The sequence below is a fragment of the Heterocephalus glaber genome, unplaced genomic scaffold, assembly GCF_053883595.1.
Source record: "Heterocephalus glaber isolate CG9 unplaced genomic scaffold, H.glaber_assembly_v1.0 deba00000621, whole genome shotgun sequence".
Lineage (NCBI taxonomy): Eukaryota > Metazoa > Chordata > Mammalia > Rodentia > Bathyergidae > Heterocephalus > Heterocephalus glaber.
This window is the reverse complement of record NW_028258153.1, coordinates 7,859,877-8,436,592: the sequence shown is the minus strand read 5'-3', so window position 1 is coordinate 8,436,592 and position 576,716 is coordinate 7,859,877. Positions and strand designations below refer to the sequence as shown.

Sequence of the window (576,716 nt, the reverse complement as noted above, 5' to 3'; positions counted from 1 at the left end):
TCTCTCTCTCTCTCTCTTCCCTCTCTCCCCACTCCCATCACTCCTTCTCTCTCCTTTTGAAGCTATTCATCAGCACTTACTATCATATAAATATGGTACTAGATGCCAAGGATGTAAGGATAAATGACAGAAAGGTTCTTGCCTTCATAGAATTTCTTATCTGGTGAAAGAGACAGATGTAAAATACCAGCAAGGATGAGTCAGTATAGTGGAGCAAGTATAGCAAGAGCTCTCTTTAATCTTCCTGATATCACATGTTTTGTCTTTTGCAATTAAAAGCTGCAATTTAGTATAAACTATAATTTCGTTTCCAGCATTTATTCTTATTTATGTGTAAAACAGTACATGTATGTAATTTAATATATGTATAACAAAATTATAGCTGTCAATATGCTGCTAATAGCAAATGATTAAAAATATCCCTCAAATCCATCAATAGGATTTGGTTAAATAACTGTGATAGATCCATATATTGGGATTAATTCCAGCTAGACAAAGCAAAAATAAAAGTGAGGAAGTTCTTTTTTGTACAGACATGCATGATATAATCTCTAAGAGATATCACCAAGGGAAAACAAGAAGGTAAAGATCAGAGATGTTTTGGTGTGTTACCATTTTTGTAAAAGAAAAAATGATGTGTGTGTGTGTGTGTTTGGTGTTTATGTACAGAATGTCCCTGGAAGCCTGCGAGACGGGGACTATGTGGCTATCAGACAAGAGCTGAAATAACTGCTCACTGTGTTCTCTTTTGTACACTCTGATGCCTGTGGATGTAGCATTTTTCTCAACATTTTAACTTTTAAACAGAAGGACACCTGTGAGTGGGGAGGACTGAAGCTTGTTTGGCCCTATTGTGGAGGGAGTGACCATACTGTTTTGCGGGGTGACAAAGTTTCATACTGTCCAGATCTTCTGGTTCTTCAAGGGAAACTGGAAATGATATTTTCAAGAAAGCATCCAATCTAAAAATGTCAGCTCAAATTAAATAAAAAATTCAGGGCAAATGAAGCAGGTGTACGGGGGTGCTTGTCTGAGACTGTCCACGTGTGAGCCTTGTAGTAGGGATTGCACTGCCCCTCAGAAGCTATGACTTTCAGGAGAGAGGTGATGAGGCATTGGGACAGCAGGGCAAGAACAAATAGAACAGCTAGAGAATGAAAAGAGATCATAAGAGTCTGAATTTTCAAACTTGAGTGGTTTGTAGTATGTAATGATTTATAGACAAAATGGCAGGAGAATGGCTCTCACTCAGGGAGACTTGGCTTCTCATCTCTCCTCCACCATTTGTGTGTGTGTGTGTGTTTGTGTGTGTGTGACTAGGAATTGAACACGGGACCTTTACACTGAGCTAATCCCCAGCCCTTTTTATTTATTTATTATTTTAAAATTTTGAGACAAGTTCTCACTAAGTTGTCCAGGCTGAGGCTAAACTTTCAATACTTCCACCTCATATCACTTCTCAGCCTTTTGGCTAAGATCAAGTGTAATACTTCCACCTCAGACACCCAGCGTGCCTGGAATGCAGGGAGTGATTTTTTTTTTTTTTTAGTCAAGTGTACATGGTAATACCTACCTTATGAGGTAGATACTAAACAAAAAAATGTATGTAGAGTGTTTATAGTGTTCAAAATGTTAAGTGTTTAGAGACACTTGCTATTTTCTGTAATCAGTATCCATTCATTCTGGCTCCTGATAACAATTGCATTTCCCTTCAGTAGACCTTGGTTCTGGAGCTCACTCCACATCTAAGAGGCCAGTGGATTAATCCACCCTCTTGACAACAGTACCAGGTTCAGGGGTGGTCATGTGACCAGTCCAGACCTATCAGAGCCCGTGAGAGTCAATTCTGGTGTTTCCATTGGAGCAGGATCGGGGCTAGGGGTGGGAGCTGGAACTGCAGAGACCATTTTACCACCAGAGAACAGGTCTGAGACAGAGCCAACTAGAGTTTAAAGGACTGAAAGATGAGAGAGAAATCAGGGCTTGGTGTTTTGGAAGAAACAAACTTGAGGACTTCAGTGGACTCTTCTTTTTGGAAGAATGACCCGAAGCAAGTGGGCTGAACTGGGACAGAGGGGCTACTGCAAAGAAAGGCTCATGGGTCACGGCCCCTTGGAGAGACATTGATCTCTGCACTGTTCCTTTCCCTGAGGGGTGTTGACAGGGATTGCCATGTTCCACAGGAGCAACGGGGACAGGGGCAAGACTGCAAGGTAAAGGCTGTAGACGGAGGGAAGACAGGAGCCTGCAGTCATCTGAGCCCAGCTCCCCGATCTTACAGGAGCAGGCAGCATGATAAACTTTGTCTCAAGGCAATGAGATCCTTTTGGTTACTGTTCAGGCTGCCACACTTCCAGATGAGTCCACATCATAGCTCCTCCATGGTCTGGCCTATCCCATCCTCCTTCTCACCACCAGTAGGCACCTGGACAGCAATCCCTGTGTCTCAGTTGGATTCAGTGGGGCAAGAAGGAACACATTGCCTTCCATACCTCAGACTATCCTTGGCAAAAAGGATTTCCCATTGCCTTCAAAGGCATGGGAGAAAAAAATGACTACTGGAATGGCTGGGTTAGAAGATTTATCAGCTTCTTGAGATAACTGAATCCCTGAACTGTAGCCCTCACAGCACCATTGATAGCAAGGGGGCTGTTAAGTCTTTCAAGTAACTTAATCCATTCATTCAATGAACTCTAGTGATTACTACATACTAGGTACTGGGTTATGGCTCAGGGTTACAAAGATGACAAAGGAATATTTTCTCATTCATAGTCCATATGAAGAGACAGGCAAGAAGCCAGGACAATGAATTTTACCATAGGGTGGAAGTTGGTATGAAGGGAAGAATCCAGGTGCCAGCAGAGGGCCACAGTTCTGCTGTGGGCTGGCTTCCTCATCTGTGCATGAATGTGTGGTACCACATCATGAAAGGATGGTGAGGTGGCTTTGATGTGCCTATTGCTGCCATAACTTGAGAAAGAACTTGGTCTCAGGTTGGGCTCCAAAGCAAACCCTGAGTAACGGTTCTCAAATTCAGGCGCAGATTAGAATTAGAACTTCGTGGGGGAGTTTCTTTGAAAAGGTAGATTCCTGGATTTGACCCTAGGAATTCTGACCCATTAGCTTTGGGATTGGGCCTCATAGTCTGAGTTTTAAAGAAGTATCCTGGGTTGGTTCTGATGCAGATGACCTGTGGATCACGCTTTGGAAAGACTATCTCTACATTCCCTACCACAGTGATACACTAAAATTTCCCTACTCTAAGTCCTATACTTGGAGTTAGCTGACGTACTCACAGTGCAGCCTTTATTTTTCAGGCTTCAACATTTTGTGCTGTGAGACCAGCTAGTAATAATTGCAGGCTGTCTGCTTGACTGAAATTACGCCTATTCCTGCAGTTATTCTTGATTCAGATGTTTGGGGAGAAATACTGTGAAAGTGCAACATGAAGTCTAAATACTTTCTCATTAGGAAAAAAAAAAACTAAATAAGACAGCAGTGAAAAATATTGATTAAGAGCTTGGGCTCTGAAGCCAATTTGCCCAAATTTGAAATATGAGCTTTTTACTTACTAGCCTTGAGACCTTGAGCAAGTTACTTTCCCTTTCCACACCTCAATTTGTTTATATGAAAATGAGACTAGTGATAGCGTCTGTCACAAGGGATGTTACAGGAGTTAAATGAGTTAACATGCACAATAAGCTCGTAGCATAGTGTCTGGTGTTTGTAAATCAGAAATGCTACCTGTTGTTAACAAAGCTGAGTGCACAAAAGTATCCCCAGGAGTTACATGCTAAGAGGGAACTGAAAACTAGGAAATTAAGTGGATGAATTGTCCCTCTCAGTTCCTATGGATGAGTGTTAGAGCTGGTGTCAGAAGTTTGAGTTTTTATACTGTCCAGGGGCAGAAAACAATGTCTGAGCTTGTGGGAGGTAGCATCTTGAAACTGAAATATCTACATAAAGCCAGGACCCTTGAATGACAATGTCCTTTTAAAAATTGTAGACCTTTTGAATAGCATGCACAAGACTCTGTGTCCATTCCCAGTAACACACACACACACGCACATGCACACACATTGTAGAGCATAAAACATCAATCTCTACCATAGAGAAATGAAGAGAAATCTTGTTTACCTTGAATTGAGTGGTAGCTCAGGAGGAGGAAATGTCTCCCTTAAGAATTCAAAACCAGCTGGGGATTTAGCTCAGTGGTTCAGCTCCTGCTGCGCAAGCGCAAGGACCCAAGTTCGATCCCTGGTACAAAAACAAAAGAATTCAAAACCACTGGCATGAACTTTGGTGGGTTTGGGATTCGAGTAAATAGTTTCGTACAACTTAGAAATCCCTTGGTTAAGAAATAACATAAAATTTGGTTAGGGCCAATTATACTCTGTTAGAAGCAAACACTTCGATTACACTGGCTTCTCCAGATAAAAGCCCTTCTGAAGATGAGCTCACAATCTGAAATCATGCAACATACAAGGAAAATACATGAGCAAAAGTGTGTAGGCCCAACAAACAACAGGATTAGACCTTCCAAAGCCTTTGATTATAGAGTCATTACAGGAGATCATAAAGTATGTATGTTACAATGGCTAATAATATAAAATGAGGCTGTAAAGAAAAATCTAGAAAATGAATAAAATCAGGCATATTTTAAACATAAAACACTAGTACTTCTTCTTAGAAATAAAACCTACCTATTAAAATTGAAAACAATACATAGACTAAATAGTATATTATTATTAGATCTAGTTGAGAAAGTTTAAAAACTTAGAGATAAGTCTAGGAAATTATCTGAATGGAGATCAAAGATGAAAAATGAAAAAAACAGTATTAGGAGACATGGAGAAGAAAGTGAAAAACTCCAGCTTATATTTGAAAGGAATTTCAGGAAAGAAAATAGAACAGGGTGAGGCAGTATGTGAAGAGAAGGTAGCTGAGAACTGATAAAAGATAAAGACATTTTAGTTCAGAAATCACAATAGAACCCATAGATGCACAAAACCAAATAACCTTTAGATATATCCTAGTGAAATCGTAGAACATTGAAGACAAAGAGAAACATTATAAAAGAGACCAGAGAGAAATGAACAAGATCCATTCCAGGTGATGATGCTATGGGAGAAGCCACAAAGGCCATGTGACCATGACTGTCCCTTGGACCCATTGCCTGGGACCGGAGCCTATGTGACAAGGGGGCCACTAGTGGACTAAATGTGACACAGATGGAGCAGAGGTGTCACAAGCAGGGAGAGGGTTTAGACTTGGTACAGAAATCTGCTAGGAACTTTTGTTGTAAGAACACAATTAGACAAGATAAATAGACTTGTTAACTAAAAAGAATTTTCCAAAGGCTGGTTTTGCAGTGACTGTGGTGTGGAAATGAAACTATTCTGGGACTTTTTGTTCTCAATTCCAAACTGCTGGTTTGTTTTGTTTTATCCTTTTCTTCTTTCTTCTTCTTTTTTAATAGCACACAGAGGTTTTGCAATAATCTGATGTGCTTTGAGACAAGTGTTAAGTCAGTTTTGTGCCATTCTGGATGAACCATCCTGTGCACAGTGACATTTTCAGATGGAAATGGAATAAATTATCCAACTTCCTCTTTAAGTTCTATTGCTTGGTCAGATTAGACTGATCCTATTTGGAAAAAACTCCAGACAGTGCCAAACAAAGGTATTCTTTGGGTCTGGGGGATATCCCTGAAACCTAATTTATGTAGCCTCCAGTCTCCTGAGCTACTGTTGATGAATGGGAAGTTGGAAAGCATTTGCCCAAGGCACTTTAATGAAGAATCAGGCACAGCCTGCTAAGCAAAGGCTAGGCCCAGGGAAATGAGATGGGCTGGGTACCATTCAACTCACCCCATCATTCACCCAGAAGCTTTTATCTCACTTGAGGACATATCTGACCCAGGAAGGGTCAGGAAGAACTTGTTCTTTCCACACATTTTCAGTGAGTGATGACCATTAGACAGTCAATGTACACAAGGTGCTAGGGACACTCAGTACTCCAGACAGAGCCTCCTGTTCTCTGGAGCTTAGAATGTAGTGTGAGATGCAGATAAGTCATTATGATAGACCTTTGTGAGTTTTATATGGTGGAAGTGGTGTAAAAGTCGCATTGGGGGAGACTTAATAACTGAGGCTTGAGAGGAAGAAGTAAGAGTAGCTGAGGGAAGGATGAAGAGAAATGTACATTGTTCCATTTTAATGGAGCACTATAGTGAGAGGTAAACAGTGAGAATTGTTGCTGATAAGTCTGTCAGGAGCCAGGCCATAAACAATCTTGTAAACCAAGGTCAGAATAAGCCTTGATCTTGAGGATTCCAGAGGATGTGGAAGGGTGTTATTGGCAAAGTAACCAGATGGGATATCCTCTTTGAAAACTCCCTGCAGCTGCACCCTGGGGATTGCACTAGAGAAGAGGGATAACAGGCAGGGAAACCCCAGGAAGCTTTTGAGTGATTGTAGATAGATCCAGTTAGCTGCAGTGGAGATGGAAAGTGGAAAGCTCAGGAGTTATTTCTGCAGGACAATCTGTAGGGCTTGGTGATTGAATGGGGACTTTGAAGGAGAGAAAGGACTCAGGATAATGTTCAGGGACCTGGCTAGAAGATTAGGCAGATCATAGGAAGAATGTCTGTCCTTCTCTATGAGAACAGAGGTATGACACACAATGAAGCAGAACAGATAAGTCTCAAGGAAACATAGGGCCAGCTTCACAGATGTTCAGCTTGTGCGATCACACAGAGCCCACACTAGGAAGGACCCAGTGCTTGGTTGGATGTTCTGCAGGCCATTTTGAAATCTGCAAAAATTTTACCCTTGCACTTATGTTTTGTAAGTGAAGATTGTTGGGTCAGTGGCATATGATTTGAGTATGAGATATGTACAAACATGCATCATCTGTTTCTTCACATATAGAGTGTTTAGGGTGCCCCATGGCCATCGAATTCCAGGGTTCACACTATGCATGGCAGTTCAGTGGAACTCCAGTGGGAACAAGATAAGTGTATTCTGGGAGCTGGTGGCTCTGAATCTCAGTGAATAGTGGGATTCTCTACCACTCAGTGGGAGTTCCCTAACAACATGACCATGACTAAGTGGGGCACTGACTATCCTGAGAAGCCATTGTTTTAGTTACTTTTCTCATTGTTGAGACAAAATATCCAACACCCAAAGTTAAAAGGAGGAAAGGTTTATTGTAGCTCACAGTTTGTAAAAGTGTCAGTTCATAGCTGGCAGGGTTGAAGGCAGGGTGGCATGGCAGAGGGGCATCACAGATAAGAAAACAGATAAGAAACAGTCCAAGCAGGGCAAGTAGAAGGCAGAAAGCAGCAAGCAGCAAGGGACGAGCTTTCTGTCCCTTATATTCCATCCAGGCTACCCGCCCTTAAAGAAGGTAGTGCTCACACCCAGAGTGGGGCACCCATAATCCTACCCAGAACTATGCCAAATCAATCAGTGGACTAATTTAGTTATCACACACTCTTCATTCTAGCGTCACACACTCTAGATCCAGCCACTTCTGAAAAGCCCTACCTATGACTGCAAGAGGCTTTGGGAGGACATCTAGACACAAAGCAAACAGCCATGCTTGCCATTCAAATGAGAACTCATTTCAAATGCACAGATACTCTAACACACAGAACAATCAAAAAAGCTTTCTTAGGGCTGGGGATTTAGCTCAAGCGCAAGGACCTGACTTCGATCACCGGTACCAAAAAAAAAAAAAGCTTTTTTAGACCTGCTACTTCCCAGTATTAGCCAGTCGCTTGTGTGAAAATAGTGACCTAGAAGGAAAGGGCAGTGAAGAGCAGTGCACAGTGCCTTTATCAAGGCAGAGAGTGTTGGTGGAATGTATACACACCCAAGAAAATGTGAGTTAGTTTTGTGCAGTGGTTCCACTCTTCTAGTAGGAATAAAATACATATAATATGGAGATACCTCAAAGAACTAGGGCTAGAGGTCCCATTTGACCCAGCTATTCCCCTGCTGGGGATCTTCCAAAAGAATTAAAAGAATCATACCACAGTGATATATGTGCACCCATATATATATATATATATATATATATATATATATATATATATATATATAGTGGCACAGTTTGTAATAGCTAAGCTTGGAAACAGCCCAAGTGTCTATCAAAAAATAAAGAAGATGTGGTTTTTTTATAAAACAGAGTACTACTCAGCCATAAAGAATGAGAAACTAGAGACATTTATAGCTAAATGGATGCACATTGAAGCCATACTCTTAAGTGAAATAAATAGGACACACATGTGTAAATACTGAATAGTTTCTCTATTGTGAGAAACTGAAAGTGTAAATAAATGTTAAAATGATTAAAATGAATAATTGATAATTTGAAATAGGAAGAAAAAGTCCAAAGAGGTAGGGGAAGTGGGAGGGGAAGAGGAAAGGAAAGAAGGGAAAGGAAAAATTATAAGAAAAGAAAAAAATGGAAACAAAATCTATGTAAATAGGGAAGGGTGGAGGGGTGAAGGGCACACAGGTAATGGGGAAAAAATAAGAACCAAGATGCATCATGTACAGGTACAAGCACCTAATGATAAATGCAAATGTATTGTATACCTAATATGTACCAATAAAAAAATTTAAGCAAAAAAAAAGAATAAAATACATATATACTTATTAGCTACAAAATACAAATTGTATAATTTCAGAGATTTTGCATATGAGTTAATGCTCTTATATTTAAAACTAGTGTTGTACAATAAAAAGGTAAACTAGGAAATTCATGCTAATAATGTAAAGTTTTGATTTTTCTTTACTTAAAATGATATCTAATAACAAGTAAAACCTCCACAACAGTGGAAATGCATAATGGTACAGCCACTTTGGAAGACAACTGTTTCTTACAAAGCTAAACATAGTCTTAGCATATGATCCAGCAATCCCACGCCTACATATTTACCCAAATGAAAAGAAAACATATCAACACAAAAACCTTCACATAAGTGTTTATATGGGCATTATTCATAATTGCTGAAATTGAGAAGTGACCAAGATGTCCTTCCATTTCTGAATGAATAAACAAACTGTGATACATGTATGCAACAGAGAATCTGCCATGAAAAGAAATGAAATACTGAGCCATGAAAAGACATGGAGAAAACTTGAATTCACAATTGCTTAGTGAAAGAAACAGGGTGAAAAAACCTCACACTGTATGACTCCAACAGTCTGACATTCTACAAAAGGCAACCCTAAAGAATCAGTGGAAAGACAAGGATTTCCAGGGATGTAGCAAAGGAGAGAAAGAAGAGGAATGAGTAGGTGGGAGACAGGATTTTTACGGCAGTTAAGTATTCTGTGTGATAATGTGATGATAGATATGTGATGTTATGCATTTGGCAAAACCCATGGAATGTACATCACAAAGAGAGACCAATTACACAGTATGGCTGGTGATGTTAGCTAACACTGGTTCTACTCTCGCCAACTGAACAGCAGAAGAGTATAAGCGCCTGAACTATATCTACCTCTATGCCTGGCAGACTAATGTTCAACTTTTTATTTACAGAGATTGAGATAGAAACATTTTATTGATTATTAAGCACAGGTATAAGCATAAAAACATTAGTCAAAAACTCACTAACACAGGGCTGCAGTTGTGTTCAGTACTTAACATACATAAAGTCCTGGCTTCAATCCCCAGTGTGGCAAAAAATTCAAAAATAGTTAATACAAAATTATAGCAAACAAAAAGGAACCTAAACTTTAATAACACAGCTGGAACAATTTGCAGTGGCAATGGGAACAGTAGCAGCAGTGGCAACAGTAGCAGCAGTGGGAAGAGATTTAATTTGGTTGATTTTCTGTGGTTGTTGGTTATTTCCTTGCCTCCACAGTAATGGAAGCTGTACATTTTTTCAAAGGGACCAAGAATCTGCTGGAGGTTTAGTTTTCTTGGCAGTGACCCCAGAGATCTTCATACTCTCCCAAGATCTGAGAGGGATGTACTTGTGAAGGATGTGTAGTGCTCAGTCCTCAGTGTGCCTTTCCCAGAGACCTTCTGTTCTGAAGACCCATGGCCCCACCTCTTTCTGAGAGCAGTTCCCCTGTTGAAGCTTGCTGGGGACTACAGAGGCTTTGACTCCACACAGTGCTTCTTTTATTCTCATGAGCATTTTATGAAGCCTTCTCACCAACAATTTCCATACTGGAAATTCTGGGAAGAAATAAGGGTTCTCAATGCAGCTTTCCCAAATGGAACAGTGTATTGTATGGAACATAGGAATTCTGACTGTTAATACTTGTATACTGTGGATTTCCCAAAGCATCCAATAATGGTTCAGCCAGATCAAATCCTGGAAATTCTGATGAGTGAGGTTGACCCAGCAGTTATGAGTCAGTTCTAGATGAAAAAATGGTGTTACTGAGAAGATGTCACTCATGAGAATGGAATTCATGACCTGATGCCAAATTCTGTCATTGATGCTATAGTGTTCAATCCCTGTGAGTATTTGACAATGGAATGAGATCAGATGGAATGTGTTGGATATTCATGTGACCCTAGAACCAGAATTTTCTTAAGTTAGCTTTGAAACAAACTTAAATCAGATCTCCTGTGATGACTCAATCAGGAATGTTTAAGTTTTCAATTCATGGCCACTTTGTTAATCAGAGTTGTAAATGACCCTCAATGGGGCTTTCTTCACCCCAAAATATTGACAGTTTTTAAGTGCTTGATTGTCAAAGGGCTATGCTCAATGATTACAGTTCTGCTTTTACTAATCTTGCTAAGCAGCAGAAACAAGAGCAGTGTTGATTAAGAAAAATGAAGAAACAAAAACTGAAAAGATAACACACATGGAAAGTGGTGGCTACTCTCTAGATGTTGATGTTGGAGTCTTTGCTTTACATAACCACCACCTTGTAGCTGCAGAAAGCTGCAGTGATGAAAAGAGAGCATATAATGATAGTGTAATCATTCCGAATTTAAATGCATTATTATATCAAAGATTTAGATATCTTGCATGAATGCTCTTCTGTGTTTAGGTATTTGTTATAGTTTGTATCTTAAGTGTTTTCCAAAGATCTATATGGGAAAGGCTAGTCCCCAGCATAGTACTCTTGGGAGGTGGTGGAAACTTTAAGGGGTGGGTGTAGTGGGGAGATCTTCTGGTCCTTCGGGTCATGCTCTTGAAGAGGATACAGGGACCCCAAGTATTTCTTTTCCTCTTTTTCCTCACTTCCTGTTCCTGAGGCGAGTGGTTTTGCTTAACCACATGGCTCCTACCATGATGTGCTACCTACCGTAGGTTCAAAGCAAGGGGGCCAATGGATCAGGGACTGAAATCTCTAAAACCGAACCCAAACAAACCTTTTCTCTTTATAACTTATTATCTCAGATATCTGTTATAGTGAGAGAAAGCTAACATAGTATGTTATGCCATTCTTACTGTGAAATTGAAGTGCACACCCAAAAAAGAACCTTTTATCTTGTGAAACTTTACAACACTTGTGCAAATTATTTGTTTGGTTTGTACATAGTGTACTATTTCTCCAGGTGTCATCCAAAATTCCCCACAGGCTTTTGTTTGCATTAGGTGTGGCCTCAGCCTAACCATCTGGACTGTTCTATTAAATTTCTGCCAGAATCTTATATTCAGATACCTCTATTTCTTAAATTGTATTCTCTATTTTTGCTTTTTTTCAAGGTTGGCTCCAAATTTTATTTTATTTTATTTTATTTTTTAATTTCTGGGCATCACACTCAGGGACTTACAAATGCTGGGCAAGCACTCTACCACCGAGCTACACCTCCAGCTATTGAAACCAATTTCTGCTTCACACAGATGGTTTTGCAACAGCAACTAAAGTTTGTCCTCCACAAGTTGAATCTGCTTAAGAAAGTGATTCCAGTTATTTAATGCATTATTATTAAAACACTATTATTGGGCCAGGGATTTAGTTCAGTGGTTCTGTTGCCTGCCTTGCAAGTGCAAGGACCAGAGTTCGATCCCCGCATTTGCAGTCCTTCAATTAATTTCTTCTCTCACTACAAAGTGTTTTTCCTGCATCCTTCAAATAAATCAATAGTGTTACATTGTGATTTTATATACTAATCTTATACCCCAGATGCAAATGGAGGAGACAGTCCCTGGCTTAATTTTCTTTCTTTCTTAAAAAAAATTTCTTCTAAAGGCATGGAAATTAGGCCTTTTTTTTAAATTGACCTGGGCTTTTTTGGAAGATAGCAACAAAAATAAAATTCTCCAGTGTTTCTTAGCAGGAAGGACCCATAGAGAGCTGTAGACTGAGATTAGGGTGTACTGGCTGAACTGAGTGGAAACCGTGTGCTCCTCAGCAAATGAAATTAAATTTTAATGAGTTCCATACCTTACTAACTTCCTAAGTAGTAGTATAAAAAGGATTTTTATTTCTAAATTGATTAATAGGTAAATTTAGGATAAAAAGTATACTGGATTGAATAAATTGAGTCAGCTTGGATCATTTGCTTTAATATACTTTAGCCATTTCCTCTAATTTCCATTAATAGTATACTGCATACTTTGGTTCAACTCAGAACCAATAGCTTTTCCATCTTGTGTCTTTCTGATGTATGTGAGTATTCTGACTTCCTCTGTCCCTCTAACTATGGTCTTCCTTTCACCGCAGCATTTACAGGATGAGATGAATGATTACCCGGAATGAGAACAGTCTAGATTGCTTAGATACACAGTAAGAGACAGAATAGAGGAATGAATGAGTAAATAAAACACCATCAAAATTCCAGAATATTCAATGAGAAATGGCTAGAAAAATAGGCTCTCAAGGGTTGGCATTTTAAAAGCTGTATTTGCAAATATTGTGGGATTTAAGCAACTGAGAGAACAGCAAGGTTGACTAAATTTTGTATTTTTTGTTCTCACAATACTGTTTTTCCACAAACTTCTGCATTGATGCAGTGATGCTTTATTTTTTCCATATTTATAAATGAAACACTTAAAAAAGTGTTTCTAACCAAAATGTACTTGGTTTGGAACCAAATGATTGGACATGGTTTTGCCTTTTATTTTATTTATTTATATATTTATTTTTTCTTCCATTAAGTTTATTGGTACATTTTAGGTATACAATACAGTTATATTCATCATTGGGAATTTGTACCTGTATAGGATGCATCTTGGTTCTTATTTTTTCCCCATTCTCTTGCCTTCCCTTTACCCCCTCCACCGCTCCCATTTACAAAGCCTTTGTTTCCAGTTTTTCATTTTCTCATGTTAATTCCATTCCCTTCTTTCCTTTTCCCTATCCCTCCCACTTCCCCTTTCCCTTTGCCCCTTTTCTTCCTATTTCACATTATCTATTACACATTTGGATTCTTATTTACCCTTTCAGTTTTTCACACCAGAGAAACTATTCAGTATTTACACATGTGTGCCCGATTTCACTAAAGAGTATGGCTTCAATGTGCATACATTTAGCTAAAAATATCTCTAGTTTCTCATTCTTTATGGCTGAGTAGTACTCTGTTTTACAAAAAACCACATCTTCTTTATCCAGGCTCTAATTGATGGGCACTTGGGCTGTTTCCAAGCTTTAGCTATTACAAACTGTGCCACTATAAACATGGGTGTACATATATCACTGTGATATGATTCTTTTAATTTTTTTGGTAGATACCCAGCAGGGGAATAGCTGGGTCAAATGGGACCTCTAGTCCTAGTTTTTTGAGGTATTTCCATATTGATTTCCACAGTGGTTGCATCAGTCTGCACTCCCACCAACAGTAGTATCCAAAAATATTAAATATCTAAGAACTAATCTAACAAAGGAAGCAAAAGACCTCTGCATTGAAAACTACAGCACTCTGAAAAAAGAGATCAAAGAGAATATAAGAAAATGGAAAGGCACACCTTGTTCCTGGGTAGGAAGAACCAATATAGTGAAAATGGCCATACTTCTAAAACTGCTATATAGTTTCAATGCAATCCTGACTGAAATCCCAAGAGTATATTTTACATAACTAGAGAAAACAATCCAAAAATTCATTTGAAACCAGAAGAGACCCAGAATAGCAAAAGCAATTCTAGGCAACAGAGTCATGACAGGCGGGTATCACAATTTCCAACTTGAAACTATACTACAAAGCTTCTGTGATAAAAACAGCATGGTACTGGCAAAGAAACATACATGAAGATCAGTGGAATAGATTAGAAGATGCAGAAACAACTCCAGATATACTCAACTACCTCATCTTTGACAAAGGAGCCAACCATCCTCCCTGGAGGAAAGATAGCCCATTTAATAAATGGTGTTGGAAAAATTGGACTTCAACCTGCCAAAGATCAAAACTAGACCCATATCTTTCACCACGCACTAAACTAAAATCAAAGTGGGTTAAAGATCTATATATTAAACTAGAAACACTAAACTTGCTGGAATATGTTAGGAAGAACTCCTGAAGACATTGGCATAGGAAAAGACTTTATGAACAAATCCTTAGTAGCAAGGGACCTAACACAAAGAATCAATATCTGGGATCTCATCTTATTAAAAAGCTTCTGCACTGCAAGAGAAACCACCAAGAGACAACCTACATTGTGGGAAAAAATTTTTACCAGCTGTTTCTCAGACAAAGGTCTACTATCTAGAATATATAAAGAACTCAAAATAAATCAGATCCCCCAAATATAAAGACCCAATTCAAAAATGGGCATCCGAAACAAACAGACATTTTTCAGACAAAGAAGTAAAAGCAGCAAATAAACATATGAAAAAATGTTCAACATCACTGGTTATTCGAGAGATACAGATGAAAACAACACTGAGATTCCACCTCACCCCGGAAAGAATGGCTGCTATCAAGAAATCAACCAGTAAAAAATGCTGGTGGGGCTGTGGAGAGAAAAGAACCCTTCTCCATTGCAGACTGTTATTGCCTTTTATTTAAGCATGTTGTTGATCAGAAGTTTCTTCAATGAAACTTTCAGTGTTACCAGTTTGATTCTGTAATAAGCATAGCACCTAGTGTTTTGAAGAGGTCTGTTGTGACGACCAGTGCTCAAATGAATTTTGTACTTGTAGATTTGATGACATTTGTTAGCTTGAGGTCTGATTTTTGTCCCTAATATATTTTTAAATTCTAACAGTGAGTTGTGTGCTGCGGCACATATAGTACCTGTAATCCCAACTCCTTGGGAGGCCGAAGCAGGAAGAATGCAAGTTCAAGGCCAACCTGGGCAACTTAGTGAGAACCTGTCTCAAAATTTTAAAAAATATTTTTTTAAAGGCTGGGGAAGCATCTCAATGGTATAGCACCCCTGGGTTCACTCCCCAGCACCCCCCAAAAAAGAAAAATAATAATTTTGATATTGAAAATCTGCACAAATTTGTATGGAACAAAGCCTAGAAAAATTAAGACTATACATAAAGTAGTAATCTAATCCTAGTATGACAGGAGAGAGTCATTTGGGTGCCATAATTTCTACCTTCACTTCTCATTGAATTACTCTAGTTTTTGTTTGCTTGTTTTTGGTACTGGGGATCAAACTCGGGACCTTGCGCTTGCTCAGGCCCCAGAACCACTGAGCTAAATCCCAGGCCCGAATTACCCTAGTTGAAACACATTTCTGAATCACAATTTAAGCTTCAGTAAAAGTTTGCTTAATTTTTTTTTAAAAAAGCACAAATGTGAACTATGGACTTTAGTGTGTAATAATGTGCCCATATTGGCTCATCAGTGGTAGCAAATGTACCACACTTATGCAAAAGTAGCGAGGGAGTATATGGGAGCTCTTTGTACTTTCTGCTCAATTTTTCTGTGAAAAAATAAAGTCTGTTAATTGAAAAAAGGACAACCTCAGTTGCTTGTCATATTGATTTTTGGGAAAATGGTTAAGAAGCCAGTAGTGGAGAGAATGGCAACCACTCTAGGGAGCCCTCAGAGTGACCCATGCCCCCTTTCTCTTGGTTCCAACTTCCTTCTTTGTCACAGGGAGTAAAGTCATCAGGGATCTAAGCACCTGCTGGTGTCTCCGTTGGGCACTGCTCAGACTTGACATGGCCCTTTTCAGAGCTGATACTTAGATGTACGTTTTCATGGGTGGAGCTCAGTTCTTACTCTCTGCCTGGTCCTTAGCTTGCTCTTTTTAGAATTTAGGAACCATAATTTATCCCCAAACCTAGAAAAGATGGGGAGTGAATTCTCCTGAGACAACCAAATTCTTGTTGGCATTATAAGAAAGAGACTTGGGGGGTGTGGGGGTAGAGCATGGGCTTATCGCACTTGAGACCCTGGGGGTTGGGGAAGAGACAGAGACAGAGACAGAGACAGAGACAGAGAGGGAGAGACAGAATGGCTTTAGTATTATCTATCTCTACTCTTCACTGCTTTACCTCTGGGACTCTTTTGACTTATGTGTAAAAACACGATGTGAAGGGGAGCAAGTTGGGTGATGTTTCCAAGAAAGCTACTGAAGAACCTGGGTATGTAAAAAAAAATGTAAGCAGGCTGTTCTGGTTGAAGGTAAGGGAAGATGGGGAGAGATAATTCTGACTCCTGCTCACCACTCACCTGTCCTTATGATTCACTGGTGCCCTTGAGCTCCAGAATTTCCCAAGACCTTTGGATACCATAGAGCACAGTCTGAAAACCCTGTCAGATCCACTCTCTGCATTTTATAACTAGAAGACCAAAAGGCTTGCAGAAGGTCATGCCAGGAGATAGTAGTCAGGATGGAATTAGGACCCAGGCCTTCTGACCTCAAGGTCAGTGCTCTTTCCCTTTAGGCTTGGCCCCAGCTCTGTTATGGCCACTTTTTTGTTTATTGAGTGGGAAACACCCTACAAGCCCAAACATGAGCTCTGCCCTCTGGGAATGGAACAGCAGCCCACACACAAATCATTGCCACCCTGCATGCAATAGTACCTACCCAGAGTGCCAGCAGGTTGTTTGTGTTTATAACCAAGTAAAGATCTTACAGGTTCCAGGGCCTCTGGTAACACTCTGCCAGAGCCTGAGATGGATGAACCATTGGCTGAATGTCTAAGGCAACTTTAGCAGTTATCCCTTGTGTTAGTACCTCTCTTAGTTACACACTATCTTATATTCTTATTGTTTAATCTTGTCATGAGTCAGTATTGATCTTATCTCTCCAACTAGATGCCCTTCTTCATAGAACACAATCCCCTCATGACTAATTCAGTGTTTTGTTTTGCACATAGTCAATGCTTAGTTAATTGTGCTCAGTTAATCATGCTTTTGTTCAAGGTCACTTGATCTACTTCTGTTCATGAAATGGGAAGGGGTGTAACAGCAAAAACAGGGTTCTAGAAGCAGGCAGGCTTTTGAAACTGTCAGAAAGGGCATGGGACCACTTTGATCAGCATGGCAGATATAAGAAGGAACTAGGCTTCCAGCCAATGAGAATGTTCTACAAATAGTATTGCCCATCTGGAACATTTACTGGACTGAACTCTGTGGATCTGTGATCTCCAGGATTATTGCATACAACCTTTAATAGACTTATTTCTATCTCCTAGCATAGATGAGGGAGCTGAGGCTCAGAAAAGGGAGTTGACTTGGGAAAGGCATCAGAACTGATTAAAATCCAGGTCTAGCTGATTTCTAAGCCCAATTCATAATGTCCGTATCAGGATAAAGCACTACATTATAGTTGGATTTTAAAAGATCCCATGAGTAGCATGAATAGCCTGTGTGTCACATTTTTTTTTATTCAAAGTACTTGAGTTACACAAGTCTCTGCCTGGTCTTTAACCTTCAGCCCACCTTAATGTCTCCCCCTTCTACAGTTTCCCAAAGAACTTAGGACAGCAAATGAAATGGCTTGAGAATGTAATTCCAGTGAGTTTGTAAACTGGACATATTAATGTGGTGCAGAGACCTCCAGGGATTGGGGAAAGAGTGCTGGCTGAACCATTAATGGAGCCAAAGATGGGGTAACGAATACAGAAAATATGCAAAGTTTATCCCAAAAGTCTTTAAAGCAAGAACATTGTGATCCTTCTCAGAATTCCCACAGATGCAGACATGATGAGCAAAATCCTCTCTTCCAAAGTCCATGAGGGGCTCTGAGAGCACATCAGGGTTGTTACTTAGGTACCTCAGAGACTAACAGACTGAGTCTCATTCCTAGATCCAGATCAGACACTTACTAGCAGAGGTATTTAAGGCAAATTACTTAGACTATACATGATTCCTTGTTGGTACTGAGCATAGTATCTAGCATATTACACACATTCAATAGTTGCTATTACTGTGATTTTTATTAATATTTTCCAAGTTCAGCTTCTCAAGTCAGGTCTAATTTTTTTGATAGCCAAAATAACTAGACTTCTGGTTCAGTCACACCTGTTAGGGACCCAGATCAGCCCCTGGGATCAGAATTGAGCACACCACTTAACTCTTGCTTTCTGACTCATATTCACATGACAATGCATGCATATCTGGAAGTCTATCCAAAGCACCCTGGTGCAAAGACAATTGTGTAGACCCTTCCCAAGAATAGACTGGCATCTCAGAAGGGAAATTATTCAGAGCCCCAGAACCTCGAAACTTCTAAAAAATTGTTGAAGTCACCAGAATACCAAAAACCATAAAACCAGTTCTAAAGTTCTTGCTAGCCTGTAGGCCCCTATAGACTCAAAATATTTGAGTTGCAAAAGTCTATGTAAACCTAGAAATCATGTGGTCCAACCTCTTTGTTTTGCAGACCAAAACACTGAATGCTGGAGAGTGACTAGAACTACAAATTATTAGAATCGCAAGGCAAACAGTCCCATGTAGGGCTGAAAAGGAGACTTACCCAAGAGTTTCTTGGATCTGGTGACCCCAAGCTCAAAGCTTCCCATGCTTCCAGGCTGTTTCCTGACTAGTGAATAATGGTTATTCCCACTGTTAGATGAATATAAGGCTGCAGGCTCCTGCTGTGTTGTCTGTGTTTCTATGACTCATTGGCTTGTACATCTGCCTATCCCCAGAGGATAGCAAGTTCCTTGAGGGTAAGGAGCACTTTAGCATTTGCAATTCTTAAGTCAGAAACATGTGTTAGCGGGAAGGAGCCTAGAGTTGACTTCATGCTACCCATTTATTCTACAAGTGGGCAGGTTCATGGTTACCAGTCGTACCATGGCAGAGTCCAGCTTTAGCACACGGTCTTCCGACTACTTCACCATGCTGTGCCGTTGTATTAGACCATTAGTAGGTGCCAGTGACACTTCCCTCAATTTTCACCCCTAGTTCAGTTCTTTCTCTGGAACTCTTGACTTGGTTATTCTACTGCCTACTAAACATCTTTATCTGGACAAGTAATGTATATCTCCACATATCCAAAACTGAACTTGGAGAAGACTAGGGGTGTGTGTGTGTGTGTGTTTATGCATGATCTGAAGAAATGGGGAGTAAGAACTTATCACATAATAGCTTTCACTTGGCTATAAACACTGATCTAACTCATATTGGTGGTGTTAATAGATTACACTGTGTGAAAGAACGTTTACATGCCCTGTGTAGCGGGTGGCAAAAACCAAAGTTAATGCCATGGAGAAATTTTAGAGCTAGCCATTTCTCTTGCCTAGGCATACAAGTAGCATGCATTGCCAAAAGGAACATCACAATGTCAAGAGAGACAGACAGACAGACAGACAAAAGGAAAGTGAGATGTATATTCAGTGTTAGAAGATGTTCTACCTCTTGCATCATTGATAGATTGAAACTTCCATATTCAAATTCACATAATATAAAACAATATAAATACTTTAATGTGCAAATTTATTAGGTCAGATGTTATCTGTTGTCAGCTGTTTACTCCTGAAAAGACAGCACAGCAACCCTGTAGTGTTGTTTTTAAAAAGTCTGATGTTCTTTTAAAGGACTTTATCCTGTCGGAATTGCCTACATGAAAGAACTGCAAGGTGCGGCCCTGAGTGGAAGAATGACAGAATTGCGTGTATGATTAATCAGAGAGCGGATGAGCACCTATCCAATCCCAATGCCTTCACTAATACTAACTTCTCTGTCCAGAAAACAGATCAACAAATTCAGTTGATTCCCAAATCAATAACAAAGAGGCACTGTGAGCCCTCCAGTTGTTTATGACAGGAAATTATACATCAATGTCCTCAATGGCCATACCACTCTGTTCAAATAACAGCTCAACTGGATTTGCCTTGTCATGTTCAGCCCTTCCAAGCATCTTTAAGATGGGAGATTGCATTTTCCATAAAATCATGCCCGCTCTGATTTCTGCAGTTGAGTTCTTTTAAACCCTGTGAGAAAAAGTAAAACAATCAAGAACTAGGTCAAGGTTATGCTGGCCCTCTACTTCTGTTTCTGACTGAAGAGGGACCATCAGTTCACCAGCCCCTCAGAAAGTCTTCATGGCCTTTATTGTTTCTTTTGTGGGTGGTTAGAAAATAGAGGTGTTAGTGCTCCACTGCTGGTGGGAGTGTAGACTGGTGCAGCCACTGTGGAAATCGGTATGGCGATACCTTAGAGAACTAGGACTGGAAGTTCCGTTTGACCCAGCTATTCCTCTGGTGGGTATCTTCCCCAGAGAATTAAAAGAATCATACCACAGTGATATACGTGCATCCATGTTCGTAGCAGCATAATTTGTAATAGCCAAAACTTTGAAGCAGCCCAATTGCCCATCAATTGGAGATTGGATAAAGAAAATGTGCTTTTTAAAAAATAAAATAGAGTACTACTCAGCCATAAAAAGAGAAATTAGAGACATTTATAGCTAAATGGATGCACATTGAGGTGATACTCTTAAATGAAATAAATAGGACACACATGTGTAAATACCAAATAGTTTCTCTAGTGTGAGAAACTGAAAGTGCAAATAATGATTAAAAGGTATAATAGATAATACGTAATAGGAAGAAGAGGGGCAAAGGGGAAGGGGAAGTGTGAGGGGTAGGGGAAAGGAAAGAAGGGAATGAAATCAATATGAGAAAATGAAAAAATGGAAACAAAGTCTTTGTAAATAGGGAGGGAGGGAGGGTTGAAGGGAGAGCAGAGGAATGGGGAAAAAATAAGAACCAAGTGTGATTATGTAAAGGTGCAAATTTCCAGTGATGAATGTAACTGTATTGCATACCTAAAAAGTTCCAAAAAATTAATTAAAAAAAAAAAGAAAATAGAGGTGTTAGAATAATTATATTTTAAACTCTATAGAATGGAACTCAGAGATAAAAAAGAGAAAGAAAAAGGGCATGCAGGAAAAAATATAAAGTATAATCAATTTCTTAGGGACAAGAAGATTATAGGCAACATTTTTCTCAACTACGCAGTTCTTGTTTGTTGACTGTGCAGTCAGGAAAGGCACTTTCCTTCATGAAGGCATTTTCCTTAGCAGCCTAGCTTACATTTTCCCTAAAACAAGAGCTGAGTCTTTTCATTAGATGTGGCCCTCCCAGACTAGAGGCTAAAGGTGACTTTGTCACTGTGTCCCACGGGACTCAGCTCCAACAATGGAAGAAGAGAACAAGTGAACATAAGACAAAGGCTCTGCTTCTTTTTTATGAGTTCATATTGACAGAACAGTTTACAAGCACCTTGAGGAGAGAGTACAGGTACATAATAATCCTTGGTTCTTTTTTTAATCCCCTTCCCTTTCCATCCCTCATCCACTGTACCTCCCTCCCTCCTGCCTCTTCTAAATTCCCTTTGCTCGTTTTCGTTCTTGTTGATATTAGCCTAGCTCATGTTACAACATATAATGTTTACATTCATCTAAATGATTAGGTTCTTGTACATGACATCTTTATTCTACTTATTTCCCCTTCCTCTCTCCCTCTCTTCTCTTCCTCCATCTCTGAGATACCTTCTGTCTGCAAGAGATCTATCCCCTTATCTCCTTCTGTCTGTCCTTTGTTGTGTTTTTTTTTGTACTTTGCTTTACTCAAATGAGAGATTCTATATGATATTTAAGTTTGTGTGTCTGATTTATTTCACTGAGCATTCTATTTTCCAGATGCAATTTTCCTACAAATGACTTGAATTTGCCCTTTTTTATAGCCAAGTTGTATTCCATTATGTATAGATAACACATTTTCTTTATCCAGTCATCTGTTGATGGATATACAGGCTGCTCCTGGGATATAGCTATTATGAATTGTGTGGATACAAACATTGGTATGCATATACTAATGCATAATAGTAGCATGATATCTTTAGCTGTAGGAGGATAGCTGGGTCATACAGAATTTCTAACTTTAGTTCTTTCTAAAAAAAATTTTAGTTCTTTGATGCACATCCATACTGATTTCCACAATGATTGTACTAGTTTACATTCCCACTAGCAATGTAGGAAGTCTCCTTTTTTCACTGCTGCCATACCAGCATTTGCTATATTTTGACTTCTTGATAATTGTCATTCATTCTGGTATAAGAAGGAACTTTAGTGTTGTTTTAATTTGCATTTCTCTAGTGGTCAGAGATGTTGAACATTTTTTCATGTGTTTGTTGGCCGTTTGTACTTCTTCTTCTGTGAAGTGTCTGTTCATTTCACTTGCCCATTTCTGCTCTTCAAATGGAAAACAGCTCAAGAACCTGTTCTAAAAGAAGGAAAGAAAACAAGAAAAGAAGGAAGAGCTTGTTCTAGTATGAGAGAAGAGGAACCGACCATGGAGGAAGGAAGGGAATGTCTTGCTGTAATGTGTTCAACATGCAGGAGGTTGTTTACAAGGTGTTTCCCCTTCCTCTTCCTCTTCCTCCTCCTCCTTCCTCCTCCTTCTCCTTCTCCTGCCCCCCTTCTCTCTCCCCTCCTTCTCTTTATGGTTGTTGAGACAGGGCCTCACTGTGTAGTTTGGCCTAGGCTTGAACTCACTATGTAGCCCAAGCTGGCCTGGAACTCACTGTGATCCTCCTGCCTCAACCTCCTGGGTGCTGAGATTACAAGCATGCACCGCCATGCCTGGCTTGCAAGGTATTTCTTAAAAATAGTCTTTCAACAAGATGCTTGCTTATCTATTGCTGTGTCTCTATCCCAAAACATAGTGGTTTAAAACAAGCACCATTTGTCAGTTTTCACAGTGGGGCTCACTGGGCTGCTCTTCTGTTGGTCTCTCCTGCCTTTCCCACATAGCAGCATGCAGCAGGCAGGTTGGTGGAGGTCTAGCCTTGGCTGCCTCAGCGGAGCAGGTAGTCTTTTTTCCTTAGAAGGCTACATCACACCCCTCTACATAGCAAGAGAGTGAAAGCAAAACATGCAAAGACCCTGAATGACTAGTCAGAGAGGCAGAGGGCTGCCTCTTGGGCAAAACAAATCACCAGGTCCAGCCCAGGTTCTAGGGATGGGAAAGGAAACTCCACCTCTTGGGGGAAGGACCTGCCAAGGGAGATGGATACAGGGAGGTGTGCTTCACCATGTGCTGTTGTCCTAGCAACCTACCACATCAGGCAATTGTCAGGTGTTAGGAAGTTGGAGTCACAAGGGTGCAGGACAAGAACACAGGACTCTTGACTTCTTGTCGAAGCCTCTTCCCACTGAGTCAGCTGCTCTCAGCAATTATCAGCTCTCTCTCTTTCTCTCTGCTTCCAATGTGGAGAAGTAATTTCTGTCTAGAGTAAGCCCAGCTTCTTCCCACTCCTCCCCAAGCTTTTCACACCATTTTTATGCACAATATAGATTCCAAAGACTTTTCATAAATTTTAACAAGTTGGTGAGGAATTTCTACAGTGGAAACATTTTTTTCCTAAAGAAAAATTGAATAGCAGCAAACACCTCAAGGGGGGGGGAGCATGTCTGGGAGAGCAGCCATTTTTAAAGAGTACACAAAGTCACCGTTGCAGCTGATCCACTCTGCACTGTCACCATGAAAGTTGAGCTAAATACTGGAACGTTAGGAAACATTCACTATGCATGATGTTCCAAAACCAATTTTGCAAATGGTCTTTTAGGATGTGTACATGTTACTGGACCCCACCCCACTCCTCTGTACAGCCACCTGGTTCCACACTACAAAGACGCAGAGGACACTGGACCACCAGACCATGGTACTGAGTCCTGCCGCTCCTGACCCAGAGGTAGGGGCTTCTGAGCCACCGTCCCACTGCTCCTGGTCCAGAGGAATGGGCTGCCCAGCCACCATCCCTCCTGCTGCTCCCAGCCCAGAGGAAAGGGCTTTTGGGCCACCATCCCTACCGCTGCTCCTGGCCCCTGTCCCACCTCTCCCAGCTCAGAGGAGGTAATCCGTGCAGGCACCAACAGCAACCCCCCCCCCTCCAGTTGAAATGAGAAAACACATAAATAAGTCTCAAAACCAGACTTCCAGATCACCTACAGCAACCCCAAAGGGAAATGAGATGGAACACTCTGATACTCAACTACCTGGACCCACTGAACTGGCAACAAAAGGGGATCTGGAAAAAATGAAATCAGAAATAATTTATCAGATAACAGGAGAAATTGTGCTCCTAGTGCAAGACATGATTAATAAATCTAGAGAGGAGCTCAGGAACATGATGGAATCCCAACATAGGAAACAAATGGAATCCATAAAACAGATGCAAATAGATTTCCATGACATGAAAAACTCCATTGAAAGTCTACACAGCAGAATGAGCCAATGTGAGGACAGAATTTCAGATACAGAAGATAAGATTGCAATTAGTGACTAGGAAAAGAAAAATTGCTTCAAAATTATAAGGGAGCATGAGAAATCAATCCAGCAGCTGCTAGATGATGCAAAGAAGAATAACATAAGTCTGATTGGAGTCAATGAAGAAACAGGAGAGAGTGGAGATGACATAAAAAATCTCTTTGCAGAAGTAATGGCAGAAAGCTTCCCAAGCAGGGGAAAAGAGCTTGACATACAGATAAGTGAGGCATATAGGACTTCAAATAGCCCTTGATCAAAAAAAACTACACATAGGCATATAATTGTTAAGATTCCAGAAACTCAATAGAAGAACAAAGTTCTACAAGCAGTGAGAGAAAAGAAACAAATCACATACAAAGGAAAGCCCATCAGAATCACAGCAGACTTCTCAACACAAACCCTCAAGGCAAGAAGAGCTTGGAGTGACATATTCCAAGGCCTAAAAGAAAACACCCTCCAACCCAGATTGATGTACCCTGCAAAACTATCTTTCAAAATTGATGGAGAAATAAGATACTTTCATGACAAAGAGCACATTAGGAACTTTGTGAATACCAAACCAGCACTCCAAAGAATTTTATACAATATCCTAGGAACAGACATTGAGGATCACAACCCCAGGAAGCAAAGCAGAATGAACCCATCTGGTACAACAAGAAATTAAATGTAAAGGGGGAGAACCCAACAAAAAGAAAAAGTCATGGCAATGACAAGTCAATAAGTTTCAGTTATAACCATTAAGTTAATGGTCTCAATCCACCAATCAAAAGAAATAGACTGGCAGAATGGGTCAAGAAGCAAAATCCAACAATATGCTGCATACAAGAAACACACTTAATTCAAAATGAAACTCAGAGACTAAAAGTTAGAGGGTGGAAGACAATACTCCATGTGATGGGAACCCCCAAAAAAGCAGGAGTAGCTATCCTCTTTGCAGATCAAGTAGATTTCAAACCAACACTGATTAAGAGAGACAAAGAAGGACACTACATCCTTGTAAAGGGAACAATGCAAGAGGAAGAGATGACAATCATAAATATCTATGCACCAAACACCAGTGTGCCCAACTATATAAAACAAATGCTAACGGACATAAAAGTATCATACCACAGTGATATATGTGCACCCATGTTCATAGCAGCACAGTTTGTAATAGCTAAAACTTGGAAACAGCCCAAATGCCCATCAACTGGAGACTGGATAAAGAAAAAGTGATTTTTTAAATAAAATGGAGTCATAAAACAGCCATAAAAAAGATAAATTAGAGACATTTATAGCTAAATGGATGCACATTGAGGCAATACTCTTAAGTGAAATAAATAGGATACACATGTATAAATATTGAATAGTTTCTCTGGTGTGAGAAACTGAAAGTGTAAATAAGGACTAAAACATATAACAGGTAATGTGAAATAGGAAGAAAAGGGGCGAAGGAGAAGGAAGTAGGAGGGGTAGGGGAAAGGAAAGAAGGGTATGGAATTAATATGAGAAAATGGAAAAATAGGAACAAAATCTTTGTAAATAGGGAGGAATGGAGGGGTTGAAGGGAGGGCTGGGCAAGGGTGAAAAATAAGAATCAAGAGAGATTATGTAAAGGTGCAAATTTCCAATGATGAATGTCATTATATTGTATACCTAAAATGTACCAATGATTAGAATGAATAATCAATAATGCAAAATAGGAAGAAAATATCCAAAGGGATAGGGGTAGTGCGAGGGGCAGGGGAAAGGAAAGAAGGGAAAGGAAAATGATGAGAAATGGAAAAAATGGAAATAAAGTCTTTGTAAATAGGGAAGGGTGGAGGGGGTGAAGGGAGGGCTAGGAATGGGGAAAAAGTAAGAACCAAGATGCATCATGTAAAGGTACAATTCCCAATGAGAAATGTAATTGTGTTGTATACCTGAAATGTACCAATAAAAGAATTTAAGAAAAAAAAAGATGTGTACATGTTGTGTGTTTGAGGTACATAATATATATTTTCCTTTAAGCTCATCTATCTCTTATTCCTCCATTTAATGCATCAGTCAGCATTGTTAAAGGGAATTCTTATAAAGTCCTTGATTTCAGGTGGGTAAAGGGCAAAAAGAATCCCCAAAGTCCTAAGCTCCCTTTTAGGACAGTGATTTTCAACTGGCAGTAATTTTGTTTCCAAGGGGACCCTTATCAATGCAACAGTATTTGATATTGTCACGATTTGGAGAAAAGGTACTATTAGCATCTACTGGGTAGAAGCCAGGGATGTTATCAAACATCCAATACGCAGGCAGCCCTCAAAACAAAGAATCATCTGGGCTAAAATGTCAATAGTGCCTCAGTTGGGAATGATCTATGAGCTTGGGATGATGACTCAAGGCTGGCCTGTTTTATGTTTCACGAAAATGTAACTGCAGATCTCAACTTCAAGCATTATTGTTTCTTTCCATTCAAATGTGTTTAAAAATATTTAAAAGAAAGGTCACATGGAAGCACATTTCTGGTAGGGGTGAAGTTATGAAATATGTAGTTTAGAAAAGAGATTATTTTCCATGGTGATTAGGCATCCGTCACAAGGGAGGGACAAAGGTGCACATTAAAGTATAATTGCCAGGTAAATATTTTCCTGACTCCAAAGAGATGTTATGGACTTTTACTCAGGGATGAGAACTGGAGTCTCAGGTTAGCTACTCTTCGTTTTTCTGACTCGAATCTGGAGGCAGATCAGCCATCCCTGATGCAGAACAAAAGTTTTAAGACCCCATTACTACTAATAGAGAACAATCTCTTCCTACACAGGGCCTGAACTGACAATTAAAATGAGACAAGGAAAAGTCTGGACTTGTTAGTTGCTGAAATCTATGTTCTGGATCAGATTTCTCTCCCCAAAATCTCTCAGTGATCAAGTTCTGGAGGGTCTGAGCAGGTATTACGTAGATGTCTTGTCTCTTGCATGGGCCCAGGAATGCTAGCCTAGGGAATTTGTTTACTCTAACAACACACTACTGGTAAGGGTTAAAATAGTTCCCAAAGGCCCATCTTTCTTCTGGGTTGGGTCATTTTCTTTTTGTTTTTTTTGCTTCCCAGGAATCGAATTCAGGGCCTTGCACTTGCGAGGTAGGCAGAGGTTGGGTCATTTTCTTGCTGATTCAGTATGTGGAAAGAGCACTGGATTCAGAGTCAAAAGTTACACACAGTTTTCTGGGACTTTCAGCAAGCACTTTAACATCTCTAGACCCAAGTTTCCTCTTCTGTAAATTGAAATAGCTGTAATGTCTAGTGTGTCCATGGTTCCTCACGATTTCCATAATCTTGCTGGATTTACCCCTCTTATTAGCCTTCTGAGAATTTCAGTCTCTTCTGTCCACACAGAAGAGGGGTGGATGCTGGATGGAGAGGACAAAGCCCCTTCTGAATGGGTGAGACATGAGAGATGGAAGAGACTGCTGTATTGACCCTATGCAGGCTCTCCCTATGCAGCATCAAAGAGGTGGCAGACAGAGAGGGTGAGATGTGGGCATGAGCCACAAGGCTGGTTCATAGGCTGGGACCATCGTAGCTGCAGTCGCAGTAGAGTCAAGCTAAAAAACCCAACAAAGCAGAGTCTTGAAGAGCATCTTCTTGTTTCTTTGGTTTACAGAAAGTGCCATCCATCCATCCATCCATCCACCATTTACTTAGTCCAAACTCTGCTCAAACACATGGTGAGAAGTTAAAGTTAACTAAAATAAGGTGGATTCTTTCCATCTTAAGGTTTCACAGTGGGTAAGGGAACGGGCTTGGGCATTAACACCCTGCCTCTGTTTTGTACCTCTGTCACTTCTGTGAGCAAATTCTTTCACCTCTCTGTGCCTCAATTTCCCAACCTATAAAGGTAGAATACTAATAGTGACCATATTAAAAGTATTATCAGAGGATTGAATGAAACTATTTAGGTAAAGCCCTTAACACAAGGTCCAGTACAGATGAGTGTTCCATAAATGTTAGCTATTATCATTCGAGGAAGTGATGAGACAGACAGTCAATCAAGCAGACAAGCAATGGTTAGCTCTCCATGGAGCCCAGGTAGATGGGGATCATTGAAGAAAGCTGGGTTATTATGATGGGAAACAGGTACCAAAGAATACAGAAGATGACACCAAAAGAGCCACAATGGCTAATGTATCTTTTTTGTTTGTTTGTTTGTTTGTTTTTACTTTGCTTCTACTTGGGTGGAAGTACAAACATAGAAATGAACATGAGAAGGGAGTTCGGATGCCTCCAAAACATAGACAGTATTTTCCCCAAACCAAGCAGGTCCTTCCCTGATTTCCTTTGATCTTGGGACAAGCCTGTGAGCTAGGTGTCATCTATGTAGCTTCCTAGGGCTGCCATAACAAAGTGCCACAACTTGAGTATCCTGAAACAAAATTTATTTTCTCACAGTCTGGAAGCCAGAGGCCTGAAATTGGCAGCACTCAGTCAAAATCGTGATGATGGCAAGTATATTCACTTGTTAGGGTTGCCACAATAAAGAGCCACAGACAGGGTGACTTAAACAAAAGAAGTATATTTTCTCACAGTTCAGAGTCTGGAAGTACAAGATCAAAGTGTCTGCAGGGCAGCTCCCTTGCGGCCTGTCTCCTTGGCTTACAGACAGGACAGATGCCTCCTCACTGCTGTGCTCTCACATGGCCTTCATACAGTTGTGTGCATGGTGTCTTTGCCTCCCCTAAGTGTCTTTGCCCGGTGTCTTTGCCTCCCCTAAAGAGGACACCAGCCTTATTGGGTCAGGGGCCACCTTAGTGGCCTCATTTTAACTCACTCACCTCTTAGGGTCCTCATCTCCAAGAATGGCAATTATTCTAAGGTCCCATGGTTGAGACTTTGACACAGAATTCAGAGTGTAGGACACAATTCAACCTATCATAATAGGAGCATGCTCCATTGGGAGGCTCTAGGTGAGGATTCTTGCCTCTTCCAGACACTGGTGGCTATTGGCATTCCTTGCCTTGTAGCCACATCCTGCCAATCTCTGCCTCTGTAGCCATACTGCCTCTTCTTCTCTGTGTGAACTCCCTCTACTCCCTGTATAAAGATATTTATGATGGCATTAAAAACCTACTAGGATAATCTCTTCATCTTAAGATCCTTAACCACATGTCTAAAGATCTTTTTATTCAAATAAAGTAACAGTTGCAGGTTCCAGAGATTAGGACCTGGATATCTTTGGGGAAAGAGGCATTTTTCAGTTTACCACACCACCTCATTATTCAGGTGAGAAAAACTAAGGCTCTACAAAGTAAAACAGTATTCCCAGTATGATAGAAAGAATAGAGACAGAGGCAGATTTCCAGACACAGGCTGTGAACTGGCTCACAACTCTTTCCAGTGCACAGAGCCATGCCCCAGACCAAAGCAGAATGAGAAGAGGACTGTGTTAACTGTGTGGATGGCAATATTGATTATGCCCAAAGCAGGCTGTAAGTAGTGCAGGCTGTAAAGAGTTAACCTCACAATTGGCTTTTTTATAGAAGTGAGTCCAGCCAAAGCCTACATGCTAAGGTCAGAGTAACTCGCACCCAAATTCCATTCCCACAACTAAAACCTTCTTACTAAAAGGACACTGTTCTAATTATAACCATATATTTTGCCTACTTCATTCCTAATTCGAAAATGCTTTGTCTTGTCTTTTATGAGCCATGTTTACATTGCTCTCCATAGAAACTGCATGACTGCATATCTTCACATGTAGTTCTGCCCTTGCACATAGCTTACCTTTACCCCGGTAAATTACTAATAAAAATCAGTGGCTTGGGCTGGCCAGTGCCTTTGTCGGTTTCACCACCTTGGTTGTCCTGTCACCTGTTTTCTGTCTGTCTCTCTTAGTTCTGTCTTTTAGTTTTTTCCTTAAGCCTGCATCATATACTGGGCAGGAGACTGGAACCTAACTGCAGGGGTCTCTGGTAATTGACACCCAACGTGGGGCTTGAACCCCATGACCCTGGGACTATGAGTCCCATGCTCTACTGACTGAGCTAACTGGGCTTGCTTCTGAAAACAAAAAAGCTAAGGAGGAGGTCCTCATCAAGAAGCTCCCGTTCAGAGAGGGGAGCACAAGAGCTCAGGAAGGATGGTGAGATGGGAGAACCCCATTATCAGTTTACTAGGGTAGGATCAGACTTCACACTTTGGACAAACAAGTTCCTAGAAGTGTGGGATGCAGCCCGAGCCTCGGATCTTGGATTTATTTTGGAAAATGTCTCAGGTGCACAGGGCCAAGGTTGCTGGAAGAGTTGTAGCAATTTTACCGGGCAAGTCACAGCAGAGCTGGTGTTTACTCTCACAAGAAGGAAGCTGTGGGGATAGAGGGACTCACTGGGTCTTTTTCACAGAGACTGGGAGGCAAGCAGATGTGGTCAGGGTGGCAGCCTGGTGGGGGAAGGGGGGAGACCTGGCCATGAGAGAGAGGATGGGGCTGGGACTCTGCCAGTGCCTTCTGAGGACAGAGACATGTGCTACAAGCCCAAGGAGCACGTAGTATGACCAGCTCACTCCACTGTGCCGAGGATTTGCTTTGCTCAAGCACTGGATGTTTCACATCTCAGAAAATCCTTTCTACCTGGGCAAACAGAGGCAGCTGGGTACCCTTGTTCCAGCACTCACTTGAGTATAATGGTTGCCCCTAGATCTGTTTCAGATTGCAAGGCCAAGGCCATGGCTCTGTTTTCCTGGCTGAGGAAAAGGGCTTGTCTGCAAACTGCTCCCAAACAAGCAATATAAAAAGAGATACACCCATGGGCTGGGAGCTCTGCTGCTGTTACAGTTTGGACCTGGAATGTTTCCAAAGGATCATGTGTTGCGGGCTTGGTTGCCAACGCAGCAAAGTTCAGAGGTGGGCTTTGGGGAAGTGATTGGATCCTGAAGGCTCTGATCTCATCAATGGATTAAGCCACTGATGGGTTCAAAATTCAGTGCACTGTTGGGAGATGGTGAAAACTTTAGGAGGTGGGGCCTAGCTGGAGGAAGCAGGTCACTAGGGCATGGTCTGGAGGGGTTCATTTTGTCCCTGGACCCTTCCTTACTCTTTCTGATTTCTAGCTGCCATGAGGTGTGCAGCTTTCCTTCCTCCGTGTCCTTCTGCCATGAAGCTTCTGCCTCACCACAGACCTAAAAGCAATGGAACCAACTGACTGTGGACTGAAACCTCTGAACCCACAAGCTAAATATAACTCTTTCCTCTTGCTCATCTCAGATATTTTGTCACAGTAACAGGAAGCTGACTACCACAGTGGGCTTAACAGAGATTAGAAATAACAGTGGTTTAGATAGTATTCGATTATAGAAGGTCATTTCTCACCCACTTAGCCTGGGCCTACACAGCTTGGAGCTTGGATGGGAGTTCAGGAGAACAGAGCACCCAAATCTTTCCAATCTTATTGCTGCATCATCTCTAGGAGGTGGCTCTTGTTCATGGGGTCCAGCAGATTCATGCTCCTTGCATCCTTTCCCTGCCTTCTGTACTCTCCATCTTCATCTAAAGAACTCCCCATAGTACATATATCTTTTTGTTTTGGTACTGAGGATCGAACTCAGGTCCTTGCACTTGCGAGGCAGGCGGTGGAACCACTGAGCTAAATCCCCGGCTATCTTAGTACATATATCTTATTTAGAGCATCCAGAGAGTTGTCTGCTTTCCTGCTTAGATGCCAACTTATACAGTTAGTTTGTGACCTGACAATGAGAAGAGCTGCAAAGCAAAAATGGGTAAAGCAATGCTATAGCTTACCCATTGCTGATGTATCTCAAGACAAAACGGAGGAGCTGGGGCATTTGGTAGCTAGATCTGAGAAGGGGGGTGTCTCTGTGAGTAAGCAGTTTGAGTTGCATGAAGCTGCAAGGTGTGCACTGGCTTGAGACTGTATCAGTGGGCTCCTGAGTGAGGATCCAAAGATAGGATTGAGTTTGGGCAGCAGAAAAGGCTGCACTGGATGGGGAGGGCAGGTGAACTCAGTGCACTGGCTGGAGCAAGCAGGAGTTGAAGACAGGAAAGATCAAGAAGGGGCAGGCAGGAAACTCTGCCTGGATGCTGCAAAGAGGAATAGAGAGCAGCAGAATCAGAAAGAGATGATAAGAGACTCCTGGGTGGTGAAGTAGAGCCCCGAGTCACTGCTTGGCCCTCGCTATGGGCTGAATTGTGCCCCTGTAACCCCACCAATTGTCTGTGTTGAGGTTCTAACCTCCAGTAGGTCAGAATGTGACTGTACTCAGGGACAGGATCTTTAAAGAGGTAATTAAGTGAAGTAATTAAAGTGGGCCCTAACCTAAATGATTGGTGTTCTTATAAGAAAAGAACAGGGCACAGACATGTACAAGGTGTGAACAAAAAACATGGTGTTTAAATTTTTTAAAAACTTATTACAGTAAAAGACACATTGTTATTAATTTCCCTCAGAATACTCACTCTCACATCAAACACACTTATCCCATTGTTCTTGTCATTTTCTGAGCAGTTCTGAAAGTCTTTTATGAGCGTCCTTAATTGTGCTGTTATGGCTGCCTTGATGTGCTAAATTGATTCCAAATATTCTTAGCAATTTCTGTCAAACAGAAACATTATGGTGTGTCCTCATCTGCCTTATTCACTTGATCTGTCACTATGGATCTTCTGGCTCTTCTCCAAAGTCAAAATGACCACGAAGGTAAACATTTTGAAGCAATTCAAGAAAGTGGCAAGAACAATGGAATAAGTGTGATCAAAGTGAGGGGAGGTATTTTGAGGGAGGTTGATGGAAATATGTCTTTTACTGTAATAATTTTTTAAAATTTAAACATTCACTGTATTTTCTGAGTGCATTTCCTATGAGGGGAAGAAAATACACAGACACATGGAGAAGACAGCCATCCTCAAGCCTCGAAGGGAAGCCTCATAAAGCACCAAGCCTGCTGCCATATTGATCTTGAACTTCTGGCCTCTATAAATGTAAGAAAATTAATTTGTTATTTCTATCCCCCAGTCTGTTCTATTTGTTACAGAAGCCTGAGCAGGCTAATACAATCTTTTATTTATCAACATATGTTGATCTTTCCCAGTAACCTTCTCTGGGAATGTTTTGCCTAATCAAACTTTTATTTTTCTTTTAAACTTTAAGAAAAATTTAACATGCATAAAAGTATAAAGAATTTCAATACCTATGTCCTTATTATGCAGAATTAACAGGGGTATAAGTTTTCCCATTTGATTCAAGCACTTTGAATAAAATAATGCAAGCGTTATGAATATGATAAAGTCCCTTCGACCACATCCTTGAACTCCTTCCTCTTTCTCTCTTCAGCAGCAATTGCTATCAATGAACTGAGGTGAATTCTTTCAATCCAAGTGTCTGGAAAACATTTGGCACTAGCTTGTGTGATATTTATTTATTTATTTATTTATGTATTTACCAGGGATTGAACTCTGGACCTTTCACTTGCAAGACAGGAGCAGAAAAACTGAGCTAAATCCCTGGCCCTGGTTTGTGTAATTTTTTTTTTTTGGTTCCAGGGATCGAACTTGGGACCTTGTGCTTGCAAGGCAGGTGCTGGAACCACTGAGCTAAATCCCTGGCCCCTGGTTTGTGTAATTTTTAATTGTAGTCTTACTGTATGTATTGTGAACCTTGGCTCTACCCTTTTTCTTTCTTTTTTTTTCTTTGGTACCAGAGATGGAACTCAGGACCCTGTGCTTGTGAGACAGGCAGCGGCACCACTGAGCTAAATCCCCAACCCTATCATTTTTTATTTTCATGTTTGGTATATTCCAAAGTATAGCAAGCAAACCATGGTATAAAAGATGGTATTAACTGATACAGAGACTAGCAGGGGATTAAATAACACTGAATGGAGGACTGAGAAAATTATGTACCTGAAGAAGATTAAGTAAAAAAAGAATGCTCTGGGGACTAATTATTAAACACTTGCTAATCCTTTCTTTTAACAATGAGAGAGTACATGCTTTCAGCAAGCACAGTATCTAGCTAGACTTTCATACTACTGTCATTTCGCATGTTATATATTTATGATTACCTTCTATTTAAAGTTATCACTCATCTGTGATACTAAAATAAAGTATTATAAAATAAATTTACTTAAGTGTGAAAAAAGTAGATAGATTTAAACAAAAATATGAGACTAATAATGGCACATGATATGTGAATATTAAAAATAAGTGAAAGGTGTTCACAAATAAGATTGGGGGGAAACCAGATGTGTCCATGGTCTTGGTGATATCTACATTTATTGGAGACTCTGACAGCCTCGGTACCATAAAATGTATTCCATTCATTATCTGTTGCAATCCTGAAGAAGGGATGATTAGCTTGCTTTGCCAAATTAAGAACTGAGTCTCAGAGAGGTAATTTAAGTGGGTAAGTCTCTTCTGAACAGTTTCAGGACTCCTGTAAGCTATGCTCAGTGTCTTCAAGTCTTTTCTATAGACTGTGTCTTAAAGGATACCAGATCTGATGGATTACAAGGGCTGTCAGGAGCTAGAATAAGGTGAAGAGTCCAATGTGCTTTGGAAACTGTGACATGCCATCAGGGGTACACATGACTGGGCAGAAGGCCTCAAACTTGGGTCTGATGCTCCGCTGCTGCCATCCTGGGATTCTTAACACTTTTCCTTTGCTTATGTTTCTAAGTCAAGTTGGAGGGGACGATGGAGCATTCATAGGCAGCTTGGAGCTCAGGCTCACCTGTGGTTCCCTTCCGCCATCTCCCTGAGATAGGTTCTCAGCATCCAACTGTGAATCCTGGACCCTGGGCTTCTTCCATTCTCATTTGACAGGAGCAGCTACCCTCTGCCCAAGGTATTAGTGGCCCCTGTTCTGCTATTAACCTGCCTTGACCTGGGTACAAGTACAGACAAGATTGGAGTTGGATGTGTTCGCCAAGATGTCTCACTTGGGGCAAAATGTGGCTGTCCTTTCCCAGACTTGTAGTGTCATGGCCTGTTCAGTGGGAAACTGAGCATGGGCCTCTCACCCACCCTTCATCCAGAGACCCAAGGACCTGCCATCAAAGTTGCCAGCATTGGGAAATTGCTTGCTACTGTGGACTGGGGCAGCAGCATACTCATAAGAAGGAAAGATCTACTTCCCTAACCCCTGCCAGGCCCCACTTTCCATTTGCTCTGGGCCCTACAAATTATGTAGCTGGGTCTGAGTGCCATACAAACATAAATGAGTCCCCAGTGTATGTCTGTGTGTATGCTGTGGACATCTACATGGAAAAACAAGAATACAAATGGAGAAGTCCAGGGGATAGGAAAAAAGTGTTTCGTGAAGCCTCAAGGGTGGAAGAGTTTATACAGACATGCCCCAGCACAAAGGACAGAAGCCTCAAACCTCAGTTCTCGTATCAAATCCAACAACTTGCTATAGGCCTCTGCTTACCCATCTGTAAAATGAGGAGGCTGGACCAGTGTAGGGTATGAGACTAGAATGGAAATGAGAATCTGTGGACTGTCTCCTGGAAAAGTGTCCAGATGCCAGACGTTTCACATGTGACATTACAACTTCCTGAGCAATCCATTTCTGGACCACAGGGACTCAGGTAAGGAATCCTTGCACCAGAAGTTCTCTGAAGGTTCCTTCTGCACACAGCTTGGCAGTAAGGGCAAACAGCTTAAAAAGACTAAGCAATGGGAGATGGGCTGAGATGTTAAAGCGCCAAGACAGAAAGGAAATCTTTTTTTTTTTTTTTAGTACCGGGCATCGTACTTGGGTCCTTGTGCTTGCGCAGCAGGTGGCGAAACCACTGAGCTAAATCCCCAGCCCCAAAAAGAAATCTTAAGAAAGCTCTGTGGCAAGGGCAGAATGAAGAAGATGGCAGAGCATGTGAAGGCCATTAAAACTTCCAGAAAAACCAGGAAGTGCACTGAAAGAAAGAAAAGAAAGAAAGAGAGAGAGAAAAGGAGAAAAAAGGAGAGAAAGAAAAGAAAAGCAAGTCCACATCCAGGGAGCAGAAACTGATAGGTTAGCAGATAAAGATGGAGGAGGAATGAGGAGCTGCAGGAAATGGGAGTATTCTGTGAAGCAGAGCTGACTCATGAAATGTTTGGGCTGATGGCCCCCTGCAGAATTTACCTAAATCCCACAGTGAGGGTGCCAGCTGCCAGCCTGGTCTCTGATGGGCCACTGAGTGATTTCTGGGGCCAGCTGGCCAAAGCTCTGGAAAGAAAGAGTGGGTAGACTCAACTCCAAAGAAAGCAGCTCCAGGGCCCTGGGGAAAAGTGAAGAAGGAGGAGGAGAACCAAGACACTCAAGTAAAGCAGGAAATGGCCCAGCAAACAAGCTTACATCCAAGAAAGGAAGGCCGGTTTCAGAGGAGTGAGGAGACACATGACACATGCGGTGGGGAAGAGGGCAACCGCAAGAAGGGCAAAGATGAACCAGGGAAGTTGTGACGTTAATAAGAGATGTGATAAATGGATGTTTTTGTTTGTGGGAGAAGACGTGAATACTTGTGTTACACATTTCATAATGTAATTGCATAATTTGTACAACACTTAAAACCCACACAAAACAAGACCAAATGTTACTCATAGACACCTGGATTGAAAAGGAAGAGTCCCCAAGGACCAGGCTGAACACATGGGTAGAATTATTTCTTCCAGAGCATAACCCTCTCCACCCGCAAGAGTGAGAAACACATTTCAGGAAGAGGGCCGGGAATCAGACCTAGATTTAAATTTGTGTTCTGACACTCCGAGCAATGTGATTGTAGCTATTTCGGCTATTTCAATTTCAATTTCATTATTCACCAAAAGGAGAAGGTTGTATTTGTCACGCCTGTGCTGCAGTAGGGTTACAGGCTCCTGTGGAAGAAAATGCATGTATGATAGCTTTGTAAGCTGTAAATTATTTCAAATGCAAGACATTATTTCTTTGCTCATTTATTTGTTTATTACGAATTCAAGTACTCCTTTTATTCCAGCTAAACAAAGTGTTTTCACAAAGTTAAACAAAATCACAATACCATAATAACTCAGTCCACTTTGTCCTTCATTTTATTACTGTTGTTGGTGAAATGGGCTGGGATGGGGCATTATCCAGCCATTCTTTCACTCATTCTTTTATTGAATCATCATTCATTAGTCTCATGGTGACTTAGGCCCTCCTAAGGCCAGAATTCCACAGGTCACCAGGGGAACAAATGTGACATTTTCTCTCTTGGGGGAGCACAGTGGTAAGTGGGGGTTTTATGTCCCACCAAAAGCAAGGAAGAATTTCTCTCGCTTCTCTTCACATCCAAGCTCATCATTTAAAAAATTTTATTGAACTCAGGACCTTGTGCTCTCCAGGCAGGAGGCAGAACCACTGAGCTAAATCCCCAGCCTCATTGGGTTATATTTTAATTCTCACCAAGCCAAAACCTGCCTGCTTCTGGAGATTCATGTGGCTTCTACCTGGACCACTGCTGGCCTTGTCCTTATTTTATTTTTTGGTACCGGGGATCGAACTCAGGTCCTTGTGCTTGTGCAGCAGATGGTGAAACCACTGAGCTAAATCCCCGGCCCTTTGCCCATATTTTAATTTCTACACTTGATCTTAGACAAAAGGCCGAGAAGCGACCATATTTTAATTTCTCTGAGACCCATCCTTTTACTGCTAATGGTGTAAATTAACCCATCTTTGAATAGATCATTTTTTTGTTGTTTTATTCATCACAGCTATGGAATATGACATCCTGTCCTTGAAGTACAGACTCCATAAAGACACTGGCCTTGTTTTTCCCACATTGTGACTCCGAATCCCACAGCTCAAAGGATATGAAAATGCTGGCATCAGGGTCTATCATGGCTGTGGGGGCCCAGTATTGCAGGAGGGAGGCAGCAGCGTGTGCTTCTTCCTTGAGATGGCTTCCAGGTCCAAAGCTGGGAACAGGAAAAGCAGAGTCCCACCACAGTGGTGCCCTATGGTGGTTGACCACAGCTTGCAGGAACTGTTGTCTGGGGCTGTAGGAGGGACTTCAAAGCGGCGGGGGGGTGGAGGAAGGCAGCCTCTGTACTGGGGATGTGGGTGGAGTTCCTGGGGCCTTCCAGGCCACATGCTGTGGAACACAATGGAGAGAATGCTAAAGCCAGAATCAAGACTTGATTAGCTGGGGTGATGGCAAATGGCTGTAATTCTAGCACTCTAGGAGGCTGGGGCAAGGGGTCACAAGTTAGAGCCCAGCCTGGGCAATTAAGTAATTTAGTGAGACTCTGTCTCAAAAAAAAAAGCTGGGGATATAGCTCAGTGTGAAAGCCCTGGGTTCAATCCCAAGTACTGGGGAGAAAAAAAGAAAGAAAGATTTGATGCCCCTTTCAACAATTCATTTACAAAAATAATCAAAATAATCTGTAAACACTGCCCCTTGCCAGCTCCTTCCCACTAAGTGCCTCTACCACTCAGCCCCACCCGCCTCTGCTCCTCCCATGGGTGGTTCTTCCCCTTCTAATCCTTTCCATGGCACATCACAAAGTTTAGTGTTTTCTTTTTTGTAAGCAAAGACTCTTCCGTGTGGGGCACATTTCCCAAGCAAGCTCAAGCCACCCACACTTCCCCAGGCTCCAGAGGACCTTGCCCCAGTGCTGCCTTCCCAAGACGGGAGGACAGTCACTATGACTCCTCTGTCCCCTGCCATTCATTAAACACCTTTTTTCTGTGTTGTTTATTGTGATAGAATACATGTAACATCAACTTTAACATTGGCCTACTCTGGTTGGAGTTGTTTGGGAGTTTTTTGTTGATGTTGTTGAGTTGTAGAAGTGTTTTTGTTATTCAAATGTGGATATTGGTCCTTACCAGATACATGATCTGCAAGTATTTTCTCTCATTTTATGTAAGTTCATTTTCTGTTGCTGGACAGATACCCGAGACTAAGGAATTTATAAAGGAGAGACATTTATGTTGGCTCCTGTTTGTGGAGGCTGGAAGTCCAAGATTGGGTGGCCACACCTGCAAGGGCCTTGTGTTGCATCAAAAGCAGGCAAAGGAGTGGGCGTGTGTTGGGGAGGCAAAGAATGAGGGGCAGCCTGCCTGTATATCAGGGTGCTTTTCCAGTAACTAGCCCATCCTCTGAGAAAGCCACGGGTCCTGATGAGGAAATCACCTCCCGAAGTCCCTCTACCTCTCGCCAGTATTACATCGGGGAACTGATGTCCACATGAGCTTTGGAAGAGGCAAACTATATTCAAATCGTGACTTTTCATTCTCTTTATAGTGTCCTTCAATGCCAAGAGTTTTGAATTGTCCTAAAATCTACTGTATGTAATCCTTCTTTAGTAGCTTGTGCAGTGAAACCAATTGTCTCCCATTTCCGGTCTTGCAAGTCCATGGTAGTATTCACTTTGATACCCGAACGTCTTGTCCAGATGCCTCAACAGCCCATTACTGGGTCCCTTTCACTCAAAATGCTTCCTTTGCCTGACTTCCTATTGTTCCCCCTTTTGTCTATGCTTAGCCATAACTTATCCTGGACATTTATATTTCCTGGTCTCATCTTAGATGAGTTAAAGTGTTTCTGGAATCTGATCGGGCTCAGAGTTTTGCTTCTTGTGACCATCATTGCTAAAGACTCTTTTTATGCATTTCTAGAGAACCACTATTACACACTTCAACGTATGTTTAGCAAACAGTTTTTTAAACCCAAGTTCTCTTCATGAGCAGATTCTCTCAGAGCCTGATTGGTGTCTGAGCTTACCAGGCATGCTTCCAACTGCTGGCACCTGGCTGCCAGAGCTAGCTGTATTTATCCACTGGTGGGTATGACACTGTCCACTGATGTGGTCTGCAGGACCCTTAGACCCAGCCCTGAACCAGGGACTTGAGGGAGCTGGTGGATAAGTGCTCTGGCTCCCTCACCTTTTTGGAAGCATATTTCTGAGAGGTTTGTTCCATGCTGCTTCCCAGAGTTCTCTACTAGATGAAGCTGCCGGTACCCACAGTGGTTACTGGTCTTGTTTGACGGCTTTCTCTTCCCTGTCTCACTTCTTCACTTCCTTAGTATTGCCAAATCCACAACTTGTCTCAAAGTCTACTTCGCAGGATAGCCAAACCCCAACACCATCCAGCTCCCTCCCAGCTGATAACCTCACATCCTGCTTTGTGAAGAGCATGCAGCCAGCTATATTTATGTGAAGAACTGAGGGGCCCACCCACTTGTCTCCATATCAAAGCATCAGACGTCTAAATAGAGCCATATATTTTAGCATCAGAAGGGAAAGGCCAGACATCCCCTATCTGCCTTGCCTTGGGAGTCCTCTCTAGGTAGCAGGGTCTTGTTTAACCTCCCCTCCTCTTCCCTCTCCTCTCTTCTCTTTTCCCTCCTCTTCCTCCTCTTCCCCCCCCTTCCCCTTCTTCTTACTTTTATTTTTCCCCTCCTCTCTCTCTCCCTCTGCCCCTCTCCCTCCCTTCTCCTTCTTCCTCTTCGTCTTCCTCTCTCTCCCTTTCCTTCTCCCTCTCTCTGTCCTGGGGACTGAACCAGGGCATTCACACTGAGCTATAAGCCTTTTAACATTTTAATTTAGAGACAAGGTCTTGCTAAATCACTAACTTGCCCACGTTGGGTTTGAACTTGTAATCTTCCTGCCTCAGCCCTCCCGGGATGCTGGGATTACAGGTGTGAATATCACACCTAGGTTCTCCTCCTTTTTAAAGTACCTTTCTTCCTTCTCTTACTGACATTTTTCTTTCTGCTTTAACCTATTTGGAAAAAAAGTACAAGTTGCCTTGAATCTGTCCAAAAGCTCATTGCCCTTACCTTCCCTCCCATTCTTCTCCCTAAAATGCTCTTCATTTCCACTTGACCCTGCCTACCCTTTCTCCTTCCTCTGTGACCTGGTTTGCATCCAGCTTGCCCTGGGAGTGGTATTGGAACATCTTCCGTGAGGCCTTATTTTTCCAAATTCATTGGTCTTTGCTTGTTCTTTTATTTTTCTTGACTGTTGTCTTTTCCTCCTCTTCAACCTGTTTTCATACTTAGCTCCAGTAACATCATAAAGTGTGGTGATCACATTACTCTCCTGCTTAAAAAATATTTTTTTCTTCTGACACAGGGGCTCTCTAAGTTGCCCAGGCTAGCCTTGAATTTATAATCTTCCCCTCCTGGGTAGCTGGGATTATAGGCATATACTCCCGTGCCTAGCTTCCTGCTTCAAATTTTTTGAGAATTCCTATTGTTATGAGGAAAAACATCATTTTTGTAATTCTTGCATGATTTCCTCCATGAATAGCCTCTAACTTTTCAACTTATTTTGCAAACCATCCACTACAGGCTACTGATGGATTAATTGGCCTCAAAATATCCAAATAACCATTCTTGCCTCCCAGAGATCTCTCAGCCCAAGGTGCCTTCATTTCCGCTACTTACTTATACAATCCATTCTCATTCCCAGCGTCTTCCTGTTTTCACAAAGCCCTGCTTCCTTATCTTCTCTCCCAGGGGCACACACTGCCTCACTCTTTGCTTTCTTACTCTCTGATTTCCATCTTCTTGTGTGTACACAGCCCTTGCTCTCTAGTGAGCCAAGGGCCGTGCATGACCCTGACATCTGGCATTGCATGTCAGCTTGCCAATGCTCGTGAAGATGAAGTGGAGGTCTAAGAGAGCTCTGAAGGAGTCACATCCTTGCCCTCCTGCTCTTCTCCTCCAGCAGATGGAAGACTGAAGAACCTTCTCCCACCACAGATGGCTGGTACAGTGGTAGGATTGGACATCTGTGAAGTCACTCCCTCCTCACAACTTGGACAACACCCCAAGGCCCCACCCTCGGTTTATTGCCTATGATTAACACTTCATGGGTGTATGGGAAGTATGAGCTCCTAATTATCATTGATAGGTAAGTGGCCCTAGGTCCCAAGAGGGAAGGCAATTTGTCCAAGGGCACTGTGCTAACAAGTAACTTAGTCAGAACTAGAATTTATGTCACTTGCATCTGAATCCACCTCCTGGCAGGCTGGGTGAACATTCAGCTTTACTTTCACAGGAGGACGTGGGAAACTGTGCAGCATCCAGGAAAAGACCACAGGTTTGGAGGCAGGTGGGTCTGTCACCTATCAGAAATCATTTAATTTTTATAGGCCAATTTTTTGTGTATAAAAATGGGCATAAGACTGGACATCTAGCTCAGTGGTGCAGGGCTTCTGTAGCATGTGCAAGAAGACTATGGAGTCAATACCCAGTACTGTTAAAAAAAAAAAGGTATAGTACCCCTAAGAGTTACTGTGAGCAGTAAATTAGGTGGCATGTGGAATATTACATGGGAGGCAAGATAGTGATGTATAGAGACCAAGATCTAAATCTGGTCTCTGCAACAAACTTCTTCCTAGGTGTACCCTAGGGAGGCTATTTGAATTCTGCACTAAGGATCTCTTCTTCCTTTTGTGTAAACTGAGGGTGACCATTGCACTGTCTCCATAGGGTTCATGAAAATGATGGTACTTGGCGCTCATTGTGGTGTGGTCTTCTGCTATTATAGGTGATCCCACCACCCATCACACCTCCAGCTTCCAGGGAGTGGTCTTTTCTTCCTTTCCACTGTGAACAAATACAATAAACATAATGGGACACACCACATTGTTAGCAGAGAGTCAGAGAGGGAGAATGAATTACTGTTCCTAATCACCAGTTCTGTGCCGCTATCTCCGACTGTGTTTCTCTCTGCACTAACCTGTGAACATCCCCAGGGTGGGCTCACATCTGTTCATTTTTGCTCTCCAATCAAGCAGGACAGTGTTGGGTAAATTGTAAGTGCTCAAAACAATTTGCTGAATCATTATTATACATTTACTCTTCAGGGAAAACATCAAAGTATCTCATAAAAAAGGAAATAAAAAGTAGCATAAATATTCACTTAGCAGGATATAAATACAAAATAGTAAACTGCTAGATTGCTTTCTGGTTGTCAAGTACTGTCCTGAGTGTGTGATGGTGTGTTTAGTCCTGATCCAGTGGGGTGTGTACTGTTATTATCCCCATTTTATGAATGAAGAAACTGAGGCACAATGAGGTTAAGAAACCCGGTGGAGGTCATGAAACTAGGGAGCACCGGGTGGCTTGGCTGCGGAGCCCAGTCTTTGAACCCCTATTCTGTGTTCCACTCCCTCCCTCCCTCCCTCTCCAGATTAAGCTCTAAATCAGCTCCTGGCGGTCATGAGGATTAGATGAATGTAAAGCACAATGCCCGGCACAGAGCGGCTCACAGTCAATGCCCAGTAACTATTAGCTCCTTACAAAAAAAAGTCCCACCTACTGACCTGGCTCAGGCCATCAGAGATCCATACTTGGCAAGCTGGTAAGGCTGAAGGATTACTTCTGTCAGAAGTATTTGCAATAACCGTAGAGTTTCCTTTACAAAACATTTTTGCTGACTAATTAACTGAACTCTCCTGGCATCTCATACTTTCATCTCTGCATCTATAATCCACACCACTTGGCAATATAATCCTTTGCATAAATATCTGTTTCCCCAACTGGGCAGAAAAATTACTGGAGGAAAGAGACTGAGCATACTTCATTAATCTTTCCATTTCCTGCCGTGCCTAGGACAGTGCTTGGCACAGAATAACCGTTCCATAAATAGTTGTGGAACTTTTGAAGTAAATTAAATCTTCACAGTGGAAAAACAAGCATGAAATAGTCCATGAAAAAGCAGAAAGGAGTCTGTGCTATCATAGTGCCAATGACTTATGAGATTTTTATGCCTCTTTTTCATTAGGCTAATATTGCATGTTCATAGTAAAAAAAAAAAGAGAAAACATAGATAAGCAAAGAGAAAAATGTTAAAATCACATATGACTCTCTTCTTACCATTTTAGTTTAATTTCCTTCTGCTCGGTCTCTGCCCACTGTTTTACATACAGGCAATGTATGTGGCAGTGATAACTGTACATGACTCATTTTGTGGTCACACCCCCTTTAACTTATTTGGTATAGGTTTTATTTTGCACTCACATGTTTTTTTGTGGGTATTTTTGGTACCAGGGATCAAACTCGGGTCCTTGTGCTTGGGGGGCAGGCGGTGGAACCACTGAGCTAAATCCCCAGGCCTGCACTCACATGTTTAATGAGGGAATCTTCATTATTAACATTCCTTGTAGAAAATTTGGAAGATCAAAATGTTGGGAATAAAGAAAGAGAAATAAAACAATCCTAGCACCCAGAGTTAATGTCAGGGTCTGCACACACACACACCCCAAGATTGACATTATATGTGTAGTTTTATATCCATTAAATAATCTTTACATTTATTCTGTGAATAACTTATTTTCCTGTTTTCAGGTGTTCTTCAAAAGTATGAGTTTCCATGGTTACTTGCTATGCTGTTAGCTGGAAGCTGCCATATATATTTTTTAAATCTCTGGGCTGTTTAGTGACAGTCAAACACTTAAAGGCTCAGGCTCAAAGGATGAGTCCCTTATAGGCAAATGTAGTTTTTCTTTTTAAAACAACTTTATGGATGTAGGATGACCTATCGCTGCATTCATCCCTAGGAAGAGCTTAGTTTGATGACTTCTGACAAATTTATATATCGGTGCAACCATCACCACAATCCAGTTTTCACATATGTCCATGTCACCTGCAGGGAAACTGTAAGCTTCTTAGACAGGCACTATGAAGAGAAATCTGCCAACAGTGTGTGCAGGAATCCAGGATGGCTGGGTGTTCTGAGAAAGTGGCTGCGCTTCTCTTCCACATCTTTCTGGGTCCCCGTCAGGGAGGAAGAATTGGCTGTGCCCTGATTTATCAGATCATTTTAACTATCTACCTGGTATTTATTGCTTTTTCCTTCCCCATTTCCTTCTCCTTCCCTCCAAGACTGAGACAAGTTGCATCAGCTCATCAGTCAGGCATCTCTGGCGTCTTGTCATTTGGACATCAGCTCCGCTCCATTCCTTCTACTTTGGTCTCCCTGAAGTCTGGTTTTTCACCCTGCAACCAGAGGGAGCCTGATGCAAATATAACTGGAGGCTGTCATTCCCCTGCTCAAAGCCCTCTTGCGATTTTCCATCATACTGGAATAAAACGCAGAATCCTTGGCATGGCCTTTAGAGATACCTGGTCATTTCTCCTTTTCACTTAGTACTTTATTCTCTGCTTACTATTCTTTTTTTTTTTTTGACACAGGGTCTCACTCACACCCCCTGAGTGTCACATGCCTGGCTTCTGCCAACTATTCTTAAGAAGTCTTCTCACCAGTCCTAACATATGCACACACACTTGTTTCTACCCCAGGACCTTTGAACTTGGTGTTCCTTCTTTCTTATTTCCTTACTTCTTCATTTCATTTGGAAAACCCTCATAGAGGGTTTTCCTGGTACTGATGGAATACAGGGCATGCTACCACTACATATCCATCCTGGCTGTCACTCTGACCCTCTACCTTCTTTCTGTGTGAGAGCTGGGTATAAAAGAATTCTCTGACCTTCTTCTCTTTGTATGTAGTAGCTCATAAGACCTTCATGTGACAGGTGTGCCCCATCCCCAGAGGAAAGCAATGAAGACACAGAGCTACTAAGAAGAATCAGAGCAAAGAGGCCTTGCCGAATTCCTCCCAGTTTATTACCGTTAGCTCAGTCCTTTTTGTCCGGTGACAATTTGACACATCTCTGTTCTTTATTGAATTAAGTATAAATAAATAAAAATCTGTGGGTCCTTGGGTCTTCATTTCTGAAGGATCCTGTGTCACATAAAACTTTCCTTAAACACATTTGTATGTTTTTCTCTTGTTAATCTGGGTGTTGTTATGGGGTGTCAGCCATAAATCAGGGGGAGGGTGAGAAAAGATACTACTTCTCCTCCCCTACACTGCTGTCTCAACATAGCCAGGACTCTCCATCACTGCCCACCCCGTTACCTGGCTTGCTGTGTATCGAGTATAAGTTCAACAGTCACTAAGTGAATGACAACTAGCGCACACACAATTTGCTTTGGCTTGTGATGACAACCCAATAGGAAGGGTGCCCCAGAGGACCGGAGGGTGTGATGGTACTGTGCTTTGAATGATGATCTGGCCTCCAAAATTCATGTGAGTGACTCTGATGCAAACTTGAATTTGAGAACCACAGGCGTGAAGCAGAAAACTGTTACCTACAGGCTGTGTCTTGCTCACAAATGGTTTTTCTAGGCCTGCATGATGGTTGAAAATGTTGAAATTAGGTGTCACCATTTATAATTTTGGAGATTTTATATAAAATTTCCAGGGGCTCCACTGGCCTGAGTGGAGTAAGAGTTGCCCATTTTTTGTTTTTTTCTGGTGCTAGAGATCAAACCCAGAGCCTCACGAATGCTAGGCAAACACTCTACACTGAGCTACACCACACCCCCAACCCTTGGAACTGCCCTCTAGGACTGAGCAAGGAATCTGTTTCCACCTCTTTCTGCTTCCTGCTGTGTTACACTTGGCAGGCTTTGCTCATTCCTTTACCTGTCTGTACTCTGCAATACCTGCTACAATACTGTTTGTTAACAAAGGGTCTAGATGCCATCAATGGACCCTCTCCCTGGCCCAGATAGGAGCATAGAATTCTCAGAGGGGCAGTGGTTTGTTGCCTAGCATGTCCAGAAGTGATGAAAGTGATGTGCCTCCCTGACCTGCTGTCCTATAGGAACTAAGGTAAAGAGATGGGGCTGTGGAATGACAGCCATTCAGAGCCCCTTCTTGGGCCAGCCCAGGACTCCAGTACTAAGCCACTAAGGTATTTTCAAGGGGTACTGTAGGTGCTAGAGAGTGTCTCCATTTCACCTTCCAGTGTGAAGAGAGGGTTGGCTAGCAGGTGGAGGCTCTGTTAATCTCTGGTAGCAGAGGGATAGAGGGAGGGAGATCGTACTAAAGAAATGCCCGGAAAACATGCTTTATCATGCAAAGTAGGCATTTCTCCTCTTGACTTGGCGGAAGCTGAAAGGATCAAAGCCACCGGTGACTGGCAGAACTAGTGAGGGCGACTGCTGAGTCAGCGTAAGTCTAAGCGGTTAGGTTATTGACTGCATGGGGCTCCCAAGGATTCCCTGAGGAGGAGGAGGCCCTACAAGGCACCCAGGAAGTCTCTTCTGTGGACTCTGGAGGGGCCCTTGCCTCCTGGACACTTCCTTCCCAGCTTTCTGTCCTTTTTCCACCTCCCCTCATGCTGCTTCCCCTCTGCAGCTCACTGGAAATAAATTCAGGTGTTAAAACAAAAATTGATTTTCTAATCAACACAATTTTATTTTTCTACATTTTATGTCTTTATTTCATCTGATGCCTTGCATTAAAATGTTCTTCATTTATCTGAGACTCACTATGCCCAGGAATAAACATTGCTCTTTCTCCTTCCAGCCTCTTTTCTAGAAGACTTCAGGTCTTAATGTTCATAAAACAATAAGTTTTGACCATACTCCACATTAGTGTAGAAAAGACACCACCTATATAATATTGTCACCATGCATGAATGAATATGAAAATACAACCATATACATGTTATTACCAAAGTAAACTATAAACAGTAAGCAAACAAGGGCATAAAACATTATTTGTAGATGACTTTTGTATAAATTATATCATATAATTGAGATTTTTGAAATATCAAAATTTAAAATAAAAATAAAAATTTAATAAAACTTCAAAATCACTTAATTTGTTCTTACTATGTAGATCTTTCAGTAAGCTAAGAAACCATTCATTTTGGTTTTTCAGTGTATACTTTGTAATGATTGTCATGTATTTGCTAGTTTTTAAAATTCTCCTTCATTGCCCTTAAGACAGGAATTAAATGTTCACAGTTGAAAATTTAAAACTTTTATAATAGAAGACAAAAGGAATGGCTATGTATCTATGTAATACAAAAGTAGTATAACAGTATATTCTTGAAATGAGTAAAAATTTATACTGGTAGATATTTACAGAGTTGCAATAGAAAATTGCCTTTATATTGAGTTTTATTATATTATGCTTTAGATATTTTATTTCTTGACAAATATCAGTGTTTCAAAATTGTAGTAGAGATTTGAAATTGACTAAGTTAAATTGTTCATTTCTTTCTTCTCATTATATAAAATATATTTAGTCTATCTCTAAGAATTGTCAAACTCTTAACTAGTTCAGAACTGCTGAAAAGTCCAAATCTCCTTGAGAAAAAAAAAGCAATATGAGGCCTCCAAAGATTCATAACTCCTGAAAAGCTCTCCCTACAAACATAGAATTGGATGAAATTCCAGACTTAGACTTAAAAAAAACAAACAAAATCGCTTCTTGGCCTTTTGGCTAAGATCAAGTGTAAAAAAATCAACAACAAAAACTTGGTAGTTAAAATTATCAAGCGGATGGAAGAAAAGACAAAAGCGGTTGATTGAATTAATTATTAAGATAACCAGTGAGCTTAAAGAAGGTACAAAAAAGGAAGGAAAAACACATAGGATTTGAGGGACTACTTCAATAAGGAGGTAGAGGGCCGGGGATTTAGCTCAGTGGTTTCACCACCTGCTGCACAAGCACAAGGACCCGAGTTTGAACCCCGGTACCAAAATAAATAAATAAATAAATAAATAAGGGGGTAGAGGTTACAAAAAAATTCAAAGAGAAATCCTGGAACTGAAAACTTCAATAAGTAAAATAAAAAATTTAAATCAAACTCTCAGCCGTAAACAAGACGAGAAGGAACATTAGAACATTTAGTCATTAATAATAATAAATAACAAAAAAACTAAAGATTATCCAATCTCTCCTAGATGAATGTAAAAGAATAACCATAAACCTCATCAGATTCAATAATGGTGTTGAAGTACAGGTTAATGCAAGAAATATATATTCACTGAAATTATTGCAGAAAACTCCCCAAATCTGGGGTAGGTGATAGATACTCATGTAAAGGTGGTATTTCAAACCTGAAATAGACACAAGCACAGAACTTCTCTACAACATATTATAGTGAAAATGCCAGAAACCCAGAACAAAGAAAGAATATTAAAAGCTGTTAGAGAAGGGCCAAATCACTTATAAGGGCAAGTCTATCGAAGTAACAATAATATTCTCACAGAAATATGAAAGTCCAGGAAGGCTTGGGGTGCAGTTTTTCAAGCCCTGAAAGAAATTAATGGCCAATGCAGACTACTACATACTACAAGGATCTCTTTCAAAATTGAAGGAGAAATAAAGAATTTTTATGATAAGGATAAACTAAAAACTTTCATGACCACCAGGTCAATACTGGTCAGTACTGTAGGAAAACCTTAAAGGAATCCTGAACAGAGATGATGAAGAGAAACATCCACAAGGCCAAGGGAAAGAATAAGTTTTACTGGGAGAATAGTTAAATGCAGACAGAAATGAATCCTTCACTGAAAAAAAATCAATATACTGTAAAGACAGGAATTAGTACATACTTTTCAATAACAACAGTCACTATAAATTGTCTTAATTCTCCAATTAAAAGACATGGACTCACAGACTGGATCCAAAACCAAGACCCATCTATATATCACCGGAAGAGACACACTTCATCTGCAAAGGTTTATACAGATTGAAAAAGGGAAAGGATTAAAACTGGTACACCAAGCAGCTAAAGTCCTAAAGCAAGCAGGATTAAATGTACTTATGTGTGACAAACATGACTTCAAACTGAAACTGGTTAGTACAGATAAAGAAAGTCACTAAATTCTTAGTGTAGTTAATAAAGGGAATAATCAACTAAAAAGAGCTAATAATTACAAATATATGTGTAGTAAATATTGATGCATTGAATTTCATAAAACAAACACGACTTGCCATACAAAGTCAGATATACACCAATATAATCATAGTGGCATCCTTCAGGATTCCACTCTCAAAAATAGATCAAGAGAAGACAAAATGATATGAACAATAAAATGACAGAGTTAAATTATGCTGTAGAATAAATGGGCTTAACAGACCTCTCTAGAGTCTATTGTGCAATAGCAGCAGGACATTCATTATTTTCAGCATCCCATGGATCTATCTGTCTCTAAATTAGACTATAATTTAGGTCATAAAGCAAATCTCAATAAATGCAAAATAATTAAAATAATCTCATGCATTGTATCATATCACACTGGAATAATACTCAAAATCCACAGCAACAGAAATGCATGGAGATTGAATAATACACTCTTGAGTGATGAGTGGGTCACAGAAGAAATCAGGGAAGAAATTTTAAAATCACTAGAAAAAAACAATAATGGAAACACAGTATATGAGAATCTGTGGGATACACTGAAAGTAATTGTTGGGCCAGGCATTTAGCTCAGTGGTTTCACTGCCTGCTGTGCAAGCGCAAGGACCTGAGTTCAATCCCCGGTACCAAAAAAAAAACAAAAACAAAAAACGAAAGAGGGAAGCTCATAGCTATGAATGCCTAAATTAGACAAATAGAGTGATACTAAATAAAAAACCTAAAGATTTATCTTATGGTTTTAGAAAATCAAGAAAAGTCCAAACCCAAGGGCAGTAAAAACAAAGAAATAATAAAGATCAGAGTAGAAGTTTATGAAATTGAGAAAAAAAGAGTACAAAGAATGAATGGATAAAATATTTTGTTATTTGAAAAGAGAAATAAGATGGATAAATTCTTAATCAAATTTATGAAAAGAAAGAGAGAAAAGATCTACATTATTGAAATTAGAAATGAAAAAGGGGAATTTCAACAGATACCACAAGATCCAGAGGATATATCATACCCATGGTCAAGCTGGTTTCATCCCAGGAATGCAAGGATGGTTTAATACACATAAATCTATAAATGTAACATACCAGGTAAATAGAATTAAAGATAAAAATCACAGAAAAATCTCAGTAGATGCAGAAAAAGCCTTAGACAAAATTCAACATCTTTTCATGGTAAAAGTGAAAGTATTGCCTCTAAAATCATGAATGAGGTAAGAATGTCCATTCTCACACTCTTGTTAAATATAGTACTCAAAAGTATACTAAGAGCAATCAGGCAAAAGTAAGAAATAAAAGTGATATGAACCAGAAAGGAAGAAGTCAAATTATCTCTATTGGTAAATGATATGATTCTTTCTATATAAGACCACAAAAAATCCACCAGAAGGCCTTGGATCTGATTAACAAATTCAGCAAAGGGGCATTATATAAAATCAGCACACAAAAATTAAGAGTAGGGCCAGGGATTTAGCTCAGTGGTTCCACCTCCCACCTCGCAAGCGCAAGGACCCGAGTTTGATCCCCAGTGCAAAAAACAAACAAACAAAAATTAAGACTGTTTCTGTATATCATAATAAACACAATGAGAAAAAAATTTTAAAAATTAATGCTATTCACAATAGCTCCAAAAATTTAAATACCTAGAAATGAACTTGATGAAGCTAGTGAACTATCTCTGTAATAAAAATTATAGAGAAGAAAGAAATTGAGGAAAACATTAGGAAGTGAAAAGATAACCCTTGTTCTTGGATTGACAGACTTAATATTGTTAAAATGGCCATATTTTCAAAAGTGATCTGTAGATTTAATGTAATTCCTATTAAAATAATAGCAACATCATTCAGAGATACAGTAAAAAAATCCTAAATTTACATGGAATAGAAAACATTCAGAATAGCTACACAGAATCCTGTGCAAAGAGCAAAGCTGTAGTTATCATAACACTGGATGTCAAGTTGTACTACAAAGTTGTAGTAATAAAAACAACATGAGACTGGCACAGAAACAGCTATGTAGACCAACGGAATAGAGCAGGAGATACAGAAACAACCCTACCCCCTTACAGCTATAAAATTTTTGAAAAAGTTGTCAAAAACATACACTGGAGAAAAGACAGCCTTTTAAAAAAAAATGGTGATGGGAACCTGGAAATTCACTTTCAGAAGATTGAAATTAGGTCCCGATCTTTCACCCTGTACCAAAATCAGATCAAAATGAAGCAGAGACCTTGATATAAAAACACAAACTTTGAACCTTTTGGAAAATCACAAGGGGGAAACACTTGAAGCCATAGGCACAGGCAAGGATTTCCTGAATAACTCTAAATCAACCGGAAATAAAATCAAGAATCAATAAAGGTTATTACACCAAATTAAAAAGCATCTACCCAACAAAGGAAACAACAGAGTGAAAAGATAACCTACAGAATGGGAGAAAAACTTTCCTAATTACTTTTCTTATTGAGGACTAATGTAAAAGAATTAGTAAAGAACTAAAAAAAGAATTCACCTCTAAAAAAATGTTCTAAACAAGAAATGAGCAAATCAACTGAAAGGATTCTTCTCAAAAGAAGAACAAGTTGCCAGTAAGTACATAAAAAAAGTTCAACATTTGTAACCATTAGCAAAACAGAAATCAAAACAACTTAGAGATTCCATGTCATCCTAGTTAGAATGGCTATTATCAAAAACAGAATAAACAACAAATGCTGGAGAGTATGTAGAGAAAAAAGAACCCCTCCAGATTATTGGTAAAAGTAAACTAGTTCAACCACTGTGGAAATCAAAATGGAAATTCTTCAAAAAGCTAAATATGAAAGTCCCATTTGACCTATCATAATACTCCTGAATACATTATCCAAAATAATTAAAAGACATTATACTGTAGTAATACATGAATACCCCTGTTTATATAGCAACACAATTCACAATAGGTAAGCTTTGGAAACAGCCTAAGTACCCATCAATAGGTGAACAGATTAAGAAAAAACATGTATACAGTATATATGCAATGGAGTATCACTCCACCATTAGGAATGAAATTGTGCCACTGCAGCAATATGGTTGGAATCTGAGACCAGAATACTAAGTGAAATAAGCCAGATTCAAAATGTTAAATGCCATGTATGCTGTCCTATATAATTAATCTAAAATATAAGTAAACAAAATAAGGAGAAATGTTAGGAAACTAGCAGGTAGACAGTTGGAGATGAGGAAGGGATTCAGAGGGAGAGTGGAGAAGAAAGCGAGAGGAGGTGTAAAGGGATTAAAAATCGTCAAGATATGTAGTGGGTATGAACCCATTTCCCCACACCAATATCACTATTCTACATTATAAAGATGCAGTAATTAAAAAAAACCAATCATTTTAACTTCCAGGAGCAGATTAGTTATTAGTTTTTTCCTTACAAGAGCATCCATGTGTATTACATTCATTTTTTTTCAGTGATGAAGGCGAGCAACTCATGTCAGTAGCCATCTGCAGAAATTCTTACCTTTGTTCCCTTGCAGTGTCAGGTTCAAAAGTAGAGGCTGTTGCCCCGCCCTTTTGCCCAGAGCTTAGCATCTCTGACCAGCCCTGGGAGAACGGCCGCTAGAGCTTCTCATGATCTCTAAGTAGCATGGGGCACCCCACAGCCCTCACACCCTGTGATGTCCTAGTGTCCCACCGGCGCGGGGCTGGCCCGAGGGGCACAGAGGTTCCTGAGCGCGTGAGCACCCTGAGGAGCTTTGGCTGCGTTCAGAAGCCAACGGTCACCCGAATCATAGAACCTTGCCTGTGTGCTTCGCCTCTGCTGCATCCGCAGACATCTGGAGGGCGATTCCCTTTTCAAGGAACCCACTTGCTGTACTGCACCGGCCTCATGGCCCTTTATCTGAGCAGGTACCTGATCAGGTACTCGGGCAAGCCCAGGGCTGTGAAGCCACCCTCCGCCCGGCAGGATGGGCGTCGGAGGCCCAGGCCTGAGCGCCGAGTTCTGCATGGGGTCCAGGCCGGGCTGGGAAAGTGCTGGAGTCCACAAGGCCATAGCTACCCGGGCCTGGAGATGCGCTTCCGGCAGGCTGCCCTACTGGCTCCGCCTCAACCCAGAACTTTCCTATGCTCGCTACAATTACTTGAAGCAGAGGCTGTGGATCGCCAGGGACCCTCAGCTCCAGAGTCTGGTAAGGGTTCAGGTCAACCCGCCGGTGCGCCCAGGGAGCCTCTACAAGTGCCCACCACGGGAGAAGAGCCCAGACCTCTGCGCCGAGGAGAAGGTGCTGAAAGCCCTCAGCCAATGCACTAAAGGAAAGAGGAAGTTGGAGGAACCGCTCTGGTTTGAGGTCCGGGACCCCAAGAAAAGGAAGCCAAACCCAGAGGCTAGGCCACCTGCCTTCAAGCCAGTGATCAGAAATGGAGTGACCTGTTCCTTTGTGCCCAGGCTGGGGCTGGTGAGCAGAAGTGTGTGCTCAGTGGCCTCCAGCACCCTGAGGAGGAAGATGAATTTGGGCGTGCCTGCAAGCTCCCGCTGGCCTTCCGGTGTGCTGCCCGACCTGTCGCAGGAGCCATGCCAGACAAGGACACTCTGTTACAGCCTCCTCTGGAGAGCTGCGAGCAGCTGCGGCACAGCTTGGGGGCTCAGGGCCTTCCTCCCCTCCCCAGGGGCCACACCAGGAAGGCCCACCCGCCCCTCAGCACACTTGCCCCCTTGGCACCTGAGAGGGCCCAGTCACCCCCTCCTGAGACGCAAAGCCCTTTCGTGTTACTGACTTCCACGGGAGACATGAAGCCACCAGATCACTTCGCACTGACTTTGACAGGTTTGCTACCCTCCCAGCCGCCCCTCCTTGTCCTGAGGAGACTACACTGCAGAGACTGTGATTTAAAAACATATCATGACTGTGTTCTCACCTGTCTTATTTGCTTTAATGTACTTATGTAAATGCTGTTTGGAAAAGGTTGCTGGTGTGTTCTATTTGTATTAGAAATTTGTCATTAGAAATTTTACACTTGGGCTGGGAATTTAGTGCAGTGGCACCGCACCTGCCTCACAAGCACAAGGTCCTGAGTTCGATCCCCGATACCAAAAAAAAGCAAAGAAGTTTTACATGTGGGCCATAAGAACAATCAGTTTATTAATAACTCTCTGCTTCCAAGGGTAAGGAATCAAGTATCCTAGTGAAAGAAAGGTGTCAGATGAGAAGAACGAGAACGACTTAGATGTCTGAATTTCGAGGACTCCCTCTCAGGTATTCTTTCCAACTGGTTCCTTTTCTCTTCTTCATCCTCCCACCAGCACAGTCTCCCTCCCTGTGAGGAATGTCCTTTCCTCAGAACTGACCCCAGGCCCTCAGTGTTGGCCTACTTTTTGCCATTTAACCCAAAGCCCGCTCCCTTCACTTCCCTGTCTGCACTCTAGTGGTAGAATACCAAGACTCTCCCTGGAGCCCTCTGCCTTTCCAACACGCAACAGCCATAGCCAGCACTTACAGCCCCTGTCCTATCATCCACTTGGGTTCCCAATGGACCTTTTGGTGTCCTACAGCCGAAGGGACATGGAGAGGGGAAGCCAGAAGGTAGAAAAGTGTGAAGGGCAGCATTATGGGTGTTAGGGAAAAAAATCATTCAGTGACATGTAACAAAACACCACAAGGAGCCTGTGATTGATACAAGGATCACTGCAAGGGGGTCTAGCAGAAGGGAGAAGAGATTTGGCTTCACTTCAAATACTGCACAGGCAAGTGGGGATTTATAGACAAGATGCATGCACTATTTTGTTCACCCTTACAATCTTTGGAGTTATATGTTCATTCTCATTTCACACGTGAAGACATGGTCCCACTGAGAGCTGATATCATTTTGTTGCAGTCTGTAAGTGGCAGAGGCAGGATGCAGTCCTGGCTGTCTGACACTAGGGCCATGTGTGGAGTCCAGCTGTCAAGGGAGAGCTGTGGCACAGAGAGGTACTGATGTGCAGGGCCCTGAAGAGTCAGGAGCAGGGCAAAGACTACTGAGGCCAGCTGCACCTCGCAGACAAATTGAGGCCCCGGAACCACAGGGCCAGAGGCTGAGCCTGGCAGGATCCCAAGAGCTCTCTCTGGGCGACTCAATCTGTTCTCTTTCTTCCAAGGACCTCCCTGTGGGTTCTGAGAAGCCAAGATGGCTGGACAAATATTTGTGGTTGCCTTCTGGGGATTCTTGTGAGCAACATCATGAGCTCCTGGAAAGAGGAGGGGGCATGTGACCAGTTCCATCCCTCAGTACCCTGGCACCTGGCGCCAGCTGGGCATATTCTACCAAATATAGGAATCAGCCAGACCACCCGCTTCCTCTTCATTGTGAGCTGCTCTGTTTCTGCTCAACTCTCCTTGCATGTGTCATGTACTTCTTGCATTTTAGATAATTCTCACAGCATCTAATATTTCATAACCAACTGGAACCCTAAACATCTTGAGAATGTGGAGTGTCCTTTTTCCTAGTACAGGGGATTGAACCCGGGGCCTTTGCACTGAGCTGCATTCCCAGCCTTTTAAATTTTTTTAAATTTTGAGACAGGATCTCGCTAAGTTGCTAAATTGCCCAGACCTATGATTGCTCAAATTTGTGATCTTCCTGCCTCAGCCTCCCAAAGTGCTAAGATTATAGGTGTGCACCACCACACTTGGCTCCACGGAGTATCTATTTCATATACTACCATATAGTTAGTTGCTGCAGACAGTTCCTTTTTAATAAAGAGACAATGAATGAAGGAAGGAATAGGCCTGGGGGACCATATCCTAAACTTCCTGATAGCAGCATGCCTCCTTGATCCCCAGCTTGTACACAGAATCTGTCCACAAATGTGTTCTCATCTGCTTTCTTGGCAGCACTCCTCACCAGTGGATTGAGACAAGAACACTGGGAGCCTCAGAGGCATTGAGCCTCAAGACTTCATTCAGCCTGCAGATAAAACAAAAACAAAACTGTGACCATCAAGCCAGGCCAGGCCTTCCTGAATTATTAAAAATGATTGTGGGCTGGCTCTTAGATCCTTTCCAGCCGTGGTGTTTCTGGGGCTCCTTTGCCCTCTGGCTAGTTGGTGGCATTGGCCCACTGGGAGAACTGGTGGAGCCCCCAGGGCCTCCCTGAGGAGAGGCCAGGACACCCCTCCCCCATTCCCTCTACTTCCTGCCGCCTGTGGCAGCAGCTGTGTCTCCTCTGTGGCCCCAGCTCCCTGGGGCAGCCTCTGTCATCTTGCTGGAGGGAGAGTGGCCAGATTTAATAACTAAAAGACAGCACACCGGTTAAATGCAAACTGTACATAAACTGAATACATTTTTTTTTACAACAAATTTCTGATTCTGGTAAAATAACAAATTTGACATAACATGAACCTTACCATTTTAAGCATTTGAAAGCGTACAGTTCTGTGGCATTTAATACACTCTGTGCTAATGTTTTAATAGTGGAAATGATCTGAGTGTTGTTTTTAGCAGGCACCCTATATTTTAGGGGGCAACTTCGCTGGGTAGTCCTTGTTTTTGGGCTTTGATAAGGACAACACCTGCTTGGTGGTCCCTGAACAGTCTTTTCTAGCATTTCTGTTTCCAGTTCCTTCACTCAAATCTCTGAATAAGAGACCTAGGATTGGAGAAGTGGCTCATTGGCAGAGTGCTTGCCTGCTCTGTGTGTGTATGTGTGTGATAAGGGGTTCGATTCCCAACATTGCCAGAAAATAAATAAGACCTAGGATCCACCCTGTCTTTCCTTTCCTTGGCTGGCCCCTGGCTGATTTAGATGAGAAACATCTATTCTTCCATCACCAGGACCCTGAATACCAGCAGAAGTTCTCTGAGTAGCTGAACAAGTCTCAGTGGGTGCCCCCAGCCCCTATCCTGTCCTCAGCTCTTAATCTCCCCCTGCTCTAGAAAGCAGCCAGGGGTTCTTTTCAAGCTCAGGTGCAGCCCCCGCCTCCTGCCAAGGTGATTGGTTCCATGTGTCTGTCCGCAGGGTCACAGGGTCCCCTCCTCCTCTGCCGCCCACCTACCTTCCTTCCTCACGGTCCCTCCTCTGGCTTCGCCCTTCCTGTGGCACGTCTGACACGTCCCCTAAGTCTGCGGCTCCCTCCTGCCTCCCTGCCCCATTTCAGACAAGACAAAGGAAAGAAAAGGGTGCCTCTTGCTGCATTCACTACTTTTATTAATGAATGCATGAACAAAAACAGCTGGCCCTGAAAACATTCCTGCTGAGCTGGGACATTGCAAAAGGAGCCTGGATCTTAGCCTTTTGGTTTGGGGAGAGAATCAACTCACTCCTGTACAATGCAGGGTACCTCCCTAAATCACCAATCCAGAAACATAGTGCAAGAGGCTCTCACTCGTGCTTAAGGCCAGGATGAGCCGGGGAGGTTAACAGTTCAGCTGCTGGAATCTATACAAGAGATTCCTTTCATTGCTTGGCAACTGGATACTTTACATCCTCAGACATCCTGAGCCCCGAGCCAGGTGGAGGAGCACAGCACTCCCAAAAGTGTGTAGCTCAAGCTGCTCTGGGTGCTGTGTGTTAGGACACTATGAACTAAGGATAGAAACAGAGTAAGCATTCAGAAACTTCTAGAATAATTTGACATTGCAGCACCTTCTGAGCACCTGATCATTTTTCTAGGAATTCATTTTATTAGTGTGTTTTAGATTGTGATGAGTTAGAAGGCAAAACTGGCGCTTCACCAGAGGTCATTTGAAAAGTAATGTTTTAAGCAAAAATCCTGAGGCTGTGTTGGTGTGAAAAGACAAATGTCCTGAGGCAAGTTAGCCTCTGCCTCAGTTCTTCCTCTTTAAAATGGGAATGATAATGGCTCCTATCTCTGTGAGAATTCTAGCCCATTCTAGAAAATTCTAGAGCTCAGGATTGAAGCACTGAAGCGTGCCTGCCGCACAGTGAGGGTCAGGAGTGGAAGCTGGTATTATTCTTAGTTGCTTCTTGGGTTCTCTTGACTACTCAAGTCCATCAGATCACCTCTTCATGTGTTAAAATTTATGAGAGGCCTCCAGGGATTTACCTCAGTGGTCGTGCCGCCTGCCTCGAAAACACAAGGTCCCAAGTTCGATCCGTGGTACAAAAAAATAAAAAATAAAAATAAAAAATTATGAGAGGCCATTGTTTTGAACGGAGCCCCTGCCTTGGGCCCTAAGGGATCAGACCAGAAGTCACTAGGTGCCATGTGATCAAATTGAACTTTAAAATGAGCCAGTTTTCCCTAAAAACAGGAGATTTGCAGCAACCAATTGAAAAGGGCCCAGTCTACCTGAGCCAGGATGATAAGGCAGTTCCCCTTTGTTTTAACCTTATAAGGAAAGTAACTTTGAAATGGCCAATCTGCTTTTTGTCCCTTAGTTCTGTTTTCTTCAGCCCCTTGCTGCCTATAAAGTCAACTCCCTCCGCTCAGCTTCTAGGAACACTCTTTTTTTTTTTTTGCAGTGCTGAGGATGGAACACAGGACCTCGAGGATGGTAAACATGATTTATAACACTGAGTTACACCTCCAGCACTATTTTTATTTAATAGGTGAGATGCTGCTGAATTCATGGATCACTAATAAAAAATAATTAGATCTTTAAACACAATGTGTCAGAATTTTGTCCTTTAGCGCATGGGAATATTTCCATCCCACACCCTTTTGGGAACCATAGGACCTACAAGATAAAACCTGGGCTTCCAGGGTCAGACCCCAGCCATGGTGACAGAACCTGAGGCCAGCAGGGAGTTGCAGAGGGAAGCCACAGCCAGCTACTGGGGTCTGAGGGAAAGGGACCAAGCTGAGTCTGAGAAGGGTCATAAACCCAGAGTCGAAAACATGAGGATGCCATGAGAGCAGCAGAGGACGGACCCATGAAAAATGAATGTGGGATGGTGTGAGATGTGTCCAGCAGGCAGTCTGGCCTGCTCACAGCTTTCTTTATAGTTCTGGGAATGGTTCAGCCTCCAGACTGCCAATGTTCTCCGATGGCCCTTGTCCCCACCTTCACGTATCTCAGTCACTCCAGGAAGGGCGTTCCTTGCAGATCCTGACGAGTGGTGGAAAGGAGACCTAGCCAGACCTGTTCACTCTCCTAAATTGGTGATTTTCATTCGGTGGTTGCAGACAAGTGTCCTGGCTTCTGAACACCCCTCTGCATCCTGGTTGCACCACTGTGGCCCTCTGTGTCTCTGCTTTTCCCTCATACCGCAGTGCTACTGGAAGGAATGGTCTGTACTGGAGGACTTGTGTTCCTAGTCCTAAATTCACATCCATGTTTTTCTTTTCTAAATGATGAATTGTATACCAACATTTTCAAATTGGGAGAATTCATGCCAAATCTAGAGAACTAGTTTCACTTTGAAAAGCAGCCACTTCAGCTGCACTGGGCCATCTTTCCGACCAGGCCACAAGCTGTTGGAGCTAAGTAGTAGCTGGCCTCTTCTGATGGCACTGTCTCCTGACAGTCTGGCCCTGTGTTTGTCTGCCTTATTTATGTTACCTTTCTGGTATATAGATGCATTTGAATTTGCAAATTCTAATCTAAATTTAGGGCTCTCAAAAAGTCCCCAATATGATTCTCCTTTTAACTAAAAGTGGGTGCATGCTCTTTTACATTTCTATCTGTACTCTGTCCCTTGCTCCATTCCTCTCCCCCAGTCTCAGCTCAGTGGCATTACTATTTGTATTGTATTTCAAGACATTTAGGTCCTAAGTAGGAGATCCCAGATCTGTCATATCATTCTTCATTGTGGGTCCTCTAGTTACTTGAATTAATATTAACATTTTCAATAACACATAAAAAGCTCTCCGGCATGTCAGGCATATAGAAAACTCATGGGAAGCCACTGAAGGCTCTGAAATGAGGGTGTGAGTCAATCAGATTTGTATTTGGAGAAGAATCTTCCTTGGCTGTAATGTGGAGGCAGATTAGGGCAGTGAGAAGGAATCCGTTATGACGTCTGTCCATCGTTCCTGCCCCTCCCAGCCCATGTCAGCTCCACCACGGCAGGGAGAGTTGTCTGGGTCACTGATCTCTCTCCAATAACTAACATGGTGTCTGGCACATAGCAGGTGTGTGAATGCTTCAAACATTCCCCAGTGCTTCAGGGGAGGTTTGCATCCATCTCACATCTGAGTTTCTCTAAGGAAGGCATCCGTCATCCTAATTCCTTTGGCCAGATTGTACTGGGAACTAGCACATGCTGAGGTGGAGGATACAGATGATCCCCTTGTCTCAAAGGGAAAAAGATAGTAATCTAGGGAGTGGTAAGTAGAAAGTAACAGTAAGGGCTCCACTATCCACACTGCAAAATGATGAGTGTGTCAAAAATGGATCTACCCATTGGGAGTCCGGTGTAGTGGCCCACACTTGTAGTTCCAGGTATATGAGATGCTGAGGTGAAAGGATCACTTCAGCCCAGGGATTAGAGATGAGCTGGGCAAGGTAGTGAGACCCCCATTTCAAAACACAAGACAAACCCAAAATGAATCTGTTGGAAGGTCTTTCATCCAGGCCAGCAGCATTGTCTTATTTGGTAATGGCTCTCAGTAAACTGCATGACCTTGGGTTTGTCACTTGAACTTCGCAGATCGTCACTTCCCTCATCATCTATAGAGTGAGGATGAGAAAAACGGTGTTGTTGGCGTTTCATCAGAATTCAATGAGATACTTTTGTAAATCACTTTGCCAAGAGACTGGCACATGCTGGACCACCCAGCATTGGCTCTGTTCTTCTGTTTCTCCTCCCCTTTTTCTTTCTTAGTGCTGAATATTGAACCCAGGACCCCTGTACATGCTGGGCAAGTGCTCTACCAATTGAGCTACATCCTCAGCCCTTTAAAAAATTTTTTTTGAAACAGGTATTTGCTAAGCTGCCCAGGTTGGCCTTGAACTTGTGATCCTCTTGTCTCGGCCTCCGAAATAGATGGGATGCACCACCGCACCTGGCCTCCCCCTCCTGTCTACCTCTTCCTATTTCCACATCACTTTCTCTCTTGTTAGCTAGCCAGCTTCCTCCGGTTTGTCTAAAACAAACAAAAACGAAACAACCCAAAGACAGTAAGCATGGTTAAAGAAGATGAAGGTCCCCTAATGCCCATGTATTAAAGATTTGGCCCCCGCTGTGTTGCCATGGGAAGGAAATGGAACTTTTCGGAGGTGGAGACTAAAGACTGGAGATGTCCTTCACTGGTGGAGCAGGTGCTTAGCATACATGAGACCCAGACAGAGAGATGGGGGTGGGGAGGTGCCCTTGAAAGGGATTGAGGGACTCCTCTTCCTCCTTTCTTTCTTGCTTCCTGGGCCTGAGGTGAGGGGTTTTTCTCCACCATGATGTTCTGCCTCACCACAGGCCCAAAGCCAACGGGCCAACTGCTCATGAACTGAAACTTCCAAAACTGTGAGCCAAAATAAGTTATTTCAGGTCTTTGTTATAGTGACAGAAAGATGATAAACACAACTCCTGTACAAGGATGTCGAGTTGTCCACCTAGGAAGCAGCTTCATTGCACCTCTGGACTGCACACCCTCATCACCTTTCGTTTGGGCTCTTATATAAAATCATGTTCATGTTTTCTGCCCTCCATGACTCAGCATGTGCTGTGTGTCTCCTAATCAGATGTCATGTTGGGTTTTTGTTGTAGCCCCTTGTGAGTGGCTGTCAACCCAGGGTTTGAAGGTGCTCTTTCCTGCAAATGACCTGAGAGGAATTTTGTATATTTTTCATAGCCTGTATTTTAATCAACTCACTTGAAATAAACTGTCCAAATGGTGGAAAAATCTCTGTAGGGCTTTTTATGTGAAGCAGAAATAGAAAATCTTATTTTTCTAGAAAGGCCTCTCCAGGACCTCACTACCTAATAAAGAAGACCTGGGCAGGCCTGGGATGGGTTGGGACAGGGGTCTAGCCTGCCAGCTTCCTGAGAAGGTCACATTAAGTTGCTGCCTGGCATTTTGACTAGCACTAAGAGCACACTTGAGAGACAGCAGCACACTGATGCCAGCCCCCCTCCCTTCCACTGCCTTCTAAGGCAGGCCAGATGAGCACCAGGGCCATGCACTGTTGAAAGGCACCTACTCACTCCACAGTGTGGCCTAGAAGGGACCAGCATCCAATAGGATGGGGCAGAGTTGTAAACAACTCCACTGGCTACATCACTCTATGCTTATCTCTGTAAATATTGACTCTGGAGGATCAAACAAGTAGCAAAAAAAGAACACAATAATATTTTCCCCCAGAGAGAAGATCCTGTTCCAAATATCCAGGACGCAGTAGAGTGGGAAGGTGTTGATAGCTCACCTGCAAGGTGAAGGTCCCTATGCAGGGGCAGTGCTCTGACTCGGTGGGCCATTTGGATTTCTTATAGCCAGGGGATCACAAATTCAAGCCCAGTTTGGATGACTTAGTGACTTAGCAATACTCTGACTTAAAAAATAAAGGGCTTGGGAAGGCCTTGGGTTCAACCTCAGTACCCACCAATCAACCAACAAACAAGAACAGCAACAACAAAACAGGAACCCATATTCTGGATCATAATTTTTAAATCAGAGGATTGATCTTCCAGGCCAGTGTCTCACAGTAAGGACCCAACTACAGGCTTGGCACCCATTGAAGTGAACTCTTTTTAGGACCAGACACCTTCACAAGTCAAAAGCCCTTAGAACTTAGAGAGACCCTGTCTCAAAAAATAAAAAGGGTTGGGGATGTAGCTAGTAATAGAGTTCTAAGTTCTAAATTCTTACCCCATTTTGCAGGTGAGAAAGTTGAGGCTCCAAGCAGTTTAGTGACTTGCAAAATGAATCACATTGTAGGTTACATGCCCCAGCTGGATTGGAATCTCCAAGTAACTGTCTCTGCAGTGTGCTGTGCTTGTTTCAATCTATGAGTTCTTTCATGTTACAACTCAAATGCCTCTTTACACACTGAAAGTCCAGAGAGCAGGATTCTGGACAAAGAGCAGGGACTGAGGTTACTGCTTTGGCTAAGCTTCCATGTTGTTTATTATTTTGTAAAGATGTGGGTGGAAATAATTATTGATTCTCCATTCTGGTCCCTGGGCAGGAGGAACAGTTTGGACAGTATTGGCAAGATGCCCAGTGCAGCACCCTAGTCATGCAGTGTGCGTGTTTGTTTGTGTGAGTGTGTGTGTGTGTGTGTGTGTGTGTGTGTGTGTGTGTCTTCCTGGCATAGTGGTGGAAGATTCACTAGAACTCTCATAATCTTTCCTTTTTCCCAATTCCCAGAAAATGATACCATACAGCCTCTTGGTCAGTGATTATCATTATAATATAGCAGAGTCCAGGCCCAGATGGAAAATAACATCTAGGTATGTATGTAAGTAGGTATGTATGTATTGTGGGAGTGGGGATTGACCCCAGGGAATCCTCTATTACTAGCTACATCCCCAACCCTTTTTATTTTCTGAGACAGGGTCTCTCTAAGTTGTCCAGACTGGCTTCAAACTTGTGATCCTCCTGCCTCAGCCTCCCACGTAGCTGAGTTACAGGTAGGTGCTGAAAAACAATATTCTTACTGAAGATGATGATGATGGAGGAAAAGAGGTAGAGAATGGAGAGAGAGAAAGTGAGTTAAACCCGAGAGAAGCTACAGTGTGCCAGGGAGGGTCAACAAGCAGTGGTAGAAATAGCTGTCGTGTGAGGTCACAGAGAGGACAGGGCATTTTACAGAGTGAGGATGGAGAGACCTCAAGGGGACAATGGTGCACATGCAGTGTGGGTGAGGGGGTGCACAGGGACTGTGGAGAGGACTCAGAGCAGCAGAAGGTGCTCTGTGACATCCCAGAGGCATATGCAGCACAGTTGCCTCCCATGTCTTTACTGCCCTACCAACCAAGAGTAGCCTCCACAAAGGCAGTTTCAAATGGCATTTGTTGTCTACGGCTGAACCCCAAGGGGAATATGGAGTTGAAGTGTGGGAGAGAAAAGAAGGGTTCCAGAAGCACTTTCACAACCAAGGAGACAGCTGCCTTCCAATACCACCTCCAGGAAGCCTTCTCAGTCTACTGCTTCGGCGAGAGTGCCCCATGATTCTTCTAGAGACTCGCTGTTCCCTGGCTTTTAGATTCATAATTCTGCAGCTTTAGAATCAGGGTTATAATTTTCTACATACTCTTTTATTAGTGTTGCTCATGTGGGTGTGCATTGCTTCCTTGAATAGCCTGTACATTTCTCCATTTCTGTTGTATCTCCTTGGCAGTGACTGGTACAGAGCTTCTCTTCTTTTGAGTATATGCAGCACGCTCTTCTTCCCCTTTAGCAATGTATAGATTAAAAAATGCCCATGCTCTTAAATTTGATGCCATTCTCCCGGCTATGTCTTTTATTAAAACTTCCCTTCCTATCTGGAAGCTCTTTGAACCAACTGGGGCCCCTCAGGAGATGTTTATCATGCCATGAAAACAGAGCAGGCTTGATTATTCCCATTTCCCTGGAGAGGGCACCGAGCCTCACAGATGTGCATAACCAATTCACCGGGCCCAAAGATTAAAATAGCTTTGTACCAACATACAGAACAAAAACTGGTACACAAGATGATACCCCAAGGGCCATCTTTTAGATGACAAGTTTTATATGCAATAGAAAAAAATAGTACATTAAATTATGCTTTCAGGAATATTATTACTTGCAATGTTTTACCTTAAATAGTGACTTGGTTTAAAGACAAATATTTAAGAACTAGTAAAGTGGCTCAAAGACATGGTAAGGGTCAGGAGGTTTTTGCATGGCTGACGTTTGGGAACTTTGGCTTAGTGCTCACTCCATGAATGAATGGAGTTTTGTCACCCACCCATGGCCAGGGCAGGAGGTAGGACAGCCGAGTGGACAGCTTACGGCTTTGGCAGTGACCACTGGATCGTCTGAAGACCTTGAGCAAGGAGCTTCCTTTCTTCAGGCTGCAGTTCTCATGTGTACAAAAAGGAAGTCACACAAGCTTGCTCCCGTGGAGAAGGATTCATCTCTCCATTGCAGACAAAGCTGGACAGGAGGCTCGTGGGGAGGAGGATGTGGAGACAGGAGACAGGAATCAGAAATCCCTTCCTCCCTGAGCTTACAGAGTTAGCAGGAGTTGGAGGAGATAGGTGTAAGGCATAAAGAGTAACACAAAGGATATAAACTCAGGACGGGGTGGGAGCAATCATGGGGGTAGGTGAGGTTTGCCTCAGCTTCAGGACCGTGCTTTGCAAGGGCTGCACCGAGAATCTTGACCAAGCTTTCCTCCTCCACGTCCCTAATCCTCACACTGGCCTACAGAGGACCAGCAAATTGAGGGTCCTACTTTTCCTTGAGGAAGAGTCTTTGTCACCCCCATCCCCTCCCCCCAGTGGCCCAGTTTCCAAACTGGATTATTTCATCATTTCCTCCCATTACTCAAACCTCCCTCCCTCCCCCCTCCACCCTGGTGAGCAGCAGCAGTCTCACTGGCTGGGTTCTGATTGGACGAGAGAGGCTGTGGCTTAATTACAGAGCAACTGAGAAGCCAGGATGGACTGTAAGACTGCAGCATGAAGTCTATGCGGCCTTCTCATCCTTCTTGGGTGCAGTTCAAGCTCCTTTTTCATCATACCCAGCAGCAATTTTGTCACAGATTAAATGTGCCTGCAGCAACTCCTTGCTTTCCACGGCTCCCTGCTGAGACGAGAGATTTTGTGGGGTTAGGGCAAAGAGTTTCAGCTATGTTGAAGGAAGGGGAGAAGCACCAGTTTTGTAGCTTGCACTGCACTGTGCCTCTGTAGTGGGCTTGGTTTTCAGCTGTAGGAGGGGCTCAGCTCTGTGTGTGCCTGTGTGTGTGCATGTGTGCGCTAGTGTGTGTGTGTGTGTGTGTGTGTATGGGGGCTGGGCCTGTGTCTGCAGGGAGAGGAAGGCAAACTGAAAAGCGGCTGGGTTGCTTCCCATCCTTTATTTGTTTAGCTTTCCCTGCTTCTCAGTGGCCTCATGAGGGTGAGAGTGCGCTAACAGGGAGATGAGATAATCGTGGGGGCCTGCTCAAGTTTGTTCAGACAGGATTGTGTGGCTGAGATCCATTGAGCACACGGGAAAGAGGAGAGAGACAGAGACCCCCAGGGAAGAAAAGGGTAGGGAGAGAGAGAGAGCAAGAACAATACTATAAAAGTGAATGTGAGAACCGAAAGCTGGGATCTGAAAGCTGGGATCTGCCGGAGCACAGAAAAGCTGAAGGGGGCTAGTGTGTGCAATCTTTTCCGTGATGAGGGTCAAGGAGGGGGAGCAGAGATTTTCGGGGAGGAGAGCAGGGTGAGGCAGACAGATTCAGGATTAAGAAGTCCGCTGTGTTACAGGAGCTCCCCCATCGGAATAAGATGGGCTGTTGTTTGCCAGGGCCTGAAAGGTTTATTTAACGATTCCAGATAGAGTATCACCAAACAGATGTACTCTTGTTCCTCGAAAGAAAGGCTGCAGCCAGGAGGAGGGGGGCAGGCCCAGCTAATGGAGGCAGCAGCCCCACTCAAGTTTTTCACAGATGCTGCGCCCTGCTCAAACCTGTCCGGGGAAGCTGGCACTTTCCTGCTGGGATCGGGCATCTGCCTTGACCCCTTCTGCAGCCTGTCTTGATTTCCTATCCCAAGAAGTCTCATGCAGTGCCCTTACCTGTGCCCAGCAGTGACCTAGATGAACAGAATGGGGCTGCCAGGGGCTGCCCAGTTGCCTGATTAGGTCAAGTTTTTCCTCTTGTGATGCAGAAACTGTGAACAGCTCACTGTGGCATTCTGGGAGGGGGTGGGGACCCTCAAGAAGACCTGATGTTTATGGAGTTGGTCTTCCCAGCAGGCACCCTATTGTTCCCTTGGGCACCAGGCTGGGATGCTACAATGGTGGGGTGGAGGCAGATTGGAAAGTGGTCTCTCAGGCTGCACATTGTCCTGGACATGGGCACCTTGGAGAGTCTGCTTTCTAAAACTCAGGAGGCCCAGAGCAAGGGTCAGCACATGGAGTCTGTGGGCCAGTTCTGGCCTCCATCTGTTCTTGTAAATAAAATATTATTGGCACACAGCCGTGCTCATTTGTTTGAATATTATCGTTGGCTGCTTTTGCAGTACTGTATAATGGTAGAGTTGAATAGTTGTGACAGAGACCATATGAAGCCTATAAAGCATAAAATACTGTAGGGCCTTCTACAGAAAAAGTTGGCCAATTCCTAACCTGGAGAACTCTGGCCAGGGGATTCTTTGTTCAACACCTTCCTCCTTCAGTGCAATGGGACCCAAGGCCCCATTCTTCTAAACTTCGTGATTCCCCAACAACCTTCCAAAAGGGAAGAGAAAAGCTGTAATTTGCTTAGTGAGTAGCACCTCTACACAAGGCTTGGATTTTTCTGGTCCTTTGTAAGACGGTGAGCCTGAGAGGCTGGAAGGTCAATATGCCATATGCTGAGCTCAAAGAATCCTTATGACTACCCTGTAAGGAAGATATTATTGTCCACATCAGAAGTGAGGAAAGAGAGGCTTAAAAGAGTCAGAGGACCCAGTGTCATCCAATCAGTAAGTGGCAAAGTCAGCAGGTAAACTCAGACCTCTAATGCTTGCTCTGACCATCACTGAGACCAACAGTTCCTGTGGCTACTGGGAAAATAATACCACAAAATATAAGTACTAAATACTTACATGGTATTTACAATGTTTAAAGCATTTATTTATGTATTTATTTACTTATTTTGCTGTGATGGGGTCAAACCCAGGGACTTACACAAGCTAGACAAGTGCTGAACCACTGGGTTTCATCCCCAACCCTGAGGGTTTTGTGGTTTTTTTGGTACCAGGGATCTAACTTGGGACCTTGTGCTTGTGAGGCAGGTGGCAGAACCACTGAGGTAAATCCCTGGCCCGAGGGGATGTTTTAAAAGTGTCTAAAATATTATAGTACTTACATACAGCAATCTTATGAGGTATTTAAGTCTCTCCAGTCAACAGATGAGGGAACTGAGGCACACAGTTTACACAGGAGTAAATGGGTGCATTAGTCAGTATAGACTAGCCTGTACAATACCATACATCACTCCTAAATCTCAGTGATTTATTATGACAAAGGTTTACTTCATACTTATCCCTACAAGGCAGCAGGCGAGGGGCTCCATGCTTTACTCCATCCAGTCACTCAGGATCTAGGCCAGTGGTAGGGAATCTATGGTACACGTGCCACAATGGGTTGTTTGCATCATTGAAAGCTCTAAAAGTTTTGCCATCACTGATCTAGGCTAATGGAGATGCCTCCATTACAGTAGTCTCACCACTTAAACTTAAATAAAGCATTTGGAAGACAGAACCTAGGGAGTCATGAAGAGTTTGTTTAACTGGCCAAGCTTGGAAGTAATAGATCACTCCACTCATAGCTCATGTCCAGAGCTAATCACATAAGACTCTGGCTGAGTTAGGCTTCTGTGTGCTCAGAACGGGGAGGAAAACAGGGCATGGGTGAACATCAGTAATCTCTACCATAGGAGTTTGAGTCAAGACTTGAGTCTAGGCGGCATGGCTTGGCAGTGTGTGTACTTTGCCCCATTAGCCTGCCTCTGTAACTCATCCTTTCCTTTATCCAGTGCCTTAGGACATTTAGTTCAAGCTTGTTTTTCTTTAGGAGAACTTGAGTAAACTTAGAAAACTGGAGTGAAGTGCCACTGTGTGCTGAAAGCCATGCACCTGAAGTAGGCTGCAGATCTTGACTTGGGGCTGCCATTTCTTGGCTCCCCTTGGGTAGTAGAAATGTAAAATTTTCACACAGTTTGGTGTCCATGGATAGGTCAATAAATATGAGCCTCCTTTTACACTTATGAGACTAGAATGAAGCAAAACCTGTGGAAGTGTCTGCACAGGTTTATTGCTACCAGATTTGTTCCTTTTTCCCCTTGTCATTACACTTCACTGCCCCTCACCTTGGCCATGCAGCTCAGCCACACCTCTGACTTCCAGTAGGGAGAAGGTTCTAGAGGGCCGATTTCCATACCTTCTTCACGGAGGGCCACTGTGTTCTGACTGCTTTCTTGTTCCTCTTCACACACTTGCTGGAAGTTCTGTGTACCCATCCAGCCATCTCTTTTGTGCTTCCCCACATTCCAGGAAACAGTTCTCACCATGTAGTTCCTTTCCTTTTTCCTTTGCAAACATCTTCCCAGGTTTACTACAGGGAGGGCATGGTGCTGTCTGGACCTCACTCTGAGGAAGCTTCAACCTCATTCTCTGCTCTTGTGCCATGCAAAGGATGTGGACCTCTTCTCATGCACATAGGCTAATAACTGCACAGTTATCTTTGGGTGAAGACTACATGCCAAGTAGGACCGCACCTTGATTATTTTATTTATTCTGCCGCAGTCCTCTGAAATAGGTACCAGCATCATTACCCCCTTGAGGAAACTGAGGCTCAAAGCTGGCAGCCTGACCCTAAATCCCTTTCTCCTAATCCCTGTGCCACCTCCAGGGCTCACATTCTGACTCTTCCTCTTTTCTTTTGTGTCTTTTCCTTCTGGTCACTTTAGAGGCGTACAACCTGATTCGGGAGCTTCTAGAGGGCAGAACCATACAAAAACCCAGTATGGCATCTGGAAGAAGTACTGGTTAAGGTTTTCAGAAGACAAAGATGGGGATGGTCATCACTTGAGGATTGTTTAGAAAATCCCACCAAGAGCCAAGTGAGACCCTGTCTCAAAAAAGGAAAAAAAAATTCCACCAAGCATTCAGCCCTGGCCTTAGTACATTTTTCAATCTTAACCTTTTCTCTAGTGATGCGCCTCAGACTTCCATTATGGAGCTTCTGAGCAAAGACTTGAGTCAGAAAAACCAGAAGTCCTCACCCCTATTCAGTCTGTTTCAGGGCTTACAAGGAGGAGACAGCTGGTCTGCGGTTGACTCCAGGGGAATATGTAGAGACTAGAGGACTCTTCTGCTCAAGGTATATTCTTATCTTTTGGAGACTTTTCCTTTCTTCCTGAAACAATAACAACTAGAACTAATACAGAATTCCTCATATAAAAAATGTGCAACTTGTGCATACAAGATAATGGCATGTGCCACCCATAGAACTACATAGCACTGTATGTGATTTGCTTTTAAAGTTTCTTATTTTAATTCTATCATATAAAGAGATACTCAACTTCATTAGTTAGCAGAATAAAGCTACAATGAGATGGTACAAGTACATCTCCACCAGAACAGGTAAATTGCGAAAAGATTGAAAATACCAGTTGGTGACGTGACAGGGAGCAAGAGGAACCTTCATATCCTGCAGACAGGCATATAAATTCATACATTCATTTAACAACCTTTTTGGCTTTGTCTTCTAGAGTTGAACATACACATACTTTATGGCCTAGCAATTTCACATCTAGGTGCAGATCCAGCAGAAATGTATGCACGTGCTCAACAAATGACGTGTTCTGTGAAGTTTGCAGCAGCTGTATCCATAATAGTAAAAAATGGGAAGCTATCCACATGCCCACCAACAAGAGAATGGATGAATAAACTGCAGTGTAGTCACACCATGGGACACTACCCTTTAATGAAAAGGCATCTAGAGCTACATGCAAGAATATGGGTAGACCTCTTATTCATTATGCTGAGCAAAAAAAGGCAAGAGATAAAAAGACTGTATATTGCATGTTTTGATTAGGGAAAATGTAGTAACAGGCACAGTTCAACCAGGTTAGTGGAAGTACAGGCAATGTTTACCCTTGCAGAGAGTGGAGATAATAACCAGCAGACACTTGAAGGGGGTTGGTTTCTACATGCTATTAATATTCTCTGCTGATCTGAGTACAAGTTAAATGCTAAGATCAATTTGTAAAATTGATACGTGTACTTTCTGCATGTAATATGTTCCAATAAAACAATTAAAAAATATTCCTCTCTCTCCGATAACTTAGTGGCAGAAACCTGAGCTTGGGTCTGGTTGGCCATCTGAACTCTTCTCTCAGATCTGGCTCATCTTTTGTAACTAGAGGAAGTTGTACCAGGCTCAGAGGCTCTAGTAGGCAACAGTATCCAGCTCCAGATACCATTGTTTTGTTTTTATTGTGTTTACTTTTATGGTTATCATTTGTATATGGCCATCCATACTGGGTTTCCATTTATGGTAGTGATGTTTGCTTTTAAAATTGCAAGTTAAAAAAAAAGTGAATTGACTTACATTAAAAAATTGTGTAAATAATAGTATAGGTGGTAATTATAGCAAACCGTGCAAGGGCGGAGTTCATGCATCACTGTTCAAATGGAAAGAAGTAGGGATTAGGGGAAGGGAGCAAACCAGTCTCAGCCTGCCCCCATTTCTCAACTGGTCCAGCACAGACAGGCTCTCACGCCTAAGGACGTATTCTTTCCAGAGGACTCATGAGAAATTTAGGAAGGAATGTTCCAGAACAATGGCCGAAGCAAGTGGCCAGCAGCAGAGAACTTGGGTTCAATCAAGAGATATGTAGTGAACATCTGTGTGCCATGCACTGTTGTAGGTGCTGGACCTGCCCTAATGAATAAAGTGCCAAGCCCCTCAGCTGACTGAAGTATGCATCAATTAAAATGCATAAGTTGTGGAGGTATAGAGGGCGGTATCTGAGGCCTTAGGAATTGCAATCCTGGAGACAGAGGCTCAGAGATCTCTGAATCAGTATTTGGAGGAAAGCACAGAAAGTGGGTGCTGTCATAAATTACTGAATGATGAGAAAGAACAGGTGTTAAATAACCAGCCCATGACCATGATTGATTTGAGACCATGACTGTGACTGATAGAGGACTAAGCAAAGAAGGTACTTAGCAAAACTGGCCGTAATGCATAAATCCTCTCAAAATGCATCTTTAGCTTGTATACACAATGTAACTGTCCTGTTCTTCCAGATAACTGCAGTCAAATGGTATAGTTGACAAAGGTCACATTCAGCAGCAGTTTGAGATGTATATAAGTCGTTCTTCCATAATGAACATCTGATTTCATTTTCAAAAGCACTTTTAAGCTAGATCTAGTGGCTTCCACCTGTAATTCCAGCTAACTGGGAGGCTGAGGCAGGAGGATCTCAAGCCCAAAGCAAGGCCGAGCAACTTATTGAGACTTTGTCTCAACATGAAAAATAAAAAGGGCTGGGGATGTAGCTCAGCACAAGGCCCTGGATTCATGATATGCCTTTTATTTCACAAAAGATGTGCTAGGGTTCAACATTCACGGCAGCAGGTCTTTCTAGAGCAGGACTCTGAGCCTTACTGGGGCTAGGAAAGGATTTAAAGAGATGTGGCTATTATTGGGGTGTACATGTGTGTGCTTGGGGTGGGAACAGTAAAACTGGTCATTAACCTGGGAACTAAGAGAAAAGACTTAGGACACGGTCACAGTCTCAACAGAAAGGGAAATGCCACTGAATACTTGTTAAGTCAGCATGACCTTGCCTGCTAATCTCCACAGTTTTGGTCTAAAAGGTCACAATCTTTAAAGGGAAGTACAAAAATTATGACTCAAAAGATAAATATCTGAAGGAATGATGAATCAAGGCCTCTTTTAGCCTCCCAACAGATTTATTACTACCTTTCATCTACCTGCGGGCATTTCCGTGGAGCTGGAAGGAGAACCAGGGAGCCCGCCAAGAGTATTCCTAGAGTCAGTACTTTCCATCCCTTGAACAAATACTTGAAGGGCCTACTAGGTGCCAGGTACTGCATCTCAGATACAGGTGTGTGCTGTGCAGTTTTGTAACTACTACCCACATGTGGTTACCAAGCATTTGAGTTTTGGCTAGTTTGAATTGAAATGGGCTCTAAGTGTAAGTTATGAATCAGAGCTTGAGGATTCAGTACAAAAAAAAAAAGACTGTTAAGTCTCTTTATTAATAATTTCTAATACTGATTACTCATTGGATAATATATATTTGGGACTGATTGAATTAGAATATATTTCTAAAATACATGTCATCTATTTTTCTTTTTACTATATTTTAATGTGGCTGCTAGAAACTTTAAAATCATGCATGTGGCTCACACGGACTTGCTGTTTGCGTCAGACTTCCTTTGGGCAGTATGGGGCGAGACCCGGTCCCTCCTCTAAAGCAGCCAGGGAGTGGGGCCAACAGGTACAAGACATAGCCTCCCAGAGCCTGTCTTTTTCCTTCTGTAAGATCTGCACTCTACATGGCTCCAGGGGTACAGCTCTATTTCACTCTGCTCAGCAGTCTCCCTGCTGCTCATGAAAGCAAAACGTCACAGGAGTCAACTGGATTTCCTGCCAGTTTGCCTGGACTTCCTGAAGGTGCCCAAGTGGATAGATTTTCCTCTCCCCTACTTCACTCTCCCATTTCTGTTTGCTTCAGCAGGTCCCTGTGCTGCGAGTGCCTGTACCTCCTCTATTCCTCTATTTCCCCCAGCAGATTTCTAAGCTTCCATTCTGACTCACCTGGGGGAAAATACCCTCCCATTACCTATCCACCTGAATAGTTCTCTTCCTCAGAGCCTCTGACAGCCAATTATTCCTCTGTCCCCCCATAAGTCTTACCGTCTTATCTTTTTTTTTTTTTTTGGGTACCGGGGATCGAACTCTGGTCCTTGCCCTCCTGCAGCAGGCAGCGAAATCACTGAGCTAAATCCCCAGCCTAAGTCTTACTCTCTTAATTCCTTAATATCAGGAACTTGCCCTCCGGGGGATATCTAACTCACCTTCAAGGCCAGGTTGCCACATGATTAAGCAGCTGCTGAACTGAATTAAACAGGCTCTGAGCCCTAAAGTTAGGAAAATGGGGTGCAGAGGTCTGGCGGGAGAAGGTGGCACCGGAAGTACTGGGAATTTAAACCTGGACCCAGACAGTTTAAAAGGTCCATCTCTCACAGGAAGAATCTCCCTGACAAGGGTGGTTACAACCCAGAAGGGTGGGTAAATAACTAAGGCCCTGTAGCCTGGAACGATGGGGGCTGGGCTGGGGGTTTTCTGGCTAGATGACTTGGTAAATCGCACCGCACAGAACAATGGAAGCCATGCTTGTCTTCCGCCTTATTGGCGAGAGCTTTAATTGGCCCTACCCCAGGCTTTCTCTCACATCTGGGGTCTGTTTGGACCTTTCCACCCCTGCAGCGGGGTGTACTGGGTGGGGTATCTCCAGCAGCACTCGCCTCTGGATTTGTGGATGGTGGCCTATGTCTCTAAAGGATTATTTGGAGGACGAGGTTCTGGGGAGAGGAAGGGAGCAGGTTTCTGAGTCCAGAAATTGTACTTCGGGTTCTCCTGTGTTGCAGTGGTCACTGAAGGGGCCGTTTCGGGCCAGCCTGGTCCAGCCGGTCCGAACCCCTCGGGACTCACCCAAGGTCATTGTTCCAAGCAGCGCTTCAGCAGCGAGTGATACCCCGAGGATGGCAGGGGTTGGTGTGAGCCCTGAAATCTACCGAAGGTAAGTAAGACTGCCTCTGTGTTTCCTTCCCCAGCAGTTAGCCCAGCGCCGGCCACAAGGGAAGCGCGCAAACTAAGTCCTTTCAAACCGAACTAAGAGAGGAGACAAAAGCACCGGTTCTTCCCCGCTCCCACGCTCGTCCTACCCAAGCTTGCAAGTTATTCTCAGGAGTCCAGGCGCCCAGGCTGGAAAAGCGTGGAGGGACGTGGTCAGAGGGGAGCGGGGCACCGGCGAAGGCGTGCACCGCGCCGGGGTGGGCAAATGGGCGTGTGCGCACGCACGTGCCCGCGTGCAGGAGTGCGGGCGGGGGGGGGGGAGGGGGTGGTCTCCAAAAGGAGGAGGGGAGAAGGCAGGAGGCGGGGAGAAGCAGGCTTTTTAACACCCTGCTGCGGCGGCAGGGGAGGAGAAAGAAGCGAAGGTGGCGGCTCGGGCTCTCGCTGGGCCGTGCCACCTGCCCGCTCGCCCGCCGCTGTAGCGCTCGCCACCGCCAGTATGCTGCCGAGACTAGGCGGCCCTGCGCTGCCGCTGCTCCTGCCCTCGCTGCTGTTGCTGCTGCTGCTGGGCGCGGGCGGTGGTGGCCGCGGGGTGAGGGCCGAGGTGCTGTTCCGCTGCCCGCCCTGCACTGCCGAGCGCCTGGCCGCTTGCGGGCCCCCGCCGGTCGCGTCGCCCGCAGCCGGGCCCCGGGTGGCCGGCGGCACCCGCGCGCCCTGCGCCGAGCTGGTCCGGGAGCCAGGCTGCGGCTGCTGCTCGGTGTGCGCGCGGCTGGAGGGCGAGGCGTGCGGCGTCTACACCCCGCGCTGCGCCCAGGGGATGCGCTGCTACCCCAAGCCGGGCTCCGAGTTGCCCCTTCACGCGCTGGTCCACGGCGAGGGCACTTGCGAAAAGCTCGGGGACGCCGAGTACGGCGCCAACCGGGAGCAGGTTGCAGGTAACGTGGGCAGGGAGCACGAGTTGGGAGAAACTTGGAGGGCAGCGGGGCAGCCCTGCCTGCGGTCGGTCGCTCAGGGGGGAAGGAGTGTTTGGCGGGACCTCAGGAACTGCTGTGGAGAAGGAAGAACGGAGTCCTTGATCAGACTTGGGGAGATTGTTGAGAGGGGGAACCCGAAAGTCAGGCCCCGGGTGGGGGACTGGAGTCCAGGTCGGGACAAATGGGGAGAGGAAAGGCACTCGGGTTACCATAGCCTTCCCCGGGTGGGACGTATCCTCACTTCGATTCTGGAGGGGGTGTTTGCTGGGGAGGAGGGTTAGATCTTTGGGAATAGGAACTTGGAGCGCAGCTGGATTCGATGACCTGCATCGGAGGGTCTTAGTGGGAACGCTGATGGGAGGCCGAGGCCACCGGGTGCTGGTGACACCGGGGACCACGGTGAAATGGGGGTGCGAGGAGGGACGTCGAGGGACCTTTCCTTCTCCTGGGGTTGTGAAGTGAGGGGGAGGACTTGGTGCTTTGTAGGGTGAGTTGGTTAGGAGAACAATTAAAACACGCTACTATTTTACATAGAGAATGAAGAAGGCTCTTTCATCAAGGTAGCATGGTAAACTAAAAGCGCGCGCGGGAGAGGGGGCAGTGGGGGAGGCGAGAGGAGACCCCGGCAGTTGGATCAGTGTAATTTAAGCCGGATCGCCCGCTGCATTCCCAGGTCCCTGGCAGCCTGGTGAGGCGGTTAGGCATCTGGGCCCCAGGTCGGAAGGCTGGAGCAGCCTGGGCGGGGGAAGCGGAGACTCTTAGTGAGCGTTACCCCTCCCCCTCCTGACCCAGGGAACGCTTGCTTCCTATCCGGTAGAATGGGGATCTCGGGGTTCTTTGTTAAGGGAGCCTGACTTTTTTTTTCCAAAAAGCTATGTGAGGGATACCACCAAGCTATAAGGAGTTCACTTTTTTTTTTTTTTTTTTTTTAAATTACAAAAGCTCCTTGCCTCCCTGGTCAGGGAAAAGCTGTAACTGTTTCTTTCCTCCTGCAGACAGTGGTGAAATGTGTCCATTGCTCGCTGCTGTTTAAAAAGCAAGTGAGTCTGACCAAGTTTCTCACTAGGGGAAAAAAGAAAAAAATGCAAACATTTTTGCTTGCTTCTCAGCTTCTTTGTAAGCCCCCCTCCCTTCCTCTGGCCTGCTATTGTTTTGTTCTCTGTTCTCCTTGAGAATGGAATTAAGGGTCAGAGTTGAAATCTTTCTTCTGTTTCTCTGGCACAGTTTGACCTTGAGTACAGAGGTAGGTAGTGCTTCCTTCTAAATGAAACACCTCCGTTTCTTTCTTTTCCCTCCCAGCCTGCCTTGCAATTAACCCTTCCCTTCTGCCACTCTAAGAGAGTATTAATAAAGGGAAAAAGACTTGGGCATCCTCTTCCTGCCCGGCGCCTGTCCCCAGTCCTGCCATTCCGAGGTTTTGTGCGGTTTCTGAGCTGAACTTGGATAAACTAAACATCTTCCTCAGCAGGGTGAACTTTTTCAAAGGCCTCGTGTGATCTGCTTGGATTTTGACTGTTTTAATAAAGTGTGTGGTGTAGTTTCTTCCTTACCATTTTAGTATTTTTTCCACTCTTCATTCGTCTCCCTTTAAGCCTGAAACCCAGCTCTCCTGCTTTCCAGAGGTCCCTGAAGCAGGTTCGGGTCTTCAGCAGGCAACAGATGGGGGAGGGAGATTCTTTCCCAGCCACTTTTCCTTTTCCGGGCGGGGGGCGTTTGGTCAGGGGAGCCCGAGGACAATGGAGTGACTTCATGGGAAGAATGTCACTCCGGATTTTCTGCCCGGTTATGGGGCTCGCGTCCACCAGCTTGCCCCAGCAGCCTTCTCAGTCTTCTCTTCGTGCCCAGACACCTTCCGAATTTTTCTCTTGTGCTCCAGTCTGGGAAGAGAGGACATTAAGCAGAGGTGAGGGGGTGAAGAGTTGAAAGCTGAGTTGATGCTCTTGAAAGAAATGACCAATACTGGGGTGCTTGAATGGCGCCTGAGGGGGAGCAGGGTCAGGGAACCCCCCCACCCCAGAAGCCTGGGCCGGCAGGCGTGCATACAAGGATGGTGGTGAGGGTGGAGGCGCCTGTGCCTGTGGGCCAAGGTCCTGGGCCAGGGCAAGGACTAGGGTCACTGAATGAAGAGTGCTGGTGTGGGAGCTGGGGGTAGGGTGGGGACTGCGTGTGGCCCGACGGAGACCTTGGCCCTGAATGCTGTGCTTTACTCTCCGTCTCCCATCTCCTTCTCCCCCTCCAAAGAATGAGCACCGCCCCCCCCCCCCAGCCTGCATTCCTCTTTGAGCAGGTTCCTTTTGAGAATTTTAAGCATACCCTCTTATTCCAAGGCAGCAAACCCCAGCAGTTCCGGCTTTGCTGTTAGTTCTTTTGTCTTTGTTCCCGGGACTCAGGGGCTGTGTTGCTGGCTTCCTGGGGATGGCAGAGATGCAGGGGGTGGGGGTGGGCACATGGCGGCGGGTTAGAAGTGGGTGATGGTGAGCCTGTATCCTGAGGAAGGGGGGTGACGGGCTGGGACTTGGGTCACAGGAACTGAGGAGTCAGACGGCGGGGTAGGGTAGGGAGGCCTGGTAGAAAAACGAAAGGGGGAGCCTGGGATCTGCCAGAAGTCAAGACTTCAAGTCTGTGGGTAAGGTGGTGGCGTGAGCAGAAGCACCTAGAAATGTGGGGGGCTGGGGGGCCAGGCCGGGCTCTTTCAGAATTCTGGCCTGGCTGGTCCCTCAGTATCTCCCAGCTTCCTTCCCCACTGGGGTCCAATGCAGGGGATTATGCTGAGGGGCGGGCCAGCTGGCCCTCCGCACGTATAAAGGTGCTGTAGAAATGTGCAGTCATTCAAAGGCCCAGGCCGGTGGGCGAGTGAGCAGGGAGGCTCCAAGTCTTCAGCTGTGGGGGGAGAATAGAGGGGGAGAGGCGGGCCTGATTTACAGTGGTTCAGTGCAGCTTCAAAACTAGCGGGGAGAAAGCAAAGGCACTTCTGGCCGCGAGCGCAGCTTTGCATCTTGTCTTGCATAAATTTGCATACCGAGTTCAAAGTCGTAAAACAGACTTGCAGAATGAGTGGGACCCACTGTCACTGACTGTTAACACCACTACCTTCCGCCTCCCCGCCCCCCTGCTGGACAGAACTCCTTGAACCAGCTCTGCTAAGCCGCCTGCCTGAGTCACCCCAGGAATACTTGGAAGGACGGGGTGGGGGGCTGAGGCTGCAGCTCCTGGGCTCTCTCTTGGACACCGAGAGCTCCTTGGTGAAGAGACTAAGCAGGGTTGGGCTCGATGCATCTTGGAGACAGGCCTGTCTCTGCGGGGGTGGGGCAGAGGTGACCAGTGAGGGTGCGGTGGGCGTTCCTCTTTGTGGCTGGGGTAGGCCAGGGCTATTTGTTCAAAGTTTTCCCTTGAAAAGGAGTCTCAGAATAGGTGCAAGAGCCTAGAGGGAAGAAGCCACCTGTTGTGGTAATGAGGGTCATGCGACTATTCTTGGGCAAATTGGACTATTGAGTTTCCTGGCAGGCGAAGGGAAGAGGGAGAGCTAGCACTCCATGCCTCTCATTTTAAGTACAATTTCAGACAAATCATTTTTTTGGGTTAAGGGAGTCATGGAATTTAGTGTTACAAATGTGCCATACAAACTTCTAGCTGGTTCTCAGCACGGCTGTTCTTCTCTACCATAGAAAATGGGACTCGTTGCTCTCAAAACTGATAGTCCTTAGCTCCAGTGGAATGGAGAAGGGGTAAGGATGTTAGTCATACCGAAAGGTGGCCCAGCCTCCTAAAGGGATTGGAGAGCAGAAATCAGCAGGCTTTGCCCTCATTTGGTTTTGTTGTTGGTCCTCACATACTACAACACTTTACCAAGAAAAATAAAAAAAGTTGAGGTTTTGTTTTGTTTTTTGTTTTAAAGGATCATATTCAGGGACTCCATTTCACCTCAGTTTCTCTTCTCCTTTCCCAGCTTCTCTTTCCTCCCCTGCCTACTCCAGCCTATCCTCTCAGTCCCGCTAGACTCTTCTCTTTTCTCTCATACCTTTCCCTTCCCACATCTCTGTCATGCCTGGCCAAACTGGGACACATGGCCACACATCAAGTAAGTGGACAGGGCTCAAGAAGGGTGTGGAAAGTGTACTGACCACAGTCTTCCTCAGATCCAACCCAAAGGAGACCACGCAGATGACTGGAGACTGGGGTGTTAAAGAAACTGAAATCCTTGAAAGAGGAGGCTGGTTCACTGGCTGGGCAGGGACTGGGCTTTGTAGAAAAGGACTTAGTGGGCAGGGGACTGGTGCTTTCCTGCTACAGAGTTTAGTACGAGGCTGCTACTGCTGCACTGAAGGCATGGAAGGGGGGCGGTCACACTTGGGCTTCACCAGGGGAGCTGGGGATCTGGTTGGCAGATGTTCCAGGCTCCTCTGCTTCTCCTTGTTATCTCTGGCCAGCAGCTTCCTGAGGTGGCAGGGAGCCATCAGGAGATGGGCCATCCCATCTGTCCTTATTCCATCGGAACTGACTTCCTTGCCTGCTTCTTCTCCTGTCTTCCTCCCTTCCTGTGAGGACAAGGAGGCTTTGCTGTCTCTATCTCACACGTGTGGACATGGGGTCAGTCAAGGAGCCGAGAGAGAGGCGTGGAGGGCGACCAGCCTGGTTACCTTCCCTCCACATCCCTTTGCCTCCTTAGCTGAGCAAGGGATTGTTTGGGCTTTTGGCAGCAAAAAGCCTTTGAGCAGATTGGCCAGAAGTTGAGTTCTGGCCCCTTGCAATGTTCAGGTGAGGGATCACCACGACTCACCACTACCAGATTTGGGTTACTGTATTTGGTTTTCCTTGATTTCCTTTGCAAGGCCCAAATCCTTGCATTGGGAGACTTAAAGAATGTAAGTGGCTGGCATGCAGCAGTTAGACAAGACAGGCAGAAGGGTCCCAGGGAGTCTCTGGAGAGAAATAGCTGGTAGGCAGCTGCTGGTGTGGAAGCAGTCATTAACCAGGTCCCAGTGAAGACCCTCATGGAACTTCAGTGCTCAAATGCCAGGTTTGGTGAAATAAGGATGATTTTATCTCCTTCATGGTGTACATGTTGGGCCACCCGTGGTCAGAGAAGGTGCCTGGCACTTAGTGGATTCTTAACCTTGGCGGGTGACACCTCCTCTCTGACACTTGGTTAACTGGCCCTTAGAACAAAGGACAAACTGGACAAGTCAAGACAGGCCACTCATCCTGCAAGTTCAGATCCCAGGTGGCTACTACTGTGTTAGTCCCTGGAAGAGAGAAGTTGATTCTCATTGAGCCTCAGTTTCCTTAGCTGTAAATTGATGATACCCACTTCATGGGATTGGTACTCTGAGAGTGTCAAATAGATAAAGAACAGAGCCTAAGTAGTTGGTTTTGGTGATGAGTCACCTGATTTCCATCTTTTCACCTAGAAAGTGGAAACATGCATACCTCCTATGACTCACTTTCACAGGGCTGTAGGGGCACCCTGGGGAAAGGGTAATGAAACCGTGCTTTAACCACAGCATAAATCATCTAGCTGACAATAATTAAATGCTTTGAGGTCATCAGGCTTGGATTTCTTATGGATGGGTTAGGCAGTGAATGCTCTTTGGGACCCAAGTCCTAGAGTCTGAGACTGACCCTTCTTGGGATCACATGTCACATGTAGGTCACATGTTATTTTGTAGTGCCCAGAATAGTGGTAGGAGGGACTGGGGTGGGTAGAGATGGCTCCAGAGCTTTGACACTTGGGTTTTTTGCAAGCTTTGCTGCTTATGGGGAGGTGACAGAGGGTTGAGTCTGACCTTCATCTGGCCAAGCAACCTAGAGGACCGAGCTTTCCAGCTGTTGGGTTTCTAGAGGGCTGATGACTACCTGAGATGCATCTGGGGTAGGAGGAGTAGAGCAGGGGAAGGCCCTTTCTCCATAGGTTCCTTCCAGAGGAAAGGTACCAGGACCCAGGCTTTGGAATAAGAAGGCCAGGTATTGACCCAGGTGACCCTAATGCACTTGGTACATAAGGTGCACTGAAGGGCGGGTAGTGGTCAGAGCCAGGGAAGCATGTTGGAGCCCATGTCCTACTCCAGGTAAAGGGAACTTTCACATTGACCCTTTCTGAGCCTGAGATGCCAGAAAGTTAAACATGGTCCTGGCAAGAAAATTGGGTGTTCTTTCCAAAATGGTGTTTTCTGACAACATCCTCTCCAGAGTTGACCTCACTGCTGAGAAGGGGAGCAGCATCTTGTAGGGGGTAAGGGACGAACACTGGCTTAGGGAGAGCTTTCTGAGCGCTGGAGGCCTTCCTAATGGCACTTGTCCCTCTGCATGGTGGCCTGTGTGCGCACAGTGCCCGGGTGACTGTTCTCAGGTATCACACAGGAGGCAGGGCCTCGGGAAAGCAGAGAAGGTGGATGCTCGAGACTTTGGGGTCACTGTATACTTAGGGTGAAACCAGGACCATGAAGACAAAGCATGGTATCCTCCATCAAAAACTTAGGGTGGGTGTCTCCTGCCAGAGAGAAGGGGAAAAGGAAGGGACAAGCCCAGAGAAGCCGAGTTCCTCAGCTTTTGGAGTACTTCTACCCCCACAGTGAAGAGACTTGTGGGACGTGGGAAGTTTTTTTTCTGGTGGAGAGTGAACGATCCTCCATGGCTCCTAGCACCCCTCTGTCCCATTCTGGCTGCTCCCAAAGCCCGGGAAGATCTGGGCTGGCTCAGGCTTGGTGTCAGTCAAGACTCAGAGGGAGACTGCTCAGAAAGCTGGCTCCCCCAGAAACTAACGCAGTCAACTGGAGTCAGGAACTCCCCCCCGCCCCTTTTTGGCGGTGGGGGACATGGACTTGGAGGCCTTGGAGACTTTCTGGCTGCCAGCCCCACATCTCTTCCTGGCTGTTAGGAAGCAGGGCAGAGTGAGGATTGGGGCGAAGGGGCTGAGGACTGGCAAACCTCCAGTCGCTGGGCAGAGGAATTGGCCCACAAGCCCTGGTGAGTTGGCCCAAATCAAAGCCTGGGGAGGTTTCTAATTAGTGGAGGGGTGTAGGTGTGTCAGCCTGCGCTCAGCAGAGCCAGGGAGTCCCGAGGGGAGGGCGGGAAGGGGGCCCCTGAAGGCCTTGTCAGGGGTGGGGATGCAAGAGGAGCCTGTTCAGTGTGCTCGTCCTGATGCAGAGTTGGAAAGATGGGGACCTTCTAGCTGGAGGGATCCCAATTAGCTTGTGGAGTATAGAGAGTCATTAGCATTAAGTGAAGGGTAAATGATAAAATAATGGTAAGTGCTTTGTTCTAGACATCTTCCCCTTCTACCAAAGGGCCCCTAGGTTGGTTATTTGTCCCCCCCACCCGCCACCTTAGGTCTATTAGTCTCAGGACTCTCCTCACTTGCCAGGGAGAGAAATCAAGGCTTCATTCAGGTTTGAGTGCCAAGGAAGCACAGGTTTCTGGTTTTCATTCCAGTGCTCTGCTCCATCGGACTTATACACGCACAAAAGGAGCGAATTGCATATTGCTTCTTGGAAATGCTCCTTTTCCATGGGAGGCAGTAATTAAGGCATAACTTCTCAAAAATGCTCCTTTTTGCAACTCTCCAGGACGTTTCTCTTAGGTCTATTGTCTTTACTTCTGGATGGAGGTGCCAGGTTGCCTCTGGATGGTGAACTTGCTTTCCAAAGTGCCCGAGGCCAGTAAGAAATGAGAATGGCAATTCCCCTGTGTCCTTCACCCACCCCTTGTGACAGTCTAATATCGGTGGGTGGTTTCCATAGCAACAGCAGCAAGCGGTGTGCCAAGCTGGATAAAGGGGGAGGGGCGGGATGGTTTCCTGGGTCAGAAAGGCTTTTTCGGTCGGGTGGAACCAGCTGGCCTGTGACTGATGGCCTTGGTCCCTGGGACCTACAGGGGTCCTATAGGGCATCGAAAGTGAAGTGCTGGGTTTATAAGGTTTTGGTTTAGTCTTCTCTTAGGTGATACCAGTGACCAGATGCCATTCTGGGTGGTTAAGAGCTATGGAGCTCAACAACTTGTGTTTAGTTCTGGCTCTGGCACTGGCTCCATGACTTTGTACTGTTCACCTCCAACTCTGTGATTCTTTTTATCAAGCATGAGTGCAGATAAGAAATTATCAACCTTGTGATGGCATGATGATAAAACAAAGTTATGCAGTGCAGAAACCAGATAATCAAATGAAGTTATACAAGTTCTAATTCTTTTTTTTCTCCCTAATCTCAGCACAGATCAGGAGAAAGGCAAATGCCTGTTTAAATATATTGTGATTGGTCATTTTAGTTCTGCTAGGGGTGTGGCTATCTGGACAGCTGCCCTTGGCTTTGGGAAGCCTTTAAGGAATCTAAGTCTGGAGTCCATGTTTTTCCAGTGGTAGCCGTAGCCATTGAAGTTGTCCCTTGCTATGGTTCCACCAATAGCTTGATGGCCAACCATGGCCCATTTATACCTCAGAGATGAGGATTCTTGCTCAAGTGTCTGCTGGCTGTCTTTGGTTTGGTTTGCTGCTTCCTAAACCAAGAGAGCATAGCCAAGGAAGGCGACAATGTGATGCAGTATTAGATCAGACACAATCAGTGAACTTTTCGTTGAAGAAAGAAAAAAGCATGGTGACCTATTTAAAGACACTTATTTATATTCAGGACACTTCTTGTGCTGGTTTGAGAGTGTGGCTGACAGGCCTGGACATCTTTGCAGGTTTTAAATTTCTTTTTGCATCCTTTAGGTTCAGTTTGTCAGGTTGGAGTATCTGGGAAGAGTGTTACAGGGATGGAGAAGGGGCTGGGAGAAGGGGAGGGTAGTGGGAGAGGAGTTGGGAGGGTCAGTCTCTATCACTCTCTACAAGATGGCCTGGGGATTGCATCATCAGAACCACACGGTAGGGGTAGTGGGTTGAATATGGGTCTTGGGAAAGGCAAGAGTCCTTCCTGTCCTGCTTCATGCTTCATGTACTCACTGCCTCCCTTTACCCCTATCCATTCTTGCTACTAGAGATGTAAAAGAGAGTCCAGAGAAATGAGACAAAGAAGGAATGTAATAAGTTACTCTAAGGCAGTCCGGAGGCCTTGTACCACCCTGGACATCTAGTAATATGATCCTCTACAGGAGGGGATTTGTGATGCTGTGGATTTAACCTAGGGCTTAGACACAGGCTAGGCGAGTGGTCTGCTACTGAGCTACATCCCCAGATAGGCCTTTTTAAAATTTTATTTTGGAACAAGCTCTCACTAAGTTGGTCAAGTTGGGCTTGAACTTGTGATCCTCCTGCTTCAGCCTCCTGAGTATCTGGGATTATAGGTGTGCACCATTGTGTAAACTTGTAACGCAATTATGTGATTTTCAGTGATTTTTTTCATGATTTCACTGTACAGTGCTGTAGCGTGGACTCTGTAGGTGACTATGGGGTGAGGAACTAAGTCCACCTCCTGTGGCCACCAAGCACAGTCAGTTACCTAAGGAAGTTCCTTGCTTATATATACATTAACTATGCTGCATATTTTACGTGTGGCCCAAGATGATTCCTCTTCACTCAGAGTGGCCCAGGTAAGCCAAAAGTTTGGGCAGTGGGTAGGAGTCTCTTAGCTTGGTCAGCTGTTTTTCTTTTAACCCTGATGGGGTACATGCTTTTAATGCTGGGAGGGGGCAAGAAAAGCTATTAAAAGTTAAATATTACCTAAGAAGAAATTAAGTCAGAAGATATATATTGCAAATAAGTAAGTAGTTCTTTGCTTTTTGACCAAAGCTCTGGAAAGAGCTTGATGTTTGAATTTATTTATTTATTTTTGAGACAGGGTCTGGCTATGTAGTTCAGACTGGTCTTGAACTTACTATAAAGCCCAGGCTGGCCTCAAACTCACACAGATCCTTTTGCCTCAGCCTCCTGATTGCTGGAGTTATAGACATGTGCCACCATTCCTGCCAAGATGTTGATATTTTAAATAATGAGGTCCCTTCATTGTGATTATGGACCGGAAGTAAGAGAATCAAGTTTGATAGGAGTCTGCTTCAGTCTTGGAAATGGAAATATCTTCCTTCCCGAAAAGCAAATGTACACCCTCCCTTCCTGTCCTTTGGTTCAGTATAATTTTTAAAAGCTCAATAGAGACTAAGACTAGGGGCTGACGGTGTAGCTCAGTAGCAGAGTACTTGCCTAACATGCATGAGACTCTGGATTTGATCCCCAGTAGCACAAGAAAAGACAAAAGAAGCTAAGACTAAGTTTGTACCTCCAAGAAGCTTCCAGCTTTCAGAGAAGAAAGGGAAATCACAGACCTTCTCACTGCCCTTTGCTGGAGGACCAGGCTAAAGTGTTGGGAAGAAGTGGAGTCGAATTACAAGCGTGTTTTGTCCAGCAGTCCATTCACTGAATCCACCAAGTGGCCTCTGGATACCTGGAGACCCCACTGTCCATCCTCCTTCCTCCTCAAAAGCTTCTTCCTAAACTGTAGAAGACAAAGTTTGTGCAATTTTTCCTCAGCTGCAGTTTGTTAATTGTTTTTGTTCTTCCTCATGAAACTGTTGAATGACTTCTAACCTCCATCTCTTTAGCCTAAAGCTGTTTCTTCTCTTGACTTCAGGGAGACAGAACAGCTGTCTCCTTTCTATTGGGTGTTACTGGCCCTTGGACACCTCCAACTCTCCGTACCCCACGGTGCCTCTCGCCCCACCTTTGGGCTGTGCCAGGGTGAGCTTGTCTCTTAGTTTTCCATTCTCTGGCCTGTGCCATTTGATTCCCTCATTGTACCTTCTTAATTTGTTGACCTTCTCCTGCTATTTTAGGTCTTCCTCCTGATTCATTTCCTAGTTCTTTATGGCACAGGGAAATGACAAGGAGCCCATGACACAGCCCTGACTGGTGAGCAAAGGACTTTGGTTGAAATTAGCCAAAGAAAGTGGTGTTGAAGTGTGTCACGTCACTGTGGGGAGGTGGGTTGTCTTGCAGCCAGTAGGACTCTGGGGGCTCTCAAGGGTTACTGATAGCTTGCTTCAGCCGGAAGGCAAGAGATGGGTAGTGTGAGAAGTGATTATTTACTTACTTATTGATTGATTGATTGCTGAGGATTGAACCCAGGACCTCATGTGTGCTAAGTAAGCATTCTGCTGCCACTGAGCTACATCCTCAGCCTAGTCATCTAAGTTTAAAAATGTAGAAGACTACTAAGAACAACATAATAATACTAGCCTATCACCCAGAACTGCATGTGGTTAATATTTTGTCTACTAGCATGCAGTATTTAATATTTATCTTTCTTAGCTAAATGGATTTTTGTACATATATATGTTGGATGACTAGAATGCATATCTGTACATATATATATGATGGGTGGTCAGTATTGGTCAAGTTTTCTTTGAAAAATGTATATAAAACATTTCATTTTCCCTGTTAATATTAGGTTTTTGAAATCTTATTGACAAAGACGGGAGAGCTGGTCTTTTTAAATACTGCATATCATTCCACTAGATTTCCCTGTAGATTGTAGTTATCCATTCACTCATTGAAAGGCTATCAGGTTGCTGATAGGTGGTTGCAACTACAAATAATTTCTGTGCATCTGTTCTTGTGCACATGTAGAGACAAGTAGAATTGTGGAGTCAGGTGCATTCTTCCTGTTCCCATAACCCCTGGTCCAACTCTGCACCGGTGCCCACTCAACTCACTCAGACCATCAGCAGCTAGGTCACCCTGCCAGTTCCCAGAGGGCCTGAATGGAGCCCACAGAGAAATGTTCAGGACCCATGGGAAGGAGTGAAAGCTGATCGTGTTGTTTGCCATCTTGATATCAGTTTCCCTGGCTCTTCAAGGACAGCTTGGCTCGAAGAGCCTCAAAGGACCTTGGCTGAATTTGAGCATGTTTTTGTTTTTTCAAGCTGTCTGCCTCAGCCCTGACCCTCCCCAGGTCCTTGCGATTCCAGGAATGACCCTGATGTTTATAAAGCAGTCCTTTAGAGTGTGCACAGGCAGGGAGGCTCTGGAGAGGCTCTGCTATTTCTGCTCACTCAGGGGGAGCCCAAGATGAGATGGTGATGTGAGGGCATGCTCTAGAAATCTCCATGATGCCCAGCCGAGAAGGGCCCTTCTGTGTATGTCTGACATTTGTTACAGACCTGTGAGCCAATGGGTAGAAAGAGCTTATGCTTATGAGCGTACTGTGAGAAGTATGTATGTGAGCCCCTATCCCTGCTCTCGCTGAAGATCAAACCCAGAGCTTCCGCACATTGGGTAAACAAATGCTCTGCTACCACTGAGCAACATCCCCAACCCCAGGCCATACGTCTCAGAAAAAAAGAAAAAATGAAGCACTATTCTCCCCTTACCAAGTTCTTCATGAAACCCAGGGAGAAGAGGGAATCATAAAGAATTGCAGGTCTTGGAAATGCTGGAGCTTGAAGGATCTTGTTCAAAATACAAGTTCCTTAGCCTTTACCCAGGCTAGCTGTTTCTGAATCTCTGGGGGTGGAACCCAGGACTATTATTAGCAAGCTCTTGAGATGATTTCTGGTGGACAGCTTTGTTTGAAAACCACTGACCTGCACTAACCCCTGAAACCTCAAAGGAGGACCCTGAAGCCTAACCCAGCTCAACACCCTGCCTGGCATCACTCAAATACCTGGGATAGTAAAGTCAGGGCTCAGGCTGGGGATCTTGGTCCTTGGCACTCTGGCCAGTGCTGGTCTTCCTGTCATGCCAGAATTACTTGACTCAGGCTTGAATGTAAGAATTGGTGTACCAAGGAGATCCACTCTATCAAGAATTCAGGCGGAGAGAGGATTCTGTGGCTGTGTTGTTGATGCTGTGCCCTCCTCTCATTTTCTGAGGCTTTCTTGCACTTTCCAAGGAAGGTGGCATAGCTTATTTGCCTGTCGACTCGACAGTCTTCTGAGCTCTTCACTACTCAGCTAGGTGGTAGGCCTGTGGGAGCCATAGGATGAGGAGCCTAGGAGGGTTGTGGATCAGTTACATTCACAGAGCCATTTCCTCCCACAAGAGGGACTCAGAGAGGGTGACTGGTCTATTGGCCTATCAGGAGTTCTCGTAGTTCTTTCCAAGGAAGGGTCAGAGGGTGGGAAAAGTAGGAAGGGAGCTTGGAATGAAGCTAGATGTCTCCAGGGGATCGATGAGTTTATCAACTGGGAGAAGGTCGTTAAGTTGGAATGTGTTCTGGGGGCCAGTGTACACCGCGAAAGACACTCCTGCGCACCATTCAGAATTCTAGCACAAGAGGCCAGTGCTGACTCTTGCCTCTGACCTTTTGAAAAAAAAGATGGAGGAAGACACATAAACAGTGTCACTCACCCAGAGAGACTAAAGTCTTCAGGTTAAAATTTAGCTACAAAAAAATAACAAACAGAACCCCCCTTCTAACTCCCTTTGTACCTGCAGCATGACCCACATGATTAGTCCCAGCCTGTGGATGGCTGTATTATGGAACATTGTAGCCACGTAGATAGAGTTTGGAGATTACAATCCGCCATGCAAAGGAACTAGCTTTGAATTCTGTTTTCTTCAACAAAATCCATTTCCTGTGTGTGTTGAAAAGTTTATCCTTGCAGACATAGCATTATTCGCCACGGCCCTCCCCTTCTTCCCTCTTTCTCTCTTCCCCTAAAATTTGAAAATAAAGTTAATTTAGATGAATCCGATCTTATCCAGAGACTCCCATCAAATGTCAGAGAGCTGTAATATTTAGCAACATAAAAAACTTAAACACCTGGGCTGGGGATGTGTCTCAGTGGTAGAAAGTGTGCTTCACACTTGCAAGGTCCTGGGTTTGATCCTGAGAACTGAGGGGGAGGGGAGCAAAACCAAAACAGAACAAAACAAACCGCCACAAAATCTATCCCAAACTTGCACCTGAGGCATGGCTCCCTTTAAAAAAAAAAAATTAAAGGGCTGAGGGTATTAGCTCAGTGGTAGAGTGCTTACCTAGCATACATGAGGCTCTGAGTTCAATTCCCAGCCCTGAAAGAAAAAAGAACATTTAAACTATCAACAGTATTAGGCTTCAGAAGACATCCAAACAGACAGTGTTGAAGAACTTACTTACAACTCATTTTTTTTTTTTTTTGATACATTTGACCATTCTACAGATTAGGCACCACTGCCCTTCTACCTACTTACATTTATCAACTCAAGAAATAGATTACTCGCCCATTTCTTCTAAAGCTTGATTTTGCTCACAATGAGTTTGAATTAAGATCAAATTGTGTACTATTTAAATAGTAGCTATCGTTTAAGCAGGATTAGCCCCATTTTTCAGCTTGAAAAAGTTTAGAGCTCAGAAAGGTGAAAAGATTTGGCCAAAATGATGGGTGAGTGATAAATAGCAAAGATGGAACTCAGAGCACTTGACTGCTAGTGTTCTTTGCCCATTTGAGGCTGTTAATGAATTGTTCACTGCCATGGATATTAGTGGAGAAGTTGTCTGGGGAGGGGCAGTAGGGTGATGGATAGATAGTATATATTCGTTTGCACAAGATATGTCAAGGTTAAGCACATTTTGGGAGGAATTAACAAAGAAGGAGACTTGTGAGTTCTCTGCCTAGCCAGCGTCCAACCAGAGGAAAGCAGGCAGCATTCATCCCTCTGGCCCAGTAAGCAGAAAGCAGTTCTTGCAAGGGCCTGGAATGTCATTACCTGTTGAAGAAGGTAAATCCACTGGAGATGGTGGAAGTTCCAGGGCAGGATTAGATCATCTCTCGGATGCCCAGCTCTTAGATTTCAAGATAATCATAAGATACAATGAGAAGGCTGGAAAATGGTTAGGATTTCTTCAGAATACATACAGAAAAGGCAGAGAGACACATTGAGCTATTAGGCAGATGTGTGATGCTTTGGGAAAAAGGTATTTTCTTAACCAGGACTAGATAAGGACCAATGCTATACATCCCAAGCCAGGGAGACTAGGAGATTGCTTTTAGATTCTTGGGGGCTATTTTCTTAAGATTGCTTTAAGGTCTCCCACAGATTGGGAATCACAAAAAGTGGAGCATCGAGGTCAGGAAATGGCACTAGGAGAAATGAGACTGTTGAAACGGATTTGACACATTGAGTAAGGCCACTGATGCCATTGGAAAAAAAGGGATATGCCAAAGTGAAGTTTGGGAACCAGAACATTAATGCATAGATGTAATATAAAGCTCTTTCTCCTGGGGTGTCAGCCAGCTGGCCTCCTGGCTAGGTTAGTAAGAGTGAGTCAAAGGACAGTGAGCAGCCACACACACCTTTGATAATGGCAGCAGGGAGTATTTGCTCCTGCAGATCCAGATGGCAGTCCTGAGACTCAGGTTTGTCATCTCTCCAGTGGGACATTGGATCCATTTCTTCTCATATCTAAATGTCTGAGATAGGAGTAAGTGGCAACAACTAGGGCAGGGATGAGAGAAGCCCTGTTCTTCCACCCTTCACTTGGTGGCACTAGGATTGTCTGTTCTGTTGTCTCCTACTTCTCTGGGAAGAGCTTGAGCTTCCATATATAATCGTGAAAGGCCCTGCTTCAGTGTGGACCCATTTCCTAGTTGCTACATAGGAGGGAAGAGCTAATGCTTACCAGTCCATAAATAGAAGCCTTGAATTCTCTTCGGGAGCCTTGGAGATCCCTATCAGTCACGTCTAAGCCTGAAGCCTTGTACAATGATGCCATTTGGTTTGCTAAGAACTAACACTCACTCTCCCTCCCCCACATTTCTTCTTTCTCTTGTTTTACTGGGGATTGAACCCAGGGCCTCCACACCATCCTACATCCCCAACACTTCCAAATTTTTTATCTTGAAGGAGGCTTTTGCTCAGTCACTGAAGTGCCCAGGCTGGCCTCAAGCTTGTGATCTTCCTGCTTCAGCCTCCCAGACTGCTGGAATTACAGGCATGGGCCACTATGCCTGGCCCAAGAATTGTTTCTTATAGTGACCTCTGTACTGTGGCCTGCAGAGCTGCATACATAAGTGGTCGCTTAATAAATATTATTCTGGAGCTCTCTTAGGCAGAAAAAAGTACAACTTGGTATTTTTGTTCTGAGGGAAAATTCCATCTCTAGCTGGAGTTCCACATCTGGAATGTGTTTTTGAAAATTGCTCCTGTTGCCTCTTTGAGAACGTATGGGAGGAACTTGGTAGCTTGTGATGGTGCCCTTATCTGAGACTGAGGCGCAAGGCAGTGGGTGTGGGTGTGGGTGTGGGTGGGTGTGAAGCAGCTGAGAGTAACCCCAGGTGTTCCTATAGTCTCAAGCCCTCACTGCCCATGCAGGCAGCATCTCTTGGGGTTTTCCCAGCAGCCCACTGGAGCTGGTGCCATTTGTCCTCTTTGTACAGATGAGCAATTGAGGCAAAGAGAGCTCAACTAACTTACCTAGGGTTGAAAAGCCAAGTAGAAAAGCTAGAATTCAGACTTAGGCATTAGACTTGGGGTCTTGCATCCTTGAACCTCTTTAGCCGAGAATAGCAACACGGCATGGACGCTTTACTCACCCTACAATCCTTCCTCATCTCTACTCAGTGAAAATCTCTCTTCCTTGGGCTTTGGCTTTTAGATGTGACAGCCATTGGACTTGGGTCCCAAAGCCTGTTCCAGTGACAGAAATGGATGCTGCGTGGTCTCTAGAAGAGCCTGCGTCAGCAAACCAGCCCATTGATTTCCTCATCATGTTGGCATGTTTGTTGTTGTTGGTGAGATGGATAAAGGAATGGAAAGAAACATACCCTTGAATCCAGGTGGTCTCTATGGGGGTAGACAAGTTGACCTTCACCTCAGAGAAGTCAGGGACATCTCAGGACAGAAAGCCAACCCTGTCCTTCTATCTCCTGGCTCCTGGGACCTGGAACCAGGGTCCCATTATGACCTTCATGGGCCCTAGACATTTTTGGGGGCCCCTTCCATAAAAGCATTTTAAAGTCACATTACACACTTAAAATCACATGGTTTTATGAATGCAAGTATACAGTATTATATATTAATACTTTTTAACTTAAAGTTTGTTTTTGTTTTGATTTTAAAATAAATTAAAACAGTATCTAGGCCTCTGAGCCCTGACCTGCTGTGTCTGATGGGCAGGTTGGTCCTGCCTGCAGCCTGAGGCCTGAGCGCACACACTGCTCTCTGTGCCCCTCTCCTCAAATATGTTTCCAAAGTCGGCAGAGGGTATTTGGATCATTTAATGTTGGGGTCACCTTGAAAACTCAGTCAGGGGATGCTTCTTTGGCTGCTGTCTGTGGTACAAGCCCTGGCAGGGCTTAGGGAAGTGGGGAGAGCACGCTGAGTGCTCTGCTATGCCCAGGGACGACTCCTGCACCTTATCCCAGGAACTATGGACTGGTGTAGCTGGGATGGAGGGTACTGGAGGATCTTGGCTGTTGCAGGAGAATATAGTAGAGCTAAATCAGCTTTTTGTAGAGTCTAGAGCCACTTCAGCTATGGTTCTGAAAGTGCCAGGCCTTCGGATAACCACTGACTCCAGAACAGAGATTCTCAGTCTAGGCTTGAGTTTTCTTCCCAGGCACATTTGGCGGTGAGGACAGTTTGGGTTGTCCACCGAGAGAGAGTGCTACTGATATTAGGTGGTAGAGGCCGGGGATGCTGTTCAATGTCCTATAATGCACAGGACTGTCCCCTGTGACAAAGCATTATCTGGTCCAACTGTTGTGCTGTGGTTGAGAAACCTTGATCCCAAAGGACGTTTCAGGCACCAGATTTGGGTGGATGGAGCCTTCCTGGAAGCTCTGTGGTGATACTGACCATGAGCTACCTTTGCTGCTTCAGTCAGGCTTCATGCAATTATAGCAATTGTAGAGACTGGCCATCTTAACTCAAGCCTCAGAGTGGACAGACAGCTTCTTCCCAAAAAAGGTCAGAGTCAGCTTCTGAGAATCACAGTCTTCCTGGCTGCAGTGTGGAAGGTTCCAGAAGTGGTGGTGTTGTGTTGCACCAGCAGATTGCACAGAGCCCTCATCTTTACCATGCAAGCAGAACATAGTCTCTAGCCTGGAAGTGGAGTGGAGGTCTCCAGAAATTCCTCCTGCCTCTGTTGGTAGGAAGCCAGCTGAGGAGGGCACTGTGAGCAGGGGAGGGATGATACCAAGGGAGATCTTGAGGACAAAGCGCTTGGGCAAGGACAGGTCAAAGTTCCTATTTTGTCTTTTTCACTTTGCTCCTGGATGGCTGAGAAGGTCCAGTGCGCCTGGGGCCTTCATTAGCCACCTGTTCTCTTCTGTGTGGGAGAGGCAGGAAACTTGCCATCCAAGTCTAGGCGCAGAGAAGCACCTCCCCGCTTTATAATATCCCAAGATCATCACCAATTCAATATAATTCTTGCTTTGGGCTGTAAAACATGGAAGTCTTCAGGGGTCCTGGATGGGTGTGGATTTATTTGCCATGCACAAAGTGTCCCTAGAGTTCTTATGTTTGGTTTTTAATGCCTGTCTTTTCCCCTTTCCTTTGATACTTCCTATCACTGTCTATGTAAGTTTCTGCTTTTAATTTTATTGATTTGATTTTATTTTGTGATGACCTTGGATGCCAGACATCCAGAGGCCAGGCTTACTGGCACAGTAGTGTTGTGAGCCCTCAAGGTTCTTCCTTGGTTTTCAGTGGAAAAAGATTCAGTGACAGCCATTTTGATGCTCAGCATCTTGCTTTCCTTTGCTTCCTGGTTGCTGGTCAGGTTCTCCATTGCTGAGGGGGCAGATAATGGGAAATCATCATCATCATCATCATCATCATCATCATCATCATCATCATCATCATCATCAAAATGATTACCACCAGCAGCACAGATAGAGAGTTTTCGTTCCAAGTTGTCTTTTTTTTTGGTACCAGGGATCGAACTCGGGACCTTGCACTTACGAGGCAAGTGCTGGAACCACTGAGCTAAATCCCCAGACACTCCAAGTGGTCTTTTAACTGCTTTACCTACAACATTCTCTCAGTAGTTATGTGAAGAAGGAACTATTACTATGAAACCATTTCCGGTGAAGAAAATATGCAGAGAATCTCAGCTTCTAGAGAAAGTGGCAGTTAGGATTTAACCTGAGTACGCATCCTTCAGCCGGCAATGATGCCCTGGAGGCTGGTGTAGCCTGTGAGAACCCAACCAGGTGTCAAACTTAGTTGGAAGGGGAGGGGAGGAAAGGGACAATCTCTGTTGAATACTGCTACATAAGGCATGGAAGAAGAGCCCTGTCCCTTAGCCCAATGGCCATGGTTCACAACTTGCACTACAGCTCTCCTTGTACAGTAAGTGCTGGTCCTTTCCACCATATAACACCGCTCAGGAGAGGGACCCTGGAGTCTACCACCATGTACCTGAATTCAGAAGGGACCACCATGTACTGGGTGCTTCGCCTCAAGCCCATGTGTAGACACACTGAGAGCCATTCTGTTTTGTGATTGGGACTGTTAAGTTTTTGAAGGTGCAATAAAGTAGAAGAGGAAAATGCATGATTTGATGAAAAACATCCCCTTTGCATCCAGCATCATGCTGGAATCTGCTGTCGTTCCATGGTTCTGGGCAGTGGAGTGTGGGGCTCTGTTCACCCTGCTCTGCATGCATCTACAAGGGGCCGCTCTGGGCTGTTTGACACCTTGCTCTTATAGAGCATGCTGGGACTTGTCTCTCTGGTTATAACTTGATCATATGATCCATTCCTCTCATCACGCCCTGGCTGGACTCAGGAAGGGACTGTGGTATCTGGGGGCTCTCTGAAGGTCCCCTCCACCAGGGCTGGGCACACACTAGGTTTAAGAAGGTCTAAAGAGACGGGATGGATGCTTCTCAGACATCTTGATGAGGATTCATGCCCTGGGATAAGCAGTACTTAGGACTCTCAGTGTAGTGGGGATGGAGTTTGATAAACAGATGCTGTAGATTTGGACACAGAAGAGTCAGTTGAGTAGTGACCCAGCAGCCTAGGACCAAAGCACTATGGGGACTTCTTGGTATGGGCAAATAAAGAGTGAATGAGTGGAGTGCTGCAGATCAGTTTTGGCTGGCTGTGCGGCTTTCTACCTTCCCGTCCCTTGCCAGGCACGCCATGGCTCAGTCATCTTTGTGGCACTAAAAAACAAAAACAAAAAACCCCAAACTTAATCTACACCTTTTAGACCATAAATGAAGGAATTAAATTTGGCTTGAGTGGTGGCTGAATCTGGGAGGCACTGATGGATTCCAGAAAGGACCCAATCCATCCCACATTGAGGGCCTTGCAGAGGCATCAGCCTTCTGTGCTCCTCCGCTCTGCCCGGCTTTATAGGATGGAGGCAGAATAGCGGTTTCCCTGTCATTTTCCTGAGTACACAGCCTGGGTTCAGATCTTGGACCCATCAGTTAGCAGGCTTGTGATTTGAGCAAGTGATTGGGCCCTGTGACCCTCCTCTTTTTGTCTGGAACAGTTGGGGGAGTTGGAGAAGTCCTCACTTAAGAGCTCCTATGAAACTGAAATGGGTAATCTGTGTAAACTGCTGAGTGTGGGCTCTGGCTCACAGTGGGCACTCATTAGATGTTTGTCGCCTCATCCTTGTCACCAGTCGTCTCCATCCTCCCCAGCATCAGGAGTCCAAGGGAGCCCATCTCCCGGGGAGCAGGGCCTGAAGCTCTTCTTCCTCTCTGCAGACAATGGTGATGACCACTCTGAGGGAAGCCTGGGCGAGAACCATGTAGATGGAACCATGAACATGTTGGGAGGTGGAGGCAGTGCTGGCCGGAAACCACTCAAGTCAGGCATGAAGGAGCTGGCTGTCTTCCGGGAGAAAGTCACCGAGCAGCACCGGCAGATGGGCAAAGGTGGAAAACACCACCTCGGCCTGGAAGAGCCCAAGAAGCTTCGGCCACCACCTGCCAGGGTCAGTGGGGTCAGATGTAGTTGTAGGTGGGCACAGAAGGGGATCTCACAGTTGGGACGGCCACCCTACTATAGCCCATGTGCAACCTACAGGTAACATACTTCTGTTCCTAGTGCTGCCACCAACATATTCAGTAGCCTGTAGGCTGATCAGTACCTAAGGCTATGAAATGCACTGGACGTAGGGTTTCTTGAGGTCTCTTCCTTCTAAAACTTCTGTATTTCCTTTTGGCTTTGGGACAGCCAAAGAAAATGGATCTCAGAAAGGAAGAGGAAGCTTGCTCATCCTTGTGATATGCTCCCCTCATTGAGCTGTCCTGTCCCCCTTTTCTTTCCCCAGCTAAGCTTTGCTGTCTTGAGTCTTGGCCTGGGTTGGTTTAATGGCAGGGAATGGAGCTCGGGCTCTGCCATGTAGACACTCCAGAGACAGCCATTGAATTCAGTATTTGCAGGTAGAGTCCATTTTGAATCATAAAGGCCATTGTCACAGATGGAAAAAAGGACTTTCTTTAGGGGTGGGTTAGACTCAGTGAGGTCACAGGGTTGGTTGTCACTGGACATAGTTACTAGCCATGTGGCCTTGGGAAAGTCCCTTCCCCCTGGATGTAATGCTTTCTGAGACTGCATCTGGTGCCAGTGTTTTGTGGGACACTTATTCTTACTTCAAGTGTCCCTTCGCGCAGACCCCCTGCCAGCAGGAATTGGACCAGGTCCTGGAGCGAATCTCCACCATGCGACTTCCAGATGATCGGGGCCCTCTGGAGCACCTCTACTCCTTGCACATCCCCAACTGTGACAAGCATGGCCTGTACAACCTCAAACAGGTGAGTGCAGGTACCAACCTGGGCCAGAGCAGCTTCCTCCTCAGCCCCAGGCTCTGGAATGCCTGGCTCCTGCCTCACCCACCTATAATCCTCTGAGGTTTGAGAGCTGAGCAGAGACCAGGCTTCTGTAACCATGGGGATGGCAGTGCCAGTTGCCAGGCCAGTGAGAGTGGGGCTTCCCTTCCTGGCCTCAGGCAGGTCAGGGTGACTCCACTCCTAGCCACCTGTGAGTGATGCTTGGTATCCAGTTTGGGAGGGAGGGAGCCTCCTGGAGAAGAGCCCTTGAATCAGTGATGGCGAACCTTTCAATGACAAAAAACAGCCCACTGCAGCACACATGCCATAGGTTCATCACCACTGCCTAAACCAAGCATTAAATCACCTGAAGCCAATTCCTAAGCCCACCCCCAGAGACTGGCATTCAGTGTGGCAGGTGGGGATCAGGAACTTGCATTTCTAACAAGCTCCATCAGGACATCATCATCAGAATCACCAGTTGAAACCGCTGGCCAAGTTGCCTCTCTGGTTTTCAGATACCTCCGGGAAGTGAGAATTGGGGATAGAGAAATACCATTGAGAACATTTCTAAAAATGATACTAGAACATGTTTCTAACTAAGTGTTCTGGGGAAAGTTAAAGAAGTTTAACCCTAGGAGCCTTTTGCCCTCAGCTCCTTTCTGTTCATATGCATCGATGCAGGCGCTGGAACCACTGAGCTAAATCCCAGGCCCCATATGCATTTTAATGATCAGTGTGCATATGCAGTATTTTCCCATAGCCATAGATTTTGTAGCGATTAAGTGTCGATCATTCATATTTTACTTGCCCCACCCCTCACTTCCTCCACCTTGTCCTTTGTAGAGGGAGAAGCATGCATGTATGCCTTTCTCATGGGAGAGGAGTGTGGTTTCCAGGCTGTCATTCTGTTTGCAAGCAGAGGCTCTCAGCCTTGGGTGCACACTGAGGATGTCTGTAAGCTTTACAAATGTGGATCCAGGGTTCACCCCTAGAGATTTGAATTTTGTAGGTCTGGAGTTCTTTCTTGGTGTCAGGATTTTAAAATGCTCCCTAGGAAGTTGGATGTGATGTGGCCCGTAAACCCAGAACGCTTGGAGGATGAGGCAGGAGGATTGAAAGTTTGAGCCCAGTTTGGATAACTTAGCAAGACTCAGATGAGGTCATTGGCTTACTTTGGGGGAGTAGATATACAAACTGTTTAAATGCTAGACTGATGTTCAGAAGAACATTATGGCTGTGATCTGAAATGCCCCTCACAAGGCTTCTTGTGTTGAAGGCTTTGTTGCCTTCAAAAAGGACCGGGGATATAATTCAATGTAAAATTCCTGGGTTTAATGCCCAGTACTGCAAAAATGAATGAATGAATGAAGGAAGGAAGCACCTCAGGTGATCCTGATGGCAGTCAGCATTGACCTAAAAGATGGATATGTGAAGCCAACAGGTGGGGTAGTGTTAATCCCTTGGGGGGGTCTCACTCTCCCACCTCCTTCACTTGCAGACGTTTAGCTTTTCGTCATTGTGAAAAAACACCTGAGATAATCATTCTAAAGGAGGGAAGACCCATTTTTTCTCATGACTTTGGAGGAATCAGTACTTGCTTGGCTGATTTCATTGCTAAGGGCCTGCAGTGAGGTGGACTGTCATGGCAGAAGGGCATAGTGGGGCAGGGTTGCCAGGAAGCAGAGCAGGAGTGAGGACCAGAGGGAGGACCGGGCCTCAGGGACCAGATAATAGTCCCCATTCACACCTGCACGATCCATTCTGTTCAACTTGGCTGCACCTCCTGTTTCCATCACCTCCCAATAGTGCCAACAAACTATGATCTCATAAGTGCATTAAAAGTTAGAACCCTTGGTCGGGGATTTAGCTCAGTGGTTCTGGCACCTGCCTCACAATCGCAAGGTCCAGAGTTTGATCCCTGGTACCAAAAAAAGAAAAAGTTGGAACCCTCATAATCCAATCGCTTTAAAAAGCCCACCAGCTGCCAACCAAGCATTCAACCTAGCTTTGTGGGGACCATATTAGGTGACCATAGATAACATGCAACATTAGCATGAAAACAATTTGTTTGTCTACCCTCCAAATGTAAGTCAATGACTTCATTTGGAGCTCGGAAGAAATAGTGATCTCTTCTAAAGAAAAAACGGGCTGTCTGCTGTAACTTATGGGTAGCTAAAGCAATTTGCAATAATAACTAGTTAGCTTATGGAGAGGGGCAGGGAGTCCTAGAATGGGAATGCTTGGATTTGGATTTCAGCTCTGCTTCTTACTAGCTGTGTGACCTTGGGCAAGTTATTTAATGAGTCTGGGCCTCAGTTTCATCATCCCTAAAGTGGGAATAATAATGGTACCTAATTCACAAGGTGGTTGTGAGAATCGTGTGAATGTATGTGTTAAATATAAACGGACTGGTCGGTGTGTATATTGCTAACGCAGTACCTAGCACATTCTTTATTCTCACATGTGATTTTCTCCTTGTACTGTGACTAAACTCCAGTATACCAGGTCCCTCAGCTGATAGGATCTCCTAAGGGTAGGATCAGAGTCCTTTTGTCTTTGGGTATTTCCAACAGCCTTATTGACAGGCATTGTCCCTGCAGCTGCAGCATAAGCATCACTTTGGAGCTTGTTAGCCATGAAGAAGTTGAGGTCCATCTCAGACCTACTGAATGGGAATCTGCATTTTTAACCAGATTCCCAGTGCATATTCGAGGTTGAGAAGGGCCATCCTACAGCATGAGCTCAGTGTATGTTCTGCCAGCCCCTGGTGGAGAGAAGGAGGGATAGCTGGTGGCTGTGGGGCGTCCTTCAATTCAGATTATCCTCTCTCCACAGTGCAAGATGTCTCTGAACGGGCAGCGTGGGGAGTGCTGGTGTGTGAACCCCAACACCGGGAAGCTGATCCAAGGAGCCCCCACCATCCGGGGGGACCCAGAGTGCCATCTCTTCTACAATGAGCAGCAGGAGGCTGGCGGGGTGCAGGCTCAGCAGGTGCAGTAAACCGCAGCCAGCCGGTGCCTGGCCCCCCAGCCCTGCAAACGCCGGCAGAAACCCAGAGTGCTTGGGTGGTGGGTGTGGAGGATTTCCTAGGAGTTTCCACACATGTATTTATATTTGGAGAGAGACCAGCACCGAGCTCGGCACCGCCCCCTGCCTTCCCCCTCCCCAGCTGGAGATGCCCACACCCCTGCTTCCTGCTTCCCTGGGGAAGAAGGGGGTTGCACTGGGGGGGGCCGGGTAAAGGTTTGGGGGGGGGGATAAAAGAAATTTTTATTTTTGAACCCCACGTCTCTTTTGCTTAAGATTAAAGGAAGGAAAAATAAAATGTGTGGTCTTGCTTGAGTCTTTGGCGCCTCCCCGGGAAAGGGACCTGGAGGCTTTTTGGGCCATCTTCTGCCCGGCTTGCCCTGACTCCTGAGAAAATGGGAAAGGTGCTGCAAAGTTTCCCTCTATAAATGGCAATGAGAAAGATGGACGGGAGAAAGGGCTGCCTCCTGCAGCCAGCTCAAAGTGTCCAGCGTCTCCACCTGCCCTCCCAGGGGTGGCTTCCAGCCCCCGTCAGGCCCTGGCTGGTCTTGCACAGGAGCAGGATGGGTGGCGGGGGAGGAGAGGTGGAGCACAGGTCTGTTGTCCTTTCTGCCACATCCAGATGACACTGCACTGGGAGATAGTCATCGGGAAATGTCAGAACTGGGGCTCTCTGGCCTCTAAATAAAGGAGAGTGCCCTCCTGCCCAGGGTGAGAGGTTTCACCTGAGCCTCAAGGCCAGGGAGTGGCCCATTGTTGACTGGCTCATTCACATGGGTGTCACCCTGAGAATTCTGCAGCTGCTCCCCTAGGGGTCCAACTGGCTGGTGCTCAGATCAGCAAATGCCAAATGGATACAATGGCCTGTTTATGTGCAAGGGGACACAGGCTGAGAGACTGTGGAAACGGAGTCACAGTATGGGAGAGGCTGTTAAATGAAGTCGTGTATCCCCCTTGGTCTGCAGTTTGAACCCCTCCGGCCAGAGTTCCTTCTCCAGTGGCCTCACCCAGGACCCCTTTCCATGCATCAGGTCTTGAGAGGCTGAGGGACACCTGAGGCCATTGGTGGGGATGAGATGATCTCTCCTGGAGTGCAGAAAAACCCGATCCCTGGGAACAGAGATCCCTGACAGGAAGGTCGAATTTAGGCTGCACCAGGCCATGAAATACACCATACGTTAGTTCAGTTAATCATGAAATCATGAAAAAAGCCCTGTTATTATTTCCACCTTACAGAAGAAGAAAATATCCCCAGAGCTCCCCAAACTCCACTGGCCAGGACTGGAGACAGAAGCTGGCCAAGAAGCTTGGAGAGAGCCTGGCTCTGGGGAACCTGGGCCTGAAAGAACAGCAGCCCCCATGTGGGGTGTGATTTCCTTTTGTCCCTTCAGCTACTATAAAAAGTGGCGTCTGGAGGGGCTGGGCCCAGGGTGCTCAGCCATGGCTAACACTCCAGAGCTCATGCCAAGGGCTCGTCCTCCTCAGAGCCCCAGTCTGACTGGTGTGGGGCAGCCCACCAGGGATTCTGATGTCCAGCCAGGGATGCAGCGAGACCAGTGGTGGTCAGGGCCCTTGAGTCCAGACCTGTTGTCCTTCGCCCTGCCATTGCCAGCTGTGTCACCCCTTTCCCAGCCACAGTTTGCTCCTCTGCCTATGAGAATGCTTCCGGCCTAAAGGACAGGCTGGGACCTGTGGGCCTGCAGATGTGAAGGACCTTGAGAGCTAGAGCATTGCAGCAGGTGTCGCAGAGTCTCACGGAGCCAAGGTTGCCACTTGGCATAGGTCCTTTCCAGAACACTCTGCACGGGGCTCCTGAGATGCCACAGCCCCTCTGCTCATTCATGTCCCTTGCCCATAGAAAGAGGAGGCTTTCAGGGTGTGGCGGCAGCACCTTCGAGATGGATCAGTCTTCAAGACCACACTGCCTGGTAGTGGGAGCTAGAGCTGTAATTACACTTGTGTAGGTGCAAGGCTGGACTGGGCAGGGATCTTGATTGTCCTATGACGGGTCTCCCTCACCTGGGGCTGACCCGGCCTCCGAAGTTTAGCCCGACGATTTCAAACACCGGGCCTGTACTGCTACCATGTGGCAGCAAGGGGAACTGCAGCTGAGTTTATCTTCGGCCTTGGAGTCTTTGTCTCTTTCCCTCCCTCCCTCCCTCGTCACACTAGGCCAGGATTGTTAGCATTGAGCTATATCTCTGGCCCCTTTTATTGAGACAAGTTCTTGCTCATTTGCCCAGGCTAGCCTAAAATTTGTGATCCTCCTGCCTCAGCCTCCCAACTAGCTGGGATTACAAGCAAGGGACACAGTGACTAGCTTTGGAGTCTGTTTTTCAGGGTCAGACTCAAGCTCCTAGTACAAGTGGTCTGAGAGGGGGCTCAAGAATCCACACAGTTGACGAAAGGTTCCTGGGGCTGCCTTTTAAGAAACAGACCAAATCGTCATTTAAATATACCTCCCATGTGATTCTTTTTTGAAACTTTTCTTTCCATGTGATTCTTGTGTAGGGCTGGTGACTTGATGCAAAAGGGCCAGGACAAAATGAAAATATAGATCCCCTTGTTCAGAAATGACGAGAATTTCCAGACAGTGACACAAATGCATTACAACAAGCCTGGGGCCCTGTGTGGCTGCACTGGGACACGGCCAGGAAGGTGGTCCTCTTCTTACACCCTCCAGATGTGGAGAATCTTGCTGTAGTTGCTCGATCTGTTAAATATGTCTGAAATTTACTACTGGAGAGTTCTATGACTTCAGACACATTTATAACCTTAATAAATCTCATTAGCCTCATCTTTAAACATTGGGATAATTTGTATCTGAAACAGTTGCTTTATGAATATGAAATTGTTTCTGTCGTATACTTAATGCTGCTGAAATGTAATTTTCATTGTCCTGGGCTTGGTGTCAGGTATTTGGATGAGGAGATGAAAAAGATGGAGGCCTTTGTCCTTCAAGGCTGACACTGCCTGGAAGGAAAACGGAGTGTAAGTCGGAGATGGGAAACCAACCACGCCCTCCAGGAGGCACTTGGGGCAATTACAAGGCATCTTGGGGTGCAAAGTAGAGATGAGAAAGGCTCACGTGTGTGTGTGTGTGTGTGTGTATGTGTGTGTGCGCGCGTGTGCGCACGCCTGTGGTGACAGGGTTCAGACAGAGGGAGCGTGTGCAAATCTTCAGTCCTGAGGGGGACAGGGAGACCTGCATGCGGTTAGGGTAGGAAGTGAGATGTAGCAGAAGAGGAAGCCAGAAAGGAGCCCTTCACCAAGAACTTCAACTCCGCACCAAAAGCTGGGAGGCACCAAGGGAGGAATTTAGGCCGAGGATGAGCATGATTGGGTTTGAGTTTAAAAAGTGAACTGCAACCATGCCGGGTGTTGTGGCACATCCCTGTAATCCCAGCTACTTGAGAGGCTGAGGCGGGAGGATCACACATTAGAGGCCAGCCTGGGCAGCTTAGCTAGATTCTATTTCAACATAAAATAAAATATACAATAAAATAAAAACTGCTGAGGATGTAGCTAAGTGGTAGAGAACTTGCTTAACATGCATGAAGCCCTGGGTTCAATTTCCAGCTCCACCATCACACACACACACACACACACACACACACGCACACAATCTGCCATCTATCACCTATCTATCATCTATCTATGTCTAGTATGGAAAACAATGTACAAAAGCGAGGGGTGAGGAGGAGGATTTGCAGTCCAGTGAGAGATGAGGAAGACCGAACTAGGCCCAGGAGACTAAGAGAGGGGTCAGGTAGAAGGACTGTCAATAAGGTCTCTGATTTCCAGGGTTTGGTGGCTTGCCGATGTGGAGTTCAGTGAGGAGTCATGACTGATGCTTGGCGTCTGGCTCGGACAACTCAGTGGATGATGGATGGAGCCATTGTCCGAGACAGGAGGAGAAGTAGGGTAGGGGGAAGAGGACAAGGGCAACAAAGAGGGGAAAGAAAAGGAAGAGGGATGGTTTGGGAGAAGACGTCACGTTCAGATTTTGCTGTTGTTGTTGAACTTGAACTTTGTAAGGTGTGCGATACAATGACAAGAGAGGCAAAGTACCTGTGCTTGCAGGATGAGTTCACCTGTGGACATGTTGAGTTTGAGTTTTGGGGGGGACACTGGGTAGACAAGATGTTCTTGTCTGTTTCCTCATCCCTGTCCAGACGTCCAGTTTATGATTGAGTCCCGTCACTTGTATCTAGAAGCTACTGGTCACCTCTGCCCCTCTCTCCCATCCCTTCCTTCCCCAGTGCAGAGGAAGATGGGGAGATGGAGTAGTGCTGTTGGAAGGAGGTAATCTAGTTAGGAGCCCTGGTATGTATTTCCTGGGCAGGACCAGAGCCTACAGAGTCTGGGCGATCTGCGATGTTAGCCCACAGGAACTTTGCTTGGAAGGGCTCAGCAGTGCTGGCCAGGAGAGACCATGTTGGGAGGAGAGGCTTCTCCAAGCCTGAGGTGCTGCCAGGCAGGTGAGCCCCAGACAAGCAGAGGCTGAGGGCAGAGCTATGGAAGGGCTGATGGGTTGAGAAATAAAATGGAGCAGACCAAAGACTTTCATCTCTGTTAGGTAAAGTGCTGACTTTGAAATGTTCTGCCCCATTTTTCTTGCTGCAGTGGTAGAACACAAGGGGAATGGGGGGTGGGATTTTCAGATTTTTGGATGTGGAACCCACTAGGGTCCCAAGGCTCAGAGTGTTCTGTGAGTTGAGAGAGCTGAGGAAATGTAAACAGGGCCGTTGGCTTCAGACCAGACACCGCCTGCAGGGGTGTGAGAAGGTGGGAGGCCAGCAGATCCCAGGCCCCAGCCTGCAAGTGCCCCAGGCAGATCCTGTGACCCCCGAGGTGCCTAGCTGTCCCCTGACCAAGAGTTGTGTGTTGGTGGGTGAGGGGTGGAGTAGCTGAGAGGCAGATTGCTCAATGGCTTTGGGCTGTGTGCTGCAGGCTCTGGATGAGGGTGATGAAGGTAGAAGGAGACAAGAAGAATGGGGGAATGGAGAGGCGGGCTAGGGCTGTGAGGTCTGGAGATTGATGAGCCCCAAAGAGGAGCCTCTAGGGGAAGAATCTTTCTCCGCAGCCCCTCCAGGTATGTGTGGGCCAGGGCAAGTGGAGGATCTCCACTGGAGACACCAGAGACAGTCCAGGGGCATGGTGTGGTGAGCCTTCCATGGGTTCCTTCTCCTGTGCCCTGACTCTGCCCCCTCCCTGCACATCCTACTGCAGGTCTCACAGCCTCGGTCTCTACCTTCACCGCTAGGCACTGAGGGCAGGGGCTGGGTGACTGGGCATTCAAAACACGTGCATGGGCCTCTTGGATGGGAGCAGTTACTCTGAACTGGAGGGAACCTGAAGAGTTTCAGCCACCCCAGAAGCACCTGTGTCTAGAGGAGGCCCAACCCCCTTGGCAAGGCAGGGGCTCCCCATGACTTCACTCGCCATGTGACTCAGAGAGAGCAGGATGCCAGGACTCCTGAGGGCCTCACTGTTGAGCTGGGCAGAGTGGAGATGCCACCACCTACATCTTCCAGGTGTGCTGATGGCCTGGGAGGCCTGCGGGCGCCATCAGTGGAACACTTACAGGGCAGGATTTCTGCCCTAGGCTCTGTGAATGAAGAAGGACCACAAAGAACCCAGAGAAAATCCCAGAGAGAAAGGGCTGAGGAAGGAGGATAGCCACAGAGAGACTGGGGCAGAAGGTAAGAGGGTGTGGCTGAAGGCTGAGGGCCACTTCATAGCTTTCTCTTCATTGGGCACAAACAGCAGTGGGGGCTTGGTAGGAGCTGGAGGTAGAATTCCCCCGGGCTGGAGGTTCTCAGGAATGAAAAGCTTCCATGGCACTGGAATAGGCAACTGGGGAACTTTCTAGAAATGCCTTTCTTAACCTCCTCTCTAAGGGGAAGAGATTCATGTGTTGAGGAGTGGATGAAGAGCACTTTATTTAACAGCGGTAGTGGAGATGAGGTGACAGTAATGACAGCAGCGAGCATAACAGCGGTGGAACATATACCCAGTGTTTGAAATTCCACGAGCTTTGAGGCCGTTCACTCACTCAGTAGCCCTGTAAGGCTGCGCCCTCTGGAAGGGAGGCACAGAGGGGTCAAGGTCAAGGAAGTAGCAGGTTAGAGTGAACAGGGAAGGGGCGCTCTGGCCCTGGTGGACAGGTCTCTGGGAGGAGTGGCCACCTGGTGGACAGGTCTCTGGGAGGAGTGGCCACCTCCGTTCGCCTCTGGAGGGAGGGAAGCCCTGGGCTCTAGCCTCAGCTGGGTCCTTTCCCCTTCCCCTCTGGTTTGTGGCCTGAGGGGAGTCCCAGGTGCTCGCTCACCTTGCCCCTACCTACCTTCCCTGTGTCCCCGGAGGAAGCCCACGCAGGCTGACTGAATGCATAACTTTATTAAATAAATGCTTTGTCATGACAAAAGACAAAGATCAAGGAGTAACATAAATTATAAGTTGAATAAATAGTATACAGCAATCTTCACTTTTTAATAAAACGTGAGATCCTCTGGGTTTTTTTTTCTTTTTATTTCCTTAAGTACAAAATACCAAACAGGAGCCGAGCTCTTCCGCATTCAGGTGATTTTTTTTCCTGCTTTTTTTTTTTTTCACAAACTGTTTTGTTTGTTGGTTTATTTTTCCATCCTTTTCACCAGTAAAGATGAGCATTTATTTTTTTTAGTTGAAAACCAAAAAGAGGAGAGAACAGAGCTATGGTATGCCTGTATGGAACCCTACTAAAGAACTACAGTAATATGTGCGGTGGTTATTGCTGTCTTTAAAAGAAAAACAACCCAAAACAATCAGTAGGCAACTCGGAATCTGAAGGAATCTTGTCTGACCACTGTGCTATCCATGGGGGCTACTGTGTGGCAGTGGTGGTGGTGTGGATGGGGTGAGGCTGGTGACCAGGGACCAGAGAAGCAGGGTGCATGGGAGCAGGGTGGCTGGGGTCCCCTTCCCCTCTGTCCCTCCCACCTTCCCTTTCCCCATCCGGAAGGATTTAAGGAGAAGAGGGCCAGAGTCTGTGCCATGGCTAAACTATGTACTCCATCAGAAAACCAAGAAAGCATGTTTTCAAAAAGAAACTCTAACCTAAAAGAAAGAAAGAAAGAAAGAAAGAAAGAAAGAAAGAAAGAAAGAAACAAGTGGAGAAACAGTGCAAAATAATTCTTGCACTTTAGTGGTTTTAAAAATAAAGACGATGCAACACTCAGGTTGCTGTTGGATGAAATCCTCCTCACTTCCCTGTCTCAAAACAGCCTCCTTCCCTTAGAAGCCAGAGGCTCCTCTCTGAGGCTAAAGGCTCTCTCTTCTCTGGCCCACTCCCTCTCAAGCCCACATTCGGAACTGGAGCCTTCTAGGCTTCTGAGCTGACAGAGGGAGGGGGTGGGGCCCCACCACAGGGAGGGGCGTGGCAGTTGCCTTGGCAGCCCCTGTGTCGCTGAGGACCTGGTGGTAGGAGGAGGGTAGCCCCACAGGGTTACCATGGAGACAGAGGAGGCACTGAGAAGATGGGGTGAGGGGAGAAGAGGGTGACCACAGAGGGCCTCCCAAGCCTCCCGCCCTCGCCCATGTGGGGCTGATGTCCCCAGGCCTGTCTAGGCCTGGCTGTCAGAGAAATATTTGAGTCTCTCTCCCTTCCAGGTGTCCTGGTTTGCCTGGCGGGTCAGGACAGGCTGGGGGAGGAAGATCAGTCCTGGCTGGGCCTCCCTCCGTTACCTGGCAGTAGTGGGGGAAGACAGAGGTATCTTTTCTACTGCAGAGTGAGGGATGAGTCAAAGGGGGTGAGGGGAGGCCTCCCATGGGGGTAGGGGTGGGGGCAGGTGCAGCCATAGATGCCCCCCGACTGAGGCCTCTAGGGGAGCTGAGAGGTGGCCAAAGGCCTGACTGGAGCCAATGAGCTCACGACTCCACGTGCTCACTCCGTTGCAGGCTCACTTTCTCTCGCTGCTGCCAAGGGGGCGATGGCTTCTCTTCTTTCCATGGCTCCCCCCATTGTCTCCCTACTCTGGGCTCAGTCAGACCTTTCATTTGGGAGGTTTAGTCCCATCTGTCACCAAAGGTCCAGTTTTCTCTAGGAGAGGCCAGCTTCCCAGACACACCTTCTGCAAGCGGTGGAGCGACGCACAGCTTTGGGTTAGTAGATATGAGCTTGGGGAGCCTGAAGAGTCTGGCAGCAGCTTAAACCATCTTCCACCTGTGGCTGACAGCAAAGAGCCTGTGTAAGGGCTGAGGCCAGGTCAAGGTCCAGCAAACAGTGGGGGAAAGAGAGAGCCCTTCTTAGGGATCAGGTCCATGCCCGGAGGAGTGGAGGGTAGGCCGCTCCTGGCTCAGTCTTTTCGTAGGGGGATGGCACCCCAGTATCCACTTGGCAGCTCCTAGTTAGATGACTGCTCAAGATGCAAAAGAAGAATGGCTGAAGGAAGATTTTGGATACTGGCCTAAGACAGAGAGAAGTGTGAGTTCAGGGCTGGGGACATTTGTGCAGAGTTGGAGTGCACTGGCCCACAGGTCCAGTGAGTCCTTCCTGCTTCATCACCAACGGCCCTTTGTCTCATGAAGATCAACCACCTCTCCCATCCCCAGCCAACTGTACAGCCATAGATGTCCAGGGGAGAAGCCGACATCCCCAACTGTCATAGCAATGCGTTTCCATTCCTTGAAGTATATTTGCTATTTTGCTGTCCCTCTTCGTGGCCCCAAGTTTGGTGCTGGAGTTGGCCTCCACTGTGTCATGCCATCAAGAAAGAGTGGGAAAAGGTATGTCCACAGCAAGAAAGAGTCTCCTTGCCCCATGTCCAAGTCCCCTTTCCCGGCAGGCTATCTTCTATCTTAGAGGGCAGTCCTAAGGTCACCCCCAGGTTGAGGAAGTCAGCAGAGAGTGGGATTTTTTCTTTTGGATCGGACTCCGGCTGCCAAATGACAGCACTCTTGAAGCATCTGTTCCTGGGTTTTCCTGGGCCTTCCTCCCTCCTTCACCCCAGGGAAGAAGCATGGACTGGCCAGAACGGATGAAGAACTTGAAAGATCCTTTGGCTTCAGTCCCTTGTGGTGGGCTGAAGGTGAGCACATCCTCTTGTCCCTTTGAATGAATGGCCAGTCTGCTGATTCTTGTTCCCACCCAGCATCTCAAATCTAGAATCCACCTAAAGTTATTCACCTTCCCTGGCTCTGTGGCCTGGGTTGAGCTCCTTTCTATCTTACAACCAATTCCCCATTTTTCTCTCTCCTTCCTCTTGAATCTCAGAGGGCTTATAGCAGAGGGAAGCCAAGGAAAGTTCTATTGGTTTTCCCTTCTCTCTGTTGCTTTTCTGTTCCTCTGGCCCTCTGTCCTGCCACTCTGTTGATTGTTTTCGTCTTTTAAAACCTTTTCCCCACCATCTCCCTTTGCCATCTCTCACATCAACCTCTTTCCTGCTCTGCAAAATGCAGGGCTGTCCAGATGAAAGCCAACAGGCTGGGGCAGGACCAGTGGGTCAAACTCAGACCTGTTGGGCTCGAATGGTGTGGCACCCAGTGGCAGTTACTTTCGGAGGATCTGAGGACCGAAATGGGATAAGCCAGGCAGAGTGGTGCATACACCACCAAGTGTTGGGAGCCCACCCAGCTTGGTGGGCATGTGTGAACACACGTGGGAAATTACTAAAAATCCATTGCTGTGCCCACAAAGAGCTGAGTTCTCTGCTCACGGGACTAGAGGCAGGGACAGCTTGTGTTATGAGTTATAGCAGAGAATATGAGTTTCCCCAGAATGAGGAAGCTCCTCAGTGCCCCCATAGGAACTACTCTGAAGAGGTAATACAAGCTTTTGAAAGAAAGCAAGGAAGAAAGAAGACAGACAGAAAGAAAAGATTTATATGCCTATATAGGGAGACTTGTAGATAGATACAAGTTGGCTTTTTTTTCAGCCTATCCTCTTCCACAACAGCTGCTGCACTAGCTGGAAGTTGAATGATATGAGGGACTAAAGTAATGCTTCAGGTCACCGGGAAGAATGAGTCTTTCTAAGATGGGCTGTGTTCATGTCTACGAATATGCAAGAGGAGTGAAATGCATACATGTTTAATATTTATGGGTCTTCTTAGGAAAACCTATCTAATTTCACTCAATTATGAATTTGCCTTATTTTCAGAGGAATGGAATGCATTTTAGTTTTTGTAACTTTGAGGGAAAAACAACATCCCACTGGGGTAAGAGGGGAAGGAGGAATGGGGTCGAGCCGTCCACACTGTGGCAGGAGAAAGAGAAGGACCCGAGAGAGGCACTGACACATTTTGTCTTTTCCTTTCTCCCCCTGACCAATCCAGATTAAGAGAACTCAAGGGTGTCATCGAATGCCACATCTCAGGCCTAGCGCCCCAACCTCTCCCCAGCCTAGGCCAGGGCTGGACTCAGTGACAGACCCAGGCCTGTTCCTGTGCCCTTTCCTTCCCACCCGCACTCCTCTCTTCCATCTTGTAACCCTGTCCATCGCTCCTCTCTTCTACACACTTTCTTCCCTTCTCTCCCTCCTGCTCTTCCTCTTTTCTCTTCTCTGTTCATTCAACTTGCCTCAAAAAGAAAACCGCTTTCAAGGGGAGGAGGGGTGTCTCCTTATCTGTCCGCACCTCTGTTGTTGTCATTGTCAAAGTGGAGCCCTTGCTAGAGATTCCGAGGTCCTCAGTTTCCTCAAATATAGATCATATATATTTTCCCTTAAATGAGATGAAATGAGTGGTGTCCTGGGGTGGAGGGAGGCGATGGCTGGAATTGGGGGGTGGGAGTGGGAGGGGGAAGGATGCAGGGAGGGGGACGCATCACTCAATGTTGCTGCTGTCGAAGGCGTGGCACTGAAAGTCCCCGTCGACATACTCCATGCCCGGCAGCTTCATCCCATACTTGTCCACGCACCAGCAGATGCCACGTTTGCGGCCGCGGGAAGGCTTGCACTGAAGCGTAGGGGGGCAAGAGACAGTGAGGACGCTGCACCCAAGGCCCTGTCCCTGTGTTCCCGGTCTCTTCCCTACCCCAAGACAAGCTCTCCTCCCCAGGGAGTTGAGGGGGCCACACCCAACCCTTACATTTCTGGGGTCCCCAGAGGAAAATACTACTTTAGGCAGATTGCCCTCAGCTACCTCTTTTGTACATTGCCTATTTTGGGTCTTCCAACCCGGAATTCTCCAGGGATGTTCAGGGGAGGAGGAGGCCGATCTCTTAAACATGCGAGTGGCAGTTGTCACCATGGGAGGCACCACTAGCTGCTGGATCATGTGCCAGGCACTGCTTAGCCCTTGCCACATGGCAGGAGCTGTTCAGAGTGCTCTGTCAGGCATACTCACCTATTTGTCACTACTGAGTGCTGTGTGGCCTGCTAGTGTCCCCTCCCCACGAGGAACAGGAGGCACAGAGACTTTCGACAACTGAGCCCAAGGGTCACAGCTGGCAAGTGGCACAACCAAGATGGACCCCAATGTGGTTCCTAACTGCCAACTTAGATAGGGGTTCCTTTTAGGTAGAATCAGGGTCTTCTGGGAAGTTGTTAGAAATGTAAAACCCTCAGAGTCTACCCCAGACTGGTCTATCAAAAACCCTAGGGGCAAGGCCCAGCACCAGTACTTTAAGGAGCCCTGGGGGCTGTTCCATGACCTTGGAAGCCTGGGAGCCATTACCAAAAGCCAAAGCACTACTGCTCACATGAAATAATTTCAAATGGTGCATAGAGGAAAAAGGTTTTAGTCCTGTGTGCATGTGTGTGTGCGTGCATGTGTGTGTGCGTGCGTGTGTGTGTGTATGTGTGTGAGCAGCAGAAAGGCATTTAAGGAACATAGACAATATGTGATCTGAGGAAATGTTACAAAGTTTCCTCCTTCAATGAATTCATGTAGATAAGGTGGATTTGTGAAAAGCTGAGATTTATAACAGAGGAGGGAAAAGGAAATCATGATTTCAGTATATGAATGGATATTAGAGGTTCAGGAGATCCCAAATCATTAACAGCAGAAATCTCAGCCATTTGTGTGAGTCAGAGGTTTCCTGGCAGGTACCAGGATGTGTCTGAGCCCGGGAGCCCACACAGTGGAATGTACCTGCTTTCTCTTATAGAATCCTTTGCGGTCACAGTTGGGCAGGTACACAGCACGGGGCACCATTCGTGGGCTGGCTTTGAGCTCCTGCAGGGAAGCTTCCATGTGTCTACGGCAGGGGCCCTGTGAGGACAGGAGGGATGAGAGGCGCAGCAGAACCCAAGAGAAAATCACCCTGATGCACAGATGTATGGTCCAGGTGTGGGGTCCAAAGTCACCATTTTTAGTTCTAATCAGCTGCTTTCAAATACCTTTCCTCCTTCCGATGTCCCTGGGGAATATTAAAAGTCTGTATTTGGTCAGGTACAGAGTCTTATTTTCCCTTCTGCCTTGAAGTCCTCCCTCCTGCAGCTGTTCAACCCAGCTGAGCAATTCCACTCAAAGATTGCTGTCTCTGGTTGCTCTAGGAGAATGTTTAGTCTCCCCCGAGGACTGGACACAGCTCCAGGGTTCACATACCTGGCAGACAGTCACTGTGCTGGTAGGCACTCATTCTCGAGGGACTCTTACCTCTATTCTCATTTACCTGGACAACTCTCAGTCCTGATAAATGCAAGCTCCAAAAATAATCCTCCCAAATCCTAGGCTGTGTAGACAGAGCTACACAGTAAGCAATCAGTTCTTGCGAAGTTTAGCCTATGTATGTCCTGTTGCCACAGACACTATGTAGGTGCAAGGAAAGGTCAAATGTTGGCACGGTGGCAGCAGGAGAGAGGGGCAGACAATCCCTGGGCCTCACCTGCTCAGATTCCTGTCTCATCTCAGACGCAGAAGTGACCCGAGGGTGGGCAGTGTTCTCGGCTCCCCCCACAAACTTGGACTGGGTCAGCTTCTTCCTGCGGTCCTTCTTCACAGCCTCAGCCTTCAGCTCAGAGATGCGAGTGTGCTTGGGTCGGAAGATCTTGGGGGAGTACGTCTCCTCAGTCACCTCAGAGGTAGTCGGCTCCTCGTGCTCACTGGAGTCTCGCTCTGCAGGGAGAAGGGATGGAGGGTCGGTCTCAGAGGTCTGGGGTGAGGGGAGTAATAAAGGCTGAGGCAGATGGGGTCTCTGCCTTCTTGGAGCTCAGCAGACTGGAGGACTCAGGGAGAGAACAAGAAGCAGTGTTCATTAAGTGGTGAGGAGTGTGCCTGAGACTATCTGCGAAGTGAGACCAGAAGGCTTCACGGAGAAGGGGAATCTTAACGAAGTCTCACTGGTCTGTACATGGGGCCGTGTTTGGAGGGTAAAGATCCAGATATCTGGGCAGACGAAGGAAAACAAACCAGCCAGGGCATGAGCACCAGCCGGGGCATGAGCAAGAATGACCAAGTCTGTGCTGTTGGTGAGATCTTCATGCTTTTAGAACTGTTGGGCATTGAGAGGCAGCTGGACCTGGGGAGCGAGGGGCAGAAGCAGCAGGGCAGCAGACAGCATCATTAGGAGTAGGCGACGGGGACCTGGGAGAAGGCAGAGCCTGAAGTGTGGGCCCCGGAGGGGAATGGTGTGGGGCCACATGGCATCCAGAGGCCTCGCTCCTTGCTTCAGCTCAGAACTGGCTTCGTGCTCCCGGCCCTGGGAGGCTGGGACATTACTCAGCTCCCGTCTGAGAGAAGCAGACAGCTGGCTGCAGCCACAGCAGTTATATATAGGAGAGACGTGGTGACAGTCTATACTTAGCTGACTTATGACCTTTAGAGAAGCAGGATTTTGTTCATGTATTTGTTGGTCAGTTAATTCCACTTGCCTGGCTGTTCTCAGTCCACAAATTTGCAGTAGATTGCCCACTCACAGGCACCCACTTTCTCTTCTCAGCTCCCTGACCTCTAGCCTCAGTAGCAGACTCAGAGTGGGAGACCTTGAATTGCTGTTCCCAGGTGGTCAGCGTGCAGCCAGGATGTCCCTGGTGAGGTGGAGCCAGGAGGCCCTGACCTCACTGCCCTCTTTTCAATTATTCAGAAAAGGAGATAAATTTGAGTGACCCCAAATAACTAAAAAAGAGGTGAAGCAAAATCTCATGCCATTATTCCTGGATACTCAGGAATGTTGATAGCCAAGGATGAGAAACTGAAGATGGGGGAAGAATTCAAAGAAGTTGGGAGGAGGGGATTTTGCAAAGAAAGAGGAGCTTTTGGGGAAGAGGCAATTAATTGTATGTTGCCTGGGAAAGTGAACCTGGACTCCTAAGCTCTCCAACCAGAGAAAGTTTAGATGGATCTCAGGGGAGGCATTTGGAGACCTGGCCTAATCTTGTCAGGATGGCAGGTGGCAGGAAGCTCCCGAGCACTTGTTCCTCTCTGACTTGTCAAGTTTAATGAACCAGGTATTGGTCCTTTATACAGTGCTGGCAGGGAAGGGCCCACCTTGAAGAAACCTCCTTGGGTCCATGGTGATCCTGGTGGTTAGTCACAGGAGAGGAAGGGAAGTAATTACTGGGGAGGAAGAAAATGGGAGAGAAAGCACATAGCAAGACTGTAGAAGGTTCTCCCAGAACCAAGCTCAGCATTAGGGCCCTGGTCCCCCATTGGCTTCCTACTCCTCTATCTCAGCACCCCGACTCCACATTATCACAACCTGCTGTGATGACCAGTCCCCAGGCTGATATGTCTAGAGGTGGAAAGGAGGTTATAGGGATTAAGAGTTGTGTCTTGTGGTAAACCAAATTCCCTTGATTATGGAGCAGGTCAGATAGGGGACAGGGATTCAGGGAGGAGCATGGCTGGTTTGGGGTACTCTGTGGAAATGGAAAGGCTAGGGCCCCATCATCTAGTAACAGGCCCCAACCTGAGACTTGGTCCTGGGGCAAGAGTGGAGGGAGAGCTAACCATGATATAGGAAAGTGGCTGGCCCGTCTCACTGAGCGACTCCTTGGGCACCATCAGGCATCCTAGCCCTCAAAAAAGAGTAGAAAACTGCAGGATTGGGGGGAGGAGGTAGGAGATGTCTGCCATTGAAAGGGCACCCTTGGGGTCCATAGCCAGGCTTCTTCTCCAGGCCAGATCGTAAGCAGATGAAGTGAATGTGGGCTGGCTTCTAGCCAGTGTGTGAGCATCAGTGCTCTGCTCTAGCTTGCCTTGCAAAGCCAGCAAATGGTCTCCAGAGATGGGCTTCTGGGAATCATCTCTTTAAGGAGTGAGCCCTGAAAGCTGGGTCCCTCCTGTAGCTGGTTGAACTAGCTCCCAGAAGCCTTTGGAGGGGCATTTAGTCCATTCTACTGTGTCCAAGCAGAAGCAAGTCCACAAGTCTCTCAATGGTGTGCTCTCTGGTTCTTAAACATGAGGGTACCATCCTATCCTATCTACTTTTGTGTGGAGGGACAACTCTGTCCCTTTGGTTAGAAGATGTCACCTTTCAGCTTAATTCTCTGTCTCTGGCCTTGCTGGAGATGGATGCATGAGACTCACAGCCTTCACTAAATCAAGATTGCACTTTTAGTACTTTATCTAAAGAGTGTCTTGGGCCATCCTTAACCTTGGATCACCTTTCTGGGAGGAGCTTGGGGCAATAAATCCTGAAGCAAAATTTCCTTTGAACTTTCTAGGTATTTTCTTTGAAATTGTTTAAGATATGCTGTGGGGCTAAGCAATGATGATACTAGAAAGCAAAATGTAGAATCTGGTATTTTTCTTTAAGGAATTTAAAACACTTTTGCCACCTCACAGCCTCAGCAAGGTGGGGCATCCTGAGGGCATGCATCCCATGACTCCCAGAGTTTGTAGCCTCTGGTTGCTCCTGAAGGACAGGTATAAGCTTTTGGTGCCACTTAACCCCATGTGACCCGTTACTTAGGTAGCAGGAGAGTCAAGTATCAAAGATACTAATCAGGGTCCTGTGGTCACCTGTAGGCTCCAGAGAGACAGTAGAAACTTGGAGCGGGGCCAGTGAGGAGCCATGAAGATTAAAGAGCTGGAAAGCTAGGCTGGAGCTGGGGATGCCAGAGCCAGCTAACCTTACTCAGCTGCTTTGTAATCATTAAGAGGCTTTCAATTTTAGAAGGGCTTAAGTTTTAGGCAAAATAAAAGGGCGCAAATAGGTTAGGTACTCCTGAGCTATCTAACCAAGAAAAAATGAACTGAGGTTTGGGAAGGGAGTTAGATGGGCCACAAAGGAGGACTTCTTGGAGAAGATTGCTCTGCATCTGAACCGCAAGGAAGGAATTTGATAGTCAGCTGTGGAACCCCAGGTCAATACCTGCTGGTGGCCAGTAGATGGCGTGAGAGACTGACATCCACACAACCTGGGCTCATCTCTAGGGACTGCTAGCAAGTTTAAAATCTGGAATTTGAGTGTTTTCTTTCTCCTACTTCCCTGATAATCAGTCCAATTCTTTCCCTCAATTTGTGTATCTCCAGCATGGACTTAAAGGGAAAGGAAGATGGACGAATGAGGATTGTGTGGGGAGAGAGGAGAAGGCAGCTGAGGGAGGTGGAGGAAAGGGAGACAACTCTCATTTGTACATAATATCCTGGAAAATGACCCAGAAAGAAAGAGAAATACATTCCAGTTATCTCTGTCTCCAGATGTCATTTTGAGAGGGTACCACAGAGGACGGGAAATGTGGAATAATCAGTATCTTTTTTCGTTCTGGAAGTTGTGCAGGTTCCCTTTGATTCCATGATCTTATCCAATGACTAAGGGAGGGAGACAGCCACCATATTATCCGGATATTATGGTATCAATGAGTTCTGAGTCTACTATGGCTTTTAGCCACAGTCCTTCCACCCAGTGCCCCCACCCCCACCACATCAGCGTGCCCGGCTCAGTTCCCCTTTCACCATGGACAGCAGCACCCACAGAGGCACATATGGGCACAATGCCCTCTCCCTATGACAGCATGAGCCCACGAGGACTATGTTGTTTTCCATGTTCCAGCAAACACAAGGGACAGGTGCAGGTGCTGTGGACCCAGAGGGTCCCAGGGTGGGTGGTGCTGCACACAGCACAGCTGCCCAGTGTACACACCCTATTCCAGCTCAACCACCTTCTCCAAACCTGCCTGGGGCCGCTGCTGTTCTCTCGTCGGGTTCAGATGCTTTACCAGCAGCTGCAAGCATTCCAACCTACCTTGCTTCCATTCCCATAGCAATGGATGGGTCTGGGTGGGGACCAGCTGTTCCATGAAATCTAACCTTCCACCCCAGGGCTCTTGGTCCTGCCCTGGCATCATTAGAAACCTGGACCTTGGGCTGGTGTCTGTTTCCTGCTCTATCTTGACCTCATAATCAAACATAAAAGAAAAGAGGTGGCCCAGATAGTGCGACTTGATTTACTGCAGCTGAAGGAACGGAGGCTTGCTTAGAATCCTCAGCCCAGGAAGAGTACAGGGCTCTGCCAGGACACATCCACGGGGAGATTCTCCAGTCTCTTTTTGAGCTGGAGTGCAAAATGGGGTGCCCAGAGTCTCCCTATGAGGAATGAAAAGGGGAGCTGGGTTTCCTCTGGCTCTCATCCTAGCTCCTTCTCTGGGATTTAAACAGCCACATTCTTAAGGGCAGAGGTTTGTTATTTATCTTTGACTCTCCGGTGGATGTAGCCAATCAATAACCTTTAAATGAGTGAGTGAGTCTGCCCAAGCAGCAAGGAGAAACAGTCTAGGAGCATTTCTGTAACATGGAATATGCCGGGGCAAGTTAGAGCTCGAGGGATACCCGGGGAGGAGGTCATTTCATTCATGCCCTTGCCTCAAAGCATGATTACCCTGGGGCAGAAAGGCAGTGGGAAGCCCAGGAAAATGAGCAGAATGAAGGTGGGAAAGAGGCAGATGCTCCAGGTCTACTTTCTTTGGCTTAAGACTGTGCTATTCAATACAGCAGCCACTAAGCTACTTAATTTAGTATGAAGTACAATGAAAGACTGAGTCCTGAGTCACTCTTGCCACATTTCAAGTGCCCCATTGTCACATGTGGCTAGTGGCTACTGTGCCGGCCAGTGCAGATATAGAACACTTTCATCATCGCAGAGAGTTCTACGGGACAGTGCTGGCTGAGGGCACTGATCCATACCTGGGTACAGACAAAAATAGTAAGGCCAGGCTAGATGCTTTGCAGTCCCCGTCCCCGGCTTGCCCTGTTTCCCAGCCAACATGCAGCCTCCTGCTCTTTGCCACAACACAAGGCATATGGGAGACTGAGGGATTGGCTGTTTAAAAAAATGTAAGACATGTCTCAGTCTCCTGAAGTCGGACTGTTTCCCAGCTGTAGATGCTAATTAACTCGATTGCACTGTGTGTGCCTGTCTTTGCATAGAGAAAGAACACCAGGGTGGTAGGGAGGGGCTGTGGAGCCTTGTGGGTGGGTTACAATGTCCCGCTTCCTGCAGTTCCCAGCCCTGGCCAGCATCTGCCTGGCCCATCTTTCTCCAAAGACACTGATTTCTTTTATTTCGTGGTCAGTAACAGACGTGAGAGTTCTGGGCTCTTTTTATCCAGAATTATGAGCTGATAAAGAAATGAGCACTGATCTTCCAAGAGGAAAACAAACCCAAACAACTGTCCTCCCAAAGGATAGTTACAAGAAATAAGGAGGGCCAGGACAACCACACTGCAGGGAGTCGAGAGGACTCTGAGGGACCTGTGGGCTGGACGGTGGGAGTGTAGGCTTATCCCATGGGGCTGCTCACAGCCTTCACTCACATTCAAGTTAGAAGGGTGATGGGGGTGATCAGGTCTCTTAAACCCACAGCAAAGTTGGCTGAGGCGGGAATGTAACCCCTTTATCCTGATCAGGGAGGTAAAACTACCATACAATGCAGTGGGTAAACACTGAGAATCAGGAGCCAGACTACTAGGTTCAAATCCCCGCTGCACCACTGAATAGCTGCATCAAGCAGTTCTGCCCTTTGCTTTCAGCCTCTCCTCCTGAGCAGAGGATGGGGCTGTTAACAATGGTTCAGTCAACCCTGATGCAGATTAACCAGAACCTGAATGTCTTCTTCCTCTCTGTTTTGGTTTTCCCATCAGAGTTAAGAGGGGGAGATAATAGCCCCTTCTCCCCAGGGTTATTATGAGGATTAAATGAGTCGATACATGCTAATTAACTCTTGGCCCCGTCTCTGCCTTTGTAGGCCTCTGGTGTCTCTCACTTCTCTAATGCCAATCAACTAAAATTTGGTTGTTGTGTCACCTGGTTGATGGATATCTCCTTAGAAAGCACAAGATTGAAGACTCCCTGGATTGCACAAAAAAAAACTCAGAAAGTGATGGCTCTCCCCTTGTCCCCAGGGAGTCTGCTTGTCAACCCTAAGTGAGAAGGCCTTTGCACGGTGCTCTGGGATCTGGGACGGATGCAGTCTCCACTTACAGAACTCACCCAGGAGCTCTCCCCTTTGTCAAATTCCACCCCATCATGCTGCATTTCTCCTAAAGGTGGAGGAAGGAAAGCTGACTGGATGCCTCCTTCCCCTGGCAGATGTCAAAGTGGGGATGTGTCACAGAGTAGAAGGCTGAGGTCCCACTCAGACAAGTCCCACTCTCCAGGAACTACAGGTGAAAAACACTTCTCTCTCTCTTTTTTTTTTTTTTCTGAAGCCAAACTAGGACTCAGGGCCAGGACTTTGGTAAGGATTTATTGGTCCCTGAGAGGCAGTTGGAGATAAATGTGCACATAGGAAAGATGTGCATATGGATGACTCCCAAAATGAGCATCTCCAGCCACATTTCTCCATGAATAGGGGAAGGAGGAACATGCTCAGTAAAAGGCTTCCCATACACACTTTAAACAACCATTTCTGACTGGTCCACATTTCCGTCCCTGATCCACTCAGAACATTACAAAAGTCCTGGATGACCATAAGGGGGCAGCAGGGAGCACAGCGTTTACTTCTGAAACCAAGAATAGCAGCTTTGCTAGGATTGAAACAAGGGAGTCCTGTCTGTCAGAGAGAGTGAAAATTCGTCTTTACTGTCTCCAGGACCAGAGGTGAGAGTAGGGACAGAGATTCCCTTCTCAGGTGAGGTAGGGGCTTGTTGGTGCCATCTCTGCTGTCCATTTAGGTGGCCACTAAGCTACCTGTGACTATTGGACATTTGCAATGATAAGTTCAATTGAAAACTGAATTTTAAAAATTATTTTAAAACATACCTCATTTGGTTATTGGAAAACTTTTAAGTATGTTTGGAACAACTAAGGTAGGTGAATCTTTTCCACTGCAAATTTTATGAAACCTAAATACAGATCAAGTATTTCCAATGTAACATTAGTGTCCAAATTGAGATGTGCTGTAAGTGTAACATACACACTAGATTCCAAAGACTTAATAGGAAAGAAAGGATGCAAAGGATCTCATTATAATTGTTTGAGTACATGTTGAAAAATATATTAAAATTAATCTTACCTGTTTCTCAATCTTTTTAAAAAACATGAGTCGCCCACTTAAAAATTACACATGTAACTTGTGTTATATTTCAGGTGGATGCAGTGTTCCAAAGAATCTAGAAGGAGACTTGTCTTTCCTTGGCTTAACTCTGTTTCTCACATACTCTTTGTCCCATTTCTCTTACCAAACTGCTGGCCCAAGCCAGCTCTGTCTGTGAGACTATGTAGAGAAGAGGACAGAAGTAAGCGTGAGAATAAGATGGAGCTGCTGTCTCCAGTTTTGGGTTACATCAGTCCTACTCTTGCCTCTAAAACAGAGAAACCCTCAAATGGGGGCTCTTACTGCGTCTTTACAACCCTCACCACGGGTGGATAGTATTTGGCCATGTTGGCCAAAGGCCTCTTTGCTGGTTAGATCAGGCCAGGTAAGAGTCCTGGCGACTAGTGACTAGTGAAGTGGCCAGTGATAGTGGAAGGAGCCCTAGGACGCTCAGGGAAGAGCTGAATTTGAGTCTTGTCTCTGCCTTTGACCCTGCCCCTCATCTTTTTGTTTGTTTGTTTGTTTTTGGTACCAGGAATCGAACTCAGCATTTTGTGCTTTCGAGGCAAGCATGGTGCCACTGAGCTAAATCCCGGACCTCCCTGCCCCTTGTCTTAGGCAGGGGACTTTCCACCCTGGACCTCAGGTTCTCATCTGGTCCTTCCAGCTGTGACATTCTTTGGCCAATAACCAGATAATTCCTGGAGAGATGTTAGGACAGCATTAAGCCCTGTGGCTGGGCAGGAAAGGCCACTCTCACAGAAATATCTAATTACTTCTCTGGATTTATATTTTTAAAAATGAAGAAGAAAGAAATGATAACATAACAGAAATTCTGGGAAGAAATGGAACCAGAAATAAAAGAGAGGGGTTCTCTGGACGTTGCAGGAGGGGAGGAGAAGCCTACATCAGTTTCCTTGCTTATTTGTGTATTTATTTCTGCAAATACACAATCTTGTTGTTTTGAATAACACACCAAGGTTAGAATTTAAGGATGGCCTCTGAGAATTGCAACTTTTGGACCAACTGTGGTAAAAATGCAAAGCTAAAACCAAATAAAACCCCTCCCACTTGCCTATTTATCTCTCATGGCAACCCTTTTCTGGTCTCTTCCTTCTGTTCTGGTCCTTGCCAGTACCTTCTTGTTTGTGGAGTACTTCTGTCTGTGGATTCAGTGGCTCTGGAGAAGGGAATTCTTTCTCCAAAGTTTTATCTTTCACACATTAAATATCTCAAAGTTTCATACACATGGTTCAGGTACAAAGTAAAAACTTCTGACAAATCTTCCCTCCCCTTCCTACCAGCTTCCTCCTCGCTGCAAGAAGGGACCAGGGCTTCTGCAGAGATCCCTGCTCCCATGCCCTTTGCTCTAACCCTCACGGTGACCTCTGGCTCCGGGGTCAGCCTGGCCCTCCCTCTGCAGCTGCAGGCCCACCTGCCTACTCAAAGCCAGCTCAAGCCCCAGACTAAGTCACAGCTGCTCAGACTTAAAACTGAAGCCCTCAGGGGATGCCTTAGAGTAGGGCAGGGAGATGGGGGAAGGAGGAGGAGGGCGAGACAGAAGGGAAAGAGAGAAGCGGAAAGAACAGGAGCTCTCTCTGGGGCAGCTGTGCTTGCTCTTCCAATCTGAGCTGACACAGCAGGAAGAGGGGAAAGATGGGGATGGCAAGAAGAGTCAAGGCAAAACACCATCACACCAGTCTTCCCAACTGCCGTTTTGGTTGGCTCGGGCACAGCCAGCCTCTCAAAGACTTGCTTCAAGGGGAGGGAGTGCGGGTGGGAAAGGAATCTGGCTTCTTCAGTTTTCCATGATCTTGTTCAACCCAGACATAAATATGGCCAATAAACCGAACTCTGGAACTTGACTTCAACATGGCAATTGGACCAGGCTTGGAGTTGAAGCCAAGCCCTCAAAGCAGCAAAGGCTGAATTCATTTTCATCTAGGTAATATGTTTTTTCTTCTTTTTTTCTCAGAAGTGTATATATATATATATATATATATATATATATATATATATATTTGTACTGGGGATTGAACTCAGGACCTTGCGCTTTCGAGGCAGGTGGTGGAACCACTGAGTTAAATCCCCAGTCCCCAGAAGTATATTTTCTGACCCGTTTGGCCTCTTATTTCTCAGTGACAAAACTGAAACACAGAACCTACTGCTCCCTACTCTCAGACTTCCCAGACCCCACCAAGTGTGTGGGGCTCCAGACCATAAAGCCACAGGGCACCTTCCTCAACAATGCCCACAGCAAAGCCCAGACCCTCCTCAACTCCCAAGGTCTCAGTCAATCCCGTATTACTGAACCTGGCCCAACGAAGAACTCTTGACTCTCCCATGCCTCCACCGCACACATACACCATCCTCTGTTTCTAGATCTATCTCTGCCCCTGAACGGGGCGGAATAAAATGCAGGGCCAGGCTGCTCCCAGCACTGCCTCTCTCCCTCTCCAGTTGCTTAGCAACGCGCCAGCAAAACAGCAGGCTCAGCCTCATCGCTCTTGCTCCTGTAAGCTCTGGCAGCCAGCCTCACTCCTGCATTCCCTACCACTAATTTCCAAAATGCACTTCTTTGGGGCGAGAGGTTATAAAGTATACATAATAAAAATATAATATATACTTTTGTTTGTTTGTTATTATATGTAAGCCTGTGCTATATTAATATATGTATATAATATAGTATATGTGTATTATATATTAGTATATAATACGCTATATGCACATACACAAACATCTGTCTTGCAACCGCCGGAGAGAGGGGGAAATCCACACTCGGATTGCTCAGATTTGGGTAGTGGGAGAGCTGGGTCTTTGAGGAACAGGAATTTTGTTTAAAGCGCCCCAAAAGGACACTGTCCTCTCTCGCTGTCCATTTTCCTCTTCTTAAAAACTTTTTCCGTGCCACCTCCAACTTTTTAGGGAGGCTCTCCCACCCAGTCTGGCCAGCAGGAAGGCGTCAGCCTGGGCCGCGATGGAGCGCCGCCAACCCGCAACTGCCGCCCGCTAGGCACCTGCCTTCGGCCGAGTGGGGTCGGCGAGCTGGGCTGGGGCTGGGGCTGGAGCGGGGCCGGAGAGGGGGTGCTTCTGGTTGGCGCCAAGGCACCTCGAAGGTGGGGGTCGGGAAGGGGACTGAAGGGAATTGTAAAGGGACAAAAGTCGTGGGTGTGTGTGTGTGTGTTTGCGCGCGCACACGTGGAGAGGTTGATTGGGGAAGTCGGACGCGTCCGCTTTGCGGTCCCAGCATTTGCGTGCGCGCCCGCGCCCTGCGCGCACACTGACGTTACCGACTACAGCATTCCGCGGGGAAAATAGGAGTGGGACCGAATGCTGCGGCACTATAACTTGCACATTTTTGATGTAAATGGATTGTTACCCGAGCTCTAGCTTCCAGGCCAGGTATAAACCCGTACCTTTCCACAAGCAAAATCTTAAGAAAATAACCCTGCGCATCGGTCGCCGCTGCTTCCGGAGCTTGCCAAGTTCTCCCCTCCTCCCTCTTTTCAGGCTGCAACTCGTTGAACGACTACCTATTGCAAGGCCGAGGGGCTGGCACCTGCGACAGTCAAACCTGCTGTTCGCGGGGCTGAGGCTGAGCCCCGGGAAGCTCTTCTGTTGATTGGCAAGCGCGGAAACTCTCCTCTTACGCGACAGTGTATGAGGTTTGCATTTAAGAAAACTCAAACTGGGGTGCTTGTGAACAATTAGGTGGGGAAGGGCGTTGCTGCAGTAAGAAACTAAGCCAAATAACATTATTTAGCTAAGTCTTAACACCTTTAGGAGCGAATCAGTAACCAAGTTGACTTCTCAGAACCCAGACTTTTGTATAGCGTTTGTAAACTTATATATATAAATAAGTATAGACATATATATAATATATATATATACTTTTTTTCCCAGGGAACTCCAAAAAGAAAACTGGTATAAGCAGGCGGAACTGTTCTGATTGAACAGGAAGTTCTGTCAATCATTTAAACCCTAGACTCCTCGCGCCCAGAGTTTGGGGGCGGGGCATCTGGGGGCGGGGCAAATGGAAGGGAGGCTCCGGGTGCGTGGCTCTTCTGTCTCCGCCCTTGAATTTTGCATTCTGTGTTTCCAGGGCCTCTCTTGCATTTGAGCCACACCCACTCGTGATCTGGTTTGAGAGTTGGGGGGGGGGTTGAGGGCCAAGGTGGGTGGAGTGGAGTGAGGGTCGCGGTGGAAGGATAGGGGGAATCAGCATTGGCCGAGAAGTTGCAGATGTCTGTGTCTCACATCCCTCTGTGCCTCCCAACCCTATGTCCACCCTTCATCCCAGGTAAAATTTGGATCGAGGAGAGGAAAAAGTAGTTAAGATTCAGGGACGAACCATCCGGCACAGAACACCAAAACCTTCCTTCCTATACATCCCCCATCCCCTACTCCAGCGCTCCTTAAGTACTGTATTCTTTTCCTTCCTGAGGCAGAGAAATGGCATTTTGCAGTTTAACATGTTTTATGATCTACCACAATCAACCATATACAGTCAAAAGCAACGAGTGTGCACGTGAGAGGGACCTCAAGGCCCCCAACCAAACGGCGTTAGCTATCAAAGATGTGTGTGTATTTGTGTGTGTGCGCGCGCGCCCGCGCACAGGCGCGAGCAGGGGTAGCGAGGCGGACAGGTCTCGGAGCTGGGGCGGGGGGAGGGGCGGCTGGGGGACTGGGAGGGACCAGGATGGAATTAACCCAGAAGATGGGTAACGCCTCTCTCTTCAGGCCCTAATTAAAACAATATTTTAACAAAAGACATTTTTCAGGTTCAGTAATAAAGAAAGAGCATGGGAGTGAGTTGGGGGAGGAGGGAGATGATAATGCAACATACACTTTTTCAGAGTGTATACTGAGTACCATGGGAGGAGGGTCCGGTGGAGGCAGGGGTAAGGAGATGGAGCAAAACCGGGGATAGGCTGCGTTAGACAGCAGCCCAGGATAGCAGGATCCGCCAGGGCTCCAGGTCCGAGGTACAGAAACCCACCCCGACTACTCCCAGGATACACCAGGCTCCAAGCCACTTGCTGCGCAAAGCGCACGGGCCCAACCCGTCCCGCGTCCCCCGCCCGTGCGCCGGGTAGCTGGCACACTGAGCGCGCTCACCGATCTTGGCTTGCTCGCGGTAATTCTTTTCGTTGAGGCAAACCCCGCGGCCGTGCAGCAGGGCGTGCAGTGGCTTCTCCTCGCCCTGCCGTGGGAGGCAGCGCAACCCCAGGGCGCAGCGCTCAGTGTAGACGCCGCACGTCTGCCCCTCAGCCAGAGCGCAAGTCATGCAGCAGCCGCAGCCCGGTTCCTTGACCAGCTCGCAGCCCAGAGGGCTGGGGGGACACATGGAGAGAGCCTTCTCGTCGCAGGGCTCGCAGTGCACTAAGGAGCCCAGGCCCTGGGCCGGCCCCACACAGGCGGCCAGGAGCAGAAGGACCGTGGTGAGCACCATCTTCTCCGAGTCTCCTTTTACCTCGGGGCGGGGCAGGAGAGCGAGATTGCGGGAAGAAACGAGAAAGAGGGCGCCTGGAGATTTTTGTTCTTAAATCTCCGGCAGGTAGAGCAGGTGCCTTCCCCCAGACACTTGCAAAATGTAGGGAGAGGAGGTTTCAGGTGGCTGTAAGCAAGTCCCTATTGCAAGGATTCAAGACTTGCAACAGGTTGGGGGAAAAAAGAGGCGCGCCAGGTGCACGCGGAGTGAGCCGAGGCCGGAGAACCTCCAAGGGGATCTGGTCAGAATTGCAAGAGGAAGAAGTCACAAAATTGTTCACCCCAAAGCAACCACCGAAATAGTGAGCTCGGAGGCTGTGGAGAAGGGGGTGGCGGGGGGTGGTGAGAAAAATGGGTTTGTCTTCAAAAATTTTGCTTAAATCTAAGACACCCCGCTTCTTTCTAACCCTCAGCTGCCAGCGGCCCGCGGCTGCTGCGGACCAGGTAAGAGGCGCTGACTACAGCAGAGAGGTGGGAGAAAATGTTGAAATTGCGAAGTTTAAAAAAAAAAAAAAAAAAGAGAAAAGCCCCCCCCACCCCAAACCCTAACACCTCTTTTTCTCCCACTCTGCCACCACCTCTTCGAAATTCGCGTGAAGTCCGGAGAAGGGTGCAATCAGAGGAGGGAGTAATCAAAAGGAGCAAAAGAAGGAAAAAGCCCACAGGGCTTTGCAGCTCTTTCCTAGCTCTTTTCCCCTCGGCAGAAGTTTCCAAAGAGACTGCGGGCTCCGGGCGAGCAGGCGCTTTTAAATAGACGGCCCTTGGCCGCGGGCCAGTTTGTAGCTGCAATTTGAGCTCCCCAACACCCAACCCAGGCTAGGATGCCAAGGAGCTTTGCAGCACAGACTCACACGGGGTGGGGGCGGGGAGAGGCCTTCTAGACACACGGGGGCTCCCCATAGCTCTCGGAACAGCGCCCTCCTCCTCCCGGAATGTAAAAAAGGGGGTTAGGGGATGGGCTGGGGCTGCCGAGAGCGGGCAGGAGCTGGAGGGGCGAGCGGAAGAGATGTCTTCCTAGCTGGGTGAACACAACTGCCTTGGTCTCCCCCTCCGTTCTAGGTTCTAGCCTCCAACTAGCTGAGACACAGGCTGGAGGGAGACCCATTTTCCCATTAGCCAACTGGATATATTCTGTGCCCAAGAACTCTCTCCAAGCTTTGAAAAGGACTGTGTGCTAATACCCAAGTTACCATGTAAGGTGTGTGCATGTGTGTGTGTGTGTGTGTGTGTGTGTGTGTGTGTGTGGTGTGTACTTGCAGGAAGGGACATTCATCCATCAGCGTTTGGGAGCAGTGAGTTGAAGAGAAGTACATTTTGGAGGAAATGCTAAGTCTGAAAACCTTGCCACTTATCCTAAGGTGTCCTTGTATTGAGTTTTTAGACACAAGAGCAGCTTGGAGTGCCACTCTGGTTTAAAAGGGGGTTTGCTGCCGGGCAGAGGTGCTCCTGGAGGGAATGGGTGTCAGACCAGGGGAGACCTCATCCTGAGGTTAATGGTGCAAACAGGCACGTCTCAGGGATATGAGATGACACGCCCATAAGACCTGCTCCGAAAAGATTCTGACCAGGAACCTTATCAGGTCACTTGAAACCTCAGACAGGCTGTTGGGCACTATGGACCCCTTCTTTCTTTAGTAGAATGAAAGAAAACCAAAGCTTTGAAAGAAGAGAGTGGCACTTTTAGATTTTTATCTGAAATTGACATGAGAGGTGAGCTACTGACGGCTCTGGCAGGTCAGAAAGAAATGGCCAATTGGCACTGCCCCTGTGGGAGTACTTGGGATGGAGCTGCTGCCCCTTTTACATTTTCTTTCCTTCCCTGTGAAGTGCTGTAGCTTTCCTTTGGAGAAGGGGCTGCATTTCATAAAGTTTGCCACTAGACTGCACCCTTATCTATGATAAGAATTCTTTGTGGAGGACTGCTTTCAAAAAAGTATTTCTCTAGTGAGTTCGATTTAGAAGCATTTCATTTGATGCTGTTCACACTCCCACATCCCAATCTCTTTCCTCACTTATCTATTTGCCGAAAGGCACATTTGAAAATAAGCCTAAAGTTTAAAGTTCTACTTTTGCTCCTATTGCCAAAGGAGTTTTAGGTGTTGACTGGGAGAGGGAGGTAGGAGCTGTGTGTAATGATTAAAAAAAAAAATAGCAAGGCTTATTTGAATTGCCTCTCCCTTCTTTCTGGAGGCTTGGTAAAGCAAGGAGAAAATTAATATTCAACAGTTTGGTTGGAATATGTTAGAAGAGAAGGAGATCGTGTGTTAGTCTCTCATCTGTGTCAAGTTCAGACTCAAAGAGTGGCGTCACTGTGCGTGGTGTGTGAGGCCTCTCTGCACTGCCTCAGCTGCTCAGCTCACTGTGGGCCTCGAGAGCATCTGAGTGGAGTAGGGAAAGTGGGGTACTGCTTCCAAAGAGACCTGAGCGGCCTAGTTCCGGCTACCCTGTATTTCCAGGAGATGGTCTTCCACAATACTTCTTTCTGTCTGGCCAACTTTTAGGGGCTGGAAAATACGGTGCGAGGACAGGTAAAAGGAAGAGTGGATGATTCATAGGGAAGATGAAAGGGGTAGAAGGCAGGAGGAAGCGAATGTGGTATGGGGTGGTCCTTGGGGGAGGTTAGGGGGGGCAAGGGGAGAGTCTTTCTCTGTAAGAAAGACTATCTGGTCACGCAGCCATTCTTTATCTCTGCTTTGACCTTCACTCGGGTTTAGGCCTGGAGGAATTCAGGGCCTGAAGCCGCTGTCCCAGGGCCCTGGGATAGGCTTCCCAAGAAGGCAACAGAGGAAGAAGAATTCTTGGCATCCTGGGATTGTTTAGAGTGATTTTGTCCAAAGATAGGGGACTGACAGGGCGAGTTTTGAGCCTGAGAGTCCATAATTAATATATGACAGTGGAGGCGGAAGGGGTGGATTGTCAGGATTACCTTGCAGTGGTCTCTTGATTCCATGCTTCCTCTCCTCTGTTCTGAAGGTGCAGGTCTCTTCCCAACCATCTTCAGAAAACTGATTCTGCAAAAAAAGCTGCCATCAAGAGTTTCATCAGGAGGGGCTTATTTATCCCTGCCAGACACAAATGTTAGAGCCCAGTTTTCTTTCCCAGAGGTCTCCTTGGTTGCTGACTTATTTTTATTGCTACCCTGGAATAGATGAGCTTCGATCCCTTTTAAGCCCATCTTTCTTGTAGAAGTAGGAAGTTAAATATCCACCTGTGCCCTTTTTCCCCAGAGATCACCCCTCCCCTTTCCTTTAAAAGATTAATGGCCTATTAAAACTAAGTTTCAAGAAATGTCATCTAGTGAAAGATTTGTGTTCTCTATTTGGACTTTTCAAAAGGTGAATAGCATGCTTAATCTTATAAAGCCCACTAGAGTGCTTTTCCCTGTGGTCATTTTCTGTGAGTTTCTAAGTAATTTTGAAGGCAATGATGATGTCTGCAAACATGGGTGGGAGAAGCTCAGCTTTTTAATAGGACACAAAGTGTCATGGGTTCTTTTGGTTGGAAAGGTTAAACCATCAGGTAAGGGGCTTGTCTTCATTCTCTCTCAGACAGGCTTATTTATACCATCATTTCCATTTTCAAGACCTCATGACATCAACTTCAGTCTCTTTTGGAGAGACCTGTACATATCACGTGTACCAAAGCTGCTGTATCATCAGAGTCCCAGACTAAGGAATAGTGACCTTTAAGAAAGAGTAGCTAGCCCTCACGTCCTTCCCTAAGCAAGGAAAGTTCAGTGGGCCTGAGGTCTTGGGCAGAGGAGCCACGGAAGGCAGCTTTGTTGCAGTGATGTTGCTGAAGGCTAGGTGGCAGGCTAGATACATCGTTAAAACACACCTCCTTTCCTGAAGGGAAACAAGCTGACTGGGAGAATTGTTTAACAAAGGAGGTGGGGAATACAGGGGAACAAAATGCTTGGCTAGAGGGACATACTGTATATCAACAACCCATATGTTCACTTATATGCTACCCCGGCCTGGGGACTATGACACCATCCTGAACCATACTGAACTGGAAAATCATCCCAACAGCTGCATTCACGTTTACTTTTCTTTGGAGACCAGGTACAGGCAGCTCAGGACTTGGAGAGCATTGGATTCATCAAAGGATGCCCTATGGCTTCCTGATGAACAATTAGAATGTAATCTTCAAAGTACATAATTAAAAGAAATTTAAATGTTAATTGTAGCATATTTTACATACTCAAGAACAGAAGATAACACAAGTTCCTTTGTACTCTCCACACCATTTCATACCTGTGAACATTTTGCCATCACGGTTGGAAATTTTATTAAGAAGTAATGCAGGGTTACAGGTAACAGCTCACTTGGTTCATCCTATCACATCCTCTTGGTAGAAGTAGCCACTCTCTTGACATAGTTTTCTGTATCCTTTCTGCACAATGTTTTTCTAGGTCATATATGAATCTTTAAAAATAAAATAGTGTTAAGATGATTTTTGAGGATCAAACCACGTGCTGCTTTAGAGTTAAAGTTTTGTAAAGTGGTACCTGCTGCAGCAATTGATGCTCAGGCTGACTGCAAAAGGAACAGGAGCCAACTGTGAGTCAGAGCAATCTGTATCCCTATATGAGCAGTATATAAGCTAATAGTTTTATGAATTGATTTTTAGGAGGCTCTGGAGCAGATCCAGACAGATAAGGCAGAGCAGAGAGAACTCCATAAACACAGTTTTGAGCTGGAGTCTTCTTGGATCACGGGCTCTGGCACATCCCTGCGTTGGACAGCTCAGAAGCTGTGTTAATTTTGGAAAGTGAGATTAACCAAGAAAAGTGATCTGTTGTGATTTAGAAGACAGTGTTGGTAGGTCCAGGTCTAGGAGGGAGAGAGAAGAGGTAGGTAGAGAAATGGAGTAAGAGGAGATGGAAAGAGTGTTAACTGCTTGAAGCAGGTTTAATAGGAGGCCTCTGAGCTGTGAAAAGGCCAAATAAAATCACAGTGCCTGATGGAATCTACATTTCATCCCAGTTCAGCAGGCAGAGGTGGTAAAAACCAGCTCACCACCATGAGCACATAGGGCATATTTGCGTGAATTAGAAAAAACTGCCCTTCCTCGAGGTATTTTCCTACTAGTCATCAGAAAATTGTTATAAGATACGGATTTTGGATTCTTAAAAATAAGTTCCAATAGACTTTTATTGTTGGGCTTAAAATATGTTAATTGTAATGTAACCTAAATTTATACAAACATATTAAGGTCTAAATTCCATATGCCTATGTCACTGTAAAATCTAACACAAATGTAAATAAAGTCAACCAAAGCTACCAGCCCAACAAAGTGCACAGTGACATTAGTTTAATGTGTTGGTTAATGTTAGGGTTGATGTTTTACTGAAAATAAATCAGTATTTCTGTTGTGATTATGGTTTAACTGTTATAGTACAAGGTTTTTGAGCTTGGCATGCATACAGTTGATGTCTCGTTTGGTGATTTAATTCTTCCACTACTTTTTAAACTACAGTGGAGTCATGCCTTACAGAGTGGTTAGTTTTAAAGTCAGCTTGGAATATAAAAATTGGGTATAATCAAAATTCCCCATGAAAATTCCTTAAAGCACTTTCAAAACAAAACTGTACCACAAAATCTTCACTTTTGCAACATGGCAACGTGTCACTCTGCCTTCACTCAACTTCTTTAGATTATTTCAGGATCAAGTCCACTTCTACTCTTTAGCCCACTAGCACGTGACAATGCTAGTGGTGTGATGTGCCTTTGATGCCTTTGAAAATGGGAAGTGTCTTCTAGAGCTATGTTAGATGATGGTCATCCAGATGACCTAAAATGCCTTCAAATTTCATGATTACTAATGAAGTTATAGATCATTTTAGTTTGAGAAACGATGATTTAATCCTTTCCTTTTTTTTTCATCTCCAGGATGGCTCTGTGCTCATGGACAGCATGCATGATATTTAATGACTACTTCACTGGTCCAGGTTCACAGATGACCCCTCTTTAATAATGTAAAAAAATACACCCATGTGACCCTGAACCCATGATCCCAAAGTTGAGCTCACAGTTTCAGACCCTTGACAGATCTAGGACCCCAGAAAGCTTATCTGCAGAGATTCTGCTTCAACCTCTGACCTGCTGGCAGGACTACAAGCTAAGTCAATGTAACTAGGCAATTAATGGCTTTTAAACAGGTTCAGGACCTGTCCCCTGGACTGGACACATCTGACAGAGATGTGGAATCTTAACACAATTGACTGACACATGTTGGACAAAACACAAGCTACACAAATGTAAATATTATGAACAGTTGGTACTTTTGTGGCTGCTGTGTGTGTGTGTGTGTGTGTGTATCAGAGGGTGCGTATAGAGATGTCTTGGGGACAGGAGAGTCAACTACCAATGTACTGCTAAATGTGAAGGTAGGAGATACTCTTTATGGCATGAACATCATGCCTTACTAGGTCCTTTTCCTTGTGAAGACTTATAACAGGTATTATGGTTTGTATTTAGTTCTCCCCTCAAAGCTTCATGCTTTTTCGGAGGTGGCTGAATCTGGAATGCGTGATGCTGGGATTAAGGGCATGTGATTACTAAACCACTACATGTGAGTGATTGTTTTGGTACCGCCCGGATCCTAGTAGTCTGGATAGGATAAAAGGGGCAGAAAGACGCTGTTAAGGTCCCTTGTAGGTTTTGCTACTGTGTGGGCACCATGAACTGTTTCTGCTCTGTGACGCCCCTCTGTCGTGTGTCACTCTGCCTTGGAGCCAGCTGATTATGGACTGAAACCTTTGCAAACTGTGAGCTAAATAAACCCTTTCTCTTCTAACTTTGGGTGTTGGGTATTTTGTCTCAACAATGAGAGAAAAATAACTAACAGAACAGGTAAAGGCACACATTTGACTACATGTCAGGGAATGGAAGCATTTTCAACAAGCCAACCAAAGGGGCAACACACATAGGGTGCAAAGACTGAAAGCTGAGAGGAGAAAGATGTGGTATTTACATAGTTGGGGTGGGTTGAATGTGGAGGGAGGGTTTTCCTGAATCCCAAGCTTTGTACCCACTTTCTTTTGTTGATTAGAGCAGCTCAACCTTGAGCAAGTTACTTAACCTTTTTCTTGTTTAATTTATTCTTCTGTAAAGTGGATTCTTCTAGTAAGTGGCTATTGTGAGGGCTCAATGAGATAATCTATATAAATTATTTAACACTGTATCTATCTCATGTAATGTATTAGTTTACTAAAGCTGATGTAACAAAGCATCCCAAATTGAGTACCTTAAACAACAGAAGCTCATGGTCTCACAGCTCTGGAGGCCTGAAATCCAAGATCAACATGTCAGCAGGGCTATGCTGCCTCTGAATCTGGTGCTAGAAGGATCTCCTCCAGGATCTCTCCCAGCTTCTGGTAGTTCCTTGGTTTATGGCAGCATGAATCCAGTCACCATGTGGGATTCTCTCTGAGTATGTGCCTGTTTACAAATTTTTCTCTCTTTATAAGAATACAAGTCACATAAGATAAAGTGTCTACTCTACTTTATTATGACCTCCTTTCAGCTACTTAAATCTGCAACTATCTTTTTCCCAAACAGATAAGAGCACGTTCTGAAGTTCTGGGGGTAAGGACTCTCAACATATGAATTCTAGGATGAGGGGGGGCACAATTCAACTCATAATGCATAGTGATTACTTAAATAGTTGTTGTTATTATTATTATTACTGACAACAATGCCCTCTTTAATCACCTTTGCATGAGTATTGTTGTAGTCAGAATTTTCAGATCTATATCTTTACACTCATGTTTTTTCTAATCCTTAGTGATTTCTCGTACAAAAGTGCCTTGAGAGAACACGATTCCACTGCTGTTCACCATAGTGTTGCTAGGACTTAAAACAGAAATGAGCCCATAGTGCACAGTAATCTCATGTCGATAAATGAATGAAGTCTGTTTCTTTCCTCCTTTCTTTTTCTTTTTTTTGATTACTTAGTAGCCAGCCGCTTTCCCGTTATCTTTTCTAGATTGCCAAGTATGAAAGGCAAAACAAATGAAACCAAATTTTAATTTCCTTTGTTGATGATTATGAAATCCTCCATAATCACTTGCTCTCCGAGGGAAGTTAGAAACCCAACCAGATGAAAAAGGGCAGCTGGGGTAGTAATGGTGGGGGGGTTTGCCTCTGTTAGAGAGAGCTGGAGTCTACTCTGTACATTTCCTATGGCTTGATATGGGCCTGGACTGAGAGTTTGGAATGGATGGAAAGAGATCAGTGAGGTCAATATTGACTGAAAGTCACAGTCCAAATGAGGAACCATGGACTTGAACAGGTACAGGGGCTTTATTTGGTCCTCAGAAAGGGGTGGTGATACCATGATTCCCTGACTCACAAAGCCACCAGGGCAGAAAAGACTTGACCTCCTGAATCAGTTGGTTTCTGTTCTGAAAATGGATCTGGATTTGCATAAATATTGGACTCTAACAGGAACTGGAATGTGAAACATAAGGGACCACTGCTTTGCATACTAGAGATTCAGAATGAACTGCTGTAGTAGTCACCTTTCCTTTGCTGGAACAAAATAACTGATATATACAGCTTGAAGGAGAAAAGGTTTATTTTGGGTCATAGTTTCTGAGGTTTGTTTGTGTTTGGCTGGCTCCAAGGGAGAAAGATGGCAGAAGGGCCTGGAGGAGGTAATCTGTTTACCTCATGGTAGCCAGGAAGGAGAGAGAGAGAGCGAGAGCGAGAGAGAGAGAGAGAGAGAGAGAGAAGTCCTGAGAAGAGATATATCCTTCAAAGTCACGCCCACATTGATCTACTTCCTCCAAGGAGGCCACACCCCCTAACAGTCCAATCAGCTAATGAAGTTATTAATGGATGAGTCCATCAACAAGGCCAGTGCCCTCGTGATCCAATCACCTTCCTAGGCGTCTTCTCTGAATATTGGTATAATGGGGATCAAGCCCTCAATACACGAGTCTCTGGAGGACACTTTATACTTAAACCCTAAGGTATGTTAAGTAGCTCTGTGGTGGTCTTGGGACCCAATCCCCCACCTCATCCAAAAAGTAATGACTGAAAATCAAAAATACACTAATTGACTGGCAGCATCTGTGTGCAAATGTATCTACCTATCCAGCTGCCTGCTTCCTTGATTATACAGGACAGAGCTTGCAACGCAGATAGCCCCTGGTAAGAAGCAGGAAGGATGCAGGGACAGTGGGCACCAGAAGACACAGGTGTTCTAGGATGGAAGCTGCAGCTCATTTCTTGCCTCTTTACCATTTAAAACTATGAAGATGGCACTGACTTAGCCAGCCCCATCGTTTTTGTTTTAAAGATTTGACTGGTTATTTAAAAAATTATTTAAAAATTTCCAAAGATACAAATGTAGACAGAATAGGATGATGAACTTCATGAGCAACTTGAACTTCAACTTGAAGAAGCAGCCTCCATGCCCACCCTATCTACACATCTCTGCTTCTCTCATTTCCACTGACCGTATTTTCAAATACAGTCACATGCCACATAACAGTATTTCCATCAACAAGGATCTGCATATACAATGGAGACCCCATCAAATTATAAAGGAGCTGAAAAATTCCTATTGCCTAGTGACACTGTAGCCATTCTGACATGGTAGCCTGACACATTGCTCATGTGCTTATGGGATGCTGGTGTAAACAAACCTACCACACTGCCAGTTGTATGAGAGCATAGCAATACAGATATGAATGTCCATAAAATTGATAAAAATAAATGCCTCTGTCATTCATCTATGTATTATCTATACTATACTTTAAAAAATTTTGTTTTATTCTAATTTATTAGAAAGAAGTTCCAGTCAAACTGAGCTGCTTTCTCCTTCAGCTTGATGGGCTTTGATCTCCCAGTTTTCAGCGCAGTTATGAAACATCTAGAATCTATCTAACAAATCTTTTTTTTTTTTTTCTTTGGTACCAGGGATCAAGCTTGGGTCCTTGTGCTTGTGCAACAGGCGGCGAAACCACTGAGCTAAATCCCTGGCCCACAACAAATCTTGATATACTATATTTTTTATTGTTAGAGTGTACTCTTTCTGTTTATATTTTTAAAATGTGCTATAAAACAGTGTGCCATTTTATGCCAGCAGCAGCTTTGTGCATCTCATATTTACCATGTCTCTTTATTACATCACCTCCTCTTGTGATTGATTTAATCTCGTTTTTTTATCCGTGGTGGTCCTAGGAACAATGCGCTATATCATGTATAATATATGGATATACATAGCCTAGGTGTAGTAGGCTGTACTATCTAGGTTTGTGTAAATACACTCTATACTCTTTGCAAAATGGTGAGATTGCCTAGCAACACATTTCTCAGAATATATCCCCATTGCTGAGTGATACATGACTGTAAAATGAAAACATGGCTCTTCAGCTTCAGGTCCAGTGTTGAGCATCTTGAGTGTGGAGCATCTTTCTTTTTGTGCCCTAAAAATGGACCCAGGCATTTCTGAGTAAGAAGTAGTGAGATAGGTGATTTCCCTCTCTACTGCAGAGGAAGAGTTTGGTGACTGACAAAAGTCAGTATTTAGGAAAGGAGATCAGTGGAGTATGAATGACTTGGAGGCTCCAGAGTTTGGACATCTGAGAGGATAGGTGGGTGGCAGATGATGCAGGGGGCAGAGGAAGACAGGCAGAGAAATAGGTGGAGAGGATATAGGCAGGCGACCTACCCTGAGCACAGAGGAGAAGGCAGGGCTGGAAGGAGTGGGGTTGGTGGTACAAACCTCGGAATATTCCATAAAAATGTGGCAATACCTGCATGAATTCCCAGAGGGAATGCATCATGCAGAAAAAGGCCCCTAGGGCTGAGTATAGGAAGAGATCCTAAGGTATTGCTGGGAAGGATAGAGGGATCGCCCAGATGCACAAAGAAACATTGGGCAAATGAAAGGAGCAGTTGGGGCTTAAATTTTTGTCTTCTTAAAGCTCAGACTCTTTAGGAGAAGAAAGAAAATTATGATAATGATAACAGTATTTGCCAACTTTTTTTTTTGTACTGGAAATTGAACTCAGGTCCTTGCACTTTCGAGGCAAGCAGTGAAACCACTGAGCTAAATCCCCAGCCCCTCTATTTGCTAACTTTTATTGAAGGCTTATTTTATGCTAGCCACCTGATATGCATGATTTCATCTAATTGCCTCTACGGCCTTATAAGGGAAATGCTATTTATCAGCCTCACTTTATAATTGAGGAAGCTGAGACAGTGGCTGGTTTAAACTAACCTAAGTTCATACAACTAGAAGTGGAGTTGGTCTACGAGTTTAGGCAGTTTCAGTTGACAGTCTACAAGCTTAACCCCAACTCTAATCTGCTAGCCTGCCTGGAAAAGCCACTGGCTGTTTTACTGTGGTGAAGGGCAGTCACTGCAGCCCCAATGCAGGGGAAGTACAGGGGATGGATCATCAAGAGCACAAGTCACAAAAGCCACCATGCAAACTGTAAGAGAGACCAACCAGACTCAGAGATTGTCCCTGAAAGACAGAAGAGAGATGTGCAGATTGATGGTTGTGATGGTTAATTTTCTGTGTCAACTTGACTTAGCTAAGCAACACCCAGATAGCTGGTAAAGCATTATTTCTGTTATGTCTTTGAGGGAGTTTCTGTAAGAGATCAGTATTTAAGTCAATGAACTGAGTAAAAAAGAACTATCCTTACCAAAGTGGGTGGTGTCATCCAATATGCTCAGATCAATCAATCAATCAATCAATAGAAAAAAATGAGGAAGAATGGACGTTTGGCTCTGTCTCTTCCTGAGCAGGGACATCTGTCTTTTATGGCCCTTGAACATCAGAGCACCCAGTTCACAGGCCTTGGCCTTTGGGCATCGTAACAGCAGACCCCTGCCTAACTTCTCAGGTCTTTGGCCTCTGACAAAAATCACACCACTGCTTTTCCTGGCCTTCATAATTGCATGAGCCAATTCCTGTAATAAATCTCCTCTTATGTATGAATGTGTTTATCTTATTGGTTCTGTTTCTTGGGAGAACCCTGGCTAGTACAATGATTATAGGGAAACTCTGGTTTTCTGCAAAGTAAAGGAGAAAGCAGAAAAGCTGGTGACAATAGAGAGAAGAGGTGATGGCAGAAGGTGACTTTGGAAGAGAGGCTGGGATGACACTTTTTAGTATGGGTGGAGGGGCCTGGTTTCCCAGGGCCACAGAAAGGTGGTGCTGGGGACCAGGGTGGGGGGAAGTGAAGGGCACATATTTGATTTGATCATGGTAAAAGAAGCCAAGAGTGACTCATCATGTTAAGGTGGGAAGAGATGGTGACCTGTGGGGGAGAAATGACCATTTGAAACTATTGGGACAGACCAGATGGGAGGGCAGACCCCTGGAATTGCCTAGAAGTGGCATAGCAGGGGCGCGAGAAAAAGATGCGGTTGTTTCTTCAGCATTCTCCATAGAGGCTCAACTTGGCCCTGGAGAGTGAGAGATGAGTGAAGGCAGGTGGAGGCCAGGAAATCACATCAGATCGGCCCCTTGGGGACTTTTCACTCTCTCTGCCAGCTGTGTGCCTGGAGGGCAGGACAGGGGGAAAGGGAGGATGGTTTGGAAGAAAGAGGCAGACAGCTGTATCCTGGGCTTAGCCACCTCCAGCTTTGTTCAAATATAATGAATCGCACATCATACAATTCACCTATTTTTTTTTTTTTTTGGTACCGGGGATCAAACTCGGGTCCTTGCGCTTGCGCAGCAGGTGGCAAAACCACTGAGCTAAAACCCTGGCCCCGCAATTCACCTATTCAAAGAGCACAATTTAATGATTTTTTAATGTAATCATAGAGTTGTGCAATCATACCATAATCAACTTTAAGATATTTTGCCCTCTTAATAAGAAAATCTCAGCCATTTAGCTATCACCTCAGAAGCTCCTCCTTGCCCCCAACCCTAAGCAATGAATATCTACTTTCTGTCCCTTTAAGTGTGCCTATATTGGACCTGGCACTAAATGGAATCATATGACACATGATCTTTGTTGTCTGACTTTTTTTTCACTTAGCATAACATTTTCAAGGTTCAGTCACATTGTGGAATTCATCAGTTTGATAGTTAACTGTTGTGTCAACTTGAGTTGCCCAACTGATCCGCTTAACATAGTTCTGAGTGTGACTGAATGGATTTACTGAAGATGAAAGACCCACCATAGGTGTGAGTAGCACCAACCAATAGGCTTATACCTGAGTGGAATAAAAAAGGGAAAGAAGGACAGCTCACTTCTGTTTCATTGGGGAAGCTCCAGTTTTTGCCTTTGGACATCATCTCCTGGTTTCCAGTACAGACTCTTCAGCCTTGCAGTGCAGACTCTGGCTTCCTGATATGGACTGGCATGGGACTCTACAGTGAGCACCAGGCCTTCAACCTTTGACAGTCCTTTTGTACTCTTCCACACTTGACTCCACGGGCAGCCGTTGTAAGTCTACCTTGTAAATCCATATATATATATGCTTACTATTTTCAAGTGAGTGCTTGCATTAGTTTTCTATGCTGTGTGATATATGGTCACCAATGTAGAAACTTACACTGTCATTTTTTGTCTGTTTCTGTAGATGGGGAGTCTGGCATGGCTCAGCTGAATCTTTTGCTGAGCACAAGGCTGAAACCAGTCTTTGCTGGTCTGAGTTTCTGACTTCAGGAAACATCTGGGGCCCTCTTCTGAAAAGCTTTCCTCATAAATACAGGGTTACCCTTACAACTAACTAAGCCAATGTTTTAAAGACTTAATTAATCTGCAAAACCTCTTCGCCTTGCCCTACTCTCAAACTCAATATTCTATTACCTTTGCCATATTCTAGTGTTTAGAAGCAAGCCACAGGTCCTACCAAAACTCAAGGGGAAGGAATTACACAAGAGCACAGTGCATCATCTGTGACTTCTGCCTACCACAATGCTTGTAGGTCAATTTCATTTTTATCCTCAGGTTCTCCGTCTGTAAGATAATATGCCGAACTAGAAGATTTCTAAATTCTTTTTAAACTCTAAGCTGGATGATGATCATTAGTACTAACATTAATATTATTCTTGTTAATTTACATTAATGTCAATAATATTAATGAAACCACACATTAACTGACCTCTGTAGAATGTTACTTAGTATATGCCAAGGAATGCTCTAAGCATTTTACAGGAATTGTCTCTTTTCATCCTCACAGTAGTTCAAGAGATAGAATGTGTTTTCATCCTAAATTCCTCTAGAAAATGAAAACATTTTCTGCATCTATACTGTCCAATGTGGGAGTTACTAGGCACATATGACTATTTAAGTTACAATTAAATTAAATTAAATTAAAACTTCAGTTCCTCAGTCAAGCAGGAAGTACAATGAAGCAACATCATTATAGAGGTTAAGTAGCATATCTAAGATTACATGTGGATCATACATGATTCTCAGACTGAGTTTTTGGACTAGTGCTGAATTTCATGCATGAACCCAGTTGTCGAAAGAGAAAGAACTTAAGAGAGGAAGAAACATTAAGTTCTTTCCATGTAAAGCTCTGTAGTGTTTCAAAAAAGTCAGAGGTAGCCACCAGCAAATGACCTCAAGTGAGCAGACATTTAATGAGATCACGTTAGCGCCAGGCACTGTTTCACTTTGTGTTACCAGGGACACAGTGATGAGTGTCTCCAGAGAGCTGTAGTTTTCTATGGGAAGCTGGACACATATACTTATTACAAAGCAGCAAAAAACTGATATCCTAAAAGAGATTCAAGCAACCAGTCTGAGGGCCGTAAGAACCCAACCAGGGGTGTCCCTACAATACACACATCAATGTCTTGTTGTTCTGGTCATTTAAACACTCCTTGGTCCTTCGAACAGTCCTAGACAATGTGAACAGTGCCAGGAAAAAACATACAAACTGTTGTTGCAGGACCCTGCTTTGACATTGGCTGACATCTAGTTAACCTCACAATAATAAAGCCACATAGACACACAGTGCGGAAGCAGCTAACAGTCTCAATGAAAAATTAGGTTTTCCATTTCTAACTTTCAGGGGTTATTCAAAGTGTGAGAGAAGTGAGGGGAGTGGGGGAAAGACATTCACGAAAATTGATGAGGAGCATTTGGGCTGGAGCCTTTTGGAATCTGCTCCCAGGCTGGCCCAGCCTGCCCCTGGTGCCTTTGAAGTGAGTTACCTGGATGGTGAGCTAAGCCATGCCTGGCAGAACAGGCAGGAGGCTGTGTGGTCTGGCAAAGAACTGAGTAGAGGGAAGAGGGACTGAGCCTAAGTCTGCGGCTGACTCACAACACTTCTCATGCCAGCATTTCACCATGTGGTCCAGCTAGAAAATTAGAAGAAGCCCAAGTTAGGATCACACCAAGAAATCCAAATGTCCTTCAGGGGCATAAACAAGGCAGCCCTCCTGCTCTCTTAGGCCTCTTTCTCTGTGTGCGTTCCTCTTTTAGCCTTGAGACTATTTGTCTTCTTCCTTTCCTCATGAGTGCTCTTCAGGGCTTGAGTTTGGTCTCTGCCATTTGTCACTGTGGCCAGGTACAAGTGGTCAGAGTGCATAGGGCCCTACCGTCTGCTACTCCAGGCTGTCTTTTACCTTTCCTTTTAAGTTCAAGTGAAATCTGGGTTTCTGCTGTGTTTGGAGTGGTGTGTCTGAGTGGGCCTTTACCGCTCTTCCTTGACAACAAAAAAGTCAGGGGAAGAGAGAAGAATAAAAAATGCTTTTGATCTGGCAAGGGCCTTGCAAGGGCTCTAGTTCTGTCTGTTGCTGGAGCAACAGCGGGGATTTTTAAAAAATAGGTACTTTTGGTACAGGAATAAAGAACAACAACAACAACAACAACAAATCACCCCTTTAAAGTGAGTACTTTTCTCTGGCCTTGGATTCTATCCCCCTCACCCCCAGGTTCTCAGGCCAGACTTCTCCCACTTTTCTACCATTGTATCCTTCCTATTGACTCAGGAAAAAAGGTTCATTTTCCTCCTTCTGTGATCTTCCTCTCCTTCTTTGTTTGGGGTGCATTTCTTTTAATTCCATTATCAGAGGAAGAACCTTGGTCCATGGTGAGGTCTTCCTGAAAACATAATGGGCAGGAGTCATAGAGACAGGACTTGGACCAGAGTGTCTTCACCAATTGGCTGAGTGACCTTGATGAGTTACTGTTTTGAGCCTTAGTTTCATTCATGTGTCAAATGAAAATAATTTCATCTACTGCATGAGTCACTTTCCCATTGCTAGAACAAAATACCAGCTACCTAAAACTTAAAAGAGAAATTTATTTGGGTTATAGTTTCCAGTGGGTTCAATCCAAGGTCATCTGGCTCCAAGGCAGAAAGAGTATGGTGGAAGGGCCTGGCAGAGAACAGGTGCTCAACCTGTGGCAGCTAGGAAACAGAGACAAGGGAGGAGCCAGGAACAAGAATATGCTCTTCCAAGTCATGCCATCTGTGACCCACCTACAACCATATCCCACCTCTTAGAACAACTACTGAACTCATCAATGGACAAATCCACTGATGAGCCTAGTGCTCCGGTGATCCAAATACCTTCCCAACACATGAGACTTTGGGGGTACATTTTGGATCTAAACCTCCTGTACAGGTTTGGAGTGATCAGGAAAGAGAACAATATAAATCAAATTATTAGCATATTGATCAGTAAATGGACATGGGCTTCTGATCTGGAGTTCCAATTCTTCCTATGCATCTTAGAGACCTGCGAGCATGCCATTAAAGTTACCCTTGGCTTCTCTTAATGCATTCATTTTCCCCTTCTGTATCAGATATGTATCAGACATATTAATGATTGCCTGTCCTGCCACTGTTTATGGGTAATGAGTCTCAGTGTCTTGAACCCTCCTTGCCATTTGCAGTGATGGTTCAGTGTTGGACACGTGATCCCATGAGGTTCTACCCGTGGGTGAAGCTGGGCCAATTAGATTCTCTCTTTCACAAGTGGAAATAAAAGGCACAGAAGAAAGGACCACTTGGGATGGTTGTGGGCATTGAGAATCTTTAGGAGGCTGGCATATTGGGACAAGAACAAGATGAACAAATATTCAGTAGCAAGCAAGGAGGATGGGACCTAATAACCTGGAGCTCAGTGAGATTGGCCGTGGTTCAGAAAAGCTTTGGCCCACAACACCTTCTTCATGATCCTGAGACATTCCTGGCCTGGCTCCCTTTCAAAAACCCCTCTCTGCACTTGAGCTAGCTAGAGATTGTTTCTGTTCTTTGCGCTGGAAAGAGCCTTTATTAGAACATTTTCATGGACCATCTGATTTTGAGTGCTGCCAGGCTATCATGAAAAGCCTCTTCATCTCCCACCTTGAAGAGTATTAGGACACAAAATCTTCATGGGATGTTGACTCTGTAGAATGCTACCTGAAAAGAATCCACTCTCTTGTCAAGTTTCATGCTAGATACTTTTCATGATTAGAAAATTCCAATGGTGTCAGACATTTTTCTCCTTTTGCTCAGTTTGAACTCTTTCCATTGTTCTTTTTGTTTTCTCAGGGAGCTTTGTAGCTCCATCTTCTTTCTCTAAGTTGATTGAGTTCTAGGATATCAGAGATCTTTTCTCCTGCTCCTAAAGATTCTGAGTGTTTTAAGGCAGAATCCCCGGAGACCTCCACAATTTGATTGGAAAGCTTTAAACCATATCTTGCTTTTCAGAGACGACTGTCATTTTGGGTTTCTCCTCCATCCTTTTGAGAATTCACTATGCAGTCACAGACATCATCTCTTGGTACATGACACAATACCTGGCTGGTGAAGTGAGCCATTCTATCCACCTAGAGACAGAAGCCCAGAGAAAGGCTGGCTGGCAGTATGAGTGTCAGAGGCAAGTCAGCTTTGGAAACCTGGGGAGAATTCCACCTTTCTCCACTATGCCAGGCTCACTGCCAAGCTGCTGCTAGAGACCCAAGCTCTGGGTAGAGCTCATTTCAGCATGAGTCAGAAACATGAGGGAGTCTTGTTCACACATGCCTAGCAAGGGAAAAGCCCCAAGGGAGGTGCTTCCAGGGTCCCAATCAGGGACTTGGGAGATCTTTTCTCCTCTCTAGGAGGAGAGAGAGTCTACCAACTGGCAGGGTATGCTATCTCCAGGCTATCTGCAGGAGAAAGGATTTAGAGATGTTCTGAGACCCTCTTTCCATGGCCATAGTCAGTCTCCACAGAGTACAGGCTAGGGAGCATTCATAACAGGGGAAAAACATTCCTCTAGACCTTTAGCAGCAGATTGGCTAAGACAACACTTCCACCATTGGAATTTTTCTGTGAGGTTACCTTAGAAGGCAGAAAGAGTAATCTGAGCCACTTATTTGATATCTTTTAGCACCTATGGAGTCAACTTTGTATACAAACCAATACTTTCAGTGGTTCCTTAACTCAAATTTCCTCTCCCAGGATTTCAGTGGAGGAAGAACTTGGAATGGGCAAGATAACCTGAAAAGCCAAAGCTCTTTGATATTTTGTGAATTTTGTGCATCCCCATCTCCCTGTCCTTTGAGTCAGAGACCACATTCTTGAGTGAGAACAGGGTCCAGGCAGATGATGAAAGGCCTGAAAAGAGCCTGCTAATTCTTTTTTTTTTGGTACCGGGGATCAAACTCGGGTCCTTGCACTTGCACAGCAGGCGGTGGAACCACTGAGCTAAATCCCCAGCCAAGAGCCTGCTGATTCTTAGATCCTCAGCCCTGGATAATTTTCAGATGACTAAATGAAAATAAAAAAATTCACAATGGATCAAGATTCATGTTCATGAAGAGAGCACCTATGTGGGCCTAGGTAAGAGAAACTCTGTTGGGAACCTCAAGGTAGATGCCTTGATCGTGGGGAAGCCAGGTAAAATCTAGGGAGTCTAGTTAAATTTGAGTTTCAGATAAATAACAAATTTTAGTATATGTGAGTTCCATTCAATAGTTAAGACATACTTACATTACAATTATTTATTGTTCAAATTTAACTGGATTTGCTGGCTCTGGCAACTCTGCCTGGGGCAGGCATTGTGCCTGGCATCTTCGGGTTTGTGTGGAGGTTGTATGTCATATCATTGCATGGAACAAGCCTGGTACCTAAACAAACAGAATGTGTATGTCAACATGTACCTGCATCTTAAGAGGAAGAGATCGTCACAGTGTTTTAAAGTTTTGTTTCTTGAATGATTCCACAATTATGAACTTTCTATTTCCAAACATTTCTCAAGTCTGTGGCAATTGTTGGAGAATTCCAAAGGTCATTTAGAAAAATGTGCTAGCCGGGATTCTTAGAGTAGTATGTAGAGCTTTCCCCCCCTTTTCTGTCGTTATTTAGGACTGTTCTCATTGTACTCATTTGTCTCCTCTTTGATGAGCCAAAGAGGAGGTAAAAAATGAAGACAGAAGCTGTAGGAGCTTAGGCGTGGATGGAGCAAAAGAAATCAAATCTTAGAAGTTTCAGGAGGCACGAGGGGTGCCACCAATAATTTTGTGGGTGCGGTGTACGGAGGATCTGGGCTGGGACTCAAGGAAGCCTGGTGGTATTCAGACAGTCCTGCAGGCCTGTGGAAGGAAGACTGGAGCAGCTGGTTATGGGCTGTGCTAAGGGTGTGGCACGGGCAGGAGGGCTTTTAGGCCTGGGCTAAATCCTGCAGGAGGGAGGGGGACAGGGCAGCATTACAGGTTGCAATGAAGTCCAACGGATTGCCCAGAACTCTTTGGTTGCCCTGGAAGGGAGGTGTCCGGATCTTTCTGTTCAAGGCAGGTTTGCCAAGGTTTGATGAAGGTTGTCAGAGGACTTGACCAGGATTAGCAGTGTCAAGTGTGGGACAGGGGAGGAAGTGAGCTGGCTACAGGTTTCCAGGCCTGGGAAGTGCTCCCTGTTTGCACGGTTAGACTCTCACTGTGGAGCCAAGTGTTCCTGCGGTGCTTAGGCAAGCATCCACTTTTTTTGGCTACCTCATCTGGGGATGCCTGGCTCTCACCTATGATTCCTGGAGCACACACCCTACCTCAGTGAGGGGCCTTCATGGGTTAGGTGTTCACCCCAACAGTGTCTCATTCCCCTGACTTAGACAACAACAGCTATTTGTAGGTCTTGGAAAACAGGATTGGTGGTGCTGGAAGACTCAGGCGGGAGGGCAGGATTTCTGTTGGCCGCCCTGTACCTCTGGAGCTGGGCAACCCAGGTATCTGTTGGTTCTTCGCTGACTTTTCCAAGGCTTTCCCTTCTCTCTGCCACATGCTTAGCTCCTATTTAGCTAGGGGCCACAGGCAAAGCAATATGTGCCTTTGGCCTCAGTTTCCTCATCTGTAAAATGGGAGGCAGTTCATTCATCTCTCAGACTCCAGCTAGGACATCCTTCCTTTGTTGAAGCCGAGAAGGCTTACAGTTAAGAATTTCTTTGTAAAGGCTCTTGGGATTATCTCTGATATTTTCATTTTCTTAAATTTGAGGATTTCTGAAGACTTTGAAATAAAATCTTGGGGAATGTCGAGTTTACTGAACACCAAATTATTGATAGTATATTGGGGCTGATGAATGGTCTTAAGTGACCTCTTTGTGTTTTTGTACAACCTCTGTACACTGAGAAATTAATGTCACCTTTAAGGACTGTGGTGAGAGGGAGGGGGTCCGTGTCATTTGTGCACCTGTTTCCCAAAGATATTGATGGGTGAGCAATGGTTTTGTGCAAGGAGGCAGAGGTTCCATTCTGTGGCCTCGGAAGGTCTTAGCAGCACAGATTCTGTGTTCAGTGCACACAGCTCACCGATGCCTGACTCCTGGAGTGTGATACCAGGAACCAGAGCAGGAGAAAGGACAGGAGAGGGAACGGGGAAGGGGGCATGAAGGAGGAGACAGAAAGGAGAGTAAAAGAGAAAACCACACTGTCGTGAAAAGTTAAAAACCTTCCTTTCAACTTTCCCTTATAATTAGCTGCTGCAGCTGGAGGGAAAGGACTCTTGGTGAGTTGCAACTTGTTGGGCAGCATCCCCAGGACGTGTTTGACCGGCTCAGGGTTGGGGGAAATCTCAGTTCTGATGGCCCTTCCTCCCTCCCTGTCTTCTTATTTTAATTCCCTGTCTGGGAGGTGCTTGTGAAAGGTTTAAAATGTTTTAGTGTCCTCAGCCAAAAACCCTTCTCTTTGGGACTGGCCTGGAGATGTTGGAAAGGGCTTGGCTGAAGCAGGCTGCTCTCCACTGGTGGCTCAGGACTCAGCTTGGAAGGCCTTAGGAGGACCAGTGGGGGAGGTATGGAAGGAAGAAGGGGCAAGTGCAATCTGGTTGATCCCATCAAGGCAGGAGCCTTTTAGGATCCCAGAATTGTCTTGTGGACAGCTGCTTTCTCTTGCTTTGCAGAGGCCTTGATTATCTAGGAGGGCAATTGCCTTGCACAGTGGATCCCCAGAGCAGTGTACCGGCATGGCCTGGAGGGAAAAGCAGGGCCTGATTTTCTGCTTGCTACCTGAAGCAAGTTACTTCATTTCTCTAGGTCTTAATTTACTCATCTGGAAAATGAGTATAATGATAATATTATTTCCTTCAGAGGGCTTCTTAGCATAGCCCCTGGTAGGCTTGTATCTGCTGAGCATAGGTATAAGCTTCTGCTGTTATTGCTATTGTACATAGACTTCATTTGTGGTCAGGCCACATCTGCCTTCCTGCACCACCCAGAGCTGGACTGCAGCAGGAAGGGCTGAGATTCTGTGCCAGTGAGAATGTCTATCTGTAAGCAGTTGGCAGAGCTCCTGGAGATGGAGGCACTGCCTTATATTGAAGCAGAGTGGGGCTATTGAGGAGGCTGCCTGAAGTCGGCTGCATATGGAATAGAGGGTCCTTTGGGTGCTCGGGCAGGCCCTGTCCCTGACTCCATAATTTATCTTTTCCAGTTTATCCAATCAGCCACAGAAGTGTCCTCATCCTCACTCCTCGGCATTGTCAGTCAGGTGAGTAGCAAAGGTCAAGGGAAAACATAGAAATCCTTCAGTGTCATTCAATTTCCATCTGGTGTGAGGGTCTCTTCCTGCAGGCAAGCCTGGCCAGCAACCGTACCTCTGTTTTGAAGAGTTTACAAAGTGCCAAGAATACTGCATGTGATATCTCTGCACTTCATAGTGATTCTGAAAGTCAGGATAATTATTCCCATTTCATGGATGATCAGCTGATCCATAGTAAATTTAAGCCATATTCCCATGATTAGATAGCCTTTAAATACATCAGTCAGAGTTGGAACAGTATGATTCCAAAGCTTGGGTTTGTCATAATAATAACTGACATGACTGCAGCCATGGATTATTAATTCAGGTGGATTATTTTATTGAAGTCCTGACACCAACCAAGAAAATTGCTAAATTACAGATGGAGACATTGTGTAGTGGAGAAGGAAAGACCAGACTATGATTGCCTTTCTGAGACCTGGTAGGACTATGCAAGTGCCTGTGGAGGTGAAGTCTGTCTTGTACCAGCAGTAGTCCCCTTGTTTTAACCTATCAGAGAGCCCAATAATCACAGGATTCTTCAGAGATTCTTCAGGATTCTTCATGTCCTTGATGCCATGCACAGACCTGCCTGTGACCATAAACTCAATAAGAGCTGAGACTGTGCCTTATTTATCTAGCACCTACACTGCCTTACGCAAGTCAACACTTAATAAATGTTTTTGAAATGAAATTGGTCATCATAATAATAGTGAACATTTATTTTATTTTATTTTATTTTTTTGGTACTGGGGATCGAACTAGGGACCTTACGCTTGCGAGGCAGGTGCCAGAACCACTGAGCTAAATCTCCAGCCCCTTGAACATTTATTAATTGCTCTCTGTATGCCTGTCATATAGAACACACCCCATGCCTTTAGCTGTCCCCATGACCATCTCATTTGACAGATGGGGAAACTGAGGCCTGAGGAGGTGAAACTGATTTTCTTAGTGATACAAACAGCAAGTGATAGAGTTTTGAAGAGAAGAACAACTTCTGCCTTCACATCCTGGGCCTTGTCTTTTATACAGGTTGTTGGTAGCAAGCCCCTTACCAGAGCCTCTTTCTTTTCCTTCCTTTCAGCCTCCCCAAGGTTCCCAGTGGTGCTACTTTCCCCCCTGCTCCTTTCCCTGTCCTTTTTCTGAAGGGAGGAAAAAGTTTGCAGAACTTTTATGTTGGAGCAGGGCCACCTGGGTCATCAGAAAGAAGGGAATGGAATTAATAGGAGAAAATGAAGACATGGAAACAAAGTCTTTGTAAATAGGGAGGGGTGGAGGGGTTGAAGGGAAGGCAGGGGAAGGGTGAAAAATAAGAAGCAAGAGAGAATATGTAAAGGTACAAATTTCCAATGATGAATGTCACTATATTGTATATCTAAAATGTACCAATAAACTTAATTAAAAAGAAAAAGAAACCAGCCAACGCAATTTTACTTCCTGTCAAGTCCACAGGCCTACAACTTGCAAATGGGTCTATTACTTTTGTTTTCTATCCTTGTTTGCTTTTGGGTCTTGAACCCATTCCTCTCTCTTAGGTAGCTTCAAACCTAGGGAATGAAGTCTGTCATTTGGTCTTGGAGGATGGTGAGGGGTCGTTCCTGAGGTGGTTGAGCAATGTGTTCCTTCCCTCTCTCTTCTTCTGCCTTTATCCCTCTTTTCCCTATCTTTTCTAGTCTCCAGGGGTCAGGGACCCCCAAAAGACTATATTAGTTTCCTTTTGCTGCTGTAACAAATCACTACTAACTTAGTGGATTAAATAGAACAAACTTATTTTCTTACTGTTCTAGAAGTCAGGAGTGAGCCTAAAATCAAGGTGTCCACAGGGATGGTTCCTTCTGAGGTTGCAAAGGAGATTCTGTCCTTTGGTTCTTTCAATTTCAAGCTGCTGGCTTCTCATAGTTTCTTGGCTCGTGGCTGCATTGCTCTGACCTCTGCTCCCATCATCAAGCACTTTCTCTCCTCTGTATCTACTGCTTTAGACCCATCTGGATTATCGTGGGCAAAATCATAGAATTACTTCTGTAGAGTCCCTTGGGGCTATAAGGTAACATCCTTATAGTTTCTAAGGATTAGGACATGGATTCCTTGGCTGGGGGAATGGGTATTTTTTAGCTAACCACAGGGATGGTTTGTACTGCAAGAACGGCCTCCACCTTCTGTTGATTATATTGGGAAACTTTTACCACCTGTGGCTCTATACCCGGAGCTGTTCTAAATCCTCTATGCCCATCATCCAGTTGACTTTTCACAACCCTCCTGTAATGCTGCCTCTAATATTTTTGTTTGGAGAAAAGGTCACACAGGGAGTAAGTCAAGAACCTGAGATCTGCACCCAGGTCTATTTGCTTTCAGGATCATTCTCTTCAAGATCACTCTCCCTGCCATGGTAGCCATTCTCTAAGAAGGTTCCTAATAATCGCTGATCACTCTCTTAGGTATTTCCTTCCCACGCTGTTGGGATTGTTCAGTGTGACCAACAGAATGTCATGAGCTGATGGTTTGTTGTCTTCTGAAATTAGATCTGCAAAGACATTGTAGCTTTTGCCTTGCTCCCTCTCTCCTGGACATACCCATGTCATGAGGACCTTGAGCAGCCCTATGGAGAGGATCACACAGTGAGGAGCTGCAACCTGCCAAAATCCAGCGTCAACATGACAGTCACATGGAAGTGGGGCCCCTGGCTCTAGTCAGGCCCTCAGATGGCTGCAAAGTCAGTCAACATCTTAGCTGCAACTTCATGAGAGACACAGTGTCCAAATTACCTTCCAGTGTTCTATTCTGCAGAAACTGCGAGGTATACATGTTAAGTTTTGGTGTTCTTCACTGCTTCTTGAAGCAATCTGTTACATACCTATAGATAACTAATGCAAGGCCCATAGTCTAGGAATCTGGACAGCTAGCTGGCCATGTGGCACACACCTGTAAACCCAGCCCTCAAGAGGCTGAGGTACTAAGACCTCATGTTCCTGGCCAGCTTAGGCTACATGGAGAGACCCTGTCTCAAAAAACAAAACAGAACAAAACAAAAATCTGGTTAACTTTTGCTCTGAGCTCTGGCTATGCCAAAGTCAGTGCTAGTCAGGCCTTGACCTTCTGGCCCACAAGTTAGATCTCAGCAGGTCAGAATTCCGGCCTTGAAGAGGAGAAGCTGACAATTCCAGAGCATCCCCCATTCTCACAGAGGACATTTCATCTATCATTTTCCTGCTCCAAAAACAGTGGCTCCTTATGCCCTTAAATGACTCTCTGGAGCCCACACTCCTTACTCGAGCATTCTGCTTCACTCCACATCCTTCACAGCCCCCTCAGTGGAATTTCTCATTGCTCCTTGGGCTGACCCTTTATGCCTGGTCAGATCAAGATGCGCTTGGTACTGCAATCTCTTCTTGGTCCACTCGCGTGCATGACTTCATTGGTTGAAATGAATGAAAAGATACAGACAGTGGATCTGCTTGGTACCAGGAGCCCATGATTGATGCCTGTAGGTGTGGAGCCTCCATTTTTACCAACCATTTTTAGACTGGAAAACTCAGGTTACATGACTTTACTAAAGTCCCAGGGGAAGTAAGTGATGGAATCAGTGGTGTTTGAGTCCCTGTGGCTTTGAGTCCAGTATTTTTCCACTTCACCATCTTGCAACTGACTCACATTTCCATGGAATTTTACAGTGTACAAAGACTGTCTAATTTTTGTCAAGCTTCACAGTAACTCAAAGAGATAGATGAAACATCAATTATTCACCCCATTTACAGATGATAAACCTGAGACAAGACAGAGGATTTATCATTAGGGATCAAGCAAGAGAGCTGGGACTTCCAAGCTAGATCTCCGTTTCTAGGTCCACCATTCTCCCATCTGCCTTCTCTTCATCCATAGAGTTTTGCATATGATTGGTACCCAATGCATATTGATTGATTGCTTTTTAAATATATTCTTTAGCAAAAGGTGCAAAAATAGTCAGGTGTCTAAGAAATTGTCAATGATGACAAAATGAAGTTTACTTTAAAAAAAACTTAAAGAAGTCAGCCAGAAAGTATGAAGGCAGACTTCAGAGGGAGCCTGATGGTGGAAAGGGCTGCTCATCATTATCACTCATCACTGAGCGCTGTGCTGGGGAATCTCTAAGAATGATCCATACTTGCCCAGCACAAAGCAAGACTGCTTAATTCATAAGGGCTGAAGAATGGATAAAATAAGCTACAAAGGGCCCTGAGAACCCAGCACCCATTGTCTTAACGCTAGATGCACCATTGTTATCCAAGTTTCTGGAGAAGAGCAGGAAGGAGGGGGAAGTTTGTGTCCCTGAGGCTCAGCATGCCAGCTGCTGAAGAAGCTGGTTTGGAAAGAGGTCCTTTGAGGACAGAGACACCTGGATTCAGGCTCTTTGGACTTGTGAGAGGTCTCCCAGGTCATTCTACCCAAACACTTGTCCTCAGACCAGCACCAAAATACTCTACAAGGCACTCAGTACATATTTACTCAATGAATGGAGATTCCATCAGTGGAGAGAGCTATGGCTTTCTCCTGTCTCTGCAGGATTCCTCTAAGACCTTGGCACCACAGGCAGCCATTCTAGCCTGACTGTTTTGTGTTGTTGGGGATGTATTTTTCCCCCTTGCCCCACTCTAGCTAAATCAAGTGGACTCTTGTCCTATACCCCATAGACACAGCCCTTGACTGGTCACCCTCACGCTTGAGCCAGTGTCTCAAAGCACCTTTCATTCTGATTCTAAATGAGTCAGAGGTGAGTAGGAGTCAGAGGGGAGAAGAGGCCCAGGGGCCAGCATGAGAAGCAGCCTAGGAACCTACGTGTTGGGCTTTCTGTGGTTCAGAGTCCCTGGTGACTCCACTCCAGTGTGTGTGGGTGAATGGTGAGGATGGACAAGGACTAACACATGGTCAGCATGGAGCAGCACTAAATCTTCCATCTGTGCTCCAGGGATGTGGTCGAATTCAGGTTCTGCCACATGTGAGCTGCCAAGTATGATCTTGAACAATTTCTTTCTGATCTGGGCCGCAGGATCCTTCCTGAGAATGAAGCACTTAGATTCCTGCATTCAATCCTCCACTTAACAATCCTAAGTCCCTACTATGTGCCAGGACACTTTGTCAACCTTCACTTTGGTGAATGAAATCTGGTTCTGCAATCACAGAGCACAGCCAGAGCAGAGGGAGACAGAGCCAAATAGGATAATGAACACACAAGTAACAGATGTAACGGCAGATGAGATGCTTGAGATGGAGGTACATCCAGCAGGGTGAGTGGAGTGAGTGACGGGCCCATCCTCCATAAGGTGACCATAGATGATGTCTTCCAAGAGGCAGTGAGTGAGCAAAGAAGGGAGAGGAGGCAGCACACTGTGCATGTATCTGGGGGAGAAGATTCATACAGGAGGAACTGCAAGTTCGAGGTCATCAGAGGACAGCCTGTTTGGTGTACATATTTGAGAAACAGCAAGGAGTCCAGGTAGGAGAAAATTATACAGAAAATACCAGGGGGGAGGGCCCTGATAAAGCCCCTGGATTATACCCGGGTGACTGGGGAAGCCACTGGGGCCCTGAGAGCCAGGAAGTGGCATGGTGTGACTTGTGTGTCAGAAGGATAAGCTGATCCCCAAGTTCTACACAATAGGCTTCTTCTAGCTGGAGGCAAAGCTGGCCTGGATAAGCAGAGGAGGGGGCAGGCTAGTCCCCAAGCCAGGTCCTGCCTGAGAGGCAGACTTCACACACTGTGCCAGGGCAGAATGATGGAACCTGCCTGCTCATGCCTCATCCTGTCACTGCTTCGGAGCCTCAGCTCAAGCAAGACCTCATGGGGTGCAGGAGCAGAGTTAGCTGGCAAGTCAAACCAGGGTCAGTAGTAGCTATGTTGGAGTGTGGCATACTAACGTGAGGGCTAGGTGCTTGATGTCTCAACCACTCTCAGATAATGGATCCTGTTCTTTTAAAAATCTTTCATCTTTCTTCTCATTTCCCCCTGCTCCATCTTTATTCTTCTGTTTTGGTTCCCTTTCTTCTTTATCTGTCTATCCCCCAGGGATTGGATGGTGTCTCCTCAAAATCAGAAGCTCCACAAGCAAACATCAACAAAGTGGGATCTATAGCCTAGAGGAAAGCTAGGTAACTTGCCTATGGCCTTGAAACTAGAAAATTATAGAGTCTCTACATGAAGCAGATAGTGTAATTTTACAGTGAGTGTAATTTTGCAGTGAGTGTAATTTTGCAGTGAGTGTAATTTTGCAGTCCTGTGTGGACACCTTCAGGAATGACTTCCCAGGAGGTTGCAGAGAATGGTGTGTGATGAGAACACCCATGCAAGGTCCACCCAAAGTGCTCTGGGGACACAGGGAAGAGGGGCTGGTGCAGCCTGCAGAGGGTTGGAGGGGCTCTCAGTGAGGTCTTCACAGAGAAGGGGAAGTAGGGAACAGGGTTTTGCCAAGGAGAGAAGAGATACCATGGGAATGAGGGACCAAAGCAAGAGGGCTGGGAAAATCTGTGGTGTATTTGGGGAACAACTAGCCAGTTATCTGTATTAAATACTAAAATGGATTACCTCAAGTGGAAAAACTCAGACACATTGGCTGACCCCATTCTGTAGTTTCTGTTTTGTTTTAAAGTAATTTCCACCAAATAAACAGAATAAATATAGATAACTTTCAGGTAATAAATGAGATTAAATATTTATATCATGTTCAGGTCAAAGGGCAAATAAAATGAGGGAGGAAGAGGGGGGTAAAGGTTGGGGTTAGGGACAGGGAATTTCCTTTTTAGACAGAATAGTGTCTGGTCACTGGAGACATTTGATCCCTGAGACAGAAAAAGTCTGGCAAGCCTGAAAGGCCCCAAAACACTCCACTCAGTTGGAAAACCACCTCTCATAGCTCCTATTCTCTTTTCCTAGAAATGGTTGATCCCAGAAAGTATTAATGTGTAAAAGGATTTAAAGGAAAGAAATTCTGATTCATCATCATAATACCTGGTATTTACACTGCACCTTTCTCCCAAGGAGCTCAGATTGCTGTAGGGAAGTGATGTCATTAATTCGTCCTTCACAGCTTCATCCCTGCCTCCCTTGTCCCTAAACCATTCCCTCCTGTCTCACCCTGGAGAGAAAGCGGTAGCCCTGGTGACAGCTTCTGTGACTTGGAGGGGTCCTCTAGGAGACTTGCTGGGGTGTTGGGCACTGACTTCCACAGGGTTCCAGGTACCTGGGCTCTGGTATCTTGCTCTACTTTAATGCCAGGCCTGGGCAAGGACACCAGGCATCTGTCTGTCCACTTGACCACAATGAGGACCCCATGCCAACCATACTAAGAAGTCTCCATTTTTTTCTGAAAATCTCCAGAAAACACCACAACCCTCTGAAAGTTTGTCAGAACCCCAATACAGTGAGTTCTTCTTGATATACATACCTAACTCTGATCATTTCTGCAAGTGGAGTTCTGTTTTTCTTGTTCTATAAGCAATTGGCACAAAGAATAGGTATTGTGGAGCCCCTGGGACCCTCCTTTATTGGAATTATTTTTGCAGGATTGAATCTAGGGCCCTGCACATGCTAGGCAAGTGCTCTGTCACTTCATTAATTGGTTAATTAATTGGTTGGCTTCTGTATGTTGCAAAACAGAATGCTAGGCTTTCCCAAAATGGATGGAAAGGAAAGTCTTGTGCCTCTACCACTAGAGGAAGAGGAGGTGGGTCAGTGAATCAACAATTCTTTGTTGAGTATTCACTGAGTACAGAGACTATGTATTGATGAGGACATACATCAATTATGACATGGTCTTTGTCAGGAAGGAGCTATCAGGAGAGGGTAAAGCATACATCTACAAAAAGGGAAATAGCAAATTGGTAATATCCTTGTTAACTCTGAGCAACACTGCTTGTGAGAGCATAATAATATCAATGAGTAACTTTTTTTTTTTGGTACTGGGGATCGAACTTGGGACCTTGAGCTTGAGAGGCAGGTGGCACAACCACTGAGCTAAATCTCTAGCACAATGGGTAACTTTTATTAAGGATTTACCATGTGTAAGACCTGTTTTAGTGCTTTATATTCATTAACTCATTTTATCCTTACTACTCCTTTCTGACGTTGGAACTATTATCCTGTTTTTGCTGAGGAGGAAATTGAGTCATAGAGATATTGAAAAACTTGCCTAAGATCAAAAAGTTAGTAAGGGGAAGAATTCAGGATGTGAATCCAGATAATTTAATACTAGAATATGAATTATTAAATTCCAACAGGGAGGAAAAGCAATTTTGATCATGACAGGATATCAGGAGGATTCTGACATTTGTAAATATCCAGTGGAGTCTAAGTCTTGGAGAAAGCAGAAAGAGTTTTGTGTATCAGACTCTTTACACCTGGCAGGACTCCTATGCCTTCTTCATCTTTAGTAGGACCTTAGATTGAGTCTTTTAATAAATATGTAGAAATAACTGGATGGTTCCTGAGTCAGAGTGTGGTGGCGAGGGCTGGGGACTGGGAGATCAGTCTTTGCATTGCTGGGTGCCCCTGGACAAGTCGCTTTCTCTGTAGGATTTGCTTCCATCTGGTAATGAAGGGATGTGAGATGTAACCTCATAGGTCTGTCCAATTTCAAACACTACAGTTTTCGTGCCTCTTGGTTAAGTAGACGTTATAAGGTACTAAATGATTCAGCCTAGCTCAGTGCTGAGCACATTCTATGCCAAATGATAAAAAATGGATGTTGATTTGCTTGAGTTGCTACTGAGGACAGGACCCCCTCCCAGGTGCTGGAGTGAGTGGGCAGGATAAATTCCATTGAACAAATGGACCTGGAGTTCAGAATATGTGAAGGAGGTGGCTGGGCCACTGCTTCCTGCCTTGTAGATGTGGCTCAAAAGGTCAAGTTGTGTTGAGAACTGTCCTTAGCCATTGTATCATTGTAGCAATTAGAATGAATTCAGTTGTGAGTAATAGAAAATTTCCCTGAAATATGTTTAAGCTCAAAACAAGATGTTTTTACTTGTAAAATCAAGAAATCCAAATGAGTGGTAGACTTTAGACATGGGTTTGCCAGGACTCCAGCTCACCGTGATTCTCTGGGTTCAGCCCTCTTCTGAATTCTGTTTTTGTCCTCATGGTTGACTTTTCTCACAGTTGCAAAATGGCAGCCCACAGCAGCCCTGGTCACACTCTTCCTTGTTCTTGTCTACCCTCAACCAACAAACCAAAGTCCTGTGCAGGATATGCTATGTCATCTGTGAAGTGTGTGAAAGAAAACTTTGGGGCCCCTTATTTAACAATTATGAAAAACTTCAAGAAGGCAAAACCAGAGTTTGGAACCAATTATGGGATGCTAGTGAGTACAGGGCCATGTGTGAGACTGCAACAGCTATGAGCCCGTGAAGTTTGCTCTGGTCATGTTTTTCACTCTCACTGGACCGACTTGAATTCATTACTATTAGTCACAAGGTGCTGGCTTAAATTGGGGTTATTGTTCATCCCTGGACCGATCCTTCTGGTAAAGTGATGGGATTATATGACTATCTTAGACCAATCAGAGCCTGTCTTTAGAGTTGGGATGGGTCATACTCCACCCAACCTACCATGACTGAGGAAGAGAGGCAGCCACTTGTCCGGCACAGTTGTGTATCAGTGGCTCTGTGCATGTTTTCAGAATGGATGAATCAGACTGTCTCTCCACCTGAGGAGCATGTGAACTGGGCTTTTATGCTAAGCAGCAGCCTTGCTGTTTCACCTCCTTCCATCGTGTCCAGACTAAACCATGCTTGCCTCTTCTGAGCAGTAAAGAGTGTAGATTTCAGGCAGTCAGTGTGGAGTTCTGGAAAGAACTTGAATTTTCACCAGGAAGACTGGGATTCACCTCTCCACCCCTTACTACCTAGATCATTTGGAACACATTCTTTATTTCTGTTAGTATTTTCTTACTGGTGAAGAAAAATAATGACGGTCCTATTTCACAGGGTGGATGTGACAGGCAGGTAGAATCACATAAATGCTTTTCACTCTGTTAAGGACTGAAAAGGACTGCTGTTATTTATTTTAAAACTTGGAGACATCGCGTCTGTGAGCTTTAATGTTTTGAATACTTGTTTTCCAATCTCTTTTAGTTTTAAATGGGAAACAAACGAATGGGAAATAAAAGGATAAATTACTTGGGTAAGGGAATTTGGGAAGGCCATGAAGACTCTCCAGCTTTGAAAATTAGGAGAAGGTAATTGGTATTACAGCTGGAGAACTGAACTTCTTGTACAAACAGTAGTTAAAGGAAAACTATCCTAGTTCTTTTCTGACATGCAAAATTACCCCTTGGTCTCCTCTATTGGATCTCTGCCTCATTGTCTCTGATGCCTTTATTAGCTTCCTCCTTGTCTCTCCTCTCCTCTAAATAATTCCTAAGCTGTTCTTACTACCTCTTCAAATACTTCTCTGGTGTCTTGGAGTAAGAATTACCATTCACCAGTCCTTAAAAGTTAAGGATGAAGAGAATAGAATGAAGCTCCAACAAGTGCCCAGAGCTCAGGCCTCTGTTTCTGCCTTCTTCCCACCTGAGAGTTCAGCACCTATCCTTCTTCATAGCTGCTTGCATGGGGAGGCCTTTTCCAAATGGGTAACTCCCAGGTGCTCTGACAGAAGGGCAGCTTGTTGTGGTGCAGCATCCTATGTAGATGTTTATCTTGACAAGTGCACCTGCAGCAATGACACACATCAGCACAGCAACTAGATGGAGACCACTGTATCCAAGGGTGGCAATTCCAACAGTTCACCCCATTGTGTCTGCCCTTCTCAGCATCACCATGCCAAAATGAATTAGCATGTTCCCACTATTGCATAGAAAAACCACTCTAACAGATGATTTTAAATCCTCTGCTTTTCTGAAGTGTTGATTATTGTAGAAAGAACAACTACTGATATTACCTGGCCCATTCTATTTTCAGTCAATGGATTATTTGAATATTCTATTCAAATAATTGCAGGAAGGGGTTTGTAAATTATTATTATTATTCAGTGCAAAGAACCTAAGGTCTTGAGTGTGCTAAGTAAACACTCTACCATGGAGCCACAACCCCAGCCCCAAGTAAATAATTTTTCTTAGACGTCACCAAAGGCGACTCTAGCCTCCTGGGATCACTGTAACAGTTTACATTCTGATGGTTTGGTGGAGATCCATAATTGTAAAGGACATTTGGGCCACTCAGCATTTGTTTCTTTTTTTTCCTGATAACATTACCCAAATTTCATGCCGCTGAATTACCCATGAGTGTAGTCTTGGTGTCAGTAAAAGTGATCTGCCCTTGTATAAGCAGGAGGTGGTGCATGGCCCAAGCTATGCCGGCTGGATTCTATCTGCTGGGACTTAGCTGAAGTGAACATGCAGAATGAGTGGGCTCCTGTGCACAGTGGATTTCCTCCCTGCTCCACAGATACCCTGAACTTCTATGGATTCAACCTTTGCCTGGCCCCCAAGTCTTCCAGTGTTAATTCTTTTTACTTCTAACCAAAGAAACTTAGATCACTTTATGATGTTTATACTGTCCTTGCACAAGAATATTCCCAATGGAGGGTTTAAAAAGCTATCCACATATTGGAATTAAAAAATGTAATTTTAAGCCTCTGATCCTTTCTCCATTTGCAGATCCATAGCTCCAACAGGAGTAGGGTTCTATGCCATGATGAACAGACACATTTTATAATCAAAAGCCCATACAATTCTTCAACAGATTATTTTTTGAAAACATGAATTGAGTACCAATTCCCACACTGAGTATTAGAGCTTTAAGAGCAGGACCTTCTAGGGCCAGAGATGTAGCTCAGTGGCACCATGCCTGCCTGGCAAGCACAAGGTCCCGAGTTTGATCCTTAGACTCCAAAAAACAAAACAAAACAGCAGGGCCTTCCCCAAAGGCTCCATTCTAGTATGTGACATGGAGAAGCAAACACTACATTCCAACAAGGTGCGACGTGCTGTGTAGCAGCAATTCCAGAGCACCTGAGGCCATCAACGGGGTCAGGAAAGGCTTGCTCCAGGAGGTAAATCAGGGAAGAACTTAAAGGTGAACTAGATTAGCCAGGTAAATACTGTTGTGGAGCTAAATTCTGGCTGTCTCTGGCTCTTGTGGTCCTCTGTCCTTGTTTATTGTCTGACATGGAACAGCACTGTGAGAGCAGTGAGCTTGCCTTCTTGCTGTCTGCTGGGTTCCATGGTGTAGGCAATGAGGAAGTTCTGCACAAATGTTCCAAATGTGGCTCACCTTAATCAGAACCTTTCTGAAGGGCCCTGCCTGTGGCCCACCGATGTCCTCTGCTCTACCTGCTCTGATGTCAGTTGCTCTCAACGTGGCATGCCATTTCACACTCTAGGCCTGCAGTGCTCTTTTCCTGCCTCTGCAGCCAGTCTCTGTCATCTTTCACAGCTTCCACCTCGAGGTCTCATCAATCTCCCTATCCATCCATCTATCTGTCTGTCCGTCTGTCTGTCCGTCTGTCTGTCTATCTATCTATCTATCTATGAATGATACTGGGGATTGAATCCAGGACATTTGCACTGATCCATATCCCTGATCCCCTTTTAATTTTGAGACAGGATATCCCTAAATTGCCCAACCTGAGCCTGAACTTGCAACCCTCCTGCCTCAGCTACCCAGAGTGCTCGGATTACAGTTATGTACCACCATGCCCAGCTGGCTTTTTTTCTTTGTTTTTAAAAATTAATTTTATTGGTACATTTTAGGCATACAATATAATGACATTCATCATTGGAAATTTGCATCTTTACATAATCTCTCTTGGTTCTAATTTTTTCCCCATTCCCCCACCCTCCCTTCAACCCCTCCACCCCTCGCCATTTACAAAGACTTTGTTTCCATTTTTTCATTTTCTCATATTAATTCCATTCCCTTCTTCCCTTTCCCTGACTCCTCCCACTTCTCCTTCCTCTTTGCCCCTTTTCTTCCTATTTCACATTATCTATTATACCTTTTTAGTCCTTATTTACACTTTCAGTTTCAGTTTTTCTTTTTTTTTTTTTTTTTGGTACCGGGAATTGAACTTGGGTCCTTGCACTTGTGAGGCAGGCGGTGGAGCCACTGAGCTAAATCCCCGGCCCTACACTTTCAGTTTCTCACACCAGAGAAACTATTAGGTATTTACACATGTGTGTCCTATTTATTTCACTTAAGAATATTGCATCAATGTGCATCCATTTAGCTATAAAAGTCTCTAGTTTCTCATTTTTTATGGCTGAGTAATACTCCATTTTATAAAAAAACCAACATTTTCTTTATCCAGCCTCCAGCTGATGGGCAATTGGGCTGCTTCCAAGTTTTAGCTATTACAAATTATGCTGCTATGAACATGGGTGCACGTATATCACTGTAGTGTAATTCTTTTAATTCTTTGGGGAAGATACCCAGCAGAGGTATAGCTGGGTCAAATGGGACTTCCAGTCCTAGTTCTTTGAGTTATTTCTATACTGATTTCCACAGTGGTTGTGCCGGTCTACATTCTCACCAGCAGTGGAGCAGTGATCCTTTTTCCCCACAGACCCACCAGCATTTGTTATTGGTTGATTTCATGATAGCAGCCATTCTTTCTGGGGTGAGGTGGAATTTCAGCATTGTTTTCATTTGCTTCTCTAGAATGACGAGAGATGTTGAACATTTTTTCATATGTTAATTTGCCATTTCTACTTCTTTGTCTGAGAAATATCTGTTCATTTCAGCTACCCATTTTTGGATTGGGTCTTTCAATTTGGGAGGTCTGATCTTTTTAAGTTCTTTATAGATTCTAGATAGTAGATCTTTGTCTGAGGAAGAGCAGGTGAAAATTTTTTCCCACATTGTGGGTTGTCTCTTTACACTGTTGGTGGTTTCTCTTGTTGTGCGGAAGTTTTTTAATAAGAGGAGATCACACTTGTTGATAGTTTGTGCTAGTTCATGGGCGACTGAGGTTTTGTTCATAAAATCTTTTCCTACACCAATGTCTTCAAGAGTTCTACCTAACCTCTGTTCCAACTGGTTCAGAGTTTCTATTTTAATATTTAGATCTTTAATCCATTTTGATTTTAGTTTAGTGCATGGTGAGAGATATAGGTCTAGTTTTAATCTTTGGCAAGTTGAGACCCAACTTTTCCAGCACCATTTATTAAAGAGGCTATCTTTCCTCCAGTGAGGGTGTTTGGCTCCTTTGTCAAAGATGAGGTGGCTGAGTGTGTCTGGAGTTGTTTCTGCATCTTCTAATCTGTTCCACTGGTCTTCAGGCATGTTTCTTTGCCAGTGCCATGCTGTTTTTATCACAGTAGCTTTGTAGTATAGTTTCAAGTTGGAGGTTGTGATACCCCCCTGCCATGTCTCTGTTGCCTAGAATTGCATATGCTATTCTAGGTCTCTTCTTGTTCCAAATGAGTTTTTGAATTGTTTTCTCAAGGTCTGGGAAGTATGCTTCTGGAATTTCAATTGGGATTGCATTGAATCTATATAGCAGTTTTGGAAGTATGACCATTTTTACTATGTTGATCCTTCCTACCCAGGAGCAGGGGATGTCTTTCCATTTTCTGATATCCTCTTCAATCTCTCTTTTCAGAATGCTATAGTTTTCAGAGAAGAAGTCTTTGATTTCTTTTGTTGGGTTGATTCCTAGGTGTTTCAGTTTTATGGATGCTATTGTGAAAGGAATTATTTGCCCTATTTCTCTCTCAGTGAGTCTGTTGTTCGTATAGAGGAAAGCTATTGATTTTTGAGTGTTGACCTTATATCCAGCTACTTTACTGAATTTGGTTATTAAGTCTAGAAGACTTTTGGTGGAGTTCTTGGGGTCTTCTACATAGAGTATCATGTCATCTACAAATTGACTATTTTTCTTAAAAGATAATATTTTTTCATTTTCAGGGGATACTGCAAAATAATTTGATATGCCTATATAATATGTAATGATCAAATCAGATTAATAAGCACTTTCATCTCAAATTGTAACCATTTTTTGTGTTTGAAGTTTCGTACTCCTCTTTTTTAGTTATTTTGAAATATGTCATAGATTGTTTTAACCAATAGCCTACTGTGCTATAGAAAATCAGAATGGACTGTGTTTTGCTGCTCCTTATCCAACATTTCTTGTCCTCCCTGAACCCCCCCCCATCCTTCCCAATCTCTTGTGACTACTATTCCTTTCTGTTATTCTATAAGATCAACATTTTGTTTCCACAAATGAGAACATATAGTATTTGTCTCTCAGTGCTTGGCTTATTTCACTAACATAATGTCCTCCAGTTCTATCCATGTTTCTGCAAATAGCAGGAATACATTCTTTGTTATGGTCAAAAAATATTCCATTATGTATGTGTATCACATTTTCCTTATCCATTCATCTGTTGATGGACATCTTGGTTAATTCTTTATCTTATCTATTGTGAACAGTGGTGCAATAAATATGGGCTGCAAATATCTCTTTGATATAATGAGGTCATCTCCTTTGGATATGTATCTAGTAGGGGGATTGTGGATTATATGGTAGCTCTAGTTCCAGTTTTTAAAGGAATATCCATAATGTATTCTACAATGGCAGTAGTAATTCACATTCCTACCAATAATATAGAAGAGTTCCCCTTTCTCTGCATTCATTTTTTGTCTTTTTGATGATAATCATTCTGACTCTGGTGGGGTGATGTCTCAATTATTTTGTTATAATTTCCTTGATGACTAGTGATATTGAGCACTTTTTCATATTCTTGTGGCCATGTGTTGTCTATTTTCTTTTGAGAAGTTTATATTGATATTTACCTGCTTATTTTCCATTGAATCTTTTTGATATTCAGTTTTTTGAATTCTTTATCCATTCTGGATATTACTCCTTTGCCATCAACTCCTGCTGCACACATTGTCCAACCTTACCCCCACCCACCACTGGGCTGAGTCTGCTGCTCTCTTCCTGCCTGCAGAGGACTTGCCCCAGCCTTCTGTCACAGTGCTTCCTGCTAAGGATATCAGATTTAGCAAATGCAAATGCAAGACGTCCAGTTCAATTTGAATTTCAGATGAACAACAAAATTTTTTAGTATCAATGTATCTTATGCACTGTTTGGAAATACTTGTATTACAGAGTTATTTTTTGTTCATTTGAAATTCTGATTTAATTGGGTGCCCTGCATTTTATCTGGTGACCTTGCTTTTGCAGTGTGTTTTTTGTTGTTGTTGTTTTGTTTTTGTTTTTTGGTACCGGGGATCGAATTCTGGTCCTTGCGCTTGCACGGCAGGCGGCAAAACCACTGAGCTAAATCCCTGGCCCTGCACTGTGTTTTAACCACTGCTTTCCCCTTTCTCCCCTTTCCTATCACTGTGAAGCATCTCTGCTGAGCATGTCACCAACCTACTCACTGCTGTCCCCAGGCTCCCTGTCCGAAACCCAGGAGGTCAGCCCCTGGGCCACTCCAGCAGCCCAGAGTGGAGTCCACAGGGCCTGCAGTCACTGGCTGCCCCTCTGCAGGAACTGTGAGAGGCACAGCTGGGTGTGAGGAGCACTGAAGAAAAAGGTTCCTTCTGGTTTATCACTGGAGATCATTTTCTCACCCTGTTTCCCCTTTGCCATCATCTCCTTCAGACTCTGTTGCGTCAGGAATGCGCAGTGGCTGCCTTGCTGGGATAGGCAGGTCCAGGAGAACAACAGTGACTGCTATTCCTGCCACCACTGCTCACATTACTGGGGTGTCTTACATTTGCTGAGTGCTTTTTAAAAATCAACTCACATAATCCCCTAAGAACCATATGAGGAAGGTACTATTATTATGCCCATTATACAGATTAGGAAAATGAACTTAGAAAGGTTAATTATTGGATCCTAGTAACATAGTTATGAATCAGGAGGTTGGGTGGGAGTAGGAGCCAGACAATCTCAGCAAGACTTGGGCCATCTTCATCCTGTCCACACAGCTCTGATTCTGGCCTACCTTTTCTTTATTCTTCCCTTGGGTATGATATGTGCAGTGACTTAGAAATCTTATCTAGAAAAGACCTGCAAGACTTCCCCAAATAGTCACCTGCTTCTCCAAACGTCCTGCCCTTCGGACCCAGAGCTGTATGGGGTGACACGCTTTCTGCAGCTCTGGGTAAGCGAGAGCTCTGAGCACCCCTGTCCTCAGCCCTGACAGCTGCTGGCAGGTGAAGCCCTCTCCGAGGCAGGCGTGTTCCCAAGCCAACCGAGACCATGGCCTCACTCTGTGTTCCTGGATCCTTGGGCAGTCGCCCAGCTCTCGAGTGCAAATACACCGCTTTTCACAGATCCAACATTTGCCAATTGCCAAGGCTGTTACTACCTGGAGGTCAGGTTTGACTCCCACAGAAATCCTATGTACGTTCTTTCTCCCCACCTGCCACTTTACCAGCAAGAGTAATCACAGGGTCCTAGTGTTGGTGTTGGATTGGATTTCAGTAAGAGATCTTCCAATATGATTTTCTCATTTTCCAGATGAGGAAATGGGGGCCTTAAGAAAGGTTAGAGATTTAATTGAGTTGACAGGGCTGGCAGTTTTGTCTTATTTGGGGATACAGCTGCTTGCAGAAATGAATCCAGAACTGTAAAGCGGCACCCATGAAGTGAGCTTTGGTTATTCTGATGAAAGTCTGTAGGACTAGTGGATAAGAGACAGGGACGAGGTCAGTTTTGTAAACATTATTTCTTAGCTATCAACCAGGTTCTATATCCTAGCATAATCCAGGGCATCTGTCCTTTATGTGAATGACATTACTGAGAGATTTGCTTAAAATCTTACTAAGGATCTTTTAACAACACGGGGTCTTTGGGGAAACTAATAAGATCTCCTAGTCCTTGGTGGGGTCAGATGGAGGTTGGAGGTTGAATTGCTAGTTGGTGACATTGTGGTAATGTTTGCAGGAGGGCTGGGGAGGAAAATGGGAATCCCTGGACTCTCATGGCGCCATCAAATTCTAAAAACCCCTGTAAACTGGGACTCAAGCCCAGGCCTAGACTTTTTTTTAATGTTTCTTCATTTTTTTCAAAACTAGAGCACACTGTCTCTGCCAGACCATTTGGGTCACTGAGAGCCATCGTGGACATCCCTTCACTTCTTCACTCACTGAAGCTCAAAGAAGTCTGTGACGTTGGAAAACACCTCAAGGGAGGCAGAGTCAGTCTCTGGGACCCTTGCTTTGGTGTCACATACTTTAGAGTTAGAACATCTTCTCAAACTTCTTCCTTCTTTGAGGTCATTGGAGGAAATGAAAATCATTAATTAATTCATGAAATAGTTATTGAACATCTACCATAAGATTGCACTGCATTAGCGGACAATGAATGGACAAAGCAGGAACTTATGTTCTTCTTCACCACAATGTCATCACCCAAATTCCCATCTTCCCAGGGAGCTTCTCTGGGGAACTGTGATAGTCACATTTTTGTCTTTATGACAATTACTTGAGATAAATCAATTTAAAGGGAGGAAAAGTTGATTTTGGCTCATGGTTTCAGAGGCTTCAGTCCATGGGTATTTGGCTCCATTGTGCATGGGCGTGAGGTAAAGCTAAACATCATGATTGAAGTGTGGGTGGAGCAAATCTGTTCACCTTGTGACAACTGGGAAACAAAGTAAGTGAGAAGAAGGGGTTGGGGTCCCAACACCCCTTGAAGGGCATGCCTTCAGCCACCTAACTTCCTTGCACTAGGATCCTCTCCTAAAGATTCCAGAACCTCCAAAAAGTGCCATAGGCTGATGATCAAGCCTTTAGCATGTGTGTTTTTGGAGGACACTTAAGGACAGTTAAGATCTAAGCCAAAACAAAAGCTCAGCAGTTATGTCCAGGCATTGGTGGGCATTGGGATGACTTGAAATTCCTGTGTCTACTAATAGTTTCCAGCCTACTTGTGAGAAGAAATTTCTCTCTTTCCATACATGAATTGACTACATACTGAAGTATAAACTCTTTTCAAGAGAGGTTTCCTGTTTATGTAATTGACGATGTCAGGTCTTTTTCTAGCTTTCATTATATTTTCAGATTATTATAAAAGTAATCCCAGATCACCATAGATAACTTACAACACACAGACTATGTATAAAAGTGGAAAGGAAAAATCAGCGATATTCTTATAACTAAGGACAGTTCCTTTTGAGGTTTTGTTCTCATTTCTAATGGGCATATTTTTTATTGAACTGAAAAGCATAGTAGTGTGGAGACTGAAGACAAAAATCTCCAGCCAGGAGCCAAGCCAGTTACTAGCTCTGAAGCCTTGTACAAGGAATGCATTTCTCTCTGCTGCAGTGGTTTCATCTGTGAAATGGGGATAATAATTGTACTCAGTGTATGTTACAAAGCTGTTGTGAAGAGTTAATGAATTAGAAAGTGCTGCAAGCAGTTCCTGGTACATAGTTCATGAAATAATAGCTGTTAGTATTCTTATTGTTTTGTAATTCAGAAATAACCCAGCTTCTTTGGTTGACTGTGGTTCGTATTCTGTGCCATTGGGAGGGCAATCCTTGTGGTCCCCAAGTGCATCCGATTCGTTTCCAAAGCATCGCTGAGTGATGTAGGTTTTCTTGGGAGGTGATGAAGATATTTGTATTATGCTGTGCAGCAAAACCTGCCTCACCTATGTTCTTTAAGCATCTGTGTGCTTTCTCCCCAGTTTTAATCTTGGTGGAAATGATCCTATTTTCTCTTCCCCTACCTCCCCAGCCACCTGACCCTCAGGTCCTCCTACCATCTCTTCTTAAGCTCATCACTTTGCAAGCTAGCAGCTGCACTCAACTAAACTAGACTCAAAAGCCATACCCTGACTGAGCACACTCTGGCGCCTTGTTTTATTGTGTTGTGTATGTAAGTCAGTTTTCACACACACACACACACACACACACACACACTCATACCAATGCACCTAGATGGATTCATCCTTCCTACACGGATGTCTCACTTTCTTCATGTATGGATATATGTATGCGGGTTTCTTTCACTTTATTTTTATCTTTTAATAGAGAAGAAGCTTGAGGCTGCAAGCACTGCAGGCAAGAGGTTAGCTATGAAGGCTGCCCGTGATCAGCCCCCTTGCCAACATTCTCATCCCTCTAGTATCTGGCTCAGGAACACGTGCCCCTCCATTTGGTTCTCCTTCCGGATTTCTCTGCAGACCACCAATTGGAACACACATCGTATCGTTCTGGCAACCTCTCTTCAGCATCCGTTGCCTGCCTTTCCTCTTCTACTCACCCCTCCTGGATTCTCTCTAGACCATCTCTCAGTTTCCGCACATACTATCCCCTTGGGCCACCTCCTCTGCTTCTGAGGCTCTAGTTAGGGTTGGAAGACTTGAAGAGCTCTTCCTATAGCCAAGATCTTCACCCTGAGTTCCAAGTCACTCAACGGTATTATCTCTGCACATGCATCTCCCAGGGCCAAGCCAAGCTGACTGTGTCCACAGTCGGACCCCTCGTTCTGAGCCAAACCTTCACCCCATCTGGCTCTCTATTCTGCTAAATCTTGTCCTTATCCTGCTAGTTCCCTATCCAGCTACATATATGCTTTCTTCTCCTTCTCTTTCCATGGCCATTAGGGTAAATTTTTCATTAAATGATACATATTCAACTACTATCTGGTATTGTGAAATTGTGCCCATCCTGTATCTTTAATACCAATCTTCTCTTTTTAAGTGAAATGTAGGAGGTAGTAGACGCACTTGTTTTGTCTATTTGTTTGTTTTTAATATCTGTGAAGGAGAATGCTTGGCTGCTACCCAGTTCCTGGGCCCCCTCCCACTGCCAACAGGATCCACTCTTTTCAGATGTCTGCCCATTTCGAAGCCCAGAGGGCCTTCCTAATTAGTCTACACCAGCAGTCCCCAGCAATTGACCATCAGTCTCTTCAGCGGGGACTGGGAGGTCAAAACTACTTCCATATGAAAGCATTATTTGTCACTTTCTGTCTTTCCTGAGGACACGTGAGAGTTTTCCAGAGGTTCAGTGTCATGTTGTATTGTAAGAGATTGAACGCAGAAGCAGAAATGAGAGCTCAGCTATCTTCCGCTAGACTGGAAATAAAAGAGATTTGCAAAATGTGAAACCATGCCACATTTCTCACCAAATTCTTAAAAAGTACAGTTTAATAACAGATATGTTTTTATATGTTAATATGCAATGAGGTATTATTACTTTTAACTGAATTGATAAACATTAAAAATTCCCAATATTAATTTCTAATACAATACATACCAATAAATATAACCTACCTGAACAAATCAACTTTCAACTTCTCCGACCCTCATTCCTTCACTTTTCCAAATATCTTCCTTGTAAACCAGGATGCTCATATCTGTTTGGATGGATGGACTCTTGGAAATCTTGGTTTGATGCTTGGCATGTAGTGGGTTCAACTTCACTGTCCTGGAACTGAGGAGAGGCTTCTACACCAGATATACATGTCACCAAATTGAGAATGAAGAGGGGGCATCTTGGGAACTGTTCTGTCCTCTTCTGAAGGTCAGCATACTGATCTGTTTTGCTACTTTGTTCAGGACTTTTAAAAGATCTTTAAAGTAAATTTGGGTGCGCTGGTGGGAAGGTCAGCATTGTAGACAATCACTCTGCCTATCTTTGGAAAGTGGAGTTCTTGCCTGCATAGTGTCCTTGCCTGTTTAAAGTTAAGTTGTCAAGGGATCATCATGCTGCCTTAAGATACTTAGTTTCCAGAGCAGGCACTTCTGGGAGTGCTGGGGTGACTGCATGACCTTTTACAGGTTAAAAATCTCAAGAGGCTGAAAGTGTTTGGCCTGATTTTGACTTTTTCTTTCTGGTGGGAAATAAGGTGAGAGAAGAGGCAGGAAATGAGTAAGGGACTTGAAAGGACAAATTGGGCTTTTCTCTAATAAATGGTAAGTAGGACACTGAAGGTCTTGCTGGGAAGGGACCACAGTGGGAAAGAAGCTCCTTGCACCTTTTTTTTTTTATTAAAAAAAACAAAACAAAAACTACTACAAAGACACAGAGTACACTTGACATGGGACAAGCCCTGGAAAGAATTTATGTCCAAGTTAGGATAATCAAAAAGAATTTAATTTCCTCAGTTCTGGAATAAAACCAAAGCTGAACTCAGCAATATTTGAAACTAGTTAAAGGTTAGCAAAGGAGATGCCAATTGCACTTAGGTATTTGCATCTGTTTGTTTGTGCTTGATGTTGTACTCCACGTGCTTTTTAAATTTCAAATAATGATTGTCATGACTAATTATTTCTATCATCATTTTGAATTTTTGACAAGCATAAGGGATGGAGAAAGCATTTTCTAATCTGCATTATTTACTTCTTCACTCTCAAGAGTCTTTAAAGCCGAAGAGTGTCTGTTAGTCAATTAGAATAAAACCACAGGATAATTACTTTCTGGGCTTCCAGTGCAACATGAGTTGCTTTTCATTGTGAGAATGTTGAGAAGTTGCCACAAAATTAAACCAATTAAGATAATAAGGGGAGAAGAGAAGATTAAATTTATTTCCATCTGATTTAGCTTATTAATTTCTCAGGGGAGAAGGATGTCACTGCCGTTGACCTCCATGTTTAACCCATGAGGCTCTTCTGTTCTCAAGATGTACTTGGGATTTCATTCATTCTTGTCTACCTGCTGGACCTTTTTGGTTGATTCAAAAGCTTCTGGCTGTAGGATGCTTGAAGAATTAGAGTCAGAGCACAAGTTAGGCGACACATTTTTATTAAGCCTTTTCTATTTACTTGGATTGTTCTACAGTGGGACAGTTCCATGTGGACAAACCAGAGCTCCTAGTTTCTAAAAGCTTACATTCTTGGGTCGGGGATTTAGCTCAATGGTTCTGCCACCTGCCTCAAAAGCAGAAGGTCCGGAGTTTGATCCCCAGTACAAAAAAAAAAAAATCTAAAAGCTTATGTTCTGATGGAGTAGAACAAATAATGAACGTGGACCAAATTAATGAATAAAGTAGCCAGTCAATGCTGCAGAGAAGATAGAGAAATGTGACAGAAAGTCGTCTCCTACAGATAGGACAGCAAGGGCAAGGGCCCTGGGATATGGATACATTTGGAGTGTTTGAGAGAAGCCCTCCATGACCATGGGCCAGAGTGGGGAAGATGGATCCCATCTCTCCTTCCTTTACTCCTCAGTATGGCCTGTGGTACCAAAACCATCCATACTTTTCTGTGCATGGTGATTGGGGAAGTTTACTACAAAGAATAATGCCCAAGAGGGATTTGTTGGATTCTCATACCTTGTTCTGATGTTGGTTCTGGCCAAATAATAAGAAAACTAAAGTCTCCTCCCCAGAACCTTAAGGAATGTAGTTTTCTTATTAGTTTTAGGGCTTGGTTCAACCATAATCATCTTTCTGGGGTGGTCAGCTCTTCTCAGGGATTCTCCCATTTCCTGTTGTCCACAAGGGGATCTATTCCAATTAGTGTAGGCTGGAGGGGATTTATGAAGTGGGTAAATACATTGTGGACCTACTGGGAGTGCTGAAGAAAAAGATTCTAGCCTGAGCTTCTGGGAATGACCCCCTCAGAATACACTGGAGGACGGGAGCAGCTGCTGCCTCAGGAAGCCACAGCCTCAGCTAGCTGTTCCAGGTCCACCTGCTGTTGCTCCAATCTGTTTCAGGTAGGTGGATGTCCCACCCTGGTCCTCTCTTCCCTCATAACTTGATTTCAAATTAGTCTCAAATGAGTGTGCGTGGTTAATAGGTCCCAAAGCACATGCCAGACCTTAATTATGTGGGCATCGGAGCAATACAGTTCTGGGGCGTCTGACTTCTACAGTGGAGGGAAGCCTGTCGGAGCCTGGATGGGTGCTGAGTAAGGCAGTCTGTTCAGCCCTCCCAGGCCACATAAGCGAGATTTACATCACCAGCATTCTGAGCGCCAGGGCTCTTCTGTTCATGAAGAGTGGGACAGTTGTAAAACCACAAGCAATTTTCCTTTTCAAATCTTGCATTCAGGGGTGTGTGCCCCCAGGCAAGATTTGATCTAGACTGGGCTGGTTTAACCTGACAGACGTTTGCGGGAACTTAATCAAAATAGATGACATTCAGACTCCGAGGTCCGAAAACAGGCAGATGTGGTTGTTTTCACTCATTTTTTATAGCTGCAGTGTTAGTATGAGCTTGATATATAGTAAGCACTCAGTAAATATTTATTAAGTAAATAAATGAATGAATAGAAGAATGGAGAGAGGAACCCTTTGTCATTAAATACTAGGCAAATTCATCTGAGCTTGTGTTTGTTTAACAAATGCTAATAATACTTGCTATCTGCCAGGCACTGGGATAAGTGCTTCTCAAATATTAACTCAATTAATTCCCATAACTGCTCTATGAGATACGTACTATTGACCCCATTTTAAGACCCAAGTACAGAGAAGTCATGTGGCTTGCCAAGGTCACATGGATAAGAAGTGATAGAGCTACAAGACCCCTGGATTGGGTTGCCCCAAATATCTTCTGCTACTCTGGGACTTGCCTATCATTGATTCGGCCCCTACAGAACACCCCAAATGCAGATGGGTGACATTATGAGGATAAATGAGTCTCATTCCATCTGCTTTTGCAACTACGTTAAAATCCATCCATCCTTATTCCTTCTTTATACTGCTTCCTGGTCTCTTCCAGTCTCCTGTAGGCCATGTCTTCCATCTACCTTTCCCTTTGTCCCTCACTCATCTCAGGTGAGAGGCTGTGCAGCCTGGATGAATTCCAGTGCAGGGGTACAACTGGGACAGGCATCCACGGTCCTCTTGGTGCAAGTCAGTGCTAGAGACCTCTGACTACTGCAGCTACCCAGAGCTTGGTGGTTTCTTCTGGAAATCATGCAGCAACATAGAGCATCCATTCTCCCACAACCCACTGGGCCCAGTGGCCAACCCTCTGCTTGGAGGGTTTCTTTTAAGAAGCTGTGGGCCTTGGAAAGCCAGAGTTAGGGCTCTATCTAAACTTTCTGGCCTAGAAGGGCATGGCATTTGCAAGTGCCCTGGAGATTTGGCTCTTTTTACTGTCTCAGCATGGATTATTTGCAAAAATAACAGAGACTCATAGATAATGTGAGGCTGTAGGAGAAACATTCTCTTTGCCAGCACAAACAACAGTGCAGTAAAAGTAGGAGCATGGAGGAGGGATGTGCTATTCTTTAGAGTTCATTCTACCCATGCCCTGCCTTCAAGCAGTGCTGTGCTTCTTAAGCTTAGACAGACTTCTTGAGGTACCTTCCCTTCAATGGACATCTGACAGCGAGGAAGCAGTTGTGATATCTAACTGCTGGCCTTCTCGTTTCAGGACTATGGAAGTCTAGACTAGTGTGATCTGATATAGAGGGAAGGCCAACCACATGTGGATTTGTTTCCCCTGACAAAGGATTTCCCACATTATGAGGAGGTTGAGGCCACCTATCAGCAGGTTTGGAGGACGTTCAATGACTTTAGAGCAGGCCCAGTGGATTCTGAGACTTTTAATTCTTGATTTTTCCTTTCTATAAGGAAAAAGCATGAAACTCCATGCCCTGCTCTATCCAGGAGGAGCATATTTTGTTGCTTGATTTTTTTTCTCCCTCTGGTGTTTACATGAACTAGCTGAACTCACCATGTGGTGAGTTGGTGTTTATATTTGCAGAAAGGCAGCCTGGGGAAGCTTTGTTTGTGTAAAGGTCACCCAATCTCATGGGCTTGGCTGAAGCCTGTGCTGAGCACATGCTAAAGCTACCCTCCCCTTTCATTTTGCTCTCTGCCCCATGTTCCAGGCTCCTGGTCTCAATGGCTTAGCACCTCCTAGGCCAGGAGGAGGAGACAAACTCAGGGAGTGAAAGGCCATCTTCCCCTCTCCACATCCTCAACCCAAACTGGACTTTCCCCAGTTCTTGTCTCTTTCCTTTCTTAGCACCTGACTGTTCTCCATGGTCTTCAAGCTAGACATGGGTTGGCAGAGTAGACAGTAAGATTCAGAGATGGGCTGATCTCTTCCTCACCTGTCTTTTACTTTGCTGATGATGCAGGAAGGTTGAGATCATTGACTTTGCAGTCAGGCAGAATTAGGTGGTATCTTAGTTACTTTTCTCTCATTGCTCAGACAAAATACCTGATACCCAAAGTTAAAAGGGGAAAGGTTTATTTAGCTCACAGTTTGTAGAGGTTTCAGTCCTTGGCTGGCTCTAAGGCAGAATGGCACACGACAGAGGGGTAACAGTTCATAGCAATGGAAAACAGCAAAAACAAGAGAGACCTAACAGCATCTTTTGGCCCCTTTTATCTTATCTAGACTACTGGGATTAGGGTGGTGCCAAACCAATCAGTGTGCTTCTGATATAGGGGGTTTAGTAATTACACACCCTTTATCCCAGCACCACACACTTTAGATGCAGCCACCTCTGAAAAAGCCACCTATGACCGAAAGAGGCTTTGGGGGCATCTAGACTCCAACCACAATAGGTGGGAACTAGCTACTAGTTGTGTGGCCATGGAAATACCTCCAAGACTCAGTTTCATCACCTTAAGTGCATATAATAGTACCTATCTCTTAAGATTTTTAGGAGTATTAACTTAAGACATAGATATAATGTGTTTTAAATTAATGTTATTATTATTCCTGGGATAAGAATAGCTATTGTAGAAATAAGAATTGGCAACTTTCTCCCATCTCTGTTTCATTCATCTATTAGAGCAATGTTCCTCAACTTGTGCCCTTGTCATTTCCCTAAGAAACCTTTGTAGAGACTGATTTCTTTACCATTTCTCCTCCTCCCCCCACATATACCATATCTACTCTGTACTGTGGTGCTTTAGAGATCACAAATCATTGAAATGACTACACATGTTTATCTCTCCGTGATCCAATTTCACAACAGTATCATCCTTGTTGAAAAAGCATCTATTAGAGGCTGTGCTATCTGGGGAATTTCTCAGGACACTGTTAGTATTTTGGTTAAATGAGTTGCAAATAAACCATAGTGTAGCACTTTTGTGGAACTGGCTGTCTACAGGATAGAGCTCCAAAGAAAATGAATTTTGTGCAGTAATGGGTACCCACTGGCCCTAGAGTAAAACAAGAGCCATTACTCCTGTGGTTTAAATTGTATCTCTTCCCTCCCATCCACAATTACTTTTTGTCTTAGGCTGGCTCTCTCTGTTGGGAGAATCAGTCATTCTTGTTCATTGCCTGGGGTCCTTCCTTCTACTGATGTTTTTGAGACTAAATAGTGACTGACAAGGTGATGTTGACTGTAAGTCCATGTGAATAGTTTTACCTGGGGCAGGTAAGCAGGACTGGTTTAGGGAATGGAGACTTCTCTGTATGAGGACAGTAGGTTCCTGAAGGAGAGTAGGACAGTGAGACTTGATGGAGCTGGTACTTGTGGGTTGCAAAAGATCTGACTGAAGGTGGATCAGCTTAGGGGTGAGGCGGGATTGCCTTTGTGGCTTGGAGAGCCCTAACACAGACTGTGGGAATGTGGTCCTGGGAGTTGTGCAATTTGGTAGTCTTGCATAGATAGCCTCTTCTGGTGAAAATCTAAGCCCTAGCTTCCTTCCCTTGGGAGCAGGGAGAAGCCACTCTTCACAGTTCATTATGAATTAGTCCAGTCTGAACACCCCCTTTTCAGTTTTCACTAATTCTTCAATAAAGCAATTTGCAAATATCTGGTGTTTTAGTCTTGTGGTAGCCCACGAAATGGAGAAGGAATTTTGTCCCATCTTGATTCTTTGAGTTCCAATGGCCTACTGGAAGGGATAGGGTTTTAAATACTTGGGGTGACCAGACAGTGGCCCTAGGTGAAGCTTGTGACAGGGCATACAGAAAGGACATATATGAGAAATAATATTTTGATCAAACCTGGCAAACATTTCCGTAAGCCAAGCTCTCCTGAGAAGGGATGCAGAGCCTGCAGTAACACCCTTGTTACAGTCTTATTTGGTGATGGGTTGTACTTCACCAGATAGGCTAAACACTGAGATTTACATTCTTGGCCCACACTGGAGATGATGATGATGATAATATCTAGTCCTTAGCTTCTAGATGTTTAAGAATTTTTTCTTTAATTTTTCCAGACTGGGTCAGTAATATTATGTTCTGGCCCCTTCTGGCTCTGATGTCCTATGGAATCTGCCTGAGAGAATTTTCCATCATCTCTAACTTAGTGTGGATGTGCTCACTTGATTCTTCCCTAGAGAAAAATGTTGATGAAGGAGAGGATCTAGGTGTTTGCAAGAGGAAAAGGCAGAGAGAAGAAAGATTGGGAGCAAAGAGCACAAATGTTTGCATTTTATGGCTCTGCCTATACCAGAACCTTTTCCTCCAATAGCACTATTAGTTTCTAAATGGTTCTATTGTGAATGTTTTGAGGTCTTTGCTCTTTCTTTATTTCTCAGCCATTTGCTTTCTTCCTAGGATTCTCCCAAGAGGGCTCTGTAGTCACTGTCCTGCCTTTATGTATATTTCTCCACCTGTCTTGTGGTATCAGGCTATACCCTTGGCATCCAGGCAGCCTTGATGGGACACAGGCCTCACTCAAAGTGGGGATGTAGGTGACAGAGGGACATGTCCTGCTGAGGCTTGTGGGCCTTACATGTAGTGTGAATGTATGCCTGGAACAATGCAAAGAACTCTAGACCTGGATTCAAAAGACTATGGCTGCAGCCCTAGCTCTGACTCTGATTGGCCACATTATCTTGGGCTGTCCACCTAGGTGACAACCTAGATGTCTTCAAGACAGCCTTTGACGTTCTGTTTTTCAGCTATTAATATGTGTACCAGTCAGTTTTTGGTTGTTATAACAAAATACCTGAGACTGAACCTTTTATAAAGAAAATGTACTTATTTATCTCACAGTTCTAGGGATCCAAGAACATCTACTCAGCTCCCCTGAGGCCTTTCTAGCTACCTCATAGATGGCAGATGGCATCATAGTTGCAACATGTGTGAGAGGGTGAGATTCTAGATGAGATAAGAGGCCAGAGGCCTGAGAGGCTAGTCTTCTTCTTTGTATAATAGCCCACTTAACTACATTAATGCCTTCTAAGGGTGGCACCCTTAATGATCTATCAGATCTACTAGATACTACTCTTTTTTTATCTGTATTTTTTATTAGTACATGTACATGATATATAGTGAATACATACAGCATGGGGAATTTGTACATATACATATCTATCACATTTTAATCCTTTATACTTCCCCTTCTCTTCTTCTCCCTCCAATCTCCTTTTATCCCTACATCCCCTTTCTATCTGCAAAGGTGGACTCCATTCTAAAATTTCTACCATCTCAACACCACCGCATTGAAGACCAAGCTTGTAGTATATGAACCTTTTGGTGACAAACCGTAGGAATATGTTATGGCTTTAAAAAATTAGTGGAAAGCATCAGCTCCTCCACATAGCAACCACATCCCCCTTATTAAGCACTTTAGACTTGGAACACCATATCTTTCCAAATTGTGGTCCTAGTTGGTCTGTGAGAAAGAAACAACACTACTTTTTCTCTTTAATTTTGGCCCCAGGCTTATCATAATGATTCCTTCCTTCTTGTATTCCCCCATTCCACACTCCCTGCCAATCTTTAGTCAAGAGGATGCTTCCCCAGAGGTGGATGGGGAAAGGACTTGAGAAATCAGATATTGGAAGCTAGAATGGAGTTAGGAAGAGCTCCCTAGAGAAGATGGAGGATACCAATTATTACTGGTACCATTTGGTTTCTCAATTCCAATTATAATTGTGTAACCATGAAAATATTCTTCTCCGTTCTCCTCCCAGCAGTGCAAATGGAAAGAAGAACCTCTTTCCCTTCCAAATTGATATTATTAGTTTTTTTGGGGGGGAGGGTCTATTCACATCTTTATTCTTGTCTGTGTTCTGTGGGCCATTGCAAGTCAATGCCAAAGCAACTGGTGGGTTGTTTCATGAAGACCACACAGGTGAGGCTTTTTGTCTTTTTAGATTCATCTGGGAACAACTGATGCCTCTAAGGAAGATGGAGAATAAGAAAGGCTGGACTTTTCTCCTTGTTGGTCTTCATAACTTCCTCCCTGACCCATAGAACAGAGAATGGAGTTGAGTGGCAAGATGCACTAACCCCCCAACCTAGGGTTGGAAGAGTCTGCCCCACACTGGCCCTCACCTCTCCAGAGCTTATTCCCTCAGCAAAGCAATATATGTCCCATCTAAAAATCACTTCACCCCTGTATGGCCAACATGCTTCCACTTTAGATGTATCAAGGTCTATTCTGACATCTCTCTGTAGAGAATAGAAAAGTAGGAGCTAAGTACTGGCAGAAACAGAAAATGTCAGCACTTGCTAAAAGTTACATTTTCCAGAAAACTCCCAACTACAGCAGAAAAGCAGTATTTTTAGGAGCCCCTCAATGGTACCTACTTGGAACATGCCCAGGCTGAAGAAGGTGAGGAAAGGAGACTGTGAATGCTTAGGAGAGGAGAAGAGAGTGGTTCTGGAAAATGGGAATGCATGTGCATTTGTAAATTTATTTTACAGAGGAAATCAGGAGTTGGAGAAAAGAGCCATTAAGAATTGTCTAATACTAAATGCTGTTGGTAAGTGGAACCGCATTTTGTGTATCTCTTGGCATTTAGGAAAAATTGACCATAATTTACCCTGGACAGAAAGATTCAGGGACCTTTAATCATTCATAATTATCCTTATAGTCAGCAAAATTTTTCAACAGCTTCAGTTTTCATTGCTCTCTTCTTATTTTGTTTGGACCATGAAGCAGCTGAAAAGACTGCCTTCCATATTGTTTTGGGAAGTAGTCTTGCAGGGGCTTAAACCTGGTGACTTCAGTGTTCCTTTCCCAACTGTGAATCATGATGAACTTTCTCAAACTGGGCTGTGTCTTAAAAGAAGCTTGGATGGGAAGAATGTCTAGGACATGGACATGTGCTCTGACATCAAGAAAAGGAAGACATCACAGCACCCAAGAGAGTGTGAATTGTAGGATAATAATTGTCTATTTTAAAAAGAACAATAGGGGAGAAAATTGGAAGATGTATACCCAAATTTTACCTATGATGATATGATCCTGATTTCATCCCTTAATTTACCAGGAATCCAAATGCATCTCTTTTGCAGAGGGTGTTTCTGTTGGCAGTGAGATTGGGTTGTATCCCTCATACATCTTGTCAACATCCCTCCATTGTCTGTTTTTTAGATTTAAAAAAACTTGATGGGAATCACACTGCTTTTTTTCTGAATAGAAGATTTATGGGAGATTTTTCTGAGTCAGAAAAATCAGATTACCTCTAATTTTTCTGCACACACAGACACATGTATGCACATACACTCCCTTCTGTACCAAGGTGCTGAGTGGAGCCTCTTGAGAGGGAGGGAGTGTGGACAAAGGCATTGTTTAAGGCCAGCCAGCTGGCCTCAACCCTCTCCCTAACCACTTGAGATGGTGGGGACTCAGTGGTTGCTGAGTCGGACGTGGGAGAATTGCAGAATCCACTGGTGAATTGCTCCTTTGTTCTCCTCCTAATCTTCTAATCCAGGGAAACAGAGAAAGGAGTTTTCCTGGGACTTGGGACTCACTGCTCCAAATCCTTCTGTCTTTGACCCCACCCTGAGGGTTGGGATGGGGAGAGCAGGTGGGAAGACATCAAGGAGAAAGCGGTATTCAGATTGTGAAAACATCCCACTGTGGCCACTCATCACCTTTCTCAGAAGCTAGAGTTGCATTAACCTCATGGCAGGACCCCTGCCTTTCCTGGTTCTGGGCTGAACTCTCTCTCCAAATCTTTCTGTGACTCTGCCCCACATCACCTCTTCTCTGCCTTCCAGCAAAGGAGTGACTGAGAGGCTGGGAGCCAGAACTGGCTTTCACATGTATGTTCAAATCTGGAATTCTTTCTACTTCGTAGCCAATCACAATTCTAATAACCAAATTTTACCCTAGCTTAAAGTAATATTATCAGTGTGTGATTCCCTGTGTTTATCTGGGTAGACTCTGTGCAAGGAGGCCAAAGGCATGGTCTAGTCTCCTTTGAGAACCATTTAAATTGCACAGGTGTGTGGTGGTTGGCTGCTGCATTCTTAGACTGGGCAGTGACTTTTGTTAATATGCATGGCCAGTTGTAATGATAACAACAGCTAATGTTTATCGAGCATTTGATCTACATCAGGCATGGAAGAGTAGGGGATATTCTAACTCTTGCATCCTTCATCTCAACTCCACTAAGGGACTTCTGTCATGAGCTCCATCTTGCAGATGAAGAAACTGTAGCCGAACCATGTGAATCATACCTGTACTTTTTGCAGATGAAGAAGCTAAAGAGGCACAGAGATAAGGAACTTGCCCTTAAGCTGGAAAGGAGCAGCGACTACTTTTGAAAACAAGCAGTGCATCTGCATCTATTTTTATCTCATACTCTTGAGGTTACTGCTGTCCTGGTGAGGGAGCAAGGATGACCCAGGGGGATGCATTCCCAACCTCTGCAAAGCAGCCATCTGTATGTGGCAGGGAGGAAAGGGGCTTGCTGGCCATGCTGCCATTACATCTCTCATTTGTGTGCTCCCAGTTACCACTACAGTGCCAGACACACAGTAAGCACGATAGGTTTAATGGAATGAATGAATCATTGAGTTATTAAACATTTGCCCAAGTCAAGGACAGTGCTTGATATCCTGCAGGAGTGGGGGCAGATGTGTCCAATTTCTCTGTACTAAGGAATTACCTTTGGATGATGCTGAATATGGTGTTCTGTTTGCTGTTTCTTCCCTTTCTTTATATCCACTCTCTGTCTCCCTTACACACATATCATCATTCTTCCCCCGCCCCCCATAAAGTTTATTGGTACATTTTAGGTATACAATACAGTTACATTCATCATTGGGATTTTGCACCATTACATGAGTCTCTTGGTTTTTATTTTTTTCCCCTTCCCTTGCCCTCCCTTCACCCCCTCCACCCCTCCCTATTTGCAAAGACCTTGTTTCCACTTTTTTTCCTCTTCTCATATTTTTTCCTTTCCTTTCCCCTACCCCTCCCTCTTCCCCTGCTCCTTTAGACCTTTTCTTCCTGTTACACAATATCAATTATACATTTTTTGAATTATAATATCAAGATCTAAGAGACATTACCACCAATTTTACAGAATTTAAAAGGATATAGAAAGCATATTACAAAAATGTTTTGTGAAATAAATTTGACAACTTCTAAGAAGTACCTTGGAAGACAAATTAATGAAACTAACTCTGGAGGAAATATAAAATTTGAATACCACCTATTAAAGAAAGTATATTCCTAGCTTGAAAACCTACCTATATGACAACAGCAGGCTCGCATACATTTTAACTGGTAAATTATATCAAACATTTGAAGCAGAAAAAACAAGGAACACTTCTCCCCTCATTTTAGGAAATCAACATTGTGCTAATCGTAAAACTGGATAAAAATAATAGAAGAAAAAAAGTATAAACATGGATAGAAATTTGTTTAACAAAACAAACTATTAGAAGTCAGATCTGGCAGTGACATCATCATTCCTTACGTTTGTTATTTTGCATATCTTCCTGGTGCTTATTTCTACCTGATGGTGACTCTTTCTTCCTCTATGACCTGAAGTACTTGGCTTTCCCCAAGCCATTGAACTGTGAACTGCACTCCTCAAGTTGTTCCTTGGGGGAACTCCAAGACACTGGAGGGTCATCATGCTGTGTGGTTTTTGCAAGTTGCTTGCTCTCTCTGAACTTAAAAAGGAAGCTGTTGCACTCTGAAATTATAGAGTGAGGGGTGTAAAACTCCCCTATCATGGGTTGTGAGAAAGTTCTCTTGCACCTAGGACAGTAAAGAGAGATCACACCTTGGGTTATAGGCCGGGCCAAGCAGGGATGTGGAGGGCTATGTTGGTGGATGGACTTGGTATGGGGACCTTGAAAACTAGTCAAATGGCCAATCAAGTGGATTCTTAGTGGATCTGGGTTTCTTTTTGCCTTGTGCCAACTTGACCCATGTGAGTAGGACTCTATTGAGGGGACCATGGCTGCAGGCACAGTGGCTCATTCCCAATTTCATCTGGCAAGACAGCAAGCACATTGCCCTTGAAGGCACACCTAGCTCTGCCAACCTCCGCTCCAGATGCTGGCAAGCCAGTCCAATGGCTCTGGTGTGTACAAGTAGGGCATTCTGGGTATTGACATGCAAATCTGCAGGGCACAATGTGTGTGGGTGGGCAGAAGGATGGTGGCTTGCAGGTTTAGGGTGTCCCCCCCAGGCATTGTCCATCTCTCTCTAATGCAGTGATTTAAGAGCAGGAAATGGAGTCAGGAAGAATTCAGAGAAAGGAGGAGAAAGAGAAAGAGGGCAGCCATGGAAGCCAGCTGCTGGGACACAATGTCGGTTCATGTTCCAGAGGGCTGCTTGAGGAGGGACTGCAAATGAAGCTTCTTGCTGTCCAGGGTGCCCCAAGGTGACTCTCCCAACTGGCCAGCAAGCTGGCGAAGAGCCTGAGCTCCTTCCCTCTTTGGAATGGCCCTCAGCCACTCTAGTGTGTGCTTCTAAACAGAAACTATCCTCTCTCCTAGGCACACTCTCAGCTCCTGCTCCTCCTGTCTCTGGTCCCAGGGCCTTGGCTCCACTCTCCTTTCTTCCTTTCATCAGGCTCACTCATGGGCCTCTGGTCCACAGCCTGCCCTCCAGCTGTGCAGCATCAAATGATGAATGACTGGCAAGTCCCTGCCCCTGCTAGTATAGGACAATGCTTACAGTCTTCTTATTTTAGGGTGGACTAAATGGTTTGTCAGGATGCAAACCTCAGTGGCTCCACATGATGAATGTTTATTTCTTGCTTATATCTCCAGGGAAGAGGCATGGATTTGTCAGGGTGGAGATGGGTGTAGAGGGCTCTGCTCTGTGAAGTAACCAGCTGTCTAGTGGCACTTTTCACCCATAGCTCTGAGTCCTCCACTAGAGCTTTGAGTTCTCCTAATGTCACTGATGAATGGGAGAGGACTATACTGGAAGATCTGAGGGTGGGCCCAGGCTTCCGGTTGTATGCACTACTCTGTATCCCTTGGATAGTTCAGGACACATGGCCTCATCTGACATCCAGGAAGCTGGGAATGTTGTTCTCTGGGGCTTAGGACATTTGGTGAACAGCTAGATGGCTCTGTCTCCATCACCTTGGATTTTAGAGAGTTTTCTTTGGCGTGAACAACTTAGGCTGCAAGCTCAGCTCCACCACTCAGTAGCGTGTGATCAGGATGTTGGAGAAGCAGCTGATCACTGGACTTAGCAGTATGCAATTAAGTAACAAATAGGATGCTCAAATCCAAGTGAGTTTGACTCCAGAACTATGGCCTTGTAGGATGGTTACTTACTTCCAGGTCTTCTAGTTTGTCATCTGTAAAATGATGCTAATAATACTCAGTGAGATGGTTGGTTGCTCAGATTAAATGATGATTCACCTAAGTGCTTCACACATAAGGGCTGGGTAGATGTCATCTGTCACAGTTATTATTACTAAATCTTGTTGGGTTGTTACTTTATGCTCAATCCTGTCACGAGAACCAGGGTCAAGAAGTTAAGCTCAGTTGAAATGGTCCCCTGCCCTGAAGGGTCTCACTTTCTTTTAGGGGTCACAGTATGTCAACAAGTGGTTTCAGTATGGTGGCATTCTTTCATGAATGGGATGGCTGTAGCAGGAGGGGTGAGTCAAGGGAACTAGTGGCCTCCGGGATGTAGCTGTGTGGGAGGGCAGGACTTTGAGAGGTGGGGAGGTGGGAAATGGGCAGTTATGGCTGGGGCTTAGGAGATGGTCAAGACAATAAGCAACAGGGCACAGGGGGAAGGGGTGAGAAGCCCTTGTGGGATGATGGGCTAGAGCCCAGCATACATACCTGGGTACAGCCGGGATATAGTTGAGGATAAAAAGAGATTAGTTGGAGTCAGATCAGGAAAACAAAACAAAACGAAACTTGACTTTGGCCCGAAGTCAGTAATTGGGTCTTCTTGGCAGCCTCCAGCCTCACCTTGTGGTGCCCCAAAACCAGCCTCAGCATGCTGTCACTTTCAAAACCTACAAGTCATGCTTCTAAATCAGGAGGAGCTGCCAGAAGCCCACTCCACGAAGTTTAAAAATGTCTTCTTTTACCATCTGTATTCTGTCATTGGCTGTTACCTCTAGCCATGTTCTTTTTCTCTTTCTTTCTACAATCCACTCCTTTGGTTTCTATTTCTCATCCCTTGACAGAGTCCAAGCCTTCTCTGCCTATTCAAGACTTGTGGACCTTTCTCTAGGCTCATCTTTCTCTTAATACTTAATACTTACTTGCCTTCTCTGTTCTATAGAACCATGATCTTCTCTTTACCCTTAGCCTCAGAGGTAAGTGAATGCTTTTTTTCTCCCTGTCAAATATTGAGCTCCTACTTGAGCTCCTATGGAAGACACAGTGTGGTGGTCATCAGGGCTCTACTCAGATGGGGCAGAGTCACCTTTCTCTACCATGTGAATTCAGATGTGCCCAGAGATTGGCTTTGGCCATTGGAATGTGAGTAGAAGTGAAGAAAGTTAGAAAAATAGGGCTGTTAGAAGTTTGAGGAGCTGGTGTGAGACTTACCACAGTGGTTCCCCATTTGCCCTCCGACACTGATACTGACAGTGTCTGAGATGTAGCGGTTCCATTAGCCTAGGTCCTGAGGGAGAAAAAGTGCTTTGCAGCAGATCTGCCAAATGCAAGGAGTATAAAACAAACCTGGACTCTTTGGAACCTTTGGGGTTTGAGGGTTGTTTGTTAAAGAGCATAACCTACCTATGTTCCCTGATAGATACACCTGGTGATTGGCTTGGTAGGATCCATGATAGAAGTCATCATCCTCAGAGGGTGAAACCCTAGACTTCTGTGCACTGTGAGATGCTTTTTGATGGGAAAGGTCACTATGGGGGTAACGGTGAGAAGCATCCCTGGCCCACAACAGAGAAGAGTGTCTGATGTGTGACCCACATGACTTTGGAAGCTGCCATCCAAGGAAATGAGGTGGGGAGGCAGCTGAGGATCCTGACAGCCCTCTGCCCATTCTCTGCATTGTTTCTTCCTATATGTCTTCACAGTCTGTCTTTCCCACTGTGGGAGGCTATCTGAGGAACAAACTTTTTCTAGGTGCCTGACTAGATCATTTAGCTCTTACATGCATTGAAGGGGCTGGGGAGAGGATAGAAGAGGAATACTGGGGCCGAGAAGGAAACCGAAAGACAGAGGGAAGTGACTTATAGTGACTGGTGATTACATGAGGATGGAATTCAGTGGGAAGAGGACTACAGGACTATGATTAACTCAGCCTTCAGTGCCCCAGATGGCTCTACGAAGCATCACCAGTTTGTATCAACCTTGTTTACTCATTTCTTCATCTAAATCTATATTGAGGGTTGCAGGCACTGTGTGCATTGCTATGCATTAGAAGATAATTAGGATGTTTTTCCCAGCCTTCAAGAACTTCTGAATGGATTGGGGCATTCTTCATTACAACACAGTGTGATTAGGATGTCAAGTATCTGCAAGTGAGTGGACATGAAATGGTTAGGCAGCAAAGCTCCCGAAGTACCATGGGTCCTGAGGAATAAACAACTGATCCATTTCTAGCCAAGTCTCCAAGTAGGAACTTTCCTTTCCCACCAGAAGGAATCTGAAATGATCCTCCTAACCAGGCAGCAGAGAACACTGAGTGTCTATGCTCTTAATGCCCAGATTACAGAGAAAGCTGTGGGCTGCACAAACAGAGCCAAGCTATTTGCATGGTTTCTTAGTAAGGCAGGCTTTATTTATTTATTATAACTTTAATGCAAGTTTAAAAAATAAACTCTAAGAGCTGGAGATGTGGGATGCACAGGCAAAGATGGGAGATAGTGTGAGCCCAACTCAGAGGCCATAGCCCTGAAGTTGAGGGTTCTACTGCTGTGGAGGGAGAAAGCTGGCAGCTAATAGAATACCCACTGCCCCCAGCCTCATGGTTGCATTAGATCCGATGAAATTAATATTTTAGTAAAATATAAGCAGAACCTCTGCCTTTCTCATCAAACTCTTTTACCACCCTCAAAAAGTTCAGAGTTAGAGTCAAAGGTTAAGATTATTGTTGCTGGGGATTTAGCTCAGTGGTGCCACTGCCTGTCTTGCAAGCACAAGGTCCCGAGTTCGATCCCCAGTACCAAAAAAAAAAAAAGATTATTGTTGCAAGGCTGTGAGAACCTTGCTAAACAATCAGTAGGATTCTGGCTCTTAGAAACAGCAATCTTAAGTGAAGAACTCTCTTTCCAAATTCTGACCTCCCAAGCTCTTCTGGTCCCAGTGGGCCTGGCTTACAGGGGTGGTGTGGTGGGCCTGGGAAGGGAGTGTCTGCTCCTTTGGGGCTGATGGTGCTAGCTCCTCCTAGGGGCTCGGGGTTCCAGGGAAGATCTTCCCAAGAGGGTGCTGCTTCAGTTGTATTTTCCGGATGTTTGAGGCAGAGATCAATTTTTGAAAGTGCACAGAAAGATGGATGAAGCAGTCTGGTAAAGCCAGGGAGCCAAGAGTAGCTGAGAGTGAGTCAAAGCACAGCGTGCCCAGTCCAAAGACTTGTTTTACCATTTCAAGATAACAGGCGCCTAATAAAATGACTATGATTTAGCAATCACAGGCACATTTTCCCCAGGGAGGCTAGCTTGATTTTCATCATAGTCATGGGATATTTGTTCTCAATGTTCTAAATATAGGCTTGGGTTTTAGGGTGAGACGGCCTTACACTTGGCCACTCACTGATTCTGTTCCAACCCAGACTCTATTCCTAGCCCATATCTCTTTTGCAAGACTTTCTTCCTTGGGTTTTGGTCTCTGGAATGCTGTTTACTCGTTACAGATACAGATTTCTATGGAATCCTATTTACCTGTTACAAATACATTCTACGAAATGTTGTTTACAGATGGCCACATTATATGATTATTGGCAGCTTCTTTTCTTTTTTTAGTGAGACTGCAACTAAATGGTGCATCTTACACTGAATGCATTGCAGATTTGATGAACTACTTCGAGTTGGTTGATGGGCTTACTTTCCCAAATACACTGAAGCAGCACTAGCTTCAGCTTTTCATATGAATTTCCCTGAATACTTTATTTCTATTATTGTTTGTTTCTATCATTGGTCTTGTCAAAGTCATCAGTTTAAATAGATGTCAGTTGCTATTTAAGCATTAAATAGAAATTGGCATTAAAAAGACTCATTTTATATTTGATAACCTTTGTTGCCCATGGTGAACTACAGATTATGACTCAATATGCAATACTTTTGAGAGGATACCTTGGTAGGGAAAAATTTAAAATGGGCTAAACACCCAACAATAAAGCAAAGTTTAATTAATCATGATATACTCATATGATAGAATGCTACTTGCCATGCAAAATTATGTTGGAGAAGATCCAGACAAAAGACAAGAGACAATTGTTAGAGGTAACCAGAACTGGACAGGAGTGACAGGGTAAAAAGAGATTTTATTCAGGTTAATTGAAATAGAGGAAACGAAATGAGTATAGAACTGGACTAAGTTATTGTACAACATAGATAGTGGGGATTTATGGTTCAGGAGTGGGATGGGGGTCAGGGAATGGAAAATTACTAGGGGAAATAGCCAGAGGAAGGGGGATTCTGGCTGAAGAGGCCTGACTAGATTCTTGCTGAAGGCAGGCTCACATGAGTCAGACATCAAGGGTGGGAGGATGAGGACATCAAAGGTGAAGTTTCTTTCTAAACCTATTTTGCAAGATTCTTGGTGCAACTGAGTGATATAAGCCTGATAAAGATAGATGTCAAGGTTGAGACCATGAGGGCTTAGAGCATGCTGGCTAAAGTTTGGTCAAGGAGAATATATTTATCAAAATGTTCATGTCTTATTTCTTTCATCAAAAAAGAAAAAGGCTAGATGTAGTTAGGTACAGTATGATCACATATATATATATATATATATATATATATATATATATATATGACTTTTGTTTTCTTTGTGCTTTATCTCTGTTTTCCAAATGTCTAGAGTGAAGTTGTATTGCTTTTTTAATTAAAAAAATATGTTAAGTTCATTATACACATTTGAGAGGTGGGAAATTCTTCACTCTGACTTTTTAGGATCAGGCAAAACTTCTTTAGCTTTTATTGGAGTTTTGCATCCCTCAAAACAGAAACTAAGAACCTTTGCAGACTGTTGCCTGAAGACAGGGCCATTAGCTGGGGCAGAGCCAGAGCCAGTGCGCCAGTGAGTTTGGCAAGAGGGATAAGATACTATTCTGTTCCTCCTCCAACTGTGGCATGAACACATTCTGGATCTCAAAAATACTAGAGAGGCTTACCCCAAGATCTAGCTCATGGAGAATCTACCCTCTGCTTTTACAGAGAACTCCTCATCCTGAAAATAGGGAGGCTCAGGAATGGTATGATACACATTTATGAAGCTGTAGAAGGTTGAAGCAGGGTAAACTTAAATGTGATTTTCAAGTCTTTCCCCACACAGAAAGAACATCCCTAGAAGCATAAAGTAGGTGACTTAAGGGAAGAATTTTAAAGGAAGCACACTTTACCAAACCATTGATATGCAGTGTAGAGTGTATTGTCTCACAAAGGTTGTTCTGGTGGGTCACAAAATATTTTAAGTGACGATAGTGGTATTGGGATATATCATTAACCCAGTGGCTTCCAACCTGTTTGTACTGGTGGAATAATATGGGAAACATGCTTGATATAATTAAGGAACCTAATATAGTGCTTAATGCATTGGTGATTATTATAATGCAGTCCATAATGGCTTTTTGTATCTACGAAAGCATCCAGTTATCACATGATTTGCTGAGATTTCTTTTAATTTCTGATTCTTATGATCAGAGCTCTGTATTATTAGATAATTTATTTTATGACTAGAACTCTGTATTTCTTTGACCTCCAGTGGGTACTCACATGGTCCACTGAGCATGTTCTTGTCTTTGGGACTTACTGCGTCCTTTTAACCACAGTGAGAAAAACTGAGTCACATGAGAAAGTTGGCTCAAAGAACTCCACTGTTCTATCAGTATGTATACTCAGGTGCAGCAAAAATAAAGAGCCCACAATCATGCTTGGTGTCTGGCCTGTGAAGGTCATGGATATGGGTTGGAACCATGGCCCCAAATTGTGCTATTAGGGTAGTGGATGACTGGCTCCAACATTTGTTCAGGGAGCAGAGAGTGCTGGATTGCATGTACTTTTGGTCTGACTTTCAGTGACATCTCTTCTGTTTTTTGCAGAATAAATATTTGTTAAATGAGTGTGTGAGGTATTTGTGTGTGTCAGAGGTCTCATAGTCAGTGGGATTTTTTTGGTTGTATCTCTGGAAATCTTTGGGCATGTGACAATCCATCCATTCTTCTTTCCCAGCTGTATGTATAAAATGAGAAAATAGACCGGGGTGAGGAATGCCACATTCAGGTGAGAGGAAGGATTCAATTGGGGAGAAGCCACTAATTAGAGGAGTCTTGAAGCTTAGACCAGCTTCTTAGTCTTGGCTTCATGCCAAAGCCTAACTCAATATAAAGCAATGGCTCAAATTGGAAGTGTGCATGTGTGTTAATAAGGAATGTTTTAAGGGTACGTATTGGCATATTGGTAGGTAGTACACTGATTTTCTCAGGATGAGATAAACTCTCTAGGCAGTGATCCTCATAGAATTAGGATGATTTGAAGGGAACAGAATGTGGTTGCTCTGAGTGTTGTGTTGAAAGATTTCTCTAGTGGATTCTGATTCACTCTTCATGGACAATTCCTCATTTACAGAATTGCCATCTCACTTTTGCTTCCTTGTGACAGCATACTGTTGATTACTTCTTTGGATTTCCTTCATCCATACCCAACCTTCCCACTTCCTGAGGTCATTATCAGAAGGAGAAAAAAGCTTAACTTACTAATATGCTAAAGAGCAACCAACCGCCTCAGTTTGCTGAGCAGGCAGGTCATACGTATTTCTATGAACTAGGGCAGTGGGGGCAAACCTATGGCATGCATGCCATAGTGGGCTATTTGTTATTACTGAAAGCTCTAAAAGGTTTATCCTTGGTGAACTAGGGGCTGAATCCATGTGGACAGCCATGTTCTAAATCTCCAGACTTCATCTCAGGCTTCTGAATGAGGAGGCTGGCTGAGGTTTGGATTTGCTGGATTGAGACTCACGGAGTCCTCAGTGCTAAAGGTGTTCTCCAGGGGAGGGCTGGGACAAGGCCCAGAGAGGCTGAAGACACAAAGGAAGAGGCCGCAGACAATGATTGGTGCAGGGGTGGGAAGCCTACAGCTGGACCGGAAAGTATGAAACACCCAAAGACTGAGGTCCCCAACCAGGTGTGCTAGCAAAACGCCCATGCTCTGTTCACTGGTTTACAGTGGCAAGCTCTCAGAATCTGCTCTATCACAACAGGAGCAGTAAACTGGGAGGCTGAAACTCACAGAGAGGCCACTTGGTGCATTAGTTTTCCATTTGCTACTATAACAATTCATGACAAACTTGGTGATTAAAACATGAATTTATTTTCTGACAGTTCTGGAGACCAGAATTTATTTTCTGACATAGGTGGAGCTACACTATAGCACAACTGTGTTCTTTTCTGCAGGTGCAGGGGGAGAACCTGTTTCCTTGAGCTTCTAGAGACTGCCTGCACTCCTTGAATCATGGTCTCTTTCCATCATCTTTTTTTTTTTTTTTTTTGATGTGTAAGCTACTGTGGTGGAAGTTTATTAGGGCAAGCCCTCCGCGTGGGATGGATGTTCCGGGGTAGCACAGGATGGCTGGACAGGATCTCCTGGATCTTGTCCAGGCAACTCTGGTTTGCTGCTATCCCTGCTTCAAACTCTTGGCACTTCTCTTCCTTCTCTGCCTCTTGGGGTTGCTGCTGCTGGGCTATTTGCATCTCAAGTTGCTTCCTGTACTCTTGGGCTAGACCACAGCATCTTGCAAAATTCTCCTTATCTTCACGATTAAGTTCTTTAAGACCTTCATTTATTCGTTCCTGTTCCATAGCACATTCTTCCTGTTCTTTGGCTTTTCGTTGCAGCTTTTCTTGAACTTGGAGTTTTCTTGTACACATGACTTCATTCATAAGTTGTTTCCTTGCCTCTTTTTCAAGTCTCAGCTCCTTGTCTTTCTCAGCCAACTTCTTTTGCTTTTCTTCCTCTAATATTCTGTCCAATTCTTTCTCCCAGGCTTTTTCTTCGTGTCGCTGTACCAAATACTTAAGATATATCTTCTGTTCTCTTACCATTTCTTCTCTTTTTTGCTTCTTTTTATCTGCCTCTTCCTGTAAATCTTGAAGGGCCCTTTGCACAAGCTTCATGTTCAGCTCCTGCTCTTCTCTGTATCCCTGCTGAATATATTCCATCTTCTCTTGTGAGGTCTTTTGCAAGACACTTCTAACTTCCTGTTTTGTCTTTTGTTTCTTTAGCTTTCCTTGTTCATGTTCAAGCTTAACCTGTGCATTGTCCTTTTCCACCAAGTGTGCCTTGTCTTCCTTCAGCTGCTGTGCCGCCTGCCTTTGCGCCTGGATGCTGGTGACCTGGGCATTCAGCCCCAGGCGTGTGTCCTCCACCAGTTCCTTTTGTTTTCTCTCCTGTTGGGCTTCTCACTTTTCTTTGGCTAAATGGTCCGCCTCTCAGAGCCTTGCAAACATCTGCTCTTCTATCACCTTTTGCCTGTTCTGCTCCTCATTAAATGCTATCTGTGCTTTCCACGCCTCACACACCTTCTTCTGATGGATGCAAAACAATTCATTATGGAGCTCTTCACAGCATTCCCTGAATAGTTGGTCTAACTTTTTAGCCACAAAATCTTGTCTTTCTTTTTCTTTCTTCTCTTTCAATAATCTGGTTTTCTCTCTCATTCTATCTTTTTTTATCCTCAATGGTTTCTTCTTTCCGTTGAATTTCCATAAAATACTCATTTTCTTCTGATGCTAAAAGTTCACTTAGCTTATTTCACCTTTCTTCAGTGTTGATGATAAACTCTTTTTTTTTTGTATTAAATTCTTTTATTGGTACATTGTAGGTATACAACACAATTACATTTCTCACTGGGAATTGTACCTTTACATAATGCATCTTGGTTCTTATTTTTTCCCCATTCCTAGCCCTCCCTTCATCCCCTCCACCCTTGCCTATTTACAAAGACTTTATTTCCATTTTTTCCATTTCTCAGCATTTTTCCTTTCCCTTCTTTCCTTTCCCCTGCCCCTCCCACTACCCCTACCCCTTTGGACCTTTTCTTCCTATTTTGCATTATCGATTATTTATTCTAATCATTGGTACATTTTAGGTATACAATATAATGACATTCATCATTGGAAATTTGCACCTTTACGTAGTCTCTCTTGGTTCTTATTTTTCACCCTTGCCCAGCCCTCCCTTCAACCCCTCCAGTCCTCCCTATTTACAAAGATTTTGTTCCTATTTTTCCATTTTCTCATATTAATCCCATTCCCTTCTATCCTTTCCCCTAGCTCTCCCACTTCCTTCCCCTTTGCCCCTTTTCTTCCTATTTCACATTACCTATTATACATTTAGTCCTTATTTACACTTTCAGTTTCTCACACTAGAGAAACTATTCGGTATTTACACATGTGTGTCCTATTTATTTCACTTAAGAGTATAGCCTCAATGTGCATCCACTTAGCTATAAATGTCTCTAATTTCTCATTTTTATGGCTGAGTAGTACTTCATTTTATAAAAAAACCACATTTTCTTGATCCAGTCTCCAGTTGATGGGCATTTGGGCTGTTTCCAAGTTTTAGCTATTACAAACTGCGCTGCTAGGAACATGGGTGCACATATATCACTGTGGTATGATTCTTTTAATTCTTTGGGGAAGATCCCCAGCAGTGGAATAGTGGGGTCAAATGGGACTTCCAGTCCTAGTTCTTTGAGGTATCTCCATACTGATTTCCACAGTGCTTGCACCAGTCTACACTCCCACCAGCAGTGGAGCAGGGTTCCTCTTTCCCCACAGCCCTGCCAGCATTTGTTATTGGTTGATTTCATGATAGCAGTCATTCTTTCTGGAGTGAAGTGGAATGTCAGCGTTGTTTTCATTTGCATCTCTCGAATGACCAGTGATGTTGAACATTTTTTCATGTATTTATTTGCTATTTCTACTTCTTTGTCTGAGAAATGTCTGTTCATTTCAGATGCCCATTTTTGGATTGGGTCTTTAAATTTGGGAGGTCTGATCTTTTTAAGTTCTTTAGAGATTTGAGATAGTAGACCTTTGTCTGAGGAAGAGCAGGTGAAGATTTTTTCCCACATTGTGGGTTGTCTCTTCACACTGCTGATGGTTTCTCTTGCTGTGCAGAAGCCTTTTAATAAGAAGACATCTCATTTGTTGATTGTTTGTGCTAGTTCACGGGCAACTGAGGTTTTGTTCATAAACTCTTTTCCTACACCGATGTCTTCAAGGGTTCTACTTAACCTCTGTTCCAACTGGTTCAGAATTTCTATTTTAATATTTACATCTTTAATCCATTTAGATTTTAGTTTAGTGCATGGGGAGAGATACAGGTCTAGTTTTAATCTTTGGCAAGTTGAAGCCCAATTTTTCCAGCACCATTTATTAAAGAGGCTATCTTTCCTCCAGTGAGGGTGTTTGGCTCCTTTGTCAAAGATGAGATGGCTGAGTGTGTCTGGCATTGTTTCTGCATCTTCTAATCTGTTCCACTGGTCCTCAGGTCTGTTTCTTTGCCAGTACCATGCTGTTTTTATCACAGTAGCTTTGTAGTAGAGTTGCAGGTTGGGGATTGTGATACCCCCTGCTATGTCTGTTACCTAGAATTGCTTTTGCTATTCTGGGTCTCTTCTTGTTCCAAATGAATTTTTGGATTGTTTTCTCAAGGTCCATGAAGTATGCTGCTGGGATCTCAAGTGGAATTGCATTAAATCTATATAGCAGTTTTGGAAGTATGGCCATTTTCACTATATTAATCCTTCCTACTCAGGAGCAGGGGATGTCTGTCCATTTTCTGATATTGATGATAAACTCTTGCATGGCATCATTAATTCTTGCTCACACAAGGCTGTTAAAAAACTTGCGATCAATGTGCTGGTCCCACTCAACTTTGAAGCTGTCCCACTCAATTGACTTAATGGAAGCCAAAATAGCATGGTGTTTCTGGTGGCTGCGTTGGATTCTTTCCAGATGTTGCTGCTGCATCCCTGGGCCTTTGGGAGGCTTGGCTCTCATGATCACCACGTTGAGAGTGGGGCCCTTAACCTCCCGCTGTACGATACCCAACCGCTGGCTGTACATTTTTGACTCATGCTAGTATGTAGCCGGTTAGAAACCAATGACCTGTGGAACCCGCACGCACTACTAATGCAGAGGTCTGGTTGCCAAGGTGCGTCTCACACTGAGGGCAGTCTCTTTCTCTCATCTTTAAAACCAGCAACACTGAATGGTTTGGGAACTTTCTTCCAAAGTCACATTGCTTTCTGACTTTTCTGTCTCCTACATTTAAAGAGCCTGTGAATACAGCTCACGGAATCCAGGAAACTCTCCCAGCTCAAGGCTGGCTGAGTAGCCACAGTAATTCCACCTGCCACCTGCATTCCTCTTTGCTATATAACTAGACGTACTGTAGCCACCTTTGTGTGGAGGGGAGATTATTATGTTGCCTACTATACTTGCTTTTGCTCCTGGTCCACTTTCTCCATGGGATGTGTTTGTATTGTTAACAATTCAGCTCAATGTGTGAAGGTCTTCAAGACAACCTAGATGTCCTTTAGCTTGTGGATGGTCCTCAAACTCTGGTCCACCCATATGATGGACTATAACTTAGTCACTGAAAGGAGTAAATGATTGATACAAGCAGCTACTTGGACAAATCTCTAGAGCATTATGCTGAATGAAAAATGACCATCTCCAAAGGTTCCATATTGTATGATTCCATTTATAGAATCCATTTATAGAATCCATTTATATATATATAAATATTTTTAATATTTATAGAATTCCATTTATAGAATCTTTTATTTCTGGCGGGATGGAGGCCAGTAGTGGGGATTGAACCTAGGGCCTTCACACTACATCCCCAACCCCTTTTATTTTAAAATTTTCATTTATTTATTTATTTTTATTTTTGAGATAGGGTCTTGTTAAGTTGCCCAGGTGTGACTTGAGCTGTTGATTCTCCTGCCTCAGCCTCCAGGCTTGCTAGGACAGGCATGCACCACCACACCCAACATATACAACATTCTTGAAAGAAGAAAATGATAGAAATGGAGAAAGATTAGTGGGTGCCAGGGACTAAGAAGGAGTAAGGTGGGAGGGATGGTGTGATGCAAACATTCACAGCTTTAGTATAAACATCAGTGACCTTTGCTATACATTAGTTTTGCAAAATATCACCACGGGGGGGGGGGGACTAGTTAAAAAGCAATAGGGGATCTCTCCATATTACTATTATTATTATGTTGTTGTTTTTTTTACTATTATTATTATTATGTTTTTTTTTTTTTACAAGTGCATGTAAATCTACAATTTTCTCAAAATAGAAACTGTAATTAAAAAAGAAAAAAACAAACAAAAACCCAGGCTGCTGACTTCACAGGGTCAGCGACCCGGACTTGGCGAGCAGGTTTTGTGCACTAAGGGAGGTCTAAAAGGCTTCAGTGAGTGCATGGGGAGAAGGTCTCCAAGTTAACCTGCGCCACATTGGAGACATTGTTTTGTCTCGGTTTTGAATATGAGCAAAGAATTCATTTCCTCCAATGCCAAGAAGTTATTTTTGCACATAGCATCTAGTTTATGGGGCCTCGAGGAGGGGCCCCTCCTCTGTAAGGCTCCACCTGGCCTGCTCTTTGTCCTCGCTCACGTCCTCCCCTTTCTCCTTCACAGTGGCACACATGCCTTCCGGGCAGGAGGGTGCCCGGGCACAGCCTGAGGCCTGGCAGCCCAGGGGAGGGCCGGCGGGTGAGGTCTCTTTCTTTCCTCCCTCTCTCCCTGGCCCCTGTGGGTTAGACCCAGGCACGTGCAGCCTGGGGGTGGGGCAGCGGGGTCAGGGGCGGAGGAGGGATGGAGAGACGTGGTCAGCAGCACCGGGGCGGGCGGGCGTCGGCTCCTGGCTGGCTCGGGGCTTGGCTTTGCTTAAGGCAAGAGCTGTCAACTGTGCCCTTTTGAAAATGAGCAACAAAGGGGAAAAGGAAAGAAAAGAGAAAGGGAAGCGGGGGAAGTGCAGGGTGGGCAGGGGGAGGCCAGGGCCAGGGAACAGGTGGGGACTATTTAAACAGAAGGCCTGACTCAGCCCTTTCCTTTCACTGAGCTTCCAAAGGACTGTTTGTTTTAGTCCCCCAGGCAGTGACAAGTGAGGCTGGGGGGCCCAGCCCTGGGGAGAAGAGGCGCCTCGGCTTTGGGGGAGGGGAGCAGGCAGCCCTTGGACTCCCAACAGCTCTTCCTTCTCCAGGATTGCTTAGGGATTTCAGTTCATTCACTTTCTGGTTTCTGAGGTGCAGGGCTTTCTCCTAGGTAAACTTTGAAACTACAGAAGCTGGAGAAGTGGACGTGGGAAGCTTCAGGAAGAATTAGAACCCTCACCCTGGCTAGAAAAGAGCTATCAATTTAGAAAATGTGCAGAGGAATAGAACAAAAAAGAGACGAGGAAAAACCAATCCCCATCCCTAATCATTGTAAGACACTAGGAAGTCAGTTTTCTCTTTTGAAAAGCGTGCCCACTTTTTGAGTTCTTAGTTCCACAATTATACTCTCAAGCAAGGGAGAGCCAGTCCTGGCAAACTAACACCTCCTACAAGAAGACCTCCAGGCCCTTCTTAAAGGGGGTTGAATTTGTGTTTGTTCTCAGCTCTCAATGAATTCACCCTGGACTTGCCTATAACCCTAGTATTCAGTGATGCTGTCAGTAACACAGCAGTGCAATTCGCAAATCTGGGAGTGGGTGGGAGTGAGGGTGTGTTCTTTCATTTAAATAACTGTAGGGAAAGCTAACGTGCTCAAAAAGTTCAGCCTTACTGGGCCAACCATTAGTGCTACACTTTCTCCCCCAGGAAGTAAGGCTCAACCTCAACTCAAGCTTTTGATCTGGAAGCGAAGCCGCATTTAAATCAACTAATGATTAGCATTAAAAGAGCTGGAGAAACAGGACTCTGATGAGTTAAAAACTTGCCCCTACCTCTGTGCAGCCTGGTAGTTCACACTGTCCAGCCTTCACTGCTCACCCCTCCTCTTCCTCCCCCTCTTCTCCTGTGCTGCCTAGAGGTAGCTCAACCAGTCAGAGTGAGGCATTCTCCCTGCAGAAAGAACCCCGTGGCCTGTCAGGTGTATGGGCCTATTAATAAATGCCTTCTGACTTTAATGGAGGGAAGAAGGTGGGGCTGGGGCAGACCAGCACTATTTTACCTAGTTGTTTCTCTGAACATCAGATTCTACTGAAAACAAATGAACAAACCAACAAACTACTGTGGATTTCCAAGTTTGACTTAATCAAAAATGAGCAAAGACCCAGAACTCTGGGAGTTGAGGCAGGAGGACTGCAAGTTTAAGCCCAGCCTGGGCTATTTAGCAATGTAGCAAGACCCTGTTTCTCCTCCCCTGGCCAAACAAAGGCTGATAATGAAATTCAGTAAGAAGACCCTGGGTTCCATCCCCAGTGTGCCAAAAAAACAAAAACAAAAACAAAACAAGAAACACCCCTTCAAAAGAAATCCCAAAAAGGAATCTGAATATATATTTCCCCAAAGAAGGTAGAGAAATGGCCAATAAGCACATGACAGATGATTAACATCATTAGCCATCAAAGAAATGCAAGTTAAATTGCAGTGTTAACACTCACGATGAGGGCTATAATCAAAAAGTCAGGTAATAGCAACCACAAATATTGGTGGGGATGTAGCTAAATCAGACACCCTCCTACATTGCTGCCTGGAATATAAAATGGTGCAGTATCTGTGGAAAACAATCTGATGGTTCCCAAAGGACAAAACACAAACTTACCATAAGACCCAACAATTCCACCCCTAGAGAACAGAAAACACATCCACACAAAGATTTGTATGTGAAAGTTTATAGCAGAATTATTCACGATAGCTCCAAAGAGGAAGCAATCCCAATGACCATCAAATGATGAATAGATAAATAAAATGTGGTCTATCCATACAATGGAATATTACTTGGGAATAAACAAGGATGAAATGCTGACATATGCCACAACATGGCTGAACTTTGAAAACATTGTGCCAAGTGGAGAAATCCAGACAGAAAAGATCACACACTCAATGATTCCATTTGTGTGGAAAGTCCAGAATAGGCAAACCTGGAGAGATAGAAAGTAGATTAGTGGTTGGCTGGGACTGGAGAGTTGGGAAGGAGTGGAGGAGTTGGAGGAAACAGTTTTGGGGGCTTTTGAAGCGCCGATGGAATGTTTTAAAGTTGATTGTGATAATGGCTGCACAATGGCTGTGAATATTCCAAAACCATTGAGAAATATGTCTTAAATGGGGCAATTGCATGGTCTATGAATTAAATTTCAATCAAGCTGTTACCAAGAAAGAAAAAAAGGCTAAGTGCAATATGCACGTCAGCGGTGGTCGGAGATGAGCACCAGGATGACCAAGCACTGGGATGACCAAGCCTGGCTCCCCAGAGCAGGTGGAGACTGAGTGGGCCACAAAGACCAGGTGGGATGAATTGTGGAGCAGCAGCCTGAGGTCCTCCCAGGCCCAAGACCCTCAAAGACTGAAGGCAGGAGTGGCCTTGAGGCAGTGGGGGCCCTGACCCGCTTTCACTGGCTGGAGGGGAATTCCTGCAGGAAAATGACAAGCAGGGCAGAGGGCACCAATGAGAAGGCCCTGCAGTCCAAGGTGGGCCCTGGACTCCACAAGCAGGGAGACCCCGATGTTTCTAGGTGACTTGGTGAAGTAGTATTGGGAACTGCAAGGCAGTATGTGGCAGAAATGTGCACGCCGAGTTGAGTGAGGAGAGATTTGTGCAGAAAAACTGCTTATTTGAGCAACTTTCGTGGACAGCACTGTCGTATTATCCTTGTAAAGACAACACTCAGATAGCAAGTTCCAGCTGCCCACAGTCCCTGCCACCTACCTTGTGTGCCATCCAGCCCAGCTCTTCCCCCAAACACCCATGCTGTTTCACACCGTGGTCCTTCTCCACCTGCCCAAGTCCTCTTACCCAGAAAGCCCTGTCTCTGTATCTCTTCTCTAGTCACTGAGCTCCTTCTCATATTTGAGGACCAGCTTGGAGGTGTTCACATTCCATCCTGCTGGGGGAGGAAAGTCAGGACCCAGGAGAGAGGGACCTGGAGTAAGGGAGAACCCTACAGGCCACTAGGGGAGGTGCTCTCAGGAACTCTTGCTAAGATGGACGACAGAACCAGGGCCAGTGGCACCTAAGCTCTAACGCGTCAAAAACGGAGGACGGACAAAGTGGAGAACTGTGACTAGGGAAGCTCAGAGGGCAGATGTTCAGGGTCTGGTTTCCTTATCTCAGTATAGAAATGGCTTTGCAGTGGCACCCAGGGTGTGTCCAGGAAGTAGGTGCTGTTAAGGAGCCAAGTTGGGCTGAACCAAATGTCACTCCCTGGGCTCTCCCCTCAGGAGACGTGGTCCCTCCTTCCCCGTGGAACTTCTGTTGCTGCACTGTGTATGGCCCCAGCACCTGTCCACCTCTGAGCTGCTTCAGTTAGACAGTTCACTCCTCAAAGCTGGGGACCTTGCCTTTCACTCTTCTGTGGTTCCATCCAGATTCCAGGACTAGACCTGACACATTGCAAGTGCTTAGTTCATGCTTTTTTTGTGCCTTCCATCTATTTATCTCTCCTGTTCTCCTCCAAGCTTCTGCATGAAAATTAGTGGCTTTGAAACAAGTCTGGGCATTTCTTGAAGTTCTTGCAGTCCAAATGGTCAGCACAGACAGTATTTGCTTATTTCATTTAATCTAATTATTATTATTATTATTTTTTGCTACCAGGGATTGAACTAGGGACCTCCCGCTTGTGAGGTAGGCAGTGGAACCACTGAGCTAAATCCCCAACCCTAATCTAATTAGTGATAGAAGACACCCCCTCATCAGTTGTCTCTGCTGGTGCTGATGTCTAGGGGGAGAAACTCAGGGACATCACAAATGTTAATAGCAACTTCTTTTTGATGCTTATTTTTTCAGGGAAAAGTATGATTCTGGATTGTCCACCTGTATCTGTTGGAAGTTTTATTTCAGTTGTTAGGAGTAGGCATCCACAGAAATGACCTGGATTCAAATATATGTAAATGAAAGACAGAAGGAAAGAGTGGGCAAGTTAAAAGGACATGCCTGAGATGGGTACTGTCAACCTGCCACCACCTCTAGCCGCTCGGTCCGTCCCCAAGTACATGCCTTGCTGGAACAGCTCACTGGGTGGAGAGTGACTCTGCTGTCTACCCCACAGCTCCTAAGCGCAGCTCAACCACTTACTGGCTGGATAATCAAAGAAACAGACCCCTTCTTAAATGGGATTAAAACCGACTCCCTGTGGGAGGCCATGTGCACTCAGAAATGGAGGGAATCAAAACCTCGTCTTGGCCACATGAGATCTTTTTCCCCTTAGACATTGAGTTGGGACTTAAACCCCTTGGAAGACGCATCACTGGGGGCACTTGCACTTCAGTGTTTGTCACAATGATGGAACAACCTAAAATGGAGCCAGAGGGAGCTCACAGTTGAGAATTTCTAAGATAGTCTCTCTTGGCCTGCTTTCCATGCTTTGTCCCCATTCCACGCTTTGGTGCTGCCTGTTCCATCTTCACAGGTGACCAGAAGACTTCCCTTCCCTTTTCCTCTTTATAAATGGTCTGGCATGTGAGGGCGAGGAAGGAGTTGGTCTGATTGTATACATGGTTTGTAACATCTCCAAATATAAACTTTGGTGGTTCCTACTATTTTTATTTACTAAGAGGAGAGAACTACCTGCCCACTCCTGGTGCTGAAACCAAGGTTGACTCACCTTCTCACGTTACGGGGTTGACGCACCAAAGTCAACTACTTTAGGAGGTTTAAGCAGTTGCCTTAGATTGTTCCTCATCTGACATCCATCCATCCATCCATCCATCCATCCATCCTTCTATCTGTTTATTCACTTCTTTATTGTAGCACTTATGATCAAACTCAGGACTTTGAGTATTCTAGGCAAACACTCTATCACTGAGCCACATCCTCAGCTTCCTATTTTTTTAAAAATAAAAAAACATATACCTGACAAAATTTTATGTAATATAAAAGGTCTTATAATGACAAGCAAATTTTTTCTTCCTGCACATCCTATTCCCTTGTTCTGCTACCAATTTTAAGTGTATACTTCCACAAATATTCCTTGCATAAAATATTGTATTTAACTCTGTATTTTATGCATTTTCCTTAAATGGCGTTATAAAATGCATCCTGTTTCTCCTTGTTTGTTCTCCCTTAAGATTATATCTCAGGAATTTTCTCACATTCCTTAAGTCATTCTTTTTTACTCCTCCTGCTCAGTTCTTGGACTTTCACACTGATGTCCCAGTTCTACTTGTAGCTTCTTTGTTTTGGGGAATTTTTCTGAATAATGACAACAACAGCAATGATGCAAACGCTGCACTGCACACACAGGTGCCTACATATATATTCATTGAATAAATGTAATAACATTATCAGGCACATATTATTATCTTCAGTTTGTAGATAGGGAAACTGAGGCATGGGGCGATCATAGCCCTGAAGTGAGCCGTAGAGCTGAGATGTGAGACAGGCAATTGGCTGTGGGAGCTCAGCAACCCACCTTCTATGGTAATCTGCCTGGGCCATTTGTATTTAATTTTCTTTGTTTGACTTCCCTTTTTTTCAGTACTGGGGATTGAACCCAGGGCCTTCCCCATGCCAGGCAAGAGCTCTAGCACTGATCTACTCCAGGCCATTTTATTTTATTTTTTAAAATTAATTCTATTGGTACATTTTAGATACACATATTGATCACATTCATCATAGGGAATTGTACCTGTACATGGTATATCTTGATTCTTCTACCACTCCATTTTAATTTTTATTTTGAGATAAGGTCTTGATAAGTTGCCCAGCCTGGCCCTGAACTTGTGATCCTCCTACCTCAGCCTCCCAGAGTATTGGGATTGCAGATGTGCACCACTATGCCTTGCTTCTGTTTGCTTTTTTGATTTTGGTGTTCTGTCCATCCTCAGAGTAGAGGCTTCTTTTCGGCTGGCTCTGCCCTCCACCCCTGCTGGGAGTGATGAAATTCACTCTGATTTAACAGAATTTGTGAAACAGCACATAGTTCTGCAGGGAGCCTTACACACATCCACACAACCCTACCTTCCTTGGTTATACCAGACTGGGGGGAAATGGGGTCACACAATGTCCCCATTTCTCTACTCTGACTTATTTATCTTTGGGAACTCTACCAAGTCCTCCCTCTAGCTTCTCCCTGACAGCAGAGAAGCCTGAAGAATGCCTTACCGTGCAGCGCAGATCCATCCTCTGGCGCGTCTTCCCTGAAGCCGCCATCTTGCAGCCACCTGTCTTGGCTCCCTGCCAGGGTGCCTCTGGCTTTGGAGATGCCACAGAAGGCAGCTATGTTCCAGACTGCTGCCAAATGGGCTGGGAGATAAGAGTCCTCCCAGAGCTCTGGGCAAAGTGCTTGGAGAGGGCACTTGGAGGTGTGAGAGAGCCTTTTGGATCTGGGATTGGGGACCTCTCACTGTGGGGCCTTTGATCTGCAGAGTGACAGTGTGTGTGGGCAGGGGGCAGGGGGAGGGTGGGCAGAGGCTATTCTGGGCAAGGAGAGCATCACAGAAGAGACACATAAGTCTGAGTTGTGCTTAGTGCTGATGCCTGAACTCAGCAGGAGCTGGCTCTGGCCTCCCATCGATTCAAATTCTACCTGACTGTGAAGGGCCCAAGTAAGGCCCAGTCCAGCCTGCTCTGGATATCAATAGCACTCATCACCATGGAGGAAGCAAGAGTATTTGTTGAGTGCCTACTGTTTGTCTAGCACTGTTTTCCATGTCTGTAAGCTGTATACTCTCCTTTCTTCCTGGCTCTTGGAGTTTGGGGAAGTGTAGGGGAAGATAGGACCATCTGATTTCCCCAGCCATCTCTGTCTCCCTCTTTGTCCCAGTTTCTGAAGGGTTTTCTCATATTTCAGCATTCACTGAATGACTGGCAGTGGAGTCACTACAGCTGGGTTTCTGAATCCAATTTAGTGTAGGAACTTGGAGACAATGAGGCAGAGTATGCAGGGGAGCAGGTGGTTTATTATGTCTGATGGCTTCAGCATTGCTTCTCAGAGAGATGAGAGGTGCTTGGAGGCTTGAGGGTGCATTTATGAGTTACTGGCCAAGTTCTTTGAGACCAGGAAAAATATCCAAGACTATACAGAGAAATGAGAGCAGCTAGACAACATCTTCAAACGGACAGGCTCAGTGGTGGTGACACAACAGAGAACTCCCAGCACCCTGAGACTCACAACCTGGTCGCTATGGGCTGCTGCTTCATTGAGGATGCTACTGACTTGGACTCCGAAGAGAGGGTCTGGGTCTCTCCCTCCACAGGAGGAGGCCTGTTTCCAGCTTTCCAGACTACGTGACTTGGATCTAGATTAGTAACAAAGGAAACCACAAGCATAGCTACATAAAGGAGGGGCAAAGCCACAGAGTGCGACGGCTTGCCATGACAGAGACGGAAGAAAGTCCTAGATGTCTGCAAACAAAATCAGTCCTTCTTTTGGGAAAAGAAGCAGGGCAGAAATGAAGGGAATCCATTCTGAGGATGAGGGGTCAAGTTTTTGTAAGGCAAGTTAGAGTTTCCACCCCTTAAGCTTTTGGAAAACATTAAGAGTGGCGGCACCTTTAGAGATCCTGAGTTCTGGACTGCACTGGGAGTGCGTGGAAGGGAGGAGGAGGGAAGCAGGGCCTAAAAATACTGGAAGGGGGAGAGCTCATGAGGTCATTTCCCAGGATACTGTCTACTCTGGCCAGACTGGCTGCTGTGCTTGGGCCAGCTCTGGGTATAGTCATCTGCACAGAGCAGAGTGACAGTGTTGACTGACAGGCAGCTCAAGAGGCCCAAGGGGAATGTGGAGAGATTTAGAGAAGGGCCCAGAGGTGATGAAATGGCTGGAAACTAGAGTGTGGAGGCAAGGTCAAGGGCCTGGGACTAGCCTCTCCTGGGTAGAAGAGGGTGACACTACACACTAAATGTCAGACCATGGCTCTTCTTTGTCCCTGCCAGTGATGGAATGAGAGTCACAGCGGGGTCTGCTCCTGAGGGTGGACTGTGAGGTCTTGGAGCATCAGCAGCCTCACAGCAAGGGAGAGCTACATTTTCTGATGATCAGCTGAGTTGCCTGCCCCCTTCTGCAAACCAGAGGGACTAAAGTGTCAGCCACTGCAGCTAACACATCCCGAAAGCCCTAGAAGAATGACTCACCAGTGATGTGTTTCAGATAACTGCCATGGGGCTGGTGGGGACAGTTTGGAACAGATGGGGGTCCTGGCTGGTACCCATCAATCAGTCACCTCTTACATGAAGTCACCCTTTTTTACATTGGATCTTAGAAAGGAGGACTGGACTGAGGCTGGAGTAGGTGGATAATTCTTTAGGGGAAGGAACAAATTCATACTTCTGGTGCACCTACTGAGTGCTGAGAACTTCACATGAGTGCTTTCATTTGGGGAAGGGATCATTTCTCCCATTTTACAGATTAGGAGATGAAAGCAAAAACAGATAAAATGTTTAGCCCAACTTGCATAACTAATGCAGAGCTGAGACTTGAACCAGGGTGGGTATAATTCAGAGCCCATCAGCTGTTGGCAAGGGAAATCAGGCCAGATGTTTCCTCTGGCCCAGGTTAGGCATAGGTACCCACAGAGCATCCTTCTATCGTGCTCACCTGTGACTCCCCAGGTTCATATTTAAATTGAGAGAAGGCCAGTGGAGGGGCTCGCCATTGCCCTTCCCCATCTCTTAGCTCTGGAGGGTCCAACTTGGAACATCCCCAAATTCCTTCCTAGGCTTAGACAAAAGCTACGAAAGCTATGTGGGGAGGAGGGATGCAGTTTATGTATCTGGAAGTGGCGAAAGAGATACAATCCCCAAGCTGGGATTTGCACTGGGTGTCTGGTTGCCTCAGCTTGGAATCCGAACCAAACCATTTTCCATGGGCGAATTAGCTAAACAATTCAGCCCACAAAGGGAGCAGCTCTGATATGTCAGTTAACAAGCTCAGAGGGGTGTGGGGGGCCCAGGGGGGGTGCACAGAGCTGGGAGAGGAGGGAGGAGACTGCTGGCGGGAAACTGACCTTCTCTTGTCTCGCTGCCCCAAGTCCCAGCTTGGGAACCTGGGAGGGAGGCTGGTCTGATTTCCCTGCGGTCTGAACGGTGGGAATATTTTTTGGGTGGCAGATTATATTTTCTTGAGGCGGTTTGAATTACACCTACCCCATTTCATTTAATGAGGCTGGTGCTGCTGACTATTGTGTCCAGTGGGCCTTCCTGCATGAATAAATAGTAACATGTTTGTTTTCTTTTGGGTGAGGTACTTCTTTTTTCAATGGTGGGATTGGCAAAAGAGGAGAGAGCATAAGGGGTGATGATGAAGTCATTGGGAAAGAGATTAGAAGCACATTTTCATCCCTCTCCCAGAGCCATAGCTCGGTAGCTCTTTCCCCCTACTCCTCGACCCCATTTTTACACATGTATTCAAAACCTCCTCTGTGTTCACTTCTGTTCCCCAGCCAGCTTTCTCTTTCTTTGCCGTATACCTGGGAATCAGGCACTTCCTCCTTCAGCATTGCTCCTATCACCTTGTCCCTTCTTATTTTACTGTAGTTTTCCACTCAATCCCCCCTGCTCCTGCCTTTTTCTAGCTTCTGGATACTACAAGCTCATTAACCCAAAAGCATGTTAAATAAGTGACAGTCTTGTCATGGAATATTATGCAGCCAAGAGGAAGAATATAGAGAACTCTACATATATCAACATAGGATGTTTGTCAAAAGATATTAATTACAAAGAAAAATTGTAAACAGTATGCTCCATTTGTATAATAAAGGGATGCTTGTATGTGCACATAGTATTTCTGTAAATCTATAAAAGATCTGTGAACATGGTTGCTTCCAGAAAAGAGGAATGAATAGAATGTGGATTTGGAGAGAGATCTACATCAACATCACATTTTTGATGCTTTTTATTATTTCTATTATCATGTGCATATATTATTTTTATAGTAAAGAACTGATTATAAAAAAATGAGAAATATGAAAACATAATACAAGATAGTAAGTACTTAATTACCAGGTAAAGCAGAGAGTAAGATCTGTCTTGGGAGATCCAGATTTGAATTGCAGTTCCACCAAATATTGAGCCATGACTGTAGACAATCTAACTTAATCTTTCTTAAATGCTCTCATTTGTAAAATGGATTAATAGTACCTACTTCATGGAGTTTTAAAGCTTATGCTTTGCAGGGAAGGCTGTTAGTTAAGTATATAACTAAACGGGTTTAAATTTTAATTTCTTTATAAAAATTTCCATGCAAATAAAGCATAAATCATTAAAAAAAATGTTAAAACCGTGGATCCTGATTTTCCATTTAGAAAATGATAGATATGGGGCCTGGGGTTGTGGCTCAGTGGTAGAAGTGCTTGCCTAACATGCAATAAGCCATGGGTTTGATCCCCAGTGTGCATACACACATGCACATGTGCGCGCTTGCACACACACACACACACACACACACACACACACTAGGGAAGAACCTTATAGAGTTAGATAATAAAAGTTCTAGATTCTAGATAAGGAGAGTGGGAGCATAATTTCCCTGGGAGACTCCTCGAGGCTTTGGAGAAGAGATGCAGACAGCCAAGTTGTGAGTGAGGAAGAGAATTTGGGGAGGCTGCTTCATGATGGCCAACCGTGAGGACAGAGAAAAGCAAAAAGGACAAAAGATGCTGAGAAACAATTGGGCCAGTCAGGCAGGAGCAGAAGTTTCCTCCAGAGGGTGCTACTTGGGAATAAAGAGGTTGGAACCAGATCTTTTAGGGTCTCAAAGGCTAAGCAGTGGATGTGAGCCTGGGTCCTAGAGGCAGAGGGGAGTACCATAAATGAGGGAGTGGTTGCATTGTATCAAGTTACCCCAAAATCTAGAGGCATAAAATGACAATTTATTGTGCTCACAAATTCTGTGTGTCAGGGATCTTGACCAGGTGTAGCAGGAGCAGTTTGTCTCTGTTCTGCAGTGTCTGGGACCTCAGCTAGAAGATTTGAAAGTTGGTGGTGACTCAATGGCTGTGGCTGGACTCACTTGAAGGCTTGTCTACTTTTCTGTCTACATGGAACACTGGCAGTTGGCTGAGTCCTTAGCTGTGTCCACCAGGACCTACACTCTTGGTCTCTCTATGTGGCTTGGGTTCCTCACAACATGGCAGCAGAATTCCAAGGGCAAGCAACCCAAGACAAGTAGAACACTGTAATGTCTTTCCTAACAGAGGCTTGAAAGTCCTACATGATACTATCCACTGACTCTGTTCATCAAAGTAGTCACAAAGTCTTGTCCAATATCAAGGGGATAGGAAGTAGATACCACTTCTTGATGGAAGAACAGCATATAGGAGAAGAAATACTGTTGTGAGCATCTTTGTAAAATATGGTTGTCTTCAGAGAGTGATATGGGAAAAGGCATTTATTCAAAACAAATATCTACTGAGTATCTGCTGTGTTAGATACTGTGTTAGAGGTGGAGAACACAGTGATGGAAAAACCAGACATAATTTCAATTTTCTAGAGGTGGTAAATGGAGGAGGTAGACATCAATTAATTCATTAAACAAATAATGTAAAATTTCCACTGTGGTAGATCCTAGAGAGGAACATGGGGCTACTATCTCTGACAATAGGTTGCAGGTTTTGTAGTAAGAGGAGAGAGGAGAAAGTTCCCTGAAGAAGTTTGGGCTAAGAACCAAGAATAATAGAAGCAAAGGGAACAGAGGAGGAAGGAAGAAGGCTTACCATGCTAAGGTCCTACGGAGGAGAAAGGAGATTATGTGATGACATGTGTCTAGTCCTGGGGAGAGCGCTCCACGGCAATGAGACTAACCATGGAAAGCAAGAGAGACATTTCAAAGAAAAAAGACAGTCAACCGAGTAGGAGAAGAGTTGAAGGGTTAACTATTCCTACAAAGTTTTAGGTCAGGATGACAAGGAGAATTTTGTTACCTTGGACAAGAGTCAAGAAGTGGATGATTTGGACAGTAAAAAATTATGTTCAGTTTCAGAGTTGTTGAATTTAAGGCAGTAGTAATATAAATAGCAAAAATATGAGCAGATAGTTGGGTTATCTGACTAGGAAGGGGACAGAACTATAGGTTTTTAAACAACTGATGTAAAATAGAGAGTTAAAGCCTTGGAAATGAGTTCCACTTGCAAGGAAGAGAGACTGGTAGCTTAAGAAGGGACTGGGTTCTAGGGAATGCTCATGTTTAAGGAGAAAAAGGAGGAAGGGAAGCTAGAGAAGGGACAGTGAGAATGGTCTGGGTGTTAGTCAACTTTGTATCATTGTGACAAAATACCTGACATAAACAGCTTAAATGAGGGAAAGTTTAATTTGGTTCATGATCTCAGAAGGTTCCATTCATGGTCACAAGGTTCCATTGCTTCTGGGGTGGTAGTGAGGCTAAATCATGGGGTGGTAGTGAGGGAGCATGAGGTGGAACAGAGTATGTCTGACTTATTTCACTTAACATTATGGCCTCAAGTTCTACCCAAGTTCCTGCAAATGACGTGATTTCATTCTTCTTCATGCTTGAATAATGAGTTGTGCTTTAAATCCGTGTCTGGCAAAGCTGCTACTATACCATTGTTTGTGGAACTGACTAATTCATATATAATTTTGCCTCAAGATTCTCTGGTACTGAAAATAATTTTTACGAATATTAAGAAGCCCTCCAAATGCCTCTCATACTCCCCTCTCAGTGTATTTACTGCATTGCATTGAATGATTTGTTTACATGCCCCACTCTGCTAGTGAGGCCCCACATTCTCCAGGGCAGGGGCTGTACCTTATTTTTCTTTGATTGCCAGAACCTATTGCTAGATTTGGGGTATCATGACATCTTAGAGTTTGAGAGAGGTCAGGGTCTCATCTTTCATTTTGGGGGACTCTGATGTTTGATTGAAAATAGGAAAAAAAAGACAAAATAAGTTTATAAAATTATGGTATAATTCCAACCATAAATGGAATGAATTCATAATTTTACCATACTTACACAAAAATAAAACATACTTATGCTTTTCACCAGACAATCATAGATCTATTGGAAAGAATTTTCATAGTGAAGAGTCTTTTGTTCTTTTCGATGTTGACAGTCTCCACGATTGTGTGCATTGTCTCTTTGGGATCCAATGTTGATACTAAATTTGAGGTTATTATGGCAACAAGGAAGATAGCCAATTGGCCTTCTGTTCATGATAGCCTGTCAAACCACCCTACCCAGTCTTGCTTGGCCCTAAATAGGCACTAAGGCATACAGATGGCATTCAATTCATGTGCTGTTTCTTCTGCTTGAACCACAAGCTCATGGACATATTTTTGAATTCCTCTTTCAGATCTTTGCTCCCATGTGATCTCTTAAGAGTGTTCTTCCCTGGCTGGATGGTTTCCACTGAATCACTTCCCATTCTCCTACATTCCCTAAAGCCTTTCTCAGCCTAATTCTCAGCACTTACTGTCATCCAATGACCGACATACCTTACTATTTTATTTCTGGTGGATTGTTTCCTTATAGAATGTGAACTCCATGAAGGCATGGATTTGACCTTAGAATGAAGGTACTTGGCTCATAGGAGGTACTAGTTTTAGTTTACTAGGACTGCTATGAAAAGAACCCCACAAACTGGGTGGTTTAAAGAACAGAAATATGTTGCCTCACAGTCTGGAGTCCAGAAGTAAAAAACCCAGGTGTTGGCAGGAAGGCTTTCCTTCTGAGGGAAAATGTGTTCCAGACCTTTCTCCTATCTTCTAGTAGACTCAGATGTTCCTTGGTTTGTAGGTGTTCTTGCTGTGTCTTCACATTGTCTTCCCTTTGTATGGATCTGTGTCCAAATTTTCTCTTTTTGTAAGGCACCAGTTATATTGGATTAAAGCCCATCCTAATGATCTTATTTTAATTGGATTATCTGCAGAGATCTCATTTTTAAGTAAGATCTCATTCAAAATATTGGAGGTTGGGACTTCAACATTTTTGGGGGGATATGATTCAACCCATAATAGTAATAAATATGTGTCCAATAAATAAATGAGGTCATTTCCTTTACTTAGGATGAAATAGACCATTTGGAGGTAGACTCAGCCTTGATATGTTTATTACTAGTGAACATGTGACAGGATCTGCAGAAGACAGCAAAGGAGGCCAGTAGGAAGAGGGGCTTTCTGGAGCAGGCCACGGTTGAGAGTTGGAAAGGCAGGAACTGTCCTGCCAGATCAGGGTGGGATGGCTTCTTTCTTAGCAAAGCAGAGCTCAGAGTAGTGCTCAGAACTCAGAGGGGCTAGAGTACATTGTAAATGTCAGGGGCCTGAAGGCAGCACTGAGGAGTGACATTCAGAGAACAAGAATGCAGGTTCTGGAAGGGTCTCCATGCCCCACCAGACTAAGGAGCAGAGAAGACCCAACTTTCTCTTAGTTGCTAGAAGGATGAGCAGCTTAGTTTAGGGTCACACCTAGGTCACCAGTGAGGATGGGAACTAGAAGCTGAGTGCCCTGTGTGTGGTCTTGTGCTATGTAAGAATAGAGTTCTGGGCCATGTAACCTGCTTGCTTCTATGCTTAAGTATATATTGCTTTCTTTTCTCTTGGATTCTTTTTTCTCTTTATAACAGTTACTTTTGAGCATTCCAACTTTTTCTTGGCTACTCTAAGGGGAAAGGGAACTGCTGAGGGGGTTCCATTTGGGGGAAGGGAGGTTGAGGGTTCCACATGACCAGGAGGTAGCCTGCCCAGCTTGAAGATAGGCAGAAATGGGAGCAGATAGTTATAAACTCAGGAGGGGGCAGACCCTGTGGGATGACCACTGAGCCTTTCCAAGTAGAGGCTTTACTTTGCAGAAAAATAGCTCACCCTTGGCCTCCTGCAGATGTAATGTCATCATACCAGCAAAGACAAATACACTCATAGGGCAAAGGAAATTTAAATTAGTTCAAGGAACAATGGTGAGTCACCTCCTAGCAGATCTAGACTCTGGGGATACAGAGATATGCTTACAACCTAGCAGAGATAGGCATACAAGTAGACGTTTTGTGTAACAGGAAAGTGTTACATGAGAACTGGCCTGTATTGGTGTCTTAGAACTGCCAAAAACTGAGTAACTTAACATGATGGAAATGCATTGCCTCATAGTTCTGGAGGCTAGAAGTCCAAAGTGAAGGTGTCAGAACATCCATGCTGTCTCTGAAAGCTCCTAGGAAGAATCCTTTCTTGCTCTTTTGGTTTGGGTGTTTGCAGGAAATCCTTGGTGTGCCTAGATTCAAAGATGCATCAGCCACATGGCCATCTTCTCCCTATATATCTTCACAGCTTCCCTCTGGGTGTGTCTGTCTCTAGCCACATATCCCCCCCCCCCCCAATCTCTTTTTTTGGTCAGAAATGGAGATTGAACCAGGGTCTTTTGCATGTTAGACAAGCACTCTACAACTGAGCCCCACCCCCAGCCCTCCATGCATCCCTTTTTATGGGGACACAGTCATACTGGACTAAAGCCCAGCATAATGACTTTATTTAACTTGATTACCTCTGCAAAGACCCTATTTCCCAATGAGGTCACATTCTGAGTATGAGGATTTAGGACATAAATGTGTCTTTTTTGGAAGGGCACAGTCCAAGCTGTTGTCTTGTAAGGGACTGTCTACCTCAGTTTGTGGCTATATAATAGGTGGAAAGTCAGAGAAGGTGTCCCAGAAAGGTGATAGTGGAAAGGAAGGCATTCTAGACAGGTAGATAAGCACAGACAAGGACACAAAGGTGAATACTATGTATTTAGAAGATGGAACTGACACTCTTAGGATTGTACTGTTTTCCAGGCACCACATTAGATGTGGCATAAACACCACCACTGAATCTTCCCCATGTTACCATTACTACCCATCTTACAGATAGAAAACTGATGTGGAGACAGGAAGTGAATAGCCAAAAGTCAGACCACAGTGTGGTTCCATAGTGGAGACAAGAACCCATACCCACACCTCATGTCTAGTGCTTTATCTAAAAAATGTAATAGAGCTCAAGTGACTTCCAGATGAAAAGAATGTTTAGGCATAGGGCATTCTCTTAGGAGTGTCTGGTAGCATTTCATATAGATGGGAGCCCCCTGTGCCATAGAAATGCATCCGAGAAAGGCCTTGGCCTGACTCTGAGTCTCCAGAGAAATCTGTTGAATTTTTATAGGGTTAGAGATTCTAGAGGTTTATGGATCCATGGTAACCAGTGCTGGTTGATCACATCCCATTGTAGAATTTACCTTTCTCTGTGTTATTGGGTAAGTTTTCTCAGTCTTGCTCCTGATGAGGAAACTAAGTGTCAATTTCCTGTGTGTCCATAGCCTTGAGGAGAACAGGGAGCAGCCAAGAGGCCTTGCTCTCCTGTTGTGTGCCTTTGCCCAGGGGTTCATCCCCGTCTGCTGCCTTCAAAGTCCTAATAAACACTTGGCGTAGTGATTGAACCATCTAACCTTCTTCAAGATGTAGTGGCAAGAGATCTGTCTTCAAACTTGGACCCTTTCATTTATAGTATGTTCTTGACTATGTCAATTGTGATCCTCAGTTCCCCATCTAGATACTGATAATAATACCTCACTCATGGCTGTAGTGAGTACTGGATAAAACCATGGATGTATTCTGTTAATATTAAAGTTCTCAAGTTATTGATCGCAGTTAATATATTTAGGGCCCCACATAGAGCTAAATCATACAATATATCACCCTCGTAATTTTTCTCTCCCAAATAGGACCCTCTAGAATATAAATTGACAAACTGTTCTATAGGCCAAATCTTTCTAGTCTCCAGTTTCTGTACAGCCAATGAAATAAGAATGACTTTTACCAAAAAAATTCAAAAGAATACTATTTCATGGCACATGAAAATGATATAAAATTCCAATTTGCATGTGCATAAATAGTTTTATTGGAAAGCAGCCACACTTATTTGTTTATGCCTGTGGCTTCTTTTGTTCTAAGATAGCAGGATAGAGTAGCTGCAGAGAGACTGTCCAGCCCCACAGAACTTAAGGCGTTTGCCATCTGGTCCTTTACCTAAAACATTTGCTGACCTCTGCTCTTGAATAACAAAACCAGGCAAATAAAACTGAGCTAAAACCCAATCTTCAAGTGTTCAATTTAGCTGTGTCCACAGTTCTCAAATCTTTGGGTCTTCGAGGAGTTCATACAGATCTGACTTTCAGGAGCCTGAGAACATCAGTCTGAATTACTCATGCAAGGCAGGATTGACAAAGCCCTCAGGAGAGCTCTTGTGCTGGGTGGCCTGAAGGACAGAGGAAGACCTATCCTGTTAGGAAAGCAGCAACTGTCAGAGCCCAGACAAATCCTACTCTGCCTGTTGCACTTAAGCCATTGAAGTTGCCTCAGCTGACAGAGTGTTTTGCCTAGTGACAGGTCTTCCATTTAAATATAATCACCTTTTTATATCCACAGAGTTCTCTGAATGCTTCTCCCCACCCAAAGCTTTCCTTGATGATTGAAAAGAGCTAAACCAACAAATGGCATTATCTCTTTTGAATAGACTCAGTTTATCACCTGGTCAAGCCCAGAAACTTCAACTTGGAGCTTCTCTTTGTTGTAGCAACAGGTGCTCAAGAAGGCTAAGGGTGGGCTGTGGTGGGGTGGGAGGGAGGATGGGTTTAAGAACTGGAAAGGGCAAGAAGAGGAAGGCTGTGGAATGCTGTTGGGGGGAGATCTTTAGAAGCTGAATCAGCTTCACTACTCTGTAATGGGCTGGGAGAGAATCCTCATGACACTCAGGGGTAACCGTTTACCCAAAAGTCTTTCAGGAGTCTGAAAAATATTCTGTGACTGAACTGAGTGCTCTATGAAAGAAGAGATTTTGAAAGAATTTTCCTGAAAGAATTCTATGAGAAAAAAGATGTTAAAGGAAAAATAAACTTTTTCAGTTCTGTATATAAATATCCCTATGGCTCAAGCCACTTTAGAGACCAGAAAAGAAAGAAGTAAAACAAAAAAAGGAAGGAAGGAAGAAAGGAAGGAGAGAGAGAGAGAGAGAGAGAGAGAGAGAGAGAGAGAGAGAGAGAGAGAGAGAGAGAGAGAGAGATGAATTCATTCAAAATCCCCCAGTCTAGTGCTGTCTTGGATGACCTTCTTCTTGTTTTGTTTGCTATATCCTCTCTCCCAGTGAATTGTGTTGTTTTTGAGGAACGGAACAGAGTTGTAGCCAGGATTGTTCTAGTCACAAATGGCAGAATTTCCATAACCAGCTTAGGCTAGAAGGGAGATTTGTTGGTTCCTGTAACCAAACCAAGGGAGGACTGAGTGCAGCTGGCCTCAGGGACAGCTGGGAACAGAGAAAGACAAAGAGGCAGGACCTGTTGTCCCTCATGTTGGTTTCTGCCCACATACCAGTCTTGTTCACTCACACTGGTGCTTTTTGAAGTTGGAACCAAGAGTACCAACAGCATTCAACTTCCACATCTGTCATCTTCAGCCCTGAAAGGAGCTTCCTATTTCTCCTGCACATTAACTTAGAAAGTTTTAAGGAAGCATCAGCTTACTTCGGATTGTGAGCTCAATTTGTGATGGTTGGTATGGAACAGATTTTAAGAACTGGTAGCTTTGAGGAGAATAATATACTGGCACGGGTTGAGTGGAGGACATCTCTGAAGGAGGAGGATGCCTTTCTTAGACTATGAAGGTGTACCAGGGAGACAGAGCAAGGGTCATCATCTCAGTGTCTTTGCCTTCTTGAATATCCTTTTTTAGCACCTGGCCCAGACTTAGAAACACACATGGATACCATGAGCCATTTTTTCATCATTTTTCATCATTTTTTCATTCATTTCTCTCATTCTTTGTTTAAAATTTATCTCCAGATCTGGACTGCCGATAGCTTTTTTCTAGAGTGAATACATCCTCTCACCCTGATAGATCATGACTCTGTTTTTTCACAGACTTCATAGCTTACAAATGCCTCCAGCAGCTTAGCTCTTCCTTTCCAAAGAGCTGTAAGGGCTGAATAAATGAGGCCCAACTACTGGATATTGGGTGAGCCAGCTTTCTATTGCTATGACAAAATACTTGAGATAATCAACTTAAAAGGAAGACAGATTTATTTTGGCTCCTGCTTTTAGAGGTTTCATTCAGTTCATGAGTTGCTTGGCTCTGTTATTTCTGGGTCTGTGGTGGAGCTGAACATCATGGCAGGAAACATGCACTGGAGCAAAGTTGTTCATCTTGTGGAGGCCAGGGAGAAAAGAGACAGAAAAGGGCTGGGGTCCCCATATCTGGTGAAGGGCACACTCCCAGTGACTTCACTTCCTTCCACTACTTCCCATGTCCTAAAGGTTCCACCACCTTACAATGGTGCCATAGACTGGTGACCAATCTTTTAGCATGTAGGCCTCTGGGGGACATTTACAATGCAAACTATAACAAGCATCCCTTTCATTTACATTTGTCTCACAGTGTCAAAAAATAAATTTTATTTTCTAGAGCAATTTTAGATTCATAACAAAATGAATTGGAAAATACAGAGAGAATCCCCATCCAGAACTTATTTTTCATGACCTCATAGTGTGACCAGTTTTTACTGGTATCTTCTTATTAATTCTACTCCAGAACTCTGCAAAGTAGGGGCACATTTTCATCTGCACTTCTGGGTAAGGAAACTGAGGGCTGGGAAGGTAAATAGGCTTGTTTAAGACCTCGAAATTCTCAAGGGACCAACCTGAGATGCAGCTGTGTGTTTTTGTGGTCATGTTCAAAAAACAGGAATTTCCAAGGCAGGAAGTGCTGACTGCTTAATGGTAAAATTCTCTTCACTTACATAAAATGTTGGGAGAAACAGCGAACACATGAAATTCTGTCTGCCCATATTTGTTCAAGTCATTCACTTGGAGTTCCCACTGTGTCCCTGCAAGGCAACCTGGTGACTTCAAAGAGGCGATGAGGACCTTCTGTGTGGTGCCCTTAGGAGCAGTGGTGCTGACCCTCAATGCCCACTTCATTGGTACCACATGGCCAAGTCCTCGGAGCAGAGGGAGGTGCAGGGTGCGGGGAGAAGCTGGCCATGCACCCCATGCCTCCAGTTTCTCTCTCAGACTCCATTCTCATGCCTGAAGGAGTCTCGAGGCTCAGCCCATGAGGCCTACTGGGCTACAATTGTAGTTTCTTCTTTCTTTGGCATTAGTAATTCCCAGCTCCTGCCTCTTGGGGTTAGGGTGTATGTGGCTGGGGAGTGTGAGTGAATGGGGGAGGGGAAGTTGAGTGCAGTGGGTGGCGGGTAATATTTTCCAGTTCTTTCTAAAGTGTCTGGCTTCCCTTAGTGGACATGGAAGTGAGCCAGCCAGCTGACTGCACTGGCTACAAGATTGGTTACTGCTGACATCATCCGGGTAGCCAGACTGAGGATGGGGTGAGGGAGGTGGGGAAGAAACTAAGCAGGGATTAATGCAGCCCTGAGCCAATTGAGAGACAAAGGTAGTGGTGATCAGGTAACCTTTTTCCCAAGCATATGCCCTGGGGAGGTGGAGAAGAGCCTGGTAGTGACCTTAGTGTATTCATGGGGTGCTTTGTGGTTGCTCCGCCCTTTACCAATGTACAAGTTCCATTGTATTTCACTCTCTGCCATTCCATTCTTTGAGCTGGATTGGAAATCTCGAATGTCCCAAGAACGTATTAGTGGAAGAGTGATACAGAGTGATCTGAGATTAACAGCTTTCTTGGCACTTGCTTTCTAGTGGGGGACAGGGATGATTTTATAGGTTAGCATGATCAACTACCCCTACAATTAGTGACATGTGACATCATTTTATTGCTGCCCAGGAGCCTGAGTTGGACCTGGCTCCAAGGACCTTGGCTGCACGTGTGTGTGTGCATGTGGGCTGGTTGGTCGGTCTACTGGCTGGCCATTGACAGTATGGGTGACAGAACCTTTATGCACATACTTTCTCTTCCTCCCCTGGGAAAACTCAGGCTTGTTCAGGTGAAATGGGCAGGGTTCCAAAAAAGTGAGGGGCAACATGCCCAACCTCTTGAGCCCCAGGCGTGGCTAACATATAGCCACATTCTATTGGTCAAAGGAAGTTATAAGGCCAGCCTGGATTCAAGGGATGGGAAAGAAGCTTCACTTCTTAGGTGACAAAGGATCATAAACATCTGTGTACTCTGCTGTAGATATGTGTACTGTTATCATCCATGAAGGGCTGATCATCCTCTGTAGCTGTTCTTTTTACAAGCCTTACAGAAGGATAGAGCAAGAGCCCCAAAGGAAAGTCTTATTCTTTATCCCCAGGGAAATGCTCCAAGACCCCAGAGGATGCCTGAAGCAACAGATACTACTGAACCCTCCAGGAACTATGTTTCTTCCTGTGCACACATACCTATGATAAAGTTTAATGTAGAAAGTGGGAACAATGAGAGATTGCTAATAATAATAATAATAATAAAAAATACAACAATTTTTTTGTTAAATTCTTTTATTGGTACATTTTAGGTATACAACACAATTACATTTCTCATTGGGAATTGTACCTTTACATAATTCATCTTGGTTCTTATTTTTTCCTCATTCCTAGCCCTCCCTTCACCCCCTCCACCCTTCCCTATTTACAAAGACTTTATTTCCATTTTTTCCATTTCTCAGCATTTTTCCTTTCCCTTCTTTCCTTTCCCCTGCCCCTCCCACTACCCCCACCCCTTTGGACCTTTTCCTCTTATTTTACATTATCGATTATTCATTCTAATCATTAGTACATTTTAGGTATACAATACAATGACATTCATCATTGGAAATTTGCACCTTTACATATTCTATCAGTTCTTATTTTTCACCCTTGCCCAGCCCTCCCTTCAACCCCTCCATTCCTATTTACAAAGATTTTGTTCCTATTTTTCCATTTTCTCATAATAATCCCAATCCCTTCTATCCTTTCCCCTAGCCCTCCCACTTCCTTCCCCTTTGCCCCTTTTCTTCCTATTTAACATTACCTATCATACATTTTAGTCCTTATTTACGCTTTCAGTTTCTCACACCAGAGAAACTATTCGGTATTTATACATATGTGTCCTATTTATTTCACTTAAGAGTATTGCCTCAATGTGCATCCACTTAGCTATAAATGTCTCTAATTTCTCATTTTTTATGGCTGAGTAGTACTCCATTTTATAAAAAAACCACATTTTCTTTATCCAGTCTCCAGTTGATGAGCGTTTGGCTGCTTCTAAGTTTTAGCTATCACAAACTGTGCTGCTATGGACATGGGTGCACATATATCACTGTAGTATGATTCTTTTAATTCCTTGGGGAAGATCCCCAGCAGTGGAATAGCGGGGTCAAATGAGACTTCCAGTCCTAGTTCTTTGAGGTATCTCCATACTGATTTCCACAGTGCTCGCACCAGTCTACACTCCCACCAACAGTAGAGAAGGGTTCCTTTCTCCCCACATCACTGCCAGCATTTGTTATTGGTTGATTTCATGATAGCAGCCATTCTTTCTGGAGTGAGGTGGAATCTCAGCGGTGTTTTCATTTGCATCTCTCGAATGACCAGTGATGTTGAACATTTTTTCATTTATTGTTTTGCAATTTCTACTTCTTTGGCTGAGAAATGTCTGTTCATTTCAGATGCCCATTTTTGGATTGGGTCTTTAAATTTGGGAGGTCTGATCTTTTTAAGTTCTTTAGAGATTCAAGATAGTAGACCTTTGTCTGAGGAAGAGCAGGTGAAGATTTTTTCCCATATTGTGGGTTGTCTCTTCACACTACTGGTGGTTGCTCTTGCTGTGCAGAAGCCTTTTAATAAGAAGAGATCCCACCTGTTGATTGTTTGTGCTAGTTCATGGGCACCTGAGGTTGTGTTCATAAAAAATTTTCCTACACCGATGTCTTCAAGAGTTCTACCTAACCTCTGTTCTAACTGGTTCAGAGTTTCTATTTTAATATTTAGATCTTTAATCCATTTTGATTTTAGTTTAGTGCATGGTGAGAGATATAGGTCTAGTTTTAATCTTTGGCAAGTTGAAACCTAGTTTTTCCAGCACCATTTATTAAAGAGGCTATCTTTCCTCCAGTGAGGGTGTTTGGCTCCTTTGTCGAAGATGAGATGGCTGAGTGTGTCTGGTGTTGTTTCTGCATCTTCTAATCTGTTCCACTGGTCCTCAGGTCTGTTTCTTTGCCAGTACCATGCTGCTTTTATCACAGTAGCTTTGTAGTATAGTTGCAGGTTGGGGATTGTGATACCCCCTGCCATGTCTCTGTTACCTAGAATTGCTTTTGCTATTTTGGGTCTCTTCTAGTTCCAAATGAATTTTTGGATTGTTTTCTCGAGGTCTATGAAGTATGCTGCTGGGATCTCAATTGAAATTGCATTAAATCTATATAGCAGTTTTGAAAGTATGGTCATTTTCACTATATTAATCCTTCCTACCCAGGAGCAGGGGATGTCTGTCCATTTTCTGATATCATCTTCAATCTCTCTTTTCAGATGCCATCGTTTTCAGAGAAGAGGTCTTTGATTTCTTTTGTTAGGTTGATTCCTAGGTATTTCAGGTTTTTGGATGCTATTGTGAAAGGAATTATTTACCCTATTTCTCTCTCAGTGAGTTTGTCATTCGTGTAGAGGAAAGCTATTGATTTTTGTGTGTTGACCTTGTAACCAGCTACTTGATTGAATTTGGTTACTAAGTCTAGAAGACTTTTGGTGGAGTTCTTGGGGTCTTCTATATAGAGTATCATGTCATGTGCAAATAATGACAATTTGACTTCTCATTTCCTATCTTTATTCCTTTTATTTCTTTCTCTTGTCTAATTGCTGTTGCTAATGTTTCCAGAACTATATTGAACAAGAGTGGTGATAGTGGACATCCTTGTCTTGTTCCTGATTTTAGTGTGAAGGAGTTCAGTTTTTGACCATTTAGTATGATATTGGCTGTTGGTTTTTCATAGTTGGCTTCTATCAGTTTGAGGCAGAGACCATCTATTCCAATTTTTTGTAGGGTTTTTATCATAAATGCATGTTGGATTTTGTCAAATGCTTTTTCTGCATCTATGGAGATAATCATATGGTTTTTGCCCTTGGCTCTATTGATATAGTGTATTACATTGATTGATTTGCCTATGTTGAACCATCCCTGCATCCCTGGGATGAATCTCACTTGGTCAGGGTGTATGATCTTCTTGATGATCTTCTGCATTCTGTTTGCCATTATCTTATTAAGGATTTTTGCATCTATGTTCATTAGTGAGATTGGCCTATAGTTCTCCTTTTCAGTTGGGTCTTTCTCTGCTTTGGGGATCAAGGTGATGCTTGCTTCCAGGAATGAATTTGGGAGTATTGCTTCCCTTTCAATTTCATTGAAGAGTTTAAACAGTAGTGGCAGCAGTTCCTCTCTAAATGTCTTGTAGAATTCAGCAGTGAAGACATCAAGGCCCGGGCTTTTCTTAGTTGATAAGTTTTGAATTACATTTTCAATTTTATTGGTTGATATTGGGTTGTTCAGAATTTTTAGGTCTTCTTCTTTCAACTTTGGTAATTCATATATATCTAGGAATCTGTCCATTTCTTCTGTGTTTTCCATGTTATTGGCATATAGGTTCTGGAAGAAGGTATTGATGATCCTTTGGATTTCTGCTGGATCTGTTGTAATTTCACCCTTTTCATTCCTAATTGCATGGATTTGGGCCTTTTCTTTCCTTTTTCTGGTAAGTTTGGCTAAGGGTTTGTCAATTTTGTTTATTGTTTTGAAGAACCAACTCTTGGCTTCATTGATTTTTTTGTATCATTCTCTTAGTCTCCATTGCATTGGTTTCTCCTCTGATCTTTATAATTTCCTCCCATGTATGAGCTCTGGGGTTGTCCTGTTCTTCTTCTAGAAGCTTGAGTTTCAGCATCAGGTTGTTTAATTGGGCTCAGTCTGTTTTCCTAATATGTGTATTCACTGCTATAAATTTCCCTCATAAGACTACTTTCATTGTGTCCCATAGATTCTGATATGTTGTATTGCCATTGTCATTTAATTGAAGGAACTGTCTGATTTCTTCTTTAATTTCCTCTGTGATCCATTGGTTATTCAGAAGTGTATTTCCATGTGTTTATGAAATTTTTTGAGTTTCTTTTGCTATGGATCTCCAATTTCATCACACTATGGTCTGATAATATACAGGGGATAACTTCAATTCCTTTGCACTTACTTAAACATGTTTTCTGAGCGAGTATGTGGTCTATTTTGGAGAATGACCCATGTGCAGCTGAGAAGAATGTGTATTCTGATTTTGTGGGGTGGAAGACTCTATAAACATCTGTTAAGTTCATTTGTTCAAGAGTTTGATTGAGTTCTAGTATTTTGTTGCTTATTTTTTTATCTAGTTGATCTATCTATTTGACAGTGGGGTATTAAGGTCCCCCACTACAATTGTATTAGTGCATATATGACTTTTCAGGTCCGTTAGTATTTGTTTTATATAGTTGGGTGCACTAGCATTTGGTGCATAGATATTTATGATGGTCATCTCTTCCTCTTGGATTGTTCCCTTTACAAGGATGTAGTGTCCTTCTTTGTCTCTCTTAATCAGTGTTGGTTTGAAATCCACTTGATCTGCAAAGAGGATAGCTACTCCTGCTTTTTTTGGGTTCCAGTTGCATGGAGTATTGTTTTCCACCCTTTAACTTTCAGTCTAGGAGTTTCCTTTTGAATTAAGTGTGTTTCTTGTATGCAGCATGTTGTTGGATTTTGCTTCTTGACCCATTCTGCCAGTCTATCTTTTGATTGGTGAATTGAGACCATTAATGTTGATGGTTATAACTGATATGTATTGACTTATCATTGTCATGACTTTTTCTTTTCGTTGGGTTCTCCCCCTTTACATTTAATTTCTTGTCATGCCAGATGGGTTCATTCTGCTTTGCTTCCTGGGGTTGTGATCCTCAATGTCTGTTCCTAGGATAATGTGTAAAATTATTTGGAGCGCTGGTTTGGTATTCACGAAGTTCCTAAGGTGCTCTTTGTTATGAAAGTATCTTATTTCTCCATCAATTTTGAAAGATAGTTTTGCAGGGTACATCAATCTGGGTTGGAGGCTGTTTTCTTTTAGGGCTTGGAATATGTCACTCCAAGCTCTTCTTGCCTTGATGGTTTGTGTTGAGAAGTCTGCTGTGATTCTGATGGGCTTTCCTTTGTGTATGATTTGTTTCTTTTCTCTAACTGCTTGTAGAACTTTGTTCTTCTGTTGAGTTTCTGGAATCTTAACAATTACATGCCTATGTGTAGATTTTTTCTTTTTGATCAAGGCTATTTGGAGTCCTATGTGCCTCACTTATCTGTATGTCAAGCTCTTTTCCCCTGCTTCCTAAGTTTTCTGCCATTATTTCTGTGAAGAGATTTTTTATGTCATCTGCACTCTCTCCTGTTTCTTCATTGACTCCCATCAGTCTTATGTTATTCTTCTTTGCATCATTTATCAGCTGTTGGATTGATTTCTCATGTACCCTTATAATTTTGAAGCAATTTTTCTTTTCCTGGTCATTAATTGCAATCTTATCTTCTATATCTGAAATTCTGTCCTCACATTGGCTCATTCTGCTGTGTAGCCTTTCAGTAGAGTTTTTCATTTCCTGGAAATCTATTTGTATCTGTTTTATGGATTCCATTTGTTTCCTATGTTGGGATTCCATCATGTTCCTCAGCTCCTCTCTAGATTTATTAATCATGTCTTGCACTAGGGGCACAATTTCTCCTGTTATCTGAGAAATTAGTTCTGATATCATTTTTTCCAGATCCCCTTTTGTTGCCAATTCAGTGGGTCCAGGTGGTTGAGTATCAGAGTGCTCCATCTCATTTCCCTTTGGGGTTGCTGTAGGGGATCTGGAAGTCTGGTTTTGAGACTCATTTACGTTTTCTCATTTTGACTGGCGGGGGGGCGGCTGTTGGCGCCTGCATGGATTACCTCCTCTGAGCTGGGAGAAGTGGGACAGGGGCGGGGAGCAGCAGTAGGAATGGTGTCCCAAAAGCCCTTTCCTCTGGGCTGGGAGCAGCGGGAGGGATGGTGGCTGAGAAGCCCGTTCCTCTGCTCCAAGACCAGTGTGATGGCGGCTCAGAAGCCCTTACCTCTGGGCTGGGAGCAGCGGGAGGGATGGTGGCCCAGAAGCCCCTTCCTCTGGGCCAGGAGCAGTGGGACAGAAGGTGGCCCAAAAGCCCTTTCCTCTGGTCTGGGATCAGTGTGAGGGATGGTGGCTGTGAAGCCCCTTCCTCTGGACCCAGAGCAGTGGGGACAGTGGCTCAGAAGCCCTGACCTCTGGGCCGCGAGCGGTGGGCCTCAGTACCGTGGTCTGGTGGTCCAGTGTCCTCTGTGTCTTTGTAGTGTGGAACCAGGTGGCTGTACAGAGGAGCTGGAGGGGTGGTGTCCAGTGGATTGTTCCCAGGGCACAGGTTGATTCGGTGTGTTCGGCCCAACTCGTGACCTCAGTAGGGCATGTGCAGACCTGCCTGTCTGCAGTGGGCTGATTTGGCATGTTCCGTGTGACTAATAGAACAATTTTAACAATTTACTTTTGTAATGGTTGTGTGAATGTGGTCTGTCTTTACATATCTTATTGTAGTGCACTGACTATAGCTGACTGAGGGGAACTGAAATTGTGGAAAGAGGTATTCTAGTTCTGCTCCCTTTTCTCACATCTGTGAGCTCAGGGAGGGACCAAATGCTATGATGCTGCTCTGGAAGTCTGGGCTCCTCTCCTTTTACTTCTTATTCTCATCATTGCCTCTCGGTCTTTTGGCTAAGATCAAGTGTACTTCTTATTCTCATGGTTTGCTATTCTTTCTCATTGGGAAATCTCCACTTACCTTGCTTTTCTGGGGGTGGGGCAGGGTGCATGGGGTAAGTTAGGCAGACTGTTTCTCTCATGTTTTTAGCCTCAAGATGCCTGTTGATCAGTCAGGATCTTGGCAGAAAACAGGCTTCACAGTGGAACTGGACAATTAGAAGAGAATGTAATGAAGAGATTACTGACAAAAATGTGGGCAGGATAAAGGGAACCCAAGTGGGGATAGCGCAGGACCCCAGCAATAGTAGCAGTGCCACCACTGCTAGTGCAGAAATGGCAAAATAGAGAGCTTTAGAGGAGCCCAGAGAGGGCTGAATGGTAGGGCTCCAAGATACACCCATATCCTAATACCTGGAACATGTCAATGTGATCCTTGCTTAGAAAAAATTTTGTTTATAGGTGCAATTAAGTTAAGGATCTTGAGATGACAGTATTCTGGATAATCCAGGATGGGCCTCAACCCAATGACAAAGCAGAGGAAGAGTTGAGTCAGACAAAAGAGAAGGGGAAGTGAGCAACTACAGATGAAGAGATTGGAGTGATAAGGCCACCAGGCAAGGGACACTGACAGCCAGCAGGAACCGGAAGAGACAAAGAATGGGTTCTCCCTCAGAGCACATGGGAAAGTATGCCCTGCTGACCTCTTAATCCCAGACTTCTGGTATCCTGGAATTGTGAGAGAATAAATTTCTGTTGTTTTTAAGCCACCAGGTTTGTAGAAATTTGATACGGCAGCCACAGGAAACAAATATAATGAATGACTCTATGGAGATGAGCAGGCCATTGGAGCCCAATCAGCCTGGAGGCTGGGAGAATCACTTCCAAGGTTTCACTTTCTTCATTCTCTGTGATCTCCAGAAAGTGCTTCCCATTGGCCAGATCCAAGTGAATACTATAGGGTAAAGGATCCCCTGGACATGGTCTGCAGGGACTAAGGAACTGATGCTCAGAGCAGTATGGGAAGACTGGAAAGAGAGCTGGAAGGACACCTGTGAGCCATCTAGCAGGCACACTCTTGCAGGAAAGGCACAACCAGATGGTAAACACTAAAAAGATGAGGCAAGAGCAAGATATCTGGGGCAAGAATTAGTGGATTGTAAAGTCTGACACACAGAGGGACACCAGCAATCCTGGATTTGTCATCTCCTCAGTAAGTTTCTAAGGAGGGTCTGGGGAAGGGGTTAGATTCAGATCCATCATAGCTGCTGCCATCGGTAATCTGGCAATGTATTTTGGTTTTCCTGTCCATCTCTCAACAAGGTGGGGAAAATGAAGCTTCTTTTTTCTATCTTGGAAAGACTTTGAGGCTCCCAGCACAGAGGAAGGGGCTTCTGGGCCACTGTACCACCACTCCCAGAACAGAGGAGTTGAACTGTGCAGGTGCCAACAGCACACATACACCCTGCCACCCTCCCCCCAACCCCGTCAAAATGAGAAGACACATAAACAAGTCTCAAAACCAGACTTCCAGATCACCTACAGCAACCCCAAAGGGAAATGAGATGGAACACTCTGATACTCAGCCACCTGGACTCCCTGAACTGCCAACAAAAGAGGATCTGGAAAAAATGAAATCAGAAATGATTTCTCAGATAACAGCAGAGATTGTGTTCATAGTGCAAGACACGATTAATAAATCCAAAGAGGAGCTGAGGAACATGATGGAATCCCAATATAGGAAACAAGTGGAATCCATAAAACAGATGCAAACACATTTTCAGGAGATTAAAAACTCCATTGAAAGTCTACACAGCAGAATGAGCCAATGTGAGGATAGAATTAGAGATATAGAAGACAAGATTGCAATTGGTGACCAGGAATAGAAAAATTGCTTTAAAATTGTAAGGGAACATGAGAAATCAATCCAGCAGCTGATAAATGATGCAAAGAAGAATAACATAAGACTCATTGGAGTCAATGAAGAAACAAGAGACAGTGCAGATGACATAAAAAATCTCTTCACAGAAATAATGGCAGAAAACTTAGGAAGCAGGGGAAAAGAGCTTGACATACAGATAAGTGAGGCACATAGGACTCCAAATAGCCTTGATCAAAAAGAAAAAATCTACACATAGGCATGTAATTGTTAAGATTCCAGAAACTCAACAGAAGAACAAAGTTCTACAAGCAGTTAGAGAAAAGAAACAAATCATACACAAAGGAAAGCCCATCAGAATCACAGCAGACTTCTCAACACAAACCATCAAGGCAAGAAGAGCTTGGAGTGACATATTCCAAGCCCTAAAAGAAAACAGCCTCCAACCCAGATTGATGTACCCTGCAAAACTATCTTTCAAAATTGATGGAGAAATAAGATACTTTCATAACAAAGAGCACCTTAGGAACTTCGTGAATACCAAACCAGCGCTCCAAAGAATTTTACACATTATCCTAGGAACAGACATTGAGGACCACAACCCCAGGAAGCAAAGCAGAATGAACCCATCTGGCATGACAAGAAATTAAATGTAAAGGGGGAGAACCCAACGAAAAGAAAAAGTCATGACAATGATAAGTCAATACATATCAGTTATAACCATCAACATTAATGGTCTCAATTCACCAATCAAAAGATAGACTGGCAGAATGGGTCAAGAAGCAAAATCCAACAACATGCTGCATACAAGAAACACACTTAATTCAAAAGGAAACTCCTAGACTGAAAGTTAAAGGGTGGAAAACAATACTCCATGCAACTGGAACCCAAAAAAAGCAGGAGTAGCTATCCTCTTTGCAGATCAAGTGGATTTCAAACCAACACTGATTAAGAGAGACAAAGAAGGACACTACATCCTTGTAAAGGGAACAATCCAAGAGGAAGAGATGACCATCATAAATATCTATGCACCAAATGCTAGTGCACCCAACTATATAAAACAAATACTAACGGACCTGAAAAGTCATATATGCGCTAATACAATTGTAGTGGGGGACCTTAATACCCCATTGTCAAATAGATAGATCAACTAGATAAAAAAATAAGCAACAAAATACTAGAACTCAATCAAACTCTTGAACAAATGAACTTAACAGATGTTTACAGAATGTTCCACCCCACAAAATCAGAATACACATTCTTTTCAGCTGCACATGGGTCATTCTCCAAAATAGACCACATACTCGCTCAGAAAACATGTTTAAGTAAGTGCAAAGGAATTAACGTTGTCCTCTGTATATTATCAGGCCATAGTGCGATGAAATTGGAGATCAATTGCAAAAGAAACTCAAAAAATTTCATAAACACATAGAATTTGAATAGCACACTTCTGAATAACCAATGGGTCACAGAGGAAATTAAAGAAGAAAATCAGACCATTCCTTCAATTAAATGACAATGACAATAAAACATATTAGAATCTATGGGACACAATGAAAGCAGGCTTAAGGGGGAAATTTATAGCAGCGAATACTCATATTAGGAAAATAGAGTGAGTTCAATTAAACAACCTGATGCTGAACCGCAAACTTGTAGAAAAAGAAGAGCAAGACAAACCCAAAGCTCATATAAGGGTGGAAATTTTGAAGATCCGAGGAGAAATCAATGCAATGGAGACTAAGAGAACAATACAAAAAAATCAATGAAGTTAGGAGTTGGTTCTTCGAAAGAATAAACAAAATTAACAAATCCTTAGCCAACCTTATCAGAAAATGGAAAGAAAAGGCCCAAATTCACACAATTAGGAATGAAAAGGGTGAAATTACAACAGACCCAGCAGAAATCCAAAGGATCATCAATACCTACTTCCAGAACCTATACACCAATAACATGGAAAACACAGAAGAAATGGACAGATTCCTAGATACATATGAACTACCAAAGTTGAACGAAGAAGACCTAAAAATTCTGAACAACCCAACATCAACCAATGAAATTGAAAACATAATTCAAAACTTATCAACTAAGAAAAGCCCGGGCCTTGATGTCTTCACTGCTGAATTCTACAAGACATTTAGAGAGGAACTGCTGCCACTACTGTTTAAACTCTTCAATGAAATTGAAAGGGAAGCAATACTCCCAAATTCATTCCTGGAAGCAAGCATCACCTTGATCCCCAAAGCAGAGAAAGACCCAACTGAAAAGGAGAACTATAGGCCAATCTCACTAATGAACATAGATGCAAAAATCCTTAATAAGATAATGGCAAACAGAATCCAGAAGATCATCAAGAAGATCATACACCCTGATCAAGTGGGATTCATCCCAGGGATGCAGGGATGGTTCAACATAGGCAAATCAATCAATGTAATACACTATATCAATAGAGCCAGGGGCAAAAACCATATGATCATCTCAATTGATGCAGAAAAAGCATTTGACAAAATCCAATGCACATTTACGATAAAAACCATACAAAAATTGGAACAGACGGTTGCTACCTCAATCTGATAAAAGCTGTCTATGAAAAACCAACAGCCAATATCATACTAAATGGTCAAAAACTGAACTCCTTCACACTAAAATCAGGAACAAGACAAGGATGTCCACTATCACCACTCTTGTTCAATATAGTTCTGGAAACATTAGCAACAGCAATTAGACAAGAGAAAGAAATAAAAGGAATAAAGATAGGAAATGCAGAAGTCAAATTGTCATTATTTGCACATGACATGATTCTCTATATAGAAGACCCTAAGAACTCCACCAAAAGTCTTCTAGACTTAATAACCAAATTCAGTAGGGTAGCTGGATACAAGATCAACACACAAAAATCAATGACTTTCCTCTACACGAATGACAGACTCACTGAGGCAGAAATAGGGCAAACAATTCCTTTCACAATAGCATCCATAAAATTGAAATACCTAAGAATCAACCTAATGAAAAAAAATCAAAGACCTCTTCTGTGAAAACTATAGCACTCTGAAAAGAGAGATTGAAGATGATTTCAGAAAATGGAAAGACATCACCTGCTCCTGGGTAAGAAGGATCAACATAGTGAAAATGGCCATACTTCCAAAACTACTGTATAGATTTAATGCAATTCCAATTGAGATCCCAGCAGCATACTTCATAGACCTCAAGAAAAAAAATCCAAAAATTCATTTGGAACAAGAAGAGACCTCGAATAGCAAAAGCAATTCTAGGTAACAGAGACATGGCAGGGGGTATCACAACCCCCAACTTGAAACTGCACCACAAAGCTACTGTGATAAAGACAGTATGGTACTGTCAAAAAAACAGACCTGAGGACCAGTGGAACAGATTAGAAGATGCAGAAAGAACTCCAGGCACACTCAGCCATCTCATCTTTGATAAAGGAGCCAAACACCCTCACTGTAGGGAAGAAAGCCTCTTTAGTAAATGGTGCTGGAGACATTGGGTTTCAACTTGCCAAAGATTAAAACTAGACCTATATCTCTCACCATGCACTAAACTAAAATCAAAATGGATTAAAGATCAAAATATTATAATAGAAACGCTGAATTGGCTGGAACAGAGGTTAGGTAGAACTCTTGAAGAGACTGGTGTAGGAAAATATTTTATGAACGAAACCTCAGTTTCCCGTAAACTAGCACAATCAACAAGTGGGATCTCTTCTTATTGAAAAGCTTCTGCACAGCAAGAGCAACCACCAGCAGTGTGAAGAGACAACCCACAATGAGGGAAAAAAATCTTCTCCTGCCATTCCTCAGACAAAGGTCTACTATCTAGAATCTGTAAAGTACTTAAAAAAGTCAGACCTCCCAAATTGAAAGACCCAATCCAAAAATGGGCATCTGAAATGAACAGACATTTCCCACACAAAGAAGTAGAAATAGCAAATAAACATATGAAAAAATGTTAAACACCACTGGTCATTGGAGAAATGCAAATGAAAACAATGCCGAGATTCCACCTCACCCCAGAAAGAATGGCTGCCATCAGGAAATCCACCAATAACAAATGTTGGTAGGGCTGTGGGCAAAGAGAATCCCCGCTCCACTACTGGTGGGAGTGTAGACTGGTGCAACCACTGTGGAAATCAGTATGGAGATACCTCAAAGAACTAGGACTGGAAGTCCCATTTGATCCAGCTATTCTCCTGCCGGGTATCTTCCCCAAAGAATTAAAAGAATCACACCACAGTGATATATGTGCACCCATGTTCATAGCACCACAATTTGTAATAGCTAAAATGTGGAAGCAACCCAATTGCACATCAACTGGAGACTGGATAAGGAAATTTTTTTTTTTTATAAAATGGAATACTGCTCAGCCATAAAAAATGAGAAACTAGAGACATTTATAGCTAAATGGATGCACATTGAGGCTATACCCTTAAGTGAAATAAATAGGACACACGTATGTAAATACCGAATAGTTTCTCTGGTATGAGAAACTGAAAGTTTCAATAAGGACTAAAAGGTATAACAGATAATGTGAAATAGGAAGAAAAGGGGTAAAGGGGAAGGGGTAGTGGGATGGGTAGGGGAAAAGAAAGAAGGGACTGGAACTAATATGAGAAAATGAAAAAATGGAAACAAAGTCTTTGTAAATGGGGAGGGGTTGAGGGGTTGTAGGGAGGGTGGGGGAATGGGGGAAAAATAAGAACCAAGAGAGTTTATCTAAAGGTATAAATTTCCAATGATGAATGTCATTATATTGTATACCTAAAATATACCAATAAAATAAAATTAAAAAAAGGACTTTGAAAAGAGTAAATTATGGCAAATTAACCTAGGGAAATAAGTAAACAACTATTAATCTATTAACCTATACAAAATTAACTAATTGCCAAACAGAGAAGAAAAAAAGAAAAGGCAAAGGAAGTAGAAAGTACAGGAATTGTATAAGTATGGGCTACAGAGGGATGAAAGGGACCAATACGTGTTGTCAGGAGAGACAAATGTACCTCCTCATTTCCTTCCACCCAACGAAATTTTCTTTGTTTTTCTAGATGATTGAAGAAAGGGGTCTATTGTCTAACAAATCCTTTACTTGACTTGTGAGGATTTGGCCAAAGAAATTGGCCAAATAAAATTGACAGCTTCTATTATATGGTTTCTCTTTATCTACCTTGTAAGGTACAAACAAGAACAGCAGCAACAACAACAACAACAATAAAGTGCAACCTTCCAAAGTGAATTAAAATTTGTTCAGTCATCTGTCAAATGCCCTTGAATCAGAGAAGTGGGCTCGTGACTCCTTGAGGGGCCCTTTATCCTGAGTAGTGATTGTTTTGTGTTGTAGATCTTCTGTTTTACAGTATGCAGAGGATGTCTATGAAATGTGTAGAGAACTCAGGGCTCAGAGCAGTTTGCATACGGAGGGTGCATATGGCTAAACGCTATCTATGCATCTGTGTGTAATGTTGTGACTATGAAGTTGGCTGCACGTCTATGCATCAGATAGGGTCTTGGCCTTGGCGGTTAGGGGATGTATATGTGGACTGAGTCACAGTGGCCTCAGAGTTTAGGTTTAGGGCCTCTGGGAGCCTGTCACCTGCAGGGCTCATTATAGAAGACACCAGGTGCTTGGAATGTCCCCAAAGCAATGCAGAGTGAACTGTCATGAGTTTGAAAAATATTCCTAGGAGAGATATAAATAAAGACTCCAAGCCTGAAGCCAGGGTTTTAGAAAGCCATCCTTAAACACTGGATAATTTATAGCTGCTGTTGTCCCTTCCCTTGGATGACTCAGCTTTTCTCCCAGAGTAGGCCCAGCCTGCTCCAGCAACCTTTGGGTTTGGCTGAAAGAGTAGAACTGAAGGCAGCCTCAAGGAACCCAGTGATCTAACCACTCAGCTACCGAACTAGCTCCTGCTGGGCTCTCTTCCTCTGTTCCCTTTGGGTAGACTCCAACCCCAACAGGGATGAATAGAACCCAGAGCTGAGAAATGGGAGACCAGGGTATCCCAGCTGGCCGAATTTTGGAAGCCTATTAACCTGTCCTTGTATACTTTTGGGACAGTGGTGGAGTCTACTGTCGACAGAATGGAGGAGCGAGCAGACCCCAGTTGGCTCACACCCCTTCCCTGCCTTCCCTGGCCAGTCCTCCAGCCTGCATTCTACTCAGGGAGCAGCAATTTTAAGACAAAGGCCCATTTGAAACTAGAGTGTATTTTTCCCTCTCACGGACTCTTGAACCCAACAGAAAGAATAAAAATGAGAGTACTTTTCCTTTTTATTGAAGAAATAATTACCCAAGTCTAATGACCTAAAGTGGCCAAACGGAAGGTCAGATAGAGATAGGCCTAAGCACTGTGGCAAATTTACAGTGGGAGGCAAAGAACAGGGTTAGTTTTTCAATTCTCTCTCTCCACCCCCTCCCACGCCTGCTTGCTTTCATTATATTTTTAGTAGACTCTTTGGTCAGCCTCCTGTCTAAACAGACAGATACAAGTACAGAGGGTGCGTACCAAAATCAAAGGATGTTTCTTTGTCTTTTTCTTCTTTTTTCCTTAAAAACCTTCCAGGAGTGTAAAAAAGGACTGGAACTGCTTGAAGGACTTTTTAGCCACATGCCTCATCCCAGCTTGGCTCTCAGGAACATTTTCATGCCAAAAGCCATTTACCTGGCTGTCCAAGTGTTGGAAAAAAAGTCCATCCCTCGGGACTATTTTTAAAATAGTTTAGCTCTTTGATTAAAGGACTAAACAGCTCTGCATCAAGTTTTCTCTGTTCTAGCAGAAAAATTTGTGCAACTGGTCTAATTTTAGCACAGAGTCTAGAATATAATAGGTGTGCAATAATTGTTGAATGGATGAACAGTGCCTTAACTCAGTAACGAAGAGTCCTCATTTAGCATGCATTTGTTAAACCACTCTGCGTGTGTGTGTATGTGGGTATGTGTACTTCTGAGTGTGTGTCCTTAAATGCCTCTCTCTGCAACAACAGTCTGTGATGCTGTGACCTATATTCTGGGTTTACAGTGTAATACACTGATACTCTTATTAATCTCTGGGAAGGAAGTTTTAAATCAGAAAAGTTAACACACACAACATATGCACACACACACACATATACACACACCACAATTCATGCCTGTACAAACCTACTTCATAAATGACAGAAAGCAGAGTATTTTGGTTGCTGCATAACTCAAACCACGGAATTTCTCCCTGGTCTGGCCTGGGCTTGTTGGAAGTTCACCCTGCCTCTTCTAGGTCCCTTGGCTTAGGCTTTGGGAGTTTGTCTTCTGTTCTCTGTTGCCTTTTTTTTCCCTGATATTTCCTTTTGGGATGGACTTCTACTCTAGCATCAAAAGGCCCCCTGGTCTACTAATCACCTGTCTTTTTATATTATCAAAATAAGAAAGCCCATGATTCATTCACTGGTGTGGATTGATTAGGTCACTAAAGTAATTAGTTTTACAGACCCCTGGATTTTATGGAAGGACTCAGACCAACAGAGAGGTGAAGATATTCCTAAGGGTTGCACAGGGATTAAACCGTAGCAACTTACTGCCTTAACCTGATTTAGAACTGATGTATAGTAATTGTTAAATAAGTGCTACAAATAAATTTCAGAAGTCTACCAATGGGCAACCTTGAGGTAGTGTTGGGGCTGAGTCAAGCCGATCTCTCTGTCCTTTTAATAGCTGATCAGTTTGGTCGGATTAATACTATGTGGTTTGGCTTCCAGTGGTTTCTTGTACTTTATTTGGGGTATAGATCAAGCTGAGGACTTCTTCCCACCCCAAATATCATCTGCTTTCTGAAGTTCTCAGCCACTAGGCAGAAGATCCCACCCCCACCATCTCCTTTGGTGAGACCCAAGTTGTGGACTTCTAGTTTCTCTTCTTGAGTAAGCAAGGCCCCTTCTTTTGGGCTGCTGAGTTCACCTTGGAAGACTGTGTGGTGTGTGCTTGCTCTGGTCATCTGCAGCTCTTGGCTGAACACTCTAAAGATGCTGGGTACTACTTGGGGTGCAACAGGGTCTCATAGAGCCCAATAGACACAAAGCTTCTCCCCACTGGTTAGGATTGGAAGGAAGACAGTACAAACATCCACATGTATTTGTTGCCCAGACCAAAAGGAGCACATGTAGGCACATGGACAAAGAGAATGGCTTTGGGCCAAATGTGACACATTTCTGACCTGACAGATTCATAAGATGCGCTGCTCACACGTGGTTTATTGTGGCCAGGCTGAGGACAGAGGGCCACTCACAGGCTAGCCTGGGAAAGGAAAGTCTATAGTCTCTGGAGAAAAAAGTAAGATGTATGGAGGGAGGGGGTGAAGAGCAGAGAAAGGGAGCAGCCACCTTGCAAATCCCTCCTCCACCCCCCTGTTCACCTCCTCTCTCTCCCAAGTTAGGATACCCAGCCATGCACCATGCCTGGGCCAGTGGCTTCCGTGCCTGCTCATCTCTGTAACCAGAGCTGTGCCTGCAAAGGCTGCCTGACAGCTGCAGAGATGAGGGATTGGCCGCTGCTTCCCAAGATTGGATGACCTGGGCTGGCAGTTTATCCTGATAATTTTCCCAGCCCAAGCTAGGAGTGGAAGAGGTGGCCCCTGCTAGCAGCTCCTGCTCATGGTGGTGGTGCTGGGAACCCTCTATTAAACCGGCTTGTGTGCTCTCACTAATCGCCCAATGGGGCTGCTTTTTGCAAGGTCAAGGGAGGTGAAAGAGTTGTTCTGCATGTTTTGTTGGTTTGTTTTCCTCATCTTTTATCCCTGTTAACCTAGCAACCAGAAAGAGCACATGGTGAGGTTCTGGGTCAGTGGGATTCTAGATTCAGGCCACAGTTCTCTTCTTTTCCCCACCCCCAGGATCCCCTCAAAGGCTAGCCTTGTCTTTCTTCCCTTCTCATCCTCTCAGCTCTAAGAGGTAGGGCTGACCTTTTCCTCTCTTCAGCCCAGCCTGGGTGTCCCCGGGAGTTGGGGCAGTGAGCTCTGCCTGCACATGTCTGGTGATGAAGCCAAAAACTCTCAACCTCGCCCACCCCTCCTACTGAGCCTTCAACAAACTGCCCTGCCCTCCACACTCAATCCTGCATCCTGATCCTTTTAGCTCAGGCTTCTGCCACCCTCTACTTCCTATTTTCTCTTCTATTAATTGCTCCTCTAGCAGGTGGCTCTGCCTGTGCCCCAGCCCTCAGGCCTGGTGCCCCTGTGGAGTGGGAACACATCGTGTTCTGGTTCGCAGTGTTCACACATCTCCTAAGATTTGCGAATGGTTAACATGTACTTTCCTTTGCTCTCCTATCCCCTGCTGCTTTGGCCAGGTGGGAAGTGTCAAGGGGGAGGGGAGCTTTAGTTCATGCTGGAGCCCAGCCTTGGCATGGCCCATAACTCCGGGCACTCAGACTGCGTGCTGAGGCATATTTTCTCTGTCCCAGTTTGTCCTCATTCTGATGGCCACCTTGGCAGGTGTGGGCCAGGAGCTCATGAGGTTGGGTGAGTTGGTTCAACTGCTGCCTCAGAAAGGAAAGGATGAAGGCAAGACTATAAAGTATAGGACTAGCTGTGGGACATTAGACAGTTTGTACATTATTTAAAATAAGAATGATGATATTCATACTTCTTGGGGTGAATGCCAGCATTGTAGACATAATGGAGAGGAATATGCTTGATAAACCGGTTTTTTTTCAGGCCCATAGTGTCAGCAACAAGGAAGGAAAGAAAGAAGGGAGGGAGAGAGAAGGAGAGAAGGAAAGAAGGAAGGAAGGAAGTTAGTTTCTGGACCCCTACTTTTTCAAGTATTGCAACTTGAAGCCAGTTAGACTTAGAGTCTGTGTGTAGGTTTTGTACTTTCTAGTTCCAAGATTTGCTGAGTCTCACCTTGCTACCAATCACTCACCGATGAGATCTAGCTTTGTTTTTGTCTCCCCTGATCAGAGTCTCAGGGAGCAGAGAGAGCACCTATTATCATGTCTGGCATGGGGCAGTTATCAGATGTTCATCAGTGTTCCCTAAAACTTCCAGGCCAGAGGGAGGCTTGGCTGTGTCTTGCTTTCCTGCCTTCTCACCCTCCATTCTATTCCTTGCTCTGCTTCTCCCCCAAAGACTGATTACAGAATGGGCTACTCTTTCCTCTAACTCCTATTTCCACTGCCACCAAAGACAAGTCCATTGTCTCTCCCCTCCACCCACCTGCTCACATCTTTGCTTTACTAAAGGTGGAGATGCTATATACATTTCTGAACTTTACTAAGTCCTACAAGCATATACCTGAATAATAATTTCCCTGTTGGGATCATGGTTAGAAGCTCTATTGGGTGTTTGCCACCAGCTTGAATTCTTTATTTCTTTTTTTTTGGTACCAGGGATTGAACTCAGGAGCTTGAGCTTGCGAGGCAGGCAGTGGCACCACTGAGCTAAATCCTTGGCCCTGAATTCTTTTGATTTATATTTTAAAGAAAAAAATCCCCCCCCTTTTTTTTTTACTAACCAAAGGGTTGACCCTGATAAAACCAACACCTTGAAATATTTACATGTAAAATATTGGCCATGAAGGTAATGAGCACAGGGATCAATTAAACAAAGTAGTGTGGAGATTTGATCATGGAATGGAGAATTGTTCTTTCTTACAGCAAATTGTTGTGTAAAGCAGTGATGAAGCCATTATTTCTCTTTTTGATTGGTCTGCATATTGGTGACATTGTTTGTAATATATTCCACAATTACTTTTTGGCTTTCCTCTTTTCTTGTTGCTGTGCTTTTCTTTTCCATCCTGCTCCATTTGTAAAGTTGCTGGCAGTGAGTTTTTTTTCCCCCTTAGGTTCTAATTCCTTCAATGCCTCTTCCAGTTTGAAGAATGGAGCTTAGTAGGTCTGGAGAATGCTGCTTTTGAAATGCTCTCAGGCTCAGGTTTTTTTGGTACTGGGACTTGAACCCAAGGCTTTTATAGTGAGCTACATTCCCATTCCTTTTTTATTTTAAGGCAGGATCTCACTAAGTTGCTAAATTGCACAGGTTCAGCTTGAATTCGTAGTCCTCCTGCCTCATCCTGCCAGAGTCCTGGGATGATAGGTGTGTGCCACCACACCCAGCACACTCTCAGTTTTATGGTTAGCTTTTTGTGGTCAGAGGGGATGGTGATCTGGTTTGGCCAACACACCGTATCTTGAGAAACCATCTCCACTCCTTCCTTCAGGTATTCGTCTTTCACTTTTCTTTCCCCCAGGTGCCATCTTCTTACCCTCTACTGGATGGTGAACATGGAAGGTGTGGGCAGGCTTGACAGGTGGACAGAGCAGGGAGCTAGCCCTTGGCAGCCAAGGCAATAAATGCCCACCTGCTTGAATTCTTACTAGAGATGTCTGTAAGATTCCAAGTACCCTATTTCTATGAACCTGCCTTCTAGGTGGTTCTACCTTATCCAGAGCTGCCTACAAGGCATAGTTAAGAAATAATTAGTGGGTAAAACTCATGCTTTCGAAGTCCACTACACCACCAGTCTTTGACTCCGGGGATGGGGATATGAGAAGAGATTTCCTTAGCAGTGACTCAAATTTTAGTGTGCAGAAAATCAATGGAAAGTTAGCTGCCCTGCACTCCACTCCCCCAACATTGACTCTGACTTAGTAGGTCTGGGGAAGGGCCAGAAATTGTACTGAACATGCTCCTAGGTGAATCTGAGGCACATATCCTGGGGAACTCTATCATAATTATAAACACTTGGAAACGTCTTTCTCTCATCCAGCAGTAAGTGTGTCAATTCTAGGGTGTCCTCCATGTCACAAGCCAACCAGAGTGAATCTGCTCAAACTTGATTCCTAGGTACTTTCCAGTGGTTAATGGCAGAGCTGAAGAAACCTGAATGAGCTGAGCTGTTGCTTCTTATCCCTGCCTTCGAATGAAGCACATCTCAGACCACATTCAGAACTGAAGTTACAGTGCACTCTTGATGAATGAGCTCAATTCATTTGCAAGGGCTGGTTGTAAGTCAAGTTGGCCAACTGAAAGCTCAGGGTCCACTACACAGCCTCCAAAGTCTCTCTCTTGTATACAGACAGATCTCAGTATCTTTAGAGAGATATTGGCCCAGGATTTCTCAACCTCACACAGGAAAGGTTGTGGAATGTTCCTTCCAGAACTCTTTAAGGGTTACATCTGTATCTGAGACCATCTGGAAGCACAAGTGGCTGGCATTCAGGTTATAACCCAAGACTTTGTTTATAAGTTAAAACTAAAATTCTGGTTGTAACCCAAGTTGTTTGTATGTCAGGCCAGTCGAAACTCAAGGGTGTACTGTATTAAATCAGCATCAGAGTCACACAGGTGTGTCGTGTCCTCTGTTAGCTTAAATAATCCTTCATTCTCATCCCTGTGGATGCTCTGACCGCCCCCCCTGAAGGTTCACCCAAGGCAAAAACAACCCAATTCCAGAGGCAGGATCCTGTTATCATGATACTCAGCGTCAGGCAACTATAAAGTCTCTTTACCCAGGGCTGGACACAGGCCTGATTAGGGGTCATGTCCTGGGAGCTATCCCTGGTGCAGGCCTGGGTATCCTTGAGCTCATATCTCCTTCATGCCAGGTGGTGTTGTTCCTAAACTCTTTTAGCTGGTCCGCACATTGGGAATATCTTAAGTATTACAAAGAGAACCCATTTCCATCATTCATTCTAATAAGGAAGTCACTTGGAGAAGTCTTAGGTGTGAGCAGATCTGGATACTTGAAAGACTTAGGGTGGCTGACTCTGGTGTGTGGTGACACTGCAGAGTCCCTGGAGGGACACCCAGGAAGCCACTCTCTGAAGGACTTTTCCCTGAGCTTATACCCTTGCTTGGCTTCCTCCTTCCTCCATTGCCTCAATGCTGCTGGGGGCCCTCATGTCTATATTAATTTAGTACTTAGGATTCTTTCTCTCTGGGTTTGCTTCTAAGGAATCCAGAACCACCAGAGGTAGTTGTTAAAAATGTAGATTTCAAGGTCACCTCCCACCAGAGTGACTCAGGAGGGAGAAGCTCAAGAATGTCAATGCAGCAAACACTCTGGGGGATTCTGTTGTCTGTGGTCTTTGGGGCTCATTCTAAGATTGACCACTATAATAGGTTGCTCTGCCAGTGTGAGTGAATAGCAGCAGCCATGGGCTCCACTGTAGCTTGGGCTCCTGCAGCCCCAGCCCTGCCCTGACATCTGCTGATCTGACAACTCCAAGTGGCTTGGCTTCCACCAGGAACAAATTGCTGCTGCCTACGGTCCAGCTGGCACTCGCCTGGTATCAGGCTGATTCTCTAGGCCCGGGTCAGTTACTGGGCTCCAACCCCAGAGGGGCACTTTACAGACCCACGAGGTTGAGCATTTGTGACTCATGAGGCTTTGGTTGGACTCCCGTTCTCTTTTATCTGGCCCCTGCTCAAGTTGCCAGTTTTCATTTCCTGGTTTTACACACACACACATACATACACACACACACACACACACACACAAACACACGAACACACTCTTTTAAAAAAAACGCTTAGGTCTCGGTAGTAGAGCAGTGGGACAAAAGCCCCAAACAGCCATTTCTGACAATAAAGCCAGCAGTCACACCCACAACACCGATCCACTTCACACAACAAACATCATCATGCTTCCTGGCTTGAACTTGGGCTCTGTCACTTGCTAGCTGTGAGACTCTGGGTGAGTTTTTTTTGTTGCTGAGCAAATAGCAAGTGCTCAGAAAATATGGCTAGTCTTATGGTGTGGGAAGAACAAACTTCCCTCCTCCAGGCCTGCAAGTCTCGAGGACATGATCCAATGTTGTCTGCACCCTCCCGGAGGCAACCAGGCTGCATTACGCGTGGCCCGTGATCTTGCCTGATTTCTTGTCGGCTGTCTGTACTCTCTGCAAGGTAGCAGGGGGAAGATGGGAGAAGAAACCAGCTGAATAAGTGCATTGTAGCTTTGTATGATCATATCAGAACAACAAGCAGACATGTAGGCATTTTGACTCTTCTATGTGTAGCTAAGGGGATGGGAAACTGGATTTGTCCTGGGAAGCAGCCTTGTCCAATACGTACTCACACATTTGCACGTTCTCATATGCTCACTCATGTTCACACATTCTCACATACTACCACAAACACTCGCACATACACACTTATACATACGTGCACTTACATACACCTCATACCTGCACATTCACAGGCACACTCACACATGCATAGAGCCACATTTTATTCTTATACACACCTACTCACACATGTGCACACTCACATCTACTCATAGGCACACATATCAACTCACACACACCTCACAATACACATTCTCACATTCACGTATGTACACTCTTACAGACATACCCACCTGCTTACTTACATAGACACATCCACACACTCTCTCACATTTGTCACGTGCTCGTATCCTTTTCATACACTCAGATACTGCCACACTCTCAGAACATCACACACAGTTTTGTTATACTCACACACTTTCTCACACTCTCACACACACCTTCTGTATAGTCAGAGCAAAAAGGCCTTTATTGGGAGTGGATGGAGAGCCAAGGAAAGGGAGAGAATGAACTCAGTGATCATGGGCTTAGCACATCTGTACTCCTCTTGGGAAGGTTCCAGGTCATACCAGACTTGATCCTGGTGCCCTTTGAGTGAGGTAGCCACAGGCGAAACCAAGCTCATTACAAAGCCAAAGAATTAAGCCCCATGCTGGATTCAAGCAAATGTGGTTGAAGGGAGGAGGCAGGTTTGATGAACTCTGCCTGAGAAATGACAGCAATATTAGCAAAGATGGAAAGGGACAGCTAGGTACCTGGCACATGCTGCATGCTTTTAATGGACCTCACCCAACCTGCTCACCTGCTGGCAGGTAACCCAATGATCCTGTTTTGTGGATGGAGAAACTGAAGCCCAGAGAGGTTCGCTGCCTTTTTTGAGTTTTCAGCTTGCATAAGTGGAAGTTGGGCATGAACTCAGGCAGGCAGCCCCAGTGAAGATGGCAGCCAGCCCTGCCGCCCCCACCCTGTCACACAGAGGGGTGGTGTTTGAGCTGAACTTTGAAGCCTACATGTGGGGTAGGAACATGGCAGGTGGACAAAAGGCAGATGAGTGGGAAAGTGGAAGGCGTGTTCCAGGGAAGGGCAGGCAGCCAAGTAGGGGTCAGATCTGGGAGTGACTTGTGCAAGGAGTTTGGCTTTTGTTCTGCTTTGCAGGCAGAGAGAAGAGCAGTGGCCTCAGGAGAAGAGTTATTTGTATTTTAGGAAGACATTTCTGACTAGATGGATGGAAGGGGTTACAAAGCTCTTGGGATAGAAGAAGTCACCATAAGTCCTGTGGCAGTGAGAGTCGTGTGTCAGAGGGAGGTGGGGGTGCGGTCTACTGCAGGTGTCCAGAGGGCAGCATCTTCTGACTGGCCGAAAGAGGTGGCTTCAGGGGAGGAGGAAGGGGCACCAAGTTTGTCAAGGAGATTTCTAGTAAGGGAGTTTGAGGGTGGTGGGACATGTAACCCGGAAAAGGCCAACAGGGGGAGGAGACATGGCGGGAAAGGTGGTGAGGAATGATGGGTAAGCTCCTTTGGAAGGGGCCTTAGGCCACAGGCACCGGAATGATCAGCCACAGGAGGCTCTGCAGGACCCCAGGGCTCATTGAGGCAGGTGCGTGGGGCTGTGCCCTGAGGAGAATGTCCGTGTGGGAGGCTGGGAGAACCGCCAGTGCTGGAGGCCAGAGAGGTCAGACAGAATATGCCACTGGAAAAGAATGGCGTGTGTGTGTGTGTGTGTGTGTGTGTGTGTGTGTTCAGAGACAACCCTTCCTTGCTGCCTTCCTCCGAGCATCCTGTTGTGCCCTACAGAGAAGAGTTCAGGGGCTGCTGCCTTCAGCAAGTCTCTTCTCCAGGACCACCAATGAGGTCTGAGCTCCTGCTTCCAGCTCTGGGCTCTCTCCAAGTCTTCACTGTCTCTGGAAGGCAATAGAGGCTTCCAGGTGAGCCATTCCCTTAGGGTCGACACTGGAGCCAGGACCATTTTGATGAGGAAGAGAAGTAGGACCCCTGGCCAAACCCTGAAGGGAACTGATCTAGACACTGACCAAGTGACTTGTCTCTGCCAACCTCTCGATTCAGCCGGAGGATATAAAAATGTGGTTCATATACCATATACACAGTGGAGTATTACTCAGCCTTAAAAAGAATCCTATCATTTTCAACAACCTGGGTGAACCTGGAGGACACTGTGCTAGTGAAATAAACCAGACTCAGAAAGACATTTCATGATCTCACTCATGTGTGGAATCTAGGAAGAGTTGAACTCACACAAGTAGGGAGTGGGATGATGGTTTCCAGAGGCTGAGGAGGGAGAAGGGGGGTGGCGGGTGTTGCATTGTTGCAGTGAGACTGGAGGAATAAATTTCTATCATTGCACAACATGAGGACTGTAGTTAATAATAATGTAGTGTATATTTCAAATTGCTGAATGTTCAACACACACACAAATCTGTGTGAGATGCTGGGGTGTTAATTAGCTTGACTTAATCATTCCATAATGTATACAGCACATCCATAAAAGCATTATGCTGTGCCCTACACATATATGCAATTATTATCTGTCAATTAAAAATAAACGTATATTCTTTCTGTCAGGGAGAAAAAAGATAAAATAATATTAAAAAGAGTAAAATAAAAATAAATAAATGAGACCAAGTCCTTGTCCAAGGTCTTCATAGACTAACAAGAGAGAGCCTCATGAGAACTTGAGGCCATCGTGGTGTGGATGCTGTAAAGGAAACACCACTTGGGAAACCACAGGGAGGAATAGGTTGATTCTTCCTGGGAGGGTTGTGGACCTTCAGTGGTGAGCAGGGTTGTCTGCCGACAGGAAGAGAAGGCAGGGTAGGGTACAGGGAAATGAGGGCATTCTCACCCAAGGAAACCCTATGGAAAACGTCATGGTTAAGTGCAAGTGCTGGCCAGGAAGAACATGTGCTTTGGTGTAGAGAATATGGGAGCCTCTGGGATGGGTGTGGCAGGGGATGAGCTAGCCAAATGTGGTCAGGATTAAGCTATAAAGGATCTCTTGGCTCATGTGAATGTTGACTGTGCTCTTACAGCATTGCTCAGTAGAACTTCCTGTGATGATGAAAGAGCTCTATGTCTGCAATGGCCAGAAAAGTGGCCTTTAGCCATGTGTGGCTCTGGAGCACTTGCAATGTGCTGTGTGCCACTGAAGAGCTGACTTGGCACTTATTGGTATTTGAATTGAGTAGGTGTATGTGATTGACAGCTTCTTTACGGGACAGCACAGCTCCAGGGAACGAGGAGCTGCTTAGATAGAGCTCATCTGTGTCCTGTTTTATTTTACTCGGCTGTGTTTTGTCCTGTTACGGCTCCTGCCCTTGTGCAGATGAATCACAGCTCTTCACTCAGAATTGAGCAATGTCTATGCTCAAGGCTTGGTGAAATGGGAAATTGAAAGATCACAAGGCAGATAGATTAAGTCCTTAAAGGAGATTGCAGGGATGGGACTGAGGCTTTGTAGTGTACTCCTCCCATGCCGAGCTGTGCATTAGGTTTCCCAGATGAAATACACAGTACCAAGTCCAGTTTGAATTTCAGGTAGGCAATGAATAACTTATTTAGCATAACTATTCCCCAAATTTATGAAACATATTTATACTCACTTACAATTTTTTACTTATCAAATTTATCAAATTCAAATTTAACTGAGCACATGATATATTTTGCTCAATTTGGAAAATCCTAATTGTACACATTCTTGGCCCACCTTTTACACTATTATTATAGCAATCAACTTGAAGGCCCTGACTAGTTTTGTTTAAGCTGTATCTTATATCTTAGTCCTTCTCCTAGAGTGTCTCTGGCATTACTGTGTGTAAATGCTGGGCACTGTCATGATTACAAACTGGAGGGAGTTAACCCCCATGGGCAAACCTTTGACCAGTGGTGAATGGGAGCTCCAATGGGATGGATGTGGTTTATTTCCCAAGGGTCTATGTGTTGGAGGCTTGGTCTTCACAGTGGCAGTGTTGGAAGGTGGTGGGACCTTTAAAAGGTGAGACCTACCAGGAAGTCCTTAGGTCACCAGGGGAAAGGATTAAGCTAGTTTTCGTGGGACCCTGAGTTCATTCTTGTTGGAGATAACCCTTGAACTGCTCCCTGGCTTCCTGTTCTACAATGTGCTTTCTGGCTCCTGAACATGCTCCCATAATTATGATTCCATTCCACCATGATGCCTTCACCAGAACTGAGCAACACCACTGCTATGCCCTTGAAACTTCAGGGAAGTGAACTAAATAAACCTCTTTTCTTTATACAATTAGTTTAACTTACGTATTTCCTTATAAGCCTTCTAAGAAAATGGCCTAAAACAGAAAACCATCCCTCTATATCAGTCAGTGCTCACTAGAGAAACAGATTTAATGTAAGATATATAAACATATAAGGATTTACAAAGTAGGCTTACAATGGCCACCTAAAGAATCAGGTGTGAAAGAGTGCACAAAAGGCGATCTGTGCGCTGGAGATCTGACAGATCCAAAGTTCGAAGGCCTGGAGCTCACTGCAGTGTCCTGTGCCAATCTGAATCAGGAGGCTGAAGGGTCTTCAGTGAAAGTTATGAAGAGTCTGTGCTTGAAGCTAGGAGACTATGACCAAGGTGAAGGCTGGAGCTCCTGTGGAGACACAGAAGCGAGCCTTCCTTCTTCATTTTTCTTGTATTCCATTCAGGCTATAAGCCTATTGGTTGGTGCCACTCACACCCAGGGTGGGTCTTCTGTTTTCAGTAAATCCCTTCAGCAACACCTAGAACTATGCTGATGCAATTAGTTGAGCATTCGTTACTCAACTTGACACAATCAATCAACTGTCACCCCTCCAAGACATTGGTGAGGCTCATTCTATGTTGCTCTTCAGGAGATCCTAGCAAGCCTGAACATCAGTTTCCAAGAGTGGTGACCAGTTCATGGTGTACCCTTGTGTTAAACCTCCTCCTTTCTCTCCTCCCTACTTCCCTGTTTCTCTCATTTCTGTACTCCTGCTTCCTGGGGGAACTTCAAGATCTAAGCCATCTGTGCTGGCTCAGGTTTTATTCTGTGGAGGAAAGCTGAGGTTAGGAGAGGCTTGGAAACTCCACTGGGACTTCTTCTAGAAGAAACTAGATCTCAGAGCTGTGTAGAATTTTTAGCAAACGTGAACTGGAAGAACACTGTGAAATCCAATAACACACACACACACACACACACACACACACACACACACAGATCTGGAAATAGGCCAGAGACCCAAGAATATTGATGGACTTTACCAGCCCAGAGATAATTTGGAATTTCTGCTCTTCATGAAATGAGCTAATCTATATAAAAGCACAGTGCTTAATGCACAGCAGGTGCATGGTAAATGTCAAAATAATATAACATGGGGAGAGGAGTGGATAAAGGTCAGCTGTGATATTGTACAAAATAGTCCCATATGTCTTGGTAGAAAGTCTCTGCCTCTGGAGCCACAGCTCTCCACCTGCTGCTGCTCTTCTGGGCTACAATTTGCACATATGAATCAAGGAACCTCTAGAGGGTTAAATGCACCCCAAGAAGGGCAGCCATTAGGGAAAAAGAACAGAGAGAAAAAATCTTCATGAAGATCCTTGTTGTTCCATTTTTGCACCTGAGCCAGAGAATTTGGACAAAGACAGAAATGCCTCCTGGGAATTGTTTAGAGCCTCATTGAATCTATCCAACTCAAATAACTTAGCTTGAGTCCACAGATTTTTGTGCTAGGAAACTTCCTAAGTTTGAAGAATTCACAACAACTAACATGGTCTGGTTAATGTACCAGGGAGCTCACAGTTTTGTGGATTATTAAGGTAGGTTTCCTGAGAAGGGAAGCATGGGCCCAATTTATTGGATCAAACTAGTGAGATAGGTATTTCATACATAATGTTTAAGAAAGTACACTACATTAAGGCAGACAATTAATAAATGACTTTGGTGAAAGAGGAAGAACCCTGTATGTTAAGTGCATTCTCTGTGATGACGAGAGGGCAGGCACCACAAGAATTCTTGCTGATGGACAGAACAACCAAAAAGCAAGAGGTAGGGCATTTTGGAAACTCACAAAGGGTTGAAAGAACAAGGGAGAAATACGAAATTTTCCAGATGGTGGGAGGTGGAAGATCCTGAGATGATGCCTATTTTCCTTTAAGCAGAGGACATATGCTATCATTTTTTCTCTCCATAGGAACCAGAAGAGAAGCTGAAGAGACCAGAATCTGTTTTATTCAGAATGTATTTGTTTACTAGAGATTTTAGTTCAAGGAATTGTCTGGTAACCATAGCTCAGGTTGGTGAGGAAGGAAGCCCACGAGCACATAAGAAGCCACAGTATTTGTCTCAGGGCTAGAGTGGAATTATCATGAAAAAAACAGACAAGAACAACTGGCTTTGGCTTGAAATAGGAAGATTTGGAGGTTATAAAAACCCCCAAGTCTGGGTCCCTGTATCAAATGTATTTAGTCAAAACATAAGCATTGTCCCCTATTCTAGGTCACAAATGGTTGAATACTGCTAATTTCATGTAATTTAGCCTACATCCAGCAAAACATTTATAGGGGAGCTAGAACTGAATGGAGGGAGAGAGAAGAAGAGGAAAAGAGAGAAGGAGAGAAGAAGAGGGAGGGAGGGAGAGAGAGAGAGAATGAGAGAGAGGTGCTGCTGCTGGGAAGCTAGACTTAAGTGTGACAGAAATAGTTTTCCTGTTGATAAAAAACTGGAAGAGGACAGCTACCTTGGCCAAGTTTCCAAGAGGTGAATAACAAGGTTAGAATTCTAAGAGAAGTCTGTATGCAAGGAAACAAAAAGCAGAGGGCTGGGAACCCAGGACTTGCTCTTGGGCTCCAGAGTGGAAAGACTGGGTGCAGCGCTGGTCTCTGGGAGTAAGGCATTGAGCTCTGAGTCTGATAGTGCATTAAGTCGTAAGAATTTAATGACTTGAGAACAAGAAAGAGTGAAATAAAGAAGTGAATATTAGTAGAAGAAATTGAACCCAACCTTTAGGCTTGTGGATTGTTCTTTATTTTTCAGCCCCTTCCTTCATTTGTCATCCACTAAACCTTGAAATCCAAAGTGGTGGATGGTAGGGTCAGTCTGGGAGGTGGGTGTATTGAGACATGTGTTAGACCTAGGGGAGGGTGACTAGCTCCTGGAGTCGACATTAGGATTCTTTACTCCATCTCCAGCTATTCCTTTAGGAGGACAAATGCAGCTATAATGATGATAAGCCTTTGCATTTTCATAGTACTTTGCAATTTACAAAGCAGCCCACAGATATTATCATTTTTATTTTAATTCTTAAACAAGCTGTGAAGAAGGAATTGTGTTGTTATTTTCCAGATTGCCAAATGCCTCCTAGAGCAAATTCCCCAAGGATGATAACTGGCAGAATCAGGATCATATTCATAGGTTTGTATAACTTGGTATTTCAAATAGAATATTGATTTTGTTTAACCTTATGGGGCTGATGGAGGCTATCACACAACCCAAAAAACCCAGAGACAAAAGTGTTTGTTCAGGTACTAATGGGGCCATACAGGAAACAGGGCTGAGTGAAACTACCTACTGGTAGAGGGCAACAGGCAATGGTAGGGCCTGTGACTCAGGAAAGTGAGCCAATATGCTGCTAAAAGGAGTCATCCTTACTCATCTCCAGGTGATTACTGCCAGGAAGAAATGCCAGCCTCATCTTTTGTGGAGAGAAGTTGGAAATTCAATTAAACAAATACTGAGTGCCTATTATGCATCAAACAAGGGGGATAAAGCTGTGAGTAAAATGGTGAAAAATCTCCACATTTTTATGTGAATGTGTCCAACTTTTAAGTGTTAGAAACTAATAGAAAAGTTTGAAAACATTGTTCAAGCCAAACAAAACACATCTGTGGGCTACATTTGGCCTGTGGGCTGCCAGTTTGTGACTTTAGTTCAAAGCCTTTGATGAACCAAGGGTTCTCTTAAAAGGGGAGTGTGTGGAATGTTCTGCTAGGGCCAGGGGAAAAACTATTAGTACTTTTATTTATATTTGGTTTCTAAAAATCTCATCCTTGAAAACTGCCCATTTTCACAAATGCTGTATTATACAATATATATAATTGATCCATGGATGGCACATGGATATCATTATATTTAAGTAGACATTATTTATATATAGGGGATATGTGGTCAAAATACTTTTTTTGATAGGGGTGTGAATCCAAAAAGAGCAAGACAACTGGGCTAGTGTTTTAGAAGTATCTATTTATGTATGCCCTGCCTGAAAGAGGGGAAAAGCTCAGAGCATCTATTGCAATACAGGCCCAATCCACCCCATCCTCTGTTCCTTCCACTGGAGGATTGTTCTATTTTTCATTTTTTTGGTATGGGGGATCGAACTTGGGACCTTGCGGTTGTGAGGCAGGAGGCGGAACCACTGAGGTAAATCCCCAGTCCTGGAGGATTGTTCTTAAAGTGAGAACTGCAGACCCTCTAAGTGATAGAAGTGCCTGGGTGTGGGCCAGTTAGGGTGGACCAACATCTCAAACACCACAAGCAAGGCTGTGGGGTTGTTGTGATCTGATTGCTTTTATTTCTTAATGATTCTGAGTGAGAATGTAGCTATGCTGGAGAAGCAAAGCCTGAGAAGTAACTTAATATAGACCCTGAAGTGTCAGGAAGGTTATCAGAGGAAGACAGGTGATTGGCTGTTCTTTAGCTCCCTTGCAGGCAGTGTATGAAAGGTTAAGTCAGAAGAGTCAGAGCAGACATTTCTGATTGTTTTATCTGAGTTCTGTTCTAAAGATTGTCTTGGACACTGTGCCTCCTATCTGTCAGCAGAGTGGAGACCAGGTCTCCATATTGATTTTTATGATGGTTGTAGTAGTTTACATTCCCACCAACAATGTTGGAGGGTTCTTTTTCACAACAGTCCTGCAAGCATTTACTATTTTTAAATTTCTTGATGATTGCCATTCTTTCTGGAGTAAGATAGAATCTTAGCATTGTTTTAGTTTGCATTTCTCTAATGGCCAGAGATGTTGAGCATTTTTTCCTATATCTGTTGACCATTTGTACTTCTGTGAAGTGTCTGTTCATTTTCCTTGCCCATTTCTTGACTGGGTCTTTAATTCTAGGTAGTGTAATTTCATTGAGTTCTTTATATATTCTAGATATTGGTTCTCTGTCTGTGATTCTTTTGATGTGCAGAAGCTTTTTAGTCTGATTTAACCCCATTTGTTGATTCTTGCTTTTATTTCTTGTGCAATTGGAGTTTTGTTTAGAAAATCCTTTCCTACACCTATGGCTTCAAATGTTTTATCTATTTGATCTTCCAGTAGATTTAATGTTTATATCTTTGATCCATTTTCATTTTTATTTAGTACATGTGAGAAGACATGGGTCCGGTTTCAATGTACTGCAAACAGTTATCCAGTTCTCCCAGCAACACTTGTTGAATAGACCTATCTTTCCTCCAATGTATGCTTTTGGGTCTGTTGTCAAAGATAAAATAGTTGAATGTGTCTGGGGTTGTTTCTGTATCCTCTATTCTGTTCCACTGATTCACGTATCCACTTTTGTTTCAGTACCATGCCATTTTTATCACTATTGCTTTGCAGTATAGCTTGAGGTCAGGTATTGTAATGCCTCCTGGTTTGGTCTTATTGCCCAATATTGCTTTTGCTATTCTGAGTCTCTTCAGGTTCCATATGAATTTTAGGATTGTTTTGTCTAGCTCTGTATAGTATGATGTTGATATTTTGAGTGGGACTGCATTGAATCTGCATAACAGTTTTGGGGGTACTGTTATTTTGACTATATTGGTTCTGCCTATCTAGGAACAGGGGACATCTTTCCATTTTTTGATGTCCCCTTCAATCTCCTTTTTCAGAGTAGGGTAGTTTTCTTTGTAGAGATCTTTCATTTCCTTGGTTTGGTTAATTCCTAGGTATTTCATTTTTCTTGAAGCTTCTGGAAATGGTATTGCTTTCATAATTTCCTTCGCATCCCATTCATTGTTGATGTACACAAATACCACTGATTTTTGTGTGTTGATCTTGTATTCAGCTATGTTGCTGAATTTGGTTATTAATTCTAAGAGTTTTTGTGGAGTTCTTTGGGTCTTCTATGTAGAATATCATGTCATCCAGTCTCTTATAGACTCTGGAAGAGAGCTATGTAGATATTATTATTATTATTATTATTATTATTATTATTATTATTATTTGCTTAACTTCTTTTATTGGCACATTATAGGTATATAATATGTTTACATTTATCATTGGGTACTTGTACCTGTACATGATATATCTTGGTTCTTATTTTTTCCCCATTACCTGTGCACCCTTCCCCCTCTCCACCCTTCCCTATTTACAAAGACTTTGTTTCCATTTTTTCCTTTTCTCATAATTTTTCCTTTCCCCTTCCCCTCCCACTAGACATTATTGTTTTAAGAGTCAGGTATAGCAAATATCATGTACATTTTGAAAAAAAGAGAGAAGATTGGTTAAAATAGAGAATGAGTTTAAACTGAAGGAAAAGAACATCAGGTCAAATTTAAAAAAAACGAAAAAAGGAAAGAAAATTTCTATAGTCAGAAAAGAAAAAAACTCTCAAGAAATCAATGTAAAAGAATTTTGAGAATAGTGAAAAAAGAATTCAAGCTTGGGGTGTATCTCATAAAGTCTGTACTTAAGATCTGGATTCTCGTCCTAGCTCTATAAGCAAATTGCTGTCTGATCTTGAGTGAGTGAGTTACTTCATTTCTCCAGGCTTCAGTTTTCCCTCTAAAACAAAATACATTTTGAACTAAATTTTTCTAAAGTCTCCTTTTTTTTTTTTCGGTACTGGGGATTGAATTCATGTCCTTCCACTTGCAAGGTAAGAGGCAGAACCACTGAGCTAAATCCCCAGCCCCTAAAGTCTCCTTCTTAATGGAGAATATATTTGATTGTGGGTTCAATCCTTTCTGGAAGTAGGGATCCAAAAAGTTTTAAACATTTATACCGATAACTACCATGTTGACTGTTAAGATCAAAACACATCCAGTTTGTAGCCAGTTTAACATTTCCACGTGGATGCCCAGTATGTATCTCATGTAAAGTGCTACATCCAAAGCATTCAGTCCCTAAAATGTTCCTTCTGACCTTCGCAACTTGGGAACAAAGCAGTTACTTTGGAAGTCTCTTTGTTCCTCGAATTCACACACAGCCTGTGTCCCATCAGCCAGCAGGTCGTATTGTCCCGCTGTCTTAGTTACTTCTCACATCACCAAGATAAACCATCTGACACCCATAACTTAAGGCAGGAAAGGTTTATTTGGTTCACAGTTGGAGGGTTTCAGTCCATAATTGGCTGGCTCCAAGGTAGGGTGGCCCTCCAGACAGGCATCACAGAGGAGAAACAGTTCATGGTGGGCAGAAGATAGCAAACCAATAAGGGACAACCACAGCTCTTTCTATCTTTTATATCTTATCCAGGCTACTTAAGGTGAGTAGCAGTCACATCCTTAACCCTACTGCCCTTGAGCATTGCACCATAAATTAATCCCAGTGTCACATACTTTAGATCCAGCCACCTCTGAAAAAGCCCCACCTATGACTGCATGAGAGTGTCGGGGGACATCTTGACACAAACCATAACACCTACCTTCAAAATTCTTTGTAGATCTTACCTCCCTCCCTTGCCCACACCTCAGTGCAAGTCATCATCCCTTGTCACCTCTACTGGGCAGCTGTCTCCTGAGTGCTCTCTCTCAGCCTACTCTTGCTTTCTTTACCTTCTAGTTTTCACATAGTAGTCAGAGTGAACTCTTTGTTCTTTCCTTCACTCAAAACAACCAATCACATTCAAAATAAAATCAAAGTCTGCTGAGGGTTCTGCTCTGTAACCACTGACCTCATCTTCTGCCTCTCCTGACCACTCCCACCATGTGGTGGGCCAGTTCACCTGCTTGTCCTCATGCTGGTCTCATTTCTATTTTAGGGCCATGATGCTCACTGTCCTTCTGCCTGGAAATCTCTCCTTCCAGATATTCTGGTTTCTCCCTTTGTTCTGGTCAGGTCTTAGTTCACACGCCCCTTTTTTGAAGAGGCTTGACTTTCCCCCCACTCCTAATCTATTGCTCTTTTGTCTTTTTTTTTTTTTTTTAATATCAATCACTCAGGCTTCTTTATTTTTATTTTTATTTATTTTTGGTACCAAGGATCGAACTTGGGTCCTTGCGCTTGCGCAGCAGGCGGCGATCAGGCTTCTTTATTGACAAGACTGAAGCAACCTCAAAATCTACTTCCAAAACTGACTGTTTCCAGTGTCAGTTTATGTTATCCAGATCAATGGCATGGGGTGAACCCCAAATTTCTATACATCTAACATTCTAAGTCATTTTCCAGACTTGGAGCAATGAAACTAGATTTTATAATCTATTGATCTTTCACTCTAGTTCTGATTTATTTCTCTTTAAAATACTTCTTACTGCCTGATATTATTTTATGACTTGTAGACTTGTGCATTCTTTGGTCTTTCTCCTCTAAAAAATGTGAGCTCCATAGTGCAGGGGCCTTATGTACTATTATGGTCTATATATAGATGTCCCCCCCAAATCTCATAGGCTTTGAGGAGGTGACTGGATCATGAGGGCATGATACTCCTCAGTGGATTAGTTCACTGATGAGTTTACAGCCAGGCGTGATGTTGGGAGGTGAAGCCCGGTGGGAAGAGGTGTGGTATAGCCTGGAAGGGCATATATTCCTCCTCTTTGATCCTTCTCTGCTTCCTGACTGCCATATGAACTGTTTCCCTTCTGCCAATGCCACCCTGCCTTGGAACTGGCCAACAATGGACTAAAACCTCTACACACTATGAGCCAAAATAAACCTCTCCTCCTTTAACTTGTGGGTGTACGGTATTTTTTCCCAGCAATGAGAAAGTAGCTAAGACAGGTACTGTTCTTTGCAGTGCATTGTAAGTATTTAATAACAGAAGAATGAAGGAAGGAAGGAAGGAAGAGAAAGTGACCACAGGATATCTGTGGAAGCTACTATCACTTGTGGCTGACATCCTTCAGTAAAGGGAAGAAAGCTGAGGACTTGAGTTTGGCGATGCTGGGCCACTGTGTTTAGGGTGATGGCATTTGGGCAGAGCAAGTTCTCTGATCTACCTCATGGCCCAAGTTAGTTCCTGGCACCTTGGGGTTCTGTGCTCCCTTTTCCTCTTTTTATGAGGCACTTGGCTGATTGGGGGTATATCTGGCTTCGTCTCTAAACCACTTGTTCTTGCTGTTTAGAAATGACTAAGCAAATTCTTCATCTCCTAGTGGCCAGCTGCCAGCCTGCAAAAGTTGATGCTGCCAGCTCAGACTGGTTTAGAGGAAATGTCCTCTTTCTGCAAGAGCCCCCCTTCTTTGCTCTGTATTCAGAGAAAGCACAAAGAAGATCCCACCACTACTGCCTGCTGTGAAGTGCCTTACACCCTCCACTTGGTATAGGGCTGTAGGCTGACCTTTGAGACAGAGACATAGAGAGACAGAAAGAGAAAGAGAGAGAGAGAGAGAGAGAGAGAGAGAGAGAGAGAGAGAGAGAGAGAGAGAGAGAGAGATGAGGAGAGAGAGAGAAAGAAACTGGAAAGTGGTACCATCCCCTTAATTCATTCCAGGAAGACTCCTGCCAAGTTCAATGGAAAATTAAGAGGTTTAATGTGGGAAATTGGTTTAGAACAGAATTAAATTCAGAACTACTGGGTATAAATAAAGCTAGAAAAGACTTTGTAGAATCATTTACATGATGACATTTATTGCAAATCTTCAAGAGACTGATATATCATTCTGGCATTCCTAAATTTAATTAACCAGAGAATACTTTTTTTTCTTCCGTGAATATCATGGGGGTCTAGAGTTCCATGAACACTCTTGAAATTGTTGAGCTAGACTAATATATTTACTAACCCATAAAGATGTCTTGAGCATTTCCCTATCCATTCTTTTACCCCATCTGGAATCTATCCATCCATCCATCCATCCATCTATCCACACTTTGCATATCTAAAGTTTCAGGCACCATATAAGATATTTTTACCACAAGCTCATTTTATACATAAAGAAGAGGCTCAGCAAGGCCACAGTGCTGGGCAGTGAAAGCGCTATAATTTAATCCCAATTTCCTGATCTAGATTATCTGATTATTTTCCTACTGTTCTTTAGGGTTTCTTCCTCTAGTTGATTATTCACATTCTAGGCATGTGTCAAATTCCAACTCAAACCTCGTTTCCTTCAGAAAGTTAATGTTTCCCTTCCTTTCTACCTGCTCTGCACTGGAAGATCCTTTCCTAAACTCCCTTCTCCAGATTGCTAGTTAAGGAGCAGTGTGTGTGTGTGTGTATGTGTGTGTGTGTGCATGTGTGTGTTGGATCTCAAGTGACACTTAATGCAATCAGCTGGCATACATTCTTGTCTTTAGTTGGCATATCAGCATCATGAAGGCAGCATCATTAGACTAATTTTATAGATGGGAAAATTGATACAAAGTGTAGTTCAGTAACTTGCCCAACATCACAATGCAAGTCAATGCTGTAGCCGAGATTTGAACCTCTAAGTGTTCTGGTTTCACAACCCACATTCTCTCCATTATTCTAAGCTGTCTTTACCTTTGACCTTGATCCATAGCCAAGAGAACTGAGGCCTCAGGGGAGGGGGAATGGGCACCCCAAACTCTATAGTTTATGAGTAGCATTGGTAAGATGCTATGAAGGCTCATGTCCATGGACCTCTTCTTCCCAGCATGCTGCCTCTCCAGGTTCAATGTCCATCTCAACTATTACCTGTATGCCATGGAAATTGCATCTCCAGAGACAGAGGAGCCTGGTAGCTTGCTTCCTGGGGAAGAGCCAAGGAAGGTCAGCCTACTGGCCTGCAGACCCAGCACCTAAAATAAACCAGGCAGCAACACCAATGGAAACCCGGGAGGCAGCCCAAAAGAAATGACACAGCCTTCCAATAGCCCAGGGCCAGATGCAGCTCCAAACTCCCAGATTCCCTTGGGGCAATGCCTAGCAAAGCACACATGCACTTACAGGCTGCCATTTGTCTTTAAAGAAAATATTCTCTTGTGATTCTGGTTCTAGAATTCTGGGCTGGCAGAAACTGAGGGATCTGTGACCCAGGAGACCCTTGAAGTAGGGTGGGAAATGGAGCAAGGGAAGTCTTGAGACTGTTGGTCCTCCAATTTGAATGCTCATCAGAAAAGGATCAAAATACAGAAAAGCTTCAAGAATATGATTCAGGTTTCACCCCAGACCCACAAATCCATAACCCCTGGGGAGAGGGCCTGGGAATTGATATTTGGACATGTTTTCTAAGTGAGTTTATTCCAGCTCAAGTTGGTGAACCACCATCCCAAATACACTTTCTTATGGCTGTCTCCATTTGCTGGCCCACTTGGTTCCTACCTCCCTTTGTTATCCTTTCCTTAGGACACAGCTTTTTTCACTTGTAACATTTAAATCAAAATTGTTCATGTCCACCGCATTATGGGCTGGTGTGATTAAAAATGCTGAATAAGATTCCCACTATTTTTGTTAAGTGGTGATTTAAAGTTTTCCCATTACACTGAAGTTTTAGGAGGGTTCTATTCTATGAGAGGAGTCAGTTTTCCCTGGAGGAGTCAGTTCTGAAGAATGTGGCTGCTTAAGAAGTCTGTCTCCAAGGCAGTCTGTCAAAGTTCCAGGTTGCCAGGGTAACCAGCAGCTGCCAGGAGACAGGCTATTGTATTTAGATTTCTTGTAATTCCCTTGCCAGCAGCTGGAAATACCTGTTGAAAGATGAGAGTTTCTTTTCTTATTTAAGATGAGTTTGAAAAGTTCCTTTCCTCTAGCTCCAAAAGGAATGGGGGGTGGGGTGGTTGATATTAGCTGAAAGGGGGATTATTCCTTTCTGTTCAGGCCCAAGGGGAAGTGAAAGGACTCAGATGGAACCAGGGATCTTCCTAGATGATCAGAAGCCTAGAAAGGAAAATCAAAGGAAGGCAATTCCTTCAGAAAGCTGAGGATTCTTTAAAGGTGCCATTGGAGACCTTGGACGGGGATTGACATCAAGCTGATCAGAACTCTGGAGTCTTCAGCTTCTAGATGTGCATTTTTACCTGTGGAGGATTTGTTTCCAGCTTAGGAACTGTGGGCACAAGAGGACTGGATTCTGTTCTGCACTTTCTAGCTGCAAGGAAAAGAAAAGAAGAGAGGACTGGCTTTAGTTGAATGCCTCCCCCAAGGGAGGAGTCTTTAGGCCTCATGTAGGAAGAGAAACAAAAATCACTAAGAGAGAATTTGTATTTGCAAGGAGCTTGTTGTCTAGAGACAAGCACAGAATCAGGGAGAGATAGTAAGAAATAGTCACTTTATTTGCCTACTGGATGGGTGTGATTGATGAGTGTTGTCTGTGTTTGTAGGGAGAGAGGGATGGATGTGAGATGCGGGCTAGTCCGGGCAAGGAGCCCAGTTAGGATAGGGTCAGGTGATGGGACGTTATAGGAACTCAGGAAAGTTTCCCTTCCAGTATCCCAACGTTCCAGGCCTTAGCAATGTCATAAAGTAGAGCAATTTTTTCTTTGGGGTTCCCTTTATGAACCCTTTAAACATTTCTTATCTATTTTCCCTTTGTCTTTGAGTAGATTTTTTTCTTTGAAGAAAAAAACTATCAGACAAATAAATTATGCTAAAGGCAATTTAAACCACTTTAGAAAGGTTTCAGTTCAAATGGAGGAGGAGGAGAGACAGAGAGACAGAGATAGAGTCAGAGAGAATGCTTAGCTCAAAACAATGAATGTTGGGTTGGAGAGGTGGACAACTTTTACCTGATTGGGATAAGGGTCAGAAAACTTTTTCAGCTTTGTGGTTCATTCTGTTGGAGGTACTTAGCTCTGGGTCGCACTATGAATAGGGCTGGCTATTGTCATGAGAGAGCTATGCCATTAACAGACTGAACACATTTGTGGCCTTCTATGCTAAGTTTATTGTCTAAAAGAATGTTCACAAGCTACATCAATTTTGTCAGCCTTATTAGGGCAAGTACTTAAGGTTCACTCAGTAGCAAAATAAACCAGATAATCACAGTTTCTAAATTTCAAGTCTTAATTACTAATATCTATAATATTCAAGTCACACATCATACTTTTCCTAATAATATATAGATTATAAATGGCAAAGAAAGGGTGAACAGTGGCTTTAGGATTTGAAGAGGAAGAATTGAAAGTCAAGGCATTCTACAGAGATGTGGGAAGTCACCACAGGTATCCAGATAAGATCATAGACCAGGCACAAGTTCTTCAGGGCATGGAGCTTTTTGAGAATAGAGCTAGTTCATAGCCTGGGTCTGGGGAGCAATTTGAGTGGGTTGTGTCAAGCAGGGAGATAGAACTAAGCTGAAGCTGGGGAACAGAGAGATGGATTTCATGGCCTTTGACCTCATGGGGTGTTTACCAGGTGTTCTGATGAGATGACAGGTCAGCGTGGTCCCACTGTACCCTAGTATTGGGCATCCCTTCTTTTACATGATCCAGATGAGGGGCTTTCATAGTTTGTTAGTCCAGTACATCTGATAAACTCATAGACCTGATTTTGTCTGAAATAACTTAGATATGTCATATGTCCATGTGTCCTTGATTTAATTTGATAAGTTTACAAATGCAGAATTTTTATTAGCAAGATTAATTTATCAGTTTATGTATTATGATTATACGGAGTAGCTGGAAATTGTTTTTTTCAATACATATGGTAAGTCCAACATCTGGTGGTTATCTCTTTACATGATGAGTTACCAGGTCATTTTGCCTCAGCATTTGCACTCAGAATGGAGCAAACCACTGTTGTGAAAATGGAGTCACTGAGGACAAAGCACAGCCTGAAAGCTGCTGTTCTATACATAGTAAGGAATAGCTTGCTCCACATAGTTACGTTCCCCAAATCCTTTATTTGTGGATATGAATGTGCAATTCATGCATTATTTATCATGAAATAGTATTTTTCTTTACATTTTCCCAATCATTAGAAAATGTAAGAAGGATTCTTAGCTCACATCCTGTATGTACAAAAGCAGGATTTGGACTGTGGGCCACAGTGCGGTAACATGGACCTCCCCATCACTTTTCCATCATAACCCACGGTGAGGTGAGCTGTCCTGGGGGAGGCCACTTTGCTTGGAGACTATGCAATTTATCCCTTCTTCAGTCAGATGCTTAGTGAGGACCTACTGTGTGCTGGGGCTGCTCCAATACTGGGGGTCCAGAAGTGAATGAGGTGAGTACCTGCCTCCAGGGGTAGCATATTTCCTTGGCCTTGGTGGGAAGATTTAGGAACTGGAGGCAAGGATTTGGGTTTTGGTCTCAGTCCTTGCATCCCTGGACTTGGATCTCTTTTATCCAGTCTTGAGGGCTCAACTGATTTTCTGTGCTGAGCTGTGGAGCCTGAGCACAGGTCCCCTAGTTAATCAGTCACAGGGGAACAGCAGGGCATGAGCTAATGCCCTAAGATAGCTCTAGTGTTCTAAATTCCCAACTAAAAGTCCAGCCAAAAAATAAAAATGAATAAAATAGCACAGAACCCAAGACCTTAGGGCCCAGTGTACTCTGGCACAGCATTCTAGTGGGATTCTGGGATGGCTGTCAAGGGTCATGGTGGCCTGTGGACTTTCCCATGACCTATTCCAAGGCAACCAGTGTCTTGCAGATGTTCCCCCAGGACTGGGTCATGGTGGAGACCCCTTGAAACAGTAGCTACCACTGCTGCCAGGGCCAGAGGTCAGTGCTCATGTGGCCTCTGCCAGTGGCCCCTGTCCAGCTCCTACCCATTACCTTCTTTGAGCCCAGCAGGTTCCCTCCATGATGCAGGGAAACAGCTATGGCCACATTGAGACAGAGCTATATGATGAGTAGGAAATGGGTCCCAGGATTTTCAGTGCATTTTCTGCTGTCTGTTGCAGGGTAGGGTGGTGAATTGAACTTGGAGAAAAGAGGACAGAAACAAGGGAGCCATGGAGACTTCAATCTTTCTGCTGGAAGGTAAGGGTCAAGAAGAAAGAACATTTCAGAGGAGAGAGAAAACCACCCCTAAACTTAGTGGGTTGAAACAAAAACACGTTATTTCTCACAGCTCTGTAGATTGAGCTTTGCTGGATGTTGGTTTTCACTGAGAACTCTTGTGCAGCTGTGGTCTGATAGCAGTGGGGGCTGGAGTCATCTGAAGGCTTGACTTGGATGAATATTAGAATTGTCCCTTGACTCACATTCTGGCAGCTGGGTTAGTGAGCTGGAATGATGGAGGTCAGATATCAATGCTCTCCCTCCATGTGGCTGCTCCATGTGGCAAGATTGAATGGAGGGCTCAGGGTATTTAGATTTCTAATACCAGAGCTGGCTTTCTCCAGGTGAGTAGGAAGGAGGAAACTGCCCATCTTCTTCAATACTAGACCCAGACTGGTCTAGTATCACTTGTGCAGTACCTGTTGATCCAAAGAGTCACAAACCAGCTCAGATTCTAGGATATGGAATGTTAGACTCTACCTCTCCAAAGAGGTATGAATGGTGGTTATAGAGAGGGAAGTGATGGGAAGTTGCCATCTTGGAGACCAGCTGAGGCTTTGAGGAGGAAAATGCTGAGTGTGTTAGAGGACCAAGAAAACAGCCAGCTTGGCTGGGGAATGGTGAGGGTTGCACAACATGAGGCAGGAGTGGGAGGCAGACTGGGATTGCTTTTAGGAAGATCACAGAAGGCTTAGGTATTTTTCTTCCCAAGGGCTGATGCTCACAAGTAGTCTCCATTCTTTCTCTTTGGAATCCAATCTACTTGCTGCCAGGAAATCATCCTAAAGCCAGTCTTGTGTTTGCAAAACCTTCAGTGAGCTCCTCTCCTTTACTGAACTAGGCACAGATATTTCCCAGCCCAGCTTCTAGGCTTTCCACCAAGTTGTGGACTTAGACATTTTTTTTCTCACACTTTTGGCCATCCTGTTAAATTGGACCCCTGCTGCCCCAAGAGGCGACTTATTGGTCACTTTGCCCAGAGTACCCTCCCATGACCCTAACACCATCTGTCAAAATCCTGTGCTTCCATTAAAACTAACCCTTAATGTGCCTTCCTCAAACTGACCCTTTACTCCTAAGAAACCCAGTTTATCCTGATTCAAAGCACAACTGATGCTTTGGAAAGGCAGTTACTGATGATCTCTTTTTCTTACCCTCACTTTCATAGGTCCCTTTCCCATTGCCTCTAGGTCCTTTGGGGACAAAAAACATGATGGCCTTGCTGCTTCTGCTCCACAGCTCTGTGTCTTGCACACAGCACACAGCAGTTATTTAGTTGATGCCTGTTGAATTAAACAGTGGTTTCACTGGACCACCAGCCTCCAATTGTCTCTTTCCTTTCCCATGGCAAATTGCAGCATTCAGCTCCCAGCAACTCCTAGTCTGTGGCCCCGAGGCTCCGGGCAGGCCTTTCCAGCCAGGCCTTGGGGCCACTGTTCCCAGGCCTGGACAGATCCAAGCTGGGTCACAGGGAAATGCAGAGCTTCTGATTCTGCAAGCTCCCCTAGCTCCTGTCTTCCAGCTGCTTTGCACTTGTTTTCCTTGGCAGGAGAAGGTCCTCAGCCACTACTTCATCTTCCATTTATAGGCATATATGCATCTTTGTTATTCTCCTTTCAAAATGACAGTATTCTCAGCTCAGAAAAGGAGGAAAGCAAGAGTTGGAGGCAGCAAAAAGCAGAGAAGGCATTTCACAGAATATTTTCCTGAAATATTTTGTCCAAGCTGGAGAATAGAGGCCATCTTCCTGTTCCTAGTGCTCTCTCATCTATGGCTCAGTTGTGCCACTGTTTCCTCAGAATTTCCAGAATGGTATTAGGAGAAAGAAAGGCCAGGGCTTGGAAAGGAGATGTGGCCAAGACTCCTTGGTGTCCAGACCAGAAGAGGGGTATGAGTGCCTGGCTTGAGTTCACATCTACATGGTCCTTGGGTTTTTCATCAGACACCACCATACTTTAAGCCAAAAGTTAAGCTCTCTGGGCTCCAATTTGCCCATTAGTTAAGCTATACCTGCATGCAGTATGGAGGGTTGGTATTGCTGCTCATTTAGATAGTGCTCTTCCCCTATGCCAGCCCATGTTTTAAGCAGTTTATAAATGTTATCTTCACAATAACCCTATGAAGTAGAACTGCTGTTACCCCCATTTTCCAGATGAGGGAACTGAGGCAGAGAAAAGTAAAGTGAGTCACTTTTGCTCGGTCATACTGATTGATCATCAGAGGCACAGCTGGGATCCGGGTCCAGGAGGGCTGGCTTCTGAATTTGCCACTAGCTATGCTGCTTTAATTGCTCATCAAATTAAGATGTTAAAATAACCTCACAAGGTCATTTAGTCCTTCTTACGTGCCTGAGTGTGCTGGAAAGGACAGTATTTCTAAGACTCATGTGGGCAAGAGTCTGGACAAGTCTGAACCAGTTCTCAGCACAGGTAATTCAATTTGTTTCAAATTCTGACTTTCCCACAGACTTCTGTTTCTCAGTGTAGCTTTGTGTGTCTGTTTGAAAGCATAGATTAGCAAAGGGATTTATAGAAGTATCTAAGAGCAACCTGCTTTTTTTGGCTCCTGTTCATGACCTAGGACTTCACTAAGTAGCCAATTAATTCATTTTCTTCTCTCTTTCATTCATTCACCAAAATGTGACCCTATGTCTTGTGTGTGCAAGGCAGTTTAGGGGCACAAGGAGAATGGGTTGATAAAAAGAAAACCAAATGAAGCAGACATTGTCTTTGCTTTCAGGATGTGAGTTTGTGTGCACGTGTGTATGCTTTCAATTCCACACGAGAACCTAAGTGTATCTGTTTCTGTATTTTTGGGAACATATTTTAGTGCTCTCTGGAGTACTGGATGTGGTGTATTTCCCTGACTTCATGGAGTCTAGATGCCCATGTAAACACTTATTTTTGGTACCGGGGATCGAACCTGGGACCTTGTATTTTTGAGGCAGGTGGCGGAATCACTGAGCTAAATCCCTGGTCCTGTAAACACTTTTTTATGAGACGTTCACTGGAACTCGGATGTTCTTCAGGCCAATGGGTTTCTGAGCTGTCTACACTGGGAGAGATGGCAGTGGTGGATTCCTGCCCCAGGGAGCATGGTATCTAATTCAGCTAAGTGAGAATCTAGACTCTCTTATCTTCCCAGGGCTGCTGTGCAAATGATCACAGACTTGCTCTTTTTAAGACAAGACTGATTTATTGTCTCATAGCTCTGGAGGCTAATACTCAGTAGTCTGAAACCCAGATGTCAGCAGGGCTGTTTCCTTCCAGAGGCTCTGAGGGATGCTTTCCTAGCTTCTAGTGGCTTCCAGCAATCCTTGGTTTGTACATACATCACTCCAATTGCTGTTTCATAGTCATGTGACCTTTTCTCTATGTCTCTGTGTTTAAAATCTCTCCCTGCCTTTGTCTTATAAGTATACCAGTCATTGAATTTTAAGTGTCACCTTACATCCAGGAAGATCTCATCTTGAGATCCTTAATTTTATCTGCGAGACTTTATTTCCAAATAAGTCCACATTCACAGGTTCTGGGCTTTAAGAGACGGACAGTATCTGACCTACTACCCAGACTCAGAATCCTTTTCAATCCAATGCTCCTGACAGCTGCTACCAATTTCGCAGGATTGTCATAAAAAATGAATCTATTTACATTCCTCTGGTAGTAGCTATTTATTTCTGCGTCCATGGCTGTGCACATACACATAAGGATAAAGAAGCATTATTTTTTGCCTAGGAAGGTTTTTGCAGTGGAATGCAAATATGTATATTGTATCAGTCAGATTTCCAGAATCCAATTCAAATGGTTCGTTCAAATAAAAACAACAACAAGAACAACAAATCCAAACAAACAAAAATCCCCAAAGTGACAGCAAAATTAATGAAGAAGTAGTTACAGAGATACACAGGTTTAAAGAAACAAATAAGAAACTCTGAGACTTAGAGACTAGCAACAGTGGCAAGCCATTAACAGATTTAGGGTTTAAGGAAGAGAGGAAGGATTGTTGTTACTAGCATCCCACCAAAAAGTGAAATTGTAGAGGAGACCATCTCTGGTTTGCAAGAGACAGACACTACCCAAAATGTGGCCCAAAGTAGTGGAGAGTAAGAAAGATACCTTAGTTCCAATCTCCTGCTGGTGATTTCTGTTGGCCAAACCCAGAACCAGTTGACCAGGGTGCTGGATACACATTCCATAGAGGTGCATCCTAGGAGTCTGCTGGACCAAGAAATGCAGAGTTGGACCTGTGGTGAAGACAAAGTAGCATAGTTTTGCACATAGATGAAGACTTATGGTCTTCATCTGTTTTACACAGAATCATGGAATCTTAGAAATGAACTTGTACTTAGAGATTATCTACTCTAACTTTTCTTTTCCAGACCAGGAATTGTGTTCCAAAGAGTGTAAGTGCCTGTATGGACACACTGGCCTGGATAGGGCATGATTTTTTCTTGTTATCCAGAAGTCCAGGGTGGGAGTGGTTCCTAAGCACTTTAGCACCCTGAAGTTCTGAACTTGAATAATTTTGTGCCCTTAGTAGATGATTATTTATCTTTCAAGTATGTATTTTCCCTTGATCCTTCCAAAAGGCTTCAATGTATTTAAAAATTCAACTAGTTCAGGGGAAGCTGCTTTTGCTGTTGGCTCAGTGCAAGGGGTTAAGTTAAGTAGCATGTCTAACCCACAGTGATGATTACCTCTGGGCGGCCAAGTCTAAGTTAACTTCACAACTTGCTGTTAGTGCTGGAGCAATGATGCTCCTGCAGTCCTAGACATGATTGAGGAAGTTTCTGATCTTGTAGTCATCTTAAGAACAGTAGAGAATGAGTGTTAAGATGAAGTCAAAGTTAAAACAGAGATAAAATGTTCTGCACACGACCACTGAAGCCAGTGTACCTTTCATCTTAATCAAGAGAGCCAATAAACTCTCTTTTAAGTTTAAGCTTTTTGAGACAGACTTTCTTTTGTGTGTAGTGGAAAGAGGTGGCAGGCAGGTCATTGCCTCCTTGGCACAGACTCCTCTGAAGCTGAATGAATCACTCAGCATTTCAGATGCTTTCACCAATGCAGATGAAGTAAAAGAGAATTAAAATACATCAGAAAAAGTCTATTTCTGTGCCTCATTTTCCTCTTCTAGAGAACAGAAGTGCCACTATTATGGCTGTTGGGACCTATTGGTTATTATATTGGGGAGCATGGGCAAGAGTCCCCAAAACAGAGCCAAAAAGGAATACAGGGAAAGATTCCATATTCAAGATTCACTGGCAGTTTTCATTTGCCATGCTTATTATCTTTAAGGAAGCAGCCTTGCTTTCTCCTTCCTATTTCTTTTTGGAGACTGAAAGCCACCTAAGGAAGGGTTGCAGGTGTTGAAAGGAAGGCTGTGAGGGGAAGTTTGCAGTGTGATGATGGGAGGAAATGCCAGAGGCATTTTAGAAGAGGTAGAAATCTCTCAGGGACTTCTTACTAGTCTATGGAAGATAAAGTGAGTCTGAGAGTCATGATCTTGTTCGGCATTACTCGGACAATCCCATAGCAGTACAGAGGTTAGCACTTCAGAGTCCCAACTCCCCAACCTTCCTTCACCCTCCAGATGACCTCCCTACCTCCTAAATCTAGTGAATTGCTTCCCTTGGAGGCAAACCAGATGTTTTGGAGAAAGCACTGTGTCAGCATTCTGGGTGGATGAGCCTGGTCTCCTGAGATGACATTTGCTGGACTCATGGTGTTGAGCTGACTCTGGGCCCAGGTGTTTTCTAAAGCCAAGTGACAGGCATGTAGAGCTTCATGGGGCGAGCTGCAGAGAAACACGAAAGCACACGTGACATAGTCGCCCCAAGTTGAAGAGGGGACTGGGCCAAGTGAAATGCCTAAAGGCAGTAGCCATTAACAGTGTGCAGCAGCTCCATCAGCTCCTCGAATTCCAGTAAAAGCCTGGGCTGGGCTGCAGGGGCTGAGCCTCCTCATGCCAGGAAGACCTCTTCTCTTTCACTGCAGTGTTGAAAAGAGCAGAGGTGACAGGGGTCCTGAGGAATGGATAGGAGCCTGGAAGGAAGTGCATGTGACAGGGGTTTCTAATCGTGATGATGAAAGAGATCAGAAAAGATCTGGGAGATTGTGTCAAGAAACCCATGAAGTTTGAAAGCTGTAAAGGATTCTTAGAGACAGCTTTTCCACATTCCTTATTTCATGGGAGGAGAGGCTAGTTAACTCTCAGGGAAAAGGACTTGCTCTATTTATTTTTAGATTGAATGTATTAGTTAAGTATTACAATGTAAGAAATTACCCTCAAAACCAGAGGCTTACAACCATAGACACATGTTGTTCCCTAGTTTCTCTGGGTCAGGAAAATGAGTTTAGCTGGGTCCCCTGCTCTGAGTCCCCCAGGCTGCTGCTGCAATGAGGTGTTATGAAGGGCAGCTTCTTCTCTGAGGGCTTGATTGGGGGAAATCTTCTTCTAAGGCCACTCACCAAGCTCACTTGTCAGAATTCTGTTCCTCCCAGACTGCTGGGCCAAGATCTTCTGTTCCCAATTGGCCATTGGCCAGAGCCCTCCCTATGTCCCTTGCCATGTATCAGTCTCCATATGGCAGCTCGTAGCACAGCTGGCCTCCGTCAGTGTGAATAAGTAAGAGAGCAGGAGAGGTGGGCAAGATTGAAGTCAAAGTCTTTTCCTAACCTAATCTTGGAAATGACATATCATCACTTTCACTGTGTCCCCATTCGCTGAAGCAAGCCAGTGTGTGTAGCCCGCACTCCAATCAGAGGCAGAAATCCTTAAGAGCCATCTCAGAAGCTGCCAATCACACCAAGGACTTTCTTATATTATTTGCCTCCTTCCTAAACGATATAGCAGAAAGGACTGGGTGCAGACACCTAAGAGGTGGGGTGCTCATTACATAGCTATTCTCTCTGCTTCTTATTTGGAGAAAACACTTTTCTCACAGAGAGAAAAACAAGAATTAGTGGCAGAAAGGACACTTTAAAACCCAGAAAGAAGCAATCGTAGTGCTCAGTAGTATATATTTGTTTTCCCGTACAATAAAGCTTCCTTTATTGTTGGGCAGTTGCTTGGGATTTGATTTAGAAACTGAATATCTTTTTTTGTTTTTGTATTAAATTCTTTTATTGGTACATTGTAGGTATACAACACAATTACATTTCTCATTGGGAATTGTACCTTTACATAATGCATCTTGGTTCTTATTTTTTCCCCATTCCTAGTCCTCCCTTCCCTATTTACAAAGACTTTATTTCCATTTTTTCCATTTCTCATCATTTTTCCTTTCCCTTCTTTCTTTTCCCCTGCCCCTAACACTACCCCTACCCCTTTGGACCTTTTCTTCCTATTTTACATTATCGATTATTCATTCTAATCATTGGTACATTTTAGGTATACAATATAATGACATTCATCATTGGAAATTTGCACCTTTACATAGTCTCTCTTGGTTCTTATTTTTCACCCTTGCCCAGCCCTCCCTTCAACCTCTCCAGTCCTCCCTATTTACAAAGATTTTGTTCCTATTTTTCCATTTTCTCATATTAATCCCATTCCCTTCTATCCTTTCCCCTAGCTCTCCCACTTCCTTCCCCTTTGCCCCTTTTCTTCCTATTTCACATTACCTATTATACATTTAGTCCTTATTTACACTTTCAGTTTCTCACACCAGAGAAACTATTTGGTATTTACACATGTGTGTCCTATTTATTTCACTTAAGAGTATGGCCTCAATGTGCATCCACTTAGCTATAAATGTCTCTAATTTCTCATTTTTTATGGCTGAGTAGTACTCCATTTTATAAAAAAACCACATTTTCTTTATCCAGTCTCCAGATGATGGGCATTTGGGCTGTTTCCAAGTTTTAGCTATTACAAACTGTGCTGCTATGAACATGGGCACACATATATCACTGTGGTATGATTCTTTTAATCCTTTGGGGAAGATCCCCAGCAGTGGAATAGTGGGGTCAAATGGGACTTCCAGTCCTAGTTCTTTGAGGTATCTCCATACTGATTTCCACAGTGGTTGTACCAGTATACACTCCCACCAGCAGTGGAGCAGGGTTCCTCTTTCCCCACAGTCCCTCCAGCATTTGTTATTGGTTGATTTCATGATAGCAGCCTTTCTTTCTGGAGTGAAGTGGAATCTCAGCATTGTTTTCATTTGCATCTCTCGAATGACCAGTGATGTTGAACATTTTTTCATGTATTTATTTGCTATTTCTACTTCTTTGTCTGAGAAATGTCTGTTCATTTCAGATGCCCATTTTCAGATTGGGCCTTTAAATTTGGGAGGTCTGATCTTTTTAAGTTCTTTCTAGATTCGAGATAGTAGACCTTTGTCTGAGGAGGAGCAGGTGAAGATTATTTCCCACATTGTGGGTTGTCTCTTCACACTGCTGGTGGTTGCTCTTGCTGTGCAGAAGCTTTTGAATAAGAAGAGATCCCATTTGTTGATTGTTTGTGCCAGTTCACGGGCAACTGAGGTTTTGTTCATAAAATCTTTTCCTACACCAATGTCTTCAAGGGTTCTACCTAACCTCTGTTCCAACTGGTTCAGAGTTTCTATTTTAATATTTAGATCTTTAATCCATTTTGATTTTAGTTTAGTGCATGGTGAGAGATACAGGTCTAATTTTAATCTTTGGCAAGTTGAAGCCCAATTTTTCCAGCACCATTTATTAAAGAGGCTATCTTTCCGCCAGTGAGGGTGTTTGGCTCCTTTGTCAAAGATGAGATGGCTGAGTGTGTCTGGCATTGTTTCTGCATCTTCTAATCTGTTCCTCTGGTCCTCAGGTCTGTTTCTTTGCCAGTACCATGCTGTTTTTATCACAGTAGCTTTGTGGTAGAGTTGCAGGTTGGGGATTGTGTTACCCGCTGCCATGTCTCTGTTACCTAGAATTGTTTTTGCTATTCGGGGTCTCTTCTTGTTCCAAATTAATTTTTGGATTTTTTTTCTCGAGGTCTATGAAGTATGCTGCTGGGATCTCAATTGGAATTGCATTAAATCTATATAGCAGTTTTGGAAGTATGGCCATTTTCACTATATTAATCCTTCCTACCCAGGAGCAGGGGATGTCTGTCCATTTTCTGATATCATCTTCAATCTCTCTTTTCAGAGTGCCATAGTTTTCAGAGAAGAGGTCTTTGATTTCTTTCGTTAGGATGATTCCTAGGTTTTTTCAGGTTTTTTGGATGCTATTGTGAAAGGAATTGTTTGCCCTATTTCTCTCCCAGTGAGTCTGACATTGGCGTAGAGGAAAGCTATTGATTTTTGTGTGTTGACCTTGTAACCAGCTACTTGACTGAGTTTGGTTATTAAGTCTAGAAGACTTTGGTGGAGTTCTTGGGGTCTTCTATATAGAGTATCATGTCATCTGGAAATAATGACAATTTGACTTCTTCATTTCCTATCTTTATTCCTTTTATTTCTTTCTCTTGTCTAATTGCCATGGCTAATGTTTCCAGAACTATATTGAACAAGAGCGGTGACAGTGGACATCTTTGTCTTGTTCCTGATTTTAGTGTGAGAGATTTCAGTTTTTGACCATTTAGTATGATATTGGCTGTTGGTTTTTCATAGATGGCTTCTATCAGTTTGAGGTAGAGACCATCTATTGCAATTTTTTGTAGGGTTTTTATCATAAATGCATGTTGGATTTTGTCAAATGCTTTTTCTGCATCTATGGAGATAATCATATGGTTTTTGTCCTTGGCTCTATTGATACAGTGTATTACATTGATTGATTTGCCTATGTTGAACCATCCCTGCATCCCTGGGATGAATCCCACTTGATCAGGGTGTATGATCTTCTTGATGATCTTCTGGATTCTGTTTGCCAGTATCTTATTAAGGATTTTTGCATCTATGTTCATTAGTGAGATTGGCCTATAGTTCTGTTTTTTGGTTGGGTCTTTCTCTGCTTTGGGGATCAAGATGATGCTTGCTTCCAGGAATGAATTTGGGAGTATTGCTTCCCTTTCAATTTCATTGAAGAGTTTAAACAGTAGTGGCAGCAGTTCCTCTCTAAATGTCTTGTAGAATTCAGCAGTGAAACCATCAGGGCCTGGGCTTTTCTTAGTTGATAAGTTTTTAATTACATTTTCAATTTCATTGGTTGATATTGGATTGTTCAGAATTTTTAGGTCTTCTTCGTTCAACTTTGGTAATTCATATGTATCTAGGAATCTGTCCATTTCTTCTGTGTTGTCCATCTTATTGGTGTATAGGTTCTGGAAGTAGGTATTGATGATCCTCTGGATTGCTGCTGGGTCTGTTGTAATTTCACCCTTTTCATTCCTAATTGCATAGATTTGGGCCTTTTCTTTCCTTTTTCTGACAAGGTTGGCTAAAGGTTTGTCAATTTTGTTGATTCTTTCGAAGAACCAACTCTTGGTTTCATTGATTTTTTGTATCATTCTCTTAGTCTCCACTGCATGGATTTCTCCTCTGATCTTTATAATTTTCTCCCATGTATGAGCTTTGGGGTTGTGCTGCTCTTCTTTTTCTAGAAGCTTGAGGTTCAGCATCAGGTTGTTTAATTGGGCTCGTTCTGTTTTCCTAATATGCATATTCACTGCTATGAATTTCCCCCTTAAGACTGCTTTCATTGTGTCCCATAGATTCTGATATGTTGTATTGTCATTGTCATTTAATCGAAGGAACTGTCTGATTTCTTCTTTAATTTCCTCTGTGACCCATTGGTTATTCAGAAGTGTGTTGTTCAATTTCTACATGTTTATGAAATTTTTTGAGTTTCTTTTGCTGTGGATCTCCAATTTCATCGCACTATGGTCTGATAATTTACAGGGGATAACTTCAATTCCTTTGCACTTACTTAAACATGTTCTATGTGTGAGTATGTGGTCTATTTTGGAGAATGACCCATGTGCAGCTGAGAAGAATGTGTATTCTGATTTTGTGAGGTGGAAGACTGTAAACATCTGTTAAGTTCATTTGTTCAAGAGTTCTATTAAGTTCTAGTATTTCATTACTTATTTTTTGTCTAGTTGATCTATCTATTTGTGACAGTGGGGTGTTGAGGTCCCCCACTACAATTGTATTAGTGCATATATGACTTTTCATGTCCATTAGTATTTGTTTTATATAGTTGGGTGCACTAGTGTTTGGTGCATAGATATTTATGATTGTGATCTCTTCCTCTTGGATTGTTCCCTTTACAAGGATGTAGTGTCCTTCTTTGTCTCTCTTAATCAGTGTTGCTTTGAAATACACTTTGTCTGCAAATAGGTTAGCTACCCCTACTTTTTTCCAGGTTCCTGTCACATGGAGTATTGTTTTCCATCCTTTGACTTTCAGTGTATGAATTTATTTTTTAATTAAGTGTTTTTCTTTTATGCAGCATATTGGTTGATTTTGCTTCTTGACTCATTCTGCCAGTCTATTTCTTTTGATTGGTGAATTGAGATCATTAACTTTGATGGTTATAACTGAAATGTATTGACTTGTCATTGCCATGACTTTTTCTTTTTGTTGGGTTCTCCCCCTTTACTTTTAATTTCTTGTCATGCCAGATGGGTTCATTCTGCTTTGCTTCCTGGGGTTGTGATCCTCAATGTCTGTTCCTAGGATATTGTGTAAAATTCTTTGGAGTGCTGGTTTGGTATTCACAAAGTTCCTAAGGTGCTCTTTGTTATGAAAGTATCTTATTTCTCCATCAATTTTGAAAGATAGTTTTGCAGGGTACATCAATCTGGGTTGGAGGCTGTTTTCTTTTAGGGCTTGGAATATGTCACTCCAAGCTCTTCTTGCCTTGATGATTTGTGTTGAGAAGTCTGCTGTGATTCTGATGGGCTTTCCTTTGTATGTGATTTGTTTCTTTTCTCTAACTGCTTGTAGAACTTTGTTCTTCTGTTGAGTTTCTGGAATCTTAACAATTATATGCCTATGTGTGGATTTTTTTTTTGATCAAGGCTATTTGAAGTCCTATATGCCTCACTTATCTGTATGTCAATTTCTTTTCCCCTGCTTGGGAAGTTTTCTGCCATTACTTCTGTGAAGAGATTTTTTATGTCATCTGCACTCTCTCCTGTTTCTTCATTGACTCCCATCAGTCTTATGTTATTCTTCTTTGCATCATCTAGCAGCTGCTGGATTGATTTCTCATGTTCCCTTATAATTTTGAAGCAATTTTTCTTTTCCTGGTCATTAATTGCAATCTTATCTTCTATATCTGAAATTCTATCCTCACATTGGCTCATTCTGCTATGTAGACTTTCAATGGAGTTTTTCATCTCCTGGAAATCTATTTGCAACTGTTTTATGGATTCCATTTGTTTCCTATGTTGGGATTCCATCATGTTCCTCAGCTCCTCTCTAGATATATTAATCATGCCTTGCACTAGGAGCACAATTTCTCCTGTTATCTGAGATATTATTTCTGATTTCATTTTTTCCAGATCCCCTTTTGTTGCCCGTTCAGTGGGTCCAGGTGGTTGAGTATCAGAGTGTTCCATCTCATTTCCCTTTGGGGTTGTTGTAGGTGATCTGAAAGTCTGGTTTTGAGACTTATTTATGTGTTTTTTCATTTCAACTGGGGGGGCGGGGGTGCTGTTTGCTCCCGCATGTATCACCTCTTCTGAGCTGGGAGAGGTAGTAGGGATGGTGGCCGGGAAGTCCCTTCCTCTGGGCTGGGAGTGGCAGGATCTTTGATTTATATATATAAAATGGAGTACAGAAAGACAAACAAGAGATATTTATAGCTAAATGGATGCATATTGAGGCCATACTCTTAAGTAAAATAAATAGGACACACATGTGTAAATATTAAATTGTTTTTCTGGTGTGAAAAACTGAAAGTGTAAATAAATACCAAAATGTATAATAGATATTGTGAAATAGGAAGAAAATGTTCAAAAGGGAAGGGGAAGTAAGGAGGGGGAGCAGGGGGAAAGGAAAGAGAGGGAAGAAAAAAATGAAAAAAGAAAGAAAAACAGAAACAAAGCTTAGGTAAATTGGGAGAGATGGATGATGAAAGGAGGGAAGAGGAATGGGAAAAAATAAGAACCAAGATAGATCATGCACAAGTACAAATTTCCAATAATGTATGTGATCATAAGGTACACCTAAAATGTACCAATAAACTTAAAAAAAAAGAATGGAATCACAACTATGAAAAGCGATGTTAAAGAGGGTTTTAGCGCCTTACTGAGGATAAAAGGAGATCTGGTTGGGGTGGAGGTAGAAGCAGTGGTGAGAAAATGGCAAGGATGACTTCCCCACTGGTGGCACAGTAAAATTTATTTGTTGTTATGACTTTCACATAGTAATTAAATACATAAAAGACCAAACACTGTCAAGATGGCCATATGTAGTTTAGAAAACAGCTGGTTCCAGTTCAATTATACAAATGTTCATTCAGGTTAAAAATGAGTTTCTTTTTTTTTCCAGTAAGTTTATTGGTATTTCAGGTATATAATATAATGACATTCATCATTGGGAATTTGTACCTTTACATGACGTATCTTGCCTCTTATTTTTTTTCCCATTCCCCTTCCCTCCCTTCAAACTCTCCACCATTCTCTACACACAAAAAACTTTGTTTTTGTTTTTTCCTTTTCTCATATTTTTTTCCTTTCCCTTCTTAGCCATAAAGAATGAGAAACTAAAGACATTTATAGATAAATGGATAAACATTGAGGCTACACTCTTAAGTGAAATAAATAGGACACATGTGTGTAAATACTGAATAGTTTCTCTGGTGTGAGAAACTGAAAGTGTAAATGAGGATCAAAATGTATAATAAATAATGTGAAATACAAGTGAGTGGGCCGGGGATTTAGCTCAGTGGTTTCATCAACTGCCTCGCAAGTGCAAGGACCCGAGTTCGATCCCTGGTACCAAAAAAAAAAAACCAAAACCCAAAATACATATGTTAATAAAGCTATAAAAATATTTGTTTAAAAAAATACAGGTGAGTTTCTTTTTAATGGTTTTAATCTTATTTTTCAGTCCTCAAGGTTTGCACAGTTCAGTAGAAATGTCTTTGCCATTTTTAAATCCTCAGGCACATGATGTTTAGCAGTTCTCAGGAAATAAATGAAATCAATGTAAAGTCCTGTAACAACAGAGCACAATTTCACAGAAAGAAATTTGATGAGCTCATTGCAAGTTTGATTCAGTTTACCTAAAAGATCTATACATGAAGCATGAAACAGTATTAAATTTCATTTCTTTTAAAATTTTTATCACACATTTTTGTGCAAGGGTTCTGTTGATTTCTTTGGTTTTAAACATTATAGCTCTGTTTGGCCTAAATATATATAGTTCTATTTGTAGCAAATATCAAAATTTGTATCAAAAATCAAAATTTTAAAAGGTAAAAATGGAATTATTGCTTCAATACAAAAAAAGTGCAGCTCATTTGGGTGCTATTATTGGTTTTCTTCTATTGGAAAAGTATCCTGGAAATCAAGAAATGTACCCCAAAGGTCCTCTATTGAAGTATAATTTGGTTGTACATTATTATCTGTTAATATGTTCCTGCCTTCACCAAAGATTTTTGATTTTGTCTCTACAAAACAACAACAACAAAAAGTGAAATAGCATAAATAAATAAGTCTACCTAAGGGAATACAATAAATAGGCTTCCAGATAGGAATAAAGAATATTATGACATAAAGCCCATCAGTGCTGTACAATTAAACAATACCTTTGGATATTCAAGGTCTCTAAACATAGCCTTCATTTTAGGATGGTTTTCAGCTGACAGCAAAAGAGAACACATTTCTATTACTCTCAACTAAAAATGAAAATATAGTGGAAGGAATTGTAAATTCTGCCTTCTGGAAATGTACCTAGGTATGTATGAGCATTAGCTTTTGACCTGTGCCTAGTTGTAGAGTATCTTAAGGATTAAAAAAAAATCATAATATTCCTTCAATTCTTAGTGGTTTCTTGGTCTCCAAAGTGGTTTCTTTAAGAGAAGAAATCAGACTCAAAAGTTTTGCTGCCTTCTCTTTTTTGCATCCATCACATCCAGAATTGGTTGTCTTTTTGTAGTGTATCTTTGACGAAGTTCTTCTATTTCATATTCCATCATGGGGTCCAGTACTTTTAACCTCATCTGCAGTTCTTCTAAACTTAGATTTTTTAGAAAGTCAAAGTCTCCATCTTGAGGAACTTTCCAGTTTCAGAAAAAACATTTTTGGACATAGGGAATGGCTCATGCACATTGTGATTACAGTTTTCATGACTTATTCTTTCGGCATGTTCCGTGCGTGACTCGCGACCTTGGTACGGTGCCTCCATGACTCTAATTCTTTTTTTTTTTTTTTGGTACCGGTGATGGAACTCAGGTCCTTGCACTTGCTCAGCAGGTGGCGAAACCACTGAGCTAAATCCCCGGCCCCATGACTCTTATTCTTGAAGTCCGGCTTATCTAAGTAGTCCACAAAAGATGGTCTCTGTACTTATGGTGAAGTTGCATTTCTTTTCATAGTTCCATCTTCTTCCTCCTCATCCTCACTGTTTATAACCGTGCTTCCCAAGTCAGATCCTAGCATCGTGCTGTTATTTTTGATTATAGTCTGGGCCCCTTCACTCATGGTGCTTGTGGCCTGCATCTTGCCTATACTTTCTGAACTCGCCTTCACCATGGTGTGAGAATCCAGCTTATCTTCAGTCGAATTTTCTTCTTTCCCTTCTAATTCTCGCTGCTGTTCTTTATGTCTTTTAGCTTTGCTCTCCATAGCTTTTGTGATTAGGTCTCTTCATATTGATACAGGTTTTGCATTCTTGATAAAAGGATGCTGTAAAAGCTGTGTTGCAGTGGCCGTCTTCTAGATTCTTCACTAAACACGTTTTAAGAAAATTGGTGAAATCAGCAGACCAATGTTCAGGCTTCCTGAATGTTGGTGGTGGATTTGTGGGAATCATACAAATAGCCCTCATTAGATGTATATTAGCATAAGGAGGTTTTCCTTTAGCCATTTCTATAGAAATAATGCCAAGTGGCCAGATGTCAGCCACAGAGGTATAGCTTATTTCCTAAATTACTTCAGGAGCCGTCCAAAATGGAGTTCCTATCACAGTATTGCATTTTACCATTGTATCTGTTAACTGACCAGCTACTCCAAAATCTGCCAATTTTGCATGTCCTTCTGTATTGAGGAGAATATTTCCAGCTTTTATAGCTCTATGTATTTTTCTCATAAAGTGCAAATATCCTGATACTTTCAATGTAGTTTTAGAATGGTTGCAATTTCATCTTCTGTTAAACCATACGTAAATACACATATATACACTCTGCTTATAATCCATTGATCTGCAGAGGAAGAGAACTGATACTCTACTGTAAAAATGGCCAGTGAGTAGACATTTTAAAATCCTTTCCCACATGAAAAGATTCTGTCGTTTCATAATCTAATCATGTCTGAGACAGAGCCAGCTCCGCAGTACTCCATAACAATCCAGAGGTCTGTGTTCTGAAAGTAACTCCCATAGTACTTAAAATACATGGGCTGTAGCATTGTTGCATTATGGAAATTTCTTTGATGATTTCCTGAAGATCAGACTCAACAGGTACTTGTAATTGCAACAACTTGGCTGTATTCTTTATGTATTGCTTTAAAAACACTTCCATAAGACCCTTCTCTAAGTTTCTCTAAGACATCAAAAACTTCAGGCTGCTTAGTCAAACTATCTCCATTCAGCTTTTTTAGCTTTCTCCTAGGCACCGGTGGTGGCTCCATGGCAGTCTGGAGCAGAAAGAGGTACTGGGTGGACCCTGAAGGCTGGAGGGAGGAAAGGAGCCGGGGCATTGGCCAGCCCAGCCCGAGTAACCATAGAGGGAAACTCTGGGAACGGACGAACTTTCCCAGGACAGATCTCCCTTCAGCTCCTGAGCGAGGCTCCTCCCACCTCTATGTCTAAAATATTATTGCAACCTGTAAGCAACATAAGAATGATCAATAAGATATTTTGGATTATTTTTTCATTGTAAGTTACAATAAGAGGTAGTCATATTATGACTCAAACTAGTCATATTATGAGAGCTCACTATCTTTGCGTGGCCAGAGGTTCCCACACTGGGTAGTATTGGCCTTGATCCCAAGGAGTTTTTACCTGCTCATTCAGAGCACTCTTGGATGTCTGTGGTGGGAATCAGGAAAGAGGAAAATCACTTTTATTTGGAGTTAGGCAGGGGAAGAAGCAGCTCCCTGAGCTCAGGGCCACCTCCATCCACCCCAATTTGCATCATTGTACTCTTGGCTTTTGTGGACATCTTCTGGACACCTCTGTGGACATTGTGGACACCACTGGAGAATCTGTGACTTCTAGGCACATTTAGGATTGCTGAGGCATGACTATAGAGTGTGCCCAATCAGCATCAGAGCTTGCTATCCTTTTTGCTGTGAACACTCCTGATGTTATTAAAAAATTTCTACCTAGGGCAACAAATGGAGTGAAGAATAAAGCCAACTTCATTTCTGGTGGTGACAGTAAAATATAAGTTATACATGCTCAGTGAATTTCTTATGGCGAATGCCAGCTTTGGAGGAAAAGCTGCAGGTTATGAGGGTGTTCACAGAGGTAGGGATTCAAGAAGGTAGCTGTTGTGTGCTCAGGGATGTTAAATTTTTGCCACATGCAACTGGAATCCTGGAATTCTTTGTATTGCAAGGAATTAATCTCCTTTATTTGTAGTGGACATTACCATATCTAGGTGACCAGCACACATATCCCCTTCTTTTGAAGCAATTTCTCCATTTTCCTTTCAAGACCAACCCTGTCCCACTGCTACATAAGCTTGACCATCATTTTTTCTTTTCTGGGACTCTGAATTTTGGGGGTCTGATGAAAGAATGAAACAGTTGGTGTTAGCAAAAGAGAGCATATTGAGTTCTCATCTGCTGCCTGCTCCACAACCATTGTGAGATCCCACTTTTCCTTTTATTCCCCGAGCTCTTCCACATCCTCCCAGTGGATTCTGTTTTTCTGCTTTCTGGGTTAGCTGGAATCAGTTTCTGTTGCTCTGAAACCCATGCAAATAAGATTCACATTTTGAGCAGAAAGTGGGGAGAGGTATGGCTCATGACCTGTAGCCTGGGAGAACCAACAATAGGAAAAGGGAAAGATGAGTAGTTAAACCAGAGATCCTCCTTCAAGCCTCCAGTGATGGCCAAGGGTGGGGCAGCCTCATTGTGTTCAGGGTATTTTCTTGTCTCCCTTCTCCCTTCTTCCTTAGAAAGGAGAATTATGATCCTCCTGTGCTGAAGTAGTGTGGCTGGCCCAGGTTTCAGAGGCAGCTGAGAAAAGCCTGGGCCAGGCCAGCCCTGTATCTATGCTTGACAGTGCTGCTTTCAATATCTGAGAGAAGTCAAAGAAATGTTAACATTTCAGCTGTTTCTTTAGCCCTCTAGGTTCTTAGGATTTTATTTTAAGAACTGGAAGAGACCTTCGATCATCTCTTCCCTCATTCTTTTCTATGATCTCCCTGGGAAGTACGATCAGCCCCAGATAGGGGTGATGAATTGCTATGGATGTTCACGGAGAATTTAGTTAGGGCTTGCTCTTTGGGCTTCCAGTTGTATATTGTGTACCCTGGGTGTTCTCTGTGAAGTCACTGGGCCAGTAGCATCAGCACCACCTGGAACTGCTTGGTATCACAGAATTTCAGGCTCATTTTGGAGAGAATCATAATCATAATTGGAATCTGCATCTTAGCAGTTTTCCTAGGCGATTCTATGCACATCATAGTAGCATAGACTAGCATCCACCAGCATCATTACATACCTGGTCTGCCAATATTCTGTGTTTGTGGAGGAAGCAGTTGTTCAATAAAGAAAGGTCCACTGTCTATTATTCTCAAAGACTGGATCCCTTTTTGAGTTCTTCATTCTAGAGCTCTGTTGAGGGTCATCCCCACAAATGAAATTTAAGTTCTTTATATTTGCTTAGTAAAAACACCTGTGTGTTACACCTGAGGACTTCACAGCTAATTATTCTTTCCTGTTGGTAATGGAAAAGAATTAGGCCTGATCCTAATTAGTGAGTTTATTAATCTATCCTTTGACCCTTTTCACCAATATCCATACTCAAATTTTATTTTTTAACAACATATTAAATTATGAATATGGTTCATAGATTTTTTTTCCCCAAGACACAATGGCTGTTCATGTGTCCTGATGCCATCCCTGTGTCCCTCATTGGTGCATAGTTTGACTTTTTCTGGAAGTCTACAGGGTGGTTGGAGAAATAAGATCATCCTCAGGTCTGCATTTTATAGGAGAGGGAAACAAGCCCCAGGAAAATGTATTTTTGGATTCTCAGGGACTAACCTAGGGAGTAGGCTCAGGAAAGGTTGAAAGGTGCCAGGTCACAATGGGACGCTGAAGTTAACTCTGTGCAGAGCAAGCAGGCCCTGCTGGAGAAATCTGCTCACAAGTACAGTGCTTAGCCTCATGTAGTGTGGCCTACAGAGACTGAAGTCTGGAAGTGAAATCATGAGTTGAGGTTCAGATAGGCACAATGATCCCTAAAGGCCCAACTCTGAGAGAGAAAGGAGAAGTCTCCTTACTCAGGACTTATCCTTTACAGAACTTTAAGTTTTTACACATGTCCCACGAGGTTGATATTATGATTTATAATTTACAGATAAGGAAGATGAGGCTAACACAAGTTAGAAAAGCCACCTAAGATCACACTGCTGGAAGTGTGGGCATTAGAACACAGGGCTGCCTCAGCTGGTGCCCATCTGCCTCATCTTATACTGTGTCCACTGCCCAGGATTCCTGACCCTTCTGCATGAGTTCAGTCTTTGTTAAAGTGATGGTGGAGCTGTAGGAAGAGACAGAATGGCTCCAGTTTCAGAAGGGAGGTGTACAAAAGCAAAATGAATGGTCTATCAAAGCCACAAAGCAGGAGGAGTAGCAGGGATGAATCTAGGAAGTGATTTTTAGTGCTGGGCACTCTTCTCTGAACCAGGATGGGGAGGAGAGAGTGTTTCTCTGAACCATCCTGAGGCATGAGGCTAAGTAGCAAGAAAGCTCACATGTTGGGGCTGAGGAAAGGTAGAAGAGGGAGAGGGGAATGGTAGGGCCAGGCATCAGGAGATGTTGACTCTGTTGAAGCAAAATATCCGGCTTTCCCTCTCATCAACCTGGCAAAGAAACTGACCTGGAAAAGAAGACCTAGTGGTCCTGGAGGTCAGGAATTAAGACCCTACTCATTTCGGTCCTTGACCCACAATAGGCTTGGCCATGAGTGTTCACAGTGGAAAGCCAGAGAGTGAGGCAGAGTTTTCAGGATGCTGCTATTCTCTGTTCTCTAAGGATAGAAACTTTGGGTGACCCCAACAGCTGAGCCCTAGGCTATGTCTGACTTGCACCAACTACCCTAGAGCTCACAGACTCCTCCAAGCTGCCATTTCTGCCTTCACCTCTCCAACTCAGCCCTGAGCATTTCTCCAGAACTTCCTGTTTGTCTGTGCTGGTTGTACAGACAAGTAGGTCCCACCCAAGGTCATCTGGAGGAGCCCTGAAGAGAGGGATGGGGATCAGTTCTGCTCCCCAAAGTTCTTCCACCCACACAGGGGCTCTCTGGGCTTCATCACTCCCATGAGCTCTTGTAGCCTGTAGAGCAGAGGCCTTGTATCCAAGTCAGCCAATAAGAAGGTCAAGGTGACCCAGAAAGGCTTATGGCCAAGATCCTTAATTTTTTTTTTTTTTTTGGTCTGATTTTTCACTTTCCAAAAAGGCCGAACAGCAATGACTTCAGGACATGGTGTTCCAGAGAAAACTGGGAGAGGAACAAAGCCTTCCTTGGTTGGGGAGATGGAGCAAAGTCATGCAGGGAGTGAAGTTTTCCAATCTCCCTAAAGAGTGTCACCAGGGTCAGGAGACTCACAGGTGCTGGGTTGGTAGGGGCTGTGAAAGGGGACAGAATGAATGTTCCTGGAGGGCAGGGACTAAGTTAATACCAGCTTTGGAAAATTTCCAGCATGTGGGCCTGGAAAATGTTCCTACTGCAAAACAGTTTTCTGGGCGGCTGACATTTTTTCCCAACTTGTCCAAGAGGGCAAAGGCTGAAGTCACCAGGAGAGGATATGTCTGCACTGACTAGCCTCAGGCTGTTTGCCATATGCTTGTGCTCATGATTAATTAGTGTTTGGACAATTGCCAAAATATACCATTGTATTAGAACATTTTAGTGTCTTGGTTTGGGGATACTGTGATACAGTCATGCAAATGACATGAAAACACACTTCAAGGTAAGGGTTTAGGAACTGTGAACAACTTGGTTTTGAGCTCCTTTTCTCACTACATCTCTCTACTATTGGCTCCTATGGGACACTGGTCTGTGACAATGTATGGGAGAAGACAAACAGGACACCAAAATGGCAGACTTCTAACAAGTCTCAAGAAGGAAGATGTTATTACCACTGTATTTACAAAGTTGTCCTTTCCTTTGTCTCTGTCCTTTGATGAGCTACAGTCTGGCCCTTGGGTTGTTAGCCCAATCTCTTTTCTGTTGGCTTCTATTTGAGTGTGGCCATCATGAGCACCAGCAGAAGATTAGAGAAACATCAGGGCATTTGTCCCTGAGACTCTGGCAACAGCTGTGATCCTTCTTAATGCAGTGCTTACTAGGGTGTCTGCCCACCAAAACACAGTTCTGGCTTTCCTTGGGTTCCTGTTGTCCTTTTGCCTCAGCAGATATAAGGGTCTGAAGTCACCAGTGTTAGGCGTTAAGTGCCTAGCAAATAGTTCCTTTGGTTAAGTCTCTTCATTTGAACCATCTTCAGGGATCTCTTCTCCTGCAAGGTCTTGAGAGAGTCTATAACCTGGCTGATGCCCCAGTCATAACAAGTTCCCTCCAGGAAGTAAATGCCACACACTCAGCATTATTGCTGGTCTAATTATCCCTCTGCCCTCAGTACTGTGAATTAAACCCAGGGCCTTTGCACTGAGCTATAGCCACAATCTCTTTTCTAAATTTTTATTTTTTGAGATAATATCTCCCTAAGTCACTAAGTTGTCTAGGCTTGGCTTTAACTTGCAATCCTCCTGCCTCAGCCTCCCAGTGTGGTGGGATTATTAAGTATATACCACTATGTCCGGCTTGGTTAATTCCTGACTGCTGATTGTGTCCTATAGAGGGGTCATCTTTGCACAGATGAGCAATCTGAAAGATGGCAAGACAATGGGATAAAGGTCTGGCCATCATGGTCCTGTGTGGGAGACTAACTGGTGAACCTTCTTGATAGATTCAGTCAATGCTTTGTTCATTCCCTTCTCTGGATAATGCTGCATCCTCTCTCCTAATGAATAGCTTGATTCCAAACTCTGTCTCAGTTTGCTTCCTGAAAACTCAACCTGTGGTGATAAGTTAAAAGAATTTACAGAAAGAGCAGTAAAAACTTTTTAAGAAAAACAAAGTAAGTTTTTTTGGCGGGGTGGGTTTTGCATGTTGCAAGGAGTTGGTACAGGAGCAGGGTGAAGCTGGCACCTTCTGATCAGCCATTTCACAGCTTCTTAAGGAACGATTCCAGACCAGAACTTTACATTAACTTCTAAGAAGTTCAGGGCAAAGATGAGCTTGAAGTGTCTACATGCTTGATGGTAAGATGATTTTGCATACAAACTTGAGAAGAAAATAGCTCTGAAACACTGTGTACATTCTCCAGGATTATGAGACATCATGGACCAAGAAACCTGACAGATATTACTTCAAGTGAAATGACCTGGATTTTTCTGTTGGAGCCATCTGAGAAATGAACATTCTTTCTGAATTTGACCCCTGAGGGTATGCTTCATTACCAGTCTTCCTGTCTCAAACATCCTCATATCTACACACCTGCATGAGGCTTAAACTCAGTAGCCTCCTTGAAAATACCAGGAGTTTCCCCTTCCCTTGCTCTGTCACAGGAAGGCAGTCCCTCTTCCACCCCCCACTATTGGAAACTTGATGTTGGACCTCATGCTTTTCTCATCTCTTCCTCATTATAACCTTTCCATGTGGGTGGCTGGTGGTTGAGTGTAAATATGAGTCTCATTTCCATCCTGCTGTGAGCTCTGAGGCAATAGGAAGCACTAATTAAAATTATTACCCTCTGAGAAGATAGATACTGAGAGGTGTTGTCAGATTGCTGGCCAGAGACATTATAAACCCTATCATAATCCAAGGTCCAGGTAATGAGCAGAGCCAGTTCTATAGCCAAGGACACTACCCTGCCAAATGATCAATAAGGTCCACCCAGGATCAGTAAGGTAATCCCTACTTCCAGACACACCTAAGTTTCATTATGACAGAGTTGACCCTCACAAGCAATATCCTTACTTCCAGTCTTGTCCATCTCCAGCCAAAATAACCTAAATCTAACCACTTCCATGATGATTGTCCTACCACACTGGTCTTTCTCCCTATGTCTTAACACCTTGATAGTCCTGTGTATGTGATTGGAGCACCTCTCCAATCTTAAGCCTCCATTAGTGTCACACGTATGGATCCCTCAACAGCTGGTATTCTTGGCTCATAATTGGCACTCCAAGAGAGTAGTTTCTTTCCTGTGCATTGAGACAAAAGCCTAAATGCAGTGATGGCTCATGACCAGAGTTGGGCTACCATGGGTGTTGTAAGGACAAATTACTTTTAATATTTCCCAAGTCATATTTAATGGCTTCATACCATCCCATCCTTGCCCAAGCTCATCTAGCTCAGAAACCCATTTTTTTCCAACAAAATATCAAAGGAAACATTTCAGTATTCAAAATTTTATTGAGTTGTTCAGGAGAATCCGCCAATATACATTTCTCATGTTGTCACAACTGGAATTTCACCCACACTTGATAGGTGATAGGCTCTTCTCTGGCTTTGCTCTAATTGCAGATCTCCTTGGCAGTCCCTTTCTGTTGTCCCCTTGTTACTTCCTGGTGGTGTCTGAAGTCTACTAGGGCAGAGCCCACTGTCTGGTCAACAGCGGGAGCGGCAATTGCGATTGGCTATGGAGGAAGGACAGGTTAACACTCATTAGGACACATCCACCAGAACCCTTCTGGCCCAAATATGAATGTAGTCATTGGAAATAGCCTCAGGACATGAGGATGGCCTCAGGCGAGAGGGCTGGGGAAGCAACATGTTCCTAGGTTTGCCTGCTGTCTCCTTCACCCTCTACTCACCATTATCACCGGGTTTCCTACTCTTCAGACTGCCTTTCCAGTATTTTCTTTTGCTGCCACCTCTCTTGACACCCTTGTGAGGAGTTTGGTTCTTGCCTCTTTTCATGCCTCTCTTCTTGATTTATGGCTAATAGATATTGTGATTTCTGCCAAAATGAGGGGCTTTGCAAGGTCCAGAGGTTGGGAGTCTGGGTATTTAAGGCCTTAGTCATTATGACTGCAGAGGGTTGTGGCTGCACAGATGGGTGGGGTTGGGGTGGGAGGGGCTCTTTTGTGATTTCACTAGCCTTCTTCGCAAGTTGGTCAGGTATGTGAAATAAGATGGTCTCTGTAGTGAAGCTCAAGGCTGGTCTTTAATTTTGAGGTCTTTTTAGGTTAAGTGAAAATTTCCAGATAGGTATTACGGAAAAAACCCCAGGGCATCAGGGAGTACAAGAGAGAACATTAAAATATGTGTCCTCTGCCTGTAGGACATTTCAAAGTCGTTCAGTGTGTGTGTATGGATTTGTGTTTGTCTCTCAGAACATCTGGAGGTAACAAATGTACTTGTATTTCTATAAGTACTCGACTCTAGGAGATCCAGTTCAATAGGATCAAAATGTATGTTTTCCTTTTTCATCTGACTCAAGCTTTCTCAGCAGTGATACCTTTAACATGATGGGCTGGGTAAGTTTTTGTGGGTTGTCGTATGTATTGTAGGATGTTTGACTATATCTCTGACCTCTTCTCGTCAGATGCCAGTAGAACCCTCACAAAATACTACATCCAGAAATTTTTCCAAATAATGACACCTATCCTTTGGAAACCTGGGGGAATGTAGGGGACAAAGTAACCCTGGTTGAGAACCACTGTCCTGAAAATTTAAAAAAATTTAGTCATAAATACTTATTGCTTATGTAGGATATGCCATGCACTTAAGTGCTAGGAAAATACGGGTGGATAAAAACAAATATAGATCTTGTGTATGTACAACTTTCAGCTGAGAGGGCAGAAAATCATTAATCAGGTATTGACACAATCAGCAATTTATTTCTTAAGGGGTTACTTTGGCTCTAGAGAATGATATTGACAAGGGGAGGCAGAAACCAGGAAACTTAAAAAATGTTAAGAGTATGTCATGATGAGATTCAACGCTGCTGGGTGGGCAGTGGATTGAACAGAGGAGCTGAGCACATAAAGGGAGAGGCTAGGGTTAATAGCAGTGGTTTCAGAGAGATTTGATAACAGCTTAGACATGGGCCTGGAGGGTGCTGATTGAGATGTAGAGACAGACACAAAAGACAAAGTCTTGGTGATAGATTGGATGTAGGAGGTGTGAGCAGTTGGTGTGAAAGCTGTGGCTTTTGTTTCTCTGTAATGCAACTATCTGGATGCTTGTGTCACTCACAGGATAAAGAGCAGGCTTTGGGATAGTGGTGACTGTGCACTGGTTTAAGACCTACTGTGTTGGGTTCAAAGAGCTTTTAAGATTTCCAAATAGAGACACTGTGTTTCTTCTTTCTCCTTTGTAACTCATACTAAGTTCATAAAACTTTCAATAGAACTTAACTATTCTTTTGGTCTCTTTCTCTCAACTTCCATTATCTTCATGCAAGAACTGAGGATATAGTAGTTGGGTTTTTGTTTTGCTTTGGCTTTTTAGCAAAAGTAGATTGAATAGAGGACTGTAGTTCAAGCCCCATTGCCTGAATTTCTAATGTTCATTGACAAGGTGCCCAATCATGTTTTGAAAACCAAGTTTCTTGGGTGGCTATCATAAGCTATACTTCTTTTCCTATTTTCAGGAACCAGGAAGAGGGAGGAGCTCTAACCTTGCCTTGTAGCTCAGGAACTTCTCTGCCCACTCTGGTCATTGTTTCTTCTACAATAAGCCCCACAAAAGCAAAGACTTCCATAAAAGCTGGCACTTAGTAATTGTGTTCATCACTGTGTAGTCCCCAGGTGTTAAAAAGTCTTGCCACAGAACAGGAGTTCAATAAATATTTGTGGAATACATTTGTTGAATGAATAAAAAGTCCTTATATGTTTTCTAGCTTTCCTATTCCTCTCCATTTGTTCCACATCTTCAAGGAAGACTTCCCTTACTTATCAAGTTTTCATTGTTCTTTGAAATTTATTCAAAGTCCATTGTTCTTATAACACTGGCCTTCAAGTCTAGACAATGCCTGGATTGCCATGTTGTGTGTGTTAAACTGGTTTCAACAGGAAGCGATGAGTCTTGGTTCTGGTCTTGATGGACTCCTCTGGACTTTGGCTCTCTTGTTAGGTAAATAAACAAGTAGGGCTAGATGATCTCTGAGATGATCTGGCTTTGGTGTGAGCCTCCTTGTAGTTAGAGATTATGTCTTTTTCTACTGCATTTCCTACAGATGCTACCATAGTCCACAGTAGGTGGTCAGTACATATTTGTTTAGTCTAGCTGCTTTGGTTGATTATGGGGACTGACTTTCCAACACCGTCAGAGTGACTTTGAACAAGAGGGAGCAAGAAAGGGAGCAAAGGACATTGCCTCCATCATACCCTGCTGGTGTTCTGTGCTGATCCCTGATGCCTGGCTTTGCTGGCCAGAAGGTTTACAGAGAAACTGACCTTTTAGGTTGGAGAGGGGTTTGCTGGATGGTCCTGGAGACTGGATACTATTTCTCTCCTCAATCCCTCCCACCCGCAAAAGCTCTGCCAAGGAGAAACTGAGGTCACAGGGAAGAAGGCAGCCAGACTTGAGAGCTGATGAAGAAACAAACAAACAAAGAGGCCCCCATTGCACAGGGTTGAGGAGCTGCCCTGCTTCCAAACACCCATGCTGAGAAACTAGAGCTGCAGAAAGCCCTGTGCGGGAGGCGACTCTCAGGCCAGGCAAGGGTGGGGCAGGGGTCTGGTTGTGTTGGCTCCTGTATCAGACCTCCTGGGGTGATGACAGAGCAAGGTTGGCCACTGCTGCCTGCTGTGTTTCTCTTTCCATTTCTGCCCCAGTGTTGTGTGAGCCAATGGCAATTTAAATGGAGCACAATGAGCTCACTCCTGACCCTTAGCAGGCCCAGAGCGAAGTCTTCCCTGGAGAATCTTCTGTTAATCCTGTCTGCTCACTATCTCCTCACCTTTTCTTCTACTAACATTTTTTTGGGGGCCCAGAATGAGGGAAAAAGCTCAGAGCAGATGCATGGGCTACTTCAAATAACCCAGCATGGGAGGAGCACAGACAGCTCAATAAAACTGTCTCCTCCAGACCTTAGCTTACCCAGTGGTACTCAACTTTTGTTCTCTCTTTAATATTTTTGAATTTTTTATTTCTGATTGCTGAAAGGAAATGGATATTTTCTGGTAGTTTTAGTACACAGAGAGACAGGGCATTCCTTTTTAGAAGAAGAGTTACTAGTTCCTTCTGTCTTGGGGCTTGGGTTGTCTTTCTGGACACAGGTAGATGGGTATATGGTGCCCTTATTTCCTAGTAGGACAGGTAAAGTAGAGGTACAGGGCCCACTGATCCCATTCTTAGGTTAGGAAGGTTAGAGTAAGGGTGTTACTCATTTAGAAGTCGGATCTCTAGTTGGATCCCATCTCACCTCTGCAATTCACTTACTCTATTAATTTTTCTGGGGAGTCCAATAGATGTCTTAATGAGGAGGGACCTTTCCAGCAGGTTGGGATTTGAGGTTTATTAAAAGGGAGCATGGAAAAGTTGCTGACAGCTTTTACACATACTGATGACTCAGTCTGAATCCCATTCTGAAACCTAAGTCTCTCCAGATGTTGACCTTGGTTGGGGAGATATTGACCTTCTATGCTATTCGCATGCACACCCTGTCTTTTGTATGGTTGTAGATGCTGCTGCTGTTTCAATAGGCAGAGGGTGTGGGACAAGTTAGAGGAGGTAAAAGTGGCCAAGAGAGATGCCTCACCGAGAGCAGAGGTCTCTGAGGCCAAAGCACATATGGTGTCTTCAGTAGAGAATTGAGAGAGACTAAAGATTCAGGTCAAGGAGTGCTTTTTTGAGAAAAAGGAAGGACCTCAACTCCATTCATCTTTCCCAACCAATTCTGGAAAATGCAGGGATATTTTGGTTCTGTTGATGGTGGGTTTTGCCTGAGATTTGTTAGTTGTTATTTCCCATTTTCCTCCTTTCTCATCCTTTCTACTATATTCTCAAATTATCTTTCCATAAACAATAAACAGAGATATTGGGCTGCTAAAAGGTGGGAGATTCATCTTGAGTAGAGTCCTTTTCCTGCTACTTTGGGGGTATTGAGGATTGTCTGAGGAACTGTATCTAGGCAGCAGAATAGTCAAGGATGGACTAGGATTGCTGATCCCCAGAAAATGGACTTCTCACTCATCCACCTGGCCTTCTCTCCTTGACTTAGAAATATATCTGGCCTTGACTCTCCACTTTGCCTCCTCTCTCATACATGTACTGCCAGGATCACAGTGAGGGAATCTAACATTGAAGGGAGAGGGAGAAAAAGTGAGAAAAAAGTAGTACATTCTTCTTAGAGACAGGCTGTGAATTGAAAGGTCCTCTGGAAAAATTGAAAGTTCTTACTTGAGACATTGCAAACTTTCATTTGTTCTTAATTTGGGACTTTTGAAAAATTAGTTAATTTCCAACCCTTTTGTTGTCCCAAGTTGTCACTAACATAAGGCCACATGGTACAATGTACACACACACAAACAAAAATCCAAATTTTATTCCTAGGATGGTCCACTTAGTTTTCACGTTAATTTCTCCTCCACCTCTACTGACTCTAATTCCCATCTATAACATAGTAAAAAAAGTGTTCCCTCTCAGAATACACTGAGACTACAGTTCCCTACAGCCTAAAGATAAAAGTGGAGCTTGCATCCTAGGATATTTGGAAAGGGTGTTATAAAAATGTCACATGTATTAAGTCATTTGACCTCATGTGGTCTTTAGGAACAAATTTGTTTTAATCCATCTACCAACTGGAGTAAGGATCTTTGAGTTGGAGGGTTGCTAGAGAACAATTTCACAATAAATAAGCTTGGGGATGAAGAATAACTTGGATAAAGTCATAGATTATAGGCAAAGTCAGATTCTATGCCCAGATTTCCTAATCCCCAGTCTGGGCTTCTTGCCACTGTGCCATGATGAACCACAGTTGAAATTTCTGCTCCTTTCCCCTCCCCGAACATGTTCTCTGCGCCTCTCATCTCCCTTTATGTTCTTCCCTTCTTAAAATCATCCCACCATTTGAGGACCATTAATTTGAGAATGCCTGGTCCTTGAAAGGAAGGTTTGCCACCAAGAGGGGAAAGGTCCAGAGAGGCAGACTGAAATTACCACATATGAAGTCCAATGCCTTCATAATTGATGATTTCACAGCATTGTGATTTTCATGCTGGTGCTAGTGCTTTGGGCAGAGGAGACCAGTACAGTCACTCATGGCTCAACTACAAGGATATATTTTTTAAAAAGCATCTTTAAGTGATTTCGTCATTGTGTGAACTTATACAAACTAAGATGCGTACAGTTTCACTAGGTGATAAAATCTTATGGGACTACTGCTGTATATATGCTGTAAACCACTGAGTGAAACTTCCTTATGAGGTGCATGAGTATTTCTGGGTTATTTTTAATATAAATGTTTGATATAAGTCTTATGACCAAGGTTGGGTCCAGACAGAGTATCACAATTCAGTCTTATCTCTTGAACTTGCTGAACCTCTATTGCCTTAATGGTGATCCATTAAGGGTAAGAGGCAACAGACTGAAAGTATAATTTTGCTTTGTGTCCTGCAACTACTAAAAGATTGAGCTGACAAGAAAGTGTTGCCCAACTGTTTCTGCCTATTTGGTTTTCCTAATGCTCTTTTGGACAGAATTCTAATATTTGGAGACCCCAAAAACTAGGTTTAGTTGTATTTATACTAAGGAAAGACAGCAAAGTAACTCCTTGGCTGCTCTTTCTAGTCTGGAATTCTTCAGTCCAGAGCACAGAGGTTTAGTAACACTTTACCCTTCCCACATCCTTGTTCCCAGAGAGCTGATACAACTTGTCTAGAGAAATCTTCAAAACAAAGCCTTCGTTTTTACTAAGGACAAAAGACATATCCAGATGTTTTTGAATGTTGCAGTAATCAGATTTTATTGTCAACAAATTCCTGATCCTGGGAAGCCTTTTATTTCTCTTTTCTGAGAGAAAGTATGAAGGGCAATGCCACAAAGCTGTTTAGAGTCTGGTGGGGACTATCACTCGTGCAGAAATATTTGTCTCCCTAGTAGACCACTTGGACTACTACACTGTGAAGGTGAGAATGATGCTTTCTTCATGCTGCGAGGAAGCAAAGACAAAACTGAGCTGAAAACATTCTTTGCTTAGGTTGGGAGAGTCTCAGGAGATTCTGTGGTATGCACACAAGGCCTTTTGACAATTTCCAGATTTTTCCATATAATTTTGTCACCTTTTTAGCTAGGGTTTTGTCAAACTTATTTGCCACTTCCTGTGACATCTGCTCCAGGTAAAAAGTCATACCTCCCTAGAAACAGCTACATTCTTTACGGGGTGTAGTGCAAGATGAAAATGCTGGCTTATTAAAAATTAATAATTCTGAGACAAGGATGGCAAAGCACGGGTCCCTCAGCACAGAGCTCTTTGCGAGGCACAGGTCCCCTGCCTATGGGCTCACTTATCTCTCCCTCTTCCCTTAAGGCACTTCACAGTGTACAAACACAGTTCAAGTACACTTCCGCCTCTTCATCCTCTCCTTCCCTGCCTTTGTTGCTTCCCTACAATTAAAACCTGAGTCTTAGGTTAAAAAATGACAGACAACTGTAGAATGCTCCGTCTCCAGAGAAGTCTTCATTTGTTCAGGAAGTGCCGGAACTTGGTTTAAAACCTAAGAGAGAGGATGCTTTATCTCTTGGGAACCCCCTACCAACCTGACCCTGCTGGTGGGCACCGGCCAGCAGCACTTTTAAAAAGATAAACCCCAGGGATGTCCTTGGGCCCTGACCACTCTTCTCTGGTCCCTGTTGAGTCTCCCTTCACGATGCCCACATTTCCCTGACCCAAAGGGGCAGCCTAGTTTTCAACCTTGTTACTTTGGACTACATTACTGTGGAGGCTGCTTAAGCCTCTCTTTTCTTGCAGAGTGCTGCCTAGTGAAACTTCCTAAAGAAAGGCTCATCATGTCACTGACCTGTTAAAAAAAAAGTCTGTGAACCTATATATTAGTCTACAAGGTGAAGTTCATTTTCCCTACAACATTTCAGTTTCCATAGCCCTCCCACCACCTTACTCTCTGTCTTTTATTCTCTCCCTCAGGCAATCTCTGCTGTGGTAGCCAAATTGGGTTATCAGGTGTTCATGGAAAACTCAGTGATCTGTACAGATTTTTTTTAGCAGTATACCTATTAAAGTACTGTATGTTTTTCAAAACTCAAAACAAAGGCTACAAATTCTATAGTTGCTTCTTCATGTGAACTCATACTGTACCTCTTGGGCACATTTTATATCTTTATAACAGGTTCTGTCCAGAGCTTTTTATTGGTATGCATGTCTCCCCTATGCAGACATCAGACTTCTTGAGGTAGAAGCTCTCTTTGTGGGGTCCTGGGGAATAAAGCAGGGGTAGCAGTTAAAAATGTGCTGAACAAGAGTTTTGACATCCACATTAAGGATTGGAGAGGGATTGAGGAGGGGCAGGAAGGATTACAAAGGGACACAGGGGAACATTTGGGAGCTGTGGTTATGGTTATTATCTTGACTTGTGTTGGGTTCATAAGTGTATGCCATATCAGAATTTATCAAATTGTGCTCTTGAAATATGTGCAGCATAGTGTATGTTAACTGTACATCAATAAAGCCATTGTTTTTTCTTCTACATTATTCAAGTCCTTGCTCAAGAGCTTTACTAGAAATGAGACAATAAAACCAGAAATGCCTACCTATAACGTGCCAGTAGAAATGGGCTTTGAAAATGCTGGACTTGTGTTTGAAAGGCAAAGGGAATTGTATTTCATTTGTATCATTTGTGGAGGTCCCTATGGCCTATTTGGATAGGTAACCTGCCGATTCAAGGAGTAATCATAAATCACATGTCAGTCCTGCCCCAATCACCCAACCAAGCTCTCATGTTGACTTTCAGCCATTGTGACAAAACAACTTCAGTCATCAGGTCCTTTACCAGGAGGGTCCATGTCACAGCCACTTATATAATGGGAGTGATGAGTGCACTGCTTTGGATCTGTGGACTTGGGGTGAAGGCAAGGAATGACTGGGAGAGTAGACAGAGTCTGTTTCAACTAGAGCTCCCATGCTAGCCAGAGCAGGAGAACATGTGAAAATGGTGAAAGTCTGTAGATGTAGGTTTCCCACAGAGTCAAAAAGCAAAGAAGTTAACCCAGAAAAGGAACAAAAGACAAGGTATTGACAACATTTTCTGATTACAAAGATGATTCTTAGATGGAGGAATTATCATCCTGGGTTCACCAGTTTTCCAAAATGGCATACCTTTGTCAAAAGCATGGTGTTCCATTCACTTTCCAAAAGATTATCCCTGATCCTTCCCTAGCAATCTCTTCCCTCATTCTCCTTCACCCCCCAAACCCACTTGACTCTTTCCCCTCTCCCCCATAAGTCCTGCAATGACCAGACTTCCATATTCATTTCTTGTCTTCTCTGTGCTGTGGAGTCTCTGTCTAAGCTTGTTGGCTTAGTAGAGAAGACATAAACTCTGAATATACCTCTTGAAAGGAGAATTTCCCAAACTCTTAGGGATCCTGGCTTTGATAACATTTCTGGGAAAGTGAGTTGGGAAGCCCTCTATGTGAAAAACACATGGGTTTTCAGAGTGTATACCTTACATTTTCTCATTTGTCTCCTTAGCCACACAAGTCAATGCCTTGGTGGAAGAGACCGCTTGAATCCATGCTTTCCATGTCACTCTCTGTCGCAAGTCCAGTGCAAAGAAAAGCCCCTCTGTGACAGGCCTAAGACCAACATGATCAACACTGATTTTTTCATCCCCCCACCACAGTCTCTAAATAAAATTTCTCTGCACTCTCTGAGAAATAGTGTTTCTGAATGTAATTATTTTGCTGAAGAATGATCTGTGGTCCCTGGAGTACCCCAGTTTTGTTTTTTTTTTTTCATGTAATAGGATAGTGGGGTGTGGTAGGTGGAGGGAGAGACAAGTGAGTCAGGAGGAAACACATCTTTTTTCCTTTTTTCCTGTTTGGAAGATTTACTAATGAAATTTATGGTTGGGCTTTGGTCTAGGGTAGGTTGAAATGCTTTCTGGATATGAAAAGGGCTTTTTTTGGTTTGATAAACCCTGTTAACTGGGTCAGATTCAGGCTGGGCTGGGATGGTGGTCATGATATACGACAACTAGATTTCCACTGGCTCACACTTCTAGCTTCATTTGTTGGCAGTAGTTTTTTTTTTTTTTAGAAACAAGCCCAGGTCATTCTGCTGTGAAGCACGGGAGGTGTAAACATGAATAACAGACCTTGGATTGTATATGGTTGTTTGGACCATTTTTAAAGGGCAACAATTTCAAGGTTCTAATAATATGTGTACTCCAGTTACATATAATGTTGTGGACAATTTGGAGGTCAAATAATTTTTCTAGATATTTGGAATTGTTCATGTAATTGAACCTGAATCTTGTTTGATTTACATAAAAGTACTAGGTCATCCCTTACCTCCCAATCTATTACTGTTATATTGCAGAAGTTCTGCTAAGCACAGCTTGCCCCTCCCCAGGAATCATAAATGCAACCTTTAAAAACTAAATGCCAATGAGATCCCAGGCTTCTAGGGCAGAAAAGCTCAGCTGGTCCTAGCACCTGGAAGGAAGCTCCCCACCTCCATCCCAGGCTCCTAGGGCAGAGAAGCTGAGCTGGTCCCAGAACCCAGAAGGAAGCTTCCCAGCTGCCATTCCAAGCTCCTAGGGCACAGAAGGTGAGCTGTGTGGGCGCCAGAAGCACCCCCTCCCTTGGAAATGAGAAGACATGTAAACAAGTCTCAGAAACAGACTTCTGGATCACCTACAGCAACCCCAAAGGGAACTGAGATGGAACAATCTGATACTCAACTACCTGGACTCTCAGAACTGGCAACAAAAGAGGATCTGGGAAAAATGAAATCAGAAATAATTACTCAGATAACCACAAAGATTTTGCTCAAGACATGAGCAAAATGACAAGATTTTGGTGCAAGACATGATTAATAAATCTAGAGAGGACACAGATAAAAAAATAGAGGATCTGAGGAACATGATGGAATACCAACATAGGAAACAAATGGAATCCATAAAACAGATACAAACAGATTTCCAAGAGATTAAAAACTCTGTCGAAAGTCTGCGCAGCAGAATGAACCAATGTGAGGATAGAATTTCACATATCAAAGATAAGATTGCAGTTAGTGAGGAGGAAAAGAAAAATTGCTTTAAAATTGTAAGGGAACATGAGAAATCAATCCAGCAGCTGCTAGACGATGCAAAGAAGAATAACATAAGACTGATTGGAGTCAATGAAGAAAGAGGAGAGAGTGCAGATGACATAAAAAAACTGTTCATAGAAGTGATGGCACAAAACTTCCCAAGGAGGGGAAAAGAACTTGACATACAGATAAGTGAGTCATATAGGACTCCAGCTAGCCTTAATCAAAAAAAATCTACACATTAGGCATATTAGGATTCCAGAAACCCAACAGAAGAAGAAAATTCTACAAGCAGTGAGAGAAAAGAAACAAATCACATACAAAGGAAAGCTCATCAGAATCACAGCAGACTTCTCAATGCAAACCCTCAAGGCAAGAACAGCTTGGAGTGATGTATTTCAAGCCCTAAAGGAAAACAGCCTCCCACCCAGATTGATGTACCCTGCAAAACTATTTTTCAAAATTGATGGAGAAATAAGATACTTTCATGACAAAGAGTACCTCAGGAACTTCATGAATACCAAACCGGCACTCCAAAAAATTTTAGACAATACCCTAGGAAAAGATAATGAGGATCACAACCCCACAAAACCCAGCAGAATGAATCCATTGGGAGTGACAAATTAAATGCAAAGGGGGAGAAGCCAACAAAAAGAAAATGTCATGACAAGGCTTTTAAAACTTTTAACTTCATCTTCCTAATGAGTGTATAATTCAATCTTATTATTGTACTGATTAATATTTTTCTGATTCTAGAGTTGCACACCATTCCTTGTGCTATACTGGCTATTTATCATCTTCTTATGTCTACTTTTTAATTGGGTTGTCTATTAATGAGCTCTAAGAATTCTTTATATATTCTGGTCATAGGTTATATGTATTGTAAATATGGTGTGTTTAAGGACTACTTTTCATTTTAATGATGTCATTTCAAGTTCTAAATTTTGATGGAATCTCATTTCTCAATTTTTTTCTTTTATACATCATGTTTTTTGTATCCTAGGTAGTTCTTGCCTACCCTGAATTCATAAATATTTTCCCTTATAATTTCTCCTTATAGCTTTATACTTTTAGGCTTTCTTATTTAGGTTCATAGATCCCTTCAAGTTATTTTCATGTATGGAAATAAAGGGTTGAGGTTAATTTTTTATATATGGATACCAGGTGTTCTAGTGCTGTTTGCTGAAAACACTATCTCTTCCTCGGCTCTTGAATTGAGTTTATATTCTATAAAATGCTAATGTTAAATAATCTTTCAAAACTCAGTGGACCATATATGTGTGGTTCTATTTCTAAATGTGCTGTTTTATTCAAATGATCTATATGTCTTTCCTTACACTAACACTGCCTTGATTACTGTAGCTTTAGAAGAAGTCTTAAAATTAGGTACTAAATGTCTTCCAACACTGTTTTTGTTTTTGTTTTGTTTTTGATGATGTTTTTCTAGGCCCTTTGTACTTCTACATAACTTTTAAATTTCAATATCCAATTCTTCATTTATAGCAAGTATACACAGACCTGAATTTTTATATATACTTTGTGTTTTCTAATCCTGCTAAATTCAAGTACAAGTTTTAGGGGCTCCTAGAGATTTCTTAGTATTTTCTCTATAGATGATCATTTCATCTACATATAAAGATTTTGCTTCGGCCATGCCAATCCTATCCTAGTTGTGTCATTTTATTGCCAGACTATTTTGGTGGGGACTAGGTTTCAAAGTTTAATGGACAGATAAAGAATAAGCATATCTGCCCTTGTTCCCCACCTTAATGAGAAAACATTGTATCTTCTCCTTTTATATAAGGCATTCTCCCTGGAAGTATGGAGTATATGTCTTTAATCTGTTGAGAAGTTTCTGTTCTACTTCTAGTCTCCTGATAGCTTTTACCATGAACAGCTGTGGAATTTAGTCCAATACTTTTTCTTCAATTAGTGACAGGATCATATGGTTTTTTTCCTTTCCTCTGTTAAAATGATGACTTTTGGGGATGGATCTTCCAATGCTGAACCAACACTGCCATCCCTATAACAAAACCGCTTTCTACATCCTGCCAGATCTGACTTCTAATAGTTTGTTTTGTTAAACAAATTTCTATCTATGTTCATACTTTTTTCTTCTATTATCTTTATCCAGTTTTAGGATTAGCACAATGTTGAGTTCCTAAAATGAGGGGAGAAGTGTTCCTTCTTTTTTCTGCTTTAATTGTTTGATATAATTTATCAGTTAAAATGTTTATGAGCCTGCTGTTGTCATATAGGTAGGTTTTCAAACTAGAACTATACTTTCTTTAATAGGTGCTATTCAAAATTTCTATTTCCTCCAGAGTTAGTTTCATTAATTTGTCTTCCAAGGTACTTCTTAGAAGTTGTCAAATTTATTTCAAAAAAGATTTTTGTAACATGCTTTCTATATCCTTTTAAATTCTGTAAAATCTGTGGTAATGTCTCTTAGATCTTAATATTGTAATTTAAAAAATGTATAACTGATATTGTGTAACAGGAAGAAAAGGTCTAAAAGAGCAGGGGAATTGGGAGGGGTAGGGGAAGGGAAAAAAGGGAAAGGAAAAAATACGAGAAGAGGAAAAAAAATGGAAACAAGGTCTTTGCAAATAGGGAGGGGTGGAGGGTGTGAAGGGAGGGCAGGGGAAGGGAAAAAAAATAAGAACCAAGATACTCATGTAAAGGTACAAGATCCCAATGATGAATGTAACTGTATTTTATATCGAAAATGTACCAATAAACTTAATGGGAAAAAAACCCCACCTAAATACCAATGAGACCAATGCTGATCTCTAAATTCAAAGTCTTAGAACTCAGTTCTCTTTTCTTCCTTGGGACAAGAAAGATGTGGAAAGTGGGAAAGAGATGGGTACTACCTTTTGATTGCTCAGTGGACTCAAGCGGGCCTAGGGCTTTGTCCTACCAACAGATGTTGGTGAGCTTCTAGGGTCTCTTTGATAAGCCCTTTTGTTCTTTAGCAGTCACATTTGGTCTTCCTGTAGAATTGGGGAAAGGTAGCAGGTCCTTTTATGAAAATGTTTTGACAGTGTCCCTGGACCCAAGGACAGACTTGTTTTGAGGCGGTAGTATACTGTAGTAATATGATAGTAATGTAAGTACATCTTGCAGTAGAGTCTTGTAGTAATATGTCATAAGTAAAATATTTGGTGTAAGTACATCTTGTGGTAGTAGCTTCTAGTAACATGTTATAGGTACATTATCACATACATCTTGCAGCAGTATGTAATAAGTCCATCTTGGTAGTAGATTGTAGTATTATGTTATAGTTATATCACCAGATGTATTTCAAGTAGTACATTGTGATAATATGTAGCAAGTCCATCTTTTGGTAGTAGGGTGCAGTAATGTTAATATATTATCAAATATGAGTATATCTTGCAACAATGTGTTGCAGTCCATCTTGTGGTTGTTGGTTGTGATACTATGTCATAACTATATTGCTAGATATCTTACAGTAGTATGGTTGTGATAATATGTATGTAATAGGTCCATTGTGTGGTGGTAGACTGTGGTAATGTTCATAAATTGGCACAGCTTTGGGGAGAAGGCAAAGGCAGAAGGGGCCAGTAGCCTTCCCTGTTTCACTTTGGTGCTAATCATCCTATACCACATTCACTATTTTTGCTAACTTTAAACAGAACTTGTTCTACTATTCTGCATGTTCTCTGTAACTAGAGGAAACTAGGAGTAACAACAGTGCAGTGGGATCTGTGTTATCAGGTGTTCAAAGCTTTAAACTTAGAATGAAAATAGTAACTGTGGAGGAGGACTTTAGGATGTGAAAGGTTGAGTCTAATGTCTATAACACTCAAATTTTACTGATGAAAGACCCTCATAAGGTAAGCAATCATGACCCAAGAGATAAAAATATCCTTCAAAAGGTAAAGGGTTAGATAGCTGTAGTACATGAATGGCCTGGGTATGTTCCAATAAATCTGTAGAAAAGTGTCCATGTGCTGGATTTGGGCTATGAGCTATAGTCTGTCTGTGATTTTATTTATCTCAATTGTACAGTCAAGGTAACTATTATCCCAGTTTTATTGAAATACTCTGAAACTCTCTGAATCATTAACTTGCTTAAGGTCATACAGCTTAGGATGTGATTAAGCTAGGACCCAAGCTAGTCTGTTATACCTTCAATATCACACAATGAGAAAGGTAGGGAGAGCCGTCCTTCACCCATTTAGCCACTCTCACAGTCTTACATCAGTCTTTACTTCCTTTTCCTAAGAAGCCCATTAACTGGTAGCCAGTGCTGTCCACTCAGAGGTCTTTGTCTTTTACTGGGTGTCTTTGTACAGTGGACTTCCGCTCTGCTGGTTGTGATGGGGTGGCAAGCTCTTGTTCAAAGGATAATTTTGTGGGAGAGTTGATGAGAGTGGGGCTAGGGCATAGAACTCCTAGTTCAAACCAGATGTTATGCAGGTGGCAAAGCCCTGCAATGAAAGGAAGAAGGCAGCTAATGGACTATTAATAGGACCAGGACCTTGTATGATGCAACACTGATCATATTACATTCACATTTCCTGTGTATGTCATAATAGCAGGTGCTGATGCTGATACCAGATTGCTTTAAAGATCATAAGCTTATAAATTCAAGTATAGTTTTGCCCATTTACAACTCATTCCTTAAAATCTTTCTCCATTTTTTCTGCTTTTCAAAATTTTGCAATTGCCTATCACTTTCAATACTTTCTCCAGTTACAGGGGATAAATTTGCTCCTGTAACATATCTATCTGGGACTCCAGGAGCCCAATATAGCACTCTAACATATTTTCTTTGACAAACTGTGCAGGACAACATGGAGTGAGTAGAAAACACCATTTACCACCATGACCACCATTGAAAAGTCAAGTGTTTGCATGTTAAATTTAGATTTTTCACTTCTTGGTTACTTTTAAGAATTTCCATTGTCTTTCAGTTCTGGATCCTATCTGCCCACAGTTCAAAATTACCTTTTGGACAGGCACACACTCTCATATTTGCTATTGTTTCCACAAATCCCTGCTTGTGTTACTTACACAACTCACCTGGACCCTGAAGACATTTGACTTTGAAACCTCTGTCCCAAACCTTTGGTAGACAATGCTACTGACAATTGGTTCTACTACATTCTTGCCCACATTTATCAGAGTCGAGAGGTCATTTTGAAGTCTAGGCAGGAAAGCAAAAGTTAAAAATCTAGACTTTCGTATGGTGAAAACGTCTTCCCTTTGGATTCCTGTTCAAATCCCTAGCATCATGAATTATTAGGGCTATTTCATTCACAGCCTCAGAATTCTTTTTCTTGAAGCACAATTTGAAATCCATTAAGGAAATTCAAAAAGAGTTAAGACCAAGGAGAAGAGAAGCAGTGTCTGTCTAGATGTGGGTTAGGGTCCAACTTGAGAAGAAGAAACTGGAAACTAATTTCAATCTTCCTGCTTCTGGCCCTCAGTATGACATTTTTGTGGGTACAACATTGTGGTCTCTAATGCCTGGTCCCATTCTAAATAGATGGAGGAGCAAGAGAGTTGTGAAGGGAAGAGGGAGACCCTTAAACAGGCCCTAGCCTGGTGAGTCTGTTTCTATCATTGTGGACCTGTCTGATCTTTGTGACCCTGCTGTTTAAAAATAATAATGACAGTGATGATGACACTATTGTGATAGGATTACTCATTGAAGTTTTAGTTTTTGTGTAAGGGAGCATTCACCCTCTCTTGTTCCAAGCAGAAAACCAGGTTTTCCTTTTATTTTCTTGCTCCCAGTGTAGGATGAAACTGAAGCTCTTTGGACATAACTTCCTTCCTGAGGCTTTCTTATCCAATAACCTGAGCTCAAGGATATTATGTTTCCGGGCGACTTAATTTTATTTCACCTTCCAATAAAGCTTGAGATAAGGATGTGGGTCCTGACTTCATGGTGGGAGGTAGATTGTAGGAAGGAGGGAGGGGACAGGATGTGTAGGACAGGAAAGGAAGAGAATGAAGAGTATGTGACCAAGCTGATTCCTGTTTTGGACAGCTGAGGTTGAGTCTCACTGGATCCCCTCCAAGGAGCTCTGAGAGATGCACCTAAGAATTGTCCCTTCAGAAGGGATATGCATGATGCTTTGATGCTTGTTCCCTATTATTTTGTTCTCTCTTCTTTAGGACTTCAGCCAAAGCTGATACAGAAAATGTATCATCTTAATATTGTGTGTGTGTGTCTGTCTCTCTCTGTGTGTGTATGATAGACTAATATTCTATTATTTGAATTTACATAATCTATGAGACAACATCTTACATTTAGTGCATTTCCGATGGTTTATTTTTACTTAAAACATATACAAAAATTTATGTCTTTATTCAAAATTGTTAGTATTTTACATTTTCTTAGGATTCAACAATCAACATGGAATTATAGGGTCAAAGAGGATACTTTTTTCTAAATTGTTCTTCAGAGAGGTTTTATTGACCCATAGTTCCATCCACTGGGAGAGAGAGCATTAACGGTGAACTTTGGTAATGACCTGAGAGTGAGTGACTAAGAGAGACTGTAAAATCCTACTGCTTTGAGGATTTGGAGCACAACAGAGGCAGGTTAGGACACTATTCTGTTTGAATAGGAAAGAAAGGATGACATTCACTGTAGATCCCCTGGCTTCTCTGAGTTCTGAAAATGCATCTGTGTAGTACTGATGAAAAGGTACACTTGCCCACCGATGTGCTTGTGCACTCACACACAGGACACCCACACAGTCACACCCTCCCCCCTTTATCTTCAGTTTTGCTTTCTGTGGTTTCAATTACCCAGAATCAAATGTAGTATGAAAAGATTAAATGGGAAATTCCAGAAATAAACAATTCATAAGTTAGAAATTGTGTCCTCTTCTGGGTAGCATGATGATATCTCACACCTTTTTTCTCCCTGCTGGCTGGGACATGAATCCTCCCTTTGTCCTACATATCCACACTGTTGATGCCACCAGCTCCCCATTAGTCACTTAGTAGCTGACTGGGTTATCAGATCTTTGTCATAGTATCACAGTGCTTGCATTCAAGGAACTCTTATTTTTCTTAATAATGGCCCCATAGTGCAAGAATAGTGATGCTGGGAATTCAGACATGCCAAAGAGAAGCCATGAAATGCTTCTCTTAATTGAAAAGGGGAAGATTATCAACATAGCCAAGGAGGTCTACATTATCCATGATTTCAGGCATGTGCTGGAAGTCTTGGAATGTATTACCAGTGAGTAAGGGATGGACTACTATAACAGAAGCCTTTAAAAGAATCTCAAATTTGGGGATACTTAATTCAGTGTTTAAAGGTTCTGAATTTACCATCACAAAATACATCCTTATTGTTTTGGGTGTATCTCTGTAGTAAGTATGTTAGCTGGTGTTCCAATGTTCAAATTTTTATAAGATAACAATATATGTGAGACTTTTGGAATTTCAACTTACATTAACAAATGCTTTGAAGAAATTCCAATAAAGAAAAGGCTTAAATTACTTATTGATCAATAGAATTTAAGTGCCTTCATTTTCCTTTGTCTCTTTGTTTCCAAGGAATTCAGCTAATACTGAGAGAAGCAGATTAGAAAATGTGGATCAAGAAGATGATGGAAAAACAAAGACTAGAATAGTCCAATTTCCAAGTTGGGCCTTGAATTGGTGAGCATAAGCCCTATTTCTTGATTTGAACTCAGGTGAAGGGTAAAATGCAAATGTATCTATATTTTCCAGTACTTCATCTCCCTTTCTGACTTGCTTGCTGTAGCCCAGAACACATTTGTATCTGTCACCAACAAAAAAATGGGCCTGTATCATTGGAAATGTGGAGAATAGAGCCTAAGATTTTCAATCTCAAGATAATCTCAGACTTCTCCCTTTTCTCTAAAGCTTTCCACTAGATCTGTTAAAAGTTCTTTTGTTATCTTCATGGAAGAGTTGGGTAGGCTTCTGATTTCCATCCTGGCTGGACCTCTACAAACGTTAACACATTCCTCCAGAACACCAGGGGGAGCTGTGTGTCACCCAGTCCTGGCACCAATACCTTTCCAAGGGGAGTATGGATATAGATATAGATATCCAAACCACCTGGACAAAGATTCTTAGGATATAGTGGTCACAGAGAACGGGAGTCTATGTTTGAAATGGTCCTATTGCGGCCATAAGAGGATGGAAAGAAATAGTGTCTATGGCTTTTGTGTTCTGTCACTTCCACAAACTTCCCATTTTAACCATAGCTACTCACTGTGTTTTTTTTCTTGATGAGAACTGAAGATAAAGTGGAAAATGAAGCCCTATCCCAATGCAATAAAAAGAGTGCACTTGGAGGGAAATGATATAGACAAAAGCCTCCTTGCCACAGTGCAACTTACATTTCACATTTTCCAGTTCCTAGAGACTTATTCACTAACATTTCCTCAGGATCTAGACCCATCTGTGGCCAGAACAATAGATGCTCAGGAAATACCAAATGGAAGAATGATCCTAGTTCCAGGACTAGCCCTGCCATGATCTGATCACTTGGTCCCTCTGTTATTCTTTCTCTTTTTTTTAATTAATGGCTGCCAGTGGGTAGGAAGTTCTCTCTCTTTGGGATGGTCTCAAGTTTCCATATTCAATGTCCTAGTTGCCTAGTGTCTTAAGTAGGCATCTTCTTTATTGTCTCCCAGGATACAAAACTCATGTATGAAAGGGAAACAGTTCTATTCCTGAATATGACCACAAGGATATGAACATGTAGAATCAGAAGTTCTCGTTTTCAGTTTTGGCTCTGTCTTCTGTTAATTTCCAGTTGCTCTTGGAATTCATTGTGGGTCAAATTGCTCTAATATTTCTATAGGTGAATAACTTAATCCCATCTCTGGAAGCCAGCCCCTAGTATGATTTGGGCAATGTTCCTTCCTGTTTGCTGGCCCCCTTTTATGTATCCTGTTCCTATCTGGATCACTTACCAGATCATTACCTCTGTTTTTCACCATCCCAAGAACTTCTATTTTGATGGCTTTTTGTTGCCTGGCACTGACGGTTCCTTCCAGAAGCAGTTGGTGATTCCCTTTGGTGTTTTTTCCAACACTTGCAGAAGCAGGCCTATAGTTCTTCCCAGAAATACCACCAGCAGTTGTCTGGCTCCTCCATTGCAGGGGTATAAGTCCCAGCTTGGTACCTACCTCTTGCAGTCCTAGCAGAGCAGCAGTACTTTTTCTGAGCATATCAGCTTTGTACGTGTCTTCCTCCCAGCTTTTAAAACTAAATAATTCTAATACTTCCCTTTGTGCCTTCAGACTAAGGATGTTAGCTGCTTACAGTTGCCACCTATTTGATATTTTAATATTCTCTTGGGCTTTTTGTGTTCTCAAAACTGAGTTAATATTTCTTTATATTAAATTCTCTCTATTAAAATAACTGGTATGGTTTCCATCTCAAGAGACTAGATCTTGATTGAAATATTCTATAGAACAAGGGAGCCAAGTGTCATTCTGTGAGGTCCTAAATTCCCAGACAGGTCAGGCTTTTTGCTTGTGTGCAGGGGCAGTGGTCCCAGGAGCCCAAAGGCAGCTTTCCAAAGAAGAGTCATACATGTAGGGTCCATGGGAGGAAAAACACACCAAACACTGGGGAGTGTGCAAAGAGCCTCCAAGAAGGACATGGGTTTTCTGCACAGAGCCCTAGAGATCTCTGCTATGTGGGTATTTAAGTAACCAGAGCATTGTTCAGAGAGGCTGCAAGGGACAGATTGATGATTTGGAAGCTCCAGAGAGGAAAATATCAGTATATTTAAGAAGAATTAGGAAGTTTCTCAGTGCTATTAGCTGGATAGGTGGACAGTGCTTCTCAAGCTGGAAGGCTGGCTACAAGAATGATCAAGACAAGCCCAAGGCCAAAGATAACTTTAGGGAGCTTCATACTTTGCTTCTGGGTATTATATTACAATGTCATCTTCAACACTCATGTACTTATGACTCAGTCATTGTGTATACCATCCAGCAGGCTCCAGGAAGAAGTTGGGGTGAGATAAAATGATGCACTTGGGAAAGGGGCCTGTCTTTCCTAAACCAACTTTAGACAGTCCCGAGACCATGCCCTGATGGGGGTTCTTCCTGGAAGAGACTTTCCATTTGGTTTAGTTTTTAAAGGCAAATCTGCAATTGATGCTAAAATGTCAGAGGAGGTGTGGTGGTTTTGATCTGCAGGAAGGGCTGCTCACAGTCTTTTGCTTTGGAGACCCTTCATCTTTCTATCCGTATATTCTTAATTTCCTTAGCTAAACACCCAAGCGATTGGAAATACCTTATCTGAACCCCTACTCTACATAATGGTATAGGACCTCCAAATGATAAAGAGAAAATAATAGAACTCCCAACCTGCTAGATGCCAAGTACACCAAGTTCATGTTCCCTTAAATTGAAGAAAGAATTCTAAGGAGCAAGGGAGGTTAAGAGTAGGTATTTATTGAGAGAGATAGCTCCTGAGAGGCAGGAGGAAACCTGAGTGGGCTGCCATGGACCCCACTTTATACAGGAAGCTTTATAGAGCAAAATCATAAGGTGGGTATTATGTAGGGCAAAGCTATGATTAATCAATAAGACTACAAGTATAGCTGCTTAGGCAATATTGATCCAAAATGGGAAGCAAGCCACGTGGCAGGCATACATGGACAGAACAAAGACCTTTTTTGAAAGAGATGAGTCAGGAAGTCCTGGTCACATCACCTACCTGGGTGACTGATGTCTATCTAGACTTTATTGGACCAAGTGATACCAATTATAGTATATTGCTTATCCTTTGGGGAGGTATGTAGGCCTGGTCATTCCATCTTTAGCTTGAGGCCTGGCCTTCAACAGATGGACCTCCAGCCACAGTTGTAATGTATTCTCATCTTCTACACTGACTCCTTTGAGCGCCTAGCCCTGTCTGACTGCCTATAACATTTCTACCTAACTTAGCTGTCTAAATATTTTCCAGCCTAAGCCTGGAACAATATGTGTGATCTCCACATATAAACAGATTTTCTAGGATGGTCCCATCAGCAAAGATGTTGGTTTGGGAAAGGTAGTCCTTGTGGCATTGTCCTCCACTGTCAAAAGACAGTGGTCCTCTCTCAAAGTGCCTGTGGCTTAGCGTCTGACGCTGCCTGTCTCGTTTTGTAACTTGGTGATTTCAACAGTCAACGCCTGCAGCTACCATAGTGGTACAGATATAAGCAGTTCACTTTTCTCCATTCTGGTGGGTGAAATGGGGAGGAATGGAAGAGGGAAAATTAAGTGTGGTGGGCTAGCAGCTTGGAAATGAGAGGTTTCCCCATGAGGGGTGGCTGGCCTGGTGGGCTGTCCCCTTGGTAGGGAGAGACTTGGAGTGAGAGGGAGGAAACAGGCAGGCTGCTAACCCTTTCCTGGGAATGGAGCACCCTTTGTTGCCTCAGTTCCAAACTTCTCTTGCTGAACATGGAGAGACGTTCAGGATGAGGACCCACGTTTGTCCTCTACTAGGGAGCTGTGGCTGTGGAACCGCCAAAGGGCTGGGGGAAAGTGGAGGGAGACAGCTCCAAACAGGGAACTGAGGAACACAGAGGGGAGATGCAGAAGCTGAGGAAGAATGGGAAGAGAAGAAAGGACTAAGGAGGGGAGAGGAAAGGTGAAGGGAGAGGAAGGAGAGGACAGACTGGAGGCAGCCTGGCAAGGCAAGGTCTTTCTTCCCTGCCTTTTGGGGCCAGGCAGCTGGGGACTGGAGGCAGCCTGGCAAGGCAAGGTCTTTCTTCCCTGCCTTTTGGGGCCAGGCAGCTGGGGAGAAGCTCGTCTACCTCCAAGGCTTTCAAGCCAGGGGCGTTCTGAGAAGGAGGCTTGAGGAGAGAGGTGGGAACTTTGTGGAGCTGGAGCTGCTCCTGAGGAGCAGGAAGTACTGTGGGCTGGGGCAGAAGTGCCCTGCACCCCTCCCTGACTTCCTCAGTGGGGCCTGCCAGCCTGGGCGGACCTGAGAGCAAGGCTTGTCTCCAACCCACACCGCACGCACAGCCTTCAGCCAATCCTCTGCCTGCTCTTCCCTGCGGGCGCTGCTCCCGCCCCTTCTGATTCTCAGAACTCACTCCCAGGGATTCCAGGAAACGGCTGATGCGGCTTGGGGACAAAATCCTCTTCAATCCCTTTGTGTATCTTTCTGTCACCCTGCCCCTCCTGAGTGTCCTTCAGCACTGTGCCTGGTTACAGAGCGGGGACTGGCCAGGCCAGCCCGGCCCCACGGGGCCTGTCCTGCAGCCCCAGCTTGAGCCTCACTCCCACCTCCCCGTGGGCTTCTCTTCCTGCTCTGCAGCCCTCAGACAGTCCTGGAGCTCACTGGGCCTCCCCAGGCTGAGGCTTCTTCCCAGGCTGCAGGGCTGGGCATGGTTTCCCTTCCCTTCCCTTCCCTTCCCTGCCATTCCCTGCCCCTCCTTCTCTTTCTTCTTTTTCTTTCTCCTCTAGCAAGCAACTCTTTAAAAATGTAGCAAATAATAATCATATCCTTGTCCAAAAACGGCACATAAAGAAACCAGTATGTAGTTTGTCATTGTCAGACTAGATGATCTCTTACTCTTACCTATTTGAAATGTCTTAAAAGTTAATTTAGGGGCTAGGGATTTAGCTCAGTGGCACTGCACCTGCCTCCCATGAGCAAGGTCCTGAGTTTGATCCCTGGTACCAAAAAAAAAAGTTAATTCAGGACCTAAACAAACAGAGCTGCACTGACCTCCAATGCCACGGAGCAACATCTTAAAAGCTGATGACAGAGCCAATAGGTTCGGGACACAGATGCCTTCCTGCAGGAGTCCATAGAGGCTTTGCTCTGTAAATGGGAACTGGTCTCCCCAAACAAGATTTTAGGAGTTTCCAGAATGTGTTTGTCAGAATGCAAAAAGCTTTGCTGTGGACTAGCATCCAGTGAAATGCCAAGGAGAAACACTGCTACCCGTGGATCTCTCAACTCTGCTCTGAGATTTGAAGAATCTAATTTTCATCAGAAGTTCAGACTGTGTTCCCATTAGCAAACCACGGATGCCAGAAGGACACACATTGTACTGGGAAGCCTCACCCACAGAGCAAGGGCAGCAGAGTCTTTGGCCATGGATGTTTGGGACACTGGCCATGGGCACCAGGGAAGCAGGGAGGGACCCACGGCCTGGCAGGTACAGTACATGGGAAGCCCAAGCCCCCAGGGTGTGTTGATGAATATAAAGTGTTTTCTTATCTTCATCTACAGCTAAAGGAGAAATCTTTCTCTCTCTTTCTTCCCCTCTCTTCCTTCTTTCTTTCTTTCTTTCTTTCTTCCTTCCTTCCTTCCTTTCTTTCTTTCTTCCTTCCTTTCTTTCTTTCTTTCTTTCCTTTCTTTCCCTTCCTTCCTTCCTTCCTTTCTCTCTCTCTTTCTTTCCTTCCTTCTCTCTTTCTCTTCTTTCTTTCTTTCTTTCTTTCTTTCTTTCTTTCTTTCTTTCTTTCTTTCTTTCTTTCTTTCTTTCTTTTTCTTTCCTTCTTTCCTTCTTTCCTTCTTTCTTTCTTTTCTGTACCGGGGATTGAATTCAGGACCTTACACTTGTGAGGCAGGTGGCAGAACCACTGAGCTAAATGTTCAACCCAGGACAAATCATTCTTTATCCCCATGGGACACTAAGAAGTCTTCTCCTGTTGTGATTACCTGTGTACAAGTAATTGATCAGTCAGGTGACATCACCATGGTTCATCTGGCTGCAAAAACCAGTGCCCTATACTTAAGCCAAGGTGGCCCAGACTGTTCTCAGCACCAGAACTAGCTGTGCAACCTTGGGCAACTACTTGTTCCTCTCGAGTTCTCCTCTGTTCTTACTTGCAGCACCAGGGCAATATGCCTCTGGCCAGCTCCATGATTTGTTGGTGACAGTCAAATGAGGGAATGCACATGTGTCTGGCAGGACACCTGGGTGACACAGCGATGAGCACTGGGTGATCTCTGTGAAAATACATAGCCTCTGGTTACATTGCCGGTCTTTCACTTTGTGGGAACTGGACCCAGAACTGCAACCCACTTTCTGAGTTCCCTTCTAGGTTTCATGGGAGAGGTAAGATGGCATAAAAGGGGCCATGGGCTGGGTGGAGACTGTCATTTGACAGCAAAGACAGGAATATCTGCCTGCAGGTGACAGAAATCTTACTAGAAATTCAGAGGCAAAGTCTGGGCTTCTTGTTGGGCTACCTACTGTGATTTGAGCTGAGGTTGGACCCGAAAAAGCTTCCAGTACAGCCTAGGTGACTAATACTAGCAGGGGCACCACCTGGAAGGTCTGCTGGGGAGATGATTGTGGGCAAGGTTCTATTCTGGGGGCCACACCAGAGGGCCCCAGAGAAAGGTGGCTAGTCTTAAAAATGGATCAAACATCTTTATCCACAGAACTAAAATTCTGCTCAAATGTTATATCCAGGGAAGTGGCAAAGAGAAGGAGACAGAGGTGGAAAGTGGAAAGTTGACAACTAGTAAGTCTTCAGACAGATATTTAGAGGTTCTGTTGTGTATAAATTAAAGGTTTGGGAGCTAGGGGTTAAAAATGATGGTGGTGCATACCTGTAATGGCAACAACCTGGGTAGTTGAGGAGAGAAGATTCCACATTTGAGCCCAGCCTGGGCAATTAGCAATTTAGTGAAACTCTGTCTCAAAGAAACGAAAAATGAAAGAAGGGTAGAAATGTAGCTCAGTGCAAAGGGTCTGGGTTCAATCCTTAGTACTGGGGAAAAAAGCCCTTTAATATAGTGCCTAGTAGTAGAGAGAATGAGCTGGGCTTAGGCAAACTCACAGGGCAAGCTGGGCATTTTCTTCCCTTTCACAGCAGTAGAGAATTCTCATGTGGGAAGGGGGTTGCTTAAAATTACTCCATCAACTTCCTCCTTCTACAAATGAGGACAGTGGTGTGCAGTGAGCCTGTACTACCCTGGGTTGCAGGGAGAGAGGTGACTATTCCTCTCCCTGCTGGGGCCTTTCTTGGTTGTAAGGACTTTGAGCTCTTTGTTTCCTAAGAGCAGTGAGAGAGGGAGAGAGATCTGAGGAAGCGCTGAAAGATGGGGCTCCTGTGGCTGCATGTGGTAGGTTTTGTCTAGGGCCTGTGGCAGTGGCTCCCCAGGGGTGGTGCTCCTCCCACATCACCGGGAAACTTGTCAGACATGCAGGAAACTTGTCAGACATGCGGATCCACAGATCTTTCCTTCCCACCAAGTGAATCAGAGCTTGGAGAGGTGCTCAGCAATCAGTGTTTGGAGGGATCCTCTCCAGGTGAACCTCTCCAGGTGAACTCCATGCTGCTAGAGCTGGAGGAGCACAGCCTAGTGTCTCCAAGTGGGACACATGCTGAGGCCCAGTGTCCCCATCTTGCCTGGAAACCACTTGAAACCCACAAGGAGGCCCTTGACAGAACTCTGCCTTTCCCTAAATTCTCCATCTGCTACAGTGTTCCTTGGGTCTCCTTACCCCGGCACATCCTATTGTCACCCTTCTAGGGCTGCAACCTTATCTCCTGGACCCAGATAAAGAGCACATTGGCCTAATCAGTCTGGCCGGACTGGCTGGCTCCAGGGAGGTCTGTAGATGGTGCCAGAAACAGACCTGCTGGCAGGGTTGACCCCCTTCCCCACCCATCTCTCCTCCAGAAAATGCTGCTCCTTGGCTAGACTCTCTCTCCTTTACTAGTCAGACCACAGCAAGTTAATTCCCAGGAAAGATAAGGGGTGACTATGTAGGGCTTCTGTGAAAATCATAGTGGTAAAGGTCTCTGTCAAGGTTGAGCTGGCTTTTGCGGGAGAGAAAGGGGAATTGGACTGAAACTATCTGAATCTGCTGCAAAGCAAACATGCCTTTGTATGTCTCAATGGCATTGCAAGATGACTGTCACTTCAAATGACTGCTGATTCTCTGTATTGAAGAGTCTGCCCATCCTCTGGCTACTGCCTTGCTTGTTTTTATAATGCATTGTTAAGTAAAGTGAAGGAGCAGTGTCTCCCCACATTGCGCAGAGCTGGATACAAGCTTGGGAGCTTGTTAACATTCTCACTGTTTAAATCCTTGGCAGGAGCCGGGACCTGAGGCCCATCCTGCTGGTATGGCAGGAACCAGGGCTCATGCTCACAAAAGCTCCTCTGTGAGGGAGGTCTGCCGATGTGCCTCCCAGATGTACTGCCCAGGCTTAGCCTGTGAGGCCTGAAGCATCAGTGAACGAGATCTGTAATCCTGGGGAAAATGACTGTCATTCAAGGCTGGCTCAAAAATTGGTCAAATCTGCTTTGTGTGAAGTGAAGAAAGGGGGTCCAGAAGAGCAGTGTCACAAGCTGTTGGGGTGAGAGGGTTTGGACTGGGAGCAGGGAAGAGGTGGTTGTGGGAGGGCACTCCGAACAGGAAGTGGCAGATGCAGGACTCGTCAGGCCACCTCTATTCTGCTCCCCGCTGCACCCCTTCTCTTTGGGCCTGAGTTTTCTCCTTCATCTGTCTTCCAGCTCCAGGGCTGGAGGAGCAAGAGCATCCAGGCCAATGCCAAATTCATGGAGAAGGCAGAATACTTAGTAAAGAAGAAGAGTTTAGGAGGTGGCTGTTTGTAGTTGTGGAGGGGCAGGAGGTATGATGGAAATGTGCTTTTCTTTTAAATTATCAGACAAGTACAGAGACTCAGTATAGAGGAGAGGGTCTTTTGTGACTGATGTAGGGATGAGGCAGAAGCCCCAGCCCTTCAGCTCATGACCTCTCTTGGTGGCTTCTAAGCCACTGTGGAGGATCTCAACAACCCACGGGACATAGTTTAGAACCCCCTGGGAAATCTACTTGATTCCATTAGGAGATCTCAGGAGGCTCCAATCAATACTCAGGGGCCATCTACCTGCCAGGACTGGATTGCTGCTCCATGGCCCAGGAGTGGACTCTGTTTCTAGAAAGATTATGGCGTGAGCTCCTATGCAGGGCAAGTGCCTTCAGGGACTGGGGGCTGTATTTCCACTGGGGAGCCTGGGATAGTGCAGGGAGGCAGCAGCTCAGCCGACAAGAGCAGATGTGTGTCTGGAATGACCTTATTTTGAACAGGTATTTCTGTGGCTGGCCCCTTAGAATGTCAGACCCTCTGGATCCTCACCTAGACACCCCCCACACACTATTTTCCTTCTATGCCAGTCTAACAAGCACTGCAGCCATTTAGCCCCTGCTGGTAACTCACAACATCCAATAGTAAATCCAAGGATCAGAGAAGTCTTGCATAAAAAACTGGCTTTTCTTTGCTTAGCCATGCCTCATGTTTGTTTGACAAACACTTGTTTAACATGTCTAGGGATTAAATTCTGCACTAAGTCCTTCCTTTTATTGAGGTAAACACTGTTTACTTACAGTGTCCTTCTCTGTTGGGGGTTCTTGTTTGCTGGTTATTGGGTCTCTTCCTTTGTAGAACTTAATCTCCACCAGAGCAGGGGCACTGTTTAACTTGGAATAGTGCTTTGCACACAGTGGATCATAAACATTTGAAGAATGAAAGTATGGATGTCTCAGTGATGGGGCAGGCACCTCTGGACCATGCCTTTACCTGTGCAGTCTCCGCCTCTGGGAGGTCCCTCCTTGACCTCTGCTCTCCCCATACCAGGCCCACCATTCCCTCCTCCCTGACTCACTCTGCTTAAGGAATCTTCTCGACTACCCACCACCTGCTGCCTGCAATTCTTGGATTCGCTCCTTTTGGATACCTGTTCTTAGTTGATCGGTTCCTGGCTTGCTTGGCTTTCTTCTTTGGGTGAATTAAGGAGATTGAGCTTATTCTGGGGAGTGGCTTGAATGCTCACCGTGATGGGAGGCTTGTCAGTCTGCAATGAATGCTGAGGGTATAGAGAAGTAAGCCTGGGCCTTGCCCTCAAGTGCCCACTGGCCAGTGCAGGGATCAGCTCAGTGGATATTGGAACCATCGCTCCAAATGGGAATTTTGCAGGCTGATTGTCAAATGTAGCCCTTCATCCAACCATGGTAGAAATGTGACTGTAGAGTTTGCAAAAATCCACAAAAGCATTCTGTGAGATCAGTTTGCCATGTGAAACTTATAATAAAGAGTATTGTATCTTTCATTTTATTGATATTTTAAAGTTATATGTTATATATCCTTGTATCGGCAGAATTTATTTTATGAAGAATTTTTTTCCCCTGGAGAGCTAGTTGTCAACTATTTACCAGTGTTCCACTGGTTAACACCCTGTACTGTGTCTGTTCTGGGTTCAAGTGTTTTTAATAGAGAAGAACCTGGTGCAGTGTGATCAAAGGGAAGAGGACTTTGGCTGGTCCTACAGAGTTGTAAAATTCATCCCAGAGTTTGTGAGCTGAGTCTCAGAGCTAAAAATCAACTCAGAGGATGGGACTTGGAGGCTCACTGACTTGCTCACAACCACATATTTCACTGGTGGCCGCACAAGGTCTAGCTCCAGTTCCCTGGGCCGTGGCTCCAGCATGCCAGCCTCCTTATGCCCTCCCAGCCCCCAGTATGCCTTGTGCTCTTTTCTGGTTCTCATGGTTCCTTCAGATGTCCTCAGCTCCTCTGACAGCCTTTTCCAAGAGGAAGCAGGAGGAACGAGGGAAAGGGTGGGCAGAATCCCTGTGAGCCTGGCTTGCAAGGCCACATCTGCCACAGCTGGACTCCTGGCTGGCCAGACGTCCTTCCGTCACACTCTGACAGATGCATCCAAATAAATCAGTTCACAGCAGGAAAAGGCTCAGAGGGTTCCAAGTCTAGTGAAACCAAATCTGATCTGGAGGGGCAGGGAGAAGCCATTTCAGAGAGGGCGAGGAGAGGCAGGCTGCAGGCCAGACTGGGTGACAGTGCTCCAAAGGGCACCCCAGGGGCAACTGTCCTTGGGGACAATCTGTGTCTTTCCACAGGGGTCTCTCCAGCCTTATGTTTCTCAAGTGGACTTTAGGGTTATTGATTCTTATGCGTTCTGTGGACATTAAAAGACCAGAGCAGTTACCTCTGTATAGCTCCTAGCCTCATGCACCCAAGGTAACCATGGCAGTTTCTGAAGGGCTGGAGGGCAATATGGTGGCCTGGGTGATGAGTGGATGGAGCTGACAGGCCTGTGCAAGGGCTGCTTGTTACTGGCTGGAGGAGTTTGAAACCCATTGATTTCCTGTCACCAGAGTTGGGCATTAAGAAGACCTATTGTGTTTGAAGTTGTTCCATGGAGGTTGTGTTTGTAGGCAGACATTCACATGTGCTCTAGCTGATCCTCATGGTGTAGAGAATCTCAAGTACTCCCTTCTCAGGAGCTTTCCTTCTGGGCCCACCTAATACTTTCATCTGGCCATGAAGTTCAAGGGCAGGGCTCTCCATGACCTCCTGCAGTAATCTGTCCTACTATTTCTGCTCCATGTCTCTTCACAGTGAGTGCATTCTGTTGCCTAGTTCAAACCTCCTTAGCTACACCACAGCATATTTTCTCTTCTTATAGACTAGAGCAGCGATGGTGAACCTTTTAGAGCTTTCAGTGATACAACAGCACGCATGCCGTAGATTTGCCACCACTGGACTATAGAGACCCTGACTGAGCCCCGGGTAGCTTGCTACTGCTCATGCAAATTTCATTTACAGATACAGAGGCAACACCTAAGCTTTATTTCCCCTTAACCTGGAGACTGCCTTTTATATTAATGAGGGAGCCACAGGAAGTGAGGTGGGTCCCGCTTTGCCAACAAACCCTTTAGACCCATAAAACTTCTCAGGTATGGTAGCTGAGTCTTGGATTTGCAGCCTGAAGTTCAGAGAGGTGGCCTGAGCAGCACTGGAAAGCTGGGTTGGGAGCACTAATTCCAGGCCAGAGCCAGCTCACTGTCCTCTTACTGATGTATGAAATCCAGGCCACTACTCTCCAGCCAGGAGCCACAGGAAACAATCCTGCCCTGTTATTCATGCCCTAGCCAAGCCTGTAGGGTGTAGGTCACTGCCGGAGAGAGGCCAGGAGCCAGCAGGTGAATGGTGGCCCCGGTGGAGGCTTACCTCACCCAGCTGGCATCAGGCTGACTCAGAGGACAGGGTCTCGAATCACGGCTGCCTCCCATGATCCCTTTGGCAGGTTTCCCTCCAAACACAGGCTAGGCCAAGCTCTATAGCACTTACATAACAGAACCTACTTGTGCCTGGTGTGAAGGTGATGGCAAAATCCAAAAATAAATACTATTGACCAATCATTAGAAATGAAATGTAATCGAGGAGTGGTAGAAAATGGGCAGCTCTGATGGATACCAGAGAGGGGCAGAGACCTGAGGCCTGTTCTTCCCTTACCCATCATCTCGCCTATGGAAGTTCACTCCCGTGTCTTTGTGTAAGTAACAATAATACCACCATCAGATGAACTATTGCCCTATATGTTTTTCAAATTATATTCCCACGGAAATCTGTGCTCAGGATCATCTGAGAGCACAGAATAGGGTTGGGTGGGGACTATCATTACCATTTCTCATACTAGAAGGCTGAGACAGTTTATGTAAGAAGTAGAGCTTGTTCTGAAACAAGGTGTTTGGATCTCAAGTCCAGAATGATTCTCCTCTGTAGCAGTTCTCTTCCTGTTCCCCTCTGTCTTGCAATTCATGCTTCTTCAAGCTGCTTAGGTAAACCAAGCCATGACATGGCTTTGTTAGGGATAGGCAACATGGGTGGTTCGGAAGGAAATACTTGGGAGTGGGTTGTATGGTGGCTTTTAATAGAAATTTAGCAAGAAAAATTATAGATGCTCAATTCAATTTGGATTTCGGGAAAAGAATGAGCACAATTTTAGTATGAGCATGTCTCAAATATTGTGCAAGACATAGATTATACCAGAAATCTGAAATTCAAATTGAACTGGGTGTTCTGTATTTTGTCTGGCAATTAACGGTCCCTAAATTATACCATGTGAACATTATTTTCATTACTACTAAGATTGTCTCTATATTAGGCTAGAATTTGCTAGCCAAGGAGTATGTCTTAGAAATGAAGGTTGAGAGCTGATTTTCAGGGTGGATGTGAAGTTAATTCTGTTTAAAAAGGAAGCAGGGAAAAAAAGGAAGTAGGTGGGACTGTGTGAACCCTAGGACCCTTCCACTTGATGTAACCACTGGATTTCCACCACCCTCTTTGATTGTCTTGCAGTTCTTGGATGCTCCGTTCTATTTTTGTTTAATTTTTTTATTATTATTTTCTCAGCCTTTTTGCCTTTGTGTTTCCGTCTTTTTAATTCCAATCGACCCCTCTTCAAGTTCACCAACTTTTTCCTTGGCTGTGTTGAGTCTACAGATGAGTCAGTTATTCATTTCCAGCATCAAGAACCAGTTCCCAGAAATGGACTGCGGTTGCAGCTGGGAGGGACTGGTCACAGAAAGGCCTTCCCATGGTGGAGGATGTGACAACTTCAGAGAGATGATTAAGAGAATCTGATCTCTAAATTCAGCTCAGGCAGGGCCTTGTGGGAAAGGAGGCAAGGTGCTAAGTGGGTCAGGTTCTTTGAGCTCATGAATTTCCTTCACTGTGGCTCAGAAGTGAAGGGAAAGGTTTTCCTGCTGTTATTCCTAAGGTACGACAGCAGATCCCACCTGGAAACTGGGCAGAGCCTTGAGCCTGGTGAACAATAAATGAACATAAAATATGAAGTGATAGTCGAGGTTAGAACACTCACACCCATAGGACAGGGGGAACGACTTGATTTATGATTGAGCGCCTAAGCACATAGCTCTGTAATGAATGCTAGTTCAGGAAGTTTTGCAAAGTAAGATTCTGGAGGTAGGTCTTGGAGGTAAGCATCCACATTCTAAAGATCAGAAACATCTGGTCTTCACTGAGTGCCTACCAGAACTAAGGTCTGCTGGTATTGCAGTAACTCTGGTGACTATAATGTTAAACAGAACCCAAACTCTGCTGTTGTGGAGCTTTTAGTCAAGAAATGCCTAGGTGTTTTTCTTTAGACCTATGTACTAATGACTTTTTTTCCTCTTGTCATTCAGGTTTCTGCTTCAATATCTGCTACTGCAACAGGCCTTTCCTAAAATTTAGTTCCCTCTCCATCATCTCACACAATCCTATTGTCATCACTGAGATCTGGTATATTTTCTTGTTTATTTATATATAGCTCATTGCCTATCTTCCCCTTCTTGAATATAAGCCCCAGCGAGGATCTGGAGCAAGCTTCTTCTATACTCACCTTGCCTTGTAAATAATAGGTTCTTTGATAGTTATAATGGATAGATGAAAAAAAGGGAAATTATAGATGAATAGATTAAAAAGAGGAGAATTGTCTGGCCTTAGTTTTGCTGAAATAGAGTAAACTAACATTTGCCCTAAAAAGAACTCCAGAATTCTTTTTAAACAATCTGCTGTATTTTGTCCAATTTCTTCTTGAATGATCTTAAGTGTCATGCAAAAAAAGAAAGTAGAAGATGGTCGCAGGCTGTGGGCTTTTAGACTACTATATCTGTATAATTTTTTTATTTGCAGTGACTAATACAGCAGAGCTTAATGGATGCTTTTCTGACTGATTGATTATGAAGGTTTAAGCCCAGGGAGGCTCTGGCCCAGTGGGACATTCCTTTGTGAGGAGCACCCCCCTCCCTGTTCTGTGTGGTAGAAAAGTGTTGAGTTCCTGGAAACCCTAAAGAATAAGGAACAGGAATTCACAAAATGACATGCATGCAGGAATATATTTATCTGATTGGAAAAGCTACAACTTTGTATTTAAACAAATCAATTTACCGCAGTGCTTTGTGAAGCATATTTCTTCACAAATAGTAAAATGCAGCAATGGGTGTCAATTTTATAAAGTCTCTCAGAGTGCCTGGATGAGCTGCTGAGGGAGGAGAGCCCTTCACAGTGTTTACATCAAAGGTCTCGTGGCTCCAGGTGTTAAGGTCACAAGAGAATTTGACCCCAGAGCCTTCTAAACTAAACAGTCCTGACTTTTGCCCAAAGGCAGCAACAGGAATGGGACAGAGTGGCAGGGAGAGAGAGAGATGGGGGAGGAGATATCTAGAAGTAATTGATTCATATATTGGTTTAATCACTTATTTATTCTACCATGTTTATCAGTCTCTTATAAAGGGCCAGACATATTGCTGGGCCTTGGAGGGGCTGGCAAGATACATCATTGGTTTCTACCCTGTCAGATGGTACCTTAACATAAAAAGATGCAGATATTGGAGTGAGCTTGGAGAAAACCCCCACGGGGTTTGGACTGAAACATACCACTTTTGAGAGGCCAGCAGGACATGGAGTTGGAGGCCTTCAGTGGTCCATTCACCAGCTATGAGAAAGACCTCTCCTCTGAGGCCCGCACTCACAGATTCAACTGCCTACCTGAGCTTTCCTCAATGCATCCAAAGCCAAATTTCTTTCCCACACATATTCCTCCTCAATCGCTCCCATTCTCTGGGAATGGCACTACTATTTGCCTGAGTCCAAAGGCCTAGAGCCTCCGTCCTCTCCCTCTCCCTCTTTCTCCATTGCCCACTCATCCAGCCTGAAGTCCTGTTAATTTTTACTCCAAAATCCCTCTTGAATCTTCACCTTCCTGCTTCTGTGTCTTAAAGCCTTGCCCAGACTCTCATCACCTCCATCTGGCCTCTCGCCCCTCATCTTGCTGGTTCACTTGTCCCCTTCTGACCCCTTCCTCTGCTTTCTCCCTGTCTCTCAGCAGCCAGAGTGGCCTTTCAGAATGACAATCCCATCACATCTGTGCCTTAGTTAATACATTCTAGTGGTTTTCCTTTGCTCTCAGAAGGATGACCAAATTTTAACATGGCTCCCGGTGCATATCAGGCTGGCCCTGTGGCCTAACTTCTTGTCTGCCTCACACTTGTTCTGTTTGAATGACATGGGGATCTTCTGTCCTTCATACTTGTTGTGGCTTGTATCAAGAAGTCCCCCCAAAGCTTCATGCAATCATGGTGGGGTGGTTTTCAGAGGTGGCTGGTTCTAGAGTGTGTGGTGCTAGGATCAAGGGTGTGTGATTACTAAACCAGTCCACTCATGGATTTAGCATAGTTCTGGCTAAGATTAACAGTGTGAGTGCTACATCCACCTTAGGGTGCATGCCTGCATAAAATATAAGGGAGAGAAAGAAAGCTAATGTGCTCTTGCCTGCCTGCTATTTCCCCCCTGCCATGCCCCTCTGCCACACCACCCTGTCTTGGAGTCAGCTGATTATGGACTGAAACCTCTACAAACGATGAGCCAAATAAACCTTTCCTCCTTTAACTTCGGGTGTTGAGTATTTTGTCTCAGCAATGAGAAAAGTAACTTATATAATACTTGTCTCTTTTCTTCTGCACAACTTTGCCATATATTATCTGTGATATTATCTGAGAATAATAGGCCACCAAAGATATCCATCTCTCAATCTCTAGCATCAAATGCCAAAGAGAAAGTAAGTTTACAAAAGGAATTAAGGTTGTTAGTCAGCACACCTTCACATAGAGAGATCATCCTGGATTGGCCAGGTGGGCTCAGGGTACTCACAGGGGTGAAAGGGGGAAGTAGGAGAGAAGGAGAAAGTGATTTGATGAGAGATTGACTCAATCAGGCATTGCTGGCTTTGAAGGTGCTGCCACAAGCCACAGAATGCTGGCAGCCTCCAGAGGCTGAGAAGACACAGAGTCCCCTAGGGCTTTCAGAAAAGAATGCAGCCCTGCCAGCATCTTGATTTGAGCTCAGTGAGACTACTTCACACTTTAACTCACAAAACTGTAAGAGAAATGTGTGCTGTTTTAAGCCACTAAGTTTGTGATTTCCTTTAGCAACAGTAGGAAATGAATGCACATGCTGTCCTTGTGCCTAGAATGCTCTTCTCTCTGTGAGTTGCTTCATCAGTTCTAGAACTCTTCTTGGCCTCCTGAGTGTATTAGAGCACCCTTTAAAAATATACATTTTGTTTTCCTCTCCTTTTTCATAATTTGCTGTCATTCTAGTTGTTTTATGTGAGACAGGATAATGTCCTGGCTAAAACAGCCCCTGGAGTCCAGTGGCCTAGTTTTGAATCACATTTCCAACAGCAGTTGTATGTGTGACCTTGTGCAAGTCACTTAATCTGGGATTATGTGTGTCCCAGTTATTTTGTAGATTTGACAGCAGTAATAATAGTACCTGCCCCACAGGACTGTTGTAAGAATTAAATGAATTAATAAGTGCTTAGAACAATGTGTACCACATAGTGAGTCATTTTGAGTATATACCCTTAATGTTCATCTCTTCCTGCAAGAGTGTATCCTCTTTGAGCACAGGGACTGTGGTTAACTCTGGTTGCCATTTTTTTCAAGCACTTGCTCAGGGTTTGTCATATAGGAGTAGGTGCTCAATAAATACATATAGCATTAATAAATAAAGAATGAATTCAGAATTGGGGCTTGGACGAGGGTGGGTCTGAAAATACGTATCAGAGATCATTCTTTGCAAATTACTCGAAAGTACCCAAAGGCAGAGTTCTCGATCTAGGCACAGTTGACATCTTGAGCTGGAGAACTCTTCGTGGGCTCTGTCTTGTGGGATGTATAGTGGGATCCTTGGCCTTTACCCATTATCTGCTATTAGCACGCCCTCCCCCTCACACACCCCAGTTGTGATAGCTAAAACTGTTCCCTGTCATTGCCACATATCTCGTGGAGGGCAAACTTAGCCACATTTAAGAACTGCAGTCCTAAGGGTGTATCCATCATGCCAAACAGCAAATGTAAGTGTGGGTGAGCACCCGGGTGTCATGCTGTCCTTTACAGCGTCAGTCTGGCAGGACTCCAGGGAGTACCTGCCACGTGGACAGCCCTCTTCCCTTATCTTCCCTTATCTGCAACAGCTCAGCTGTTCAAGGCCTTTGAATGCAAGAGCGCTGATTTGGTATGAGAAGGAGCAGGGAGGGTTGTCCTTCTTAAAGCCACAACACAATCATTTTCCAAAAGTGGGAAAGGTTTATCTCAAAACAGATAGTTATTGAACTTTTCAGAAGGCAGATTTTCATGCTAATCTAAATGCCAGAAGGATTTGAGTAAATGGGATTAAAATTTTGAATAAACAGTTGACCTTCACTTTTGGCTTCTTTCATTCATTATCAGCTTGCAAATAAAAGCAATCCATTTTTTCTTCTATAAAGTGGTTCTTTTCAAATGCTGTTCATTTTCAGAGAAGGGCTCCTCGAGTAAATACTGGCAGGTAAACATGGAATTTCCTTTAAGGAGTGCAGAAATAGGTGGCTGAGGAGGTGTGCAGAAGTGCTCCTCTAGAAAGCTGTAGAAACAGGGTGGAGTGTCATTTTAGTAGGTGAGACTTTATAGAGAGGGACACAAACAGGGCGGGAGAAGAAACCCTCAGAATCCTTCAGCCCAAGAATTCTCTGCTTGGGTTCTGCTGTGTGGTTCACTCAGCATGACAAGGCAAGGGCCAAACCTTAGGGACCAAGAACCTGCGTCCATTGCTACACAAACTCCTTGTGTTGACACCTGCAGGCCCCTATTCAATAAAAAAAATTTGAAAACAGAAACTTTAAGTGGGAAGCAAGATAATTCTGACCTCTACTTTGAAAGGGGTCCCCAAGAAGGGAATGAACCAAGGGCAAAGTAAAGGTGCCCCAGAGAAGCTCAGGAAAAACCAGTTTCTCCACTTTCTGTGGCAGCTGGAAGGATAAAAGAGATCAACTGGAGCTTTCCAGGCAGCTTGGAAGAAGGGGAACCCAGCAATAAGGGTGAGTCTATTTTTAAAGTGGAGCCAAGTTAACACAACAGATCTGTGCTCCCAAGAGAGGCCTAGAGACAGATAACTTTCCTAAAGGACTCTTCTCAGGATTGCATTTATTACTACACTGTGCCAAGAAATCCAATGGAAATTCATAATACAGAAACTAATCTGACCTCAACCTACTTATCTGTGTTTTACGTGTATTGTCAAGTGGCAAACCTCACTTTGCTAATGCAGTTTCTTTGTCCTTGCTCATTGGTATATTGTTGAAGGGATGATGTGTGCAAGCTATAGGACCTGTGCCCAGAAGAAGATAAAATGGAATAGCTATGTTCAGAGAGATAAGGATTCTGGTAGGAGGGCTAATGTGATCTTGGAAGGTAGAACTAGAGAGAGGCTCAATTATAAGGGCCATGAGGTACTCTGAACAGAGAAGAAGGAATATGGCCAGGCTGAGTGGCCTAAGCAAAACAGAATTTAGAAATCCAACAGGCCCATTTTACAGATGGGAAAAGGCCAAGGGAAGAAGTGATTTGCTCCAATCCAAATAGCAGAGTCAGTGCCAGAGATGGATGTCATTAGGAGTCAGCTGCTCACTGTAGCCATCACCAACTGTACTCTCTGGCTTCATTGGTATTTAATACATTCAACTATGTAAGAAAGATAATGGGTAACTTTTAGTAATTAGTGTTTAATTTTATGGAACAATAATTTGTTAATGGAATTTGCCATGAAATGATATGATTTTTTTTTTTGCAAACAATAACACACAGCATTATCTCCCTATGTAGTTAGTATTTTAAGAAAAGAGAATCATTTGGTTAAAAAATGAAATGGTTATAAATTACCTGTACTGATTTCTGTAAGACATTGTATTAAGATCTTGCACTTAGGTTTGCCTTATGGCAAGGGGAGTTAGATCCATTTGTGTGAAGAATATTCACTGTGCAATCTAGGCAAACAGTGTCAGTATGGATACTGTCATACTTGCCTCTGGTTCTTAGAAAAGTCAACGAGAGTGGACTTTCCATCATATCCACCCATGGTCAGGCCTATATGATGTGTCTATAAACCACACTTTAAGAAGAGACAGTCAGACATCTTAAAGGCTGGCTAAAGAAGAGCCAAAGAAAGAGACCGAAGAGCTACCAGGCATATGGGAGGAAACCCAGAGTCACTGGACCACTCTCTTCTCCTCAAAGCCTATATATTTATATTTGTTTATTGATTGATTCTTTTAGTGACATTAGGGTCAGATATTTGAGCAGATCTTAGGAAACACTGAAATGTCTTTTGGATTTTGAAATTACTTTCAGTAGAGAGGCAATAAAGAGTGTAGAGAGAGCAGTAACCAGGTCAAAGCTTACTGAGGAGTAAATAAGAAGTGTGGAAATAGTTCAAGAAACCTCTATGAATCTTCCCAGATCTGTAGCTTTTCTCATAGTTATCTATTTCTCCCTTAAACCTACTTGAGAGGATCTTCAGCTTTAGCTTTTGCTAAAGGGATGGCGAAGCATCCAGGCCTGCGTTACTTTCTTTCACTCCCCTTTGGATGGTCTCGGGCTCCTGCCTGCTTTTTCTGCCTTCAGATCACTACTAGACAGTCAAGTTTTGCTCCCAAAGTACTCCCCTAGGAATTAAGGATACTGGATATCATTTGGCCCTCTTCCACAAAGCCTCTGAAGAGGTCTCATCATAGATCCCCTTCAGTAGCAGTAAAAACTGAAACCAAAAATTAAAGCCTGCTCCCTAGGCCTATATTTTAAAATATTCCTTGTAGTGTAATCATAACTTGCAATATAAGTGAGTCATAAAAGTGAGACTTTGAACTTTTATATGCATAATTTTCAATTTCTGGATAATTTTGATTTATCACCCACTAAATAGACAAATAGAGTTTTCTTGTATTCTAGTTTATTTCCTCCTGTACATTTTAGTACATTTTATGCAGCATGTCAGAAGACCTCAAAGTAGGTAATGTATGAAGAAGAGAAATTTATTAGCTTATAGTTCTGGAGCTGAGAAGTCCATTAACAAGGCATTGGCATCTAGAGAGGGCCCTCTTGCTGATATAACATGGCAGAGGGCAACACAAGATCCCAAGAGCAGAAGGGCAGAGAGAGAAAGCAATGAGAGAGAAAGAGAGAGAGAGAGAGAGAGAAGAGAGAGAGGAGAGAGAGAGAAAAGAGAGGAAGAAGAAGAGGAGGAAGAAGAAGAGGAGGAAGAAGAAGAAGAGGAAGAAGAAGAGGAAGAAGAAAGAAGAAGAAAGAAGAGAGAGAGGAATAGTAGGCAAATAGATTCTCAAGAAAAGACCCACTGCCTTGATGATGGCATTAGTTCATTTGTGAGGGTGGAGCCCTCATGACTTAAACACACTTATAGATTCTGTGTCTCCACACACTCACAACAGCAGTTAAATTTAACATGAGTTTTGGAGATGGCAACCATTCGAATCTCCTGTCCATTGAAATTTCCTCTCTCCATTTCTAATTATTTCCATTCTTTGTCCCTTCTTCCCCTCCTTTTCTTGGCTTCCTTTCTCTCTTTCACATTTTTTCACTATTTAGATACCTTCTTTGTTTGTTTGTTTTTTTGCCTTAAAAATTCTTTAAAGGTAAGTACACCAGTAGTATATGAATGTATTGTCATTGCAGGGAGGGATCTCTCAGCCATACAGATCTGTTTTTCCCATCTTAGATGCAACATGGTTATTAGTTTGGGATATGTTTTCTATAGCCTTGGTGCTTAAGAGGAGGTCTGAAGTTACTGGCATCAGTATCCCTGGGCATATTTTCTGAAGTACAGAATCTCAGCCCCATGCTAAGCTCACTGATTCAAAATCTGCACTGTAATATCGTCCCCATGTGATTCCTATGCACAATAAAATGTGACAAGTGCTTCCATTCTAGGCCAGTACCTCCCAAACATTTTGGATTGCTCATTCCCATTTTTAAAGAAATATTTGACTATATAACTTTCATAAGTGTATTTATGAAATACACTTTTATAAGTATTTTTAGTATATCATTATGAATCATATACTTCCCCATCAATATGAAATATCAGTAAAGATTCTTGTATGGTTGGGTCTTTTCAAAAAATTTATTCTTGAGCAGCCTGCACTGTCCCCCCCCCCCCCCCCCCCGGCTTGCAAACGGCATCTGAATCTGCTCAGCAGAGGCTACCAGGGGAACATAAAAGCCATGGTTATGAGCCCCTGAAGATAGAGCGGAAGTGAACAGCAGAGAGGGCCTTTCTGATGATCCTCAATGAAAATTGAAGCCCACTGGGAAAGTGAAGAAAAACTCTTTAACAAAAGCACACTGGACCACTGTGGTTGGTAAGGTGGTGGGATCAGCACTTCCCATAGAAACCCAGACTTGCATAATGGGGAGGACAGCTGGAACTTTCAGTAGAACCTTGCAGAATTTAATCCTGCAGGAGGTCAGGGACCTCAACTTGGACCTTGCAGCCAGAAATCAGCCTGAATCTCAGTAGACTACAGCTTGCTTGCTGAGACTAATCGACTTAGACCTGCACACTGCTGCCCACATTGCCAACCAGGACAGCAGAGACATACCTGAGGGAGACATTTTTTTTGTTTTTATTTATACATATATTATATATTTTATCTTTTCTTTTTCTCTCTCTCTATCCCTCCTGGCTCTATATTTCTCTCCCTCTTTGTTCCTGTTCCTGTCCCATTCTGAATTTTTTCCCCTCTCTCTGTCCTCTTGACTATCACTTTTATAGGAATGTGAATACAATTTCTAGCTACCCTATTGTTGTCAGTTTGTTCTGTACTTATCTCTGTTCTGTCACTCTGTCTTCTCCTTCTGTCTTCAACAGATCCACACAATTTGCATGATCTTCCCGTGTCCTCTAGCCTCATCGCTCTCCCACTATCTCTCTACCCCTCCCTCCCAAATCCCTGGTAAATCCTTATCCCAAAGGATAAATTTGCCATTTTGAAGGGTTTAATTACTACAAACATATTTTGGGCTGGCCCTAGATTTTGAACTAGCTCACATGGTTAAAGGTGACAAACTGTTACCACAAGTTGTCATTTTCTAAGCTGTGTTTGATGCTGATTGTGTCAATTGAGCTAAGGTGTTGTGATTGATATAATCAGTTATTCTCCCTAGTACACTGAAAATGAGATTGTCTAAGAGTCATTAGAGACTCAAAGCCTAAAAAGTCCACCTATACTTGGAAGATACCTCTGAGAACCATTCACTCCATAGGGGTTCTAAATACCAGTAATAAAGATACTCAAAATAAGAAATATTGGAGTATCAGCCCAGGAATTAAAGCAGAAAACAGCACCAACAACAGAATTAAAAATGAGAAGACACCTTGGCAGGACACAAACACAGACTTCCAATTCACCAAAGGCAAATTCTGGGGGAAATGAGGTGGAAAAATATGATAATCAAGCACCTAGACACCCTGAACTGATAGCACAGGAAGTAACAAAATAGATGAATGAGGCTCTACAAAAATTCAAAACAGAAATAATTTCCCAGATAACTACAGAGATGGTGAGAAGAGTGAAAAACATGATTAGAGGCTCTAGAACAGAAACAGATAAAAAAAATAGATGAGCTCAGAACCATGCTAGAGGTCTTGAATGCCCAGCATAGAAAGAAATGGAAACTATGATCACCCAACATAGGAAAAAATGGAATCCATGAAACATTCAAACAGATATCCAGGAGATTAAAAATTCCATTGAAAGTATCATCCATGAAAGTATCATTTCAATCACAGCAGATTGAGCAAATGTGAAGATAGAATATCAGATATAGAAGACAAAATTGCAGTTAGTGACTATGAAAACAGAGATTTCCTTAAAATAGTAGAGGACAAAGAGAAATCAATCCAGCAGCTGCTAGATGATGTAAAGAAGAATAACATAAGACTGATAGGAGTCCATGAAAAACAGGAGAAAGTACAAATGACATAAAAAAACCTGTTCACAGAAGTAATAGTAGAAAACTTCCCAGACAGAGGTAGAGAATTTGACATACAGATAAGTGAGGCATATAGAACTCCAACAAGCCACAATAAAAAAAATCTACACCTAGACATTTAATAGTCAAGATCCCAGAAATGCAACAGAAGAACAAAATCCTACAAGCAATTAGAGAAAAGAAACAAATCACCTACAAAGGAAAGCCCATCAGAATCACAGGAGACTTCTCAACATAAACTCTCAAGGAGAGCCGGGAGTGAAGTATTTCAAGCCCTAAAAGAAAATAACTTCCAACCTAGACTGTTGTATCCTATGAAATCATCTTTCAAAATCGATGGGGAAATTAGATACTTCCAAGAGAAAGGACACCTGAGAAATTTCATGAACACCAAATTGGCACTCCAAACAATTCTAAACAATATCCTAGAAAAAGACAATGAAGGTCAGAACTCCTTGAGGCCCAACAGAGGGAAGCCACCAGGCAAGGCAAGAAACTAAAGGGAAAGGGAGAAAAATAAAAAATAAAAGAGCCAACAACAGTAAAACATCATGACAAGGATGAGTCAATATTTATCAATTATAACCATCAATGTTAATGGCCTCAATTCACAAATCAAAAGAAATAGACTAGCAAAATGGATTAATAAGCACAATTTAACAATATGCTGTATACAAGAAACACACCTAATTCAAAAAGACATTCATAGACTGAAAGTAAAAGGATGGAAAACAGTACTCCATGTGACAGGAACCTAGAAAAAAGCTGGGATAGCAATCTTATTTGCAGATTGAATAGATTTCAAATCAAAACTAATTAAGAGAGACAAAGATGGTCACTACATCTTGGTGAAGGGAACAATCCCAGAGGAAGAGATGACAATCATAAATTTATATGGACCAAATCTGAATGCCCCCAACTATACAAAATAAATATTAACGGATATGAAAAACCAAATAAGAACTAATACAATTGTAGCGGGGGACCTCAATACCCCACTGTCACAAACAGACAGATCATCTAGACAAAAAAATCAACAATGAAATTCTAGAACTGAACCAAGCTTTTGAAAAAAATGGACTTAATAGCTGTCTATAGAGTGTTCTATCACACAAAATCAGAATATACATTCTTTTCAGCTGCACATGGGACATTTTCCAAAATAGACCACATGCTAGCTCATAAGGCATGTTTAAGTAAATGCAAAAGAATTGAAGTTATCCCCTGTATATCAACAGATCATAATGCAATAAAATTGGAGATTAATAGCATAAGAAACCACAAAACCTATACAAACACATGGAAATTGAATAATACTCTCCTGAATAACCAATAGGTCACAGAGGAAATTAAAGAAGAAATTTGACAGTTTCTACAAGCAAATGATAATGCCAGTACAACATACAGGATTCTATGGGACACAATGAGAGCAGTTCTATGCGGGAAATTCATAGCAGTGAATGCCCATATTAGGAAAACAGAGAGAGCTCAAATAAAAAACCTAATGCAGAACCTCAAGCTCCTAGAAAAAGAAGAGCATGACAAACCCAAAGCTTCTAAAGAGAGGAAATTATAAAGATCAGAGCAGAAATCAATGCAATGGAGCATAATTGAATGATACAAAAATCAATGAGTCGAGGAGTAGGTTTTTTGAAAGAATAAATGAAGTCGATAAACCCTTAGCCAACCTTATCAAAAAAAGGAAAGAAAAGCCTCACATCCATGCAATTAAGAATGAAAAAGGTGAAGTCCATTATACTACAAAGTTACTATGATAAAAACAGCATGGTACTGGCAAAGAAACAGACCTGAGGATCAGTGGAATAGATTAGAAGTTCCAGAAACAACTCCAGACATACTCAGCTTCTTATTTTTTGACAAAGGAGCCAACCATCCTCACTGGAGGAAAGATAGCCTATTTAATAAATGGTGTTGGATGGGCTGGGGATTTAGCCCAGTGGTTCCGTCGCCTGCCTCACAAGCGCAAGGACCCGAGTTTGATCCCCAGTACCAAAAAAACCAACCCCCCCCCAAAATAAATGATGTTGAAAAAACTGGATTTCAACCTACCAAAGATTAAAACTAGACCCATATCTATCACCATGCACTAAACTAAGAACCAAGTGGATTAAAAAATCCAAATATTAAATCAGAAACACTAAACTTTCTGGAAGATAAGTTAGGTAGAACTCTTGAAGACATTGGCATAGGAAAAGACTTCATGAACAAAACCTCAGTAGTACAGGATCTAGCACAAAGAATTAACAACTGGAATCCCATCTTATTAAAAAGCTTCTGCACTGCAAAAGAAACCAACAGAGCTAAGAGACAACCTACAATGTGGGAAAAAAATTTTAGCAGCTGTGCCTCAGACAAAGGACTACTGTTTAGGATATATAAAGAACTGAAAAAAATCAGACCCCTCAAATTTTAAGACCCAATTCAAAAATGGGCTTCTGAAATGAACAGACATTTTTCAGACAAAGAAGTAAAAGCAGCAAATAAACATATGAAAAAATGCTCAACATCACTGGTCATTTGAGAGATGCAGATGAAAACAACACTGAGATTCCACCTCACTCCAGAAAGAATGGCTGCTATCAAGAAATCAACCAATAACAAATGTTGGTGTGGGTGTGGAGAGAAAGGAACCCTTCTCCATTGTTGGTGGAAGTGTAGATTGGTGCAACCACTGTGGAAATCAGTATGGAGGTACCTCAAAGAACTAGGACTAGAGGTCCCATCTGACCCAGCTATTCCCCTGCTGGGAATCTTCCCCAAAGAAGTAACAGAATCATACCACAGTGATATATGTACACTCATGTTTATAGCAGCACAGTTTGTAATAGCTAAAGCTTGGAAACAGCCCAAGTGCCCATCAACTGGAAACTGGATAAAGAAGATGAGGTTTTTTTTAAAAAATAAAATGGAGTACTACTCAGCCATAAAGAATGAGAAACTAGAGACATTTATAGCTAAATGGATGCATATTGAGGCCATACTCTTAAGTGAAATAAATAGGACACACGTGTAAATACCAAATAGTTTCTCTGGTGTGAGAAACTGGAAGTATAAATAAGGATTAAAAAGAATAATTGATAATTTGAAATAGGAAGAAAAGTTCCAAAGGGGTAGGGGTGGTGGGAGGGGAAGGGGAAAGGAAAGAAGGGAAAGGAAAAATTATGAGAAAAAGAAAAAATGGAAACAAAGTCTTTGTAAGTAGGGAAGGGTGGAGGGGGTGAAGGGAGGACAGGAAATGGAGAAAAATAACCAAGATATGTCATGTAAAGGTACAAGTACACAATGATAAATGTAAATGTATTGTATACTTAAAATGTACCAATAAAAGAATCTAAGGAAAAATATTATTCTTGTATAATTAATTTTTGAAATAGAAAATGTTTAAAGAGATAGGGGAAATGGGAGGGGAAGGGGATAGGAAAGAAGGGAAAAGAAAAAATATGAGAAAAGGAAAAACATGGAAACAACATCTTTGTAAATAGGGAAGGGTGGAGGGGGTGAAGGGAGGGCAGAGGAATGGGGAAAAGATAAGAACCAAGATACATCATGTAAAGGTACAAGATCCCGATGAGGAATGTAACTGTATTGCATACCTAAAATGTACCAATAAAATAAATGGAAAAAAATTATTGACAGTATCTTTTAAGTGGTATATTTACATCATTTATATTTAAAATGATTATTGGTATACTTGGATTAACAGCTACTGTATTTGTAACTATTTTCTAATTATTTCCTTCAGTTTTGCATCTTTTTTGGTCTTTTAGTCTTTTTATGCTTTCTTTCATTTTAACTGAGGATTTTGTATGATTCCATTTTCTCCCATTTTTTGCATATCAATTATACTTTTTTTTATCAGCTCCTTTAGAGCTTGTGGTATGTAGTTACGACTAATCCAAGTCCACTTTCAATGGACTTCATGTGTAGTGCAAGTACTTTCTAACAAGAAAATACTCCTCTTGTCCTTTATAATACTACTGTCATTCATTTCACTTATCCATAAATTATAATCACCAAGTATATTGTTGGTAATATTATTTTGAATAAGCTATCTGTTAAGTCAATTGAGATAAGAAAAATGAAACATTTTATCTTCATTTATTCCTCTCTGATACTCTTTCTTTTTCAACGTATATCTGACATTCAGTCTTATATAATTTTCCTTCTCTTTGAAGAACTTTAAAATTTGTTGGAAGCTAGCTATACTGGTGATAAATTCCCTCAATTTTTGTTTGTCTAAGAATATCTAATCTTTCTTCTCTCTTTAGAAGGACAATTTTAGGTTGGTGGTTTCTTCTTTCAATACCCATTTTACTCCATTTTCTTCTTGCTTGCATGGTTTCTGAAGAGAAGTCCAATTCAATTCTTATTCTAGTTCCTTTGTAGGCAAAGTTTCTCCTTGTCTCATGTCTTTCAAGAGTTTTTCATTGTCTTTGTCTTTCCATAGCTCAAACATCATACACCTGTGCACTTATTATTTGGTTTTATTCTTCTTGGTGTTCTTTGAAATTCCTGGTCTGTGCTTGATTTGAAATGTGTTGTTAAATTTTGAAAATTGTTGGCCATTATTACTTTAAATATTACTATGACTTGGACCTAAAATGTCCCTTGAAGGCAAGCTGATGGGCTTTTGGGAGGAGCTTGAATCATGAAGGCTTTAATGTCATCTATGTATTAATGCAATGATGAGATCATAATTTGGTGGCATTTTGGAGAGGTGAAGGAAACAGTTCTTGAGTATTCTGTTGCCTTCTTTTCACTCTTTGGACTTCCATTTTAGAAGTTTTCATTGGCATTTGAACAAGCTCACCGATTCTTTCCTCAGCTGTTTGTAGCTTGCCTTGCTCATCAAATGCATTTTTCATTTCTGTTACAGTTTTTTATTTCTAGCATCCTTTTGATCTTTCCTTAGAATCTTCATTTCTATGCTTACATTACTCAGTTATTCTTGTGTGTTCTTTATTTTTTCTATTAGAGCCCTTAGCATATTTTAAATTTTTTGTGTGATCATTCAAAAACTCTGTCATATTGGCGTCTGGTTCTGATGACTGCTTTGCCTCTTCAGTCTTTTTTTGTCCTCTATCATGCCTTGTGATTTTTGCTGAAAGCCGATGTGATGTATTTGGTAAAAGAACTGAGGTAGATAGGTCTTTGTTTTTAATGAGGGCTTATGTTTATTTGGCTGGCAGTTAGGTTGTTTACTATTTTCTGTAGGTGTGATGGCAAAGGCTAAAATTTTCTCTAGCATCCTTGAATTTTGTCTCCTCTTTCATCTTTAAGTTTTCCTAGAGATTTCTCAAATGGAATTTTAGGCTTGTATCTCTTATAGCTAGAATCCCATTATTATCTAGGATTCCTATTATTGCTGTGGTAAAATGTAAGAAGAAGGGAAAGATCCTCCCATTCTCTGATTAGGTCCTGGTATTTCCATGAGTCAGAGTTGAATATTTCCCTTTCCTCTCATTGATTAGTTTCTAGTAAAACCCCTGTTGGCCAGGCGCTCATAACACAGTTTATCTAGAGGGCAGGTATCATTGAGAAAAGCAGAGAACTCTGGGCACATTTCAATATGACTGTTCCTTTCCTTTCATTCCTCCCAGAAGTGAGTTTTCTCTGGTATTTATAGTGAGAACCTGGAGAGGTGAGACAAGATTCAGGAGAGTGTGTGGTTTTGGGCCCCTCTGAAGTTTTAAGTCTCAAACAAGTCCACATCAGCCCTCAGCAATTCACCAATCACAATTCAAATGTTTCCTACAGATAATGGCCCCTGCTGTGGGCACCTGCCCCTTATAAGTGTGATTCTCTGTATCTGTCTGTCTTTCCAGAGTTTGTCCTGTGACTTCAGTTTTCTGAGACATTTAAGTTGTTTATGTTCAGTTCTGTCTTTTTCTTGTGAACTTAGGAGGAGAAATTCTAAGCTTTCTGTAAAAATTAAAGGTCTAAAGCTTCTTTTCTCTTATTTTAAACTTTAGAAATGCATTTTTCTAGAAAACTGAAGCTTTTCTTCTCACTTGTCATAGATTGTCTTGCACATGCCCTAGGGGTGAATACATCGTACCTCATACCTCAGAGATCACGGTTTCCAGTACAAATGAAAACAAAAAAAGATGCCCAGGTCTCATCCCACATCAGTCAAACTAGGATCTCAGGGAGAGGATTCTTAACATTTCAGCACCTCCCTTGGTAGTTCTAACATGTAGCTAGGTTGAAAGCCTCTTCCAGATCTAGATTCTAGAATATTTCCTTCTTGCTAACACCCTAGTGGTTCAATATTGGGCAACCTACAATTCCACAGGAAATTGTCAAAACAGAACAGTGATGGTAAACCTTTCAGAGAAGTGGCAAACTGCAACCCAAAACCCACTTATTTATCACAAAGTGCAAACACTGCAATTGAATCTGAATACTGAAGTTTTAGTTTAGATAAAACAGCTCATACATTAATACCTTTTAAAAAATTTTATTGGTACATTTTAGATATACATCATGTTAACATTCATCATAGGGAATTTGTACTTGTACCTGATATATCTTGCTTCTTTTTTCCCTCCCCTCCCTTCAAGCCCTCTTCCCTGCCTTATTCCCCTTCTTATTTACAAAAGCTTTGTTTTCAATTTTTCCTTCTATTGTTTTTTTTTCTGGTCCCTCCCTTCCTTTTCCACTCTCCAATCCCTGTCCCCCTTCCCATTTTAATGTTTTCTTTCAAATTCCCAATATCTATTACAAATTTACCCTTTTGTTTTCTCACACCAGAGAAACAATGTGGCATTTAAACATGTGTCTGATTTATTTAACTTCATGTGTCTGATTTATTTCACTTAAGAGTATGGTCTCAAGGTCTATCCATCTCTTTATTGCAGAGTATTATTCCATTGTATAGAAGAGAAACCCACATCTTCTTAATCTATTCATTGGTTGATGGGCATTTGGGCTGTTTCCAATATTTAGCTATTACAAACTGTAGCACTATATATATGGGTGTGCATATATCGCTGTGGTAAGCTTTTAATTCTTTTGGGAAGATACCAAGAAGGGGAACAGCTGGGTCAAATGAAACCTCTAGTTTTAGTTTTATGAGGAATCTCCACACTGATTTCCATAGTGGAGAAGGGTTCCTTTTCCCCCTCAGCCCCACCAACATTTGTTATTGTTTGGTTTCTTGATAATAGCCATTCTTTCTGGAGTGAGATGGAATCTTAGTGTTGTTTTAATTACCATCTCTCAAATGACCAGTGATGTTGAATATTTTTTAATATATTTATTTTTCATTTCTACTTCTTCATCTGTGAAGTGTCTATTCATTTCATATGCCCATTTTTGGATTGAATCTTTAAATTTGGCAGAACTGATTTTTAAATTTCTTTATATGTCTAGATAGTCCTTTGATGAAAAGCTGGCACAATTTTTTCCATACTGTGGGTTGTCTCTTCACTCTGTTGGTGGTTTCTTTTGCTGTGCAAAAACTTTTTAATAAAATGAAATTCCAGTTGGTGATTCTTTGTGATATTTCTTGTGTGACTGATTTTTTCCCCCATAAAGTCTTTACTTATACCTCTGTCTTCAAGAATTCTACCTATTCTATATTCCAGTATATTTAGTGTTTCTATTTTAATATTTAGATCTTTGATATATTTCAATTTTATTTTAGTGCATGGTGAAAGATATGAGTGTAGTTTTAATCTTTGGCATGTGGAAAGCCAGTTTCTCCAGCACCATTTATCAAAGAGGCTATCTTTCTTCCAATGAAGCTACTTGTCCCACTTGTCAAAGATAAGATGACTGTGTATGTTTGGAGTTGTTTCTGCATTGTCCAATCTGTTCCATTGATCCTCAGGTCTGGTTTATTTTAATTTTTTTCCACTGCCATTTTTTTAAATTAAATTCTTTTATTGGTATATTGTAGGTATACAACACAATTACATTTCTCATTGGGAATTGTACCTTTACATAATGCATCTTGGTTCTTATTTTTTCCTCATTCCTAGCCCTCCCTTCACCCCCTCCGCCCTTCCCTATTTACAAAGACTTTATTTCCATTTTTTCCATTTCTCATCATTTTTCCTTTCTCTTCTTTCCTTTCCCCTGCCCCTCCCACTATCCCTACCCCTTTGGACCTTTTCTTCCTATTTTACATTATCGATTATTCATTCTAATCATTGGTACATTTTAGGTATACAATATAATGGCATTCATCATTGGAAATTTGCACCTTTACATAGTCTCTCTTGGTTCTTATTTTTCACCCTTGCCCAGCCCTCCTTTCAACCCTCCATTCCTCCCTATTTACAAAGATTTTGTTCCTATTTTTCTATTTTCTCATATGAATCCCATTCCCTTCTATCCTTTCCCCTAGCCCTCCCACTTTCTTCCCCTTTGCCCCTTTTCTTCCTATTTCACATTACCTATTATACATTTTAGTCCTTATTTACACTCTGAAAGTGCTCTTAACCTGAAAGTTCTTTCAATGTCGGTCTTCTTTCCAGAGGGAAGTGATAGCTCCTTTGTACCCTTAGAAGTGGGGTGAGCTCATGTAAAGAAAGCTCTCCCGAGGAGTTTTCACTTGTAGTTTTCAGCAAGCTTTATTAGGGTGGGGTCTAGGGGATGAACTTTCTGATGTCTTAGTCAAATTTCTTTCGCTCACAGTGGAGACTTCTATTCATGTCTGTTTTCTAATAAAGGTTCTTTATACTTTTAAGATTCCCAGCTGACAGAGATTTAGAGTCTTAGTCATTAAAATAATAATTGCAAAGCAATGTGTAGCATGCAAGCCACCTTCTATAAACCTCATTTCATTTAGTCCTCACCACAGTACTGTAAAATAGGCATCATTTCCAGAACTTTGTAAGTGAAGGAATGAAAACTCAGAGAGGAACAGAAAGGAGAAATGATTTCAGGTCTGTATCATGAATGTGCTGTGATTTCCCTTGCACCATGGTGCCTGGCTTCCTAATTTTATGAACTCATTTCCTTCCTTTTTTTCCTGAGATAACCAGACTACTTGATTGTATACCTCTGAGGGCCTCTGAGGGGCTTAGCACTATTCCTGTCTTCAAATCAAAGAGTTAGTTAAAACTATTACTGGCCCATAAATCCAGCCACCTGATCATGGTGTGTCCTAGAAACATCTCACTATATATTGTGGGGACATGTGAACCAGCAGCACGATGCTTTACCATTCCTTAATTACCCACACAGTTGTTATTAATCAGCCCTACTCCTGGCTTTTCTTACTTAATGTGTATGTGTGGTTGTTTGCCTTAAAAGGAAGGTAGGTTTTCTGAAAAAGGAAAAAAAAAAGCCACACACAAAAGCAGAGTAAGAAAACTTAAGAATTTACTATGGACAAGTTTAATAGCTCAAATAAAAATAAGAATGTTGGATTTGAGAACAGTAGAAAATCTATAAAGGACTAGATAATGAATAACTACATTTACTAAAATAAATTAGAGTGCCTTTGTTTAGTGCTCTGCCTTTGTAAAAATATTTTACACATCATCCTCTTACAGTATACCCATTGTTATCTATTTTATTTCCATTTCTTTCCCTTGTTTGCTAGAACTGTTGAGGATTTCACTCCCCTGCTGTTTTAATGACAGGCTTGACATTCATTTTGCTTTGCTGCCTATGATGAGCGTAAAAGGTACGCTTTCCGCCTCTGCTCTCTACACAAATAGCCGATGTGATTTTACAACTAAGATGCTACACCATCTCTGGGAGTACTGTGGACTCAGGGAGGCCCTGGTAAGTTGGAATGTTGGACTGCCTCAGTTAATTTTTGCTGAACTTTCTTGGAAGAGCTGAGTGGGCCCTTTTTAAGCCTCCATCCCAACACATGGGATTTAAAAGACTTGGCCCTGTTGAAGTCTTACCCTCTGACCCTGAATCCATCAGTTTCCTTCTTTGCGCTCACTACATGAGGGCTTTGAGATGAGAGCTGAAACTGGAGGCCCGGCCTCTCTCTTCTCCTGTATGAGATGGCCAGACTCCAACTTTCCCTCAGCAATTTTGCCTCTCATATCTTTTCTTGGTCTTGCAAAGACTAAACACTTTTTCTTATTGTCCCCAACAGAGAAACTCAGAATTCATGACCAGTGGAACTCAAGACATCTTGAATGAGAATAATATGAATCACGGAAAGCTCCATGCACTGTAGGTTCGAATGTCACATGAAGGTTATCTGGAGGGCCAGAAACAATTTGTGTGTTTTGGCTGGTTGTAAAGAAAACTCAAATTTGGTAAAATGTTGTAATAGCCTCAGTGTTTAAAAATATAGGCTCTATACTTTAACTCTTTTAAGTAGAATTGGTATTGGAATATATGGCATTATAAAATTAGTATTGTTATTTGCAAAAATGTAGTATTTTGAGATGTGCAAAGATTCAAAACAAAAAAAATATGATACTTCAAATAAAAGGTAAGTGAATGAATCCATAGTCTTATCATGTTTAAGTACTTTATTGGTGTGAAGAATTGAAAGAGAACAGAGTACAAAGGAAAGTGCTAAGCTGTATGATTCAGGCTCTGTGGCTGCATCGCATGAGATAGATCCCTGGAGGATCTCCAGGCACCTGGTTACTCATCTGTAGAATGTGTCAAGCACCATAAGCCTCCCAGATTCATAAATCTAAGATCTAGGACTTCTTGGAAAAATTGAACAAAGTCTAGTAGTGGATTCCACAGCATCAGGTCCTCCCTGCTTTCCTCTTTCTTACCACATCTGGAAGGCAGCAGTATTGACTGCTAGGAACTGGCCTGGCCAAAAAAACCAGATTAGTTTTGTACCTAGAGTTCCTTTCTCATTCACCTGTGCCTGGCTGTCTTCATGCCTGGGTCCAGGACTTCTTCTCTAGCCTTAGAATGGGCCCTGTCACATCAGCCCCAGGTTGGCCGTGGGCCGTTGAAGCAGCTGCTGGCCAAGCGGCATAGCTCATGCCCTAAGCTGACACATGACAACTTCTATTAGGCTGAGGTCCTCCATGGGAACCCAATGGGCCCTACCAGCCATCTCCCTTCTGTTTCCCCATCTGTTGGCTCCAAGGGAGGTAGTGGCAAAGCTTAGGTTAAAGAGCACATTTGAAGCAAGACCATGGCAGAGACCTGGAGTGGTAGCACACTCCCTCTTTGTCAGATGCTGCCTGGCACCAGTGGAACCTGTCCCTTAGGAAGCAGTGGGGTGACTGAGGCTAGCCTGGCCCATGCTAAGGGTGTCCAGTCTGCCTTTCACCACCCCTGCCAGGAAGAGCGCCCATGTGGAAATCACATTTGGGGCTTGGGTTAAACATGATCAGGTATTTTGCAGAGGCAGTGCCAGAGGGTTCTTGGCATGTCCTTTGCACTTGTTTGAATGTTGTGACTTTTTATGTTTACTCTGATTTGTGTGTGTGTGTGTGTGTGTGTGTGTGTGTGTGTGTGTTTTGCAAGTCACTTCTTCCATCCTCCTGTAGGGCATTGCTCTACATCATCCACACCATTTGGGGGGAGGTGGGGCAGACTGGATAAGAATGGGGCTTGGAGACCAAGAGGGGCCAGGCCATGTGTTCTGCTGGTTAGTGCAATGGGCTGGCAAGGGGAAAGGCTACTGTGCTGGGACCTCTTCTCTCAGCCAGGGGTCCCACAGATTCCCAGACGCTACAGCTTGAAGGGAGGGGCCTGATAGGTGATGTGGTTCAACTCTTTTATTTTCTAAAGATGAAAAGGAGATCCAGAGAGAGAGAGAGAGAGAGAGTGTCTAGTGACAGACACAGCTAGTTGGTGGCAAGAGCTGAACAACCAAGAGCTGGGCTGTATGCATGTGGGTCCTTATCTGTCTACTCACTGTTGTGTCAAGCACTGCCATGGTCACACTGTTGATGTTCAAGAAGTGGCTGCCGACTCAATGAATCACACAATGGTTCATTCTCCACCATGAAAGACCTTAAGACCTCATATGTTTTGGGTGACTATAGGTCCCCATTTTTCCTGGTATGCCCTGATCCCTAACCCTAGCAGAAGGGTAACAGTGTATACAATAAGCCATGTGGTCTCATTACCTACAATCTTCTCACCTTTCTAGAATTCCTCTCCTGGAAATATAAAAATTCCTGGGCTAACAAGTTGTACCTGGGACTGCCAGCTCAGAGCCGTCTGGAAGGTTCTGATGAGTCCCTGCATGCAGGCAGTGGGAGACCTAGTGGATGTGTACATGTAGTAGATCAACCAGGACTGGATTCAGTGTGACAGGGTTTCAAAAGCCATTCTCTAGAATTTATTTTCCTTATCTGTAAAATGAAGAAACTGTGCTGGTTGATTTCTAAGGCCTGAGACAGCTTGAAAATCTGCATTCATGAGTTAATTTGAGTGGGCATCCTGCCCTTGCCATGTTTGCTTTTTCTTCGGTAGAACTTCACAGACAAGACTGCAGATGCCATCTGTCTCTTGCTCCTTCCTTTTGTTCCCACTCCATAGTCTCTAAGCACTGGGTTTGAAGAGCACTCAAGAACACCAGACAGGCTGGGCTGCCGTGTCCAGGGCTGAGAATTCCTTGCTCTTTGTACTTCTTGTTCCTCTATATGGGGAGCAAGACTTGGGGGCTCCAGGTAGATAGGGCATGAATGTTGGGGACAGATTGCTAACTTCACAGTAAAAGACTGTGGTCCTACCGTAGAAGGAAGTTTTCTAGTGGCTCTGCTGTAAAGGAAGGGTAACAAAGTGGTCCCTATCTCTTAGGGCCTCATACTGACTTGGGAGAACACTCTCCTTAGAGAGAACTTGTTGGCAAAGACATCTCACACATAAGGATGGATTTGCTTTTCCCAAAGGGAGAAGGAAACTCCTGGTGAATTTGTTGAGAGGTGTGGAATATCAAGAGTCCTCATCAAGAGTTTCTCACCAAGCTGAGAAAGTCAGACTGCCTGGGTCCAAGTCCTAGTTCAGCCACACTAGCTTTGCAACTTTCTGTAAGTTTCTTTCTTAATCTCCCTCATTATCATTTTTCTCTTTTGCAAAGAGCTATCCTCACAGGGCTATTTTGAGGATTAAAGGAAATAATTCTTAGGACAATCAGAATACAGGGCCCACAGGGCTGGATGCTTTGGAGTCATGATGAACACATCAGGCTTTTGGTACTTACAGTCCCTTGATATATTAAAAAGGGCCCACGGCTTTGACAGATGAAGCAGAAGCCCGCTCTGTGCACTTGAAGAGGCACTTTGTGCATCAGATCAGTGTATCAAGAGGAAAAATAATTTTGCAGCACTTTGGGGCAGCTGCTCTCATCAGTGAGTCACTAATTACTAGTGGGCACTGGGAAATCCCTTAGAAGGGGGAGCATGTATTTGAGCCTCAAGAAATCTTGGCCTTGGTGCTGGTCAGTTGGTCTCAGGTTCTTCTCCAAATGCCAGGGAGGAAAGATGTAGGGAGGTTGTAAGGGACCATCAAGTTCTAATTATTCTAATGTGTTTATGGCAGTGAATAAAATTCGTAGGTCTTTTATGAGCTTTGCCTTCCATGCTCACAGCTGTTCCTCCTCAGCCAGGCTATATGTGATCCAGAAAGAAGTTAGCATGAACCGAAGCTCCTTCTTCTCCCAGATCTAGGTGGGTCTTGGAGGGAGAGGGGAGGAGAGAAGTGAAAGGAGAGCTTGGGGGTGGGGGATCTTCCTTTTCCAGAACTTGGATCAACCTCAAGGGGTCCGACTGCCTTCTTCCCCAGGACACGGTCGGGGGGAGAAAGACTAGGGCTGAGACTGACCCACTCGCTGATTGAAGAGCTGAGTCCCAGCAACCGCTGGGATCCAAACGTTCTTACCCCTGATCTTTCCCCGATGATATCCATAGTCCTAAGGAAGTCTGTTTTCATAAAGCCCTCAGGAGGATAACTGACCAGACGTTGGGGTAAAGGAAGGCCCCCTGGTGGCCTTTGTTGATTCAACCCTTATAGAATTCTGACGAGGCTCTCTTTTACTGGTTAAAGCAAGGTTTGTTTTACTCAAAACTAATCAAAAGTATGGTGAAGCCAGGCTTAAGAGTGGGTCTTGGCTTAATGTGAAACAGACCTGGGATTGGTCTTGACTCTGATACATACTAGCTGTGTGGGCATGAGCCCAAATCCCCTCCTTTACACCATGGGGATAATGAGCTTCACAGAGGTCTGCTAGTAAGAGACAATGAGATCATGTGCTAAATGCTAGTAGCGTTAAATTTAATTTCGTATAGACTCCTTCTCCTCTCTTGTCTTAATTCCATGTCATATTCTGTTTCTTTACTATCATTTTTAATTTATGGTTCTTGGTTTTTTTTTAAAAAAAGCTCAATGGACAAGTCAATTAGAAAATGTGTCATGTGGAAAAGGGTGGTCAAACATCACCTCCTCATGTCTGATTTAGGCACCAGTGATCTGGCTTGTTAATGGGAAGTCATGTGTCACCCAGGTTCCTAGGGGGCAGGTGTTCCTTGTTCAAGTTGCATAAAAATTATTAGAGAGATAAGCCTGAAAAAGCTGTTCTCTGGTGCCAGCGACCTAAGGCACAGATAAAAAGTGACAAAGCTTCATTGGAACAGATAGAAAGTTAGACTCCAGGAAGACAAATTAAAGTATTACATGCATGTTATTGGTGTCCTCCTCAGGAGGGCTATTTCAGCAGGAGGTCTAAGGGTAGGGGCTAAGAAGGTTTCCCTATAAGGATGCAAGGATGGTTGACTCTCTATGAGCTTTTTTTTTTCATGACTGACTTTGTCATTCAGTCTCCAAGGGCACTGGGTTATGGCTCTTATTAACTGGGAAATCATCTTAATGCATTCACTTTGTAGACAAAATGGAAATCCTGGAGACATGAAAAGCATTGGCCTGAGCCTTATGCCCAGAAAGTAGGCTGCTAGAATGCACATCTTCTGATTTCCAAGCCAGTAGGTTGTTGAAGGAAGCCTCAAGATGGTTCCTGCTGACTCCCACCCCATATTACACCCTTGTGTGATCCACTTTGTGGGTCAAAATGTGACAACTTTGAGGGTCAGCTGAGCCTACTTTCAACCTGGTTCTAGTGAAGCAGAGTACAGCAGAAGCCATGAGATATCACTGCCAAGATTACATTGCAAAAAGACTGAGGCACCTTCTCTCTACCTCCCCAGGCATTTAATAAAGATGTTGATAGCCACAAGACTTGTTTCATCCATAAACTGGAACCTTGGGATGGGAGGAAAAAGTGGTACAAGACTGGACCCCACCTTTGCAGTGAAGATTGGTAGACTTAGGTATTCAGCAAGCAACAACCTTCTTTGTATCTGGGATCTACAGACATGAATATCCACTTGCACACAGATGACTTCAGTTTCCTCATTCCCACCAAAAGTACGTGACATTATCTCATTATATAAGCTGCCACATACAACTCTTGGTTCTTCCACTTTTTGCTCAGGTGCCAGAACTATCAAAATAGCCCAGTGTCACCCTGGCTGGATGAGAGAGAAAGGCAGGGGCTAGGTTTGCCAGCTGGGAGACCTGATGGTTACTCCTTTGGCTTTGTCCTCTCCCTGAATGACAAAGCACTAGCATCTGTGGGCTGTCCCAGAGGGCACTGGAAGCATCTGACCTTTTCATCCCTGGGAGTCTGTGGTCTTAAGGGAAGAATGACATAATAGCCCTCTGTTTTTAGTGGACGCTGCTGAGCTAAGCTGGGAGAGTTGGAAAAGCCCTGGGGTGAGCAAGAGTTCTCTGAAGGTCATCTTGCCCATTCCTATGCCTCTGGGAAGGGCAGCTAATTGGCAATTTAGTAGGTCAGAGATGCAATGAGAAGGTGAGTCTGACCCCCTTTTCATTTAGGATGTGCAGGAAGTTTCCACACTGTTGTCAGTTATCAATCTGTTATCTCTTGCTCTTTATGTTCAGTTTTTCCTGCTGCTCGTTTTATGCAACAGTTCCCTGTTTTCACCTCTGCTGAGGTACAGCTGATTCTCAGGAGTAAGACTTAACATCCATTAAGTAGTTGACTTTGGGCCCTGCCACATTCACACTTCTCTTGGGGGTTCTCTTCATCTTGAAGATTCTCCTTAACAACAGGGTTTACTTTATTGAAGCCTGGACAAGGCATGGATGGTGAGGGGATGGCCACAAACAAATACATTTCAGAATGAGCCACGCATGGCAGTGTGTGCCTTTAACCCCAGCATTCTGGTAGGCTGACTCAAGAGCATCGCAAGTTTAAAACTAGCATGGGCAATTTAGTGACTCAGCAAGAGTCTGTTTAAAAATTGAAAAATAAAAGAAGGCTAGGGAATCTAGCTCAGTGCAAAGACCTTGGGTTTAATTCCCAGTACTCAAGAGGGGCCGGGGGGTTGAAGGAGCTTTGTGGTGTGAGCATCCTTTGCTTTGGGCATCTTTCCATGCCACCTGAGGGTTGACACAGGATGACAGCATAAGCTCCGAGAGCACGAACAATCTAGGGGTGATCACACTAGTCAAGGCAGATCCAAGCCTAATACAAAAACTTTGGTTTTTCTGTCTCATGCTCTTTTCCAAAAATTTGTTTCATAGGCCTGAATCACTGAACAGGATATGACCACTTGCTTTTCTGGAGAGAAAAGAGAAAAAAACCCCCTCACCTCCTTCTCAAAATCTAAGAGTATAAAGCCCTTTAGGCTCATTAAACAGGCTGTTACAAGGTTCTTGAACTTCAAAAGCTCTTCCTGAATAACATTTTGATGACTTAAGTGTTAATGAATCAGAAACATATGGATAAAATTTCCCTGAAGATACACAGGGTTTCAGAATCCAGGAGAGTCACCCCACCTCCTTGGGCTCTGGGCCTGCATGCCAGGGACTCACTTCCCCTCTGCGGCTCGAGGATGGGACTGCTCACTGTCTGGCCACCCAGTGCGCTGTGGGTTTCTCCTGGAATTCTTCCTCATCTCCTGTGGTTTAGTGGCCAACTAGCTGGGGTGGGCCATGAGCAGAAAGCTCAACTACTGAGAGAGATGAATGAGGAAAGGAAGGGAGGCACAGGGAGGAGGCAGCTCAAGGCTCAGAAGATGGGCCATGTGCCTTGTGCAGGGAAGGACCACGATCATGGCTGTGTGCTGGCTTCAGGTTTGGAAAGCAGTTTGACAAGGTTTATTTCTTTCCAAGCAACATCAAATTCTCTTGATTCATGCTTACCGTTTTCCAGGCCACCAAGATTTTCTGGAGACTGCTCTATTAAGTCTTTGCAAGTGCTGGATCAGGAGATGCTAAAGTCACTAAGATGAGGCACCTATGTGCAGAAATCACACCTTGATGCCATCTGCCATAAAGGCCTCACCACAAGCTGAATCAGTGAGGCCTCCTGACTTTGAACTTGCAACTTTCCAAACTGTGAGCTAGAGAAACCTCTTTTCTTCTAAGAACCTAGCTTAGGAATTTCATTATTGTCATGAAAAATGGACTTCTGTAGGGTGCAAGATGTGCCAATTATGCTTGATTGTGTCAACTCGATTGGTTTGGGAAATAACCAGAAGATTAAAGGACATTTCTGGGTGTGTCGTGGAAATGAGACTTTTGGGTCTCTATCTTGTCCCTGGCTTTTCCTCTCTGGTGCTGTTCCCTGCTTTGCTCTTGGTTCCTGCGAACTAAGCAACTTTGCTTTGTCGTGCTCTTCCCCCATGACATTTCTGCCTCAGAGCCAACTGACCATAAACTTAAACACCTGAAACCATAAGCCAAATTAAACCTCTCCTCCTTTAAATTGTAGATGTCTGGTATTGTGTCTAAGCAAAGAGAAAACTGACTAACACAAAGGGTTTATTTACAATGTTACTCCAGAGAACATCGTAGGAAAGACGGAGAAAACAATAAGGAGGGAGGAGAGTCAGTAAAGGGTGTTTGCTAGTGAGCAGGTTTCCTGAGTGGGCTGAGTCCTTCTGGGGGTACTCTGAGGTGTGCCCACCCTGTGAGGAAACCAGGGAGTAGCAACTCTCACCCTTCCTGGCCTACTTCCTTTCTGGCCTACTCCTGGAGCACAGAATCCCTTTCCACATGCTCCATGAGGACCACATCATGCTGCGGAGCCCAGGAAAGCCTGGGACAGTGAGAGGATTGAGGATGGACACTGCTGGTGTACAGGCGGCCTTCGGGGAGGAATGAGAAGAGGTGCACTAGGCATAGACATTATCTCCTATGAAGGCCTCATACGACGACCCCCTCCCCTCCCTTGATGCTGGCCCACTTCTGCTTTAAGTCTTGGGTGCAAGAAGGAAGAGAGGAGCAAACTAAACCGTAAGTCCCCATATACATTTGTTTGTGGAAACCAGAGGATATAAATTTATCTTTGCATTGCTTGTCTGGATGTTGCTCAGAGTGGACAGGACTCTAAAGGTCCACTGCAAAAGAATGCTTTCAGCATTTCTGACCTGACACGGCCATCTGAAACCTTAGGGTGGGGGCTTTCTATGTTCCTCCCATACTTCCTGGGGTGGCTGGTCAGCTGCAGAGTCAGGCTGATGCTCTGAGATTCCTGGTACGGATGGGGGAGAGGAAAAACGTGTCACCAACCTATGACCTTCTTCCCTGCAATGGGATGAACACTGTTAGGCTAAAGATTGTAATTAGGTGTTCACAACAGACAGGAAAGAGCAGCAAAGGGACAGCCAGGGTAGAAGCTGGGAGATTTGATGGTCTCCTAGAGGCTTTCTTGGCTTCTCTGCCACATCTTGCTTTAAGGTCTTCACATCAACCTCTTCTTTATTCCTTAATATTGCATCATGCTCCACAATCTTAGGAAAAACAATAGCCCTTCAAGGCCACAGCCAGTCTTGTCCTGTCACAGGTGAAGGAAAGAGCAGTCTTTTGGCTCTGGGCCACTGGGACAGAGGATACAAAGGATCAGAGAAGGAGATACCCAGTAATGAGTTGGAGAAGAATCATGTTTGCTCATTTCCTCTCTTCTTCCCAAGTGATTCGTGACATTATCACTTCCCATCTCAGATCCCTGGGCTCCTGGCCATCCTGAAGCCTTTCCTGTTTCCACTTGGCTGGAAGCAGATGGAGACTGACAGATGTCTCCTTTCGGAATGGAAGTCTTCACACACATCCCCAAGCAGCCACTCCCTTCCAGGCGCTGGCAAGAACAGCGCTTCCCAAGATTCTCCCTAGATATCCAGACCAGAGTACTTGCAGTCCCTCCACACTGGCTTCTTCTCTCCCACCTTTCCCTCCTACCAGCCGCCACTGCTCCAGGGATGGCCCTTTCATCCCCTCCCCCATAAGCCTTGCCTGGGTCCTTTGGTTCCTTACACCTTGACCTTGACCATCCCGTCCTCTCTTGGTGGCAGGGCTGCCATATGTCCTCACAGGTTTTCTCATGACTTGTACTCTTTTTCTTGCTGTGATGATTTGGTCAGGGGGTAGTTCATGCTCTCAGGAGGCCTGTCTCCCACCCTACCACACCGCACATCTGGGTTTGGGTTGGCCACCTTGCCTCTGATGGTGACAGTCCTTTTCTGCATCTGAGGGTGCTTGGGAGGACCAACTGAGACCATGTGTACAGATGTACCTGGGGAGCAGGTGCATCTGCAGAAGCTGGAGGAATTATGCAGGCTGTTTTTATAGGGGGCTCACATGTCCAGGCTCTACACCTTCCCATGCTGAGAGTGGCTGAGCAGCTGGGTCTCAGGACCTCCTGGTGGACCTGACTCTGGCTCTGAGGAGTCTAGGATAGAAAGTCATCTGCAGAGGCACTGATGCAGAAGACTTCTTTAAAACTCACCGGCCAGAGTGTCTGACTCACAACCCATCCACTCACATCTTCTCCCTGAATTGTACCACCAACCTTGACTGCTTTTACATTCACAAACCCATTTTCTACTTCCCAAAGGGTGCAGTTTGGAGCTCAGGCCTCGAGACTGATAGCCAAGAAGTAATTAGCAGGTGTCTCTTTTCAGCAGCCTCTGAAGGAGGAAGTGACTGTTCTCCAGGCAGGTGGGGGCAGAGCAGGGAACACAAGATCATGTCCACCCCATCACCCCAACATGACTGGAGGAGACTTGACCCAGCACATGGACTCTACTTCTAGGCACCCCAGGACTTCCTGGGGGAATGTGCAGGTTTCCTCTGAGCTCACTGGGACAAGTGACTTTCAGGGAATAACTGAAATGTGGCTCCCTCCCTCTGGTGGTAGTTGGTTACCAGCCAGGAACTGAGCAGCCACTGGTGGTCAGAGAGGCTCCAGCCTCACTGAGGGTTTCAGGATGGGGCCAGGCTCCGAGTCACTTCAGAAGGTGGTGTGTGTTTTGGGTGTGTGTTTCAAGGAGAGCTAGAAAATGTCTTTAACCCCAGTCTCGAAGTGTCTGAGAACCTCCCAAATTTCTGCCTGCTGCGCACAGCAATGATTCATCATTTCTTATTATATACATTCATGAACAATTTATTTGCTTATTGGGTCCTGATCGCTTCCTGTCTGCTAGTCTTGAAGAAAACGCTTTGCATTAAGTCACTCCAGCTGAGGCTGTAGCTCAGCTTAACTTTTCAGGTCACCTTTCGGGCAGCCGGCTATAAGGTTCAGAGGAAGAATAGGAGAGGCCCAGAGGGGTGGGGAGTCAGGCAGAGGACTAGCTAGAGGAAGGTCAAACTCTCTGAGAGTGCCCTGGAGATGTGCTGCCCAGACCCCTCTGCCAGCTTCTGAGTGTGGTCAGCAGACGTCTCCAGCTGTCAGCTCCTTCACGGTCAGGCCCAGCTTCTGAGAGCCACCTTGTCAAGGTCACATTCTTCTCAGGGCAGTCCACCTCTAGTGACCTACTGAGGACAGGACGTTTCCGCTTGACCCAGGATGGGGCTGATCAGTGATGATGTTCAGTTCAGAGTTCCTTACGCGGTGGCCAGCGCCTCACTGGCACTGTCACATTCAGCTTCTACCTCTGCCATATCCTGCTTCTGTCCCTCTTCTTGCGTGAGTGTTGTGAACATCATACATCCAGATTCTCTCCAAGAATCTGCTTCCAGAGCACCCAAATGGGCCTACTTCATGGTTCTCCACAGGGATGGGTCAAAGTCATGCTTCATCCCAGTTCCAGGCCAAAGGACCCGTAAAGCTGATGTGCAGGGCTCTAAAATGCATTCCAGCACAACCAAGCCAAAGTTGAGGATGATATTAGAGATGGTGGTCATCTGGATGCATCCAGCTGTCCAGGAGAAAACCTATCTAGTCCATTGTTGCCTCAGTGCATTTGTACTTTCCGTTCTCTCTGCCAAAAAAGCTGGAGTTTGTGCCCACACTCACCTTCTTACACAGGATTTCCTTGACTCATAATTGAAAAGATCTCCACTTAATGCTCAGTCCCGAACTGTGTGGTTTGTTATCTTTGGTTATCATAACAGCCAAAGATAACTATGGCTATTTAATTTTCCAATGCCTTTATTCCCCATCAGAATGTGAATCACATGAAAGCAGGAAATTTTGTACCTTGTTTGCCTCCATATCCGAGGACAGGATGGCTTATGTGAGTGTTCAACAGAGAATGAATACACAGATAGGATGGGCAGATACTTCTTGAGTGTCAATAACAGAATCTGGAATTTAATGATATTCACTTTGCAAAATATTAATTTGTGCTTTTCCCTTCCTGTAAGTGGGAGTAGAGAAACTTTTTCTGCAAAGAGATGTTAGTAAAGATTTTTGGCTGTGCAGGTCATAAGGCATTTGTTCTGATCACTTTGCTGCTGTGGCCTAAGAACAGCCATGGGCGGGCTGGGGATTTAGCTCAGTAGTTCCGCCACCTGCTTTGCAAGCACAAGGTCCTGAGTTCAATCCCTGGTATCAAAAAAAAAAAAAAACTTTCTTAGGGCCGGGGATTTAGCTCAGTGGTGCCGGCACCTGCCTCCCAAGCGCAAGGACCCGAATTCGATCCCTGGTACCAAAAATCAAACAAACAAACAAACAAACAGAATAGCCATGGGCAATACGATAAATCTCTATTTGCAAAAACAGGTGGCTGCTGGATTCGACTGGCAAGTGGTTGTTTGTTGTAACATAAAATTTCCTATAAAATACATTTATTGACGTAAAGAAGGAAGTCTAATTAAATAAAAATACTAACTACCTTTATGGAAACCATATGCAAATTCCTGAAGTTGGGGAGAATTCAGTTCCAATTTTCCTTGCAACTTCTGCAGCTACAGCTGTGGGGGTGGAAGGGGTAGAAGGGAGAAACCCCCTGTAGTCTCACATTGCCAGAAAGGGTGGGAAGATCACACTTAGTTCTTTCCTGGAGCTTGGTAGGGCCACAGTTCTGCTTTTTTCTTCTGGTGTTACTTTGTGCTATATTCTTTCCACGCCTCACTTTGCTCCTAGAACTAGGGGCTATCTTCAGTGCTCTGGCTTGGGAAAGGTTTGCTTACATGAGTTTGATTACCCAGGCCCAGGGTTGCCTGTGGTCCCATTAATCTACCTCCAAGCCTAAACATGCTCTGAGTTTAAATACACGCATGGCATGACATTAAAATGTGGTGGTGGCAGAAGGTGACAAAGTGCTAAGCCTTTGGGAACAGGCATGGCTCAGATCTACTGACCACCTACTATAGATCAGGCCTACTCCAATACAAAAATATTATCCTCATCTTACAAACAAACAGAGGAGGCACAAGCAGAGGAGCACCAAAAACAGAGGGGCACAAAAACCTGAGTAAGTAGTCCAAAGATATTCAGCTAGCAGGAGGCAGAGCTGGGATTTGAACTCAGGATGTCTGCACCAGAGTCCATGTTGCTGGCACAGATGGCTGTGATTCTACACTGCCACCCTCCATGGACAGTAAGACTGATGTTTCCCAGTAATCCAAAACACAGCCACTCTTCTTCCTCCATAACTTTTTGAAAAATCATTTTTTAAAAATTTATTTACTTTAAAATAAAAGTATGCAACTCAGTGACAGTGGTGTACAGTGCTGTATAAGGACCACCTCTTGTTTCAGTACATTTTTTGGTCATTTCAGGCCATATTCATTAAGCAATCCTACCCTCATCCTTCTTTTCTCCTTCCATGGCAACCACTGGTCTATCTGCCTGGTTTCTCTATTAAGTTATTTCTTCTGGATATTTCATATAAAAGGCATCATATAGTATGTGGCTCTTGGTGGCTTATTTCAAGTTCATCCAAGTTGTAGCATGGGTCAGTATTATGTACGTATGTACATATATGGAGGTATGTGTATTTTAGCACTAAGAATTAAACCCAGGGCATCACACTAACTATATCCCCAGCTCCATTTGTTTTTAAATGTTTGAGTCAAGGTCTCCTCTATGGCCCAGGCTAGCCTTCAACTTGGGACCCTTCTGCCTTAGTCTCTCAAGCAGGTGGGGTTACAGGCATGCACTAACCATTCTGCCTAGCCATTAATTTACGCTCTTTATGGCTCAGTTTCTACAGGGCTATATAGCAGGTGTGCCATTGCCCAGTACTTGGTCATATCAGTTATACTCAACTTTGTGGGTCTCTTAATATCCAGCAATGGAAGATTTATCTCTCCCACTAGGTAAGGAATTCACTGGCTTTTTACTGGGAGAAACTCTTACAGCTCATGCTCTGATGTGGGACATTGGGCCAATTTGTACACCTGCTCCATCTCTTCTTCTAACCTGCAAGCCCCTTTATTTATATTAGTGGTGCATCACACACAACATCCAAGGGGTCTGCCAAGTGGTGGTTGTACAAACTGCAGCTGGTCTTTCCTGCTCTTTCTTCTTGACTGTCCCTGACCAGGCTTTGCTCCACCCCAGGATTCTAGAATGTTCAGGGAAGAAAGGACCTGGAAATTCACCTGGTCAAATCCATCTCTGAATGGGCAAAATGTGGAGAGGTCTTCCCTGGGGTCACATAGCTCACGGGGGACACAGCAGGCATGCAGGAGCCTTTCCTCTGTAACCTCTCCACCTCTTCCTCTCTTGGTCTTTACAGGTGGGGCCCCCTGTGAGTGCAGGGGAGGTGGCCCCCTCCTTCCTGGAGCAGCTGGGTGGATTCTCACTGAGGCCAGCCGTCCATCAACCTGACTTCTTCCGGCTTCCTCTGCACAACGGCTCCCTAGAGCCCCCGTGAGACACTCCAGGAACCAGCTGCCTGTCAGGCACCTTATTAAACTCATTTCCAGATGTCTCCACCTCAGCCCGAGGAAGCAGGAGGAGAGTGAAGGGTGGGAGTTTGTCCCTTAAGTGAAATCAGCTGGGTCCATAATAAATAATGTTTTGTATTGATGCAGCAGGTGCCATGGAAGGTGGCATGATGCGGAAGACATCCTCAGTGAGGCCATGTGTGAGGAAGAGAGAGGCTAACAAACAGACCAGACCATTTAGGCAAGGGAGGAGAGCTAGTTGGACAACTAGAGGTGGAATTGGGGTGGGGAAGATCTGCAATTGTGAATGTATGAGAAAAACAGGAAGGAGAGAGAAAAGAAAGCTGAACGGGGAGATGGGGACAGAGGCCAAGACAGAGTTGTTGTGCCTAAAATTTTCCATTGTGCTGGTCTGCCAGGGTCTGTGTCATTCACAACAGCTTATAAAATCCACAGCTAACCTTGGGCCTTCCGGTGCACCAAGCCTGGTGCTTTATAGACAGCAGCTCGTCAACAACTTCAGGAGGGAGCTACTGTGATTTTACCATTTACAGACAAAGAAAGCGAGGCTCAGACAATTTAGAGAACTTGCTCAAAGTCACTCCATGGAACTAGGGAAGTCTGGCACCCATGCTTGTACCCTTAGCCATCCTACTCTCCTTCATGGTGGAATTTGGAGAAACAATCTTTCCAGGCAGAGATCTTTTCACTGTTGATTGGCACATACTTGTGAGACTTATCTGAACATGAGTTCAGGCAGAGAGATAGAGGAAGAAATAGGAACACATCCTTTCTTCCAAGCACTTATTTTGAGTGGTATTGTTGTGGGGAATATGAAATATGATTTCTCAACTTGTTAACTGTATGATATGCTGAGTTTTTGTTTTTTAGAAACCAAAGAATGAGTCTTAGGAACAACGGAGGTTAAAAGTAGGAAGATATTTATGGATAGGAAAGCTTCTGAGGGTCAGGAGGAGTCCTGAGTGGGTAACCAAGGGCCCCACTTTATAGAGAAGTTTTATAGGGTGAAACCCATGTGGGTATCATGTGGGCCACAGCCATGAACATCCAATAAGGTTACAAGTATAGTCACTTAGATAATGGCGGTCCAATTGGAAAGCAAGTCACATAACAAGTGTGGATGGAAAGAACAAGGATTTTCCTAGGAGGTGGTGGGTCCAGAGCTCTCTGGTCACCCCCGGGGTGGTTGATGCCTGTGTAGACTTCACAAAGCCCAGTTCTTTGAAGAAGTAGGTGGGTCTGGTCATCTTGTCTCCATCTTGAGGCCTGGTTTTTAGCCGATGTGCAGCTGTGGTGTGTTTTACCTTTGTCCTGGCCCTCTCCAGGACTTAGCCCTATCTGACTGCCTATAATATTTCAGCCCAGCTTATCTATCTATAATAGTATCACTGGCCAGTTGGATGGGCTTGTTTTTCTCTAGCTCATGACTGAATGGACTACTGTGGGTGCCTCTTTTTGGCTCAGTCACTAAAAGGAACATTTTTACCTACATGAGAACCACAGGTATATTAGTTGCCTGGGGCTGCCATAACAAATTATCTCTGAATTAGCAAAAAGTGATAGTTATTCTCTCACAGCTTTGGAGGCCAGAAGTCTGAATTTGAAGTGTTGACAGGACCGAGCTTCTCTGAAGGCTCTAGGGAAGAATCTTCCCTTATCCTTTCCTAGCTTTTTGTGGCTTCTGACAATTCTTGGTGCCTTTTGGCTTGGAGGAACAGCATTCCAGCCTCTGCTTTTGTGATCACAAGGACTTCCTCCTTCTGTCTCCTCTCTGACTCTGCATCTACATCTTCCTCTCCTTTTTCTTATGAAGTCATCAGTCATGGGATTACAGGTGACTCTAATCCAGAATTACATTATTTGATATTAATTACATCTGCAAATATCCCGTTTTCAAAAAAAGTTATATTCACAAGCACTAGGGGTTAAGATTTGAAGATAATTTTGGGGGTAAGATACAATACAACCCACTACAATGGGAATATATAAAAAGTTGGGATGATAAAAAAGGGCAAAACCAAATTCCAAAGGACCAGTGTGTGGCATATTAGTATTCAGGCATTCCACTCAAGAAATGGAATTTTAACCTAAGATTTATACCTTCTCCTTAATCCTTGGTCTCCTCACTTACTCATGTGTTGCTATCTGTCCCCCTCCACCTCCCAGACACCATCCCTAAGATTTTAGAATACCACCAAGTTTTGGAGTTGGAATGCTTCTCATATTATTTGAAATTCCCAAAAGGACAGATATTGGGGGCAAATACTTTTGTTTTACCCAGAGAGGCAGAACTGACTCTTGTCCTTTATCCAGGCTTCATTTCTTAGATTAGAGCTATCTATCTAGCCGGTGTGAGAATTGTAGTAAAGTGACTTTAAAATCAAATACAAGATCCTTCTGACTAATTATCAAGGCCAAATGTTATAGGAGCTCTGAGTGTTTGAGCCCAGTATGAACACAGGACTCAGGATCTATTAGCTGCCAATGACTCTTCCTAAATCTAAGATAATTCTTCAGGGTTAGTTAGGACTTTTTCCATAGTAAAGGATATAACTATAATGCCAATAACTTTTTGCCCAGAAGGAATCTGTTGACTTATGTTATGACATAGTCCAAGGAGTTGTCTAGCTTTAGGGATAGCTGAATCTAGGAGTTCATTAATGCCTATGGGTTTCAGAGAAAGACTTCTTACCACATTTCAGGAAGTGACTCTTTGAATTTAGCCTGGGAATAATCTCAGTGGCCAGACCAGGGAATTTCTCGGATTGCCCAGGACAGAGTTACTTGCCACAGTGGACTAGTAAGGTAGCCCTAGCTGCTGTAACAAGTAGCCCTACCAACCTTAAGATCCAGCACAATAGATGTTTACCTTTCAGTCACATAAAGTCCAACCAGGAGAATATTCTGGTTAAGGCCCTGCCATCTTCCACATATGATTTCTAAGGTCAGCAAGACCATCACTGCTTAGCCAACAGACAGGGCAAGGGAAACTGGGTCATGACACAGGGCTTCTTTTTCATAGACCAAGTCCACATCTCATTAGTGAAAACTCAGTCACACAAAAAGACTGTCATGGTGTTGGGGAATATAGTCTGGTTGTGAGCTTAGGAGGAGAGAAAAGAAGTTTGTTGAATGAGTAGCCTTTTCTGCCACAAATCATAAGGCTGAACAACATTATGAGAGGACAAGGGAGGAGTGACCTCCCAAGGAAAAGGACCCAGGGCAGATTTTACTAGTGTCCCTTGAACCAACTCATAGACTGCTTTGGACACATCTGACTTAGCAGCTGTTAGCTATAGTTGGAACCAATAGAGGTATCATTATCTATTGCTATGTGACAAACTGTCCCAAAACTTGATGGTTTATAAGAAAAATTTTGTCATACTTTTTTCTATTATGGGTTAAATTTTTTGGACAAGTCTCAATCTCATGACTCTTTGGCTCTATATGTGGGAACTAGGGTCACTCAGTGGCATTTATCTGGCAGGTGGACTGGTCTGGAGCATCCACCACACATAACTAACTATTCACATCTTTTGTGGCTTGGTGGGGATGGCAGGAAGGCTGGGCTCAGCTGGGCTCCTCTTCCTCTCCACATAGTCTCAGCATTGACTGTGATCTCTGCCAAGGGACAGCTGACCTTCTTATATGAGGCTCTAAGAGACAGAGTTCCGAGAGTCTGAGGAGGAAGATGCATGGCTTCTAAAGACCTGGCCTTCAAAGTCCCAGAGAGTCACTTCTGCCACATTCTGTTAGTCACACAAGGTATGAAGACCAGTCCAGATTCAAGGGGAGGGGAAATAAATCTCCTCTCAATTGATATCAGCTTTAATCAACCACAGATCCTTTTCAGCCATGTGACATTTTCATGTGGGAGCTGTGAATTTGGAGGTCTTTCTTGCTCTATGGGGGCTATAGGGATGAGCCTCAACTTTATTGTCTGCTGCCTGAGGTCCTGGCAATTGAGCTCCTGGTATTGAAGTTCTTATTTTAACCAGGCCTTAGGAGGCAGGACTGCAAGTTCTGGAAAAGGAGTCCAGTGTTCTTGTTTGGAGACATAGGACAGCATTCTGCATCAGGCATAATAAGAAGGGTGACACCTGTTCCTGGAAGGGGTATCTAGGTATAGCCAACGGCAAATGTGACAGCTGTTAATTGCTCATTCTAAAAGCTTTACACGCACTAACTTGCTAAATATTTTTAGCAACCCTATGATATAAGTACTGTAATTATGCTCATTTTATAAAATAAGAAACCAAGGCACAAAGAGGTTAAGTAACTTGCCTGCTGCAAAATGAAGAACCAGTATTCAAATCCAGACAATCTGGGTCCAGAGACCACGGGACCCAACCAAGTAAAATGCTAAAACTAGTAGCCATCTCTGTAACACCCATGAGCCTTAGGGTTTAATATCACCAACAGGTGGTTCATAAGTCTATCATCAGCACTACTAGGGTGATTTACTTTCAGCCAGATATTTCCTTTGTGAGTTTGTAGATTTCTGTGCTAAAGCAATCTTTACCTTCAAGAATTAGCTAACTCTTTAAGTCAGGGGGACTGGCATACCTATCTCTCATGGTTTCCTAGAGCTCACATGCAAACTAAGCAAAATAAGTCTGTGTTACACTCTAACCATGTTGTTGTAAACCTAGGTTGTTGATGTTAAGTCACATTACTAGATTTTCTGATGATCCAGTGGGTGTGGGAGGCAGTACAAAGCACCTTCATGTGAAAATCTAACTTTCTGAATTTCTAGTCAACAGGGACTAGAAGCCATGCAAAATCCAGACTTTCTCAAGGAAAATGTTGCCATGGGATTTTCTTGCAGGCCTTTTAGCTAAACTAATCCCACATCATGACCTCTTGCTCCTAGCTGTGTGCGCTTTGCATCTACCCTTGTAAACTAATTTTCTTCTGAGAAGAAGCAGAAAACCCCTGCGGAAGAGTAACTGGAAACTTCCAGGCATTTTGTAGGATTGGACGGTGGGGGCTTCTTGGCAGAGGCAAGCACTCTGTGCCTGGCATCACGTAGGATCTGCATGGCCCTCTGGCCATCTCCGTCCTCCTACATGGATGGCAGATGGCCTTTTTTTTTTTTTTGATAAAAGGAAAAGTAGGAGGGAAATCAGGCTTAGCAGGCAGAATTTGGAACTATCCAGGCAGCACAATTGAGTTGTGAATTTGTTTGTTTGGAAATTGGAAGTGGTGCCTTCCCATTTCACTTGCCTGCAGCCTCTGCCACTTCTAGGAACATTGAAGGTCCTATGAAATTTTTTTCATTAGCAAATCTCTGACAGGATGGTGAAGGTTGTGGTGAATGGAGGGGGGTCATTGACAGTCCCTAGGACCTTGTACACATACATCTGTGTATTCTATGACCATTGTGAAACCTCCAGACATTAACCTCCCCTTAGCCCTAAAATAGTCCTGGGAAAGGGGTATCCCAAAGATCAGTTTTGAGTGGTTTAAAAGAAAAAAGAGTGAAAAATCAGAAATGTCCACTTCTAACAGAGAAGATACAGAATGCCAAGAAGAGATGGTGGAGATCTTATTGGATTCTGCTGCCGAGTATGGAACTGTTAACTTCATCTGTCCCCCATTTAGTGCAGAGTATGGGGAGGGGGCAGTGGGGACAACAGAGGAGAAACAGAGGGCCTGGAATCCAGATTCCCAATTCCTTGGCCTGATCCCTCTGGGCCAAGTGTCCTTCATCTGGCCAGCTTCTTTTTCTGGTTTTCAATTTCCTTATTGGTAAAAGCACAAAACTGAATTTTACAGCTGAGAGGGATTGGAGAAGAAATCATTCCTATACATAATGTGACCACTGAAGAACAGAAAGACCTCAGTGGCAAAGCAGGACATAAGGGCATTGGTGAGGCCATGGGAGAGGCTCCTGATTTTGCCTTATTCCAAAGTCTGAGGGAGGAAGGAAATCTCCCCTCCCTCTGCCCCTTCCCAGAGCTTTCTCATCTGGTCAGCGCTGGGTCCTACTGATGAGCTGCCGCCAGGAGCTGAACTGGGAGAGGAGCAGGTGGCCAGAACCACAATCTTGTCCCCTGCTTCATCTTGGGGCATTCTGTTCCGAAGGCTCTGCTCTCCCTTTCTTCCCGGTGTCTCTTCATGATTCAGTGAACTTCTTGGTTCTTTCTTCTTTCCTTCCTCTTCCTAGCTCCTTTCTCCTACTTTTCCTCTCCTCTTCTTCCTCCTCCTTCTCCTCCTCTTCTTTCTTCCTCCTCCTCCTTCTCTTCTCCTTCTCCTTCTCCTTCTCCTTCTCCTCCTCCTCCTTCTTCTTCTTCTTCTTCTTCTTCTTCTTCTTCTTCTTCTTCTTCTTCCTCCTCCTCCTCCTCCTCCTCCTCCTCCTCCTCCTCCTCCTCCTCCTCTTCCTCCTCCTCCTCCTCCCCCCTTCTTCTTTCTCTCAATCTCAATCTCTCTCTCTCTCTCTCTCTCTCTCTCTCTCTCTCTCTCCCCCCCTTATTTTCTCTTAGCCAAAGTTAGAACCATAATGTAGCCACGGTGTTAATGTGGGAAGGTTCTGGGCATTGTATTTTTCTGACTAGAGAGCCCTAACTGAAGGAGGCACTTCCTTCTAATCCTGCTGATCTCAGCCTAACACCCGTGGACCTTGGTGGTCCGAAAGCAATGCTAGATCTTGAGGCATGGGCCAGTGTGAGTGAGGTCTCACATAGACTATCTTCCCTGGAAAGGCCACGGTGAAAATCTCCAGTGCTCCAAAGAAAGTCAAGATGGCCTCTGCCCTGCACACCTGTCCCTCTCACATTGGAAGGGGATGTATCAGTGCCTTTGTCCCATCTCCTTCTCTCTTCCTTCTGGAAACTGCTCATCAGAACCCTGGCTGGGAGAAGAGACCAACTGCCTCCTTCCTCCTTTAGCCTTACCCTACAAGAATAGACTGCAATCAGAATACTTCCCAGATTTGTCCCTCCGGAATTAAACTGTTCCTAATTCAGATCAAAGGCTCAGGAGGAAAGGAAAAGAAAGGGGATTGTTCCAAAGAGCCCAAAGAGAAGCTACTTCTTTTCCAGAGCTCCTCTAGACTCCCAGGTCCTTGCCAGTTTCTCAAACACCAGTGGATAGAATGCTCTACCTTGGCAGACATGGTCTGTTTTTGCACATTATAAATGGGAGCCACTAGCTGCGGGTGGCTACCCAGCATTTGGAATGCAGCTAGGGCAACTGAAGAACTGAACTCTAAATTTTGTTTAATTTCACGTAATTAAAATTTACATAGCCACAGTGGCTAGTGACTTATCATTTTGGACAGTTCCAAAACATTTGGGGAACCTGGGGAGTAATTGTGCCCCTCAGTTGAATAAGAGCATTTTGCGAAGCACTTTTACACAATCTCTCTTCACTCAGTTCTCTTAGCAGCTCAGCATTTGGCAGCAGTAAAAAGCTCCATAAATGGGTTCTTTGCTTTAATACACACAATAGCACTTGGACAGAGGTCTTGTTATTATCCACATGGTACAGGCCAGAAGGGGAGGTGCAGGGAGATTAGGTCATTTTTCCAAAGTCACTCAGGTAGGTGGTACTGGCATAGGACTTGCCACAGCTCCCCAGACACTGGGGCTGCACTTTAAAATGTGGCAAGAATTACAAAAAATTCCAGGGCCTGGGTTTAGATTTTGCCTCTGCCACTACCACTGAGACCATGGGCAAGTCGTTTCTCCTGTGGCCTCAGTTGGCTGAGAGTCCAAGGGACTCTTTGCTTTGACCCAAACAAGGCCCCAGGGCTGTGTCTAAATACACTCAGTGCACAGTCCCTAGCTTGAGACTTTCTGTGTGGACCTTGCAATGCAAAGAAGGGATGCTATCAGGTGGGGGCCCCAGGGCAGGTGGCACATGGAATGTGTTTGGAGGAGAGGATGGGATGCAGACAGGCTGAGGCCAGGGGAAGACAGGACAGAGACAAGGTGGAAAGCTAAGGCAGCCTAATTGAGGAAGGGGCACTTAGTTTTTAGGCGCTCTTCTGAAACTGCTTGTAGAAACCATTGTAAGAATAAGAAGGGAGGCTACAGCTGGAGATCTAAGGGAGCCCAAAAGCTGGGGTGGAAAACAACTAGTATTTAGTCAGTTTCTCCAACTGCAGTGTCTCTTCTTTTCTAGGTGAGATGTGATGGCTTCATTTCCCTCCTGCCCACCAACCTGGGACTTAGCCTTTGGAGGGCTGACAGTACCGTAGGTATTTTCTGCTCAGCCCCTGTGACTTTAAATGTGTCCTAGGGCACAGCACATCCATCCACCCTGTCCTGTCTCCAGGCACGCCCAAGCTGTCATCTGAAATTGTCCAGGCAGCATTCTTGGCCTTGACACGCCCCCTCCCCAAGGCTTTGCTCTGGGAATGAGACTGGATTTTTCCCTTGGCCCTACCTCCACTCCCTTCTTGCTGGCAGACAGTGACCCTGCCTGCCACTACAGAAGTCAAATTGTCACCGCAGCTAGAGTTAGCTGAAGCTGTGTCTCACCCACGTAGGAGAATAGTTTTGAGTGAGCCGCCAGGCACAGTGAGGAGACCCATGGGGCACCCTCAGATGAATAAGCAAAGTCTTCCTTCCCAAGATCATAGTCTAGGACAGTGACGTTCAAGGTGCCCAGGAGACACACAGCAGACAACAGACGTGGCCACTGTGTGATCACAGGAGACGGTAGTATGAGCAGAGTTAAAGTCTGGCCTTGTTGACTTAGTTCTGACTTGTTACTGCCGTACAAAAATGTGGGCAGAATGTGCTTGATGCTAATTTTTGCAGAGAAGCCAGAATCTGGATTTTAATTTGAAATTTCCTAATTTTAAAAAATGGCACGCTGGCCAAATAAAACTCATCTCTGGGTAAAGCACATTCCTGTTTCTTCTACGGTGGCAAATTCCTGAGAACGTGTTTGTTGAGTGGTTGAAGAAAGACAAGAATGGGATGAGCTGACCTCTAGAAGTCACTGCTCCCTGTTTGTGCACAAGTTGCCACTGGTTTCCTGCCTTAGTGTAGACCTAGGCCTTGTTTGTACCAGAGCAATTAACCACATAATTACTCCCCTGGAATATTAATTACAAAGAACAATTGAGTGCGAAAGCAATGGCCACATATACATTTGCTGCTCTGGGGCTTATAGATGGTATTTTCCTTTTGCCTCCTCTCTCCTTCCCACCTAGAGTCAGAAAAAGACACTGGAAAATAGCTTCCATAGGCTGGGATTAGTAGCACATGCCCTATAATCTCAGCAGTCTGGGAGCCTGAGGCAAGAGAGCACAAGTTCAAGCCCAGCCTGGGCAATTTAGCAATGTAGCAAGGCTCTTAAAAACAAAAAAGACAGAATTAAAAGGGCTGAGGATATAGCTCAGTGCAAAGGCCCTGGGTTCAATCCCCAGTACTACCAAAACACAAAACAAAACAGATAAAGAAAAATTCAGGTTCTGAAGCCTGAAGTTTCCAGATAAAGGCAAAGCTGAGAAGATGCACGGGGCCTTCCCAGGGTCCTCCAACTCTCGGGTTCACTTTGTATGAAAGGCACTTATTTAATGCGATTGGTTGTCCATTCAGAGCCCCCATAGAATTGTAAGGTACATGAATTATATTGTGTTCTTGACACGTGTATTAGGGTTCTCCAGAGAACCATAACCAATAGAATATGGGTTTGTGTGTGTGTGTGTGTGTGTGTGTGTGTGTGTGTGTGTGTGTGTATGGGTGAAAGAGGAAAGACAGAGAGAACTTTAGTTCATTTTCTCTCCCTTAGCTTAAGCTTTAATGATTTTCTCTTATGAGTTGCTCACTATCCTTCAGAACTCAGCTTTGACAATGTGAGAGACACTGAGCCTCCTCCTGTCATCCTAGTTCCTGGTCCTTTCCTTGTGAACATGACCACTGCACTAATACTGCCTCTTAGTACAATATATTAAGAACTCAGGGTTCTGACTCCAGCTGTAGCATTTATACCTGGATGACACAGGGAAAGTGCCTCAGTTTTCTCATTTGTAAAATGAGAGTAATATGAATAAAGGCTTGTTGAGAGGATTAAATACATAATACTTAGAAGCAAGTGTGACATCGGCTGGCCCTATGTAAAGGTGTCTGTTTCCTTGTTTCTCCAGCTCCCTGGGAGCAGGGCCCAGCACAATGCCTGGCAGGTAGTAGGACTTCTGTAAATATTTGCTTAGGGAATGAGTGAGTGAATCACTAGGGTCACATAATCACTTCCCACTTCTTTCAAACGTCCTTGCATGAACTTCAGATCAGCTCTAACTCCTGGCTTCTGCCACCCACTGACTCTTGTATCGTTTGCCTCCTTTGTTTATTTTCTTTTTCTGAGTCCTTCTGCTGATGGGGTCCTTTTAGGGTCATGAAATCTATTCCCCTATTTTCAGCAAGTTCTGACATTCATTCATCCACTGCTCCAGCCTGGAAGCTGGACGTGGGGAAGACATCCAACACAAAGATTTTAAAAAATTCCCCAAACACAAATTCTCTCTCCATTTAGGAAAGTCCCAAGGCTGCAGACATGAGGGCATTGATCTGTCTTCCATGACGCCATTTCCTGGGCACTAGCACAAGGAAGTGGGTGGGGTAAGAGGAGATGGTGTCACTCACCCATTCCTTGAGGGATTTTGTTGGGGGTGTGTGCACCTTCCTGCCATCTGGGATGCGATTATGGAAACTAAACAGTCTTGCCCATGGGCTTTAACATTCCCACTTCCTTTCCTCCCATCTCCTCTGCTGGCACAGAGGTGATTTTGTCCTGTCTATTGCCTTTCTGAAATAGCAAACCCTGTTGCATCGTAGTACATCAACCGACATCTTGTGCAAGTAGGAAAGTAAAAACCATGGCTGCCTCTTAAATTCTCCAGAGCTTCCTGTTCCAAAGATACTTTCATAACTGACAACTACCAATGTGGCCTTTAAAAGGAAGTAAACCCCATGAACCCAAAGACCTCTAAACTCAATTTCCAAACCAGCACTTGGCCTGCCTGCTAGCTCCAAAGAGTATGGTTCTAATGAATTCAACTTCCCCCAGTCCCCTCTCATGAGTTCCTCCACAACCGCTTCCTTTCCCCAGCTTTCTACTTCCCCCATTTTCCTCCTGGAAGTTCAGATGTCACTTGTCTCCAGACTGTGAGAAGCCACAGAAAAGCCATCTTGGATCTCTAGTAAGATGGAAATTGGTTGTGTGGGCTTGACTTAGATCTAGATACTCCTTTGTAGGCCAGGTGAGGATATCTGGCTTAGATCTCCAAATCTGAGGGTTCCTTTTACTTCTAAGAATTAAGAGTAGAAATACCTAGATGTTGAGGAGATCTTATCTGTGGAAAAACACAGTTCTTTCTCCCTCCCTTCCTCCGTCCCTCCTCTTCGTCCCTTCTCTCCTGCCATAATTATCACCTAACTCTCATATGTCAGATAGATGCTAAAGAAACAAAAACAGACATTCAGAATTAGTCTCAATTCTTATTCTCTAGAACTACGCTTGAGTGGGAGAAACATCAACAGGTAACTTTAAATGAATAAGGAAAGTGCAACCATTGGAATAGCCACAGTGTGTTGGGGGAGCCCAGAGGGACCCCATGCCAGGCTGCGTGGAAGGCAGTACTGAACAAAAGAAGAGTTCAGTCCTAAACTGATCTAGAGAGTCAATAGCATCCTATGCTAAGTATTTTCTGACCGTTGAGTCAGAGGAGAAATGAGAAAAAAATTAGTACTGTGTACATTGTGTGAGGGATTTCACATTTCTTGGACAATACAATCTTTTTTTGTTTGTTTGTTAGAATGTTTTTCTAAAAAAATTTTATTGGTACATTTTAGGTATACAATATAATGACATTCATCATTGGACATTTGTACCTTTGCATAATATATCTTTAAAAAAATTTTATGTTATTGGTACATTTTAGGTATACAATATAATGACAGTCATCATTGGAAATTTGCACCTTCACATAATCTCTCTTGGTTCTTATTTTTCTCCCTTTCCCTGCCCTCCCTTCAACCCCTCCATCCCTCCCTATTTACAAAGACTTTGTTTCCATTTTTCCATTTTCTCATATTAATCCCATTCCCTTCTTTCCTTTCCCCTACCCCTCCCACTTCCCCGTCCCCTTCCCCTTTGCCCCCTTTCTTCCTATTTCACATTATCTATTACACCTTTTAGACCTTATTTAAACTTTCAGTTTCTCACACCAGAGAAACTACTCGATATTCATACATCTGTGTCCTATTTATTTCACTTATGAGTATCGCCTCAATGTGCATCCATTTAGCTATAAATGTCTGTAATTTCTCATTTTTTATGGCTGAGTAGTACTCCATTTTATTAAAAAAACACATTTTCTTTATCCAGCCTCCAGTTGGTGGGAAATTGGGCTGCTTCTAAGTTTTAGCTATCACAAATTGTACTGCTATGGACATGGGTACACATATATCACCGTGGTATGATTCTTTTAATCCTTTGGGGAAGATCCCCAGCAGTGGAATAGTGGGGTCAAATGGGACTTCCAGTCCTAGTTCTTTGAGGTATCTCCATACTGATTTCCACAGTGCTTGCACCAGTCTACACTCCCACCAGCAGTGGAGCAGGGTTCCTCTTTCCCCACAGCCCTGCCAGCATTTGTTATTGGTTGATTTCATGATAGCAGCCATTCTTTCTGGAGTGAGGTGGAATGTCAGCGTTGTTTTCATTTGCATCTCTCGAATGACCAGTGTCGTTGAACATTTTTTCATGTATTTATTTGCTATTTCTACTTCTTTGTGTGAGAAATGTCTGTTCATTTCAGATGCCCATTTTTGGATTGGGTCTTTAAATTTGGGAGGTCTGATTTTTTTAAGTTCTTTATAGATTCTAGATAGTAGACCTTTGAGGGACAGCTGGTGAAAATATTTTCCCACATTGTGGGTTGTCTCTTCACTCTGTTGGTGGTTTCTCTTGCTATGCAGAATCTTTTTAATAAGAAGAGATCCCACTTGTTGATTGTTTGTGCTAGTTCACAGACAACTTAGGTTTTGTTCATAAAATCTTTTCCTACACGAATGTCTTCAAGAGTTCTACCTAACCTCTGTTTCAGTCAGTTCAGCATTTCTATTTCAATATTTAGATCTTTAATCCATTTATTTAGTGCATGGTGAGAGAAATAGGAAGAGTTTTAATCTTGGGCAAGTTGAAACCCAATTTTTCCAGCACCATTTATTAAAGAGGCTATCTTTCCTCCAGTGAGGGTGTTTGGCTCCTTTATCGAAGGTGAGATGGCTGAGTGTGTCTGGGGTTGTTTCTGCATCTTCTAGTCTGTTCCACTGGTCCACCGGTCTGTTTCTTTGCCAGTACCATGGTGTTTTTACCACAGTAGCTTTGTAGTATAGTTTCAAGTTGGAGGTTGTGATACCCCCTGGTATGTCTATGTTACCTAGAATTTCTTTTGCTATTCTGGGTCTCTTCTTGTTCTAAATGAATTCTTGGATTGTTTTCTCAAGGTCTATGAAGTAAGCTGTTGGGGGTCTCAATTGGGGTTGCGTTGAATCTATACAGCAGTTTTGGAAATATGGCCATTTTCACTATGTTGATCCTTCCTACCCAGGAGCAAGGGATGTCTTTCCATTTTCTGATATCATCTTCAATCTCTCTTTTCACAGTGCTATAGTTTTCAGAGAAGAAGTCTTTGATTTCTTTTGTTGGGTTGATTCCTAGGTCTTTCAGTTTTTTGGATGCTATTGTGAAAGGAATTGTTTGCCCTATTTCTCTCTCAGTGAGTCTGTTGTTTGTATAGAGGAAAGCTATTGATTTCTGAGTGTTGACCTTATATCCAGCTACTCTACTGAATTTGGTTATTAAGTCTAGAAGACTTTTGGTGGAGTTCTTGGGGTCTTCTATATAGAGTATCATGTCATCTGCAAATAATGACAATTTGACTTCTTTGTTTTCTATCTTTATTCCTTTTATTTCTTTCTCTTGCCTAATTGCCATAGCTAATGTTTCCAAAACTGTATTGAACAGGAGTTGTGATAGTGGACATCTTTGTCTTGTTCCTGATTTTAGTGTGAAGGATTTCAGTTTTTGACCATTTAGTATCATATTGGCTGTTGGTTTTTCATAGAAGGCTTTTATCAGATTGAGGTAGAGACCATCTATTCCAATTTTTTGTAGGGTTTTTATCGTAAATATGTGTTGGATTTTGTCAAATGCTTTTTCTGCGTCTATGGAGATAATCATGGTTTTTGTCCTTGGCTCTATTGATATGGTATATTACATTAATTGATTTTCGTATATTGAACCATCCCTGCATCCCTGAGATGAATCCCACTTGGTCAGGGTGTATGATCTTCTTGATGATCTTCTGGATTCTGTTTGCCAGTATCTTATTAAGATTTTTGCATCTATGTTCATTAGTGAGATTGGCCTATAGTTCTCTTTTTCAGTTGGGTCTTTCTCTGCTTTGGGGATCAAGGTGATAATTGCTTCCAGGAATGAATTTGGGAGTATTGCTTCCCTTTCAATTTCATTGAAGAGTTTAAACAGTAATGGCAGTAGTTCCTCTCTAAATGTCTTGTAGAATTCAGCAGTGAAGCCATCAGGACCTGGGCTTTTCTTAGTGATAAGTTTTTAATTACATTTTCAATTTCATTGGTTGATATTAGGTCGTTTAGAATTTTTAGGTCTTCTTTGTTCAACTTTGGTAATTCATATGTATCTAGGAATCTGTCCATTTCCCCTGTGTTTTCCATCTTATTGGCATATAGGTTCTGGAAGTAGGTATTGATGATCCTGTGGATTTCTGCTGGATCTGTTGTGATTTCACCCTTTTCATTCCTAATTGCATGGATTTGGGCCTTTTCTTTCCTTTTTCTGATAAGGTTGGCTAAGGGTTTGTCAATTTTATTTATTCTTTTCAAAGAACCAACTCTGGGCTTCATTGATTTTTTGTATTGTTCTCTTAGTGTCCATTGAATTGATTTCTGCTCTGATCTTTATAATTTCCTCCCTTGTATGAGCTTTGGGGTTGTCCTGCTCTTCTTTTTCTAGAAGCTTGAGGTTCAGCATCAGGTTGTTTAATTGGGCTCTTTCTGTTTTCCTAATATGAGTATTCACTGCTATGCATTTCCCTCTTAAGACTGCTTTCATTGTGTCCCATAGATTCTGATATGTTTTATTGTCATTGTCATTTAATTGAAGGAACAGTCTGATTTCTTCTTTAATTTCCTCCATGACCCATTGGTTATTCAGAAGTGTGCTATTCAAATTCTATGTGTTTATGAAATTTTTTGAGTTTCTTTTGCTGTTGATCTCCAATTTCATGGCACTATGGTCTCATAATATACAGGGGATAATGTCAATTCCTTTGCACTTACTTAAACATGTTTTATGAGTGAGTATGTGGTCTATTTTGGAGAATGACCCATGTGCAGCTGAAAAGAATGTGTTTCTGATTTTGTGGGGCAGAACACCCTGTAAACATCTGTTAAGTTCATTTGTTCAAGAGTTTGATTGAGTTCTAGTATTTCATTGCTTATTTTTTTGTCTAGTTGATCTATCTATTTGACAGTGGGGTATTGAGGGCCCCCACTACTATTGTATTAGTGCATATATGACTTTTCATGTCCGTTAGTATTTGTTTTATATAGTTGGGCTCACTAGCCTTTGGCGCATAGATATTTGTGATTGTCATCTCTTCCTGTTGGGTTGTTCCCTTTACAAGCATGTAGCATCTTTCTTTGTCTATCTTAAGCAGTGTTGGTTTGAAATCTTGCAAAGAGGATAGCTAGTCCTGCTTTTTTTCGGGTTCCTGTCACACAGAGTATTGTTTCCTACCCTTTAACTTTCAATCTATGAGTTTCTTTTTGAATTAAGTGTGTTTCCTGTATGTAGCATATTGTTGGATCTTGCTTCTTGACCCATTCTGCCAGTGTATTTCTTTTGATTAGTGAATTGAGACCATTAACATTGATAGCTGTAACTGATCCATATTGAGTTATCATTGTCATGACTTTTTCTTTTTGTTGGATTCTCCCCCTGTGCATTTAATTTGTCATGCCCAATGGATTCATTCTGCTGGGCTTTCTGGGGTTGTGATCCTCATTGTCTTTTTCTAGGATATTGTGAAAAATTTTTTGGAGTGCTGGTTTGGTATTCATGAAGTTCCTAAAGTGCTCTTTATCATGAAAGTATCTTATTTCTCCATCAATTTTGAAAGATAGTTTTGCAGGGTGCATAAATCTGGGTTGGCAGCTGTTTTCCTTTAGGGCTTGAAATACATCACTCCAAGCTCTTCTTGCCTTGAGGGTTTGCATTGAGTAGTCTGCTATGATTCTGATGGGCTTTCCTTTGTATGTGATTTGTTTCTTTTCTCTCACTGCTTGTACAATTTTGTTCTTCTGTTGGATTTCTGGAATCCTAACTATTATATGCCTATGTGTAGATTTTTTTTGATTAAGGCTAGCTAGAGTCCTATATGCCTCACTTATCTATATGTCAAGTTCTTTTCCCCTGCTTGGGAAGTTTTCTGCCATCACTGCTGTGAACAGTTTTTTTTATGTCATCTGCATTCTCTCCCGTTTCTTCATTGACTCCAGTCAGTCTTATGCTATTCTTCTTTGCATCGTCTAGCAGCTGCTGGATTGACTTCTCATGATCCCTTACAATTTTAAAGCAATTTTTCTTTTACTGGTCACTAACTGCAATCTTATCTTGTGTATGTGAAATTCTATCCTCACATTGGCTCATTCTGCTGCATAGACTTTCAGTGGAGTTTTTAATCTCCTGGAAATCTGTTTGCATCTGTTTTATGGATTCAATTTGTTTCCTATGTTGGGATTTCATCATGCTCCTCAGCTCCTCTCTAGATTTATTAATCTTGTCTTGCATTATGAGCCCAATCTCTGCTGTTACTTGAGAAATTATTTCTGATTTCATTTTTTCCAGATCCTTTTTTGTTGCCAGTTCAGAGAGTCCAGGTGGTTGAGCACCAGAGTGTTCCATCTTGTTTCCCTTCGGGGTTGCAGTAGGTGATCTGGAAGTCTATTTTTGAGACTTGTTTATGTGTCTTCTCATTTTGATGGGATGGGGGTTTTTGTGTTCCTGGTTCCCAGGTGGCTCACCTCCTCTGTGCTAGGACTGGTGGTACAGCAGCCTGGAAGCCTCCTCTGCACTAGGAGAAGTGGTATGGTGGCCTGGAAGCCTCCTCTGTGCTTACATAACATATCTTGATTCTTATTTTTCCCCATTCCCCTGCCTTTCCTTCATCTGAGATTCTGCAAACTTTTGGTATCTTATACATAATGACAGTGATATCAGGTGGTAGCAAGAGTAATAAAAATAGCTGTTGTTTTTGTGTCCATATTTTCATTTTTTGAGTCAGAAGAAGAACAATCACATATTATTCTTTCCAATTTTTAGAAACATTACTGATACATGAAACCTTAAAGTATAGGGACCTTTGGTTTAGAGAATAAGTAGGAAGTAGAGGCGCAAAAGAAGGAGCACTTCCAGCAGTGGGTACCAGAACTGGGCTACTGGTGAAACTTTCCAATCGCTTAACATATATGCTGTAATACATGTACGATGTGGACACATGGCTCTTCCTATACAAAGATAGCATCACAGCATCAACACATAGGACATGTTTTGTATTATTTACCCAGTAGAAATGATATTCATTTTCACTAAGTCTTCTCTATTTTTGTACTTTCTTGTTGACCAAGAGAATGCCTTCCCGAGATGAACTGGAGAAGGATAATGGGTCCCAAATCCATGATCCTTGGGTTGTTAGTGACCTTCACCCATGAACTGACTTTACCAGATGCACATAAACTGTTTTTTCTAGAAATGACTGCCAAAATGGCAGAAGGAAAATGTCCTAGCATAGAACAGTATACAGGACACTGACTTGAAAATCAGCAAACTGCTCTTTTTCTGAGATTCACTGCTTCCTAGCTACCCCCACACTCCTCATCTGCAAAAAAGGGAGCTAAATAATTTCAGACTAGTTATTATCAGCCTTTTATGTGTGTTAAAATCACTTGAAGGGCCTGTTAAAAGTCAGATTACTAAAAAAAAAGTCAGATTACTGGGTGCTATGCTCTGAGTTTCAGATACAATAAATTCAGCTGGGACCCAAGATTCTGCACTTTTCTGAGTTGCTAATGTTGCTAGTCTAAGCACTACACTTTAAGAACCTCTGGTTTAGAAATTCTTTGAAATTCTTCATCACGAAAGCACTGTTAATGTCTCTTGTCTTTGAAGAGTTTATAATCTGATTCATGTTTTTCCTGTGTGTGGGAAGGAGATTGACAACTTTACTCTCTTAGCTTCTAGTCAAATATTTGCTTGGCACCTTCTTCATACACATGACTGTAAGACAGAAGAAGGCTACCACAGTCTTCTCAACCCTGCTTCACCAAGAACCTCTGCTCTGTGGCAAGAGTTTTGACTCCTATAAGGCTCTTCCTATGGCCAAATCTACTTTTTGTGGTTCAGTAACTGGGATAGTTTGGAAAATAGAGATAAAGAAATGGTAGTAAGTCTCCTTCTTCTGAACACTTCTTCAGGGATGGTTGACAGAAAATGATGATACAGAGAGAGGGTTGTTTATATATCTCTATCTCTCTATCGATCATTCGATTGATTGATCTATCTATCATCTACCAAAACACACAGCAGAATGAATGAGACAGTGTTAAATGTGATTGCCTCCATATTACTATGCACCCATCCAAGGTCACTAAGTCCTCCATATTCTCCGCATAAAGGTCTGGCTACATAACTTTCATTCTATCCTCCAGTGGATGCTGGGCTGGAGGGCAAAGGCAGATGTGGCTCCTGCCACCTGAAGAGCAACATCTGATCTCGATGGCATAAGTAGCCATTCAAAGACAAGGCTCAACTGGCACATCATAGAAGAGGTAAATATTTATATTCACAAAGAGTGCTTTTTTGAGTATGTGGAGCACAGGGGAGAATGGGATTATGGTGCTTATTTGGAGGCAAGAGGTGGCTTGGAACATTCACTTGATGGCCATCTTTATTCTCCTGCTCAGGCCCTCTCATTTGGATCTGCTAGGGCCCATTCTCCACTGCAGTTGAGAAGCCAGGGTGAGTCTACTTAGCCAGCCTGAAGTGCCAAAAAGCTGACTCTTTTCAGGGCAATCTTGACCAATAGGCATCAGAGTTGGAAGACCAACACTTCTTTCTGGTGCTTTCAGAGGAATCTGAGGTATGTGACTCTTCAGAGGGTCTTTAGAATGATAGAGTCCCAGTTGCCCACAGAAGCATATGCAGCTCAACCACAAATACTCTGACCAGCTTTGCCTCTCTTTCTGTACCATTTTTCTAGTTCTTATTTACTCTGGGCAACTTTCTCAAAATGAACCACTTGCACGCAAGCATTTGTCTTAGACCCTGCATTTCAAGAGAACCAGAGTGAAGATGATAAACATATTTCAGATGTATGGCAACATTTAAAGAAGAGCAAACAATCTGGCATGGTTGTGTATGCCTGTAATCTAAACAGTCTAAGAGGCTGAAGCAGAAAGATTGCAAGTTTGAGCCCAGCCTGGAAAACTTGGGGATTTAGTGAAACCCTGTCTCAAAATATAAATAAGTACACATTTATTTATTTATTTATTTATTTATTTATTTATTTATTTATTGGTACCGGGGATTGAACTCAGGTCCTTCTGCTTTTGAGGCAGGGGGCAGAACCACTGAGCTAAATCCCCGGCCCAATAAGTACATTTTTTAAAGGGTGGGGCTTGTAGCTCAGTGTGAAGGCCCTGTGTTCAATCTCAATATCACACACACACACACACAGAAAAGAGTAGATAGCTTATACTTTTTGAGCACCATTAATGTGCCAGGTTCTGTATCCTTGTTAATGCTTTTGAAAAGAAAGATTCATTTACATTTCTATTAGAGTAATGCATATATATATATATATATATTCTAAGTCAAATAGCACAACATGATATAATGAAACAATAACTTCCTATCACCTACCTGCCCCAGTCATCCTTCTTCCTGGGTCCGAGCAGGTTTAATTCTTCACAGTGTCTTTCATTGTCCTAAATACCATTGTCTTATCAATTTAAGCCATTATTTACTAAATGCTCCTTATGCAAGATGAAATCTTAGCCTGTTTACACTTTATTTCCCTAGACATTCTACCACTTTAATCCTAATCATTTTTATGACCAGTCTTATATTATCATGACCAGTCTTTATATTACAATAACTGTGTAAATATTGCTCATTGACGATCCAGATAGCATACTATGATTATGGCTCTTTTCTTAAAATATCTTTTTGTTTCCTAGGTACCGAAACATTTCTCATGTCTTTTTTTCTGTGTCTCTGACTTTTTATATACTTATTATTTTTTCCTCTCTCAAAAGCATCTCTCAATGTCATCTTCCATGTAAACCAATGTGCCAAATTGTCTGTAGGTTTCATCTTTATCCTGGAGTCTCCCCTGCTGCAGTCTTATGTCCTGCCCCTGGCAAATTTGCTGTCCAGCTGTCCCTCTGGGACTTCCTTCCCCATTTTCTTGGGATCATTACTTTTCTCTACTCTCTTGTGTTGGGTCCCACATTTCTTGGTTACATGACCTCTTGCTTCCCAGTTTACTCCTTAATTTTTTGATCGTATATTCAGTAATATCTTAAAGGATAAGTGAAAGGCAAAAGTTATGACTTTGTCTACCTGCAAATGTCTAGCTAGGTACATAGCTAGGTACATAGTTTGATGTTTGAAACCATTTTTACTGGATCTATAGCATACTTGCTTGATTACATCCTAGTTCTCAGATAAACCCACACGTAAATGAAAATCTGAGAGTAGGATAGGGCAGAGCTGTCCTTTTAGAAACACAACCTAAGCCACAGTAAGTATAATGCAAAGGTCTTTTAGTAGGTGAATTAGCAAAATCAAAAGGAAACAGATGAAATTAATTTAACTATGTTTTATTTAACCTGCTGTAATAAGAATATTATCATTTCATCATGTAGTCAATATAAATTGTTAATGAGATATTTTACATTATTTTCTGGACTTACAGTGTATTTTAACTCAGGCTGTCTGGCACACTGGTCCCATTTCATGCACTCAGGGGCCACATGTGGCCAGGGGCCATGACGCTGGCTAGTGCAGGAACAAAGGATAAAAGTGTTGGGTCTGCAGCCAGGATAGCTGCTGTTCAATGTTTGGCAAATTATTTACCCTCACTGTGCCTCTCTTTCTTCATCTTCATAATGAGGAGTTCCTATCTCAAAAGTTGCTATTATTATGGAGAGCCAAGCTAAGCAGAAATACTCTAGGCAGTCAGACAGGGATAAGCCCTAGAGGGAGTCAGTGCAGAGGAAGAGAACACATTACAATTGTGGCTATGGTGCATCTGTTGAAGGCCAGGCCTCAAGATAAAGACAGGAAGACCAGGCCTACATGCCTCCCGAGGGATAAGCAATAAATTGAAGATTATACTATAACTGGCATCATCTAGTCCAGTAAAGTCTAGATAGACATCAGTCACCCATGTGGGTGACCAGGACCTCCTGATCCATCTCTTCCAAAAAAGATCCTTCTTCTTTCTATGTACACCTGCTACTTGACTGGCTTCCCCATTGGATGAATATTACCTAAGCAGCTATATTTGTAATCTTATTGGTTGATCATAGTTTTGACCCATGTTGTACCTACCTTGTGAGTTTGTACCCACTTCATGATTTTGCTCTATAAAACTTCCTCTGTGAAGTGGGGTCCACAGAGACCCACTTTTGGGTCTCCTCCTGTCTCTCAGGAGCTATTTCTCTCAATAAATTTTTCCTACTCTTAACCTCCGTGGTTCCCTAGAATTCACTCTTCGATTTGGGGGAACATGAAGTCAGCATATCTGACATCTAGCAGTTTGGGAGTTACATTTATTCCCCCATATTGCTATGAGGATTAAATAAATTAACAAGCATCTTTTGTGGTGTGCTTCTCATGTACCAAACACTTTTCTGTATGCTTAGCCTTCTGTATGTATAGATTCAACCAATCTTGGATAGAAAATATTGAAGAAGAAAACTGTGCTTCTGAATTGAACATATTCAGATGTTTTCCTTGTTATTATTCCTTGAATAGTACAGTGTAATAACCATTTATGTAACATTTAGGTTGTATTAGGTATTATGAGTGATCTAGAGATGATTTAAAGTATATTGGAGCCTATACCTAGGTTGTATGCAAATACTGTACCATTTTCTTTAAGGGACTTGAGCACCTGTGGATTTTCCTAACCAGGGGGTCCTGGAACAACTCCCCTGTGTATAATGAGGGAGCATCGCTGAATCAGGTTTGAGGAGCTTCCTCCAAAGGGAGATAGAGGCCTCAGCTCACCCACCCATGGAATAGGTTGTAGATTCACTGACTTACACAATGGAAAAAAATTACTGGACACATGAGTGAGAGGTAATAAAAAGATTTATTATGCAGAGTTAAGGAAGTGCACATTCAGAAGAGAGTGAGGTACATTATGGTCTGGGGTTGGAGGGTTTTATGTGATCTTGGGGGTGTCTTAAAGATGAGCTATCTGGTTGTGTATCCCTGTTATCTGTCAGGTGACCCATTTTTTAGGCCAGGTTAGAACACAACCATTTTCATGTGTCTGAAGTTTAGAGCTATGCTGTCCCTGAGAAGTGTTGCTTCCCTGGGGACAGAGGTCTAAGGGAGGAAAAGTACAGCCTCAATTTACAGGTGAAAAGCATGGACTCAATTTACAGACTCATTGTACCTTTAAAACCCGTAGGGATTTTTTTTCTTTTTTTGGAGTGAGTTTCCTAGGAGGAAAAAAGACACATTAACCTTGGGTAATTTTGTGTCTGGATGCTGAAGTTTTTCTTAAAAGTACAAGTTTAAAATGATCATTTTCCTTCTCTCTCTCTCTTTAACCAATCTTTATTCTTCTTTCCTACCTCTGGAGGACTCTTTTTATCCAATATATGACAAAGGGAGGTCATTAGAAAAGGATAAACTCTTTAAAGAATAGTTCTGAACATCATTTTTGATGTGGTAGTAATAAAAAATGGACAACAAACTGACAACATATCTTTAAGCTAATTCTAGTTGAATCCAGATCCTAAATGTGAAATATAAAGCCTTAAAACTTTGACAAACTATTCTGTACTCAGAGGTCACAAAGATTATTTCCTATATCATTTATTTTTTACAAGACAAAAACTTTATCAATAAAGGACAAGAGTGATAAAATTGACCATAGAACTTGTATTTCTCAAGATAAATCAATAAACAGGAGAAAGTATTTTCAGGTCATGTAATTAACAAAAGGCTAGTATTTAGAATATATAAAGAAATCTAAGAAAATTACTTGCAATCCACTTTACAAAATGGGCAAATAAAATGAACAAGTATTTTACTAAACAGTAGGTATGAATGGCCTGTAAATATTAGAAATAATGCACAACCTTTTTATTCATCAGAAAAATGCAAATTAAAACCAAATCACGAATTATTTAACATTCTCTAAACTGGCAGAAATAAATTACCTGATAGTACCAAATGCTGTTGAGAATGTGGAGCTGAAGAAATTCTCATACAGCTATTGGGGTATAAGTAATAAAGTTCACCCTGGGAATTATTTTACATTATCTAGTAAAGCATGAGCTAAATTTATGCCCCAGCCAGTGAGCTTCTTTGTGTACATTATAAAGAGTCCATGACACAGATGTAGTGGGAGACGCATATGAAATCCACCAGTGTTATTGTTCATAATACAAGCCAGGAAACATCCAGAAATCCACTCAGAAGAGAATGAACAAATAAATTACAGGATTTTCATGTAATATAATTCTACACATCAATGAGAAGAATACACTTTCATACACGTTTCAGTGTGGATGAACCTCAAAAGCATAACATTGGGCAGGCAAAGGCAAGTCATAGAATAAATATAGTATGATACCATTTATACGAAGTTCAAAAGTTGGTAAAACAAAACAATGTATTGTTTAAAGATATATACATGTGTGGTATAATCATAAAGAAAAGCCAAAAACATTAAAACAGAATCAGGCATGGTGGTTACTTTGAGACGGGGAAGGATACCATGAGGTGGAAACTCATATGTGGTTTAAAGCTATTGGTGAATTTCTAGTTCCTAGGTCAAATGGGAGGTACATGTGGCTATTCTTAATATGATTATTTTAGCTTCATATGTCCTTTATATGTGATGTTTTATGTACATTATACTTTACAATATAATACCAACTGATTGGAACTTCGGTTTTGCAGCAGGGGTTTTTGACTGCTCAGTTTTACTTACCGGGGGCACAGGAATTTAAGGTGATTAGGCTGTGAACAGGAGTTTTCATTGCAAGCCCCCTAAACACCAGTGTCTTGGGCCTGTTCTCTGGGTGCATGCAGTTGTTTCAGAGGATTCTGTGACCTCTTACTTGGGAGGTGAACATCTAACTTTTAGTAGTTCAGAGTTCTAAGGAAAAGGCATTGCTGGGGGTGGGGACTATTATGGGGTGTGTGCAGAATCCTACTCAGCCTCTGTGCTTTCACCTTGCCTCTTTGGAAGAGGGGCATAGGTGAGTTTTATTGCTGTGTGGGCTGGAGAAGAGGACATGGGTTTTATTCACTTCTTAGGGATATCCAAGCACGTGCTATGTTTTCAGTTGCAAGCTTTACCATTGCTTCCTAGTACTTATACTTCAGCACAAATCTGACAGCCTGGTAGTGGAACATGTTTGTTGTCTCTTCTCCAACCCACACCCTGGGGGCCCCTTTTGCTGAATTAGCTTTTCTTCCCCCATTGCTTTTCCATCTACAAACTTGTCCCTCATGTCTTCTGTCTTCTGTGGTTGCTTCTTCCATTCTTTTTCTTCTTGCCTCTAAGTTTGGTTTGAGGACATGCATATTAAATTTGCTGAATTTATCCAGAACTACTGCTCTCAAAGACCCTCCAGACATAGGCTGTCTAAAGATTGCAGCAAATGGAGTTTTGCAGATCTTAATTGGCTTTGTGATTCTAGAGTCTGGCAGCAGTCCAGACCAAAAGTGGTTCAGAATGCCCACTCCACATGGCAGGTTGCATTTATAGTCAGAGAAGAGGAAATGTCATATAGAAAAGAGAAGTGAGATATAGAGACAACCTGATTGGTTATATAGCTAGCATCTCTTTTATTTGAACATGGTTGGAATGCTTGGCTGCTTGTGATTGGCTGAGACTCAACTACTTGTTACAAGAATAGAGTACAGTCTGTTTACACATCAATTTAGGTTACAAAGAAACCATTAAGCCAAACTTAAAATATATGGAGACAAAATTTAACAGATGATAGTTCCTAATTTGTAGTTAAAATTGAAACCATAAGGGGGCACACCACTTGCTGAGGCCCAAGATTGGATGGCAGGTGTGAACCACTCCAAGGCCATGGTTTTCTTCCTACATTGTCCCCCCTCTCACCCTTCCAGCAAGAAGGCTCCAGGATCTTTTGACCTTTCTACCTGGAGCTGCGTCCTTTTGTCTAACCCAAAGCCCTCCTGTTCCAAATTGCTAGAACCACTGTCCATTGGGTTTAAGGAACAACCTAGACCTGGACCTCCAGGACCACAGTGACTCAGCTGCAAAGCTGCGCTTTCAGCCAGCTGTGTGGAAAGTAGCAAAGTCTCCCTTGAGCGGAAGCAGGGTGAACTTGCCTCTCCTCAATGACTTCACAGAGGCAGAGCATTGCCTTTGGAAGCAGTAGATACTCTGATCATCAGACTGGTTTATCCCAAGAAGCCCCAAGAATGAAATTTTATCTGTCAGTGGTCAGGGAGAGAAAGAGAAAAGAGCGGGATGGGAAAGTTCCTTTTTCTTTTTGATAACCACAAGTTTCCTGTGCTCCTTTGGAACTAAATTTCTGTTTTGACTAGATGGAAAGTCTCCAGGGACCAAGGGCTGATGAGGAGACTTTTTTCACAAGCACCCCTGTTGCCTTCCATCAAAGTCTCTTTCCCTCCCACCCTCGCTCCATTCTTCTCTTTTCTTCCTGGCCTCTCTGACCCTGTCTCCACTATCCACCAGCTGCCAACGGAAAAGACATTCTGCACCTTATTATAGACATTGCTTGCTGGGTCATAGGGAGGCCAGGGCTCTGGGGGATCAGTGGGGTGGGCCCAAGAGGTCAGGTTCGGAGAAAGGCAGGCAGGTATGGGGGTGCATGCAGGGGGCAGGTGCACACGGAGCGCCTGGTCCTTCTGTCTGTCCCATTACACCCAATGTCCTTGATGGTCCCCAGGAGAGTTTCAGTCAGTGCTTCATAGACCTTCAGGGTTCTGTAATCATATAGGCAGGTGTAGGGTGTTACCACTCTTGGATTTTTAGGGTCAAGGTCTACCAAAATTTATCTAGAGGGCAGGGAAAGGCCAGTCACCATAGAAAACTACAAATAAGAGCTGAACTATCTTTCCTTCTAAAATGATAAGCACTTTCTCTGTACTTGTTTCTCTGCAAACCTATGGTCACCAACCGGGCTGTCCTACCTTGTCCTTAGCCTCTGATGGTCAGAGGTATTCTAGGGAGGGTACAGATATCTAGAGCTGTTCTGTGTACATAATATACATACATACTCTAGTATTCTCCAGCAATTCTATGGGAAGGAACTATTATTTTCTCTTAGAATCTGAAGCCCAGAGATGTGTATACCCAGGGACATATAACTAGTAAGTTGCATGTGTGCTTGTATATATGTAGATTTATACACAACACACACATAAACATCCACATAGTGGTCTGAGGGAAAAAACAATTCTGCAGCCACTAAATGTTTAGTAAATATTTATGGCACTCCTGTGTGTCAGGCACCGTACCAATTATGGGGGGCCCAGTGTCTAATCAACTGGTCCTGCCCTCTTCCAGCTTACGACTGGAAGAGTGGTTATGCCAACACACTGTGTACCATCAGTACAGGGCTGCCAGTGTGAAACTAGGTGCGATAGTGTATGAAGGAGGTTAGTGGGCATGACATGGGGATCCAGGAAGGATAAGCCAGAGATCTTCTGTATTGAAGGGGAAGAAAGACAGTCAAGGCAGAGAGGGATGGAAGGACGGGATAGCATTTGTGTGCTTGACCCTGATGGATGCGTTATCTTTTCAGTTGCCTTTAAATGCATAAACACAATCCTAATAGTTCTATCAGTTGACTGGTACATTGTAGGACCTCAATATTAGATATTTATTGAACACACGGAAACAAAGGTAAATGAATTTTATTAGTAGACATAGATAGGATACGCAAACAGTATAACAATGGGGTCTCGCTTGGCGACTAGAAAGCACTGAGAGTTGTTGCCTTAAAAAGCAGCTTATACAGACATAGATATCCAGAGGGAATGTGTTGCTGAGGAAGTAGATTTAGAGTACTTCTCTAGAGACTTTCTCTTGGACTCTATCTTTCAGTCCAAGCACACTGTGGCAGTCACGTGACTCTCTTAAGTTATGACTGGCACTAAACATGGGTATGGGTTGGATCATTAGATCAAAATTCAGGGTGATCCTATGGAAGAGCACTGGGTGAGGGGGTAGAGGTAAGTGACTGTCCTTTCTGAATGGTTCAACACTACCTAGCTGGAACACGATTGACGGTGAAATGGAGAGCATCGCTTTCTGTAGCAGTCGGAGACTAGGGTTGTTCCAGGTATGTCCTAAGTGAGTGTTTGAGGCCAGGAGTTCTAATGTTCGTTTGAAATCTTTGGGGGAGCTACTAAGCTTTCACAACTGCTACAGTTGAAAACTTGATTGTGTTGGGATAACAGGTTAATAATGGTTCACAACAAACGATTTCTGCTATTTACCACTTAGTACTGTGAAATAAGCTTTGGTAGATTCGAATTCGCCTTTCATTGGATCCTCTGACATTTTATAAAAATCTAGCAGCATTATAAATAATGTTTCTGCATAATTTTCCCACTGTACTAACATAAACCCAGACCACAGCAGATAATATGTATTTATTGAGAGAATATCAGAAAAAACAGTCCATAATTATTTGAAATTTTGACTTTTTTGTGAATGAATCAATATTAAATATGATATTCTTAAGAATGAATGGTCCCAGATGGATTTTGGTCCTAAATTTTTCTCATGACAATTAGTTTGTTTTTATTTTTTATTTTAAAACAAAAGAAAACAAACAAACAAACAAACAAAATGAGATCTCACTGGGTTGCTCTGGCCTTGAACTCCTGGGCTCAATGATCCTCCTGCTCCAAGTTGTGAGAACTATGGGGCCCTGGCTTTCACATGACAATTAGTAAAAAGAATCCAACCAAAAAGTTTCTCTTAGGAAACGCTGAAGAAGGCTAGAGCTTAGTTTCTACATGCAAGGCACGATGCTGATGCTTCACACTATCTCATTTAATCCTCACCACCACCCTAGGAACTTGGTATAATAAGTATTACCATTTTGTAGATGGAACGAATGAGGGCCAAAGAAGTTTTGTAATGGCCTCATCTTGGATGTTAGCCCAGAACTATGCTGAGTTCGTGCATTTGGCCAGTGGCTTCTCTCTATGTTGTTAACATCAGAGGGTGTTTCTGGCATTAGCCTGGTGGTCTTGTGGATGCAGGGGATGGGAGCCTCATACACTACCCACTCCACCTTTGCATGAGGCTTAAGGTTGGGACCAGAAAATGACCATCAACTCCTTAGCACAGACAGCTGGGTCCTACCAGCTTCCCCCAAAGCTATAATTGAAAGTGATGTCAAAGGGATTTTACTTTATTTATCTTCTGAAGCCTAGAATAAAGTCACTACTCCTGGGCTTCTAAGACCTCCAAGAATGAGTGAATGGGTAGAATTTGCAAGGGGTGGGAGTAGGAGTGGGCAGCAAGAGTCTCTTTTGCCAGCAGCTGCTGCCAGCTTTAAAAATATTCCTTGTCCACAGGTGGGATCCCTCTTCACTCACACTGACCAGCAGAGGAAGAAATGGAGCCAGCAGGACTCAGCAGGGGCTGGAAGGATAAGGAAGAGGGGTTGAATTCACCAGGGAATTTATAGAGCTGAGTGAAGTGTGGGCCTCCTGGAGGTTTATCTTGAGCAGCCACTCAGCAGCAGTGTCTGCTTAACCTTTCTGTGATATTTTGTTATTGGTATTGTTGGTTCTCTGCCTCACTGTACTCATCAGCAAAATGCAGATAAAGATAAGAGATCATAACTTATAGGGTTGTTGTGTGTACAGTGCATTAATATACTTCATAGATATAAGTAGATAAATTTTTTTTGCTTAAACTGTTTCATCGGTACATTTTAGGTATACAACATGTTTACATTTATCATTGGGTGCTTGTACCTGCTGTACATGATGTATCTTGGTTCTTATTTTTACCCCATTTCCTGTGTGCCTGATAAATGTTAATATATTATTCATTGCCTAGTTAAGTGCACAATAAATGTGAGCTTTTGTTGTTCATACTATTAAGATTTTTAAAAATATATGGACCGCTTCACGAATTTACGTGCCATCCTTGCACAGGGGCCATGCTAATCTTCTCTGTATCCTTCTAATTTTAGTATATGTGCTGCCAAAGAGAGCACCACTACTAAGATTTTTGGAGTTTAAAGAAAATGGAGTTTAAAGAGCATTTCTCCCTGCATGGTAAGTGCCAGAAGAGTGAAATGTGTTAAGTGGGAGGAGCTACAGGATTTCTAGATTTGATTAAAAAACAAAACAAAACAAAACAAAATGTCACACCCCAAATGAACTGAGTTAAATTTTAATTTCAGCAACAAATCTATCTCCTATGAATTGTTATTGATCTGCAATACAAATTTAACTCTTGTTGTATTTTATCTGGTCATTTTCATGGGGACGAGGGGAGGAAAGGAGGGGAAATGAAATCCCTTGTTATAGTTGGAGAAAAAATGACCCCCCTTCTTGTGTTAGGCTTTGAGACAGTTGAAATCCAGATAGGAAGGCTGTCTGCAATGCCTTTCTCCAATAGCTGAGACTAGGCCACCATCTCCGTACATGATTCCACCCTATGAAACTGGAGCCTGTGTTTGCCAATTCTGAAGCTACCCTGTCTCTCACCCCTTCCCTCCCCAAAACACACAGACTCACAAACACAGAGGCACGGAGAGGAGAGGTTAAGGGGGAGAGGAGGTGGGCAAGGATTATAGTTTTATCATAATAGCATCTGCAAAGATTCTTGTAGGCTAGGTATCATTTGGAGCATGTCTGTGGCTCAGGGCCAGGCCTGGGTAGGGGTGGCGAGCACCAGCTGTCCAGGGAAGGAGTGGTCCCTGGAGAGAGGGGCTTTGCCAGGTGCAGGAGGTTGGGGAGAAGGGGGAGAGGGGGCTCTCCTCCCCTTCTCAGGGTCCCTTGCCCCACTCAATATTTTGGGGGTATTTTTGGTTAAACTGTTTCTTTTCAAGCATCCTATAGTAAAAAGTTCTTTCAACCAAATTATTAGCATTGCTGGGACTTGGGTGCACCTGTGTCTGAGAGGCTGAGGGCTCTCCTGGGGCAGGCCAGCTTGCAGGGCTGGAGACAGAGCTCTGCCTTTTTGAGGAGCTTTTTCCTCTCGGTAGCCACCTTATCCTATCTGTGCCCCAGGCTTGGTCTAAACCAATTCAGATCAGAAAATAGGAAGAGAATATTTTGTTCCTTGAGACCATGATTTATCCTGGCTCTCCATGTTCACAGCAGAATTCTCTGTCACGTTATGCAAATCTGCAGGCACTGAGAGCTGCGCTGATGTAGGTCTCTGGTTTCATGGATATTTTCTTTTATCTCTCTGCATCTCACATTTCATTAGCGAAGAACAAAGAAGTCAGAGTGGATTATTTAAGAGACCCCTATCTAGAGGTATAAAGGGGTGTTTTAAGTATAACTAGAAAGCCATAAGGAAAATATTGATAAATGTATATCCATAAACATTGGACTTTGCATGTCCTAAAATGTGATAAAATCATGCACAAAGGAAGTACGTGTTACAAATATCCTTTATATAAAGAGCTCTTACAAATCAATAGCAAAGGGAAGCATATACAATGAATGAAGGAATTTAAATGATAAATAAACCTGCATGGAAAAAGTTCAGCCTGATAGGTAATAAAAGAAACTCAAATTGAATTAACAATGAAGTATTACTTTTGTGTCTAAAAATGACCCCAAAAATTATTTTTTAAAAAAGGTGGAGGGGGTGAAGGGTGCACAGGTAATGGGGAAAAAAATAAGAACCAAGATACATCAAGTACAGGTCCAAGCACCCAATGATAAATGTAAACCTAGTGTATACCTAAAATGTACCAATAAAAGAATTTAAAAGAAAAAAAAAGATAATACCAAGTTGCAAGAATATGAAAGAACTGGGATTTTTCAAGCACTGTAAATTACAGTGTTAAAATGCATAACCCTTTGGAAGGGTAATGAGAAAACACACATCAAGAAGCAAAAATGGGGCCAGGGATTTAGTGCAGTGGCAGGGCACTTGCCTCATGAGCTCAAGGTCCTGAGTTCAATCCCCTGTACAAAAAAAAAAAAAATGCAAAAATATCTACCCTTTGAACCAGTCACTCTATCTAGAAACCTTTCTGAAAAAGTGATTGATGTTTTATATCAAGATTTAGCCATGAGGTTGTTCATCACAACAGGCTTGTCATGAGAAAACACTTGAAATTTATGTTTAACAATAGTTTTTATGAGTTATAGTGCATTAATTAGTATAATACTATGTAATCATAAATGCATACTGTAGAACAGTGTTTTTTAAGCCTTTTTCAACAGAATTCCCTTGGGTGGGATTTTGAGTTTGAGGTCTCCCATTCACAATGGTTACTTTTCTGTTTTGCATACTCGGTTTCCAGTGCAATAATGAACTTGAACACAGGGTTCCTAGTTAAAAATATGAAACCAATCTAAAACCACTCTTGGAGGTGGACATTTAGTGCATTGCTAGATATCTTCTGTTTATACCTCTAGATCCACTCCTACTGTCTTGCCTCTGCTCTTTGTCTGGGAAGCTGTCCTTGTGGGCTATACACATAGATTCCTTCTCTGCCTCCACCTGGGTCCAGCTAATCCCCAGCACAGCACTGGTGAGGGAGGAAGAAAAGAAAGAAATTGATTTTTCTGGTTCTACCACTGTGAGCACATCAAGAACTAATGTCCTTCAAGCAAAAAGTTCTTTAAGCTGCCAATCTAGGTGACTCTTCTCCCAGGTTTCCACAGCCACTTCTTGTCCTTCCTTTAGGCCAAAGTAGCAACAGTTCAGGTACCTCTTTTGTTTCTGGTGCCTCTTCACCTTCGGTAGCCATAGAATTTATCATCACCCTTCACAGTCAGAGGATTACAAAATAATTAATTTTAAGATATTTATGACAAAAATCGACTTTTTTGTATCAACTTATAAAATAGCTCTTTTCAGAACTGTTTTCAAATGTAAAGTTCTTCTTGAAAAAACCAAAGTAACATGATGAAAAAGGGAGGGACAAGAAAAAAAGTGGAAATAGAAGAAAAAATGGAAACAAAGCTTTTGTGCACAGGGAGGAGAGGAGGCTTGAGGGGGGTAAAGGGATAAAATTTATTAAAAAATGATAAAAGCTTATTTAAATTGATTATTTGATTTACAAAGATTTGATATGCAGAATGATAGCTATTCTTTTTTTTTTTTTTAATGGTGCCAAAAGTTTATTTGAAAAGTGAGGGGTGAATGGGTATGGGAGAAACCAGCACTGCAGCGTGAACTTGGGCTGAAAAAAAGCAGACAAAAGCAAAATAAAAGTACATGCCATGTCTGAGAAACCTGGTGCTGGCTGTTGTGGGAATTTAGGACAGCGGCTCCTTGGGGCATCCAGTACACATCTTGCTAGAGCTCTCCAGAAGTTCCTCATATGGGCTTCTGGCATTGTCGTGGAATTTTGTAACTGAGAAGTCCTGCTCGTGTTTTCAGCCACCTTTGCCATGCCCCACTTTCTATATTTTTTTTTTCTTAAATTCTTTTATTGGTACATTGTAGGTATACAACACATTTACATTTCTCTTTGGGAATTGTACCTTTACATGATGCATTTTGGTTCGTTTTTTTTTCCCCATTCCTAGCCCTCCCGTCACCCCCCTACCCCCACCCTTGCCTCTATACAAAGACTTTATTTCAATTTTTTCCATTTCTCATCATTTTTCCTTTCTCTTCTTTCCTTTCCCCTGCCCCTCCCACTACCACTACCCTTTGGACCTTTTCTTCTTATTTTGCATTTTCGATTATTCATTCTAATCATTGGTACATTTTAGGTATACAATATAATGACATTCATCATTGGAAATTTGCACCTTTACATAACCTCTCTTGGTTCTTATTTTTCACCCTTGCCCAGCCCTCCCTTCAACCCTCCATTCCTCCCTATTTACAAAGATTTTGTTCCTATTTTTCCACTTTCTCATATTAATCCCATTCCCTTCTTTCCTTTCCCCTGCCCCTCCCACTTCCTTCCCCTTTGCCCCTTTTCTTCCTATTTCACATTACTTATTATACATTTTAGTCCTTATTTACACTTTCAGTTTCTCACACCAGAGAAACTATTCAGTATTTATACATGTGTGTCCTATTTATTTCACTTAAGAGTATCGCCTCAATGTGCATCCACTTAGCTATAAAAGTCTCTAATTTCTCATTTTTTATGGCTGAGTAGTACTCCATTTTATAAAAAAAACCCCCACATTTGCTTTATCCAGTCTCCAGTTGATGGGCATTTGGGCTGTTTCCAAGTTTTAGCTATCACAAACTGTGCTGCTATGAACATGGGTACACATATATCGCTGTGGTATGATTCTTTTAATTCTTTGGGGAAGATCCCCAGCAGTGGAATAGTGGGGTCAAATGGGACTTCCAGTCCTAGTTCTTTGAGGTATCTCCATACTGATTTCCACAGTGCTTGCACCAGTCTACACTCCCACCAGCAGTGGAGCAGGGTTCCTCTTTCCCCACAGCCCCACCAGCATTTGTTATTGGTTGATTTCATGATAGCAGCCATTCTTTCTGGAGTGAAGTGGAATCTCAGCGTTGTTTCATTTGCATCTCTCGAATAACCAATGATGTTGAACATTTTTTCATGTATTTATTTGCTATTTCTACTTCTTTGTCTGAGAAATGTCTGTTCATTTCAGATGCCCATTTTCAGATTGGGTCTTTAAATTTGGGAGGTCTGATCTTTTTAAGTTCTTTATAGATTCGAGATAGTAGACCTTTGTCTGAGGAAGAGCAGGAGAAGATTTTTTCCCACATTGTGGATTGTCTCTTCACACTGCTGGTGGTTGCTCTTGCTGTGCAGAAGCTTTTTAATAAGAAGAGATCCCACTTGTTGATTGTTTGTGCTAGTTCATGGGCAACTGAGGTTTTGTTCATAAAAATCTTTTCCTACATCGATGTCTTCAAGGGTTCTACCTAACCTCTGTTCCAACTGGTTCACAGTTTCTATTTTAATATTTAGATCTTTAATCCATTTTGATTTTAGTTTAGTGCATGGGGAGAGATACAGGTCTAGTTTTAATCTTTGGCAAGTTGAAGACCAATTTTTCCAGCACCATTTATTAAAGAGGCTATCTTTCCGCCAGTGAGGGTGTTTGGCTCCTTTGTCGAAGATGAGATGGCTGAGTGTGTCTGGCATTGTTTCTGCATCTTCTAATCTGTTCCACTGGTCCTCAGGTCTGTTTCTTTGCCAGTACCATGCTGTTTTTATCACAGTAGCTTTGTAGTACAGTTGCAGGTTGGGGATTGTGATACCCCCTGCCATGTCTCTGTTACCTAGAATTGCTTTTGCTATTCTGGGTCTCTTCTTGTTCCAAATGAATTTTTGGATTGTTTTCTCAAGGTCTATGAAGCATGCTGCTGGAATCTCAATTGGAATTGCATTAAATCTATATAGCAGTTTTGGAAGTATGGCCATTTTCACTATATTAATCCTTCCTACCCAGGAGCAGGGGATGTCTGTCCATTTTCTGATATCATCTTCAATCTCTCTTTTCAGAGTGCCATAGTTTTCAGAGAAGAGGTCTTTGATTTCTTTTGTTAGGATGATTCCTAGGTATTTCAGTTTTTTGGATGCTATTGTGAAAGGAATTATTTGCTCTATTTCTCTCTCAGTGAGTCTGTCATTGGTCTGGAGGAAAGCTATTGATTTTTGTGTGTTGACCTTGTAACCAGCTACTTGACTGAATTTGGTTATTAAGTCTAGAAGACTTTTGGTGGAGTTCTTGGGGTCTTCTATATAGAGTATCATGTCATCTGGAAATAATGACAATTTGACTTCTTCATTACCTATCTTTATTCCTTTTATTTCTTTCTCTTGTCTAATTGCCCTGGCTAATGTTTCCAGAACTATATTGAACAAGAGTGGTGACAGTGGACATCTTTGTCTTGTTCCTGATTTTAGTGTGAGAGATTTCAGTTTTAGACCATTTAGTATGATATTGGTTGTTGGCTTTTCATAGATGGCTTCTATCAGTTTGAGGTAGAGACCATCTATTGCAATTTTTTGTAGGGTTTTTATCATAAATGCATGTTGGATTTTGTCAAATGCTTTTTCTGCATCTATGGAGATAATCATATGGTTTTTGTCCTTGGCTCTATTGATACAGTGTATTACATTGATTGATTTGCCTATGTTGAACCATCCCTGCATCCCTGGGATGAATCCCACTTGATCAGGGTGTATGATCTTCTTGATGATCTTCTGGATTCTGTTTGCCAGTATCTTATTAAGGATTTTTGCATCTATGTTCATTAGTGAGATTGGCCTATAGTTCTGTTTTTTGGTTGGGTCTTTCTCTGCTTTGGGGATCAAGGTGATGCTTGCTTCCAGGAATGAATTTGGGAGTATTGTTTCCCTTTCAATTTCATTGAAGAGTTTAAACAGTAGTGGCAGCAGTTCCTCTCTAAATGTCTCACAGAATTCAGCAATGAAGCCATCAGGGCCCAGGCTTTTCTTAGTTGATAAATTTTTAATTACATTTCCAATTTCATTGTTGATATTGGGTTGTTCAGAATTTTTAGGTCTTCTTCGTTCAACTTTGGTAATTCATATATATCTAGGAATCTGTCCATTTCTTCTGTGTTTTCCATGTTATTGGCGTATAGGTTCTGGAAGTAGGTATTGATGATCCTTTGGATTTCTGCTGGGTCTGTTGTCATTTCACCCTTTTCATTCCTAATTGGATGGATTTGGGCCTTTTCTTTCCTTTTTCTGACAAGGTTGGCTAAACGTTTGTCAATTTTGTTGATTCTTTCAAAGAACCAACTCTTGGCTTCCTTGATTTTTTGTATTGTTCTCTTAGTCTCCATTGCATTGATTTCTGCTCTGATCTTTATAATTTCCTCCCTTGTATGACCTTTGGGGTTGTGCTGCTCTTCTTTTTCTAGAAGCTTGAGGTTCAGCATCAGGTTGTTTAATTGGGCTCGTTCTGTTTTCCTAATATGCATATTCACCGCTATGAATTTCCCTCTTAAGACTGCTTTCATTGTGTCCCATAGATTCCGATATGTTGTATTGTCATTGTCATTTAATCGAAGGAACTGTCTGATTTCTTCTTTAATTTCCTCTGTGACCCATTGGTTATTCAGAAGTGTGTTGTTCAATTTCCATGTGTTTATGAAATTTTTTGAGTTTCTTTTGCTATGGATCTCCAATTTCATTGCTCTATGGTCTGATAATATACAGGAGATAACTTCAATTCCTTTGCACTTACTTAAACATGTTCTATGTGTGAGTATGTGGTCTATTTTGGAGAATGACCCATGTGCAGCTGAGAAGAATATGTATTTTGAATTTTTGGGTGGAAGACTCTGTAAACATCTGTTAAGTTCATTTGTTCAAGAGTTCCATTGAGTTCTAGTATTTCATTACTTATTTTTAGTCTAGTTGATCTATCTATTTGTGACAGTGGGGTGTTGAGGTCCCCCACTACAATTGTATTAGTGTATATATGACTTTTCATGTCCGTTAGTATTTGTTTTATATAGTTGGGTGCACTAGTGTTTGGTCCATAGATATTTATGATTGTTATCTCTTCCTCTTGGATTGTTCCCTTTACAAGGATGTAGTGTCCTTCTTTGTCTCTCTTAATCAGTGTTGGTTTGAAATCTACTTGATCTGCCAAGAGGATAGCTACTCTTGCTTTTTTTCGGGTTCCCATCACATGGAGTATTGCTTTCCACACTTTAACTTTCAGTCTATGAGTTTCCTGTTTAATTAAGTGTGTTTCTTGTATGCAGTGATAGCTATTCTTGATACACAATCATATATTTTCATTTCCCTTTTAATGTCACTAATATTTTTTATGTATAAAAGGTTTTTTATAATCTCCTCTTATTTTAAAATTTTCAATAAAATTTTCCATAATTTTAGTTAAAGTTGTGCTTTATGACTAATACATTTGACACTGACACCGTCAAATAATTTTTATGTAAACTATGATATTTTCAGTTGTTTTAATACTATAACATTATAATAATATTGTAATATTAGTATATTATATTTTGACCTGGTTAAATTATGCTGTACAGGATATTCCTAATTGTAATTGTTTTATAGTGTATAAATATTTCAGACCAAATATATTTCAAGCTATTGTCTTAACTCCTAATCAGATGTCCTGTCTTCAAGAAATATTTTTATAGGTGAAAACTTGTTAAATAAATTATGTTTAACTATTTTTTTAATGTCTAACTAAACTAAAATGCTGTAAAGTTATAGTCCTTCTCAATACCATTTCACTTTTGTATAGATTGCAAATTTATGCAGTGAAAAATGGGAATTTCATCTAAAGATATTTTCCATGTTAATATTTTGTGCTCAGTGATAGATTTTCAAAATTCTTTACATATTTTTGGTATTCATTGTTTAATTTTCTGTTCTCCCTTTACTTTTGCCTTCCCGCTTGCTTTTGTAAGGCCAATGATATCCTGTTTTCAAGCTTTGTCTTGCCTAAAATTTGTTAAAGTCTTCAAAAGTTGAAGATTTTGGGAAACATTACTTGCTAAAATTTTTATTAAATACTTTAATTGATTTGAACAAAACACAATTAAAATGTAGAAGGCTTATTTAGAAAAGGTTCACTGCAATTTTAAGACATTTAGATTAATTTGGAACATAATTTTTCATAGTTTCAAACATTTCTAAACTCTAACTGATGATAGCAAAACAAGAGAAAGTGCTAAACAATCAACAAGTGGGATCTCTTCTTATTAAAAAGCTTCTGCACAGCAAGAGAAACCCCCAACAGTGTGAAGAGACAACCTACAATGTGGGAAAAAATTTTCACCAGCTGTCCTTCAGGCAAAGGTCTACTATCTAGAATCTATAAGGAACTTAAAAAATTCAGACCTCCCAAATTTAAAGACCCAATCCGAAAATGGGCATCTGAAATGAACAGACATTTCTCAGACAAAGAAGTAGAAATAGCAAATAAACATAGGAAAAAATGTTCAACATCTCTGATCATTCGAGAGATGCAAATGAAAACAATGCTGAGATTCCACCTCACCCCAGAAAGAATGGCTGCTATCATGAAATCAACCAATAACAAATGCTGGTGGGGCTGTGGGGAAAGAGGAACCCTGCTCCACTGCTGGTGGGAGTGTAGACTGGTGCAAGCACTGTGGAAATCAGTATGGAGATACCTCAAAAAACTATGACTCGGGCCAGGGATTTAGCTCAGTGGTTCCACCGCTTGCCTCACAAGCACAAGGACCCGAGTTTGATCCCCAGTACCAAAAAAAAAAAAAAAAAAAAAAGAACTAGGACTGGAAGTCCCATTTATCCCTGCTATTCTTCTGCTGGGTATCTTCCCCAAAGAATTAAAAGAATCATACCACAGTGATATATGTGCACCCATGTTCATAGCAGCCCAGTTTGTAATAGCTAAAACTTGGAAACAGCCCAAATGCCCATCAACTGGAGACTGGATAAAGAAAATGTGGGTTTTTTCAAATAAAATGGAGTACTACTCAGCCACAAAAAACAAGAAATTAGAGACATTTATTCCTAAATGGATGAACATTGAGGCGCTACTCTTAAGTGAAATAAATAGGAGCACCCAGAAGGAAGCTCCCCACTGCCATCCCAGGCTCCTAGGGCAGAGAAGCTCAGCCAGTCCCAGCACCCAGAAGGAAGCTCCCCCACTGCCATCCCAGGCTCCTAGGGCAGAGAAGCTGAGCCGGTCCCAGAACCCAGAAGGAAGCTACCCCGCTGCCATCCCAAGCTCCTAGGGCAGAGAAGGTGAGCCGCTTGGGCTCCAGAAGCACCACCCCATCCTGTGGTAATGAGAAAACACATAAACAAGCCTCAAAAACAGACTTCCAGATCACTTACAGCAACCCCAAAGGGAAACCAGATGGAACAATCAGATACTCAACCACCTGGACTCTCTGAACTGGCAACAAAAGAGGATCTGGGAAAAATGAAATCAGAAATAATCACTCATATAACGGCAAAGATTTTGCTCATGGTGCAAGACATGATTAATAAATCTAGAGAGGACACAGATAAAAAAATAGAGGATCTGAGGAACATGATGGAATCCCAACACAGGAAACAAATGGAATCCACAAAACAGATACAGATTTCCAAGAGATTACAAACTCCATCGAAAGTCTGCTCAGCAGAATGAACCAATGTGAGGACAAAATTTCACATATTGAAGATAAGATTGCAATTAGTGAGGAGGAAAAGAAAAATTGCTTTAAAATTGTAAGGGAACATGAGAAATCAATCCAGCAGCTGCTAGACGATGCAAAGAAGAATAACATAAGACTGATTGGAGTCAATGAAGAAAGAGGAGAGAGTGCAGATGACATAAAAAAACTGTTCATAGAAGTGATGGCAGAAAACTTCCCAAGGAGGGAAAAAGAACATGACATACAGATAAGTGAGTCATATAGGACTCCAGCTAGCCTTAATCAAAAAAAAAGCTACACATAGGCATATAATAGTTAGGATTCCAGAAACCCAACAGAAGAAGAAAATTCTACAAGCAGTGAGAGAAAAGAAACAAATCACATACAAAGGAAAGCTCATCAGAATCACAGCAGACTTCTCAATGCAAACCCTCAAGGCAAGAACAGCTTGGAGTGATGTATTTCAAGCCCTAAAGGAAAACAGCCTCCAAACCAGATTGTTGTACCCTGCAAAACTATCTTTCAAAATTGATGGAGAAATAAGGTATTTTCATGATAAAGAGCACCTCAAGAACTTCATGAGTACTAAACCGGCACTCCAAAAAATTTTAGACAATACCCTAGGAAAACACAATGAAGATCACAACCCCACGAAACCCAGCAGAATGAATCCACTGGACATGACAAATTAAATGCAAAGGGGGAGAATCCAACAAAAAGAAAAAGTCATGACAAGGCTTTTAAAATTTTTAACTTCATCTCCCTAATGAGTGTACAATTCAATCTTATTATTGTACTGATTAGTATTTTTCTGATTCTAGAGTTGCACACCATTCCTTGTGCTATACTGGCTATTTATCATCTTCTTATGTCTACTTTTTAATTGGGTTGTCTATTAATGAGCTCTAAGAATTCTTTATATATTCTGGTCATAGGTTATATGTATTGTAAATGTGGTCTGTTTAAGGACTACTTTTCATTTTAATGATGTCATTTAAAGTTCTAAATTTTGATGGAATCTCATTTCTCAATTTTTTTCTTTTATACATCATACTTTTTGTATCCTAGGTAGTTCTTGCCTACCCCGAATTCATAAATACTTTCCCTTATAATTTCTTCTTATAGCTTTATACTTTTAGGCTTTCTTATTTAGGTTCATAGATCCCTTCAAGTTATTTTCATGCATGGAAAAAAAGGGTTGAGGTTAATTTTTTATATACAGATACCAGGTATTCTAGTGCCATTTGCTGAAAACACTATCTCTTCCTCGGCTCTTGAATTGAGTTTATATTCTATAAAATGCTAATGTTAAATAACCTTTCAAAACTCAGTGGACCATATATGTGTGGTTCTATTTCTAGATTCTCTGTTTTATTCAAATGATCTCTATGTCTTTCCTTACACCAACACTGCCTTGATTACTGTAGCTTTAGAAGAAGTCTTAAAATTAGGTACTAAATGTCTTCCAACACTGTTTTTGTTTTTGTATTTGTTTTTGTTTTTAACTTTTCTATGTCCTTTGTACTCCTACATAACTTTTAAATTTCAATATCCAATTCTTCATTTATAGCAAGTATTCACAGACCTGAGTTTTTATATATACCTTGTGTTTTCTAATCCTGCTAAATTCAAGTACAAGTTCTAGGGGCTCCTAGAGCTTTCTTAGTATTTTCTCTGTAGATGATCATTTCATCTACATATAAAGATTTTGCTTCTGCCGTGCCAATCCTATCCTAGTTGTGTCATTTTATTGCCAGACTATTTTGGTGGGTCTAGGTTTCAAAGTTTAATGGACAGATAAAGAGTAAGCATATCTGCCCTTGTTCCCCACTTTAAGGAGAAAGCATTGTATCTTCTCCCTTCAAATAAGGCGTTCTCGCTGGAAGTATGGAGTACATGTCTTTAATCTATTGAGAAGTTTCTGTTCTACTTCTAGGCTTCTGATAGCTTTTACCATGAACAGTTGTAGAATTTAGACCAACACTTTTTCTCTAACTAGTGACAGGATCATATGGCTTTTTCCTTTACTCTGTTAAAATGATGACTTTTGGGGGTAGATCTTCCAATGCTGAACCAACACTGCCATCCCTATAACAAAACCACTTTCTACATCCTCCCAGATCTGACTTCTAATAGTTTGTTTTGTTAAATAAATTTCTATCTATGTTCATACTTTTTTCTTCTATTATCTTTATCCAGTTTTAGGATTAGCACAATGTTGATTTCCTAAAATGAGGGGCGAAATGTTCCTTCTTTTTTCTGCTTTAATTGTTTGTTATAATTTATCAGTTAAAATGTTTATGAGCCTGCTGTTGTCATATAGGTAGGTTTTCAAGCTAGGAATATACTTTCTTTAATAGGTGCTATTCAAATTTTATGCTTCCTCCAGAATTAGTTTCATTAATTTGTCTTCCAAGGTACTTCTTAGAAGTTGTGAAATTTATTTCAAAAAACTTTTTTTGTAATATGCTTTCTATATCCTTTTAAATTCTGTAAAATCTGTGGTAATGTCTCCTAGATCTTAATATTGTAATTTAAAAAATGTATAACTGATATTGTGTAACAGGAAGAAAAGGTCTAAAAGAGCAGGGGAATTGGGAGGGGTAGGAGAAGGCAAAAGAGGGAAAGGAAAAAATACGAGAAGAGGAAAAAAAATGGAAACAAGGTCTTTGCAAATAGGGACGGGTGGAGGGGGTGAAGGGAGGGCAAGGGAAGGGGAAAAAAAATAACAACCAAGGGACTCATGTAATGGTACAAGATCCCAATGATGAATGTAACTGTATTTTATACCTAAAATGTACCAATAAAGTTAATGGGGGGAAAAAAGTGAAATAAATAGGACACACATGTGTAAATACTGAATAGTTTCTCTCGTGTGAGAAATTGAAAGTGTAAACAAGGACAAAAAGGTGACATAAATAATGTGAAATAGGAAGAAAAGGGACAAGGGGGAAGAGGAAGTAGGTGGGGTAGGGGAAAGGAAAGAAGGGAATGGGATTAATATGAAAAAATGGAAAGAAAGTTTGTAAATAGGGAGGGATGGAGAGGTTGAAGGGAGGGCAGGGGAATGGGGAAAAAATAAGAACCAAGATTGATTATGTAAAGGTACAAATTTCCAATGATTAATGTCATTATATTGTATGCCTAAAATGTACTAGTATAATTAATAAAAAACAAGAGAAAGTGCTTACAGCTGTGCTAAAGTGTTTTTTCTATTTAATATCAGATCTAACACAAAAACATTTATAGTTGTTAACATGTATAAATAAAAATACTTGTAAGTTTTGAAAATTCTGGCTTGTGTTTGGACTGTAGAATGTTTCAGATGTACACAGTGTACTCCAAAAAATTCTAAGTATGTTCTGCTCCATAGTGTTCTTCATGTGATGACAACATTATTTTTTTTTCTGTTGTTTTGTGTTTTTTCTCACCAAGATGTTATTCTTTACTAAAAATCTGTGTTAATGTTACCACTATCCAAACAATTGATTTTATCTGCAATGTTGAACTATTTACCTAAATTTAAAATATTTGCTACTACTATGTCAAGTTAAACTTTCAAAAGTTTTTAGTTTTGATTTGAATTTATAAACTAAGTACCTTTCTGAAAATTCAGATAATTAATTTTCTATTTGAATCATCTAAAGACACTAATATAACACAGATTTTTTTATCTACTTGCCTGGTTAATTTTCTCATAATAGAGTCAATGACAGATATAATTTCACTTTTTAAATTTAGAAAACTTATTTGATCCAAATGAAAAGTCATAGTTCACAAATATAGAAATGTACTTTCTGTAGTTGTGTGTGTGCAATTGCTGATTTAGTGAATAATCGATAGTGTAAAATAGGAAGAAAAGGTCCAAAGGGGTAGGGGTAGTGGGAGGGGCAGGGGAAAGGAAAGAAGGGAAAGGAAAAAATGATGAGAAATGGAAAAAATGGAAATAAAGTCTTTGTAAATAGGGAAGGGTGGAGGGCATGAAGGGAGGGCTAGGAATGGGGAAAAAATAAGAACCAAGATGCATTATATAAAGGTACAATTCCCAATGAGAAATGTAATTGTGTTGTATACCTACAATGTACCAATAAAAGATTTTAATACCAAAAAAAATTGCTGATTTAGGATACAGTCTTCAAAAATATTATTCAATGAAATGGATATTAATGTTTCTTCAGTTTATTTGTGTCCAGTTTTCTATATGAATTAGCAATATGACTACTTCTAGTGAGGGATAATAAGACATTTTGTGCAAATTATGTTCTCATTCTCAATTTTCTGAAGGAATGGAAATTCAACACTTAATTTCTCATGAAATACATACATGTTTTTTAGAGTTCATTTACTTGTGTGTCAGTATACTTTTAAGAAATTATTATTAGTAGGTACCTTGAATACTTTTTTTGCATAGGATGTGTCAATTACATTGAATCTGGAAGTAGGAAAAAGAGAAATTATTATTATTATTATTATTATTATTATTATTTGGTACTGGGGACCTTGCTTTTGCAAGGCAGGCTCCAGAAGCACTGAGCTAAATCCCTGGCCCGAGAAACTATTATTATCACAAGTAGTCTTCCAGACTTCATGAGTTGAGGGCACACATATCACACACTGTACAGATACTGAAAGTTCAAAAAAAGAGTTTTCCAAACACATCCTATTTGATTTTAATGTAATAAATAACAAAAGGTTTTATTTATTAAAAGTGGATAACCTGGGAAATTTCACCCTGGGTCTAGTATTGAGGCAACAGACATTGTTTAGGGTTATCTCAGTCAAACCTAAAGGCATGGTCATCTTATCTACGACTGACCCATACTTTATAAAGAGTCCATTGTGAATAAAGCCTCTGCACTCTTCCTATTTCAAATGTGCCATCTGTTTCCTGATCAGTCCTTGGCAGATAGAGTGGGAGAAAAGTCTCTTTCCAATATATTATTACATGACAAAAGCAGGTCACAAAGGAGAATGACAGTATGATTCACATTAAGTATGCTAGGTAAATACATTTTTTATAATTTCATAGTAACAAATTCTGGAGGTATATACATCAAAGTGTTACTGGTAGTTATATCTGGATGGTAGGATCACAAATGATATTTTTTCTTTTCATATTTTCCTTATGTGTATTTAAAAAGTACTTATAGTGAGCATTATTTTTCACAGTCCTTTGTGAGGAATAGAGATTGAAGTGATGTGTTGCAGCTCTACTATGGTTCTCACTGGCTACACTGTATTTTCCAGTGTGCATCTACTCTGTTAGAAATGAATGTCTAAATTGCCACCAATTTCCTTGGACAGTGAATTTTGCCCACAGGTGAATTCTCCACTAGATACCTGTGGAGAATTTCTTTAGGATATTACTCAAGAGTGTCACTGCTGGTCAAAGACTATGTCTAGACATAAGTCTGATTTGGTTGAGAACTTCCAGACTCAACTTTACAATGACCACATTTGCCTACACTCTAATCAGGATGTCTTTGTGTCCACATCTCAACAAACACTTTATGTTATAAAATATTTGGATGATGTCTACAATCTGATGAGTATAAAATGCTACTGTTATTTTATTTGCATGTCTCAGTTACAAAAAAATATTTATCTCTTCCTATCCTGTTTATTCAACTGAATTACTTCTGTGATTGTGTGTTCATTTTGTTTGCCCATGTTTTAATTATGTGTTCTGTCTTTTACTTTGTTGATTCCCAGGAGTTCCTTGTAAATCCTTGCTGTAGTTTGGATCTTGAATGTTCCTCAGAAGCCCATGTATTAGAGGCTTTGTTACTGGGATGGAACTACTCGGAGATGCTGGAATCTTTGAGAGATGAAGCCTCATAGCAGCACCATAGGTAATTGGAGGTGTGCTCTTAAAGGGGATTGTGAGATCCTAGTTTCTTCCTTTCCTTTTTCTTACTGATTGGTGAGCAATTTTCTTTTGCTTTGTACTTCTGGCATTATGTGCTGGCTCACCACAGGTCCAAAGTAATGGGCCCACCAGTCATGAACTGGAATATCCAAAGCTTTAAGCCAAAATATACCTTTTCTCTTTATAATCGAATATCTCAGTTATTTTGTTACAGTTACAGAAAGCTCACACAATCCCCAAAGTTTATAAACTAACCTACATATACATGAGCATTTTTCATTAAACATAGATGGCCAGCTCTCAGTCATCCATAATAAATGGAGAAAATAAAGGTTTGAGTGCTAAACTCAAATTCATTAATGTTTAGTTTGTGAATGTAGGGATAAAGATATCCATCTGTGAATGCATCAATCCCTGATGGTATCATCTGGAGCCCTACTTTGGGAGTAGACACTATCCAACTGGATCATGACAAGCAATGAAAGTAGACTTCAGGTGCCAAACACGCTGGCTGTTGCAGTCATGACCAAACTGGTTAACATAGAAAGTGTTTGTATTTCAATTTAAAAAGGATCATTTGAGTAATAAATAACAATGAATAGTAAATGCATTAAAGATAATGGACATTTATTGAGCCTTTTAAAGTGTCAGTCACCCAACCACAAGCTTTGCCTACATTATAACCCAACCACATAGGTGCTACCACTGCACTCATTTTACAAATGTGACAACTTAGGTTTGAAAAGCTTAAGCACTTGCCCAAAGGCCATACTGGTGAGAACAGTAAGGTCCAGGGATTAAACCCACTTGGGTTAACTGATAGGTTAGTAAAAATCTCTATTGTAATTATTTTCAAAGTCATATGAATAGATTATCTCTGAAAATATGATAAACATTCTTGAAGAAGTCGTATAGTGATAAGAGAAAATTGAGTTTGTAAGTAAGGTCTTTGGAGAATATCTAATTCAACCAGCCAAACTTACGGTGCAGGAAATAAAACTGAAGGTGCAATGGTATTTGTTCAATAGTATACAGATGACTTGTAGTGGAACTGAGATTAGAACCTATATTCTTTGTCTCTACGTTCTGGTGTTTTCTTTTAACTGCTAAGGAAGAGTCAGTGACTACATATACTTCATAGGACATCAACAGTAGCCATGCATCAAGAAGTTTTGGATAAGTACGATGGCATATTATTATCAAAACTAGATTCAGACCCAAATAACTGAGGCTATTTGAGAGGTGATGAGAGAGGAAGAGAAGTGACTCATTTATATTCTTAGAAGAATTGTTGTGTGTAAAATATTCCTTTACCTCAACTTAGGAGAACTAACAGCTACAGTATGGAGAGTAAGAAAGAAAGAAAGGGAGAGAACAAGTATATACATGTGGGTATGTTTATGTAGATACACATGTTATGTGTGTATGTGTTATAAATACGTATTTACTCATAGATACATATAGAATTTGCTAGAAAAATGTGTACACACTTCAGGAAAAGAATAATAGTATGTGTTTTTCAACAGGTGGTGTTACCCTTATATGGAGGCCCTAGAGGATGTTGTATATTGGAGAAGACCCACTACACTGCTGGCCCTTAGTGAAGAAGTTGAAAATGCCTGTGCAGCAGTCTCAGTGACCAAGGTTACCCGAGCAGCAGTTCGCTGAACTAATAAACACCTGGAAGCTCACGGCCACCACTCGGAGCACCTCTTCTAATTGTAGAGGCCAAAGGTAACTTGTATTAATCTCAAGATGTCTCAATAAATTTAATATTAAAATATTTATACAAGTTTTTCTTTTCCTGGTGTGTATATTCTTTGACAGACTCATATATGTACTCATACACAATGATATACATATATTTGTAGTTGTATATGTGGGCTAGAAAATTTTAAAAGTGAAGAGAGAACCAACCAAGTTCATTTTGTTTGGGAATGTGAAATGTTTTGGTTTCCATAACAGGAAGCTGTGAAGAAAGATGATTTTTAAGATTTTTACAGGTTGAAATTAGGGGGATTAAATGGCCAGTTATGGGTAGCATAGAGCATAGCCCTGTCAAAAGAAATATGGCAGGAGAAGAGAGAGTCGAGCCAAGAGACAGTGCGGGATGGGAGACATGACATCCCGAAAGAGGATTCGGCCCCAGGCTAAAGAGTCACCCAAAGATAGGAAAAAGTCAGTAGCCAGTAGAGACTAGCGCTTATGGGAGGCTTTGATGCCAAACAATCTGTATGAACATCTGAACATAGACCATAATAGATAGTTGGGAGTATGCTTGTCCTACGTATATATGACAAGGGAAGGAAATGCAGACTAGAAAATCAGCAACAATGGACCAGGAGACTATGGAATCAGAGTTCCATCCAGCAAAGAGAGGCATCATCCCCTTCCTCTTGGTGATGGGAGCAATGCAGAAAGAGCTCAGGGAACTTATCTAGGTATGAAAAATAGCAATAAAGCCATCATTTCACCAAAGGTCTTTTTCTTTGACAGGGTGGGGAAAGATGGAGAGAAGGAAACCATTGGGAAAAGAGAACACAGGTGCAGACTGTAGCTCTGCATCTTCCAGGAGGACTTTAGAGATGCTTGTTGGAGGGCAGAGAAATGCAAAGCAGGTAAGAAGCAGCACCCTAGTTAAAGAGTGAGCAATGGAAAGAATCTAGAAATAGAACTAGAGGATCCAGTTCCAGTACAAGGAGTATGAAAGAGATAGATGAAGTGGGGAGTGAAATCCCCTTGGGGAGGTGGGTTGGATGTAGGCCAGTGGGATGGTGGAAAATAGCTGCTAGTGCCAGGAGAAGAATGAATTGAGTGAGAGGCCATGGGAGGGTGGGGGAAGAGGGCACAGGGCAGGTCCCACTGGAATTGGAGACATAGAGTGAGAGATGATGATTATTCCAGCTGTCCAAATCCATTCTGTCCATCTTATGCTGGCAAGATGAGGGGCTGGCCGGGAGCTGAGAATGGCAGGCGAGGGAGGACAGGGATGCTGGCGAGGTGAGGGTCAGGGTGCTGGCTGTCATGGCCAACATGAGTGATAGCATTAACCCCCATCATTTGTATCCCAAGAGTCAGATTCTCTTTTATTTTTGTAGTCTGCAGAGTGCTGATCCAAGTCTAGATTGTGCTCCCAGAAAGGGTGAGACACAGTAAAAGAAAATGTCAGCTGGGTCCTCAGAAGGTCCTCCCTGAGGGATGCTCCATCTCTGTCATAGCCTTGGACAGAACCAAGCTGGGCAGAGGAAGGGCAGTTCTCTGGCCAGGGTTGGCTGGTGACCTCGGGCTTCTGGATTCCTGTAGGTATCACCCCTTCCTGGCCTTGCTCCTTACCCATTTCTCATGGAGGCTGCTTGGACTGGAAGGCCTCACAAAAGGTTATCAACAGAACAAAGCAGGCCTGGGGAAGCAGGCAGAGGAATTCGGCCAAGTATAATCTATGTTTCAAACCTCTTTCTTTTTGTTCCCCAGCACTGCTAGGACATGAAAGAGGAGGGTGTGGAGGAGAGGAGAGTGCCTGTAAAGTAAAGGTGATTATGACCTAGTCTCTCTCATCACTGAGACTTGGAACTCACGGGTAAGGGCTGCAATCCTTTGCTGACTAAATATCTGCTTAGGGATTATCTCTCCTGCCAATTCTAGAAATTATAAACTAGCCCACACCATGACACCCCAGATTCTAACCAGCCCATTTTGTCTTATCTAAGGTTTTTGTTCATTTATCCATTTTCCCCTCTTTTTCTTCATCTTCTTATCCTTTTGTTGGAGGATGAACTTTCTTTATGGGAAGAGCCCAATAATCAAAAGGTCTACATATTGGAGATGGAAGTCAAGGTGCCCCCAGGACCACCTTGTCTGGTGGGGCTCAGGAACAACAAATGACAGAGGCCACAGAAGAAAGATTAATGTAAACTCAGAAAAGAGATAGAGTCCTTGAGATTCCACCCTTCCTTCCTCCTTCCCTCTCTCCCCTACTTTTTCTTTCTTCTTTTTTCCTTCCTTCCTCTGCAGCTTCATTAAGATAAAATTCATACAGCATACAGTTCTCTAAAGTGTACAATTCAATGGCATTTGGTACATTCACAGCATTATGCAGTACCATAGTTTAGAATATTTTCATTACTGTCAAAAGAAATACCACAGCCCTTCGCCATTACCCCACAATCCTTCCATACCCCTGCCCCAGCCTAGGAAACTAAAGCACTATTTCTGTGAGCTTTATGAACCGAAAAGCCACCTTCACCAAAGATGTTGTATATTTATAGAATGCTGTAGAGCCTATAAATTGCTTTCCTATATTCATTTCACTTTCAATTTTTTCATAACCCATTCAGGTAGGCAGGGCAGGTGACTTTATCTTGCATTTTTCAGAATAATGTACTGGGGAATTTCTTAATGACATTCTGGCTTCTACAGAGGGATGAAGTGACACAGCTCTTCATATTGATGAAAGAAAAATACAGAGGAGTAAGTAGTATTTTCTTTTGTATTCCTTAAAGTTTAGGAAAGTAAAGGCAAAAAAAAAAACAAGATGAATAAACAAGAAGAAAGGACTTATACTTCATTTGGAGAAACTGAGGTGGAACACCCATTAGAATGCTCTGATTAATATTTATGAGCTGCTGGAACACACTGTCAAAGGGAGCAGCAAGATCTTCCTCTCGTGATTAGAAGAAAAATAAGAAGGAAAACATAAAACACAGTGGAGAGCTCTCTGGCAGGATTGAATTTAAGGAACATTTGTATCGGGAGACAGAGGATGGATGAGCTGGCTGTCCACAGTCTCTCCCAAGACAGGGACACCATGAAGGCAGGTGACAGAAGCATGTATCTGTAATTAGATGAAGTTATTCATATCCCCCATAAGGAGGAGTTCCTATTTATTTTTGGTGCTCCTGTCTGTAAAGTGAGAAGCTGTATACTCCCTCAGCTGTGGGCAAAACCCTCTATGAGGCATTTTAGAAACTGAAGAAAAGGTCAATGTATAATCCCTGCCCTTCAATTCAATGTTTACTGCCTACCAGTGTGTTTTAGTAATCTGCTGCCATGTAACAAACTGCTTTAAAACTTAGTGGCTCGAACAGTAATTTATCATTACAGTTTACGGTTCTGCATGCTGAAGAGGCTCAGCAGGACAGTTCTTGTTTGGGTTCGCTCATGAAATCCTAGTCACACACTGACGGGGGCTGCAGTTGTCTGAGATGGTCATCAAAATGGCACACTCTGGTGGCCAGTGTTGAAGGTGGCTGCTGGCTAGGAGCTCAGTTGGGGCTCTTATGTGGACTGTCTTTATACAGCTTTTCTATGCTGCTTCAGCTGTTTGCAAATGATGGCTGTAATCTGCTACACTTAGCACCTTGATGGGGACAGTTGGACATCTGGGCTCCTCTGGAGTCCTCTTCCTTTCCATGCAGTGTCAGCACTTCTTCACATGGCCTTTCCATAACAGTAGTCTGAATCTCAGTTCAGGGCTCCAGGAGACCAAGGCAGAAGCAACCAGTCCTTTTAAAGGTTAGGTCTGAACTGGCATAGTGTCACTTTTGTTATACTTTGTGTGTCACAACTTTGCTGCCCTTCTCAGATTCAAGGGGAGAAGGCATAGATCCCACTTTGTAATGAAAAGAGTGAACAGGGAGATAAACTAAGTATAGATGGGAAGGGGGCCTAAAGATGGGGAGAGATGGGAAGGAAGGGAGGGGGAAGAGAAGTAAAAAAATTTGAGTGGCAATATGTATATGTACCAGTTCCCTATGGTGAATGTGATTATTATGCATGGCAAAATATACTAATAAAAAAAGGAAAAAGAGATTTTTTTTTAAAAAAGAATGAGTTTAAGTGACATACTGAGGAGTCAGGAAAGAATGCATAGATCCTCACTGGCATCAGGCTACAGCAGTATAGATTCAAATGGAAAAGTGCTGGAAGAATTTTTAAAAAACTGAGTTAAATGGGCTACATTTTGGAATAATTCATGAGCTGATGCATTTGTTTAATAGACATCTATTGAAGTCATAGTTAATGTGGCTTCATATTAGAAAGAAAGTGTGGTTTCATTTTACCAAGATAAACATGGCACAGCCTCTTTGGCTTCTAGACAGTCATTTTTGAGCTTTGAAGGGTCATCTTATGCATGAGCATCTGGAAGGCGAAGAGGCTGTGCTATGTTTACCTTTGTTATATATAACAAAGGTAAATATATACACACAATTTTCTCAATATGAAATGTTATGCTTTATACCAAAGACAACATAGAATAATTCTGCAAATGTATGACGTTGCCACAGGTCTCCTGATTTAGCATAGTATCAGACAAAAAATATATTTATCCCTAACACCAAAAATTGATGAATTATATGGGGCAGCATGGCCAAGTTAAATAGGGTCCTTTGGCGAGATTCCTGGATGTTAGGTATATGGAGCTTCATCAAAAATTATTTGGAAGCAATGGGGTACGTTCAGCTGAAATTTCTTAGAGACCTTGAGAAAACAGTGGCTATAATTTATGTTTCTGAACCAGAACTTTTTGACATGTCCAAAAGGCCTTCCACTGAGAGTGCTGGGATAAGGAACGCTGCCCTGCCATTGTTCCATGTGCATGTCACAGCTCGGTTGTAAAGAGAAGATACAGTTATAAGCAAATGGAAGAAAAAGAGATGTAGACAGCAATTGAGAGAAGCAATTGAAGATGGAAACAGAGCTGGACAACCATAGTGGAGAAATGAAGAAGAGAGGGTAGAGTGAGTTTACCCAAGGTTGGATTAGTAAGGGCCAACTGTCAGAGTGGATTTGATTGGAAGCCAAGTCAGTTGAAATAAATAGTATTTTGGGCTAATTTGTCTGTCTTAAAGATTGGGTTAATCAGTTTTAGTGGGAAGATCTAGCCACCATATTATAATAAACCACACAGAAAGCTTACAACGAGGCAGACTATAGCCCTTGACTGGTGGTGGGGTGGTGAGGACATTGTCTTAGCACTGCTCATCTCAGCTTGTTGGGGATCTCAGGCTGAGGATCAGGGAACACACTGGGTACTGGAGAAAGAAGACCAATAAGGAATGGGATGCATCATCCCTTGCTTCCTTCTCTAACAACTACTTCACATCATCCCAACTCACCTTCCTAACACATTGCTTTCCCTACACTTTTCTCTTGCTTAATTCTAGCAATTCAGGTTTGCAAGCATGCCATTCAATTTCACATTTCAGTTTATGAAGCTGGCTTTGCCATTTGGCTTTCAAATCTACTATCAGTGAGTCCCAGCAAAGTGTTTTTCTAGTTCTGCACTCTTGTGCCTTGGTGTTCCACTTTGAATGTTCTGCCCTGTTCTTCTGATTCTAGATATTTCAGTCTTCCTGCACAATACAATTTCCTAGATTGCTCTAAATGAGATCCTCTCTCTTTTCATTTATGTGCTCATTTGTTTAAGAGCTCATTTACTCATTTGTTTACTTATTCATTGGCTGAATTAGTATTGATTTGCTAGTCATATTTATTAAACATCTACTATTTGCCAAGCACTAGGTATATAGAGTTAAACACATTCCCTACGCTCAAGGAGTTCGACTGAGAAAGAAACAAATCTCAACTCCTACAGCACTCACTTAGCAGCAGTACCATACTACTCTACCTTGCTGGTTGTGTTTGCTGGGTCCTCTTTTTGCTGTTTTCTTTAATCTGTAAAACAAGTTTTTAAAAAGGTAGACAACTTTCTTCCTTTTATTTTAGTCTCCCAAAAAGTCTTGTCCATCTCAAATTTGCTAAAACCCTAAAGGATCTGAGAGTGGTGAGCTGGTGGCAACAAGTGTGCCAGTGTGGTGAATGGGAGGGACGATCAGCATGCAAGGTGTGCTAATCTTACAGGGAAATAAATCACTTGGTGTGACTCCCAGAACCTTAAATTGAACCAAGATTGGTGTTTCCCCTGCCTTAAATCTACCTAGCAATAAGGAAGGCCTCCGAGGAGATTTCAACTTGTATACCCTCCTGGTGTAAGGCCCTGCCTCTGAACAATAAATAGAAAGTGTCACTGGGATCAACTGGGAGATCAATCAAGTTAGCATGTGCTTCAAGGACCCAGCCAAGAGTAGAGGATGCCAGAGCTGCCTCTCCTCCCAGCAAGCATCCTGAATAGGCAGCAAAGTTGTCTCTGTTCTGAGATTGCAGATTGTTGCTAGAGGAGACGTGCCATCTTTCCCCTGTGGTTCAGCTGGTTATGTAAGGTCATCCACACAGAAAACATGCTCTGGAGTACACATGGTACAGTCAAAAGACATAGAAACCAGAGTCAGGAGAGGTGGTTGTAGCCTTAGCCCTGGCCTTAATGACCTGGGGCAATCACTTTTCCTCTGGGTCTTTTTTTTTTTTTTTCATATGAAAAATAAGGGAGCTGAAATAGCTCAGTAAGTTTTTTCAACTTTTTCTTAGTAGAATCCTTTCATCACAAATCACAATGCAGAAGCTTAGGGTGCAGAGAGTGTAGAAGCAGAGCTGAATTGCCTGATGAGGCCCAGCGGAGAATGAACAGACTTCTCACTTGCTCCATCTCCCATCTTCTCTCCCTCTACCACATATTTTGAAAATCTGTGGACTAGAATGGTTGGCCTCTTATGTTTTCTCCTGCTCAGGGTGCATAACCAAAATTAATTTCAGGTGAGTCACATCAATATAGACACATTGACAAATTGTATAGATTTACTACTGTCCATCCTTGTCTTAACTATTAACAAAGTTCTTTTTTTGATTTTTTAAGAACTAAGCAAGTACAACTAGAAGTTTCAATGTTTTCTTCCCACACCCCAGTGGATTGTCTTGCTCCATTCCTGGAGTGCACACACTCTGCTTTGGAGAGCACTGGCCCCCAGGGGTCTCCAGGTTCTTCCCATTCCTGCTGTTTCAGAAATCTGTGCCTGGAACAGAGAAATAGCGCTGGTATTCCCCAGCCCTTGGTATTGCTTATAGAAGAAGAGAGTTGCTGGGAGCTTGGGAGAGTCACTGTAGGAGGAGGAAAAATATAAGCTCAGGACAATATCCTAATTCTGCTCTGTTCGCTGAGGTATCTATTTGGGATTCTCCCCTGCTCTCACCTGTCGAGTCCCTCTAGCCTCCTGGTAATATTTCCTAGCACATGTCTGGTATGATCTTCTGTTCTAGTTGTGAACCAGTAGCCTTGAATCAGGCTATGCCAGGAGATCTTGTCAGAAATCTTACGGATGAAGAATAGTAGCTTGAAAACTCTTTACTATAGTTTAAGAAGTATTTGGGGAGGACCAGGGAGACTAGGGGATATGCGTGATGACCTCTTTTTCTCTTTAGGCTCTTGCCAAGGGGCTGTTCTGTTCCTAGAAAATAAAAGGAGCTTGGGAGTATTTCTGGGTCACTTTCTCTGGGGAGACCATGGGACTCAGAGGAGAGGGGGCTGAGGCCAGTCCCCAGTCCCCAACCACTCATAACTCATTTGAGCGATATGCAAAGCTGTCAGAACTGCCAAAGCCTGCCTGCCAAAGCAGGCTTCTCTCCAAACGGGCTTCTCTATTTATGAGAAACTGAGATAAAACACAGTGGACAATTCCCCACAAGGACATGCTTAATAAAAAGCAAGACTGTGGGGAGAGACACATCACCTTAAGCTGAATGATGACTTGGTGGGCCAGGGGCCTTGACCTAGGAGCAGCCAGAGAGCAAGTCTTACTATCCTTCTGTCTTAGCATGACCAACACCAAGACACTGGACACTGCATTAGTTTCCTAAGGCCATCGTGACAAAGTGCACAGACTAAGTGGTTTACACCAGCAGCATTGCTTCTCTCGAGTCTGCATGCTAGAGGTCTGAAAGCGAGGTGCTGGCTGGGCAATTTCCCTCTGAAGGCTACAGAGCAGGGTGCTTCTTGCTCCTTCCTGATTGTAGCAGTTGCTAGCATTGTTGACATTCCTTGGCTTGTAGCTACATCACTCCAATCTCTGCCTCTGTCTTCACACAACTTTCTCTCCTGTGCATTTGTACCTTTTTGTCTAAATTTCTCTCTTATAACACCAATCATGTTGAATTTAGGGCCTGACTTAATATATGTATGATAGTAACATGATAATTTCTACAAAGACCTTGTTTCTAAATAAGGTCACAATTACAGATTCTGGGTGGATATATATTTTGGGGGAGATAAAACACAATGGATTATAGTTCCCAAATGTACCTTTTGCCAGGGAAGAATGAGATCCAATGATAAACAGTTTGCTTTATTTTCTTAAACTCAGAATACTACACCCAGTCTTCAAGAGAGTATAGGCAAATGGGCAGGTTGATGGTCTGGAAATCTCTCTTTGGACTTCTCATACTCACCAGTCTCCCAGAAGTCCCAATGCTTAAGTCCCTCTCAACAGAAACCAGGCAAACAAAAGTCTCATCACTTTTTAATGGACTCCAAGAAAAGCCTTCACAGTGGGCACCCTTGATGGGTGGGAGGTGTCCAAATTTCAAATGTGATTGATCATTAAGATGTGACTGATCTGACTATATCAACTAAATGAGACAGGAGCATCTCCTCTGGATTTAGCCTTGAAGGTCAACTTTAAGGCATAGACCAATGGCTCCTTTTTCTTTTTACCTTTTTAAAAGAGAAATTTGACTCTCCAGATTTATATATTTGCAATTTTTTTGGTTTCTCCCTTTTTCCCCCCTTACCTTCTCTTCCCCTTCTTAATTTTGATCCCTTCTGTCTGCTGTTTTCTCTAATTTTTAGTTTCTACAATTTTTTTTTTTAAATCCTCCTTTCTATTCCTTCTCCTGGCCAGCAGAACAGAACTCAGCCTCTCTCAGGGGTGCTGACTCAGGCCCTCTCCCTTCTTTGAAGCCCTAATTGCTCGCTCTGTTCACATCAATAGAGCTAGAGATGAGAAAGAGGAGAGTGGAAAAGGGTAGAGGGCATGGAGGGAAAAATGACACCTCAGAGGGAACACTGGAAAATGTCAGGAAATGACTGAAACTCAAGCACCGAGCCCAGCCAAGACCAACAGCAGAAAAAGTGGGAACAAAAGAGGGAAGGACATGAAAACCCAAGGCAAAGCACAGAGGAGACAATCTGGGAAAATGTAGGGCAATACTGGAAGCAAAGACAACAAGGGCACAAGACGAGGCCAGACAAGGAGGGCCAGGGAATTAGAATGGATAAGAGGTAGCTGGATGTTGTTGTATGTGATTAAGCTCTTCATATGTGATTTGATTCCATAAGCTTTTCTGACGCATACAGTGTTTAATGCTTACTGGGTCTGTCTTGCTGAGCAAACCATGAAAAAGTCCCATAATCTGGTCTATCAAACCCTTGCCTTTTAGCTCAGTGTCATTGCATCTTATGAATTTCTCAAAAAGTAACACTTAGGCCAGAGGTCTTTTCTTGTTCTTAGGACCCCAGAAAATGACAGATTTCCCTTTGCTGTCTAGAACAGACCTGCTGGGATTCCCAGGAGGCAGGGCTAATCTTGAGTCAGCAATGATAAGTGCAGAACTTTGGAAGCCAACTTCTTTTGCTGGAACTCTCTCTCTCTCTCTCTCTTTTCAGTACTCTTTCCTTTCTTATCCAAGGATTCACAGGTGCAGTTTCCTTCATTACTCTGAAAACTTGTGACCTCCCTCTCCCGATCAAAATATCTTTATTAGTGCCAAGCATAAATACTTGCCAGCTAACATTCACTCTCCAAGGTCATGGCATCCATTGTCCCTAACCCTAAATGTTCCACAGTTAGGGGACCACTGGGCAGCCTGAGATTTCACCAAGTGCATGGGTCTGAAGTGATTAGCAAATCTTGCCCAGGGGCTGAAGGAAAGGAATTATCTAGGCCATGCTACACGGGCTTCCGTATGTCATCAGAATTATTCTTGAAGATCCCTTAGAAAAATAGCATTTTGCAGACCAGTTATTTCACATGCTTCAAGGAACATCGAAGGGATAGTAATTGGCTTAAATTTTAGAGGCAAGCTGGTCTTCTGAGCTTATCGAAATACCTTTTGTCTGTTTGAGTTTGGAATCACATGGACTCCCTTGGATAGATGTTTGCAGTTGAAAATGGAATGGTTTTGTCTCAAATTGATAGGAACCCAGATTCCTTTATACTTCTAAACTGCAGCTTTCAGAGGCAAATGATAGGCAGTTATTTCTATTTTCTCCTTGAGGAGGGCATACACTAACACTTATGTAAATTAAAAGTAAGCCTTGGGGCCTCCTCTCTAACGACGATGTGAGCTTTTTGGTGGGTGGGCAATATGGTAAAAGGGATGAGGGGGTCACTTTCTTCTAAGTATGCTGGAAAAGTCAGGACTGTCTTGGAATTGTTAGACCCACTCTGCTCCCACCTCTCTCCTCCCACAGGGACCCACCTGAGGTCCAGATAGTACGAGATTCAAAAAAACCTCATGTTGTATTTTGGAGATTTATCATCAAATTTCTCTCATACTGGAGCTTCCAAAGTGAATCACTGCTGTCTACTGCAGACCCAGCTCCTGACCAGGGCCCCCCAGCTGAGAAAACTAGGTGGAGCCACAGTTCGGAGGAGCCGAGGGGAAGGTAAGAATGCAGCTGGGCAAACAGAGCTGGCATTGTTCCCGGCAGCATCGAGGCTGCAGCCTGGGATGGCGCCTTCCACAGAGTGCATCTGACAAGCACATCGGCCTGGCCGCTGTGTTTACACAGGTGCCTTTCTCCCCAGGGGAGCCCTGGCTCTGCAAACACGCGTGACTGGTGACTGCATGCTGCCATAAGATGGATGCTCACATCTGCATGCTGCCAAGGGGAGAAACTGAGGCCCAGAGCAGGGAAGAAAGGCTTTTGGGCTAAGCAAACCAATGATGGACACCGGAAGGTCAAGCAGGTGTTCAGTCTCCCCCCCAAGCCTCTCTGGTTACTAGGCCCCTTTGTTCTGTCAGACCTGCTTTTAACAAGGATGAGGCCTTGGGCTTTTCCCTTGAGGAGATTGCTACAGCTTTCCCATCTACCACACCCAGTCTGTGGGGGAGGCAGTGACCCTGGCCACCTGTTAGTATACCCTTGCCAGCAGAATGGCAGGGAAGGAGGGATTGGAAAATATTGTCATACTCACAAAATGTCCCCTCGGTGCTCCTAATACCCACTGCACTGTATTCATATGATTTTCCTCTCCACTTGCCCCAGTATCTCCTGGAAAACAAACTTCAAGGCAAGTGAAAGTAGAAACAGCCTATTCATGTGTGTGTGTGTGTGTGTGTGTGTGTGTGTGTGTGTGTGTGTGTCTTTTTCAATTGCCCAGTGTCAAAGCTTCAGCTCAAATGTCCCAGATTCTTCAGCAGATAAGTTATAAAGAAACAAAAGGGGGTCGAGGGCATCTGCACATGAAACAGATTGAAAAGACATGTCAAGTTTTGAAAAATGGCCAAGACTAAAGAACAGTATCTAGAAATCCCTGCCTGGAACCCAAACTACAGAGATGCAAAGAAGGGATCATTCTAAAAGCCAGGAGAGTGTTTGTGGTCAGAAAAAGGGAGGGCATTGAGACTAAGCTGGGTGACATAGGAGGGTCTATTTCTTTACCAAGGGTCAACTACACTACAGTGCACCTTATAATTGTCTATTAAATTCTACATTTGTTTTGTGTGGGGGCCTGTTAAGGTTTTATCTGACTGTCTCTCAAAGCCTCATGTGCTCAAAGGTGAGGGTTTCGACAGCTGATTGGATTATGGGAGCTTATAGATAACTTGCTGTTAGAAGGTACTTGCTGTTAGTCTGGTCACAGGGGGTGTGGCCAGGAAGTACATATCTCTCTTTCAAGCTCCTCCCTGTACTCTCTGCCCTCTTCTGACTGCCATGAGGTGAGCAGCTTTCTGCGCAGGCCCTTCCCCCATGCCTTTCTGCCTTGGAGCCAGCCAACTATGGACTAAATTCATGAGCCAAAATAAATCTCTCGTCTTTTACGTTGTGGGTGTCAGGTATTAGTGACAAGGAAACTGACTAAGACAGGATCTGAACTGGTGTCTGTGGTTTACTTTACAATGAAAGTGTTATAATAGGCAATCAGTTTCCCAGAGGCTGGATAGCTGGATCTTTTAGGATGCAGATCTGTGTCACAGTTTCCCTCCCAGCAGATAGAATTATGTCAGAGTAGCAGCCCTTTGTGAGAGCACCATTCTCTGTACCCTAAATTTGGAGGGTAACCATAGTGGCATGGTAGAGTCTAAGGAAGCAAGGCTTTCCCTTGATCACTTCAAATAGGAAATCACCTTTGTGAGTTTTCTTCTGCTTCTCTGTAGTGAATCAGAACCTTTAGAACATTCTCAAGTACCAGCAGGTGACTGCTCCAACAGACTTACCTGGATGAGAGTAATGCCCTTGGAGATGCTTGCCTGCCTCTGAGTCCCTCTGGGGCCATCCCTGCCTGCCATTAGGTAGAGATGTCCCCTTCCTAGCAAGCCAGTGACAGCCACAGGGACTGCCTAAGATGCAATTCTGACTAACACAAATTCTAGGAACTTACTCTTCCAAGTAAATGATCTGTTGATCCTAGTGAGGCCATTGGAGACACTCAAATATCATCCCAGGGTCCCCAAGTGCATGTGTACCATTGTGTGCATGGCTGTTTAGAAGGAGACAGTGGGTTGCTAGGCAATGCATTTCCAAAAAGAGAGTGTGAGGAAAAAAATAATAAATAAGCAGATGACAGGGATGGGATCCAAAGCCTGTTATGACAAGAGCATTTTGGTCCAGTTCATTCTGGTTTGATGGGAGTGCCATGGGGATGTCAGAGCTTGCTCAGCTCCCGCATGAGTTTCCAATCTTGCCTTTCAGCTCCTCACCCTCTGTCTTATGTGGTCAGGAAAGCGGAGATGAAATATGGCTCTCTGGAGGGCCATGCCTTTGTGAAAGGCTATTACAGCTGTAGCAAAACTTTTGTAATCTGTAACCATATCCCATTACATCTCCAGGCTCCTTGGGTCCCTTCCCAGCCTTAAGGAAAACACACACACCCCTCTTTCTTTTTCTTTCTTTCTTTCTTTCTTTCTTTCTTTCTTTCTTTCTTTCTTTCTTTCTTTCTTTCTTTCTTTCCTTCCTTCTTTCTTTATTTCTTTCTTTTTCTTTTTCTCTCTCTCTTTCTTTCTTTCTTTCCTTCCTTCCTTCCTTCCTTTCCTTCCATCTTTCTTTTTCTTTTGTTTCCTCCCTACTTTCCACTTTCCAAAAGGTCATGACAGTTGTTCCTTTCACACAGGTTTTCCTTTAGCCTTGACAGAAGTTGGCCAGAGATCTGCAGAAAGGCTGGGTGGTATTTGTGTTGGGACTCATCAAATAGTGGAGGAAGAAGAAAGAGAACACAGGACACGAGGTCACTGTGGATTGTCATGAAACCTCTTAGAGACTTCTCCGAGCCTTCTCAAACCTTGGATAATGACTTGCTGCCTGCTGCTCTCCAGTCAACAAGAGCTAGCTTTTCTTGAGCCTAGGCTGTCTCCCCACCCACTCATTATTTTCTTCCTTGCTTTTGGGAAATCATCTGGTTTGGTGGTGAAGGAAACAAGTTAGAATCAGACCTGTGTTCCTGTCCCAACTCCACTAGTTGCTAGCTATGTGAATTTAGGAAATAGCACTTAATTTCTCAATGTCCTCAACATGAGTTTATGAATACTTACTTTGTAATATAAGGGTTAAAGAGGATGGTCCATGTCAAGGCATGGTACATAGGCTTGCTCTGAAAGCTTTGGTGGAACAGCAGTCTGTAGCAGGTAGAGTCTTCCTTCCCACATGCTCAGTGAGACAAAGTTGGGCTCAGATGTGGATTGAGAAAAATGAAAGTGAGTTCTGGGTTGAGGAAGATAGAAGAGTAAGATGAAAAAAACTGAAATGGGGTTCTTCCAGTTCTAGCTATTTGAAGAGGATGCAGAACTCAGGTGTGCTGAAGACTAGGTGACCAAGGATAGATACCTGTTCCTGAAAGTAACCGTTGAGGTTGGACTCATGGGCCAGGTAGCTCTGCTTCCTCTTAATACCAGAGTGTCTCAGGTGCAATGTGTTCAGGTCAGGAGGATAAGCACCTTGGTAACTGCACTCTAAAGCTATTACAATCATGTGGGGGAGGGTGGGGGGACTAGGAGACACCTGTTTGTATCAGCAAGAGACCAGAATGGTCAGGCAGAACTAATGATTCCAAAATCTGGGTTTATCATGGTCCATTATCCTAAGATTAAAAATATTTGATAGAATGGTTGGCATGGGAATTTGGTAACACAAAGGCCAAAATAGTGAATCTGGATAGATTTAAAATCCAGTACCTTCTCCATTGCCTTTAGTTGTATAAACCAGGCTTGTTTCTTAAACTCTCAGAATCTTAATTTAATTAGCTGTAAAAAGGGAATCATGTCTTGCTCATGGGATTGTTATGAGAATTAAATGAGATAATATGTCTCAAAGTCTAACAGAGTGCCTAGTCTATATAGCATTCAGCGTGCTTGTTGAATGAATAATGGAAAGAATGAATCCACAGTAGGATTTCCATTGAGGATTGATTATTCCTTTTTATTTTCTTCAATTCCCTTTCCTCTGTCCCCACCTTTCTTTTCTTAATTTCCTTTCATTCTACCCACCAACCTCCCTTTTCACCCTTCTTTTCCTCTTCCCTATATTTCTTAATCTCCAGAATTACTTTCTCTGCTTGAAAGGATCTGTTTGGCCTCCTTTAACTATCTCCTCCATTAGCTAATAGTATGTGTAGGTATTAGCCATTGAGAGGTTGAGAGCTATTTAAATCTGGTGCATCTTAAAGAGAAAGATGTCCTCACAGACAGCACAGTCCTCCCTGAACAGCTTTTAGGGTCTGCTCTGATTCTTGGTTCAATCCTTTGACTCATTGGTAGTTCTAATATGTGAAGCGCAGATAACAGAGTGGGAAAAGTGTGTGGTAAGGCAATAGAGCCGTGAAAAGGGACAAAATGAATTCTTTCCATTGAGCCCTGGTGACACTTTAGAGGAAGAGTAGAAATGCCACAACGTAACATTGCACAATTCTTCCCTGGCAGCCAAGTCTCCACTGCCAAACCATACTTGCCTGGCAATCTAAAGATGAGGAGGTAATCTAGGGAAAGAGACAAAAAGCAGGACATGATGTCCTATTGTGCATGTCAGAGAGTGCAGGGAAGAGAAGGAGAGTCTGCCTGGAGCCAAGGGACCCAAGGGGAGGATTCCATGCCTCCCAGAAACAGTCATTAGAATCATAAATCATCCTTGTGTAGTAATGTTAATGAGGGTAGAATACAATACATAGATAATTCAAAGAGCCTTTTCTTTTGGATTTGGAATTATATCTTCTTTTACACAACCCACAGATCTACCTTACTCATCATTTTTAATTGTAGCTTAAATAAAATTTTATTTTCCTAAATACTGAGGAATCTCCAGGGCAGATGGAAACATGGCCATAAGAGAGAGCTGAGAGAGCCCTATCAAGGTCATTTTCCCATATTCTTATTTTCAGGAAGTTTTGTGCAAATAGGAGGCAGGGACGCTCATTGCTCTGAACTCTAGAAAAGATAACAATTATTTTTCAAATAAAATTTTAATTTCTCTGAAAAGTGATAAGGGTAAGAATTGTGTAACTTGCAACAAAGCAGAGCCATTACATCCCACAGCCTAGTGGTAAGGTTTTCCATTTTACCCCACATCTGAGGCAAGATCTTTTAGGCATAACCGTCAGTGGAACTGAGGGAAGCAATCTTTCCCTCTGATGCTTTTTTACTTCTCTGTAGCATCCTTACTCCCCAACTTGTCAGATATAATCACACAGACACATACACACATGCACACATACACATGCACACACACACACAGGCATTCATGCATGCATACACCAACACAGGCACAAACACTTTTTTGGAGGAGTCATCCAGGAAGCTGTTCATTATTAAGGCATTGGAAATCTAAGTGATAGAATGTATATGATTGTGAATTAGCTTCCACATTCTTTTATTATTATTTTATCATTTATTTTGATTTTATTGTTTGAAGAGTCACTATCCCATACTCTCTGCTGAGATTTAGACTATAAGACAGTAATTGAACTGCCTGATTTCCCTATGTTTTCTTCAAACTTTTTTCCTTGGCCAGCCCTATGATGGCCTCTCTGCTTGAATGCTCTGCACCATACCTAGACTTCCACACTATAAACTGGTGCAATAATTAATTGTGGTGTCAACTTGAATAAGAAATGCCTAGTGGACTTATGTAGAATAGTTCTGAGTGTGTCTGGATGATGGACTTACTGAAGAGGGAAGAAATACCCTAAACGTGGGTGGCACCAACCAGTAGGTGCGTAGTCTGTATGGAATAGAAAGGGAAAGAGAAGAGGTCTCACTTCTGCTTCTTCAGAGGAGCTCCAGTCTTTGCCATCACCTTTGGATACCCATCTCCAGGCTTCCAGCATAGACTCTTAGCCTTTCAAAACAGAACCTTCAGCTTTCTGATACCAACTCTCAACAGACTCTGCAGCAAACTCCAGGCCTTTACTTTTGACTGGATTCTCTGGTTCTCTGCACAGGCGGCCCTTCTGCATTCTTCCACACCTGACTCAGTAGGAAATCGTTGTAAGTCTACTTTGTAAATTATATGTATATAATATTAAATCTCTTCCTCTAGTGAATCCTAATTGATACAAATGGTGTACTTTGGGCTTCTGCCTTGGAAACCTTGGATCTCAGGAGCCAAGATATGTGGAAAAGTGATGTCCTTGGCTGCTTGTGCTCTTTGCCTGTTGCCTGCCTTTGGCTCTTCCACACTACTCTCCCCAGCCCTTATACTCTGGACCAACCACTTTGGAAAGAGCCCTAGCTTTCCTCACCTTGCAACTTCCATCTACTCCCATCCGAGGACTTCTCACTGTCTTACCCTCTGTTTCCTGCTCTCCCACCGTCCCACAGATGTGCCATCTCTGTACCTTCCCACATGTCTGACCAGCTGCAAATGCTAATCTCGTGCCTTGAAGCTTCCTGGAGATCAGTGCATTTCCTCCCCACATCTCCTTCATGAAAATGCAATATGAAGCTGCTTTTCCAGCACAGCTTCTCCTCCCTGTCATTTATTGCAGTTAAAAGTTTTGAAATGTCTCTTTTTTGTTTTGGATACAGGCTAGTCTGCGTCCACATCAGCAGCCTATCCCTGGTGTTTCTCCTGTACTGGCAATTACATTCTGAGGCATAGGCTACTTTATTAACATAGTGATAACAATGACAGCGATACTGATATTAAAAATGATACTAGCTGATATTTGAGTGTTAACTGAATGCCAAACACTGAGCTGTGGGCTTTTCCTTATTATCTCATTTATTGCTCACAATCACCCTGGGAGGCAAGTACTATTACTGAGGTGGAAACGGAGGCTGAGATGAAACGGGTGGCCTGGACTTGTCCAGAAAGTGGCTGAGCCTGGATATAACCCTGAGAAGTCTTTCTCAGCCTATATTCTTTTTTTTTTTTTTTTTTTGTATCGAGGCTCGAACTCAGGTCTTTGCGCTTGCAAGGCAGATGGCGGCACCACTGAGCTAAATCCCTGGCCCCTTTCAGCCTATATTCTTAATCTTCTTACATTTTAACAGATGGTGGTGGTCAGCCAGGAACCTGGTCAAAAATGAGGGGCCATTAATGTTGGAGATTATTTGTTATTTCTTCAAGAAAAAGCTAAGGAGATACAGGATTTGGATAGTGATATAGCAAACAATACCAGCAAGTGACTTACTTGGGCAGCCAGATTCATTTTCTCTCCTGGATCACTTGGCTTCTACTTGACCTTGGTGCTTGATGGAGTTTCTAGCCACCATGCTTCTGGCTTCTGCACTGAAACACAAAGTTACCATTAGCAGTACCCCAGCCTGTGGCTAATTTGACTGCCCTCTTTAGCAAGTGGCTGCCCAAGAAGTGAAGAATTCTTTCCACGGTAGCAGCTTGGGTGTAAATGGTGAGAACCTTCCTTTGGAACATGTTTGACGTGGACAGGCAGAAAGGAAGCTTTCATTTAGCTCGGTTGGTTTGCAGACAGAGCTGAGGGGACATGGTCAGAGCCCCAGCCCGTGTGTGGTCATTCAGCGTTGTCCTGTTCCATGGCCACAGCCCATATTTTCAGTCTGGCCAGACATCTTGTAATACATATGGCATGCTGTGATAGTCTCTGTTGGGATGGGAGAAAAAGGTGTGGATGAATCAGTTCAGCTTCAAATTCTTGACCAAAGGAGCAGTTTGGAACACACAACTGGAAGAGAGCAAAGTCATGTGCAGAGTCAAGCCCAGCAGCATCAGTGTTCTGTAAAATATTTCAGTTTGGGGGTGCATCCCGTGAAGAATGCCAACAAGTCCTCAGTAGACCCTGAACATGGCCAGCTGTCTTTATTACAAAGAAAGTGAAACTAAGGTTCACATAGTAAAAGACTAACCTGTGTAATAAATATTTTAGATCTTTCGGCTTCTAGCACTTAGACAGAACTTCATTCATTCCAGAGCAAATTCATAGACAGTTGTTCCTATTTTTAATTGCCTTTGTATCTTTTTTGAAAAATCACTGAGCACAAATGGGACTGTTCTGGGATTCAGTGTTCTATTCTGCTGATCTCTTTTGTCTATTTTTGCACCAATAGTTCCTTCCCTTGGTTACTAAAGGTTTATAATAAATCTTGAAATCAGGTAGTTTAACTTCTCCAAACTTCTTTTTGTCTTTGTTGTTTGAGCTAGTCTTTGTGTTTGCCTATGAAATTTAGAATCAGTTTTCCAATTTCTATCCCTCCAAAAAGTTGGCCTGGGTTTTGATTGGGATTACTTTGAATCCATAGGTCAGTCTGGGTACTGACTTATTTCTCCAAATTTTTGACATGATTCGTGAATTAAATTGTCCTGGGATGGAGCTTCTGAACTCTCAGCATATGCATACAACTATCCACGGCTGTAGGTGTTTAGCTAATTGATTTAAAGCTAAGAAGAATAAATGTTTACAAGGACTATAAGCCCACTGGAGGCAGGATTATCAGGACTTCACTGATGATAAGCTTATTTACAAAAAGGAGGAAATTTGTTGTCCATATATCTGCTAGAAGCACTATTTCTATAGGCTATATTTATAAAATATTTAATTTCTACAATTAGGTGTTATTTATTGTCCTTTAAAATGGGGAAGATCAGGAATGAAGAGGCAGAGCAATGAAGCTGAGGCCACAAAATAATCAAGTAGTAAAGTTGTCTTTTACCCCCAGCCTTATCGAATTTATGTTTTACAAATTGTGTTCAGAGAGCCCCAAGCCCCATGTGAGTATGGGTGGGATGCAGGGGGGGAGAGGAGAAAAGTGGTCTGGTTTGCCATACTCCACATTGTGCTTCCACCAGTTTTCTTTTTTGGGGGTTGGGTACTGGGGATTGAACGCAGGACCTTGTGCTTTCAAGGAAGGTGGCGGCACCACTGAGCTAAATCCCTGGCCCCCTCACCAGTTTTCTAGTGACCAGTTTTGTAGGTTGGGTTTCTGCTTAGAAAACAAAAACAGAACGCCAACACCAAGAACAAAAATAGGCATGCTGTACCAGGAGTTTGCAAATCACTTAGTGTAGCCTTTGCCATGAGAATTTCTTTTTTTTTCTCCTGGATAGGGCTCCTGAAAAGTTTGGGCTAGTTGGGAACACGTTAAGGCTGTCAGGGGTCTGAAGGAGGACAGAGGGGCTGCGTCTCAGTGGGGATTCCAATCCTGAGTTCCTTCAGGCTGCAGGGCCTATGGTCTGAAATGGAAAGCTGCTGGTTCCCTAGTGGCCAGAGTCCACTCTGGATCGCAGCCCAGGTCAATTTGTGGACAAGACTGTTCAATCCCAGTGCTCACTTAGTGCTCTGGGCTCTTCCAATCTGCATGCTTCCTGTGCTCGGGTGACTGTCTGCATTCCCGGGCAGCTTCTCCTGGATGTCCTCCTTTCTCTCCTCCTCATCAGCCTCACCCTTGGCAGATACTCTGCAAAATTCAGCCTTCTTCATCTTCGGTCTCTCTCTCAAAAGCTGAAAAGCTTTTTTACTTAATTCTTGACTTTCTCATCTTTGCCAAAACCCAAGGCCCATATCTGTCATGTGCCAGCAAGAGCCAGGAGAAGTTGTTTAGAAGAATCCAGAAATGACCTTGAACCTTTGCTCAATACACAGATGACAGGTTCTCTCCTTCCCCACCACACCCCAACACACATGCTTCTTGTCAGACCAGAAAATACTTTATTGCTATTTTTCCTCTTTCCTTCCTCTACCACCCTTCTTCATAAACACTTCCAGTTATTCCCTGCCTATTGCTTCTCTTTTGGAAAATTAATCAGAGAACCGAAATCTCAGGGCAGAAAGAGGCCTTCGGAGGGCATTTAACCCAGGCTGTAGCTCCCAGGCTTCCATCACAGTTGGCTGGGATAGGGACTTGCTCACTCATGTTTGGACTTTCATCAGTTTCCACACCATCTCATTTAAGAGTATCTGGGTCTTGTTCATATTATCATCTTATTTACTAATTCTGTTTCAGTATATCTGAATCATTCCCACATTTATTGCAACATAATTCACAATAATCAAGATATGGAATCAACCTAGGTGTTCAAGGCAAATTAATTGATAAAGAAAATGTGGTGCATATCCAGTGGAATATTATAATGTTCTAAAGTAGAATGAAATCCTGGGCCGGGGATTTAGCTGAGTGGTTTCACTGCCTGCTGCGCAAACGCAAGGACCTGAGTTCAATCCCTGGTACCAAAAGAAAAAAAAAAATAGAATGAAATCCTGTCATTTGCAGCAATATGGATGACCTGAAGGACATTATGGTAAGTGAAATAAATCAAGCACAGGAAAATAAAGACTACATGTTCTCACTTACAAGTAAGTAGAAGATAAAATAGATGGTCTCATGGAATTAGAGTAGAATTGTGATTACCAAAAACTAAGAAGACATTTTGGAGGGGAAGTGAATAAGCAAAGGATGGTTAATGAGTATAGGTGAAATTGAATAGAAAGAATAACTTCTAATATTCTAGAGCACATTATAACTATGCTTGACAACATTAAATTACATATCTCAAAATAGTAGAAAGGATTTTCAATGTTCTCAACACAAAGAAATGTTCATATTTTAAGTAGAGGATAATTTTATCAAACATCTCATATATATTTATCTATATAGATATATATAGTACATATTTATGAGGCATAGGTATATATCTATATAAATGTGCAGATATAAATATATATCTGTCCCCCTGTATTTCATAAATGTGTACAATTATAATGTGCCAATTTAACATTTAAAAAAAGTTTCTTTTTTTTCAGTTCAGAGCTGCACAATGCATATAATGTATATTCACTGATAGTTGCTACTATGACTTGTTGAAAAATATTGAGCTCCCTTGTGGCAGATGTACATCAACAAATCTTTTCTTGGTTCAGTCAGGATTCTTGGGGTGTCAGATATGATTTGAGGTTCCATAGATAAAGACCAGAGGCTGTCAATAATGATCCAGATATGAAGCTGACTGATCTGCAGAAAGCCATGAAATCAAATGCCGAGAGTGGAGATAATAAGGTGGTAGGAGTCTATGATGATGCAAAAAAAATGAGACTCTTATAACCAATACACTGTTGGTTTAGTTCTAAATCCAGCTATTGTGAAACAAAACCATTTATACTGCCTGATTGGCTGGTTAGTTGGTTGATTGATTTTGACTTAAAAAGTACAGATTGGTTCTGTGCATTAGGCAGCTGTTTAGATCTCTGCTGTCCCCAGAGCACAAATGTGGGAAACTCCTTTTTTCCCAGGGACTTAAGGGGACAGAAGTGTCAATCATTCCATTTTCCTTGACTTGAACATAGTTGTAAAAATGCCTCTCCCTTTCTTTCATTTACATTTTTACCCCCATATAGTTTGTCTTCTGAACCCTTTAAAAATCTAGACCTGCTTTGTCCCCTTTGTCCACTTTTGAGAAAAGATTTCCAAGCCTCACACTCTAAAAGCCAGGGATCTCTCTGGGGCCCCAACAAAGCACTGTGAGAACACAGCTTTCATCAGTGATGCTTTGTGCTTTTGTTACTTGCTGAAAAACTGGAACCCTTGGGCAGTGTAGTCTTCACTGAAGACTCCTTGGTCTGAATTTAGGATGCACCTTGGATGTCCACAGCTTTGTCTCATTGTTTTACAAAGAGGGCCTGGGAATATGTGAGAGAAAGAGGGAACCAAAAAGCACCCAACAGAGGAAAATTCTGACCTTGTATATGAGAAAGAAGAGTAAATTGGGTGGGGAATTTATAAAGGTGAGAGTGGGCACTAGAAGAAGTGAGTCTAGAGGGATGAATTTCTAACTGCAATAAAACAACTGCCCAACAGAGGAGGAGTGCAATTCAACAGATGTTTCCTGAGCTCCTATAATTGCAAAGCAATACTTGTACCAGGTGTACCTTAATATCCTCCCAGAGATGCAAGGCCAAGGGAACAGCATAGAACTTCCAGTTGTCCACTTTTTTTTTTTTTTTGTATTTCAGGGCAATGACCGCCAGGACTTTGGGAGAAGGGATGATGCTGATAGCAAAGCCTTTCTTTCTTATGGGGCTGAAGTGAAGTCAGATGTGGAGTTGTGGGCACTGGAAATCTAAGGAGAGGTTCCTAGATTCTCACCTCCACAAACCAGTGCCTATAGGGAGCAGGTAAGGAACATCATGAGAGTTTCCAAGACATCCATAGGTGGTTAGAGAACCCATGGAGTGTTGGGGAAAGGTTTCAGAAACCCAAAGTAAAGTTCTATGGAATCTCAAACTGTTTAGTCCTAGACATGCTCAGGAGAGGTTAAGGAGAAACAAGTTGTTTGTGCAGAGAAAAGCAAAACATCTTTCACATGGGAAAATGACAGCCCAGGAAAGACATACACTCTCTACTCCAGGCTCCCACAACCAAAATGTCAGGATGAGAGAGTGAACACATTCATCCTGCGAGTGGCCTGAGGCCCACCTAGAGCACAACCATTTTCTTCCAGGTCTGTTCATTTGTGCACAGCCACACCTACACAAATATCATTCATTGCCTTTGACTTTGGGGCTTAAATGGAAGAGAGAAAATGTGTGCATGCTCTGAGTCATCATGCCATGGGATGCTGTCATTGAGTAATGGCTTCAGTCCTCATCTTTTGAGATGCTTCTCCATTAGCAGGTTGAGGTAGCAAATGTGAAGCAGTATTGTTTGGGAAGTCATTATCTAAAATAAAAACAACATTATTTGGAATCTAAGAGCATCTGAACTTCTCTCCTGGACTGGGATCCATTTGATTTGAGGTCAGGCTTCTAGGAGGTGAGATTTTAACCCAACACACTCAGATAGCTACTGTGACTTTGTCACCTGATTCTCATTATGTGGCAGATGGGAGTTTCATACATGGCTCCCAGCAGTGGTTTAATCCATGTTGGGCAGAGGTGCTGACTGAAGAGTTTCCTCTAGAAGCCAGTGTTCACCTGGAATGCTGGCTTGTCTGGGACACTGATCTTGGTGTGCACTATCCTTTCTGTTCACTTGACTTTCTAGCTGATCACTACAAGTAAAATTCAAGGATTAACTGGTTCTTTGGGGTGCCTTTTGGGAAGAAGCAAATATCCTGTATTCATGCTTGTCTTGGGTTCAGGTGAAGTCTGCTCTCCTTTCAAACATCAGACCAGTGGTTCTCACACTCAAGTAAACACTGAAGCCCCAAGAAGTCCCACTTAAAAGAGGCATACTGATCATTTCCTTAGAGAGTGTGACTCCACAGGTCTTGGGCTGGTGGTTGTGAACCTATAGCAAATGTGTCTCAGAGGACGTGCAGAGCCCTCTTTGTCATCATGCTAGCCAAGTTGCTCCAAGCAGCCAAGCGTTGGATATTCAGGCTTAATGCAGTGTTAATGCTTTGGGATAAGTAAGTGTGTTTTGGATTGCAGTTTGGGCACTGGGTCTCTAAAAGATTCACTTTCACTGCTCTAGGGATGTACCCAGAAATCTGTACTTGTGTACATGCACATACATGAGTGTGTGCACATGCACCTGTGTGTGTATGTGTGTGCCTGTGTGCACTACCGAGAACTGAACCCAGGACCTTGTGCATGCTTGGAAAGCACTCTACCACTGAGGTACATTCCCAACCCTTTTTATTGTTTTTAGTTTGAGACAGTATCTCACCAAATTTCCCACGTTGGCCTTGAACCTGTGAGTCTCTTGCCTCAGCTTCCCAAGTAGCTGAGATTGCAGATATGTGCCATCTGACCTGGCAGGAATCTGTCTTTATAAAAACTATGTAGGTGATTCTGATGGAGGTGGTCCATGAAAACCACTCTGGGGAAATTCAGTGTACTGTCCCTTGAACTCTGCCTACAGGTACACCTTAAGATCAGTCTTCTGAGCATTTGGCCCAAGCAGTTGTCTCTGAGTTGTGCCTCCATTGAAACCTCAGTAGAACGTGTGCCTCCTGAGGAATCTGTCTTTTTCTTTGAGAATCAGGAATGCTGGTGAGCAGTATGGGGAGGAGCATGAATTACAGACACACTGAATTTGAATTCTGCCTCTTCCCCTTACAAGCTGAGTTAACTCGGGCAAGTTTCGAAACTCTGCTTCATTTTTCTCATCTGTAAAAATGGGGATAACAATACTGTCTGCTTGATAAAGTTGTTATGAAGATGGACCAAGTTAACATTAGAAGAATGACTATACCTTTCTACTTTAAACTCTTATATTAGGGTTTGATAAGTAAGATAAATATCTCTTAATTCCCATGATTCTAAGAAGTACTGTAGAATAAAGTATTATATATAGTTATACAGATGCTCCTTGACTGACAATGGGATTATGCTCTACAAACCCATCATTAATTGAAAGCACCAATCAAAAATACATTTAATACATGTAGCCTACCAAATAGTGTAGTTTATCCTCACTTACATTAAACATTCTCAGAGCACTTATAATAGTTAAATCATGTAACACAAAGTCAATTTTGTAATAAAGTATTTAATATCTCATGTAACTTATTGAATACTGTACAGAAAATTAAAAACTATATAAATATGCTTTTGCACCACTGCAAAGTTGAAAAAAAATACTTAAGTTGTGCCATCGTAAGTGGGGAACCAGCTGGATGAGAGTGAAGCTGTTGGAGTCAAGAAGGAAAATAATTTGCTGAAGACTCAGAGCTGTTCTTTGGCCTGGCTAGGACTAAAGATGACTCTTTTCACTCTCAGGAAAATTGCGTTTGTTTTCCCTGAATTGCCTGGCTAATCCCCCTTTCTTCTTGTTATAATGAATTCCATTTCTTGTTGTATATCTGTTTATATTAGTAGATAATTTATGAAAAGACTAGACAGGTAGACAAACATTAAGCCATATTTCATTCTCCCTCTGACCCTATCCTAATTGGTAAGCATGTCAAGTTATTGCCATACCAATCTTGGTCTGATCATTTTGTTTTTATTCTGGTATCTAGACCAGAAGGCTTATGGGATAGGGTTAGGCTTAGCACTTCAGTGGGATTTGGACCTATGGGTCCACTGCATTTGGCACCTGCTGCATTTTATCCCCACCTGCTGCATCATAACTATCTTGTATAAGTTTAGCAGAAAGAGTCCTATATCCTCTAAAAGGACTATATATGGCTTTTCCAGGTCATGCTGTGGGAATTGTGAAAGTACAGAGTATCCATGTCTGGAAATCCCTGAATTATTCACACCCTGAACCATTAACATATGTAACATTTCAAGCAATGCGTGTCTGACTTACCTGGTGCTTTGGGTGGGAGGACTTAATATTCTTCTAAGGGAGAGAATTAGAAAAGTTAATGTCATCTGTCATCTTATTTTCTACTTGGCTCCTCTACTTTATCCGCCACTTCTGGGTTTGCTGCTGCTCTGGCTGATTTGGGATGGAATGGATCAATCCAAAGACAACCGAAGGCATAGGTGCATAAGGGAACATCTGTCCATCTTGATTTCCAAACACTGGGTTAATCTGCCTTTCTCCTGGTTTCCTTCTCCAGCATCTTTTATTTAACACATTAAGTTCTGCTATGCAATGAGGTTGTTTCCTCTCACTCTCTTTTTCCATAAAAAAAACCTTTGTTAAAGTGCTGTTGGCATAGAGTACAGCGTCAGGGGTTCAAAGTGAGATAAATTAATTTAGCCCTTGACTTTCTAGGTTTATGTCAATAGATGATTAGAGGTGGATGAATATAAAGGAAATATGGAGACAAATAATAATCTTAAAATTCAAGAACAAATTTTTGTATATGTAGAAAACATAAGCCAAAATGATACAATATCAACATTTGGCAAATGAAACTATTTCTGTGGCAGAATATGTACATGTCAATGTTGCAATGAGTGTAGAGTAGAGAACTGAAGCAATTTTGTAGATAATAAAGACCCAGGCAGGATGCTTTTAAGCAATCAAGTGCTCAACTGATTTTCCAAGTTCAAGAGAACATGAACATTAGAGCATTGAGTGGGACCATTCTGTAAACAAAGCTGTAGTTATGAAAGCAACTATCAAAATTAAGATTTAAAAGATAAGATCAAGAACAGGTGCCTTTTGTTTTCTGCAGTCTGTGCGTTCTTGAAAAAACTGGGTGTCCATACTTTTCTCTATTAATCTAATGCTATCTAACTGTAACAGAATGAATATCCCAAGACACTATGTAGTTGATATCATTGCAAAGTCACTTGAGAATGGTAAAAATCACTTTTCTAAGATCACGTTCTTAAACTATAATGTCTTCAAAGTGGGATTATATCTGGTTGAGGCATATTGCCTATAGGTAAGAGATATATGCATTTATGGGTTACTCACAGAAGGCTGTGAACATAACACAGAAATGTGATATTTATCAACTATTTTATATGTGTGCTATTCTGAAGACATGAAATAGCTTTCTCTGGAGGCAAAGGGTTAGGTGATCCTTCATTTCTTTTTTGATCCTTACTAGACCAGTCCTCCCTAGAATAACCCTTACTCCCTCTTTCCACTAGCGCCCATCTCATCTCTACCCAAAGAAAATTCCTTTTAAGTTATTTAATTGATCATTCACTTTTACTTTCACGACATTTATCTAAATGCCAGTCCATCCCCACCAAAATGGTCCCATGCTTTGGGCTGACAATATTCTGGCAATAACTCAGAGTTCATCATAGGGCTCTGATCAAAGTTGTCCCATATGGCAGTCACATATGACTATTGAATATTTGAAATGCAACAAATGCACTGAGAATTGATTTTTCAATTTAGTTTAAAGCCTGACATGTATTTCAGCTTTTGTAGAAATTTTAAATATGCTTGAAACAATTTGATCACGTATCAACTATTAGTTTTTATGGGAACTAAATATAAAACAAATTTTCAAAAAGACTTTAGCATTCGAATTAAGTTGTGCTCTAAGTATAAAATACACACCAGATTTTGAAGATTAGTAAGAAAAGAAGAATATAAAATATTTCATTAATAATTTTATATTGGTTACATGCTGAAATGATAACATTTTGGATAAATTGGGTGAAATAAAATATATTATTAAAATTAATTTCAGCTGTTTCTTCTTTTTGATATGGCTACCAGAACACTGAAAATTATAGATATGGCTCAAATTGTTTGTGCTGTGGTTACACCTACCTCATGACTTCTGAATGTAGCCAAATAGATCAGATATCTCTACAGCAAGGTTTTAAGTTGAATCCCCTTTATCTGCAGAACATCCACTAACCTCCAGTTTTATTCTTTGAGTTAGTTTCCAAATGTACACTTGCACAGCAATTGCTTTGGGGCCTGTGAATTTTCTTACATGCCTTTCTGTTCTGTCAGCCCATATGCATATAGTTGATGCCTTTTTTTTCCATTCTTTAATGCAGGGTCTTGCTGTGTTGACTAGGCTAGTCTCAAACTCCTGGGCTTAAGTGACTCTCTTGTCTCAGCCTTTCGAATAGCTAGAACTACAGGCATACAACAATGAGCCTGGTTTGTTTATTCACTAAAAAAATAGCAAGACTTTCAGAAAATACTTAAAAAGATTTCTAAAGAATATGCACAATTATTACTCTGAACTTCTTATTTTCTACAGATGAAAAGCAAAACTTAGGGTGGGGATAAGTTCTGCTCACCAGTGGCACCTCCAGACTCCTACTGCTAAGTATTCTTCCTGTTCCATTGCACGGGAGGGGACCGGGTCCATGAACGTTATAACAGATCATTACAAACACCAAGCTAGCTGGTTATTAATGAAAGCCAGATGATGGACTACAAAACATGTCACTCAGAAAGCCAGCTCATTGGAATGGACCATACAGGGTTAAATAGTGGGAGAAACCTGGGGTATGAGTCAGAAGGTTAGGACCTGTGGTCTTAACTCTGCTTTGAGTGGGTTAGTTCATTGGGTAGGTCACAGGGTAGGTCATTCTTCACACCTCACCCCCTTTGCTCATCTGTCAAATGAGAAGTTCAGAGCAGAAGGTCTCTAGGGCTCCTTGCTGCTTCTACAAGCCAAATTTCAATCAATCTAATCCCAGCCTCTTGCTGACCTCCAGCTGCAAAAACACCAAGGCACAGCCCCCTGGGTTTGCAAATGCTAGCATTACAGCCAGCAACCTTGGGCCTGAGGAGCAGGGCATGAGGAAGAGTGCCTGGACAGCCCACAGGCTCTGGAACTCTGCTGCATCTCATCTCTGGTCAGTAACCTCCTCCTTCCTTTGCAGCAGTATGTGCCATCACACACAGCTTTAGGGGGTCAAGGGCATTCACATTTTAAAATCATTTATCAAATTAATATCTAGAAAGTATTTACTAATGTTTTTTCTCAAAATCAGGTATTTTTAAAATCATTTTTGCCACTAAAAAGCATCTCAATGTGTTATTTCCATTTGGTGCTTTGTAATTAGAAGGGATGTTGAACTTTCCCCCATAAAGTTATTTAAAATTTTCATTTAATCTCTTAGGCATGTTTTGGTCCAATGTTTTCCATGGTTTTTGTCTTAATGATTTAAGAGTTCTTTACATTTAAATCTATTAAGCTTTCTCATCACATCTTTGTACCCCTTGCTTATAAATATTTTTCATGTTTTGTTATTTATGTTTTACTTTTGTGCATACTATAGTTTACTTTTAACTTATAGCCATTAACATTTTTAAATGATCACATTTGTCCACCTTTTATTAGAAGAAAAAGTATGTACTTTTATATTTTTATAGTATGTCCTCTACTCTTTATAATTTTACATACAATGGTTAACTATTTTTCTCTTTATAGGGTCTTATTTTGGCTTATGGTCTGAGGTAAGAAGACAAATTCCCTTTTCTCTATATAACCAATAATTTCCTGCACAGCTTACTGAATAAATTACCCTATTCCTTTTGTTTTCCCCACCCATTTAAAGTAGCCCATTGTTGAAATCATCAGAGAAAACTTTTTATTGGGAAGTCTGAATGGCATAATTATAATTCATCGATCCAGCTTGAACTATCTATGGTTGTTAGGATGGGAAAAATTGTAGGAAAAGGGATGAGTAAAATAAATTATCATTGATATACAAAATATATTAGTATATGTATTAGTATAATTAGTATATAAACAAATAAATTTATATATAAACATATACATGTAAGTTTAGATATAAACTGAAGAAGTCAATTAAATATTTTATATACTTATTTGGACATTTGATGGAGACTATCTGGACGTACAGAGAAGGTAAGTAAGAAATCAGATTTTCCAGTGTTGTTTAGAAGTTTATCACTGCATAGTAGCTTTTAGCATCTGGTTGTGATTTGTGTTATTTCTACCCAGTGGAGACACAGTAGCCTTTCTGCTGGATAGATGGGAAGTGTGGAGCCCCAGAAGTTGTAGTGTCTTACAAGGGGAGGACAGCCACTTTGCTGGCTCCTTGGGTTAACTGCCCTTTTTACAAAGCAAGATGTTAGCTACCGCACTTACTGAAGTCCACATCTTTCTGGGGCCACATTCTAGCTAGGGGCCACCGCAGACTTTTTCAGATCCTTCCATCTGAAAGGAGGTAGGGCTCAGAAGGACATTTGGGCTATGGAAAGACTTCCAAGTCAGCCAAGTTCATCATGTCTGAGCCACATACAGTGTACTCTTTGTTCTTTTGAGGTTAGAATTTTTTAAAACTAAGTAATTAAAATAAAATTCAACACATCCTGCTCACCCAGCACATGTTCCTCAGGGCTGCAGGAAAACCTCAATGCTGTCAGAACAGAGTCAGTGAGACCTCTGGGATGACTTGGTTAGAGTCAACTGGCCACCCTGCTGGTTTCTTCTTAAGAAGGAACTTATTTTAATTTAACTTCTTAAGAATCAGCTCATTTTAGGAGGCTGTAAATTTTATTGCTCAGCTTTCTTGAGTGTGGTATCAATCTCGGCTTCATTTTACATTATATTTCTTCTGTGCTGAGGGAAGTAAGAATCTTGGAGTTATGAGATTTAGGCTTGGTGTAAAAAAGACCCCTAGACCACAAAACCTCTAGTTCAGAAAATGCACTATGGTTCTCTTAGTCTGCTCTCTGCAGGCATCCCCCAACTGGCCTCCACCCTCCATTTGTCACAGTGTCCCTCCCTTCCCCTTCAAAACTCTTCCCAAGTCAACACCAAACAAGAGAATGTTCCATTTATCTTTCTCATGTACACACCCTGCCTGACCCAAAAGCCTATGCACAAATATAGAGAAATTGAGCCTGTTTTGCATAACATCTTTGTGATTTCTCTTTGCATAAGCCCTTTGGCTACAGGGTCATTGTGTTCAAACACATTTCATAGTGCTGGGCTCTGATGTTCTTAGATTTATTCCTCTCCAGAGGTATTGTAATTTAAAAAGTAGTGAAGAATCTCCTCTGTTTGAGAGTTTAGTAACCAAGGATAGTCAAAAAAGTTATTCAGAAGACTTTCATGCTCTGATACTACTGGGGTAATGGGAGCTCTGAAAAACTTAATAGTGAGGATTAAGAAGGGTCTGGAGGAGTCAAGACTATTGTGGGATAGCCCCCATACTTTGACCCACAGCTAATCTTAGCATTTAATGGTAGAAAATTGAAATTATCAGGACTTATAGAATTGCATTTGATAGTCAAGCCCAAATTAGTTTTAGCAAAACAGGCTATTTAATGGCCCTGAAAACTGAGCTTTCTAGGCATGCAGCTGGGTTTGGACACAGGTGGTTATCATTTCTCTATTTTCTTTCTCTCTGTGTTGGCTCTATTTTCAGGTGGACTTAATTCAAATGAAGGTGAGGGTGTACTCGAGCAGCTTCATCTTGTTACTTAGAAAACCCCAAGCAGAATGATAAAGCTTTTTTCCCTGAAAGCCCAGTCAAAGTCCTGGGGAAGGATTTCAGGGACTCAATGTGGCTCATGTGGGTTCCTCTGAAGAAAGCAAACAGCCTTTTACTAGTCCCACTTCATCAAGCTGCCCAGCCCTAGGAGCGGGAGTTAAGAGCAGTCTCTCCGAAACTCCACGATGGCTCACTCAAGGGAAATTAGAGTGATCTCCAGGGAAGGGGATGCTGGCCAGACAGAACCAAAGTGCCCTCTAACAGATGGTAAGTGGCAGTGTGAAGAGGATTTTCATTCAGCTGTAGATGAGGTTGGGATCAGTCTTTAGCTAGTATAAGCAAATTAAGTCCTACAACATACAAATCATGCAAGGTGTTGCAGAAAGACGTCAAGCTCTAGAAGGAAAGTGTCATAGGTAAGTGTAATTTAGTGAGATTTCAGTCTTCTTCCTCTCCAAGTCTCCCCTTTGACTGTGTCTTGATTGCACCCAACCCTTATGTCCCTCTCTATTTTACCTTGGTAATCCCCTGCAGCACATACTAATACTGAGAATAGTGCAAATGAAGCATTTGAAGGACTACCTCCTACCCATTGGCCTTTCTTTCCTGTCCGGGCAGCAGGATGAATTCTATTCCACAAGGTTGCCATGTTTCTTGTTTTTCTAAACTCATTGCTTCCCTCTGCATGTTCCAGATGTTGGTCCATAGGAGACCTGTAGCTGGCCATATTGATTGTTCCTCTCTGATGTTGCTGGACAGGGATACTCTGCATCATGTTATTTTCCAAGGGAATCAGCAAAATGTGGTGGAAAAAGCACTGCACAATCAGGTCCCTTGTCACTCCCATATGCCTCAACTTCTTTCTATTGCTATCATTATCAGACTGGTCACACTATGGATAGTCTCAGATTTCTTCCCCTCCCCCAGTGAGACACCTCTAACTTAACACTAGATGAGATCTAAGCAATATTAAAGGTAGAATTTCTCTTAAGTATATAATTTGGGGCTCATGCTTAGCTTGTAGCTAAGAAAGCATTAAACTATTTTCAGATAAATCCATTGTAAAGTATTTTTAGAATTTGAGTTACAACCGAAAAGTCCTCTATCTTACCTAATTGATATTATCTTCTGGGATAAACATTAAAAATGCAGAATGAGTGAATCTTGACTATAAGCATTTCATGTGTCTCAAAGATACCACATTTTATTTATTTATATTTTTAAAAGGAAGTGAAAAAGAACAGGGAGACACCAATCATTGAGATAAACAAAGTGCCTGTGTGTTGATCTGAGATTCTAACCCAGTCTTCAAGATTTAGGGAGCTGGTTTATTATTTTTTTTTGAGTTCTTTGTATATTCTAGATATTAGTCCTCTTTCTGAGGAGTAGCTTGAAAACATTTTTTCCCATTCTCTAGGTTTCTCTTCACTCTACTGATTGATTCTTTTGCTGTATAGAAGCTTTTTAGTCTGATATAATCTCATTTGTTGATTCTTGCTGCTATTTCTTGTGCCAGTGAGGTTCGGTTTAGAAAATCCTTTCTTACACCTATGTCTTCAAATGTTTTACCTATTTTATCTTCCAAAAGGTTTAATGTTTCTGTTTTAATGTTTAGATCTTTGATCCATTTTGATTTTAATTTATACATGGTGAGAGGTAAGGATCCAGTTTCATTCTTGTGCAAACACAGAAACTGGTTGGAATAACCAGTTTTTCCAACACCGCTTGTTAAATAGGACATCTTTCCTCCAATAAACTGCATGAACTGCAAACATGTACTAATAAAAATAAGTAAAGATTTTAAAATAAAGTTTAGAGATTTTATGAAAAACAAACAAAGAAAAAAGATTTAGGGAGCTGTTGACCAACATCAACTAGACTTTCATCTGATGAAGCTGGGGAGGCAGTTACTTCATCTCAGTTGTATTCAAAACTTTTCTTAGGCCTGTTCACAAGATTTCATGGGTTCTTCTTTTTGTCATTTTTGTGAGCAGTAAAAGATATCATTGAAAAATATCTGTAACCTCTTTCCCAATCTCAAAAGTATGCCAATGAGTTTTCATTTGGAGACATAAACTTTCCATAAATGAATCTTTGCTTTTTATCTGAACATAATGGTGATGTTTGGCAGGATCATATTAAAGACTATATTCTTGTGGCTAATTATATTAATTGCCAAAATTGAGTTCCTATCTCTTAATAAAAATGAAGCTATCTTCAAGATCAGCTAGTCTTCCATTCCTATGGGAACTGAAGTATAGGATCAAATACTTAATGTTCTTTATGTACATATCCAAAATGTACCTAAGGATTTTATTATTCAGCCCACTTATCTCCATTGTATCCATTAGAATTAAAGATGAATCTATGTTGACATATATACATAAACTATATACATATACATATATGTGTATACACACATATAGATACACAAATCATCTACTATTGTTTGGATGTTGAATGTTCTTCAAAGGCACCTGTGTTAAAGACTTGGCTCAAACAGTCACCTGGCTCAAAGGCAGAATCACATTGCAGAAGGGCATGGTAGAGGAAAGCTGGTAGTTAATGGAAGCCTGAAGCAGAGCAGAGTAACAGTGCCAGAGAGAAAGGGACAAAAGACGAGACATAGACCCCCAAGACCACTCTTCCATGGCCCACCCAGGCACACCCACTAGTGTGCTCCATCAGTCCCTCAAGCAGATCTCAAAGCAAATCAAATTGACACTCTACCCTAACAGGGGGTGATGACTCATTGGAAGGAATGATGCAGAAGAAACATGAAAAAAATAATCTGATACATAAAGGGAAAAGATAAAGAGAAAAGAGAAGAAAGAAGATGTGGCCATGAATAAGAAAGGGAGAAGAAAGAAGTGCTTATAATTTTACACTCCAAGGGAGGGGGATGTCCCCCCCATATCCTTAGCTCATTGCCTAATTTTACTCTAGCTAGTACTGTATGCAATAACCAAGGTAGATTTCTAGAACAGCGAGGTCTTTTTGATCTGCTGGAATTCATTCCTGGATGTTAGAGAAAGAAATTTTTTGGCCTCTGTCCTTGGATAAGTAGGTCAAAGTATTAATTAGCCCACAGATATGCATTTGACTAGGCTGGAGAAAGGAAAGACTACAGTAGTATCTCAGTTCATGAACGCTTTCGTTTGTAAACAGTTTGGTTCAAAACAGAAGCATTTGGCAACATTTTGTTTTTGTTTGCCAACTCTGGATCAGGTAATGAACATGACTGCAGCCATCTTTCCTGAATGAAAGCGGCCATCTTTTCCAGGATCGTTCATGAACCAAGGCACCACTATATTAGCAAATTCATTTTTTTCAGAGAATTAGATGGTGAGATCAAATCTAGAACCTCAGACTGCATGTGGTGAATAGTGAGGAGATGAATACAAAGGTGTCCAGCCATGCAGAGAAATAGGAACCAATGGCAAGAACTCCCTGCAGGTAATGCAGAAGAAAAAGGATAGGATTTGGAGTCAGGACTTATATGTTCAGATCAGGGTCTTGCTATATGCCTTGGTCCTGTTATTTTACCCTATGAGGAACTCAGTTTTCAAGTATGTATAATGGTGTCTCTACTATGTTTTAGATCTAGAATGTTTCCCCAAAGTATCATTTGTTCAGAGGTGGTGGTTTTTTGAAGGTGATTGAATCATGCAGTGCTATACTCATCATCAGATTAAACCACTGATGAATCCACAGCTGAATGTACCATGAGGAGGTGGGCTTCACACATGTGTAAATACCGAATAGTTTCTCTGGTGTGAGAAACTGAAAGTGTAAATAAGGACTAAATGTATAATAGGTAATGTGAAATAGGAAGAAAAGGGGCAAAGGGGAAGGAAGTGGGAGGGCTAGGGGAAAGGATAGAAGGGAATGGGATTAATATGAGAAAATGGAAAAATAGGAACAAAATCTTTGTAAATAGGGAGGACTGGAGGGGTTGAAGGGAGGGCTGGGCAAGGGTGAAAAATAAGAACCAAGAGAGACTATGTAAAGGTGCAAATTTCCAATGATGAATGTCATTATATTGTATACCTAAAATGTACCAATGATTAGAATGAATAATCGATAATGTAAAATAGGAAGAAAAGGTCCAAATGGGTAGGGGTAGTGGGAGGGGCAGGGGAGAGGAAAGAAGGGAAAGGAAAAATGCTGGGAAATGGAAAAAATGGAAATAAAGTCTTTGTAAATAGGGAAGGGTGGAGGGGGTGAAGGGAGGGCTAGGAATGGGGAAAAAATAAGAACCAAGATGCATTATGTAAAGGTACAATTCCCAATGAGAAATGTAATTGTGTTGTATACCTACAATGTACCAATAAAAGAATTTAATACAAAAAAAATCTACACATAGGCAGGTAATAGTTAGGATTCCAGAAATCCAACAGAAGAACAAAATTCTACAAGCAGTGAGAGAAAAGAAACAAATCACATACAAAGGAAAGCCCATCAGAATCACAACAGACTTCTCAATGCAAACCCTCAAGGCAAGAAGAGCTTGGAGTGATGTATTTCAAGCCCTAAAGGAAAACAGCCTCCAACCCAGATTGATGTGCCCTGCAAAACTATCTTTCAAAATTGATGGAGAAATAAGATACTTTCACGATAAAGAGCACCTCAGGAACTTCATGAATACCAAACCGGCACTCCAAAAAATTTTAGACAATACCCTAGGAAAACACAATGAGGATCACAACCCCACGAAACCCAGCAGAATGAATCCACTGGGCATGACAAATTAAATGCAAAGGGGGAGAATCCAACAAAAAGAAAAAGTCTTGACAAAGCTTTTAAAACTTTTAACTTCATCTCCCTAATGAGTGTACAATTCAATCTTATTATTGTACTGATTAGTATTTTTCTGATTCTAGAGTTGCACACCATTCCTTGTGCTATACTGGCTATTTATCATCTTCTTATGTCTACTTTTTAATTGGGTTGTCTATTAATGAGTTCTAAGAATTCTTTATATATTCTGGTCATAGGTTATATGCATTGTAAATGTGGTCTGTTTAAGGACTACTTTTCATTTTAATGATATCATTTAAAGTTCTAAATTTTGATGGAATCTCATTTCTCAGTTTTTTTCTTTTATACATCATGTTTTTTGTATCCTAGGTAGTTCTTGCCTACCCTGAATTCATAAATATTTTCCCTTATAATTTCTTCTTAAAATTTTATACTTTTAGGCTTTCTTATTTAGGTTCATAGATCCCTTCAAGTTATTTTCATGTATGGAAATAAAGGGTTGAGGTTAATTTTTTATATACGGATACCAGGTGTTCTAGTGCTGTTTGCTGAAAACACTCTCTCTTCCTCAGCTCTTGAATTGAGTTTATATTCTATAAAATGCTAATGTTAAATAACCTTTCAAAACTCAGTGGACCATATATGTGTGGTTCTATTTCTAGATTCTCTGTTTTATTCAAATGATCTCTATGTCTTTCCTTACACCAACACTGCCTTGATTACTGTAGCTTTAGAAGAAGTCTTAAAATTAGGCACTAAACGTCTTCCAACACTGTTTTTGTTTTTGTATTTGTTTTTGTTTTTAACTTTTCTATGTCCTTTGTACTCCTACATAACTTTTAAATTTCAATATCCAATTCTTCATTTATAGCAAGTGTACACAGACCTGAGTTTTTATATATACCTTGTGTTTTCTAATCCTGCTAAATTCAAGTACAAGTTCTAGGGGCTCCTAGAGCTTTCTTAGTATTTTCTCTGTAGATGATCATTTCATCTACATATAAAGATTTTGCTTCTGCCGTGCCAATCCTATCCTAGTTGTGTCATTTTATTGCCAGACTATTTTGGTGGGTCTAGGTTTCAAAGTTTAATGGACAGATAAAGAGTAAGCATATTTGCCCTTGTTCCCCACCATAAGGAGAATGCATTGTATCTTCTCCATTCAAATAAGGCATTCTCGCTGGAAGTATGGAGTACATGTCTTTAATCTGTTGAGAAGTTTCTGTTCTACTTCTAGGCTTCTGATAGCTTTTACCATGAACAGTTGTAGAATTTAGACCAATACTTTTTCTCCAACTAGTGACAGGATCATATGGCTTTTTCCTTTACTCTGTTAAAATGATGACTTTTGGGAGTGGATCTTCCAATGCTGAACCAAAACTGCCATCCCTATAACAAAACCACTTTCTACATCCTCCCAGATCTGACTTCTAATAGTTTGCTTTGTTAAATTTCTATTTATGTTCATAGTTTTTTCTTCTATTATCTTTATCCAGTTTTAGGATTAGCACAATGTTGAGTTCCTAAAATGAGGGGAGAAGTGTTCCTTCTTTTTTCTGCTTTAATTGTTTGATATAATTTATCAGTTAAAATGTTTATGAGCCTGCTGTTGTCATATAGGTAGGTTTTCAAGCTAGGAATATACTTTCTTTAATAGGTGCTATTCAAATTTTATATTTCCTCCAGAGTTAGTTTCATTAATTTGTCTTCTAAGTTACTTCTTAGAAGTTGTCAAATTTATTTCAAAACAGATGTTTGAAATATGCTTTCTATATCCTTTTAAATTCTGTAAAATCTGTGGTAATGTCTCCTAGATCTTAATATTGTAATTTAAAAAATGTATAACTGATATTGTGTAACAGGAAGAAAAGGTCTAAAAGAGCAGGGGAATTGGGAGGGGTAGGGGAAGGGAAAAAAGGGAAAGGAAAAAATATGAGAAGAGGAAAAAAATGGAAACAAAGTCTTTGCAAATAGGGAAGGGTGGAGAGGGTGAAGGGAGGGCAAGATAAGGGGGGAAAAAATTAGAACCAAGATACTCATGTAAAGGTACAAGATCCCAGTGATGAATGTAACTGTATTTTATACCTAAAATGTACCAATAAAGTTAATGGGGAAAAAAAATAAAATTACCGAGCCCTCAAAGTCCAAAATACCAATTGTTAGAAAGGATACAGAATAACATGAATTTTTCATTTGCTTGTAGGAAAGCAGATGCTACAATAATTTTGGAAGAGAGTTTATAAGAGTATACATAGTCTTACAACACAATCAACCCTTTTAATTTCTAGGTATTGATCCAATTGATCTGAAAACTATGCCCATAGGAAAACATCTTTTAATGTTTTTTAGGACTTTTATTCATAATTGACAAAAAATAAACTGCTAATGATGTCATTTGATAGGCAACTGGATAAATGAACTGAAATACATCTATATAATGGACTACTATTCTGCAATAAGAAGTGAATGATTAATTCATGCCACATCATAGATGAGTCTGAAAATACTTGTTGCTAAGTGAAAGAAGTCAATGTTAAATGGCTGCTCTGTGTGATTCCATTTATATGACAATCTGGAAAAGATAAAGCTGTAGGAATGAAAAGTAGATCAGTGGCTGCCAAGGGTTTGGGGTAGAGGTTGGATAGATGAAGTACAGGGGATTTTTTTAGGGCAGTAAAGCTATTCTCTGTGATACGTCAGCTGTGGATTCAGGACACTATGTATTTACCAAACCACATAGAACTGTGGAGCACAGACAGTAAACCTTCATGCATGCAAATTAAAGAAATTCAATTAGGAGATCAGGAGATTCCAGGATGAAATGCAGACAGTGATACAAAGAATCTAAGTGTATTACAAATGTATGACATAACCTTGTGGAAGGGATGGGGGTTAGGAAGGTGCTGACATAAGTAACTTTGGAAATGAATATAGATGTTAAGACTAAAGTCAAAAGGAACTGTACAAAAGCACTACAGTATGGTTGATATAGTTGTTTCCATGAGGTATAAGGTTTAACCATTTTGAAGTCATTGTGCTTGTATATTGGGATGAAACAAGTAAGTAAATGGGAAGGATGCTGACAGCTAGGTTCTCATTGGTGGAGTAGCAGGTTACAGAAACCAGAGGGGCCATTAGAATGAACCAGGAGGTTCTGGATTAGAGTGAGTGACATCAGTACAAACTCATGTGTAGTTAGCTGCCTAGATCTGTAAATATACATGGACTACAAGTACATAGGTACTTGTATAGGAAGTACATAGGTACTTCCGAGCTCAGCCTGCTGAGTGGGTCTCAAAGCAATGACACCAAGTAGCTGGGAGTACAGGCAACACCCAGCTCTTAGTGTCTCATATCATTACCTAAATAGAACCAGAATAGTTCTTTGAAGAAATAGTTAATTCCATGCCTGGGACAGGAAATATACCAGAAGAGCCTGAAGGTTCTCATAGTGCCAGAAAATAAGCAAGTTTTCAGTAAACAAATGAAGGGAGTATTTCAATGGGACACAAGGAACAATGGAAAGCACTCCCAATGGACAAAGCTGGGACAATTTAAGCAACAAAATATGTAAAGTAGTACTGAAGTATAACTAAAGTATAGAACATCTATCTGAGTTTATATTTAGATGAAGAAGTGATTGAAAAATAAATGAGAGGGCATTGATAATTCTCCTGTTCATATGAATTCTAAATAATTCTTGTAGTAAATCCCTATATTCAGGGAAGTGGATCATAAGTTCCTATCTTTTTCTTTTTCTTTTTTTTTTTTTTTTGTACCGGGGATTGAACTCAGGTCCTTGTGCTTGCTAGGCAGGCACCAGAACAACTGAGCTAAATCCCTGGCCCAAGTTCCTATCTTTTAAGTGTGAGCTGCATATCATGATTTCCTTCTGAAGAGCAGAGTATGGAAATAGGGAAAAGAATAAAAACTGTATAGGTAGGAAACTAGACAACACATCACCTTATCTGGTGACCACAATTAGCATTAACAGTGATAACTTAAACAGAAACACTAAACTGGCTGGAAGATAAGTTAGGTAGAACTCTTGAAGACATTGGGATAGGAAAAGACTTTATGAACAAAACCTCAGTAGCATGGAAACTAGCATAAAGAATCAACAATTGGGATCTCATCTTATTAAAAAGCTTTTGCACTGCAAGAGAAATCACCAACAGAACTAAGAAACAACCTACAATGTGGGGAAAAAATTTTTAGCAGCTATACCTTGGACAAAGGTCTACTATCTAGAATATATAAAGAACTTTAAAAAAATCGCCCCCCCAAATTTAAAGACCCAATTCAAAAATGTGCATCTGAAATGAACAGACATTTCTCAGACAAAGAAGTAAAAGCAGCAAATAAACATATGAAAAAATGTTCAACATCACTGGTCATTCGAGAGATGCAGATGAGAACAACACTGAGATTCCACCTCACCCCAGAAAGAATGGCTGCTATCAAGAAATCAACCAGTAACAAATGCTGGCTGGGGTGTGGGGAGAAAGGAACCCTTCTCCATTGTTGGTGAGAGTGCAGACTGGTGCAGCCACTGTGGAAATCAATATGGAGATACTTAAAAGTCTAGGATTAGAGGTCCCATTTGACCCAGCTATAAAAGAATCATACCACAGTGATAAATGCTCGCCCATGTTTATAGAGGCACAGTTTGTAATAGCTAAAGCTTGGAAAGAGCCCAAGCGCCCATCAACTGGAGACTGGATAAAGAAGATGTTGGATTTTTTTATAAAACAGAGTACTACTCAGCCACAAAGAACAACAAACTAGAGACATTTATAGTTAAATGGATGCACATTGAGGCAATACTTTTAAGTGAAATAAATAGGACACATGTGTGTAAATACTGAATATTTTCTCTAGTGTGAGAAACTGAAAGTGTAAATAAGGATTAAAATAAATAATTGATAATGTGAAATAGGAAGAAAAGGGGCAAAAGGGAAGGGGAAGTGAGGGGGTAGGGAAAAAGAAGGGAAAGGAAAAAATATGAGGAAAGGAAAAAATGGAAACAAAGTCTTTGTAAATTGGGGAGGGTGGAGGAGTTGAAGGGAGGGCAGGGGAATGGGGAAAAAATAAGAACCAAGATACATTATGTAAAGGTACAAGCTCCCAAAGATAAGTATAAATGTATTGTATACCTAAAAAGTACCAATAAAAGAATTTAAGAAAGAAAAAAGCCAAAAACCCAGTGATGTTATATTAGTAACATATATTGTTTAAAGATATCCCAAGAAAGTATGAACTTTAGCTACTAATAATATGACAATATTGTTCCATTGATTGTGTCAAATTTACCATATTAATGTAATATGTTAACAGTAGTAGAAACTGGAATCTGAGTGTTATAGAACTCTTTGTGCTGTCATTTTTTGCAAATCTAAAACTACTCTAAAATTCAAAAGCTTATTTCAAAAATAGGAAAAGGATTTGAACAACCACTTAACACAAGATTTATGAATGGTCATATAAAGGTGTTCCATGTCACTAGAAATCAGAAAGATATAAATTAAATCCACAATGAGATATCACTACATACCTATTCTGTCATTTAAATTTAAAAGCCTGTTGATGTCAAGTGTCAATGAAGATACGGAGCAATGGGAGCGCTCATATATTGTTGGTGTTAACATAAATTAGTAGGATAGCCACTACAGAAAATAGTATGTTAGCTTCTTACAAAGTTAAACATACCCTTACCCCCAAACTCCTATCATTCTACTTCTAAGTAGAACAGAGAAAAATAGAACATGTCCACACAACACTTTTTACATCAATGTTCATAGTAACCTTATTCATTAAAATACCAAACTAGAAAGAACTCAAATGTCTAAGAAGAGGTGAAACCATCAACATACTATTGTATATCCATACTATTCTGCAATAAATAGGAATAAAGTATTAATATTTGCAACAATATAGATGAATTTCAAAATCATTATAGAAGAAAAAAAAAACCAGACACAAAGTGTAATATTGTAATGCTTTTATTCACACAAAAAGCTAGAAAAGCAAAAGAATCTTCAGATTCTTTTACATGTGTGTTGGTCACACACATGCACACACATATTTATCAATAAAAACTTATGAATTTGTACATTTAAATGAGTATATAATTTTATCTCTTATACTCCCATGAGTTGATTTAAAAATGAATATTTCTTATTAAGAAAAGAGTCCCTGATTTAAAAGGTGTAGAGAGTTAACATGTCTAACTGAATTAGATCATCGGAAGGTTTGATAAGAGATTTTATTTTTGCTTATATTTTCTCTGTTCTTGTCTGGAACTCTCTCCTTTCTTCCCTGCACATGTCTGAGTCCCATCTCTTCTACGCATCTTCTCTCAGCTACCCTAAGTTCTGTTGTGTCCTTATTTCTCTGAGCTCATGTAGTCAGGGTACCAAAGAGAAGAGCTGATACCACCCATGGGCCTAGCACTCTTGATGCACAAGAATGCCTTCGTGAAAGAGCTCATGGTCTAGAAAGAGGCAACACACTGTGCAGTGCCATGGGACCATTTCTCTACAAGATGTGTGAGTAAATTATAAGAGAGTCCTGAGGAAGAAGCAACTAACTCTCTCTGCCTAGGGATATGTTTATAACTTTGTATGTTGAGGAATATTTAAGCTAGATCTTAAGAAGAGGGTAGGGTGTGAGGAGGGCATTGCAGGCAGAGTAAAAGGTCGAGCACCTTGCCACAAAACAGCAAGCAGGCTGGTGCATAGAGAATGGTGGGAGCCAATGCTGGAAAGCAGGGTTGGAGTCAGATTGTGTAGGATCATGCCAAAGAGCTGAGTGTTATATGAGATAACAGACTTGAAGGAACTGCTTAATATGGGGTCCTGAGGAGGAAGTGCTCAAGAAAAAATAGCCATCACATCATCATAGTCATCTTCGTTGCTGTTATAGTCGTATTGTTATTATTTAACAAACATATTGAAGTGCCCTTTGGCACATGTGTGTGGGTTGAGGCAAACTTCTATCCTGGTAGAAAGGTAAAACATTCACTGTGCCTCTAGAGGAAGTGAGCAGCCAGCCACAATCACAGGACAGAGGGAAGCACTCTGCTTTTCCATCAGCCACACCCAGGCCAGAGGATGTGGGCATTCTGCAGAGAGCAGGAATCATGTCTGCACTTCAGCGATAGCCACATGCAGGCTCGCATGATTCCAGATGATCCCTGGAGCCTCAGATGATCCCAGCTTGTTCCATCCACCTGCCAGGGCACAGCCCACTTCTTCTTTACTGGTGTCTATGTGTTTGTCTCCTTCCCACGGTCTCAAGGGACAGACAGAAAAGGAGTGAGAGGGCAGCAGGAAAGGGGAGTTCCTGTCTTCACTTTCCTCTTCTCCTGTGCTCCCCAACTCTCTCTCCTCTTTCTTGTCCAACAGGTGTCAGGAATGGAAGAACATGCACTTCACTAGAATCTAGCAGCTCCCTTGGGTAATAGTTGGGAAATACAAGAGGTCTCATATGCTTTTGCCAAGCAGCCCAAAGAGGCTGCTGGAAGAGTCCCATTTGGACACAAGTGGCCAGTGGGAGCAGGTGGTTTTCTCTTTACCTGCATCTGACATGTGAGTTTTGCAGATGTAGTTTGGGGGCCAGAATAGCACACACACTCCCAATACTCTTCAGGCATTGGAGGCCACAGGAACTCCTACGTGTGTCCCAGAAACTTAGCTTTTGGTTCTTGGAGTAATCCCAGGACCCAAGGGCCCCAGTCCCCCACCTCATGTAGCAGGAAGGCCTATGAAGATTAGAAACATTGAGATGAAGGAGTGGAGAAATCAACATGTTAGCTTTGAAAGAGACACGACCTAGAAGTATGTGGAGAGGAAGCAGTGAGTGCTGAGAGGCCCAGGAAGCGGAAAGTCACCGCTGAGGGATTTTGTCCCGTCCCTGTACCCTGCTGCAGTGGCAAATGCTGTAATCAGGAAGCAGAGCAGCAATGAGGGTCATGCAGAATCATCAGGCCTGAATTATCTGTGGTGATCTTTACCTCACAACTCAGTCCACCACTGTCTGCTCTTCTTTTCCCTTCGTGTTCTCCTAGAAAGAAAGCTAGCCTTTCTGCAAAGTGATTTAGACTGCAAAGAACATGTACTGAATACTAGAATGTCCCATGCATCAACCAGGAATTCATACCCAGGAATCTCTTTTAGTTCTTCTAGCCTCCTATGAGGTAGAAACTATTATCCTATGAGGCTCAGAGAAGTTAAATTATTTACCCAGGAAGCACAGCTACTAATTCAGGCTGGGTTTGGATCCAGGGATGTTATATTTGAGGTTTGGAATCTTTTCATGATACTGTGTAGTCTCAAATTGTGGTATCAGTTCAGCAGAAAACCCACTGGTGTGCTGCTGTCATGTGCTGAGGAACAGACAAAGAAGAGAGAGAAAAAGCAAGTAGATAAAGGCTGAGCTCCTTCTTTTGGGGACCATGACACAGTTTGCCAACTGAGAAACAGGGCCAATGTATCACAAATTTTCTAACAATATAAATCATTTGTCAATGCTCAGGCAAAAAGAGGTTCTCCTGAAGTTCATGATCTTCAGAAAACTGTTTACCTGCTCTTCTACTCCAGCTTTCTTTCCACTTTCCTCTTCTGAGCTTAGTTGGGTTGGGTTCTTTGATCACAACTCTGACTCATGTCCAGAGAGAGAGACTCCAATCTAGGAGTCAGGCAGATTTGGGCTTCGACCCAATGCCACTTTCTGCTATGTGAACTTTGGCAAGTTGTCCTATTGCTTAACTTCTGGGGATTGTATTATGTCATGTTATGTTATATAATACATTGTATTATGTTACATTATATCATATCCTAGTACAGTCTTATTGGTGATGTTATTTTGAAGACTGATGAGATAACACATGTCAGATTTCTAGTTGGTTTCCCAGCACATTGAAAACCCTAAATAAATTACCCATCTACTGTCTGTGTAATCTTTTCAAACTCAGAGATGTTTGCCTCTTTTGTCCCCTATAATTCTGTTGATTTTGAAATGTACTTTTTGCCCACTTTTTTCCAGAATTCTTGTCCAGAAGAATCCGGTTTATTAAATAAGGAGTAACTATTTTTTCTCTTCTAATTTCCCTTTAGCATATTCTCGATTTTATGATGCTAGCTACATCTGTGTCCATCTTTCTCCCCTACCTACCTCTGGAAGTGGGAGAAGAACACTGAGCTAGTTATGAAAAGGATATGGCTTCAATTTCCCTCTAGTTTTGTTGATGTGGGAAAATTGATTTTGCATTTTTGTGCTTCAGTATCCTCAATTATAAAATGGAAATAATAGGACTTCTCTTACCCACTTTACAGGGTTGTCATAGGAGCTCAACAAGTTATATTGCCTATGTAAAATATTTATTTACTTATTTATTTTTTGTTTTAAATTTTATTTTATTGGTACATTTTAGGTATAAAATATAATGGCATTCATCATTGGAGATTTGCACCTTTGCATAATCTCTCTTGGTTCTTATTTTTCCCTCTTCCCCTGCTCTCCCTTCAACCCCTCTATCCCTGCCTATTTACAAAGACCTTGTTTCCATTTTTTTCAGTTTCTCATATTAATTCCATTCCCTTCTTTCCTTTCCCCTACCCTTCCTCTTCCCCTTCCCCCTTTCCCCTTTTCTTCCTATTTCACATTATCTATTATACCTTTTAGTCCTTATTTACACTTTCAGTTTCTCACACTAGAGAAACTATTCGGTATTTAAACATGTGTGTCCTATTTATTTAACTTAAGATTATTGCCTCAATGTGCATACATTTAGCTATAAATGTCTCTAATTTCTCATTTTTATGGCTGAGTAGTACTCCATTTTATAGAAACCCCACATTTTCTTAATCCAGTCTGCCATTGATGGGCATTTGGGCTGCTTCCAAGTTTTAGCTATTATAAATTGTGCTGCAATGAACATGGGTGCATATATATCACTATGGTATGATTCTTTTAATTCTTTGGGGAAGATACCCAGCAGGGGAATAGCTGGGTCAAATGGGACTGCCAGTCCTAGTATCTCCATAGAGCTTTCCACAGTGGTTGCACCAGTCTACACTCCCACTAGCAGTGGAAGAGGGTTCCCTTTTCCCCACAGCCCTGACAGCATTTGTTATTGGTTGATTTCATGATAGCAGCCATTCTTTCTGGAGTGAGGTGGAATTTCAGCATTGTTTTCATTTGCATCTCTCGAATGACCAGTAATATTGAACATTTTTTCCTATGTTTATTTGCTATTTCTACTTCTTTGTCTGAGAAATGTCTGTTCATTTCAGATGGCCATTTTTGGATTGGGCCTTTAAATTTGGGAGGTCTGATCTTTTTAAGTTCTTTATAGATTCTAGATAGTAGACGTTTGTCTGAGGAACAGCAGGTGAAAATTTTTTCTCATATTGTGGGTTGGCTCTTCAGTCTGCTGGTAGTTTCTCTTGCTGTGCAGAAGCTTTTTAATAAGAAGGGATACCACTTGTTGATTGTTTGTGCTAGTTCACAGACAACTTAGGTTTTGTTCATAAAATCTTTTCCTACATCGATGTCTTCAAGAGTTCTACCTAACCTCTGTTCCAACTGGTTCAGCTTTTCTATTTTAATATTTAGATCTTTAATCCATTTTGATTTTAGTTGAGTGCATGGTGAGAGATATAGGTCTAGTTTTAATCTTTGGCAAGTTGAAACTCAATTTTTGTAGCACCATTTATTAAAGAGGCTATCTTTTTTCCATTGATGGTGTTTGGCTCCTTTGTTGAAGATGAGACGGCTGAGTGTGTCTGGAGTTGTTTCTGCATCTTCCAATCTGTTCCACTGGTCCTCAAGTCTATTTCTTTGCCAGTACCATGGTGGTTTTATCACTGTAGCTTTGTAGTATAGTTTCAAGTTGGAGGTTGTGATACCCCCTGCCATGTCTCTGTTACCTAGAATTGCTTTTGCTATTCTGGGTCTCTTCTTGTTCCAAATGAATTTTTGGGTTGTGTTCTCAAGGTCGGTGAAGTATGCTGCTGGGATTTCAATTGGGATTGCATTGAATCTATATAGCAGTTGATTCTTCCTACCAAGCAGCAAGGGATGTCTTTCCATTTTCTAATATCATCTTCAATCTCTCTTTTCAGAGTGCTATAGTTTTCAGAGAAGAGGTCTTTGATTTCTTTTGTTAGGTTGATTCCTAGGTATTTCAGGGTTTTTTAGATGCTATTGTGAAGGGAATTATTTGCCCTAATTCTGTCTCAGTGAGTCTGTTGTTCATAAAGAGGAAAGCTATTGATTTTTGTATGTTGGCCTTGTATCCAGCTACACTACTGAATTTGGTTATTAAGTCTAGAAGACTTTTGGTGGAGTTCTTGGAGTCTTCTATATAAAGTATAGTGTCATCTGGAAATAATGACAATTTGACTTCTTCATTTGCTATCTTTATTCCTTTCTCTTGTCTAATTGCCATGGCTACTCTTTCCAAAACTACATTGAACAGGAGTGGTGATAGTGGACATCCTTGTCTTGTTCCTGAGTTTAGTGTGAAGGATTTCAGTTTTTCACCATTTAGTATGATATTGGCTATTGGTTTTTCCTAGATGGCTTTTATTAGATTGAGGTAGAGATCATCTATTCCAATTTTTTGTAGGGTTTTTTATCAGAAATGAGTGTTGGATTTTGTCAAATGCTTTTTCTGCATCTATGGAGATAATCATATGGTTTTTGTCCTTGGCTCTATTGATAAAGTGTTTTACATTAATTGATTTGCATATGTTGAACCATCCCTGCATCCTTGGGATGAATCCTACTTGGTCAGGTTATATGATCTTCTTGTTGATCTTCTGCATTCTATTTGCTAGTAACTTATTAAAGATTTTGCATCTATGTTCACTAGTGAGATTGGTCTGTAGTTTTCTTTTTCAGTTGGGTCTTTCTCTGCTTTGGGGATCCAGGTGATGCTTGCTTCCAGAAATGAATTTGGGAGTATTGCTTCCCTTTCAATTTCATTGAAGAGTTTAAACAGTAGTGGCAGCAGTTCCTCTCTAAATGTTTTGTAGAATTCATCAGTGAAGCCATCAGGACCTGGGCTTTCCTTCATTGGTAAATTTTTAATTACATTTTCAATTTCATTGATTGATATTTGATTGTTTAGCATTTTTTGGTCTTCTTCATTCAGCTTTGGTAATTCTTATGTGTCTAGGAATCTGTCCATTTCTCCTGTGTTTTCCATCTTCTTGGCATATAGGTTCTTGAAGTAGGTATTTATGATCCCCTGGATTTCTGCTTGGTCTATTGTAATTTCATCCTTTTCATTCCTAATTGCATAGATTTGGGCCTTTTCTTTCCTTTTTTCTGATAAGGTTCGCTATGTGTTTGTCAATTTTGTTTAGTCTTTCAAAGAACCAACTCTTGGCTTCATTGATTTTTGTGTCATTCTTTTAGTCTCCATTGAATTGATTTCTGGTCTGATCTTTATAATTTCTTCCCTTGTATGAGCTTTGGGTTTGTCCAGCTCTTCTTTTTCTAGAAGCTTGAGGTTTAGTATCAGGTTATTTAATTGGGGTCACTCTGTTTTCCTAATGTGAGTATACACAGCTATGAATTTCCCTCTTAAGACTGCTTTCATTGTGTCCCACAGATTCGGATATGTTGAATTGTCATTGTCATTTAATTGTAGGAACTGTCTGATTTCTTCTTTCATGTCCTCCGTGACCCATTGGTTATTCAGAAGTGTGTTGTTCAATTTCCATGTGTTTATGTAATTTTCTTTTGCTATTGATCTCCAATTTCATCACACTATTGTCTGATAATATACAGGAGATAATGTCAATTCCTTTGCACCTACTTAAACAGGTTCTATGAGTGAGTATGTGGTCTATTTTGGAGAATGACCCTTGTGCTGCTGAAAAGAATGTGTATTCTGATTTTCTGGGGCAGAACACTCTGCAAACATCTGTTAAGTTCATTTGTTCAAGAGTTAGATTGAGTTCTAGTATTTCATTACTTATTTTTTGTCTAGTTGATCTATCTATTTGTGAGAGTGGAGTATTGCGGTCCCCCTTTATTATTGTTTTAGTGCATATATGACTTTTCATATCCATTAGCTTTTGTTTATATAGTTGGGTGCACTAGCATTTGTTGCATATATATTTATGACTGTCATCTCTTCCTGTTGGGTTGTTCCCTTTACAAGGATGTAGCCTCCTTCTTTGTCTCTCTTAATCAGTGGTGGTTTGAAATCCACTTGATCTGCAAAGAAGAGAGCTACTCCTGCTTTTTGGGGGGTTCCTGTCACATGGAGTATTGTTTTCCACTCTTTAACTTTGAATCTATGAGTTTCTTTTTGAATTAAGTGTGTTTCTTGTATGTAGCATATTGTTGGAGTTTGCTTCTTGACCCATTCTGCCAGTCAATTTCTTTTGATTGGTGGATTGAGACCATTAACATTGATGGTTATAACTGATACATATTGACTTATCATTTTTATGACTTTTTCTTTTTGTTTTATTCTCCTACTTTGCATTTAATTTCTTGTCATGCTGACAGATTCATTCTGCTGTGCGTCCTGGGGTTGTGATCCTCATTCATTTCCTAGGCTATTGTCTAAAATTTTTTGGAGTGCTTGTTTGGTATTCATGAAGTTTCTAAGGTGCTCTTTGTCATGAAAGTATCTTATTTCTCCATCAATTTTGAAAGATAGTTTTGCAGGGTACATCAATCTGGGTTGGAGGCTGTTTTCCTTTAGGACTTGGAATATGTCACTCCAAGCTCTTCTTGCCTTGAGAGTTTGCATTGAGAAGTCTGCTGTGATTCTGATGGGCTTTCCTTTGTATGTGATTTGTTTCTTTTCTCTAACTGCTTGTAGAACTTTGTTCTTCTTTTGGGTTTCTGGAATCTTAACTATTATATGCCTATGTGTAGATGGTTTTGATGAAGGCTATTTAAAGTCCTATATACCTCACTTATCTGTCTGTCAAATTCTTTTCCCCTGCTTGGGAAGTTTTCTCCCATTACTTCTATGAATAGTTTTTCATGTCATCTTCATTCTCTCCTGTTTCTTCATTGAGTCCAATCAGTCTTACATTAGTCTTCTTTTCATTTTCTAGCAGCTGCTGGATTGATTTTTTGTGGTCCTTTACAATTTTGAATCAATTTTTCTTTTCCTGGCCACTAATTGCAATCTTATCTTCTATATCTGAAATTCTATCCTCACATTTGCTCATTCTGCTTTGTAGACTTTCAATGGAGTTTTTAATCTCCTGGAAATCTATTTGTATCTGTTTTATGGATTCTGTTTGTTTCCTATGTTGGGATTCCATCATGTTCCTGAGCTCCTCTCTAGATTTAGTAATCATGTCTTGCACTATGAGCACAATCTCTGCTGTTATCTGAGAAATTATTTCTGATTTCATTTTTTTCCAGATTCTCTTTTGTTGCCAGTTCAGGTAGTCCAGGTAGTTGAGTATCAGAGTGTTCCATCTCATTTCCCTTTGTGGTTGCTGTAGGTGATCTGGAAGTCTGGTTTTGAGACTTGTTTACGTGTCTTCTCATTTCAATGGTGGGGTGGGGATGGTGGGTTGTGCTGCTGGTGCACACACAGCTCACCTCCTCTGTGCTGGGAGCTGTGGTTCAGTGGCCTGGAAGCCTCCTCTGTGCTGGGAGTGATGCTATGTAAAATATTTAGAAAAACCTCAGAATGATATATGAATATAAGGAATTTTTATTTAGATATACAGCTTCTGAAGACCTTTTTTCTTTAGTTCTGTGATCATTTAACTTTTGATGTGGAGTAAGCAACCACAAATTCTCAGTTGAATACAACAATAAACATTTATTTTTCACACATCTGTGGACCTGATCCAAGTTGAGTTTACTTCCACATCTGAGGCATGGCTGGAGTTTGGCTGACTGGGCTGGGCCTGGATAAGTCAATATGGGCCTACATGTTCCTCAACTCTGGCCCAGGATTAGTGGACTAGACTAAGCATGTCTTTCTCAGAAGGATGGTGGAAGTATAAGAAAACATTTGGAGCAGGCGTGGTTTTTGAAGCCTAAACTTAGAATTGGCACATCATTACTTCAACTGGCCAGGGAAGTCATATAACTGAAATCAGGGATAAGAGTTAAGCATCATTCACTGGAGGATGATTTTTCTAATTTTTCGGAGGGATTAGATAGAGGGAAGTGGGATCATTGAAACCGTTAATGCATTCTGCCATCCAGTGTTTCTTTCTTAGTGCTGGACAGAGTTCTTTGAAGACCTAGTAGGAGCTCAGTGTGTTTGACAAGAAGGTTACTGGGCTTATGTGGAGAGACAGGGTTAATCATTCTCAAGCTGATTCATTCTAGGATCCAGTGACAAAACTCTTTACATCTATAAGGACAGTGAAAGAGTTCAAGTGAGTGGTGTCAGTTTTGGTTTCAGCTTCTAGTTCTCTGGTTTTCTGTACAAGCATGGATATACCCCTCCCTCAAGGTTATTGCTTTCACAACGATGTAAAAATATTTGTGGCATCTTTCTCCCCTTCCTTTCTAGAATCCTTGTAGATTTCTGTGAATTTCTAAGGAGCTAGAAAGGAAATATATACACTGTAGGTCTATGGGATTCTTGTCTCAGACTGTCTACAATCTCAAGTCACATTCATCCCTACAAATGCTTTCTTAGGGCCAATTATGTTCCTTAGATACCAGACCTCATAAACAGATGACTCCAGCCACTGTGGGTTTCCAGCAATATGATTTTGCCTGGCGGATTTATTTGTAAATGACCTCAAAGGACTGAGTAAAATATCTCTGGGCCAGAAATTCTGGGTTAGAAATTTTCAAATAACAGCCTCTTCACAGGAAGATGGGGATGAGAGAGATAAAGCATGAAAGCCAGAGAGCAGGAGAGAGAAAGAGAGAGAGAGAGAGAGATTGATTAATAGGCTACCATCAGGGATTCCAGATGTTCCTTCAAAAGAAATCTCTCAAATAACCAAAGCCCAAGTCACACAGTGAGTGAGAAGGAAAATGGTTAGCAGCATTTTTGATTTCATCCACATGAATTCATTAAAGGTGGTTACCAGGGAGATTTAAGTGGTAGGAAAGCTTGCACATATAAATAAAAATACCTTCTCAGAAACACATATACACATGAAGAAACCTAAGCAAAGAGCTCAGTGTTGGTGTTTTTAGTGCTTTTCTTTTTAATCCCTAGAAATTTAATCCAAGATCTAGAGTTCTGTCATTTATGTAATCTTCTTGTTTGCTTTTTAAATTAAAACAACTGCTAATTCAAAGAGATTAAAAGAGAAAAATATAACATAGAAGCTCCTATCTTGCACTGGACTTAAAATTTTCCAGGAAGAATCTGCTCAGAGCTGGAATTCTTGGAATGGAGATACTTGCTGCAATCTCAGTAGATGTGAGATAATAAACTCTTGCTAGGGTTGCACTGATATGCTTCAAACTTTAGACCAGATCTTGGCTTTTCTGGAAATTTCAAGATTGGAAAAGCAACTTTGCTAACTCTACCCTCAGCCTGAGTCAAGAAATTGTACATCTGGAGTTCTTAGATGGTTTAATGATTTATCTCCCAGAATTTATTCTATAAATTCAAGTTACTGGGATGCAGTGCTCAGAAGGGGACAAAGCAGACACCGTCTTTGTCTTTTCTGGTTCTCCCTTGGAAATAGATGAAGATAGCTTGCTGTAGAGGAAGGTAAAGGACAATTTAATAAAGATCTTTAAGAATTTTTATATCTCTCTCAGCTATAAGTGGGTATGGAAACAATATTTTTAATACATTTATGCTCCAAAATATCTATGATTTCTTCTGGTTCTGAAAGCATGGTCATTTGATTCAGTTTGGTTCAATGAGCATAATTGTTTACCATCTTTCTTATTGAAAATTGAGAAGGGCTGAAGTAACATAAAATTAGTGATGTTAAACACCAAAAGAATTTCCAAACCATGCTCTGTCTTCATGAGATAAAGATGAGTCTGAATAAAACAATAGGGAGTGGCCTTGGATAAATATGAAAATATGATAAAGATGACTTGTTATAAAATGTACCAAATAAAATCCAATACAGTGGACAATCGAGTTTTGACTGGCCTGACATATAAACAACTTGGGTTACAACTGGAATTTTAGTTTAAACTTATGACCAAAGTCTTGAGTTACACGTGAATGCCAGTGACTTGTGCTTCCAGATGGTCTCAGATACAGATTTAACCCTGAAAGAGTTGTGGAAGGAACTTTACAACATCCTTTCCTGTGTGGAGTTAATTGAGAAATCCTGGGCCAATATCTCTCTAAGGACACTGAGATCTGCCTGGAAGAAAGTATGGCCTAAAATTACACAGGAGAGAGGACTTGAAGGCTGAGTAGAGGCACCTGATCAACTTGAGTTACAACCAGCTCTCACTAATGAGTTGAGTTTGTAAGTCAAGAGACCTCTGTACCAAGTTAAGCAAATAAGACTTTATGACCAGCTAGAATTTATTGCAAGAATGAAAAGTTTACTTAAGGAGAAAAACCATTATTATCCTCCATAGGTAATGAAAAACTGTTTTTAAAAAATACATTTATTCTTAAAGAAGAAATTAATGTTTATTTCCTTAACAATATAAAAAAAATATCATTTGGTCATAAAACCAAGTATCTGACTTGAGGAGAAAACATTAGAAGCATATCTATTAAGAACAAGAACAAAGCAAGTATGTCCCCTGTGCCTCCTTTATTTAATATTGTTCTAGCAATATTAGCCAATGCAATTAGACAAGATAAATCAGAGTCATAATAATTGGAGATAAAGAAGTAAAACTACCATTATTTGCAGATTATATGATAGTATACATGGAAATCTCAATGATAAAACTTGAATAGAGGATTTTACTAAATTTAGGAACAGTAGAAGACTATAAAATTAGCATTCAGAAATTGTATCAGTTAGTATGCACTAGAGAAACAGATTTAATGTAAGATATATAAATATATAAGGATTTACAAGATAGGCGTACAATGGCCACCTCAGAGTCAGTTGTGGAAGAGTGCAAAAGGGCTGTTTGCACACTGGAGAGCTAAAGGATCCAGCCAAAGGTTAAAGACCTGGAACTCTCTGTAGTGTCCCATGTAAGTCCATATCAGGAGACTGAAGGGTCTGTGGTGGATGGCTGAAGGGTATGTAGTGGAAATCAGCTGACAACATCCAAAGTGAAAGTGAAAGAAGATTGGAGCCCCTCTGAAGGAACAGAAGCAATCCTTTCTTCTTAGTTTCCTTTTTATTGTATTCAAATTACAAGCCTTTGGTGCCACTCACACCCAAGGTGGGTCTTTCATCTTTAGTAAATCCTTTCAGCCACACCCACAACTATGCTAACCCAATTAGTTGAGTGTTTCTTACTCTAGTTTACAAAATCAATTAAATATTACAGAAATCAGTTGTTCTCATGCACACACAAATAGTGAGGATATGATAAGAAAAATGTATTTAAAATATCAACCAACAAGTTAAAATACTCAGGAAAAAGTTCAGAAAGAATGTGTAAAATCTAAAAGAGAACATTAAACATTCTTCAAAGAAAAAAAGAATAAATGGAAAAACAACATTTGTTTTTGTTTAGGATGTTTTATCAGTCAGTGTTCACTAGAAGAACAGATTTAATATAAGATATATGTAAAGATTTACAAAGTGTGTTTATAATGGCCACCTGCAGAGTCAGGGGTGAAAGAATGCAAAAGAGCCATCTGCATGCTGGAGATACGAAGTGTCCAACAGAAGGTAAAAGGCCTGAAGCTCACTGCAGAGGCCCATTCAGTGCATATCAGGAAGTAGAAGGGACTTCACTGAAAGGCTAAAGAATCTGCACTGGCAGCATGGAGATGGAAATCCAAAGGTGATGGCGAAGACTGAAGCTCCTCGAAAGAAGCAAAAAAAAAAAACAGACTTCCTTATTCTTTCCTTTTTTATTTCATCCAGGCTACAATCCTATTGGTTGGTGCCCCCACACCCAGGGTGGGTCTTCCCTCTTCAGTGAATCCATCATTCAGATACACCCAGAACCATGCCAAGCCAATTAGTTGGCCATATCTTACCCAAGTTGACACAACAGTTAACTGTCACAGATGTTTTGATGTAATAAGGTTCTCAGTTTTCTCTTAGTTGATTTATAAATTGAGTACATTCCTAATAAAAATACATTTAAAATTTTATAGAGAAATTATTATTAAAGTTTTATATAGAAAAAATAAACACCCAAGAATAACTACGAAAGCATTAGGAATTAAAAATGAACTACAATAAAAGATTAACCTTGTCTGAATTTAAAATATGGTCTAAATCGTTTCTTGGCCTTTTGGCTAAGATCAAATGTAGTATTTGTTCTTATCAGTTTAAAATATCCTCTAAGTTTTCTGTAATTAAATCAGTGAGTGCATTGTGATGAGCAGACAGATTAACCAGTGAAACAATGTAATCCCATAGAAAATACAAGCACTGTACATATATAAAAATTTTCAATGAACTAGAGCTACCATTCACTAAATAGCAATTTTTGTTTTTTGAGACAGGGTTTCCCCGTGTAGTTGAGGGTGGTCCTGAACTCATTATGTAGCCCAGGCTGGTCTTGAACAGTGATCCTCCTGCCTCTGCCTCCCAAGTGCTGGGATCACAGGCTTGCACTGCCACTCCTGGCTGCCATAAACACCCATTTTTTTAAAAGGGTAAGATTAATACCTTAAATAATATAAAAGAATAAACCTCAAATACATCAAACATGATAAGTATGAAAAATAAAACTTTATAAATTTAAAATTAAAGTTAGAAGAAATTATTATTTTTTTTGATACCGAGGATAGAACTTGGAACCTTGCACTTGCGAGGCAGGTGGTGGAACCACTGAGCTAAATGGCCAGCCCTTAGAAGAAATTCTTAATAAATTAATCTCTGATAAGTATTGTACCTGGGCCTATGATTTGAAATCCTGTAGTACTATTAATGAAATTTGACTACAAAATTTAAAACAATTTTGTGTAGTCAGAAACATCATAAGCAAGGAAATGAAAAGCCAAGTGACAAAATGAGAAAAAGTACTTCTGTGAATATTACCAAAAAAAGAACTTTTAAAATTAAGGAAAAAAAGAAAAACTGAAAACCAATTAGAAAATTAATAATAATATGTCCAAATCATTTTTAAAGTGGTCCTTAAGTACATAAAAATATGCTCAAAATATTCCAATAGCCTTAACTATATAAATATGTACTGGAATATGTTTCTCATTATAAGAGAAAGAAAAATTAAATCTAAAATGAGATACTATTTCTTATCTATGAGAATGAGAAGATAATTTAAAATGCTTGCCACACTTTGATGAAAGAGCTGTGAGAAAACAAACACTCTCATCGCTAATAGGGAGGAAAAACAATGACACAACACTTTAAAGAGGAACTGGGTACTGTCTCACAAAACAAATTATGTCTTTAACTCTTGATCTAACTATTCCTCCTCTAGAAGTTTCCTCTGAAGTTATACCTCCAACAGTATGAAAGCACATGTGCACAAAGTTCTTCACTGTGGCATTGTTTATAGTTTTAAAATATTTTAAACAGCCTGAATTTCCACACTGTAGAGCAGTGTGGAGCTGTGAAGCAAATGTGGAAGGTCTCTTTGTCTTATATGGCATGATTTTTTTCAGGACATTTTATTAACTGGAAGAGCAAACAGAAAAGATTATTTATATGATATATACTCTGCTACTTTTGTCTAAAAAGGTATATATATATACACACACATTTATATATTATATTTATATTATTTATATTATATTTATATTATTTTATATATTATATTTATATTATATATATACACAGACATTTATACTATACTGTCTTCTATGTAAGAAAAAGATGAAAACATATATTTACAGTAATTGTTTAAATTTTCCAAAGAAAGATGGGAAGAATAAGATAGAAATAAATGAAATGTGTTTTCCCTTCTTTCCTTTCCCCTACCCCTCCCACTTTCCCTACCCCTTTAGACCTTGTCTTCCTATTTCACATTATCAATTATACATTTTGATCCTTATTTACACTTTTAGTTTCTCACACTAAAGAAACTATTCGGTATTTACACGTCTGTCCTATTTATTTCACTTAAGAGTATGGCCTCAGCGTGCACCCATTTAGCTATAAATGTCTCTAGTTTCTCATTCTTTATGGCTGAGTAGTACTCCAGTTTATAAAAAAAAAACCCATATCTTCTTTATCCAGTTTCCAGTTGATGGGCGCTTGGGCTGTTTCCAAGCTTTAGCTATTACAAACTGTGCCGCTATAAACATGGATGTGCATGAAAGAAGAGAAAGGAAAAAATATGAAAAAAGGAAAAAATGAAAACCAAGTCTTTGTAAATAAGGAGGGGTGGAGGGGTTGAAGGGAGGACAGGGGAATGGGGAAAAAAATAAGAACCAAGATACATCAAGTAAAGGTACAAGTTCCCAGTGATGAGTGTAACTGTATAATATACTTAAAAATGTACCAATAAACTTAATGAAAAAAAAGGAAATAAATAAAATGTGTTACCTATAGAGAAGGTGAGGAAATGAGTGGAAAGGGTGAGTGCTGGGGGGTAGAGAATGACACTTTTCTGAATACACTTCTTGTTGTTTTTATTTTGAGGATCATATTAATATTTCACATATTTTAAAAATCTGATTGTATTATAAATGAACAGCATTATCATACTGAGATAGGGAAAAAATTTAAAATTAACACAAGTAACTTTTGCCCTCAATTCTTGACTATATTCTATCAGGGTAAAAGACAAAAAGAACTATAAATTAGTATTAAACTCTAGTGAGTTGTCTTATTTCCTACAGATAAATGTGTTAGCAATTTGGGAGCCACATTTGTGTAATATAGAAATTAATGTGAGTACATGAATAAATATATTCAGGATAAAGGAAGCCAGGTTTCCTACTGTTGAAGAAAACAAATATATGAAACAAGGAAAGTCCAAGTATCTCAATAGTGTGGATTAGAGCCTTAGATATTTGTATTCACTAATGGGTTTATTAAATATATATTAGCATTTAATAAGTATATATGTGTTAACATACAGTATATGTACATCTGAAATATGTGCATGTCTTCCTGTAAACACCCGTGTTGGCTGAAAGGATTGGAAACAATGATACTCCAGTAGAAATTAGCATGTCTAATGCTTGTTTAAATATCACTTCTCCATAAAAAGAACCAGTATTTTTCAAAGAAATGACCAATGTCATGACAAGAATCAGAGAAGGCACAACATGAGCCTGGACTATCTTATTATGCCAGAAAAAAGAAATTATTTTAAAAATGATGGGTAAATATCAAAAGACTCAGAATCCTACTAGCTAAGTCTTAGAAATGCAATTACCAAAAATAAATAATATACATTTTAACCTATTTAATAAGGTAAGAATCTCTGAGTCCACACTGATGTAAATTACTTAGTAAATAAATGTGTAAATGAGGAGAAAGGCAAGCTTTTCTTTGCAGTAGGATGCTAGTTAATAAATGATGATTAGTAATTGTGAACAAAATAATGGAGTTAGAAAATCACCATTTTGCAACTATTACAATAATAATCAGTTTAGGTAAGACCCATGAATGTATGATAAGCTTGTAGTTAACATTTGATAAGGAGCAAGTTATTAATAGCTTCATAGTATCTCCCCATAGATTACTTATTGGTACTTATTGGTGGATATCACTTTAAAGAAATTATTAAATTATCATTAATGACAATGGGGCCAAGCGATATCATGTGCTTCTTAATTTTATACATGAAGAAGAGCTTAGCATCGTTGCTTCTGTGATATTCATGCCTCAAATCTGTAACACAAATCTAATTGAAGGGAAAGAAAAGACAAAACTAATGGAGGGATAGCCGCCTAAGAAAATGGCTTATGCTCTTCAAAAATGTCAAGGTTATGGGAGTCAATGGAAGAATTTGGGAACTGTTCTTCTAGTGGGGTAAGACTCAGGCTGAGTCCAAAGGCCCAAGAAGAAGGAGTACATGCCAGAGCCCACAATAATGATTATGCCCAAAATACGCTGTAAGTAATGCAGACTGCAAAGAGTTAAATCCCTCCATTGGGTTACTTTAAGGAGCGAGTCTGACTGAAGCTACGTGACTCACAGAAGTATCTCACAAGCAGTGAGGTAGCACGTAGGTTAATATGACCTCCCTGCTAAGGGCCACGGCTGAGACCAGAGTAATGGCTTGTGAAGCTGTGGGCTAATGCAAGATAATGTGCATCCTAAGGTCAGAGTAAATCGTACCCAAATTCCATTCCCACAATTACTGCCTTCGTAGCTTGAAGGACAATGCTCTAATTACAACCATGTATTTTGTCTATCTTGCTTCTAATTTGAAAATGCTTTGACTCTTCTCTTTAAAGCCTTGCCTGCATTAGTTTCCATGGTAATTACTTATATTGCACCTTTTACCCTGATTGATGAATAATAAAATTCGCTGGAAGAGATGGGCCAGTGCCTTTTGCCAAAGGAGTATTGGCTGTCCCAGTTCACTCTTTCTCTTTAACATTGTCTTAAGTTTTTCTTCAACCTTCCGTTGCTTACTGGGCAGGTGGGGACTAGAGGCTTACTGCAGGAGTCTCTGGCAAGTGCAGATGTCTAAGGATGTGAAAAAACATCCTTTTAAAGAAGAGAGCAAATTCATCCTTTCTCCACCATTTTGTTCTGGTCAGGCCCTCAAGGGATTAAATGATGCCCACCTCAATGGAGAAGGCAATGTTCTTTTACTCAGTCTACTGACTCAAATGCTAATTTCTTCCAGAAACATCCTTAGACACACCCACCTGTATGAGCATCTCTTACTGTAGTTGTTGACATATAAAATTAAGCATCATGGAGACAGAACATGTAATGATTTGGAAAAAATTAAGTCATCCTGCAAGGAATTACATAGACTCTAGCTTAGGCTAAAATATGAGAATGGTATGCCAAATGCATATAGAGATCAGGAAGTCCTAGAAAGAACTAGAAACCCTTAACTCTTTAAATAAAGATTGTTACTGAGTGGAATACAACTGAATTGAGCAATAGAAGACTTGAGTGCATAGTGAATATTAGACTTGAGCGATATTTACTGAACTTGGCTGAACCACATATGTCCTAATTGTTTATAGAGCTCCCACTATCTATAAATGGCCACAGGATTAAGCATTAGGGAGCCAAATTGTTAGGGGGGATATGAGAAGTAAACTGGTTAAACATGGAACCAGAGGGCTTTGGCCCAAACATTTATGAATGAGGAAGCTGATGCCCACAGTAAGGCTGGACTGGTGCAGTGTTACACAGCCAGTTTGTGGCACAGCAAAGAGAAATACCTGCTTGAAAAGGTTTGCCTTTTAGGTGCACCATTCCTTTTTACCACCATTATTATGCTCATTTTACAACAAAGAGATTGGGGATCAAACAGAGTAACTGGCTTAAGGTCACAGCTACTAAATGGCAGAACAAAGACTCCTACATTATGACCCAGTCTGCATATAAGCAGATTTAGTGGTGGAAAGATTTTGATGGTGCACTGAAATCTTAATTTCTTTGCTTTCTATTTAGAACTAATTCCATTCTCCCAAGCTACAAACACTAAGTCTCTCATTGCTTGTAGAACCAATTAATGAGTTAAATTGCATCAAGTTTTGTGTTTTTTTGTACTGGGGATTGAACTCAGGACCTTGTGCATGTGAGGCAGGCACCAGACCCACTGAGCTAAATCCCCGGCCCTACATCAAGTTAATAGTCAGCAGTTCCTTGTTGCAATTAGAGTTCAGCCTGCTGTTTTCATCACATCTGTGGGACTGTACCAGATTTCCTCTCTAGCTCATTGATCTGCCTGCTTTTGCCTCCTAAAGGTGCTATGCTGAATATCAATGCTGCAGCAACCTGGTAGTTTTTGTGTTTTCTGAATTATTTACCCCAAAGCCATAGGGTATCAAATGCCTTTGGGTCTATAACTCTTTTCTCTTTGGTTCCAGTCTCTGTTCATCTGGTTGTCTCTTTGTTCATTTAGCGGATATTTGTTGTGAATTGCAAGTCTACTGGATTTCAAACTCTGGACTGGTAATGGATATACAGATGTCTTTTCCTCTAATGAGATTATAGTCTAATTTGGAGGCTAGACATGCAAGCATTTAAAATGCAATAAAGACAATGTTCATGAAGAAATGTGCCAAGCCCCTAATAAGGATCACAGGGAGAAATGCAGGAGCTGCCTCACACAGGGCATTGTTTATCCTGCTGATAGATAGCAACTTTTATTCTGTAGAGAAACTAAAGAATTTTAAGCAGCCTGCTTAAAAATTAGGATTGGCTTTATGCTTAAAGAAATTCACTCTGTGGGGAGTGGAATAAAGGAGGTGATAGTGAAGGTATGGGACCAGTGTAGAGACTGTTAAATTCCAGTGAAAAGAGACAAAAAGTCTGAAGTGGGCCGAGAAATAAGAATGGTAGAGGTGAGAGAACAATGTGTGAGACATTTAAGAGATGGCGAGATGAGATTTAGTTACCAATTAAATATGCAGACTTAGGAAGAAAGTTTAGGATAACATCAGATTCTTTTTTCTTGCAATTATGAGTCTATTGGTTCAAGTGATAGAAGAAAATTTGGAGGTGGAAAAGAGGCATGATAAGTTTGGTATTTGGCTTAAGTTTGACCTCAGTAAGTGGTGATTCTCAAGAAATGTTTGTGTACAGGAGGAGCGAGGTCTGGGTAGAGATTTAGATATTCTTACTTCCCTCTTTCCCTTCCTCTCTTGCTCCTTCTCTACCTCCCTCCTTCTCTTCCCCTTCTTTTTCCCTTCCTTTCTTTCCCTCCAGCCCTTTCTTTCTTTTTTGGCCTTTTTTTTCTTAAAAGAAAGAAACTTAAAAATACTTTTTTTCAGAGAAAAGAAGTGGAGAATGAAGGCTGAAGACAGAGGAAAAGGAAGAAAAATATTCTAGTGTGAAATTCTGGAGCAAGAGGGCCTGTGATAAGGTAGGAGGCAGGTTGTTCATTGTTCATATATAACTCTGTCTCTTCTGAATTGGTTCTTATCTTCTACTTTTGTTCTGCCCCTGCATTTCTGCACAAATGATAGTGTGACATAAAGGCTGGTGAGTGTATATGTTTACCTGTGCATGTGAGGTGTGTACAGAAGTATTCATGGTTGCACCTAGGCACATAGCTTGAAGATCCTCAAATTGTTTCATTTAAATGCCATTGGTACCATTTCTAGGTTATAACTTTGCAGAGGGGCAGAAAGGACATCCTCATAGGAAGGAGTCTGACCTCCAAGAAAAAGATATGGCCTTGTCTCTTAACCTGTGTATCTTCTCAGAACAGGATAGATTTGATCAGTATGGCATGGGTTTCCTAATCTCCTGAAGGTGGACAATGAATGGGTTGGGGGGATATTCTTAAGATGAGAAAAATCAAGGGCTTCCTCACAGAGGGTACAGAGGAAAAAATAGCATTGAGTGCTCTTGACCTAACTGTCCTAGCGGGTACCAAAGAGGCACAGCGGGCTGGGGCTCTGACCCAGTTTTCCCTTGGGCATCCCATTGGAAACAGCTGCTTACTGAGCGACTGGGTTCTTTCCAAAGAACAGTGAAGAACAGTAGTTTGGGGTAGGTGGGGGTGGAGGCTGGCTGGGTAAGAAAATCAAAAGCAAATGTAGGCCCTATGGCCTATCAGTTCCAGTACCAGAGAAGCTTTTATCTAAAAGTATAGGATGATCTATCTTGAATATGGGAAGGAAAAAGAGAAAAAAATTTAAAACTACTAAGTAAACTGGAACACTTCTTCACCATCCCCTTAGATAAACAGACTATCTTCTACATTGTGATGGGAAACTAGTCTGATCTTGCCCTAGCTACTGAGAAACACGGCAGCAGGCTCAGACTTAGTGCTGGGATTGTCTGATGTGAATATTTTGATGGGAGCCCTATTTTCACAGATTTGACTACAGGGAGTCCTCAAGAAATCTTTTCTCTGCCCTTTCATTTCTGAAACCTCTTCAACAGTTACTCAGGTTCTGGGTATGTGGCAGCACTCCTCAGCACACTCCACTCAGACCTACACACATCGGAACTGCTGGATTCACCCAGAAAGCATCACCCAGCTGGCTCCCAAGTCATATTTTCCCACCTAGATTTCTATGGGTGTCCATAAAGTCCGGAAACATAGATAAGGTTATTTTAGTTTTACAGATTGAAAATGTTTTTGGCCACATAATATATATTTGGCTATATTTCAGATGAATGAAGGTGATCAATGAGATTTATTGCTGGTGGGGAATAAATTATTTTGTCAAAAATGTATCTTTTCACTTACTCTGCTAAGCAAATAATATGTTTAAAGGCACATTAGGTGTGAGACACCATAGAGGATACAGATGTGCCTAAGATACACTCCCCTCCAGTCATTACACAGAAATAATGCACTTTCGCAGATAATCTAAGGCAGAACATGTGTATGTCTCTCTAGACATAGGGCTCTGTAGGCAAAGTATGAAGAATGTCCAGGTTAGGGCTCTTTTACTTTATCGGTGGCAAAAACCCAACTCTAACATAAGCAAAAAGGGAATTATTTACTTAAATTATTGATAGTAAACAGAATTAATTGCTGCTTTTTTCAGCTGTTAAGCCCCAAAGGAGATCTGGCTTCAGATGCAGATATAACCTGAGAATTGTGATGTTATCTGGACTCTGCATGAGAATGAAAAATACATACAGTGCAGAGCCTAGAGCTGAAAAATAGACCAGTTCTCTCTAGGAGCTAAGTACTTAGTAGAGTTCCTCCTCTCCATCTCCCATCTGTCAAACCTCTGAGAAGACACTGATTGCCCCTGCATGAGTACTTCACTAACTCTGGACCAACCCTTCCTTCTTGAAGTGGAGCAATTTAATTGGCCCATGTTAATAGAATGAGGAAGAAGTGAACTCCTCAGAAAAGGGCTGGTCCCCTAGAAGCCGCATATGCGGGAATGGTTATGAGTCAATAGATAAGAGAGTATGGAGATAGGGTGAAGAATGTGGAGGTCTCTACAGAAAGAAAGGAAACGGGATGATGGAATTTGGACAACCATGTACCAATCACAGAATTGACTGTGAATTTGGTGTTCATGGAGAGGAACAGGGCCACAGAGGGTGGAGGGGAAGGTGGAGATCCCTGGAGGCCAGCTAAAGAGTCTGCTCTTTGGGGAGAACATGTGGAACAATTAGAATTATTTAGCAATGGATTAGGGCCAGGAAAATAAATCTTGCTTCACAGTATTGAGTGGGTTGAGATGGGAGAAATGGAGAGGTAAATGCTGGAGGAATCTATTCCAGTGATTGAGGTGAAGGATGATGGGAGAGGGTCTGAAATGGGAGGTGGCAGCAAGACTGGAAAGGAAGAACACATTGACGCCAGGCTGTGTCCAGCTGAACATGGAGACAGAGGGAAGACAGAGTCCCATGATGCTGAAGTTTCTTGCCTGGGGAACTGGCAGTGAGCAGTATAGCTGTTTATTTACTTCTGTCATTTTTTATGGATGTGTGCAGCAAAAGATGTTTCCATTAAAAGTTATTGTGTTAGTTAGCTTTCCACTACTGTAAAAATATATTTGAGATAATCAGCTTATGAGGAGGAAAGATTTATTTTGGCTCATGGTTTTAGAAGTTTCTGTCCACTGTTGCTTGGCCCTGTTCCTTTAGGCTCGTGGCAGCACAGTACATTATGGTGGAATGCATGGCAGAAGAGGTCTGTTCACCTCATGATGGCTAGAAAGCAAAGAGAAAGGGGCCCAAGATTCCAATATCCCTTCAAGGTCTGCTCCTAGTGACTGACATCCTTCCACATATGGGCCCTACCACCTAAGATTCTGTTACCCCCCAGGGCTGCCATGTTTGGGAACCAAGACCTGAACTCATGAGCCTTTGGAAGCCACTCAACATCCAAACAATAGCAGTTACAAAGAGCATTGTTTATACGTAAGGACTGAGTTTTTGATGCTCTTATCCTGGTCAGGTTCTCTGCAGATGGAGAGAACCTCATTGTCCCTGAGTTGGACTGCCATTCACACAATAAGCAGACCATATGGCATCTTCTCATTCAAATGACTTTCTGTAGCTGCTTGCCTGTCTGCTCTGGAATAGATAGGAGCAAAATCAATGTTGCTTCTAGTTGTCTCCCAGTATTGGAAAAATGTTGATGAGCTGAGTCTGATTCTTGGCGAAAAGTTTCCATTTTACACCTGAGAAAGGGAAGTCCGTTGAGAATACAGTATTAGTTACTGACTTTAAAGAAAGTTAAAGGCAGCTACTAAAATTTCTGTCAGATCACATTATAATAATAAATTAATTGGATTTGAGCAGCCAACCTTCAATGAATATAAACATTAGGGTGTTCAATTTATACTTTTCATTGACTCCAGGAAATGAAGGGCTGTTTTAATAGCTATTTAATATCTCTGCCATCTTCCACAACTCTATTGCCACAATTTCTGTTGGACTGGGAGAAAAAGTATGCATGTAGGTTAGGGGGAGCTCTCCTGTGTCTCCACGGAAGTACGGCAGGGCTTAGTTAAGTGGGACTGTGCTGACAGATGGGGAGCGAGTCAGAGGAAGACATGACGTGCGGGTAAGGACAGAGAGCTTGATTGGGAGAGAGGTGAAAACAGTGACTGGCTTGCTCTGTACTGCCAACACCCAGAGATGCGGTCCGATAAAAGGGTGTGGAAGGACGTGGGCTCTGGGGGAGGGGGTTGTTGTTTTTGTGGCTCACCTGGGCTGGATCAGTGAGGAGCTGAGGAAAACATAAGCCAGAGAGAAAACGCCTGATGGATAAACCAGTTAGAGACAGGATTGTCCACTAAGAGGTGGGAGGAAGCAGAGCCGTGTTGGGGCTAGAGAGAGATGAACTCTAAGTCCTGAAGAGTATCATGGGTAGAAGAAAGAACACTGATCTGAGGACCAGTGGCTGGGAAGGCTATTTACACCCCATTCCCTAATCTAAAGGGTTTGCCAAAATCATTCCATTCGCTGCTTTTCCTGTAGGTAAGGGTGGCACCAAACCCACAGAGAGACTTGGTGTGTGGATTGAAACATTATTCCACCTTCCCATTACTCTTTTCAGGAATAGGACACCTTATTCAAGCTCTTCTTGTTCCCACTTCTTTGCCTATCATATCTTTTAAGGTAACCTTAGTCTCACCTTGGCCACAGGGACTTCCTCTACGACCTTGGGTCAAGGCCTTCTATCTCCACTAGACTTTTTTCTAGTCCTCCTCTTATTCAGCCTTGAATTAAACTCATTTGTGTATTTGTGTAATCCCTGTTGCCTAGTAAAAGCTCTGCATATATGTGAGCAAATAAATGCTGCCTATTTCATGCCACCTTGTGTAGTGTTTGGTTGCTATTCTGGTTATTTTTACCAGTCACACTTGTTAAGGGCATGCCTTTGTTCTGTGCCATCATTTCATTTACAATTCACAAAAACATGAAAAGTTAGTTTCTATTATTCTCTAATTTGGTTAGATAACAAGTGTAATTGTAGTTGTTTTTGTTGTTGCCAACAGATTGAAGGCAAGGTGTTCTGTATTGCGGGGGGGGATATTGAACATGCCTTCCTCATTCCTGATGTTTCCTTCCAGGTGAACAGTGCCCCACTGAGATTATGCTCTTGGCTTCTCTTCCTCTGTGGACTGCTCCCTGGGAGGGAAGACCTCATTAGGTGAATTTGGAAGGGAAACTGTGACCCAGTCCCCTCTCATTCCCCTTCCTCTTGGAGTGAACCCATGCATGGAAAACACACGCTCTGTCCTGTTCTTAGAGGTCCTGAAGTTTTCAGAGACAGAATCTGTCTTGCAGGAGAGGCTGCTCCAGTCCAGCCTGTGGACAACTCTTCTGGATGGTTAATTTTTCTGGGATTTACCAGTAGAAATCCCATTTATCCAATCTTAATTAAAGTACATTCACTATGTTTAACAGTAAAAATGTAATATTTTGTTCTCCATCTGCCTTATTCTCCTCATTTACTTCTAGCCTCACTGTCAGCTCTCTCCTTAGAAGAGTGAGGCTGAGATGAAGGTTGTGTGTGTGCCTGTGACCTCACATGTGTACTTGTGACTTGTGTGTAGTTGAGTCAAGAATGAACAGGAAGGAGGCCCGGAGAGTGAGGTGGGCTTGGGGAGTCTGGTGAAGATCTTGGATGAAGAGGGTCACTGTGCACGTGCACTGACTCTGTGCAGGAGGAGTGGGGCAGCCAAGGAAGGACTGGCTTGGCTGAGATACAGAGGCAGGTTATGCTGATGTGGTGGAAGAGTGCTGATCGAGGACTGACTTGCCACTGCTGTTTCCGCTTATCCTTCAGCAAAGCCCACACTACTTTGAGGGATTTTGTCTCATCTGATTAGATCCTTTCCAGGCTGGGGAAAAAAGTCTGAGGCCTTGGTGACAGGGCCAGCTGTAAGCTCAAGGAAGAAGACCCCTACACTCAGAAGGATTTTGAAATCAAGCCCTGGTTGGCATCCCATTTTGGTTTGTTCTTGGAAGACAGAAGCAAACCAAAGGTTGGATGGCCAGAAGAACTTTGGCTGAGTTTTCCCATTTCTTTAATGAGACAAGGCTGCAGGAATGAAGAGGAAACTTGGGCAAAGGTGAGGTCTTTGCGGTACATTGTAGACCCTAATGGAACACCAAAGGAGACAGAGTGACATGTTGGCAAAGAGCTATAGTCAGACTGAATGGAACTGAATCTACTGGATCTATCTTCATTTAAAATTTTGATATTTTGTTCATCATGGATTTTTGAATTTGTTTTGATTTTTCAACAAATGCATTAAAATATTTTTTCTCTTGATTGCTGAGTTTTTCAGTCATCTTTCAAATTTTGTGCCTAAAATACCTGACTAGTGGTTCACCACACTTAGTGCTATTGACTTTGGTTCTTAGAATTGAGGGTCTTCATTCTGTAAGCATCAGACTCTTCAATGGGAAAATGGGAAAAATCCTAATACCCTCCACATAATCTGTGCTGAGAGTGAAATGTCCTGATACATATGCCCCATTTTCTTCAACAGTCCTAGTCATTGCAAGCACCCAGTTAATGTTAGCCATTGTTCTTGGTGTTGCTGTCGTTGCTTGAATTACTAAGGGTCTCTACCTGGAGAGGGAAACTTCTAGATAAGAAGCTCTTCATGGAAGGGCTGGGGAACAGCTCTGCTGGGAGCCTCAGTTTTCTAGGGCAGGGTGTGAGGTGCTTCTGCAGAGACTTGGGCCCAAGTATAAAGAGAGACAACCTCCATAAGCCCTTTCAGAAAATGCCAATGGTATAACTCCTCTTTAAAGACGCCACAATTTACCCCAATAGCTTTCCCTTTCAGAACTTGTTTAACATTTCAAACAAAAATAAATAACTGTAGTGTTTATGGAAACCTAAGACTGAAATTCAGATAGTTTTGGGGAAAGCCCAGTGGAAGCAGGCCAGAGGGGGTTCAGAGGACACCCTTTCTTTGATATCAGTAGCTTTGAGCTTCCAACGTCAGTTCTTCCTGAGGTACCCATGCATTTCTCCCCCAGCAATCCCTCTGCTGACAAGCAGAATGCATGCGCGCGCACACACACACACACACACACACAAGCATGCACACACTTCCATCCAAATGAGAGATACACACTCCAGATACAGTCTCACATTTCTCTCTTTCCAGATATGCTTCCACTCACTTTCTCCTTTACTTTCCTGGCTATTTTTTTAAACACAAAATTTCATTAGCTTATCCTGATAAGGTGGTGTACATTACTTTAATTCCATTCCTGTGAAGTTTTTGGCCTTGATCTTCACTCTGGTCAGACCTAGTTATACTTGTGTTTATGTGGACAAAGCGTTCCTGAGCCAAGTTTTCAGGGAGCTGAAGAGTGGGCAGAAGACCTGAGGGAAAACTTTGACTTAATACTTTGCCTAGATCTGCCTGTCATTATGTTGGATATATGGAGACCACTTTATTTCACCCCTTCCCTTTATAAAACTCTTTTTTGCCCACATGTATCACTTTTCCAGACTCCATCATAGGTGAGAGGCTTTGCAAGAAGTACTGTTTAGGAGAGTGGAGGAAATGGATGAAAATGTAAGGATTTCTTCAAAGTTCATGCACCATTTTTTATCCTTTCCAGCAAGGACAGCCCAGTAGGTCAAGGCATTGTCAGAAGTCCTGGTGTCCAGAAGCTTTGGGCACCTCCATGGTAAAGGGATTATGATGCTGGTGACAGCAAGTCCTGGAAACCCTAGATTGCCTCTACCTACTTCTTCTGGTCTCAGAAAGGCTGGCTGACAATCCACAAGCAACCATCCCCCTGCTGTGGGAAGTGGTTCAGATCAAAGGAATGAAGAGGGTTCTTGTCTCTTAAGCACAGGGCCCAACACAGAGCCTCAGGAAGCACTGAAGAGCCTGTGTGCAGATTTAGAAAACAGTGACTTTACCTTTGGAAGAGCCAGGGCCAATCCTTAAAATATGTTGTGCACCTGGAAAAAGCAGAATTTTCTCTCATTCAGGCTTAAGTGGTGACCAGTGACCTTGAGAAATTACCTTTCTTGCCTCTCCATTTTTCATCTCTAAATTGGGAACTCTACCTCACAAAGCTGTAAGCACTAAATTCCATCAAGTTATTTTTTGAAGAACATAGTACAGGGCAAGCAGAGTGCTGTCATGTACAGATACTTTCCTTTCTTTCTTTGCCCTCTTTGAATATCTGCTACAATGGCTATAGAGAAAAGGGATACAATGCATGACTTTTGGTGTTATCTGAACAATGATGTACCATGAACATATCACCTTATACAATTGACAGAGTGAAAATACACATGTGTATGTGTGTGCATGTGGCCACTGTACAAAGTATCCCTTCCCAGATTTCCAGACTTACATCAATTCCTGTATTTCCTGCTTTCATATTCCCTCCATCTCTCAGCCACTAGTACAGAGTGGGAGATATTTCTCATTAAACTTGGTCATAAATTTGTTATGCCCCATCTTTGTCCTGGTTTGAGCCCTTTACCTCCAAGTCCATTAAATACATGGACCAATAGTCTAAGGGAATCAAGTACAGGGGATGATCTTTACTCCTCCGTCCCTTTAGGCCTGACCCATCTTTCATATACTCCAGAGAGAGGTCTTCCCTGCACAAGACACCAGAAGCTCAGGACATGGTCCATTTTTTCCTATTTCTACTTATTAATTTTTTTTGTCTTTAAGGTGCTGTGATTGGACTTGGGGCCTTGCACATGTAGGAAATTGCTCTATCTCTGAACTACATACCAGCCATGGGCCTGGCCCTTTTCTTCACCCAGCTTACAGAAGTGAATGGCAGCTGGAGAGAAATGCAAAAAAAAAAAAAAAAATGTCTATAGTCAAAGGGTGCCTTGGAAAATATTTCAAAGAGAACCTGGAATTTATTGTGATGTTTGGAAAGTAACATGTGGATCGGGCATGGATAGATATGTCTAAAGAAGCAGCAGGCATAGGAAACAACTGGTTGCAGCAATGGTTTCTCATGCTGCCTGCATCTTTAATTTCCATCAGCAACCCTGGGGCCTTGGAAGATCAGGCTGGAGGGAGAGCTGTTTCACAGGATGGCTCCCTTGGCCCCTCTAGCCTGGCACTCTGCCTCTTCTTACTCTGATTTCTCTCCCGGAGGCTGCCTCTGAACTGCTGATGGCCTCCTTTGCCTGCTGCTTATGACTGTGGGTAAAGGGAGTGATGGTAGAGGGTCTCTTTCTTAGTTCCCTCTACACCAGGCTGCAGGCATAGAGGCTATTTCTCAGCTGAATGCTTCTGACAGCAGCTCTCGCTTATAGCCAAGGTGTTATAGTTTTTCCCACTCCTATCCCTTTGGGCCCAAGAGTGGTGATGGCTCCGTGTGTTGGATATCATCAGAGCAGAGGACCTTGTTATTCCTTAATGCTGCCTTGCCTGGCAAATAACCCCTTCCTTAAACCTCAGCCATGTCACAGTTTATACACCCATAGTTCAGACAGGAGTTGTGGTTGATGTAGATGCTTTAAGGCCATGCTGTGGAGGCTACTAAATGACAAGGTGATGGAACTGGAGGTGGTACATGGTGAGTCACGTCTTATAGCTCCAAGCTATGTTCTGAGCACAGTAATGGGTACTTAGTACACACTGACTAACCAAGCCTATGAAGAGCTGAAAACTCCTAAGGCTGAGATTTTAAAAACTCATCTACTTAGGGGGCATAATCTAGGTCAAGGAGGCTCTGTAGACAGGGTGCAAGCTGACAGCATGGCAGCTGACAAAGCAGATGCTGCTCCTCTTGAGGCAAGTGGCCAGCTCAATCATGGTCATGCCTAGAATAAGCCCTGGGTAATTCTGTCCTCTATCATGGCTGGCTTGACTCAGCACTACTGGGGAGCCATAGAACATTCCTTATTAGCATTTATGAGGTCATTGCACACTTCTGAGAACAACGCCAGCAAGGGGAGCTAAATTCCCTTACAGCAGCCTTCTTCATTTTGCTTTTGAAAACAATACTGTGCTTCAAATAAAAGCCTAACTTACAGAATTCAGATGTGTTCAAGAAGCTCCCTGATTTTGCTGTCTTATCTTCCTTTAGGACAACGTTGGGAATGAGCAAAATGTCACAGGGGTAGAAAACCTTTCCCTGACTTGCTTCCAGTTCTTGCTTTTTGGTGGAGCTAGTGCACCTGGGGGTCTGGTTTTGGTGGAAGGAGCCGAGGACATAGCATCTGAAGGTCCCATCTAACCTCCAAGCTTCCTTGCTCACTAACTTTGTAGTTTGGGGGCCTTTTCTCAATCTCTCTGAGTTTTGCTTCTCTTGTTTACAAAATGGGAATGAGGAACAAATCTAGCTGACTGTTTTCTTTCAATAGAGACATAAATGGCAGCTGAACCAGAAAAGGGAGAAGGAGAAATGGAAATCAGCGAAAGTAAGAATTTTCTTGTGGAATCAAATCTTCCTCCAGCACATACGAAGATCTCCCTGTGAGACAGCCAAGAGAATACCTGTGTACTCTTAGCCAGTAGTTATGTGTGACATAGTACAGGGTAATAGTGCCAGAAAGGCATGGTTATTTGATACAGCTTTGCCAGTGAGTACAAACTTACACTGAGCACACAACTCCCTCTCCTCCCAGATCACTTCCTGTGCAGAGAATGATGGAGCTGCTGTTCTTACCACCCATTGGCCTTTCATTCTGGCCACCTCCTTCCTAGAATTCCACAGTTCCCACTTATCAGAGTCTTCCCAATAAAACGAACTCTATAACATATATAGCAACTATGCACCAAAGCCTTCATGTAGTTCTTTTGTCATTCTTCAATAGCTCTTAAAAGTAGATGTTTTGCCCTCTTTTTTTCCCATTAACTTTACTGGTACACTTTAGGTATAGTATACAGTACAGTTACATTCATCATTGGCATCTTGTACCTTTACATGATGTATCTTGGTTCTTATTTTTTCTCCATTCCCCTGCCCTCCCTTCACCCATTCCACCCTTCCCTATTTACTAAGACTTTAGGTGGGAAGTGCAGACTGGTGCAACCACTGTGGAAATTAATATGGAGATACCTTAAACAACTAGGACTGGAAGTCCCATTTGACCCAGCTATTCCCCTGCTGGGTATCTTCCCCAAAGAATTAAAAGAATCATACCATAGTGATATATGTGCACCCATGTTTATAGCGCCACAGTTTATAATAGCTAAAACTTGCAAACAGCCCAATTGCCCATCAACTGGAGACTGAATAAAGAAAATGTGTTTTTTTAAATAAAAGGGAGTACTACTCAGGAGTAAAGAATGAGAAACTAGAGACATTTATAGCTAGGTGGATACACATTGAGGCCATACTCTTAAGTGAAATAAATAGGACACACGTGTGTATAAATACCAAATAGTTTCTCTGGTGTGAAAAACTAAAAGTATAAATAAGGATCAAAATGTATAATTGATAGCCGGGGATTTAGCTCAGTGGTTTTGCTGCCTGCTGCACAAGCGCAAGGACCCGAGTTTGATCCCTGGTACCAAAAAAAAAATGTATAATTGATATTGTGAAATAGGAAGAAAGGGTCTAAAGGAGTAGGGGAAGTGGGGAGGGGTGGGGAAAGAAAAGAAGGGAAAAGAAAAAATATGAGAGAAGGAAAAAATGGAAATAAAGTTTTGCCCTCTTTTTATAAATCAGGAAATAATATCATGTCAACTAAGTAGTTTATAGTGTCAGATGACCTGATCTCAAATCTCCAGTGTGGTCATACCAGGCTATTTTCACTGTATAACCAATATTTCCTTAACTTATTTTAAGGCACAAGTAGTTTCTCCATTGTAATCCATTTAACTCATAAGGTAACTCCATTCAAACAAAAATAAATGGGACAAATCATATTGGCTTTACGTAAAAAGCAAAAAAAAGAAAATCCCATTCTTTTTGTCATATCCTTGTTCAAAGTTGACCACTAATAATAGATATATAATCTATATCCAGCACCTACTATGTGTAGGCATTTGTTCCAATGCATTTTGCATGGATTATGTCATTTAATCCTCATACTAACTCTATAAAGTTCTGTTGTTCCTCCCATTTTAAAGAGGGAGGAACTGAGTCACAATAAGATTAAGGAATTTACCCAATTCCTACTGAAATAGGGTGGTCAGCATTGTAATCCCGCTCTTTGGCACTCCATGTGTTGCATGGTGGAACTGATTTAATGGAATTCACTCAACTAGTAGAATATTCTTCTGTTAAGAGACTTGTGAACCCCAAAGGCTGTAAGACAGTCATCCATCAGCTTGCCCAAATCATAACAATCCAAGTTGTAGCTCCCACTTGCTGCATGCCTGCTAAGTAGCATGCTCATGGACCAGAAGGTTTACATCTCCACAACAACCCAGTAAAAATGTCCTATAAGGACTATTTTCAGGTGAAAAATTTGGTTATTTGTCCAAAGTCATATGATAAGGAAGTGGTAAAATAGGAAGTCAACTCGTTTGTTTTGTCTTTTTTTTCCCCCCGAAAATCCATAGGCTGGAGACGAATCTCACATTATGTGATATTTTGTCCATGGTTATTCTTTCATTTCCAATGTGATTTTCTACTTAAGAACAAAAAAAACCCAACTTTGACTATAAAGCAAGCTCAGTTTGATTTAGTGATAAGCAATGGCCCTGGCTCTTTCATGTATTTAAGCTACGAGACAATCAATACAGCATTAATCAACAATTTTCTTCTGTGGCCTATCTCTTCCAAATATGCTTTGCTATATGCATGCTATATGCATGTCTGCCTTAGGTAACTGTGCTGTGTGCTTCTTGAAATGATGCTTCTTTCCTGGGACACATGGCAGACAATCCTTTGTGAGAGCCTTGAATAATGGTGACCTGAGGACTGACCACAACAGGAAGTCCTGTAATCCCAAAGATAGGGCCCACAGGCCAGGGTAAGACATTTTTTCTGAAGTTTTACATTTTTTCCCCTCAAAACAATAGCTCCAGCTCAGTAAAAGCAAACAGTTGTGTTACAGTGGAGCCATTCTCAGAACATTTTTTTTTCCTATCTGCTTGTTGGGGACATTTTAAAACATCGGGGTGCTGGTGGAGGGCCTTCCCTGGAATTTAGAGCTCAGATCTGCCCAGGCTTGTGGGCTCATTCTTCTACTTTGTGTCAAGACTCCCCAGCTGTCCACCAAATGTGGGCAGTTGGAGGGACCGAGCTGTAGGGGCACAAGTTTCAGGTTGGCAAACACGTTTTACTCCATTCTTTTTTTTTTCAGTACCATTAAGCATTTCAGAGAAATAAGATGAAATCTCCTGATAGCAGGTGTCTAATCATTCTACATTAGAGTTAAACATTCCTAGTCTTTAGGATCCCAAAGTTCCTATAGCTGAAGGTCTAAGAAGTGTCTGAGTTCTTTGGAAACCTGGCTTGGTATGGATATCAGGTCCCTCTTAGACATGAGATAGAATTGAAAAAAGTTGAGTGGACAATGACAGAGAAAGGAAGCTGGAAGTTTTATTTCTACTCTCTGCTTACTAGAGTATGGGAATCTATTCTCTCTCTGTCTCTCTGTCTCTATCTTTGTCTCTCTCTCTCCTTTTCCCTTCCTTTCTTTTCTCTCCCCTTCCTTACTTCCCATTTTTCATTCATGACCAGGGTGGAATACATATATTTAATGACTAAAATAGAATTTCAACACACTTCAGATTTCAGATGCAAATTATGAAACATTTTGATCAGTCACTACCCCATTTCTCCTATCTTTTTTCCTTCAATTTTCTTCTCTTCATCTTTATTTTCTTTAATCTTCTTGTTTCTCTTCCCTGCAGTTCCTCCTCAATTAATAAATAATCTGGAGCCCTCACACCCCCTAAGACAGCCACTTGCCCATCTATCAATCACCAGGTGTACATTCATTATGATGAGAAATTTAAATAGGAAAGATCTAGGTTGACTTCCTTTGAAGGAAGATAATAATAGCAGGCACAGTATGGCTGCATTGCCTGTGTAGTCAAAGTAGCCTTGAGTGGACTTTGCCTTTGGAGAATGTGGTGACATGTTCAAGGGCATTGGCTTCTCCTTCTCACCCCTGAAAGGCAGACCTGTGCTTACTCCACATTGAATTAGAATTTAGGCTTTATAACATAAATATCTCCTGCATCTCATAGATGAGAAGAGGTCTAGGTACTTACCTGAGAGTTATGGGAACTGAAATAATGTAAGAGCATGCATCTTCAGAAGTAGTGAGCAGAACTTTTGTTCCTATTTCAAATTATTAATTATTTGTTTTAATCATTTTAATCCTTATTTACACTCTCAGTTTCTCACACTAGAGAAACTATTTGGCATTTACACATGTGCGTCCTATTTATTTCACTTATGGGTATGGCCTCAATATGCATCCATTTAGCTATGTCTCTAACAGGAAGAAAAGGTCCAAAGGGGTAGGGGAAGTGGGAGGGGAAGGGGAAAGGAAAGAAGTGAAAGGAAAAATTATGAGAAAAGAGAAAAATGGAAACAAAGTCTATGTAAATAGGCAAGGGTGGAGGGGGTGAAGGGCACACAGTAATGGGGAAAAAATAAGAATCAAGATACATCATGTACAGGTCCAAGCACCCAACGACAAATGTAAACGTATTGTATACCTAAAATGTACCAATAAAAGAATTTAAGCAAAAAAAAAAAAAAAAGATGAAGTAGTGAGGAGACTTCAGAATTCCTGAAAGCCCTACTCTTGGATGACCTGAAATCATCTTCTCCTCCCCATGATGTTCTTTCTCAACCCTGCTGGCATGGTCTCTAGCCTGGGTGGAGAGCTCCCTTGCAACTTTGTCAGAAGCCAATTGAACCACTCTTTGAACTTGTGACAATGAGCAGGCATGTGGGTGGCCAACCAATCCAACCTGACCCAGCTGAACCCAATCGGATGCTCTCTCTTTTGAAAGTCATGTGGGGAAGGTCTTAGGAATTTTAAATGAGTCCTCTTTTTCTGGCAGTAATTATGACTCAGTTGAATTTCAGGGACAGTTCCTATCTGGTTTTATGCTCAATAACAGCCTGGAATGTCGCTAGGCTGTCACTGTCCTTAAAAAGTGAAGCCACATTGATTTTCTTTACAACTTTTATATGGTCTTTTTGAGCCCGAGCACTTCAAAGGATTCACTTGGAGAGACCTTTTTATTTCTTTCAGCTCAACTATTTAGTGATTCTAAAGTAACAAAGGGTGAGTAAAATGAACAGATTGGTCTCTGTGAACCTCTACCTTAAGAATCTGATTCGTAGTACCTGAATACCATATTAGTCTGGGACTAGTCCCCTGTGAAGCCATGCCACACCTAGAACCTTAATTGTGCAGTCTGAGGGAGAGAGAAGAGTGAGAGCAATGCCTCACACCCTCCCTCCTGCAGTGGGTGCTTGTTCTAATCAGATTGTTGGCCACACCATCAACGTTTTTCTAAACAACTTGGATTCACAACGAATTATTTCCTTTTGGTGCCAATATAAACAAATGCCATCAACTCTGAGCTCAGTGACTGTTAAAAACAGAAGAGTCTCTTTGTGACTCTGATTGGCTTTGTGACTTCCTTGGGACAAGTATTGGTCTCCAGCTAGTGTCTTCTAGCCAACCAAACTGTGGGTGGGCCATGTCCCACTACAACCATGGCTGTGAGCTCAGAAGATTCACTCAACTTCCACCGTACAACAACAATCAAATGCTGTTTCATGGCCCTTAAAGGGCCCCTGCACTCATCTCATCTGATCCTCCAAACAGCCCTGTGGGCTCAGAGTGGCTGGGGGACTTGTAGGTATCACATACCTGGGGACAGAATGCTGGGTGTCAGATGCAAACTTGTATACCACATAACCCTCCTGTTGACGCCAGAGTAAGTGAAACATAATTGGGCAAAAAACACTCTGCGTGAAGCCCTCTGTTAGAGATGCAGTCAGGCATTTGGGGCAGTCTGTTAGTTTGGATTACCTTGAGCCATGGGCCTTTGATGTTGTACCTCACTAAACACTAAGAGTGCCCTCTGTCTTCATAAGCAGAAGAAGGTCATATTAAGTAGGGGAAGAACAAGTTCCAAAGTGGAGAGGAGTCACTGATCCTTTTCCCATCCTTGTCTCAGGACCTTGGACAAAAATGTTTCGTGACTATTTCCTTTACGATTTAAAATAATAACTTAAATTTATGAAATGCTTCCTGTGTCCCAGAAAAACAAGTTTCGGAGGCCTCGGATGTTTGTTCTTGCTGTGCTTTCTGCCTGGAGCCCCTCTCCAAATGGACTCTCGCGGCTCTCTTCCCTTCTTTCTTTTCCCACCTGTTAGAATGTCACATTTCCAGTGAGTTCCTTCTTGGCTTCTCTGTGTGAAAGGGCCCACACTCACCCCCTCGCCCTCTTACCTCGCTTTCTTTAGCTTTATTTCATACCTCATCAGTATAGTCTGTGTTTATTTGTTAGTCTGCATTATCTTTCTCAACTCTCACATGAAGTCCTTCAGAGCAAGGATGACATCTCCATCTTCTGTATCCCCAGCACCTAGTGTATATCTAACAAATATTTGCTGGGTAGAACCATCTCATTTTACAGATGAGAAATCTGAGGTTCCAATGGAGCAAATCATTGGCTTCAGGTGACAAAGCAAGAGGACATTGGACAGAGTCATGAACCAGGGAAGCCTTGGATCCTGCCCAACTTGTCCTCTCAGCTCTATTGAGTGAATCACAGGACGCCCAGGCTGTGTGGGCAGTGCCCTTATCCACTGCCTTTCCAGGCCGGGCTTCCCAGACCAAGGAAGGTAAAATAACCTCGCTCTCTTTGCTGTCTCCTAATGGTGCTGTGGCCTCCATTCCACCCCCAGGGGGAGGAAATTCTGCCTATTTTCCCTCTCTGTCTAGTTCATTCCAACCATCTCCCTTTCCACCCCACTGTTTACACTCGGGGATCCGTGTTGATGCATATCACAGCCTCCTCAGTCATTGTTTAGCTATTATACTTCGCAGGGGTAATTTTCCATTCCTCTGTTTATATTATATTCTTGCTTTTCCCTTTTTGATTTTTAAGGGCAGAGAAAGACGTGTTTGGTAACACAGGCAATAATACAGTTATAATTAAAAAGGAAATATGTTGCCAAAAGGAGGATTTAGTTGTGATTTGTTGAATTCCATACTGCATGAATTATTTAAAAGTAAATTCTGCTCCTTCGTGAGACTTCCTGTGTTTATAAATTGATACCACCCTAGGAAGGCCTGGAGGCTGGGAGTATAGAAAGAGCCTTCAAGGGCCATGCAGGAAGATCTTCCAATATCTCTTCTCTGTCCCTGCATCCTTTTACGTGGGGAGTCATTGCTCTTGGTGCAACTGGGGACTTAGTACCTTATACCACCACGTGAGAATACACCTCTAGCCCAATTTTGGTTTAAATGCTTGCTGATGTGAGTCATGATATCCAGGGTTCTGCCTGGGACTCCCTACATTCCCATGTACTGGCATTAGACACGCAAGCAAGAAAGACGGTAACCTAGTGATGGAAGAATAAGGTTTCAAGGATTGCAGCTTGATCTATAAACCCATGGTGTGATGCCCTTCCTTGTGGTCTCATTGTCCAACTCCCCTAGAGTTCATGTCCTGTTGGGTTGATGACTGCCTGGGACTTTAGCAGTGGGACTTGTGGGAAGGAGAGGCGAGAGGAATGGGTGTGGATGTAGCAGTCTCTTCTGTGCTTCGGCCAAGTTGTGTCTGTGCTCAGGGGCTCAGCTCAACATTTCCAGACTGCACTTCCCAGGCTCCTGGATCATGTGGCTTCCAGCAGGGTTCACCAGTGCCATGCCATTTCTCCTCCACTTTCCCAGCTTTGGGTGGTTTCTCCAGCAGCAGCTGCCTCTCCCGTTGGACTTCAGATCCCAGTAGACAGGTGTGCTGTGTTTTCAGCTTGTCTGATGACCCCAGCCCCTGGGTTCTGATAACTCCATCTTCTCCTTTGTCCCCGCAGCTGCATCCTGTTGTTGCTATCCTCTGATTTGCCTCATTGTCTCCTGTCTGGCTTCTCAGCTTCTCCATCGCCTGGGTAACTAATTCCCTGCACTAAAATCCTTCTGTTCGGATATTCAAGTGTAGTTTTCATTCTTTTCAGTTGGACATTGACTGATACAGAGAGATTTGTGTTTAGAAATAAAACTACAGGAGCATTTTCTCTGGGCAAGATTTTGTTTTCCCTTAATCATTAGAAGACGTGGCAAAATAAACATGTGTTCATCAGTATAAGGCTACAGAGCTGTGTAAATTTGTATGCTTTTTTTTGCATGTCAAAGTTTGTGGAAGCAAAATTTCAAAAGATCTTTTAGAAGTAAAGGCTGTTTTTCTGTTTTTCTTTTTTGTTTGTACACGATCCTTACATTCCTCGTGGAGAATTGGTACTGTACTTAGCTCATCTTAATTCTTTTTTTCATCCCTTCTTCTGCCCCTTCCTCCTTCCCTCCATGTCTTGTTCCCCTTCCCTTTTGCAAAAGATCTATCCCCCTTTTTCCTGTTATTGATCTTTTATTTTGCTCTTTATTTATATGTTCAGTTTCTCATATAAGAAAAAGCCATGCAATATTTGAGCATGTGTGCTTTAAAATAAGAAGAAAAAATTAAAAGGCTTGAAAATGGCTAGATATCCTCTTAATTTTTCCTTTTTCCTTTGAAATCATTCTGTAATTTAGTATAATACAGTCTTTCTGTTTTATCTCCAGCCCTGTGTGAGGTGGGAAGTGGGAGAAAGATAAGGAGAAAGAGAGGGAGATAAAGAGGAGGAGTTAGAAGAAGAAGGAGAGAGAGAGAGAGAGAGAGAGAGAGAGAGAGAGAGAGAGAGAGAGAGAGAGAGAGAGAATGAGCCCTGTAGGCTGCAAACTTAATGTGCAAACATTATGTGTGAACATTGTGTGCTTGGGTGAACTGGGATTATTCAGTTAAGAAGACATGAAACCTCCTTCCCTTATTTGGGTTTTGAGATCTGACTTCATTGGAAACTGAAATTCCAGAGAGAGAAAGGAGAAAAGGTTAGGAGTGGAACAATGGAGAAAGGAGTAGAAGACTCAGCACCCCCTACCCCCACCCCGTGACAGGAAGTTATTTCTTTGTCAGGAAAGCAGTTAGTTTTGAGGCCGGGGCACCTCGTGGATGTTCAGGTGTGAAGCTGGCTGAGGAAGTGAGTTTAGCTTGCCTGTGTGCTTTTACAAATGTGTTGGCTGCTCAGCAAATTCGGTATGGAAAAGTTTGAGGTAAGCAGAAGAGAAAATTATATAAGAAAAGTTGATTTAGCAGAAGCTAAGAGTTTGAAATCAGGAATGAAAAAAAGGAGATTCTCTGTTACGGGCTTTAAAAAATGTGTGCATGTGTGTGTGTGCGCGTGCATATGTGTTTTGCACTAATTTAGAGCAGCTGGGGTGATCTCACAGGACCCCTGTGGGGCAGAGTTGCTATTCCTCCGTGGAGAGCACACTTCCCCTGGAAATGTGTACTCAGGTGCAGCTGAGGCGTTTGAGGTCATGGCTGAGGCCCTGGCCAAGATCTTCCCAGGTTTCAGCCTCTGTTTCCTCTGAGTCCATCGGTCAAGACCCATGCTTTAGAGACAAGAGCCAGACCATGAGCAAGTCAAACATGCATGAGGACAGCATGGCTTATCCTTGGAGACCACTGGACGCCGCTCATCCGGAGATTGTCTTTCTTCTTGGAGAAATTAGACATCTCTATTTCTTTTCCCTTCTTCCATGGCTTTTGAGAGTGTGAATGGTAAATTCCCCTGGGACAAGTTATGAGGAATCTCTTCACAAAGCCGCACCTAGGCAAACCATTCCTCAGACTACCCTCTTCCTCCTTCTGCTCTTCTAATGCTCAGGGCAACCAGGGCTCATCTAGAATCAGGGTTGTTGTTCTTCCTAAAAGGCCCAAGACCTTTTGTGTTAAACCCATACAACAACAAACAAGGAAGGGAGAAGGAGGAAAAGGAAGAGTTATCTCCCATGCCTAGAAGGGACTAGAAAGGCCAATCAACACTTTCAGTACATTTATTCAAACTGTATTCATCTTCTTTCATTTATCAGATGAACATAGAAGTCCAGTGAGGGCTGGGCTCAGTTCTTTTGGTTACTATGGTATCTACAGCTGAGCCTATTGCCTGAGATAAGATAGAAGGTCTGGAGTCATCCCAGGTTTCCAACTATACAATGAACAAGTGTAGAAAAGCATTTATTTGTGAAAGGTTCCTAGAGCCTAAAACACAATTGTGTTTTCTGTCCAGGGAATGGTGGAAAAGCAAGGGAATATCTACTGAACACTTATTATGGACCAACTCTTGGGCTTTTACCTCTGGGGCTCTCCCCTAGCACAGAATTAGGGTTATTTTTCTCTTTGGGGCCACAGTGACCATGAAAAGCTCTGGGGTTCAACATTAATGAGAGAGAGGCCTTAAAGTACCATTTGCAAATTGAAAGCTGAATGAGTTTAAATTAGTGAAATTGGCTGGGTAGGGAGTGTGGCTGATTCAGCAACATGTGTCTGAGAGAGAGGGAAGGAAAGGGTCTACTGTGCTAGGCAATGGATCAGGATTGGAATCTAGACCCAGTGTGGCCAGATCCTCCCATATTTCAAGACAAACCAGGCAGTTGATATGTATGTGAAATATCCTGTTTTTACATGTTTGTAACCAATTAAAAATTAATACAGTTGACAAAATAAAGCATGCCTGTAGACAAAACTTTTGTTGCTAATTTTTGTCTTCTGCCTGAATGGAATTCAGGTTGCCTCTATATAATCCACCCTAAATAGAACTTATTTTCTGCCTCTCTTTTATATTGTTTATCAGAGAATGTAAGAAGTTTTTTATGAGCTCTGAAAGCAGAAAAGCTAGCCAAACTATGATACTGAATTTCTTCTGCTGACAATTGTTCCTCAATTTCCCCAGATCTCTTACTTCTCCTGGATCTTGTGTAGCAGCTGTCACAGTGCTGGGAACAGAGAAGGTCCCCAGTAGGTACATGTTGAGGAGATAAATACAGCTTTCCTCCAAGTCTAGCTAGGTGGGGAGCTGAAGGATTTAGGGTGGGTAAAAATTATTGAAAGTATTTGTAGTCCAATTTTTCTGCCTTCTTTGTCTCTAACTCTTTGAGACTTATATTAGATATCTACTGCTGGATAACAAATTATTCAAAAGCTACCTGTTTAAAACAACATACATTTATTTTCTCCCACTTCTGCAGGTCAGGAACTCAGGTATCTCTTAGTTCGGTACCTCTTCCTAAGATCTTTCATGAGTCTGCAAAAGAGATACTAGCTGGGGCTCCAATCTCATCTGAAAAATAGACTGCAAATTCCCATGGTTACTGGCAGGATAGAGTTCCTCATGGACTGTTGTGCTAAGGGCCTCTGTTCTTCACTGAGTGGTGATCAGTGGCCTCCTTCAGTCCTGTGCCATATGGGTCTCTCCATAGGGCAGCTCCTAATACGGAACAGGGGCTCTAAGAGAAAAGCAGAAAACTGAGAGCAAAGGAGCACAAGACAGGTCCTGCAGTCTTTTTATCTCTTTTTGCAATTTAATTTCAGATGTGATGTCCTATCACTGTTTCCACATTCTATTTACTAAACGAGACTCCCTAGATCCATCCCACACTCAAGGGAAAGAGTTGCAAATGTCATAGGGCTGTCATGGTGACTGGAACCAATAGGGATGATGCTTCCGATATATTTCTCAGATTTCCTTTCTGGCCTAAAAGAAGTATGATGCCCTAGGAGTACTTATCCCATTCCCTTTCAACTAATGCCAGAAAATTTAAAAATTTCATTCATTTCAATTCCAGAAAGGAAAAAAATATTCAGAGAGTAAATGAATTTCAAAGCTGAAATTCTGGTAGATTTTTTTTTTTTTTTTTTTGGAATACATGAGAAGAATCATGTTCTTGAGCAGGACCAATGGATTTCGAGTCAATCAAACATGAAAGTTTCCTGTCTGGTGTTTACATCAGAAGAGCCTGGTTCTATAGTATTGAGCCTCTGGAAAGTGGAAAACACAATGCGCGTGTTTCAGTGAGATCTCTTTTATAACTCAGGTATCTGCAGTGAAATTGGCAAAATTGAGTGAAGTTTTGAATCTCAACAAATTTTTCCTTGGGTAAATCCAATAGATCTGAATGCAAAGTAAGGCCAGAAATCAGCATCCAGAGATATAAATTTATGAGGCAAATGGGCAGAGCACGATCTGGCAGGGGCTGCATTAGAGCTCAGGGGTAGGTCACCCCAGATCTGATGAGCTGGGACCCCAAGGAAGCCTGCATGCAGCAACTATGAGCAAAGCCTGGATCATATCCACTGAGGACCAAGATATAACCTAGTGTGAAACTAGGCCTAAAGATAGACTCAGTAACTAGGAAGCCAAAGATCCTCAGTCAGCCTGGACCAGTAGCAAGAGCAGACCAAAAGCTTACCACTGCCAGAAACCAGATTGGTCTTTGGCTTTGGCAAGAGGCTGAGACTACGGGTTGAGATCTGGCAGTCTTATTTGCCAAGGGTAGAGTAATGCAGGAACCCAGAGCCAGGCTGGACATTAAACCCTGGTGACCCTGTGACCAACTGCACTCAATATCCTCTGATACATCATGGGAAAATCAGTCAGATGCTGTTCTGAGAGGCAATTAGTTTTCATAATTTTCACTCCCCTTGAGACATCAGCATGAAATTGGGGACTTGGCTTCCAGGCCTCTGTAGTGCTTCCCCTTTGCAAAGGGCAGAGTGAGAGGAAGGACATAGAGGACAGAGCAACCCTCTGCTCCCATGGACTTGAGAAGATGAGATGGGAATGCTGGGGGTATGGGTGCGATCCACATGACTTTCTCTACCTCTTTGCAAGCTATTCTCCCAGCCTGGGAATATTCTTCCCCCTTTCTGCCAAGCCGTATTCTCCACAGGACTCAAACATTTACCTCTACTTTTGACTTTTCTAGGAATCATCCTAAATCTTTTTTCTCATCTCCCCAACCTCCTGTACACTACCAACAGCCCAGTCCCATGGTCTCAGGTACAACATCCGGCTGTGTTCCCACCAGTTCTAATTATGAATGCTTATTGTTTTCCTTTGGTATTTTCCCAACCTGCCTGTATTTTCCTACTGAGTCCCCTATTACTATATAATGGAATACCCACCTCCAGCACACACACACATGCATGCATGCACGCGTGTGTGCATGCATGTGCACATACACAGATAGATACACACACACACACACACACACACACACATATGGTCATGTTTTTTCCTTCATAAGTAAAATTCCAGTGCCTAAAGCCAGACTCAGCCCAATAACAGTTTAATGGACTTCCTGGTTGAAAGGGGAAAAAGATCAAAGGTCCTTTTAGGATTCTTTACATAGGTCTGATTTGTGTTAAATTTGGGAACACGAAGTTTCTGCAGATATGCAGCACTTAATACTCTCTCCTCTTCCAACATTTGTGCTTTATCAATACAACTGAATTAGGAGCAGTTTGAGTAGGGCTCAGAATGCAAACATTTTCTGCACTACTCAAAGAAATTAGCACAGTGGAGCACCCCTAGGTGCTAAAGAAATCTGCAGGGAACAAAATGGAAATTTCCTGAAGTGAATGAATTTCTTGTGGCTATCTTTAGAACTGGGCTTTCATGATAAGATGAACAGATTTGGCTGAATATTCCATTATTTAACTGGCTATGCTGGGGTCATGTAGAAACAACCTCTTACAACATAATGCCTTTAAAAAATTCATTTCTGAAGTGAGGCTTGATCACTCACTATTCTATGGGCAGAATGTTGCTTACATTCTGCATTTTCTGTTTTTCCCAGAAGGAGGAAATATTCTGGTTATCTGAAAAGTTGAATTATGAAAACCTTGAGCTTTACCGCTTGCAAATTAACTGATTTGTTTTTCCTATAATGAATTGAAATAATTAAAGAATGCCAAAGCAATCAAAAAGTCCCCACAGTTTTCCAGAGATGTTTGGGGAGCACTATTACACAAGTTTTAAGAATCTTTCCTGAGACTCACTACAGGTTGTCACTGCTGATCTGACAATGGGGGAAGAGACCAGGGAGATCTCACTGTCTCTGAATGTGTGTGGCTCTCACTCCCAGTTCACAGGCCAGCTTTGTTTGTTGAGTGCATTGAGTGGGTTGGGGGAGTGTGGCTGCAGAGATGGAGCTGAGAGTCACCAACAATACCGTCCCTGGCTCTTGTCCCACCTGAGTGTCTTTCTGTCTCACGTGAGCAAGACACAAAGTCCCACTGTATGGGTTGGCTTTGCCCTGCTCCATGATTTCAATTCTTTGTCTCCACTCTCCAGTGTGTGGGATTATTTCTGTCCTCTGAGCACTGTTGTTTTTCTGACTTGAGTAGTCATCACAAAACCCTCAGTAACAAGGACATTGTATCATTATTTATTTTTCTAATTATATATGTTGTTAACCATGCCCAATGCTTGAAGACATTAAAAGGCAGTGGAAGTAACTGAACTGCATGGGGGAAATCGAGAGCAACAACAGCAAACCACTTCTTTCCTCTGGGTGGACACATGCAACTGTACCAAGGGAGATAAGGAAAAAAATGCTCAAGAAAGAAGTTGGAACAGGGAGTGAGAGCAGATTAGATACTTTAGCATTTCACATAAGAGATGTGAGAGAGTTGTTCAGTGTTCATTGGACAAGTAAGGCTGAAAAACTAGGACCAGAAAAGGCTTTTAATGTGGAGTCCCAAAGGCCTGGATTGATGGGGGTCCTCTTGCTGGACTCTGAGTCCTTAGGTAGTTGAAGCTACTCTTAGAACTTTATCTTGCTATTTCAGAGGTGGGCCAGGACTTTAGGATACTGGTCATTCTCAGTGTGAACTCAGAATTGAGGGCTGGTGCATATTCCTATTCACAATGTCATTGAGCAGGATGATGCAGAAAGAGTCCAAGGGGGTGATGCAGTAGGAGCTTCAGCCACAGCAATGATGAAATCCCCAAGGCCAGCTGGGAAAATGGCATTGTTCAGAGACCCAGAACTTGCCATGACTAAAATGCTCTGTTACATTGCAGAGTGGACATCTGTTTCTTGCCTCCCACAAGTATCTCTCTACTTTTTCTGGAATAGCACACTTATTTTCTTTTGAAAAATTGTCCATCCCCTGAAATAATTATGAGGACTTGTGAGATCCAGGTGGGGCCATATGATCTACATCTGACCAATCAGTCCATCTTATGTTGCACGCTATGACAAATGTTTTAGAGATAGGTAAAGTATCTAAATTTGAACCTATACTGAAAATTTAGCTTTGGAATTTCAATGATGAGGGGCAAAAGACTCTTCTTTATACCATTTTGGTAACTGAGTCTAACATGTCTAAATTTGTTTAACTGCATGTCCCATGAATCTGCTTTTTGATTTAAATCAGTATAAGTGGAGTTTCTTTCCCTTTTAACTGACAGAAGGACGTGTGTTCATATTAAATTGAGTTCACCAAGATAGGCTATCCTCTCTTGCAGGATGGTGTTCCTTCTATCCTGTAGGATTGAGCAGAGAATAAGTGCTCCATATTGACATGATGCATAAAGCATTAAATTATCAAGAAATAGAAGATATGGTGGTTAATGGTTGGAGAATAACTTTTTTTGTTCCACTGACTTTATTCTGGTTGCAGTCTAGGAAGTGAAATCTAGTCCTTTTAAGCCCCAATTTAATTGTGGCTCCTGAGGAAGAGTTCCAGATCTTAAACGATCTCCAGTGGGCTTACAGAAGAATGAGTGGTCCTTGGAAACTCTCTGTGGGAATTCCCTTTGAGTATTGGTTTCAGAATGTACAGCCAAATAGTCAATTGGATTAGGGAGGTCTAACAGTTTTCTCCAAATGCTACTGACGACACTGGATGGAAGCCATCCATGCCAAAACATTTTTTATTTTCATCTTTCACAGGCTAAGTTTACACCATGACCAATGATTCCTAGGCTGGAAGGAATGGGTGGCCTTGGCTGGATTTTTGGATGCGCTGCACATTTCTAGTTTACAGTAGTGTTTTAAATTAACCTATTGGAATTCACCTTCTCTAGATGACTTTACCTTAAACTGTAAATGAGAGCACTGTAGGAGATCCCCCAATTTAAAGGACCAACCATGTTTCAAAGGTCATTTCTAAGTCTCAGTATTTGTACATGATAATGAATTTCAATATGTTCTAAAGTCCAATATTGTAAATGATTATTAGCTTCCTAGCAGAGTGCATTGTATCTTAGCAAAACCTTCTCTGATCACTCCAATCCAGAGTAACTTTTACTTCCCTCTTATATGCCACACAATTATTATAGAATGTGCTAGTGAGATTTGTGCCACTGTGATAGAATACCTGAGATGAATAACCTGAAGAGAGTAAAAATTTATTTTGGCTCATGGTTTCAGAAGTTTAATCCACAGTCACTTGCCTGTTGCTTTGAATCTGTAGGGCACAATATATTACAGAAGAAGTAGGCGGAAGAGGAGGACTGTTCATCTTGTGGAGACCAGGAAGCAAAGAAAAAGGCAGTAAGGGGCCAGGGTCCTAATGTTCCCTTCAAAGGCACACCCCTAATTGGCTTGTCTTCCTTCTACTAGGTTCCACTTCTTAAAGATTTGACCACTTCCCAATGTAACCCTGCCAAGGACAGGTCCTTAACACAGGGCCTTTTAGGGACATTCCAGATACAAACTATAGCATAGAAGTTGGTTTTAGAAAAAAATGCTTAACAATTTTATACATAAATAGGTATACTATATGGAAGCATTTGCCATATTCCACTCAGTACATGCAATAAATTGAAGCATTTCCCACAAAATGCATATTGTTCTATCTCTCAATATTGTCTACAGTGTGTCCTATACAGCAGGTGCTTAGTAAATGTCTATGCAGTGAGTATCCAGTGTTCTACCACTTAAATCCTTTCCCTCTTAGTGGAAAACATGGCTCTGGCATTTCAATGTTTCGTTTGAAAATTAATACCCCCTCTTCAAACTAAACAGTTCATCCTCAAAATTTGTTCAGTGAGTAATTACTAGATAATTTCTAAGTGTTACATGCTATTCTAATATCAGGGGATCAATAAAAAAAGAAGCAAAAGAGATATAGTCCTTGTCTTGCCTTCAAAAAGATTAAATTTCGAATCAGAACTATGGACAACAAGCCATGGAATGAAGGGCTAAGTTCTACCTCATTCCAGTCAAATTTATCAGCTGATCCTGAGTTAGTACAACCTGCTCAAGGGCCTTACAGTGAGAGAGAAACATTCTTCTAGTGACCCAGGAGCTTTCCCACAATGTCACTGATGACTCTTAGCCAAGATTCTCCCTCCCTGGAAAGCTTCTCCAACAATCCTTGGAGGCTTCATTAGTCCTTAGCCAAAGCTCACTCTTAAAATATGCCTGTTGTCCTTGTTTACTTATTTTCATTTATTTGGGAATATTTACTCTTCAACTTTCTAAATGGGGAATTGTTAATCTTAAGAAGATTGGTGAGTATCCTTGTGGGGGTGGGAGACAGTTAGAACATGCCAGTCAGTATCTTAGCAGCTCTGTATCCTAGATGTACATGAGATATTTCTTTAAAGGAGTAGCTATTAGTATTTCTTCACTTCAGCTAAACTTGAAGCTGGGCTATGAATGACCTCAAAACTTTTCTGTCCTAAATGATGACCAACATCACTGCCAAAGGGAATCCTGCTTCTATTTGCATTTCCCTGAATCTCTACTCTTCTTTTATACCAATGTTACCCTCATCTCATTAGGCTCAGAGAGTAGACAATTATTTTCTTGGTGTACACCAACTACACTGGTTAGCAGATAGAATCAAGTTAAGATGAAGCCATATGGGGTTAGAGTAAGCTCTAATCCAATGACTGCTGCCTAAAAGAGGAGAGTAATTTGCATCTAGAGGGACACAGTAGGGAGAAGGCCATATGAAAATGAAAGCAGAGGTTGGAGTCCACAAGCTAAGGAGCATTAAAGCTTACCAGAAACCACCAGAAGCTAGGGAGAAAAAAGATTGTTCCTCTTCTAGAGCTTTCAGAGACAGCATGTCCTTGCCAATACTTTGATTTTGAAACTTTTAGCCTCTGGAACTGTAATAGAATAAATTTCTGTTTTAAGCCACCTATTTTGTGGCAATTTGCTACAGCAGCCCTGGACAACAAATGCAGCAACCAAGCCTAGATTTCTATGAAAATCTAGCATAGAAGAAATGGGCAATAGGAAAAATGAAATGAAATGAAAAAAAGAGAGCATGTAGCTCTTTCTAGCTTATTTTCTTTGTGTACTCCCAGTTTCTGCTACACACTGGACTAAAGGGAAAGAATAAGTACAATATTATGGGCTTGTCCATTCTGAAGGGTCTATTAGGACACTAGGATTCTACTGGAAACCAATTACATAATTTTAGGCAACATAATTTGAATTTGGATCTGTGTACAAATGGCTACATTAATCAACAAGATCAGACTCATACTGACTCTGAGGAGGGGTCATCCTCAAGAGCATAGAATTGTATAACTGGGTATATGATGGGCATGATGGTCAAAAGCATAACTTTCCTTAGTGTGTTAGCCTAGGTTCCCAAGTAGCAAGTGTGAGACAGGTTGTTTCTTGGGAATATGATCCAAGGGACTAGAAGATCAGAAATGTAGAAGGATGGAAAGCAATTTGTGTTGGTCAAGACAGTTTATTTTGGCTCATAGGTTTAAGAGATTTCCATCCCTGGTTACCTGGCTCTGATGCTTCTGGGCCTGTGAGGAGACAGAAATATCATGGCAGGGAGTATATGATAGAGCAAAGTGGTTCATCTCACAGTGGACAGAAAGCAGAGAGAAATAGGAGGGCCAGAGACAAAATATGGCCTGCCAAAGGCACCCCCAAGGGACATTCCTCTAACTAGAATCTAACTCTTGAGACCCTCCACCTCCTTCCAAAAACATCAGCAGGAGAGCTCAGGATCAAGCTTTTAACACATGAGCTTTTGAGGCACATTTAAGATCTGAGCTATAACACATTTCAAAGATGCATCAAAGAGTTGGCCACCACTGTAGGCAACTGGTGCTTGATGCTGCTGGGATACTGAATCATCTTATGCACGGTGTCTTAATAGTATTTCCTATGCAATAAAATGAAGAATTTATCTATCACTTTTCATTTCTCTTTGGACGGAATTGTCCCAATATGCATTAACTTTTTCACACTTCCAGTGGACATATGCTCCAGGACAATGCGGCTTGTGCCATTTCTTTTAGCCCACAGCACCACCACAGGATGTGAAATGTGTGAAGTGCAGGACTAGGGTGTGGCAGTCATGAAACTGCACAATTACTAAGCCAATCAAAGTTCTCATGTTACTGATTAGCAGACCAGTGACCATAGAAAGAGATGGGCCCAAACAAAGGATTTTGGAAAGTTATGTGAGAAGTGCCCAATAAATATATTTGGGATCACTGCAGATGGCATGTGCCATTTTTTGTTGCTTCCTTTTTGGTTTGGTAAGAGTACCATCTCTTAAGGCAAAGGCTGGTAGCTCTTGTAGCAATGAAAGTGCCAACACCCTAAGAGCCAGGGATGCTGGGAAAGCAAATGGGAACCTGTCAGATGGATGACCTTCTCCAGACCTAGATGAGAAGCCAGAGAAGTGAAAAAGAAGAAACTCCCAGATACCATTCTAATAGTATCAGAAACAGCCAGGTGGATCAGGGAAGAAAATTATTCCTCTCCTCTGGCTGTTCTGTCAGTTGCTTCATTTTCTGTTATCTCCTAACAGACTTCTCAGCTAACTCATCCCCCCTGAGACCTCCTTGCCCATGACTGCCCATGACAAGACTGCTTGACTTAGGTCTGGTGCTCAACACCACCTTCTCCCTGTGGCTCTTAGTACCAATTCCTAATAGAGAGATTCTGACTGATCCACCCATTATCCTGAGTCAAGCCCCAAGTCCTCTCAGTTCACGGGTGGTCTGCCTGTAGTCCCTTCTGATCTGATCAATTATATCTGAGGGTGGTAACAGAAGGCATAAAACATAGAACTTAGAGAAAAAGAGATAAGAAAATAAGATCCCTCAGGAGAGAGACAAAAGGAAATATCTCATTAAATAACTATGGCTGGATGTTGTGGTTTGAACCAAGAATCAAAAGACCTGAGTTCAAGGTCTGTGTGTGTCACATATATCCTCTGTGACCTCAGAGAAATCAGAAAGTTTCTCATTCTTCAAAGCCTTCACATGAAAAAGTAAGGGGCACTGATGAAGAGATTTCTAATCCACTGGAAGCTATAAAACCTGTGGGATTCACTCAGAACCAAATTCATCTCTAAACAGTGGAGGCAGAGTTGTGTTGTCATGGTGACAGCCTCTTTCAGGGGAAGAGGGTTATCAGAAGCCTGGGGTGGTGCCAGAAATATCGTCTTTCTCCAGGAGAGCTGCCTGATAAAAATCCGCCACAGAACCTCATTTACTTCTGAGCAACCCACAAGACCTCTCTCTTCCTCCTTCCTTCCTCTTTAAGGTATAAGTATACTGCAGAAAGTTCTGCTATCCATAATGAAGGAAAACTTCAAGTGTAAATCCAAGCATTACTTGCTTTTAGACTCACTATGAAGAAAATGCACTTACATGTTTGTTTGTTTGTTTCCACAAATGCCCCCATTTTGGCTGTCAGAGAAAGATGCAAAGAGGGAGGCCTCTGGAAAGAGGTTGGATCCAGGGCCTCAACAGGAAAACTTGACACTTGGAAAGGCAAGTCCACTGTTTCCATTCAGAGGCTTTGGTGACTGCAGTTTAACAAGGTTCCTTTTTATCTGTGTAAGGTGATCACCATCCTTCTTTTTCTCTTGGACTGATATTCGGTGAATGGAAACAGTCATTATCACTGCTTAAGACTGTGGCTTAAAATATCCCCTGATTGTCTCACCATAGAGTGGGCTTTTCTCCCATTCTGCTATTGCTGAAGGGAAGCTTGATGGGTCATAAAACAGAACAAAACATTTCTCATTAGCAATTCTGTCCTTTAGGAAACTGTCACATAAAAAGCCATCCTATTCCACTGTCTGAGCCCAGTAAGAGCAGCACAACTCTCAACTTATAAAAGCAGGAGTCTCCTCTTCTTCTGGGAAAAAATGTTCCCTTGGTCACTTGAGTCTACTATCTAAGTCATATAATGCTATGGAGGAGACTATATCCTTGCCGTGCTGTTGATGTGGGTCACATCTTTTTTTTCTTATCTCTTCTCAGGTAGAGACATCATCTACTATAGTCTCTATATAAAGCTTCCCAAGGCTGGAACCACAGTGTGCTCTGGTTTCTAAACCAGGATTTACCCTCACATACCCAGGACTCAATTTATTCCTCAATCATCTCTGTCCCTTCTAACACTGTTCTTTAAGTTTCTTAGGCACTTCATGACAAGAAACTGAGTTTTGCATGGTAAGTTCTCTTCTATAAAGGCCAAACCTACAAAAAGAACTTATTTTATGACAGCTGCTAGGTACTGTGGTGGCCCAAGTTTCCTTTTGTTAATATTCCCAGGAGAGCTATCTGGCCCTGAAATGCTCTGCTGGGGCTATAGTCACTTCCTGCAAGGACCCCTTGCCTGCTGAATTCCTGCCTCCAGGAACTTTCTGAGAAAAGGTGACCACAAGACACAGGGATTTGTATAAATGGCACTACCCAGAGAAGGGCCCACACTGTCCCTGACTTTTCTATTATTTGTTAAAATAAGGAAAAAGCTACTAGGAAATAAGTCTGATGCTCTTTTTGACTAAGCAAAGGGACAGAGATTAGGGGGAGGTGATACAGAGGAGTCAGCATTATCTCGGTTTCCACTCCACCCTGTAATTCTGGGATGAATGGAAAATACTGTCCCTGGCAAAGCCAAGTGTGTGGTGTGGGAGAATCTTGAAGCTCAAGTGCATCTTCTCATTATCTTGATAGGACTCTGAGGCTCCAAGGGGGGCAGCGATCTTCCCAGAATGCTAAGGTAGCAAACCCTGACTTATAGTTCTGGTCCTACTCAGTTATTAAGTTCTATTAGACTACATTCTCTGTGTTATGACACCCGCTCCCTAAGGAGCACAAGTAGATTCAAAAAGATTCTTGCTATTGATTCTTGGCTGGCAATGATCAGCCTGAGGATTTTCCCTGTATATATGCTGCTTGTGCATACCTGTAGGTGCTGATCTAGAGATGCCTACAGTCATATAGTACTAAGACCAAATTGAGAGTAGGAATTTTGTCAACTCTCTCTACTGCCCTCTCCTCCTCCATTCTCGTCTTTCCCCAGCAATCAGTCTATTCCAATGTGGGGGATGATAAGTCTCAGTAGCAGAGCCATTGGAAATATGTGGGTAGGATTCTAGGCAATTTTGCCCATTTCACAATTCTGCTAAGCACAGAACATAATTTTTACCCTACTTTCCACCTTCCCTGCCTCCCCCACCTTTGTTAGTGCCTATGGAACTGCTCAATTACACTTTATCTCTTTCTGTTTCCTCACTTGTGACATATACTTATCTTCAAGGGAATTCTTACTTAGTCCTCCTTTTCCAGACTTTGCTAAAGATCAATAAAAGGAGACTAACAAGTATAAGAAGAAACCTTAAGTGAAAACATGGTAGAGCTGGAGATGGTGTTAAATAATGGCTAATCCAACTTTACATTAGATCCATGAAGGAACTGGGATCCTGAGATGCCATCCAAATTCTGATGTAATTAGTAGAGGTTAAAAAGTCTCTTTGAGCACTGAATGAAGTATTTTAGAGATGGAAGAGACCATTTGTTTGTAGCCCAGGCTGAGATAATGATGTATCAAACACACGAGTAAGCTGGCCCTAGTCATATTATGATAGATTTTCAGATGTCTCTTTCATTTTCTCTGTGCAGTCATGTTTTTATACCACAAGCATATTAGAGTGAAAGCCAGGTATAGAAAAATAAATGATACCAAGAAAAGTTATAGTTCTTAATGCTTTTCATTTTGAAAACTGATTTTATTTACTTATTTTGGTAAAGAAGTAGTGTGGGGCAACCAGAGTTGCCATATAAAACTTGCTCCCAGACAATGAGTTAGTTGAGACAGGATGTTAATTTTGTTGTTGTGCAAACATCCCTCTGGAAGGACAGTACTAGTCCATAAGCCTGGCATTTCATCAGCAAGAAGGTCCTGAAAGCAGCTGATTGGCTTGGCCATGGTCTTCTCAGTTGGTGACTGGGCTTCATGTTAGCCCTGGGTCACTCACCTAGTATTTTGATTTTGGCCTCCTGTCTGAGATGAGTATACCTGATTTGGAGCAGAAAGTCAATTCATTATTTTATCTGAATAAATATAATGATCAAACATGCCAGTATTTCTGTCTTGGTATAACCAGGAGATCTTTAATTGTGGTCGAGGCTGTGGCTGGTCCTGTTCTAGCCATTATAGGAGATGAAAAGACATACAGCACATGATGTCATGAAAAACAGCAGGGCATTCTTTGTAGCAAATGAAGAGATTAATAGCACAGGGGTTAAATAGTAACTATGGTAACATATTCATGCATTGGAAGAATGTCACAAAGAAATAGAAAGTAAAGGAGATGGTACATGAACCTTAGGGTCCTAGCTGGTTCCCACAAGCAGTGAAATTTGGGTTCAGCCTTTGAAAGTAAGAAGACCATTGGTAAACACAGCTGTGGATATTAGGACAGAGGAAGATGGAAGGAAAGGGAATTGTTTTGGTATGGAAAACTGGGCCAGATGAATGGCATGGTCTGAACCTTATTTAGGAAGATGAGCAGGAAACTTGTCCACCTACAGGCCTAATCTCCGACCATCACAAGGTTAAAATAACACATCTGTTCCTAGCCAAACTAATGCATGGCATGGTAGGCATCATAGGGACTTTCCAATTTCTTCCTCCACTTTTCCAGCTCCCTGAGAGCCTCATGGGGAGGGTGGGAGACTTGTGCTTGCAGGTTGGCTTGACACAAGTGAGGGAGGGTCCTTCCTCGAAAGCAGATCAGGTTAGGTTGGTCCATCAGGGCAGACTATCCATTAAAGAGGCTCCCAAAATTCCCCCCTACTCAGACATTGAGTATAACTACCCTTCAGTTTTTCCTCTAAGGCCAGGGTCAGCAGCCCAAATAAACATGATGCTCCACAGAGATGCCTTGAAGCCAAATGGCTTTCAACCTCTCTGTGGCTTGACTCAAAATCACCTGGACAGGCCTGATGGAAATGCAAACAACCAAGCACTTCCCTAATAGGTTTTCCAGAACTGATCTATCATTCTACCCAGAGAGGGAGAGAATGAAAAATAGACCAGATGCCCCATGATCATGACCATGCTTCCCTGGAAATGGAAGCATATGAAAGAGAAAATGGCACAGCTAGGGGTGGTATGGGTGCTGGCAGATGACACAATTCTGGGTTCCAATGAGAGGAGTGAGATCCTGGCAGAGAGGAACCTGGCTCTGACAGTCTCTAGGCAGGACCTTCTGGACACTGGGCAAGGCTTGTGGCTTTGGGAGCTGCCCCAAGCTGGCTATAGTGCCAATGCTCCATTCACCCTGTGAAATGTATTAATTAGCAAGTGGTTTTGGCCCTGAAAAGGTTGCCATGGTGTCAGATGGACATAGCAGAAAAGAGGCCAGTCCATCTACCGGCGCCTGTGAGAAATCTCACTCTTGTCAGCCTGAGAAGGGCATCCTCTAGAGAGAAGGTGAGACCCCTGCAGAGTTGCGGGGGAGAAAATCCCAGTGGCCATGCCAGTGAGTAAGTATGAGTCTAGCAAACTAGGGCAGCCAAAACACAAACCTGAGCCGAAAAGATTCTGTGCTGGTAAATAAGATTATTGGAACTAAAACAAAAATTTTTGCAAATGGTGCTTCTCTAAACTTCCACTATTCTCTGCACTCCTTCCTTGATTTGAAAATGGATGTATCAAATTGATCTGTTTGAGCCAGAGCATGTGAGAGCTGGAAGACTTCCGTCTCCCTTTACTTGTCTGAGAGCTAGCTGAGGCCCCAGGAGTTGACTAGACTTTTCCTAGGCCCCATTGCTGTCTATTGGCAGAGCTCAGAAGGGGAATGAGTCTTTTCCTTCCCAATTCAGGGTTATTTCTTCCAACATATACCTGATACAAGAAGTATTTCCAAATCTACCTTCACAGCTGGGCTAACAAAAAAAGCAATCTCTAAAATAAGCAGGACAGGATCCCAGAGGCTACTGGTCTGTACTGTAAATATCACAGCTACTGTCTAACCCCCAGACACCCTCTCTGAGCTCTTTCTCAGTCTCACATTTGTCAACACTTTTCTGATCACCCTGCCTAACTTTTCTTCCCTAGGAAGAGACAATTTCCCTCATTCATGTCTGCCTCACTCAGTCCAATACAAGCACATATATCCTGCTGCTGACTCTGGCAGAAGCCTTATGAATGGGTAGCAAAGACAGAAGGAAAGGAAGGGAAAGAGGTTTCAAATGAGGGGAAAAGGCAAAGAGAGAAGAATGTAAAACAATTAATATTAATTGCTTAATATATACCAGGTCCAGTCGCGATAATTATTTTTTTAATCCTCAAAATAATCCTATTTTGGATGCACATTGAGGCGATACTCTTAAGTGAAATAAATACGGCACACATGCGTAAATACCGAATAATTTCTCTAGTGTGAGAAACTGAAAGTGTAGATAAGGACTAAAAGGTATAATAGATCATGTGAAATAGGAAGAAAAGGGGCAAAGGGGAAGGGGAAGTGGGAGGGGTGGGGGAAAGGAAAGAAGGGAATGGAATTAATATGAGAAAATGAAAAACTGGAAACAAAGTCTTTGTAAATAGGGAGGGGTGGAGGGGTTGAAGGGAAGAGAGGGGAAAGGGGAAAAATAAGAGCCAAGAGAGATTATGTAAAGGTGCAAATTTCCAATGATGAATGTCATTATATTGTATACCTTAAATGCACGAATATAATTAATAAAAAAATCCTATTATTGTCCTTGTATTTACAATTGAATAAATTAAGGAAAAGACAAAGTCAGAAAGTGACAAAGAAGAAATTATACCCAGAGGTGACAGCTGTGCAGCTTTAGTGCTTTCCACTCTAACAGAGAACAAAAAGGCAATAAGAAGAATCTCTGGCCATAGGCATAAGGTAGGCAAAAGGCTGTGGCATTGAGGAAGAGGAGTCTGGGAGATTCTGAGATCTAGTGATGATGTTTGTGTCATTATTGACAGGTCCGCTGGGGTTTGACTTGGGGGACCTGTCAATTCTTTCATATCTTTTTTTTTTTTGGTGGTGGTACTAGAGATACAAAGCAGGGCCTCCTGCATGCTAGGCAAGCACTGTACCCTTGAGTTAGACCCCCAGCCCTCTTTATCCCTCTTATGCTCATTGATTGAAAGTCTACTGTGATCTAGACTGTTTCAGGGGTTACAGTAAATCTGGAGAGGAAGTGGAGGGAAGACTTCATTAGTACCATAGATGACATGGAAATGGGTGATCCTCAGGTCAGAGTATGTCCCTGAATAGGTGACTCACCAAAGGAGCCTGGGGAATGGAATGAATGGGGGTCACCTTAGGAAGGTCACTGGGAGAAGCCCCCTCTGGGGAGATAATGTTTAAATTGAGTCACCAGAATTGCTGGACATGTGATTTTGCATGATGTTGATGTACAGAGAAATTCCTGGAAATGGAACAGAAATGTGACTTGACCCTATTGTTGGGGCAATTGTCTGCCCTATTGTCTTGTGCAGAGAGAGGCTCACCAAAGTGGGGGATGGCAATGGGTCCTCCTTAGATATGGACTGTGGAGAACAGTGTCTGTAAAAAATTTTAAAACAATAATCAATTCTAGTGTCAATGGTAAAATACTCCTACCTATAGGGCTGGTCTTTGCCATGACCGACCCCTCTGAGGGGTGGAGAAAGTGCCACCTGCCTCTAAAGGCCCAGAAAGCAGCAGTTAGTACTTGGGGGTCAATCTAAAACCTTTGAAAGGTCAGCTTTTGTGGAACTGTCTTGTCCCTTCCTGTTCCGGAAGCAAAGATTCACTTAGGGTCAGTGAGCCTTAAAGAATCACCTGTAAACTCAGATCAGCCTTACAGGAAGACAATCTGCAGAGCTGGCCCTGCCCTTCAGCATGTGGCTGATGTCCACCTGTCCATGCATCCTTTTTGGAGTAATGGCCATGAGATTTCCCCATTCGTGAAAGGAAGTCTCTATTTTTGGACGTCATGTAAGCAGCACATGTTAAAGGTCAGTGGCATCAGTTCTCTTAAGCGGCAATTAAGCTATTGTCTGAGTGAACCAGAGGCATCCGGAGTGCAAGCTTCACACCCACCTCAGGACAAGGCGAGGCTGGGAAAAGAAGAACAAGGAGGGGCCGCGATGGCTGGGCCCACAGCTTCCTAGTGCTGAGCGGAAAGCCCTGCCCATGAAAGCAGCAGAGGAGTCAGCAGACAAAGTGGGCCACTCCGCTAAAGCCACAGAGAGACAGGAAAACAGCAGACTCTGTCAGCACCTGGTCAAGTGGGTCCTTCTTCCCTCTCTCTCCCTTCAGCCTCTCTCTCCTGCAACCCACCTCTCCCTCCTCCCTTAACTTGCTCTCTCCTTTCCCTCCATCTATCTCTCTCCTCTCATTCTGCTTCTTTCTCCTCTCTCCTTCTCTCCCTCTCGGTATCTCTCTCTCTCTCTCTCTCTCTCTCTCTCTCTCTCTCTCTCTCTCTCTCTCATTATCATCCCTCCTCCACACATCCTCTCTCACTGTTATTGAGGGAGGGGTCCTAATAAGCTGGGAATCTACAAACTGGATTTAAATTTCAGCTCTACCACGTTCTCAGCTCTTCGTCTTAGAAAAGTTCTCTGAGCTTTTGTTTTCCTCTTTTGAAAATGAAGAAAATAACACCTCTCTCATGGTATGAAGTTTGCTGGGAGGAATCAAATAGAGAACATTATCAAGTTGGAGTCTTGGAGCCTGGTCCATAACAGATGCTTGACTGGAAGCAGTCTCCTTTCCTAATGAGATTCAGAAGGGCTTAGCACAGTGCTGAGCATCCAACAAGTGTGCAACACAACTTCACCAAATTCCCAGGAGGAAGTTGGGAGTATTATTCCCACTTTAGAGAAGAGAAACCTGCAGCTTAACTATGCCAAATACCTTGAACGGGTGATAGTTTTTAAGTTTATTTTTTAAATAAATAAGTTCCATAGTAGTTTCACTAGCTAAGATGCCTTGTTCTGAATTCGCATTCTGTCTCTCTGATTTTTCCCCCCAAACACTTTTCTTAAATGCTTAATATTATACAGTTTAAATCAGGACCATAATTAGGATGGCCTACTCTTCCAGCTGCCCTGAAGTTCTCAAAGAAGCTGACACTCAGTGTGAGAAAGCCGGGGGACTGACTGGACTGCCCACCCCCTCTTCCTTCCCGGCCTCTCCTCCTCAGGCTGTGTCAGCCCACCTCCCTTCCTCTTGCTCAAGGACTCTGGCTCAACAATCCCATATCCTTTCCATGGTTTCTGCCCAGCGCCTCATGGATCTCTGATATTTAGGATCAAAATGTCCTTTCTTGTTTTAGGTAAGGGAGAGAACTTCTCTAGCACTATATGTTTTAAAATGCAGAGGGCTAAGAGAGATAGCACTGTGCATTTATTTTCATTTTTATCATGATTAATGGAAGCATTAGTCACAATTTATATAGCCAACTTCATGTAACTGAACGCTGTGGTGTACAAAACCATTGACCTTCTCTCCAAAATCGGGGAGATGAACCATTCCGTGTGACACCCATGGAATCTCCACTTCGTTCTTTCCTTTGTAGCCCAAACCACCATGTGTAATTGTGTGTTTATTTTGTGTTTAATGTTTATCTCCTCTCTCACGCTCTGAGGCTGTGTGAGGGCAGGGATCACATGTACTTGGTTCACCCTACTTTTGTTATATATCTGGCACTGTACACTCTAGAACTGCCTAGTCTGAACTCCAGCTTTGCAGTCAGTCACCAGGGGAGTTGACAACAAAACATCCAAACACTTATGGATGAACTGGTTGCTCTGGGTGGCACTTGTGCCTCTGTGACTGCAAAAGCCCTGAGAGTGATCCTTGTTCAAGTTAAACTGCTGCTGTGGGTGTGACATCAGGCTGCTGGGCATATGTTCCCTACCTGTCTGCTCTGCCCGGCTCCAGGCTCTGCGCCTGCCTTGCTGGCTGGGCATGTTCCCTCTGGCACCTGCTTTGGCCTGACTCCTTGCTGGGCCCCACCCTAACACATTCCTCCTTTCCTTTAAAGGACGGTTTATGGCCTGCTACCTCCATAATGTGGCCAGACCCTATGCTGCCCAGACCCTATGCCTCCTGTGTAATTTAGAACCCAACCTTCCTCCTTAAAATTCTTTTACAATACTTTCCACAAGCATGTGCTTCTGTTGGCAATGACATAAGTGTGATTGATCTTGATCGTAAGCTCCTTGAACTTTGCTGTAGCCCAAATGTTATGATGGCAGGAACTGCTTCCAGTTTGAACTGTGTGACCCAAAAGTGAGGCAGAAGGGAGTTCAAATATCAGTGTGAGACACACACAGGCAGAGGCAAGCAGATGGGGGAGTGTTTGGGTCTCAGGCACATGGCAGACTACCCGGGGAGCCAGAAGGCTGAGTATGGAAAAGCTTTCATGCTCTTTCCTGGCTTCCAGCATTTGAAGAACCAACCAGTTGGAGATGAGCCCTGTGAGCTGCAGCAAGATGGTGTACCCAATTTGAAAGTGGGAGTAGCTGGGGCAGATTCAGCTTGGTAGAAAGGCAGGTGTCTTCATTGTCAGAGTCATCCTGGTAGGCCACTGTGGGTTTTCCCACATCAGTCATTTCCAGTCTAGTCTCTTGTTTTGGGCCATTTCCTGCCTTATATTGATTTTATTCATCCACCCTATTTTATTTACCTAATATTTTCTTTTTAAAAACTCTCTAAATTAACCCACTTGGTTTTATTTATTCTTAACTTGAACCTATAGATTAGATGTGTAAGTGAGTAATAAATACAGATTGTATATAGTAATGTCATCTATACAAGGAGTGATCAAAAATATGGTGAATATTTAATTTTTTTAAAAAAATGTATTACAGTAAAACACACATTGTCATCCATCTCCTTCAAAATATCCCCTTTAGCTTTGAACACACTTCTCCTGTCATTGTTGTCACTTTCTGAAGCAGTTCTGGAAGTCTTCTTTAGTAAGTATCTTTAAGAGATGTGCTGAAATACAAAGTGAATGCTATTGCTTGAGTGCCATCCTACAGAAAGACATAAAAGCATGATGGTGTGTCCTCAAACACCTTATTCACTGGGCCTAGCACCATGTGACATCTGATTCTTCTCCAAAGTCAAAATGGCCATGAAAGATAAACACTGTAAATTGATTCAGGACATCAAGGCAACCATAGCAGCACAACTGTGCTTCAAAAAGTATTAAGAATGATGGCACACATGTGTTCAAAGTAAGGGAGAATATTTGAGGGTCATTAGTGTCACTGTGTCTTACTGCAATATTTTGTATTTAAGCACATCACATTTTTATCATACCTCGTATATTTTTACTAAGTGCATAGACAATGATATCCAGTGCAGATATTTAGGTGGACCAGAAGGCCCTCTTTTGCTAACCTGGCAAGCTTCTTCAGCTTGACTGTGCCTGGATTTTCTCAGCTATAGAATACTGTGCCTGTCTCATGAGCTGTGGAGAAGTGAGAGGCATCAACACACACAGCCTGTATCTGCTGCTACCAACTCCACTCGGTGGTCTGACATCTTCTGAATGTTCCTTTTATTTTGCCTCAAAGGAGGAGGAGGACCAGGACATCCCTGCAGAGGAGCTGGCTCTGGGAGGTGGAAAGGTCTAGGGCAAAGATTGCCAGATGGCCTCTACCTCGAGCCCTTGGGGACACTTCGTCTTCAGCTGTGCTGTTAAAGTCATGGGACATGAATACCTGCAGCCTGTGGGACTCGCCATCCTCTTTATTGTTCTTATGTCCCTACTGCTTGTACCAGGATTGCAGACTCTCTCCTGTGAGTCTGCTTGTGATCTGTGAGTATGTGTGGGTGTGATGTGTAGTATGTATGAGTGGAGTGGGTGTAGTGCATATGGTGTGATATGTGTGTATGATGTGGGTGGTGTGTGTGGTATATGTGTGAGGTATGTGGTGTGTGTGGTGTGTATGCATGTGTTATGTGATGTGTGTGTGTGTGTGTGTGTGATATGGGGGTGTGATATATGGTATGTGAGTATGTATGTGTGTCGTATGTGTTGTGTGTTCAGGGTGGGGGCGCTAATCATGAATAAGGACTTCAGAACAGGCCCCTGAGGAAGATTTAAAAGATTTCTTGTTACAGGCAAGGTTCACTTTGGCGGGGATTTAGCTCAGTGGTTCCTGTGTCTGCCTTGCAAGCGCAAGGTCCCGAGTTTGATCCCTGGTACAAAAAAAAAAAAAAAAAGTTCACTTAGAAGCCTTTCACTTAAAGGTGATGAAATGTGTGTGTTTAGAATCTGTACCTTAGCAAAAACAATCGGTAATGCCATTCCTGGACTCCATGGGTGTTTTAAGAAAAATTGAAGCAAAATATATTCAATATACAAAGGTTAAGTGTTTAAAAATCTTTGTTACAGCTGTTGCAAGCTGCAAGTTCAAGGGACTGACTTGTTCTGATCATTGGAGGGTACACAGGGCTACTCCAGAAGCAAGTCAGCTGAGATGACAAGAGGGTCCAGGGGGCTGTGCCGTGCCTGTCAGGAACCAGAGACTGCATTGCTCATTGATGCATTTAAGAACACTTAGGGAAGGAATTGGGCATCAGGTCCTGGGCTTGGGCACACAGACAAGGAGCACATAGTAAGTGGAAAAGAGGCATACATGCTGCCCAGAACTTTAAAAATCTGGCTTCTTTCAAAAAGTTCTAAAATCTGTCCCCACTGTGGTCACCATTTTCACTTCCACCCTTGCAAGTGGCTCCCTGTCAGCCAAGCACAGACCCTGTGGTCTGCCTCTGTCCCCACCTGTCTCCAGTTGGCCAGCTTCTCTCCTCCTTGGGACTTGCCTGATCCCTGTGGGGGTCTGAGGTCCTCCTCAATCCTACTGGATGACGCTGCTGGGCACCATCAGCCAGAATGAAAGAGTGATGGAACTTGGTGAAAATCAGAGCAAATCGGAGATCTAGGCATTAAGAAACCATTTCCTGCTGTCAGAATTGTGAAAGCTTATGACATACAACCAAAGGAAAATTACTGAGGCCTCCTTCCCTAAAGAATCCTCAGCAAAAGGGCCCAGCTGTCTGACGTGATCACAGGGAAGCTGTGCCTCAAGGCAAGAATTATTTCTCCCAGTTCCTTCCAGCCATAAGATTCTATGAGAAATGTTGAGCTGCACAAATGAGGGTTTACGTGGTTTTTTCTAAAAGTGCGTTGTTAAATAACCCCTGCCCCCTGGCTTCCTCCACATTCTTCTCCTTTGTGCTTAGCTAAGAAAATGACTTGATGGATTTTTTTTTTATATATATAAAATACAGTCAGTGTTGTGCTGTGAGGTGGAAGAGAGTACTACAGGACAAAAATGGGTCAGGGGACAGTGTTGTGTCTGTGATAGACAGAGAAGCTGGCATCTTCAGAAGTAAATCTCTCCCTTGACAAAGCATTGTGTTTTAGTGCTTGCAGACTCTGTGTATTCATTGAAAAAATATTGTTTAATAAATTTAAGGATGCAATATTACCTAGCCACCAACTCATTTAAGATAGGACCGTAATAGGTTTCATGTGAGAGCTGGGCAGTATCTTGGTGGAACAGGGGGGGCTGGGTATGAGTTATATAAGGGGTTCCTAGGGGGTAAGCTTCATGCCTGATGCATAAGTTGAGGAATGTCCTGGGGCATTTTTCCAGGACAAGGATATCAGTGCCAGGTCTTCAATCTCTTTGGGGATAAGACTGGGGTTTGAATAAAGTTATCCCTCAGTATCCAGGAATATCTGGGTACCAGATAACAAAATTGTTTGGATAAAATTTGTTTGGATAACAAAATCTGAGGATTCTTACATCCCTCATATAAAATGATGGAGCATTTTTATATATGTGTGTACATCTGCCTTTAAACCATCTCTAGAGTACTTGTAATACCAAGTACAATGTAAATGATATGTAAATAGTTATACTGTACTGTTTAGGAAATAATGACAGAGAATAGTCCATACATGTTCAGTACAGTCACAATTAAAAAAGAAATATTGTCAATCCTTGGTTGGTTGAATATATGGATGTGGAGCCCATAGACAGGAAGAGCTATTTGACTATAAAGGAAAAAAAGACAACAATAAAATAAACAATAAAAAAGAAACAGGGAACAAAAATACGCACATGGGCAGGGCAGGACTGGAATGGGGCACATTTGTTCTAGGTCAACTGCCTCTGTGCTCTTGCCTCACTGAGATTTTTGCAAGCAGTTCAAGTAGCTGCAATATATACTGCACTTTGGTCTATTCATGCTTTCCTTGTGAGTCCTTTCTTTTCTGTTTTAGCTTAAATAAATATATTCAAGGTGACATGTGTGGATCAACCAGTAAGCAGAGTGAGCACTTCCCAGGGTATTCAGGGCAAAGCTAGGCCACAAAATGCAAACAGAGAGACTGAGGGAACCTAGAAAGGAGTGCTTTTGACCCACACTATATGCTTTTCAGGAGTTGGTACCTTTCTAGGTATTCATCTGGGGCTGGGGCCCCTTCTGCTAGGGACTGTGCAGCCAGGGCAGGTGACGCTAGCTGAAGGAGGAAGTATTCATTCTTAAAGTCCATTTATTGCACGCTTGCTGAAAGTAGGGACCAAGCATTTGACTGGGTTGGGCTGCTAATGGGGCCAGGGCAATGCAGTCTTTGATATGCAAACGTCTTCTCTGAACCTAATGTTGGCCATGGACTTCAGTCTTGAGAAATGCATTGAAAACCATGCTTTCAATGTTTGGTATTCCTGGAGGTCAAGTGCTCTCAAAAAGCACTAGGATTGTGGGTGGAGAAACCCCTCTTCCAGGATATGAAGGCCAGAACTTGAAATGTGCTCTGGATTCTAGACAGGAAGTTGTCGGAGTCAGATGTTTAGGTTAAGAGCTTTTAATTTTTAACTTTTTTGTGGAAAGTAGGCTGAATCATGGATGAAAGGGATGTGTGACGCTTCTCTGTCTGTGAAGTCAGTGGTCCGAGACTTCCCAGTGTCCAACTCAGCAACCCTATGCACCCTGGGACTCATAACAGGTATCCTGAAACACAAGTCACTCTATAGAACTCAAAAAGACACTTGCCTTTTTTCAGCATGATTTTCAGTGAATAGACTCCGGAAATGTGGGTCCTGATGCTCTCAGCTGCATGACCCCAGGCAAGAGACTTGGCCTCTTTGACCCCAGTTTCATCAGTAATACAAGAGAGGTGGGACAGATCATCTGTAAGTAGCCTTCTGACCACAGTATTTTATAATTTTGTGTTCTATGACCCCTGTCTTCCTTGGCGGACTCTTCAATCAATGTTTTTTATTACTATTGCCTTTCTTCATATTAATAATAGCTTTTCATTATAATACCTTAGACCAATATGGTTGGTGCACACAATTATAGTGAGGGTAATAAGCAGGGATATTATAATCAGTCATTGTTGAAACAGAAATTCTACAGGGGCTGGAGTGACAGTCACTAAATGTCTCCACTCTTTGCCATTTGACAGGCCCAGGTAGGTGACTTTCTTGGATTGGTAGGAGTCTGAGATGGCAAAGTGGATAAGCACTTAGCTGTCCTGATTCAGTGTTTTCGTTGAGGATCATGCCCCCACCCCAGGCTTCCCAAACCATCCTCCAAATGCTCTTTGTAGTTATCTATCCCCCATCCCAGTGGTAGTCAGCAAGACTGGCCTCCCCGGTGTTTCCTGAACACACCAGCATGTTGCCTCCCACCTCTACCCTGGGATTTCCTTTCTACTTTTCCTTGCCATGTTCAGGGAATGTGTCCAAGTCAGCCTTCCTCTGTGGACACTTCCCAGGCCCATCTGATGCTCAGCTCCCTCTAAATCCTCTTATTTCTTATTGTCTGTGCTTTGGAAATGACCGTATTTGACCTTGTAGCATGCGTCATCTTTGCACAGTAAGGGTCACCTGGTCCCTTTTGAGCTTTGAAGGGCACAAGGTCATTTTGAGCCTAAGTACTGCTGTTGCCCTCTTGCTGACAGCCTCTCTCCTGGATTCCCAAGGGCCCAGAAACCTGCCTTTGGTCTCCCCTCCTTTCCTGCTGAAGGGGCTGGCTTCTTCAAATCAAACCCCACAACAATTCACTGATTTGGGTGTGTGAAACAGAGACTACAGCTCCAAATACTGCTCTTATTTCCCCATAAAAATTCCAGCCCTCCAGTCAGATTGAGGCCCAAATAGGGTCTCAGCTCACTTAAGAACAAACTAGGAATCTCCGTAATTCTAAAACAACGTGATTCTCAAAAGCCCGTGTAAAAGAAGCCATGTAAGATAGGGTTAAAATTAAAATAATTTCCACAGTTGTGCATTGACTCTCTAAGGAGATAGGTTAGGGCGCTGAGAACTAAATTTCCAATTCAACTTCTATTTTTCAGTTGCACAAGACATTTCAAAGTTTTCTCCTTATAATTATGTTTCTATAGTGATCTCTCACACAAAAGATTGCAGCATTTAGTTTGTCACTCAGAAATATTGTACACATATTTTTAACTATGCAAGACATTCTAATGAGGAAGGCAGGTTGTGTGAATGTATTTATTTCAGTTTATTGAAAATGTGATAATGTTTTAAAAGCAGCACATTGGTGGGTAGACTTCTGAGCAGATGTGAGGGTACTCTGGTGGCCAGTTACACATTCCACTCTAGCATCCTTGCGACTCTGTGCCCTTGGTGAGTCCCTTAATCGCTTTAGGACGTCATTCACTCATCAGTAAATGAGGTCCAAGACACCCACCCTTCTGATTTCCCAAAGCAACTATAAAAATAAAATGAAATGGGCTGTAACACATAAAGCACCAGGCAGGATATAAATCACAGTTACAGTTTTAAATTGCTATGTCTAGAATGCTATGACTTTATCTCGCAGGACCACTCTGCAGAAGAAATCCAAGACCCAGGTCCTGTTACCCTGCTCCTCTTCAGCCCTTGGACCTGCCCATCTGCACTGCTTCCTGCTGCTCACCCCCTGCCACCGCTGACACAGGTTCATCACCTGCCTGCCACCACAGGGTGAAGTTATTTATTTTTCTGCTCATTCTTTCCTATGTGTTTGCAAGTACTTCCATATGATCTGGGGGCTCTGAGCCTCACCCTTTTGCCTTGTCATTCCTTGCTCTCTCCTACCTTTTAAAAAGATTTTGCCTGTGAGCTGGACTTTACTGCCCTCCCCAACTTTTTCATTTATGTACTGGCTGGCCCCACTTCCACTGGCACATCTCTTCCCCTCAGTGGGATCTTGCTACCTCAGCTGCTTTGGGTATTTCTGTCGTTTTCCTGTCCTAGTTCTATCTCTACTTGCTCCCTTTTCCTCTCCCATGCTGTTGACAGTCCACATTTTCTCTGCTAGGTAACAGATCCCAGTCAAGCCTGGGCAGCAGAGACCTCATTCTGAGGCAGGGGTTCCACTTCTTACTCCCTGGGCCTTGATCCTGGGGACACTACCCGGAAACAAAGGTCCAACCTGTGGCTTTCCCTTCATTTTCTATCCAGCTTAATCCCTTTGTGGGTGAGGAAAGAAACCAGCCCTTTGCCAGAAGGACAAATAAAATATAAAGCAGCAGCGATCGCCTTTCTCTGTGGAGGACTGAGAGTGATGACATCCAGAGGGTCTTTGGGGGTAGCATGTCTGGATCTTTCATTCTCCAGGTGAAGAAGCAGAGAGAAAAGGTGAAATGACCTGACTGAGGTCACTAAGATTTTGATTACTGCTTCCCACAATGCCAGGCCCATGGTCAATACTAGATATCAAAGATGATAAAGATAGAGGACAAGGTAACATTTAGACATTTGTATCTGCTGATTGATCAGAATTCTCCCATAGTTCTTTTTAATTAAGTTCTTCCTTCCCCTTTCAAAATCAATTCCCCATCTCCATAGAAGTCTAGTTTACCACCATCTCTCACAGTGTTCTTGGGGGCATCTTTCTGCCCCATCTTCCCTGTTCCTAGATCACTCCTTTCCCCTCTCCCTGCCTCACTGGGGTTTGTGAGATCTCTGGTGGGGATAACGTAGCTGGAAAAGATGCCCACTTCCCTGCTCTTCTCACTAAGTAGAGCCCCTCTCAGCTCTCAGAGTGTCCAGAAGCACTCCCAACATGCCTGGTCAGCTCATGGCCTCAGAAGTGAAATGGGCCTCCTCCCAAAAAAGATTTGGCAGGGCCTTTGAACATGGAACCTAGAAGAGTTCTAAGAAATCACACCCATGAACTCCGCAGATGTTTCTTACCCTCTCTGAGATTCCTTATATGGAAAATGGGAACAATATTGTATCATTCAGTTCATTAATCAATGAAGATGATTTTGAAGACCAAGTGGAAACGGATATTAAGTGCTTATTACTGTGCTTGTCATATAGTAAAGGCTCACAAGTTTAACTATATTTATTGGCACTAAAAAGTATTCACCTCATCACTCTACCACTCCCCTTAAAATGAAATCTGTAAGTAAGTACATTTCTAAGCAGTAAAGCCATCAGTGCAGAAGAGTAGAAGGAAGGGAAGAAAAGAGAGGAAATTAGAGATGCAAAAGACTGAAATAAGAGAAAGTAGATAGATATAAAGGAGATAAAAAGGAAAAGGGGAGGAATGACAGAAACAAACAAAAAAAGAGACTGGAAGTCTGAGAACACATGTCTTGTAGGAGCAGAGACCATTTTGCAAGGAAAGTTTCATCTCTGGGGTTACTCAGAGCTCACTTGGCTCCTTGCAAACCTGAAGTATGTGCCAGTAGGAGAGATTGAGGTGTGTTGGAGAGCAAGTGGATTTTGCCACCTGAGGTGTCTGCACCAACTTGGACAAGATCACATGGAAAAAAGAAGGGTGTGGGGGCAGGGGGAGGGAAATATTTCTTTGAGGAAGGCTGAGTGGCTGGCTGGGGTTGAACCAGGAGGTCTGACCTATTAGCAAGACTGCAGATAATCCATACAGCTTCCCTTGCACTTGTAGCTCTGCTGAAGGAAGATCAGAGCAGCACTGCTTTGCATGATGCTATAGCTTTTATCTAGAAGTTTCCCCAAAGCTTCATGTGGTCATAGGTGAGGAATTTTGAAGGTGGCTGGATTAGGATGTGTGAATGTGAATTAAGAGTGTGATGCTGGGATTAAGGGGTGGATAATGGAAAGCCCACCCTGGGTGTGAGTGGCACCAATCAATAGGTTTACAGCATGGATGGAATAGAAAGGGAGAGAGGGAAGGCAGGCTTGCTGCAGTTGCTGCTAGTGCTTGCTGCTTTTGCTGCATCTTGTCTTCCATGCCATGAACTATTGTTTCTCCTCAATGATGCTCCTCTGTAATGCCACCCTGTCTTGGAGCCAGCTGATTATGGACTGGAAACTACAAATTGTGAACTGAAATAAACCTTTCCACCCTTAACTTTGAGTCTCAGATATTTTGTCTCAGGAATGAGAAAATTAACTAAGACACATGCTTTTCCAAACAGAGTCTCTTTCAGATGAACACTCTTGCTCAGCTTTTTGGCCCCTTTCTTACACCTGGGACCTTAGCAGGCACACTGGAAAGGAAACTTCTTGCCAAGGATGGGAAGGAGCAGAGTGGCCTGAACATCACCACCCTGGTACAAGTTTCATTCCCCGCCATAATGGTGACTCTAAGAACAGGGTTGCAGACTTCTGTCAGTGGGTAGATGAAAGAATAAAGTAATGATATGACTCAAAACTGGAAAGTGTGTAGTGTGAAAACCCCCTTTTCTAATTTATGGAGCCCAGGACATTTGAAAGATAAAGAAGGGCTCCCTTTGGCAGTAGGGGCAATTAGCGATCTCTCTAGAAGTCAGCAGCTCTAGAGATCCCACCCTGAACAATGTCACAGGATGCAAGCAGGCTCAACCATCTGAAAAGGTTGCCGTCCTCCCTGGAACTGCTCAGGAGAACATATTGTGTTAACTACATGATATAGAATCAGGACTAGAAAATCTAGATAATACATTTGTGTTATTAATACTTTCATATTTAGGAACCAATGCATTTTGGTGTTTTATGTCCCTATGTTTGAGATAATTAGGTTATTACAATTCAGATCAACCTTATAACTTGAATTTATAGTGTGCAGTTAAATAATTAACTTAGATATGAATTTAGGTTGAAATCATAGTTTATATTATATTCAAATAATCATGTACTTGGGAGGCTGAGGCAGGAAGACTATTGAGTTCAAGGACAGGCTGGGCTATGTAATGAGTTCAAGGCCAGCCTGAACTACATAGCCAGACTCTGTTTCATAAAACCAAGATAAATAAATAATAAAGTGAAAACTTAAGAATCACTAGTTTAAAATGTTAATTCATTATATTTATTATACTAGGAATCATTTAAGTAACTGACAAAATGTATCAGATCAAAGTTCTTGTCAGTGAAATCAAATATATTAAATTTATCCAAACACTTCATAATGTTTTAATGTTTTTAATAAGCACCAAACATTAATCAGATATCTCTGAGACGTGAAAGCTAAACTCACTAGTGCCATAATCAGAATTACAAGATTTTTAAGTTAGAAGTAATGGATTATGTGATGACTAGGTTTTTGGATGAGAAAAATTTATTCATATTTATTTAAAATTAATTTTAAAGTGACCTCTGATAACGTGCTCTAATAAAAACCCTAGAAAACACAAAATTATCACATCAAAAATTCTTTTCATTATAATGATTGTTAATATATTTGCTTTCTATTCCTATGTTAAAAATTACCACAAATTGGAGTTAATTTGAATGTCCATAAATGCCCATTATTAAATACCCAATATTTCTTATCTCATAGTTTTCCTGGGTCCAGACTCCAGGTACAGCATAGCTAGGTACTTAGCGCAGGGCTTTACAAGGCTGCAATAACACATTCTGGCCAGGGATGAGGTATCACCTGAGGTCCCCTGTGAAGCTTTTTATCCAAGTTTACATAAGGCTGATTTCTTCAAGGTCAGCAGAAGAAAGACTCTCTGACTCCCTGGGCCTCTTTAAGGAGTTCATCTGATTAAGTCTGGCTTATCAGATAATATCCCCGTGGATTTACTCAAAGTCAGATAATTAGTGGCCTTAATTACATCCACGAAAATCCTTCACCTTTGCTACATATTATAACATGACCACAGCAGTGACATCCCACCATATTCACAGATCCAAACCAAAATGAAGTGGAGGGATTATCCAGGGTGTGTAGATCAGGTGGCAAAAATGTTGGGCTGTTTTAGAATTCTGCCCATCACAGTGAATAACAGCATCTTCATTCTTCTTTAGCATAGACCCAACCGACCATCACTTCTTCCACACTCATCTCTTCCTTGTGCTTCCCTCTTCTCCTCAGATCCTTCACACCCATAGTATGATTCGTGCTGCCCCCATCACTTCTTTTTAAAATTAATTTTATTGGTACATTTTAGATATGCATCGTGATCACTTTCATCATAGGGAATTTGTACCTGTACATGATATATCTTGCTTATTTTTTCCCATTCCCCTCCTCTCTCTCCAACACTCTTCCCTTCCTTATTTAAAAAAGCTTTGTTCCCATTTTTTCCTTCTATTCTCTTTTCCCTTCCTTCCATTCCCCATCCCCACCTCCTAGTTCCCTTTCTCATTTGAACATTTTCTTCCTATTTCACAATACTTATTATACATTTTGGTTCTTATTTACAAAGGTGAAATATTTTCTCACACCAGAGAAACCATGTGATATTTGAACAGATGTGTCTGATTTATTTCACTTAAGAGTATAGTCTCTCAAGGTATATTCATTTAGATAGAAATGTCTCAAGTTTATCCTCTCTATGGCAGAGTAGTGCTCCATTGTATAAAAAAAAAAACCCTGTATCTTTTTTATCCATTTATCAGTTGATGGGCATTTTGGCTGTTTCCAAGATTTAGCTATTACAAACTGTGGTGCTATAAACATGGGTGTGCATATAGCACTGTGATATGACACTTTTAATTATTTTGGGAAGATACCAAGAAGAGGAATAGCTGGGTCACATGGAATCTCAAGTTTTAGAATTGAGGAATCTTGACACTGATTTCCACTTGTGGTTGCACCAGTCTATATTCCCAAAAACAGTGGTGAAAGGTTTCTTTTTTCCCACAGACCTGCCAGCATTTGTTATAGGTTGATTTCTTGCTAAGAACCATTCTTGCTGGAATGAGATGGAATCTCAGTGTTGTTTTAATTTGCATTTCTCAAATGACTAGTGATACTGAACATCTTTTCATATATTTATTTATCATTTCAAGTTCTTCATCTGAGAAGTATCTATGCATTTCAGATGCATATTTTTGGATTGGGTCTTTAAATTTGGGGGTCTGATTTTTTTGAGTTCTTCATATATTCTTGATATTAATCCTTTGTCTGAAGAATAGCTGGCAAAAATTTGTCCCACTCTGTGGGTTGTCTTTTCATTCTGTTGGTGGTTTCTTTTGCTATGCAAAAACTATTTAATGAGTTTCTGGTTATTGATTCTTTGTAATATTTCCTGTGCAATCAGGGTTTTTTGATTATAAAATCTTTTCCTAAACCTATCTCTTCAATAGTTCTACCTATTCTATCTTCCAGGAGATTTAGTGTTTCTATTCTAATATTTAGATCTTTGACTCATCTCAATTTTAGTTTAGTGCATGGTGAGAGACATGAATCTAGTTTTAGTCTTCAGCATAAGGAGAGCCAGTTTTTCCATTATCACTTATTAAAGAGGCTATCTTTCCTCTAGTGAAGGTATTTGGCCTCTTTCTCAAAGGTAAAGTGGCTGAGTGTGTTTAGAATTATTTTTGTATCTTCCAGTCTGTTCTATTGATCTTCAAGTTTGTTTTTTGCCAGTCCCATGCTGTTTTTATCACAGTAGCTTTGGTATAATTGCAAGTCAAGAATTGTGATGCCCCCTGTTTTGCCTTTGTTACCTGGAATTGCTTTTGCTATTCTCGGTCTCTTCTGGTTCCAAATGAATTTTATGATTGTTTTCTCTAATTCTGTAAGGTATACTATTGGTATTTTGATTGAGATTGCATTAAATCTGCATAACAATTTGGGGAGTATGGTCATTTTCACTATATTGGCTCTTCCTACCCCAGAACAAGGGATAGTTTTCCATACTCTGATATTCTCTTTGATTTCCCTTTTCAGAGTATTGCAGTTTTTAATGTAAAGGTCTTTTACTTCTTTTGTTAGATTGATTCCTAAGTATTTCATTTTTCTTGATGCTATCGTGAAAGGTATTGTTTCCTTAATTTCTCTCTCTCGGTGAGTTTGTTATCTGTGTACAGTATTGCTATTGATTTTTGAGCATTGACGCTGTTATCCAGTGTGTTTCTGTGTATGCTACTGAATTTGGTATTAAACATAGAAGTATTTTGGTGGAGTTTTTGGGATCTCCTATGTAGGGTATCATGTCATCCACAAATAATGATAATTAACTTCTTTCTTTCCTATCCTTATTCCTTTTATTTATTTCTCTTGTCTAATTGCCCTGATGAATGTTTCCAGAATTATAATGAATAAGAGTGGTGATAGTGGACATCCTTGTCTCGTTCCTGATTCTAGAATGAAAGCTTTCAGTTTTTGACCATTTAAAATGATGTTGGCTGTTGGTTTGTTATAGGTGGCTTTTATCACATTGAGAGAATGATGATCTATTCCAATTTTCTGTAGAGTTTTTATCATGAAAGGGTGTTGGACTTTGAGATGATCATGTGGTTTGGGTCCTTGGTTCTGTTAATATGGTGTATTACATTTAATGATTTGAATATGTTGAACCACTCCTGCATCCTTGGAATGAATCCTACTTGGTCATGGTGAATGATCTTCTTAATGGTTTGCTGCATTCTCTTTGCTACTATCTTACTGAGGACTTTTTGCATCTATATTCATTAGGGAGATTGGCCTACATTTCTTTGTTTTGGTGTGATCTTTCTCTGGTTTTGGTATCAGGGAAATCCTTGCTTCCAGGAATGAATTTGGAAATATTGCTTCTCTTTCAATTTCATTAAAGAGTTTGAGGAGTAATGGCGTTAGATCTTCTCTAACTTTCTTGTAGAATTCAGCAGTGAATCTTACAAGACTTCGGCTTTGCTTTGTTCGTACATTTTTAATTACATCTTCAATTTCATTGACTGATATTGGGTTATTTAGAATTTTTATATCTTCTTGATTCAGCTTTGGAAATTCATATGTATTTATGAATCCGTCCATTTCTTCTGTGTTTTCTATCTTATTAGAATACAGGTTTTGGACGTAGGTGTTGATGATCTATCATATATTTGCAGGATTCATTGTGATTTCACCCTTTTCATTCCAACTGAGTGGATTTGAGTATTTTTTTTCCTTTTTTTGATAAGGTTGGCTAAGTGTTTGTCAATTTTATTTAATCTTTCAAAGAAACAACTCTTCAGTTCACTGATTCTTTTTTTTTTAGTCTCAATTGCATTAATTTCTGCTCTGATGCTTATAATTTTCTTCCTCATACAAGCTTTGGGCTTGACTTGCTCTTTTTCTAGAAGCTTGAGGTACAACAGTAGTTTGTTTATTTGAGCTTGCTCTGTTTTTCTGGTATGTGAATTCACAGCTATAAATTTCCCTGATAGGACTGTTTTGAGTGTGACCCATAAATTCTGGTATGTTGTATTGGCCTTATCATTTAACTGTAGAGACTGATTTCTTTTTAAATTTAATCTGTGACCAATGGGGTTACAGGAGGGCTTTATTTAATTTCCATGTGTTTACGGAATTTTTGTGTTTCTTCTGCCATTGATTTCCTATTTCATTGCACTATGGACTGATAATATCTGTGGGATAATTTCAGTTCTTTTGCATTTACTTAAGCATGCTCTATGAATTAATATGTAGTGTATTTTGGAGAACATCCTGTGTGCAACTGAGAAGAATGTATATTTTGATGTTGTGGGGTGGAAATCTCTGTAGATATCTACTAAGTTCATTTGTTCATAAGTTTGGTTCAATTCTGATATTTCTTTATTGATATTTTATCTAGCTAATTTGTTTATTTGTGGTAGTAGGGTATTGAATTCCCCCATTACAGTTGTATTAGTGCTTGTTTGGTTTTACATGTCTGTTAGTATTTGATTTATATAGTTGGGTGTGCTGCCACTTTATATATATATATATATATATATATATATATATATATATATATATATATATATATATTTACTTATGGTTATTTCTTCCTCGTGGATTGTTCCCTTAACAAGGATGTAGCAACCTTCTTTGTCACACTGTCAATCTTGGCTTGAAATCCACTTTGTCTGGAAACAGTATAGCTACCCCTGCTTTTTTCCAGGTTCTTGTCACATAAAGTATTGCTTTCAATGCTTTCACTTTCAGTCTACGAATTTTGTTTTAATTTAAATGTGTTTCTTTTATGAAGCATATTGTCGGATCTTGTTTCTTGGTCTATTCGGCTAGTTTGTTTCCTTTTTAAAATTTTATTTTATTAGTACATTTTAAGTATACAATATAATGACATTCATCATTGAACATTTGTACATTTACATAATCTATAGTGGTTCTTATTTTTTCCCCATTGCCCTGCCCTCCCTTCAACCCCTCCACCCCTCTCTATCTACAAAGACTTTGTTTCCATTTTTTCTTTTTCTGTATTTAATTTCATTCCCTTCTTTCCCCTACCCCTTCCACTTCCCCTTCCCCTTTGCCCTTTTTCTTCCTATTTAACATTATCTATTATACCTTTTAGTGCTTATATACACTTTTAGTTTCTCACACTAAGAAACTATTTGGTATTTACAAATCTGTGTCCTATTTATTTCACGTAAGAGTATCGCCTCAATGTGCATCCATTTAGCTATAAATGTCTCTAATTTCTCATTTTTTATGGCTGAGTAGTACTCCATTTTGTTAAAAAAAAACACATTTTCTTTATCCAGTTTCCATTTGATGGGCATTTGGCTGCTTCTAAGTTTTAGCTATCACAAATTGTGCTGCTATGAACATGGGTGCACATATATCACTGTGGTATGATTCTTTTAATTCTTTGGGGGAAGATACCTAGCAGGGGAGCAGCTGGGTCAAATGCGACTTCTAGTCCTAGTTCTTTGAGGTATCTCCATACTGATTTCCACAGTGGTTGCACCAGTCTACACTGCCACCAGCAGTGGGGGAGGGTTCCTCTTTCCCCAAAGCCCTGCCAGCATTTATTATTGGTTGATTTCATGATAGCAGCCATTCTTTCTGGGGTGAGGTGGAATCTCAGCATTGTTTTCATTTGCATCTGTCGAATGAACAGTGATGTTGAACATTTTTTCATGTGTTTATTTGCTATTTCTACTTTTTTGTCTGAGAAATGTCTGTTCACTTCAGATGACCATTTTTGGATTGGGTCATTAAATTTTGGGAGGTCTGACTTTTTAAAATTCTTTATAGATTCTAGATAGTAGATGTTTTTCTGAGGAACAGCAGGTGAAAATTTTTTCCCACATTGTGGGTTGTCTCTTCACTCTGTTGGTGGTTTCTCTTGTGGTGCAGAAGCTCTTTAGTAAGAAGAGATCTCACTTGTTGATTGTTTGTACTAGTTCACAGGTAACTGAGGTTTTGTTCGTAAAATCTTTTCCTACACCAATGTGTTCAAGAGTTCTACCTAACCACTGTTTCAGCCGGTTCAGCATTTCTATTTTAAAATTTAGATCTTTAATCCATTTCAATCTTAGTTTAGAGCATGGAGAGAGATATAGGTCTAGTTTTAATCTTTGGCAAGTCGAAATCCAATTTTTTCAGCACCATTTATTAAAGAGACTATCTTTCCTCCATTGAGGGTGTTTGGCTCCTTTGTTGAAGATAAGGTAGCTGAGTGTCTCCGGAGTTGCTTCTGCATCTTTTAATCAGTTCCACTGGTCCTCAGGTCTGTTTCTTTGCCAGTACCATGCTGTTTTTTCTATTTTTTTTTATTTTAAATTCTTTTATTGGTAAATTTTAGGTATACAATTCATTTACATTTATCATTGGGTTTTTGTACCTGTACATGATATATCTTTGTTCTTATTTTTTCCCCATTACCTGTGCGACCTTCACCCCCTCCACCCTTCCCTATTTACATAGACATCATTTCCATTTCTTTTTCTTTTCTCATGCTTTTTTCCTTTCCCCTTTCCCTCCCTTCACCCCTTCGTCTTTGGGCAATTTTTCCTATTTCAAATTATCAGTTATTCATTTTAATCATTTAAACCCTTGTTTACACTATCAGTTTCTCACACTAGAGAAACTATTTGGTATAAAAAAAAGCAGAAGCTTTTTTTTTTCAGTTCTTTTATTGGTACCTTTTAGGTATACAATTCATTTACATTCATCATTGGGTGTTTGTACCTGTACATGATATATTTTGGTTCTTATTTTTTTCCCCATTACCTGTGCACCCTTCATCCCCTCTGCCCTTCCCTATTTACATAGATTTCATTTCTATTTTTTTTTCTTTTCTCATAGTTTTTCCTTTCCCCTTCCCCTCGCTTCACACTAAACTAAGATCGAAGTGGATTAAAGATATAAATATTAAGACAGAAACATTAAACTTGCTGGAATATAAGTTAGGTAGAACTCTTGAAGACATTGGCATAGGGAAAGACTTTATGAACAAAACCTCAGCAGCACGGGAACTAGCAGAAAATAATCAACAACTGGGATCTCATCTTATTAAAAAGCTTCTATACTGCAAAAGAAAGCACCAACAGAGCTAACAGACAACCTACAATATGGGAAAAAATTTTTAGCAGCTGTACCTCAAACAAAGGACTACTGTCTGGAATATATAAAGAATTGAAAAAAGTCAGACCCCCAAATTCAAAGACCCAATTCAAAAATGGGCACCTGAAATGAACAGACATTTCTCAGACAAAGAAGTAAGAGCAACAAACAAATATATGAAGAAATGTTCAACATCACTGGTCATTTGAGAGATGCAGATGAAAACAACACTGAGATTCCACCTCACCCCACAAAGAACGGCTGCTATCAAGAAATCAACAAATAACAAATGCTGGCAGGGGTATGGGAGAAAGGAACCCTTCTCCATTGTTGGTGAGAGTGCAGGCTGGTGCAACCACTGTGGAAATCAGTATGGAGATACCTCAAAGAACTAGGACTAGAGGTCCCATTTAACCCAGCTATTCCCCTGCTGGGTGTCTTCCCAAAAGAATTAAAAGAATCATACCACAGTGATATATGTGCACCCATGTTCATAGTGGCACAGTTTTTAATAGCTAAACGTTGGAAGCAGCCCAAGTGCCCTTCAACTGGAAACTGGATAAAGAAAATGTGTTTTTCTTTTTTTAATAAAATGGAGTACTACTCATCCATAAAGAACAAAAAACTACAGTCACTTATAGCTAAAGGGATGCATATCAAGGCCATACTCTTAAGTGAAATAAATAGGACACACATGTAAATACCGAATAGTTTCTCTAGTGTGAGAAACTGATAGTGTAAACAAGGGTTAAAATGATTAAAATGAATAATTGATAATTTGAAATAGGAAAAAAGGTCCAAAGTACCATGCTGTTTTTATCACAGTAGCTTTGTAGTATAGTTTCAAATTGGGGCTTGTAATACCCCCATCATATCTCTGTTACTTACAATTACTTTTCCTATTCTGGGTCACTTCTTGTTCCAAATGAATGTTTGGATTGTTTTGTCAAGGTCCATGAAGTAAGCTGTTGTGATTTCAATTGGGATTGCATTGAATCTATATAGCAGTTTTGGAAGTGTGGTCATTTTCACTATGTTGATCCTTCCTACCCAGGGGCAGGAGGGATACCTTTCCATTTTCTGATGTCCTCTTCAATCTCTCTTTTTAGAGTGCTATAGTTTTCAGAGAAGAGCTTTTTGATTTCTTTTGTTAGGTTGATTCCTAGGTATTCCACTTATTTCAGTATTTTGGATGCTATTGTGAAAATAACTGTTTGCCCTATTTCTGTCTCAGTGAGTCCGTTGTACATGTAGAGGAAAGCTATACAGTTTTATGTGTTGACCTTGTATCCAGCTACTTTACTGAATTTAGCTATTAAGTCTAGAAGACTTTTGGTGGAGTTCGTGGGATCTTCTATATAGACTATCATGTCATCTGCAAGTAATGACAATTTGACTTCTTCATTTCCTATCTTTCTTCCTTTTATTTCTTTCTCTTGTCTAATTGCAGTGGCTAATGTTTCCAAAAATATATTGAGCAGGTGTAGTGATAGTGGATATCCTCATATTCTCCATGATCTTAGTGTGAAAGATTTCAGTTTTTGACCATTTAGTATGATATTGGCTGTTGGTTTTTCATAGATGGCTTTTATTAGATTGAGGTAGAGAGCATCTATTCCAATTTTTTGCAGGATTTTTATCATAAATGCATGTTGGATTTTGTCAAATGCTTTTTCTGCATGTATTGAGATAATCATATGGTTTTTGTTGTGGTCCTATTGATATATTATATTACATTTATTGACTTGTATCTTGAACCATCCCTGTATCCCACGAATCCAACTTGGTCAGGGCGTATGACCTTTTTGATGATCTGCATTCTATTTGCCAGTATCTTAATAAGGATTTTTGCATCTATGTTCATTAGTGAGATTGGCCTGTAGTTTTCTTTTTCTGTTGGTTCTTTCTCTGCTTTGGGGATCAAGGTGATGCTTGCTTCTAGGAATGAATTTGGCAGTATTGCTTCCCCTTGAATTTCATTGAAGAGTTTAAAGAGTAGTGGCAGTAGTCCCTCTCTAAATGTCTTGTAGAATTCAGCGGTGAAGCCCTCCGGACCTGGGCTTTTCTTAGTTGGTAAGTTTTTAATTACATTTTCAAATTGATTAATATTGGTTTGTTTAGAATTTTTAGGTCTTCTTCATTCAACTTTGGTAATTCATAGGAATCTGTCCATTTCTTCTGTGTTGTTCATCTTATTGGTGTATAGGTTCTTGAAGTAGGTATTGATGATCCTCTGGATTTCTGCTGGGTTCATTGTAATTTCACCCTTTTCATTCCTAATTGGATGGACTTGGACCTTTTCTTTCCTTTTTCTGATAAGGTTGGCTAAGGGTTTGACAATTTTATTTATTCTTTTGAAGAACCAACTCTTGGTTTCATTGATTTTTTGTATCGTTCTCTTAATCTCCATTGCATTGATTTCTGCTCTGATCTTTGTAATTTCCTCCCTTGTATGAGCTTTGGGTTTGTCTTGCTCTTCCTTTTCTAGAAGCTTGAGGTTCAGCATCAGGTTGTTTAATTGGGCTCACTCTGTTTTCCTAATATGTGTATTCACTGCTATGAATTTCCTTCATATGACTGCTTTCATTGTGTCCCATAGATTCTGATTTGTTGTATTGTCATTGTCATTTAATTGAAGGAACTGTCTGATTTCTTCTTTAATTTCCTCTGTGACCCATTGGTTATTCAGAAATGTGTTGTTCAATTTCCATATGTTTATGAAGTTTTTCCAGTTTCTTTTGCTATGGATCTCCAATTTCATCACATTATGGTCTGATAATATACAGGGGATAACTTCAGTTCTTTTGCACTTACTTAAACATGTTCCCTGAGTGATTATGTGGTTTATTTTGGAGAACAACCCATGTGCAGCTGAAGAGAATGGGTATTCTGATTTTCTGATGTGGAACACTCTGTAAACATCTGTTAAGTTCATTTGTTCAAGAATTTAATTGAGTTCCAGTATTTTTTTGCTTGTTTTTTGTCTGGTTGATCTATCTGTGACAGTGGGGGTATTGACATCGCCCCCTACTATTTCATTAGGGTATATATGACTTTTCACGGCTGTTAGTATTTGTTTTATATAGTTGGGTGCACTAGTGCTTGGTGCATATATATTTATGATTGTCATCTCTTCCTCTTGGATTGTCCTCTTTACAAGGATGTAGTATCCTTCTTGTCTCTCTTAGTATTGGTTTGAAATCCACTTGATCTGCAAAGAGGATAGCTACTCCTTCTCTTTTTCAGCTTCTCATTGTGTGGAGTATTGTTTCCTACCCTTTAATTTTCAGTCTATGAGTTTCTTTTTGAATTAAGTGTGTTTCTTGTATGCAGCATATTGTTGGATCTTGCCTCTTGACCCATTCTGCCAGTCTGTTTCTTTTGATTGGTGAATTGAGACTATTAACATTGATGGTTATAACTGATACGTATTGAGTTATTATTGTCATGACTTTTTGGTTTTGTTTGGATCCTTCCCCCTTTGCATTTAATTTCTTGTCATGCCCAGTGGATTCATTTTGCTGGGCTTCCTGGGGTTGTGATCCTCTTGTCTTTTCCTCGGATATTGTCTAAAATTTTTTGGAATGCTGGTTTGGTATTCATGAAGTTTCTAAGGTGCTCTTTGGCATGAAGGTATCTTATTTCTCCATCAATTTTGAAAGATAGTTTTGCAGGGTACATCAATCTGGGTTGGAGGCTGTTTTCCTTTAGGGCTTGAAATACATCACTCCAAGCTCTTCTTGCCTTGAGAGTTTGCATTGAGAAGTCTTCTGCAATTCTGATGGGCTTTCCTTTGTATGTGATTTGTTTCTTTTCTCTGTTTGTAGAACTTTGTTCTTCTTTTGGGTTTCTGGAATTTTAACAATTTTATGGCTATGTGTACATTTTTTTGATCAAGGCTAGTTGGAGTCCTATATGCTTCACTTATCTGTATGTCAAGTTCTTTCCCCCTGTGTGGGAAGTTTTCTGCCATTACGTCTGTGAAGTTATTTTATGTTGTCTGCACTTTCGCCTGCTTCTTCATTGACTCCAGTCAGTGTTATCTTATGCTTCTTTGCATCATCTAGCAGCTGCTGGATTGATTCCTTGTGGTCTCTTATAATTTTGAAGCAATTTTTCTTTTCCTGTTCACTAATTGCAATCTTATCTTCTATATCTGAAATTCTATCCTCACATTGGCTCATTCTGCTGTGTAGCTTTTCAGTGGAGTTTTTAATCTCCTGGAAATCTGTTTGCATCTGTTTTATGGATTCCATTTGTTTCCTATATTGGGATTCCATCATGTTCCTCAGCTCCTCTCTTGATTTATTAATGATGTCTTGTACTATGGGCACAACCTCTGCTGTTATCTGATAAATTATTTCTGATTTCATTTTTTCCATATCCTCTTTTGTTGCTAGTTCTGGGAGTCCAGGTGTTTGGTATCAGAGTTTTCCATCTCATTTCCCTTTGGGGTTGCTGTACATGATCTGGAAGTCTGGTTTTGAGCCTTGTTTATGTGTTTTCTCATTTCTACAGGGGTGTTGGTTTGCTGCTGGTGCCCACGTGGCGTATCTCCTCTGTGCTGGGAGTGGTGATACATTTGCCCAGAAGCTCATTCTTTGCATTGTGAGTGGTGGCACATTGACCCAGAAACCTCCTCCTCTGTGCTGGGAGCAGTGGCATGTCAACCTGGAAGCCTCCTCTGCTGCACTGGAAGAGGTGGCACATTGTCCCAGAAGCCTCTCCTCTGTTTCTTTTGATTGATGATTCAAAACCATTTACATTCATGGTTACAACTGATATATATTGTCCTGTCTTTGTTATGTTATTTTCCTCTTGTTGGTTCCCATGCTTTCCTCTGTATTTAATTATTGCCTTGACTGGTGGATTCATTCTATTGTGGTTCAAGGAGTTGTAGTCTTTGTTATCTCTTTCTAGAATGTCCTTCAGAGACCTTGTGCTTGCAAGGCAGGCAGTGGAACCACTGAGCTAAATCCCCAGCTCCATTGAGAACATTTTTGAGAGTTGGATTGGTTGTCATGAATTTCTTCAGAAGTTCTTTGTCACAGAAGTGTCTTGTTTCTCCTTCAGGTTTGAAAGATAGTTTGGTGGACTACATCAATCTGGATTGGAGATTGTTTTCTTTTAGGACTTGAAATACTTTACTCCAAGCTCTTCTTCACTTAAGGGGTTTGTGTCAAGAACTCTGCTGACCTTTACTTTATAGGTGATTTGTCTTTCTTTCTCCAACATCTTTTAATATTCTGTTCTTGTATTGAATTTCTGAAATCTCGACTGTTATATGCCTTCGTGTAGTTTTATTACGGCTAATTGGAGTTCTATGTGCCTCACTTATCTGTTTGTAAAATTCTTTTTCTATTCTTGGGAATTTTTCTGCCATTATTTTTGTGAATAGGGGTTTTTTTTTAATGTTGTTTGCTCTCTGTCCTGCACTTTTCAATCTTACATTATACTTCTTCGCATCATCTAGCAGCTGTTGGATTGATTTTTTTGTGGTTCATTGCTATTTTTAAGAAATCTTTTCTTCATGATCACTAATTGTAAACTATTTTCTAGATCTGATATTCTGTCCTCATATTGGTTCTGCTGTGTATAATTTCAATAGAAGTTTTAATCTCCTGGATATTTGATTGAATCTGTTTCATGGATTTCATTTCTTTACTCTGTTGAGCATTCATGGTTTCCATCATTTTTCTAAGCTCCTCTATTTTTTAAAACTTCTATCTACTCTAGATTCACTAATTATGCCCTGCATTATGATCATCATCTCTGAAGTTATCTGAAAAGTTATTTCTCGTTTGACTTTTTCTAGAGCCTCACTCATCTGCTTTGTTACTTCTGCTGTTACAACTTCAGACAGTCTAGGTGGGTGGCTTTCGAACAGTCCCATCTCATTGTCCCTTGGGTTTGCTTTTGATGATCTGGAAGTCTGAGGTTGCATCTTGCTTGCTTGTCTCCTCATTTCCTGTTTTCTAATTTTTAGTTTAATTCCTGCATTAATGATTTTAAATTGTTTATGGTAGGTATCTTTATTGCTAGTAATGAGAACCCATAAGAAATGACTACTTCTCAGACATGTCTTCCAGGTATAGATGGCTTTTTGGTTTTGAGTCTGTTGTAAGATCCTACATCTTAAATTTATTGTAGATGAGAATTTGCTGCCTTGTTCATTGGCACTGGTCTATAGTATTGTTTATGATCCTCAGGCAATCTCATTCTTGGCATACAAGGAAGAACAACTGATTAGAATAATTATGTCACCTTGGGTAAAGTAGTACAACCAGTAATAACAATAGCATCAAACACACCTTACAAAATGACAAACTGTGGTAACTGTTAATTTGCCACCTTTAACCATATGAACAAAATTTGTAGTTATGTAACAAAATCTAAAACAAATCCAAAATTGTATATAGTAAATATCATTTCAATATGGTGATTTTTTTTTCTCCTCAGGGGAGAAAATTTAAAAAGAGTTAGGGGAAAAATAGAGAATTAGAAGAAGAGAAAGAGATTAGAAGCAAAGCTAGAGGGCAAAGAAAGATTACACAATCTTCAGAAACTGGTAAAGAAGACAGGAAGGAAAGAAAAAAGGAAGAAACATCAAGAACAGGACAAAACAACAACAAAAAACTAGAAATAATCTTCATACTTGCATTAAAAACAAGAACAAGCAATCAAGGAGAGAAAAAAATAAAAAAGCAAAGAAAGGAAGAAAAGTGGAAAAGAAAATCTCTGCTTCAGGGCACGTCTCTGCTGTCACTGGTAGAGAGGACAGACAGAGCCCAGATCCATGTTGATTGATCCCAGCAAGCCAGCAGTCAGTTTATGGTGGTGGTGGATAATCCTGGCAAACCTGGGCCTTTAGTTCCACTGAAGTTCAGTCTGCTTCTGCTTCTGGCTGTGGGGCTGGGACCTGGGTTGTTCAGCCCACAACATTCCAAGTGCCTCCCACCAGCTTGCCTCCCTGAGCTCTTGCTGGCTTGAACTTGGTTGTGCCTCACCATGACACTGGGAGCTGCTAGATGAACCCATCCTCCCACTGCTCTGAGTTCTGATTTCAGTTGGCCCCTTTCCAAAATGGTGATCAGCCAGTTTCCCTCTCCTGAAGGACGTCTGAACCTGAATACCTCACTAGCCACTGCAGTCCACAGTGTTCACTGCTCCATTTCACTGGTACATTTCTCCATAGAAACCTCTGAGGTTGCCAGTAGTCACCTTACATCTGCAGGTTCGAGTTCCCCCTCCCATGTCACATGCCAGGGCTCAAAGAGAAAGTACTGCTTGCCATGTACCTCGTCTGAGTTATGGTCCTTCTCTTTGCTCTCCCTTGTGGGTTTCAATTCTCACTTTGGATTCTTGCTGGATTCCAGTGACCCAGTTCCTTTCTCCTTCTCTTCCTCACATTGCTATATTCTAATGTCTGGATACCAAATATCAGAGAGGCTGTTTCTCTGCTGTTCACCGTTCTGTCGTCTTTCTGGAAGTTTCCCCACCATTTCTTGACCACATCCCTTCTTCTCTGGTCCCACTGCCTCACTTTGTTTATTTGGGGGTCTTAACCCTCATTGGCCTGTCATATGGATGACACATACCTGGTTTCCTTGCCTCCACCCTCACCCTCACAATCACTTCTCTATTTTCCAGCCAAAATAATCTTTTTAATGCAAATCTGATCACATCATTTCTTAACTTACAACATAGAACCCAATAAATACACTTCTTACTCCTTACTTGCACATTCTTCCTGAGGTAGCCCCTGCCTTGGATCAAACTCTGCCCCTCTTTGGTCTCTCCTATAATCCCTATTCTCCATACATATATCACTTATCATCTTCCACCATTCCAAACATTTAACTTCTCAAATAGGCCAGGAAATTTCTCACTTAAGCACTTGTTTTCATGGGTGTGCCTGCTTGATATTTCTGTCCCATGCATCCACCAGTAGATCATGAAAGACTAAGCAAAGTGTTCACATAGTTCTCACTGAGGACTTTTCTCCCAACCAGCAAAGGATTTGACCATTCTCATTTATGCCTTGTCACAGTTTGTATAGACATTACAGTTTTGTAACATCTCCTTGAACACATATAAATCAGTCTTTCTATATTTTTCATCTTTCTTGTAGACATCAAGACCTTAAGAGGAAGAAGTAATTCTTTATTTATGATAGTAGTCACAGCAATTGCCTGAGTTTTGAGATATAAGAGACAGTGCATTTTTTTTCGGTGCTGGGGATCGAACTCAGATCCTTCCGCTTACGCAGCAGGCGGCAAAACCACTGAGCCAACTCCCCGGCCCCAATGCATGTTTTTTAATAAAGGAAGGAAACAAGAAGTGGATGAACATTCCATTCTCAGAGCTTCAGGTTTCATAGCGAAGATGCTATTTGTCAGAGCTAATATAAAGACAACAGTTGCCATAAACTGTAGCTTTTATTACTAGTGTAGCTCAAGGGAAGTCAGGATGGTAGAAAAACCAACACCAAAAGCATGTACTGAATCTTTTAGAATTATACAGCATGGCTTGGCACTACAAAGTAGCAGACCTATAAGAGTATGACAATGGCTTTCTTCAACAAAACAGAAGGTAACTGTGGCCATGAGAATGCCTTGCAGATGTGCTGTTTCAGAGAGCTAAAATGTCTGAAAGCCCCAGATGCTGTACTCTGAAATCTCCGCCCCCCTCCCCCCTTTGCTCCAAGGCCATACCTCTCACTCTGCTCCCTGCTTATGATGGAGTGCATGAGGAATACTGAGGGAGGTTCAATTCTAGGAGTCATGACATTGCCCTGGCAACTTATTTGGCTCAGTATCTCCTAGGTGGCTTTATGAAGCTTCCCTAGACTACAGGGCAGTCTAGGATGATTCAACCCAACAACATTCTCTCCCTCTTTCCTTTAAAGGTAGTTATGCTTGCTTTTTGCTCTGAAGGTTCTCCCAGTTTTCTCTAGCTCATTTTTATTTCCTCTCACAAGGGCATTTTCCCTCATAAAACACTTGAACAATTACCTCCAGCTTGGCATCAGAAACTTGGTGGATCCAGAATAAAAGTTAGAAAAGATACCTTTGTTCTTTGTGAATTAATGTTTAGCAATGGTAGTTTGTATTATGGCTAACTGGTAGGAGAAATAAGGAAAAGAGGTTTTGTTTCTATTTGGAACAGAAGTTTAAAAAGAAAGACTAGCATGGACAATAGCATAATAACTGGAGAATTCCACAATACTGACTGTGTAAATCGTTGAAAAGGCCCTAGCTGGGAAGGGTACAGTGTTGGACTGGTTGCTTCTTCTCAACCAGAGAATTTTCTTAGAGGATTTATTTTTACCGCAGTGCAAGCAAACCTGTGTTCCCCAAGTATTATATGCAGGTGCATACATCTTTCATGGTTCAAGCAGAAAAGTATAATAAAGGAAGAGCTTAGGAAAAAGGCTATTTATGGAAATCTGAGTACAGTTTAAGAAAAAGGATGGTGCAGTATCCTCCAGGCTGTTTGTATCCATGAATCATGAAGGAGTAAGGGAGGGAGGGGAGTGATTACTGAAAAACACAGAAAAGCAGTCTTCTCTCAGTTGTAATCTTTAATGAAGAAACACAAAAACCTGCAACATTAAATACTCCAATAACACCCTTCTTTCTTCCTCTCATCTCAATGGTTAAAACCAACCAGAAGTCAGCCAGCATGAAATGATGAATACAACTTGTACATTTGGGGATGTATAAAGCAAGGTTGAACAGAATGTGTTTTTTGTTTTGTTTTGTTTTGTTTATAAAATGGAGAACTATTCTGCCATAAAGAAAGACAAACTAGACACATTTATAGTTGAATGGATGCACCTTGAGGCCATACTCTTAAGTGAAATAAATAGGACATACATGTGTAAATATCAAATTGTTTCTCCAGTGTGAGAAAGTGAAATGTAAATGAGGGAAAAAATGTATAATAGATATTGTAAAATAGGAAGAAAATCTCCAAAAGGGAAGGGGAACTAAAAACTGAAATCAAAGCGAAAAAAATGGAAACTAAGCTTACGTAAATAAGGAGGAGTGGAGGTGTTGAAAGGAGGGAAGGGGAATGGAAAAAGATAAGAACCAAGATATATCATATACAGGTACAAATTCTGAATAATGAATGTGATCATAATGTAAACTTAAAATGTACCAATAAACTCAATGAATAATAAAAAAGAAAGGAATGGGGAGGGTATAGGGAGAGCAAATGGCAGATGTATCTCACACCATTACCCAAAAATGTAAAAAAACAGATGACATGCACGGGAGGCACAAAGACAAACAAAGAAAATGAGTTTGTTCTAGGTTGCTGTTATTTCCTTTTTATATTTTCAGATGTTTGGCCTCAATTGTTTGGTAACTTCTATCCAAAGCCTTTAATGTAAAACTTTGGATTTGGCTCTGGTCTCTGGGTTGACCCTCTATTCTGTGGGCTTTACCCACTTTGTGGGTTGACTCTTACTTTTTGAGTTGACCACACTCAGTAGGTGGATCCCAATCCTGTGATCACCCCATGCTCTGGGTTGAGCCTGATGCTGAGTTGATCTCACTCCCTGGATTGGCCCCCACTCTGGAATCACTCCACTCTCGAGGTTGGCCTATCTCTGACCAAGGATGGCTGCCTAGTACCACATTCATTTCCAGACCCAGAGCAGAGCTGGCCATTCCTATCCTTAGCCAACCAGGGCACAGCTCAGTGCTCTGGAAAGAGAGACAGATCAGCAACACTAATACCAGTTGTCTGGCTCCACTTGTATTGCTTAAAAGTTCACCCAGGATAGTGTGTAGGAGGGATAATCTGCCCAGCCTGATAGATATCTCTACCTTTTTAACCATGTGGGATGACAGCAAGGTTAAAAATAAACAGTTTCCCCAGGTGAGCTGGAAGGAGGTGGCTAGCTGAGACTTGAGCCCATATCAAGACAAATGATGTCTGCCTTCATGCTTCAGGTGGAAATTACTGCTCTATCCAGGGCAGGGCACAGTGGAGAGGAAGGGACCAGGTTTTCCTATATTAGTGGCAAGAATAAAATGGATCCTCTCACACAGAGGCTCTCTGAATAAACTTGATAGAGTTGGCATTAGGAAGTGTCTGTTCCTAGAAAAATATCTACCATGTGCAGGTCCCACGGTGCTTTGCTGCATAGATTACCTCCTCTGGGCAGTCTCTGACCTCTGTTGTAAACAACATCTTCTTTTAACAAAAGTCATGCCATTTCCTGTCTATGCCTGCCATTCAGGTATGACAATACTCTTAAACTCTCTAGAACATTAGAATTATCCAGGGAGCTATTAAAAATATCAGTGACTAAGTTGTTCTTCAAACTAATTAAATTAGCATCTCTGAAGGTGAGACTCAGCTGTTAGTACTTCATAGAGTGCCCTGGGCCATTCTATGTGTCCTCAGTGTACAGGGGATGGATTCACAACTTTTAACTTTGAGGCTTCCGGATGTCTTCTCTCCTTTCTCCAGTTGCTCCACAGCTAAATTTCCATTCTCTGGGATTCTCTCTAAGTAACTGACCCCCTGATCAGTCTTTCCATCCCACTTAGAGTCCAAATCTTGGTCTATGCTCCTTCCTCTTTTTCTGAATTTCAGAACTGTTGGGACCTCAGAGTCCACAGGACCTTAAGTCTGCACTTCATGAATGGAAAATTTGATGTATAAGGGAGGAAGATCCAGTAGATAGGTATGGTGGTATGGTATAGCAGTAGTTTGGGCCACTTACTGCTCTAACTGATTTGTAAAGCCTAAAAGTTCTCCCAGTGTTCACTAACTCACTCTGGGAAAAGAAATAATCAGTTTGATTCACTTTCTGGAAAGGTATGCTGTAGTCAGCTATGGAGAGCCTTAAAATCTATGTAAATGGTTTTTAAGAGTTGAGATGGTAGGTAACAGGGAGCCACTGGCAATTTCAGAGCAGCAGATTGTCATGTGTATAACTGAACTTTAGTATGATGGCTCTGGCAGTGGTGGTTAGGGTGGAGGAAAGAAGAGAAACTTCTGACAGTAAATAGTTTAAGAGAGAAAGCCAAGGAAGAAGTAAAGGCAGGCACTTCTGAAGGAGGCAAGAAACAAAGGGAAGGAAAGATGTGAGGAGACCTAGGGAGTGCCTGTCACCTCTCCTCCATCTCACTAACTGATATAGGACAAAGAGTTGAGTTTTCAGGGATAAACATCTGAAAGGACAGCGTTTACCCAAACACTATAGGCTCCAACGAAAGGGTAGAAAGTGTAGAGCATAAGACAAAGACCGTGAGGAGAGAAGACAATGAGGATAGGCATAAATCTTTCTCTTTCTCTCTCTCTCTCTCTCTCTCTCTCTCATAGTATTGAAGGTAGGCTCAATTTTCATTCCAATGCAACTTGGTTTATAGTGAAATTGACAAATTGGAGCGGTAGCCACTAAGCCATATGTCTCTGGATTTTCTCAGGAATCCTAGCTTAATACTGAAGTCCTAATTGTGGAACTAGATAAACCCAAGAACCAAAAGGAGGACCAAACCATTCTGGGTGTTTCTTTCATGAATCTTCCCTGGGTTTTACTTGGCAGCCTGACCCCTCCACCCTGATGGGAGGAGGAGGAAATGAAGAAGGGGAAAAAAAGAGAAGAGAGGGCAAAAATATTTTTTTAACCTTTCAGATTCATGATTTTTCAGCTGTAGGTACAACTGAGACTAAACTACCTTCTAAATGGCTGGTTGCCATTTAAAAAATTTTTTAAATTAATTGCAATGGTACATTTAAAGTATACAATATAATGACATTAATCATTGGAAATTTGTACCTTTATATAATACATCTTGCTTCTTATTTTTTCCCAAGTCCCCTGCTCTCCCTTCAACCCCTCCATCCCTCCCTATTTACAAAGACTTTGTTTTCATTTTCTCATTTTCTCATGTTAATTCAATTCCCTTCTTTCCTTCACCCTACCCTTCCTGCTTACCCTACCCCTTTGGACCTTTACTTCCTATTTTGCATTATCAATTATTCATTTTAATAATTGGTACATTTTAGGAATACAATATAATGACACTCATCATTGGAAATTTGCACCTTTACATAATCTCTCTTGGTTCTTACTTTTCCCCCTTTCCCTGACCTCCCTTCAACCCCTCCATCCCTCCTATTTACAAAGACATTGTTTCCATTTTTCCATTTTCTCATATTAATTCCATTCCCTTCTTTCTTTTCCCCTGCCCCTCCCATTTCCCCTTCTCCTTTGCCCCTTTTCTTCCTATTTCATGTTACTATTATACCTTTTAGTCCTTATTTAAACTTTCAGTTTCTCACACTACAGAAACTATTTGGTATTTAAACATGTGTGTCCTATTTATTTCACTTAAGAGTATCACCTCAATGTGCATCCATTTATCCATAAATGGTCCTAGTTTCTCGTTCTTTACGGGTGAATAATAATCCATTTTATTTTTAAAAAACACATTTTCTTTATCTAGTCTCCAGTTGATGGGCAATTGGTTGTTTCCAAGTTTTAGCTATCAAGAATTGTGCTGCTATGAACATGGGTGCACATATATCACTGTGGTATGATTCTTTTAATTCTTTGGGGAAGATACCCAGCAGTGGAATAGCAGGGTCAAATGGGACTTCCAGTCCTAGTTATTTGAGGTATCTCCATATTGATTTCCACAGTGGTTGCACCAGTCTACACTCCCACCAGCGGTGGAGCAGGGTTCCTCTTTCCTCACACCCCCGCCAGCATTTGTTATTGATTGATTTCTTGGTAGCAGCCATGCTTTGTGGGGTGAGGTGGAATCTCAGCATTGTTTTCATTTGCATCTCTCCAATGACCAGTGATGTTGAACATTTTTTCATGTGTTTATTTGCTATTTCTACTTCTTTGTCTGAGAAATGTCTGTTCATTTCAGATGCCCATTTTTGGATTGGGTCTTTAAATTTGGGAGGTCTGACTTTTTAAAGTTCTTTATAGATTCGAGATAGTAGACCTTTGTCTGAGGAGCAGCAGGTGAAGATTTTTTCCCACATTGTGTGTTGTCTCTTCACACTCTTGGTGGATTCTCTTGCTGTACAGAAGCTTTTTAGTAAGAAGAGATCTCACTTATTGATTGTTTGTGCTAGTTCACAGGCAACTTACATTTTGTTCATAAAATCTTTTCCTATGCCAATGTCTTCAAGAGTTCTACCTAACCTCTGTTCCAGCCTTTTCAGCGTTTCTGTCTTAATATTTAGATCTTTAATCCATTTAGACTTTAGTTTAGTGCATGGTGAGAGATATAGGGCTAGTTTTAATCTTTGGCAAGGTGAAATCCAATTTCTCCAGCACCATTTATTAAAGACGCTATTTTTCCTCCAGTGAGGGTGTTTGGCTCCTTTGTCAAAGACGAGGTGGCTGAGTGTGTCTGGAGTTTCTGCATCTTCTAATCTGTTCCACAGGTCCTCAGGTCTGTTTCTTTGCCAGTACCAATGTCCACTATCACCACTCCTGTTCAATATAGTCTTGGAAATATTAGCCACAGCAATTAGACAAGAGAAAGAAATGAAAGAAATAAAGATAGGAAATGAAGGAGTCAGATTGTCATTATTTGCAGGTGACATGGTACTCTATATAGAAGATCCCAATAACTCCACCAAAAGTCTTCTTGACTTAATAACCAAATTCAGTAAAGTAACTGGATACAAGTTCAACACACAAAAAGCTTTTCTGTACACAAAAAACAGACTCAATGAGAGAGAAATGGGGCAATCAATTCCTTTCACAACAGCATCCAAAAATTGAAATACCTAGGAATCAACCTTTACAAAGGAAATCAAACTATAACTACTCTGAAAACTATAGCACTTTGAAAAAAGAAATTGAAGATAATATCAGAAAATGGAAAGACATCCCCTGATCCTGGGTAGGAAGGATCAACATAGTGAAAATGGCCACATTTCCAAAACTGCTATATAGATTCAATGCAATCCCAATTGAAATCTCAGCAGCATACTTCACAGACCTTGAGAAAGCAATCCAGAAATTCATTTGGAACAAGAAGAGACCCAGAATAACAAAAGCAATACTAGGAAATAAAGTCAAGGTGGGGGGATCGCAATCCCCAACTTGAAATTACAATACAAAGCTACTGAGGTTGCCATTTTTATCTGGAGATAAAACTTATTTTATCAGGAGATAAAAGCAAGGTCATATGCTTAGAGGAAAATGGCTCAAAATCTGGCCTTAGTCTGTGAGATTTTGGGGAACCTTTTCACCAAAGCCCAGACTGCTGGTTTGGGGGACCTATAAAGAGGATAGGACATTGCCATGGTTCCAGCTTCCTGAGTTTGAGATATGCTGTGGTATTTTTTTCTGGCTATTCAACCTTAACATTATTGTGTCTAAATTTCTTTGTTTATAAAGTAGAAATAAAAGTGGTACCCTGTCCCAGAATTGTTACGATAGATAAAATGCATGGAAATATGAGAATACTCAGGAACGTATGTGGTGCACAATAAGTGCTTACTAAACATCAGTTATTTCACTATCTTACTGTTTAGGGATAGCTCCTTCATTCCTGAGGTACTCTGTCATTGCAAAATATCACTCAAACATGTGTCTGGCAAGCTTCATTCTAGTCTTTGTTCTACCAATGTCTAGTTCTCTGCATTTAGTCACATTGTGTTTAACTTCTGCCAGCCTCTGTTTCATTACCTCTATCTTTACTTTTCCATGTGAAGATCAAATATGAAAGTGGGTAGGGCAGCATCTTGTCAACCATGCATCCCTACACAGATCAAAGAAAACCTTTCCTGTCAATTTGTCATTTGCACCTTGACAGGCTTACTTGTCCCCTCACCCCATCCTCCCACCCACAGCTTCCAGACCCAAGGAGAATCACTGGAGAGCTCTTCTCCCCTGGCAGAACCCTGGACAGGAATGCACTGAAATTTATCCTTCAAATCCTCCATCTCTTGTTCATCCATGAACCTCCTGAAGCTCTCTTTGGATCATTTATTGTGGCTTTGTGCTCTCCTTAATGTTTGACATTTAACCAGAATAATTGTTATGAACCAAAGTGGTATATTCCGCACATTGGATTTTAAGTTTCAAAAGACAGATTTGCAGTGGAATGTGGTCTCAGGAGAAGGAGGAGATAGTTATATGGTAGCCTGGTCATTTAGACCTGGCCAAAAACATGGATTTGGGTCCTGTCCAGATCACTGACTTACCACTGTGATAATATATTAGTTAGGAACTCACTACAAAGGGCTCCCTGAAAATGAGGCACTAAATTTAATTCCCTCTAAGTTCTGTTCCAAGTCTTCTGCATATATCCTGATTATAAAATTCCAGTGAAATTATTAAATTCAAGTATTTCAACTCAATTAAAAAGAACATTCTAACAGAGCTCACCAAAGATGGAATGAGAGATTGTGAGTTCCTTGCATTCAGAAATTTTCCATCAGAGGCTGGATGGCTTTCTGCGGGTGAAATCCTACAGAAAGATAGCTAGAGTTTGAGGTTTGTGTCAAGTTGGAAAGTAAGGGATTCTGTGAATTTTAGGAAATAGAAGAGAGTGTAATGAGAAATTTTGAGGAATAGAGCATCCTAGCCTTTCTCAGATCTTACCTTCCATGGGAACTTTATAAAGGCCAGCTTGGTGAAGAAGCTCCCCAGTAGGCAAATAATCCTGCTCTCACTGACAGTGAATGAGCTTCGTGGAGGGTGAGCAGAGGACAGAGTGCTAGGGGGAGGCAATGCACCCTGACTTGAGCTGGAATAGAAAGCTCAGAGAAGACATGAAGTGATGGGATTGGAGGAAGATTTGTCCTTTGATTTTATTCTCTGGGTTCAGGGATGTTGGGGAGGAACACTTTTTGCTCTTTAGCCTGTTTAGATGCACAAGAAATCTTCCTCTTGTCAGCCTTTTCCTCTTGTCAGCCTTTTCCTCTTCTCATCTTCCTTGCCCTATCACTCTTGCTGAGGATGGGAGACAAGGTTGACTACTGACACCAGCTACAGCACAAAGCCACCATGGGGCCTATGCTACAGTTCCCTGATCTAAGCCTGAGATGGATCCAGCATCATATTTTTCAAGATTTCTGACCCTGGGCAGAGGAGGCAGGCAGTCAGGATGAAAGTGAGAATTTGGTAAGATATGTGGTTCTGCTTTGAGGACTCTCTAACACTGTCTCCATTTGGCTACTAAAATGAATAATCAGCATGTGCTATAAACAGAAGAACTTGAATGTACTATAAGACAGCATTGTAGGTGGCCCAAGCCAGGAATCACTTGTGTAGAAAAATCACTGGTAGAAGGAGTGTGGCAGCTACAGAATTCATGAACACAAACTCATCCAGTGCATGTGAGCTGGCCAAGCTTCTCCTTATGCACTTATCCTGGGCCTCACGCAGCCTTTAGGAAACATGCTCAGGGGGAGGAGTTGGGAACCAGGAGTTCTGGCAACTCTGTGGTGGTACAGTGTTGTCATATCGGAAAAAAGACAGTGAGATGTGTAGGATACCTGGCCTCTCCATCTCATAAGGGTTAGTGAGTGGGAAGGAAAGAATTCTCTTTAGCAGAACCATGTTATGAATCAATGGTTGATGGCCCATCTCCATTCTCACTGAACTGGGTCAGGAACAGGATTGATGCTGCCAAGTGGTAGCAAGAACGTGCAGTTTGGACTTTCTGGATTGGTCAGCTCCCAAGAACTGAACTGGTGAAAGAGTAGTCTGTATTCATTATACACCCACTGATGATAGGCATTTTGGGGCTAAAAACATTCATGGAACATACCTGTAAGCCTAATTTGGGCAATGCAAAAAAGGTCATCTCACTCTGTATTTAGTGGATAGTTGGTCAGTCAATGTTAATTTGAAGAATATAATTGAATAGTAATTTGGTTTACAGGAGGTTCAGATGAAGGGGGTGGAACTGTAAAACCCCTCAATTCTTGGAATAGGATGACAAGTGTTTAGTCTGTTTCAGGTTGGTGAAACATAATACTTAATACTGGGTTATTTTTAATGAATAGAAAATTATTTCACTCATGGTTCTGGAAGCTTGGAAACCCAAGTTCAATGGATCACATCTGGTGAGGGCCTTCTTGTTACATCACAAGCTACTAGAAAGCCTCACATGGAGAGAGAGACAGCAAAAGTAAGTCCAGTTTCTTTTGTCACAAACTCATCCTGTAGTAATAACACTAATCCATTCCTGAAGGCAGAGCCTTCATGACTTAATTACCTCTTCAATGCTGTTGTGTTGGAGATTAAATTTCTAATAGATGAACCTTGGAGGACAGATTCAAACCACAGTAGCAAGTCAGGATACCAGGTACAAATCTGGATTCACAGCATTCAGAGGTAATTAAAATGCTACATGTTTGAACCACATGGGAAAGAATAACCTCTTTGAATCCCTAATGAATTTTTTTGAGACTTGGTCTCAATATGTTGCTTATCTTGAACGTGTAGGCTAGTGTTCCTACTCAGCCTCTCAGCCTCACTGGTAGCTGATATTAAAGTGTGTGCTACAGATAGGCTCTGAATCCCTAATCACATATCTTGTGAAGAGAGTAAGTATATTTGGCAGCATGGAGTGGTGGGTGGGGAGTTAGGAGAACTTTTCATTCATTCAATCACTCATTCATTAACACATGATTATAAAACATATACCAACTAGGAGGTGCTGGTCATGACACTGAAGATAGAGCAGTAAATAATGTAAATATAATTTCTTGCCTTCTAGGAACCACTAGTCCAGGGAGCAACCAGACATTGAGAATAGATGTTTCAAGTGTGATGAATATAGTAATAGGGCAGTTACAAGGTACTATGGGATAATTTTTAATGCAACTCATTTTTATTAACTGGAAATAAATTAAAATAGAGATTACATAATACATGTACATAGGAATCAAATGGAATCCATAAAACAGATACAAACAGGTTTCTACGAGATTAAAAACTCCATTGAAAGTCTACACAGCAGAATGAGCCAATGTGAGGACAGAATTTCAGATATAGAAGATAAGATTGCAATTAATGACCAGGAAAAGAAAAATTGCTTCAAAATTATAAGGGACCACAAGAAATCAATCCAGCATCTGCTAGATGATGCAAAGAAGAATAACATAAGACTGATTGGAGTCACTGGAGAAACAGGGGAGAGTGCAGATGACATGAAAAAACTATTCACAGAAGTAATGGCAGAAAACTTTCCAAGCAGGGGGAAAGACCTCAGCATACAGATAAGTGAGGTATATAGGACTCCAACTAGCCTTGATAAAAAAAACTACACATAGGCATATAATTGTTAAGATTCCAGAAACCCAAAAGTAGAACAAAGTTCTACAAGCAGTTCGAGAAAAGAAACAAATCACATACAAAGGAAAGCCCATCAGAATCACAGCAGACTTCTTAACACAAACCCTCAAGGCAAGAAGAGTTTGGTGTAACATATTCCAAGCTGTAAAGGAAAACAGCCTCCAACCCAAATTGATGTACCCTGCAAAATTATCTTTCAAAATTGATGGAGGATTAAGATACTTTCATGACAAAGAGCACCTTAGGAGCTTCATGAATACAGAACTAGCACTCCAAAATTTTTTTAACAATATCCTAGGTTCAGAAAATGAGGATCACAACCCCAGGAAGAACAGCAGAATGAATCTGTCAGGCAAGACAAGAAATTAAATGCAAAGGAGGAGAATCCAACAAAAAGAAAAAGTCATGACAATGAAAAGTCAATACATATCAGTTATAACCATCAATGTTAATGGTATTAATTCACCAATCAAAAGAAATAGACTGGCAGAATGTGTCAAGAAACAAAATCCAACAATATGCTGCATACAAGAAACACACTTAATTCAAAAAGAAACTCACAGATTCAAAGTTAAAGAGTAGAAAACAATACTCCATGTGACAGGAATGCCCCAAAAAGCAGGAGTAGCTCTCCTCTTTGCAGATCAAGTGGATTTCAAACCACCACTGATTAAGAGAGACAAAGAAGGATGCTACATCCTTGTAAAGGGAACAATCCAACAGGAAGAGATGACAGTCATAAATATATATGCACCAAATGCTAGTGCGCCCAACTATATAAACAAATGCTAACAGACATAAAAAGTCATATATGCACTAAAACAATAATAATGGGGGACCTCAATACTCCACTCTCACAAATAGATAGATCAACTAGACAAAAAATAAGTAATGAAATACTAGAACTCAATCTAACTCTTGAACAAATGAACTTAACAGATGTTTACAAAGTGTTCCACCCCACAAAATCAGAATACACATTCTTTTCAGCAGCACAAGGGTCATTCTCCAAAATAGACCACATATTCACTCATAGAACCTGTTTAAGTAGGTGTAAAGGAATTGACATTAACCCCTGTATATTATCAGACCATAGTATGATGAAATTGGAGATCAATAGCAAAAGAAAATTACGTAAACACATGGAAATTGAACAACACACTTCTGAATAACCAATGGGTCACAGAGGACATGAAAGAAGAAATCAGACAGTTCCTACAATTAAATGACAATGACAATTCAACATATCAGAATCTATGGAACACAATGAAAGCAGTCTTATGAGAGAAATTCATAGCAGTGAATACACATATTAGAAAAACAGAGTGAGCCCAATTAAACAACCTGACGCTGAACCTCAAGCTTCTAGAAAAAGAGCAGGACAAACCCAAAGCTCATACAAGAGAGGAAAGTATAAAGATAAGAGCAGAAATCTATGCAAGGGAGACTAAGAGAATGATAGAAAAAAATTAATGAAGGCAGGAGTTGGTTCTTTGAAAGAATCAACAAAATTGACAAACCCTTACCCAACCTTATCAGAAAAAGGAAAGAAAATGTCCAAGTCCATGCAATTAGGAATGAAAAGGGTAAAATTACAATGGACCCAGCAGAAATCCAGAGGATCATCAATATCTACTTCCAGAACCTATACACCAATAAGATGGAAAACACAGAAGAAATGGACAGATTCTTAGATATGTATGAATTACCAAAGTTGAATGAAGAAGACATAAAAATTCTAAAAAACCCAATATCAAACCATGAAATTGAAAATGTAATTAAAAACTTACCAACTAAGAAAAGCCCAGGTCCTGATGGCTTCACTGTTAAATTCTACAAGACATTCAGAGAGGAATTACTGCTACTACTCTTTAAACTCTTCAATGAAATTGAAAGGGAAGCAATACTCCCAAATTCATTCCTGGAAGCAAGCATCACCTTGATCCCCAAAGCAGAGAAAGAACCAACCGAAAAAGAAAACTACAGGCAAATCTCACTAATGAACATAGATGCAAAAATCCTTACTAAGATACCGGCAAATAGAATGTAGAAGATCATCAGGAAGATCATACGCCCTGACCAAATGGGATTCATTCCAGGGATGCAGGGATGGTTCGTTGAAGATGAGGTGTCTGAGACTGTCTAGAGTTTCTCTGTCTTCTAATCTGTCCCACTGGTCCTTGGGTCTGTTTCTTTGTCAGTACTAATGTCCACTATCACCACTCTTGTTCAATATAGTTTTGGAAACATTAGCCATGGCAATTAGACAAGAGAAAGAAATAAAAGGAATAAAGATAGGAAAGGAAGAAGTCAAATTGTCATTATTTGCAGATAACATGATACTCCATATAGAAGACCCCAAGAACTCCACCAAAAGTCTTCTAGACTTAATAACCAAATTCAGTGAAGTAGCTGGATACAAGGTCAACACACAAAAATCAATAGCTTTTCTGTACATGAACAACAGACTCACTGAGAGAGAAACAGAGCAAACAATTTCTTTCACAATAGCATCCATAAAACTGAAATACCTAGGAATCAACCTAACAAAAGAAATAAAAGACCTCTTCTCTGAAAACTATAGAACTCTGAAAAGAGAAATTGAAGATGATATCAGAAAATGGAAAGATATCCCCTGCTCCTGGGTAGGAAGGATCAATAGAGTGAAAATGGCCATACTTCCAAAACTGCTATATAAATTCAACACAATCCCAATTGAAATCCCAGCAGCACACTTCCTGGACCTTAAGAAAACAATCCAGAAATTCATTTGGAACAAGAAGAGATCCAGAAGAGCAAAAGCAATTCTAGGTAACCGAGACATCCCAAGGGTTATCACAATGCCCAACTTGAAACTCTACTACAAAGCTACTGTGATAAAAACAGCATGGTACTGGCAAAGAAACAGACCTGAGGACCAGTGGAACAGATTAGAAGATGCCAAAACAACTCCAGACACACTCAGTCATCTCATCTTTGATAAAGGAGCCAAACACCCTCACCGGAGGTAAGAGAGCCACTTTCATAAATGGTGCTGGAAAAATTGGGTTTCAACTTGCCCTAGATTAAAACTAGACCTGTATCTCTCACCATGCACTAAACTAAAATTGAAATGGATTAAAGATCTAAATATTAAAATAGAAATGCTGAACCGGCTGGAACAGAGGTTAGGTAGAACTCTTAAAGACATTGATGTAGGAAAAGATTTTTATGAACAAAACCTCAGTTTTGTGAACTACCACAAACTGTCAACAAGTGGGATGTCTTCTTATTAAAAACCTTCTGCACAGCAAGAGAAACCACCAGCACTGTGAAGAGACAACCCACAATGTGGGAAAAAATCTGTACCAGCTGTTCCTCAGACAAAGATGTACTATCTTGAACCTACAAAGAACTTAAAAAAGTCAGACCTCCCAAATTTAAAGACCCAATACCAAAATGGGCACCTGAAATGAACAGACATTTCTCAGACAAAGAAGTAGAAATAGCAAATAAACATATGAAAAAGTGTTCAGCATCACTGGTCAATCGAGAGATGCAAATGAAAACAACAGTCAGATTCTACGTCACCCCATAAAGAATGGCTGCTATCATGAAATCAACCAATAACAAATGCTAGCAGGGATGTGGGGAGAAAGGAACCCTTCTCTATTGTTGGTGGGAGTGTAGACTGGTGCAAGCACTGTGGAAATCAGTATGGAGATACCTCAAAGAACTAGGACTGACCCAGCTATTCCCCTGCTGGGTATCTTCCTCAAAGAATTAAAAGGATCATACCACAGTGATATATGTGCACCCATGTTCATAGCAGCACAATTTGTAATAGCTAAAACTTAGAAGCAGCCAAATGCCCATCAGCTGGAGACTCGATAAAGAAAATGTGGAGGTTTTTTTAATAAAATGGTGTACTACTCAGCCACAAAAAATGAGAAATTAGAGACATTTATAACTAAATGGATGCACATTGAGGCAATACTCTTAAGTGAAATAAACAGGACACACATGTGTAAATACCAAATAGTTTCTCTAGTGTGAGAAACTGAAAGTGTAAATAAGGACTAAAAGGTATAATAGATAATGTGAAAGAGGAAGAAAAGGGGCAAAGGGGAAGGGGAAGTGGGAGGGGTAGGGGAAAGGAAAGAAGGGAGTGGAATTAATATGAGAAAAAGAAAAAATGGAAACAAAGCCTTTGTAAATAGTGAGGGATGGAGGGTTTGAAGGGAGGTCAGGGGAAGAGGGAAAATAAGAAATGAGAGATTATGTAAAAGTACAAATTTCCAATGATGTATGCCATTATATTGTATACCTAAATAGTACCAATAAAATAAAATTTAAAAAAAGAGATGGAAGGAGTGGACAGGGGGTGAATAAGGGGTGCAAAAGGGAACTGGGATGTGTAGTGTATGTGCAGGAACTCCCTCAAGGAATGTAAACATTATGGGCTGCAAACATGTACAAAAAAAGGAGGGGATAGAGAGAAAATAAATATTACATGTACATACTGTGACTTTGTATTTGCAAATTAACTTTTAACAAACACATTTGAGTGATATACATAAATTAGTGTTTTCTCCAACAGAAACCCACTCCGAAGCACATGTTCATATTTCAATGGTGCTATTCTGATTACTGGTTTGTGTTTCTTATTTTTCATTTGCACTACAAGCTACATATGTATTCCTAACTATTGTTTCACTGTTTATCCTCTGATAACAAGTCTGGCTTCTTCAGTTTTTATGAGTTGAACATGATCTGCTGCATGATCTTGGCAAGTTATGTAACCTCTCTAGAAATACATTTCCTGAACAGGGGTATGTTCTCTGAAATTTTATTCTGCTTAGACTGTTGTCAGTCTGCTTGTGTTGGGTCTCACCTGCAGACTGGTGTGGGAAGGGACATCTCAGTGGACAGTAGATATCATCAATCTCTTCTAGCCCAAGAGATATGCCTGTATGCTGGGCACCTGAGCCTGTACTAGCTAATACAGGAGTGGCTCTTTTGCCACCATGAGGTGCAAACTTTATCAGATCTGTGATTTGGTCCATATTCTGTGTGAGATGCTCAGAATGACTTCTTCCTATCAGTTCTGGGATCATCCCCTATTTTTCAGATACAAAACAAGTGAGGCAACTACCTTCAGTGACAATCTCTGGCATATACTTGTGTCGTTCCCCAACCAGGACCCTAGTAAAATGCAAACTGAGATCCATTTTGCTTGGATACATAGGATCCCTGAACTTTGATGGGAAATGAAGTTCTAAGAACCTCACAATTTCAATAGTCAGGCAACACTTGTGTGCATCTAATTGATTAGGTCAGCTTCAGTGTTCACAGAATGTTCAGTGTGGTGGTAGGAGAGCACATGGAGTTCATCTGCTTCTATCTCCTTGTGCATAGGTAAGGTTTAGAGATACAGTTGGGATTGCATGGCTCATCAACAGCTCGCTGCTTTGGACCCAAGATCTCCTGAGTCAGTACTCTTGGCAGTTCTCTCTCCATCACTGTTCCTTAAACTTTCAGTTCAGATGCTTAAATATTTCCCACATGCATTCAATGCTGAATTTTCATTGGTGACCTATGGGCTGTACCCAATAAATCTAGCAGATATTTGTTGCTTAAAATAAAAATTGAGAGTATTTTAAGAATCAGGAAATACTTTTATAAAAATTAAAAAAAATCTATCTTCTCTTAAAAATATAGAAAAGTCCTGAACATCAAGGCAACAATCATTCGGGGCCACTTTTCATGCTCAAGTTTCTAAATTTCCGTGCTGCCACAATTGTGCCTGTCCACTCAGGAGAGCGAGACTAGTAAGAGTGGTTTGATTGTCCTGTGTGATTGCTTGCTACTAAGTGCGTATTTCAGCTGCCCTCCTTCAGCTTATACCACACCCTCAATCTACCTGTCTTCAATCTAAATGACACTAGTGCTCCACCTCCTGATTGCAGCCAAGCCTATTTGCCATCATCACTAACACAGCTGTTACTGGTCCTCTCTTTCTGTCCTTTAAAGATACTCACCTTTCTCTCCAAAGAAGACATCTTTCTTTCTAGCTAATGTTTCTAACAAACCCTTTCTTTCTTGGAGTCTCCAGTAAGACTTTGGCAGAAAGTGTTAAATTAGCATTCATGGATAATATGCAGAGAGACAGAAATTCCCTGAAATTTATGTCAGGGCTGGGGGTCAAATTTAAGTTCATATACTTATTTAAAGGAGGAATATCCAGGGTTTCAAAAAATCTTTTCACTGTCCTGTTCTCAAACTGCAGTTGGAGGCCTATCTTCTTGCAAATTTCTCCCTCAGTACCCTTAACAGTCTCTACAGTCTCAGGGGTAATGTTGCCAATGGTCTGTGAAAGATGGAAAAGTGTGGTTGTTGCTAAATTTTCTCAGGTTCAAATACTTGCCTACAACTTGGAATGTGAACTCCCTAAATTCTCTTCCTTTTGATTGTTTTAAAATATCTTACTCTTTGAGCAGGGCAAGTCATTTCAGTCAGATTGTCAGTGTTTCAAAGCCAGCCTATGTGACAGACTTGGGATATCTTCTAAATTGTCTATTACAAACCCAACATGTAAGAGAGGAAGAGAAGAGAGTCCTTGAACTGCCTGCTCTGGTGCAGAGCTGCAAGGATCAAAATATGGTCAATGTTTGTTTCAATAAATAAACCAATCAAGTAGTAATAAACTGAAAAATCTATAGTCTCTTCCAGGTCTAATAAACTATTGCTCATAATGAGTTGAGAAATAGTCAGCTACAAGTAACAATGGCAAGTACTAAAGCAACCTAAAAGATGGACTTGTATAGTTTACCTATGAAATAGATGGTCGACTGGTTAAGTTGTTGGCTCCATTATGTCACAAAGAACCCAGGCTCATTTGATTTAAATTCTCCAACTTACCATTTGTTGGTAAGTCGCATAATTGTATGTCATATCCTCAAAGGTTGGGAAACGGTGAGAAACAGAGCAGGGAATTTTCCTTCTTCTGTTCCTCTTTTCTTTTATCAGGGAAGAAAAACATTCCCAAAGTTCCTTAACAAACATCCCAACTAGCCAAAACTAGGTTCCTTGGACACCTTGGTTATAAGGGAAGTAAGGAAATGTATCCTGTGTGTATTTCAGTCCCTGGTGTAGGATGTGGGCAGGGGAAGAGGTGATGGAAATAGAGAAAGCATGGATGAACAACACTGTCCATCACAGCTGCTGGGCTAGATCTGGGTTTGTCCCCAGCAGAATTAGGATCTGAGTTAGGCATGAGAAACAGCAGCTGTTTCATGCAGGGACTGGACTTTTAATCCCCACCCTTCTTGGACTTTTCCATCAGGAATGAATTACCTAAAATACCTGCTTACATTCTTGCTTCCCCTACTAGATTGTGAGTTCCTTGAGGAAAGGGTAGTTGTTTATTGAACACTCAGAGCCCAAATTGTGGAAAATATTTAAAAAGAGGCTGGAGGAAGCTGCTAATTTGTTGACAAATGTTTATTAGTTGGAGGAATTAGCTAATTAATTAACGCAGCACTCCATTTACAGAAGACACAAGATTCCAAAATGCCAAATCTGGCTGTTAGGATCTCTAAAGCTTGAAAAGATGAGGACATATCTAAAAATAAGGGGATCCATTTAGTTTAAGCAGTATAATTACTTTAAGGAAAGATCCTTCTCTCTATATACATTTGAGCTTTGGCACCTAGTGAAGAGAAATCCTTTTAGTGTAGATTCACATAAAAATGCTGCACATGATTATAACAACTTATGATTTTTCAATGAAATGTACATGTTTTATTTGACCTAAGTACAAACTGTTGGAGTAAGCACGGAGAGATTTAACATTATGGGACAAAATCAGTAATTTAGGAAGAATGTGTTTCTTCCCTATATCATCAAAAAAAGAATCTTGTGAAAGCTAGTCCAATTTCCACCTCTGTTCCTACAAAAGGAAAGAGTCTTCTTGCTAGAAGAAGAGATGAGTTGATCCACATCCCACAGTTCCTGGAGGGTTGGGGACAAGGATAGAAGTGACAAGAAACTGTAAAAGTAGGGGATGAAAGAGGGAATATTTTATTTTTCCCTTGGAGATACCAGCCAGAGTAGCTTGGATAAGAAAGCAGGTTGGACAAGGAAGAAAACTGGAATCAGTGCTTTGGAGAACTATGTATTTTCATTTGCTTTAGCGTCTGCAGAGAGGCATGAACAATAAATGCAATTTCATCTTTACTACTTTTAATTTTGGAACTTCACTGCTTAAATCAGAAATTTCTCTCAGATGGACTCACACAGATCTCTGAGTTTATTAGAATTACACATAGATGTTGAAATGAAGGCTTAGGGAGACTGAGGCATACCTCAAACCAGTTACCTAGTGAGTAGATATTAACTACTGTCTGGATCCACAGTCCACACTTCACCTTTGTACTTCCTATGGTATATGAAAGCATATACATTTTTTTCTTGTTCTTACTTGTTTTTCTGTGATTTTGGCATGTGTTTGGAGGAGTATTACTTTATGCTCTGCCCAATTCACAAAGACTTGATTAGTTTTCAGTTTGCATCTATTAAACAAATGCTTTGCGGGATCAGGAATTTTTAATTCTTTATTTCCTTATTTCTGGCACCTGTGAGTCCCTCTGGGCTCTGTGTCTCAGAAGTGATAATTGAATTTCTCAGGGTGCACATCACTGAGGAACTGAGTTTGTGCTACTTGGTGGCACCATGTTAGTGTAGTGATGCCAGCTTGCACCTCCGCCCTCCCTTAGACTGAGTCATAGCTGAAGGCTTCACATTAAAATGCAAGAGAGCAAAGATTGACAGGACCATCCACAAATCAAAGCTTTAGGATTCAGACTCGCACAGGTTAATCTCCTGCCTGGTCATCCTGAGGTTCTGGGTGAGATTAGCCTATTTGCTTAGACCTTGTTAATTCAGATTGACTAGGTGTAGAATTGTACTGGCCTGTCTTTGTGCTTTAGATAAACCAAAGGTGTTTTTCCCTGGCTGTCTAAGGGGGGACAGAATTGGGTATATGGGCAGACTGTGGAGCAGCAGTTTGGATGCTTCTGCTCCTATCAGAGGAAAAGCAAAGTTCTGGAGCTGGGGTGCCAGAAAGATAATTTAGGTAGGTTTAAGGAGGAGGGATTTCTGGATGTCACCATGGCTAGTTGAGACCTTAGGAGATTGACTACAGGTATGGGTTACTTACTTCTCCCTCTCTGAAGTGAAAACACTGACTTTTTTGGTTTGTTTTTTAATTGGGGGAGATGGTGGGAAAGGAATAAGTTTCCCAAAGAACCTGAGAACTCTTGGAAACTGAAAAGAAGAGAAAGGAGTTCTTGCCTGGAAGGAGAGGCCAAGGGAGTACATCGGGAGGACCTGCTGGAGCTCTTACAACCATTCATCTGTAATGTGATCCAGGCTAAAGCTCAGCAGCACAGGGAGAAGAGGAGGAGATGGAACAATGTGAGAAGGAAAGGAGGAAACACAAGGGTTTGAGCCTTTTCTGCAGACGTGGAAAATTTAGAGTCGGGCTGTTGGTGTCACTTACTCTGATTAATTGTCATTGTGTGAGTGTTCAGAGGGGTGCATATATTCTCCATTCTTCTAGGTCTGTGTAATCTGGATTCTAATCTTTTGGTAATCTGATGACAACAGCCATTGCAACTTCATCACAAAAGCAAAAGGACAGAGGAGTTCACGCTCTACCATCTCCCTTATGTGAAGTCACAACACAGGAAGAAAGTTAAAAATGACCAAAAGGAAAAAATTGGCCTTTAGACTCACAAACTCCCCAGACAAAATAACAACACAGTCTATTTCTGAGATAAAATATGAAATGCTATTGTATTTTGTTTGATTTATTTGTGATTGACAGATGAGGATATGAAATGATAAGTGCTTATTAGCATGTTCAGAAAACTGCAAACAGATTGGAAAATTAAAAGCACATGGGGAGAGATGTGGCCCCAGGTGCAGAGAGGCCAGGCCAGGGCCCATAAGTCACACTAAAGATTGTCTATCTTATCCAGTAAGCCACAGGGATCCATCAACAACTTTTGAGCAGAAAAGTTATATGACTTGAGCTTTAGAAAGATCACTTTGGTTACAGAGTGCCAAGCACAGTAAGTGATAGCATGAGGGGGAATGGGGATTTATATCTGTTCCATGGCACTGATCAGTGGACTGTCCAAAAATTTTAGGTTTTGGACTTGTGTCTTTCTTAGGGCTGAAATATATCATCATTCAAACTCAGATGGATCACTCAGAGATGAGAACAAAGGCTCATCTAAGATTTTTTGTAGAAACATGTAAGAAATGAAAGTGGGAAACTCAGAAAGCCAGGCAGAAATGATGATTCAGGAATAGGATTCAGGAAAAGCATATTTGGGGCTTGCTCATGAGCTCTGTATTCTGGAAGAAAGTGGAAGGAGAAAAGCAATATGGCACTGGGGAAATCGTATCTCTGAGCCATCTGGATAACGAAGATCTCCCCTCGTGTCCATTCAGCTTCCCAGGTTTTATGTTTGTTTCCACAATTTTACTTCATTCCACCCTCACAACTTTCTTGGGACCTTGGTCAGCTAGATAAACTTTCATAACCTTGGTTTCCTTATTTGTTCAGAAATGAAATTAATATGTTTAGACATTTAATCAGCTGAATCCCAATCCACTCTCAGGTTCCAGGTCAAACCCACAGTCTTAATATCACAACTGCTACAAGAAAAGCTTAGCTATGCATTGATGTGTTCTGGCTTCCATCTGAACCTGCACACAACGAAAAGGAAATAGGGTGATGAGTAATGGGTGGAATTGGATCCCTTCCTCACCCTGTGCTCAAGTCTTAATACTAACAAATGTGGCATAATTTGGAAACAGGATCTTGACAAATAAAATCAAGTGAAGATGCCATCATTAAGATGGACCCTAATTCAATATAGTGTCCTTTAAAAAAGACAGAAACCATATATAAGAGATTAATATTTAAAATGTATTCAGAACTCATATAATTCAATAGCAAATCCAACAAACAAATCATCTGATTAAAAATAAGAAAGGACTTAAGCAGATGTTTTTACAGATAGCCAATAGGCTTACTAATCACAGGGAAATGCTAATCAAAACAACAATGAGATCATCACTTCATCTTTATTAAGATGTCACTGGAAAGATAAATGTTCATATCATATGCCATGTACAGGGCCCTAATAATCTCAATGAATTTAAACATTATATGTCAAACATGAGCTAAGAATAATAATAAGAAGAATGAAAATGGGGAAAGGAAGGGGATTTAGAGGTGGAAGGAGGGAGGTAGGTGGGAAGAGGACTTAAGAAAAAAGAAGCTGTATAAAATACATGTACCTGTTCCCCAATGAATGCAAACTTCATGTACTATAAACATACACTAATTAAAGAAAATAATAAAAAAGAAAGTGTTGGTGAAGATGTGGAAAAAAGGAAACCCTATACATTGTTGGTAGGAAAGTATTCTGGTATAGCCACTATGGAAAGCAGTATGGTGGTTTCTCAGACAATTAGAAATAGACCTATTAGATGGTCCAACAATTTCTCTCCTAGGTACACATCCAAAGGAAATAAAATAAGTATCATGAAGAGCTATTTATCCACCCATATTTATTAAAGGATTACTCACAATAGTCAAGATACAGAAACAATCTAGGCATCTTTTGGTAGACAAATGGATATAGAAACTGTGATATATTGTAAAACCTTGGTTTGTGAGCATAATCCCTTCTGGAAACATGCTTGTAATCCAAAGCACTTGTCTATCAAAGCAAATTTCCCCATAAGAAATAAGAGAAACTCAAATAATTAATTCTACAATCTAAAAATATTCATAGAACAATGATTATAATACTGTAATATAATACAAAATAATAAAGAAGCTACAAAATATAAAGAAAAATAAACAAATTAACGTAAACCTACCTTTGAAAACCTTCGTGGCTGGTGTAAGGGAGACAAGAGAGAGGAGGGTTATTGTGTAGGACAACTTTCACTATCACTAACGGAATCACTGTTATCTATTGGCTCTATGGAATCTTTTTCTTTTTGTACAGCTTTAACAACTTTAATAAGGGTAACACTTACTCTTGCCTCCTTTTCAGGATTTCACAAAATGTGACACTGCATTGTCTTTTTAACAGATTCATTGCTTGCACTGCTACAGTGTTATTCAGGTGGTACTTTTCTACAAAATTTTGCACTCTTTCCTTCCTCCATTTTACACATCACCACATCTCCCTAGTCTCCTTTGAAGTGACAGGTTTCTCTCTGCCTATTTCTCCTCCTCCTCTACAGCTCTTCAGAGATCTCCTCCATAACTTCTTGCTGTTGGGAGATGATCACCCACAATCCAAGAGAGAGAGGGAGGGAGAGAGAGAGAGGCAGAGAGAGAGAGAGAAGAACCACTGGCTCAGTTGTAATCATGTGCTGTTCAGCATCACAATACTACTGGTACTGTAAGACATCACTCATTTATCAATTTAAAAGTTAGAAATGTTTGCTTGTCTTGCAGAATACTCACAGAATGAGTTGCTTGCAATTGGAGATATTATGTACAGTATAGATAGATGGATAGATAGATAGATAATTGTGATATTTAGAATACTATTTAGCTTTTAAAAAGGAAAAAAAATCATACCACTCGAAACAATATAGATAAGATTGGAAGACATTATGCTACATAAAATAAGCTAGATACAGAAAAGAAATAAATATTGCATGATCTTACCTACATGCAAAATCTGAAAACATTAAGTTCATAGAAGCAGAGAGAATGACAATTATGATGTGAGAAAGTAGGGGGTGTAGGAAGAGGTTGGTAAAATTGTACAAAGTCTCAGTTTCTAGAATGAATAAATTCTAGAGGTTTGATGCATACAGTGTGATACATCAGTACAGAGATTATGCTTAACAATACTATACAGTATACTTTATATTTGCTAAGAAACTACACCATAAGTGTTCCCACCCTTGCAAAAATAACTAGGTAAAGCAATAACTATTTAGCTTGACTATGTACACCAAAACATCACACTGCATACTCTAAGTACATACAATTTTGAATTTGAAAAGAAAAAGATAGAGAAAACAGAGACACACGGGAGAGTGCCATGTGATGACAGAGGCAGAGATAGGGCCCATGCAGCATGAGGTCAAAGGCTCCAAGAATCAAGAGCCTCCATCAGAAGCTAGGAAGAGGCAAGGAATCTCAGAGGGAATGCAGCTATCCTGTCAGCTTGATTTCTGTATTCAAGCCCTTGAAACTGCAAGAAATATATTTTTTATTATTTTAAGCTATCCAGTCTGACAGTATGGCACAGAAGCCACAGGAAACTAATATGGAGCTCTTGGTGCCTGGAAGTCACTGCTGAGCTCTGAGCCATCAGATCATCAAGAAAGCAGGGCTCATGAGGAAGCTCCTCTGGCCAACAGAGGGTGTGCTAGAGGTTCTGTGGACCTTGGCTAGAATAATTAGCCCACCACAACCTGCTTGCTTAGCCAGGCAAAATAAGAAAACTTGATCGTTAAAAAACTTTTTTTTTATTCCTTCATATTGGTTATACAGATTAATGGATTTCATTTTGGCAGATTTGTATATGCACATAGCATAATTTAATCATCCTCCAATATTTCCCTTTTGCTTCACCCTTATTCCTAATTTTACACTTTTGGGTGAGAGGTTCAAAATGTGTAACGTATTTTGATCATGTTCATGCCCTTTATCATCACATTGAGTAAAATAACCCAGACTCAGAAAAACAAATATCACATCCTCTCCCTAATCCTTAAAATAGATGACAAGAAAGGAGAAGGGAGGCTATTATTAGACAAGAGGAAAAAATAGAAAGAGAGGTGATATAAGGGCAGATAAGAAAACTTGGCTTTATTCTACACATCACCTTTCAGGGTGAGTGCCCAGTCTTTCAACACTGACAAGACAGAAGTTTCACTGAGGGAAATAGTTAAATGACTAAAACCCTTATGGATGTGCTCAAACACTCCTGTGTTCTAAGAATTGGAAGAGAACATAGTATGTGAAGTCCTTGATTTTCTGGAGACTTCATTCTAGTCAGGGAGTGTTGATTTGTTCATTGATTAATTGACTGGTCTATTGGTTTCTTCATATAGTCTATACATAGAATTTAAGCTAAGGCCAAAATTATCAGGCACCCCAGCTCTACACATATGCTAATAGCAAAGGACTATGTTTTGTACACAGACACGGTGAGCAAAATGATGTTACCTGTCAAGGAACTGTGTGGCAACCTTGAAGCTGAGGGTAGCTCTGGTATGGGAGGAAAAGGAGTCCATCTTAGTTACTTTCTCATAGCTGAGACAAAATACCTGAAACCTACAACTTAAAGGAGGAGAGAGCTTTATTTTGGCTCAGAGTTTGCAGAGGTTTCAGCCCATATCTCAGCTGGCTCCAAGGCAGGGTAGTATGGTAAAGGGACATAGAAGAGGGTTGCTCATGGCCTGGAAGTCAGGAAGCAAAGAGGATCAAATGGAGGTGAGGGGAGATAGACCCTTTCTGAGTATGCTACCAGTGACCTACCTCCAAGCAGGCTTCACCTCCCAGCATCATGTTTAGCTATAACTCACTAGTGGATTAATCCCCTAATAAGTATCATGCTCTCATGATCCTATCACCTTCCAAAAGCCCCACTTATGAACGTATGAGTCTTTGGCAAACACCTAGATATAAACTGTAATGGGGACTCTGGCTGCACTGAAAATCTGCAGTCTTGAGAGTTATAGATTTGAATTTTTTCTTTCAAAATCTACTGATCTAAGGAAAAGTTTTGGAGGTCCTATCTGGAAATCAGGGTTTGTCTTTCTGACCATCTGTAAGGTGTACTAAAAAATCCCTAATTCGAGACTGGGCTAGTTTTAGATTTCACTCAGTGAATCTAAATCTTATACTTTAAATGATCAGGGAAAGTCTTATGTCTTCTCAAACAACTATTCAACTTGCTTATGAGATGGTTGGCTTCAATCTTCAAACCTTCAATAGGTTTAGTGGAAAAGAAAAATGTGATCTGCCCACATTCCTCTCAGAGAAGTCATGCAATTTTAGTTTTCTCTAACTTGCTGGAGAGAAGAGAGAAAGATGAATGGAAAGAAAAGACAGGAAAGGACAAGGAGATAGTTGTTGAAGAAAAGAACTGAGGAGAGAAGGGAGAAGTTTGGGTTTTATCCAGAAAGAGCACATATTTATAAAGGTACATATGTGACACACACAATGTAGTCTAAGGCAAATCTAAAAAGAAGATTCTAGATGCTAGCACAGATATTTCATCTACAATTGACCTCTTAGTGCCCTAAGTTACACAAGACCCTGGGGAGAAAAGGGCTGAGGCTTTGCTCCCTCAGGAAAAAGACATTATCTCATTCTGTGTCAAGACCCTAGAGGCTCTTTGACGTCAGAACCATGTGCCCCACCTCCCACTGGCCTCTGGCAGATTCCAGCTCACAGACCCCCTTGAAAGTCTCATCCTTCATAGAGACATTTTTACAGCTCTTCTCTTCCCATGACATACCCGCCTCCCACACTCTAAGAAATCAAAGCTCTAAGAATGACAGGGACAAGTGAAACAGTTTTGTCCCCCCAGTAGTGATGGATGGTTGACAGTGTGGGTGTGACAAGGAGGCAGGGAAGAGCAAGACCTTCAGTGAGTCCTGTGGCCAAACAGAAGGGACCCTGTGCCCACACAAGGAAGGGCACAGACACTCATCTTGGGATTCTCATTCACTATCAGGTTTATTGTGGGTTCAAAGTTGTGGAACCCGAGTTTTCCATGTGAGGTTGGTCTGTTTCTCACACTATTGAAAGGTTGGAGAGAGATGCCACTGAGAGTGTTCTGAGAACTCAGAATAAAAGGATTTGAAAATCTGAAAGAAATGGGCAGTTCATTTGGGACAAAAAGACTCATTATTTCCCTGCTACAGAAACTGACTCCCTTGGCAAAAATTCTCTGTCATCAATACCAACATCCCCCCAGTTATCTGGTTTCTCAAAATATTCTCTATTTTCTCCCTTAAGCCTGCTTGCTCACCAAATCCCTTGGATTCACCTCCAAAATGCATCTTCTACTCATGCTTTTACTCAGTTTCCACACTTGAAAATAAGAATAATACACCTCTTCACCTAGTGGTTGCAATGACGAAATGTCATAATGCAAATAAAACCCTTAGTACAAGGATTAGCACATAGTAAGTGCTAAATTACATGTAACCCACATCATTCTTTTTATTGCTATCCCCATTGCTAGCCTTCTCTTCATGCTCTCACCGCCTCAGACTATGATTCTTGCAATATTTTTCTACTGATTTCTGCTGGCCATCTCTCTTCTCTGCAAATGAAGCCTGCATACCTTTGAGACATTAATATTTCTCCAATTAAATTTTTCTCATATTAGGACTTTCATCAAGAGCTTTCAATGATTTCTATTCACCAGTTGTGGTGGCTGGAGGTTCCTTAGACTAGTATCTGAGGCTCTCCTTTTATGATATTATAATCCAACATGGAACTCCAATTCCAGCAATTTAAACATGGCTGAGGCAGCTAATGTTGCCTCCTTGCTCCCTCTTCAACATTTCTTACATTGTGCTAGGTTCTGTCTCTTCTTTTTCTCCAGCCAAAGTCTATTCTACCCTTTCCAACTGGAACTGCAAACCTGATCTTTTTTTTTTTTTTTTGCCTTCCAAGGACAATTCATGGAGGTATTACAGTACTGAGAGGACAGGACACTCCCTGACCACAATGGGAGTTTATCAACATACCAGGTGGGGTCCTGAGAGAGACAGCATCTGCCCCATATTTTGTTATGAGAGACCAGTCAGTTCATCTTGATTCTAGTTCACCCTTGTCTCTATTTTCATATCTGTATTGGTGAAATTCCAGACTTGGAATTTCAGTCAGTTTAGTATGGGAAAAATCCACTAGATCTCAAATAAGAGATGTGAAGTAGAAAATTTTGTGTTTGTGGATTTTTTAATGAAGACCTCTTGGTTTGACCACAGGAAGAGAAAAATATAAGAGGGAACCATAAGCCCATGAGAAAGTCCCCAACTCCTAGTGGGGAGACATCTTGGTAGGTTCTCCATTTAGAGGTCATCTATGAGGAGGCAAATATTGGTGCAGTGGGAGAGCCACCTTACACTTCCTTCTCTGTCACAGATGACTTTGATCATATTTTTGTAAAGAATTGAGGAATAAAGAAAGCTGGGTTCTGTTTTTCATTAAGATGTGCTTATTGAATGGCAACCTACAATATAATTTCTACAACTGGTAGTTTGAATCTGTCCCTTTTCTCCCTTATCTTGGTTTATCCATTTAAAAAAAAGAAAGCAATCCCTAGAGTGGCACCTTATTAATATGTATTATTGTAGTTTCCTCTAAAATGTCTCCCATAAGTCTAATGTGTGCAGAGCAAGGCTTTCAAAGGTGATAGCAAAATGGAGCACCATTTTCTTTTCTTTTTTTTTAGAAGTGTATAATTTATATTTGTTAAATGAAACATCACATCCTACAATGAATTATTATTCATCAATTAAAATTATTTCAATTTTCTATTATGAAAATATATCACACCCTGCTGGACAAGGAGGAGAGAATAATGTAGTAAAGTTATGCAAAGTGCAAGTTGCTGTGCTCCTAAAGGGGCGACGGCCAAAAGTGATTCAGGATAATTTACCATCTCTTTCCACCCTGGGAAAGAGATTTAAAATAAAATTGTGACTTAACTGCATTTTAGGATTAAGGAAATGAAAACATTAGTTGTAATAGACTCTAGTCTCATTCACTGCCAACAGACCACCATCACTTTTAGCAAGCTGCTGAAATGTTCACAACTGTACATATCAACAGACAATCAGCTGACATGATGGCCCAAACCTAGAACATTAGTTACAGAACACTGCGATTATAAACACAAGAGACCATATTTCTAGAATACTGAACAAGAGCTATTCGTGGCTTGACAGTACTCAGACAGTAATCTGTGGCATCCTTTTAAAACTATTTTATATTTCTACAATGAAACCAAGCTATTAATTTTATGTTTATTTTATAAGGATCTTTCTCAACATTATTAGTTTGAATCTGATCAGATAATAACCACTCCTTAAATTTTCCTCTCAACTAATGATTTCCATTCTGCTACCTATGGTTCAATTTACCCTTTATTCTATGATAGCCAGAGCTTATTCCACAGGATCTGATCTATACAATTATGTGTTAGAGACAAAATATTTTCAGGTTTGTTTTCAAATGATATTCTACAAAGAATATATCAAGTTTTCGAGTTTACAGAAAATCATACTATAACTGACCATACAATTCACCAATATAAATGCCTTAACAGTTGTTTATTCTCTTGTTTAAATAACACTAATAAGTCTTAATGCATATGCCCACCACCTGTTTTTCCCTGTGCTATCCTTCTGACACTTACATAAGAACATCTCAACTCAGTAACCAAATTTTGCAACCCCTGTTATGTCAATCACACGGTGATGCACCAAAATCCCAATTCATAAATTTTTAACACATTGGAAGTATATTTATTTACCTAATACTGAAGAACTGTGCCTTACTTTATTAAAAACAAAGATAGCCACATCAGTTTAATTCTGTATGTATACTACCTATTAAATTTATTAAAAATTGTAGTAAACATAAGAAACTAGTGCTCCAAATGTATGCTGTTCAGGTGAAAGACACTGCAAGAGAAGACATGATAGAGACTGCCTTGCAATAAAAAGTACAAATTCCTTCTACAGAGATGGAGAAATAAAAGGACAAATCTAGGTGTCTAAAAGACAATTCAACTGGAAACTAGATAAAGAAGATGTTTTTTTTTATAAAATGGAGTACTACTCAGCCATAAAGAACAAGAAACTAGAATTATTTATAGCTAAATGGATGCATATTGAGGCCATACTCTTAAGTGAAATAAAGAAGACACACGTGTAAATACTGAATAGTTTCTCTAGTGTGAGAAGCTGAAAGTGTAAATAAGGACTAAAAGGATTAATAACTAATAATTGATACTTTGAAGTAGGAAAAGGTCCAATGGGGTAGGGGTGGTGGGAGGAGATGGGGAAAGGGAAGAATGGAAAGGAAAAATTATGAGAAAAGAAAAAACAATGGAAACGAAATATGTAAATAGGGAAGGGGTGAGGGGTGAAGGGTGCACAGGTAATGGGGAAAAAATAATAAGAACCAAGATACATCATGTACAGGTACAAGTACCCGAAGATAAAAATGAAAATGTATTGTATACCTAAAATGTATCAATAAAAGAATTTATGAAAATAAAATAAAATAAAAGACAATTCACTGTACATATTTTATTTACGGTTTTGTACACTGTCTTAATATGAATGGGACCGGTTTTCTACTTGAGCCATTTTTAACCAAAGCAAAATAACCTAAGTAATACAAAGTATTAAAATACAGCATAAAGATACAAAAACAGACATACTAATTCTAGTTAGGAATGTAATTATGATGTTATTTTTTTTATAATCCACAATCGTGTTTAGGAAATCACACCAACATAGATCACTGATTTGAATGAAATGCATAAATTTGTAGCAAAGCTTTGTAGTTATAAAAAAAATTACCAAATAATGCACAAAATTAATGTTTATTCCACTCTTGTGTCATATTCCTGGATCCTTTACCATGTTACATGAGGAAAAAACAAAAGCAAAACAAATGAAAAACTGAAATCAGAATCACTAATGTTATTAAGCAGGGAAACAAATAAATTAAAATCTAGCAGCCATCAGCAAGAGTACAGCAAAGATAATGCTGTCAAAAGAAACAAAGAAAATTGCTAGAAAACTGTATGCATCATACTCTTTCAAACCAGCAAAATATGCTCCTGCATACAATGGAACGTAACGTTTTTTTTTTCCTGTTAAGGTATAGAAATACAAGCTCTTTTTTGAATATTGTAAATCAGTAAAATGTGTTTGTAATGGTAATTCTACTAAGCTATTACAGAGTGGAACAGGAACACATTTATGGATTCTAGGGATGCTGTGTAGTAGAATTCTTTGATTAGGATGGTGGATACTCTAGCAAAAATTAAAAAACAAAACAAAAACCACATAAGTACAAGACAAAGGTGAATGAGACTTCTCTTACATCTTAGCAACATTTAGATGGAATCAAATTTAAATGCAGTCCACTCTGCTTTTGAAGAGGCTTTGGTTCAGCTCCCAAATCTCGATTGCTTGACACAGTCTCCTATGAGAATACTCAGAAGGTTTCTTCTTAAACAACAAACCTATTTTTAGTGGTGGAGCCGCTCTTAGTAGCTGTGTCAGCATGGGACTGAAAACCAATCACTATCTTTGGAGGGAGTCCTAACCTTTCCTTGTATACTCTCCCTATATGTTGAACAGCCTCTCCGTTCTCACATTCAGTAGTCCATATTGCTATCTTATCACCTTTAGCTCTAACATTAACAATAGCTCCACACACATCATCACTGTAGTCATCAAATGATTCTCCAATAAGGCACAGCAGTGTCTCTAGCCAAAAGTGATTGAAGTCACTTTGGCTCTGCTGTTTGTTCAATGTGATTAGCCATCGTCCTCCGCATTTATTTTTCTCATCTTCCCACATGGGCTCAATACCATCTTTAAAAAGTGAGTAGTCACAGCCAGGCATTAAATTACCAGACAACTGGATATGGTTGTACAGAGCCCAAAAGTCTTCAACAGTATCAAACTTAGAGATCAGTCCAAGGTTTGCTTGCCAAGTTTTACTTATCATTTTTAAAAAACCAGAGTGTCCATCTGTTCTGAAGAGGATGTGTAATATAGTGTTCTGGGTTAGCAACCTCCTGGTTAGATTCTGTTTTCTCCTCTCTGCCGGTGGGGGGATTAGAAGTAGGGGTGGTTTCCGGTTCCACAGTCGCCATTTTAGATTGATCTGATCGCGCAACCTCTCCTGAAGGGGAGGGAGGGGTGAGAGGAAAAAAATGAGATGGAGCACCGTTTTCTTCAGTGGATTAATCTAATGATGAGATCATAGTTGAATGTTCTGATAGGAGGTGGGGCCTTGTTGGAGGAGTTGCTTTACTGGGGCATTACTTTAGAGGCTGTATCTCCCTCCCTGGCTCTTCCTGCTCTCTTTTCCTTGTGAGTGACGTGGGTTGAGTAGCTTTTCCCTGCTAGATCTTTCTACCATGCCATTTCCGCCTTGGAGCCAACTGACCCTGTACTGAACCCCCAGGAACCATGAGCCAAAATAAACCTCTCTTCCTTTAAGTTGACAGTGTCAGATATTTTTTCCCAGAGACAGGAAAGTAATTAATACATGTTAAATGAATAAACATTTGGTGTGCATGAGGAAGCAAGGAAGGATTTGTGCAGACCCTATAACAAAGGAATAGCAGGTATCATATACTCTCCCTGGGCTACTTAGAGTAAACAGAAATAAACATTTCCTGTCCCCATCACTGCCTTTGTAGTACTTGAAACAGAATAACTCTGCAATCACTAGAGATGATGTGGGTTCCAGCAGTAGAGGCAGGAGAATGAATGCAATGACCCATCTAGGTACCTTGCAGCATTATTATTCATTAACTTTATGATCCCAGAGGACTGAATTTGTCTACAGCAGATCATGTTTACAGCCTGCTTCCTCTTTCCTCCCCCTCTCTCCAACTCCACCCAATTTATATTCCCAAGGGATAAAGGCTTTGATAGAAGATGATAGCCCAAGGTGATGCAATGCATTTGTTTTGGCCTGCATATGTGTCTGTGTTTGTTATTAGAGGATAGGCTAAGTCTGCCTTTCCCACTGGCTGCATCCCAGGATCAGCACCCACTCCCCTAGGACCATGACTCACTTCTCAGTGTTCTTAAAATCCTGGGCTGTGTTTGGATACCAAAACCTTCTGGGCTCAAGTGGTTCTCCAGGAACCCCAAGGGCCTGAAAGGGTGTGAGCTTTCTGCCTCCACCCTTTCTCATATCTGTGTGATACACCCCAATCTCTTTGTGTCTCTCTAGCTTCCTATTGCTGTGCAAGTTTGTGTATATATTTAGCCATAGTGAAAAAATTTAATCACAAAACAATGTTGCAATTAAACATAATAAATATTTACTTTTTGCAAACATTGCATTTGAGGATAGTGGTTAAGTCTGTGGCCAAATGGAGAAATGATTCTTTTAAAACTTTATAGAAAATTATCTATTTTAGAAAAAGTAGAAAATATAGAAAAGTAAAACAAAAACAGACCAAGATATACTGTAACTCTATTCCAGAGATACATACAATAATATTTTAAATACATCTTTTCAGATGCCTTCTATCCATATGTGCATTGTAAAATAATATAAAAAATGGAATCAAACATTTTTAATTACCTAATTATTATTTTTTCCTTCTTAGCCATATGGAAAGAGTAAATACTACACATCTATAGTTTTAAACCTAGATATATTGTTTCCTTATTTGGTATTGCATTGCCCAATATAGTACCCAATAGTCATATTTGGCTAGTTAAATTAATTAAAATTAAATAAACATTTAATATATAGCATTGCAGAGACACCTACTCTATTTCAAGTGTTCCATAAGGAACATGAGACTAGAAACTATAGCACAGGTATAGAATAGTTTCATATCAGAGAAGGTGCCATTGCACAGTGCTATTCTGGAAAGATACATCTTCACAAGTAGCATCTTGAAGACAAAGATCCTGAGATCACCCGTTTGCATATTTACACCTAACTTACAATCGTGAATGGAGAAGCTTCCCAATCTAATTTCTTAAATCGACATATTATTATTTGTTCTTTTTTGATAACTTTTATTCACCCATTGATGATGGTACATTGACCCACTTCAACTACATGTGAAACGTGACAAGGAAGTTGAAAATCACATAAGGGATTACTGAGCCCTAGTTTATAGGAGATTGTTACAGAGTTTCTGCAACTTGAGAAAAGGACTTCAGCCAGAGGTTTTTGCCTTTTTGGAAAGAGGAGTACATCTTATTTCCTTTTTAAAAATGTGTTGTGTACATGTACCAGTGCCACACAAGGAGTATAAATGTATTGCAAATATGTACAAAATAAAGAAGAAGAGAATCAAGAGATTGATGAAAGGGAGAGGAAGGGAAGGGACAGGGAATGGAAAAAGGGAATTAAGATATGTTTTGTACATGTACCCATTCTGTACAAGGAATTCAAACATTATGTACTACAAACATGTCTACTAATTTTTAAAAAGCAGAGAAATGAAGGAAAAAAAACAGGAGCATGTTCTTGGTGATTTGTTGTGGCTGTGGTGGGTGGAAGGGAGGCATAAAGGGCCTCTTCTCTGCAGTATCCTATTGTTGTCTTCCACCATAAGTTGGAGAGATCACGTGGCTTGGGGATTCTGGTTACAACTCAATCTTCACTGATACAGGTGGTGTGAAAGGACAAACATCCACACTAGGATTACTGAACCTATAGTTTTTCCTACTCAATAGTGTTGCCTAATAACCAAACAGTTCAAGGAGTAGGTAGGAAATTTTATTCATTAGTCAATGAAAGGAGAAGGAAAGCTCAGACTCTAAAGGCACCTTTTCCCTGGCAGATCTGGAGTTTAGAACTATGACTGGGTTCTGATGGGATGTGACATGCATACTATTATCAGAGATTTCTAGGGAAAAAGGAGGAGGTCTCCAAGATTCAGGATACCACTGCTTTTGTTCCTTAATTTGGGCTTGATTGAATAGGTCATAGCACCAGTGTGTGTGTTTTTATTAATATAATGAGATTATGATAAGTTTAATGTTGTCTGGAGTGTCAACATGGTGTTCAAATAGATGGAGTCAGAATGGAGCTTTTCTGGGCAGTTGAAATTTATGATAACTCCTGGTGGGTGGTGGGAAGCATATGGTTCCCAGCATCCAGCTTTAACTTTAGCAAGCAAGCAGCATCTGTGAGCAAACAGGCTGATAGGTTATCAGTAGTTTCAGCATTCAGTCTGGTGAGATTAGGAATCAAGAAGCCATGATCTAAATCTTTCTTCTACCCTGACCCAACATTCCATATCTTACTGCCATAGTTTTCCTTCTGAAAAAAATACAGAATTTCTCCACATTTATATGCTCTCTTATTCCCATATTTTCATTTGATATTCATAATAACCTTGTGAGATGAGATCATTTTCTGCATCACCACAAGCAGCTTTGAGTACTTTTGTGGTACATCGTAAACTGCATGGAAGCAATTGTCTGGGTGGTGAATGAGTTGTTATATCTTTTCAATGTCAACATCAAAACATAGGGTTTGAAAGACTTCTTACTACTCTCTCTTCCTCTCTGTCTTTCTCTCTCTCTCTCATACTCCTTTAGTGACTCAAACAGTGGTTTGATGGAATTAACTGAGCCCATTTCCTTGAAGGAGTTGAGGCCACGGGTACACCATATACACATGGAACTTTGCTGTGAGCTGTCCCTGGGAGACGCACACAGCAACCATATAGGTGGAATTAGCACGTAACTGGGACCCAGAACCAGGACCTTTTTCTCCCTGTGTGTCCTTGGGACATGGCTCCTCCCTGCTGGCTGTCTTCATCTGCAGAGAATGTTGTAGCTAAGTTTGATTACTTTCAAATTTTGCTCCTCAGATTTTTTCCCAAAGGCTGGTAGAGAACCAGAGAAGCTTCATTTTTATTTGTTGTTATAATTTGTAGCTAGATATGTCCCTAAAAACCTCACGCACACATAAGGAAGGCATTGGAGAGGTGACTGGATCATGGAGGGATGATACGTATCAGTGGATTAGTCCCCTAATGAGTTTATAGCTAAATGTGACATTGGGAGGTGAAGCTTGGACAAAGAAGGGGGGGGGGTCATTGGGGGGCGTGGCCTAAAAGATATGTATCTCTCCCTTCTTCCTTGATCTCTCTTGCCTCATGACACCAGGCCATGAGCTCTTTTTCCTCTACCATGCCACCCTGTCTTAGACTCAGCTGAGTACAGACTGAAACTTCTACAAACTTAACCAAAGTAAACCTTTCCTCCTTACAGTTGTGGGTGTCAAGTATTGTGTCTCAGCAACAAGAAAGTAACTAAGACATTTGCTCTTCCTTTGAGTTTCAGCAAGAATTTTTGGACAAGAGTTACCTTTCAGGAGGAAAATACTTGAAAACAGCTAGTTTAGGTCTTATTTGAAACCCCTTTCAACCCTTGGAATTTGTGATCCAACATTTTTAAAATGCTATAATTACTATTGTAGTGCTGAACAGAATACAAGATCATACCTGTATTTAGATCTTTTACAATAAGCCTGTATAGGAGAGTTATGTCTTACAGAGGGCTACATTTTAAAGATAAGTAAAAAACTGAATTTAGCCTTGAAATTTCCTTAAAATGCTCTTTTTCTTTTATCCTTAGTAAGATGCAATTCATATACTATAAAATTTAGGCCTTTAAAATGTAAAATTCAATGTTTTTTAGTATATTACCACAGTTATGGAATAATCACCACAAGTTATGTACCCTGTAGCCATTAGCCCTAGGCAACCACTAATTTACTTCTGTCTCTATAGGTTTACCTAGTCCGAACATTTCATAGAGAAGCAGTCATACAATACACGGTCTTTGTGGGTGGTATAATATCTTCAAGCTTGCTCCATGTTGTACTGGGTATCTGAACTTCAATGTTTTTTAGGACTGGATCATATTACACTGTTTGGATATATCCTATTTTCAATACCCACTTGGTTGTTAATGAATGCTTAAAATCACTCTTAAATTAGCTAAACTCAATGATTTAACCTCAAACTGAAACTCAAGTAGTTTTGTGTTTGTTTTTCTTTGTTTTTTGACAGTCAATCCATTTCCCTTTCTCCAAGGAAATTGGGGCTGGAGTCTGAAGAGAATAAAGAGACTATATAATTTATCTTAATTTTCATTGAATATCACTTAGAGTTGAATGTGCATATGTGAAGGAGATGTTTGCATGTCCATGAGATTGGACTCCACCTTTGACCATGTTTCCCAGACCTAGCAGGAACTAGCATTACCTGGAGACCTCATTAAAACATCTCTAGGTCACATAGGAAATTAAAGAAGAAATGAGACAGTTCCTTCAATTAAATGACAATGACAATACAACAATATCGGAATCTATGGGACACAATGAAAGTAGTCTTATGAGGGAAATTTATAGCAGTGAATACACATATTAGGAAAACAGAACGAGCCCAATTAAACAACCTGATACTGAAACTCAAGCTTCTAGAGAAAGAAGAGCAAGACAAACCCAAAGCTCATATAAGGGAGGAAATTAAAAAGATCAGAGGAGAAATCAATGCAATGGAGACTAAGAGAACAATATAGAAAATCCATGAAGCCAAGAGTTGGTTCTTTGAAAGAATCAACAAAATTGACACACCCTTAGCCAACCTTATCAGAAAAAGGAAAGAAAAGGCCCAAATCCATGCAATTAGCAATGAAAAGGGTAGAATTACAACAGGCCCAGCAGAAATCCAGAGGATCATCAATACTTTCAAAACCTATACACCAATAAGATGGAAAGCACAGAAGAAATGGACAGATTCCTAGATACATATGAATTACCAAAGTTGAAGGAAGAAGACCTAAAAATTCTAAACAATGCAATATCAATCAATGAAATAAAAAATGTAATAAAAAACTTATCAATTAAGAAAAGCCTGGGCCCTGATGGCTTCACTGCTAAATTCTATAAGACATTTAGAGAGGAACTACTGCCACTACTGTTTAAACTCTTCAGTGAAATTGAAAGGGAAGCAATACTCCCAAATTCATTCCTGGAAGCTAGCAACACCTTGATCCCCAAAGCAGAGAAAGACCCAACTGAAAAGAAGAATTATAGGCCAATCTAACTAATGAACATAGATGCAAAAATCCTTAATAAGATACTGGCAAATAGAATGCAGAAGATCATCAAGAAGATCATTCACCCTGACCAAGGGGGATTCATTCCAGGGATGCAGGGATGGTTCAACATACACAAATCAAACAATGTAATACACTATATCAATAGGGCCAAGGATAAAAACCATATGATTATCTCCATAGATGCAGAAAAAGCATTTGACAAAATCCAACATGCATTTATGATAAAAACCCTACAAAAAATTGGAATAGATGGTCTCTACCTCAAACTGATTAAAGCTATCTATGAAAAACCAACAGCCAGTATCATACTAAATGGTCAAAACCTGAAATCCTTCACACTAAAATCAGGAACAAGACAAAGATGTCCACTATCACCACTCTTGTTCAATATAGTTTTGGAAACATTAGCCACAGCAATTAGACAAGAGAAAGAAATAAGAAGAATAAAGATAGGAAAGGAAGAAGTCAAATTGTCATTACTTGCAGATGACATGATACTGTATATAGAAGACCCCAAGGACTCCACCAAAAGTCTTCTAGACTAAATAACCAAATACAGTAAAGTAGCTGGTTACACAGTCAACACAGAAAAATCAATAGCTTTCCTCTCTACGAATAACAGACTCACTGAGGGACAAATAGGGCAAATAATTCCTTTCACAATTGGAGAAATAGGGCAAATAATTCCTTTCACAATAGCATCCAAAAAACTGAAATACCTAGGAATCAGCCTAATGAAAGAAATCAAAGACCTCTTCTCTGAAAACTATAGCATTCTGAAAAGAGAGATTGAAGATGATATCAGAAAATGGACAGACGTCCCCTGCTCCTGGGTAGGAAGGATCAATATAGTGAAAATGGCCATACTTCCAAAACTGCTATATAGATTCAATACAATTCCAATTGAGATCCCAGCAGCATACTTCATGGACCTTGAGAAAACAATCCAGAAATTCATTTGGAACAAGAAGAGACCCAGAATAGCAAAAGCAATTCTAGGTAACAGAGACATGGCAGGGGGTATCACAATGCCCAACCTGCAACTATACTACAAAGCTACTGTAATAAAAACAGCATGGTACTGGCAAAGAAACAGACCTGAGGACCAGTGGAACAGATTAGAAGACGCAGAAACAACACCAGACACACTCAGCCATCTCATCTTTGATAAAGGAGCCAAACACCCTCACTGGAAGAAAGATAGCCTCCTTAATAAATGGTGCTGGAAAAATTGAGTTTCAACTTGCCAAAGATTAAAACTAGACCTGTATCTCTCACCATGCACTAAACTAAAATCGAAATGGATTAAAGATCTAAATATTAAAATAGAAAAGCTGAACCAGTTGGAACAGAGGTTAGGTAGAACTCTTGAAGACATTGGTGTAGGAAAAGATTTTATGAACAAAACCTCAGTTGCCCATGAACTAGCACAAGCTATCAACAAGTGGGATCTCTTCTTATTAATAAGCTTCTGCACAGCAAGAGAAACCACCAGCAGTATGAAGAAACAACCCACAATGTGGGAAAAAATCTTCATCTGCTTTTCCTCAGACAAAGGTCTACTACCTTGAATCTATAAAGAACTTAAAAAGATCAGACCTCCCAAATTTAAAATCCAATCCGAAAATGGACATCTGAAATGAACAGGCATTTCTCAGACAAAGAAGTAGAAACAGCAAATAAGCATATCAAAAAATATTCAATATCACTGGTCACTGGAGAGATGCAAATGAAAATAACCCTGAGATTCCACCTCACTCTAGAAAGAATGGCTGCTATCATGAAATCAACCAATAACAAATGCTGGCAGGGCTTTGAGGAAAGAGAAACCATGCTCCACTGCTGGTGGGAGTGTAGACTGGTGCAACCACTGTGGAAATCTGTATGGAGATACCTCAAAGAACTACGACTGGAAGTCCCATTTGACCTCACTATTCCTCTGTTGGGGATCTTCCCCAAAGAATTAAAAGAATCATACCAAAGTGATATATGTGCGCCCATGTTCATAGCAGCACAGTTTGTAATAGCTAAAACTTGGAAACAGCCCAAATGCCCATCAACTGGAGACTGGATAAAGAAAATGTGGTTTTTCAATAAAATGGAGTACTACTTAGCCATAAAAAATGAGAAATTAGAGACATCTATAGCTAAATGAATGCACATTGAGGCGATACTCTTAAGTGAAATAAATAGGACACACATGTATAAGTACCGAATAGTTTCTCTGGTGTGATAAACTGAAAATGTAAATAAGGACTAAAATATATAATAGGTAATGTGAAATAGGAAGAAAAGGGGTAAAGGGGAAAGGGAAGTGGGAGGGGTAGGGGAAAAGAAAGAAGGGAATGGAATTAATATGAGAAAATGGAAAAATGGAAACAAAATCTTTGTAAATGGGAGGGATAGAGGGGTTGTAGGGAGGACTGGGCAAGGGTGAAAAATAAGAACCAAGAGAGACTATGTAAAGGTGCAAATTTCCAATGATGAATGTCATTATATTGTATACCTAAAATGTACCAATGATTTGAATGAATAATCTGTAATGCAAAATAGGAAGAAAAGGTCCAAAGGGGTAGGGGTAGTGGAAGGGGCAGGGGAAAGGAAAGAAGGGAAAGGAAAAATGATGAGAAATGGAAAAAATGGAAATAAAGTCTTTGTAAATAGGAAAGGGTTCCAGGGGGGGAGGGCGCGGTGAAGGGAGGGATAGGAATGAGGAAAAAATAAAAACCAAGATGCATCATGTAAAGGTACAAGTTCCCAATGAGAAATATAAATGTGTTGTATACCTACAATGTACCAATAAAAGAATTTAAGTAATAAAAAAAAAACAAAACAGAGCCCTAGTCCCCACCCATAAGGATTTTGATTCAGTAGGTCCAGGGTAGAACCTGAAGGTTTACATTTCTATCCAGGAATGTTGATACTGCTTGTCCATGAACTACACTTTGTGTAGTACTGTGATATATTACTTATAATCTGAAAAATGATGTAGTTTGGTGTTATCTGTACTATAGCGATGCCTTTCATATCCTAATAATGAATACACAAGAAAATTTCCACATCTTCTTATGATAAACAAAATCACTGTTCACAGGTCTTGCTATATGCTGGGCACTGTGTGAAGTATTTTACTTAGTACAGGGTGGTGAAATACAGGCTTATAGTAACTGAGCTGTCAGGGGCATAACTGGTATTCTGAAACAGTTTGCTGGACTTCTACATTGGAAGAGGCAATTTCCGTTCCAATGAATAAGATACTTGATAGTAGCAAGTTTATTCAGCTTTGGAGACTGAGAACTTGCTAAATGCTAGGTCTTCGGACTTCTGTCTTAGGGGAGCTAATGTAGAAAATAATTTCAGTGAAATTATCTTAGTTACATTTTTTACACTATTCTCTTTTGTAAGCATTTTGTCTGATATCTTCAATAACATTGCAAATGTGTTAAGGTCAGGAATAGGACCTTTGCTTTATTCCCTTTTCTCTATCTATCACGGTACCCTTAGAGTTTTGGTTTTATCTATGCACTTTTTAAAGTAGACTTTATTTTTTAGAGCAGCTTTAGATTCACAGCAAAACTGAACAAAAAGTACTTTAGAGTTACCTCCTGCCTTCACAAATGCAAGAACTTCTCCACCATAGGCCTCCTGCACCAGATATGCACATTTTTTTAAAAGTGGGGAACTCACATTGTCACATCATCATCATCCAAAGTATACACTTCATGTTAGGGCTCACTCTTGATGTTATATATTCTATGAGTTTTGACAAATCTACAATGACACAGATACAGCATTACAATGTCTTATAGAACAGTTTCATGGTCTTAAAATTATTTTGTGATTCACCTATTCATCTTTTCCTCCGTACAACATCTGGCAACCACAGATCTTTTTAATGTTTCTGTAATGGTGTCTTTTCCAGAATGCCCTATGGTTAAAATTATATAGTGCACAGGTTTGTTTGTTTGTTTCACATTAGCTTCTTTCACTTAACAGTATGTACTTAAGTTGCTTCCATGTCTTTTTTGTGGCTTGAGAGCTCATTTCCTTTTAGCACTGAGTAATATTCTATTGTCTGGAATTGTCAAAGTAGATTTATTCATTCATGTCCTGAAAAAAATCTTGGTGGCTTCTAAGTTTTGGCAAGTATCAGTAAAGCTGTTACATGTATTGTGTGCAGTTTTTTCTGCAGACCTAAGCTTTGAACTCACTGAGCATGTACCAAGCAATACAATTGCTAGATCATATGATAATAGTACACTTAGTTACATAAGAAACTGTAAAATTGTCTTCATAGTGGCTGTCTACCATGCTGAATTTCCTCTGTTAATGAATGTATATTCTTACTGTTCTACATCTTGGCCTCCATTTTACATTGCCAGTGTTCTGGATTTTAGTTACTCTAACAGGTATGCAGTAGTATTTCACTGTTGTTTTATTTTACAGTTCCTTAATGCCATAATATATTGGACATCTTTTCATATGTTTATTTTCCATCAGTGTATCTTTTTTGATGAGTTATTTGTTCAGATTTTTGCCTATTTTTAATTGAATTGTTTGTGTTCTCATTGTTGAGCTTGAGTTCATTATATATTTTGAATAGTACTTTTTATCTTATATATCTTTTGCAAACATTTTCTCCCAGTCTATGGCTAATATTTTCTTTCTCTTAACAGTGTCTTTTGCAGGAAAGATTTTTTTGAAATTTTAATCGAATCCAGTTTATAATGATCTCTTTCATGGACCCTGTCTTTGGTATTGAATCTAAAGTCACTGGCACAGCAAAGTCATTTTGATTTTCTCTCATTCTATCTGCTAGGATTTTATAGTTTTGTGTTTTATTTAGATCCATTTTGAACTGATTTGGGGAAGGATATAAGAAGGATGTACCCAGTTATTTTAATTTGTTTGTTTGTTGCTTATAGATATCCAATTGTTCCAGCATCATTTGTTAAAAAAAATTCTTCTCCATCATGTTGCCTTTGTCCTTTTGAAAGATCAGTTGACTCTTCTTACATGAGTATATTTCAAGGCTCTCAACTTTGTTTTATTTATTTATTTATTTTTGCCAATTCTATAGTATGTTCCTTACTGTAGCTTCATAATTTGGAAGTCAGGCAATGTCAGTCTTCCAACATTATTCTTCTCCTTCAATATGTTGAGCGTTCTTGGTCTTTTGCTTCTGGATATAAACTTTAGAATCAGGTTGTTAATAACTAAAACTTGTTTGTTAACTAAAACATTCAGTCATTCTTAAAAAGTCCACAAGACATGATGATACTAGAACACAAAGATAAAAATAATGTGTGTGTTCCCTGCCTTCACTGTTCCTAAGTCTAGGTGCTCCGGCAGCACTGTTGACTAATGCATTACTTGAAAGTCACCTTTCTTTACCATGTTTCAGCAGGCGACCCTTATGTCTTGTCCCTCTGGTTTTGATACCTTTTAAAATTGGTGAATGCAAACTCTAGTACATACAGGACAGGTGCACTACAGAAAGAAATGATGCCCCTTTATATGCTGCAGAAAGTAGTAGAATGGGGGCTGCAGCTAGCTGAGGAGCACACACTGAGTGGGAAGAGAGGGAGAGAATGGAGAACCCGTGTTTTCTCTGAGGGAAGGCAGACCTTGTTCTGTCTCTTCTGATTTTGTTTAAAAAGTAAAAATTCCAGAATTCGATATGGATTCTTCCAATCATTTGTTGTTGTAAACAAATTCAAGTTCAAATTTTTAAGTAGGAACTAACCATAGCAGCAGGTTCAATGGTATTTGGGCCACGAGTTGCCTTCTCCATTGTAACTCCTAAGTTCATCGAACTCATTTCTTAGCAAGCTCTGGGACAGTTTTTCTAGTGATTCCCACCTAATTCTTTATACAAACATATTTTTCATCTAAAGGCTCAATTCTCTGTCACATCTCTCTACTTTTACCAACCAACCAGGCTGTGATTTTTAAGAACAATGACCATGTGGATTTGTTTTTTCTGTTATGAAGATTTTGATGAAGATTCAAGTTGGGTTTTTCTTCCCTGTTTCCACTACCCCTCTGATATTCTTTTTTTTTTTTTGACTGACCAAAGTCATGTCCCTACAATGGAAAAAAAATCTAATAAATCAACCAAGAGACTTATTATAAATCGCTGACCACATCCAAGTTATCAACATTTTAAATCTGTTTATTTAATAAACTGATGACGACTAACTCTGCTGTAAGGATAAGTTAGCTCTTGTTTTTTCCTCAAGGTTTTAATGAAGGTTTAGGAAAGGGGAATTGGCTATCAGAAAGGTTCTCAGGTACTTATTTTAAACAAGTTCTTAAGCAAGTTCTTACCTCCAAAAACTCATTTTCATTTCCTCTTCAAAATACAAAATTCCTTTTACAAGGAATATACTGTACAGTTTTCTCATTACCACCATAATCATTAAAATATTTACTGAACATATCTATGTGGCAGATGTTATATTAAGCATCTCACCTACATTATTTTCATTTATTCCTTTCAATAATGATTACTATGTACCTTCATTATAATTTCCATTTATACTGATACCAGCTCTATCCCTGTCTTATTCCATTTGGGCTGCTATAAAAAATAAATTTATAAACAATAAGAATTGTTTAGGATTTGCACACAACAAAAATTTATTTCTCACTGCTCTGGGAGCTTTAATTCCAAGTCAGGGTGCCATGCCAGCCTGATGGGATTGGGGTGACAGTTCTCTTTCATGTAGGCGGCTACCTCTTTGCTATCTCCACACATGGCAGGGGAGGAAAGAGGGCAAGAGAGCTCTCCAGGGTCTCTTTTTATAAGGGAATTGATCTCATTCAAAATTGCTCAATTCTCAGAATGTGACCATGTTTCAAAGTCCTCACCTAACACCATGACCTTGGGGGTTCGAATTTCAACATTTGAATTTTAGAAGGAAAAAGAAAACCTTTCAGTTTATTATACCTCTGCTTTCAGTTCCCGTGCTCATAGTATTATAAGGAAACTAAATTCAAATTTAAGAGAGCTTGAAAGTTGACATCATTCATCCCCCAGCCTCTAGGCAGGATGGAATCCCACTCATTACAGAACTATGAAAGATATATGCAGTGTGTAATTGTCATCTATAGTCACCATACTGTTCAATAGCACTCCAGAACTTCTTAGTCATGTCTAACTACATCCTAATACCCTTCAGTCAACTTCCCCTCTTCCCTCCCTCCCTTCTACTATCCTCAGCCTCTGGTAACCACCATTCTACTCTCAACTTCCATGAGGTCAGCTTTTTAAGATTGCTATTGAGTGAGATCATGTAGTATTGTCTTTCTGTGCCTGGCTTACTTCACTTAATATAATGAACTACAGTTCCACCCATATTGTCACAAATAACAGGATTTTCTCCTTTTCGGTGGCTGAATAGTATTCCATTACGTACTATACCACATATTTTTTACTCATTAGCTGATAAACACGTAGACTATTTCTACATCTTGGCTACTATGAACTGTGCTTAACATGGTGCAGATGTCTCTGACATACTCATTTCATTTCTGTTGGAAATATACTCACTAGTGGGATTGCTGGATCCTATAGATCTATTTTAATTTTTTAAAGAACTTCTGCAATGTTTTCCATAATGGCTATACTAATTTACATGTTCAGGTTTTCCCTTCTATCCATATCTTTGGCAACATTTGTTATTTTTTCCCTTTTTGATTATACCCACTTTTGTTCACCGTGGTTTTGATTTGTTCATCTCTGACTAGTGATAAACATTTTTCCTATCTCTCTTGCACATTTGCTAATCTTCTTTTGAGAAATGTGTAGTTAGGTCTATTGACCTTTTTTTTTTCATTAAGTTTATTGGTACATTTTAGGTATACAATACAGTTACATTCATCACTGGGAACTTGTACCTTTATATGATGTATCTTGGTTCTTATTTTTTCCCCATTCCCCTGCCCTCCCTTCAACTCCTCCAACCCTCCCTATTTGCAGAGGGTTTGTTTTCATTTTTTTTCCTTTTCTCATATTTTTTCCTTTCCTTTCTTTCCTTTCCCCTACTCCTCCCACTTCCCATACCCCTTTAGTAGAGTACTACTCAGCCATAAAAAATGGGAAACTAGAAACATTTGTAGCTAAATGGATGCACATTGAGGCCATACTCTTAAGTGAAATAAATAGGACACGTGTATTAATACTGAATAGTTTCTCTAGTGTGAGAAACTAAAAGTGTAAATAAGGATCAAAATGTATAATTGATAGCGTGAAATAGGAAGGGCCTCTTGCCCATTTTTCAATTGAATTATTTGTTTTTGTTGCTGATTTGTTTTTTGCTATTGAGTGTTTTGACTTTCTTACATATTCTGCACATTAACCCCTTATCAAATGTATAGCTTGCAAACATTTTAAATCCCATTATGCAGGCTGTCACTTCCTCTTTTGATTACTTCTTTTACTGTGCAGAACTTTTTAGTTTGATGCAATTCCAGTTGTCTATTTTTACTTTTGTTTCCTTTGCTTTTTTATCTTCTCCAAAAAGTTAAATTCTTTCCCATTCCAGGGTCCTTCAGTGTTTCCCTTATGTTTTCTTCTAGAAGTTTCATAGTTTTGGCTCTTACATTTACGGTTTTAATCCATTTTGAGTTAATTTTTGTAACAAATGAGAGATAGGGATCTAGTTTCATTCTTCTACATCTGCTTACCCAGTTTTCCTTGTACCATTAATTGAAAAAGGCTCCAGTGTGTGTTCTTAGCGCCTTTGTTGAGAATCAGTTGGTTATAAATGCATGGGTTTACTTCCAAGCTTTCTATTCTGCTCCATTGGTCCATCTGTCTGTTTTTATGCCAGTACTATGCTATTTTAAAGATTCTTTGATTTGATGTCCTGTCACAAATCATAGGACTTTATGTGGAATTTTATCTAGAATTTTATTATTTCTGACTGAGATTTTAAAATAGGTTATTTACTTATTTCTTCTTTTGTAATACACATATCTCTCTCAAATTCCCCAGAGTATCATTTGAAATGGGAAATAGTATGTGTGCATATGGGTATGTGTAGTTCAGAGAGGAGTCAAAACAAAGTAAAATAAAATATTGTCCCTTAAACCGGTGTTAATTGTCAGGGCTTGCGGGGGCTCTCAAAATCCTGCTCTTTATTTGCAATGATCATTTATTATCTGTAAACTGAGAACTAGATAGGTGGAGTAAAGAATGCCTGGGGTCTTCTTCCTGTGGATAAAATAAAACTTGGTTTGACAAGCTCTAAAGCTTTCTGTCTTCACACAGCTCCTCACTAAACCACTGATCTGCACATCCTCATCTTTGGGATGGTTTGTTTACTTAATAGTTGATGGACATGAACGGCAGTCATAAAATATAAAGTGCCATACAAGTGTTGTTTAGTGATTATTCATTAAAAAAACTATTTTGGGCAGAAACTATTTTTCATCACTTGTCTAAATACCCGGAAAATGAGGGATATGGCTGTGTGTGTGTGTGTGTGTGTGTGTGTGTGTACATCCAGTTGTGTAATATAGGAGTAGGGTTATCCTTAGAACCTCTGACTTTTTTTGCCTCCATCTACTCAAGGGAGAGTTGTCTATCTATGTTAATTATGTAAATAGCTTTCTGATAGTGATGGCAACCTCCCCCCCAACAAGCTCTTCAATAACATATACCATTATTATAAGGAGAAGTGATGAGTTTACAAATTTGAAACTATTTGTTTCCTCCAGAAAAGAGCAAAAGACTGAGTTCTAAATAGCAATATCTCTAAGGCGGATCCAACAATCTCTAAGCCAGGAAAAGATACAGAAAAAGGAGTCAAGTTCATAGGAACAGAGCTCAAGTGAGAAACACCATCCCAATATCCAGGAAACTTGGAAAAAGGCAGATGTTTCTTATTGGCCAAGTTCCACACTCGGAGCTCAGGGAGCTTTTCCCGAGAATTCAGTCCCCATAGGAAGAACAGAGTGGAACATGAAGGAGAACATGGATTTGTTTCTCCCCCAGAACCAAGCATGGAGGTCTAAGACAGCACTGGGTCAGACTTATGAGACCTAAATTTGTAAAGGGCCCATGCACTCTCCCCTTCTCTGTATAAAGGTATGTGTTTGTTTGGGTTGCATGAGGGTGCCTAGTTATTTTGTTACATTGTTTCTTCTCTTAAATAGCCAATGGTGAGCTCCTTACTGTTTTTCCTTCAAGTTTACTTTTAGAAATTTCATTCCCTAACTGCCAATTGCCTTAGTTACTTTCTCATTGCTGTGACAAAATACCTGATACCCACAAGTTAAAGGAGAAGAGGTCTATTTTAGTTCATAATTTGTAAAAGTTTCAGTCCATAGTTGTTTGCTTCCAAGACAGGATGGCAAGGCAGAGGAGGAACAGCCCATGGAGTGGAAGGCAGGAAACAAACCAGTATCAAGGGAGAAGGGAAGATGTATATATGCATCTACAAGCCGTGCCCACAGTGATCCACCTCTTCCCACCCAGCTTCATCTTCCAGTATTGTCTATGAACCTGTCAGTGGACTAATCCAGTATCACATGGCCATCATCCAGTCACCTCTCAAAAGCCCCACCTATGAGCACATGAGGCTTTGGGGAAACATCTAGACATAAACCATAACACTAATCTAAGCAGATTAATTTGAGCTTGAAATTTAAGGGTTGAAAAGAAAAATCTATTTCCTTTGTCTTTAGAGACTATGTTCAGGTTCTTTAATTAAAAATGTTTTGATTGACATAGTATTTGTACACACTTATGAGGTTCAATGTGATGTTTTGATTCAGGTTTCCATTGGGTTATTTTAAAAACATAATAGAAAGATATCACTGAACCATATCTGCTGTATCAACATCAGTATTTACCCTTGGGCACAAGTACCCCAGTATACCCGGTACTAAAAAGATGACATCCAACCACTTAGCTTCACCACCAAGTATCTCTACACAACTTATTTGGAAAGGAAAAGATGATTTTCTTCATTTTTACTTAACAAGTTCTCCTATAACATTTGTTACTGACCAGGACCTATTTGAAGTATTATGGAAGTATTAACTCATCTACTTCTCTCAGCAATCAAATGAAGTAGATACCATTATGCTACTTCAGAGATGAAGAAACCAAGTCATGGAGAGGTGAGATGACTTTCCTTGTGTCACAGCTCATCAGTGATAAAATCAAGACTCCACCCCAGGCTATAACTCCAGGTCAAAATCATCAATTTTATTGATATTCACTTTTTCGTTTTTCCTTTAATTACTCAGGTACTAAATTTTCTTGATTGTATGAAAGATCCTCTCATTTTTTCAAGTGTTACTATGCATTTAACTCAGGCCTTTGTGCTTAGATTTATGGGACTGCAGGGAGCTCAGAAGGCCCTGGACCACTGTATTCCAGGGTTTAGGGTAGATATGACTAAATCTGGCACCCTCCACTAAGCCAAAGCCACACAAGGAAAAAAGAGAGCAGCTTGGTCATGGAGGGTGCTCATTCAAGCCACATAGCTCAGATTCTCAGCATCTGGTATCATCTGTGCTACCCTTTGAGTCACTTCCAGGCAGTCCTCATCTTCTTATGGGCTGGAGTGTGGTTTTAATCATGAGGAATTTCAGCAGGAATGGATGTCACCAGCTCCTTTCACTGTCACAGAACTACCTCTTGTGGGTGCAAGGCTATGGAGCAGCTGCTCTATAGTCCTTCCTGACAGAGAAGCTGACATGACTTTCTGGACATTCCAAGCAAGAGGAAAGGAGGGAAGAAAGAGAAAAGGAGCAGAGGCAGAGGGCAGGGGGAGGGAAGGAAGAGAAGAAAAGAAGGAGGTCCTTTTCATTCAGCCTCAAATCAGCCAGCCTCTGAACTGCGCTTCCTGATTTCCTTCAACCCATGCTGTACATTCCATGCTCTAAAGCTCATTTCCAACCACATCAATCTGCTGCTTAACACCCATATGGCCCCCAATTTTCCAAATTCCCAACCATGGAAGACAAAGTTCACAATCTAGTTCTCTCATTTCTTTTTCTGTTTTGGTTCTCCACTCCTCCCACATTGGCATTTTCCTTCCCTTCCCCTCTTTTAGTTCCCCCTCCTGTTGGTTTTTGTCCATCTCTCCTCTTCCCTCAGTCATGCTAGCTTGCTTGTGCCTCTCTAAAACAATCATCCTCTTTCTTGCCTGCTGATCTCTGCCAGTGATTTTCCCTTCCCAAATTCCCTGCATCTGCTAACTAATTCCTCCTTGATCTTAACCTAGATTTCCTCCAAGGAACCTGTTACCTAACTCTCATTCAGCATTTAATTTACCCTTGTGATGCAACATGAGATCCCATGGTATTCTACTCTCCAATATTAATGTTCTTACCTCTCACAAGACAATAAGCTTCATGAAAGAGGTGATGGTGTCCTTGTCACATTACCTCTGCAAAGAATAGTACCTGGTACATGGAAGATGCTACCACATATTTGTTGAGTTGATGACAACAATAGTATATAGCAGTGTAAACTGCTGCCCATCTTTAGCAATGGGTCTTATTCTAATCTCAAATATTATACTAGCAATCAGATCCTAAAAAGGTCAATTCATTTGTGCAGACATGCAGTTATTCAGATTACAGTTGGATGAGAACCCAGACCATCAGGCTTCAAGCTTCTCAAGGACAAGGAACACATTTTATTGATCCTGTGACTCCAATATCATATCTGGAAAGTAGCAGGTGTCTACTGAATTAATGAATTCACCATCATAGTGTTATTTCCCTTACCAGGGAAAAGATGGAACAGTAGTTCTGTGCCACCACCTTTGGTTTGACCACTTTAGACAATTAAACCCAACAATGAGAGCCTAAGATTCAGATTAGGGTGCAAGTTCCTTGCTCTCTTTTTACCAGGTAAGTGGAAAATCATCACATTGCTTCGTGCAATATCGATATGAACTACATTTACTTCCTGAATAATAAGTTGCAATTGCTGGATGGCACACACAGGTGGCCAGGATATTCTGTTACCATTGTTCCAACAGAAAGAGGCCACTGCTATTTTTACAGTTCCCCAGGAAAGTATGGAATCCAATCCTTCCTGCTTATCCATTCTGATGTCACTCTGACCTCCAGGGAGAATACATCTTATTAGCATGGCTTCTCCCTTGTGTTTGAAACATTTCTCCCCACAGCTCATATCACAGAAGAGAGCATGAGCTTCTGATCAAAGCCATCACCCAATGTCTGTCCAATTATCTTGGCTTAATAGACAATACAAATAAGAGAGAGTAAAAATAAAATAAGAGCGAGTAAATGTCCATGCAATGTTAATGCAGATGACAATGTGGTGAGCATAGACTAGTTAGTGCTGGCACCCAACAGCATTTAATGGGGTGATGGAGGAGGTGCATAATGGAACAATCATTGAGAACTGAAAAAACGACGCTAAAATTGGGGACCTGAGTTTTAAATATTTGCTTTCCACTTGAGTAATTTGCTCCAAGGTCACCCAGCTTTACCTTCTCTGAACTTTTTCCTCTATACAGAAAATATACCTGATAATAATACAACTAAGGAGATATGTTTGTGCTATTTGTGTAACACACTTTAGATGGTGGGTAGCATATGATGTACAATAATCATGACACGGGCATGTGCCTGTGCATGCACACAATCTCTCAGAGCTCTGAGAAATTACTCTGATGAGTAGATCAGCATCTCTGCTGTGACTTGTTTTGGGAACTCACTTTTCAAAATGCTGTTTTCTCTGTTCGTATCCACTTAATCCCTATATAATTCACAGCCTTTGGAACATGCTCTAAAGATAGTAATCCAGTATCTTCCAATCCTCCCCAACAAAGTGTCCAAAGCAGAATTTATGTTTATTGGACCTTGTATTTTATGTTTCAGCCAAGTATCACAAAATGATGCATTTCCCCAAACTAGATGAGAATCAGCACAGGTATTTTATACAGAGAGGAAAGAGGGAGGGATAAAGGAAGGAAGGGAAAGAAGGAGGGAGAGAGGGAGGAGAGACAGAGAAGGAGGAAGAGAGTGAGGGAGGGAAGAAAGGGGAGAAGAATGAATGAAAGTTTCATCTTTATACAGGAGGAAGATGATGGAAAAATAGAATGGGGGCAGAGGAGAACCTACCTGCTTCATCTTGCTTCTCACAGACACAACACATAGATTTGAGG

The 576,716-nt window shown here is 42.1% G+C and overlaps 4 protein-coding genes, 1 long non-coding RNA gene, 1 other non-coding gene and 6 pseudogenes across 56 annotated transcripts; 5 read left to right on the top strand and 7 right to left on the bottom strand.

The window, feature by feature from the left end:
* Window positions 1-10,153: 10,153 nt before the first annotated feature.
* LOC101702047 (S-adenosylmethionine decarboxylase proenzyme 1 pseudogene) lies at window positions 10,154-10,806 on the top strand (annotated as a pseudogene).
* A 43,201-nt stretch (window positions 10,807-54,007) lies between these two features.
* On the top strand, window positions 54,008-55,125 carry LOC147829338 (POM121-like protein 2; annotated as a pseudogene).
* Window positions 55,126-75,984: 20,859 nt separating this feature from the next.
* Window positions 75,985-101,527, top strand: Igfbp2 (insulin like growth factor binding protein 2). Its single transcript, XM_004864615.3, has 4 exons — window positions 75,985-76,522; window positions 97,132-97,361; window positions 98,044-98,184; window positions 101,038-101,527. Exons 1-4 carry the CDS (start codon window positions 76,087-76,089, stop codon window positions 101,200-101,202), a joined length of 972 nt encoding a protein of 323 aa, XP_004864672.1. The 5' UTR covers window positions 75,985-76,086; the 3' UTR covers window positions 101,203-101,527.
* LOC147829337 (uncharacterized) lies at window positions 77,291-79,049 on the bottom strand. Of its 2 annotated transcripts, XR_015449167.1 has the most exons (3): window positions 78,875-79,049; window positions 78,112-78,438; window positions 77,291-77,623 (listed from the first exon to the last, which is right to left on the bottom strand). It is a non-coding gene; the product is annotated as an uncharacterized LOC147829337 (long non-coding RNA). The 2 variants fall into 2 exon arrangements; XR_015449166.1 differs by lacking the exon at window positions 77,291-77,623 and having other exon boundaries at window positions 78,063-78,438.
* Window positions 101,528-107,609: 6,082 nt separating the features above from the next.
* Window positions 107,610-127,848, bottom strand: Igfbp5 (insulin like growth factor binding protein 5). The gene is made up of 4 exons (XM_004864614.4): window positions 126,745-127,848; window positions 114,037-114,266; window positions 113,301-113,420; window positions 107,610-112,163 (listed from the first exon to the last, which is right to left on the bottom strand). Exons 1-4 carry the CDS (start codon window positions 127,076-127,078, stop codon window positions 112,032-112,034), a joined length of 816 nt encoding a protein of 271 aa, XP_004864671.1. The 5' UTR covers window positions 127,079-127,848; the 3' UTR covers window positions 107,610-112,031.
* Window positions 127,849-129,712: 1,864 nt separating this feature from the next.
* LOC101715682 (uncharacterized) lies at window positions 129,713-477,718 on the top strand. Of its 50 annotated transcripts, none has more exons than XM_087206103.1 (26): window positions 129,720-140,545; window positions 140,682-141,025; window positions 145,494-145,874; window positions 148,954-149,010; window positions 248,282-248,350; window positions 248,598-248,708; window positions 259,878-259,956; window positions 300,046-300,104; window positions 302,079-302,183; window positions 335,787-335,931; window positions 336,260-336,339; window positions 341,295-341,514; window positions 350,082-350,313; window positions 358,381-358,452; window positions 379,791-379,875; window positions 395,603-395,742; window positions 397,286-397,493; window positions 398,256-398,377; window positions 399,231-399,336; window positions 400,131-400,226; window positions 408,118-408,312; window positions 420,278-420,439; window positions 426,314-426,454; window positions 427,033-427,058; window positions 459,750-459,841; window positions 464,481-477,718. In XM_087206103.1, exons 8-12 carry the CDS (start codon window positions 300,046-300,048, stop codon window positions 341,464-341,466), a joined length of 561 nt encoding a protein of 186 aa, XP_087062229.1. In that variant the 5' UTR covers window positions 129,720-140,545; window positions 140,682-141,025; window positions 145,494-145,874; window positions 148,954-149,010; window positions 248,282-248,350; window positions 248,598-248,708; window positions 259,878-259,956; the 3' UTR covers window positions 341,467-341,514; window positions 350,082-350,313; window positions 358,381-358,452; window positions 379,791-379,875; window positions 395,603-395,742; window positions 397,286-397,493; window positions 398,256-398,377; window positions 399,231-399,336; window positions 400,131-400,226; window positions 408,118-408,312; window positions 420,278-420,439; window positions 426,314-426,454; window positions 427,033-427,058; window positions 459,750-459,841; window positions 464,481-477,718. The 50 variants fall into 50 exon arrangements, 41 of the variants coding, with proteins under 41 accessions (XP_087062262.1, XP_087062263.1, XP_087062261.1 ...); XM_087206102.1 differs by having other exon boundaries at window positions 425,851-426,454; XM_087206096.1 differs by adding an exon at window positions 429,002-429,334 and having other exon boundaries at window positions 420,278-426,454.
* Window positions 191,714-195,286, bottom strand: LOC101701694 (cilia- and flagella-associated protein 53 pseudogene; annotated as a pseudogene).
* On the bottom strand, window positions 274,938-276,693 carry LOC101715892 (serine/threonine-protein kinase 3-like; annotated as a pseudogene).
* Tnp1 (transition protein 1) lies at window positions 283,916-284,318 on the bottom strand. Its single transcript, XM_004864613.3, has 2 exons — window positions 284,122-284,318; window positions 283,916-283,944 (listed from the first exon to the last, which is right to left on the bottom strand). Exons 1-2 carry the CDS (start codon window positions 284,225-284,227, stop codon window positions 283,916-283,918), a joined length of 135 nt encoding a protein of 44 aa, XP_004864670.1. The 5' UTR covers window positions 284,228-284,318.
* On the bottom strand, window positions 379,708-379,814 carry LOC147829336 (U6 spliceosomal RNA). The gene has a single exon (XR_015449264.1). It is a non-coding gene; the product is annotated as a U6 spliceosomal RNA (small nuclear RNA).
* On the top strand, window positions 453,139-453,280 carry LOC147829335 (U2 spliceosomal RNA; annotated as a pseudogene).
* Window positions 477,719-555,916: 78,198 nt separating the features above from the next.
* LOC101715331 (eukaryotic translation initiation factor 4E pseudogene) lies at window positions 555,917-556,533 on the bottom strand (annotated as a pseudogene).
* Window positions 556,534-576,716: the final 20,183 nt, after the last annotated feature.

What these genes read in the sequence shown, in the direction of transcription:
- Igfbp2 (XM_004864615.3), top strand. Translation starts at nt 76,087, where the DNA reads ATGCTGCCGAGACTAGGCGGCCCTGCGCTGCCGCTGCTCCTGCCCTCG. An exon ending in CAACCGGGAGCAGGTTGCAG is followed by an intron (nt 76,523 to 97,131) that starts GTAACGTGGGCA and finishes TCCTCTCTGCAG; the next exon opens with ACAATGGTGATGACCACTCT. An exon ending in TTCGGCCACCACCTGCCAGG is followed by an intron (nt 97,362 to 98,043) that starts GTCAGTGGGGTC and finishes CCCTTCGCGCAG; the next exon opens with ACCCCCTGCCAGCAGGAATT.
- Igfbp5 (XM_004864614.4), bottom strand. Translation starts at nt 127,078, where the DNA reads ATGGTGCTCACCACGGTCCTTCTGCTCCTGGCCGCCTGTGTGGGGCCG. An exon ending in TGAGACAGGAATCTGAGCAG is followed by an intron (nt 113,421 to 114,036) that starts GTGAGGCCCAGG and finishes CTGTCCTCACAG; the next exon opens with GGCCCCTGCCGTAGACACAT. An exon ending in GATTCTATAAGAGAAAGCAG is followed by an intron (nt 112,164 to 113,300) that starts GTACATTCCACT and finishes CCTACGCTTCAG; the next exon opens with TGCAAGCCTTCCCGCGGCCG.
- Tnp1 (XM_004864613.3), bottom strand. Translation starts at nt 284,227, where the DNA reads ATGAAAAGAGGCAAGAACCAAACTCCTCACAAGGGTGTCAAGAGAGGT. An exon ending in TAGGAAACCCGGTGATAATG is followed by an intron (nt 283,945 to 284,121) that starts GTGAGTAGAGGG and finishes CTTCCTCCATAG; the next exon opens with CCAATCGCAATTGCCGCTCC.
- LOC101715682 (XM_087206107.1), top strand. Translation starts at nt 300,046, where the DNA reads ATGGAGGAGCAAGAGAGTTGTGAAGGGAAGAGGGAGACCCTTAAACAG. An exon ending in CTTAAACAGGCCCTAGCCTG is followed by an intron (nt 300,105 to 302,078) that starts GTGAGTCTGTTT and finishes TTTGTTTCCAAG; the next exon opens with GAATTCAGCTAATACTGAGA. An exon ending in CCAAGTTGGGCCTTGAATTG is followed by an intron (nt 302,184 to 335,786) that starts GTGAGCATAAGC and finishes TTTTAATGACAG; the next exon opens with GCTTGACATTCATTTTGCTT.